Raw genomic sequence first — 576,716 nt, 5'->3', positions numbered from 1 at the left:
TTAACCTGGAATGTAACACCCACTCACAGGAAATCAATGTGAGTCAATGCCCTGTATAGCTATCCTTATCTCAACCAGCAAAAACCCTTGTTCCTTCCTATTATTGCTTATACTCTCTCTACAACAAAATTAGAAATAAGGGCAAAATAGTATCTGCTGGGTATTGAGGGGGTGTGGGGAAGAGGGAGGGGGTGGAGTAGGTGGTAAGGGAGGGGGTGGGGCAGAGGGGAGAAATGACCCAAGCCTTGTATGCACATATGAATAATAAAAGAAAAAAAAAAGAGTTTGTGGGGGAGGGGGTAAGGGAGGGTGCAGAGGGAAAGGGGGGAGAAATGACCCAAACATTGTATGCACATATGAATAAAATAAAAATAAAAAAATAATAAAATATTTTACCCATTAAAAAAAAAAAGAGAAGACATAAGCAATAATAAGAAAGACAAAGCATTTTTGCTAGTTAAGGATAGCTATACAGAGAGATTCCTAGCATTGCTTCCATGTACAAATGTGTTACAACCCAAGTTGATTAATCTCTAACTGACCTTTTCACTAGTTCCTGATCCCCTTCTCTTGTTGACCTCTGACACTTTAAGGTTTCTGTATTAGCTCCTCTGCAGTGGGGACATCAAATACTATCATGTTTTGGGTTTCTTACCTATCCCCATACCTCCTGTGTGTGCTCTCCCCTTGTCAGGTGACCCAGGTCCAACTACATTACTATATTTGCCCTAGATCTGAACATACGATTTTTGGTCTTCTGAGCCTGGCTAACCTCGCTCAGAATGATATTCTCCAGTTCCATCTATTTACTTGAGAATAAGATTTCATTCTTCTTCATGGCTGAGTAAAATTCCATTGTGTATAAATACCATATTTTCTTGATCCATTCATTAGTAGTGGGGCATCTTGGCTGTTTCCATAACTTGGCTATTGTGAATAGCGCTGCAATAAACATGGGTATGCAGGTGCCTCTGGAGTAACCTGTGTCACAAACCTTTGGGTATATCCCCAGGAGTGGGATTGTTGGAGCATATGGCAGATCCATGTTTAGATTTTTAAGAAGCCTCCAAATTTTTTTCCAGAGCGGTTGCACTAGTTTGCAGTCCCACCTTCTTTTTAAAGCTTTCTCTTATCTCTCCCAACTTGTGGAAACAACCTTCTGAGGACACCAAAGTTTAAGAAACATGTTTAGTTTCCTAAAGATATTTTGTGGTTCAATTTATTTTTTAATATGAAATATGGTCATCTGGTTTCAAGTTCAAAATATACTCAAGAATGTATAATGAGAAAGCTCCCTTCCATACATCGTCCTCAGTCACTGAGTTTCCTGTCCTCCTAGGGAATCCCAACATACCCTTCCAGGTTTATTTTAGATATATTCAAATACTTAAGTACACAACATTTTCTCTTTTTTTTCTTTTTGGTGGTTCTGGGGTTTCGAACTCAAGGCCTCATGCTTGCTAGCCAGTATACAACTATGTGAGCTATGTCCCCAGTGGTTTTTGTTTGTTTGTTTGTTTTGCCTTTTGCTTTAGGTAGAGTCTTGTGCTTTTCCTCAGGACCAGCCTCAGACCATAATCTTCCTACCTCCACCTCCTTAGTAGCTGGGACCACAGGTGTGCATCATCACTCCTAGATTGTTTTTTGAAACAGGGTCTCACTAATTTTTTGCTGCTGGCCTCAAACCACAATCTTCCTATCTCGTCCTCCAGAATATGGGCCACGGCATCAGCCTACATTATATTCTATGCGATTGTCCACATAGAAGTATCTGCTGAAGCCCAGAGAGCGGGGATTTATCAGGAAGAATATGTAGAACAAGAGAGGCAGAGGCTGAATTTTGTATTCTACCAGTAAATAAAAGAGTGCGACAGAACAAGAGGAGAAACTATAGGAGAATACTGGAAGAATAAAAAATAAAGAATGGAGTGTCTTTGAGAAGGGACCAAATAATACAGAAAGGTCCACAAGTTTGAGGACTAGGGAAAAATAAAGCCCTATAGATTTGGTGACAGGGAGATGAGTGGGATTCTTTTGTGCAGATGACTTGTGATATTTTCCTTCCCATCTCAAGGGCTACCTCTTCTGGGAGAGGAGACCAGCACAACCACCTGGGATGATTACATTACACAACGTATCTGTTGGAAGAAAGCTGAGAGCTGTTCCAGTAGGAAATCTGAAAGGACCAAGGGTCTACAGAGAGAACTTAAGAGGAATGAGCTGGTTTCTGCAGCCACTCATAGTCTTGGGGCAACTGTGTGAGGACCAGTGATCCCAGGTGTGCAGGGCAAAGTCTGGCCAAAGGTTGCTAAGGAAGGAGAGAAAAGAAAGTTTCGGTGGAAGACATGGGAGGGCCTCGAGCTTATAGCCTGTTTTCACCTGAAGACTTTTGCCAAACACTGGAACAATTCAGGGAACCCCAGTGGAAAACACAAGTGGAAAACCTGCCCCTCAAAAACAGAGTGTAGTTTTTAGCACTGTTTTAGGTGTAAGGATAGAGTTTAGTACTGGCTGGAGGAGCAGCCTTGCAGAATACAATAGGATTTTTGTTGAAACTCCAGGAGGTCAGGGTTGAGTCAGTGGCAACTGAGACTTAGCAGAGATAAAATTCAGCAAACCATTCATGGATGAACATGATCCATCACCATTCTGTCTGTATGGCAGCGGGAGGATCTGCCCTCTCTGAAAGAACGTCTCATCATTCCTGTCGTACCATTAAAATGTACTGGGTACACCACATGTCAGGCTCACATAACTGAGAAACCAAGGGAAAAAATAAGCAGCTGATCCAGATGCTGAAGTTGGCTGGCAAGGACTAATAGGAATACTACTGGACATTAAAGAGGAAAAGATGGAGTCAATTGCTTTGTCTCCCTGGAAGCTGACTTCCACCCTCCCTTTCTAGAAGTCATCTTTCCCTCCTCCATAGAATCCTGACAATTCATCTGAATGTCTTATTATGCTTACCACCATGTAAATAGTACTTTGTAGCTATAAAGTCACACTGGGCTCAAATTCAAGACCAGACACTTGTTAACTTTGCGATCCTAGAAGAGTTACATATCTTATTTATGCCCCAGTCTCTTTCTGTATACAATGGAGTTGTTAAAATAATTAATTGGAGGGCTGGTGGAGTGGCTCAAATATAGTGCACCTGCCTAACAAGTGTGAGGCCCTGAGTTCAAACCCCAATACTGCTAAAAAAAATGATAATAATTAATTGGGAGGTAATTAGGCTGAACCAGCTCCAGAGCTCTGAGCTGCTAAGTCAGCAAACTGAAAGCCAAGTAAATGTAGATGGTCAAATGAAACTTAAGTTTAATGGATCGCAAACCTAAAATAACCTAACTAGAGAATTTCCACTGGAAAGATCAGAATAAGGCAACTGCTCTGTTTTACAACCAAATATTTCCCTTCCCTTGCTTCCATGTTCACTCTATAAAAAAGTCTTAGCTTTCTGCCCTGTTGGTGGAGCCCCCAAAGTGCCTTGTTGGGCCTGGAATCACTAAATGTGTGAATTGCTATCTGCTCAAATACAGATAGCAAATTTCAATGTGTGTAACTTCATTTTTTAGCAGAGTCAATAATGGTAACTTCCTCAGAAGGCTTTTTTTGGGGGGTGATGTACTGGGTTTTCTTGAACTTAGGGTTTCATGCTTGCCACCCAAGTATACTGGCACTTGAGCCACACTCCCAGGTCCTTTTTGCTTTTTAGTTATTCTTCAGACAAGGTCTAGCATTTTGCCTGTGTTGGCTTCAGTGTATAATATCCTACTGCCTCCCACATAGCTAATGACAGGCATGCATTACTACTCCTGGCTTGAGGTGGGGTGTCAGTAACTTTTAATCCGGGCTGACTCCAAGCCATGATTCTTCTAATTTCTGCCTCCTGAGTAGCTGGGATTACAGACGTGTGTCAGCACACCTGGCCCCAGAAAATGGTTTTGAAGGATTCAAATATAGTAACACAGTTGCAATGATAATATATTTAATTTTTGTTATCTACTCTAGTTTTCCCCACAGATTCCATCTGAAGAATAGTGTTTTTTGTTCAGTCAACTCATTTTATACTGACATGATACTTTGAATAATTCTTTAGGGATATAAATTCTTTCGGGATAAATGTTAACTCTTTAAAGTGATCTTTGCTTCTGTTCTCACAATGGTATGAGGCTGTTTGTGGGGAATATGTCTGGGTCAGTGACATTGAGACTGCAGAGGAAAATCAGGCTCCTTAGATCCATCCAGTGTGGTCCAGAGTCTCTCCAGTCTCTGAGGAAGAGCAGCTAATCAAGTCTGCTGCTTGGACTGGTAAGCAGTGGTGTACACTTGGATCCATCCAACTGGGCTCAATAACATATGGAGCCCCTGGATCCCTGAGCTCCAGCCACCTGCTTCTAACCCCAGACTCCTTCCCCATTCGTGACAATTTCAGGCTCTGCACTTTCCTGGGATACGCAAGAATAATCACTGCTTCAGGACAAGTGCCCTCATTATATCCTCCCCCAATTCCCTATTCCTATCTTTCATAACATTTTGCTAAACTGATGAACATATATATTGTGGGAACATTAATTTAGTGTTTTCTCCCAAGTAACACTGCAATCTTCGTGGTGGTGGTGAGAGCGGGGGGCTGTCTACTTTGCTCATTATTGTATTTTGAGCGCCTAACTCAATCAATGCTGCTAAAACAAATAAATGAGAAATAAACCCTAACCTGTGGGCTCTTGGATTTAAGAATACAGTTTATCTTGGCTGAAATCTTCCCCAGCTAGTTTTCTAACTTCCAACACCATTCTGCATCACTAGCAGAATACTGATTTTGCTTGGTTGGAAAATGTGCAGCCCATGGATGAAATCATGAATTAGCCTAAACTAATCACGGCAATTCCATTCCCTTTGCCAGCAATGGATCAGAGTAGTTATGCCCTGTCATTCTGGCTAATAAGTGAGAAAGTGAAATCCTCTAGGGGGCTTCTGGGAAAGATTTTTGTCCTTGATGGAAGGAAAGAATATGAGGAGGCCTCTCATTAGCCTCCACTCCCTCAGCTCTGCCCCTCATTTTTACGTGTGTAGGGTGCACATGCTGTTTGGCACTGTGGCGATCATTGAACAAGCATCATGGAAAGGCCTGAAGAAATGCCAAAATGACCTCAGTGACCTGCTGAACCAACTCTGAAGCAACTCCACACTTCTTGTTATGTGAAACCATAAATGCCTTTATTATTTAGGCAATTGTTACTTGAATTTGACACTCCCAGGAACCAATTCTTTTTCTTTAACTAACACACTTTAGAACTCATCCAATTTCACATGCATTCCATGACCTAAAGCTGAGTCTGCGATCAGGTTTTGCCCTTTTGTGAGTTACAATCAACAGTCAGACGTGAGCCTTGTTAACAGCCTGGGCTTCGTGTCACATGTGGCTTTAGGTGACATCCCTGAAACACTCAGGACAAAGATTAAGTGGTCAGTGAGGACCAGGTAGCTGCAGGTCAAGGAAATAGGATGAAAAGGCAGAAAGAACAGTGAGGGCTGGAGCCAGGGAAGCAAAGGGAAATCAAGAGGCTGTAAAATCTCAGGAAGAAAACAGGATGGGCAGAGGAAAAGTTCAAGCAAACAGTCAGCAATCCTGAGGAAGATCCTAAGGAACTGAGAAAGGAAATTTAAAATATTTTAAATTATCTACAACATAATCTAATAAAAATGTACAGGATCTTTCTTTGGAGAAAATTTTAATTTCCATAATGGACATAACATAGATCTGAATTAATAGAATGATGCATAAATTATGTGGATTGATTTGACATTTTAAGAATACAAATTTTTCCCAAATTAAATTATTGTTCCAATGCAAATTCAGTCAGATTTCCTCCCTCCATTTCTGGGACTTTGACAAACTAATTTAAAAATTTATGGAGAAGAATCACAAACTATGGATATTCCTCAAAAAAAAAAAAAACAACCCACCAAAAATAGATTCTGGTACACCACTCCTGGGCATATATCCAAAGGAATGTAAGTGAGCATACATTAGAGATACGTGCACATCCATTTTTAGAGCAGCACTATTCACAATAGCCAAATTAAGGAGTTAACCTTGTTGTCTATCAAGTGATAAATGGATAAAGAAAATGTGAATATATACATGCAAATATACACACACACAATGGAGTATAATTCAGACATAAAGAAGAATGAAATGATGTCATTTGCAAGAGAATGGACGAGCTGGAGATCATGTTAAGTAAAATCAGCCAAGTTCAGAAAGACAAATATTGCCTGTTTTCTCCCATATGCAGAATCTAGACATAAAAACATTACATGAATGCAAAAGGGGGACTGTTTTGGAGTAATCAACAGGAGGGTAGCAGGTGAAAGGAGAAGGTGATGGGGGTGTATAAATATGATCAAAGTACGTTATATGCATGTATGAAAATAGAAAAATGAAACTCACTACAAGTTATTAAAAGGGGATAGAGGAGGAAAGAGTAATAGAGAAAGTAAATCTAATCAAAGTACATTATATACATGTATGGAAATATCACAATGAAACTCCTTTGTATAATTAATATATACTAATAAAAAAAATTTTTAAAAGATGAGTGAAAAAGAGATTTCCCTTACCAGATATTAAAGAGTATCACAAAGCCATGATTTTAAGAAAAGACAGGGGTAGGAGGTAAACTGCCCAAAGAAAGAGAAGGGAGAACCAGAAATCCAGGTATAGCCAGGAATTTGGTGTATGATAGACAGGGCATGGCAAATCTCTGGGGAAGCAATAGATTAATCAGTAGACAATGCTGGGAAAGTTGACTCCATTCTGCCGGACCTCAGACCATCTAAAAGAAACCTGCTAGTAGATTAAAGTCTAAATGTTCAATGTAAAATTCTATGCTAATAGAATATGTGTGAGTGTTCTGTGACTTTTGAGTGGAGACGTATCTTAAAGAAAATACACAGAGTAAAAACCATAGAAGAAAATTTGATAGATTTATCTACAAAATAAAAAGATTTATTCTCCCTCTCCCCTAAAAAATACTATAGTCAAAGTCAACAGGTGGTTGATTGGAGGGTGTTACTAACATTCCAAACTAAAGAACTAGATCTAGGAAATCTTAAATCCTAGAAAAACAGAAAGAGTGCCAGAGCATCTGCTTTGCAAGTATGAAGCCATGAGTTCAAACCCCAATCAAACCAACAAAAAGTGACAAAATAAATAAGGGGAACCTCTAAATGGCCAATCAGTCTATGAGAAGATATTCACTATTACTAGTGATTACAGAAATGCAAATTAAAATGTCAATGGGAGATCACTTCACAGAAAGTTAGATGTAATTAGTTAGCAAAGATGCACTGCTAGTGGAGTGTAGACTGGTGGAGCCATTCAGCAGAACAATCAGTTGGTCCCAAGAGGAAATCAAGGATGCAGTCCACACCCTAAGTATGCTGGATCATAAGATACATGATAAGGGCATTCATTATGGAGTGTGTGTGTGTGAGCAAGGATTTGGAAACAACCTGGTGTTTGCTAATAAAACGAAGAGTTAGTTAAGCACAAATATAAACAAGATGGGTCACTGTCAAACTACAGTAGTTAAGGGGATTTACAAACAGCAATGTGGATGGTCCACCAAAACAGTGATGATGACAGTGCTGTGCAAACTGAATGATTAAGCTCTATGCCATTCTCCTGAGATCCAAATAAAATATGAATCCATAGGGTCAGTAGTCAAAAAACTCCTGTGCTTCTCAAATTTTGCTGTGCATGAAAACCAATCTGAGATACCTATTAAAAGAACAAATTTGTGAGTCCCCCACCCAGAGATTCTGAACCCTTGATGGTTTCTCCCATAAGTGGACCATAAGCCACACTTGGAGACACCTTACATTACATAAAATCAAGCTGCCAGGAAGTGACAGGAGATGAGTGGCAGGGGCGATCGAAGCAGAACATCTGCCTAGCACCAGCAGCAAGGAAAGGATGCTCAGGCAGCTGGTCCTGTCATCATCGGCTGCCTTTCTTCCTTCCCTTTCGATAAACCAATCTCAGCAGGCTTGGCCTGAGGGGTTTGGGTGATAGAAATTGACAATTGCCCTCTGGGAAATGCATCTGTGGACAGGAAGCCACCAGAGGCAACTTCTTCACCAGGATGCTGCTGGGTGTGGTGCCTCCAGGGGTCCTGAACATGACAGGCATCCCAGTGACTCATAGTTGCTTTGCCAGTTGGGCGGTGGGTAAGGGGGAAGTGGGCTGTGAAAAGAGTGAGAGTGCCACATGTGAGAGGTTGTCAGATGCAGATGCTTGAGTCTAGCCTGATGAGAAGACGGCTGGACCATCTCTCAGCAGATCTGGTGGGCTCTTTCAGCTTGCAGATGGTTCAGGATTTGAGCCACAGAATTCTGTCATCCCTCCAGCACCTTGTCTCCTTTGGTCCCTGTTTCTGGCCTATGCTCCAACAGCTGCACCACATGGAGGAGACTTTTAGTAGCGACTGCTGTGATTGTAGGCAGATGGGATGTGGTCTTGCACTTGCTTTAGGGATGGCTGATGGCATGCACAGACTTGCGTCCCCAGCCACAGAAGTTGACCTCCTTGTGAACAGAATACAACCACCCGAGTCAGGAATGGACACTGGGCTCCCTTCTGTCATTATTTATCCAGGCACTGTTCCCTGTATGGCCCAGAGCACCAGTGGAAGACTGGATACACTGTCCCCTTCCTAATATGCAGAATGGCCCAGTTTCCTAAGGACAAGGAAAGTTTTTCAGATTTATACAAACAGATGAAGCATATTTGTGGGTATCTAGGTAACAAGCCCAGTTTGAAAGTCCTTTGGACAGCATAATTCATAGACCCAGACAGAAATACTAATGTGAACACAGACACTCCAAGGAACTAGCTACAAGTGGAAAAGATTAAGAAATGGTCCCAAATATAGATCTCTCTAGAAATCATGTGATTCTCCAACAGGCCTCTTTTTTGTAAATGTGAATATTTTTATGTAAAGAAAAAGGAAACAAGAAGGAGAAGGACAGGGAGGCAGAGAATCTAGAAACAAAAATATTTGAGGCTTATTAATAGCCATTAAGATTATCTTTCTCTCTTCAGGAACTTACAGTCAGCTGCTTGATGATGATTGTGTGTGATGTGTAAGCAAGTGTGTGAATCTGAGGACCCCCACATGCACCTAAGGATTGGGTCTCTCTGCCTGCTTTAATGAGACCCGGGGCAGCTGCTGCTCGCTTTGTGCCGAGCAGCCCAGGCAGCCAGAGAGCCATTCTTCTCTCCCTGTAATGTGTTTGCTTAAGCATGAACATTAGTGTCAGAAGCGCTTAGTGCAAAGCACCCTTTTGGGGGTGAAGCAGTCATTGCCAAGTCTGTGTGTCTGGGAATTCATTATGTCTATTCATCTAAGAGTTAGGGTTAGGTAAATCTTGTGTTTTCTAATGCAGTTGAAAAGGTTAAAAAAAAACATTATTTATAAAATCATCTTTCTGGAGGTGAGTCCAGCTATGACAATTTTGCTGCCTTGCACAAGGAATGCTTCCTGCAGAACCAGTGACTCTTCCCATGTGGGGCATATCCTTGTGGCCTTAACAGCCCTGTCTCTGAAATGAGTGAAATGAAAGTTGTTTTACACCTGACCTCACACAAAGCTAATGTGCTTAGTTAGCGGAAGATTTGCTTGTAGGACAGGAATCTGATTTTAATCAGCAGTGGCCCATCTTTCAGCCATGAGGACACATCGTGGGTCGACTGTGGGTTCTTCTTGTCTTTCTCACAGTAGCGAAGAATGGGAAGTAAACTGATAAGTCTCCTGCTCCTGTTGCCACCATGGCCAAAAGCATTTATTTCTGAGGCAGCTGGCCAGTGCTGAGCTGGGAACAACTAACTGGCCCTGTGCTCACAGCCTTCCTGGCTTCAGGATAAGAAAGAACTTCAGGATAAGAAAGAGTGGTCTTAAGACCACTGAGATGCCATCTTGTTTAATCTGAATTGAGCTTTTGGCTAGTGAATGCACGGAGCTTGTACGAATCTGGCTCCTTCCCTCTGCTCTGCCTCATTACAGGGAAAGCAGTGTCTGTGACCAGCTTCCTGTGTAAAGATCCACACAGTGGGAGAGGCAATAAGGGGACAAGCATTTTGAAATGATAATGAAACTGACTCCAAGCCAGGCTAATGCTTGCTAGCATCAAAAGCTGACAATTTAAACAATGGGGGTGATAAAATACTCCTCCCTGCCAACTCTCAACAATGGCTGCAATTGCTGTTGAGTGGACACAGGTGGACTCAGCCACAGGTGTTCCAGGTGTGGAAAGTAAGTTTGGTGTCTCCAGACCCTGGGATCCACCCATGCTGGCATTTAAATGGATTCAGAATCAGCAATGATGGTGCAGCACTTGTCTTATTCCATTTCTATTTGAGCACAAGGAGTTTCTCAGTGTGTTTAACATTTAAAACAATGAAACATTGCAAACTGCAGAGTGTGATATTTTTGTTTACTATGTGCAAATTTTAGTTCATACATGAAATATTTTACTAAATGTGAATATCTTTAAATTTAAATTTTATTCTTTTTGGTTTTTTTTTTTTTTTGGTGGTATAGGGTTAACTCAGGGTGTCACCACATCAGGCAGGCACTCTATCACTTGAGCCATGCCCTCAGCCCTTTTCTTGCTGTAGTTATTTTTGGAGAGGATCTCATGTTTTTGCCCAGGCCAGCCTCAGACCTCAATCCTCCTATCTTTGCCTCCCACATACAGGTATGCGCACCGTGCCAAACTTGGTTGTGATGTGGACTTACTAATATTTTTGCCTGTGCTGGTGCTGGTCTCAAACAGTGATCCTCCCTATCTCCACCTCCCAAGTAGCTGGACTTATAAGCGTGTGCCACCACACCCAACCCTTAAATTGTATTCTTTATGATAATTTTTCATTGTACAGTCCCCGAGAGTGAGTACCTCCTTCAGTTCTGTGCCTCCCTTCATTCCTGGCTATGCCCAGTACTATGGAAGACATAATCGCACACATACTTGATCTTTCTGAGCTACATAGCTAGAACAATTGCAGTTGACCTGAGCTTGCAGGTATAGCAGAAGTTCGAATCTGGAACTTCTGACCCAGGATACATCTTGGAATGCATTCTTTTATTTATTTATTTTGGGGGGAGGACTGTCTTTCTATGTAGCCCATGCTGATCTTAAACTCAAAATCCTCCTAAGTGCTAGAATTACAGGTGTGTATCACCATGCCTGCCCTGGGAAACATTCTTATGGGAATGGCACTCATGTCAGCAGTGGTATGTGGTGTCCAGAGCAGTGGTGTTTAACTGGAACCTTCCTGTAGTGTGATTTGGGCTTTAAGTGCAGCCACCTTAGCTTCTGTTTGTCAAGCCTATTCTCTGTGTTTGCAGTTGATTCTTTGACTTCCCCATTTCCCAGTGAATTTCCTCTCAGCTTAAGTTATCTAGAATTAGTATCTATTATTTGCAGCCAAGAACTCTTACTGGTATTCCTAATTCATACTTTGAGGATGCATTTTGATGCCATGATAATTGTGTATCACAATCAAACAAGAGCCCTAAAAACATAGTGCAGTGGCCTTACTGAAACTGTCAAAGCCTGCCTCCTATACTGCTCTGCCCCTGCTCATGCTGCCCATGAGCCTTAGTAGATCCAGCAAGATAAAAACAAGACAATCTTTTAGATTAGAAAGATTTTAGAATTTACTCCATTCAAAATAAATTAACAGAAGCAAATAAACAAATAAATAAAAATTTAAAAACTTGTAGTAAGAGTAAATTTTAAAATTATCAGAAATAAAGAAGAGAAACAGAAAGTAGGTTTTCAACCAAAGTGAAAGAGCCAAATTAAAAACATCTCATCCAAACATTTACTTTTTTTAATTGCTTATTCTGAATGCTCTGGGATCAAAGGAATAAGCACCTCATCACGCTGCAGGGAAACATTAATTCTATCACTTACCCCAGGAAGAAGTAAGGCAGTGGAAGAGGTCAAGGTGAATTCTACTCTTCCAAAACCATCCTTCCTAGTCCCCTTCTTAGATCCAGGTAGCCAACATCTAGCTTCTGTATTAGGTTCTATGACCTGCAAGTTCTTTAAAAATCTCTACACTGAGGTTTCCTGGGTATTTGAGGGGGAGGGGATAGTGATATGATCATGGGATGGTTAAGAAGGAAAGTGAATACAGTGCCTGGCTCATAGTACAGCATTGGGCTATTCTCCCTCCCTGAGTCATTAGTAAGAACCTGCTAAGGACCAAGGACTACCTGAGGCACTGGAGAGCAGATCTATTCTCATTGTGTTTGTCCTCCTTTACCCACTTCGTTAAGAGGTGATTAGATGGTCTTTCTAAATACCAAGACGAAGAGCCACAAGTACCAACTTCCTCATCCTGTCTCCTACCCACTCTTCCCTCCCGCCCTAATATACACACTCAGGCGCAGCCTAGGAAGGCAGCTTTGTTGTCTGTCCTCCCCCTCCAGCACCTGCTTTTGCCAAGGTGTCTCTACTATTGTGACTTGCCCAGCTCTGCCCCTTCTGGGCGCTCCAGCAGCATATGTGCTTGTTTTTCTGAGCTGATGACTCAGTAATTATCCATGAAATCAGGATACAATGACTGCCTGGCTTTCCCCTAGACTCCATCAGGAGGATGGTCTAAACTGTCTCTCATTCTTCACTTAGCACTTAGTGTAATGCCTCGTACTCTAAGAGAATCGCTTATTGAATAAATGGAAAACAGCTCTTGAAAACCCACATCTGTTTTAGGGCCTTCTGGGATTGAGGCTGTTCATATTGCCACCACTATGCAAACTCTCTACTCCAAACCCTAAAAATGTCATAAGATGTGTCCCTTATTGTCCCAAGGCAGTAAATGTACACTATGTGTACTTAATAGACCTAATTAAGGTCCATTAGGGAGGCCTAGAATAATGGGCAGCCCCTTTAATCCCCGAGTAGGTTGATATTTCAGCACTCCATTTAAATTTTCTGGGGGTGGGAAGAGGCAAAAGGCTTCATGGAGGTGAGTTAACCATCTCAGTGGAGCTTTGCCTTTCTTTGACTTCCCCTTACAGTTCAGCTCTGGTCCCAAACTGGCACACCCAACTAGCTTCAAATCCTAGTGTTGAAGGAATCCACCACTTTTAGAGAGCAGATTAGGAACCATCAGCTTCCCTTTGAGAATTCTCCTTGGAAGTCTCATTGCTCCTGATCAAGCAGTTTCTAAATTATGCCTTCTAATCACACACAGTCCTCTCCCTGAAAGTGCTCCTATCACACAATTTTCTTCATCTTTTCAGAGATGATTCAAGACTCATTTTAGATTGACACCTCATTATGTGGCCATATGGCTCATCCTTTAATCTGGCTCTGAGTTCACCATGCCAGTTGTTTGGGGTTCATAATAAAGAGTCCATGAAAAAGAGAGAGAGACGAGAGGAGAGAAAGAGAAAGAATGTTAGTTAAATATGTTTATACCCCATCCAGAAATCTCAATCTTGGGAAGAAAAAATGTAAAATAAGAAAATTTCTGTATGCTTTAAAGTGTTCTTTCTTTGCAGTATCTTTGGGGAGGTAGCAAGAGACTATTGGGTCATTAAGGGTTCCACCAGAGAATATATATGAAGAGGGTTGGTTTGTTTGTTTTCTTCAAGGAATTGACTTATGTGGTTGTGGGAGCTGGCCAGGCAAGTCCACAATCCAAAGGGTGGACCATCAGGAAGGACAGGCGGGAAACTCAGACAGGACCTGAGGCTGTGTCCACTGCAAAATTTCTTCTTCTTCCGAAAAACTTCAGTTCTGTTCTCAAAGCCTTTCAACTGGTTGGATCAGGCCAACAAGAGAATCTAGAATAACCCCCCTTTACATAAAGTTACTGATTGTAGATCTTTACGACGTGCATTAAATACCTTCCCAGCAACACCTAGATTTGCATTTGAACAACTGGGTACTATTTATCCTAGCCAAATTAGCACATAAACTGCTATTTTTCCTGTTTAAAAGCAATTATAGGAAAATAGAACAAAAATGCCTATAATTCTATCACTTACAGACAACTAATGTTAATCCATGCCTTCCTGGGTTTTGTTTTGTTTTGTTTTGTTTTTAAGCAATGTATTTGTAATAGCAGAAAAATAGAAATAAACTGAATATTTAGCAAAAGAGGAATGACTATGGGAATTATGGTGATGCATAGGAGGTAAAACTATGTAGCCTTTAAAAATAAAAATTATGAAAACTATCAACCTAAAAACATACTTCCAGTGGAAAAATGCTTAGTGCAAAAAATCATATCTCTGCTGTGATTATAACTAAATAGAAATAGTATATCATGGGATATGAAGCAAGAGGAGACATAAAAAATGTCAATGTCCCTACCATGTCCACTGCATTTATCATGTTGAATGTCCTCAGCTAGCACAAAGACTGCTGCCATCACCCACGATACTGCTGAGGGCTCTGTCTTTAGACTGATGGAGTGGCTAGGCACATACTAGTCCCCTTAGGCCAGGTAACCTGGAGGTGGGTGTTCCACCCCAGTTCCCAGCAAGCCCTAGCTAGATTGAACTCCAGCTGCCCACAGGGCAAATTTCTCCAGTTCACCCTACCTTGCCTTCCTTCCCTTCCCTGCCTCACTTTCCCACTCCCCTACCAGCTTTCCTTCAACACCTAAATAAACTACTTGTCCTGTCTTGTCTTGGTTTGGTTCTGGGGCCTACATTATCAACAGACATGGTAGATACCCTAAGAGGTGAAAATTGATTACATGGAAGGCAAAAAAAATGCTCTTTTATATATAAAGTACAAATATACATGTAGTATGCAAATTGATATTATAGCTAAAGTGTTAAAAACTCATGGATGGGGTGTGGCATGCTCATATAATCCCAGCACTCAGGAGACTAAGGCAGGAAGATCAAGAGTTGAAGGCCAAAAGATAAACATATACACAAAAACAAGCACAATCATACACAAACTTATATGTAGAGCATGTTTGTAATAGTGGAACTACTCTATGGAACTTGGAAGGAGGGAAAGGAAAGAGAATGATACAGCATCAACAATCTTGTAATACATAACATCTGTGAAAGTAGAGGACACAACAATATGTATTGAAAGCTATTGAAAAATTGGGGGTGGGAAGAAAAGGGTAAGAGAGAGTAATGGAAGGGGTTGAATGGACCAAAGTAAATTAAACTCACAGCTGGGACACATTGAGAACATCAACTTACAGATTAATAATGAAAGATATGACTATAAAGTATGTACAGTGTTGTGGAGTTGTCCTTCTGCGAGGGAGGAGGGTGAATGAAGGAGATTAAGGTGAGGGAATATGATTGATGGACTTCATATACCTATACAAAACAGAACAATGAAACCTCTTGCAATTGCTTTAAGTGGGGTGGGGAGGTAGAAGAGGGGAAGAGATGGTGGGGATGATCTAACCAATGTACAATATAAGCCTGTTTGGAATTGTCACAGTGAATCCCCCCTGTATGAATATATCCTAATTTTTTTAAAAAAAGACTATCACCTAGGGAAAAAAGAAAGAGTTGAAGGCCAGCCTGGACTTCATAATCAGACCCTGGCTTAAAAACTAAAACACAAAAAAAATTTCATAGGGAGCAAGTAAGAAAAAAAACTCTAAAAAAAGGATCCTTAGAAGAGTAATAATTTTTTAAAGGCTGAGAAACACAGCAAACCAAAGGGAACCCAACTGTAACAGTTTGTTAGAATGATTGACCAATTATTCATTTTAACCTATAATTCTTACCTCATGTGGCATGTACAATAATAATAGAATAGTAATTTAAAACATAGAAAAATTGACATGGACCCAGCCTACCAGGTACTCCTGACTCAGACATCTGACATCAGCATGTTGATTCTGGAGTTCTATTAGCCTCTTCACTACTCATACCTATAGTCACCTCCTCACAACTGCTCACCATCATTTTACTATCCTGTCCTGACAGTCTGGGTAGAAGTATTTTGTATTAAGAGCTAGAATCAGATTTTTTCTTTACAGTAAGAAAAAAAAATTATAAAACACTGAGTATACGTAGAAACTCAGATACTGAAGCCCACGAAGTCTGGAAAGAGAGGGAGGGCCAGAAGCTCAGGGAAGTGGAGAGCATGAGAATGGAAAACTTGGTCAGGATACCCTTCCTGGCATAGGAGGACGAAAAAGGCCCTGGTCATGGACAGGGTAAATAGGAGCTATCCAGGATCTACCTAAGTCCCTGTACTCTCATGGCAAAGGCAGGAGATGAGAGCAGGCAGTGGGTGAAGCTTTGAGGTCAGGTTATATTTAGTCTGGACTCCAGAGAATGGCTGGCTGCAGGAGTGCTCAGAGGGTCATGTGTAGAAATGACTCTTACTGCAAAGAGCTGAATATTGTGAAGGGCAAAGGGGAGGATGAGGAACCAACAAGGTGGTTATAACCAGCCATGGTTATTTGGCAGCCAAAACAAAGAGATCAAGTCAGTTCTGCATCATTGCTTACAAGCCTAATGTCCCAAATTTTTGAAACTGGTCCAAGGAAGTCTCTTTTAAAGTATTATAAAAATGGTAGTCAAATGCTCTGTTGTCATGTCTCATTTTAAAATAAGGCAAAAGACAATAAATGCCAATGTTCCAAATATGCTCCTAAGCAAAAAAGAGGCCAAGGGCTCTAACCTAGGCCAGTCTGGGAGCCTGACTGGGCCCAGGGAAGGCAAGGCTGACTGCGAGAGAAGGGGGCTGAAGATGGAATTTGTAAGACCCATGAGCTGTTTGTACAAAGATAGTCTCTTGTGTTGGGATGGCTTAGGTGGTAGCAAAGAAGACAGGTGTTCAAAGTCTCCTTCTTACCTCTGGTTCAGTGAGCTTTATTATCTTATGTAAGTGCCCAAGATACTTTCTCCTTGTAAAGTAGCCCTTGGAGAAGCTCATAAAGCTTTTGTGGCACACAAGGTAAAATTCCATTCTTGCCCTGAGTTCACCATTTGTGGAGAGTGAGTCATGATGATTCCTAGGTTGCCTAAAAAATGCTTTTGGATGTTAACGACCTTAAACTTCTGCGTCCCACCCAAAGATGAAATGAAGAGCTCATTTGAAGATAGACAAAATACCTGATCTTTAGTGAGAGCTCACTAAATGCTATCTTACATTAATAATATTATCTTATTATTACAACAACCCTTGAGATTAATGTAGGATTCTTGGTGCCAGTATTACAGAGGGGAAAGCTCAACTAACTGACCTGAAGGACATAATAGCTAAGAGATGGAGTAGTTTGGGTAGTTAGCTTAACTTCAGGGACTACCCACTACACTTTCTCTCCATGAAACAGAAAAAATTGTTTTATTAGAGATAGCAGCTGATCACTCAGAAGGGTAGAGGCAGATAAAGATAGCAGGAGAGACCTTTGACCAGAGATTTGCTCAGCATGTGCTTTACATGGGAGAGTCCAGAAGACTATCACAAAGTAGTAAGCCATTTAGCATGTTTATTTACTTATTTACCTGTGAGCTTCCATAATATTCTTTGGCTTAGTAAAGTGTTCCTCTAAGAACCTGGACTTCCTCTCTGAGAGTTCCAGGTACATGAAGAAAGTAGGTAGAACACTGTGACTTTGCAACATGCTTAAAATGTCCTCAGGTTACCTTATAGTGTCATGAAGGAGCTCTCTTCTCTAGCCAAAGACTTTTCAATCGAACCCCATCTGTCATTTTGCATCTCAAGTCTCCTCTATTACCACCACCTCAGGTACCTGAGGAACCTCAATCCCTCTTCCTTATTTATCCAAGATGGCTGTCCTCAAGTCCCTACCTCCCTGTGACCTCATAAAATCCTTCATCAAGAGATGGAATCCATTCCTTCACTTCTCTTGAGTATGTGCAGGCCTTCATGACTTGCATGACTAATAGCACAGAAGTGACATTCTCTGACTTTCAAATCTAGGTCATACAAAACCTTGCTGCTTCCAGCTGGGTCTCTTGGAATTGAGTTATGAAGAAATGAGTGTGATGATTCTGAGACTGTTTTTGAAAGAAGCTCTGGAGGAGGAAGAGCTGCCAAAGAGAACTAAGGCACCACATGTGTGAATGGCATAGCCATCTTGGAAGCCAGCCCATTGGTCCCAGCCACCACCACTGACATCACATGGATCAAAGCCAAGCTGCCTAGCCCAGTCTTTGAATTTCTGACCCACAAAATCATCAAAAAAAAAAAACAAACCAATGTTTTTTAAAGGCCATTTAGTTTTGGAATCATCTTTATGTCATAATAATTAAGCTGAAACAAACATTTAAACAGTCTCAAGACTCTCTTAGCTTAAGAGACAATAACAACAAAACATTATGTTCTTCTCTAGCTACCATCCCATCTCTTGCCTCTTGTTCACACTTGAACTTCTCAAGTAGTGTTATAGATTCCTGTGTACCCTTTATCTCCCACTCACTCCTCCATCCACTTTAATCAGCCTTCTAGTCTCTTCTGAAATTAGACAATCCTAACAGCCTTGTTATTGCTAATACCCTTTTGTCATTGTTTCTGGGTCTCCCGGTAGTTTAACATTCATCCACTTTCCTTTAGAGAGATCTCATCCCTTGAGCCTGTTCCTTCCCACCAATCATTCCTTCTCAGCATCCTCTGCATCTGCTGACATCTTAAAGGGATTGGATTTCCCAGGATTCTGCTTTCAATTCTCTTCTCATGTTATGCTCCCCTTTATTGTAATATGTGCCTTACAGATGATATAATATTTATTAAATCCACCAAAGGGAATTAGAAGGTAAGAGCTAAATTAAATTTCAATATTAAAAAAAACAAAATAAAATAAAAACAGGGTTATCACAACATTCAAGAGGTGGAAACGACCCAAATATCCATTGAAAAATGAATGGATAAACAAAATGTGGCATATATAGACGTAGAATATTGTTTGGCCTTGAAAAGGAAGGAAATTCTGTCATAAGCTATAGCATCGATGAAACTTGAGGACATTACATTAAGAGAAATTAGCCAGGCACAACAAAGACAAATACTTTATGGTCCCAGCTGTCAAATTCATAGAAACAGAAAGTAGAATGGTGGTTATTGGGACAGAGGAAAAGGAAAGGGAAGTTGTTGTTTAATGGATATAGTTTCAGTTTGATGAGATGAAAAGTTCCAGTGGTCCATTGCATGACAACATGAATATACTTAGAACTAAAAAACTTTACATTTATGGTTATCATGTTAAATTTTGTGTTTTTACTATAATAAAAATGCAAAATAGAAGATAATGTTGTAATATGTTAACCATTTAGATATCAATGTTTTAAAACAGTCTTTATTTTTAAAATGTTAGTATTATATTATACCCAGTCCTTCAAAACAGGGATAAAATTATTTTCTGTTGAGGGATAGCGTAAATCTTGGATGAAGCAGCATTTTGTACAACTAGCAACTTATATAATGGTCTCACTTGAAGAGGATAACATCTTGTTTACATATTCCATGGAATTCATAGAATCACGGAGCTGGCGAGACATACAGATGACCTGATTCTGCTCTATTTTTTCTCACAAAATCCATCATAACTCAAACTAGACCATGTGACTGATGAAAGGTGGGTCCTCCTAATTTCCTCATTTATCCATCAAGTTTTCTGTTTTCTTGTATCACATTATCTTTGTGAAATAATGGGTAGTGGAGGAAAGGAAGAGCAGAAGAAAGACCCCTGAACATGCTAAGAGCAAACCTGAAGAGTTAATGCTTCCAGAAGGAAGTTTCTCAAGAATAAAATCAGCTACTTTCTGAAAGTATGGTAGAATATTGTATAGTTATGAAATATTTACACTCAACTAATATTCTCTTGCAGTAGCTCATGCAATCTTTGTTTTGTGTTTTTGAAAAGAGAGTATTTCTGAAAAAAAATCCTATCAGTTTGTATGGGTGCATTAAGAAGATTATCAGACACTCAAAAGATTCAAAGCACTTCTCACAAGAACGTTTTGGTGCCAATATTCTAGGACCTAGGCCATCAGCAGAGCAAAATAAAATGTACCAAGTAAAGAAAGACTTAAGGAATTAAAGAGGGAAACTCTTGTGGCTATAGCAGAGTACTCAAAATGTAGCTTGTACTCAAAATGTTTCAAGACTGCTGAATTAGGTATACCATCTTTTAAGCAGTATGGGTTTAAATCAATTTAATGACAAGGTTTATGATCATCAAGGACTAATGATCTTAGAATTCTTGTAGCTGATCATCAGAAATGTTGCAAAAAACTAAAATGGTAAAGCAAAACCAAGCACATGGTTAGCTCTGGTTGTTTCTATCTATAAATCTGTAAGATTTCTGCTTTCCTCTCTGGCCCCTTCTTATGCTAAACAGAATCTGTCCCTGGTTCAACAGCATCAGTTTGCTCTGTAAACATGAAAATCTTAGATTTGTACAATAAACCATGGTTTTGATTGCTGAAAGGTGCAAGATGATGTACATGGATGTTTCCTGCCAATTCTGGGACTCACTTCCTTTCTCATTTTTCTCATTAGGGTTAGGAATTAGTCATTGCACTTAACTAAAACAAAGACAGTTTTTTGCCAATGTATCCCATGTAATGATTCTGAATCAGAAACTGTTCCTACAGGAGATTTGTGAGTGGTTATTCATCTGAACTATTCTTCCTTTCACCTTGCCATACCCCTTACTCTGCCTCACCTCCAAGAACCTCTCCCTGGTACATACATGTCAGCTAAAAGTCTGGAACTGATGAGTTATTATCACCAGCATTTCTCAATTTTTGGAAGAAAAAAATTGAAAAGTTTTCGTAAAAAAGATTTTCATATGATATGATCTACAATGCAATTTTTCACTCAATCTTTTTTGAAGATATGTATTTAATAATATCCATAAGGAACATGGATATTACTACTATGCTTCAGGTACTGTGCTAAGTGATTTATATTACATTTTCCAATTAAATCATGTGACATAAAACATTGAATAGATGAGAAAACTAAAGACAAAGAGTTTAAGGAGCTTGTCCAAATCCACACAGTAAGCAGAGGTGGATCTAAGAATCAAAATCAGACCGGTCTGATGACAAAGCCCACTTTTTTCTTTTTTAATTCATTTTCATATATTTTAATGGGTTTCATGATGACATTTTCATACGTGTATATAAAATGTACTCTGATCATATTTACCTTCCTATTACCCTTGCTTCTCCTCCCTCCTCTTCCCACTGGTCCCCTTCCTCTTCCCAAATAGTTCCTCTTTACTTTCATGTCTTTTTTTCTAAATCTATATGAGAGAAAACATGTTGAATTTATCTTTCTGAGTCTGGATTTTTTTTTTTTTTTTTGGTAGTACTGATGATTGAACTCAGGGCCTCACTCTTGCTAAGCATGCACCACTTGGGCCATTCTGCCAGTCCTTTTTGCATTAGTTGTTTTTGGGACAGGATCTTGCTTTATGCCCATGTGGGCTTGGACTATGATCCTCCTGATCTCTGCCTCCTAAGTGGCTCGGTTAATAGGCTTGAGCCACTGTGCCTGGCTGAAAAGCCCATTTTTTAATACACAGAATTACTGTATGTGAATTTTAAGCAAAATTATATATACGTGATGAATCTAGAAATTTATCCAGCATTTCATTTGACTGACACCAACAGATCCAGACATGACATATGTCTGATTTTTTTTTTTACATTCCTGCCAATGGAATAAGATTACCATTCCCCTCAATATTTTCTATTTAATCCTATCCATGTGTCATACAAGCTTTGTGATGCTTGGTTTTATGTGTCAACTTGGCTTGGCCATGGTAGCCAGATACATGATCAAATATTATTCTGAATGTTTCTGTGAGGGTGTTTTTGGATGAGATTAACATTTCCATCAGAGTACCTTGAGTAAAGCAGATTCCCTTCCATAATATAGGTCTTTTCTAATCAGCTGAACACCCCAATAGGAAACAAACAAAAGACTTGCCTCCCCAAAACTAGAGGGACTTCTGACAGCAGATACCCTTGAGTTTGAACTACACACTGCCAAAAAAATTAATTCTTGGTTTGGCGCATGGCTCAAGTGGTAAAGAACCTGCCTAGCAAGTATGAGGCTCTGAGTTCAAACCCCAGTACTGTCCCCATAGTCTACAAGTTATAAAACACATCTGAATAAACATAGGCCAATATGAGAAATATTCTTAATATTGGAAATCCTCAAAAGCCAATGGTTTAGAACTTATTAAAAATAAAAGGCCTGGGCTTCATCTAAGACTTACTGATTTAGACTGTCCTATCATAGAACCTGAGCATGTATATTTTTATTAACCTCTGTACTGATGATAGCACTAAGTCCTGGTTAAAATATAATTGCATTATAAGAAACAAGAAACTCTGTGTATTAGTCAGGATAGGAAAGATTTTGCTGTGTTAACAAATAACCCAGAAATCTCAGTGTTTATTCTACATGAGCAATGCTGGTTGAGGAAAGGGTCTTTTGCTCATGATAGTTATCCTTTGCTCTATGTGTTAGTCAGGGTCCTGATACAGAACAAATGCTATACTCACATACATAATTAAAGAGAGCTTAATAAGGGGACTATTTACAAAGATGACGGTATGGTTGAGGGAAACCAACAGCAATGGCCAGAAGCAAAAGAAAGTAGGTGCCACCCAATAGGAACTAGAGATCTTTGGTAGAGGAATGCAACTAGCCCATGGACACTTGGAAGGGAAGGAGAAAGAAGATAAATATTCTAACACCACTCTCCTTTGCCTTCTGATCTCTAGCTAGTGTCTCTCACTAGTGGAACCCAACCAGAAACCAGAGGATAAGAAGATTTATTCATATAGTCCATAAAAGGCAGCCTCCAAGGCACAAAGCATCATGGGAAATGTAGACTTTGTAGGAACAAATGTGAAATATCTAACACACTCTGGAAACCAGGCTGACACCATTTGAAATGTTGCCAGTCAACAGGGTAGAGGGAAAGAAAATAAGAGTCAAAACAAAAGTGAGCTTTAAAAGCTTTTGTCCAGAAGTGATGTGGCCACTTCTGCTTATATATCATTGACCCCTACCAATCACATAACCAAGACTGACTACAGAGGGTGGGGGATATAATCCTCCTCCAGGCAGGGAAAATAAATATTGGTGACAGTAAACTATCTACCATATAAAGGAGGCTAAGTGGATGGCTAGGAGCCAGGAGAGAAGAAGACTTGTTTGTTTTGTTTTACTGTACATCTTTCCTTCTGAATTTTGCACAATGTGAATATACTACCTTCTCAAAACAATAAATAATAGTAAAATTAATAAAATTAAACTATTGTGATAGACAGTCATATAGTTGACATTTTCCTTTTTTGGCTGCCCCGCATCTGAGCCACTCATCTTACGAGGAAAAGTTAAACCTCTCACTATAGAAACCGAGTATGCCAGATACTCACTTTTTCTGCCTCCATTGCTGCTAGAATGTTGGCTACATGACCAAAAAAATGCATTTTCCCAGGCTTTAAATCGGAAACCATCATTTCTGGTGATGGATGGCAGTAGGAGTGTAAGTTTATATGCAATTCCATGGTCAACAGAGCAGCAACACCCAGGACCCAAGACTGGAAATGCTGGGAATGCTATCTACCATGTCCACCACCCAGCAGCTGTGGCAGTATCCTATACATCCCAGAAAATTATCCACAGCAGGATTTTCAACACTGTTTTGCTATTGGCCTCTAAACTGGATTCCTAACCTTTCTGGAACTGTAGGAACTATCTGCTATCCTTTGATTAAATTTCATTTCCTGCTTAAATTAACCAGTTTGGTATCTGTTGGTTGCACCTGAGAACCCTGACTGACTTTGTTTTTGGTCTGTTATTGCAAGAAAGTATTACTAAAATTAAAAACTCCAATACCTTGAAAAAAAGGAAAAAAATGTAAGAACTAGATAGAACACTCTTAAATTTTCAGTGAAAACAAAAAAAAAATTGAGGGATTGGCTAAATAACCAAATCATAGTTTCACCTTCCCTATAGCAATTCCACACATAGAAATTTTTTCTGAGCTGGTAGCTTATCCTTGCCTAGAAAGAGAGCTGCAAGGTCAACACAGGTTTTAAGCTATTTTAAATGCCTGAAAATTAAAGAGCGCTTGACAATCTAGATATTAAGATTTGCTTAGGGTTTTCTCTTAATTTTAACTAGGATATTGTGAAAGTGAAGCAACTGGATTTAGTAGAGCAAAGGCCAGAGACTGAGGCTGTATCTGACAGAGATTACTAGATCTTTTTTTCCCTCATATTAATCAAAGGATTGCTTAAATCCTTCATCTCTGATACTCTGCTCCTAAATTGGTAAAGCTCTGAGGGAATTCTGTTCCAAATTGGGTAAAGCAGCTCAAAAAGGCGCCAGTCAGATAGAGTCAGACGGAATTACCCTGTATTTAACTTCTCTGTACTTAAGACTCTTTGCCTAAAACGCATGTTTAGAGATAGTGCTGTATAACCCAGAAAGAGGTCATCAGTTGTCTTTTGATGACTGTGATCAGTAGTTTTATCTACAAGGCACAATCTTTCTCCTACTGCTTTACTTTTTCTTAAGCTCAGAAGCTAAAACTCTGGTGACCAGAACAACATAAGACACAATTCATCAGCCTAGGAGATTAGCTGATTACGTCTGTTCTTAAGCTGATTGTTATGAAGGTGAGGCTATCTACCATTCCACCCAGCAAAGGGCAGAGGAAAAAATGCATTCTTAGGCACACACAGACTGTGCTTAAGCACCAGTGAAAAACACAATGCATGACTTTAGTAGAAAATCTATGTTCTTATTCAATTAGATGTATCTATCACCCACCCGCCACTTTGTCCTTATTTTTTAATGAAATATATAATCTTGCTATTAAAAATCCTGGAAGGAGTTCAAAATTGAATCCCTTCCAGCTAATGTAATTTAAGTGCTTTGTAGAAACCTTTTAATCACATTTCTCCCCAATTGTACACAGCTGTGGAATAGTAAGGCTTTATTTGCAGTTCAAAACAAACTTCTCTTTCTTGTCTGCTGACGCAGACTTCTAAAAATTATAGTCTGTGGCCAAGCCTAGCAATAAGGAGAAATTCAAATTTGGAGAAATTTGAGAAAAATCATCCTCCAAAATCTTTGCCAAAGAGATGTTCTTTTCCAGCTGATGAGTTGGGCAAAGTTTGTCTTCCATGTTTCAACTTCTTCTATCTTGGTTTCTTTTCCCTTGGACCCTTAAGTAACCTACACTACCTGTCCATTCATTACAATCTATTTCAGATAAGATGAACATATTCAGGTTTAGTTGAGCGAAGTATTCTGTGCCTCTTTCTGTACCTTCTTCAACCTACTGCAACCTGGCTTCAGTGTCACTTCCTAAGTCGGCCCTGCTGAAACTTCTCTCACTGAGGGCTCCTAAGTGCCCACCCCAATGAACTATATACTTACTAGAGTCCTACAGGAGAGCCATTGAAAATGACTACTTTTGCATCCTTCTTGTTGACAGGACTCCTATTTTATTTGCTAGTCTTTGGGTATGAGTCATGACTGATGTAAGCCAGTAAGGGCAACCATGCTCACTTTCACCCACTTCACCAGTCACTGATGTAGGAGTGGGAATGAGCCTTGTCAATGAGACATCAGAGGAACTCTGCTGGGGTCCCCTGGGGGAAAAGTTTCTTCCTTGAAAAAGAATGAGGCATGTAGGAGAAAGCCTTATTGTCTCAACTATCCTTGATTTCTGATTGGAATGTTCTCTGATGCAAACTTTTAGCTTGGAGTGTCCAGCCTGTGACCCTAAGGTAGAAATTTTTGACTCCCTGAAGGTGATAGAGCAGAAGGATGAAAAGTGCCTGGATTTACCATGATATTACTGGATCACAGAATCTACTTTAGACTTCCTGATAAGTCATTTATAATGACTGAAGCCCTATTTTATTCTGTTACTTGCAGTCAAGTGTGTCCTAATTAATATGATCTGTCTCTTTACATTTGCTATTGTAGACCTCAGTTTCCTTGAGTTTCTCATCTATGTACTCTTCTGCCTTCACATGGCCCTCAAACATAGGTGTTTCTGAAAAGATTAGCCTTCAAATCTCTTCTCTGCTTACCCCACATAGTTTTTAGGGAGAGCTCTTCCCAGCCCACTGCTTCAGTTACCACCTGTACTCTAGAAAGCCCCTTGCTCCTCTCTTGCAGGCTCCTTTTCAAGATATTTAAAACAAAATCCAGTCATTTTCCTGTGCAAATATGTCTCTCACCTCTATTGATGCTATAGTAACCCTCGATAAAACATTCTAATTTTTCTTCAATTGTTCATACCTTCTTCTAGTTTTTACCACAGTGAATTGATTACAAAGTCATGCTCAGTTAACTCCATCTCTCTGCCATCTCATTAGTTCACACATTCTCATTCTTATTAAAACTATGGCAAAGCTCTTTTAACTCATTCATTTTCTAGTCTTGCCTCTGTCATCTAATCCTGTACAATGCCTCAAGCATGATTTTTCTGTAGGTCACATCTTAGAAAGCCTCCTCTTTTCTTAATCTACTTCATTGACATTCCTAGGATAATGTTCAAATCTCTTCATCACTTGAGCTCAGGGTACTCTTCTAGCATATCCTCTGCATTCAAAAGATAAAGAGACTTTTTCCTGCAAATTCTACTTTCTACACTCATTATTTTATCCACCTGATACACTTCCATGTATCTTCAGTTCATGTATTATTTCAAATACCAATAGCCTTTCTTGATTCTTACAACATTTTTTCCTTCCTCTATCCTCCAGAAAGAGTTAGATAATTCCCCCAGAGCATCTTGAACATTCTTCTACCATAGTGTGCATCGACCAATTATGGAGTTCTTTAATACTTTGTCCAGTCTCCATTAGACTCTGAGCAACTTCAGGACAGGGACTGTCTTCATGTTTTTACTCCAATGTCTAACAAACTACTATTAGCTAGTAACAATAAGTATTTAATGAAGGAAGAATTAGATGAACAAGTGAATGATGTTCTAATTATCAGGGCATCTGCATTTTACAAAAATAAAACCACAAAACCACTAAGTCATGAAAACAAATTTCTGGTTATTTGATGTACTGTCTTAAAGTCTGTGAGGAGGCACTTTCTAGATGTTGGTGAATCACACTACATGGGCAGCTATTAATCCACAAAAATGTCCCTGTCTTGCCTATTGGGTACATTTCCTCCCAGAAAAATCTGGCCTTTCAACAAGGCATTTCAAAGTCTGTAAGTTATCTAAAATTAATTATAGCTTTTAAGAAACACACTGTAGTATTTTTCATGTGGCAATGGTTCCTTTAAAGAAATTCGTATAAAAAGTATAATCTTTAGAAGATGAATTCAGAAAATTCAGGTGAGATGACTTTAATCATGCTATATGCTTGAGATCCAGTTATAAGTAGCTATCCATAATTGCTAGACTTAATGGCAGCATTGTCTTTCACATGCCGTGAGCAGATCTCAGGCCTTTTAAAAAACATGGTAATCTCTGATTCCAGTATATGTCCTACTGGATCATTTTTATTTGCTTGATTCAGATAGATTCTCTACCCTGTTATCTTCTAACAGGTTGGTCTCCATAGACTGCATGAATTAGACTTCTTTTTCTCAGGTTTCTGGGTAGGTTTGGTCAATGAATGTCACCAGCAAAAATGAGAAAGAGGGTAGAGTCAGAGGTTGCTCCTTCCCTGCCAGGTCAAAGTTTGACAGTGGCCATATTCCTCAACCAAATGTCACTGTTCCTGTTTAGTGAGCCTCTCCAGATTGCCTCCTCTTCCTCTTGCCTCTTAGGTCAAGATCATACTGGTAGTGACGTCTTCCTGCTGTTTACACCATGGGGGATGGGAGTTGTTACCATTCTCTTTCAGTTGCCCTCAACCCCACCCCGACTCTTCTGCAAATTCCTTTCATCAAACTCTGTTGAATCATTCAGTTTCAGTGCCATCTGATTCCTGGAGATGAAGAAAGCATTTATCTATTTATACTGCCACTCACAACTGTCACCCTTGTTTGCTCAACTGCATCCACCTGCAGGCACTAACAGGTCTCAATTGTAGTAACAGAACAATATTTTGGAATGGTCATCTGAAAAATTTTCCCTCTCTCTCATCCTTTTCCTTCTCCCTCCTTATCTCTCTCCTCTCTCATTCTAACATAAATTTCTCAATCAGCCAGAACAGGGGCACTTATGTACTTATAAACTAAGACCCCCTCCCCAAAAGGCACAAAAATATTACTCAGAGAGTCAGGCATGGTGGTGAACACCTGTAATCCAGCATTTAGGAAGCTGAGGCAAGAGGATCTCAGTTCAAGACCAGCCTGGTATACAAAGAGAGACTCTCTGTCTTACTCTTAGATAAATAAATAAATCAATCACTGGGGTAGTAAATCATGGAAGAAAATGTAACAAGACAAAAAAAAAAAAAAGACAGAAATCACACTTTCATCATTTGCTATGTGACATTGGGCCAGTAACTTCACTTCTCTATTCCATTTCTCATCTTCAAAATGAGGGTAACACTAGTGTCTGTCTCACAGAACTGCTATAAGTTGCTTATTAATTGCCATCTTAATTCTGCCTTGGATCTTACTTCTGCCTTGGATCTTACAGAGATTACAAGATCACTGTTCTCCCATGCTGATTAAAGGATTACTCAAATCCTATATTAATATTCATGGAAAAATTTACAAATGGCTCATTTTATTTTAGCAATTTTTGACATAGACATCCATGCTCATGGTTTTTATATTGTATACATATAGTGTAGTCTTGTGAATAAAGTAGATGTTCTCTAAAGAACACCTTCAGAGGCTCTATCACTTGAATAAATTTGAGCCCTACCAATGTAGAAAGTACAAGAAATCATAAATACATGTTCAGTCTCCCTTCTGTTTCTCTAGCTTTGTGACCTCAGGCAAATCATCTAATCATTCAGTCTCAAATTTTTAATTGTAAAATGGGACAACTTAAAACATTCAGATCTTTTCTCTGTGGATAACAGAAAGTTTGTATAGCTTAGCCTCCTTATGTAGGATCACCTGACTTGCTCGAATCAATGAACGGTGGACTGCTGTCAAGTCATATACGATTCTCCAGCCCCTAATCCCCCTCATAGGGCCCATGAAGTCCAAGTATTCCAGAGCTACAGCTGCAGGATTGTAACTAAGCCTTCCTATCTCGGTGGTAGGTAAGCTGAGCGGAACCCTTCAGAGCTACTTTACTTACAGTTCAATTAAAACCTATGTAGCCCAAATGTCATAAAATAAATAAATTATTCAAATGGTAAAAATGTCAGCTCCTCTTTGCAAACGAATTGGAGGTTTTCTTTTCTTTCTTTCTTTTTTTTTTTTTTCAGTACTGGGGTTTGAACTCAGGGCTTCCAACTTGCAAAGCAAGTTGGCTGCTTAAGCCAGGCCTCCAGTCCATTTTGTTGTGGTTAGTTTTAGAGATGGGGTCTTGCAAGCTATTTGCCCAGGCTGGCCTCAAACCACAATCTTCCTAATCTCAGCCTCCCAAGTAGCTAGGATTATAGGTGTGAGCCACCGGCACCTGGCTAGAAGATTTTTTAAGTAGAGATTATCTATTATTCTCCTCAATCACATTTATCGTATATCTGCTTACTTTTGTGAAGAGTCAGTCTTGGGTGCTTTCTTAGAATGCTAAATGACCATGTAAGCTAATGTTAGCCAGACTGAGGGGAAAAAATGAAGGACACCCAGTTTAATTTGAATTTCCCATACTCAATGGACACTTTAAAAAATATACACATCATATGCAGTATGTAAGACATATTTATACTAAAAGAATTATTTGTGGTTTACCCAAAAGCCAAATTTAACATGATACCTATGAAATAGTTGACACATTACTTATACATTGTTTTTCTGAAATTCAAATTTAACTAGAGATTCTCTATCTTATCTAGTAACCCCAGTGACATGGTGCCTTAGTCAGCAGTACATTTACTGCTGTTTATACATAATTGCTATTAAATCTGAAAGGGCAAGAACAAACTAGACAATTGTTCTAAGCAATATCCTGTTTGACCTAGCTGCAAGCTAAGAGCTATAAAAGATTTATTAAGGGAACGTAGGTTACCATATTTGTCAAACACTTCTTATACACACCAATATCCTCTTAGCCTCACCTCTCTTGAGAGCCTTTGGATACTGTTTCTGCGTCAGTCATTTCTGTGATATCAACTCAAATCTGTAGGGGCTTCTATTGGTTTTGCAAAGGAGCAAACTTTGACAATGCCTTGCCTCATATCTGTGCATTTTACCTTCCACCCCAGGGCTCTCTTATTGCTTCTAAAATGGGATGTGGGGAGGCCCACTTGCTGCCCATGCACAGAACAAATCTTTCATAGATGGAAGGAGGAGGTGAACACAATTTTTTCCCTAACAATGGCTATTCTGAGATGTAGCATTTCATATGACTTTTAATAGACAGTCTTGGTGATTAAGGAATCCATTGCATTTGATACCAGTGTTACCCATATTTTGCATTGGAGTCTGCTTTCTGGAAAACCCAAGCTGAGATAAAATATGATGGACATCTAGTAATGAAGCAGTCTGCTGTCTTTGTCATTTCTGACTGAAAGTCCACAGGGAAAATATTTAACTTCTATGGCTTCCAGTTCTTCATCTGTTAAAGTGGAGGTAATAATTTGTACTTCACAGAGTTGTTCTGAACACTCAGTGAGACAATATACATAAAAAAGACACATTAATAAAGCCAGGTTTGGTGGCACATACCTATAATTCCAGCACTCAGGGGGCTGCAGCAGGAGGATCAAAAGCTCAAGTCAAGCCTGAGCTACACAGTGAGGCCCTCTCAAAATTCAAAAAATAGTAAATAAATAAACATTAATAGCTGTATTGATAATTTTCTGTGTTCGTTACTAAATAATTTACATTGTTATACTCAACCCTAAGGGCTAGGGTCCATACTCTTTCCAGTGTGAGGCACTGAACCCAGTTACTTGATCAAGGTACAAAACTAATATGCATGGAGCCAGAACCGAAAACTAGGCAGCCTGATTCCAAATCTGTGTCTTTGACCATTATATGACACTCTTCACCCAGTGAACAAAACTGCCTAACATAATATCCATTTTTTCCCTCCTCCTTAGTAACAGAACCTGCATTTATTTGGGTGGCAACTTGCCTAACTAAATGACTAGAGCTCCCAGAACTCCCTGCAATCAGGTGTAATCATGTAACTAAGTTCTGACAAATACATGTAAGTGGAGTTGTTAGACGGTACTGCCATGGAGTTTCCTGAAATTTGAGGGAGGCAGGATCTTCTCTTGTTCTTCTTTTCCTCTGGCTGCAATGTAGACATGATGGCTGGAGTGCAGGTAGTTGTTGTGAACCATAATATGACATGATACGATGGCAGGGCAGCGAGATGTTGGGGAACTGCTACATGAACCATGGATAGCCTATCTCAGATCTTTAATCTAAGAATCAATTACCCTTCTACTTGTCTCAGCCAGTGTCTGGTTTGCTTTTCTATATTCATGTTTTTTTTCTTTTATTATTCTCATTTAGGTAGCCAAATTTAGTCCTGACTGATATAGGATCTAACAAAATTTTTGGCTGCCTAACTATGCATTTTTACTATAAATCCTAAACTGGCATATGTATTTTGGTGGCAATTTTAACACGTAACATTGATGAGATGGCTATTCTTATGAACTATAATCCTTATTAAGCATTACTTTGGTTGGAAGTTGGGAGGAAATATGAGCATTCTTATTCCAGGATCAAAATTAGTTGGTACTGCTACCCATATTGCAGAACAGCTGCTCACATAACTCTAACTCCATCTTTTCAGCTAAGACTCATCTCTCCCCAGGCAATATGCTGCCTACTCTATGTAAATATATCCGTATTTTCCATCAAGATATGGAGAAGAAAAGAATGTATTCATGTATTCATCACCAAGATGAACTTGGAAGTGCTAACAAAATCTATAACTGTAACTATTTTTTGAGACCAAAGACCAGAGAGACCATACTGACAAGAGAACTGCAAATAAAAACATTAACAAGGCAGTCAATATTTGTTTCTGACCATTGGCCCATTTGGCAAAGAATAGAAATTAATTCTATAATCGCTTCTAGTAATTGTTATGTCAAAAAGTATATATACATTTTTACAAACTTGCCATTTGTAATCAGTGAATTACATCAATGTAATTACATTATCAATGAAGTTATTTCAGCCTTTTAAATTATGTCCCTGTTATCAAAAATGGAACATCACTTTGGCTAATCAGCCAAAGTGATGGCTGATAATATGGGATCAGCAAGATCCCATATTAACAAAAAGTCCAGGCATAGTGGTACATACCTAAAATTTCAGCTACACAGAAGGCATAGGATGGCAGTCTGAGGCTGGCCTGGGCAAAAACACAGGATCCTATCTGAAAAATAAAACAAAAAGGACTGTAGGCGTGATTCAAGTGGTAGAGCCCTTGCATGAAGCTCTGAGTTCAAATCCTAGTAAAACCAAAGGTAGAAATAAAGCAATCAAGCATAATTTATGCATGTAAATGTCTACTCATATTTATACAGTTTCTTCATTTCATTATAATTAATATAAGCCATCACATTTAAAGAAAAAACAGTCACTACATACTTGGGCTAAATTAATGCCACAGTTAGACCATGAATCTAATATGGGGTGTTCTAGTAACTTTGAGAAAAACAGCACATATTGGGCTATATGTAAAGATCTATCATACTCCTTGACTGATAAAAGGAAGCAAACATTTTCTTTTTAAAAATTATTTTATTAGCACATATAGATTGTACAAAGTGAGGGTTTTCAATGTGATGCAAACAAAATTTTTCTAAAATAGAATGTTTTTAATCTGGATTCAAGGATGAATTACTGCATTGTACTTAGAAAATAGGACACAATATCTTCAACTAGAATCTTATAAAGTTATGGAAGTGTTCTAGAGAACTTTTTCTGTATTGACCTTTTATATGAAGCCTGAAGACATAAAATTACATTGTAATTCAGTAAAGGCACTTTATTGGAAAGATTGTGTGAAATTATATAATTACTTTTTTGATCATCTAATTCTGTGTTTCCACCAAAACAGATGTTTATATATGTTTACAAGTATAATAAATTGCTACAAAACTTTCCTAGTTGTGGGTAATTAATTCCTTCTGCATCCCTTTTTCCTCCTTCCCATTCAGGAAAGCACATCTGAATTCAAATTAAGGGGATGTTATTATGACTGTGATCTGCTTTAATTTAGAAAAAAAGTAAATCATTGACAAAATTCAGCCATCTAACCAGTATTATTTCCAAATTATTTGCAATACAGGCTCATTTGCATTTTTGTGATCCCTTTCAACTGCAATATTGAATTATTTAAAGAATCTACGTTTAATTTTTAAATAACAAACGTACTAAATAGAAAGATTTACTATTAAATACTAAAAATTATTAGTTTTGAAAAAAATATTAGTAACTTAACTTCTTAGTTCAAACCTTATATTTGCTCATAAAAGGAAATAGAAAATTATTACCTTCATGAAATTCCATACCTTTATTATGTTCTTGTCTTAACATTTACTTAACTTTTTACAGTAGAGCTAATAGCAGACAATAAGTCTGTAGAATCTTTAATTTGGATTTTGTAGAATTAAAGCACAATGGCCAAACAATAGCCCCTATTTCACTAAACAGAAGGAGTGGAGAGAATGACGCAGAAGTATTACAATTTACCCACATGGTACCACAGCTAAAAAGTAAAACCACGACTTCTCCATGATTTCCTCCTTCATGATATTTTCCCAGTGGTATCAAATATGAGGCAGCCTGTCCTCATGTTAGACTTGGGAGGCCTAAGAGGGAATGAAGCTTTCTGTTCAGTAGAAAAGCAGAGTACAGAAATATGATACCTTGTATCACATAGAGGATATAAACTTATACATACACATAATTTTGGTTTTCAACATTAAGCTTCATCTGTATAGACCATGCTTCATTAAATAAGGTCATTGAAAATACAATCCTAGAATGCCTTCCAGATTATATAACTCTGAGAGTTTCCCAAGGGCACATAGGTATGTATGTATGCTTTGGCCCAGAAGTTGGCCTGTCTCAATTCAGGAAGAAACCTTAGAGAGAACTTAGAAGAATGAGTAAATAATGACCTTTGGATTGTCCCTTTCAAATATCAGATATCTCAAAGACATTTTCTGATACTGAAAAGTATGGAGACACCATTTTTGACTAAGAGGAGATCTAGCCAGGCTCTTGAGAAAACAGTAATTAAGGGAAGGATTATTTCTTTTTTTTATTAGCATATTATTGTTGTACTGGGGATACATTGTGACATTTACAAAGGTGCTTACAATATATCTTAGTTAAATTCACCCCCTCCATTTTTCTCCTTTATCCCCCTTCTCCCATTCTTAGAATAGTTTCAACAGGTCTCAATTTTCCATCTCTATACATGAGTACATAATATTTCCACCATATTTCTGTAGGTCAGAGAGAGTCATTCCTCTTCTGTGTTGGCCTAAGCTATGAGTGTGACAGGTAAACACTAGGCTAATGTTTTCCAAAGAAAACCTTTGAATATATCCATGAATTTACACCAGTACCTGGTGGACAGTGCAGAGACCTATACCAACATGGAAAACATGATTCTGATATGAAAAAAATTATTAAGAATGGGTGTTTGCCAAAAACAAATAAACAAAAAACTGAAGAGACTTTAGGGCTAGGGGCATGGCTCAAGTGGTAGAGCACCTGTCTAGCAAGTGTGAGGCCCTAAGTTTCATTCCCAGTACTTCTAAAAACAAAAAAAAATCTAAAGAATGAGTTTTAACAATCGACTCCTTGATCATGAGAGAACTTAACTAAATCTTCTGAACAGTATCTAATTTTCCATAATATTCTTTGATAGATTGGGCAGGATAGATTAGAATGGACCAAAATTGATGTGATAAATTAACACATGCTCAGGCCATGCTCAGGCCAGACCCAAGGAACCTAAGAGTTAATGATGGAAGGAGAGAACAAGTGAATGAATAAATGAGTTATTTAGTAGAGTTGCTTCATGTTTTTGTTAGTTGAAAAGGAGTGTCTATCAATCAAGAGATTTTAGTCTTGTTATTCTTTGGCCATAATTCACTTTCTAAAAATTATTAGTAGGTTCATTTGCTTCTATTTTGAAAAAAATAGAACCAAGTCCTCAGCAGAGACTTGTCTTCCCTTTTACCCTACTGGGAAAGCATGGATCATCTTCTTTTGCATAATGAGAAAAAGTTACTGAAATATATATTGAAAAGGTAGGACATGGTAGTACATGCCTGCAATTCCAGCTATTCAGGAGGCAGAGACAGGAAGATCGTGGTCTGAGGCCCATTCAGCCAAAGGCAACATGAAATCCTATCTCAAAAACAAAATAAAAGCAAAAGAATTGAGAGGATGACTCAGTGGTAAAGTGGTAATCTGGGTTTATCCAGTAGGAACACACACACACACACACACAAGACCATGACGTAGAAGAAGCAGTAATAGCTAGTGACCTAGAAACAGATTATATAGTTTGCCCACTTGTTTATGGTATAAGATTGGAGTAAGTTGGATGAGAGAATTGGTCTATATTATAAAAGGACTTCTACTACTCTTACCTATTTCTTTATGAAATAAAAGAGAAAGAGCAAAGTGGAATTGACACTATAACTTCTTTGTTCTTCATACAAGTACTAAACTGAAAAACTTTACCCCATAATTTGAGAAGACAAGTGTGCTTCTGAGATCTGTCCAACAGAAGAGTGGTCTATAATTAGGGAGATAAATGGTTCCCCTTTCCCATCAAAGGGAATAGTAACCCCCCAATTATGTGAAGAACCTCAGCCTAAGGCTCCATGTTTTAGATGAGTTCACTTTCTATACAGTTCAGTAACCAGAGGCTGAGAACCTTGGCAAACACCACTGACCAGAGTCTATCACACAGAAACTATCCTCCAGTCCTCCCTGTGTTCCTGGGTTAACATAGAGGGTTCCTCTTTTCTGCTTCTGTATGATAGCCTCTTTTTAAGGGAGGCACTCTCAAATTGTGCCTGATGTGCTGGCCCAATTATTAACAGCACTCTATTCTCTCTCACAATGGTCTCAATTTAGACAATAAATTATGTGATCACCTCCAACTTGTAACAACCTATTGTGGAATTCACTCTCCCAAGGGGTTTCCATGAACACTGAAATCCTCTTCCATTCCAGTCATTCTAGATTTGAAAACACTGTCAGTCCTAGAGGTAACCAACTAACAAGCAGTTGGAACAGTATTCATTAGCTCTCTGTGTGACTACAGGGAGATTGCATAAGTTTCCTGGGCCTCTTTTCCTCAGTAAAACAAGAATGTTATAGCAGATGATCTTTTTTTTTTTTTACAATAAATGTCAGCTTGGCTGAAAGCAACCCAGTTTTAGCCATTTACTCTTTCTCTAATTCACCACTATTGACCAGGCATCTCTGAGAAAAGGAAATCTTGGTCAGTAGGTTCTATGTAGGGTGTTGGTATACAAAAATTGTCAGATGTCCTGTCATAGTTTACTCAAAGTCTCTCTGGAAGTCTAATAAACTTGACCATTACAAAGTGGCTATGGATGCCTTGTAACCATGTTAAGGCTCAAACAAGTATATCCTGAGCTTCCAGACACATTGAGAACAGCTTGAGGGAGGCAGAGACACTGCAGTGCTATGTACCAAATGATTCTGGCCTGTCATTCCTGTTTGTCCCCAGGTAGCATGTCTGAGAAAATAAGGTTCTCTTTAAGTGCCTGTAAGACTTGGTTCTTGTTTCTGAGAAATATAGTTACATAAATTTATGATTCTATAGAAATAGGTAGGCACAGCCCTCCATTCTTGATAAGCATTAATCTGGACTCTGTCTTTTCCAGGAAGGGTTTGAGTTCACTTTTATCTCCTCCTTGATAATTACAATCTTGTTAATTTACTTATTAATTGCTTTAATGTTCCAAAATTTGTACATAATTACTATGGACAACTGCCAGGTCAGAAAAGAAGTGAAGAATGAAGTCATTATCTTTGCAAGCCAAAATCACACCCAAGCTGACATTATAAGGAGGGAGTATGAAGGAAGAAGCAAGAAAAAACAGAGGAGCATACTCAATAGAGAAAATGGAACAGATGTTACAGATAAGCTGTTAAAGCCTGAGATAAGAAGTCAGTATGATTCTCAAGGGGGCCACTTGTCCTTATTATACTTCATTTTTATTTGAATTCCCCATTATCCTTTCAATTGATGCTCTTTTCATTGAAATTCTGAGTGGGTCTCTATTCCTTAAAATCAAATAATCCATGGAAACCTATAAAGACCCCTGTTAATTAGAGTTTGAGTGAACCCACTGTCCAGATGAGCATGTCAGTAAGCACCCCAATATATGACACACTTAACTTCAAATGCCTTAAAGATTTACAAGTTGACATAGGTGTGGGTGGGATGCGGCAGAGCACTGAGAAGAATGCAGGAACCCAAAGTTAGTACTGAAACATAAGTTTGAGACCCCAGGCCCAAAATCCTGGGCTTCTACGTGCCAGGTCAAGCACTGGCCTCTATATACCAAATAAAGGGCAAAGAAAGGAGACTTATTACACAGTCTGGGGCACGCTGTGGGAAGAGGCAAAGTAAGCACTCAGCCCATCTTTAGCCATCTTCAGGGTACAGGTGTGTTTTAGCTTTAAATAGACAAAGATTTAGGACAGGAGAGAATGGTATGCACAGTTAAATAGTACCAGTCACAGGTATGTTCCAGTAGTTAGATTAGTCAGTGGGTGCCCGGCTGACTATTACTCAGGTCCTTTTTCTTTGAGGGTTTCAGAGAAGTTATTGCTGTCACCACTTGAGCAGATCGATCTGGTTCCCAAGAGATGATTACTCCTACTTCAGCATACAGACTCATCATTATAGGCAATTGTCCTGCGGGGTGGAGGGAATGATGTCTGTTCTGCAAGGCTCTGCTATTTCTTAGGGGTAGTTTTAATCCCTTGTCATAAAGATGTTATTGATTGTTCCTGTCCTTCCTTCATTCCAAGGTGGTGCAGGAGAGAATAGCTCAGAGCAAAGGATAACAGGTACGGAATGGAGACAGAGATGCCAAAGTTTTCTCCTGTTTTTGGTTAATTTGTGGGCCCAAGTATGGAGCCAGTGCTTTTCAGCAAAAGCAGGTTAAGCACCTCTTAGAGTACCTGCAAAGAGACTACCACACCTGAGCCTGAAAGCATAAAAGGAAGGGAAGAAGTACCACTAGACTAGAATATTACTAGAACCTAGAACCAGAGAGTTCTGTGCAGAGAAATACCTGGAGAAAGGCAGCAATTTAGGTCAAGGAACAATGCCAGCCTGAGGTGACCTCACAGGGAGAGAGTTGGGAATCCAGTTTGACCTCAGTCCCCCTCCTCCAATGTCCCATTGGGATTCCGTTTTGGTTAAGTCTCTCTGGAATCCAGAATGCAAGGATACCTATCCATGTGTGATATGCTTCTCTTTCCCCAGGCACAGATCAGGTAGAGAAGTATGCTATATTTGCATTTATCTGGATAAATGTCAGACTGCAACTTCTTAAGAAAGGGGTAAAATCTCTCTGTTCGTGGGCTATGGAGGGAAATGACTATCTTTCTAGAGGGTGAGGTACAGGCTCTGCCTAGCCAAATGCAAATATACCACACTGTCCATAGCACCCTGGCAGGCACAGCAAGGCAGGGCCAGCACCATCACCCCCTCCACCACCACCAGCTCCTGAGTGAGCCTGTTGGCCCAGGAGAAGCCTTCCCGAAAAAGGGAGCAGCAGGCAGTAATGAGAAGTGGCAGTGAGTGTGAAATCCTTCCACTGGCCAGCAGCAACTGGAAACAAGGCCAAAAATAGCTCAGACAGCAGCCCAGCTTCAAGACAGGGATGGGAACATTACTTTTACTAGGTGCACTTAGAGGACTGTGGACATGGTATTGTTCCATTATTTTTATTCCAAACCTCTACCCCCAAATGAACCCTGAGCCACAGTGCCCTTCTCTGTTGTTGAGGAAAATAGGACATTTTTGGGTAGGACTGGAAAAGCCAGGTGAAGGGGCACAGATTCCATAGAAAAGATGACAACTTACAACTCTGCATGTGAGACACAAAGAGAAAAATGCTGATTCACTCTCAAAACTACTTTTGTTTCTCCTTATGGAGAATGAAAATATCCCCTTTCAGTTTTATCACTGGAACTGGATAAAGTAGATCATCATGCTCTCTGTTCTCAAGCTGATTCCTTGAAACCCAGTAAGGCTGCCTTAAAGTTGAGTTCTTCAATGAGTAAGTGCATTTTCTCCAAAAACTCATTAAAAGGTCCATTAAATACTGATATTTATGTCACCTTCACTACAAAAGAATTACTATAACCCTCAAATATAATCATCAGTTCCAGAGCACGAATTCAGAATCAAAATAATTCAATATATGGGTATTGAGATTCTTCTATGTGTGAGGTACTGAGAACAATAAGATGAGTTTAAAATAGCCTGGCCTTCAAGGAAATGGACACATAAACAAGGAATTACAATATAGTGTAATAAGTAAGGTGAGACTTTATATTTTGTAGGAAGGTCATTGCATGAGAGGAAGCATGATCAAAAGTGGGAGTAAAAGAATATGAACTTGAACTTGGCTTCTCAAGATGAAAAGTTTATGAGATGGCTAAGTGATAAATCCAAGAAGAGTTTTTCTTTTCTTTTTTTTTTTAGCGGTACTGAGGTTTGAACACAGGATCTTATACTTGCCAGGCAGGTACTCTACAGCTTGATCCATGCCCTCAGTCCTTTTTTGCTTTAGTTATTTTTTAGATAGGGTCTCCTGCTTTTTTGCCAGAGTTTGTCTGGGACTGTAGTCCTTTTGATCTCTGCCTTCCAAGTAGCTGAGATACAGGTATGCATCATTATCCCTGACCAGGAAGAGTGTTTTAAACAAAGACAATAGAATGTGCAAAGGCCATGAGGACCAAACAAACAAGTTGTATTCAGAACTAGAAGTGAGTTGTCATGGCCAAAACATGACATGCTCCAGGAGAAGCTGGAGAAGGCAGGCAGTAGGTGACACTAGGGCAACAGCACGAGGTGATGAACACAGTTGTTTTCCAGGTAATATATGGACTATAGCAGGTAGAAAGAGGTGCTTTTCTGTTTCTGTATTGTTCAGTAATTAAATGAGAGTGTTCATCCCTATGAAGTTTCATCAGACTCAGTTCCATGAATTCCTCAGCAGGAATGACTCCATCAAGCTGAGTTGAGCCTCACCTGTGTACTCCAGCAAAGTGTGTGCCTTGAATGAATGCTGTCTTTCATGGTGGCAGAGAAAGAAAAAGAAATGTCACAGGCAGGCAACAATGAGTTTAAAGCAGGGGCGAGGTGGTCAGATTTGCATTTAGCAAGATCCCCCTGAATATATTGTAAAGAACTGCTTGTACTGGATAGTGGGAAGCATAGTGTGTTTGTTTTAGGGCTTCTGGAAAAAATTACTCCAAACTGGATGGCTTAGCACAACAGAAATTTATTTCTGAGTTCTGAAGTCCAGAAGCCCAAAAATCAACACATCAGCAGGGCCATACTCCCTCTGGAAGCTCAGGGAAGATTCTATCCTTGTCTCTTCATCTCTGGTAGCCGTTAGCAACCCAGGGTTTTTTTTTTTGTTGTTGTTTATGACTACATTGCCTCAATCTTTTGTCTTTTTGTTGCCTTCTCCTTTATTTGCTGTTTTGGTTTTCTTCTTCTTCTTCTTTTTTTGCAGTACTGGGGTTTGAACTCAGGACTCAGCACTTTCTGGGTAGGCACAATACCACTTGAGCCATGCTCCACCTCTATATGTTTGTTTTCTTTCTCTTCTATCTCTTATAAGGACACTTGTCATTGTAGAAAAGCCCACCTGGGGAATCCAGAGTGATCTCATCTCAAGATTCTTATGTCTAATACTCATTTTCCAAATAAAGTAACATTCTAGGATTTGAACACAGACATGTCTTTGGGATAGGGGTAGGGGCACCACTTGACATCTAGATAGCAGAATCTTATTTCTCAACCTGTGGTCAGTAGATCAGATGCTACATTGATGCATTAGAATCTCACACAGGCCAAATGTGATGGCATACACCTGTAATCCCAGCTACATGGGAGGTGGAGGTAGGAGGCTAATGGTCTGAGGACAGCCTGAACAAAAACATGAGACCCTATCTGAAAAATAATTAAAGCAAAAAGGGCTGGAGTTGTGGCTCAAGTGGTAGAGCACCTGCCTAGAACATATGAGGCCCTGAATTTAGAAAAAGAAAAAAGGAATATTGTACTGTATCATTTGCACACTACTGAACTACAGATGAGGACCTGGTTAAGAGGTATCAGTGACTACGAGGATTGATCTGAAAGTGGAGGTGTGGAGGATGAAGATGAACATAGTGACTTCTGATGTCATCATGGAGCCACTGAGATGGGAAGATAGGGAGAGAGTGAAATATCCCAGGAATCTCAAAATTTCGAAGGGCTAGTGAAAACATTCTGTCCAGTCCTTTCATGTGATTCAGGATTTCCCTTTCACTGTCCTTTCAAGTGATTGTGCAACTTTGACTTAAGCAATTGACTTTGTAGTCAATGATTTCCTTGTCTGTTTCCTTCACCAGCCAATAAACTGACTGAGAGGAGAAAGCATGTTTGTTGGGTTCTCCAGAACCTAATAGAGTGCCTGGTATACTAAAGGTACTCAATGTAGACTTTTGTGGGGGTTTTGTTGGTGGTCCTTGGTGTTGCCAGTTTTAAACTACTTTATTAAGAGACAACTGACACATTGAAATCTGTACATATTTAATATACTCAACTTGATGAGCTTACAGGTAAGTATACACTGTGTAAATGTGTTTTTGAATAAGCAACTCCAATGACAAGAAGATGTGGGAACTAGTTAAGAGTTAGAAAGGCCAAGACTCACCAAAAGTCATTACAGTGGCAACTCCTCCATTTGAGGAAGCTCTAATTGTAAGTTCTTCTTTATACAGTTGATTATTTTGTTCCCTAGAGTCAATTAGATTGAGTCTAAATCTTCCTCTACATAAAAATTTCTTTCAAATACTTTAAAGAGAACTTTTAGTCTCCTGGGCCTCCTCTTCTCTGGCCAAATTCTTCATTTCCTTTAACCACCAGGCCTGTTTCAGTCCCGTTTTAGAACTCTGTCACAGTTCTAGTTGGTCTCATTTCATTCACTCAATAAATATTTATGAGTGTCTACTGAGCGCTCTGTATCAGGGCTGTGTATTTGAAGTACAGACACACTCCCCTTTGAGCTTGTCAGTGTCTCTATGATGTTAAATTTAGCAATCCCCAGAACTAAGAACTGTTGTCCTTTCCTTTGTACTGGGTACATGCTTTTTACAACTACCATAAGTCTAAATAAAAGCCTATTTTCTTTAACTTGATTTTTTTTGCAGTTCTAGTCATGGTGTTCCTTATAGTTTGCACAACGATAGGCCATGGATTAAGTGTGATTTTTTTCCTTCCATCTCTTACAAAGAGAATACGTGATTGCATTCTATGCTAACAGTAGCAAAATAACCAGAAATGAGCCTCCCAATCCAAAGGGGCTAGGTACTTTTTCAGGCATCTGTGATAAACCAATGCTCTGTCAAGCCAGGAATAGGAACCCATTTCTTGGGGCTCAGGTTAAATCATGCATTCAGAGAAACACATCAGGATCATTTGCATAGGGGAGCCAGAATTGATTGCTTTTTTCTTTTGTAATTGTATGAATTTTTCTACTTTTAAATAATGAAATAAAACCACAATAAAACAAAAAAAATCAACCAAACTAATGAGAATTTCCTTTCATTAAAAATGTCTTTTTAATTTATTTGTTCACTAATTTTAAGCTCCCAAGCTTAGAAAGAATAGTCTCCTTTAAGGGAACACAGATGTTTGACTTAAAATTCCATATTTGTGACATTTCAATATTGCTATCCACATTTTTTTAGTAATGAAATTATAAGAAAACAAAATCTGCTGTCCTACAGCATTTTGGCTGCAATTCAAAAACCTTTCCATTAAAATGAAATATTATGTTCTACAAATCTAATTGCAGAAGAACTAAGCACACTTACCAAATATGAAGAAGTAAGCTACAGGGAGACAGTATCAGGAAACAGACAAATAGATGTTATAAGGAATGTTCATCTTTGTTGTGGCCACTTCTGGGTCTAGTTTTGATGTTTTTAAGTGAAATTTTAAAACCTCATACCCCATTTTTAAAGGACACATTTATTTGTCCCACATAAAGTATAGATTGTGTAAATGGGCTAAGATTGTTTGCATTTGAACACCATTAAGTTGGTCAGTTATAGCCAATATATTGGCTATAGGCAATAGGCAATTGGTTAGAAAGCAGGGAAGGATGCAAGGAAGGTTTAGTGGAAAGTGGATGTGATCAAAAGAAATGGTCTCTAAACTGAAGAGAACACCCACAGAGTGGGAGAAAATATTTGCCAACTATACATCAGACAAAGGACTGATAACCAGAATATATAGGGAACTTAAAAAACTAAATTCTCCCAAAACTAATGAACCAATAAAGAAATGGGCAAGTGAACTAAACAGAACTCTCTCAAAAGAAGAAATTCAAATGGCCAAAAAACACATGAAAAAATGCTCACCATCTCTAGCAATAAAGGAAATGCAAATTAAAACCACGATAAGATTCCACCTCACCCCTGTTAGAATAGCCATCATCAGCAACACCACCAACAACAGGTGTTGGCGAGGATGCGGGGAAAAAGGAACCCTCTTACACTGTTGGTGGGAATGTAGACTAGTACAACCACTCTGGAAAAATATTTGGAGGCTACTTAAAAAGCTAGACATCGATCTACCATTTGATCCAGCAATACCACTCTTGGGGATATACCCAAAAGACTGTAACACAGGTTACTCCAGAGGCACCTGCACACCCATGTTTATTGTGGCACTATTCACAATAGCCAAGTTATGGAAACAGCCAAGATGCCCCACCACTGACGAATGGATTAAGAAAATGTGGTATCTATACACAATGGAATTTTATGCAGCCATGAAGAACGAAATGTTATCATTCGCTGGTGAATGGATGGAATTGGAGAACATCATTCTGAGTGAGGTTAGCCTGGCCCAAAAGACCAAAAATCGTATGTTCTCCCTCATATGTGGACATTAGATCAAGGGCAAACACAACAATGGGATTAGACTATGAGCACATGATAAAAGCGAAAGCACACAAGGGAGGGGTGAGGATAGGTAAGACACCTAAAAAATTAGCTAGCATTTGTTGCCCTTAACGCAGAGAAACTAAAGCAGATACCTTAAATGCAACTGAGGCCAATAGGAAAAGGGGAACAGGTACTAGAGAAAAGGTTAGATCAAAAAGAATTAACCTAGAAGGTAACACCCATGCACAGGAAATCAATGTGAGTCAATGCCCTGTATAGCTATCCTTATCTCAACCAGCAAAAACCCTTGTCCCTTCCTGTTATTGCTTATACTCTCTCTACAACAAAATTAGAAATAAGGGCAAAATAGTTTCTGCCGGGTATTGAGGGGGTGGGGGGGGAGAGGGAGGGGGTGGAGTGGGTGGTAAGGGAGGGGTTGGGGGCAGGGGGGAGAAATGAACCAAGCCTTGTATGCACATATGAATAATAAAAAAAAAATGAAAGGGAAATTGCTACTAAAAATAAAACAAGAAAAAAAATTAAAAAAAAAAAAAGAAAGTGGATGTGATAATATTGAGTGTGCACAGGTGAAAAAAAAAAAACTGGTCAAAATCCTTTAATTGTTTTAACTTGCCTTTGTCTTCAACCTTAAATAAAAACATTTGGTCAATTAGATCACTTTCTCTATAATACTTTTTTTAGGGGAGGGGTTTGGCTTTTTTTTTTTTTTGAGACAAGGTTTCCCCGTTTTGTCCAGGCTGACCTCAAACTGACGATGTACCCCAGGCTGTCTTCATATTTACAATTCGTTGCTTTAGTCTCCCAAGTGCTGGGATTACAGGTGTGTACCACCACATGTAGCTTTCTATAATATTTTATTTCTCCAAATACTACTGAGTTTTCTGTTTCCTACTGCCAAGCTCAAGGCCAGATGCAGTCAATGCTGAATATTTATAGAATAAATGAACTAACTGAGCTAAGGAACAAATAAATGTTGCACCTATTGCTGTTAGTATAGGTTAGTAAATATGTCTGTGTTATGACACCCATATTCAAGGCAGACATTTGGCCCACCCAATCCTTCACATTATAATTGAACACTGTGTGAATTTGATCATTATTCTTCCCTGCTCAGTGGCATTCAGTCATAATTAACATTTCATTGAAATATTTATATCTTTATAAAGATATTTATCTTCAATTTTTTGTTATGACTAGAATGTAATTTTATCTATAAATAGTTTCCAAACAATACTGTGGCCCTGATCATTTGGGCAATTCATTTTATAACTAATATCACTCACCGTAAGTCATTTGAAAATCTGATGATCCTCAATGATAGTTACAGTCACGTCCTGCACATTCATCTAGTTCAGGTCAAACAGGTTGCAGCAAAGTTATGCTTATGAGTATGCGCATATGTGTGTACATTTATGTGTGTATCTGAAAGCATTGTGGATTTTTGTATTAGCTTATATTATTAACACAATATTAACCTTTGCCTGTCAGTCCTTGAGGATTTTTGCACTTCCACTGTTTAGATAAGTAACTGAATGATCATAGAAAGTCCATTTGACCGTATAGAAGAAACTCTAGTGTATCCTAAAATAATAACCTCCTTGAAATTTTCTCAGAGGCTGCCAGCATGTTTGGGGATTGCCAGGTTATGATTAACTTCCTTAGATGAGTTCCCACTGTTGAGCAATGCATTTAAAAATACAGGCGCTAATACATGATGTCACAAAGACAAAAACTCTGCAGGTAAAAACTAGCAAAAGACAAATAAGCATTCTCTGGCTGGGATACAGAATGCTAAAACCTCTTAAAATAATTAAACCTCACTCTGAAAACAGTATGTATCAGATGTGACTGCCTGAACTTGTTTTTGAACAGACTTATTTTATATGTGTATAGAGTTTTAATGCACACTAATTCATGTTAATACACTTTAAGTCATAGATTATTAAAACTATTTCACTGCTTAGAAATAGTTCATTCTTGATTCATTGATCAACAGCCTAGTGTTAAAATCAAGCCTGTTGTTCTTTTACAGTTGAAGATGAGAAAAGACTATTTCTGCCAATGGTTACTGGATCATCCGATTTGATTAAAAGCAGATCCTACCTTCCTATGCATATGAACAAAAATTACTAGAGCCTTTCCTAAATTGATTGGTTAGATCCATTGCTTGGATCTCAATGAGGCCCACATATTGACTTAGGTAGCAGAAAAATGAGGTCACAGTACAATCTCATCTCTAGTGAAGGAAGTATAGGACTTGAAAGATTCATATTCTAATCTTGCCCAATCCTTCAAATAGTGGGATAAGCTTGTTCAAAGAGGGGCACCCCTCTAAGCACTCATTGAATCTTTTCAATATGTGGACACATAGGTTTTCATAGGTGCTATTAACATCTCCTTTTACAGGTAAAAAGGATTTAGATATTTGCCTAAGATCAGGCCATAGGTCAGGGTTAGAGCCAGGATTCTCCCTTCAACAGGCTGTCTGCAGGATGGTTATTTTAGCATTATTGGGATAAAGTATGTGAAAGGACTTTGGAAAATATTATAAATGATTATTCTTATTTAGGAGGGACATTTCAATATATTTTCATGTTGAAAACTGGAAATAGGATAAAAGAAATAATTAAACAACTAATGATGATGAAAGTCATTGATTGTAGGGGTGGTCCTAACCTGATTTGAGGAGTGGCATGTGCTAGCCAAGTAGGTAGTAAGCTAAATATAGTCTTACCATATAATTCAGCAATTGGAACTCTTAGGAATTTACCCAACTGATTTGAGGATTTATGTCCATACAAAACCTTCACATAAATGTTTATAACAGCCATCTCAAAATTGCCAAAAACTAGAAGTAATAAGATTCAGTAGGTGAATGGATAAAGAAACTGTGGTATATTCAAACAATGAAATATTATTGAACAATAAAAGAGAAATGAGCTATCAAGTCACCAAAGGGCATTAATTTTAAATTAGAAATAGAACTAAGTGAAGCTAGTCTGAAAGACTACATATTATATGATTCCTGTTATAAGACATTCTGGAAAAGGCAAACACTGTAGAGGTAGCAAAAATATCAGTGACTTCCAGGGTCTCAGGGACAGGGGAGAAGGTACTAAACATATTAATCACAGGGAAAACATTAGGGTGGTGAAGCTATTCTGTGTGATACTGTAGTTGTGGACACCTGATACTGTGCATGTCAAAACCCTAAGGACTTTACACCACAACAAGTGAACCTTAATGTATGCAAATTCAAAAAATCATTTAGGAGAATGAGAGGTCCTAAGATGGAATGCAGAAATTCACAAAATGATCTAACTATACTAAGAATACATGGGGAGTCCCTGGGACTGTAGCTCAGTGGTGGAGCTCTTACCTAGCATGCTCAAGGTCCTGGGTTCAATCTCTAAAACCACAAAAAAAAAAAATGCATGGAATAACTTCATGAAAAGAGATGGGAAGAAAAGGTACTCACTTAGGTAATTTGGAATCTGTATGGGTATAGGCAAAAGAAAATGGACATAAAAGTGATATAATTGTTTCCTGTGGAGTTTCAGGTTAAGGTTCAAATACTGCCTTAAATGGATATTGGAACTGAGCAATTAAGTATTTGATTGGTGGATGATGGAAGCCAGATTTCTCATGGTGTTCACAGAAAAGCAATATGAATGTTATATTTTTCTATGTGGAAATGAGTTGGAGTTATAGGTATCACTACCAACTCATACTTATCTTAACATAAATGCTTATGGTTATATGTATACATTTACATATATATTCAGATACAAGTTTATACAGAGGTTAATATACACATGTATATTTCCTTGTCCTATCAGCTGAAATAGCCCAGAAAGCAATGACACCCCAGTAGCAAGGGAAATGCGTAGTTCCCAGAACTTAGTTTAGTACTATCCTCCAGTAAAAGGAACCAGAGCTCTTTGGAGAAATTGCTGATTCTAAGATGGGATCAGCATTTATACAAGTCAATTCTGGAGCATCTTGTAGGGCCAGAAGTGTTAAGGAAGTATTTATAAAACACACACACACACACACACACACACTGACAGAGGGATGTCAAAGGAATTCAAGAGCCAAGTGAAAGAGCTCCTGATAGCCAAACATGGGACAATTTGATAATGGGACAATAAAATAATGAAGAATCAGACTATAACCCAAAGTGTAAAAAATAAATACGATGAGTCCATATTAATATAAATAAATGATTTCATAAATAAGTGAGGAGAAGAGTACAGTATGCAAATGGTTTAACTTTACAATGGAGACAGGACAAACTACCTCAGCCAAGTGATCAAGGTCAATAGCAACAGTAATAAATCATGTTGATAGGCTATACCTTTGACACAATGTGATGAAAATGATTATCTTTGTGGTCTTCAATACCAAACCCCACAAGCCAGTCTAATCATGAGAAAGACATGAGATAAATCCCAATTAAGGAGCATTTTACAAAATACTTAACCAGTATTCCTTAAAAACAAGGTAAATCTGAGGCATTGCTGCTGCCAAGAGGAACGTGAAAAGACATGATGGCTAAATGTAAAATAATACCCTGACCAGGACCCTGGAATAGAAAAAAGGATATGAGATAAATACTAAGAAAATCTGAATAAAGGATGGGCCTTAGCTAATAACATAGTGATATTGGTTCATTAATGATAGCAAATGAGCAATAGTAATATAAAATGTTAATATAGGAGAAACTAAGTATTGAGTATATAGGAACTTTCCATATTATAATGAATGTCTTCAATAACGAATGTCAATTCACTAATGAATGTCTTTATTATTTTTATGTAAATCCAAAACATCTCTAAAAAGTAAAGTGGATTTAAAAAAAAATAGGTCAAATTTTTGGTTTACCTAGAAGTTAACATCACTAAAAGGTATTACTTCTCACCAGCTGTGTAAATTATATGTACTTTTTTCCCTTCGGCAGTAATGGGGTTTGAGTGTTTGCTTTTTTGGTTTTTTTTTTTTTGTGCTTGCTTTTTGCCCAAAGTGGGCTGGGACCGCAATTCTCCTACTTTTGCCTCTAGAGAAGTTGGGATTATAGATATGCCCTACCATGTACAGCCTATAAATTATGTTTTAATGTAGGGATAAAAGTATAATCAGACGTGTTCCATTAAAATGAGTTTTATCTCCTTGGATATAATGATGATTTTAGTCACATTTACTCTTTTTAGATAAGTATAGATATTGGCAAAGTGACTTTTTGCAGAAGTATATTTAATTTGTTAGTTAAATAAACAATCCAGAGAGTTGCAAAAGGCAGGGAACTACATCCAGCCACAACTTACCTAGCCCTCCTGAGGGTTGCAAGACTTAGAAGTTCAATGTCAGACTAGAAGATCCTTTCCCTAGAGCTGGTTTATTAGATGATTTACAGTGAAATTTAACACAGCCAGGTCATTACTATTCCTCAGCTTCTCCAGCAACTGGGGAAATGTCTGGACTGATGGAAGGACATAGGGGAAATTATGGAGGGGGATGTCTGAGCTTCTGTGTCATCTTGACTCTACCATATATCGGTGAAGCATCCGGACTTCTCATCCTTCCCCAATTCTATAAGGCATGATTAGACAGATGAGTGTGACATGGAAGACATGGCACAAGCAGTTATCACTCACTACTTTATTTGACCTCTTCCTGGAGGTGGGTCTTAGAGAATAACTAAAAAATAAGAGCAACAACTAACATATATTGGATACATATCCTTCACCAAGATGGTGCCAGGTACTTTATCTCCAGTCAGGCCTCACAACAACCCTACGAGCAGTAGATCCTATCCTTAAGGTTTTGAGGGGGGACCAGTAAAAGCAACAGTCATCTTCACTACCTTAATTCTCAGCAAATTGAGATATAAGACAAGGAATAAGCAATGGAGGTGACATTGTCCCTATTACTGATAAAGTCTCTCTCACAATGCTGGTGGGGTCATATACTGGGATAATAAGGCTGAACATACTCATCTTATATTCTATGCATAGAAACACACTCAATAAAATGTGTGCATATGTTCACCAAAAGACACATACTAGAATGTACATAGTAGCACTATTTGTAAACCTGGAAAATACTAATTTGCCCTGCAGTAGTAGAATGGATATATAGATCTTGGTATACTCACACAGTAGATTATTATACATCAATAAGAATGATCAAAACACAATTTTAGGCAACAATTTGGATGAATCTTACAAACATAATATGGAGACAAAGAAGCCAAAATCAAAAAAGCATGAATTGTGTGATTACATTTTTGCAAAATACAAATGCAAGCAAAAATAAATGTATGGTTTTAGAAGTCAATTCAGGACAGTTTTTGCCCTTGGGTGGGAACAGTGAGAGGGAGGAAGCAGACAGGAGATGCCTTGGGTGTGAGTAATATTCTTTTTCTTGAAAGGAACAGTAGTTACTTGGGTGTGTTTGGTTGTGAAAATTATAGAGCTATACTCTTAGGAAATATGTATTTTTACTATATATAGTATACTTCAATAAAAAGTTTTTAAAAAATCCTCTCTGATCCCATCTCCCAATCCAGCCTGCACCCCATTTGTCTCTTCCCCTTTAAACAAAATGTTTTTGAAAGAATTGTTTTGCTTACTGTGTACAATGTCTGTGATCTCTCTTGAGCCTGACCCAGCAAGCTTTTTGCCCCAGATTTTCCATACCTGCTATTATGAATGTCAATGATAATCTGTATATAGCAATGTCCACTGGTCAACTTGCCTCATTTTACTCATCAGCAGTACTCCCTATACATTGCCATTTTCTCCATACTCAGCTGATTTCTGCAATCACTCTTACTCTCTATGGGAATTCATGAAGCTCATGGCTTTAGATACCAAGAATATGCTGCTCCTCACAAATTTATATCTTTTAAAATCTCTTCTTGGTGCATGATATTTGTACAACCAATTGCCCACTAAACATCTGCACTTGAGTGTCTAAGATACCGCAAACCTAATACATCCCAAACTGACCTCCTGATATCTCACAAACCTGCTTCTGCTACAACATTCTCATGAATCTTTTCAGCTCAACTCCATCTTTCCCATTGTATAGCCCCCAAACCTTGGAGTGATCCTAGATGTCTCTTTTATTTCTCACACACTACACCTAATCCACTAGCCAGAACTGTTGATTCTACCTTCAAAATATATCCACAGTTTGCATCAGATATGATACTTCATGCCTATAATCCCACACTCAGGGAGGCTGAGGAGGGAGGAATGTGAGTCTGAGGCCATTCTGGGCTACATAGTGAGACCCTATATCCAAAATAACTAACTAACTAAATAAATAAATAATACATCCCAAATAAATAAATAAATAAATAAATCAGAATTTGCCCTCTTCTTCCCATCTTCACTGTTGTGATCCTAGTTTGAACCACCATAATTTCTTGCCTGGATAATCTCAAAAGCCTCCTAAAGGCTTCCTCCTTTAGGGGGAAGCTACTCCTTACCTGCTGCCTTTGCCTTGCCATCCCATAGTCCATTTTCTACAAGAATGATCCTTGCCAACACTAATTCAGATCACGTCATCTGTCTGTTCCTAATGTTTGCCAACTCATTCAGAATAAAAAACGAATTTCTAAACTATAAGCTTTAAAACCGTGTGATATGACCTCATGTTTGCTTCCAAACCCCATCGTCCACAATTCTCCTCTGTGTGCCCTGCTTCCAGCACACTGACCCTCCAGGCATCTCCTGGGCATTTGTACTTCTCTGTCCTCTCTCTATAAGGTCCTTCCTCTGACATACACATGGTTTGTTCTCTCATTTCTTTCAGGTCTTTACTCAAATGTCATTTTTTTTTTAAGGGACTAAAACTTCATATACAGATCCTCTTATCCTTTTTCTTGGCATTTTTTCTTCCTTGGCACTTTTCACATGTGTGAGTGTGTGTGTGTGTACACATGTTTACTGACTGAATGAGTAATGAGTAACTGTCTTTCATTCATATCACAAGCTCTGTGAAGACACGGGTTGTTTCCTTTTTGTTCCTTTATGCACCTAGCCCAAGGTGCAATGTCCATCTGTCTGTGGCATTTCACTATTGTCATAAACTAAGCCATTCTTCTGTGACTTTCTCTAGAATCTTTGTTTGCTCTTACAAGACAGATTTGTTTATTCCTGTGATCAATCCAATTAACCACTTGTGCCTCCAAAATTATTCTTACCTCTTTCAAGATCTTGAGGAATTTGCTCCTGGGTCATGAACACAAGGTACTGAGTCAGACTGCAGTTTTCATCTGACCTGGTGGCCTGGCCACAGGATCTGCCTGCTTGTCCACTGGATGCTCTGGAGCTGGGTCCTGACCACACCACACGATTGCAGCCTGACATGTAAAAGCCACATAAAGGCCATCTGTTCAGTTACATAACCTGAGATCTGGAACAATTTTCAGTGTAGGATTTGCTGCTCAAACAGAATCATTTTCAGAAAAGAGATTAAGCTTTCTTTTCCAGAAAAACTATCATTTCACTAATTATAAATAAACTTTTTCCTAAAATACATAAATGAAGATGACAAATTTGCTTCACCAATATTTTTGTGCATTAAAAATATACACAGGGCTGTAGTTCAATTTTAGAAGTGCAAAATAAGTTCTTAACAGGGAAAATGGAATTGTTAATTTAATAGGTCTTAATTTTGTTTGGCTCATTAGCCTGCATTATAATGAATCAAGTAGAATTTTGGGGGGAAAAACTGCTGATCCCTGCAGACTTTACAAGCTCATTAGTATTATAGGATGGTCCTTTTTTCCTGGAGGGGAAGATAACTGACCCACTACCAGTCCAACAGAAGCCCTGATTTATTTTTCTAACATCATCCACTGTGACCCACACCACCCTGAATGATCAAAGATAACCATGTATGAAATAGCTGCCTATTTGGAGTTAAGGATTTAAATTGTAACCTTGTAGACAAGATTTTCTCTCATCAAATTTACTCACTTAAATAACACTTGATTCTGTACCATTATTCTACTGGCTCTCTAATGTACTGTACTGAGGATTTGTGTTAAACAGCACTAATTTTTCTACATATAACTAGCACAATTATTTTCTCTGATTTGTACTTTCTGGAAATAAAACCAGTCAATACCAAAAAGTATAGCAAAGGAAATAATATTCACTGCAAATGCTACTACCTGGAAATTAAATAGTTAAGGTGTTTATATATTCTTCTATGTTTTTCTACATATACATATTTTTTATAAAAATTGATTCTATATACACCAAACAATTTTATTTTGTTATTAAGGGGATAATAAATTGCATTTTGCAGTTCTTTGTATATCAAAGAGAACCCAGTCAGTCAGAGAGGACCCGACCAGCATAATGATTTAGAAGGAAGCAAGTTAGATAGATTAAAAATGACTGGATGGATGGATGAATGAATGAATGAATGAATGAGCAGCTATTTTACTGTCATTAGTTTTGACCAATCTGAACAAAACAGCTTTTGAGTAGAGGCCAGTGAGCCATTGAGCTCCACAAGGATCTGGAGAAAAACCTATTCAATGGAAAGAACCAGCAAGTACAGAAAGGGGGAGAATAGCAAGATGTTGCAGAGGCAAAGTCTCCCTTTTCTAATTTTCTTTCAATTCTTTTGGTTATCTCAAGAAAAAGTCTGTGAGTTAGCACAAGTTTTACACTCCTCTGATGTTTGCTCTTCTTTCTACATAAAGAGGAGATTTGGGGACCACAGCCTTTTGAATTGATGGCATTAAACTAAGATATAATATTATTTGGATTTTATTTTCTTTATTTTTGCAATTACTATCTATTTATGACAAGTGACCCTAGTTTCCATTTATAGGAATAATAAAACTTTTTTGAAGATATATTTAAGTTTTAAATTAAATTAACTTAAAGAAAAACATAACATAGGCTGCAGTGGTAGAGAGCAGGATTAGCATGCATGAGGCCTGGATTTGATCTCCACTGTCAAAAAATGACATAAGGCTGGGCACAGTGGTTCATGCCTATAATTCTAACTACTTGGGGGTGGAGATTGGCAGGATCACTGTTCAAGGCCAACCTGGGCAAAAAAAATCAAGAGACCCTGTCTCAATCAATAAAACTGGGCATGGTGGTACACACCTGTTATCCCAATTATGTGGAACCATAAATAGGATTACAGTCCAGGTCAGTCCCAGTATAAATATCTAAAAACAAAAAGGCTGGGGGCATGGCTTAAGTGATAGATTACCTGCCTAGCAAGAGAGCACAAGGCCCTGAGTTCAAAGCCCAAGTATCGTAAAAAAAAAAAAAAAAAAAAAAAAAATTTAAGTAATATATAAGTGGTGTAGAAGTAGCAAAAGTCACAGAGGTGATTGATGAATGATTTAAAGTTAAGAAATATGTCTTGACCATGTCTCAACAACATCCCACCAGCACCTGAACTCTCTAAAGATGGATCCAAATCCATTTCTGCTAGCTAATCTAGGAGTAAATTATTCAGATGTGGTACTCAGTGATACTACTTCCAAATAAAAACTTTGTAGAGCTTCAATTTAGAGTCTTTTGGGAAAAAACATCAGGTGTTCTGGTTAGTGGTTAGTGCAAGAGCTGGTCAGAAAGCCACCTCCTGCATGTTAACCAAGTGGATTCTGACAGTGCTTTCCCATTAAAATTGCCTAGATGGTTCCCCTAGTTGTTTCTTGATTTGCCTGATACTTTGTTTTTGAAAGGATGTGTTCTACCTATTTTGTAGATGAAGTTTGAATTCCTCAATATGGTCTAGTTAAATGTTTTTTTTTCCCTCAAATTCTTTCTAATGTGATTTAATAAAGGAGATGAGTTAAGTTGCTATGTATCACTGATGTTCTCTGAAGGGAAAAATAAAATGTGAACCTAGCCATTTCAAGGACAGGCTCAGACTGATGACTAGAAAGGTTAATAGTCCAACACTATATCCACCTAAATATAAATAATTTTTAGGGCCTCCTAGAATAATGAGCTGGAAAATGTCCCTAAATTTAAGAAAACCACATTTGTACAAAACCTTACATTATTAAAGCACTGTTGAAATAATCTCAATAATCAGAAGAGAAGTTTGCTACTCATTTAAATTGCTGGTATAGTTTTTGAAAGCTCTGTGACATTATATAAATAAATTTTCATATGCATGAAAAAGTCTACCCCCAGACACATGGGAGGAAAAATGTCCTGGACCGGATTTCGGAAGGACCCATGTTCTAGTCTTAACTCTGTCAACTACTCCAGTATCTATTAACCTTGAAGAGCTCACCTAATTTCTCTGGGCTCAGTTTTTTCAACACTGATATGAGAGGAATAGACTAGATAGATTCCCTTTAGGATAAAAATTCATTTCTTTTTATAATAAAGATAAATATTATCAAAGTGAATAAAATAGTATGTTTATTCACTAAATAATTAGTATGTCCCTAGATAGATAGCATGTTTGAGTTAAAGGTATAAAAGTTTTTCTGAATGAACAAACAACAAAATTACAGAAAACCACGAGAACAAAAGGTGCTTTTCAAAGAGCATAATTGTAGGAAAGTACTGAATTACCTTTGGACATTGAAAGCTGTGAAATGATTCAAGCAGGCAAGAGGAGACCACATGAGATAAGGATCTCACAGTTGTGGTGTGGCCACTGCATGCTCTAAGTATGCCCAACTTGTTGGACCAGAAGGGGAAAGAAATTGCCATGTATTAAATGATTTGTTGTTTTCATTTCTAAAATATGCACCCTGCCTGGGTCATCATGACATGAATTGAATGTTGGGTTATTCCTCAACAGGAATCAATGCATATAGCTTTTGGCAGGAGCTGAGAAAGCTCCATTTCTGAGCTATTTTTGTAGAAAGGTGAAGAAGGAACAACAGCAAGGATGTGGAACCATTAGGAAGGATTTATAGGGCCACATTTACACTGCTCATAAAAATGTGCACGTCATCATCTGCTTGTATATTGTATGATCTGTGAACAATTTCAAAATTAAATATTATGATTGTTCTCATGAAAATTATCCCAGAAAATTTTGTCTTTTACTAGTCCTTCAGTTAGGAACTGTCATTGACCCAATACTCTGAAACCAGATATATTGAACTGGAGAGAGGGGAGGAAACAAGACAAATAAAATACATTGTAGTTAAAGGCTACAGTTGTTGAAGACTAGCATAGTGCTGACTAGCCTGTCCCGATGTCAGAGGGTGGATTAAACGGCCTTCTGAGGCTCCTTTTATAACACACTTAAGAGAAAAGGCTGAGTTTACTTATTTATTTTTAAAACTATATGTGTTTGTGCTTAAGTGAATACTTGCGAGGATATTTTAAATTTGATTCCTTTCAACTATCATCACAAACACTATTTCCTTAGAAGACAACTGGGTAATAGAATGAACTGCCGTGGGTGGAGGTGCAATGTTGTAACTTACAGGAAGTAATTTATCTTTCTGGTGGGGTATCAGGATATAGTGATGACTAGACTGGTTGCTCAAATTATTTCCTAGTAACAGTCTTAAAAAAAAAGTTGAACTTGAACTGAAACCATCTTGCACTTGAAATCCTGTGTAGACTTCTCAGGAATCACATTTTTAAAGGGGTCAGAAATCAATGCATATATAGAATTTCACACAGTGTAGAGCCACTGTGGAGGCCTAGAGAGATCACAGTAAAAGCTATCAAGCTATTTGCTTAGGGAAAAAATCAAGTGAAAGGGAGGAGAAAGAAGTAAGCCTCTGCTACATAGGGGAGTCAGTCTGTATGCAGAATGTTAAAAACTTCCATGAAGTTTACTTAAAAAAAGGTAAGAAATTGAAATGTGAAGTCCAAGATATACTTAAAGTCCAAGAAACACAGATGATTTTTGAACTCAAAACAAAAACCCTGGGAAGCAAAAGTATTTTTGCCAAGTTGGCATACTTTTCATATCCAAAGTTGAACCCACAAATAGACAAGTAATATGAAGGTTATAAAGCTCCTACATAAAATCAACAAAAATTTTATAGACCAGAATTGCCAAGACACTTGCAGATATAGTTTTTTTAATCTGACTCTATAAAATCTCTGAAACACAAAGCTGAACCATGAAAGTACAATTGACCATATATACAAATTTTCGTGAATCCTCTTACTGTCAAAATTGACTAATTTAAAACCTTTCAAAGTGCACTAACCATGTCCTTCTACCTTTTACTATAGCAATAATACCACACACACACACACACACACACACACACACACACACACACCAAAAAAGCAAGTAAGATTGTGGAATTCCCTCATACTGTGTTAAAATATTTCAGTACATCCTTAGACACTGGACTAGCCAGTGTCTAATAATTTAACTGTGCCTTTTAATCTAGTTTTCTTCTTTCCCAGAAGAATAAAGAAGTACATTTATTACAGTAAATAAGCTGGCATTGCTCATACTAAACAAACAGGATGTCTGAACTCTATGCATAAGATTTCAGAATGAGAAGGCAAGCAAATTACACATAAAGCACTTACGCTTTCAGTAAGAACAGAATGCTCGGAAAGTTCTAAATTACATGTAGATAGCAGAGTACAAAAAGGAAGACGTAGGGTGTAGTTGGCAATGATGAGGGTTAGAACTTTCTTTCACTTGAAATATGGTGCAAACATTGATCCCTAATACAACAAAGAAAAGTCAGGAACATAAACAGAATGAAATCCTTTTCAAATGTAAGACACTCAGAATCTTTGAGGTTTACCTCAGCACCCTCTGCAGAGGTGGCTACTATACACCTAGCTAGATGCAAGGTAACATACAGAACATGAGGAGGACCTCCAGTGGTCTATGAGGCCCTCACTCTGTTCAGTAACAGGACTGACTTGAGTGTTTTTGTTCAGGCCAGTTTGCTATCCCCTCTTCTAGGTTGTGTGGTGATTGGACACACTTACATACTCCTGGGGTGGATGGCGCTAAGTGACCCACCTTGCTGAGTAATCTCAAACTTGTTGGGCATGTAGCATTAGGGCTTTAATTAAAGTATCCTCAGGAGCATTTAGAAGCAAGGACCCACCCTCTCTCTTCTTTGCTTTGTGTATAAATGTCAGTGACACAGGACAAGTTTCCACACCAGATGTGATTAATATGAGCCAGTCTTGAGTAGTTTTGTGTTTATTTTCAGTTAAAAGAAGGAAAGCCTGACTACTTATAGATCTAACAGAGGAAAAAGCATTTTCCTAATTTTCTGTCTGTGCAAAAGAAAATACTGGGAGAGAACAAAGAATAAGACAATAGTCATATCTTCCCATCCCACCTCCCAGGTGTGGGAAAATAGCAGGCATTTCTGTTAATGAATGGGTTCTACAGATGCCAGAATATAGAAAGTTCTAGTAATTAAGCCCTTGAACTTGCTAGGCATGGTGGTATAGACCTGTAATCCCAGCATCAGGGGGATACTGAGGCAAGAGGATTAAGAGTTGGAGGCCAGTGTCTCAAAAAAAAAAAAGACCTTGAGATTATACAGACTTTTAGAGTTGAACAAACATGCTCACCATCAATAACTTAATTCATCCCCATAAGACGGGGTCAGGATTATTCTCTTTATATGTGTTGCATACACTGTAATATGTATATAAAAGTAATTTTCATTATTCCCCACTAGTGTAAATAGGAAATTTTGCAATAGAGGTCATTTCCAGCCCCCACAAATACATACCCTACTTACCCCAAAATATAAGGAACTATACTGTTCAAGAGAAAGTGTGCTCACACCTTACTTTAATTTTTGTAAAAAAGGAAGTAGGCAGAAGAACAGGGGAAAGGGAAGCTAACTTCTTCCCCTTTCATTTTCTCTGAGGCTATGATGCAAAGCAAGGATGCAAAATACTTTAACCATAGTCAGTAACTATAGGGGAACACATAGTTAAAAATATCAGAAACCAGAGCTAAATGAAAAAGATTTCTAAGCTTTCTTTAAAAACCATGTTCTCTGAACACATGATATGCACATGTATGTACATATGGGTGTATATGTGTGTGTGTGTGCTAAGTGAAATAAAATGAGGTTTCTTTAAATTATTTTTTCTTTGTTTTGTAGTTAAAAATTACTCCTATCTACCCTGACCACCAAACAAACTCTCAGGTTTGAAGCAATTGTCTCAGAGAAGAATCTGTTTTTCATTCATTCAGTGGTTAATATATCATCATTTGAATAACATAAATGATAGTTTGTTTTGGCAGTTATCACAAAACCATTTTTTATTATTTTAAGCAGCCTTGATGATTATTTCCTTCTATTTGTTCTAGTTACCCTCTCTCCTTTTGTTGTTCATCTGTTCTCCTTCTCTCTCCATACCTGTGGTTTCACACTCTCTTACTTTCTCTTACTGAATACTATCAATACCTCCCTCACCCAACTCCTTTAACTGATGTCCATTATGTATCAAGAACAATATCAATTCATAAGCTATTTCCTTCCATTGGGTTCCTTCATATCCCTAGTCCACTTTCCCCATAGCCTGCCCCAAAATATCTTATCACAAGTGCTTGAAGATTTGCTTTAAAAATCAATTGCTGATAATTTATCATACATATGTAATACTGAAAAGTTGAATCTGATCCAAATGTTTCTCAGTGGGAGATAAATAAATTGTGATGAATTTATTTAATGGAAACCATACAATCATAAAAAAGTATTCCTGCTTATTGACACAGAGGCTGTTTGTGACATAATTTTACTTGGAGAAAGTGAGCTACCAAGAAGTATGTTTAGTATGAAGACACTTGTAAGTATACATATTTGCATGACAACGGTCTTAGAAGAATTTATTTCATATCATTAGAAGAGATTTTCTTTACATAGTGCAATTAGCAATTATTTAATTTCACTGTTTTTCTTTTTTTGGCAGTACTAGGGTTTGAACTCAGGGCCTTCTGCTTACTAGTAGACAGGTACTCTACAACATGAGCTACATCCCCAGGCCATTTTTCTTTTCCTAATCTGTATGATTTGTTTTTGTAACAAATTTGTATGTGTGTATGTTTTATGAAATTAAGATGTCTCTAAAATATAATAAGATTTGTCATTGCTACTCAAATTAAGGCATCAGGTGCTCACGTTTCCCATTTTCTCATGACTGCTTCCATTGCTTGAAGTAGGGAGCAGGAGGAAATATTTCTAAAGAATTCTCAACCACTAAGAGACAGAGAACCAACTGAAGCTGTCACTGGCTTCATTGCTTCTCTTTCTACCACAGATTCCATAACACCCAACATATACATAGCTCCTAGAACAAATGTAGCCCCTCTCTCTGGTGACAGAAGCAAAGCACATCATCTATAGCTCTCCAAGTCAGACCACACTTTCCTCTAGGCCAAGGCCAACATCTGTACTTTACAATGCCTTGTTTATAGCATCCAATTTATTCAGCCACAGCTCAGAGTTGGTAATATGGACCCTGGCTGAGGCTACCTCTGCAAACCATTAGCAAGGAAATCCATTGTGTATCCAAGATTAGGGGATTCAGAGAAATGTTTAATTCACTTAAACAAACCTGCTATCTTCAATCCATTTAGCAATAACCTTTACATATATAAACAACTGCAATAATTTCTAATTATTCTTATCTATTCAATAAATGACTTAACAACTTAGGGTGAGTTATTACTGTCCATCTATTTTTCTTATAACAATCTTAGTCATAAAACTGTACATGTTAATGAATGCTCAGTGATTCAGAATGGGTACTCCTTAGGTTGACTGAGCTTAGTTTTATTGTAAAAATGTATCCACAGATTAATAACACCTTAAATTAACATTTAGTGTTTATGCATTGATTTCTTCATTGGACAAACAATATTGAACACTTACTATGTACCAGTTGCTGAGTGGGAAAATGGACAGAGACAAAACATTTCAGGACCTCAGGACACAGAAGAGATGGCAGTTGGTTTCTGGGGAAAGAAATGGCTGTGATAGAAACTCCAGCTCTCTAATGTTGGTAACTCTCAGCCCATAAACTTTCTTCCAAATACTTAGCTACTTTTTGGATAGTTCAACTTGCATGTTCCTCTGCAAAACAGAAACAACTCTGAGTATTTAAAACATAAAGAATTTAATGCTACAGAGAAGAGCTGAGAGGCTAAACAGGAAACTCCAAGGCAACCCTGAATCTAGTGACTGCAGGAATCCACTGTCACCCTCAGAGTGGAGGAACAAAGGAAGGCAGCTGTGTCACTAGAGTGCAAGATATGGAGTTACTGGAGGAGGATGGAGTCAGCCTGTTAGGAGGGAGCAGGAATGGCAGAGAGGAGACAGCTGCTGCTATAGATGCTGCCTGAGGAGGAAAGGGAAGAAGTAATATCCAGATTTTCTCTTCTTGTTCTCTAATTTCTTACCGGTGCTTCTCATTGCCCAAATCAAGCCAGAAGCCAATTCATATGGGCGTCTGGGAATTGGAGCCAGCAAATGAGCTCCCAGTGATACACACAGAGCAGGGAAAGAGCAAGGAAAATGGATCTGTGTGCAAACAGGACAGGCCTGAAGTAAGCCTCAAACTCATTCCAAATATTCAAAAGTAAATGTCTCATTTCCCTCACAGCCTTTCTCATCCCCAGGAACTTCTTCTTCTTTTTTTTTTCATTTTTCTTTTATTATTCATATGTGCATACAAGGCTTGGTTCACTTCTCCCCCCTGCCCCCACCCCCTCCCTTATCACCCACTCCGCCCCCTCCCCCCCCACCCAGGAACTTCTTCATGTGCCTCTGTTTTCTACCCTAACCACTATTGCTAACAATTGCCCAAGTCAGAAATTTGGATATCATTCTTGATTCCTTCCCTTCCTCATTCTGAGAGCCAGCCACAAATCCTTTAACCTCTGTCTCTTTGATCTTTCAAAGCAGGCTGCTGTCCTCCATCCCAACCACACATCCTTTTTTCAAGTTTCCTTCATTTCTGACACCAGCCTCATAATTGATCTCCTACTATCATTCTTACCAAGAGGTAACCTTCCAATTCATTTACCAGAGTAATCTCTAGAAAGTACAAATCTGATTAGGTCAGCTTCTCCATTAAAGTCTTTCTTCCATGGAGCACCAATGTAGAGTCAGAATAAAATCCAAACTCCTTCTTTTATAAGGCCCTTCTAATATGGCCCCTTCTTCTTCAACCTTGTTCATTTGCTCATTCATTCATTCATTCATTCAATAAAAGTTCATTAAGCGCCTACTCTATGTCAGGTAGTGGGCGGGACAACCATGGGGACATTCCCTACCCTGAATAAGCCAGCCTGTCACTACCTAAAGTCCAAATCATATTCCCTCCCTCCTTCTTCTTCTCTAGCCACTCTACTCCCTCCCTTATCCTTTCCCTGCTCCTAGTTTAGTCCTATTTTTTTCTTCTTATCTTAGATGATTCTTTCTCCAAGCATCCATCCCTTACTCTTCAAGTCTGGACTTGTGTTCTTTCTAAGTGTCCCCAGAGAGCCTTTTGCATACTTCTTTCATGAGCTAACCACACTTTATTATAATCATTCCTTCTACTGTCTAACTTCCTATGTAGTGTGTAAAGTTTTAAGAGCAGGAGCTCCATTTTATTCATTGTTGTATTCCCATCACCTAACATAGTTTTATGTATATTATAAACCTTCAAATCTTTACTAAGTAAATCACTCTACTAATAAGCACAAAATGCTTTGGGAAGGTGGCCTATGAGGGACATCTCACCTAGACTCAGGGGTAGTAGAATGGTAGGGACAGAGGTTAGGGAAGACTTCTCTAAGAAAGTAGTATCTAAACTGCATTTTGAAGGACAACTTAGAAAATGCAGAAAGGAGAACAATTAGGTAAAAAAAAAATAATAAGGGGAAACATGGTGAGCAGAGTTAGCATGAGATTAAACTCAGAGGCATTTTCTAGGAACTTTAAGTAGCTTTTTTAGTCTGGTTCATAAAGTTTAAAAGGAGAGATGGTGAAAGAGAAGACTTACGAGGGATTATGAAGCACTGTGTTAAGGTGTTAGGAGCTTAAACTGATGTCCCTGAATGATGTCACTCAGGAATTGAAATGATCATACTTGCATTTACAAATGGCACTCTGGCAGCTGAGAGGTAGTTACAGATGAACAAGTCTGGCTGCATGAAGACTGGTTGAAACAAGAAATGATTAGCACCTTCACTTGGACCCAGTGAACAGATATTAAGAAATAAAATTGTCAGGACTTGAAGACAGATTGACTAGGTCAAGAGAAAAATTAAGGGTGAATAAAGAATGATGAGCTCAATTTTACCATGGTGGGATTGAGATTTCACTGGGCCATCAAGATGGAAATGTCCTTCTGCCTGGAAGTGAAGAGGGGAGGGAGAGGGACAAGGGGGAGAAATGGCCCAAACAATGTATGCACATATGAATAAATTTTTAAAAAGATGGAAATGTCCATTTGGATTAGACAGGTGTGAACTTGGAAATGGTCTAAAGTGGATATATGGGCTAGGAGTGGCTATGGAATGAAAAGGAAAAGTTAGAAAGGGGCAAATATATGGATGTTCATTACACAATTTTTCAACTCCTCTTGAACTTGGAATTTTTCATATCAAAATGCTGAAGGACACTGTACAGGAATGAATATAAAAATCTTAAACTGGTCAGGGCCACCAAGGAAAGTGAACTAGGGAGGAATGAAGAGGACTGGAAGAGACAAACCAATTGGGGTTGTAATACATATATGCTGTTTATCTTAAAACATCATGTTTCTCTTTTTTTATCTTTTATGTTTTTTCTTCTACAAAATCAGAGAACAGGAGGGCAAAACAGGTTCTGTGGTGGGGGGGTGGCTCTGGTGGGAGGGGTGAGGTGGCAGGGAAAGGGTATGGTGCAAATAATGTATACACATTTATGTAAATGCAAAAATAATACCTGTTGAACCTGTTCCAGGAAATCAAGGGAGGGGGGAATAAAAGAGAGCAGGGGAGGGGGAAAATTCAAGTATGATATATTTGATACATTGTAAGAATCTTTGTAAATGCTACAATGTACCCCCATCCAATATAATAATAAAAAAATAGTAATAAAATATTTTTAAAATGTTGAGGAAAAAAGTGAGAAAATAAGAGTCTACAGATGAACTATTAAGTAACAAAAGCTAGGAAGAAAACAAAGAAGAAACTTTTGAAGAGGCAGACAGAAAATGGCCAAGGAAGCATTCTGGGAATTCAGGAAGGTATTTCAAGAAAGAGGAAGCAAAGAACAATGTCAGATTCTGCAGAGAAGTAAAGTGAGATAAGAACAGATGTAAAGGAAGTTTTTGAAATGATGGGAATAGAAGTCAGCAGGAATAAACAGTGATCAGGATGTGATAAAGTGGAGGCAATGGGTATAAACTACCCTTCTAAGAGAACTTGGCTGAGACAGACAAGTAGCATCAAGTGACAACTCAAGGGAACTGTACAAATGAAAGTCTGTGTTTAAAGTGAGAGGCATCTGAGCCTGTCTGGACTCTAAGAAGGGAAGAATCAGGATAAAAGTTGATGATGCAGGTGAGAAAGAAGATAAAGGACAGTTCCAGATCCCTGAAGAAAGAGGAGGTAGTGAAGTCAAAACACAAGAGCATAGGTTAGCTGCTGGTAGCAGGAGAGGTATGTCTTCCTAGAGAAAAACTGATAAGGATGAGAACAGATGTGGGTAAATTTGTTAAGGAGGATACAGAAAGTCAAGTGAGTTATTGTCCAAATGCTTCTAGTTTCTCTGTGAAATGTTGGCAAGGACAGTTGCTGATAGGGGTGGGTAGGGGCAGTACAAACAGCAATTTAAGGGAAGGGAAACACCCAGTTAATAGTTTCTGTATATACTGAAAATGTTTACCTATTTTGATGTTTACTACAAGATAAAATACAATTAATACTATACTAAACTATATCGAACATAATTTATTTTTCTTTAGCATTTTCATTGCCTGAGGATTCAACTTATGATGAGATTGTGTCCTGATAAATCCATTGTAAACTGAAAGTATTGTGTGTTGTAAGTGCATTTAATACACCTAACCTACCAAACATCATACTTAACCACATAGTGAACTGGAGAGTAATACTTGTTTCCCCTCATGAACAGATGGCTAATACCAATGCTGCCCAGACCAGTAAGAGAGTGTTGTACTATGTATCAGTAGCCTGGGAAAGATCAAAATTCAGAGTATAAGTGCATATCACTTTCACACCATTGGAAAGTAGAAAATTTGTTAAGTCAAACCATTTTAAGTCAGAAATCATCTGTATTTTTACAAATATACAACATAATTGCAGTATAATCTGCTCAAAGACCTGTGGTTAGAAGAGGAAGTACTGGTTGTAGAAATTTCTGGGTGACAAAGTTCACACTATTTCACTATAAGCAAATAGCCTTCTGTATAATAGGAAAAAAATGCTTTTCTCCTGCTGTACTCTCAACACTCCACTTCTGATACCAGACATGTAGGAAAAAACACAAACTTCTTTTTCCTCTCTAGACTCACACTCAACCTAGAATGAATTTGTGACTAAATGTATGAAGGTTTTCTTACATCAACCAGTTTTTGGACACCAACTGGGTAAACTACAATGTAATTCAATTCTGACACCATGGGCCTACAAATAGCATTGGAAATTACAGGTGAAGGGCTCAGTCTGACAAGACTGTCCCCTACTTCGATCACAAATAGTAGGCCCCCAGGTTGCCAGAGCTTCTGTTTGACTTGGCTACAGATTAGAGGTTCCTATGATGTCCTCCTTAGGTTCAATGATTTGCTATAATGGCTCACAGAACACAGAAAAACAGTTTATTACTATTGCCTACTCATAATAAAGGATATTTTAGAGATTATCTAGAACATCCAGGTGAGGAGGTAAGATTCAGAGGGTCCTGAGTTACAAGAATTTCTGTCCTTGTGGAGTTGAGGTATGCCATCCTCCCACCATATGGATGTGTTCACCAATGTGGAATCGCCCTGAGCATCATATTTACGGAATTTTATGCAGGCTTCATTGCATATGTGTGATCAATTTTTAACTCAGTCTCTAGCTTCTCTTCCATTCTCAGACAATGGGCCAGAGGTAGAGCCAAATGTTCTGTGCTTCTAATCATGATTTGGTGTTTCTGGTTACCAGTGTCCATCCAGGAATCCACTGCGAGTCACTTTGTGAAATCAAAAGATGCTCCTATCATCCAGAAAATTCCAAGGGATTGGTAGCTCTGTGTCAGAAACTAGGGTCAAAGACCAAATATTAGAACAAAAGATCTACCTAGTACCCTAATCACTCAGGAAATTACAAAGGTTTTAGGAGCTCTGTACCAGGAACCAGTGCAGAGACCAAATATATTTATGTTTTATTGTGTCCTACCTCCCTTTGACTCTAGATGCTCATCTGCAAACAAAAGTGCTTGCACTACAGCCATAAGGGTCTTAGTTTTTATGATTAATATATAAGAGAGTCCTTTAGTTCATTTATGGAGTATGCCAGAAATTTGGTCCCAAAGCAGTGTTTTTGAGGTTGTTTTCTTAAAAGGTATTCAAAGAATTTCTTAAATTAACCCAGCTTTCACTAAGTATGCCATAAAATAGCCCTGAACTAGGAATCCATTGTAATTCATGTGACTTTCAATACTTTCCCTCCTAAAAAGCACAGACTATAACTAAAGTCAGATTGTGTTTAGGTCAATCTCTTCCATAAATTAATTTATGTGTATAATTATGAGATAGAAAATTGAAAAGCTCATTTTATAAAATGTATAATAAATCTATATGCCCTAAATTTAAGAATTAACTAAAGTGTTTAATAATGACATTGTTTCAAGACTACTATAAACTAAGTAGAGTGGTGCACACTTATAATCCCACATTCGAAAGGTAGAGACATAAAATGATGTTTTTTCCTGTGACAGGTGCCTCTAATGCATGCATTTTGAATTATAGTGATATTACCCATAAAAGGGCAAAAATAAATTCTTGAGTAGAAAAAAGCCCTCTCAAATATAATGGTCTGTGGTTCTCCAAAGTTCAACCCTATCTGACAAGGTCTTATTCCTTTATATTTCATTTCTCCTACTGGGTTTTCTTGGGTATTACATGACTATTGACTTATTGGAAAACGCACAAAGGGTATATAAGATCCATGCTACAAAATATAAATGGCTGTGGCTGGCACACTCTTGATCACTGTTTGTGGATTTTGTGCACCTATTGGCTGCCATTGGTTACCTTATGGGTACTCTGTGTGCTTTTGTGCGTGAATTGAATTTTGAAAATTAAGTAAAACTAGTTTTCAGTTATTATTTAACTGTACAAAAGTCATCTAACCCAAGTGCTAAAAAGAACTATTGAAAAATCTTACTGAAAGTCCATTCAACTCAAGACAGTTTAATGTGTTTTATATTATAATAGTTCTTTTCCAACTGAGACTATTTATATCATTAAGACTTTTAGATCTTTTAAAATGGAAACATTTTAAAATAACGTAGGTAAACATAAAAATATTTTTAAAATTTCAAATAATTTTAAGCTGTGTAATGCTGACATTTCCTTAGTTAAGAAGAGCACACAGACTGGAGATGAGGTTTAAGTGGTAGAGTGTCTGCTTTGTAGGTATAAACACCTAAGTTCAAACACCAATTCCAAGAAAAAGAAGGAGGAAGAAGAGGAGAATAAAGAAGGAGGAAGAGGAAGGAAAAGAAAGAGGAGGAGGAGAAAGAATAAGAAGAAGGAGAAGGAGAAGAAGAAAAATGATAATAGAATAATAAATAATAGCTAGGTCTTTTAAGTTTCAGAAATCATTGCAAAATTGGTTGTAATCATACAGTTGCCCAGACCATCATATGAATGTAGTCTGCAATTTCAATAGTGATGAAGCAAAATCCAGTATTAAAAAAAAAAAAAACTGCCATTGAGGAATGACTTAATTCAGAGATGTGTCTGTGAGTTCTCAGATAACACTGAAAAGCAGTTAATTGGTGGATTAAAAGAGAAAAATTTTCCATTCATATTATTGAGTCATAGACAAAAAAACCTTTCTAAAAACAATAGTTTGTCGTCTCGCTGATGATTGTAAATTGCAAGAAAGGATATTGGTAAATTCTTTAGAAACTATGTTATAGCATCTATTTTTGCTGTTGTGAAATTTTGGTCCCAGGAAAATAAGTACCAATAGAGAATTAAATGTCTTGTGTTTCTGATGGAGAAAATTCCAAGTTAGAACTAGACATAAAAGTTTATAGCTCACCTAAAGGAACTCTGTCCTAAAGTTCTTGCAACAAACTGCATTGTATATCAACTAGTTGTAGAAAGTGATAGTCCAGCTCTATCATTTTTTACACTATGTTAATTAAAACTTTAAATAAACTCACATAGCAAATATGACTACCTTTTTAGAAAACTTAGTGTTGACAAGGAACATTTCTGATGCTTCTTCTACAGAAGTCAAATGAATTTCTAAAAGAAAATTGTCAATAAGATTTGTAAACCTCTTTGACATAATTCATTTTTCAGAGAGTGAAGGATATACAGATTAGCAAAAAAGATTAGCAAAGAAAATACAATTTATGATTTGCATTTTTCATAAATTTAGTGGAATACAATTTCAACTTTAGGCAAAATTCATTTTGAAAAAATTGCTTACTAGTGGTCTTCACTAGAAAACTGGAAATATTTAAAGCAATTTGAAGAGAAAATATTTCACAATATACAGCAGTTAGCTGAAATCAATGGATTATTCACTGAGAATGAGCTTTAGAATTATTCAGATAGTTTAGGAAGTTAAACTTCTAATTAGAAAGCATGTGTAGATCAGAATGACTTAAGAAGAGCCAAAATCCAGGAAATAATACTCATTATTTTGTAATCCTATATAACATTTCCCTAGTAGAAGTCCCTATCTATTTAGGTAGAAATTCCAACTCCCCAAAGTATTTCTGAAAATCCCAGAGAAGTGTCTTATGTACATTAATTAATTACTCTAGGGCATTCATTTTCCTAACTGTGTTTGGCCTCTGCCACCCTGGGGCTTTGCTAAAGTTAAATGCCAGCTATCTATCTGTTTAAATGGTGCTTGAGCCAGGTGTTGTGGTACATATCTGTAATCCTAGCACCTGGGAGACTGAGGCAGGAAGATCACAAGTTTGAGGTCAACCTAGGCTACATAGCAAGTTTCAGACCAGTTTAGGCTACATAGAAAGACCCTGTCTCAAAAAAGAAAAATGCCCTTGAGTGCCACTGCTACATTGATGTGCTATATCAGGTACATATCCTTGTCAATCACTCTAGCTATTAGTAGTCTCAACCCTTATAATGTAACTGTTCTGCAGTAGTAACTAATACAAAGTAAAAATGGACCCACTTCTATCTCCTTTGTATTATACTATGTTAGAGGATCCTGCAGCAATATTTCTTAAACCCTAATGTGTTTTAAATAAACAAATACAAAAACCCCAAATCAGAATTACTCTCTTCAATCCCTTAGCTTTTATGTATAAATCCAATTCAAACTAGGACTTTTTGCTATAGAGTAAATTGCCTTTAAGATCTAGCTGTGTGCTCCCATTTGTAATTTATAGGCACCTGTATATGCCTGAGATCCACTGATTAATAGTATTTCAATTACAGAACTCTTACCATCAGCTGCATAAATCAAACAGAATAGATGCAAATACATCTAGGTGGAAAGGAAGTTGATTATACCTGTCTGTAGGGGTATTAGAATCTCAATTTTGGCCAAGTTAAGATGCCCTGTTTACATTCTGACAGTAATTGTAAAAGATGTTTATTAGGCAACTTAAAATATGTATGTAAGGCTCAAGGTGTGGCTCAAACAGTAGACTGCCTACTTTGCAAGCATAAAGCCCTGAATTCGAACCTTCGTCCTGCCAACATATATATTATTTAAATATATATATAAAATCTCATTTTTCAGAGATTATTTCACACTAACAGTTCTCCAACATGCTTAGTCACTGGGCCTCCAAATAAACTATGTGATATTTATTCACACCATTCCTTACTTGCAGAGCTTCTACAGTATTCATGGAGCCCAGTTTTTAGAACAGCAACAAAGTGATATTTATTGAGCTCCTTTTCTTTGCAAGATATATTTGAGAAACTGATTACATAGCTTTTAACTAGCCAGACCAATCACTACACAACAGCTTATATAAAAGTACTGTAATATGTTGCTAAAAGTAACCTATCCTCTGAAGCTTATAAGACACAAAACTAACACTCTCATTGACAGTGTATTTCTTTAGTTGGAAGACTTTATTGGAGTATTTTTTTCTCCATCTTGAGGTTATATTCAAGCTTAAAGTTTCCTAGAGGCAACTGCCAAGTTCTTAAGCCAGTAGTTAAGAATATGTATATCTAAGCCAGACATGGTGGTGCACACCTATAATCCAACACTCAGGAGGCTGACACAGGAAGATTGGGAGTTTAAGGCCAGCCTGGGCTACATAACAAGACACTGTCTGAAAAAAAAAGGAAGGAAGGAATGAAGGCAGAAAGAAAAGAGAGAGAGAGAGAAAGAGAGGAGGGGAGGGGAAGGGAGAAGAGAGGAGAGGAGAGGAGAAAAAGAAAGAATATGAATGATCACATACAATATGAGAACTACCTGTATGTCTCAGATATCTGCCCCATCCTCAGTGACACATGTATTTGGCTAATAACCTAAGTGGGATTAATTCCCTAAACATGGGGCAGACCTTGATTGAACAACAAAGAGCAAACTTTTAACGTCTGTGTCTGGCCATTTCATTTATTTGGGAACAGTGAGAATTCATTTAGCTATTTGATCCTCTCAAATTCTCCCTTTTTTGCTTTCTGACAATTAGGTACTATATGTATTCTTCTGGTTTAAGTAGTTGAAAGCTCTGGAACATGAAGCTGAGATCCAGGAGTCAAACGTCCACAGACAGAACCAAGATGGATAACTCAAGACTATGATGTATACAAAATCTGGGTGATCAATAAACTGACAGTTGGAATGTAGCCTGATGGGGATCATAGCAAAGAAAGGAATAAAAATGAGAAGAGTGGTACAGCAAACAGGTGGTGAGGCTCTTTATGGCAGTTCATTTCTAATCAAGTGAATGGAGGTATAATTTACATATAATAAAGTAATTTTGTCTTCTTTGTGCTGTGAGATATTCATACACTTCTGGATCCACCACTACACCAATATGATAGTATTCTGGAATGGTCTTCTATTTTCCCAACATATAATCTTCTCAGCTATTTCCTCCTGAAGGTCCTAGTCATGTTCTGGGATTTATCTTTGCTCCATCAGAAAATGTCAACTAAGTGCCAGCGTCAGTGAGACCTTGAGGCAAACTCTTGACCCCAAACCTAGCTGCCACAGATCTTGCTAACAGAATCTGAAACAAGGCTTAGAGAATACCCATGCAGTAAGATCAGAGATATTCTACTGCCAGACCACATTAGGGAAGTAGAAGAAACAGTCATTTCAAGGGCCCAGACATTTATTTGCTAAATACAAAAACTTAACTAGCTGGACATTTTTCCTTTTGTGCCCTATAATCCCAGAATAGTGAATAAAAGATGAGAGGTGAAGATGTAGTCAGAACTTAGAAAGTACTGGTTAAACTAACAATCGAGAGTGTCTATAATTCCTAAGGTCCACCCCCAAACTTAGCATAGTACATGTTTAATATTATCATCCCTGATAAAAAGATAATCCTGTAAAACTTTGGCTTACTTGGTACTGCCATGTAAATTACATTTACACGGGAAAGGAACTAACTTGTCTTTGCAAGTCCAAGTATAAAATTAATCAACTTCTTGTGACTGACTCTAGTTGTTCACAGGCAAGTTCTAGTGCACTTAAACATAAGAAACTTTATAAGTTTTCCAATATAAGAGCCAAACAACTAATGATTCTTCATTACCCACAAAAAATCAAAGGAAAACACTATCCACCCAATTTTGGAAAATATGAATTGCCAGTGGCTTAGGGCACATGGAAAGAAAACCAAACTAAGATAAATATTAACCAATGTAAAGGTTCTCCTTTCGTTTCTGCTTTAATTATCCTATTAACATTTTTCATTTATAATACTTATTTAAAAATCCCCAGATGAAAATGATACAATCTGTAGTGAAGATTAACATCTAGAGGAAAAATATATTTCAAATATTTTGTTCAGTGGTAGTTTTAATGTTTTGGTAGTGTTTATCTGCCTGATGGAAAAACCACAGTTGTTTTGGAGAGAAAGACTGTGCCATACAAACAGCTTATAAAAATAAGGCCTTCTAGACCAAAAGTTGCATGTTCTTCCTCATTTGTGGATTATAGACCTAAAACAAATGCAGCAATATTATTGGACATGGGTCACACTCTTAAGGGGAGAACGTGCACAGGAGGAATAGGGAAAGGAAAGGAAACTTAAAACTTGAATGTGGTTAATGTACTCACTGTAGAGGAAAAAACATAGTAATCTTAAACTGGCAGAGGCCACTATGGGGAAGGGGACCAGGAAGTAGTGAAGAAGTCTGGTAGAGATGAACCAATGTGGGTTGTAATACACATGTGCATGGAAACACTAGGAATGTCTCTGTATAGCTATCTTTATCTCAAACTAGCAAAAATGCTGTGTCTTTCTTATTATCGCTTATGTTTTCTCTTCAACAAAATTAGAGGACAGGAGGATGGAACAGGTTCTGCCCAGAAGGGGTGGGGGAAGGTGGCCCAAACAGTGTATAAACATGTGAGTAAATGTAAAAACAATAAAATTTTAAAAATTATAATTAAAAAGCCATTTTCTAGTTCTTAAAAAAATAAGGCCTTCTACCCTAAGACTTATTTTGAGATTCTCCCACCTAGCTTCCAACATCTGACTGCCTGTATGATATGAAAAAAAGAAAAAAAGTTTCTCTTCTTGTATTGAAACAAAGATAGATGGAGATACACAGAAATCCTGGAGCATTCTCCATCTAGGGAGAGCTTCTTGTTTAGCAGTGTTTGTGCAGAAGTTCAGCATATAGAACTTGTGCATATAGAACTTGAAGATGTTTCTCCTCCACAGACATGAAAAAATTTGAATTTGGGCCCCAAGTAAAGAAAATTTATATAATATTAATTTGTATTGCAACTATAACATCCTCAAATTCTAATAAACAAATCCTTAAACCTTCTATTACATTTTACAGTTCTTAGATTTGATAGTGTATTTTTCACCCTTTACTTTCATGAACATCAGACAAATCTTAGCTGGTTTGAGCTGGAATTTGAAATTGTTAGTCATTTACAATGAAGAAATTTAGTGTCCTTGAAGCTCAAAAATGATGTATGATATGTAAAAACACAGTAGTCATCTACAATAGTAAGGACTAAAGAATGAAAAAACTAATTTTTTAACTAGATAGCAAGCAATTTTCTCTGTAGTTCATTTAAGGTTGATAGCTGTCACAGACAGATAAGGAAATTGATATGATATTGTTTGCCCAAAGAAAACTATAATATCAAAGTTTGCCTTCCTGTAAAAATTAGTCTTTTCAATTGCTTTATGTCTCTTGTCTAACCTGGCTACAGAAACATCATTTTACTTACAATCAGATTTAAATGATCTTTGGTCATAAACATTAAGGTGTTACACTAATTATAAAATCCTTGTTATTTTGCACTTTATTTCATCATGTATGTGTTTATCAGAAGGCATTTAAATATAAATATAAATGAACTTATAAGAAATACTCTCCAGTATTTTTATATGTAACAAATTCTGCAGGTAGACAAAGTATATACTATTCTATCATTTGTAGATAAAGGAAAGAACAGAAAACAGACCTTTTGGTATATTAATTGAGTATCTCTAGATTGCTTGACAAATACCATTGACCCTTGAACAACATGGGTTTAATTTTCATGTTTCTTTTTTTTTTCCCAGTACGGGGAATTGAAGTGGTTTTGAACTGTGTGGGCCCACTTACACATATTTTTTTTGAGATTTGTAGCAATTTCAAAATACAAACTGCACAATCTTGAAGTATCAAAACTTAAGAAAAAAGTATATCATGAATACATAAAATAGATAATGGTCTATTTTATCATTTATTACCATAAAATATATACAAATCTATCATAAAAGTTAAAATTTGTCAAAACTTATGCACATAAACAACTCTGGACTATGGCTCCATATAGCAGTGTAGAGAAATATAAACAAATGGAAAGATGCAGTATTAAATCATAACTACTGCAACTTCTAGTAAAATAACACATTACTGTAATAATGTTGTAGCCACCTCCTGCTGCTATTGAGGTGAGCTCTGATTTTGCAGATACCCATTTAAAATGCCATGTGATGCTAATCATCTCCACATGAGCAGTTCACTTATCCAGTAAATTGTATATTGTAGTACAAAGTAATCTGTCATGGTTCTCCAGCATTTTCACCATATATAATTTAAAAAAATGTGTTAATCAACTGTTTATGTTATCAGTAAGGCTTTCAGTCAACAGGCTATTAGTAGTTAAGTTTGGGGGAAGTCAAATATTATACATAAATTCACTGAGAGGTGGGCATGGGTGCCAACACCTCCAACCTTACATTGTTCAAGGGACAAGTGTAATCAGTATAGCAGGTACCTCTAGAGAGCAGGAACAGCAAAGGAGGTCAGGAGAACTTTTCTATATTTGCTCATTTGCTATATTTGAAGTTTTCTTAACCAAATAAGTAAATACCCACAAATATACACAGTTATATTACTCAACTTTCTTTTGTTCTGAAATTGGCACTCAGGAAGGTAAATTATTTTTTTCTACCTGCCCCCACATCCCATAGCTGTGAACACTTATCAGTTTGAGTAGCATAAACCAGTGACATAGTCTATAATCCTGTTTCCATTGATTCCTAGCTTCCTGTCTTGGTATTTTCAGCTCTTTAATGATTAACTTATGATGCATAATTGAATCACAATACCTACCTCATAGGGTGTCATGGTATTAAATGAAAGAGCATATCTAAAATGCATAACAGTGCTTAGAATATAGCAGGTACACAAAAAGTGATTGATTTGTGTTCTGGTTGCCTATCATAGATTATGGGGCTTCCAAGAAAAAGTGTTCCTTCCCGTGAGGAGCTCATGGTACAGTGGCACACAAAACTTCAGATCAAACAAAAGTTATATGTCTGACCCATAACAGAATGGATACTTTAAATTAGAATAATGAATGATACAATGATATATTCTAAGTAATCTAACATATTAATGTGGTCTGAGATGGGGGATACAAAGTGGAGAAGGCAGATTCACAAACACCTTCATTCTGTTTATCAGTGTGCTAACTTACAGACAACTAGGTTATTTTCTTTTTTAGCTATTGAAATTGGTGGTTTTTAACACTTAAAAGTTAATTTTATGGGTGAAGAAATATGTCAAAATACTGTAAGTGTCTGTATCAGGAGTGAATACTACCATGAATTCTCAGAGATGGAACTCGCCTTTTGTCTTACGTCTTTTCTTTCTAGAAATGGAAAATCTTACGAAGCTGTGGCTTTTGAGAATCTGCCAACTGACTTTGATATTAGAAAAATATCCAAATATCACTTTCCTTTCTAATCAAAGAAATGTTTCATTAGGGTTCATTCCTACAAATTTAAGCCTTTTGCTTTCTTTAGAAAGATTTGAAAATTTGACTTTGAGGGATTTTTTTTTCTTCTTAATTAATAGGCTTTATTTCTTAGTTCAAAAAAACTGAACAGAAAGTACTGAGAGTTCCTATAACTACTCCCTCTTTGCTCACTCTCAGTCCCACATCAGTTTCTCTTATTATTGACATCTGGCAATGGTTCGATACATTTGTTACTTTTTTTTTTTTTTTTTTTTTTTTGTGGAAGTGAGGTTTGAATTTAGGGCTTCATGCTTGCAAAGCACCACTTGAGCCACACCTCTAGTCCATTTTGCTTTGGTTATTTTGGAGATGGAATCTAACAAACCATTTGACTGGGGTACTCTTACACATTGATCCTCCTGATCTCAGTCTCCCAAGTAGCTAGATGCCTAGCTACATTTGTTAGTATTGATGGACCAATATTGATACATTATTATTAACTGAAGACTAGTTTATATTAGAATACACTTTTGGTATAGTTCTAAGGGTTTTGCCTAATGAATAATGTCATGCATCCAGCATTAGAGTACCACATAAAATAGTTCCACTACCCTAAAAAATCTATGTTCCACATATGCATTCTTCTCCTTTCCCCCTTAATTACTTGCAACCATGTTCTTTTTACTATGACCAGTTTTGCCTCTTACAGAATGTCATATGGTTGTGATCACACAATACGCAGTCTTTTTGGATTGGCATCGATCACACAGGAGCATGCACTGAAGATCTTTTCTTAAAAAATCTTATGTCTTGTGGTGGCTTGATAGTTTATTTCTTTATATTGTGGAATAATATTCCATTGTACAGATGTACTACAATTTATTTATTCATTCACCTATTGGTGAATCTTGGTTGCTTTCAATTCTGGATAATTATGAATAAAGCTACTATAAACATTTGTTTAGCTACTGTAAACATGTTTACCTGATTTACTTAATCAGGTAAATACTCAGGAACACAATGGCTGGATTGTTTGGGAAAGTTATATTTAACTTTGCAATAAATTGTCAAACTGTCTTCCAAAGTGGCTGTGCCATTCCACATTCCTACCAGTAGTAAATGAGCATTCACACATTCCTGTTGCTCCTATCCTCATCAGTATGTTATCTGAGTTGTCAGATTTTAACCATTTAAAAAGTGTAGTGGTATCTAGTTTTTGTTCAAACTAGCAATTCCCTAATGACGCACAATATTGACATCTCTTCATATGATTGTTTGCCATCTATACATCTTTAGCGAGGTTTTTATTCAAATAATATACCAACTTTTTAATCAGATTATTTCCTTATTGTCAAGTATTAAGATTTCATCATATGTCATAGACACAAATCCCTTTTGAGAAATGTGTTTTGCAAATATTTTCTCCTAGTATGTGACAATTAGATCAATGTATGTGGCTTATCTTTTCATTCTCTTACCAGTGTATTTTTCAGAAAGATAGTTTTTAAATGTAATGAGATCCAATTTAGTAATTTCTCTTTTACAGATTTTGTTGTGTTGTATTTAAAAATTCATTGCCAAACCCATGGTCACATGGAATTTCTTGTTTTACATTTGGGTCTACAATCAGTTTTGAGCTAGTTTTCTGAACAGTGTAATTAGGAAAGAATCTAGATTCATTTTTAAAAATATGGATATCCAGTTCTTCCAGCACCACTTATTGAAGAGTCTTTTTTCTCCATTGAATTGCCTTTGCTCCCATCAAAGACAGAGGGCTACTTTTGCATGAGTCTATTTCTGGACTCTCTAGTATATTTCATTGATCTCATTGTCTGTTCTTTTGCCAATAACACATTGTTTTGATTATTATAATCTTATAGTAAGGATTGAAGTTAGGTAATATCACTTCTCTGAATAATCTCTCCTTCTTCTTCTATATCAGCTATTTTGGTCTTTGCCTTTCCATACAAATTCTAGGGCCCATTTGCTGGTACCCACAAAGTAAGTTATTGGGGGTTTTATCTGGATTTCATTGAACCTGTAGAACAACTGGTTGAAGAACCAGTGGTAATAATATTAAATTTTCCTATCCATGAGTGTGAAATATCTCTATTTAGATTTTCTTTAATTTCTTTCATCATATTTTGTAGTTTTCCTCATGTATATCTTACACATTTTTATTAGATTCATTCCAAAGTATCCCATCTATTTGGTGCTAATGTAAGTGGTATTGCATTTCTAACACAAATTCTACTTGCTCATTCTTGTATACAGAAAGTGACAGACTTTTATATACTAGCCTTATAACCTGCAACTTTGCTATAATGGCTTTTCTGTTTCAGCAGACTTGTTTTATTGGGTTTGGGTCAGTTGTTTGGAATTCTGTTACCCTTATCCATTACTTCTTTTTTGCCTTTTACTCTTTTTCTGTCATCTTTGGTTTTCTTTGCACATTCTACACTATTCCATTTTTTCTCTTCTCTTAGTGTATCAATTACACTTTTTAAAAAATCTTAGTGGTTGCCCTAGGGCTTGCAATATACATTTATGACTAATCCAACTCATTTTCAAATATTCTGCCTCTCTGGTAATTCAAGAATCTTATAATAGTTTCTCAATTTCCCCTGTCCATCCACTTTAATGTTGCTGTCACTTATTTCATCTTTCTATGAGCTAGAATGCAGAATACATTTTTACTATTATTTTTTGAGCAAACTGTTATGTGTTAGAATTAAGGGTAAGAAAAATAAAATGTTTTATTTTCTCCTTACTTTATTCCTTCTGTGTTTTTCTTTCTTTATGTAGTTTCAAGTTTCTGACCTATATTTCTCTCTGAAAAAAAAAATTTCTTTCAAAGCAGGTCTGCTGGCAACAAATTTCCTTAGTTTTATTTGCCTAAGACTTCCTTTTGAGTAAAGAACATTTACTCTTTTACTTTCATTGTTTAGAAGGCTAATTTCACTGAGTATGGAATTTTAGATTACCAAGTTTTTTTTCTTTCAATATTTTAAATATTTCATTCCATTCCCTTACCTACATGACTTCTGAAAGAAGTTTGATATAATTTTTGTCCTTCTTCTTCTAAGTATGGTAATTTCTCCCATATTTCCTTGGTTCTAGACTGTTCTCTCTTTGGTTTTCCAGGTTGAATATGCTGTGCTTATGTATAGAGCTTTCCACATTTATTCTGGTTGGTTTCTCTGAGATTCCTGGATCTGTGATCTAAATGTTGTAATTTATTTTGGAAAAGTCTCAGCTATTGTTCCTCAAATATTTCTTCTTCCCTCTACCTTTTCCTCATGTATTCCCATTGTAATTAGGTTTCACCCTTTGTCATTGTTCCATACCCACTGTTCTTGTGTTTCTGTTCTATTTGTTGCATCATTTCTTCTTTGTATTTCAGTTTTAGAAGTTTGTATTGATATATCTTCAAGCTCATTGTTTCCTGGGCTTTGTCCAGAATATTGATGAACCCATTAAAGGCACTCTTTCTCTTTCATTGTTTTTTTTTTTTTCTAGCACTTACTTTCTATTCTTTAAGAGCTCTACACAGTGATTACATTACCCATCTGGTCTTTTATTCTGTCTACTCTCTGCATTAGTCTTTGGTATATTAATTGGTTATTTTAAATTCTTGGTCTCTGCTATGTCTGAGTGATTCTGGTGTTTAGTTTGTCTCTTCAGACTGTTTTTTTGCCTTTTTAGCATGTCTTGTTGAAAACCAGACAGGCCAAATCAGATAAGGGGATTGTACTAGATAGGCCTTTAGTGTGAGGTTTCATGTTTATCTGGCTGGGGGTTAGGCTTTTACTGTTTGCTATAGCAGAGACTAACATTTCCTCCAGTTTCCTGGTTTTCATTTCCCATGGTAACTTCGAATGTCCCTAAATACTTTAAAAATAAGGTCAGAGGCTTGAGTTCTTTTAGCTTTAATACTCTATTATTATATAGGAGCCCTCTGATGTGATGATAAAGTGAAGGGAGTAGGGCGGCATTCTATAGTCCTAAAACTGTATCAGTTCTTTAGTGAGCCTGAGCTATTCTCTTCTCTCAGAGGGGAAGGCTAGAGCTGGCTGGAGTTGGGGACTTCCCTTGCCTAGGCTGGTTAGCCTTTGGTAGACACCAATTGTTAATGCTCTGGTAAAATAGTTTTCCTTGAAGGCAAGCCTTATTGAAAAGCAGAGTTTTGGAAGTATTTTAAAGGGTTTATTTTTCTTTTCCTCCTGCTGAAAGCAAAAGGAGATTGTTCTCAGATTTTCATAGTGACAAACTGTGAAAAGGTAGTATTCCTAGAGGTAAACTCAGGAAAGTATAAAACAGCAAAAACTTAAGGAAACTGTTGAAGGTCCACAGGCTGAGCCCATTTGGAGTTTTTAATTCTCAATTTTACACTGAGCCTCCATCAATTCCTCAATTAAAATATTCCTGCTGATACTGGCTCTGGCAGTGGTACTGGCTTCTGCTCCAGATAAAATGGGATCCTCTGGCAAGCTGTGATTCTCTAGACCTGTTATTCTGTTTTGCCAGTTTGGGGGCAGGCAGCAGTTCCTGTGACTTCAATTGTCAAAAAGAACTAAGAAGAACTGTGGATTTTCAGTTTGTTTAGCTTTTGTTGTTGTTGTGAGAATGGGAATGGCAATTTCCAAGCTCTTCTATGTAGGACAGAGAAGGCATTCCTTTGTCAACTCATGCTAAAAATGTCTAACTTAATTGAAAAGTTCTAGTGTCAAAATTTAAGTTCACTCATATTCTCCCTAAACTAGGACTATATCTATACATACTTTCCGTGTTTGGGGGTGGGGGGGCGTTGAACTCAGGGCTTCACACTTGCTAGGCAGGCACTCTAACACTTGAGCCATGCCTCCAGCCCTCTTCATTTCACTCTGGTTATTTTGGAGATAGGGTTTTGCCAGCCTGCACTGTGATCCTACTATTTTAGGCTTCCCACCTTGCTGGGATGACATGTGCACACCACCATGCCCAGTTTTTTCCCATTAAGATGGTGGCTTGAAAACTTTTTTGCCCAGGCTGGCCTAGAACTGTGATCCTCCTTATCCCAGCTGCCCCAAATAGCTTGGGATGATAGATGTGCACCACCATGCCCATCTATTGGTTGAGATGGGGTCTTATGGACTAGAGGAGTGACTCAAGTGGTAGAGCGCCTGCTTTCCAAGTGTGAAGCCTTGAGTTCAAACTCCAGTCCCACCAAAACAAAACAAAACAAAAAAACACCATGAGATGGGGTCTTCTGAACTTGCATGGTCTCCAATTTCAATCCTCTGGATCTCAGCCTGCCCATGTTTTGATTCTTGAAAGGGAAAAAATACGTTAGTTAATGCCTGCTATTTTCTAAGCACTTTCCTCCCAAATGGTACATGTCTGATTACTGCTGTTCTTGTTATGAATATGAAGATAATAATAATGGATAATAATAAGCCAATGATCACTTTCTGCACATAGGTCTTCCTTATATGGTTTGGTATACTTTAAATAGTGAGCTTCCTATGTGTTTCATTTTTAAAATGCTGAATGAATCTTTTAGTAGTAATCCAGAATTCAAGTTTTATCCTGAATCCTTCTGAATCACTGCCCATTATCTTACTAAATTTGGGTTAAGGGTCAATGAAGTCATTTTGCAAGTAAACTTGTAAACTATTTAGAAAGTCCTGCAAAGTGAGTTGGAATGAACCTTGACACAAAGATTAAAAAGTGATTAAATAAGACTGCTCATCAAGATATATTCTAGAAACCTAAATGCATTTATTCATAAGTGGTTTTAACAGTGATTTTAAATTTTATCCTTTAAGAAATTTTGCTTTTTAAGATTCTGTTATTTAAAAGGACTACTTGAATTAGGGAATACTACGTGGCTTCTTTGTAATTATGTAAAACTAGTTGGTTGAATGTTACTGCTTTCTATGTTCATATTTGCATGTACGCTGTTTATATACACAACTAGAATATCATATTTTATACACTCCTGAGAAGGGAAATTGAATTTGGGGCAAATTTAATAAACATTCAAAAATATTTTTGTTGTCTGAATTATTCTGTTTAAAAATTTTTCAGTTGGATTTGAGCAGGGAAATGACTGAAGATCTCTGCAACTATCCTCATACAAATTTGGGAATAATAAAAATGAAAACAAGACTACTAACATTTATTGCTTGCTTCCTATGTGCCACATATTGTTGCAAATGCTTTACATGTATGATCTCAATCATCCATAATTCTGTGTCATAAATATTTTTTTCTCGATTTTACAAATGAGTACACTGAGGCACAGAAAGGTTAAATGATTTGCTAGTGTCAGTGCCCAAATATTAAGCTCACTCTTGATTCTGGAGCCACTGTTCTTAACACTGTATTTTCAGAATGTTACGCTAAAAAGTTCATAATTTATAGAGATATTCTTTCCACAATTAAAAAAAGAAAATAGGTGAATTTGATCAAAGTATATTATATGCATGTATGGAAATATCACAATGGAACCCTTTGTACAATTAATATGCAGTAGTTTTAAAAGGGGGAGGGGGAAACAAGAGTAATTGTTTTTGGTCCTTTCCTTTTTTCAGATGTTTCCTGTGGGTCTTTTGGAGAATACATACCATTTAGTGTTATATATGAAACACAAAAGTAGCATTAAGATCAATCTGTCATTGTATCTTTATGGTATACTGAGCACTTAAAAGGGGAAGGCTATATGCATTGATTGTTTTCTTATCAATGTTGGGATTATGTTTTTATAAGTGAATGTAATTTAAATCCACTAAAGATGTCCACATTAATTAATATAAACCCAAAGTTAAATTGTAGCGGTATAGTAATAAGGTAAAGAGGAGAAGGAAAGTAATCTAGTGCCAAGTGGAGCTATGTGCTCAGTGCTCCTTTGATGAGCTCCAATTACGTTCTTTAAAAAATACAGACAGGGGCTGGGGATGTAGCTCAGTGGTAAAGGGCCTGCTTAGCATTTGCAAGGCCCTGGGCTCTATCTCCACCACCAGCAAAAAAACAAAACAAAAAAAGAAACAGCCAGACCTAAAATTTATACTTTCAAAGACAAAAGTAATTATGTTTTACTCAGTAGTTTTCCAAGTCATGTTAGCCAATAAGCAATACTGGAAGCCACCATATCAAATGATCTCTGGTTGGGTAGTCCCTTGCCCTGCTCCGGGAGAATGTTTGGAGCCTCCTGTTCCTCTCTCCTCCTGTCTATACGGTGAACTCAACTCAAAGCCATAGGCCTCAAACTAAGGATAATCTTCTTCCTTTTCCAAACCATTTATCTTTGATTCTTTTAAGAGAGGCAAGATAGCAAAATAAAAGCCTCTCTAAAGCCATTTTCCCTACTCTCCCTCAAATTCACGTTAATGATCTCTTTTATTACAGCCATTGCTACCTGTTTGTAAATTCTTTAGTTTCAGATTTTAGGATTTCCGTGCAACTTTACTTCCCTTGAGATGTTTACAGCAAGAGGAATTTGTTTCATATTTTTATTTGGTTTGTGCAGAAATCAAACTGCAGCACAAAATAACTTAATGGACACGGAGCGTTCCCTTGTGTTCTATGGCAGTGTGAGGTCGGTGGATGACCGCGGTTAAGGACCCTGCTGTAACACGTGTGCAGACACCAGACACCAAGGGGCTTGCTGCCACGGGGCAAACCCTGCTTTTTCCAACTGGAAACTCAGAAGAGGTTGGCGGCAACTCTGCCCAGCCCTGCAACCACGGGAGGGAGAGAAAGAAAGAGCGCGGGAGACTTGTGTTACTGCAGGAGAGCAGGAAAATGTGATGCAGGCTTGGCACTTGGCAGCCCAATCCCTTCTCAGCAGCGCCTCCCAAAGCCAGCCATTGCTCTCCCCCAGGAGAAGGCGCAGAGTCTCCAGACCCGGGCTCAGCCGCACCCCTAACCCCTTTCTCTTTCCTACCCAGCTGCACACAGACAAGCACGTGAGCGCGGCAGCGCGTCCCAGCTGTGCCTCAGCTGACCGCCTCCTGATTGGCTGAGAGCAACGTGGGACTGGCCGCCGGCGTCGCTCGTCATTGGCCCTCGCCGCACCCGCCTCCCCCTCAGGTGAGGCGGGCCTGCGGGAGCGCGCGCCGGACTCGGCGGGCGAGCGCGCTCCGTTCCTCCCCCCCCCGCGCGCTCCCGAGCGCGCCTCCGCCCTAGCCCGCCCCCTGCCGCTGCCTCACAGCTCCTCAGTGCACAGAGCCGCCTCGTCCGAGGGGGACGCGAGGACTGTCCTCGCGACGCCGTTGCGGGCAGTGTGTCGGCCAGGCCCTGACAAGCAGCCGTAGGAGACGCTTGAGCAGAACCGGAACCCCTGCAATTGCGGCCCGCAGCTCCCGCCTCTGGTCTCCGGAGGAGCTTCCCGCCTTGCACTCCCGCCCCTGGACTTGCTCGCCTTTTCTCTCCGCGTGTGGAGGGAACCAGCGCTTAGGCCGGAGCGAGCCTGGGGGCCGCCGGCCGTGAAGGAAGGCATCGCGGGGACCGATTCGCCATGGAGGGCGCCGGCGGCGCGAACGACAAGAAAAAGTAAGCCCCTTTCCTCGGCCGGGCGTCCCAGCCCCGGGCTCCCCGCCGGCCTCGGCGCTCCGGAGTGGGGAGGGGGAGTGGGGAAGGCGGGGGGCTCCTTTTTGTTTCTGCCGCGTCTCCCCTCCCCTCTTTACCCCAACCTCGCGGGCAGGGCTCCCCCGCTGTCCACGTCGCCATCTTGTCGTGGGGGGTGGGAGACGCCTGGAAAGTGCTTTCAGGGGCCCGGGTCGGAGCTCCCCTACCTAGCTGCGGGGCCTTGCGCCGCCCGTAGCGGGTTGCCCTGGGCTCCATCCTGGGGGAACCTTACTCACCCCGAAAGGCCCGGGAAGAGGAGCGAGCTCAGCCGGGCCGCCGCCGTGTGCACCGGAGCTTCCGCTCCTCCCGCCCCCATCCTCTTGGGTTCCTTTGAAAACTCGGCCCCCCCAGGCGGACCCTGCGCGCTGCCGCCAGTTCCCTGGTGGGCTCTGGGGCCTCGCGCCCCCTGGTCCGGGGCTCCCTTGGTCCGCTGCGATCCTGGCCAGCTCCGGCGGGTGTCGGTGCCTTTGTGCAAGAGGGGTTTGTTTCAGTGCCTCTAAGATGCTAACTTTTTAGTTTGCACGTGCAGGTTTTGTTTCTTTTCTTTCTTTCTTTCTTTTTTTTTTTTTGTGCGAAGAGCCTTGAAAAACTTGCCCAGCCTCAGAATCAGAGTAACGGGAGTTTAGGGGAGAGGGAGCAACGTTTTCAACAGAACTTCAAAACTGGGTTCTTGTATTTGTATCACCTGTCACGCGAGCCCAGACGTTATAAGTGTACTGTATCTGCCTCATTCATTCTTAAAAATCTTGGCGATCATGTAGCAGCTGGTTAAATTTAGGCAAGCAATTTTAATGAGCTTGCGGGGGGGGGGGGAGTGTATGATCAGAGCAATTGAAATACAACGGTAAAATGTTGCAGTTTGGGGGTTTTTTTTAGAACTCATTTTTTTCTGAAGTTGAAACATATCAAAAGAACATATATCCGAAGTAAGTGATCGTTGTGTTAGAACTTAGTGAAGTTTATAAAAACACCTTGAAGTTTGAGTCTAAGGAGCTCATTATACAAGGATTAAGAATTGTGAGTCCAGCTAGTGGTAATAAGATCGGCCTGCTCCCAACACACACAGTTTTGTCTACTTTAGTATTTTAACCTTGAGGAAATCATTTTAAGGAATTGAAGATTTAGGGTATGAGTTGTGGTTAGTACACCGGCTTTCCTGTTAAGTCCTTCTACTCTTCAGGGAGAGATTAATTTCCCTCATCAATGTCAGTGAAGATAAACTTGTTTATATTACTGTTTTGTAGATCCCTTGTCTTGGTCCTTATTAAAAAGAAGGTTAAGTTCTCAGTTTGTATACACCAAAGAAAGTACTTAGAAAATTTAAAAAGTGAGCAAACAAGTCTAGACTTAGTTCCCAGAGTTACCAGAATTAGTTGCAATTAATTTTGCAGAAGTGATTACAATGCTTTGATGAAATGATGAGGCTGTTACATTGTAAACCTAAGGCAGATTACCTCTTGTGTAGTGCCAATTTTCTGTCTTTATTCTGTGCTGAATACAACACATTAAGTTACACACCAGTCACTTTTTATATGCAATGTTATACTTACTCTTTGCCATTGACCAGTTGGGATATTAAAAGCAGCCTTAAAATGAATGAATGAATTGGGGCTGTACATCAGCCCCAATTCTAAATAAGTTTTTTATGTTTTTCCAGTCCCATCTATTTACATTTTTTCTCAGAAATAGAGAAGAACTAATTGGGATTATAACACACATATACATGGACATGTTACAAGGAAACTGCCTGTATAGCCATCTTAAACAAAAATGTCATTTTTTTTTCTTCTACAAAATTGAGAACAGGAGGGCAGAATGTGTCCAGTCTGGGGGGTTGGTACCAGTGGGAAGGAGGAGGATGTGGGGAAAGGGCATAAGGAGGGTGAATATGGTGAAAATACTGTGTACACATGTATGTAAATGGAAAAATGAGACCTGTTGAAACTATTCCAGGAATGGGGGGAGAGAGGATAAAGGAGAATGATGAAGGAGGTAAATTCAAGTATGATACATTTGATATATTGTAAGAACTTTTGTAAATGCCACAATATACCCCCAAGCACAACAATACAAAATAAATTAAATTTTTTCTCATTTAGAAATTTAGCAACCTTGCATCCAATGGGATTATATTTCTTACTATAGAGGTTCTTAAAATAACTAAAAGTAATATAAACACTTAATAAGTGGTAGTTACTCAACAACCTTTAGTTGCTGTTTATTAATGATGTCCTTAAAGTTTTTTTTGAGAGATTGAAGGGTGGCAATTTTCTTCTTGCAGTTTTTCCATTTCAAATGAGCCCCCAGGTTCCAGACTTTGTCTTTTTAAAAGAAGGTCTGAAAAACTCAAGACCAGAAAAATTAGAAGAAATCAGAACCAAAATTGCATGATAAATTTAACATAGAGCATTTCATGTTCATTTATTAATTGGGACTGGACTTATTTTATAACATTTGCATATAGGTTTTTAGATTTCAGAGGAATGTCAAGAAGTTCATTGTTCTGTTTCAGGCTTCAGGCCAGAAACCCTCAACACTTTCCAAAACAAATAGTTATTGAATCATTAATATAAAATCCCTGAGAACAGACGTTTTATTTCCTTCTTTAACTTTGTCCATTAAAAATCAAGATACTCTTGCATTTGTTAGTAAACTTCTTTCTTACAATTTTACTTTGATTTTCCCCTTGTTTGAAGAATCAGTATGTCTGGTAATTTAGAGCATAGGAAGTGGAGGCAGACAGACACCTCCAAGTTAGAGTACTAGCCTTTCCACTTGTGAACCTGGGCAAGTTACTGGATGCTTCTGGAGCATTGTCCTTCCTTTTGAAATGATGATAATAACCCTCTTAGCAGTTACTGTGAAGGTTAAATGACATAATGCATTTAGAACATTTAGGCCAGTGTCTGGAATAGGAGTCCTGGTAACTTTGTGTACTGGAAAATAGCTATTAACTATTTAAAGTTGTAGTTTAGACTTCCACAACACTTAAAACTGTTGTTTGGAAATCTTCCAAACATTTCTTTTAGTTTCTGTTCTTTCTTATGCGTCTTTTCTTACATATCCTATAAATAAATGACTCACATTAGATTCAGAGCTTGAAAAGGGTTCTTTCCTGTTAAATCATTATCCTTGGGCCATTTTGGCATCTAGCATCAGTTGTTTTCTTGAGCATCTGATGTACTCTAGGCCTCCTCTCAGTGTTTCCTTCCCAAATGGACCATTTTGAATTTATTCTGGACTCTATAGAGTCATAAACATATATGCTAGTGATTCTGTTCATTTTAGCAAGATACATGCCACGGTATTGTAGTTTTAGAACTGGTAGTAACTTAAAACATTTTTTGTCCTGATGCCAAAATTTAGAGTAGGTAATCATAAATACTAATTTTTGGTAAAGATGAATTGATAAAATACTATCAGTGAAGCAGCTATATGGTAGAACAATAGTCATTTGCTTATGACTACCAGAGGTAAGACCATTGCTTCCATCTCAATGTAAGGCTTTAAGTATTTTTGGTCTGATTTTTGTGGCTCAACTGCCATGAAATTGATATTAGTTCTACAAAAATGTGTTTACTAGGCTAACAGATTGTTTTAACATGTTCCCCGTTCACTCCTATTGTCCACCGCAAAGCACCTTGTGCAGGTTGGAGAATGTCCATTCTTTCTACCTGTTAAATTCCATTGTCTGTGGCTCTAATGGTATTTGGGCTCAGAGTTTAGATAATGTGGTTACATTCCATTGCTGTATGTCAAGAATGGTGTGTAGGAAGGTTAGGGGGATTAGTCTTTTTTAAAAAGCACTCAATTATTTATTATTTAGTGGTAAAATAAAAAACTATTACCATGCATGGATGTTGAAGATTTAATTAGATACCTTTCTAATGTAAAGTTAGTAGCATAGGCATGTTTCTCAACCATGACAATATAATCTAAATTTAAATGCATTATTGGATTAGCTTCCTATCAAGAAATTGATTGTAATTCACAAGAAGAAAGGTCTTCCTTTCTTTCCCTTTTTGGGACTAGTTATCCAGTTAGTGGATTTTACCAGGCCTTGTGCTGCTAGTCGTAGATGTGCTGCATATGTTTTCTGCTAGATTTTGAAGGGTTAGGAAGAAAATTTGAAATTAAGATAAGCCAATTTTCTTGCTCTGTATTTTTGGTAAAAGTATAGTGAGAATGTTTAAATTAACTAGATTTTGGAATTTTTAAAATAATTTTATCCTCTGTCTCTTGAAGCATCAAGAATTAATTGTACATGGAGTTAAAGTTCATGTTTTCTGCAAAACATGATTAATTTAAAATTAATAAATCATATCTATTTGCCAGAACTGATCCATTTAGAAAAATCCAATACATAGAATTCAAAATTATAAAAATTAAGTGATAACTTTTCCCCTGCATCTTTTGAAGTGATTGTGTGGTTTTTGTTTCAATTGTAAAAATTACATTAACATAATTCTTCCCACCCTAATCAATTCTAAGTGTAAAATTCAGTGGTGACCAGTATAGTCAAATTGTGTGACCAATCTTGAGAATTTCCCGTTTTGTAAAACTGAAACTATACCTATTGAACAATTCCCAGTTTCCTACTTCTCTTAGCCCCTGGCAGCCACAATCCTGCTTTGTTTTTGCAAATCCGACTGCTCTAGAATCCTCATAAAAGTAGAATCATACAGAATTTTCTTTTTGTGACTGGCTTATTTCACTTAGGATGATGTCCTCTAGATTCATACATGTTGTAGCAATTTCCCTTCTTTTAAAGATTGAATAATATTCCACTGTATGAACATAGCATTTCAGTTTATTGATTAGTGGGCTTTTGGATCACTTCTACTTCTTGGCTATTGTGCTGCCATGAGTATGGGTCTGTAAAGGTCTCTTCAAGGTCTGGCCTTTTGTTCTTTGGATATATACCCAGAAGTGCGGTTGTTGCATCATAAGGCAGCTTCTCCTTTAATTTTTTGTGGAGGTGCCATATTGATTAGAATTCCACCATTTTACATGCCCACCATTAGTGCACTAGGATTCTTATTTCTCCATATCCCATATCCCCCAAACCAATTTTCTGATTTCTTGGGTGGGTGGTTTTTGTTTGGTGTAATAGCCCTCATAGGATATGTTGGAGTGATTGTGTCTTTAAGGGCTTATTTGTGGATGATCAGCAAACTTGAAGCTAACTATTTAAAAAAAAAAAAAAAAGTTTACCAGTGGCATCTTTAACAGAAATGGTGCTGTTAAGCACTTCTAAAATGGAGATTGATTTTTCTAGTAATTAAGGAAGATTTGGTCTCCTGGTAATTTTTCAGAAAAAAAAATTTTTTGTTTAAAATAGTGTATACCTGTCTATTATTGATGAAAACCCTGTTCATTTAATTAATAAAAATTTGTTCTCAAGACTTAAGATGGGCAACCCACTCGTGGTAGCCCCCTTCCACCAACTCTAGGGGTTCTACTCTATTTTTCTATTTCAATAAACTCCTGCTTTACTCACAAAAAAAAAAAAAGATTTATGACAATAATTAAAATGACATCATTTTTATAAAACAACTATCCCCAAGATGTTACCTTTTAGTTATCCTGGTGATGTTGACTCGTTTTATGAGTATTTCTTTATTTTAAAATTTTACTTGGTTATAATATTAAATCAAAATATTATTTCAAGGGCTGGTGGAATGGCTTAAGTGGTAGAGCACCTTGCCTAGCGCATATATGTATATATATGATATATGTGTGTGTGTGTGTGTATGTATGTATTGAATTCATATATATATTTCAAGATGTGATTCAAAAAAATTAATGTCTTGTAAATGGGATAATCTAGTGATGGGACACAGCATACTTTTAGTTTTTTACTTAGTTTTGAGAATCACAGTATGTTTAGACAGGTTAATCTAAAGGCGTCTACTGATACTGCAATTTTCACTTCTTAGTGATACGTGCTCTGTGTTTCATCCCTCTTACTAATAGTTTGTGAAGACATGTTTTTCCAGCTGAAAAATATTTGTTAAAAATAAACTAGGTATAAAGGCAGAAAGTTTGAGTCTTTCAGGCTTGGGATATGTTTTGGGTCTTATGAATCTTTTCTTGTAAATTAAGATAGTAAGCACTTTTCTTTAAAGGAATGTATGTTTGCATGGGCAAAATCACAAATAGACTAAATTTGAAATTTGTGATATAAAAGAGAATACTGGCCACAGAGAGGTCAGAATGAACAAAAACAAACAAATAAGCAATTAGATCAACAAAGAGAAATGCAAGGAACGATTTTTAAGCCTTTTAAAGCATGCTTTTTCCAAAAAAAAAAAAAAAAAGTCTTCATTGTCCTCTGTCTCATGTCCATCTTTTAATAGGAATTTTTCCTTATTCTTGGAATCCTCGTGATGCTTTAGAACTTTATTCAATCTTGAATTTTTTTGTTACCTTTTTGTAAGGTTATCTGTTAGAACCAGGCTGGAGAACATATTTTGTTAATAAATATAGCTATGTAATATGTATGTGGCCTTTTTTGGGGGGGGGTACTGGGATTTGAACTCAGGGTCCCATGTTTGCTAGGCAGGGCTTGACACCTTGAGCCACTCCACTAGCCCTTTTTTTGTGAAGGATTATTTCAAGATAGGGTCTCACAAGCTATTATGCCTGGGCTGGCTTCGAACCTCAATCCTCCTGATCTCTGCCTCCTGAGTAGCCAGGATTACAAGAGTGAGCCACTGGCACTTGGCTCTCAGTAACCCTTTTTAAGGTATGTTAAAAGCACCTTTCAATTCTCTGTGTTCAGAACACTGATTAAAAATGTTTACTACAAGAGACATCTGTGTATGACTGAAAGGTAAATTTGTGGAAAGTCTCTTGTTACCCTTATTTCATCTTTAGCAGACTTTTATTAAATATGTGACATAGCTGTCTCATGATGGTTAAGAGCACATCCGTTGGAGCCTGACTGACAGATTCCACTGTGTATGTTGGATACTTAACTTCCTCATGCCTCTCATTCCCTGTCTTGTGAGAATTGTCGTATTCACAGAATTGTCTTCTAAAAGTAACTGAAACAACTGTTAGGCATTCATCTACAATCAAATTATTTATCAAAAGCCTTAATGTTTAAAGGTTTTGCATTCCTGATTATGAATTAAGATCTTTACATTAGTTTATAGTAAAAATTTATAAACGTTTTGTAATACAAGGCAGTTAACTCTTAATAATACCAAAGATAACAGTAGCAAACACTATTAAACGACTGTTGGCTGGGCTTTGTCTTAAATACTTTGTATATGTTACTGTAAGGCAGTTACAGACAAGAAAACTAAGGCACAGAGAAGTTAGGTCACACTAGTGAATAACACAACTGAGGCTCAAACCCCCCAGGCACTCTACTGCTGTACTGCTTTTAACCAGTAGTGAAGTGCTACTGCCTTTATGCTATATAATGGGATAGTATGTGATTAATATACTTTTCTAAAACATTTAAATATAGGAGATGCTCACAGAAAGTGAAAATGGATATAAAAATATGCCATCAGTATAATTTTAGTTAATGAAAACATGTATATGCACTATATTAAAATGTTAACGGTGGTTTTTTTCTAAGTGTTGAAATTATAAGCACATTTTTCTGTATACTTTTTAGTATTTTTCTAATATGTTTTCTCATGACTTTGAATAAGTGTTTAAGATTACATGTTCATTTATCATAAGGTACTAGGACTTTGGCTTAAGAATATGAAAAATTTGAAAATAAAATTTTCCTAAGAACTATTCAGTAGAGGCTAAGATATCATTAGCATTCTTCTGAGGTTTATACAGCCTTTAAGAATTTTTCTTCCTAGGAACCATTATTAATATTCAGATTTGATCCACTGAATTTTTCTCCTTTCCTGAATAAATACTATACATTTTGAGAATATCTTTTTGAAGAACATGGGAGTGCTTTTCACTAGTGCAAATGAATACCACTTAGTGTCTAATGTGAAATTGTAGTTCCTCCCAATTTTGAGCTTCCAGGTCCTACAAGTTATTTAATGTTGGAGTTATAATTTGAAACATAACTGATCATCTTTAGGTAGAAATCAAATTAATTACTGACAGTGATTGTAAATTACAATTGGTAAACATAATCTGAGATAAGATGCTTAAAATCCCTGGAGTCTATTAAAAATCTGTTAAATGTACACCATGATACAATCTTGTTCTGAATGCCATGAAGATACCATGTTATTGCTCAGAAACCTCAGTGGTTTCAGACCTGTGATGTATCTAAAGTTTGAAGATAAGGAAACGTGTCCTCGACTGAAGTGATTTGTTGCTTCTGTTTTGATTGATCATGCTATCACCATGCAAAGTCCATGAACATACTCAGTTCTTGGTGTATACTGAAGGACCTTTATATGGAACTCAGTGTTTCTTTTAGCCTTTCAGTTATCTTAACACTTAGAGATAACCACTGTTGACAGTTTAGTGTATTTTCTTCCATGTATATTTTTTTTAATGTGCACAGACGTGTTTTCATTAGCTAAAATTATGTTTGGCATTGTGTTTCCATGGTAGTGTCATTTGGCCTCTGACAAGCTGTCTGATTTGTATGAAAAAAAGAGCTGACACCCGCACACCTGCATGCATATAGTTTGTGATCAAAAAGTGAAAAGAAACTGCCTCTTTCCTACTATGCAGATACCAGTTTCCTGGAAGAGTACCAGTTTGCCCTGATTGTATTATTCATTATTAACCATGTGAATGGTATTTCCTGATTACATGAGTTAAATGTCTTATTGTAGATTATTAATTATCACCTCATACACAGAGCTCTTGCTCAATGTGCACATTGTAATAATGGGCTGGGGGGGATTGTTACAATGACCTGAATTCATATTCTACAGAGCTTTCATAGTTATTTTGCAACTGTTTTTGCTATGATTTGGAAAGTTTAGAATCTTTTTTACTATGGATCAGGGTTTTCATTTTATCTCAAGAAAACTGCTGGGCGCCTGTGGTTCATGCCTGTAATCCTAGCTACTCAAGGGGCAGAGATCAGGAGGATCATGGTTCAAAGCCAGCCCGGGCATAATAGTTCTTGAGACCCTATCTCAAAAAAAACCTTTCACAAAAAAGGGCTAGTGGAGTGGCTCACGGTGTGGGCCCTGAGTTCAAGCCTTAGTACCGCAAAAAAAAAAGAGAGAGAGAGAAAAAGGTAGTAATCGTAAGATTTCAAGATCTATTAGCCACTTAACTAGCTGTGTGGTCTTACATAAATTGCTTTATCTCTCTAGATCTCAGTTTTCCTAATCCGTAAATTGGGATAAGAATTGTTTTTAGAGGATGAAATGAGATATTAACCCATGTGAAGCACTCAGGATAGTTCTTGATGCAAAGAAAGGGCTTAATTAAATAAAAAATACTTTTACATTATTATCCTTATTGTTTTCAGAAGAATTTCACTCTCATGATACTGTTTAGAATCACTCAACTCTGTGAGATAATGTGACAAAGGATAAAGTCCTTTGGGCCAAGTCAACAGAGAGCCTGTTAACAGTGGTAAAATAGTCAATGTGGTTTTTCCTTTACTTTGACTTTTTTTTTTCCCATGAATTATCTGACCTTTACAGATTCAATGAAGATTCTGGATTTTTATAGAGATGCTATTCTAAAATAATTATTTTCTATACTGATACTAATAAAGGAAGAAAAACAGCCTTAAGAATATTTGGGTTGGTAGATGAAGGGAATCTACCTTTCCATGCTCTTTTTGGTGTCAGGAATCTTATTAAATGTCTTTTAGTTTGTTCAAAGAGGAAAGTTGGGGACTACTGCCTTTGTAGGTAACATAGTTAAAATATGTATTTAAATGGTTTATAATGTCAAACCACTGATGAAAGCCTTCAGTGTCAGTGGATTACAAGATATTTTCTTGGATAATGTCAGTAAGTTGATGTATTTCTTTGTGGTTCAAACAATTGTGGTTCAAACAATTGTGGTTCTCCAATTGTTGATCACAAAGCTAGTATCTAGCTGTTAAGGACTATAAAAATTATTGTGCATTCATTTATTCAGTAGATATTTGTATATCCAATTTATTGAGCATAACATTTTGGTGACTCAGAACATGGTTAAATATTCAGTGTTTGGTGTAAAGTCATTTATGCGTATTCCATTTTTTTTTTTAAAATTAGTAAATTTTAAGTTTGAGGTTCTTGCAAAATTCTGGCGTAGATAAATTTTGTTACATTAAGTATCAGCCATCACAGGAGTATCTTCTATAATCATGTTTATTAATTTGTCATGTCTGCATTTATAATTTTGTTAGAGACATGCAGAAGTGTTCTCACAAGACAGTCTCCTCATTTTTGACAGCTATAAATGTTACAGAGTTCTTTATTCCAGTATTTTTCAACCTTGACTAATGTTTAGATGTTTTCTGGAACAAAATAATCCTTGTGAACCTTTGATATGTGACCAGCGACTTCAGTCTAAGTGTACTGTGTTTTAAAAATGGAACCTTGATCATTTTAGTGATTATTTGGTACCAATTTGATCATGAACAAATGAAGCCTCAAACATAGAAGACTTATAGCAAGAATACAGAACTATGTAGAGATCACATTTAGATGACCAGAATATGGTTTGTTTTTTTTTTTTACACTGCCACCAAAATAAAAACAGTTTTAAAATTCTCATAATAGTGTGTACCTTCAGCACTGCTTTAACTTGATTGAACAAAGGTCTACCATATTGTAATTTCCCATGTATTACTCTCTGGAGTTGTGTAAATTACCAAACCTGCCTTCCATATGACATTCTTTTCAGGTGTCTGAAGGTAGCTGTCACATTTCTTGTATTCTTAAGATGGAAAAAAAATCCCTAAATTTCTTTAATCTTTTAACTTAACATTTATATATCAGCTGATTTGTAGAAAGACATAGACCATATTAAAAATGTGGGCTTCATGCTGCACATGGTGGCCTGTAATCCCAGCTACTTGGGAGGTAAAGACATTGAGGATTATAATTCTAGGCCAGTTCCAGCAGTTGGGGTGATCAATCAATAAGCTGGGTATGGTGGCACACGCTGATGATCCCAGCTAAGTAGGAGGCCATAGGCCATAGGTAGGAGGATCAAGGTTTGAAGCCTGCCCAGGGGAAAAAAAAATCACAAGAGTCACCCGAAAAATAACTAAAGCAGAAAAGGGTTGGGGATGTGGCTCAAGTGGTAGAGTGCCTGCCTAGTAGACCCCAATACAACTCCCTTCAAAAAAATGAGGCTTCATATTTTCAGATGAAATCTGAGACCTGCACATACTGATCATGTTAACCCTTTTTATAGTCATGAAAATAGGATCAGAGAATTATGTAGGAAAATTTATTAATAGCAGATAGGGTAGGTTGATGTAGGTAGAGAATAAAGGCTCTTGTTTTAGAAGAGCCTCTTTGTCATCATTTCTAGAATCTTCATGGTCAAGATTTAGAACTAAATAGAAAAAAAATCTTCAGGGTATGATGTCTGTATACATGCTTTATTCTGATACATAAGGTTTTGGGGGGGTTTTTTGGAGGGTGGGTTGTTTGTTTGTTTTTGAGACATGGTCTGGCTTTGTAGCCCATGCTATACTTGAAATCTTGGAATTTCAGAAGTGTACCACCACACCCAGCTTTGATATGTGTGATTTTATGACTTATAAAACTTAAGCATCTTACATCATTTTCAAGCAAGTAATTGTTTTAAGGACATTTCTTCTGAATACATACACAGTCTAGTGTTACTAACCTTCAGTCTCGCTCCATTACTATTTCAGAGCATACAATAAAGGAAGCAGAAAGAAAGGGATTTACAAACTGAGAAGGAAGTCAAGTTTGCTTTCTGTATCCTTGGGTTCCACATCTGTGCCAATATGGATTGAAAATATTTAGAAAAAATGCATCTGTACTAAACATGTATAAACCTTTTTCTTTCTTGTCATTATTACCTAAATAATGCAGTGTGACAACTAGTTACACAGTATTTATGTTGTATTTGGTATTAGACCTAATCTAGAGATGACTTAACATGTGCATAGGTTGATTGTATGGAAATACAATGCCATTTTATGTAAGAGATTTAAGCATCCTCAAATTTTGGTATTTGTGATGGGGATCTAGAACCATTCCCTTTTGATAATAGGGATGAACTCGGAATGCAAAGGGAGAAGAACAGAGACTAAGTGATAAGATTTGAGAAAGTCAGTAACACAGCAGTTACATGCAGTGTTGTGTTGTGTTTTGTTTTGTTTTGTTTTGTTGGCAGTCATGACGATTGAACTCAGGGCTTTTTGTTTGTTCGGTAGGTGCTCTACCACTTGAGCTGTGTCCCCAGCCCTTTTTACGTTAGTTAGGGTCTTGCTTTTTGCACAGGCTGGCCTGGACTGTGATCCTCATTTATGTTTCTCCTGTAGCTTGGGATGACGAGCGCATCCCACCATGCCCAGTTAGTGATTGAGTTGTTGTCTCACTAACTTTTTGCACAAGCTGGCCTCAAACTGCAGTCCTCTCAATCTCAGTCTCCCAAGTAGGTATGACTATAAGCATGAGCCATTACGACTGGCTTAAACGTGATTTTAAAACATTATTTCAAAGACTGGGTATGTAACTCAGGGATAGGCATTTGCCTAATATGTGTGTGGCCCTGGGCTCAATCCCTAGCACCACAAAATAACAAAAATAAAAACTATTTCAGAGAACTGGGGAAAAAAATCCCACAGGTACCACATTCTTGATTTTGTTATTTTTGGACCTTATTCGTGAACTTAAATTTTTGAGACAAAGTTATTGTATGCTTTATTAAACACGCACACAATTCTTTGCTGTTTTTGTCATTGAATTTTACCCTTAGTTTCTTCCCAGCAATTGTACCCTCTTCTACATAGTTTGTAATGGTATGTGTATTTAGCTGTAATCACAAGTACATTTTTCTCCTTTTTCAAAAATTTCTGGCCTGTTAAACCCCTGCTATAAGACGGGGCTAATGGCTCTTGAATTTCTGTGGCTTAAGAATCTCATGAATGGTTCAAGTACATTGAAGTTGTTTATAGAAAGACCGTGCTTTTTGTTTTTAGATTATTACTAAATAATGACATAAATAAAATGTCTTGATCCAGAATTAGTATTGAGCCTCTCAACAATTCTTTTATCCCTAACACAATATGAAGTATTGTGAAGTACAATAAGAAATGTGTAGGGCTGGAGGAGTAGCTCAAATTTGCCTATCTAGCAAATGTGAGGCCCTGAGTTCAAACCCCAGTACCATGAAAACAAAAAAAAGACAGAAATGTGTGTGTACAGTTATTGCTCTAAGATGGAGGACATCAAACTTTAACTTGAATCACAATCCCTTGGACGAATTCTTAAAACACAGATTGCTAGACTTTACTCCTGAGTTTCTGATTCAGTGAATCTGGCCAATGGTTGACGTGGTATATAGAATAATCAGCAGTAGAACTCTTATTTCATTTTCATTCTGATTGAGATTAATTTCAAATTCATTAAATTATGCAGAATCTCCAAGATTTGGAAATTAGCATGAGAAACTAAAAATACTGAATTATATTGCTAATTCAGTCTTCACTTTTCCTGGAAAGAAAAATCATCATTCTGTTTTGTTCCCAAAATGAAGAGAATTTTAATTTGTTTTTAGTTAGTCTTCGTGGAAAACAAGTAAAAAGTTAGACAACTGTCTTTTTTTGAGACAATCTTCCTATGTTGTCCAGGTTAGCTTCCAGCTCCTCTAAGTAGCTAGGACTATAGGCATGGTCTTTTTTTTTTTCTTTTGGTGGTGCTAAGCAGGCGATCTCCACTGAGCTCCATCTCTAGCCCAGATCCCTTTCAGATTTTTCTGATAAATGCAGGTGCAGTGATAGGGTTAGCTCACTGGTGAATTTTTCTTTAAGTACAAAATAATCTGTGATGGCATCCTGAAGCTGGTATTGTTAATATTTGTAAACTTTGCTACCACTGTATTTCATTGCATCATTCTGGTTTTAACTGTGTATCTATGAGTTTTATATGTATGTGTATTGCACATATATTTATATATACACAGGTTTTGCACACAGAAATGGATTCAAACTCAGAATTTATATGATCAGCGCTTTTCATATAATACCACATTCTGACAACTTGTATAAGCAAGGATTAATTTTTATGGGCTTTGCCTTTATCTTGAAATTTCCATTAGTTGTGTTTTTTTTTTTGTTGTGGTGGTAGTATTGGGGATTGAGGCCAGGGCCTTGCTCATGCTAGACAAGCACTCTCCCACTTGAGCCACACCCCCAATCTCTTACCTTTGTATTTTGTTTTTGAGATAGGGTCTTACTTAGTCTTGGCTGAGCTCAAATTTGCCTGGAACTTGAGATCCACCTGCCTCTGCTTCCCAGGTAGGTAGGATTACAGAAGAGTGCCACCAGGCCCAGCTATGTTAGTTGGTTTTAGGAAAGATGGTTTTCTGTGGCTAGTGTTTTGTCACTTAGGGATTGCCCCTTGTAACTACTGTTGAGCAATGACAACGGTGTAAAGATAAATTTGTCCAACAACCTAAGCTCCCTGAGGGAAGGGACTTGATCTGTTTTGCTTATTGCATGGTAATATCTTTTTCTGAAAACAATGTGAAGATCATAGAAAAGGATGAAAAATACTTGCTAAATAAATGAATGACATTTGTAACATATGAGTATACTAAAAGTTCATTTTTAAGTTTCTTTATTAGAACTTAGAAGATATTTTCCCACAGAGAATAATTATAAATAATAGATTCCTGTCTTGAAAATATAATTTGTTAATTGTAATTTGAAATGCCAATTTTTTGCTGGTTTTCCACTAAGGATGTGTTTTTTATTAACTGTTATATTTGAAATATTTTTGTTTTACAATTACTAGATAAATATAATATTCTGTTTATAATAAGAATATTCCTAATGGCTAAAGGTGTGGCTCAAGTGGTAGAGTACCTGCCTAGCAAATGTGAGGCCCTGAGTTCGTTCCCCAGTAACAACAACAACAAAAAGTGCTAGTTTGGATAATTAAGTCACTCTACCTAGGGTGCCTCTAGCTACTGTAAAAAGAAAAAAACTACTCCTAATAATATCAAATACTTGTCTAAAAGTTCTCCCCTAAAAAAAAGCAATGGCATTAGGAATCAGTTTACTAAAACCTTTGTGACAACACTATCCCCTCTCCCTATTCTGAGGACTGAACCCTGGGCCTTGCATATGCTAGGCAAGTGCTCTCTCTACCTCTTGAGCCATAGCCCCAACCCTTTTGTTGTTATTTTGTCTTTGAGGTAGGGTCTTGCCACTACCTTTGCCCAGGCTAGCCTCAAACTTGAAATCCTCCTGCCTCCTTCTCCTGAGTAATTGGGATTACAAGTGTATACCACCACACCTACCATTGTGGCAACACTTTCTTTAAAAAGACTGTAGAAAACAAAATTAGCTCCTGTTTCTGGCTGTGCTCAGAAGATATAAGATGGTGGTGTTGATTTAATTGGTTAACAATGTTGTGTATAACTCATGCATCTTCCTGACCACATTACCTTAGGAAAAACAATAAAGACATGAGTGTAAATGGGTGTGGTAGCACAAGTGGATATTTGGGAGGCTGAGGCAGGAGAATCAAGAGTTCAGAACCAGCCTGGGATACATAAGGAGACCTAGTCTCAAAAGACAAACTAAAAACCAAAACCAAAAAAAAAGACATGAGTATAGAAGTGGTAAGGCATCTGTCCTAAACATGTGAACCTCTTCGCAGCAAATTGGTTTTCTGGGGTCTCTGCTCTTTCCTGAGCTTTAAATGTCTTCCTTGGCAAATTTCTTACTCTTCCTGGTAAAAGTGGTGGTGCTATTCATAACTGTCATTATCAATTATTGTTACATTTATTCTGTATCCTTTTACGACTATATATATTTATATGTTAGCTGAATGGAGGAATTTCTACTTCTTATTTCATACTTTCAGTGCTTACTGAGTACTGCTTATGTGTCAGGAATTGTTCTAGGTTCTTGGAATGATGGTTGAACAAAACAGATAAAAGTTCCTACCTTCCCAGTACTTACATTGTAGTGTAAGTGTGGGTTGGTGGACTAGAAAATAGACAAGCAAGTTTTATATATATATATATATATACACATACATACACTTACAGATGAGTAAGTGCTTCTGGTAAAATAGAGCAGGGAAAGAGGATCAGGAGTGGTAAGGGAATCTCCTTAATGAGGAGTTGAGACTAAAAGCATTGTAGATATCTGAAGGAATAGTAGTCCAGAAGGAAAAAACTAATGTGGAGGCCCTGAGGAGGGAGTATGCCTGAAGTATTTGAAGAACAGCAAGGTGACCAATTTGTTTAGAGCAGAGTAAGCACAGGGAGAGGTGGTAAATGACATCAAAGAGGTAAGGGAGACAGTTCAAGGAGGCACAGAGGGCAACTGGAAGGACTTTGGCTTTTACTCTAAATAAGGCAAAAAAACATTTTAAGAAAAGGAATCATATATATGACTGGAGTTTCCTGAAGTGCATATCCATATAATCACAGTAAATCCCAAAAAAATGCCTTATTCATAGTACTGGTATTGTTATTTATGCTGCTTAATTGTGTTCTATAAGATCACAGGACATTGATAAAGGAAAAAACTCAAGGACTTCCAGAAAAGAATGTTGAAGGGGCAGTCAGCTCTCCTTTGCCTGAAGTCAAAGTCAAACTGCTGAGAACACAAAGATGCAGTTTCCTGCCCCATGAGGCTTAACAGTTGTAGAGGAAGGTGAAGATAGCCAGATAACTAGAGTGGTCACTTACATTATACTGGTGAAGAGCAGTTTTGGAGGTAGAAAACCAAAACAACAGAAAGAAAATATGGTTTGAGTTGAATCTCAAAAGTTTCTCACATAAATTTACTAAGTCATGTATTGGAAAGAGTACCCCAGGCAGAGAGTAGACTGAGCAAGCCAGAAAGGAATAAAGTACTGTGATGTCTTTGAGTAAACTGTAATGTGGTTGAAGACCATGGGTAAATGATAAGAGATGGAAGGAAAATAGAGAAGGGATGGCTTCCTTTTAAAATAAATAGACTGTCCTTTGGTGGGGGGGGTAGATTGGGGTTTGAACTCAGGGCTTCACTCTTGGTTAGGCATACCTTGAGCCATACCCCAGCCCTTTTCCTTTAGTTATTTTTCAAATAGAGTCTCACATTTTTTGCCCCAGGAAGACTTAACCACATTCCTCCTACTTAACAGTGCCCATGTAATTGAGAAGAAAGGCACGTACCATAGCACCCAGCTTTTCTGTTGAGATGGGGTCTTAATAACTTTTTGCCCAGGCTGACCTTGAACCACTGTCCTCATGATCTCCACCTCCCAAATAGCTGGCTCACAGTTGTGAGCCACCACACCTACCCTGTAAGATTTTAAGCAAGACATAATACCAAATTTTCTGTTTTGGAGAATACTTAGGATGATAATTTAAAAGAGATATAACAGCAGAGTAACAATGGTTAGTTGCAATTATCAGTATTTCCCAAACCTCACAGTGTATCATACGCATCTTGGGAGTTTTTAAAAACCCAAATTTGGTGGCTGTGCCTCAGACCTACTGAATCAGAATTTACGAAGATGGACCCACATATTTGAAATATGTAATATTCTCAAGTAATTATGAGACAGACCAACATTTTGGAATACAGCATTAAGTGTTTAATATCAAGTGGGGTCATCTAAGTTCCCCAAGTGCTGTTTTTCTTATCACTATATTCCTCGTCCTAGGCACTTGATATATTCTCAGTAAATGTTTCTTAAAGAAACAATTAATGTTATTATGAGGTTCAAAGAGGTCACTCATCTAGTTTTTTGTTTTTCTAAATGAGCTACTAACATGGAAAACAGCACCATGTCTGATATACATGATAAGTGCTCAATAAATATAGAGGGAGAAAATTTTCTTTTCATTCAAGGTACCTCTTGCTTTAATTATCTTGTGCCTGTCCAAATCTCCTGAAGTGGGCATGCAGATAGGTTTTATGTCATGGGTCCTTACCATATTAAGAGTATTCAATAAGGGTTGGCATTGTAGTATGTGCCTATAATCACAGCACTTGGGAGGTAGAGGCAGGAGGAGTGCAAATTCAAGGCCAGCCTGGACTACATAGCGAGTTCCAGGCCAGCCTGGAAAAGATGGTTTAAAAATTGGTTGAACAAAATTGTGTAAGAAATACCCAGAATAGATGAGAAGTTAGCATGTTAAAATCAGAAGTAAAAAAGCAGCATTGGAAAGGATTAACCTTTAAAATGACTTGAACAGCATAGTATTTAGAGAAAAATATAAACTAAACTAAGAGGAAAAGAATTAACTTACAATATGAGAAATGGTTTATGTTTATAAAAGCAGAATCAAAATCCATTGCAGATTGTGAAATGTAGAGAACTGTATGTAAGAAGTATATCTTAAATGTCAAACTTGCACCAGATTGTCAAGCTGGATGGTGCAAAAAATCTAGCTTCCCAAGTATGTAAGAGTATTTAGTCAGGTTAGTAAACAGTTGTGTGCAAACAGCAACAGAAGCTCAGTCCGTCATAGGAAAAGAACAGTAATTGGATTCTCTTATGAAAATATGAGGTGGTGTTATATTAAGTGTTGATTGTGTTATAGTTTTTGTTGGCTTGTTTTGTGATGTTTTTGTTTTTTCAAAACTCTTCCAAGTGTGCTGTGAACACCAAACCAAGAACTTGGTAAATCCTCCTTTTGTTTTCTCAAGGACAATGATGCAATTAAAAACCTCCAGGGTTACCTTTCAGTGTTTAGAGGACAGACCCCTTCTTGCTTAAAATCCGGTTAGTCTTCAGGAGTCACCTCACCTGAGGAGAATCATTATTATATAATGCCCATTACCTTAAGCTGTAGGTCTAAAATGTTTTTAATATTTAAAAAAAGAAAACTTCAGCCTCTATTCTCTAAGTTGTCTTAATATAAAATAGAAGAACTTTGAGTGTAAACAAAATAATCATGTTGCTATGACTATCAGACTGATGGTGGACAAATAAAATACAAACGGTAGTGAACTGGGCTGTTTAAATAGCTGCTCTGTACAGATAAAGTCTAGTGGGAGTATGTAGGATAGATTGAATTACCAACCCACAAGTGGCTGGCCATTACCCATTTAAATTTGTCTTGTTTTGAAGAGCTACTGGACATCAGAGCAGAGAGCATTCAATCATCATTGTAGCACATGCCTTTTATTAGAATTTAGTATTTATAAGCAAGAACCTGGTCATGAATCCCTCTGAATAGCTTAGGGTCATGTCAACCCTTATAACTTCTCCTTTATAGCTTTGGATTTGTGAAGTCAACAAATTTTAAAGTTTATAATAATGGTCTAGACTTAATGATAACTTGCCTTAGTAATTAGAATGAGATTTTTGGTTCTTTTACAGTGTTATGGTTTGAACTCAGAGCCTCACACTTGTTATGCTCCTGCTATACCTCCCAGGTAACTGGGATCACAGGTGCATGCCACACCTGGTTTATTTTGCTGAGATAGGGTCTCCTTAACTTTTTGCCCATGCTGACCTTAAACCATGATCCTCCTGTCTCCATCACCCGAGTAGCTGGGATTTCAGATGTGAAGGAGCATAGTCCAGTGTTAACAGTCTGAACTCTAGAATCAGACTGCTTAAGTTGGAATACAGTTTCAACCATTTATTAACTGTGTAACCTTGAGTAAGCTATTTAACCAGGGTCCTTATCAGTAACATGGTGATGATAATAAAGATTAAGTAAATTGATAGTGAAAAATATTTAGACCACCACCACATAAAGAGTAAGCACCACAGATTCAGATAAAAATACCAAATAAAGAGGGAGTGTGAAGATTTCCTTGGGCCTGAGACTTTAAGAAACACAAGGCATTTAAAACAGATACAGTTCGCATGTACCAATTTAGCAAAAATTTTTTTTACCAAGTGTGTTATTTGGATAGTCATTTGTCAGTAGCTTATATTTGTATATAGTAGTTCAGAAAAAGGATAAGTCCTGTTTAAGTTGCTTAAAAGATTCTGAGCACATGGACTAATTACAGCATTTAAGTTAACATTCAAGTTTATTATTAGGTCATTGATCATCCAGACAGTAATGTTTCCCAAAGCCATCACTGCCTCTTTACCCACCAACTTAGGAGGGGAAAAACATGAAGAAAACAGCATTTTTTAGGGTCCATCGAGACCCACTCTGCCTCCCCCAGACATTGTCTGGAGCTCTAGTATATGTATAAAACAGATTTTTAAAACTTACTACCCAATTTATTTTAAAATTCAGTTTGAAAACATTTAGAAGTCTGAACAAGGAGGCCATTTTAATGCACCTAAAAAATAAAATTGCATACTGCTGACATTGTAGTGTTTTCATATAACTTCATTGTCTCCTTTTTTTTAAATTGTACACCTCTGAGAAAACCCTGATTCATATATAAGTAGTTACAAGTGATAGTAGTTTCTTAACTCAACTTAAATTTCAAGAGTTCTTAAGCCAAATTGCTATAGATGCTTGAATTGAAATTTTTTATATCAAAGTTCAGTTACTATAACATGTTCACATTTATTAAATTATAAGTCATATACATAAGAAGAGCATGTGCTGAGAACTCTATTACTTGAGAAAATTGCTTCTATGACTGTACCTTTCAGGTTTGTAGATCATTTAGACAGATTGGAGGTAGGCAATCATGTATTTCATTCATGGAATACAGGGAAAATTAAGTGAAATAAATCCCTAATATCCTGCTAAATAGTAAATAAATATTAAGGGTGTTTTTAATGTTTAGTAAATAATTGACTTAACAGGATTGAGTTGAGATAAAGATCAGCTATGTATCTATTTATTTATTTATTATTCTTTTATTCACATATGCATACATTGTTTGGGTCATTTCTCCCCCCTGCCCCCACCCTATCTCTCCTCCCCTCCTCCCCTCCTCGCTCTAATTTTGTTGAAAAGAAGACATAAGCATAATAAGAAAGACAAAGCGTTTTTGCTAGTTGAGTTAAGGATAGCTATACAGAGAGATTCCTAGCATTGCTTCTATGTACAAATGTGTTACAACCCAAGTTGATTCATCTCTAACTGATCTTTACACTGGTTCCTGATCCCCTTCTCATATTGCTGTCACTTTAAGGTTTCTGTATTAGTTCCTCTGGAGTGGGGATATCAAACGCTTTCATGTTTTGGGTTTCCTACCTATCCCCATACCTCCTTTGTGTGCTGCCCCCTTGTCATGTGACCCAAGTTCAACAACATTGCTGTATTTGCCCTAGATCTAAAGTCTGCATATGAGGGAGAACATACGAATTTTGGTCTTCTGAGCCTGGCTAACCTCGCTCAGAATGATGTTCTCCAGTTCCATCCATTTACTTGCGAATGATAAGATTTCATTCTTCATGGCTGAGTAAAATTCCATTGTGTATAAATGTATGTTTTTCTTGATCCATTCATCAGTATTGGGGCATCTTGGTTGTTTCCATAACTTGGCTACTGTGAATAGCGCTGCAATAAACATGGGTGTACAGGTGCCTCTGGAGTAACCTGTGTCACATTCCTTTGGGTATATCCCCAGGAGTGGGATTACTGGATCATATGGCAGATCTATGTTTAGATTTTTAAGAAGCCTCCAAATTTTTTTTCCAGAGTGGTTGCACTAGCTTGCATTCCCACCAGCAGTGTACGAGGGTTCCTTTTTCTCCACATCCTCGTCAACACCTGTTGGTGGTGGTGTTTTTGATGATGGCTATTCTAATGGTTGAGGTGGAATCTTAGTGTGGTTTTGATTTGCATTTGCTTTATGGCTAGAGATGGTGAGCATTTTTTCATGTGTTTTTTGCCCATTTGAATTTCTTCTTTTGAGAAAGTTCTATTTAGTTCAGTTGCCCATTTCTTTATTGGTTCATTGATTTGGGGAGAGTTTAGTTTCTTAAGTTCCCTGTATATTCTTGTTATCATTCTCAGCTATGTATTTAAAGTAAAGGCAGCATTCCACATTAAGAGAGAAAACTGGAAGAGCAAAAATTTAGAATACTTGTGTTCAAATCCTATTTGCTACAGTATTGCTGTTTTTAACCTGAGGAATCCCAGCAACCTATTTATAAGTTGTTATGGGAAAGATAAGCATCTAGTACAGGGTAGTGTTTGGAACATAATAGGCTCTAATAAACAGTAGCTATTAAAGAAGCAGCTAAGACCAGAACCAGGTCTACCCTGGTAAGAGGAATAGATGTTGCTAGGTAGTTAAACAAAAAACATCTTTGCTTGGTAGGACTTACCAAAATCCAACTGAATGTACTTTTGGTAGAGTTTCCTAAGGATGTATCATTGTACCAGCTTCTTGGGAGGCAGAGGCAGCAAATTCAAAGTTAGTCTAGGCAGAAGGTAGGGAGAGCCTGTCTCAAAAACAAAAGGGCTAGGGGTGTTGCTCAAGTGGTCTAGCATGCCAGGCCCTGGGATCAATCCCCAGTACTGTGGAGGGTGGGGGAGGCTAATAAGCTGTATCTTTGTATTGTATTCCAATTAATCTTTGCTACATACTTGGTATTTTTCTGTATTTTTTTTCCCTCGACAACTCTGCATTTATTTGGTACCCATTATGCCAGTATTGGATAAACAGTAACTAAGAAAGTAGGCAACCTGAAAACAATAGTTTACTATAGTTTCTAATATAAAATCTTATAGTTTGTGGTAAGGGAGAAGGTTGGAAAATACTGAGTCAAAAGAAAGTTGCATCAAAAACCAGTATATAAAGCCAGGATGATGGTGCACACCTACAATTCCAGCACTCAGAAGGCTGAGGCACAAACAAGGATCACAAGTTTGAAGCCAGCCAGGGCAACTTAGGAAGACCCTGTCTAAACCAAAAAAAAAAAAAAGTAGCTATAACTGTTGTACCTACTTAACAATTCTTGTTTTCAAGTTATTACATACAACTTTAACTAGTTTCTCCAAACTTAATCATGGCTTCTCCATGTTGAAACTACTTTTGAACAACTCCAAAGCCCAGCCTGAGATATCAGGCTACTTTAAGTTTTGGGCCAAAATAAAAGCATCCTTTCTAATTTGACATGCTAGGGAAGAGGAAACACCTGCGTGGCACAAGTTTAAAGACTGACCTTGTATCTCTTGTAAGAGTTCTTTATATTTGCAGTAACCTAAAATTTGTATAGCTATCTTGTATAAAAACATGTTCATCTAGTAAGCAAACGTCAGATAGTTTAATTTCATGGCATCTTCTAATCTTCTGTGGAAAACAAAAAATATGAAATTAGTTTTATTGAAGCTAACCTATATATATCACATGTCTCTTTTCTTCCTCTTTTTCTGTGTTTTGTTAAGTAGGATAAGTTCTGAACGTCGAAAAGAGAAGTCTAGAGATGCAGCCAGATCTCGGCGAAGCAAGGAGTCTGAAGTGTTTTACGAGCTGGCTCATCAGCTGCCACTTCCACATAATGTGAGCTCACATCTTGATAAGGCTTCTGTTATGAGGCTGACCATCAGTTATTTGCGTGTCAGGAAACTTCTAGATGCTGGTAAGTTGTTCTACAAAGGCATAATAGGCCTGAAATTAGAAGTAATTACAAATTATTTTTTGCAGATGGTCACAATGCTTTGATTTTTTATAACTAATTATGTTGTGATATGTATACTTGAAAATTTTTTTCAATAATCTTTACTATTTTTATCAAGCTTCATTATTTTTCCTAATCAGTTAGTTACTCTTGGAAACAATCCTCTTTGCATTATAAGATATTTTGTTTTATCCTCTTCAGCATACTGTCAGTTCTTCAATATGACATTCTTTTTATTGCCTGGTTTTAAAGTTTCAGAAATTTTTAATGTAGTGGTTTTTCTTTTTTCTTGCTACTCCTATCTTCCTTTTTTCAATGGTTTACCTAGCTGCATTATTTTAAATAATTATGAAAAGAAGCTGACAAACTATAATTTTAGTCTTCACCTTTACTCTTCTGTATGTTACAATAAAAATGGGGAATATTTGAAATATACGGGAAAAAATAGATGCTGTAGATATTAAAAAAAAGTATCTAGGAAAATTTCTAAAAACATGTAAATATTACATCCTTTAAGTATAACTTTTATTTTCCTTCTCTTATGCCTTTTTTAGGTGATCTGGATATTGAAGATGAAATGAAGGCACAGATGAACTGCTTTTATTTGAAAGCCCTGGATGGCTTTGTTATGGTGCTCACAGATGATGGCGACATGATTTACATTTCTGATAACGTGAACAAATACATGGGCTTAACTCAGGTAAAATGCGTACATGTTAAGAGCCCTTCTGGATGTTTTATGATTTTATGATGTAGATCTAATTTTTTAAAATATGTTTACAGTTTGAACTAACTGGACACAGTGTGTTTGATTTTACTCATCCGTGTGACCATGAGGAAATGAGAGAAATGCTTACACACAGAAATGGTGAGAAGAAAAGTCTATTGTTTGATTTAATGTGACAGGTAGTTTTACTTAATCAGATATTGTTACTAATTTTTAAATTTTGCTACTGTACTAATTTAAGGGAAAACTGTTATTTCACATTTAATAAAATGGTAAGACTATTTGTTAAACCTTACTGTTTTAGGAATTACAGAAGTACCACCTAAATTTTTAAAAAATCCACATAATTTCATAAATAATTAACATACACACACGAGTAGATAAAGTGGAAAAGTAAATAAAAATCAAGATCAAGAGAGTTATATAAGTTAAAATGCAGCATTAAGGCATGAAGAAGTCGTAAGTGACAGGTCAGAGGACTTTTAAAGTTATCAAGGCCAAAGGAAAAATTTTCGGAGCACAGTAACCACTTTGATTTGTCAGGACATTTTAAGTAACTTGAGACTGTTGCTAGACTATAAAGCATTGCATGTATGAGTGCTCACACATTAACGAAAGCAGTAAGACCTGTAATTCGTAGAAATGATTTGTTACAAATAATAAAATATTCCAAGATTTTCTTTAAAGTACCCTTTGAATTATAAAAACTTAACTTTTTTTCACATTTGTGCCTTCTTTTATGACTAAAAGTTACCGCAGTAAAGATTTGTAATTATACTTTGCAGTATCTTTAGCTGTTCTTCAGTTTAAGTGAATAATTCTATATGAAACATCCAAGTTTATAGTACTTTTAGAATAATTTTCATCTCATAATACTAATATCTAACATCTGTTGAGAGGATACTGTTGCTAGGACACTGGTCTCTGCATTTTATAGCCTTTATTTCTCACAACAACCCTGTGAAAGTTACTGTTACAGTTTCAATTTTACTGAAGAAACTGAGGCACAAAGTTACTGAGTAACTTGATTCACATTACTTGGTTAGCAAATGGCATGACCACATAGCTTGGGTTGAACTTGGGTAAGAGCCCATACTTGTTAGCACTTCAAAGGTTTTTTGTTTGTGAGTGTGTATGGGGTTTATGAGTTCTCATTCCATTCTATTGCTTTTTTTTTTTACCATCAGTAGGAGTCTTCTCTTGCATTTTAATTTCATGTTGTATTTTTACTGTGAAATTGGAAAGCAAATGCATACTTTTTCGAGTTCTGTATAAAGAATGAGTAAAATACGCACTGAGCAAGGACCTAAGTGGGTTGTCAATGAGTTGGATGTATGTGTCCTGGTGCTTAGACTTGAGGTTTGTATTGACTGCTCAGTGCTTCCCTGAGGCCAAACTGTAAATGGATGGATAGTAAGAAGTCTTGTTTTAATTTGGTGATGATGTTAATTTGTTACTGTAAAGCAGATGTAGTCTGCTTAATATGATTTAAAGTATGTTTGGAACCAAATGTACTTTTTTAAAGCATACAAATATTTTAAAAAATAATTCCTAATATAGCTTATGAATTTTTAATGTTTTTTGGAGAAACTAAAAAAGTGCAGATTTTTGCTTTTAGAAATGAGAAACTTTTACAAAACTTTTTTTTTTTTTTCTTTTGGTGGGACTAGGGTTTGAACTCGGCATTGTACTTGCAAAGCAGGTGCTCTACCACATGAGCCATGTCTCCCGTCCATTTTGCTCTGGTTATTTTGAAGATGGGTTCTCGAGGACTTTTTGCCTAGGCTGGCCTCAAACCTCAATCCTCCTGATCTCAGCCTCCCAAGTAGCTAGGATTGCAGATGTGAGCCACAGGCGCCCAGATAAAACATCACCTTAATGATACAATAAGAGCCAGTGGTATGTTTACACAAATAGTCCTATTATTCTTTCATTTAACTTCTAAAAAGATGCTTTATAATTCATAAATAAATTAGTATAAAATATGGCTTTTTAGGGAGTTAAACATTTTAGTTCTTTAAAAATTTTTTTTAAATTAGGACTAGTACCTTTCAGTTACTTTGGTTTTGATGTCTATGTGCATGCCTCCAAAGGCCTTGAGTTTCCAAACGTCTATTTAATTCAATCTTAGATTCTGACATACTAAAAATACTTCAAGGAGTTCACATATGGATCTCTGCTGTCACCAGCCCACCCTTCACCTGTAGGCCTATATCAACACCAAGACCAGTATGATTCTTGTGGTATCATTTTGAAATTCACTCTTGATGTTTTAGGAAGGACGAATTCAGTTCTTATTTAAGTAAATCCAACTAACTAGTACTATCCCAGATTCCCCAGTTCTGTTGTTAAATATATGAACCAGAATGCATCTTCCTCAAGAGTTGAGCATTTCTAGCTAACTATGCCTAAATTTAAACTTATTTTTGTTTCTTTTACATTTGACAATGTTCTTTCAATATTCTAACCTTAAAATTTCCAGATCTTGTTTTTATTTCCCTCCCTTTACTTATATTAGTTTTCTATATAGTATTTATATATACTTTTATATTTAGTATTATAGATTCTACTTCTTCATTTTTCTTTTTACTCCCTTCGTTCCACTCCTACCACTGCTACTGACTCAGCCCTCATTATAATCACTGTATTCAAATTTTAACATTAATTGCTGCCAAGTTAGTTTCCTTCAGTTTCTAACTGTACTTCCCACCTCAGAATTTTTCTAAAGCACCATATTATATATTTAGGCTAAACTCCTCATTTGGGCATTCAAGGCCCTCTACTGTAATAACCCTTCCTTCTAATTTTGTCTTATTATTCTTCTATATGCACTTAATACTACAGACAACTGTACTATCTACTTTTTCCTAAACGTGCTGGTTTTTCTACCTCTGTGCTTTTCAGTCTCTTACTTCTGCTGGAATACCCTTCTGACCCATCTCTACTTACTGAAATTCTAATGTATCATTTTGTGACTAGGCCTTCTTGATTATCCCTAACTAGGAGTCATCTTCTAATCTGTTTTTAAAGCATTCTTACAAGTCTTGAGTACTTACTCTCCTCTGTATTATTGCTGTTGACCTTACTCATCTACTACCTGTTCAACTTCTTCAGGAAAGGCAATGTGGATAATCATTCATCTTTGTGTCACCTCCAAGATAATGTCCAGGTCCTGAAAAATGAATATTTTTGGATTTGTCTTGAGCCAGATTAAGCAGTAAAGAAGATAAGAAATCAAGATGCTATTTACTTAGTCCAACTGAGTGTAATCCCATTTTAGTTAGAAGGTTTGGAATGGAACTAAATAGACTTGAATTTATTTATAACTTTGCTTTGTCTATAACTTTGTGCTGGAGATGAAACTTGGGATCTCAAACATGCTAGGCAAGAGCTCTACCACTGAGTTAACATCCCTGACCCCTGTTTCTGTAACTTTTGATTGGTGGTTGTTTATAGCAGGGTCTTACTATCTAATTCAGGCTGTCCTGGAACTCACAATCTTCTTGCCTCAGCCTCTCAACGGCTGGGATTATAGGCCTATGCCACCATGCTGGTTTATTTCTATAACTTTTGATAAATCATCCAATCTGGGGGTTTTTCCCCTCATAATAACCAAGTACAAACACTTTCCTATCTGCTTTACAGGAGGATTTAAGGAAAAGTCATATATGTAAAAATGCCATTTACTACTAAAAAAAAAGTTGCAATTTTAAAAATTCTATAAATACACTACTGCTTGTTATAAATTGAACTGTGCTTGTTATAAATTGAACTGACATTTGATAAAGAACAGGAAGAGTTTGCTTAAGTTTTTTTTGCGGGGGAGGGTGGTGGTTAATGCTTGGACATTGAAAACATTGGGCAAAGTCATACCGGTTTCCATATTTCCTTGTAGTTTGACCAATTTACTGTTATCTCACATATGGATTCTTCTCTTCTCCCACCAATTAAGTAATCATTGCAGTCTCATAAACACTGTGTGGATAAAAGGGGTATGAATCACTATAAATTCTGAGGCTTTTTAATTAAACAACACGGTGCTGGGTACTTTACTACTCTTACTGTAATAAATTTGTATACTTAGGTATGTTCTAAAGCTTTATCTCATGCTTTTATTAGGCCCAGTGAAAAAAGGAAAAGAACAAAATACACAGCGGAGCTTTTTCCTCAGAATGAAGTGCACCCTAACTAGCCGGGGGAGAACTATGAACATAAAGTCTGCGACGTGGAAGGTAAGAATGCTTTAGAATTGTGAGGAAAGGGGCTGAGCAAGATGGTACACACCTGTAATCCCAGCTGCTTAGTAGGTAGAGATCAGGAGGATCATGGTTCAAGGCAAGCTCTAGGAAAACAGGTTGCTGAAATCCCCATCTCAACTAATAAGCTGGCGGGTATGGTGACACAGGGGGTATAGAGAGAGGAAGCTCATGGTCTGAGGCCAGCCCCAGACAAAAGCTTTAGAACTCTGAAAAATAAAGCAGAAAGGACTAGGGGAGTGACTCAAGTGGTAGAGCGCCTATCTAACAAGCACAGGGCCCTGAGTTCAAACCCCATTTCTGTCAAAAAACAAAAAGAATTGTGAGGTAAAAGAGCGCCTATCTAACAAGCACAGGGCCCTGAGTTCAAACCCCATTTCTGTCAAAAAACAAAAAGAATTGTGAGGTAAAGCTTACAGTCTTTCCCTGTTTGCAGGTTTAACAGTCGTACCTTCAGCTGATTTATGTGTGATCTCCAGAATTCAAAAAGTGTACTGATTTGCCAGTTTGAGATGCCAACTTGAATTATGGTTGACTTTGTCAGCCACCCAGTATTTGAATACTGATGTTTAATTTCCTATTTATCAAGGTTTTGTTTTTGAGGGGGTGGATGGGGCAGCACGGAGGTTTGAACTCATGGCCTCACACTTGCTAGGCAGGTGCTCTTACTGCTTGAGCTACTGCCCTAGCCCCCTAATTTTCTATTTATCATTGTATCATTTCTTTGCTCAGTGTTCAGACATAGTCATCAGAGCAAAATAATCACAAAACACCTACAGTGACCATATGAATGAAAAAGCAGCCCAAACTTATGCAAGGGGGATTAAAACCAAACAAAACAGTAATCTGTGAAATCAAGGAAGTAACGGTGTCCTAGGGGGAAACATTTATTGATTTTTCAAAACTAAACTTAGTCTACTAATGAAAGTAAACGTTATCAAAGCTTGCCATGTCAGACTTAAGTATTGGTCTCTACATTTTGTTCTGTTCTAGCATTGAAACAAAAAAAACAAGCCCAGTGCCGGTGGCTCACGCCTATAATCCTAGCTACTCAAGAGATAGAGATCAGGAGGATTGTGGTTCGAAGCCAGCCTGGGCAAACAGTTCAAGAGATCCTGTCTTGAAAAAACCCATCACAAAGAAGGGCTGATGGAGTGGCTCAAGGTGTGGGCCCTGAGTTCAAATCCCAGTACAATAATAATAATAGCTGCTTTTCTTGTTCATACACAGGTACTTCACTGCACAGGCCATATTCATGTATATGATACCAACAGTAACCAACCTCAGTGTGGGTATAAGAAACCACCCATGACATGCTTGGTGCTGATTTGTGAACCCATTCCTCATCCATCAAATATCGAAATTCCTTTAGATAGTAAGACTTTTCTTAGTCGACACAGTTTGGATATGAAATTTTCTTACTGTGATGAAAGGTAAATAAGTTGTAAAGTATAATTTGAAATTTTTAATTTATCTACAGCTTTTTAAAATATGCACTAAAGACTCCATGGTAGATTGTATGTATTCACTGAGTTAACTAAAATGATACATGTTGGAACCCAAAAATATTAACTTTGTAAATTTAATTCAGCCACATTTATTGAATACTCTGCCAGGTGCTATACAAAAGCTATTATGATGAGGTTGTTTTACTTTAGGAAATCTTATTTAAAGTGAGAAAGTAAATTTCAAAGACATACTATGCATGGAGACTGGATAGCAAAGTTTTTGGTAATCTCTTCAACCTACATATTTTCTCAGAGTCAACTTTGTGGTTTCTATCACCATTTTTCAAATTATTTGGTACTGCTTTTAAGTAACTGCCAACATGGTATTTCTGTTTGGATATTCTTCCATATTATAAACTAAATATTTCTGTTACTGAACTGTACCACTGTTCCCAGACAACATCATGAACTTCTCCTATCATGCTTAACATTGTTAATGCACCATTGAAGATGCATGGCTCTGGTAAAACTTTGGAAGTCATCCTTAACTTTTACCACAGCTATGCTCATTTGATTTCTAAACCTTATGAATTTCTATCTCTTCCTTTTTATCCTTGCCCTCCTATTGAATTCTTCACTTCTTTACTACCTTTGGTCTGAACTGTTACCATAATCTGTTAAGCTGCATTTCTATCAATAGATCTGTGCCCTCTTAATCTTTTACCCAAGTTGCCAAAAAGTCAGATTATGCCATTCTGCTGTTGAAATGCCTCAGTTGCTCCCTACAATATTAGAGGAGGGAAGGACATTTTTATTTACCAAAAGATGTATACTTTAAAAGGCAAGGAAAAACTATCATATACAGCAAAACCTAAACTTCTGAGGATGACAAAGGTGTTTATGATCTGGCCCCTGCCCAGTTCTCCAAATTAATCAGGAGGAGAGGAGACACTCCCCCCACCCCAAAACAAAATCTGGATGTGGCCTCAATATCCTATAACTAGATGGCTCCATGTGCTGTTTTTGTATAATGACTTTGCACATACTTTCCCAACATGCACTGAAGTTGTTTTGTTTTCACCTCCTAGCACATAACTTTTCTTTTTTTTATCATTTTCACATTTACTCACAAATATATACATTGTTTGGACCACAGCTTCCCACCCCCTCCCCAGCACATACCTTTTAAGAGAACCTTTGTGCAACTTTGCTTGTTCCTTCAAGAAGAAACTATACTATTCTTGTATATATCACTGTTGTTTGTTGTCTTGTCTCATTTTTTTACTCTAATGCTGTATAATATAGTGGTTATGCACAGGACCGTAGCCAGAATACAGATTCTGACACCGCTGCCATAATATCCAAATGGAAACATTAGTTCTCTTTGAATGTCAGTTTCTTAATCTTTAATAACATCTACTTGATGTGTAACTTGAAGATACTAGGAACAACTGATTTTAAGCATTTAGCCATAATGCAGATTAGAATCCCTCACTCTTTAGACAAAAGTTGACCAAGCACTGCTTTGAAATCACATAATCTTGCATTTGGTTTTAGTTTGCAGCTATGATACTTAATTGGTGTAAGACCTCACACTCTTTACCTAGATCAGGGTCACACTTCAAAAAGCTATTACTAAACCAGGTGCCAGTGGCTCACACCTGTAATCCTAATTACTCAAGAGGCGCAGAGGTCAGGAGGATCAGTTTGAAGCCAACCCAGGCAAAAAGCAATTCCCTACCTCAAAAAATCCCAACACAAAGAGGACTGGTAGTGTAGCTAAAGTGGTAGAGCACTTGCTTACCAAGTATGAGCCCAGTATTGCCAAAAAAAAAAAAAAAGGAGTTTGTTGAGTGCCTCGTACACTCATCACTGGTGTCAACTTTAAGAAAATAAAGACAGAAAACTAATAACTATTTTATCGTGTTCATTGCTTTCACTTGTGAAGGTACAATGGAACAGAAATGCTCATCCTAATTTTTTTTTAAGCTTGTAAAAAGAAAGTATAGGAGTAGGCTAGAGAGAAAGGAAAGTGATACTGGAAATTATTAGCACAATGATCGTCACAGGAGTTGATAGTAAAAATAACCAGCTTAAAGATCAACTGAGAGAGGCAGACACTCCTTTTGTGGTTAAAGCTCTTTCTAACATAACCCTGGTAACCAAGACATGGAAAACAGATTTCTAACATCAAGAATATCCTACAAACAACTGTTTATTGCACTGAATAATGCCCACTTACAATCATTCAACACATTTATTCGAGCATCTCTGTGTTTCACACTGATGTAGAAATTAAAATCAACAGTTTCTCCCCTTGATGTTGCTTTAAGATCACCAGTTTCCTAGTCCATTAAAAATATTTTCTGAGCCTGTAATCCTAGCTACTTAGGAGGATTAATGTTTTGCCTAGGCAAAACCCGTAGCTGGGTGCAGTGGCAGCAAGAAGAGTAAAATAGAGGATAGGAGTCTAGCCCAGTCTGGGAAAAAAAGTGACACCCTATCTCAAAAATAACCAGAGCAAAAAATGGCTGGAGGCATGGCTCAAGCAGTAGAGTGCCTGCCTAACAAGCACAAAGTGCTGAGTTCAAATTCCAGTACTGCCAAAAAAAAAAAAAAAACCTTTTTGATCAGATTTTCTGGATCCCTTTTCTTTCTGGTACAGATATAAACTAAAGTTAAATTTTATTTTTAACCTTACTTTCTCTCACATGAATGAAATTGACCTTTTAGGTAAATATATGTAGTAGTAGACATACATGATTAAGAAGCATTGATTGACATCTGATTAAATTGAAGCTTCCTAAGACAGTATATATGACCCTCATTGATCTGACTCTCCTGCCTGCTTCTCCAGCATCAACTCCTTATACATGCTCCCCACTAGCCATATCATTTAAGTATTTTAATTCAATAGGAATTTTTATTTAAATATATAAAATATAACAGCAATTAAATTTATATTTAGAGCTGGATACACAACTCAGTGGTAGAGTACTTTCCTAATATGCACAAGCCCTGGGTTCGATTCCCAGCACCCCAAAAAGTAAAAAATACTTTTAAAGCATAAGTTAGACCTGAGATTGAGTTTAAAAATAATATTTTCTTTGTGATTCTGCCATCTAGTGTTGATGTGTAAAGAATTAAGTGGGGTTGGTTTGACTTTTGCTAAATCAGCTTTTGCTTATTTTGCCACTTTTTTGTTGTTGTTTCTGGGGTTTGAACTCAGTCCCTTGCACTTGCTAAGCAGGCATCATACCATTTGAAACACTGTGCCTGCCCTGTTTATTTTGGAATGAACTACGATTTGTATATCTTGCCTTAAAGTATGACAACACAGTGTTACACATATACCTTTATTAGTAAGGATTCCATGCTATGTCCTTTCTGTTATTAGGTGTTTTTGTTTGCTTGTATTTTGAACACAGCACAATATGCTACTTTTTCTTGCATTTCAGTAAGAAAGTCCTTTGAAATCTAAAGGCTGAGCAACCTAAACATTTAACTTCATGTTTTGTTCCCATAAAGACTTTGGAAGAGAATATATTTGTGTAGTGGTATGCTGAGAAAACAGCTTTGTCTTTCTTTTGAAGTGGTTTCTCATGAAGTTTTCCAAACTGAATAGAAAGAATAAGTTCTAGTTTCTATATTAACTGCCAGGAAACCATATGAGCTAACTGGATTAGTTTGCAGCCCATCTTTATTTTGATACTGTGTCAAAAATTCCCATAATTTCATGTAATTAATTGTAGAAACTATGAGTATCTTACATGAAACCATCATAATAATTATTCCTTTAATTCCCATTTAGTGTGGTTACTGTTTGGTTAATGATACTGGAACTCTGTAGTAGATACTGATTCCCAAAAGTGATTCCTTACCAAAGGGCCTAAAAATTATCAGATAAAGAATTTAGTCTTATGGAAAAATGTTACGGATTTAATCTGTATTTTAAAGTAAATGTTAACTAACTTCACAACTTTTATCATGTAATTTAGTAGTACTTCATATCTTTCTATTAATACTCTGCCTGGTTACCAACATATATAATGAAATGTGATTAAAAAAGAAAAGTTTCGGTAAAGGAGATAAAAATAAAATATCAAGGATGAATCTAGAATGCACTTATAGAAATGTATGGTGTTGCACTTAATAGATATAATTATTAAAAGTGAGATGTAAATTTATTCTAAGAAAGAAGGGGGAGGGCTGTCTTTAGTTTTGAAGATTCTCTTGTCCATAAGAAATATGTATCAGTTACTCTGGAGAAATTCTTTCTTTTTTCTAACAGAATTACTGAATTGATGGGATACGAGCCAGAAGAACTTTTGGGCCGTTCAATTTATGAGTATTATCATGCTTTGGACTCTGACCATTTGACCAAAACTCATCATGATAGTAAGTACAATGGAGGAGCCAAGAGGTATTCTCATTACTTAACTCTTCCAATCCCTACTGTTGTCCATACATCTAATTGTGGTTAAAATTAACCAGTCTTCCAAAGCCAAATATGTTAACAGACCTCTTGATTTTAGTTAAGTCTTTGTTTTGTATTTGTCAGGAAAAGTAGATTGTTTGATGATATATAAAACTTCCCTGGCATTTTAAATACAAAGACTTAAAAAGCCACATGTGGTAATATGATAGAATATTTAACAGCATCATTTCTAGAATACATACTTAAATACTGAGATCAGTGATTGGTACATAGGAGGCCATCAGGAAATATTTGAGTGTATCAGTGAATGTGAAGGTGATCAACATTACACACATTTGGTAACAAGTGCCCTCAGAAGTAAGATATAATTGTGAATTTCACTCAAGTGAATGTTACCTGAGATTCCAGAGTAAGATAAATTTTGGAATTTCTCACTTACTGTTTAATCTGTACCTAAACATAGATTGCCCAATGTGATTTCAAATACCTGAGTGTCACTGAATTAGTGTAATTACCCCTTAAATTTCAAAGTAAGCCCAAGTCTGCATTCAGGGAATGAATACTCAAAATAGCATTATTATGACTTACTCATTTTTTTTCTTCTAAATCAATAATTTAGATAGCCTGAATTCACAAAAGACTACTGTGTGGTATCAATTTATATTCAGATATGCTAAGTACAACTTAGCATACCTTCTTGGCTCTCTGGAAACTATAGCAGGAATTTTAGGAAATAATACTATCACTATCTTGAGTGTCTGTGGAGTCAATTGATCATTCTGTAGTCTGACATAAGTAATTAAAAGAATTTCGGTCACTACTCTCTCTCATTTCTGACTTTCATTTTATTTACAGTGAAGATTGGTAGGAAAGGAGTTTTACTTTGGAGGTTTATTTTCAGCTGTGATGGGGCTTAGCATCTCCCCTTTTCGAAAACAGTGATCCACATTCAAGATCTTTTTGTTTGATTGAAAATTCATTTATTTTCTCTGTATGATTCTTTTTCCTTTTCTTTCCTAGTGTTTACGAAAGGACAAGTAACCACAGGACAGTACAGGATGCTTGCCAAAAGAGGTGGCTATGTCTGGGTTGAAACTCAAGCAACTGTCATATATAACACCAAGAACTCTCAACCACAGTGCATTGTATGTGTGAATTATGTTGTGAGGTAAGCTTGGGAAATAACATTTTGGAGAGAGCAAGTAGCAGCTCTATTTTGGGTGCACTATTCCTTTATAGAAAGAGATAAGATTCTAAATTCTAACTGAATTTTATTTTACTTTCACTTTTCTACTGAATTATCATTTTTAGTTCTATGATCTAGGTTTCTATACCATCTAGTCTAGTGATTGTACTAAACATTATCAGTTGTAGTCTATCCACATACTTTGACTCCTGATTTTTCAAGACCTTAAAAAAGTTGCCCAGTGTGTAGATTAGTTTTCTGTAGCCATGGAGATTTAGGCATATACTATCTCAAGATAGCTGTTATTTTTGTAAGAAGAATATTGGTCTTGGAATACTTTTGTGTCAGAGCTCTGCCACTCATTAGCTCTGTGACCTTGGGGAAGTCTCCTCATTTCTCCTAATTTCATCCGTGTAGGTGAGATGATAATAATATCCCAAAAGGTTATAATGAAGATAAAATGAAAGTCTAGTGAGAGTACTATAAAAGGCTGTTATATAAACAGGACATGGCTTTTGTTATATTCATGAACTCTTAGTTTATTGGTTTGTGAGTATGTACACATCTTCCATTTGATCTATTTTAGTAGACTCTGCCTCATTTGGTCTATCTTCTACATTACTGAAACATTCTCACTTATCTAACAGACTAAGTTTTCTAGTGTAGACATTTCATCTTGTTTTCCTTTTTTTTTGTAGCACGGGGGTTTTAACTCAGGCCCTCAAGCTTGCTAGGCAGCCCTTTTTTGTTATTGGTTTTTTTTGAGATAAGGTCTCGTGAACTATTTGCCTGGGGCTGGCTTTGAACTGTGCCTCCCGATCTCTGCCTCCTGAGTGGCTAGTATTACAGACGTGAGCCACTAGCTCTATCTCTTTAGAATTTTTTTTTTTTTAAAGATACCTTTATCACCCCTAAGGTAAACCCTTGCCTACTTGCCTAACATCAGTTTTTGCTAGTTCTAGGGACTTACCTATACTATTCTTACCACTCTGACACCAATAGAATTGTCTTAATAATAGTACCAGATGTTTTTTTGTATGTGATTTTACCATTAAGAATGTTCTTTTCTCCCCCGCATAGTCTGCTTAACATACGCTCTTGAGCCCAAGTTTCAAGGCTCAAGATTGTAAGCCTTCTTAGAAGCAACCCTTTTCCACTTTAGAGTACCACTGTTTTTCATTTGCCTATCTGTTGCACAATGGATTATAAGTTTCTTAAAGGCAAGTGTTGGTAATTTTCATCTTTGTGTCCTCAGTTCATTTCACATACTGAACATTTAATATGTTAACTAAAGGAGTAACAAATTTACATTGAACCCAAACATGATGCTGGAGCTATTATTCGTCATCCCTCTTCTACCCTGTGTGATATCCCCATATCGTTTTCTTACTACTAAAGAAAATATGGCACCCCTTTCAGAATATGGTCATTCTTTCTATCTTTACATTTTAGGCCCATCCTTAGGCATGCCCTATATTAATGCCAAAGAGTTCTTTTGTGCCATTTCATTATGTGAATCAACACAAACATTCTGAAGATCTGTTTGTGTCCTTTATGTACTTCACTGCAAATCCTTTTACTACCACTTTTCCCAAAAGTTATCTGAAATTTTAAATTAAAATTGGTCAAATATTTCAATTATCCTTTACTATGAATTTTATTGGGACTTTATTTCATACTGGCTTTTTGGGTTCATTTGTTTGTGCAGTGCTGGGGCTTGAACTCAGGGCCTACCACTTGAGCCACTCCAACAGCCCTTTTTTTTGTGTGTGTGTGTTAGGTGTTTTCGAGATAGGGTCTCATGAACTGTTTGTCTGGCCTGCCATCAAACTGCAATCCTTCTGATCTCTGCCTCCTAAGTAGCTAAGATTATAGGCGTGAGCCACCAGTGCCCAGCTCATACTGGTATTTTAAAACCCTAAATGTGATAGAGTATGCATGAGAGATCATTCATCTCAAGGAATATTAAAATATTCCTTTTCATAAGGCAGAATTTAAGAGAAAAGTCATTTCATAGTCTTCCTTATCCTCCTCATGTCAAGTGTTCATTTAAGAATTAAAAAATCTCTTTTTTTGACAGTGGTATTATTCAGCACGACTTGATTTTCTCCCTTCAACAAACAGAATGTGTCCTCAAACCAGTTGAATCTTCAGATATGAAAATGACTCAGCTGTTCACCAAAGTTGAATCTGAGGATACAAGTAGCCTCTTTGACAAGCTCAAGAAGGAACCTGATGCTTTAACTCTGCTGGCCCCAGCTGCTGGAGACACAATCATATCTTTAGATTTTGGCAGCAGTGGTGGGTATTTAGTTATTTTATTAATCTCTTTAGCAAGTCCCATTTCAACTGAACCTTACTCTGACATTTTTTGGACATTGCTTATACATTTTTTCCAGTCATCTTGAAAGTTTTCACTTAAATATTTTTGTCCTGTAATTTCTTTGCATCCTGCTTTTTTCACATTATTGGGAATTGTGCTTCAAAGTATCCTTAAGGTAGTTCCTCATCCCATTCTAATCTTCTCAAAGTATGTTAAATTTTAATGTACAAAAGTTTGGGGCTGGTCTCTGAAGTATAATGGTTAGCACATTTGCCTCACATGCAAACGATTCCTGGCAACCAAGCAGAAACAAGTGTTTACTATTGGTGGCTGGTTAATTCAGCTGCTAATAAAAAGGGTGGAATTATAGTTCTTCTATGAATATAGGCTAACAGGAGTTGTTAAGAGTGAACTGAAAAGATAACCCAGACTTATGGTTATATCTGTAAACCAACTAAGGAAAACTTGGTAACTTCTTTATTGCTTGAGTGAAGTACATAAATCTTTTGTAAAAAGGAGATTTCTGTATATGTTAAAATTCTTAAGTTCTTTAGATTGACCAAGTTTTTCCTCTGTAGATACAGAAACTGAAGACCAACAACTTGAAGTTCCAATTTATAATGATGTAATGTTCCCCTCATCTAATGAAAAATTACCGAATATAAATTTGGCAATGTCTCCATTACCTGCTTCTGAAACTCCAAAGCCACTTCGAAGTAGTGCTGATCCTGCACTCAATCAAGAAGTTGCACTAAAATTAGAACCAAATTCAGAGTCATTGGAACTTTCTTTTACCATGCCCCAGATTCAGGATCAGCCAGCAAGTCCTTCTGATGGAAGCACTAGACAAAGTTCACCTGAGGTAGGTACCATGATATAAGAAAAGTACCCAGAATAAGTATTTTGCATCTAACTTGATATTAACAATCCTACAAACCAACAAAAATAGTCTTTAAAGGCTAGGTTGGACCAGTACTAGAGGTATTATATTACATTTCTATTTCTATTTCTTTCTTTTTTTTTTTTTTCAATTTATTCTACACTAGTAATACAAGATTTCATTATAATTCCAACATGTGTAGAGTGTACCTTGAACAAGTTCACCACTTGCATTCTAGTCCCATTCCCCTCTCTTCTCTTTCAGTGTTGGACGGGTTTTATTATGCTATCTTCATATATGCAGCGCACTTCCATCTTCTGCACTCCTTAGTACAGCTCTTATTTCCAAATATAGAATGATTCAATTTTAGAGCTTTCTGCTACTAAAACTATGCTTTGAACTTAGCTATGAAGATTATAACTTGACAAATGAGGCATAAATAAATCTTAGTAAGTGGTAAATAATTCTATATTAACTATTTAATGATTAAACTGGCAAGCTTAGATTAGATTAGATACCTACTATATTCCTGGAGAATGTATCCTTTGCTCTGATTGTTTAGTTTACCTAGCACAAAAATGTTTGGTTCTTTTACTAACAAAAGTAAATCTAATAAAAAATGTTAAAATGAGAGAAGAACATCCAGCTATGGGGTTTTAGGTTAGAATTCTTGCCCAGAACTCCTAGAATAGTAATATATCCATTAAGGTGTATGCAGGTAAAAAAATTTAAATTTCAGACTCCATTGCCTACGGTAGCATTCACATAGGAGTGTGCCTTCTCTGTACAGAGGTAGATTCCAGTGAGTATATCATCTAGTTAATTGTCTAATTAGGGCCACCATGGGGCTTGAATTGTTACATAAGTTTATTTATTTATTTTTTTTTTTTGTAGTCCTGGAGATTGAACCCAGGATCTCACACATGCTAGGCAGTGCCATCAACTGAATTGTGCCCCTAGTGCACTCCCTCCCTTTTTAAAAAATTTTACTTTGAGGCAGGGTCTTGTTAAGTTGTCCAGACTGGCCTCAAACTGGGAATCCTCCTGCCTCAGCCTCTTTCGTAGCTAGGATTATAGGCGTGCTTGACCACACCTGGATGTTTTAGTCTTTATAGTACGCAGATAAGTGCATTTTTAATATTAATTTTTAAAATTAATGTTATACAGTGAGAAATATGTATACTAGTAAAATTAATTACCAGTATAAACTCAAACATGTAACTTTTTAGTTAGATAAAACTCAATAAATGAGGTAGAATTTGCTGTATATTTTCTGAGATCTGGCTTGAAAACTTTAACAAGGAAAACAGAAGAAAGCTTATTCAGGGAAAAGTAAACACTTTTAACTCCTTTGACAGCCTAACAGTCCCAGTGAATATTGTTTTGATGTGGATAGTGATATGGTCAATGTATTCAAGCTGGAATTGGTAGAGAAACTTTTTGCTGAAGACACAGAAGCAAAGAATCCATTTTCAACTCAGGTATGAACCTGTTTATTTTTATGTATTGGTTTTTGTAAATTTTTAGCTTGAAATAACTGGGTTTAATTTGTTTTTCTTTTCAATAAGCAGCCATTGTAAAAACTGATGTATTTACTGTGTTTTAAAGGACACTGATTTAGACTTGGAGATGTTGGCTCCCTATATCCCAATGGATGATGATTTCCAGTTACGTTCCTTTGATCAGTTGTCACCATTAGAAAGCAGTTCTGCAAGCCCTCAAAGTATGAGCACAGTTACAGTATTCCAGCAGACTCAGCTGCAAGAACCCACCATTAACACTGCCACTCCCACCACTGATGAATTAAAAACAGTGACAAAAGATGGTATGGAAGACATTAAAATACTGATTGGATCTCCGTCTCCTATCCACGTACCTAAAGAAACCGCAACTGACACAACATCACAGTATGGTGATCCTCAGAGTCGGACAGCCTCACCAAACAGAGCAGGAAAAGGAGTCATAGAACAGACAGAAAAGTCTCATCCAAGAAGCCCTAACGTGGTATCTGTCACTTTGAGCCCAAGGTATTTATAAGTAACACTAAAGTTACAGTTTTTCTATTATGTTTCAGCAAATATGTGTGATGTTACATGATTTCTAAATATACATGGACCTTTCTGACATTATGCTTTTTTAAAGAACATAAAATATACTAAATCTGAATTTAAAACAAGCACAAAAAACTTTCTAAATTACCCTGTATATTTTTCTCTAAAACAATCCTATCAACTGTCTGAATGGAGGAGCTCTTCTAATGCCTTTAAAAATAAAATCTAGGGCTGGGGCATGGCTCAAGTGCTGGAGCACCTGCCCCGAGTTCAGACTTCAGTATTGCAAAAAGAATAAAAAGCAGAAAGAATGTAGCCAGTCAATTGTGTAACTGTGTAAGAATTGGCCCAGGCATACTTGGTGCAGTTGTTCACTTCAGACTAGTAACTGTCCTCACTACTTAGATGCTTCCATCTTTTAGAATTCTTTTTAAGCTTACATGAAGAAAAGCCCTTCAGTTTGAGGGTTCTTTCCAATCCCAAATTGGGCTTGATGATTTTATTCTTGCCCCTGGCGGGACTGGCCTTGGACCATGATCCTTACCTTTGGCCTCCTGTGTAGCTAGGAGGCACAGATAATGTACCCACCATGCCCAACTGGTTGCTTGAGATGGGGTCTACCTAACTTTTTGTCTAAGCTGGTCTTGAAGCAGAATCTTTCCAGTCTCCACCTCCCTAGTAACTGAGATTACAGGTATGTACCACATGGCCCAAGCCTGGCTCAAGCTTAATGATCTTTAACTCTCAGTGTTTGTTGAATATGGATATTTAATAGCCTTTAAAAAATGTATATAGTTTCTCACTTTAAATTGCTTTTGTTTTTCATTACCTATTTGTACATTAGCTATATTACAGGTCAAATAAGTTTTTTAGGCCTAAACCAAGAATCCTAGCATGACTTATGTTTTATGGAATGAAGCAATGTTTGAGCAAATATTTGCACATGACTCAAATTTATTTATTTATTTATTTGTTCATTTATTTTGGTGTGGCTGGGGTTTGAACTTAGGGCTTTGTGCTTGCAAAGCACTCTACTACTTGAACCACACCTCCAGTTCAAGACATGACCTGGTTTTATAATTTCTGTATGTAGTTTGTAATGGGATTTGACATATTTTAAATTTGAGACTATACCTAGAGGAAAGAATCTTAGCTAGTCAGTGTGGTGGAGAATGATGGCTCCTTTCCTGTGCCTAGATAGAGCCAATTGTCATCAGCAGGAAAGAAGTACTGCTCTAAGCCCAACATAGGTTCTCTTCTCTGTGTCTTCAGTACTACCTTGACCTGGAGTGCTGGAAGAAGCCTGCTTTTTCCCTGACCTAGGGAAAAATTAAGACTTCAGATGAATTCAGAAGCCAGGCACAGTGGTACACATCTGTGATCCCAGCAAGTGGGAGGCTGAGGCAGGAGGATCATGAGTTCTGAGGCCAACCTGAACTACATAGTGAGACCCTATCTAAAAAAAATAAAAACAAAGTAAAAGGTCTATAAATACTATACCAGCAACTGACTTCAGCCCTTAGCTCCACTGGGCAATGACAATATCTTCAGCATTTCAGTGATACTAATACTTAGGTCAGTACCTGGCTTGTAGGACTTGCTCAATAAATGATTGTTGGAGTGAGATGAATGAATATAATGATGTAAATGACAATGATCTGTAATTTCCAGTTTACTATTAGCTACAGAGAATGGGATATTCAGTTTTCCAAACAACTATTTCTCTTGGATTTTACTTGTCACAATTAAAGTCTAATATCACATCGGGTTAGCAATTCTGGAACATTACCAACACTTTTACAGATAAACACTTTTAAAGATAAACTTTCTATGTAGTCTCTTCCCCACCCACCCTTTTAGGTAGCTATTTGCAAAATTAAAATGCTATACTAAATCAAATTAACAGCTTTAGAACAGGATTAAGGACAAACCATTAGAAATACTACTACTAAGATGATATTTACATGATAGACTTGAGTTCTGTTTCATAAAGACAATGTATAAGAATTTTAAAACCTGCCTATCTATATACTACGTTTTATTTAAAACACACAACAAAAATGCAAATAGGAGAACAGTTACAGTTATATTATCAGCTACCCATTTTGCATTCCCAAGTATCTGGAACAGAGCAAGAAACTATTGTGATTATAACAAAATTGATGTACTGACTTTTAGAATACTTCCTTGCTATATTTTTAATTTTTTTGGCAGCATTGGGACTTGAACTCAGGGCCTTGCACTTTCTAGGCAGGCACTCTACCACTTGAGCCCCTTACCAGCTCTGTTTTATATTAGTTTTTTTCAAGATAGGGTCTTGCAAACTATTTGCCTCAGGCTGGCTTCAAACCACAATTTTCCTGATCTCTGCCTCCTAAGTAGCTAGCATTACAGGCCTGAGCCATGGGGCGTGGGTTCCTCATTATGTTACTTCTGGATACAGACAGCTCAGATTTGATAACCACATCAATACTGAGAGCAAACTGCATATTGTGCAAAGATTACCAGGAGGGGAGGTGGGCATCTGGAGACCACCCAGAGTGTACTTTCATTACCTGCAACTAACTAGCAATGGGACATCGAGCAAGTTACCTGGTAGGCCTCGGTTTCTTATTTATAAAATGAGTTTTACATGCTGGGCACCAGTGGCTCACGTCTGTAATCCCAGCTACTCAGTAGGCAGAGATCTAGAGGATTGCAGTTGAAGCTAGCCTGGGGCAAATAGTTCATGAGATTCTATATTGGAAATACCCAACACAAAACAGGGCTGGTAGAGTGGCTTAAGTGGTAGAGCACCTGCCTAGCAAGTGTGAGGACCTGAATTCCAACCCCAGGATCACTTAAAAAAAAAAAAAAAACCAGTATGATACACCCGTCTTGTTTTGAGAACTGGAATAAGTTTAAAATAAACTAATGAATATGAAATGTTATTAATTTATACAAATGTGAGCTTAATCTTGTATTTCTATAGTCCCAAAGAATGGCATCAAATGGTTATACTAGGTGGAATGAAAGGCTGCTGCTTAACTTTTGACTTAAACAATGTCAGTTTCTGGTTTGGGTCTTTTTATTTTGTTTTTGTTTGTTTGTTTGTTTGTTTTGAGGCAGGGTTTCACTATGTAGCCCAGGCTGTCCTTGAACTTGCAATCCTCTTGTGTCAGCCTGCTGAGTGCACCATTGCATCCGGCTAGTTCTGTTTTATAAAATAGGAATATGTATGGTTTAGAAAACTTTGTTTTAAAAAATTGAGCTTTACAGCTGGGAGCATAGTTCAGTGGTCAAGCACTTGCCTAGCATGTGTGAATCTCTGAATTCAGTCCCCAACATCTCAAAAACCAAAACAAGCTGGGCACTGGTGGCTCACACCTGTAAATCCTAGCTACTTGGGAGGCTGAGATTGAGAGGATCACAATTCGAACCAGCCCAGCCAAATAGTTCGCAAGACTCCCATCTCCAAAATAACCAGAGCAAAACGGACTGGACCTGCTTTGCAAGTGCAAAGCCCTGAGTTCAAACCCAGTTTCATCAAAAGGAAAAAATACCAAAAGAAACTGGAGCTTTTGCTTTAAGATAATAAACCTTGGGCTGGAGATATAGCTCAGTGGTAGAGTGCTTGACTGGTGTGCACAAGGTCCTGAGTTCAACTCCCAGCATCACCAAAAAAAGATAATAAACCTTAACAGTCAAGAAAGTTCTTATATATATAAAAAACACATTCCTTAGTGTTGGAAACTAAGGCATTATGTATTTTGTTTAAAAGAACTTGTTGGATTTTTTTTTTAAACATATTTTTATGTAGAATGGTTTTCTTTCCCAGAAATACTGCTCCTGAGGAAGAATTAAATCCAAAGATACTGGCTTTGCAGAATGCTCAGAGAAAGAGAAAAATGGAACACGATGGCTCACTTTTTCAAGCAGTAGGAATTGTAAGTAATGTTGTTTTTGTACTTTAGCTAATGTGCTAAATAGTATCTTCCAAATACTATTTATATTTCTAGAAGCTATACATTGACTTCTTTACTTTCTATGTACTATATTTTGAAAATACATTTAATTAATGCAGGTGTATCTTGAGTAAGAATTGAAAGTTCTCCCATGATTCCACCCTCTATATCACTACCAGTCTCATTTTCTTTCCTTTAAGTTATTTTCCCCTTATAACTGGAAACTTTGTGTTTTAGGGCCAGTTTAGGCTGGTTGTAATCCAAAGAGATATTTTCAGTCCAAATTAACTGGAAAGTATTTATAGACAAATTAGTAATAACAGGTAGCAAATGACTTTATCTTAATACTAAGAGGAAGAATTAAAAATAATTTAGGGCAGTATCTTAAGAAATCTGCCTGTAAGTTGCTAGTAAGTTTACACTGATTTCAAAGTTCTTGATTGTAAAAAAATAAAAGTTCACATATTAAACTTGAAATAACTTCACTCTTTTTAGGGAGCATTATTGCAGCAACCAGATGATCGTGCCGCTACTACATCGCTTTCTTGGAAACGCGTGAAAGGATGCAAATCTAGCGAACAGAATGGATTGGAGCAAAAGACAATTATTTTAATACCCTCTGGTTAGTTATTCTTTCTGCCCTTGACCATGACAAGGAAAGTTATTTAGGAGCTGTACCCCATGTGAGGGTGATTTCAGTTCCTTGGCAAAATTAAAAAGTAAAAAGTACAGTAGCATTTCATTTATTACTAATTTTCTTTTATATGTCTATGTGCTGTCAATATTGATAGAAACAGAAACCTGCAAATATTTGTGTCTGTCTAAATTATAAGTCCTTTAAAAAGTGCCTTCATTGCATCCTGTAAATACTTTTGACAGCACCAATAAACTTGATTGCACTTGTTTGTTTATATAACTATGGTTTTGCTCAGTAAACTAAAGACAATTCCAGAGACTATTTGTTTTATTTTCTCCCATACCTAGTACATAGTATGTCTTGAATCAATTTAATGACTACTTAGGTGTCTCTTTGTTTTTCAGATCTAGCATGTAGACTGCTGGGGCAATCAATGGATGAGGCTGGATTACCACAGCTGACCAGTTATGATTGTGAAGTTAATGCTCCCATACAAGGCAGCAGAAACCTACTGCAGGGAGAAGAGTTACTCAGAGCTTTGGATCAAGTTAACTAAGCTTTTTCATAATCTCATTCCTTTTGTGGGTTTTGGTTTTTGGGTTTTATTTTTTATTTTATTTTATTTTATTTTATTTTATTTTTTTGGACACTGGTGGCTCATTACCTAAAGCAGTCTATTTATATTTTCTATATCTAATTTTAGAAGCCTGGCTACAATACTGCACAAACTCGGGTAGTTCAGTTTTGATCCCCTTTCTATTAATTTACCTAATGCTCTTTTTTAATATGTTCTTTAATGCCAGATCACAGGCAGCACATTTTCACAATTCTTTGGTATTTAAACAGTTGCATCGCAGTAGTGTCATTTAAAAATGCACCTTTTTATTTATTTATTTTTGGCTAGGGAATTTGTCCCTATTGAATTATTTTTAATGAAATGCCAACATAATTTTTTAAGAAGGCAGTAACCTTTCATCATGACTGTAGGCAGTTGAAATTTTTACTCTGTTTTTTTTTTTTTTTTTTTTTTCACAATTTTACATAAACAATAATGCTTTGCCAGCAGTACGTGGTAGCCACAATTGCACAATATATTTTCTTAAAAATTACCAGGAGTTACTCATGCAATATATTCTGCATTTATAAAAGTAGTTTTTAAGAAGAAATTTTTTTTGGGCCTATGAAATTGTTAAACCTGGAACATGACATTGTTAATCTTACAATAATGATTCTTAAATGCTGTATGGTTTATTATTTAAATGGGTAAAGCCATTTACATGATATAGAAAGATATGCATATATCTAGAAGGTATGTGGCATTTATTTGGTAAAATTCTCAATTCAGAGAAATCATCTGATGTTTCTGTAGTTACTTTGCCAGCTCAAAAGAAAACAGTACCCTATGTAGTTGTGGAAGTTTATGCTAATATTGTGTAATTGATATTATACTTAAATGTTCTGCCCACCCTGTTGGTATAAAGATATTTTGAGCAGACTGTAAACAAAAAAAATCATGCATTGTTAGTAAATTTACCTAGTATGTTAATTTGCTCAAAATATGTTTGGTTTTATGCACTTTGTCGCTGTTAACATCCTTCTTTTTTTCATATAGATTTCAATAATTGAGTAATTTTAGAAGCATTATTTTAGGAATGTAGTTGTAGTAAACATCTTTTTTTTTTTTTTATGTACAAATTTTTCATTCCTTTGCTCTTTGTGGTTGGGGTCTAACACTAACTGTATTGTTTTGTTACATCAAATAAACATCTTCTGTGGACCAGGCCCACTTTGATCAACTTTTATGTTTAAATATTGCTTCAACATCTCTAGCTCATAAAGTTGTTTCCCAATCCTTTAAGTACTTTATGAAAATTACATTGTACATTTCTACATTTATTATCATTACCCTAATGTATGTCGTGTCCCTAAATGTCATGTTAAAGAACAAACCATAATATTGCATTGTAAAGCTATGTTTTTAGAAAAGAAACTTGTCATTTATAAATTTATGAGGCTATTAAAGTGTAAAACACAAAATTTAAATTTTTTAGTATGAGTGGAATGAATGAAGCAAATCATGAAGCATAACTATGTTACACTTAGAACAAATCTTGGTTTCTTTGTTTCCATGATCTTGTATTTAAAAACATTTTTTAAATAGCTTTTTTTTTTCTCTCCTGGGTTTTTCTTTTATAAAGTAGCTATATTTTACATTCTAATTTTTTTAATCAGACAGTATAGAAAGATTAAAAAAAACTTAAGAAACAGAAAAATCACTATAAATCCTTACACCTAGAGGTTACAACTTTTTGTGTATATGTGTAAGGTGCCAGGACCTTACACATGCTAAGCAAACACTCCAGTGAACTACACCTCCAGCCCTGAAAACTTAACTTTTACTGACAAATTGTTTGACCAGTGTCAGAACCTTAGTCCTGTAGCCTGAGGTGTATGCCTCTTAGATAGTTGTTTTTATCTTAGAGTACACATGTGATTACAAATACATGAAAATTTTGGAACAATAGTTCACAATGCTAATACTCTATCCAAAATTTGGAGCACAAAGTACTTCTTTTATTAGTTACAGATAGTACTAAAGGTGACATTTTAGAATTAAAGTAGTTGCTTAATATTCCCAGGTTGCAAAATAAGAACTATCCTTATTTAGCAGTTAACTTCAATCGGGAACTAGAAGTTTATGTAGCATTTTCAAATATTAATAAATGAGCAGATTATGTAATGGTCAAGAGTCTGGGAAAATGACTTAGGAGAGCAATCATTGAGAAAGGGAAGGCCATGTTAAAAAACAGTAGATGCAGGCCAGCCTGTTCTACATAGTGAGACCCTGTCTCAAAAACAAAAAACAAGTTGCACTGAAGAAAATAACTACTGCTCAGTCACTCAAAAAATTCACCTGGAGTGCTCAAAGACATTCCAAATAGAACCAGCACTTCCTTCCCAACATCGGACAACATCACAAATTTCCTTATACAAGAAGTGTAACCCTACCCTATAACTGTGTAATAACAATTCTCCATAGTGTTCCTCTCCGCCACTCAAGTATGCCTGTGCTTCCCTCTTCTCTGGTGCTGCTATGAAGAATAACTAGTACTACTTTCACCATGGAAAAAGCCGGGCAAAGGGGGTTAGCAAATTTGCTCAGAGTGCCCAGGATAAGCTTAGAACTGAAAGTACTTACCCAGAGAGCCTGCTGCTGCCAGGTACAATGCACAGCCTGAGCTCAAATGAACCTAACATCTGTTGAGTACTTTATGCTCAACTCTGAACTAAGCATTTTTTTTGCTACCCCAGTCTTCAAAGCCCCCAGTGAATTAGTGCTTGTACCTCATTTTGTACATTTGAAAATCTGAGAGCTGGCCATCAGTGACTCCATATCCCATGGTACCAACCACCAGTGAAGTAGAACACACCCTTCCCCATTGCCAACTGTTCAAATAAAAAAGAGGAAAAAGATTGAGGATGAAGAAAATGGAGGTTGGACATCCTTTGAAAGAGATTACACATCCTTTGAAAGAGATTACACAATATGTTTAAGGGATGTCCTGAGAGGAGTGGCAAGACATAAATAGAAATGAATAAAAAGCGTTTTGAAGAGCTATTTATTGGGATTTGAGTGTGAACTAAAAATTCTGATTTCTGGATATAGAGACAATACATAGTTGTCATGCAGGTCAAAGATGTAGTGTATGGGAGGTTTTTATAGCCTCACAATCACTCCAAATTTGATTTCCTCCTACAAAGCTCTAGAAGGTTTGAAAGCTAAAATTACCAGCTTTACACAAACAAGCATTTTGAAAGTTCAAAGTCTTAATGCAGCAGTGTCAAAAACAAGTTGTGCAAAGCATAAGGAATCTTTCTTCATAACTTTAAATTTTGGTTCAATAGAATTTTTGCAAACATGTTGCTAGCTGGGACCAAAAACTATCCCAGCTAAGCTGATAGCCAGTTAAGGTTTTCAAATGTACAAAATGAGATACAAGCACTAATTCATAGGAGTCTTTGAAGACTGAGCACGCAAAATGCTTAACACATTTGTTTACTTTTGATTGGGATATTTTAAGTCTTCTGCTACCCACTTTTGCTCTTATTTCTTGCCTTTAAATAGCGCGGAACCTGTTGTCCCGTATCATTTTACTGCGATCTGAAGAATTTAATACGACTTAGTCTCTCCCTGTCCCATAAACGCGACTTCCTCCCACAAGCCTTCCTATGAACGCTTTCTGAAGCTTTGTTGTGTTCACAACTTTCAGAGGCCTGGACATAATTTATATTCTTACCTGTAATGAATGGATTTTATCCAAGTCGCTGCCCAGACACCCGATCTCCATGTGCTATTTAATTTCCTTTATTCCCTCGTCTTGGCTGCGTTCCGGGACGGAGAGGAAGACAGGTGTCTGAGCGCGGCCATGGGCAAACCCGCGGCGGGGGCACGCGGAAGGGGCCCGGCTCCCCTCCTGCTCCCGGCGCCCAGGTGCTACATGATGAGCATGCGAAAACCCAGCCACCAAGAAACTTCCCCAGGGACCGCCCCCCGCGCTGCAGGCCACGCCCCGGTACGTGCTCGGCGCAGCATCCCAGCGCGCCCCCGCCCGCGGCCGTGGCCCGGGGCCCCGCGGCTCCGAACCGTGCGCGCTGCCTCCAGCGGCTCCCGTCTACGTGTGCGAGCGCATGTGCGAGGCGTCCCTGGCCCAGCCCTGCGCTCGGCTGCTACAGGGGGTGTGGCTGTGCAGCTGTCGACAACCGGGGTGCACTGGCTAAGGCTTTGGGGTGTGACGCTGGCCTTCGTGGCACAAACTTGCCTATTTCAAATTAGTCCTCAGCTAATCTAATCAAAACCAGGAGTTGATTATAGAAATACATTCCCCTTAAAGCGCTCAAAGACTTAGTTTATTTTAAATAAAGCACTTTGAGATACGCCTAATTAAGTATATGAGAACTCTAGCTGCTCTGGGTGGTGAGTTTTTGTTTAGTTGGGTGTTTTGGGTGTTTTGTCTTTTAAGCTTTATTGTGTGCCAGCTATTGAGAATCGTTTGGGAGAAGATAATATTGTTAGACGGAAGGGGGGGTGAGTTTACGGAAAAGCTTGGGGCCTTAAATAGAAACCACTGTAATCTTAGTAACTTTGATTGCACAGTTTATTGTAAAGTACAAGGTCAGGTATTGTTTAACCTGGCCTCCGCATATTCATAGCTCACTGCGTTTTACATTTTTAAGCTGTTTCCTTCAGGAAAAATTCATTGCTTATGGGTTTTCAAACTGAATTTCATAGAAAGTAAGAGTCCATTTTTTTAAAAAGTGGCTGAGGTGTTTTAAATACTTTTTTGGTAATGAAAACTGATTTGTACTGGGGTTTTACAAGAGTTCTTACAAATACATCATCGTTGAATTCACCTCCTCCATTATTCTCTCCTGAACTAGGTGTTTAATGAGAGAAGTGCCATATAAGGAGACTGATAAAATTCTTTAGGTTTTGTGGATGCTTAAATCATTAGACTGGAGATTCTCCACCAAGGAGACCAGGCTGGGTGGAGTCCTGTAATGTTTTTCACAAAGGGCTGTGCCTTTTAAAAAGCTGGTGACTAGGATTCTGTGAAGTCAAATCTATCTTTAGAGATTTCAAAACATTAAAACACTAGGGATCACTATTTTATGTAGAGATCTTTTCCAAATACTTCCAGCTATTATTTGCTCTTTGAAATGGATTTTTTAAAATGCTTCTGTATACAATGCTATGACAAAATATTTCATAGGAGTACTAAGTAAGCCGGGGTTAGCCATTATAAATTTGCCTGGCACCTGATCTGCTGGTAGAGTACTCAGTGTGCCACAAACAAAATTCGACAGCAGCCAGCACAGCCTGGGTCAGTATTTTGCATCACCCCATGTTACTTCTTAGAGTCTTGGCAACTGCAGAGATTTGTCACCTCTCTGAATTTCCTTCTCAGTACATCTTTGACTTTCTCATTTCTCATTTTTTTTTTACCTTCTTGTGACAATGAATATGAATAACTTATCCTCCCTACTAAATTCATTTTTTTTGAAACACAGGTTTTCATCTGATTCATCCTTGGTTGTTTCAAAAGCCTTCCACTCTGCTTGCACAAAGACAACACACATGTGATTGAAGATGGAAGAGGATTTCATGTGTAACATGGGACCAGAATAGAATTCTGATCAGAGGAACAGCATGGGGAAAACAGGACTATTTTCTGGCTCTTTTAGGAGAATACATTCACTCAGTGATTAATTATGACTGAGTGCAAGATATAATAAATATCTAGAACATAGTGCCTGCCATCAAGAGTGTGGTGAATTCCCATTCTATGAGATAATCATTCATTCAACTGTAATTATGCAAATGTAACTAAAGTCTAAATAGAATTTATATTTATACAAATAGAATGTATATTAGCCATTTCAGATGTTCAACCTTTCCTTTTCATGAGTTGTCTGCAGTTTGATCCTCTAATCTATATTACCAGTCCATACTACTCACAATAGGCATGTCAAAAACTAACTCCCGGCGCTCATTTAAGCAGAACATACACCAAAATTGAGATGATACAGAGGGGACTAGCATGGTCCTTGAAAGGTCACATGCAAATTCAGATGGAGTGCAAATTCAGGGAGCATTCCATATTAAGAACAAAACAAACCAACCAACCAACAACAAAAAAAAAACCATTAACTCTTTACATTTTTCCAAATGGCTCCTCCTACATCCCCTGCTGAATGAATGGCACCATTCAGTCTCAGAAACCACAATCCTAGAAGCCACTTGTCACAACACTCCCTTTCCCACCACCTCCAGTCTGGCACAGTTCTGTTTTTCTCTTAAATTTTCATGATGGAAACTTGTGCTAAAATAAAGAGAATAAGGATACCAAAGCATTTTTGCAGTTTGGGTTCTCTCAGTAGACAGAGTTGGAGTTTCCAGCTGGTTTATTAGGGAGTGTTTTTGGACCACCATTTATGGAAGGGAAGAAATAAAAGTGGGCAGAGGCAGACACCCAATCCCAACAGTGGCCTTCAGCAGCCTCACTGAGCTCTGGAACTGGGATAGAGCTTTTCTAGACTATAAGGAGGACCCGGCCTTTACATCCCAGGTATGGATCAGGCATTGGATATGGACTGCCCACAGAAGGAGATGTGATCTTTCTTTAGCTGAGACAATCCCCAGAAGACTATCTGCTGCACTCCCACATCTGTCATTCTTGAGACATCTGGGTGTCTCATCCCAGAGTCACTCCCAGTATCAGCTTCAACAGTTACCAACTCATGAATAATCTTTCTTTATACCTCCACGCATCCCTCCTCCTCCCCCATTATTTTGAAAGGAATCCAAGAAGTCATATAACTTCATTTGTAAATAATTCAATATGCACTTCTAAAAAGGATATTCTTTTTTGACATAACCACAGCACTAAAACATCTAAAAATTAACAATAATTTCCTAAATATTATCAAAATATCTAGTCAGTGACACAGAGTTTTTTTTGGCTTTGTTTCTAGATATTCTTAATCCCTCTATACGATCACTAATAGGGCTTAAAACAGCTGTTGCCTTCGTCTCCTTCACTTCCCCGCTAATCTGCCCCATTTCTGCCACACGAGATTGTTGCCAAACTAATCTGGCATTGTTGCCAGACAAGTCTTTTTAAAGCAAAACTGTGATGATGTTATTTCTTTATTTAGCATGTCCTCAAGGGGAATAGTCTAATGAATTTAAACAGCTCTTGTCCTTGGAGAGGAAGTGCCAGAGGACTTAACTTCCTACATAATTCATTTCTGTTTCTTTGTGATGTTTTATAGGGAATATGAATTACTTATGTTAATAAGAAAAATAATGATTTTAAAATGAGAGTTTAAATTCTTATATATTTGATGGTAAGGCTAAAACTGTGAAGAGCCTGCTACAAATGCACACACACATACACATATAAAATACATGCATATAATTGTTTCTGACAGTATTTATATATGATAGAAATACCAGCCATCAGATCATTTACTGCTCACAGAACATTAATACCAATTCCCCTATGTACCAGTTCCCATGGGCTACACAGTAAGGGCCAGATATTCACCTGTATGTGCTTTAGGGTTTGTACCACAGAGAACTCTGAATTAGGTTTGGGGTTTGTATGTGGCAGCTGGGACATGTACCCACTCTCCCCTAAGGAACACTGCCATGAAGTATAAACAAATTTTCCCTGTGGAGGGAGAGGAAGTGAAGGTCTTTTTTTTTTTTTTTAACCACCCTGGAATATAAAATGTAAGCAAATGGCTTCAAGAGAGATAAGTCTCTAAGGATTAATATGCAAACACCCTTTGCTGAGAATGCTGTGTGAGCAGGAACTGAAAGGAAGGAAATCTCCCAACCCACCTCCTACCTATAATTCCTAATTCTTTCCCTTGCATCCTTGGCTCCAATGATAGACTTTCCCAGCATGGGGTCTATCTTCTTTGTGCCTGTTCTTGCCTTTTCTCTGTGTCTGCAGCACCCTTTCTGTCTCATCTCCATCTCCTTAATTATTTCCCTATTTATGGGCTGGCGGGGTGGTATAAGTGGTTGAGTGCCTACCTAGCAAGTGTGAAGCTCTGAGTTCAAACTCCTGTACCCCCAAATAATAATAGCAATAATAATAATAACCGTAAAAACAAAAAAAGGGTGAGCATTGGTAGGTCATGCCTGTAATCCCAGCTACTCAGGTGGCAGAGATCAGGAGGATTGAGATTCAAAGCCAACCCAGGGCAAAAAGTTCACAAGACCCTATTTCAAAAATACCCAACACAAAAAAATGAGCTGATGGAATGACTCAAGTGATAGAGCCTAGCAGATGTGAGGCCCTGAGTTCACACTCTAGCACCTCCAGAATTAATAACAATAACAACCACAATAATAATAATAATAATAATTTCCCTCTTTTTCAGGACTCATCTGCTTCGTGTTAGGAAAATGCCGAACACTAAACACAAAGGAGGCTCATGAGAGTTATCTCATGCCCAAAAGTTTAATTAGCAGGCTGGTTGGCTCTGAAAAAATGGTGCAGCAGCTTCTCTCAGGGGGTCTGGCCTTAAGTAGCAAGGGCTAGGGCAGACAAAGGGAGGTGGCAGGAGATAAGGGACAATGGGGCTTTGTTCTGCAAGGGATGAGACCAGCTGCGGCTCAGGCTGCAGAATGGTGGCAAGGGGCAGTTCTTATCACTTAGGGCCTGGGTTAGGAGGTTCTCATAGGTGTTCCCATATTGCATTGCATTTAGCTCATAGACACTAAAGTTATATTTACCTACTTGAAGTGAATTGTTCTACACTATGGTGAGCAATAGAGGACAAGAGTCATGCCTTTAAATGCATCCCCAACAAATTGGCAACTTAAATAGCTCCATGAACTCATTCCCCAGCAAAACAGGTCTCACTAGTAAAAAATAAATAAAAGTAACCATTAAAAATTTCTTGAAATTGTAAAAAGGGAATACAGCAAATATAGAAACATTTATTCAAGAAAATTGACTAAATCTTGGTAAAACTAACAGCAGTCAGTGGTTTTTGAACCAGGAACTGCTATAGTCTCCCTTTTCTCCTTAGTGTGAAGAAAAGTTCCACTAAAGTAATTGCAGCCAAGAAGGTGGAGCTCCTTCTTCCCCCAGATTCAGTAAAGGACTGTGGTCTTCCTTGGGACGAGCAGGCTGCCAGCATTTCTCATGCTCCCTAGCTTTACATTCAGAGACTGTATTCCAGGTAAGTGTGTCCTAGAGATGGAGAGATTAGGAACCCCCCAGTTGCCCTTATCTGAAATCACACACGTAGGGTGGGAATTCCATGCCAGAATAGGCAGGCTGAGAATAACAGATCCCTGCCCATAAAGCAGGAGAGGTCCTAAAACAAGGCTACTGTCCTCATCCCCAGCTCTGGAGCAGTGACTCGAAGTTTTGGCTCAGCAGGAGAGGCATCCATAAGAACACAGGACTCTCAAGTTCTCCTCAGACGAACTGACTTTATTTGGAACAAGTATGGGTAAAGTGAAAACTAAAGGTGCCCTTGCAGACCATGGATATTTTGGTGTAAGCAAGTGAGAGGAATTTGGTAGCTCCCTATAAGCAATAAACTAAACTGCAAGCTACTAGTTCACCAGAGAGCCAGGGAAGAGACAGCTAATAAGAGTAGCCCTGGGATCAGAACATACCTTAAGATTGAACTAAAAAACTACCTTCACCAAGGATCATAAATTTAATTGGATTAGACTGAAGCAATCTATGCCCCAGGGTATTGTCAAAAAAAAAAAATAGAGCCATTAGCTAGCAATTAGTGGAGGCTAATTGTAATAGGAAATAGGACAGAAAGCTTAAGGAAGAGAGATAAAGAACACAGGAAAACCACAGGATCCTAGCATGGTGACTCTGTGCATGACCAGGGCTATCTCTGAGGACCAACACAAGAGAGCTCATTCTGTTAGGGAAATGAACTTCACTAAAATAGTCCGGTCAAGTCACTAAATAAACAAGTAAAACCAGCTACAGGGGAGAGGGAGGCAATCAGTCTACAGAATTGCTACAATAAATTATCTAAAATGGTCGATTTTTAACAAAATAGACATAAAAAACCAAGGAAGTTTGATTCATACACAGGAAAAATGGAGAGAAATTACATATCAGAGGGCCTGTATGTATGGCCAACTTAAACACTTTAAAGCAGTCATTAAAAATATATTCAAGGACTGGGGGTGTGGTTTAAGTAGTAGAGTGCCTACCAAGCAAATGTGAAGCCCTTAGTTCAAACCCCACTAACTCCAAAAACATATCAAAGAAGTCATATTTAAAGGTATAAAGGAATGCACGGTGACAATGGTTCATTAAATATAGAATATAAGTAGATATTATTTTAAAAGAGTCAGATGATAGAAATTCTAGAGTTGAAAAGTGAAATAACTAAAATGAAAAGCCCACTAGACTTTATTAGATTTTGGTGTTATAGCAGCAAACAGAAACACACTCATGCATGCACATTTGTATTTAACATATGTTATGGTTTGAATATGAAATATCTCCCCAAAAGGCTCATGGTCCCCTATGAGGTATTCAGAGATGGGGCTTTGGAGAAATGATTGGACCAGGAGTGTTCTGTCTTCCCCAATGGATTATTAATCCACTGATGAATTAATAATTTGATGGCATGATTGGGAAGTGGTGGAAACTTCTGAAGGTTGGATTTAGCTGGAGGAAATAGGTAACTGGGTGCAAGTTTTTGGGGGCTCTATTTTGTCCCAGACTACTTTTTGTATTTTCTCTGCTTCCTGGCAGCCATAAGGTGACTAGCTTTCCTCTGCCATGTCCTTCTACCATGATGTACTGCCTCACTGCAGCCAAGAAACAATGGAGCCAAATGACCATGGACTGAAACCTCTGAAAAGATGAGCCAAAATGAGCCCTATCTCCTCTTGTTTTGAAGTGGGTTAGAAGGACCCATCCCTCCCTAGGGGCATTTTGTTAGGAGTTAAGCACCATTAAATAAAGTTAAAAATGTTAAATGATAGGTACTGTAAGTACCCTTTAATGTTTATATTTCCTTCTAATAAGCTAAGCTGGGGTGGGGTGGAGGCTGGCAATTTGATTCTGATTAGCAGTTGTCAGCCTTCCCCTTTTGCCTACCTGCCATCATTGGGAAGTTGTTCTTTTGACAACTGCCTAGACTGTCAAGATGGCAGCCTGGTTGCTTTGAGCACTTCACAGACATCTTGAGAAATCTACACTCCGGCTGCAAGGAGCATTGCAACTTCTGCTGCTGGGGTGACAACTCCTGGTTCAGAAGGCCTTGCACCAGTCATAACTGCTTCAGATAACCTGCATTGTCTTTGGAAGACTTCACTTTGCCCAAGACAAGCCATGCTAAATTCTAGATGACTCTGCTTACCCTGTAGCTATATTCTCACTGCAGGTAGAGGTGCTTCCTCTGCTGACTCAAAAGAAAGCTTGTGATAGGTGCAATGCAAGTCTTCTGATTATTCATTATTATATAAGGCTTGTGATTGGTCCTTTTTTTATTATTCATATGTGCATACAATGCTTGAGTCATTTCTCCTATGATTGGTCCTTTTGTAAGGCTTTTGGTTGAGTGATTGGTGCCAATTACAATCCTACATTTGTATGTCATGCCCTTCCTTTCTGGCTGTATACCCCTGCTGCTCTCTATGCTTTTTGAATCAGTTGGCAGGTCCTCTCCTGTGTGGTGACCCCTGATATTGCAAAAATTAGGCCCAATAAAAGGGTTCTCTCAAATGGTGTTTTTTTGTCTACTTATGATCTTATCGTGGGTAGAGCAGGCTGAGCTAGTTACATGAAGAGAAGTCTTGCAGTAGATACAGTAGCAGCAGCAATTGTAGTGGTAGAAGTAACAGTAAGAAGAGTTCCAGAGAACTGTGGATAGAAACTGTAGGAGCAGAGGCATCTGAGATGGCAAAGGATAGCAGAAATATAGAGAAGATCAAAGGAAGCAGAAAGTCAAGACTGTGGAAGGTAGAAGGCTGTGAAGACCTGAAGGCCAGAGACTGTGGGCATTGTCCAGTGGAAGAAACTGTCAAGCATTATGGGCTGAGTGTCTCAACACCCAAGGCCCAAGATCTATAACATGAACTTGTGCTGGGGCTGAAGCCCAAGGCTTGATAGCTGTAAGACTTGCTGCAGCTGGGGACTAATGGTCCCAACTCTCAAGGTTTGGGAGCTGTAACATTAGTTGGTGCTGACTGCTGCTCAGAGCCAAGGAACACACTAGCAGCCAAGTATTGAGTCTCTGGTGATCAAGATCCAGAGTGATATAATACCAAGGCAAAAATTCTACTGAGCAACAAACGATACTAAACAATGAAGAACAAGAATGAAAAACAGTTCACGCTAAGGGAAGGGCACTAACAGAAGGCGGAGAGTGAAAGAAGGAAGAAGGTGAATATGGTTAATGTGTTTTCTATATAAGAATGAACACAGAATTTTTAACCTATTGAAATCACCATAAGAAGGTGAGTAAGGTAGAAAGAAGAAAAATAGAGGGGATGAACTAATTAGGGAAATAATACATATATACATGGAAATGTCATAATGAAACTCCCTGTGTAGATAGATATCTTAAACAAAAATGCCTTTTTTTACATAAACAGAGGAAAGGAAGGTAAAACAAATTCTATCTGTGGTATTGGTACCAGTGGGAAGGAGGAGGATATAAGGAAACGGTGTAAGAGGGCGAATGTGGAAGTATTATGTATTCGTGTATGAAAATGGAAAAATGAGACCTGTTGAAACCAAGAATGGTGGAGAAGGGATGAAGAAGAATGATGGCGGCGGAGTGTGGATTTAATTAGGTATGTTGTAAGCACTTTTGAAAATGTCACAACATACCCCCAGTAAACAATAATATGATTAAAAATGAAGAGACCCAGAACAATAGCCTCTCACCTGAGCACCTCGAGCTGTAAGTCTCTGGTTTCTAAATCCTCAAGCCATAAGCCTTTTGTTCTCAGGCTTTGGAAATATAAACTTCTGGGTCTGTCAACCCAATCCACAAGCCATTGGCACTCAGAGGCCCAAGCACTGAGAAAGCCACTCCTCTCCTGTTCACCATTTTCATCTGACTAGAGCAAAAGCCCCCGCCCCCCGGCTGACTGGGAATGACTATGTCAAGTATTTTGTCACAGTGATGAAAGGCTGATTAATACAATATGACACAGGAAGTGTTAGCCAGGAAAGTGAAATAAAAAGTGAATAAGAAATAAAAGGAATAAGGATTGGAAAGGAAAAACAGTCATTAACTGCCATTATTCACAGAAAATCTCCAAGATTCTTCAGAAAAATCATACTTAACAAGAGTTTAACAAGACTGGATATTAGATCAATATATGAAATTCAACTGTATTTTCACATAATAGAATTAAACAATTAGAAAATGTAAGGCTGGAAGAGTGGCTCAAGTGGTAGAGTGCCTGCCTAGCAAGCGTGAGGCCCTGAGTTCAAACCCAAGTACTGTAAAAAAACAAAAAAGAAGAATTTGGAAGTAGCTGGGTGCCAGTGGCTCCCGCCTGTAATCCTAGCAACTCAGGAAGTGGAGATCAGGAGGATCGTGGTTCAAAGCCAACCCAGGAAAATAGTTCATGAGACCCTATCTTGAAAAAGAAAATCACAAAAAAGGGCTGGTAGAGTGGCTCAAGGTGAAGATCCTGAGTTCAAGCCCCAGTACTACAAAAAAAAAAAAAAAAAAAGAGAGCTAAGTGATAACAAATACCATAGCCACACAAAAACATATGGTACATAAGAAAAACCCAAGAAAAGAAAAGTAAAAAGTTCATGGAGAAAAATTATAAAACTTTATTAAAGATGTTAAAAGTAGCTTAAAGAAATGTTTATGGATAGGAAGACTTAATATGATAAAGGTGTTTTTTCAAGGATGGGTGTGGTGGCTCTCATCTGTAATCCCAGCTACTCAGGAGACAGAGATTGTAGGATGAAGAGTTCAAGGCCAGCCCAGGCAATGTTAGCAAGACCCTATCTCAAAAACAAAATACAAACAAAAGGGCTAGGGGTGTGGCTCAAGTTGTAGAGTGCTTGCTTAGCATGAGCAAGGCCCTGGGTTCAATCCCCAATACTCTAAGAAATAAAAGAATTTATTCCTTCCCAAATTGACTTAGAGATTTAATATAATCCAATCAAAATCCCAATGGCACTATTAGAGAAGTTTAACAAGTCAAAGTTAAAGTTTATAGGAAAAGCAAAAGTCTGAGTATTTCCTCCCTAGAAATGGTTCGTGTAAAAGTTGTAGTAATTAAGATTATGGTGTCAGTATAGTAAAATCTAAATGGAGCCTTAGAAGTAGACAGTAATGCCTGAAGTGAGCATGAGTACTGGAGGTTCCTTCTTGTGCCAGGTTAACCATCTTATTTTTAGGTTCTGGGGAAGTTGTGGGATTCCGGTTTATGGGCATGGGAGGCCTATGTGGTAGGGTTGAGGGTGGTAAGGAGGCTTAGGGTGTTAGTTATATACTAAACAGTAATGAAACGTTATTTTAAAACGGTGTTTTAACTACAGATAGGGAGGCAGTTGGTTTGGACTGGTTGCAATTAGCCATGCACACTTGATACTTAATAGAAGTAATTTTGGAGCATTGGGAAAGGATGGATTATTCAATAACAACTGCTGGAATATTATACACATAGAAAGTTACATACATGTAGCAGCTCACATCTATAATCTCAGCGATTCAGGAGGCAGAGATCAGAAGGATCGAGTTTGGAGATCAGCTTGGGCAAAAAGTTAGTGAGCCCCTGTCTTGATCAATAAGTCCTGTGGGGCAGTATCTGCCTGTGATCCTAGCTCAGAAGGAAGCTACAGGTAGGATCCTGGTCTGAAGGCAGCCCTGAACAAAAATGTGAGACCCTTCCTGAAAAATAACAAGCAAAAATGAGTGGTGGCATAGCTCAAGTGGCAAAGCACCTGCCATCCAGCATGAGGCCCTGAGTTCTAACTCCAGTATTGCCAAAAAAAAGGAAAAGAAAAACACATAAAAATGTTTGTACATATGGAAAATGAGATTATAAGATTATATCCATCATCCAAATGATATACAGGAATCATTTTAAAAAAGTGAAAACTCAAGACTTTTGGAATAAAATTGTGACAGAAAAGTTGGCACTCCATCAAAGACCTGTTTACCTATTTTATAGACTGGAGCTGATGCTGGGAAGAGGTTGCCCAGTAAGGGACTGCATTTCCAGCCTCCTCGGCTCCTGGATGGGTCCATGTGACTGAGCACCAGCCAATGCAAAGTGCTTTTCAACTATCTGGGTTAATGCACTATTCTCATCTACCATGCATTGATACTTTTGTAAAATATTAAAAAAAATTATCAGAAAAAAATGACATTTAAGGGCTGGAGCTGTGGGTCATGTGGTACAGTCCCTGTGTTTGAACCCCAGTACTGCCAAAAAAAGACACTTAAAAAGTCATACCAACTATTAACCCAGTTTTTATTAGATTGAACCGACATGGAATTGGATCATCAAATTGTTATGAAAGGTTGATTCTTACTTTCTGTACTATTGTGACATGGAGATGTAATAATTTGCAGACAACAGATATCAGATCACACTTTGAGTGCACACCAGGCCTGGCCCATAAAAATCTGTCATGCATTCATAATTAACATTGAGAATGTGCAATCAGCCACATTGTCTTTATTTCCCCTTCTATAGGCTGCTTGTCTACATTCAGGCTGACCTTGAAAGCCAGTGGGTGAAGATGGCAGAAGCTTTATCAGTCTGGGTCCTCAGAAAATTGCTTGGAGAAGAATTTTCCTGTATCATTCTGTTGTGAATTGGACTTAATGTGAAGTGTTAAACCACTGAGCATTCAGCTTATTTGTTGTACTATTGGTATTAGCTTCACTAATAGTGAACGATAGGGAAAATATTTTGTTTATTTATTTATTTTGGCTGTACTGGGCTTTGAACTCAGGGCCTCACCACTTGCTAGGCAGGTGCTCCATCACTTGAGCTACTCTGCCAGCCCGGGAAAATATTTTGACTCTAAGATACAAAAGTCTTTATCGAAAAAGATTGAAAGTCGGGTGCCAGTGGCTCACACCTGTAATTCTGGCTACTCAGGAGACAGAGATCAGGAGAATCGTGGTTTAAAGCCACCCAGGGCAAATAGTGAGACTCTATCTTGAAAAACCCATCACAGAAAAGGACTGGTAGAGTGGCTCAAGATGTAGGTCCTGAGTTCAAACTCCAGTACCTCAAAAGAAAAAAATATTAAAAAATTGACAATGCCAAAAATAAGAATTTCTGTAGATCAAAAGTCACCATGGAGTGACTTGCATAGTATGCATGAGGCCCTGTATTGAATTCCTAGCATTACCAAAAGAAAAAAAAATCACCATAAAGATAGTAACTACAATCCCATAATCACACACACACAAGAAAGACAGTAAATACAAACAAGTCTCAAATTGAGGAAAGATACCTGTAATATATGTAACAAACACCAGTTTAATATCCAGAATACATAAGGTGCTCCTAGAAATTAATATGAAAAAGCCAAGTGACCCAATTGAAAAATGGACAAAATAGGTGAGCAGGCATTTCACAATAGAGGAAGTATGAATAGAAAGTTAGAATTTGAAAATCTGCATACTACATTAATAATCAGAGTAGCGTATATTAAGACCACATTTAAGGGCTGGAGGCGTGGCTCAAGCAGTAGAACTCCTGCCTAGCAAGCACAAAGTCTTAAGTGCCAATTCCCCCGCCCCCCCCAAAAATCCACACATTTAGATACCAAGTTTCTGAGATGTTATGGCTCAAGTGGGACTGTCACACATTGCTAGAGAAGTGCAACTCAGTTCAACCACTTCAGAAAACAATTTCAAATTATCTTTTAAAGTTAAACATTTGCGATCATTATCACCCAGTAACTCCACTGGTAGGTATACAGTACATGCTCTAGAGTCCTGCAATATATAAGTAGACCTGCCATATTTAGCAAACAAAACTACAATATGCTGCTATGCTTTCTACCTGAAATGACCCTCAAACGCCATCTATTAAGGGTGTGGTCCCCAGACCATGATGCTATTGGGAGATGGTGGAACCTTTAGGGGGTGGGGCCTAGAGGAAGGAATTTAGGTCAAACAATAGTAATACATCAGGTAGGTGCACAGCTAAGTGCTGTGCTACACTGTAACGTAGGGGCAGGGGTTGGGGGCGCTGTTTACAAGAGGGTTGAAACCCAGCTCCTCTTCTCTAGAGTGGTTCTCCAAGACGAGGGCTGCAAGGAGAGAGCCTCCCATTAAGCACTGTATAACTGAACAGGTATAGACTATAAAGTATCTCAGCAATTATGAGAATGAATTGAGTCCATCTTCTAGTAAGCGCCCTTCCGTAGATCCTTTTTCCACGCGGAGGTGGGTTGGAGTTGTAGACTTGTCATTTTAGGGTCGCTTTAAAGAAGAGGGATAGTAAAGGTAGAGCCAATTATATAAGCTAGAGGAAAATGAAGACCTAAAATCCTTTTTGGGCTCACGATGCTCTTGGGATGTAAACCTTTTCAAAGAAATTGTTCAAAGGACTGAACTTGGTACTTTAAGTTAGACGGCTGTCAGCCATTATAGCCGCGCTGCGCGTTCGCGCACGCGCAATAAGCACCACGACCGCTGGCACGGGTCCGCAAGAAGGCGGAGCTAAAGGTCCGGATATTACGCACGTAGCGCGTGTGCGTCACGTTGCAGGGGCCGTGCGTCCCTACAGGGTTTCCTGCGTGATCAGGGTGAGCTGGGCTGTGCGCCGTTTGCCTGCGGGCGGTCGAGGCATGGGGACTCCGTCGGGCCTGCAGACGGATTGCGAGGCGCTGCTCAGCCGCTTCCAGGAGATTGACAGCGTCCGCTTCGAGGACTTCACTGAGCTCTGGAGGAGCATGAAGTTCGGGACCATCTTCTGGTGGGTGTTTCCCGTCCAATACCCGCCTCGCTTTCTGCCCGCGGGCGGTGTAGAAAGTTGCTACCTTCCAACACGAAGTGCAGCACGCGGGAAAGGCTGAGAAGAGTGGCAGCCTCTCTTCTGGGCCTTTGGGTAATTTCACCGGGCCTCCATTGCATCCTGTTGATGCCGCCTCTTCTGTGTCCACTGCTTCCCCCTTGACCCGCACTACTATCTTTTGACCTCCTCCAGTCTTGTTTTCCTAGAATCAGACAAAATAGCCACACACGGCAAAGACAAAATCCTCTACATTTTCCTGCAGTAACCAACGTTGTCTTTCTAAAGTGCAGATTTGGTCTTGTGACTCCGCTTCAGTGGTTCTCTGATTTGGGTATAAAGCTCAGATTCTCTAATGTGGCTGGCACTGCCCCCCAGCGCGCCCCCCTTCCAGGGACTGGCATCCGCCGTGTCTCCAGCTTCATCTTCCAGTGCCCTCCACGGCGCTCGCTTTCTGGTTCCAGCAATTGCCTTTGGCCCTCCACAGGCATTTCCTAAGCCCGGAGGTTCCCCTACTATTTTTGCTTGTCTACCTCTTAGTCACATGTAACAAGTCCAAATGACAAGTGCTCAGGAACGTCCTTTGCCTTTCTAGACTTAGTAAGATGTTCATGCTCCATTTCCCTCCTCTGCACCCTGTGCTTATTTATCCACCATTTACTACATTTTATTGTGTACAGATGATGATGGAGCCCAACTATCTGAATTTGAATGTGGAGTCTGCTAGCTGGGATTTGGGGCAAGTTACTTGGTTGAGCTTTCTTATCTGTAAAATAGACACAATGACAATACATCATATACTTGTAAGGATTGAACGAGCTGATGTATGTGAAGTGTGTTCCAGGTGCTCAGTAAATGTTTGTCATCATTACTTTCTACTTTTCCCTCCATTAGACCAACTCTGTGGGGACAGTGACTGGATGAACCTGGATTTTTCATTAGCATAGTACATGTAACATTGCAAAGGCTAAATAATTGAATGAATGAGATCTTATATTTAAACTTGCTGGGCTGGCAGAGTGGCTCAAGTGGTAGCAGGCCCCAAGTGGTAGAGCTCCTGCCTAGCAAGTGTAGGCCCTGAGTTCAAACTCCAGTACTGCCAAAAAAAAAAAAAAAAGCCCTAAAACAAAGAAAAAAATCTTTGCTGAATTAAATATAGTTCTCTTTTTTTCTCTTTCTGATAATGTAAAGTAATTATGTACTTTATAAATTACAAAGGGATAGAGCGTAAGGAGCTTTTTATTGTGCAGCTAGTGAAGGAGAACTAATTTTTTAAAAATAGTTACTAAATGTAATGCATTTACAGCTTAATTTACTTAATACATAGACCAACTCTGAAAAGCAGGTATAATTGTCTTTTTTTTTTTTTTGGCAGTACTGAGTTTAAACTCAGGACCTACACCTTGAGCCACTCCACCAGCCCTTTTTTGTGATTTTTTTTTTTTTTGAAATAGGGTCTCTCGAACTATTTCCCTGGATGCTTCAAACTATGATCCTCCTGATCTCTGCTTCCTGAGTAGCTAGGATTACAGGTGTGAGCCATTGTGCCTGGCTGTCTTTTTTTTTTTATAGCTGAAAAATATAAGAAGGTTAATTTCCCAAGATTACTAGAAGGTGGTGGAGCAGACATTGAAACCTATATGTCTACTTATTTCTAAAACCCATTAATCTTTTCCTGTACTTTTTTTTCGTAAAAAAGGGCACTTCAGAGAAAAACTTAAAAGGTTATCCCAATTTTTGCTAATAGGGAAATCCTATTAGCTAAAGAAACAGGGATCACTGGAGGAGTGGTGGAATGGCTTTAGAAATTGTTTTGGTCACCAGCACTATAGCAGGTATTTTGCATTCCTTTAGTATATTTATTGAGAGCTGAGATGTTCTCTATCCCCTTTGTAATCAGATGTGATAGAGGCCCTGTTTACTGGTTGAGGGCTAATGCCTTTATTTTATGTTGCTGTTACTAAATGAAAATTTCATCATATTTATACTTGTATGGTGTGTCAATTACTTGTATCTGTTAAAAAATATACTTTGAGACATTTATTTTAGCTAAGGTTATATTAAAAATAGACATTTTAAAATTTACTAACTTCAAGATTTACATAGAAAACTGTCCATTTTATGCTTAAGTTAAGCCTTCATTGTTTGATCCAAAGTTGGAAGAATGATGTCATATTGACTTTTTTATGGTCTTGCTGTTTTGTTTTTTTTGTTTTTTTTAAAGTTTTGGTTAACTCGGCAGAGCAACAGTTTCAGGTAGTTTATTAATAGTGTTATTTGCTTTACAGAAAGTATATTTCCTGTGCTATTACATTGATCAGTTTCTAAGAGAGCTCTACTCTCTATTAGTGGTAGAAACTGATGAGCTCTTTCTCGTACCTTACTCCTCCTTTTCTATGGTGAGCTTTGCACTGGGAGCGAGTTACATTGTATTATTTCATTATTACTCTTAACTTTTCACCTAGCATCTCGAGGGCAGAATATTGGGGAAAATGTGGATTATATATTAAAATGCACAGTTTTTCATTCTGTAACATAATCAAGATTATTTGATTATTTTAATATCAGTTTTTTGGGGTTTTTTTTAGTACTGGGGTTTGAATTCAGGGCCTGTGCTTGCTAGGCAGATGCTGTTATCATTTGAGCCACACTCTGGTTTCAAATCACAATCTTCCTTCCTCCTGAATAGCTGGAATTATAGGTCTAAGCCACCAATCCTGGCCTTTAAACATTTGAAATACTCGATCAGTAATAATTTGGAGCCCCTTCTTTTTGCTTTCTAATTTGACAAGTGAGATTAATATTTTTGGAAGCTGTATCCTGTTTATCTAGTGGTTGCTTGTGCCTCAGTATCAGAACTACAGTAGACAGCTCTTTTTGCTTAAATCATGAGAGAATCAGATATGGTATTTCATGTAGTTATTAGCAACTGCTATTTAAATAAGTACATACTTCTGTTGTTTTTTGTTCATTTACTTAACAAGTCATGCTATGTTTTCTAGTGGCAAAATGAGAAATTTAGAAAAGAACATGTTTACAAAAGAAGCTTTAGCTTTGGCTTGGCGATATTTTCTACCTCCATACACCTTCCAGATCAGAGTTGGTGCTTTGTATCTGCTATATGGATTATATAATAGCCAGCTGTGTCAACCAAAACAAAAGGTAATACTTGGTGAATTGTTTCCCTCAACAAATCCGGTACTATATATGTATTTTTTTAAATAACAAACTGACAAGTCAGAAATGCCAGTGTTTTAAAAATCATAATACATTTGTGAAAAGGGGTTTATATTTCTTACAGTTTTTTCTCTTCCTGGTTGCAGATCAGAGTTGCCTTGAAGGACTGGGATGAAGTTTTAAAATTTCAGCAAGATTTGATAAATGCACAGCATTTTGATGCAGCTTATATTTTTAGGAAGCTACGACTAGACAAAGCATTTCATTTTACAGCAATGCCTAAGTTGGTATGTTGCCTAAAATAATTGTTTTTTTTTTTTTCAAAATGAGCAGTTAGATTTCATTGTCCATAAAGTGCTTCAATTTCCAGAAAATGGAAAGACTGTTACCATTGTTTAAAACTTGCAGTTTCTTTCTTCTTTTCTTTTTTTTTTTTCTTGCAAATAAAAATTCATCCTCTGCTTTTGAGTGCAGAGTGTTTCTGGACTCAAAAGTATGCTATATATTCTTGCTTGGAGAAATGAGATTTGGCATCTGCCTTTGCTTGTGCCTTCCTTTTTCTTTCCCTCAGTTCTGGGGATCTAACTGTGGGCCTCACAGATGCCTGACAAGTACCCTACCACTGAGCTGTACCCCCAGCCCCTTGTGCATTTCTTTATTTGAACATCACAGGGCTTACTGAAACAGAACCAAGGAATTTTAGTATGTCAGTTGGCAGAAAGTTGAAATGCCTAGTAAAACCTATTATTTCTTCAATTTTGTGACAATTGAGACACGGGGTTGGAAAAGCCATGGTTCTAGTTCTGCCATTAGCTAACAAATCATATCTTATCTCTGACTCTCACATAAGTTTGTTAGCATGTGGCACAGCATCTGACAGCAGAGTTCAAAAGTTTGATAGTCTTTGGAAAATGGTTATTTAACATTTTCACTTGTGCTTTTGTTTTATTCATGTTTACTGATAGACAGTTTTTGCTGCTACCTTATATTTAAGTACCTTGAAAGTATCCTTTCAAAGATGTTCACCTCAAAAGATACTTTTTTTTGTATAGCTTTCATATAGAATGAAGAAAAAAATTCAACGAGCTGAAGTTACAGAAGAATTTAAGGACCCAAATGATCGTGTAATGAAACTTATCACTTCTGATGTGTTAGAAGTAAGTTGCTTTTATGCCCTTGAAATATTAGAAAAAACATTGTCTTATTGCCAATTATATTTTGAGGTTATAACTTCATCTAATGGATATTGACAATTTTTGTGTGATTTAACCAATCATAGGATTCTCTTAAAGTATCAAATATAAAACACTCTAAGCATAACAAAATGTATACATCTTGAAGCATAATGAGAGATAGATTTAGAAGACTGAACTTACACTCAGGATATGTGTGTTCAAATACCATTTGTGTTTGACTTTAGTAGGTCACCATTTGTGAAGTCCTGGGTTTGATCCCTAGCACTGCATAAACAAACAAAAAAAAAGAGAAAAGAAAAAAAAAAGATCATAAAATGAGTTTAAAGTAACTTTATTTTAGTTTTTAAAAAAACAATAGGCATTTATTTCCTGTTTTCTTTTAACAATGCTTATTTTAAAACCCACCATCAGCTAGGCATGGTGGCACATGTAATCCCAGCATTCTGGAGGTTAAGGCAAAGATCTTAGTTCCAGGCCAGCCTGGGCTATACAGTGAGACCTTGTCTCAAAAAAAAAAAAAACAAGAAAAAGAAGAAACAAATAAAAGAGAAACATTTGAAATCAGAAATTATGGTAAGAGTTGGAGTCTTATAACAATTTTACCCTGGAATATATTGTGGTATTTTATTTCAGTTGTTCAGTATTGAAAAACTTTTTCTCACAGATGAGTGGATGAGTAGAAAAACATTGCCCTGATGTTAAAACAGAATCCTACCTCAAGGTTATAGGCTTCTGTTTGTTGTTGTTGTTGTTTTGCTTGTTAGAGATAGGGTCTCACTGTGTTGTAGGTCAGGGTAGCCTGGAATTTACAGTGTTCAGTCTCTTGAATGTTGGGATTACAGATGTGTGCCACCATGCCCAGATCAAGGATACAGGCTTCTAATCAATGGCATTCTAAAAGAATATGTAAAGAGAAGGAAGGGGAGGGGACACCATGATCATATTTTTTACTCTCTGTGAGATTTGATTTTCCCCTCTTTAATATTAGAATTATATAGTCTTTATTCCATCCACTTGTGAGAATTGACATGATGTAATGCCCAGATGCTAGTGGCTCACACCTGTGATCCTAGCTACTTGGGAAGATGAGATCAGGAGGATCATGGTTGGAGGTCAGCCAGGGCAGGAGGCTAATGAGACCCCATCTCAACTAATGACTAGAACTAGTGGCCTACGCCTGTCATCCCAAGATATGCAGGAGGCTAAAATCTGAAAGATCAAGGTCTAGACCAGCCCAGGCAAAACAAAAAAGGTTTTGAGACCCCATCTCAATAGAAAAGAGCTGAGTGTTGTGACATGTGCCTGTCATTCCAGCTATATAGTTGTCATCCCAGCTGTATAGAAGCTACATCCAGCTTCTATATAGGAAGATATAGATCCAGGTTGGCCTAGACAAAAAGCAAGACCCTCTCCTTAAAATAACCAGAGCAAAAGAGCTGGAGGGAAGTGTGGTTCAAGGGATAGAGCGCCTGCCTCACTAGTGCGAAACCCCAGTACTGCCAAGAAAAGTTGTAATGGGGAGAGAGGATGAGAGAGAAAGATGTAGTATTTTGCTTGCATGATTATACTATTTTTATAATATGTTAGCATGTTATTTCCTGTCAACACACAGTCCCTTTGGATGGTACTTGTATTTTGCATTGGTTTTCCCTTTAAGATTGTCATCAAAAAAATAAAGGGCCAAGTACAGTAGTATACACCTATAATCCCAGCACTCAGAGTGATAGAGACAGAAGGATTGAAAATTGGAGACTAACTTGAGCTATATAGGGAGACCCTGTCTCAAAAAAAAAAGAGAGAGAGTGAAAGAAACAGTGTGGGGGCACCTGCCTGCAATCATAGTACTTTGGGAGGATGAGGCAGGAGGATCACCAGTTCAAGACTAGTATGGGATATCTAGTAAGATCTTGTCTCAAAGAAAGGAAAAGTAATTGAAATAAAGTCTTACTTTTTCACTTGTAGGAAATGCTGAATGTTCATGATCATTATCAGAACATGAAACATGTCATTTCAACTGAGAAGTCCAAGCCAGACCAAGCCCTCAGCTTGATAAAGGATGATTTTTTTGACAATATTAAGAACATAATTTTGGAGCATCAGCAGTGGCATAAAGACAGGAAGGTAAGCAGTTGCTTGTTGGTACCTTATCCTTGCATTGGATATGAATGTTTAGACATGAGTGACAATATTGAGAGGCCACATAGCTTAGTGGCTGTGTTCCTGTGGAATGAAGATAGAAGGGTTTACCTTTCTAATTATGATTTAGTTATTTGGTAGCTATGTGACATTACTTAACCTTACAAATGGAATATATATAGATACATATTTATGTATACATATATATATACACACACACATATATATTATAGGACAGTAATCTTGTTATACTGCAGATCAATTATAATCTTTGTAATTTGACATTTTCCAGAGGTTGCAAACTCAGTTTTTGGGTCAAATCTGGTATATAAATGTGTTTGGCACAGTATTGATTCCAACATTGTTTTAGAATTTTGCATTAATTACCAACATGCAAATATTTGTGGACTTCATCAAAAATTCCAAAAAACCCGACTTTTCTTACAAATCACGTCAGGTAACACTGGTCCCACTCTTCTGCATGGTAGCACCCATGTGGACTTGAGGGCTTTGCCCACTGTGACATAGCTTGTACTTCTTTGTCTACCACATTTTCTACCTGGTGTGGCTTACCTGTTTAAAGTCTTAATCAACGCAAAGTTTCAGTTTAGTTTTCGGATCCTAAGGAATTGATGGTAGAACTGCCCAAATTCCACATCAGCCTTTTTAGCTAGAAACCTAAGTGCCAGCATTCATGTACCTTTGAAATTACTACTCCATTTTATTTTTAGTAAATACTTCTAGGGAAGAATAAAAGTAAAAAATAATTTCTGGCTACTACCGTGTATCTGATCATGTGTTAGTGTTTTCATGAATGTGATGTATTAGTGACCTATATGTTGTCCCTCAGAAGGATTTGTTGCTATTTTTTGGCTTTCCATTATATGAGAAGTGGTTCAAGATTTATTTAGAGAAGATAAAAAGAGGGCTGGAGGTGTGGCTCAAGTGGTAGAGCACTTTCCTAGCTAACAAGAGGCCCTGAGTTCAAACCCCGGTACCACCAAAAGAGAAAAAGATAAACAAGGAAATGATAAGGAGATGATAGTCTTTGGGGGAAGAAAAGAATTCGATTTCACTTATATTTATTTTGATGAGGATAGCAAGTTTTAGAATGCTTACTTTGTTGTAAACAGATTACACAAAGATAGAGGCATTTAATGTAATAATCTGTTAGTACTCTTTATAAACCCTTTTCAGTGAGCATTACTGAAACCTTAGAAAACCCGAAGAAAGGGTAAATAAGCCAGTTTTCTTAGTACCACATAAAATACATGATATCCTTCATGTACGTTCATGAATTCTAGAACTGCTCTGAAACTTAAACGTGATGTTAATGTCAGGTGGTGAACCATGCTATAAATAATGTGAAATGATCTAGTCTTTCAGCAGTTAAAAGGAACACATCCTAATGTTAAATAGATTTCTAATTACTGAAGTTGAAAATGTGTATATATGTAATGTATACAAATAACTTTTGCTCTTTCAGAATCCGTCCTTAAAATCTAAAACTAAAGATGGAGAAGAAAACAGAGAAGAAAGTTCACGAGATTCAGAGGTCAGAGAACTGCTGAATAATTGCTTATGGGGCAGCAGTGGGTTACCTTCTTTTCCTTTTGAATATGATTGTAATTCTTCATATTAAGTATTAGGACCTTTGGTCAGTATTTTTAAAATGTCAGAAAAAATTCTGAATCATGAGGTCTGTGAAAAGGTAGTGTGTTTTTTATTGAAAATTTTATCAAGGGCCACATCAGGTAGAGGTTGGAAGTGAGGATGTTAAGGTTTTTAGCAGGTAAAGAAGAGGGTGATAGAGGATGCTCTTAGTTCTCAGAGGGGCAGGCAAAGACTGATCATTTCTGTCTTCCTGTCAGCCTTTCCAACCTGGGGCACTCAAGCTACTATTTGCTGTTTCCTGCTTCAAGAGTTGTCATGTGTCTTAGTGGAAGATGCATGGAACCCTCTTTTGGGCATAGGTCGGTAAGGAGGGGTTGGCAGTCAAGAGCTCTTCTTGATCACCAAGCTTTGGTTCGCATTATCCTCCTTGAGCTTTGAGTTAGGTGCTCAATAGCTCTGAGGATGGTATTATGCCACCTGCTGTGTCTGTTAGAGAATCGTGCGTATGTTAATGTATCAGTATGCGCCTAACAAGTGTTGTTTCTTTTACCCTACCTTCTGTTGCAAGTCTTCTTGCTAAATACTTAGGTAATCATAATTTAGCGTTTATGAGTTTCAGCTTTGTTTTTCCTTGTTAATTTTTCTTCCAGAGATGTGAAAGGGCAGAATCATTAGCAAAAATAAAATCAAAAGCCTTTTCGGTTGTTATTCAGGTAAGTTATTTCTTCAGTAAGGTAACTTGCAAATGGGGTGTTTTCTAAAGTTACATTGCATTTTAATTTTTCATCAAAGTCATACGTGTTCATAGCTTAAAAGTTAAGTAACCCTAAGTCAAACATACAGCCCACAACAGCTCCTGTCCCTCCACTTTCTACCTCTTTGTTCCTGACCCTGAGAGGCACCCATCTTCAACTTGTTTCTCTTAGCTATTTCTTCCAGTATTTACCTCTAATTTTCATGTCATTTTCTTCATCATCTTCCAGCTTTTGCTATTCCAGATCCTGGAAGGTCTTAGACTTTTTGTCCTTGAAGTTAAGAAATTCCATGATAATGGATAATGTAAATTGGTGTAGGTCTCTTTCATTCATTGTCCTTGACGTTTCTGGTAGCCATCACTCAGAACAGTACTGGGGTTTGAAAATAGAGCCTACACCTTGAGCCACTCCACCAGCCCTTTTGCAATATGTTTTCACAAACTATTTGCCCAGACTGGCTTCAAACTGCAATCCTCCTGATTTCTGCCTCCTGAGTAGCTAGGATTACAAGTGTGAGCCACCTGCATCCCACGAGATGCAGATTTTTGAACACCTACATTTCTTTTTCTTGGATCTAGTAATTTTTAACAGAGAACAGTTTTCTATTCCCTTGCCTTAGGAAATAAGTCCAACTGCGAGTGTTTTGAGAGCCTGCCGTGAGCCAGCCAGAGGCTCGCCATTCCTTATGCACATTGCTGTCCACCTCTCTATTTTTACCAGTTTTTTTTTTTTTTTCTCCTTTGGTGGTACTGGGGTTTGAACCCAGGGCCTCATGCTGACTAGGCAGGGACTCTACTACTCGAATCACTCCACCAACCTTTTTTTGTGTTGGGTATTTTGGATATAGGGTCTCACGAATGATTTGCCTGGGCTGGCTTCAAACTGCAATCCTCCTGATCTCTGCCTCCTGAATAGCCAGGATTACAGACATGAGCCACCAGCACCCAGCTTTTTTTTTTTTTTTTTTTTTTTTTAAGCCTATAGCCTTTTTGGTTTGGTTTAGTCTCTCCCAAGAGCTAATGTCCTGTTTTCTGTGGGAGGGGTTCCGTTGCTTGTCTTTGAGGCTGGAGAATGGGACATTATCCCCCATGAGGATTTTCAATACATGTGCCCCCTCCCCTTTTTTTTTTTTTTTTTTAAGTTTATCTCTTATAACTCCAATCTTGACCCAGTTGGATCAGCTTGCTGTATACTAACCTACTTTTAGGCTTTTTCACTCTGTTAAGTCAGTTGTTACTCACTTTTGCACTTCGCAAATCCAAAATTTTGGGTTTTATTACAGTTGTATTGTTTTCTGTTGTTTTTGTTTTTGTGGATTTATGTATTTTTATCTTTTACTCTCATTTTAGTGGAGTGGAGGGAAGACTGATAAGTTCATGTGCTTAATTCTAGATTTTTCTATGAATCTAAGAGTATGTTTATGAGAACCATCATTTTCTAATTGTAGAAATAAAGAATGTTTAACTAGTCCTCGACTAGTTAGCCTCAAAATCAGGTACCTTTTTGGCTGACCTTCCACTTTTCACCTTATGTTGCTTTTGTTGTCTGTCAGTGCTGTTTTTGACAGCTCCAGCCTTGTGTATTCTGGCTTTTATTCAGAGGAAAGCAAATTTTTCTTTCCTAGTGGCTCAGTAGTTCTAAAATAGAATTCCATTAGCTATGATCAGGTCACCTACCCATTTTTGAACAAATCACCATGACCATGGGGATGTGAAATTCATTTTGGCTAAAACCAAGCCACATGGCCATACTTGGATCCAGACATGAAGTAGATGCACTTAAATCACACAGTGGTACCTAAGGAAAGTAAAGTAATTATTAGAATAAAGGGGAATAAGTTTTTAAAAATAAAAAGCAGTATTTTTCTGTACACCTCCATTTCCCAGTTATCCAGATAACAGAACAACTGCATTTTAACGCAGTGTGAGTAGATGATGATGGCAGCTGCAGGAGACGGTTATAAAGATAGAAGACTGCACATGCACAAGTCATTATAAAAAGCAAGCCAGCGTAATTCTGTAAATCTTTCCTTAGCTTTGTGTATTTTACCTTCCTCTGTATGATCTGACAGTTGGATTCATTTTGTAATTTATTTTGTTAATTGGATTTCTAACTCTTAAGGCATCTAAGTCAAGAAGGCATCGGCAAGTCAAACTTGACTCTTCTGACTCTGATTCTGCATCTGGGCAAATACAAACCAAAGCAAGTAAGAAAAAAAGAACCAAAGAAACATCAAAATCAGCAGGAAGGAGGATGTCTTCTCGAAGCAAAGGTGCATTTTTGGAGTTGTGCTAAGATTCAGGGGAAAATAGTGTTATTTGTTTCTTTTTTTTTTTTTTTTTAGATAATATATTACAGGTGTATTTAAAACTTAATTCTTACCTTGAGTATACAACATTCACACTCCACAAAATGTTCAATTTTTTTACTTTGTAGTTTACAAATATACAAAATAGAAGCTTGCTTAAATTTATATTACATGTTTATTAAAGCAAAGAACTATATAAAAAAACATATTTGTTCTGCTTAAGGCATACTTGGGAATAAACCATTGTACAAATTATTGCACATCTGAAACTACAGTGCAAAAAATGTTAAGTAAATCAGGTGTATTTACCTGACTTTGCCGTGTTTCTTTTAAGAAGGATTAGAAATTTGTTTGAGAACATTGAGAGATTTAATACTGAAAGTAAATCAGTTTTCTTAGATTCTTGGGATCTTGTTGCTGAAGAGGACCCTTGGAGTTTATATCAAGTTTATCATTTCATGGATGATGTACAGATTAAATAACTTGTTCAAAGTAATATAGATAGCTCTAGAATCAGTCTAGAAATTATCCAGTGAATACTTTATTAGTAATTTTTGTGTGTAAACATGTAGAAGATGCTAATGAGAGTGTATTTTATGTTTTATTAATTAAGCTGTTTCTGCTTTTCTCTTAAAATAGAGTATAAAGTTACCCATGCTATTTGGTTCTTTTATTATTTTGGAGTTTTTTTGAAACAGTGTTTCATTATGTAGCCCAGGTGGGCCTTGAACTTGTCATCCTACTGACTCCACCTCCTGAATGCTGGGATTGTAGGCATGTGCCACCACGCCTGGTTTGCAAATGTTTAAAAAAAGAGTAGCATCAGTTCTATATAGATTCTTTCACAATATATAAGATAGAACATTTTCCAGCTTGTTAACATTGTAAGAAAAGAAAACTAAAGACCAGTATCCCTCATGAGCGTATATGGGAAATATCCTTACAAAATATTAGCAAATCAAATACAACAATACATCAAAAAGACAACATATTATGATTTATTATGGTTTATTCTAGGAGTGTAAGGTTGATTTAGTATTAACAAAAAGACCCAATGTAATTCATCATATTAGCTGAATAAAACTTATATTACTCATATTAATAGATGTAGACAAAATTTTTGTTTATATCTAGTGTCTGCTCATGACAAAAGCTGATTAAATTAGAAGGAAACTTACTACCTGTTGAAACTATTCCGGGAAAGGGCGGGAATTCAACTGTGATACATTGTAAGAACTTTTGTAAATGTTATAATGTACCCCCAGTACAACAATAATATGATATTAAAAAAAATGTTAAAAAAAAAAAAAAGAAGGAAACTTAGTCAAGTGTGACAAAGTACTTCTCTAAAAATCTAGCTAAAGTCATAATCACTGGGAAAATAATGCTTTCCCCAAAAATCACGAATAAGGCAAGGATACCCAGTTTTATTGCCCCTGCTAAATATTAAACATACTGGAAGTCTGAATGTGTAGTAAGGCAAGAAAAAAGAAATAATGGATAGATAAAGGAAGAAATAACACTTATGTTTTCAAATGAAATACACTTTTCTGTAGAAAAATCCTAAAATAAAAAAAAAAATCTACAGAACAGCTACCAGAACTAATAATTGGATTTATTCATGTTTTTTTTTTTTTTTTTGGTGGAGAGTTGCCCTGGGGTTATTTACGTATGTACTTATTTATTTGCAGTTTTGGGGCTTAAACCCAAGGACTTAATGCATGCTAGACAAATGCTATGTCACTGAGCAACACCACCGTCTTAGTAATTGAATTTAGTAGTTCACAAGGTACAGAGTTAGTATTTTTCTATACTTATAATGAACCCTGGACACTGAATTTTTTTTTTTTTTTCTTTTGGTGGTACTGGGGTTTGAACTTGGTGCCTCACACTTGCTAGGCAAGTGCTCTATCACTTAGGCCACTGTGCCAGCTGAAATTTTTTAAAAAGGCAATTCACAAACAAAATGCAGTCCCTGCATACACGAAGAGATATTTAATTTTATTAGTAATTAGAAATGTAAATAAAAGCATGATTTTGATGTCATTTATTAGATCAGCAAAGATTAAAGATAACTGACTGTTGATTGGTAGTGAAAGTGTGAGGTCATAACATCTCTGAATTTAAGTGGGAAAGTAAATTAGCACATCTTCAGAGAGCAGTTTGGAATCATCTGTCTGGGTTTTCAGTGTGCATGCTTTTGAACTCAGCAATTCAATTTCTAGGAATTTATTGTTTACAAATGACAAAGATATCCATTACAGGATTATTTGAAATAGCAAGACTGTGAACAACTTAATTATATAACATTTAAAAATTAGGAAAGTAAAATTATTTTCAGTCCATAAAAAGGAATACCTTGCAGTAATTAGAAAACTAGAGAAAGTCTGTAGATAAGCAGAGGGGCTGACATGAAAAAAGACAAAGCTGGGTATGTAGGTTGGAATGTAAAGGATATTATTAACTGTTAATTACGCTGGAAAAATGCACTGAGGATTGTGTTGTGGCCAGGCCTTAAAAATGTAATCAAGTAGTTTCTACTTGTGCTGCATGGTGGCTCAAGCCTGTAATCCTTACTACTTGGGAGGTGGAGGTCGGGAGGATCCCAGTTCTAGGCCAGTCCAGGCATCTCAACCACTGATTGGGCATGGTGGTGTACCCCTGTCACCCCATCTATGTAGGAAGCATAAGTAGGAAGATTGAGGTCCAGGCATAAAGCGAGACCTTATCTCAAAAAATAACCAGCACAGAAAGGGCTGGCAGAGTGACTAAAGTAATAGAGCACTTTCCTAGCACATGTGAGGCCCTGAGTTCAATCCCCAGTGCTGTCAAAGAAACAAAACCAGAAAAGGAAAAAAATACCAAAAAACAAAAAACCCCAAAAACCATTTAGACTTAATTTGGTAGGCACAAGTGATTTATCTGAAATTTTTGAGCTAAAATGTGGCATGATCAATTTTCTTGGAAGATCAGTCTGTGAGTAGTATGGTACGTAGGAGTTAACAAACTGAAAATAGGAACAGTCAGTAGAACAGTTTAGGAGTAATGAGTATCTGACCAGGTGCTTGTAAGAATTAAAGGAGCAGGCTTATGGATATAAGAGTCAAATAGGGAGGCTGATGGAGGGCGTAAGAAAAATGCCAAGTGCCTAAGCAGTTGAAGAGAATGTTGCTATCTTAATGTTGGAGAAATATGGATGGCACAATAAAAGGATTTCAGCTGTGGGGGGGAGAATTGCCCCAGTCTGCCTTCTCAGACTGAGTTCCTATACTGAGTTCCTATAATGACTGCATGGTTATTGATTGGGGATTAATATATTGGTTGAATTATTCGTATTATAATTTTTTAATTTTTAAAAAATTCTTTTTTGAGACAAAGTCTCACTGTGTAGTCCAGGCTAACCTGAACTTGTGATTCTTCCGCCTCCACCTTCCAAGTGCTGGCATTACAGGCTGGTAGGCCTGGCTTACTTGTATTAAGCTACCGTTTTACTGTCTACCATCTTAGCGTGTACATGTACTTGTCTGGAGGACCACAGACATAGTTACTGTTCATCTGACACTTACTGTCTTTGGAACTTTTCTCACATTATCTAGGGTGGCCTAGCTTTATAAATAGCAAAACTGAGATTTGTATTGCTTTTTATTTTTTTGGCAGAACTGGGATTTGAACTCAGGTCCTCACGCCTGCCTAGGCAAGTGCTCTTGCAGCTTGAGCCACTCCACCAACCCTCAAAACTGAGACTTGTGTGAGTGTGTCTGAATCCATGCTTGAATCATTCACTGCTGTGTGTCCTGTGTAATCATTTAGCCTTTGACTGATGGTGCATGCCTCAGTTAGCTTTGAGCATGATGAAACTGTCCACTCGGTAGCCTTTGAGTTTTTTTGTATACTTGAGGTTAATGACTTAGATGTCAAAAAACTTTAAACTTGATTTTGTTGATATCTTTCTAAAATACATTCTTTTGTTTTATGTTTCTTATTTTCTGCAGGATTTAGAAAATACTTTTATATTTAGAAAAACACTATAAGAAAATTATTGTGTACTCTCATTTTCTATAGCACTGTATCCTGAACATATTTAATTTTCTCCTGTTTACTCATGGTATCATCATGAACATATTATTTTCCTGGTTTTTGTAATAATGATCCTCTCAAGAAATGTCATAACTGTGGGGGAGCAGTTTATTTTATTAAGTGACTCCATGGCTGCAGTACTTTATCAGTTTTATGCCTTTTTAAAAACAAAAAATGCAAAAGCAGTTTTTTCTGTGACATTTACTATAGTGGGTGTCTTTCAGTTGCAGGCATGCAGCAACCTCCCCCCTCATTATTTTGGTGGTGCTGAGGTTTGAAGTCAGAGCCTTGCACTTGTTAGGTAGGTAGTCTACCACTTGGTCCATGGCTGCAGCTGTTTTACTTATTTTTCTGGTAGGATCTTGCATTTTTTGCCTGAGACCGGCCTCAGACCATGATTGTACCTATGCCTCCCAACTAGCTGGGATTTCAGACATGAGCCACCACATCTGGCATTTTTTTCCCCCTTTTTTGCTGCTTCTACACTAATGGTCTAGGAAAGTAGTTAGCTGTTTATTTAAGCTTTGTGTACAATAAATGAATATATAGGTTCTGGATGAAGGCCTGAGGAATGCACCTGTGAGTAAAGTTTGTGAGCTGTATTTAATATGTGGGCTTTGCGATGAGCATCCTGAGGCTCTGTATGCTCCTCCTTGGTTCCTGGCTGTGTTCTAGGCGGGCAAAACACTGCATTTGTGTAGCAGAGTTTTCAGAGAACATGGATTCATTTAGTTAGAATAGATCTCTAAAACTTAATCCTCTGGTGACTAGATGAAGCTTGTTTCTCAGCTGTCCGTTTTCACCTTAGAAATCCTTTGATATTGTTGGATAGATTCTGTTAGGTAAATACAGATTTAAAAAATTATTAGCATGATATAGATGAGTATAGCTTAAAGACTGAAGAACACTAGTATTTTGGGTGGTTGTTACTAATTACAGTTCTGTGAGCAACTGAAAAAAAATTTATAGGCTCAAAGTCTAAAAGAAGATACCTGATAAGCTCTGGAAAGAGGGACCCTTAAAGATTATCTTCATGATCACATGAAATGTTATTTTATGCAGAAGCTATATTTTGCATTATTTGAACTCAGCCATCCATTAAGAACCTTTGTTGTCTTCTGGGTATATTTATTAAAATAATTTGGTTCTAAATAATATAAAATAGAAAATTTTATCATTATATAATTTATGTACAACCCTTATTGTAAATTTTTAAAAAATTTTTATTTTAGTCATATGTACATACAATGTTTGGGTCATTTCTCCCCCCTTCCCCTCACCCCTCCCTGTGGCCCCCCCCCCCACTTCCCCCTTGCTACCCGGCAGAAACTATTTTGCCCTTATTTCTAATTTTGTTGAAGAGAGAGTATAAGCAATAATAGGAAGGACCAAGGGTTTTTGCTAGTTGAGATAAGGATAGCTATACAGGGAGTTGACTCCATTGATTCCTGTACATGTGTGTTACCTTCTAGGTTAATTCTTCTTGATCTAACCTTTTCTCTAGTTTCTGGTCCCCTTCTCCTATTGGCCTCAGTTGCTTTAAAGTATCTGCTTTAGTTTCTCTGCGTTGAGGGCAACAAATACTATCTAGTTTTTTTAGACCTTATTGTAAATTTAATAGGAAAAATTTTTTTTTTTGCATAAGTGAAACAAAATTGCTATTAACAACAACAATGAAAAACCCCATTTCATTTTATTTAATATTAGGAGTTGCAAATAAAGGGACAGTCCTGTTTTAATGATTTAATATTATTTCATTGAGTTTGAATTGCATTTAAAGTGGGAGCATATTACTACAGATTATTCAACTCTGTCTTGTATTCATTCCATAAAATTAAAACCCCAGCATATGTGCACCAAAGTAGAAAGTTTAAGAAATTAAACATTTTTGTTTAGTTTCTTGCCCCCTGTACATATCTGCCCAATGAAATAGTTGAATACGTATTTGCTTATTCAATAGACACTTATTGAGGTCTCTATTGAGGCATCACTGTTTCCATGGCACTTTTATATACCATGCTTCTGGGGATACATCATGAAAGCAAACCAAATTCTATCCTTGTGGTACTTACACTGTAGTGGGAAGAGGCAGACTGCAAAGAAACAAATGGATGTACAAGTATCAAGTGAGTACAGGTGTTGGGGAACACAACCAGCATGGGGAATAAAGAGTGACTGCGAATGGGCATTGCTTTGGGGAATGGAAGTTGTGTGCTAAATGACACCTCTGAAGTGACAGTGGTATTTGATTAATTTGATTAGGCCAGAGAGTAGATGTAGAACACCTCCAGTGTTTTTGAAAATGGAAAGTCAATGGCAAATTATAACTAGAAAATATTGTTGGAGGTGTGGCTCAAGCGGTACAGCCCTAAGTTCAAACCTCAGTATCTTGTAGAGCATGTGTTGGCAAAAGAAAATGTGTTTGCACTCAAATATAAGGCTGGCTGATGTGGCTCAGTGGTAGAGTGAATGCACAAGGCCCTGGGTTCAATACTAGTACTTAAAAAAAGGCTTTCTTTTTAAATATTTTTGTGGTACTGGGGTTTGAACTCAGGGCCTTGTGCTTATTAGGCTGTCACTCTACCACTTGAACCACTCCTCCAGCTCTTTTTGCTTTAGTTGTTTTTGATATAGGGCCTTGCTTTATGCCTGGACCAGCCTGGACTACCAGTCTCCTAATTTATGCTTTCCTGTACAGCTGTGATAATGGGTTTGCACCACCATGCTCAGCTATTGGTTGAGGTGGGGATCTTGTAAACTTACTTGCCTGAGCTGGCGTCAAGCTGTAGTCCTTTTACTCCCTGCCTCCTGAGTAACTAGGGTTACAGGCATGAGCCACTATGTTCAGCTAGAAGGTATTTAACTTTAAAATTATATTTTGATTAATTAATTTGATAAAGTTAAGTAACACACATGATTACTTCTTCATGTCCCTGCAGATGTACCTCCTGTTCTGTGTTAAAGACTGAATAAGGTATCTGTTTGGCTAATTTTGTGTCTTCTCTTCTTCTCCATTTTCTTTAGTGGAGGAATTAGAGACTGTTTTGAAAGCACAGGTACAAATAGGGGTTTAAAATTTCTTTTTTTGGCGGTACTGGGGTTTTGAACCTAGGGTCTCACACTTGCTAGGCCTCTACCAACCCTTTTTGGTTGGGTTTTTTTTGAGATAGGGTCTTGTGAACTATTTGCCCAGGGATGGCTTTGAACTGCGATCCTCCTGATCTCTTCCCTCCTGAGTAGCTAGGATCACAGGTATGTATCACTAGTGCCTGGTGGAGTTTTTAGTTTAATGTTTAATTTTATATTGTTAGAGTGATGTTGCCTGTGTAAAATGTTTTCTTAAAGATTAATATTCTTTGTTCCAATATAACATCATTTTTTATATATTTCTAAATATTTCCAGGTAACGTACAGAATGTACCTAAAGAAGAAAAATCTTTACATCTCAGTATGCCTATAATTACAGAAGAGGAGGAGGGGACTGAAAGTTTCAGTGAAGCAGGTACAGATGAAATTTTGTCAAATTAGTGATGGAACCGTGTGGTTATAGAGCGTAGAAGTTTAGAGTCCTTGAAAAGTGACAGTTGGCTGTGTGCTGTTGTGATCCTTTTAGCTGTAGCTCATTGGAGAATTTCAGTATCTGTCACACTATTAATCAGGATGCATGATTAATGTATCATGGATAATAATACAGTGAATGAATGGATCTGGACATCTGTCAGTTTCATAGATTTAAAGAAGCTTCCCCAGACCTCTGCCCTGCTGTGTTCTGGACAGCCTTCTGTTGGCCTGCTGTCTTCATCCTGGCTTTTATTATCTTCTTAGAATCTGCTTGCTTTTTTGTCCTGATTTTTTTCTCTTCCCTACCATTCCCCTTAGGGCTTTCATTGGTGGGGAATATTTCTTTTTATTACATCTTTCCTAATGTTCATGCTTTTGTGTGTTCTGTTAAAGTTGGACACTTACTTGAGTGTGGCTATGGAATCTGCTATGATAGGCAGAAATATGGTATTAATATTTTGAGTTGTGTTTCCAGGTGTAATTGTAATGAAGTTGAAATCTTAGTCACTTTGTTTTAGTGCTGATGTAGCTACCTTTCAGGATTCTTATTGGATCTTTGCCATGAGGTCATTCTTGTGCTATACCAGTTAAACCTCTATATAATTCAAATGTATATTATCAATTAGGTTTCAGGGCTTTTTTTTTTTAGAACTAACTAACTTCTTAATTTTATGTCTGTAGAATTTGCTGCACCCAAGAGGAAAAGAAAACGCTGAACAAAGGGCTTGATGCAGAGTTTTAAATTTTGAGTTTTCTAATGGAGGAAAGATTTGTATTTTGTATACCAACAGGAAGACTATCAGTGTTAAAAATGATTCTTCTGGGAAACTGAAAGTTATTTATTTGAAATGAGAATGCCTTCACACAGCTATAGAGTTAGAGTTTACTCTGAAATTTAGCTTTAACAGTTTTCCTTTACAAAATCTGCATAAATGGAGTTTAATTCTGTTATTTGTAGATTGTTACTATTTCTTACAACTTTTATGACATTATTCTGTCTTTTTACAGGACTGGTAATATTAACTAGTCTATTTTATTGAACATCTTTTTTTCTCAAAATGTTAATGTTACATGTAAAATAACTATGATCTGGGATCATAGATACAAATATGCATTTGTATATGTATATTTACCATATTGTGTACTTTATGATTAAGTGCAATAAAATTTTTGCCTTATTTTATAGTGTATGAAATTTACATGTAAATTATGTGACTTACATGACTGTAAACTTAAGTTCACAATTCATTTTATTTATTTATTTATTTTTGCGAGACTGGGGTTTGAACTCAGGGGGGTTCATACTTGCAAAGCAACACTTCCAGTCCTATAATTCATTTTCTGTTTCTGCAATTACATATTCTTTGTTTTTTAGTTTTTAGTTTATGAAGACAGCATCTCATTTTGTAGCCCAGTCTGGCCTCAGACTCTCATTTCTCCTGCCTCAGCCTCCTGAGTGCTGGGATTACAGAAGTATGTCACCACACCCAGCTAATTATAATTTTTTAATGCTTATTTTAAAGCTTCCTTTGGCTTAACATATATGTATGCATATTTATCTATATAGACATGTATGTTTGTGTGTGTATGGTTATATGCATGTGTCCACGTATACGTATATTATAAGATTAGTCAATAAATTAAGTGCAATACTTATTAATTAATTTACTTACCATTTCTAATAAAACCTTCAGGAGTAGAAATGTAAATTTCAGAATATGTCTCTGATACAAAATAGTTGATGATCACAGAGAAAATTTCTGTAGCTTCATGAATGTGCCACTCTTAATTTCTTATTCCACACATTTACATGGAGATTGCTGAGCCTTGTTGGCTGCCAGTAGCATCCCATCTCCTTGTCATGTGGTTAGTTCCACCTGCTTTACAGTTGATTAATTTCATGTTGTTTTCCAGCATGGTATTAGGAATTTAGGAATTTAATGTTATTTAGGAATTTAATGTCTGAGTTGTTGAATAAATCCAGAATTGTGTATGTCTTGTGAGTGAAAATGTATGATATATTGCGTATAAAATCTGTTTAGGACAAAATACCAGTGCTGCCTGAAGTAGCACTTTCATTTAATAAAACTCATGCAATCATATTAATTACTAAAAGCATCTGTTTCTCTTGACTGACTTAAGATGTGTCTGGCTTTCATATGGATGCTGGGCAGACCTTTAGGTCTAAATATTCCAGGACTGAGGCACTTGGAGATGTAGATCTATTATTGATAACCTGCATGCCAGGATATTTGCCAGAACTTGTCTGATTGTGAATGTTTATAGTCATTGCGCAGCTAACACAATGAGTTGCAATCTGTTTTCCACAAAGTACTCAAAATACATGGTATCATTTCACTTACACAATGAGTAAACTACTTTATGATGATAGTGCCTTGCCCACATTCACGGAGTTAGTAAGTGATGTGTCTGGATTTAAATCCAGGTCTTAAGCCTATCATTTCAGTGTTTTTATAGAAGCCAACAGAAATGCAAATCCAGAGAGGTATGTTTGACTGTAAACAGTGAAACACCACTTCAAAATGGGTTAAACAGTAAAGAAAACTTACTTTAAAACCATTTGAGTCCCAATGCCAGGTGACTGTGGCTTGTAGGACAAGTTATCAGTTCCCCAATGGTGTTGCATATCTAGGCTAGTTTTCTTAGGAACACATTATAATAGTTACTGTTTATTCAAGTTTTCAGATTCTAGTCAAGGAACAGCCTTAATGTGGACCCTTCTAAGGATAGAAACTCAAGATTGTTGTGGAACCACTTTTTCTGCACAGGTTCATCTTGTCACTATTTTTGGTAATGTTACATTTACCTTTGGGTCTAGGTCTGGGTTCACTTGTACTGGTATTTCTGTTGGATGAATCTAACATGAATTTTCTTGGTCAAACTAAATATACAAAATTTTGGGTTAATTATTGCCAAATTTTGTCCTAAAAAACAGCTAATTTATACTTCCATTAACAGCATTTGTGACTCCCTATCTTCATTATCAATCTTTGTAACTGTTGATGCAGCCTGAATCTTAGCAGAAATACAGAAAGATAACAAAATTCTGTTGAGTTGTTACATGGTACATCTGACAGTGCAGTGCTCAAGCTAGAATGGGTTTTCGTGAGTATATTTGGGAGATAAGGTATGAATCAACTTGATAGGTTCAATTGAAATTATTGAACAAAGTCTAAAATGTATTTGTGTTTAACAATGAATTTTCAGTATTAAAAGGTGATGTGCAAGACAGAAAAAAAGTGATACTGGTTATCTAATTAAGCTATTTATATGGTCAACTTGATTACAAAATAACCGCACTAAGACATAAGTATGTGATTTCAGTGTTAAAACTTAACATTTTGTAGGGGAAGAAGGGTGTGGCAGCATATAAACACAAGCCATGTTTTAAAACCATACCACTACTTTCAGAAACTCTAGCTTATGGGGCTGACTCAGTGGTAGAGTACTTTCCTACCATGTGCAAGGCCCTGGGTTTGATACCCACCACACACAAAAGACAAAAACAAACAGTTCAACAGAAAATCAAATATATGAAAGTTTGGTTCAAAACAGAGAATTTGAATTATAGTAGTTTTAAATGTATTCCAGGTTTACTTGGGGTGTCTTAAATCATGAATAAAAGATACGGAGTCAAAGAAAATTCAGCTTATATGAATTCTTAGAAAATTTTTGACATTGGAAATAAAGTTTAATTTTTTTCAAAAGAAAACTACTCTGAGCATGAGCAGTACTCTTGAGAAATCATAGTGTGTTTTCTCTTGTAGTACTGTTATGGGCTGTGTTGTAAGCATACCTAAGATCCCATCTGGACTTATAACCCCTTCCTCTCAATACTTCAAAGGTTTTCTAACTGTGAATGGGTATATTCGGTGAGGACAAACTCCCTGTCTCATTAATACCCAATTAAAGGGTTTGTCCCTTAGCACGCAGTTGCACCATTTGCAAATGGGAGGAAAGATAATGAAGCAACTGTTTGGGCAAAACCTTTGTCTCATGCAAGGTTTCCCAGAAAGGTAATATGGGAGGGAAATACATTAGAAACGTTTCTGAATGGTGTGGAACTATTTGACTGATTTTGAAACTATTAAGAACTGCATAGTGCTTTGAAAATGCAAAGATTATAAACGCCACACTTCAAAATTACAGCTGTAAACGATTAGCTTTTAAAAAGTACTTGGATGCCAGGAAAGCCAAAGTGATTGTTGTGATGTTTGAGGTGCTGTTTCTTAAGTCATAATAATTGAAAACTTACGTGTTCACACAGATCATCAAGTTGGATGGGCTCTCATGGCTCAGTTGCAACTGAAGGAAACCCTTTTTATTTTCCTTTTTTCAAGTTGTATTGTATCCACTTCCCAATAATCTACTTTGTGGCAAAGATTCACATGTATATAGAGAGAGGTATAATGTCTTTAAGAATAAACTTTATGAGCCAAAAAAATCAAATTTATTTCTGGGGAGGGGGACATACTAGGGTTTGAACTCAGGGTTTTGAGTTTGCTAGGCAGGTGCTCTACCACTTGAGCAATGCCCTGGCCCTTGGAAATTACTTTTATTTTGACATCATCTAGGAAAATAACCATAGTTGCTAATGTCTACCCCACTTATTCTTGATTCTTGAATTAAATTACAGTTTGAAGAATACTTGGTTCTTAAATGGCTTTGAGAGAACTCTGTGGGTGCTTAAGTATTCACATTTTCATTTATTGCTTGAACAACTATGAAGTAATTTTTATTGCACATTTTTCTTAGTCCTTGTATTAAAGTAAGTGTCAAAGCCTAGATTTCAGGTTGTATAATCCTTTATGGTATTTTTAAATGTCTGAATTACTTGTTCTAATGTGCTATATGTTGCAGGTTTCAATTTTTTTGTTTAAAGAGAACTTAAGATAGGCTTCTTGGGGTTATAAGAAACAAAGGCACACTCCCATTATTTTAAATGCTGGAAGCTTATCGTAAGAATACAAAGACAAAGCAATGACCTCATCAAAGGCACAGCTTCTTGGAGAGTATGAAAAATAGCTCTTTGTCATGTCTTCATTGTGTCCTCACTGAGAGTTTATGTTCCTTGCCATGTGGTTGCAATTTGCATGTCCTCATTCATGTGCTCTCCAGCTACTCTCTGTCCCCTTTTCCCTCTGCTACTTCTGTTGTCCTCTACTGTCTCTGAAAGAGGGTCTTACTGATTCTATTAGCTATAATTCAAAATAGAGCCTCCTGATGGGGGCAGAGATTATTCACCTGGGACTCCCCAATGGTTGTTGCCCTTAACTAGGGCACAGATTCCTGATACGGTCAACTGTGCTGTGTACCACAGCAGAGGGCACAGCACATTATATAAAGGACCTACCTGGCAGCTTTTGTCAGAAGAGATTGTGAACGGGTCAGTTTGTTAGATACTCATGCATTGCTCAGTCTAATCATGAATTGGACTAAATGATACTGATACTCTACATTGTTGTTAATATTGCAACTTCAGAATATAACCAAGTAGTAATAAAAATGTTCACTTGACACAGCAGCATTGCACGTGGTAAAGAACCTGAGCTCTGGGACCAGACTGCCTGGGATTATAATGTGCACCTGTGACTTAAAATCTGTCTGGAATAGGGGTGCTGTGAAGGTGTGTTCTGAGGAAGCCAGAGCCAGGGGCTGACATGGCCAGCTACACGGAGCCACTGTGCCAACAAACACAAATAAGTCCAAGAGATCCAGTCTCACATGGGACACCTGGAGATGGACGAAGCAGTCTGCGCCCTCAGTAGAAAACGATATTCAGCAAACCAGATATCCAGCTGTCTGGAATATCTGGAGATTGTTTACCAATTGATGTCCAACACCTGCAGACTGCTCTCAGAAACTCCGAGCACCAGCGCTATGCCAGCGAGCAGCTGGAGGAGCTTCTGTCTCACACTTTCACCACTAAGGACTCTGATGCCAACCCCCAAACACATGGATGAATCATTGCAGTTTAACTCCTCCCTCCAGAACATTCACCATGGCATGGATGACCTCATCAGAAGAAGGCACAGTATTCTAGAGGGATGGAGGGCCCCGAGACTGACCTTAAAAGAGACTTAGAAAAAGATCCTTGACCTTTTCAATGTGCTGGGCCTTTCTAACATAGTGATGTGGGTGACTGAGAAGTGGGCCTTCCAGGACACATGCTTCATGACGGGTGGGCTGCTTGCTCACCTGTGTGGTCATGTTCCTCATGGCTGATGGGAACCAGCCATGCCGAGCACCGGACAGCATTTGCACTGTATGAATGTGTGCATAAGGAAAAGGAGGGCCAGCATATGCCTGCCTTAACTGTGAACACCACTTGGGAATAATTGTGACCCAGTTTCAAACCTCTGTTTGCTGTAGCATCTTGGAGGGGACGCTAGGGCTATCAAGATCCATGATGCTCAGGAAATGAAAGAAGCCCCTGTTCTTTTCGCTGTCACTTACTGGGGGAGGGAAGGGATGGCTTTGTCCACACAGCTGGTGCACATCCTGGAAGACTTCCACAGTGAGCCTTGCATGCAGGACTGTCCACACTTTGTCATCACCCAGTCCTTGTGGCTTCTAATGGGTAAGGCTGGAGCATAAGCAGAAAGAACAGGAAAGGCCTTCTTGCCCTGTACTCTGGAGTAGATCTGTTCACATGCTCCTGCTCCTTGCCACCCCGCTTCCCAAGAAAAAATGACACATAGATGACTAACTGCTAACACTCACCATCCTTGTCTGGAAGCAGCTACCTATGGGAACTGTTACTGATTACACAAGCTTTTCTCCACGGTGTGGTTGCTGGGTGTTTGCTCTTCCTAAGGCAAGGCCAGTGTTGTTCCCTGGGAGTATTCAGTCTGGAGACTAAACAGTTATTTCCAGTCATTCTGAAACTGCTGCTTGGCACCTCTGCCCTGGCTAGCAAAGGCTAGAGATTGTCAGTTACAGTCTCATCTCTAGTTCTAGAATATCAGCACTTTCCAGCCAAGCCCCCATTCAGTCCAGCCAGGGAAGGCCAGCGGTATCCCTTGGGTGGATGTCCTTGTAAGTCCATTTTGACAGGCCAGGACATTTTTCCGTCTCTGCTCAGCCTGGATTAAGGTTATACAATGTGTTGGAATACTGTGGAATTTATTAGAAAGCCAGTCTGCCTTGATGTCCATCTGATGTGATTGAATGCTGAAAATACCAGCAAGACCTGTGTAGCTGGTTTGTTCATCTATCACAGGCCCTGCCTGCCCTACCAACCCTGAGGTTATTAGGCTCACGGCAGGAAAAACAGCACTCAGTTCCCCAGAAGACTTGGCAATCTGGTCAATATTAACTCCATCTTCTTAAAACATTTTATTAGCAGTCATACAGGGGCTTTCATTGTGGCATTTCCACATATGCTTACAATGTATCTTGGTTAGGTTCATCCCTACCATCATTCTCCTTCATCCTCCTCCTCCCTACTTAAAATGATTTTGAAGGTTTCAATGTTCTATCTTCATACAAGTATGTAAAGTACGTTGACCATATTCATCCTCTTCACTCTCTCATTCACTCCCCCTCCGACTAGGACTCTCCCCCTAACAAGACCTGTTATACAAAGTGCGTGTTCTTTGTTCAAAGGGTTTTTGCCATCATATTTCATCTGTGAATATATTATACTTTAATCAATCTAACTCCCTGTATTATTCTTCCTTACCCTTTCCCTCCACTCCCTATTATTCAACTTTCTGTGCATTTCTTTGTGCCTTCCTCCTATACAAATGTGATATATTTCAATATTGTTCACTCTATCACTCTCTTTTTCTCCTTCCTCCCTCTAGTCTCAAACAGTTCCACTATTGGAAACATTATATGTATATATAAAATATGTATATGTATAATCATGCTTGTATTTGTGTATACATTTATTTTTTGGATCTGTCGTCCACATATAAATGTGACTTTTGTCTCTCTGAACCTGGCTTACTTTACTTAACATGATGATCTCCAGTTCCATCTGTACATGTGTATATATTCCATTCATCAGTTGTAGGACATCTGAACTGTTTCCATAGCCTTTAACCTCACCTTTGAGTCTTATCTCACGTATTTCCTGTCTTTGTCCCTTGTTGTTTGAACTATCTTCTGTCTTCTTTTCTCTCTATGTGTTCCATTTCACTTCCCTTACTCACCTGTTGTAGCAACAGTGGTCTCTTCTGGCACATCTGTGGCAGAATTTACCCCTTGGTGAATTTTCTTAACTGTCACAGATTTTTAACATGAGTTTCCTGGGTTCTAATTTCATACTTCTGTGCACCACTCCTTCCCCTCTGGGCCAAACAGGGGCCCTAGGTGTCTAGGATGGAGGAATGTATGATGCCGGCTAAGGATTGACAGCCCTATAGAGTGAAACTGTGGCCCCAGGCAGAGGTTTTGCAGCGTCTTTAGATCTAGATATGACTTTGGGGAGGCACTCTGAAATTTTTATCATACCCAGTATGCAGCTCTTGGTGAGCCATAAAATGGAGTTTTAGACTCCACAGACCTGGTCATCCTGTCCCTGGGCACGTGATGATCCTGCTAGACAGCACACTTTGTGGAGAAAGGTGTGCAAGTCTGAGCTGAGCCATTTGGACTTGAATTCTAGGAGGCAGAACCCTACACTTCTCCCAGCCCTCCATTGTCTATCAGGAGGTCCTTTCCTAGCATATACCAGAGTTTCTTCCCTTGACTTTATAGTGAGCCTTGGCTGATGAACCTTTGTGCGGCAACTTCAAAGCCAGGTTTCCCTACTTTGGAATAAAACGTGCCCAGCTAGGGTGTGGGTACCATCTGGGGCTAGGAAGCAGCAGCCAGTGGATCTGGAGACCCAGGGGCACTGAGCCAGTTGTTGCCACATGTCTTCTCCTACATTTGTGTGCACTACCGTGTAAGAACATCTTGGTCTGGTAGGGTGCAACTGTCTCCATAGCCCAGTGTTGTAGGGAAGGGTCCAGGTCAGGGAAGGAATGCCATCTAGTGGAGCTTGAATGAGTTCTTAGTCAAAATGGGTGGAAACTCCCAGCAGGCAGCCTGTACCACCTGGTGCAGGAGTTTGGTTTCCTGATACAGTTTGAAACAGATGGGTTGCCAGGAGGAATTTGGACTATCTTTATGAAATGGACATGTACTCTAGGTGTGACTACTTTAATAAAAGCCAAACTCAAAGACCAATAGGAAAGTCTTGATTTTATAGGTTTCACTGTTGGTTTCTTTCCTAAAGCTGCTTGCCCTATTGACTTTAAATAGGTTTGATTTACAAATTTGGGTTTATACTCATTGGTCTCAAAATGTATCAGCCAAATAAAGTTGAGATTTATTTACTTAGAAAAAAATTCTATCTGGAATAAGTTAGTGGTAAATGAAATGCATATCCTTAATTCTGTACAATTTCACCCATTTTAATTCTTGCTTTAAACAAAGAAAACAAGAATAGTCTTACAGTTACCCACATATATACCTTATCCTCTGCTCTATTCCTTTGTGTAGATCTTTGCTTTCATCTGGAATCATTTTCTTTCCCTCTGAAGAGCTCCTTTAATATTAATTTCTTGAAGCTCAGTTCTGTTGGAGACCAATTCTATCAAGTTTTGTTTGTCTGAAAAATGTATTTATTTCACCTTCATTTTGAATGATGTTTTTGCTGGATTTAGAATTCTAGCTAGAAAGCTTTTTTTCTTTCAACACTTTAAAGATTGTTCCATTGTCTTCAGTGTCATCGTTCCTGTGGAGAAGTTGATTTTCATTCTTAAGACAATGGAGGGCTGCATTCTCTTTTTATTTTAATTTTTTTTGCTGCTGGGGATTGAACCCAGGGGCCTGTGGTGCTAACCATGTTCTCTATCATGAGCTACGCCCTCAGCCCCTCTTTGGCTGCTTTTAATTTTTCTTTAGTTTTGTTTTTCAGCAGTTTGATAGAATGTTCTTAGTGTGCTTTATTTTTCTAGCATATCATATGTGTTTTTCTGGGCTTGTCTCACTGGCTTCTCTTTCCAAGATGTCAGTTATATGTCTGTTCGCTGCTTAGTACAGCCCAACAGATGGTTGAGCCATATTTCCCCAATAATCTTCTGGTCTCCAGATTGGATTATCTTCAAGGTCACCATCCTTTCTTGCATTCAAGCTGCTGTTAAATCATATCCAAGAACTTTTAAACTTTAGACGTATAATTTTTTAGTTCTAAGATTTCTCCTTGGTTCTTTTTCATGTTTTTCATATCTTCACTAAAAGTCCCCATTTCTTTACCTTCTAATCATTTTTCTATATATTCCCTAGATTTATATTATAGGTCATATTGTATAGACACTATAGGCTTTGTTGTTGTTGTTGGCAGTACTGGAGTTTGAACCCAGTGTCTTGTGCTTCTTAAAAAATTTGATTAGCATATAATAGTTACATAGAGGAATACATTGTGATACTTACATATGTACTTACAATACATCTTAGATTTACCTCCTCCACCGTTCTCCCTCTCCCCTCTTTCACCCTTCTTAGAACAATTTCAACAGGTTTCATTCTTCTATTTTCATATATGAATGTAAACTACATCTACCATATCTACCCTCATTCACCCTTTATGTTCATTTCCCTCCCACTGGTACTCACCCCTAAAAAGACCTATTTACCCTCCTGCCCTTCATTTTTTTCTCTTTTTTTTGTGTGTGGTACTGGGACTCGAACTCAGAGCCTTCACCTTGAGCCACTCCACCACCCTTTTTTGTGAAGTGTTTTTTCGAGATAGGGTCTCTTGAACAATTTGCCCAGGCTGGCTTTGAACCATGATCCTCCTGATCTCTGCCTCCTGAGTAACTAGGGTTACAGGTGTAAGCTACTAGTGCCTGGCTGTCCTTCATTTTTTTTAAGTATATATTGATGGTCCAGGGGGATTTCATCTTGGCACTTCAGGCCTGTATATATTGTGCTTTAGCCAAATTAACACCCTGTTACTTACTCTTTCTTTATCACCATGATCCCCTAATATTCAACAGCTTAGAGTACATTATATTATATTCATATATAAATGGGTTGTTTCAATATTTTTTTATTCTCTAACATTTTCTTTCTGCTTTCCACATCCCTTAGACCGACTCATTAATATAATTTTGTTCTCTCTCTTACTATGTACATATGTATCTATATATACATTTAGCTAATAGGTCTAGCTTCCACTATGATGGAAAAATTTGACCTTTGACCTTTTGATCCTGGCTTACTTCACTTACATTATATTTTCCAGTTCCATCCATTTTCCTGAAAACAACATAATTTCATTCTTCTTTAAGGCCAAATAAAACTCCATTGTGTATAGATACCACATTTTCTTAATCTGTTCCTCAGTTCTGGGACATCCTGGCTGTTTCCAAAGCTTCACTATTATAAATAGTGCTGCAATAAACATGGGTGCAATAAACATGGCTCTATCATATCCTGGAGCACATTCCTTCAAATATATGGCCAGGAGTCATGTCACTGCACTGTATGGTAATTCTATTTCTAGATTTTTTTTTTTTTCTTTTTTGGTGATATTGGGGTTTGAACTCAGGGCCTCACACTTGCTAGGCAGGCACTCTACCACTTGAGCCACTCCACCAGCCCTATTTTGTGTTGGTTATTTTTGAGATGAGATAGGGTTTGTGAACTATTTGCTCAGGCTGGCTTTGAACTGCAGTCTTCCTGATCTGTGCCTCCTGAGTAGCTAGAATTACAGGTGTGAGCCACTGTGCCTGGCTCTGTTTTTAGTTTTTTGAGGGACCTCCATATCACATTTCATAGAGGCAGCACTAATTTACATTCCCACCAACAGTGTCTAAGAGTTCCTTTTTTCCCACATCCTCGCCAGCATTGTTGTTGTTTGTGTTATTAATGTTAGCCATTTTGACCGGGGTAAGGTAGAATCCCAGAGCCTTGTGCTTGCTAGGTAGGCATTCTAACACTTGAGCCACATCTCCAGCCCAGACCTATAGATTTATACTATCATATAGATACTAAAGATTTTGTTCATCATCTTTTTGTCACCATAGCAAATACCTGAGTTAATAAATTTAGAAAGAGAAAACATTTATTTCAGCTGTTTTAGGGGTTTCAATCCATGTCCCTGTCACTTTGGGTCTATAGTGACACATCATTCTGGGAGTGTATGACAGAGCAAAATCTCATGGCTAGGAAGCCAAGAGGAGGAAGAGATTTTTTTGGCATAATCTCAATGACCTTAAGACTTCCCACTAGTCCCTATTTCTTGTTCTACAACCTCCCAGTAGTGCCATCCTGGCATAGAGCCTTTGGGGCACATAAACTATAGCAGTTCCAGACTATAGTGTAACTATTTATACTACAGATTTAACATATTTATCTAGCTATCTTGAAGTCTTTGATAATTCTAACACTGGAGATCTCAGGATGACCCCATTATGACCCCATCAGTATGGTCCTGTTTCTATTGAGTTATTTATTTTTCTGTTGACTATGGATTTTGTTTTCTTGTTTTTTATCTGGTAACTTTTTGTTGTGTGATAACACATTAGAGTCTCTGGGCTCTATTACTCCACTCTGAAGAGTGTTGAGTTTTGTTCTAGGAGACACTTAAATTATTGACAGAGCATCTTGTGCTTGTAGAGACAGACACTAGGCTTTGTTAGGGTGGATCTTTTTGGTGTTGTCTTTATGTTCAGACAAATCCCTTAGTTCTGATAAGTGCTTCTTATTTCTAAAGTGTGGCACTTTTGAAGTTTAATGGAATAAGGGAAGCATTTGTCATACCACTCAATCCTTACAGGACTCTAACTCTGAACTCTTTTTTTCTTTTTCTTTTTTGGCAGTACTGGAGTTTGAACTTAGGGCTTCACATTTACTAAGCAGGTAGGTGCTCTACCACCTGAGCCACTCCTCCAACCCAGGACTTGAACTCCGAACTCAGGAGCCCTCTATGTGAGCAGCTGCTGAAATACCTGCATAGTATTTTCAGAGCTCCAGCTGTTGGTTGGCTCCAGAATCACTGGATTGTGTTTAAAGATCTGAAGAAACTTTATACTGAGCTTTGGATTTTCCTGCTATATAAATTGCTCCTCTCAAGGATTTCCCATATCACTTCTTAACCATTCTCACAGCCCAAACTTGATTTTCTGAGAGCTCAGGTAAGTGAGACCATGATGTTCTGCCTGAGTGCTACATGCCCTGCTCCCTAGCCAGGGGAACACACTTGGGAAAAGTGGTATAACATGGGTTTCCTTCTTGGGGTTGAATCCCCCTCTGTTCCTGTCACAGAAAGGAATGTGTGATGGCCTCTTAATTACCCAGAAGTGACATAACCATCGATTTGTGCCCTGTGTGTCTCCTAGGTTATCAGGATTCCACATAGCATCTTTGGGAGTATTTTTTTTTTTATTTCTTAGGTAGCTTATTCCTTCTTAAATGTATCAAAACTCATCCTGAACAATGAGCTCTCAGTTGAAAAAGAGGATTTATTTTTTGCACTGGTCCGTAAGTCAGGAATGCAGTATATTAACTCATGTAGGTCTCACAAATGCTGTTTGATCATAATTTAATGTCATATTAACCTAATGGCTTGAAAGAAGTTGGTGCACTTCTGAAAAGGTATTAAAAAAAATCTCTGAATTTTCAAGGAGGCTAATTTTCCCCAAGTGCTAAACACCACAGAATCAAATTGCATCATTAATTTGCTTTTGATTACAAGCAACAAAGCCTGATCATTAGGCTAATTACAGATTATTCCATTAGGACAATATTTGTGTATGCACCAGTCTAATATTCTTTCAAGTACTTTAATGAGAGGTTTGAAAAGTCTTATTTTATTTAAAATAAATAAAAAAGAAAACCTTCATATAATTGCACTTTCTACAAAATGGTTTATTATTTTATTCTATTTTTTAAAATTTTTTATTAAGATGCATTCATTGTACAGGGAGTATTCATTGTGATAATTCCAAATACAGGATGGTTTTAAACACCTTATCACTCTAGTACCTAATTAAGTGTGCCATGTTAATTTCACTTGACTACTTGAGAGAAGGGACTGCCCATAGTATTTGTTGAAACTGAAATACTTACAGTACATAAGATTTTAAATTAGGCCAGTGTACTAGATCATGCCTGTCACCCTAGCTACTTGGGAAGTGGAGATCAGGAGGATTTTGGTTCAAGGCCAGTCCATCCAGGCAAAAAAATTAGTGAGACTGCATCTCAACATAAAAGTTGGGTGGGTGGTATATATCTGTCATTCTAGCTATGAGGGAGGTATAAATTGTAGGATCATGGTCTAGGGGCAAAAAACAAGAGACCCAACCTGAAAAATAATTAAAGTAGGAAGTTCTGGGAGCTTGGTACCTGCCTATCAAGTGTGAGGCCCTGAGTTCAAACTTCAGTACTTCCAAAAAATTAAAGATTTATATGGAATGAGTTTTGTTGAAGTTTCACAAATTGTAAATGCTTTTGCCTTCAGCAAATGTTTCAAATAGTTGATTCATCTCTTAATTTCTTGTGGCTTAATTGGCATATTGCCTCTCTTGCTAACTGTACACACCATTTACTAGACATGGTTAACTGAAGGTCTTCTGTCTGTAAACTTGAACTAGTTGCCCATCACCAGAAACTTTCTGTGTTGCATTTTAAAACTAAACTATCTGTCTTTCATTTAGAGACTATGTCTAGAAAATCATACCGTTTGCAATTAAATATGAGCAAATCAATCAAAAGATACAATTTGTCTTCTTTCATCACCACAGACACAAAACAAAACATTGTGAACAAAATTATACACACATATATATGTCACTCTATATTCAAATCACTCTATTACCCTTTGTTGTGGAAAATCTCTTATATTTACAAGTATAATTCACTTGTAAAACTACACTTCATAGAATTAGAGTTAAATTTCTCTGTGATGTTTCTGGGCCTCCATAACTGGAGTTAATGGCTTCTGAGAAGAAAATGAAAGATGTAGAATGACTCCTCAGGCTTGTAAAGTCAGAATCTCTTTGTTCTTTGGTGGATTTATATATTTTTCTCTGATATCAACTTTTAATAAAATGAGCAGGGTATCCCTAGCAATTTTTACAGTCTGGGTGACTCCAGGAAATAAAGTAAGGCAGGTGTGGGGTTCAGGGTTCAGGGTTGTGCCAAGATGGAAGAGCTAAGTCTAGGCCAGGTCATGGCTCCATCCCAAGTTGGTTTTTGAATTTTTTTGATGGTACACTAGGCAGGTGCTCTACCACTTGAGCCACCTCACTAGCACCCCTGAGGTTTTAATTTCCCCTTTTTATTTCTTTTTCATTTCTGAAAGTTTTGTGTCTGCCAAGATATGTTTTGGTAGTCTCTTCTTTTTGGTCAGTTTTTCTATTTCATTAAATGTTTCTAGAATAATTATTTTATAATCTGTATCTGATCATGTCAATATTTGAAATTCGACATCAGTCTCTATTTGTTGTTTTTAACCCTCACTTCTGGTGGTTTTTATCTTTGTTATAGTTGGTGGGGTATTTTTGCTTTTTGATTTTTTGAGACTGGGTCTCCCTGTGTAGCCCAGATTGGCTTCACACTTGAAATCTTCCTGCCTCAGCCTCCTGAGTGCTTGTATTTGGTGATTTTTATTGGGAACTCAAATTTTCTTGAACCGAATCTGTGAGCCTAATTTGGGATGCTTTCCTTTAGAGAGTTTATGTTTGCTTTTGCTGTGAGCCAGGAATACTCTTCTTTTGGCACTTCTAAAGTCCCTGGAGTCAAAAAACTCTACTCAGAAGCTTCTAGACATCATCAATAGCTATAGCAAGGTAGCAGGATATAAAATCAACATAGAAAAATCATTAGCATTTCTATACACTAACAATGAGCAAACGGAAAAAGAATGTATGAAAACAATTCCATTTACAATAGCCTCAAAAAAAATCAAATACCTAGGTGTAAACCTAACAAAAGATGTGAAAGACCTCTACAAGGAAAACTATACACTTCTGAAGAAAGAGATTGAGGAAGACTATAGAAAGTGGAGAGATCTCCCATGCTCATGGATTGGTAGAATCAACATAGTAAAAATGTCTATACTCCCAAAAGTAACCTACATGTTTAATGCAATTCCCATCAAAATTCCAATGACATTCATCAAAGAGATTGAAAAATCTACTGTTAAATTTATATGGAAACACAAGAGGCCACAAATAGCCAAGGCAATACTCAGTCAAAAGAACAATGCAGGAGGTATCACAATACCTGACTTCAAACTATATTACAAAGCAATAATAATAAAAACAGCATGGTACTGGCACAAAAACAGACATGAAGACCAGTGGAACAGAATAGAGGATCCAGATATGAAGCCACACAACTATAAGCAACTTATCTTTGACAAAGGAGCTAAAAATATACGATGGAGAAATAGCAGCCTCTTCAACAAAAACTGCTGGGAAAACTGGTTAGCAGTCTGCAAAAAACTGAAACTAGATCCATGTATATCACCCTATACCAAGATTAACTCAAAATGGATCAAGGATCTTAATATCAGACCCCAAACTCTTAAGTTGATACAAGAAAGAGTAGGAACTACTCTGGAGTTAGTAGGTATAGGTAAGAACTTTCTCAATGAAACCCCAGCAGCACAGCAACTAAGAGATAGCATAGATAAATGGGACCTCATAAAACTAAAAAGCTTCTGTTCATCAAAAGAAATGGTCTCTAAACTGAAGAGAACACCCACAGAGTGGGAGAAAATATTTGCCAACTATACATCAGACAAAGGACTGATAACCAGAATATACAGGGAACTTAAAAAACTAAATTCTCCCAAAACTAATGAACCAATAAAGAAATGGGCATGTGAACTAAACAGAACTTTCTCAAAAGAAGAAATTCAAATGGCCAGAAAACACATGAAAAAATGCTCACCATCTCTAGCAATAAAGGAAATGCAAATTAAAACCACACTAAGATTCCACCTCACCCCTGTTAGAATAGCCATCATCAGCAACACCACCAACAACAGGTGTTGGCGAGGATGCGGGGAAAAAGGAACCCTCTTACACTGTTGGTGGGAATGTAGACTAGTACAACCACTCTGGAAAAAAATTTGGAGGCTACTTAAAAAGCTGGACATCGATCTACCATTTGATCCAGCAATACCACTCTTGGGGATATACCCAAAAGACTGTTACTCCAGAGGCACCTGCACATCCATGTTTATTGCGGCACTATTCACAATAGCCAAGTTATGGAAACAGCCAAGATGCCCCAGCACTGACGAATGGATTAAGAAAATGTGGTATCTATACACAATGGAATTTTATGCAGCCATGAAGAAGAATGAAATGTTATCATTCGCTGGTAAATGGATGGAATTGGAGAACATCATTCTGAGTGAGGTTAGCCTGGCTCAAAAGACCAAAAATCGTATGTTCTCCCTCATATGTGGACATTAGATCAAGGGCAAACACAACAGGGGATTGGACTATGAGCACATGATAAAAGCGAGAGCACACAAGGGAGGGGTGAGGATAGGTAAAACACCTAAAAAATTAGCTAGCATTTGTTGCCCTTAATGCAGAGAAACTAAAGCAGATACCTTAAAGCAACTGAGGCCAATAGGAAAAGGGGACCAGGAACTAGAGAAAAGGTTAGATTAAAAAGAATTAACCTAGAAGGTAACACCCACGCACAGGAAATCAATGTGAGTCAATGCCCTGTATAGCTATCCTTATCTCAACCAGCAAAACCCCTTGTTCCTTCCTATTATTGCTTATACTCTCTCTACAACAAAATTAGAGATAAGGGCAAAATAGTTTCTGCTGGGTATTGAGGGGGGGAGCGGGAGGGGGTGGAGTGGGTGGTAAGGGAGGGGGTGGGGGCAGGGGGGAGAAATAAACCAAGCCTTGTATGCACATATGAATAATAAAAGAAAAATGAAAAAAAAAAAATTAAAAAAAAAAAAAAAAAAAAGTCCCTGGAGTCTCAGGTTAAGTGCCAAGTTCAGTCTTTTGTTTATAAGAGTAACCAGGTAAGCTTACTTCACCAGTCTCTGTTCTGTTTGCTGTAAAGTATTGCTTCTTGCTCTGGTTTCAGCTCAGTGTTTTCTTTTTCCCCTTGAAGACTCTCCTATTTTCTCGTGAGCACAGGAATGCATTAAAAATTATTTTTGCAGTAATTTATCCAGAAGAAGTAAGAAAATATCTGACCTGTCACACAGCCAGAAGCAGAAGTTCTAGTGGTATTAATTTATCAGAAGAGGAAATGAGGGCACACGGATGATGGGTAACTTGCCTGAGATCATGGGGCTGGTGAGTGGCGAGGCCATTGTTAGAATCCATGGCCTGACGCCATGGATCTGAACCACTACACTAGTCAGACTCTCAGGGACTGCTGCATAAAAATTACAAAGACAAGGTTGTTGAGACCAGGACACATGAGAGGATTACTAAGGCAGTGTATGGGTTAGAGCAAGGCACTGAGGATGGAGCATCAAATTTAGGGAGAATCTGGCAGGGAAATAGGAGCCTTGGAGAACTATTGATAACTATGGATAGTTATATGAAATGTAGGAGGAAGATCCAGAAAATGAAGTGTCACAGAGCTGAGCGAACACAACTTTGAAGAGGGAATGATGAATAGTGTCATCACACACACTAGTATCACATGATAAAGATGGAAAATTATCTTGACAGTCTGGCAATTAGGAGGTCATTATCTTCATCAAGTCAAAATTTTAGTAATGGGTTGAGGATTAAATTGAAAGTATGTACTGTGGACGGGGAATGCAGATTGCTTTTTAAAAATGAGAATAAAGAACAGAGAAATTGGTTCAGTGAGAGGTGGAGCATGAAATAAGGAGGTTAGGGCATTTAAAGGTTTATAAAATATATCTAAGGAGAATGGTATAAGAAAAAGTTGTGGCTGGTGGAGTGACTCAAGTGATAGAGCAAGCACAAGGCCCTGAGTTCAGACCCCAGTACCTGCCAAAAAAAAGAAATGAGTCAATAAACCCAAAATTTTATTCTACCTCAGAAATATATTCATATTGCAAATCAGTATTTTAAAACTTACATTTCCCTTTTTAGTTGTCCAGTTTGCTTGTGTCAAATGGAAAAAAGATACTCAGAGGCAAAGCAGATGTTTTGTTTTTTGATAGCCATGAAGTCCTCCTTATTTGGGAATTATTCTTTAAATAAACCACAGCTTTGAAAAATTGTATTCTATTATTTTGGCTAAAGCAAACGAGTACTTGATGAAGAACTGAAGTTACTTAGCCTGGTAAAAAGAAAGCAACTTTATTGTCTCATAATTCTTGGGAGCTTTTTATTACTGTTATGGCTTGAATGTTTGCCATGCCTTCCCCTGCCCCAAATTTATTGGGACCTAACTTCCAAAGCATTGAGACTTAACTCTCAAGGTGATTGTGATATTAAGAAGAGGAATTTTGGGTTTTTTTGTTTTGTTTTGTGTTTTTGGTGATACTAGGGTTTGAACTCACAGCTTGACGCTTGCCAGGTAGGCACTGTCCCACTTGAGCCACTTTGCCAGCCCTCCTGAAAAGGAGCCTTTGTGCAGTGATTAGATCATGAAGGAGGATGGGGCCCTCATGAATGAGATTAGAGCCCTTATAAAAGAGGTCTCTGGGGGATCCCTCACCATTTCTACCATGTGAGGTTATAAGAGGAACAGGCTCTGGATATGGAACTTTCCAGCTTCCAGACCTGTGAGAAGTAAGATTCTGTCATTTCTAAGCACCCAGTTAATGGTATTTCATCATAGCATTCTGAATGTACTAAGACAACTACTGTGTAAAGATTTTTGTTTTCTGGTGCTGAGGATTAAGCCCAGGGTCTCAAGCATGCTAGGCAAATGTTTTGCCACTGAATCCTATCCCTAACTCATATTTGAGAACTTACAGACTTTTAGCCAGTTTTCTATCTTCATGGATAATAAAAAGATGAATGGACTCTGATTTTTAAATGAATGCCTTCAATTAGATATAAGTATCACTTATTGAAAAAGTTTGTTAGCACTGATTTATTTACCAGTGGCTGAATCTCCAGCATTTATTCTCTCTCCCTCTCCCTCTCTCTGGCACTGGGGTGTGAACTCAGGGCCTCAGACTTAGCTAGGCGGGTGCTCTAGCACTCGAGTCACTCTGCCAGCTCGTGTCTCTCTGTTGCAGAGAAGACTGAACCAGGAACTCCTAGGCCTAAAAGTCCAGGTCTCCTCTGGCAGTTTGGTGGTCTTGTAGCCAGCTGTTTCTTGGGCCAGAAGGTCTCCAGCTTTAGGGTCTCTTAGTCACACCAGGCAGCATATTTAATATGCAGATTATAGCACCCCATGGTCAGCTTCCAAGCCAGTATAGGATGGTTGAGGTCTAAGAACCTTCATCTTTAGCAAGTTCTCCAGATGGTCAAAGGCCCATACTTGACGAGAGCTAGCCTAGGCTTTCCTTTGCAAAAACAGAGAGGAACTACTAGGATGCATTCCTTAGTCTCTGCATGTATCCTTCTCTAAGCTTACTTGGCTCCCCAGGGTGAGTATTTTGTTGGAGATTTTTAGTATTATTTCTATAATTGTGGGTCCCCCCACCCCTTCTTGGTGAATCAAATCCAGGGCCTTCCAAACGCCAGGCAAGCAATCTACCACTCAACTACATCTCCAGCCCCCAACTGTGTATTTTAAAAAATGAGATTATACATTTTAGTACTATCTTTTGAATGACTGCTAAAAGTGCCTTAAAAAAAAAAACAGGCTGGATTTACTATTGAGGAGAAAGAAAGTCAATGCAATATTCACACATAAAGAGTTTTGAACAACAAGAGAATCATTTTGACCTATTTTTTTGCCTGGTCTCCAGACTCCTTTTCCTGGGACTAAGTTCCCCCTTGCCTTAGGTCTCTAAAAGACATGCCATGCTTGTATGTGTATGGACAGTTTAGGGGCAACCTGCAGCAGGAGACAGACAACCATGGCCCTATGGTTTTCCAGATCTTGGCCAATGAGTCTCTACAGTACTGCTGGAATGTTAACCACTAAACAGCAGGACCAGAACCCAGGCCTTGCCTTCTACCTTCCAAAATTCCACTTGATTAGCTCTGTTCCTCCTTTTGTCCATCCGCCATGTTGTAAGAGTTAAATCACAACATAACGCTATTTATTACCTAGTGCCTTAAAAAAAAAAAAACTTGTATGTTTTGATTACCACAATCTATATCACATTTGAATGTACAGAAGTATTTAAATTTAGAGGCTTAGGAAATCTACGTAGACACCATGCTCAGAGATGGAGACATTTAATGAAAATCAAAGATAAGTTCTATAAAAATAATCCAAACTTGTCTCTTCCTGTGTCAGATAAAATGCTCAGTAGCTCAAAGGCATTATGAATAAATCATTATTAAAATATCTTTTTTGTTTTCACCCTCTTTAACAGACAGGCAATAACTATTTCAACCAAAAAAAAGTCTCCATGGTGATGGAGACCCACTCAGCCATGGCTGCAGCTCTTGGCCCTTCCTCACTCTCATTTCTTGGTGATAGCCAGAGTGTTGACAGTCAACAGAATGTGGTCATAGGCCAAGGGTCAGAGAACCCACATGGTAACTTCCGGGCAGTGTGTACAAGATACATTTGTCTTCCTTTCCCCTGGCCTGCATCGTGGAGACCACGATGCCAGGAGTTACCGTAAAAGAGGTAAACCAGCAGGAGTTCGTCAGAGCTTTTGCAGCCTTTTTCAAAAAGTCTGGGAAGCTGAAAGTTCCCGAATGGGTGGACCCAGTCAAGCTGGTCAAGTATGAAGAGCTTGCTCCCTATGATGAGAACTGGTTCTACACACGAGCTGCTTCCACAGCATGGCACAAGTACCTCTTGGGCGGTGCCATGACCAAGGGTGACAAAAGAGAAATGGTGTCATGCCCAGCCACTTCAGTAGAGGCTGCAAGAGTGTGGCCCATCATGTCCTCCAAGCCCTAGAGGGGCTGAAAATGGTGGAAAAGGACCAAGATGGGGGCTGCAAGCTGACACCTCAGGGACAGAGAGATTTAGACAGAATCGCTGGACAGGTGGCAGATGCCAACAAGAAGCATTAGTACAAAGGATCCTGGGTTAATAAATTGCGTCATTCACTAAAAAAAAAAAAAAAAAGATACGTTTGTCTAACCTGATTCTGGAAATGAATTCAGTCAATGTAGATGGTGACATCTGAATCACAATTATGGCAACTACCAAGTCCGAAGAGCAATATCAAATTACCTTAGCAAGATCACTGTAAATGCAATTGCTTGGTCCTGCCCTTCCTGTGTCCTCACCCTCTTTTATGCATACACTGCCCTGAGAGCTCAGATTCTCCCAGACCACCTTGTCCTCAAGGTTTCCAGGCTCTGGGCTCCTCAGTATTCAGCCTGTCCCTTCTTATTCCCACCGTGACTCCACTTACCCCTCCAAACCTCCTGACCCCTGTGGCTAGCTATTTCAAGGATGCAGTGACCTACAATTCAAGTCATATCTGCTTCCGTTACCTGCTCCTAAATGGTTGCCTCACCTGCTCTGCTCCTGTGGTCTAATTCCAGGAGGACCTGCACTGCTGGCTAGAAAATCCTTTCATCTGTTTATCCCTTCCATTCTCTTGCACTTTCCTAAAAGAGACAGCTTAAAATCTTTTTCACTTTCCTATGTTCTCAACCTCACCTCTGCTTCCTTCCTTGTTGGCAACTTACTTGTGTCCTGCATTATAGAGAACTCAAGACCACACAGTGCACCTGAGCTCCCTCAATCTCCCTCTTCCAGCCATAAGTCCTTTGCATCATTCTCCTTGCTTCAACTTAAGTTTCCAAGACTGAAAATCGTTCTTTCTCCAAGGTAAAAACTTGCCTGCGCTTACCATACTGCAACTACCTCTTATCCAACACTGTCTATTCCTGCCTTTCTTGGCATTTCCGGTCTTTCCACTCCAATGGCTCTTTCCTCTCCCTTCGTAAGTGCACTAGAAATCTAGCGTGATTTTGACTGTGTTTTAAAATTTTTATTATGTAATTTCACTTACCAAGTGGTTCTCCTATCTTTAAGAAGACTGGCATTTATGGTGTTAAGTGTAAAGAAATGAAAGAGCCAAAATTTTGGCCTTTAAATTTCAAAAGTTGAGGTCCAAATTTAAAACACATAAATTTGTAAGAATACAGGATGTTTTAAGAGTCCGTTTTTCAGCCCTTAGGAGATGGGTTTTCTTAGCCATGGAAGGATTGTCTTAGTCATAAAGAAGAGAAGTGAGTTGAGATTCTATTGGATGAGAGAAGCAAGTGTGCTCAGTAGCCACTCCCTGTCCACTTCTTCCATGCTGGCAGAATCCTCAGAAGCTGAAAACAGACACTTGCTTTCCAGCCTTCATTGCGGCCAAAATGACAGAGGTCATTGAGGGCTTTTATAAGGATTTTCTCCGATAGAAAGATGAGGAGGGATATCCTAGGACATCCCACTCCCACCCTACTTGTGGGATGTTGTGAAGATAAGAAGTTTTCTGCTGCTGCAGTCTTATGACCTCAAAGAGAGAGCTGCTGACAACTGAGGATGATGGAGTAGGTGGATGTTAAGACTCTGAGTCCTTGATGACATTGTTGAGATGCTAAACCAACCCTGGGACCACCTTATAATGTAATGCTCATAACTGTTTAAATCACTGTCATGCAGTTACCCCTTCTTAGAGAGAATTCTATTTCCAGGAACAAGGAGAGGTGATAGGTTGGGGAAACTGAGATTTAAGGGAGCTCCTGCCTCATGCCACATTACATATCTTGCTTGTTAGCCCACCATTTACCATATGGTAAAGGAATAAGAAAAAAAATGGTTGTCTAGCCTGTGGAAAAATGCTTGCGATTCCTCCAGAGATTTCCCTGTTTGCTCAGAATGGCATGGGCAAATAGCCACATATTTTTCCTTAAGATCAATGGGGAAGTCATTGTTTGCACATGGCTAGTGGGGCAGAGCAGTAGATGCAGCACTCATGAACTAAGAACTGAGAGCTGTGGCATCCAGATAGGAGAGGTACCTTCTACAGAGGACAGATAGGGTCTGATACTTTTCAACATCCTGATGCTACATCCTTTCCTCTAAACTTGGATACAACCCCAAGAAAGAGTGAAGAGGGAAAGCTGAATGACCCAAGACAAACCTGGATTGATGGAATTTACCCAAAACTGAAGAAAATCAAACTTCCTAACAACAGGTAGAATAGGGACTTGGATCAGAAAGTTGATTTCGTTATGGAAAAGTGATTTTCTTCCTTTTATATGCTTGAACGTGAGGACAGAAATATCTTTCTTGCTGAACAATCCTCCATTTTAAAGCAACACAAAAGATCTTATTTTACCTCAATCCTGCTCTTCCTTGGAAGCTCCCTCTCCCCTTTCATCCCTTCACTGCCAAAGTTTTTCAGAGGATTACTTGGGGCCTCCACTCTTTGATATCTAGTTGTTCCTTAAACCCGTCTCATCCAACTAAAGCAGATACTTTAAAGCAACTGAGGCCAATAGGAGAAGGGGACCAGGAACTAGAGAAAAGATTAGTTCAAGAAGAATTAACTTAGAAGGTAACACACATGCACAGGAAATTAATGTGAGTCAACTCCCTGTATAGCTATCCTTATCTCAACTAGCAAAAACCCTTGTTCCTTCCTATTATTGCTTATACTCTCTCTTCAACAAAATTAGAGATAAGGGCAGAATAGTTTCTGTTGGGTATCGATGGGGTGGGGAGGAGAGGGAGGGGGTGGGGGCAAGGGAGGGGGTGGGGGGGCAAGGGAGGGGGTGGGGAAGGGGGAAGGGGGGAGAAATGACCCAAACATTGTATGCACATATGAATAAAATAAAAAAAAAAAAACCAAAAAACCCTTCTTATCCACATTTGGCTCCACACTAATAAACCAGGTATCCAACAGGCCAATCATTCAGAAAACATTAAACATATACTTTGAATTGTCTAATTTAGAAAAGTAGCTTTAATTAATAAAGAAACTCACAAATGTTCAACTGATCCAAACCCAACTGTCCATCTTTTCCCTCAAATCAGCTTAACCTCATAATTTGTGCTCTTCAAAGAGCTTCAAAATTCTGGGGCCATATTTAAAGCTATTTTTGTTTTTTCCCATCCAAACCATTTCAAGTTTTTTGGTTGTTTGGGCCTACCACAAAGGGGTTGTTATGAAAGACACATAAGCCAGGTGTCTGTGGTTCTTAACTAAAAATGGTCTTCAGTATCATCTATGTTAAAGATTAAAAAAAAAAATCCCTCTCCAAAACCAAAGTCCCATTCCAGGTGTACCCACTGTGGGTGTGGAGCCCCATCCAAATATTGGCTCCTTCACAGGAGCTCTGTGGACAGATCAGAGGGGAATTCAGTGTTGTACTTCGGTAGCTTCCTGTGTCTGTTTGGCCAAATGTCAACTACTTCTGACTCTGCTGAGTCTTCTCTATGTCTAGCTGCAATGTCCTAGCAGGGCTGGGAACGATGCTTACTGAGATCCTTATTGGAAAGGTTGAATGTCCATCCTCAAAGGCATCAGATGGATTGGGTCTGTAAGAAGTAAATAGCCTTCTACCATGCATGTACTTTAGACCATGTGTTTGAGTCAATTGATACTTTGCACAGGGGATGTGGAGGTAGCAGATTCTCATGTATCACTGGGCCCTCACTATGCCAAGACTCCATCAGAAAATGGTTTCTGGTCTTCCTGTAGATGCACAGTATATGATTTCCACAGAGAGCCTCAGTTCAAAACCTTCCTAACCATGATGAGCTGCGAGGCCATACAGGATCTGGCTTTCTCATTCAGGATAGTCTTCTTGCACAAGCTGCACCCTTAGTCAGCTGGAAGTGCTCTGGTTTGGCCATGGTTACCCATCAATCAGTTACTAATTCAGTCCACATCCAATTAGTTTTCATGAATTTACGTAGGTATTTAGTTATAAAGGGATCCATTAATCCACCCAGTAGATACCAACTGAGAGTCTACTATGTTCAGGGCCCTATTTTCACCTTGAGAGAAAACAGGGTAGGTGAAATAAGGAGCATAGCACCCTTGGGGCCTAACCAGGATGGTGGGGAGCGTTTCTCAGGAGTTCTTGCATCCTGGAAGGTTAATGTCCGGCACCTAGGTGATCCTTGCTGCCCACTCCCACTTGTTTCCTGCTTTACCCCTTTCAGCTAGGGCTGACAATTGGCTCTTGGGTCCCTGCCCTCCTGGTTAAGAAGTTCCAGGCGTGGATGAGGTGGAGAACGGGAGTCAGGAAAACAAGTCGGTAGCAAGGGAACCTAGCTGGAAAGGTAGGCTGGCGAGGCGACCTTGGTGTGGCCAGGAGCATGGTCCAAGTTGCTGCCTTCATTGTCTTTGGGGTGTGCGGGGGAGAAGGAGAGGGAAGTCAGACGCTGAGCGGCGGAGAGGGGCAGGTCCAGCCGCCGGGCGCGGCGCTGGGCTCTCGGGGTGCGGGTGGAGGCTGCAGGGCTGGAGGCAGCGGCGGGGCGCGGGGCGGCGCGGCGGGGGCGCGCGACGGGAGGGGCAGTGCGCGGCGCGGGCCCTGAGCCAGCGGGGCCTGCCGAGAGCGCGCGCCCGGCCCGGCTCTGCGCCGGGGACCCCAGCCGCAGGCGGCCGCCCCGCACCCGTCAGCCCACCATGGCGACCGACAGTAAGTGCGCTCGGCGGTGGAGGCCCCGGGGAGGCCGCGGCGCGCAGGGTGGGAAGTTCTCCACGTTCAGGCGCGCCTGCCTTTGTGCGAGCTCGCGGGAGCGGCGCCGGCACCCCGTCTCCGCGGGCGGCCCTGGCCCAGTCTGGCCCGAGGGCAGGATTTAGGAGCGCGGGAGGTCCCGGCAGCCAGCCCGGCACGGAGGTGGCTGAAAGGCGTGAGCCGGCCCCAGGTGGAAAGGACGCGATGTCGCACGGGGAACGTGGGTGGGTGGCTGGGGGCAGCGGGGCCTGGGCACTGCCCGCAGGCCCACAGCCAGATCAGCTTTTGGCTGTGAGTTCAAGGGTCGTCTCCGGTTCGGGGTCGGGTTTGCGCCTTCGGGAGATGAGGATGGCTTGCACAGCCCGCCAGCCCCGCCAGGGCTGTGCTCCCCGCAGGCGGACAGAGTCCAGATCTGGCTACCATGGACAGTGAATGAGAAGCGTGTGGAGATGTCATGTTAAAATCCAAGAGTGCAAGTGTTGGAGGCGCGGGGTCGGCCTATCTTTGGCATCTTGGCACTTTTTTTTTTTGTTTGGTTCATGCTTTTGGAAATGGGAATCACGTCTAAGAAAACTAAGAAAGCATGTCACGGAGCTAGATACGTATTAGTGGCGCCTCAGAGAGTTCTGAAAAAACCATCAAGTCACACCTGCCCCGTACCTAGCATCCAGAGTTCCTAGCACAGGCATGACACATATTAAGGACTTAAATGAATGAACTGTGTGCTGTTTACAGAAAGCCTTTTAGAAGACGAGCAGGGACAAAGATGGGAAGGTGAGGGTCAAATCTTCTGCAATAATTCTTGTTTCTTTTAAGCTACTCTACAGCCAAGAACAGTTTTGACACAATGTAGAGAACATGAGTTTTTGTAGTTAAAAGCTGTGTGTTTTGTATCTCTCCAAAATTCACTAATAGTGGGATCATGGCACTGTCCTCGGTTTCTATCTTTAAATTATACCAAGTCTGCTAGGCGTGGTGGTGAACACCTGTAACCTCAGCATTTAGGAGAGTGAGGCAGGAGGATGTAGAGTTTGAGGCCAGCCTGGATTACATAGTGAGCCTGTATGTAAAAAAAAAAAATATGACAAGGCTGCCATAACCCATAAAGTGATGGGCATCTCCTAAAGTGTGCCCATCTATAAAGTGTTGGACACACAAAGAGAAAAGGCCAACTGGGTGGTTGGCCTCCCTTCTATTTGCGTTCTTATGGAGATACCAAATGCTCTTGTTCCCCCCTCCCCCTTTTTTTTTTGGTGGTACTGAGTCACTCTATCAGCTTTTTTTTTTTGTTGTTGTTGTTGTTATTTTTCTATTTGCGTGGGCTGGCTTGGAACTGCAATCCTCCTGATCCCTGCCTCCTGAATAGCCAGGATCATAGGCATGAGCCAGTGGGCCTGGGCTTCTCCGAGCTTTTAAATTAAAAAACGTAGATCAGCTGTTTGCAATAAAATCAGCTAATATGAGGAAACTCTTCCCTTTTCTCTGTTGTGCTCATTTATACAAAGTGTAGTTTGGTTTGTTTTTTTGGTGTAGGGAGAAAAACTATGGATTTAGGCTTTTATCAATAAAGGAAGATGGAGAAGATTAAACCTGGCTTTAGTCTTGTATTTCTTAGAAAGAAACAGAAGCAGAGAGACTCAAACAGGCAGTTCGTGCACTGTATGAATGCAGTTGGGTAGTGTTCTAGCAATTTATTATATATTGGGTAAAAATGATGTACTTGGTATCCTAGAAAAAATTGGCCATGCTTCTGTCTCAATTTATTTAGATGAATGTTGCTTTTACTTACTTACATGTTATAGTCAACTCCACTGAATATTCAAACTTTGTCACATATAGAAAAAATTATGACAGTATTTAGCTTCGGAGATGACTTGAGGATACAATACTGTGCTCATTGTTAACTGATATGGTGCTAGAAGTTGGAAATTGGGGCTAGAAATTTTCAGAGTGTGGAAAACAGTTCATTTTGTTCTTATTCAAAAGTAATGTGAGACTTACTATGTGTCCCTACTATGGAAATGAAGAGAAGTGGTTTCAGTAGGTGTTAAGAGATCCTCTTCCCCAATCTGGACCACATCTTCAGTCCTTCTACAGTTAGGATAGAGATGATTCAGAAACTGTGGATGCCAGGGTTTCTTCCAGACCTAGAGTTCTTTAGTTAGCTCTAGGGCTGGGGATGTAGCTCAGTGGTAGGGTGCTTGCCTGGCATGTGTGAGGCCCTAGATTTGATCCCCAGTTTAGGAAAAACTGGGGTAGATAGGGTGCTTCCTAGCCCTGGCTGTACATGAGAAATACTTCTGAGAACTTTAAAAAAAAATACTTGGGCATCAATTTTTTTTTCGAATGTACTCTTAGACTTTAACATGCATTGGGATCACTTGGAGGGCTTGATAAAACAGCCTGCTGGGCCCCCACCCCTGGAGTTTCGGATTCAGTAAGTCTGGGTTGAGGCCTGAGAATTTACATTTTTAGCAGTTTCCAGGGATATGAAAGCTACTGTGTTCCCCTGTCTTTCTCCTCAACTCTGCAGATGAAGGAGTGACAGGTGAGAGGAAGGTGGGAGCATAGAGTGACAAGCACTTCTTCAGCTGTTCTGTCTCCATACCATGCATGAGTGTATGGGCTCATTAGAATAAATCAAATCCGGACATAGTATTGCCTTATGGCATAGTGACTTTTTCCCCATTTTTCTCCCTTCCCCAAATTTCTTTATGAGGAAAAAATTGACTGTAAAGCCAGGGAAAATTCAAATGCATCTTCCATCTTTTCTGGAAAGAATCCAGAAGGACTTTATGAATATGGTATATAATAGGAAACACAGATATTAAAAAAATATTTGCTGGAAACTTAGAATACTCACAAGAAGGTAACCCAGAGAAAATGTTCTTATGTCAAGACAGTGTACTGTCTAAAGGCAGGTTCTAGAGAAGAAACAGAAAACTTGAGAGCCTCAGCTTGGTTTCTAATAAGTTATGACATGTTAACAATGTTGATATCCTATTTTGTTTTATAGAGTGATGCTACTTAGGCATTTTGAACTATGTTTCATGATTTTCTCAGTAATAAGTATTCCAGATAAATTTGTGTTTCCCAACAGTAGTGAAAAATTTTTTTCTTCCATTTATGGCATTTGCTGCATTATTAATACTTCTTTTTATGGGTGTTTATTTTTGAAGGCACTTCAGTCTGCTTATAAGAATAAATTCTCAGGAACAGCCGGGCATGTTAGGCAGTGTTGGAAATCTCTAACTCCATTATGCTCCAGAAATCTTGGGCATTTCTCAGCATTGGAAGGAATTCATTTGGTCCCTGTCAGTTGTTCCTGGTTTACTGGATGATCTTGTGTTGCTTTTCCCTGGTCTACTCACAATCACAGGTAATCTCCACCAGTAGCCATTCCTTTTCATCTGCTTTCTTGCTGGTAACCTATAGTTTCCTTTCTTCCCCTTCCTCCCAACTGCATCAGCAATTTCTACTCTGTGTTCTGTCCTGGAGGGAAGGAAGAGAGAACTGGGTGCTTGAGATATCTGGGATGTAGGATGTCTAGAATTTGAAAGAAAATTGCTTGTCTTTGAGAGAAAGTGTACTGAAATTCTCAAGTAAAATTATTTCCAGTCATAGTAATTATTAAAAGCATTTACAAATGATGGCAGCCAAAAATATAGACAAAGAGAGTTAAAAATTATAATTTGCCTGGAAACTTAACAGTGTTCATACACACGTGTGCACACGCACAAAAGATGTAGCCCAGAGAAAACATCCTTATATGCTTGAAAATACCATGGCACTGATCAGCTCAATCAGGAATCATCCGTAGATGCCAAACTATTATGTGAAAATTTGAAGAGGAACAGAATATTTTCATTCTTAATGAATTTCTTCACAGATTACTTACTGTGAAGAGAGAGTGATAATTTTATAGTGGAGAAACCTGGCACATACTACCTTAAACAAAGTTAATATTATCAATAATACAACAAACTGATTTCCTTTGTTTCCTGATATGAAGCATTGAGTACGAAATGTATTTATGATACCAAAAATGTATTACCTGGCTTTGGTCCTGACAAAACATCAGAAAAACTCGACTTGAAAGACATTCTGTAGAACTAATGTCATGAAGATGGCTGAGGCAACTGAATGAATGCAAGGGATGATTTTAGATTAAATCCTATATCATGGAAAAATGCTGCAAATGACAGTATCGTGATAATTGGTAAAATCTGAATATGGATTGTACACTGAAAAATAGCATTGTGTCAGTGTCAAATTTCATAAATTTAAATTTGACATTTTATTGCAGTTTGAAAGGGAATGTTTTAGGGGAAATTGAAATACTCAGGGATAAGGTGGCAATTAAATCTCAAATGCTTTAGAGAAAAAACATATGTATTTATATGCATTTGCATGTCATGAAAACAAAGAGCTAAAGCAAATGTGGTCAAATCTTAACATCTGGTAAACCTAGGAGTTCCATGTTCTATTCTTGCAGTTCCTTTGTAAATTTTTAGAGAAAAATAAACTTATAAATGAAAACACTAGGATGTTAATCTGTATTCTAGGCAGTGTGATCAAATACTTTTTTTTCTTTTGGTCCTGGGAAATCAAACCTAGGGGCAAGCTCTGTACCACTGAGCTCTAGCTCCAGCCCATGGTCTAATACAATTGTGTTGACTTTTTGAAAGAATAAAGTTGCAGGACTCCCAGTTATGGACTCCTAATTCTGGCTTGGCATGACAATGATAGCAAATGTCTGTGTTATGAAAATGTCAAGCCAAGAGAAAACAGGAGAATGAACCCCCATGTACCTGGGTCCATCCAGCTTTAACAAGAAGCAGTATTTTACCAATCTTATCTATTGCCACTTTCCTCCTAACTTTCTGGGGGAGTGTTTTGAAAGCAACTCCAGGACATTGTGTTACATTAGCCTTTGATGCTTCAGTGTGCCTCTGTGCACAGTTCCCTCCTGTAACTCCCAGGCTGTTATCACAGTTAAGAAAAGTAGCAATTCTACAATAAGATGATAACATTTAGATTTTATTAGTGTTACAGACTAGCAACCAGAGTTCTGAGAAATGCACTGATTTGACATTAATGGGTTGAACCCTTGTTTTAAGTTTGAAAAGCTGACTAAGCCTAAGTAATTATAAACAGTGTAGAAGAAGCTGCTTGTTCTTCTTTGCTTTCCAAACTCCTCCTCCTCTTTTTTAAACTAGGAATTAAATTCTAGAAGAAAACACAAAGACAAGTATGAAAATGATAATTGGACCAGTTGATGTTACCCTAATGAAACATTCTGACACTAAGTCAGAGTGAATACTTCCGTACTGTTTGAGTAGAATTCCATTTGTTTTAATTTCTGCTTGGTAGTTTTGAATTAGAAAGCCTAGCAAAACTTTTTCTTGACCGACTTGACTTTCTTAGTGTATGTAAAACTTGGTCTGTTTATAGTAGCTGTGGTCTCTCGGGAATAATAAACTTATCTTCCCAGTATGGTAGGTTTGGTTTTGGTATCTGTTCTTTTAGTCACTAGGGTATCATGTAGCCATTACTATTATTTAGCTTTATGAATTGATAAAAGAATGACCAGTGTGTCATTTAAGAATAGTTACCTACACATTAAAATGATCATTGACATTTTAATCACCATTTGATCTTTCTGGTGGAATAGGGATGTATCTGAAGTATATATTATAAATAAAATTCTTCTGTACAGCTATCCTTCCATTAAGGATTGTGTACATTTGATTTTAAGAAGTTTATATTTATGGGTAGATGCCCTCCCTTTAAAATAGATTTGTTTTTTTTTTTGAATAGACTATTAGTTTCCAATTTTAGCAACATAGAATAGGTTTTCTTATTGCCAGAGTATAATATTCTTTTGGATTCTAATTTTAGGAATGCAGTAAATCACATTTTATGATTTGACTCATAATAGAGTGAAGGCTAAGAGACATAAAATGATTTTACCCACCCTAAATCAAAATTCCCATGGTTTATTTCAGGAGACCATCATAAACACAATCTACTACCAATGACAAATAGATTTTCAATGTCTAGGCTCAAAAACTCCAGAAGACTGGTTAGCTAAGTGGAAGGAAACTCAAGCTTGGTTTCAGAAGCGCCTAAGTTGTGAACTCTGTCCTTGCTACTCAATAGCTACATGATTTCTGGTAAATTCTCTTTCCAGAGGCCTTGGCTTATTCTACTCTGAGGAGCTACAAGAAGCAAATGAGATGGTGCAAAGTTCCTGGCACAATTTGAGGCATTGAATAAATGTCCCTTCACCTCCCATAAGACACTTCACATACAGTTTATTGACACACAAGAACAATCTGGTCTTTAGAAATAGGGTGCCCGGTCATTGTTTCCAGTTTTCTTCATGAATAATATAAAATGAAGAGCAAATGTTCTGTTTAGACTAGGGAAAAGAATTCTAGGACACATCATCCAAAAGTGTAAAACTCGTATTTTTTGTTAGCATATGTTAGCTGTATAGGAGGGTTTCATTGTCACATTTCCATATATATTTATAATATACCTTGGTTAGATTCTTTATGAACTGAGTTGGATCCTGGGGACAAATATTTCTATTTTCTTAATTGTTATTTTTTAATATTGTTGTACTGGGGGTACATTTTGACATTTACAAATGTTCTTACAATATATCATAGTTGAATTTACCCCTTCCATCATTCTCCTTTATCCTTTCTCCCCCCATTCCTGGAATAGTTTCAACAGGTCTCATTTTTTCCATTTACATACATGTGTACACAGTATTTGAACCTTATTCACCCTCCTACATCCTTTCCTTGTATCCTCCCTCCAAACATTTCTATTTTTATCTGACAAAATTGGCTCATATAAAGTGATTACAAAGAGAGGAGACAAAACTTATTTTATTACAAAGGGTCCTCTCCATTATGACCCAAATCCATGTGCTGTTTTCTCTTTAAAATCTTTTTTTAAATTCTGTACTGGGGTTTGAACTCAGGGCCTACCGCTCAAGCCACTGCACCAGCCCTTTTTTTTTTTGTGATGGGTTTTTTTTTCCCCGAGATAGGGTCTTGAGAACTATTTGCCCCAGGCTGGCTTTGAACTGTGATCCTCCTGATCTCTGTCTCCTGTGTAGCTAGGATTATAGGTGTGAGCCACTGGTGCCTGGCTCTCCTTGAAATCTTTATCAATTTTTCCAGTCAGAACTTACTTGTTTTGTCCATACCGCTCACATTTTTATTTATTTTTGACCTCACTCTAGCTTAAATGCTCTTTGATGGCTTTCCATCTACTTTTAGGGCTATTTCCTTAGTTGTGTTAGTCTGTTGAGTAAGCATGGTGGCTTATGTATAGTAATAGTGACCACTCAAATTTTACCAAATTCTATTTATCTGCAGTGAGGTATGACCCTTCCCCCTCCAATCTCGTTGTTTATTTTAGCACTTCTCAAAGTGGAGACCTTTGGACCTTAGGGCCCCTTTTACCTGGGCTTGATGATCCCTGAGACTTTTAGAATGGCCTGTGAGGTAAGAATATTTGCCTAATAATACTGTGTTTGTCTTTTCACATCAGAGTTTGCAGAGGATCAGAAGGGAGTGGTATTAACACCCTGAGGCTATTAGAATATTTGTTTGTATAGTCCTCTATTTAAAAATTTCCTCAGAACTCACTAACATAAAGTTTCTTGTGGTCCTTAAAATTTCAAAGTATCAAAGGGCCCGAAGACCATACATTTGAGAACTGCCTTCTCACTCTGTTGAAGGCTGTGCTGGTGCAAATCCTCCATTAGCTTCGTGAGTAAACGGGTCTGATCCTTAGTTGTCTGCTCATGTTTAAGAGTGAGGCACTGACACTTTTGACATGGTGTGTCACTTCTGGGTGATTAGTTGGGACTACATCTCACTGTGGGCCCCAACTTGTGGTATTTTTAGGTGTTTCCCCTTGGGCCCAGTATTTTTCTTTACAGATGAAAATTCCAGTTTCCTATCTCTGGTTCTCTCTGTAAAATAGCTGTGTTCATAGGCCTAGATGTCATTATTTTGTCAGTGTAAGTGGTGAGGAGGCCTGGCAGTCTTCTCATTATATGAACTCTCTCTATCAAGACCCTTTTTCAGTACAGGACCTCTTTGCCATGGAGGAGATGCCTCGTTCCCAAACCCAGAGCCTCTCTGCTTCAGTTTTGCCAGAGATGAAACAGAAGTCCCTACAGACATAGTGCATTGGTTAGCCCCTGTCATAACAAAATACCGCTGTCTGGGTTGTTTAAGCAACAGAAATTTATTTATTCACAGGTGAAGTTTAAGAAAGTCTAAGATTGTGACGCCAGTGAGGTTAGTGTCTACTGAGGGCTCTCTTCTTGGCTTGCAGAGAGCCAGTTTCCCTCTGTGTCCTCATAGCTGGAAATGCTGTGGTGTGTGTTTTCCTCTTCTTACAAGGACATTGGTTCTATTGGATAAAGGTCCCACCCTTCTACCCTTATGACCTTGTCTTTAAGTACAGTCATACTTGGAGGCACTGGGGGTTAGGAATTTAACAGAGGAGTTTTGGAGGGCACAATTCAGTCCATAACACTTAGGAAGGGAATAGTCCTCTGGCTTCCTCAATGGAGATGGGGTCTTGAAGAGGTTTCATGCTCTCTGCATCCTTCCAACCAATTCCATCTTCAGTCCTACTCCCTTTTTCTTCTGAGATGATGAGTGCTTTCAGTTAAGGAATCATTCTGGGATTCTACAGTACGAATCGTCTTGCTGGATGTGTTCTACCCTCCTGTTCTCCAATTTTGTGTAAGCAAAAAAGAAAGACATTTTTGCTCATTTAAGATAGCTACATAAGGAGTTTCCTTGTGACACTTCCATGTATATGTGTATTATAGCCTGATTTGGTTCATCTCCTCTATTTTTCTTCATTCTACTTTAGTTTCTTTCTTGTGGTGTTTTCAACTGGCTTAAAAATTCTATATTCATTCTTGTATAGTGATACATCAACCATATTCACCTTGTTAATGTCCATCTTTTACTCACTCCCTCTCATATGTGAACTCTTTTTAACGATTTGTTTTCCATAATATTGCTGTATTTGTATTAGGTCTATAGTCCACATCTGAGAGCAAATATGCAGCTTTTGGCCTTTTGAACCTGGCTAAATTCACTTAAGATGATGTTCTCCAGTTCCATCCATTTATCTGCAAGTAGCAAAATTTCATTCTTTGTGGTTGAATAAACTTCCATTGTATATAAATACTACATTTTCTTAATCCATTTGTCAGTAGTGGGAAATCTTGGCTATTTCCATAGCTTATTTGTTGTGAATAATGCTGCAGTAAGCCTTTGTTTTAACCTGAGTTCTATTCTTTTGGGTATATCCCTAGGAGTGGAATTGCTGGATCACTTGGCAGTTCTATTTTTGATTTTTTGAGGAGCCTCCATACTGTTTTCCATAGTGGTTGTGCTAATTTACATTCCCACCAGCAGCGTTTGAGGGTTCCTTTTCCCACACATCCTTGCCAACATTTGTTGTTGTTTGTGTTTTTTTTTTATTGATTCATTTATTTATTTACTTATTGGTGGTACTGAACTCAGGGCCTCATGCTTGCTAGGCAGGTGCTCTACACTTGAGCCACTCTGACAGCCCCAAGGTAATTTGTTGAAAGCCAATTTTTTCTGCTACTGACTTGAAATGCCATCTATCACATTTTTTTTTTTGTGTGTGTATGGTGGTTTATTTTATTTTATTTTTTAAATTTTATTCATATGTGCATACAATGTTTGGGTCATTTCTCCCCCCTTGCCCCTGCCCCCTACCTTCCCCCCATCCCTTGCCCCCCTTACTCCTCGCTACCCGGCAGAAACTATTTTGCCCTTATCTCTAATTTTGTTGAAGAGAGAGTATAAGCAATAATAGGAAGGACCAAGGGTTTTTGCTAGTTGAGATAAGGATAGCTATACAGGGAGTTGACTCGCATTGATTTCCTGTGCATGTGTGTTACCTTCTAAGTTAATTCTTCTTGAACTAACCTTTTCTCTAGTTCCTGGTCCCCTTCTCCTATTGGCCTCAGTTGCTTTAAAGTATCTGCTTTAGTTTCTCTGTGTTGAGGGCAACAAATGCTATCTAGTTTTTTAGGTGTCTTACCTATCCTCACACCTCCCTTGTGTGCTATCACTTTATCATGTGATCAAAGTCCAGTCCCCTTGTTGTGTTTGCCCTTGATCTAATGTCTGCATATGAGGGAGAACATACGATTTTTGGTCTTTTGGGCCAGGCTAACCTCACTCAGAATGATGTTCTCCAATTTCATCCATTTACCAGCGAATGATAACATTTCATTCTTCTTTATGGCTGCATAAAACTCCATTTTGTATAAATACCACATTTTCTTAAGCCATTCGTCAGTGGTGGGGCATCTTGGCTGTTTCCATAACTTGGCTATTGTGAATAGTGCTGCAATAAACATGGGTGTGCAGGTGCCTCTGGAGTAACCTGTGTCACAGTCTTTTGGGTATATCCCCAAGAGTGGTATTGCTGGACCATATGGTAGATCAATGTTAGATTTTTAAGTAGCCTCCAATTTCTTTCCAGAGTGGTTGTACTAGTTTACATTCCCACCAGCAGTGTAAGAGGGTTCCTTTTTCCCCCTGCATTCTTGCCAACACCTGTTGTTAGTGGTGTTGCTAACGATGGCTATTCTAACAGGGGTGAGGTGGAATCTTAGTGTGGTTTTAATTTGCATTTCCTTTATTGCTAGGGATGGTGAGAATTTTTCATGTGTTTTTTGGCCATTTGCATTTCTTCTTTTGAGAAATTTCTGTTTAGTTCACTTGTCCATTTCTTTATTGGCTCATTAATTTTGGGAGAATTTAGTTTTTTAAGTTCCCCATATATTCTGGTTATCAGTCCTTTGTCTGATGTATAGCTGGCAAATATTTTCTCCCACTGTGTGGGTGTTCTCTTCAGTTTAGAGACCATTTCTTTTGTTGAGCAGAAGCTTTTTAGTTTAATTTTTTTTTTGCAACAGCATTTTTTTATTGTTTTATTATTCATATGTGCATACAATGCTTGGGTCATTTCTCCCCCATGCCCCCACCCCCTCCCTTACCACCCACTCCGCCCCCTCCCTCTCCCCCTAACCCCCTCAAAATCCAGCAGAAACTATTTTGCCTTTATCCCTAATTTTGTTGAAGAGAGAGTATAAGCAATAATAGGAAGGAACAAGGGTTTTTGCTGGTTGAGATAAGGATAGCTATACAGGGAGTTGACTCACATTAATTTCCTGTGTGTGTGTGTTACCTTCTAGGTTAATTCTTTTTGATCTAACCTCTTCTCTTTCTTCAATGCCCATGATTCTCAGGTTTGGTCTTTTGATGGAATAATCAGTGAGTTCTTGTGTTTTCTTTTCACAGGTCTTCAGTTGTTTAACTAATAGCTCTTCGGTTTTTCCTTTGATTACCATTTCATCTTCAAGTTCTGAGATTCTGTCTTCTGTTTGTTCTGTTCTGCTGGATTGGCCTTCCATTTTCTTTTGCAATTCTGTTTTGTTCTTTTTTCTGAGATTTTTCCATATCCTGAGTCTCTTCCTCTTTAATGTTGTCTATTTTCATCCCGAGTTCATTTATCTCTTTATCTATCGTGTTCTTTGTTTCACTTTGGTGTTTATACAGTGCTTCTATGGTTTCTTTTATTTCTTCTTGTGCTTTTTCAGATTCTCTATTTTTGTTGTCTTGGAGTTTCTTGAGTGTCTCCTGTACATTTTGGTTGACCATATCCAGTATCATCTCTATAAAATTCTCATTGAGTACCTGTAGTATGTCTTCTTTTAGATTGTTCTTGTGGGCTTCATTGGGTTCTTTGGAATAGTTTATCTTCATTTTGTTGGAGTCTGGATCTGAGTATCTGTTTTCTTCATTTCCCTCTGGTTCCTGTACTAATTTTTTGCTGTGGGGAAACTGGTTTCCCTGTTTTTTCTGTCTTCTCATCATTGCCCTTGATATTGTTATTGTCCCTGTACTGTGTGCAATTAAGTATTTTCTAGCTTGTAATAATAACAATGGTGATATTTAGAGTGGAAGGGTGAGAGGAGAGGGAAAGCAAAGAAGGTAAAGAAAAAGGGAAAAACAAATAAACAAGTAAAACAAAACAAAAGAAACAACAAGTTTCAAAGATATAAACAAGGAGAGACAGTGTACTAATCTACAGTAAGCTAAACAGGCACTAGAGAGACAAAGAGGATTGAAAAAAAAAATCTGCAAGTATAAATGCAGTAAAGTTTCAGTCTTAATAATTTTGGTGTTAGTCCCTCAGCCTCCAATCCTGGAGATGTCCCAGAAGTAGTTCTGTCGTTGTCTCATCAAAGGGGAAAAAAACCAAAAAAAAAAAAAAAAAAAAAACCCAAACCAAACCAAAAAAAAAAAAAACAGCACAAAGTGTCCCAAGTTCAAATGCAATACAATTTCAGTAGATTTTTCAGCATGCAGGTGTAGTTTGGTTGTTGTCTCATCAAAGGAAGAGAGAAAAAAAAGAGTCTGGAGACAGGTATGTGAATGGCTATCTGTGGCTGTGTCTTGCCTGCCCGCTGCTGTCAGCCTGCTGTTGCTGGAGGCGTTATTTATGCAGATCTCAGGTGTGAGCTTAACACTCACACCTGGCCCCTCAGGCTTTGTTTACTTAGAGTTCTCCTGTGCGCGAGCCACTGCTACAAGCTTTCCCCTTTCCAAGCACACTTGGGGAGGTGACACTGCACCGGCTTTCTCAGGCCTGTGTGTTTATTTACAGTTCACATGGGAAGTGGATCTTCCCCCCTCTCCTGTGGAGTTCTCCTCCCACTGCCGCTTTTACAAGCTTTCCCGCTCTTGATTGCTGGGCGGGTGCTGCCACTCCTGCCTTCTCCAGCCCGTGTGTTTATTTACAGTTACATGAGGAATTGCCCCTCTCCCCTTCTTTGGCCCTCAGGGTGCCCCGCCCTCTTTGCTACGTGTATTTTTTGTTATTGTTGCTTATTATTCAGTTTTTTTTCTTTTTTCCCTGGGTGGGGGTCGGTCTGTCCATGGGGCTATGCTGATCTGGCCCATGGTTGTCTGTGGGAGTACCACATGCCGCTTAGCTCACCTTGTCCATGTCTTCCCAAGTCATCTGGGCGCTGGTGTCTGGCAGCACAGAAGCCCTCCTGGTTTCTCCATTTAATGTGGAGTGGGGATGCTATGTGTGGGGTGGGGGTGTGAAGGAGTCAAAGTTTTGCCTCTTCTGGGTGGTTTTTCCTGTAAGGTGTATCTCCATCGTCTCTACAAGATTTTACTTTAGGAGGCACGCTTTCTGCTTCCTCCCTCTAGCCGCCATCTTGGAATCTCCCCTTGTTTGTGTTTTTGATGATAGTCATTCTAACAGGAGTGAGGTGGAATCTTAATGTGGTTTTGATTTGCATTTCCTTTATGGCCAGAGATGGTGAGCATTTCTTCATGTGTTTTTAGCCATTTGGATTTCTTTCTTTGAAAAAGCTCTGTTCAGTTCAGTTGCCCATTTCTTTATTGGGTCATTGATTTTGGGGGGGTTTAGTGTTTTGAGCTCCCTGTATATTCTGGTTATTAGTCCCTTGTCTGATGTATAACTAGCAAAGATTTTCTTCCATTCTGTGGGTGGCCTCTTTAATTTACAGACCATTTCTTTTGTTGTGCAGAAGCTATTTAATTTCATGTAGTTCCATTTGTCGATCCTTTCTCTTAGTTGCTGAACCTCTTGTGTTCTACTGAGGAAGTTCTTGCCTTTGCCTATTGCTTCCAGTGTATTTCCTGCTTTTTCCTATACTTACTTCAATTTTTCAGGTCTGACATTAAGGTCCTTGATCCATTTTGAGTTGATACAAGTACAGGGTGACAAACATGGATCTAGTTTTAGTTTTCTGCATGCAGATAACTGCTTTTCCCAGCATTTGTTGAAGAGGCTGTCTTTTCTCCATCATATGTTTTGGTGCCTTTGTTAAAAATGAGGTGGGCATAGCTGTGTGGATTCATATTCGGGTCCTCTATTCTGTCCCACTAGTCTTCACATCTGTTTTTGTGCCAGTACCATGCTGTTTTATTGCTATGACTCTGTAGTATAGTTTGAGGTATTGTGACACCTCCAGCATCTGAGCATTGCTCAGTATTGCCTTGGCTATTTATAGACTGTTGTGCTTCCAAATGAACTTTAGGGTTGATTTTTCAGTCTCTGTGATAAATGTCATTGGAATTTTGATGGGAATTGTTTTAAACATGTAGATCGATTTTGTTAATACAGCCATTTTTACTATGTTGAGTCTACCAACCCATGAGCATGGGAGATAGTTCCATCTTCTCTAGTCTTCTTTGATTTCTTTCTCCAATATTGGGTTTATAGTTTTCCTTGTAGAGATCTTTCACATCTTTTTTTTTTTTTTTGAGGCTATTATAAATGGAATTATTTTCCTATATTCTTTGAAAATCTGTTCATTGTTGGTGTATAGGAAGGCTACTGATTCTTATAAATTGATTTTGCATCCTGCTACTTTGCTGAAGCTGTTTATGGTGTCTAGGAGTTTTTTGGTGGAGTTTTTCAGGTATTTTGGTATAAGATCACGTTGTCTGCAAATAGGGATAGTTTAACTACTTCCTTTCTAATTTGTATTCCTTTTATTTCTTCTTTCTGTTTCACTGCTGTGGCTAGGAATTTCAAGACTATGTTGAATAAGAGTGGAGAGGGTGGACATCCTTGTCTTGTTCCTGACTTAAGAGGAAATGTACCCATTTAGTATGATACTGGCTGCAGGTTTGTCATAAGTCAAATATATTTCAAAGAACTCAAAAGGAGAAGAATGAACTGCTATGTTTATTTGGATGTTTATCATCTTTATTGCTCTTCTGCGTTCCTGAGGACCCAAATTTCTGAGCAATTGAATAATAATTGAATAATTGTTTGAATAATTCATTTTGCAGGTCACTTACAGTAGGATTCTAGCTTAATGTTCTTTCATCTGAAAACGTCTTGACTCACCTTTTGTGCCTGCAGGACATTTTCACAGAAACAAAATTCTGACTTGAGCGTTCCTTTATTTTAGCACTTGAAACGTGCCACTTCCTTCTGGCCTCCATGATTTCAGATGAGAAATCCACTGCCATTTGATTGTTTTTCCAGTCAGAGGATGGATGTTGATTTCTCTCTGACTACTTTTGAGATTGTTATCTTTACTTTTCAGAAATTCAATTTTTGTATGTCTGGGTGTGGAATTTTTTTTTCTCCTGTGTAGTTTTTGCAGCTTCTTATATCTCTAGATTTAAGTCTTTGCAAATTTAGAATATTTTCTATTTTCACCCATTATTTTTTTAAAATAGTTTTTCAGTTCTGTTGTCTCTGGGATTCTGATGCCAAGTGTTAGTGTTAGTTTGTTTTATTCTGCTGCTCACCAAGTTTTCCCCACAACTTTTTCTCTGGTGTTTAGATTGGACAATTCTCAATTCATATACATATAACATTTTCTTTCTTCTTTTATTTTTTTTCACAGTAGGGGGATTGAACTCAGGGCCTTGTGCTTGCTAGGCTCTGAAAAATGTATCCATTTATCTCAAAAGGATTTATAATTTCTTGTTGGAGCATTTTTGTGAAGATTACTTTAAAATCCTTGTCATATAAATCCAGCATTTGTGTCTTCTTGGTGTTATTGTGTGTTGTCTTGTTCTCTTTTGAGTTGAGATTCTCTCTGTTCTTAGGATGAATACTTTTTAAAATTGTAGATATTTTGAATACTACATAATGTGACTTTGGTTCTTATTGGCTTCAGGTTTGATACAGATTTATAAGCTTCTTTTATCCAGTTCCCTCTTTTCCATACTCCTCCTTTACTCTCCATTTGAGATGAGATAGGGTGTTCCCTCCTTTCTGTCTGTCCTTCTTTAGTAAGGTACAGGGTGACAGTGTAGCTTCCTGAGGTCACAGTGGCAGTGAAGAGGGAAAGGGGCACTACCTCTTTCCTGATGTTCTTTTGGTTCAGCACAGGGATGGTCAGCACCCCACACTCTGTCTCCACACACACAGAGAGGAGGGGAGGGCACCCTGCTTCTGCTGTTAGTGTGGGCGAGGATGGTCAACCTTGCTCCTCACCTTGAGCTCCATAATGCCTCCTGGGAATGCAAATGGATGCAGCTCTCTCAAGGCATTTGTTTACACTGGGCTGGATAGTTGAAGGGGTTTGTCATGCAGGTCTGTTCTCTTCTAATTCTTTTAGCTACAGAGAATGGGTCTCAGCTGGGTATGATTTTGTTTTTTCAGGTGACATTTGGCAGTGTGTTAGACCTTTTCATTTGTCACTCCTGGGGGAATTGATACTGGCATTCAGTGAATAGAGGCTGGGGATGCTGCTAAATATTCCATAATACAACAAAGACTTGCCTGGCTCCTAATGTCATAGTGCCAAGACTGAGAAACCCTGAGGATAGAGAGTAGGCTTTTTCTTGGAGGTTTTTTGGTGTTTATTCCATCTTTTCCAGAAATGAAAGTCCTTTTAGCATTTTAATAGATTATATTTCCAGTCTTTTGGCATCTACCACTGGTGAAGTATATTTTATAATTTATTTTTAGGTAAATTGTTTTTCTTCTTTGGTTGGATTTTTAAAAAATTTTTCATTTTAACCATTGCATGTATAGGTGTAGATTTGTTTTTGTTTAGACATTTTTAGTTTTAATTTTCACTTCTTTCTTTAATTCTGGAAAGCTCTTAGGCATTATCTTGCTCCCATTCCCTCTCTTTTCTTTCTTAGACCTCTTTAGAGGTTCAGGGTAGGGTTGGTGAACAGGGCTCCTGCCCTCTATCTCTGCACTCCCAGCAAGGAGGGGAAGGCATGCTGCTTCTGCTGTTAGTGTGGGTTTGGATAGTCACAGGGCTCTGCTCTTCTCTTTTCTTCTTGGTAGAGTACTCGTTTACTGTGTGTGAAGCCCTGGTTTCAATCCCCAGTACTGCAAAAAACATAACAAAACAACCCCACTCCCCAAACCTGTCCACTTTTCACAGTATTTTATCCCTCTGTTATTGTTTATAAATTACTTTCAAGCATAAGTATTCAATAGTCCATTAGATTTGTCTATTTTTTCCGCCTTTTTTTTTTTTCTGGGACTGGGGTTTGAACTCAGGGCTTTGTGCTTGCAAAGCAGGCACTCTACTGCTTGAGCCACACCTCATCTGCTTTGTTCTGGTAATTTTGGAGATGGGGTCTCTTGAACTATTTGTCTAGGTCGGTCTGGAACCAATATCCTCCCAATCTCAGCCTCCCAGGTAGCTAGGATTATAGGTGTGAGCCAGCAGTGCTTGGCTTGTTTCAACTTCTTGAGGTATCAGTTTTCGGCTTTTCTGGTTTATCCTTTTGGTGGCTTGTTTCCACATGTGCTCTGTGATATTTAATTGTGCTAGTTCATCTTCATTGAGTCTTGAGCCATAAAAGAGTCTATAAGGACAGAGATTTTCATTTGTATCTGCTGGATCCATAGGAATTTTAGTGGGCCTGGATCACTTTTTTATATTTATCTTAGGGTTCTTACATTGCCTGGAGGAAATCTTAGATACCTTACTGTGAAAGCCAAGGATTTCTGTTTCTCATGGGTGATTTGGTTTTTTAAACTCAAGGTTCATGACACTCAGAAACTTCTTTGCTTTTTTTCTTGCTAGTGTGCAGACTTTATACTGGTTTAGTTTTATTTACAAGACTATTCTTTAAGGTGCTTTATTCCTTAGGGGGTTGGAGGTAGAGCTTCAAATCCTTTCTTTTCTTTTCTCTCTGTTTTTTGGTACAGGGATTAAACCTAGGGCCTTGAACATGGCAGGTGGTGCTCTATCACTTGAGCCATGCTCCAGTCCTTTTGCTGTTAGTTTGTGTTTTAGATAGTGTTTCATGCTTTTGCCCGAGCCACACTTAGACTGTGATCCTCCTACCTCTACTTCTTGAGTAGCTGGAATTACAGGCATGTACCACCATGGCTGGCCCCTCAAGTCCTGTTCTTCATGTACAACCATTGCCCCTGAGTGTGATACATTGAAACCACAGTGGATAATTGAAGCTCTGTCTTTGTTGTTATTTTTAAAATCTGAGAGATATTTATTCTTTGGAATTAAGTTTAGCTTATTGGTTATATCTTATTCAGAATTCCCATGTATCTGTAATGGGAATGGCATACTCATATCTACTCTGTATACCATGTGGCCAGAAGTCCTATATTCAGATTTGATGTAGATTTCCTGTCCATACACCCAGTTCTATTGGCATATAAATACTGCTCAGTGCTTTGCATTTTTCTCTTTAGATTGTTTATTATACACATTATTAAATTCTAGTTACCTGGTATTTGAAAAATTACTGTATCAATATAAGATGACATTGCAACCCAGCATCCTCATAAAACCGGGCGTGCATTTGGTAATATCTTTCTGTTTTCAAGGTACTTGTTTTAGTTTCATTAAGGTATAAAGTCACCTACCTCTTATAAATCCTGACATCCATCTCCATCTAGCACAGGAAGATATTGAGGTTCATAGGAATTGCTGCATTATTTTTATGACAAGATATTTTCAACAGAGATAGTGTGATGACTTAGGTCTTTTCAGATGGCAAAAACCCCAGTAGTTAATAGACTAGCATTTGGAGTAGCACTGACTAGTGCAGTAATACATACTGTGCTGACCTGCCTTTTCATTAAGTACCTTGGGCACATAATTTATTTTTATCACCAATCACATTTGAATGGCTATTTAGTGATTTGTTTAATGAAGAAATACACTACCATGAATATTCTTGAATTTATCTTTTTATATTATTATTCTAGGTGTAGAACTGTTGAGTCAAAGGATGTAGTCATTTAATTAATTTATTTTGCAGTAGTGGGAATTAAACCCAGGGCCTTGTGCATGTCAGTGAATTACCCTACCACTTGAGCTATGCCCTAGCCCCTATGTTTTATGTATTTATTTTTATTTGTTTATTTATATTTTGTTTTTGAGATAGTTTCACTGACTTTTGCCTGAACTGGCCTCAAATTTATAGTCCTCCTGTCTGTCTCCTAAGTAGCTGGGATTATAGATCTGTACCACCACACCTGGCTCTAATTTAATTTTTGATGTTGTGAAATTTTCCTTCAGAAAGTTGCATCAATTCCTACTTAGGTCAAAAACTGACAAACCTTTCCTATAAAAATAAATTTCATACTCAGAGGGCAGCGATCGGAAGGATCATGGTTTAAAGTCAGTCTGGGCAAATAATTTGTGAGACCCTATCTTGAATATACCCCAAACTTCCTGCTTCTCAGTGTCTCTTGGTCACTCACTGTTGATGAGTGCTCTTGTGTCTACAGAGCAATGCCCCAGATGAGGAACTGAATCTGTTTTTCTTAATTTATGTCAACACATAGGGTGGGTTCACTCACTTCAAAGACATTTGAATATGCAGAAAACAAATGATGTTTTGAAAGAAGTTTATGTATCATAGTAACAGAAATGCCTTAAAATGGAGTATTAGTCATACCTGCATAGAATCCTTTAGCCATCCCGCTATCTTCCCTCTGCCACCCTTCCTTACTTCCCTCTGTTCTCTAATGCACTTCTATTCATTTTCTTTTCTCTCTAGAGTGATTTAACTGTTCCATTTCATTCTTTCTCTTCTGTTTTTATTACAGACAATAGAACCCACTCAACTACTTTTTAAAATACAGAACTTTAACTGTAGTGGATGACAGCTTACAGAATGGAAAGGGACAAGGAAACAAGTTTGTTAGCTTCTCAGTCATAGGTAGCATGCATTTCCATTTATGTATGTTTGTTTTATTTCTGTCATTAGGGTTTTCTAGATCCCTCCTGCCCTCCCTTCCTCCCCTCCTCTTTTCTTTTTGATTTTCTGTCTGTCTTTTCCTTCAGACAGGGACTTACTATGTAGTCCAGGCTGGCCTTGATCTCCCTATTCTCCTGCCTAAATCTCCCTGGTTCTGAGATATAAGCATGTACTGCCATGCCTGGCATGATTTTCTAGATTTCTTTTATTTTGTTTTATATTTTTTAATTTTTTCTTTTATTCATATGTGCATACGATGTTTGGGTCATTTCTCCACCCCCCTTCCCTCACCCCCTGCCTTACTAGATTTTTTTTTGTTTTTTTGTAGCCTCATTACTATCCAACTAGGTTTTCATTTTTCCAAATGAATTTATGGTACCTCTTCAGGTTGCTGTCTGTGGATTTTCCAGTTTCCTCAGCTCCCCTACAGAAGACACACTAACCCCTGCTAGCAGGAGCAAGGAAAGTAATTTGAAGGTGTGAAGTCACCTATTCTCCCTGCAGTGGGAAGTTGCTTCTGTGTTTGATGGAGTATTTGACATTGAGCTTGTCTTTTCTTTCTTCCTGCTTAAGACTCTGTGAAGACCCTGACATTGAAGGCATTTCCATTTAGATTTCAGTGGTAATGTTGCACGAGCAGGAGGGCAGGACGCATCACAGGTGTGGATTCTAATGGAATTCCATTAATTCTTTGCTGAGCTGGGGAGGCTCAATATCTGAAAGCTGCCCAGGTTTCAGTAAGGCTCCCGCAGGGCCTGTGTCTATAAGACGGGTGCGTTAATAATATGAGAATCAATCACTCAGCAGAAAAGTCCTGGATTCCTGATAAACCCTACGATCCAGAATACCCACTGCCATCTGCTGCTTCTGGGGTGTGGAGTCACTCTGCCACCTTGTGGCCATACTTGAAAACTGTACTTCCCCAGATGTCAGCTTTCTTCCTGCATTCCAGTGTCCTGAAAAACAGGAATTTATAAGTCTGGATTGCTTTTGCCATTGACTTTTTGAACTAATATAATTTGAAGAGCTATGTCTTAGCTTATACCAAAAAAAATTCAAATAGCTTTAAACAGAAGTAGATGTGGAAGGAAGTTCATTGCCTGTGTAATAACATCTTGGCATATTAGAGACTGTGTTCAGAGCAACACTGGTCCAACGTTATATCCCAAAGCTGTTTCTGAGAGGCTCCTAGGGACTTCTGTAATTTCTCTGGAGATTGACGGAGCACTGTGGGTCACATATTAATTTAAGCTCACGATTCTATTTTAGGTCACATTCCTGTAGGTCTTGAAATTAATTTTTTAATTAACTGCCTGGTTGGAGAGAAAATTCAATCTCCATTATTACTGAGACAACTTTTCTACTCCATGGGTGGAAGTAAGCATCCCAGGCTGGTGCAGGGCCCTAATTTTGGGGTGAGGCCCAATCCACACTCCACAGTTGGTTCCAGTGTGCCGTTGCAGTTTGATATGCTGCAACACTTAAGCTGTCAGGTGACCCTCCCAGCTGTTCACTTCTCTGAACCACTCTGGGATGCAGTGCCTGGAGTCCAACTTGTGTAGGCATGCTGGAGTAAATCCTCATTCCCCCTGCTCCCCACCTATCTAGGTTAGGTGTAAATGGAATCTGGGTCCTGCACAGAGTACAGACCCTCAAACTCATTCCTCTCTTCCTTGGCATTGAGGAATATTTGTGTCTGTCTTATATACTGCTTGTATAGACTCTTCCACAACTCTGTGTGGAAGGGAACTTTAAAGAAATATTTATTTATTTTTTATTCATTTATTCACATGTGCATACATTGTTTGGGTCATTTCTCCCTCCTCCCCCTCCCCCCACCCACTCCCCTACTGCCTGGCTTCCAGGCAGAACCTGTTCTGCCCTTATCTGTAATTTTGTTGAAGAGAAGACATAAGTATAATAAGAAAGACAAAGCGTTTTTGCTAGTTCAGTTAAGGATAGCTATACAGAGAGATTCCTAGCATTGCTTCCATGTACAAATGTGTTGCAGCCCATTTTGATTCATCTCTACCTGATCTGTACACTGGTTCCTAATCCCCTTCTTGTGTTGACCTCTGTTGCTTTAAGGTTTCTGCATTAGTTCCTCTGGAGTGGGGATATCAAATGTTTTCATATTTTGGGCTTTCTATTTAACCCCATACCTCCCATATGTGCTCTCCCCTTGTCATGTGACCCAAGTCCAACAACATTGCTGTATTTGCCCTAGATCTAAAGTCTGCATATGAGGGAGAACGTACGATTTTTGGTCTTCTGAGCCTGGCTAACCTCGCTCAGAATGATGTTCTCCAGTTCCATCCATTTACTTGTGAATAAGATTTCATTTTTCTTCATGGCTGAGTAAAATTCCATTGTGTATAAACATCACATTTTCTTCATCCGTTAGTCAGTAGTGGGGCTTCTTGGTTGTTTCCATAACTTGGCTATTGTGAATAGTGCTGCCATAAACATGGGTGTTCAGGTGCCTCTGGAGTAACCTGTATTGCATTCCTTTGGGTATATCCCCAGGAGTGGGATTGCTGGATCATATGGAAGATCTATGTTTAGATTTTTAAGAAGCCTACATACTGTTTTCCAGAGTGGTTGCACTAGCTTGCATTCCCACCAGCAGTGTATGAAGGTTCTTTTTGCCCCATATCCTTGCCAACACCTGTTGGTGGTGGTGTTTTTGATGATGCCATTCTAAAGGGTGAGGTGGAATCTTAATGTGGTTTTGATTTGCATTTCCTTTATGGCTAGAGATGGGGGTGAGCATTTTTTCATGTGTTTTTTGCCCATTTGAATTTCTTCTTTTGAGAAAGTTCTGTTTAGTTCAGTTGCCCATTTCTTTATTGTTTCATTGATTTTGGGAGAGTTTAGTTTTTTAAGTTCCCTGTATATTCTGGTTATCAGTCCTTTGTCTGATGTGTAGCTGGCAAATATTTTCTCCCACTCTGTGGGTGGTCTCTTCAGTTTAGAGACCATTTCTTTTGTGCAGAAGCTTTTTAATTTTATGAAGTCCGATTTGTCTATTCTTCTCTTAGTTGCTGAGCTTCTGGGGTTCTATTGAGGAAGTCCTTGCCTATACCTATTACTTCCAGAGTGTTTTTTGCTCCTTCGTGTACTAACTTCATAGTTTCCAGTCTGATATTAAGGTCCTTGATCCATTTTGAGTAGATACTAGTACAGGGTGATAAACATGGATCCAGTTTCAGTTTCTTCAGACGGATAACCACTTCTCATTTGTTGAAGAGGCTGTCTATTCTCCATCATATATTTTTGGCACCTTTGTCAAAAATAAGGTATGTATAGTTGTGTGGATTCATATCTGGGTCCTCTATTCTGTTCCACTGGTCTTCATGTCTGTGTTTGTGCCAGTACCATGCTGTTTTTAATGCTGTTGCTTTGTAATATAGTTTGAAGTAGGATATTGTGATACCTCCAACATTACTCTTTTTGCTGAATATTACCTTGGCTATTTGTGGTCTCTTGTGTTTCCAAATGAACTTTAGGGTAGATTTTTTCAATCTCTGTGATGAAAGTCATTGGGACTTTGATGGGCATTGCATTAAACATGTAGATTGCTTTTGCTTTTGATAGTGTAGCCATTTTTACTATGTTGATTCTACCAATCCATGAGCATGGGAGATTTCTCCACTTTCTAGTCTTCCTCAGTCTCTTTCTTTAGAAGTTTATAGTTCTCCTTATAGAGGTCATTCACATCCTTTATTAAGTTTACTCCTAGGTATTTGATTTTTTTTTTTTGAGGCTATTGTGAATGGAATTGTTTCCATATATTCCTTCTCAGTTTGTTCATTGTTGGTTTATAGAAAAGCTAATGATTTTTGTAAGTTGATTTTGTATCCTGCCACCTTGCAATAGTTGTTGATGGTGTCTAGGACACCCAACTATTTTGGGTAGAGTTTTTTGAGTCTTTAAAGTATAGGATATTATCATCTGCAAATAAGGATATTTTGACTGTTTCTGTACCTATTTGTATTCCTTTTATTCCTTCTTCTTGCCTAATTGCTCTGGCTGGGAATTCCAGTACTATGTTGAATAGGAGTGGGGATAGTGGGCATCCTTGTCTGGTTCCTGATTTTAGGGGGAATGGTTTCACTTTTTCACCATTAAGTATGATGTTGGCTGTAGGTTTGTCATATATAGCCTTTACAATGTTGAGGTACTTTCCTTCTATTCCTAGTTTTCTTAGAGCTTTTATCATGAAGTGGTGTTGGATCTTGTCAAAGGCTTTTTCTGCATCTATTGAGATGACCAAGTGGTTTTTGTCTTTGCTTCTATTAATGTGCTGTATTACATTTATTTGCGTATGTTGAACCACCTCTGCGTCCCTGGGATGAAGCCAACTTGCTCATGGTGGATGATCTTTCTGATGTGTCATTGAATTTGGTTTGCCATTATTTTATTGAGGGTTTTTGCATCGATATTCATTAAGGAAATTGGCCTATAGTTCTCCTTTTTGTAGGTGTCTTTGTCTGGTTTTGAAATGAGTGTAATACTGGCTTCATAAAATGAGTTAGGCAGTTTTCCTTCCCTTTCTATTTCATGGAACAGTTTAAGGAGGGTTGGTATCAGTTCTTCTTTAAAGGTCTGATAGAATTCAGCAGAGAATCCATCAGGTCCTGGACTTTTCTTTTTGGGGAGACTCTTGATTGCTGCTTCAATTTCATTTTGTGTTATAGATCTATTCAGGTGATTAATTTCCTCTTGGTTCAGTTTTGGATGGTCATAAGTATCTAGAAATCCGTGCATTTCTTCAGGATTTTCAAATTTATTAGAATACAGGTTCTCAAAGTAGTTTCTGATGATTTCCTGGGTTTCTGTGGTGTTTGTTGTTATCTCCCTTTTGCATTTCTGATTTTACTGATTTGGGTTTTTTCTTTCCTCATTTTAGTCAGGTTTGCCAGGGGTCTGTTAATCTTACTTATTTTTTCAAAGAACCAGCTTTTTGTTTCATTGATTCTTAGTATTTTTTTTTGTTTGTTTGTTTCTATTTCATTGATTTCAGCCCTTATTTTTATTATTTCTCTCCTTCTGCTTGTTTTGGGATTTGCTTGTTTTTCTAGGAGTTTGAGTTGTAGCATTAGGTCATTGATTTGAGATCTTTCAGTCTTTTTAATGGCTATAAACTTTCCTCTCAGGACTGCCTTTGCTGTGTTTTCATTTTCATTGACTTCCAGGAACTTTTTAATTTCCTCTTTTATTTTCATTGACTTCCAGGAACTTTTAAATTTCCTCTTTTATTTCATCAATGACCCATTGTTCACTGAGCAATGTGTTGTTCAGCTTCCAATTGTTTGCATGTTTTTTTTACCATTGTTTTTATTGTTGATTTGTAGTTTTAATGCATTATGATTAGGTAGAATGCATGGGATTATTTCTATTTTCTTATATTTGCTGAGGCTTGCCTTGTGCCCTAAGATAGGATCAATTTTGGAGAAGGTTCCATGAGCTGCTGAGAAGAATGTATATTGTGCAGAAGTTGGATGAAATATTCTGTAGACATCAGCTAGGTCCATTTGATCTAAGGTGTGATTTAGTTCTAGAATTTCTTTATTGACTTTTTTGTTTGGATGACCTATCTGTTAGTGATGGGGGGTATTAAAGTCTCCACTTTCCACTGTGTTGGAATCTACATATGTTTTTAGGTCCTTCAGAGTATGTTTGATGAAACTGGGTGCATATAGGTTAAAATTGTTATTTCCTTTTGGTGTATTTCCTTTTTTACTAATATGGTGTGTCCTTCTTTATCTCATTTGATCAATGTAACTTTGAAATCTATTTTGTCTGAGATAAGTATTGCTACCTGCCTGTTTTGGGGGCCATTGGCTTGATAAATCATCTTCCAGCCTTTCACCCTCAGCCAGTGCTTGTTTCTGTTGATGAGGTGGGTCTCCTGTAAGCATCAGATTGTTGGATTTTCCTTTTTAATCTAGTTTGCCAAGCAATGTCTTTTGATGGGGGAATTAAGTTCTTAACATTCAGTGCTAACATTGATAAGTATGTGGTGATTCCTGTCATTTAGTTGTCTTTGCTATTTAAGGGTTTGATTGTGTGCAGCTGAATCAGTGTTACTCACTGCTTTCTTGCCTTTTCTTCTCTTGTGGTTTGGTATTGCCTGCCCTTTCATGGTTTTGTTTGCTTTTCACTTTCTGTGCGCAGAATTCCTTGAAGAATCTTTTGTAGAGGTGGCTTGGTGGTCATATATTGTTTTAGTTTCTGCTTATCATGGAAGACTTTTATTGCTCTATCTACACACAAGGGAGGGGTGAGGATAGGTAAGACACCTAAAAAACTAGCTAGCATTTGTTGCCCTTAACGCAGAGAAACTAAAGCAGATACCTTAAAGCAACTGAGGCCAATAGGAAAAGGGGACCAGGAACTAGAGAAAAGGTTAGATCAAAAAGAATTAACCTAGAAGGTAACACCCACGCACAGGAAATCAATGTGAGTCAATGCCCTGTATAGCTATCCTTATCTCAACCAGCAAAACCCCTTGTTCCTTCCTATTATTGCTTATACTCTCTCTACAACAAAATTAGAGATAAGGGCAAAATAGTTTCTGCTGGGTATTGAGGGGGGGAGTGGGAGGGGGTGGAGTGGGTGGTAAGGGAGGGGGTGGGGGCAGGGGGGAGAAATGAACCAAGCCTTGTATGCACATATGAATAATAAAAGAAAAATGAAAAAAAAATAATAATATTGCTCTATCTATTTTGAATGATAGTTTTGCTGTGTAGAGTATCCTAGGGTTGAAGTTATTTTCATTCAGTGCCCAGAAAACCTCACTCCATGCTCTTCTTGCTTTTAAGGTTTCCATTGAGAAATCTGCTGTGATTTTGATGGGTTTACCTTTGTATGTTATTTGTTTTTTCTCTCTCACAGCTTTCAATATTCTTTCTCTAATCTCTGTGCTTGTTTTAATGATAATATGTCGTGGGGTAGTTCTATTTTGGTCAAGTCTGTTTGGTGTCCTGGAGGCTTCCTGTACCTGAATGGGCATAGTTTTCTCTAGAGTTGGGAAATTTTCTGTTATTATTTGTTGAATATATTACTAATTCCTTTTGCTTGCACCTCTTTTCCTTCTTCAATGCCCATGATTCTCAGGTCTGGTCTTTTGATGGAGTTGGTGAGTTCTTGCATATTCCTTTCACAGGACTTGAGTTGTCTGACTAATAGTTCTTCAGTTTTTCCTTTAATTATCATTTCATCTTCAAGTTCTGAGATTCTGTCTTCTGCTTGTTCTAGTCTGCTGAAGTGGCCTTTCATTTTGTTTTGTATTTCTGTTTCATTCTTTTTCTGAGGTTTTCCATATCATGGGTTATTTTCTCTTTAATATTGTCAATTTTCAGCCTTAATTCATTTATCTCTCTATTTATGATGTTTTATGTTTCACATTCGTGTTTATTTAGGGCGCCTATGAGTTCATTTGTTTTTGTGTTTTTTCATATTCTTTATTTTTGTTGTCTTGGAATTTCTTGAGTGCCTCCTGTACATTTTGGTTGACCATGTCTATTAACATCTCTATGAAATTCTCATTGATTACTTGCAGAATTTCTTCTTTCATGGTGTTCTTATGGGCTTCATTGGGTTCCTTGGTATAGTTTATCTTTGTTTTGTTGGAGTCTGAATCTGGGTATCTGTTTTCTTCATTTCTCTCTGAGTCATGTACGAATTTATTTTTTGGGGGGAGAATGGTTTCCATCCCTTTTTCGTTTTTCCATCATTCCACTAGTACTGTTTCTGACCCTGGTGTATGTGTAATTTAGTATTAGCTAACTTACAATAGTAAAATTAACAAAACCAAGAAAGAAAGAGAAAAACGAAGAAAAAGAAAGAGAAAAAAATGGAGAACCAAAGAAATCAGCAGGGAGAGATGGTGGACAATCAAACAGCAAACAAGACAAACAAACATTTAAAGAAAAGAAAAAGAAAAAAGAAAAAAAAACAAACAATCTCCGGTTCAGGAACAGTAGAATTTCAGTCTTAGTAGTTCTGGTGTTACTCTTTTAGCATCTAGTCCTGTTTGTCTGTGTCTCCTAGGCAGTTTTGGAGCCAGTGTCTGGTGGTGCTGGAGCCCTCCTGTGGCTGGCGGCAGTCAGTGGGCTGGCGGGTAGGGGCCTGGCGGGCTGTCGGGTGGACAGTGGCCTGCCTGGTGGACAGCGGTCTCTCTGTTCTTTCAGTGTACAGTGACTTGGAGAAGCCTTCCACAGGCTAGGTGTTCAGGGTGCCGAAGTTTCAGCTCTCCCTGGTGCTTTACCTCAGTCAAGGGTGTCTCCAGCGTCTCAGCAAGGTCCCTAATTCCTGGAGCTCATACAGTCTGCATCTGTGTCCCAGTTGCCATTTTGGATCCTCTCTGGATGGGAACTTTTGTGGGTACTTTGATTTCCATTTATGATTCTGTAATACACAAAACCACTAAAAATTTTGACCCTTGCCTAGGAGTCTAGAACTCTAAACATAAAATTCTCTACCTTCTAGGAAAGGAAAAGGAAGAAAACTGACAATAGCTATAGCAGTAATTGAACAGTAATGTCTCAATTAGTCATCCTGCTCCATTGTATCTGGTACAGATAACAGACCAAAGGCTCTGCAGGGGAAAATCATCTCTTTATTTAGGTCAACTCCAGAAGTTGAAAAGGTATTTATTTTTTTAGTTTCTTCCATAGTCTTAAGCACTGTACTGAGTTCTTGTGATGTGAAGACATCACAGTTGAAATTATTAATGTTAATCATGTACTAAGCATTGGAGAGGGGTACCTCCAGAGTTCTGTGGAAGTGGATATGATATGAATGGTACCTCAGAATTCACATGGTAGAAACTCAATCCTCAATGCAATAGTGTTGGGAAAGGTTTAGGTCATGGGGGTTCTGCACTCATGAATGGATTAATGCTGCTATAAAAGGGCTTATAGGTTTGGGTTTACTTTCCTCTGCACTTCTGACATGTGAGAATGCACCAAGAAGGCCTCACCAGGTATCAGCAACTTGATCTTGGACTTCACAGCCTACAGGACTGTGAGAAATTTCTGTTCCTTATAAATTACCTAGTCCATGGTACTCTGTTACATAGCCCAAATGGACCAAGATAGAAGTAACAGTATTTCCACTTGTGGGCTGTTGATGAGTCATGGGGGCTGATATGAGATGGGCTGACATCTGAGGAAGCACCTGCTGTGGGCACTGTCCCTTCCAGGCAGTGGGAACGGCATCACACAAGTGTGGAGCAACAAAAGCACACAGTTGATTCTGGGACACTTTGTGGTTCAGAGCTGTGTGCACATAAGGAATTAATCAGGGAAGTGAGTAGAGGTGAGCTGGGTTGGAGCCTACTCACAGAGGATCTCATTTACTATGCTAATAAAATTCTACATTTTTGGCCAGCAAACCACAGTCTATGACTAGTGACCAAATTGGCTTGTATGAGAATCTACTAACAGGTAGAAATCTTATGGGATCTTCCTGGGTCAGTATAGATGTACTCAGTAGTCTCTAAGGTTTATCTGGAGATAGCTTGACCTCCCAGAACCATTACTGGCCTTGCACTGTGATTTGCCTGCCTCTACCTCCTGCATAGCTGGAATTACATACATGAACCACTAAGCTGAACTTGTTGGTTGAAATAGGGTATATTACTAATCTTTTACCTGGGTTTGCCTCACTGCAATCCTCCTGATCTTATCCTCATGAGTAGCTGGGATTACAGATGTATGCCTCTATGATTGATTTCTCTTAGAGTTTTGATTTGGTGATAGGGTTAAGGATCTGAATTCATTGTTATAAAAATAATAGATGCTCTGAAGAATTATTTTAAAAGTGCAAGAGATGAAAGAAAGTTAACTAGGACATTTTCAAACTCAAACTATCATACGTATACATGTATACTATTGAGATATTCTGAACGTAGGTTTATTAACTGAAAATGTGGAGTTTGACTTTCCGTTAGTATTCACTTGTCTCAAACAGAGATATAAAGTCATAGTATTTGAAAAAATTTTGGGAGATGCAACCCAGGACCTCACACATGCTCAGCACCGGCTCTAACTCTGAGCTACCCCCAGCTCAAAATCATTTTTGACCCTTGAGTTGGTAAGGCGCTTTAGAGGCTGGACATCATTTCTGTTTACTACATTCAAGATTGATTTTGAATTCACATTGGTCAGCCTGGTGCTGTGGTCTCAATCTTTTTGTTTCCCACCTCCAAATTCATATACTGACATCCTAACCCCCAGGGTGATGATGTTGAGTGGCAGGGCCTTTGGGAGGTGATTATTAGGTTCTGAGGAAGGAGCCCTTATTAATGGGATTTGTGTCCTTATAAAAGTGGTACAGGCTTTAGACCCAAAACAAATGCAGTAATATTATTTGGACATGGGTCACACGCTAAGGGGAGAATGTGTGCAGGAGAAATAGGGAAAGGTAGGAAACCTGAAACTTGAAAGTGTATGTGCTCACTGTAGAGGAGAGAATAAAGTAATCTTAAACTGTCAGAGACTACTATGGGAAGGGGACCAGGAAGTAGTGAAGAGGTCTGGTAGAAATGAACCAATGTGGGTTGTAATACACATGTGCATGGAAGCAATGCTAGGAATCTCTCTGTATAGCTGTCTTTATCTCAAACTAACAAAAACACTATGTCTTTCTTATTATCGCTTATGTCTTCTCTTCAACAAAATTGGAGAAGAGGGAAGAACAGGTTCTGCCTGGAAGCAAGGGTGGTGGCGGGAGGAAGGGAGGAGCCAGAGGGCAGGGGGGGAGAGATGGCCCAAACAATGTATGCACATATGAATAAATGAATAAACAATAAAAAAAACCCCAAAAGTGGTTCAGGGAGTTCATTCGTCCCTCCTGCCATGAGGACCAGCAAGAAGGCTCCTCCTATGAGCCAGGAAATACATCCTCCTCACCAGAACCTGATTTGTACCCTGATTTTGGGCTTCCCAGTCTCTGGAACTTTGAGAAATAAATTTCTGTTTTTTATAAGCCATCTAGCTTGTGATATTTTGTTATAGCAGCCCAAAAGGACTATGATACTCATATTTTACAAATGGAGAAACTCAGGCTCATGGAACAAATGTGTTCTTTAGGAGTTTCCCAGGGATATAGTAGTGGCCCCTCAACACATTTTCAGAGACCTTTCAACTTGTGATTACCTTTGGAATTAATAAGATTTCTCATGGAACTCTTATTCACCAAGGGCATAAAATCTGGGTTTTGGAACTTATGTCTGATGGAGGCTGGTATATATACACAATGCGGTTTTTTCTCCCCCCAGAGAGATATTTGCAAGACTGAAAGAAAGCATTAGTATTCATCATTCAATTTGAATATTGAATTCCAGTGACACCACTGTGAATTGTGATATTTATAAATGCAGTGATTATCTTGTAAATAGCACAATTTTGCCCTCCCTCCCCCCCCCTTTTTCAAAAGTGGCTAATTTGTTGCCTAAAAACTTACAATACCATTAAACAGTTTTTGTAATGTTTGGCATTCCCTGAGTTTTTTATTATACCATGAGAACACATAGACAAACATTGGCCTTTCCCTATGTCTGAGAGTCCCTTGTCATTATTTTTGTTGTGAGGTGATTGGCTTATGCTGGTGCCTTGCCTTTCTCACATGCCCAGTGTTTATAATGTCACCACTTTGGTATTTGTCACTTGCCAGCTCAGCAAGTTAGTCCATCTGGGAGTCTCTTGCAGATTTGTTTGGGGAGAAAACAGTTTCTTTGTGCTCCTTTGACCAGTTTCTTTGGGGAAAGAAAGAAACCCAAGCTGATTACTTCCTCAGACACACATGCGTCCCTTGCAGTTACTATATCCTATGTATATATGTGTGTATATGCTCATACACAGCAGTACTGTTCTTCAGGCTGTTTTCTCTACACTTCTTTAAAGTTTGTAAAATTGTTGTTTACTTTTGTTTTCTCATCTGCATAGGCCATGGCACGCATAGCAAATGCTTCCCCCACTCTCACCCCACTTACATGCAGGCAAGGACTTTTGGGGGGTGTTACTTTTGTTTGTCTTACACTACTGACAAGTTTAACACCTTCGCTTTTGAGTTAAGTGCTCTGTTTTTTCCCCTCATCACAATGGCTTTTATAGGAAATGTGAGAAGCAAGGTTATATAAGTACTTCATCTGCAAGGACCCACAGAAATATTGATGTTAGCTTGATGTCCAGAAAGCTTTTTTATAAGTCATCAGCTACAAGTAAAAAAAAACAAAAGCAAAAAACAGTCTTTCAGGTGAAGGGGTGACAAAGGTAGAAGGCATGTTTGCATTGCCAGACTCTGTTCAGTTAAGTTAAATTAAAGTTAAATTCCTAAGGAAGGTTAAAGGAATAAGCTTGTCTTAAGTCTGTTGGCAGACTTAAAATTATTAATTGGATTATAATTTTGCATGGAGCTGTAGAGGTATATTGGTTATAGTGGAAAGATTATACTATTAGAAAATATTATGAGAAATAATTTTCTATAAGAGTACAGTGATAAATATACTGATACTTGTTTCTTACCAGTTATAATTCCAAGGCAAGCTGTTCTTACTTCTCAGCATTTTGGGGTCAGAAGCTAACAGACCCATGGAAAGAAGTCTAGCTATTTTACAATAAACTTGAGTGATTTGAACAAACCTAAAATTGACACAGCTAAAGCAACAGCAACTAAGTTGTAAAAAGGCTCTTACAACTAACATTTCAAATTAACACATTGATTTTTATATCTTACCACTCAAATGTTATCCCTAAAGTTCTTGAAGGAATGTAAACAGGGGGAGCCAGGGGCATGCCTGGTGTAGCTGAGGAATGGCTTGGAGGCAGCAGGGTGTTGGAGGAGGGGAGGTAGAGCGGTGATAGAGAGCCAGATGGGTTAGGTACCGGAAGCATTGTAAAGATTTTGGATATTACGGTAAGTGGGGTTTCACACTTGGAAAGATTTTGGTAACACAAGTGAGATGAACTAACACATACTTTCACAGGATGGCTCTGGCTGCTGTTTTGAGCAGGTAGGTAAAGGTGGAACCAGTTCAGTGGAGGTGATGGTAGCAGGAGAGTAGGAGTGGAAATAGTGAGACTAGTCAGATTGTGGAGATACACCCACATCTTGAATATAACATTTTATACATGATAAATAGAGCAGACCCTTGGCACTAGCTGGTCCTTGGTAGATGGCCATTGAGGAGACAGTGAGGATGCTCAGGATACATAGAGTTCAGTGCTGTACTGCAGATCCTTGATTTGTTTTTCCTACAACAGCTGCCCAACTTCTGCTAAAGACATGCCACCTTTCAACAAATCTCAAAATTTCACTTTATCACTTCAATTAAGGAAGTGATAGTAATTCGTTTTAACCTTGCTTTTTGGGCACATTTGCTTTTTGGGAGGCAGATGTTCATAAAAAAAAGTGTAGGGAAACAGCAGACCACACAACGATTTAAACATAACTAATGATAATATGGAACTGAGAGCTTCTCCAGATACACTGAGCTTCATGTGCATATGGGAATTAAAAATATTTGGTTTCAAAATTTCTTTTGATTTAAAAAAATTTATTATTGTTTTGACCACTCTTGGTCAAAATCATGAGTAACAAATCTGTGACTAAGGTGTGTTTTCTGTATTTTATTTTGAGACTAGAAGTGATAGGATTTGCAGATAGATTGAATATGGAGTGTGGGAGAAAGAGAGATCAAGGGTCACTTTAAGGTCTTTGTCCTGAGTAACTGGGAGGAGAGAGACCTTGAACTTAGAGGGCAAGTCTGGGGAGGGAGTGGATTTGAGCAGGTAAGAGTGGGGCAGGGAGTAGAGATTGGGAGTTTAGTTTTGAAACCATCAAGTCTGAGGTGTCTCTTAAACCTCCCAGTGGAGACAATGAACAAGCATTAGAGTATCTGAGTCTAAAAAGTTCAGGGGAAAAATCTGGACTCCATATAGAAATACAGGAGCTATGTGACTAGTGATATCACCAAAACAGTTAGAGGAGCAGAAGAGGAGTGGCCAAGGACCCACAGGTCAGGGAGGAGGGGGTCAGCAGAGACGAGAAGGAGCAATTACCCAGGCAGGGCAGTTAACTCCCTAGAAACCAAGAAAAAGCTATTTCAAGGAGAGAGTGGTCAACCATGTCAAATGTATTTGGTAAGTCAGGCAAGGATTGTTTTAGGTAACTCTAAGGGCAGAACCTGTGGACAGGGTCTTAGGTACAGATTGGGAGTTGATTCCAAGAACAGACCTGAGAGAGTAGAGAGGAGGAAAACTGATAAAAGGTATGCTGTTGAAGTGCTTGCTTCAGATTGTGAGGTCAGCTCCTCAGATACCTGAGAAGAAAGCAGAGTGTCATTCAGAATTGTGTGTTCTGAGAATGTGAATCTGGGACATGTATCTGGCTCCCCATTTGTTGAGTTTTTTTTTTTTTGGAGGGGGGATCATTAATTCCCTACTATGTCTGGGCTTTGCTGGATTCTGTAGGAAAAGGCCTGGAGGCAGAAGGCAGAGGGAGGTGAGGTGGGTGCTAGATAAAGAAGACTGAGGGAAGTGGAAGAGCTGTCACTACAGCTGTGGCTAAATCAGAGGTGAACCTGGGGCATGTGACATAGGCCTTCTAAAGTGTCTGCTTCCAAGTGCCTGTCAGGTTTTACAAAGTGGAAAGCAATTTAAAGGGTGATGGGGCAAGCCACATTTGAATTGGTTAAGGAAAGAAAAGGGACTGGAGAAAACATAGCATTAGGGTGGAGTAGAGAGGCTGGAGAGGAAGTGGGGTCAAGTTTTTAAGATTGGAGAAATAATAGCATCTGTACTAATGGAAATGACTCAATAGAAAGGGAAACTTTTTTGATGAGGAGAGAAAGAAGAATGGATGGAACAGTATCCTTGAGTAGATGAGAGGGTGGAATGGATACATACATAGAGGACTTGGCCTAAGATGGGAACATGAACTGTTCATATGTAAGAAAGAGAAGGAGAGAATGGTCCCTTCTGATTGTCTTTCATTCCTTCTCTGTGAAAAGGAAATGAGGTGAGCAGTGCTGGCAGTTTGGGGAGAGAAGAGAGTATGAAAATCATCTATGATTTCATTGTATGCAGTGGCCAGTCTGTGAGCCCCTGGGGGTTACTGACCTGCAAGGTTTATGAGAACAGAAAGCGAGAGCAAGCATTTGGAGATGTTAGTAACACTTGACATTGCTGTAACATTTTTATTCTATAAAAGTATTGGTCTACAGGGGGTTGGAAATAAAATCATCTGGTCTTTCACCAGTGTGGGGTGGGAAAGGATGGACTGGGGAAACAAGAAGACCCAGCCCTGGGAATCCATCTGAGGCTCCAACCATGATTTTGACTTGTTTTCGTGTAACCCTGGTCTGCTGTGTTTATACAGCCGAATTAGCAGAGAGTTGGATTTTTACCAAGTGGGGGTTTAGCTAAGTGGGTTTGAGGTGGTGAAAATGCAAGTGAGTTTAGGGGGTGAGCAGGTGGGGAGGACAGAGACTGGCCATGGCATTACAAGCAAACCATGAGGATGGTGAGAGACAGTGAATGGTGAGATTGGTGGTGAAGGGCCCAGAAAAATCAACGGTTGCTGGAGTTGCTGGAGTTGGAGTGAACTAACCATGTAGAAAGTGGGAAGCAGAGAGCGGGATTCTTCTCTTCCTCCTAACTTTTAAAATTGTGTGTACTGGGAAGAATCACTGGCATTTATTTTACTAACTAGTCAGTTTGATAATGGATATATATGTGTGTATACATTTCTCTCTCTATATATAGAGGTATGGTACTGGGGCCTTACTCTTGCTAGGTAAGTGTTCTATCACTTGAGCCACACCCTCAGTTCTTCTTCTTCTTCTTCTTCTTTTTTTTTTTTTCAGGTAAAGTTTCACACATTTGCCAGGGCAGGCCTCCAACTACAATCCTCCTGTCCCTGCCTACTTGAGTAGCTGAGATTATAAGCATACACCATCACACTGGGCCTCAGTGAATTTTTTAAATAGTATCCAGAGTGAAAATATATGATATTAAACTCTTCTCCCCCACTTATTCTGTAAAGGTAAAAGAATAAGCCAAAGAATAGGAGATAAATACAGCCTATTAATTTCCAAAATAGTTTTATATTAAGAAGTCATAGGCTGAGAGTATAGCTTAGTGGTAGAATGCTTGCCTAGCATGCACAAAGCTATGGGTTAGGTACTTAGCACTGCAAAAAAGCATAAATATTTGTATATAATTAAATCCAGGAAAAGCAAGACACTAAATGAGAATTCTCAATGCCCATGAGACTGTCCAGCTCCCCAATCATCAGGGAAATGAATATGAAGACCACAGTGAGGGCACAAGTCAGTGGCTGGGCAGACATTATTAGCTCTCCCAGTCCTGAGTGTGGGTGAGGGCACTGACTAGCTGGGGCACTGGGTAGAGAGCTGTGGGCTACATCAGCTGAAGGAAGTGCACCCATGAGCAGCTTATGCATTCCTAGTCCTAGAAACCCTCACACATACTCCCATGGGATCTGATGACAAGGTAGAGACATCCATAGCAGTGTCAGTCCATGCAGACAGCAAATGCCCACCTGTGGCAGGTTTGGTAGATGGTGCAGTCACCAGGCAGAAAGAAAGCAGCATGAGGAGATTCAGGAGGCTGCAGCCACAATCCCCCTAGATGACCTTAGGAACATCTTGGGCCTCATTAGGCTGTGTTCACAAAAGTGCTTCCCTTTTGGCTAACACCCATGTGTGGTGGTGGCAGAGGCCAAGTGTTCCTCAAAGGGGTCTAAATGGAGTCAGCGAGCAGCACAGTGTCTAGCAAGAGGGCAGGGGAGGCCTGGCTGTGGGGCAGTCCAGATGTTCCCCTGGGTGCTGTATCTAGGGGATCTCCTGCCCTCCAGGCCTGACCAAGCCTAGAGAAGGTGGGTTCTGCTGCTGGAATGATACTGAGGCCAGGGAGAGGAGTAGCAGAAATTTGGGCCCCCTGAGATCATAGGATCTGCAGGGGTAGAGACTCTGGGGCAGGCAGGCACAGCATAGTCCAGGTAATCCCTGGACTTGTGACTGGAGATGCTGTGGAGAGGTGTTGACCAGATGGTTCTTGAACCCACCTGCATTTGGTGCTCCTTCAGGTTAAGCCTTTCTGCCAGGCTCACCCCATCCTTGCAGGTTGTGTACTTGCTCATCTCCAGTTGTTTTCCCAGTTGTCAAGGCTGTGTTTACTATATACTGCACCCCTGCTGGTGCTGCACACTCCTGGAGAGCCTGGGGGCATGGAGGGACCTGGGGAACTTCGGAAATGCAGGGACTTGGGGACATTGGGAAGCATGGTAAATCACTAGGTTCTTGTATCTTGGCTCCTGCTCTATTCTTGTGCATATAGAGTGTACTTCTTCTTCTTCCTCTTTTTTTTTTTTTGTTTTGAGTGGCAAGAGAGAAAGAAGTTTATTGAAGTAAAGAAAGACGGGGCATCCACATGGGTGTGATTCAGAAAGACTGAGACCCAGAGTGGAGTTCTTTATTTATTTTGGTGGGACTGGGGTTTGAACTCTAGGCTTTACACTTGCAAAGCAGGTGGTTTACCACTTGAGCCACTCCTCCAGTCCATTTTCTCTGGTTATTTTGGAGATGGGGGTCTCATGAGCTATTTGCCTGAGCTAGCCTTGAGCCACGATCCTCCCAAGAGGCTAGGATTACAGGTGTGAGCCACCAGCACCCAGTTTAGAGTAGAATCCTTGATAATGGGATTCATTACAACACTTTTCACAATGGCAGTAAGTTATTTCCCATGTATATGATCGACTATTTTGAAGCCACTAGATGTCGGGTTGTACTTCATTATGGACACAGAAATGTTCAGGGCATGTTAAGTAAAAAAAAAAAAAAAAAAAGAAAAAGCGATTACAAAGCAGTTTGTAGAATTAAGTTGCAAAACTGACATCTTGGAAAATTATAAGCATTGTAATCACAATGTCTTAACCCTGGATGGCTAAATCAGAGATTTTTTTTATTGTTTTATTATTCATATGTGCATACAAGGCTTGGGTCTTTTCTCCCCCCCTGTCCCCACCCCCTCCCTTACCACCCACTCCGCCCACTCCCTCTCCTCCCCACCCCCTCAATAGCCGGCAGAAACTATTTTGCCCTTATCTCTAATTTTGTTGAAGAGAAAGTATAGGCAATAATAGGAAGGAACAAGGGTTTTTGCTGGTTGAGATAAGGATAGCTATACAGGGAGTTGACTCGCATTGATTTCCTGTGCATGTGTGTTACCTTCTAGGTTAATTCTTTTTGATCTAACCTTTTCTCTAGCTTCTGGTCCCCTTTTCCTATAGGCCTCAGTTGCTTTTAAGGTATCTGCTTTAGTTTCTCTGTATTAAGGGCAACAAATGCTAGCTAATTTTTTAGGTGTCTTACCTATCCTCATATCTCCCTTGTGTGCTCTCGCTGTTATCATGTGCTCAAAGTCCAATCCCCTTGTTGTGTTTGCCCTTGATCTGATGTCCGCATATGAGGGAGAACATATGACTTTTGGTCTTTTGAGCCAGGCTAACCTCACTCAGAATGATGTTCTCCAATTCCATCCATTTACCAGCGAATGATAACATTTCGTTCTTCTTCATGGCTGCATAAAATTCTATTGTGTATAGATACCACATTTGCTTGATCCATTCGTCAGTAGTGGGGCATCTTGGCTGTTTCCATAACTTGGCTATTGTGAATAGTGCTGCAATAAACATGGATGTGCAGGTGCCTCTGGAGTAACCTGTGTCACAGTCTTTTGGGTATATCCCCAAGAGTGGTATTGCTGGATCAAATGGTAGATCAATGTCTAGCATTTTAAGTAGCCTTCAAATTTTTTTCCAGAGTGGTTGTACTAGTTTACATTCCCACCAACAGTGTAAGAGGGTTCCTTTTTCCCCGCATCCTCGCCAACACCTGTTGTTGGTGGTGTTGCTGATGATGGCTATTCTAACAGGGGTGAGGTGGAATCTTAGCGTGGTTTTAATTTGCATTTCCTTTATTGCTAGAGATGGTGAGCATTTTTTCATGTGTTTTCTGGCCATTTGAATTTCTTCTTTTGAGAAAGTTCTGTTTAGTTCACATGCCCATTTCTTTATTGGTTCATTAGTTTTGGGAGAATTTAGTTTTTTAAGTTCCCTGTATATTCTGGTTATCAGTCCTTTGTCTGATGTATAATTGGCAAATATTTTCTCCCACTCTGTGGGTGTTCTCTTCAGTTTAGAGACCATTTCTTTTGATGAACAGAAGCTTTTTAGTTTTATGAGGTCCCATTTATCTATGCTACCTCTTAGTTGCTGTGCTGCTGGGGTTCCATTGAGAAAGTTCTTACCTATACCTACTAACTTCAGAGTATTTCCTACTCTTTCCTGTATCAACTTTAGAGTTTGTGATCTGATATTAAGATGCATGATCCATTTTGAGTTAATCTTGGTATAGGGTGATATACATGGATCTAGTTTCAGTTTTTTGCAGACTGCTAACCAGTTTTCCCAGCAGTTTTTGTTGAAGAGGCTGCTATTTCTCCATCGTATATTTTTTAGCACCTTTGTCAAAGACAAGTTGGTTATAGTTGTGTGGCTTCATATCTGGGTCCTCTGTTCTGTTCCACTGATCTTCATGTCTGTTTTTGTGCCAGTACCATGCTGTTTTTATTGTTATTGCTTTGTAATATAGTTTGAAGTCAGGTATCGTGATACCTCCAGCATTGTTCTTTTGACTGAGTATTGCCTTGGCTATTTGTGGCATCTTGTGTTTCCATATAAATTTCATGGTAGATTTTTTTAATCTCTTTAATGAATGTCATTGGAGTTTTGATGGGAATTGCACTAAACATGTAGATTACTTTTGGGAGTATAGACATTTTTACTGTGTTGATTCTACCAATCCATGAGCATGGGAGATCTCTCCACTTTCTATAGTCTTCCTCAATCTCTTTCTTCAGAAGTTTATAGTTTTCCTTGTAGATGTCATTCATATCTTTTGTTAGGTTTACACCTAGGTATTTGATTTTTTTTGAGGCTATTGTGAATGGAATTGTTTTCATACATTCTTTTTCAGTTTGTTCATTATTAGTGTATAGAATTGCTAATGATTTTTCTATGTTGATTTTATATCCTGCTACCTTGCTGTAGCTATTGATGATGTCTAGAAGCTTCTGAGTAGAGGTTTTTGGGTCTTTAAGGTATAGGATCATGTCTGCAAATAGGGATATTTTGACAATTTCTTTACCTATTTGTATTCCTTTTATTCCTTCTTCTTGCCTAATTGCTCTGGCTAGGAAATCCAGTACTGTGTTGAATAGGAGTGGAGATAGTGGGCATCCTTGTCTGGTACCTGATTTTAGAAGGAATGGTTTCTGTTTTTCTCCGTTAAGTATAATGCTGGCTGTAGGTTTGTCATATATAGGTTTTACAACGTTGAGGTACTTTCCTTCTATTCCTAGTTTTCTTAGCGCTTTTATCATGAAATGGTGTTGGATCTTATCAAAGGCTTTTTCTGCATCTATTGAGATGATCAAGTGGTTTTTGTCTTTGCTTCTGTTAATGTGGTTTATTACGTTTATTGATTTTCGTATGTTGAACCACCCCTGCATCCCTGGGATGAAGCCTACTTGGTCGTGGTGAATAATCTTTTTGATGTGTTGCTGAATTCGGTTTGCCATTATTTTGTTGAGGATTTTTGCATCAATGTTCATTAAGGAGATTGGCCTATAGTTCTCCTTTTTGGAGGTGTCTTTGCCTGGTTTTGGGATAAGTGTAATACTGGCTTCATAAAATGTGTTTGGCAGTTTTCCTTCCCTTTCTATTTCATGGAACAGTTTAAGGAGGGTTGGTATCAGTTCTTGTTTAAAGGTCTGATAGAATTCAGCAGAGAATCCATCAGGTCCTGGACTTTTCTTTTTGGGGAGACTCTTGATTGCTGCTTCAATTTCATTTTGTGTTATAGGTCTATTCAGGTGATTAATTTCCTCTTGGTTCAGTTTTGGATGATCATATGTATCTAGAAATCTGTCCATTTCTTTAAGATTTTCAAATTTATTTGAATGTAGGTTCTTGAAGTAGTCTCTGATGATTTCCTGGGTTTCTGTGGTGTTTGTTGTTATCTCCCCTTTTGCATTCCTGATTCTACTAATTTGGGTTTTTCTCTTCTCATTTTAGTCAGGTTTGCCAGGGGTCTGTCGATCTTGTTTATTTTTTCAAAGAACCAACTTTTTGTTTCATTAATTCTTTGTATGGTTTTTTTGGTTTCTATTTCATTGATTTCAGCTCTTATCTTTATTATTTCTCTCCAGTTTGTTTTGGGATTTGCTTGTTCTTGTGTTTCTAGGAGTTTGAGATGTATCATTAGGTCATTGATTTGGGATCTTTCAATCTTTTTAATATATGCACTCATGGCTATAAACTTTCTCCTCAGGACTGCCTTTGCTGTGTCCCATAGGTTCTGGCAGGTTGTGTTTTCATTTTCATTGACTTCCAGGAACTTTTAAATTTCCTCTTTTATTTCATCAATGATCCATTGTTCATTAAGTAATGAGTTATTTAGTTTCCAGCTGTTTGCATGTTTTTTGTCTTTACTTTTGTTGTTGAGTTCTACTTTAACTGCATTGTGATCAGATAGTATGCACGGTATAATTTCTACTTTCTTATATTTGCTGAGGCTTGCCTTGTGCCCTAGGATATGATCTATTTTGGAGAAGGTTCCATGGGCTGCTGAGAAGAGTGTATATTGTATAGAAGTTGGATGAAATGTTCTGTAGACATCAAGTAGATCCATTTGATATATTGTATATTTTAGATCTTGGATATCTTTATTGATTTTTTGTTTGGATGACCTATCTATTGATGATAATGGGGTGTTAAAGTCTCCCACAACCACTGTGTTGGAGTTAATATATGCTTTAAGTCTTTCAGGATATGTTTGATGAAATTGGGTGTGTTGACATTGGGTGCATACAGGTTGATAATTATTATTTCCTTTTGGTCTATTTCCCCTTTTATTAGTATGGAATATCCTTCTTTATCTTGTTTGATCAATGTAGGTTTGAAGACTGCTTTGTCAGAGATAAGTATTGCTACTCCTGCCTGTTTCCGGGGGCCACTGGCTTGGTAAATCTTCTTTCAGCCTTTCATCCTAAGCCTGTGCTTATTTCTGTTGGTGAGATGGGTCTCCTGTAAGCAACAATTTGTTGGATCTTCCTTTTTAATCCATTTCGTCAAGCAGTGCCTTTTGATGGGTGAATTAAGTCCGTTAACATTAAGCGTTAGTACTGATAGGTGTGTGGTGATTCCTGTCATTTAGTTGTCTTAGTTGTTTGAAGGTTTGATTGTATGTACCTAAGTTGAGGTTACTCTCTACTCTTTTCCTGTGGTTTGGTGCTGCCTGTCTTTTCATGGTTAAGTTGGGTTTCACTTTCTGTGTGCAGAATCCCTTGAAGAATCTTTTGTAGTGGTGGCTTTGTGGTCACATATTATTTTAGTTTCTGCTTATCATGGAAGACTTTTATTGCTCCATCTATTTTGATTGATAGTTTTGCTGGGTAGAGTATCCTGGGGTTGAAGTTATTTTAATTCAGTGCCCAGGAGATCTCACCCCAAGCTCTTCTTGCTTTTAATGTTTCTTTTGAGAAGTCTGCTGTGATTTTGATGGGTTTACCTTTGTATGTTATTTGTTTTTTCTCTCTTACAGCCTTCAATATTCTTTCCCTAGTTTCTGAACTTGTTGTTTTAATGATGATATGTCGTGGGGTAGTTCTGTTTTGATCTGGTCTGTTTGGTGTCCTGGAGGCCTCTTGCATTTGTATGGGAATATCTTTCTCTGGATTTGGGAAATTTTTCGTTATTATTTTGTTGAATATATTACGCATTCCCTTTGCTTGCACCTCTTCTCCTTCTTTGATGCCCTTGATTCTCAAGTTTGGTCTTTTGATGAAGTTGGTGAGTTCTTGCATTTTCTTTTCACAGGTCTTGAGTTGTTTAATTAATAGTTCTTCAGTTTTTCCTTTGATTACCATTTCATCTTCAAGTTCTGAGATTCTGTCTTCTGTTTGTTCTATTCTGCTGGATTGGCCTTCCGTTTTGTTTTGCAGTTCTGTTTCATTCTTTTTTTTGAGGTTTTCCATATCCTGGGTGGTTTCCTCTTTAATGTTGTCTATTTTTGTCCTTAGTTCATTTATCTGTTTATTTTTCACGTTCTGTGTTTCACTTTGTTGTTTATACAGTGCTTCTATGGTTTCCTTTATTTCTTCTTTTGATTTTTCAAATTCTCTATTTTTGTTGTCTTGGAATTTCTTGAGTGTCTCCTGTACATTTTGGTTGACCATATCTAGTATCATCTCTATAAAATTCTCATTGAGTACCTGAAGTATGTCGTCTTTTAAATTATTCTTGTGGGCTTCATTGGGTTCTTTGGCATAGTTTATCTTCATTTTGTTGGAGTCTGGATCTGAGTATCTGTTTTCTTCATTTCCCTCTGGTTCCTGTACTAATTTTTTGCTGTGCAGAAACTGGTTTCCCTGTTTTTTCTGTCTTCCCATCATTGCCCTTGGTGTTGTTAGTGTCCCTGTACTATGTGCAATTAAGTATTTTCTGTCTTATAGTAATAGCACTAGTGATATTTAGAATGGAATGGTGAGAGGGGATGGAAAGCAAAGAAGTTAAAGGAAAAGGGAAAAACACATAATCAAGTAGAAAGAAAAAAACAAAACAAAGAAACAAAAAAAGTTTCAAAGATATAAACAGGGAGAGACAGTGTACTAATCAACTGTAAGCTGAAAAGGCATTAGAGAGACAGAAAGAGGATTGAAAATAAAAAATAAAAAGAACAAAGATAATAATAAAAATAAAAAATAAATAAATGAAAGAAAAAATATATTAAAATAAAATAAAATAAAACAAAATGAAAAATTGGAAATGAAAACCCTCCAAGTTCAAATGCAATGCAGTTTCAGTCTTAATAATTTGGGTGTCCGTCTCAATCTCTAGTCCTGGAGTTGGTGCCTCAGATGTTGTTCTGTAGTTGTCTTATCAAAGGGGATGAGTAAAGTAGAACAAAACTGCACACACACAAAAAAACCCCAGAAAGTGTCCCAAGTTCAAATGCAGTGCAATTTCAGTAAGTTTTTCAGCATGCAGGTGTACTTCGGTTGTTTTTTCATCAAAGGTAGGGAGAGAGAAAAAAAAGAGTCTGCAGACAGGTCAGTGAATGGGTATCTGCGGCTGTGGCTCACCTGCCCGCTGCTGTCAGCCTGCTGTTGCTGGAGGCGTTATTTATGCAGATCTCTGGGGTGAGCTTAGCACTCACCTGGCCCCGCAGGCATTGTTTGCTCAGAGTTCTCCTGTGTGTGAGCCACTGCTACAAGCTTTCCCCTTTCCAAGCACACTGGGGGAGGTGACACTGCACCCGCTTTCTCAGGCCTGCATGTTTATTTACAGCTCACATGGGAGGTGGGTCTTCCCCCCTCTCCTGTGGAGTTTTCCTCCCACTGCCACTTTTACAAGCTTTCCTGCTCCTGCTTGCTGGGGGTGTGCTGCTGCTCCTGCCGGCTGCCGTGTTTGTTTACAGCTCACGTGGAGGGTCGGTCTTCCCCGCTCTCCTGTGGAGTTTTTCTCCCTCTGCCACTCTCATAAGCTTTCCCGCTCCTGGTTGCTGGGCACACCACCCCCCACACCCTGCCCTCTCCGGCCAGGCCCAGCTTGTTTATTTACAGTTCAGGGAAGGATTCCCCCCCCACCTTTGGCGCTCAGAGCACCCCACCCTCTTTCCCACGTGTCTTTGTTGTTCTTATTGCTTATTACTCAGTTTCTCTTTTTTCCCTGCGTGGGGTTTGGTCTGTCCAGGGTGCTATGCTGTTCTGGCCCAGGGTTGTCTGTGGGAGTACCGCGGTACCACTTAGCTCACCTTGTCTGTGTCTTTCCAAGCCGTCTGGGTGCAGGTGACTTGGTGGCCTGGGGGCCCTCCTGGTTTCTCCGTTTAACGTGAAGTGGAGATGCTCTGTGATGGCTGGAGGTCTGGAGGGGTCAAAGTTTTGCCTCTTCTTGTTGATTTTGCCTGCAAGGTGTGTCTCCAGCATCTCTCCAAGATTTCACTATAGGAGGCATGCTTTCTGCTTCCTCCCTCTAGCCGCCATCTTCTAGAGATGTTTTTAACTTTATGTTTAATAGTGTTTTTATACTTTATTTACATATATATTTTTTCAGTATCTTTTTTTTTTTTTAACTCAGGACCTTGACCTTGAGCCACTTCTCCAGCCCTTTTTTTGTGAAGGGTTTTTTCAAGATAGGGTATCATGAACTGTTTTCCCGGGCCGGCTTCGGACCTTGATCCTCCTAACTTCTGTCTCCTGAATAGCTAGGATTACAGGTGTGAGCCACCAGTGCCCGGTTTATATTCTTTATTAAAGAATAAACCACACTATAACATAGAATACTTTATTAAAGAATAATTTACATGTAATAAAATCCACCAATTCTAAGTTCACCATTCTGTGAGTTTTACCAAACACACACAGTTTTTTAACAACCACTACATCATAATATAGAACATTTCCCTTACTCCAAAATGTTTTCTTGTCCCCCTGTGCAGTCAGTCTACCCCCTGGACCCTGGAAACCAGTGACTTGCTTTCTACCACTATAGTTATGCTCTTTCTAACATTTCATGTTAAGTGAAATCAGCCACTCCCACAAAGACAAGTACTGCATGCTTTCTTTCACTGGTGGGAGCTAGGGGAAAATAAGAAAAAAAGGTCATGAAAGTAAAAGGGGGACTTAGGGAAGTGGAGTATAAGAAAGAATAATAGGGGCTAGGGTGGGCATGGTGGTACACATTTGTAATCCTAGCTATTTGGGAGGCAGAGATTGAGAGGATCATGGTTCAAGGCTGGCCCAGGCAGAAAAGTTAGTGAGAACCCATCTCAACTAACAAGGCAGGAGTGGTGGTACACACCTGTCATCCCAGGTAAGCAGGAGGTATAGGGAGGAGGATCACAGTCCCAGGCCACCCCTGGGTGAGACCCTATCCAAAAAATAACTAAAGCAAGCTGGGTTTGGTTGCTCATTCCTATAATATCACTTACTCTATAGGTAGAGATTGGGATGATTGTGGTTCAAGGCAAGCCTGGGCAAAAAGTTCTTGAGACCCCTATCTCAACCAAAAAAAAAGAAAAAGCAGGTATGGTATGGTGGCATGGACCTGTCATGACAGCTATGTGGATTGAGTACAGGCTGGCCCAGGAATAAATGTAAGACCCTATTTGAAAAATAAATAAAAGCAGAAAGGGCTGGGGCTATGGATCTAGTGATAGAGCACCTGCCTAGCAAGCGTGAGGCCCTGAGTCCAACCCCTGGTACCACAAAAAAAAAAAAAAAAAAAGAACAATAGAGGAGGTAGATGTATTCAAAGTACATTATATAAATGTATGGAACTATAATGACATCCCTTACTTTGTACGATTAATAAACAGTGATAAAAGAGCAGTTGCATTGATGTGTTGATACACTATGTTGTTTCTTTTGTCTGGCTTCTCTCACTGAACATGCTTTAGAGAACCATCATTGTTCCTCTGCACACCAGTAATTATTGTCTTATTAAACCTAGGAATTTTAGATTCTCGGCCAGACGGAGTGGAAGGTACAGAGGTTTCCCATGTTCCCTGGCTCCCGAACATGCGTAGCCTCCCCCACTGTCAACATCCCCACCAGACGAGCATATTTGGTATAAACGAACCTATGCTGACACCTCTTTGTCACCAGAGCCCTTAGTTGACATTAGGGCTCACAGAGTGTATGGTTCTGTGGGGGCTGGACAAATGCATAATGACATCATAGTGTACAGAGTAGTTTCCTTCCCCCTCCCACACCCCCAAGTTCTAACAACCCCATTGTTTTCTTTTCCAGAAAATAAATTAGAATCGTAGTATACATAGTAATATGTATTTAAGTTTCCTGCATGTCCTTTCATGGTTTGATAGCTCATTTATTTTATCACTGATAATCCATTGTCGATTGAATGTACCAGAGCTTATCAAGTCAACTGCTACAGGGGCTCTAAGTTTCTCAGAAAGTTTGGCAATTGTGAACAAAGCTTCTGTAAACATCCCCAAATAGCTTTTTGTGTGGACATAAATTTTTGACTCCTTTAGGTAAATACCAAAGAGCTTGATTAGTGGTGTGAATATGTTTGTAAGTCACTGCCAAACTGTTCTCCAATGTGGTGGTCTCTTTCTGCATTCTCACCAGCAATGAATAAGGGAGGTCCTGTTGCTCCACATCCTTGCTGTGCTTGGTGTTGACAGTGATCTGAATTTTGGCCATCTAATATGCATGTAGTAATGTCTCATTTTTGCTTTGCTTTTCCCTAATGGCATCTGATGTGAGGTAACTTTACATATGCTTATTTGCCATCTGTATATCTTCCTTGGCCCATTTTGTTAAGGTCTTTGACCCATTTTTGCAATTAGGTTGTTTGCTTTTATTGTTGAGTTTTGAGAGTTCTATGTCTTGTAGGGCACCAGTGGCTCACACCTGCAGTCCTAGCTGTTTGGGAAGCTGAGATTGGGGGAAGATTGCAGTTCTTGGCCCAGCCCTGGGAAATAGTTTGTGAGACCCCCCATCTCCAAAAATAACCAGATCAAAATTGACTAGAGGTGTGGCTCAAGGGTAAAGCTTTGCAAGCATGAGGCCCTGAGTTCAAACCAGTGTCTCTCTCTCTGTCTTCACACACACACACACACACACACACACACACACACACACACACACGAGTTCTATGTCTGTTTTGGATAACAGCATATCACAGAAGTGTATTTTGCAAATAGTTTCTTCCAATCTGTGCCTTGTCTTCTCATTGTCTTGACCGTGTCTTTTATAGAAGAAAAGTGTTTAATTTTCATGAAGTCCAGCTTATTAGTTCTTTCTTTCTGGATTGTGCCTTTGGTGTTGCATCTAAAGAGTCATTGCCAAACTGAAGTCACCTAGATTATCTTCTGGAAAATTTTCAGTTTTGTATTTTACATTTATGTCACTGATTCATTTGAGCTAATTTTTGTGAATGGTGTAAGGTCATGACCAGATGCTGTTCTCTGAGGCCTTCACCAAAGGCCAAACTGATGGGGTCACCCAGTCTTGGAGTGTTAGCCTCCAAAACTGTGAGCTAAATAAGTCTCTTAAAGTTTTTAATTTTGATAAAACCGAATTTATCATTCTTTCATATACTTTGTGGCTACTGTATTCTACTTAAGAAATCTCTGCCTAACCCAAAGTAGGCATATATTTTTTTGGTGTTGTTTGTTTCTTGATACTGAGTCTCACTATGTAGTCCAGGCTGGCCTCAAACTCATGATCCTTCTGCCTCAGCCTCCTGAATGCTAGAATTATAGGTGAAGTTCTTTTTTTTTTTTTTTTTTCATTTTTCTTTTATTATTCATATGTGCATACAAGGCTTGGTTCATTTCTCCCCCCTTGCCCCCACCCCCTCCCTTACCACCCACTCCACCCCCTCCCGCTCCCCCCCCTCAATACCCAGCAGAAACTATTTTGCCCTTATCTCTAATTTTGTTGTAGAGAGAGTATAAGCAATAATAGGAAGGAACAAGGGGTTTTGCTGGTTGAGATAAGGATAGTTATACAGGGCATTGACTCACATTGATTTCCTGTGCGTGGGTGTTACCTTCTAGGTTAATTCTTTTTAATCTAACCTTTTCTCTAGTTCCTGGTCCCCTTTTCCTATTGGCCTCAGTTGCTTTAAGGTATCTGCTTTAGTTTCTCTGCATTAAGGGCAACAAATGCTAGCTAGTTTTTTAGGTGTCTTACCTATCCTCACCTCTCCCTTGTGTGCTCTCGCTTTTATCATGTGCTCAAAGTCCAATCCACTTGTGTTTGCCCTTGATCTAATGTCCACATATGAGGGAGAACATACGATTTTTGGTCTTTTGGGCCAGGCTAACCTCACTCAGAATGATGTTCTCCAGTTCCATCCATTTACCAGCGAATGATAACATTTCGTTCTTCTTCATGGCTGCATAAAATTCCATTGTGTATAGATACCACATTTTCTTAATCCATTCGTCAGTGCTGGGGCATCTTGGCTGTTTCCATAACTTGGCTATTGTGAATAGTGCCGCAATAAACATGGGTGTGCAGGTGCCTCTGGAGTAACAGTCTTTTGGGTATATCCCCAAGAGTGGTATTGCTGGATCAAATGGTAGATCAATGTCTAGCATTTTAAGTAGCCTTCAAATTTTTTTCCAGAGTGGTTGTACTAGTTTACATTCCCACCAACAGTGTAAGAGGGTTCCTTTTTCCCCGCATCCTCGCCAACACCTGTTGTTGGTGGTGTTGCTGATGATGGCTATTCTGACAGGGGTGAGGTGGAATCTTAGTGTGGTTTTAATTTGCATTTCCTTTATTGCTAGAGATGGTGAGCATTTTTTCATGTGTTTTCTGGCCATTTGAATTTCTTCTTTTGAGAAAGTTCTGTTTAGTTCACATGCCCATTTCTTTATTGGTTCATTAGTTTTGGGAGAATTTAGTTTTTTAAGTTCCCTGTATATTCTGGTTATCAGTCCTTTGTCTGATGTATAATTGGCAAATATTTTCTCCCACTCTGTGGGTGTTCTCTTCAGTTTAGAGACCATTTCTTTTGATGAACAGAAGCTTTTTAGTTTTATGAGGTCCCATTTATCTATGCTATCTCTTAGTTGCTGTGCTGCTGGGGTTTCATTGAGAAAGTTCTTACCTATACCTACTAACTTCAGAGTATTTCCTACTCTTTCTTGTATCAACTTAAGAGTTTGGAATCTGATATTAAGATCCTTGATCCATTTTGAGTTAATCTTGGTATAGGGTGATATACATGGATCTAGTTTCAGTTTTTTGCAGACTGCTAACCAGTTTTCCCAGCAGTTTTTGTTGAAGAGGCTGCTATTTCTCCATCATATATTTTTAGCTCCTTTGTCAAAGATAAGTTGCTCATAGTTGTGTGGCTTCATATCTGGATCCTCTATTCTGTTCCACTGGTCTTCATGTCTGTTTTTGTGCCAGTACCATGCTGTTTTTATTGTTATTGCTTTGTAATATAGTCTGAAGTCAGGTATTGTGATACCTCCTGCATTGTTCTTTTGACTGAGTATTGCCTTGGCTATTCGTGGCCTCTTGTGTTTCCATATAAATTTCACAGTAGATTTTTCAATCTCTTTAATGAATGTCATTGGAATTTTGATGGGAATTGCATTAAACATGTAGATTACTTTGGGGAGTATCGACATTTTTACTATGTTGATTCTACCAATCCATGAGCATGGGAGATCTCTCCACTTTCTATAGTCTTCCTCAATCTCTTTCTTCAGAAGTGTATAGTTTTCCTTGTAGAGGTCTTTCACATCTTTTGTTAGGTTTACACCTAGGTATTTGATTTTTTTTGAGGCTATTGTAAATGGAATTGTTTTCATACATTCTTTTTCAGTTTGCTCATTGTTAGTGTATAGAAATGCTAATGATTTTTCTATGTTGATTTTATATCCTGCTACCTTGCTATAGCTATTGATGATGTCTAGAAGCTTCTGAGTAGAGTTTTTTGGGTCTTTAAGGTATAGGATCATGTCGTCTGCAAATAGGGATATTTTGACAGTTTCTTTACCTATTTGTATTCCTTTTATTCCTTCTTCTTGCCTAATTGCTCTGGCTAGGAATTCCAGTACTATGTTGAATAGGAGTGGAGATAGTGGACATCCTTGTCTGGTTCCTGATTTTAGAGGGAATGGTTTTAATTTCTCTCCATTAAGTATAATGCTGGCTGTAGGTTTGTCATATAGAGCTTTTATAACGTTGAGGAACTTTCCTTCTATTCCTAGTTTTCTTAGAGCTTTTATCATGAAATGATGTTGGATCTTATCAAAGGCTTTTTGTGCATCTATTGAGATGATCAAGTGGTTTTGTCTTTGCTTCTGTTAATGTGGTTTATTACGTTTATTGATTTTCGTATGTTGAACCACCCCTGCATCCCTGGGATGAAGCCTACCTGGTCGTGGTGAATAATCTTTTTGATGTGTTGCTGAATTCGATTTGCCATTATTTTGTTGAGGATTTTTGCATCAATGTTCATTAAGGAGATTGGCCTATAGTTCTCCTTTTTGGAGGTGTCTTTGCCTGGTTTTGGGATAAGTGTAATACTGGCTTCATAAAATGTGTTTGGCAGTTTTCCTTCCCTTTCTATTTCATGGAACAGTTTAAGGAGGGTTGGTATCAGTTCTTGTTTAAAGGTCTGATAGAATTCAGCAGAGAATCCATCAGGTCCTGGACTTTTCTTTTTGGGGAGACTCTTGATTGCTGCTTCAATTTCATTTTGTGTTATAGGTCTATTCAGGTGATTAATTTCCTCTTGGCTCAGTTTTGGATGATCATATGTATCTAGAAATCTGTCCATTTCTTTTAGATTTTCAAATTTATTTGAATATAGGTTGTCAAAGTAGTCTCTGATGATTTCCTGGGTTTCTGTGGTGTTTGTTGTTATCTCCCCTTTTGCATTCCTAATTCTACTAATTTGGGTTTTTTCTCTCCTCATTTTAGTCAGGTTTGCCAGGGGTCTATCGATCTTGTTTATTTTTTCAAAGAACCAACTTTTTGTTTCATTAATTCTTTGTATGGTTTTTTTGGTTTCTATTTCGTTGATTTCAGCTCTTATTTTTATTATTTCTCTCCTTCTATTTGTTTTGGGATTTGCTTGTTCTTGTTTTTCTAGGAGTTTGAGATGTATCATTAGGTCATTGATTTGGGATCTTTCAATCTTTTTAATATATGCACTCATGGCTATAAACTTTCCTCTCAAGACTGCCTTAGCTGTGTCCCATAGGTTCCGGTAGGTTGTGTTTTCATTTTCATTGACTTCTAGGAACTTTTTAATTTCCTCTTTTATTGCATCGATGATCCATTCTTCATTAAGTAATGAGTTATTTAGTTTCCAGCTGTTTGTATGTTTTTTGTCTTTACTTTTGTTGTTGAGTTCTACTTTTACTGCATTGTGGTCAGATAGTATGCATGGTATTATTTCTATTTTCTTATATTTGCTGAGGCTTGCTTTGTGCCCTAGGATATGATCTATTTTGGAGAAGGTTCCATGGGCTGCTGAGAAGAATGTATATTGTGTAGAGGTTGGATGAAATGTTCTGTAGACATCTACTAGGTCCACTTGATCTATTGCATATTTTAGATCTTGGATTTCTTTATTGAGTTTTTATTTGGATGACCTATCTATTGATGATAATGGAGTGTTAAAGTCTCCCACAACCACTGTGTTGGCGTTTATATATGCTTTCAGGTCTTTCAGGGTATGTTTGATGAAATTGGGTGCGTTGACATTGGGTGCGTACAGATTGATGATTATTATTTCCTTTTGGTCTATTTCCCCTTTTATTAGTATGGAATGTCCTTCTTTATCTCGTTTGATCAATGTAGGTTTGAAGTCTACTTTGTCAGAGATAAGTATTGCTGCTCCTGCTTGTTTTCGGGGGCCATTGGCTTGGTAAAGCTTCTTCCAGCCTTTCATCCTAAGCATATGCTTATTTCTGTCGGTGAGATGAGTCTCCTGTAAGCAACAAATTGTTGGATCTTCTTTTTTAATCCATTTTGTCAAACGGTGTCTTTTGATGGGTGAATTAAGTCCATTAACATTAAGTGTTAGTACTGATAGGTATGTGGTGATTCCTGCCATTTAGTTATCTTAGTTGTTTGAAGGTTTGATTGTGTGTACCTAACTTGATGTTACTCTCTACTGTCTTGCTTTTTCTTATCCTGTGGTTTGGTGCTGCCTGCCTTTTCATGGTTAAGTTGGGTGTCACTTTCTGTGTGCAGGATCCCTTGCAGAATCTTTTGTAATGGTGGCTTTGTGGTCACATATTGTTTTAGTTTCTGCTTATCATGGAAGACTTTTATTGCTCCATCTATTTTGAATGATAGCTTTGCTGGGTAGAGTATCCTGGGGTTGAAGTTATTTTCATTCAGTGCCCGGAAGATCTCACCCCATGCTCTTCTTGCTTTTAATGTTTCTGTTGAGAAGTCTGCTGTGATTTTGATGGGTTTACCTTTGTATGTTACTTGTTTTTTCTCTCTTACAGCCTTCAATATTCTTTCCTTAGTTTCTGAACTTGTTGTTTTAATGATGATATGTCGTGGAGTAGTTCTATTTTGATCTGGTCTGTTTGGTGTCCTGGAGGCCTCTTGCATTTGTATGGGAATATCTTTCTCTAGATTTGGGAAATTTTCCATTATTATTTTGTTGAATATATTACGCATTCCTTTCACTTGCACCTCTTCTCCTTCTTTGATGCCCATGATTCTCAAGTTTGGTCTTTTGATGGAGTCAGTGAGTTCTTGCATTTTCTTTTCACAGGTCTTGAGTTGTTTAATTAATAGTTCTTCGCTTTTTCCTTTAATTACCATTTCATCTTCAAGTTCTGAGATTCTGTCTTCTGTTTGTTCTATTCTGCTGGATTGGCCTTCCATTTTGTTTTGCAGTTCTGTTTCGTTCTTTTTTCTGAGGTTTTCCATATCCTGGCAGTTTTCTTCTTTATTGTTGTCTATTTTTGTCCTGAGTTCATTTATCCATTTATTCATTGTGTTCTCTCTTTCACTTTGGTGTTTATACAGTGCTTCTATGGTTTCCTTTATTTCTTCTTTTGCTTTTTCAAATTCTCTATTTTTATTGTCTTGGAATTTCTTGAGTGTCTCCTGTACATTTTGGTTGACCCTATCCAGTATCATCTCTATAAAATTCTCATTGAGTACTTGTAGTATGTCTTCTTTTAAATTATTCTTGTGGGCTTCATTGGGTCCTTTGGCATAGTTTATCTTCATTTTGTTGGAGTCTGGATCTGAGTTTCTGTTCTCTTCATTCCCCTCTGGTTCCTGTACTAATTTTTTGCTGTGGGGAAACTGGTTTCCTTGTTTTTTCTGTCTTCCTGTCATTGTCCTTGGTGTTGTTACTGTCCCTGTACTGTGTGTAATTAAGTATTTTCTAGCTTGTAATAATAACAATGGTAATATTGAGAATGGAAGAGTGAGCTGAGATGGAAAGCAAGAAGTTAAAGAAAAGGGGAAAACAAATATACAGACAAGAGTGAGAAAGCAGAACAAGGTATCAGACAAGAGAGTTTCAAAGGTATAAACAGGGAGTGTTAGTGTACTAATCGACAGTAAGCTGAACAGACAATAGAGAGACAGAGAGAGGATTGAAAATCAAAGATAAAAAAATAAAAAATAAGTAAATGAAAGTAATATCTATATATAAAAATGAATTAAAATAAAATGGAAAATAGAAAATTAAAAAAAAAAAAAACCAAAAAACTTCCAAGTTTATATGCAATGCAATTTCAGTCTTAATAATTTGGGTGTCCGTCTCAATCTCCAGTCCTGGAGTTGGTGCCTCAGATGTTGTTCTGTAATTGTCTCATCAAAGGGGATGCATAAAGTAGAACAAAACTACACTCACACACACACAGAAGAAGAAAAAAAAAAAAGCCCCACCAAGTGTCCCCAGTTCAAATGCAATACAGTTTCAGTAAGTTTTTCGGCTTGCAGGTGTAATTCGGTTGTTCTCTCATCAAAGGTAGGGAGAAAAAGAAAAAAAAGCGTCTTGAGGCAGTTCTGAGAGTGGTATCTGCAACTGTGGCTTGCCTGCCTGCTGCTCTCAGCCTGTAGCTGGCGGTGTTATTTATGCAGATCTCTGGGGTGAGCTAGCACTCACCTGGTCCCACAGGCTTTGTTTGCTCAGAGTTCTCCTGTGCGGGGGGCCTCTGCTACAGGCTTTCCCCTTTCCAAGCACTGGGAAAGGTGCCACTGCCCCGCGTTGTCAGGCCTGCGTGTTTATTTACAGTTCACGTGGAAAGTGGGTCTTCCCTCCTCTCACAAGCTTCCCCGCTCCTGGTTGCTGGGCGCGCCTGGCTCCCGCCAGAGCCTCTCCGGCCTGCCCGGCTCGTTTATTTACAGTCCCGGGAAGGATTCCCTTCCCCCAATCTTCAGCGCTCAGGGCACCCCACCCTCTTTCCAGCGTGTCTTAACTGTTCTTATTGCTTATTACTCAGTTTCTCTTTTTTTCCCGGGTGGAGGTCAGTCTGTCCAGGGGGCTATGCTGCTCTGGCCCAGGCTTGTCTGTGGGGGAACTGCGGTACCGTGAAGCTCACCTGGTCCGCGTCTTCCCAAGCTGTATGGGCGCCGGCCACTGGCGGCCCCGGGGGCCGTCCTCGGTTCTCCGTTTAACGTGAAGTGGAGATTCTCTGCGCCGGCTGGAGATGTGGAGGAGTCAAAGTTATGCCTTTTCTCGGTGATTATGCCTGCAAAGCGTGTCTCCAGCATCTCTCCAAGATTTCACTATAGGAGGGTCACTTTCTGCTTCCTACCTCTAGCCGCCATCTTGGAATCTCTAGGTGAAGTTCTTGCTTATAAACAAAGGGTCAAGTTTCTTTCTTTGTGGTTTTTTTTTTTTTTTTTTTACATATAGACATCTAATTAAACCAGCACTTGTTAGAAAAGATTATCCTTTCCCTCACTGAGTTGCCTTGGTGCTTCTGTAGGAAGTTAAATATGTGTGGTGTTATTTCTGGATACCCTCTTCTCTTCCATTGATACGTATTTCTGTCTTCATGCCAATACACACTGCCTTGATTATTGCGGCTTTATATGTAAGAAGTATTGACATTGGAGAGTATAAGTCCTATTTTTTTCTTCTTTTCAATGCTCTTTTGAGTAATGTAGAGCATTTGTATTTTCATGTAAATTTTAGAATCAACTTGTCAATTTCTATGAATAAATTTTCCCATTATATCCTACAATACAGAGTGGTGAGAAATAAAAGGCACACTGATTGAAAGGGAAGCAATAAAACTTTTTTTTTTCAGATTCACCCCCATGGTGATTCATTTACTTCTGTAGCTTGTGAGAATTTTACTACAGTTCCTCTTCAATGAGTTTGCCCTATACCTAACATTTAGAAGACCCAGAGGACTTGAACTGTGATTTGGAAAGTACATGAAGCTGCCAGAATTAATAAATTAATCTAATAATTTCACAAGATACAAAGTATAATACACTAAGAATTGCTTTTCTACATGTTGTCAAATAACTTTAGATACAATATCATTTATATTAAAACACAGAACAATTTACAATTAAAAAATACTATTTATTCCAGCATAAAAATGTGAACTATTGCCAGGAACTGGTGGCTCATGCCTGTTAGCTACTTGGGAGGCTGAGATCTGAAGGATGGACGTTCAAGACCAGTCTGGGCAAGTAGTTTGAGAGACCCCAGCCAACAGCTGGGCATGGTGGCACATGTCTGTCCTCCTAGCTACATGGGAGGCTGAGATCAGGAAGGTTGACATTCCAGGCCAGCTGGGACAAAAAAGTAGGTGAGACCCCATCACAATGGGGGGAGAAATGCTGAGGGAGCATGCTTCTCATCCCAGTGAAGGCTGAAAGTATAAAATAGGAAGACTGTGATCCAGGCCTGTCTGGGCAAAAAGTGAGACTCTGACTCTAAAATAACCAGAGCAAAAAGGACTGGAGGCATGGCTTTGAGCAGTAGCATGCTTTCCTAGCAAGCATGAAGCCCTGAGTTCAAATCCCAGTACCTCCAAAAAAGAATCAAAACCCAAACAAACAAAAACCATTTAGGGAATGACTCTACAGAAGATTGTGCTGTTTCGTGACTAGGGAAGCACTTAGCTTTTACCATTAAGTCTGATGTTACTATAGGGTTTTCTTTGATGGTCTTTATTGGGTTGAGGCGGTTCCCTCCTGTGATTAGTTTAATGAAAGTTTTTGAACAAAAATGTGTTTTGAATTTTATCAACTGCCTTTTTTATAACTGTTGAAGTTATAGATATAGAATGCTGAATTACATGGTTGATTTTTGAATGTGGAACCAGTCTTGCATTCCTGCATTTGTTCTTTTATTTTATCTTTTCAATGTATTTAATGTATTGTTCCATTTCTTTGGGTAAAATTTTAAGGATTTTTGTGTCTATTTTCTTTTTTTTTTATTGTTGAGCTGGGTGTGGGTACATTACAGCATTTACAAAGGTTCTTACAATGTATCAAATATATCATAGAAATATATCATTTCCCCTCCCCCACTTCTCCCCATCCCCCCTTTTCTGATTCCTGGAACAGTTTCAACAGGTATCACTTTTGCATTTACATACATGTGTACACATTGTTTGCACTATATTCATCCTCCTACCCCTTTCCCCGCTGTCCTTGTGTTGTTCCCATGCATATGTGTATTACAGCTCCAACTGATTTGCCTCTTCCAGTCCTCTTCACTCCTCCCTAGTCTGCTTCCCATGGTGGCCCCAGCCAGTTTAAAATTTCTATATTCATTCCTATACAGTGAACACATCAACCTCATTCAAGTTTTTGGTTTCCCTCTCTTGCCCTATCCCTCCCTTGCACAGCCTCTCCTTAGTGTGATCCGTGTCCCATAATATTGTTGCATTTGTTTTAGGTCTACAACACATGTACAGGGCAAAACATACAGCTTTTGGTCTTCTGAGCCTGGTTAACTTCACTTAAGATGATGTTCTCCAATTCCATTCATTTACCTGCGAATGACAAAATTTCATTCTTTGTGACTGAGTAAAATTCCATTGTATATAAATACCACATTTTCTTAATCCATTTGTTAGTAGTGGGGCATATTGACTGTTTCCATAGCTTAGCTGTTGTGAATAGCACTGCACTAAACGTGGGTGTGCAGGTGCCTCTGGAGTAACCTGAGTTGTATTCCTTTGGGTATATGCCCAGGAGTGGTGTTGCTGGATCATATGGCAGAATGATGCTTAGTTTTTAAGGAAGCCTCCATATTGTTTTACAAAGTCTTATACTAGCTTTCATTCCCACCAGCAGTGTATGTTGGGTGCTTTTTCCCCACATCTTCACCAGTATTTGTTGTTGTTGGTGTTCTTAATGCTAGCTATTCTAACAGGGCTGAGGTGGAATCTTACTGTGGTTTTGATTTGCATTTCCTTTATGGCCAGGGATGGTGAGCATTTCTTCATGTGTTTTTTAGCCATTTGGATTTCTTCCTTTGAAAAAGTTCTGTTTAGTTCAGTTGCCCATTTCTTTATTGGTTCATTGATTTTGGGGAGTTTAGTTTTTTGAGCTCTCTGTAATTCTGGTTATCAGTCACTTGTCTGATGTATAGCTAACAAAGATTTTCTCCCATTCTGTGGGTGGCCTCAATTTAGAGACCATTTCTTTTGTTGTGCAAAATATTTTTAATGTCATGTAGTCCCATTTGTCTATCTTTTCTCTTAGTTGCTGAGCTTCTTGGGTTCTATTGAGGAAGTCCTTGCCTATGCCTATTGCTTCCAGTGTATTCCCTGCTTTTTCCTGTACTAGCTTCAGGGTTTCAGGTCTGATATAAAGGTCCTTAATCCACTTTGAGTTGATACTAGTACAGGGTGGCAAACATGGATCTAGTTTCAGTTTTCTGTATGCAGATAACCAGTTTTCCCAGCAACATTTGTTAAAGAGTCTGTCTTTTCCCCATTGTATGTTTTTGGCGCCTTTGTCAAAAATTAGGTGGGCATAGCTGCATGGATTCATATCTGGGTCCTCTATTCTGTTCCACTGGTCTTCATATCTGTTTTTGTGCCAGTACTGTGCTGTTTTTATTGCTATGGCTCTGTAGTATAGTTTGAAGTTGGGGATTGTGATACTTCCAGCGTTGCTCTTTTTGCTCAGTGTTGCCTTGACTATTCGTGGTCTCTTTTGTTTCTAAATGAACTTCAGAGTTGATGAATGTCATTAGGATTTTGATGGGAATTGCATTGAACATGTAGATTGCTTCTTACTATGTTGATTCTACCAATCCATGAGTATGGGAGAGCTTTCTATCTTCTGTAATCTTCTTTGATTTCTTTCTTCAGTGGTTTGTAGTTTTCCTTGTCATTTGCATCCCTTTTAAAGTTTATTCCTAGGTATTTGATTTTTTTTTGAGGCTATTGGAAATGGAATTATTTTCCTATTTTTTTTGCTTAATTTGTTCCTTGTTGGTGTAGAGAAAAGCTACTGATTTTTGTAAATTGATTTTGTATACTGTTACTTTGCTGAAGCTGTTTATGGTGTAAAAAGATCATGTCATCTGTGAATAAGGATAGTTTGACTTCTTCTTTACCTGTTTGTATTCCTTTTATTTCTTCTTCCTGCCTTATTGCTCTGGCTAGGTATTCCAAGACTATGTCAAATAGGAGTGGAGAGAGTGAGCACCCTAGTCTCATTCCTGACTTTAGAGGAAATGGTTTCAGTTTTTCCCCATTAAGTATGATTTTGGCTATAGGTTTGTCATATATATAGCCTTTATAATATTGAGGAACATTCATTCTATTTCTAGTTTTATCAGAGATTTTGTCATGAAATGGTGTTGAATTTTATCAAAGGCTTTTTCTGCATCTATTGAGATGATCACATGGTTTTTGTCTTTGCTTCTGTTAATGTGCTATATTACATTTAAAGATTTGTGTATGTTGAATTATCCCTACAATCCTGGGATGAAGATGACTTGGTCATGGTGAACGATCTTTCTGATATGTTGTTGGATCCAGTTTGCCATTATTTTACTGAAGATTTTTGCATCCCTATTCATTAAGGAGATTGGCTTGTAGTTCTCTTTTTTGGCTGTGTCCTTGTCTGGTTTTGGGATGAGTGTAACATTGGCTTCATAGAATGAGTTAGGCAGCATCCATCTCTTTCTATTTCATGGAAAAGTTTAAGGAGTGTTGATTTTGTTCTTTAAAGGTCTAGTGAAATTCAGCAGAGAATCCATCAGGTCCTGTACTTTTCTTTTTGCGGAGACTCTATTGCTGCTTCAATTTCATTGTGTGTTATAGATCTATTCAGCTGATTAATATCTTCTTGGTTTGGTTTTGGATGGTCATAAGTATCTAGAAATTTGTCCATTTCTTCTAGATTTTCTAATTTATTTGAATATAGGTTCTCAAAGTAGTCCCTGATGATTTCCTTGGTGTTTGTTATCTCTTCTTTTTCATTTCTAATTTTATTAATTTGGGTTTTTTCCCCTCCTCATTTTAGTCAGATTTTCCAAGGGTTTGTCAATCTTGTTTATTTTTTCAAAGAATGAGCTTTTCTTTCATTGATTCTTTGTATGTTTTTTCTTTGTCTTTATTTTGTTCCTTATTTTTATTATTTCTCCCCTTCTACTTGTTTTGGGTTTAGCTTGTTCTTGTTTTTCTAGGAGTTTGAGATGTAGCATTAGATTGTTTATTTGAGACAACCTAATGTGTGTTTTTCTGTGTTTTTAATACATGCACTCATGGCTATTAACTTTCCTATTAGGACTGCCTTTGCTGTGTCCCATAGGTTTTGGTAGGTTGTGTTATCATTTTCATTAAATTCAAGGAACTTTTGATTTCCTCCCTTGTTTCTTCTATGACCCACTGATTGTTGAGCAGTGTGTTCAGCCTCCAATTGTTTGCCTATTTTCTCTTGGTGCTTTTGTTGTTGAGTTCTAGTGTTTTGCATTCTGATTAGATAGCATACAGGGGTTATTTCAGTTTTTTTATATTTGTTGAGACTTGCTTTGTGCCCTAAGATATGATCTGTTTTGGAGAAAGTTCCATAGGCTGCTAAGAAGAATGTATATTGTGCTGTTGTAGGGTGGAATACTCTGTAGACATCTGCCAGTTCCATTAGATTTATGGTGTCATTTAGTTCTAGGATTTCTTTTTTTTTTTTTGGTCTGGATGACGTATATATTGTTGATAGAGGAGTATTAAAGTCTCCCACTACCACAGTGTTAAAGTCTATATGTGGTTTTTAAGTCCTTTATTGTATGTTTAATGAAGTTGGGTGCATTGACATTGGGTGCATATAAGTTGATAATTGTTATTTCCTCTTTATGTATTGCTCCTTTTATTACTATGAAGTGACCTTTTTTATCTCTTTTGAGTAATTTAAGTTTAAAGTCCACTCTATCTGATATAAGTATTACTACTCCTGCCTGTTTTTGGGGGCCATTAGCTTGGTAAATTGTCTTCCACCCTTTCACCCTAAACCAGATTGTTGGGTCTTCCTTTTTAATCCAGTTTGCCAAACATTGTCTTTTGATGGGGGAGTTAAGTCCATTGATGTTCAGTGTTAGTATTAATTGGTATGTGGTGATTCCTGCTGTTTAGTTGTTTTGTTGTTTAAGGATTTGAGTGTGCAGCCAATTCAGTGCTACTCTCTGATTACTCATCTGTTCTCATGAGGTTTAATACTTCCTGTGCTTTGTGTTTATGTTTGTTTTCACCTTCTGTGTGTAGGATTCCTTTCAGAATCTTCTGTAGTGGTGGCTTAGTGGTCATGTGTTGTTTCAGTTTCTGTTTATCATGGAAGACTTTTATTCCTCCATCAATTTTGAATGATAGTTTTGCTAGGTAGAGTATCCTAGCGCTGAAATTGTTTTCTTTCAGTGCTTGAAATACCTTCCTCCAAGTCCTTCTTGCTTTTTAAGGTTTCAGTTGAGAAATCTGCTGTGATTTTGATGGGTTTACCTTTATATGTTGTTTTTTCTCTTACAGCCTTCAGTATTCTTTCTCTGTTCTCTGTGCTAGCTGTTTTATGACAATATGCCATGCAGAAGTTCTATTTTGGTTAAGCCTGTTTTGTGTACTGCAGGCTTCCTGTACCTGAGTGGACAGCCATCTCTTTAGATTTGAGAAATTTTTGGCTATTATTTTGTTGAATATATTACATATCCCTTTAGCTTGCACCTCTTCTCCTTGTTCGATGGCCATGATTCGCAGGTTTGGTATTTTAATGGAGTTGCTGAATTCTTGTGTATTCCTTTTGCAGCTTTTGAGTCTTTTGTCTAAGAGTAGTTTGTTTTTTTTTTAATATCTATTTTGTCTTCAGGTCCTGGGATTCTGTCTTCCATTTGTTCTAGTGTGTTGGAGTGGCTTTCCCCTGTATTTTTTATTTGATTTAAGGAACTTTTTATTTCTGGGGTTTCTGTTAGATTCTTTTTTCTGAGGTTTTTCATATCTTTGTTAAATTCCTCTTTTGTATCTTATGTTGTCTTCTTTATCTCATGTATCCCTTTTTTTTTTATAGTCTCCTTTGTTTCACTTTGGAGTTTGTCGAAGTCCTGTCTAAGTTCATTTAGTTGTTTCTGTATCTTCTCAAGTTTTTATTTGTGGTGACTTGATATTTCTTGAGTGCATCTTGTATTTTCTGTTTAGCCATGTCTTGTAGCTTCTCCATGAGTTTCTCAGTGATCCCATCCATAATTTCCTTTTTGAGAGATTTTTTTTTGTGGGTGTCACTGTGTGCATTGGTGATATTTATCATTGTTCTGTTGGGGTCAGGAACTAGGTATTCATTTTCTTCATTTTCCACTAATTCCTCTGCTGAATTGTTGGGTCTCTTGTGGGATAGGATTTTCTTGCCTCCTCCTTCTCCTGATGCTTCTATGATATGCTATGCTCCTGTGTTGTTGAGTGGCTAATTGTGGATTTTAATCACATATTATCTTTCCCTTGACTCAATTACTGTGCTATGACTGGCTTAGTCATTGGCTAGGTTGATGTGCTATTTTTGTTCCCTGACTAGGCAGTATAAATTAACAGTAACAAATTCACTGATTTAATGTTGGACCAGTTATTTACAAAGTATGTAGTGAGCCCCTTGGTGATATTAGCTATAAGCTGTGGAGATTGGTGGGGGAAAATGGTTGTTTGGGTAGAGATGGATACTTAAGTAATGAAAGAGCTGGCATTGGAGGAAGGTGCAGGAAGAGGGGGATGATGTGAGGAGGGAGAGGTGTGAGGCATGGGGGTTCTTGGGTACTAAGTCCCTAGTGTGTGTTGAGGTGTAGTTCAATCATTGTGGAAGAGGGTGCTATTCTCAGGGATTGCCAAGGGATAGGAAGGATGGGGTAAAGTTGGTATTACAGTCTGTTTAGTGGATGGTGTGTTTTGAGGGGGTTGAGGTAGTTGAGGGAGAGGGAGGAGAGGAAGGTGAGAAAGGGGAGAAGATGGAAAGAGATGAGAAAGAAAAAATTGGGATAGAGAAAGGTAAGTGGGGCAATAGAGGACTGAGTGAGTTAGTGTTAGGATGGAATGGAGAAGGGAGTTATGTAACAGTAAGATAGAAGAAAAAAATGAAAATAAAACTTAAAATTAAAAATTAGAAAGAGTACAAAAACAAAAGTAAAACAAAAATAAAAAGATATATGTAAATATCTATATATGTAAAAAGTCAGTTCAATGAATGTTCTGTACTCTTTCCTCTGACTTCAGGTTGAGGTGGTGACACTTTTATTTTTTATGGGTGCTTTGGCCAAGACTATCCCTTCTTAAGGTTTGTATGTTGGATTGTGTGGCAGTGAGTGTTGCTCTTCCCTACTGGACAGCTTTGGGCTTGTGTGTGTGTGTGTGTGTGTGTGTGTGCTCATATCTGGGTGTTTGAGCCTGGGCTTCCTTAGTGGAGTGGGGCCTCTGGAGCAGGTGGGTTCTCAGAAGTGGTCCTGTGAGGGATTGATAAATGAACAGTCGCCAGCCCCTGTGAGTTAGAAATGAACTTTTGTCTTGGTGAGACTGTCAGTTTCAGCTTGCTCCCAGTGCAGTGCAGTGCATGGCTTTCCCTACAGGGGCTTCTGAGTTGCTCCATCCCAGTATGGGCTTTTTCAGCTCCATGTTCTGTTCCCCCCCCCCCCCAAGCAGGGGGGAAATATTCCCTCCATGTATTTGGCCACCAGTTTGTCCAGAGGGGGTGCAATTGGTTCCCCAGCTGTGCTAGAATATGTGGTTCTCTCCCAAATAGTGTGTTATACTCACCTGGCGGGTTAGCAGATTTGCTTGGTTGAAAATGGATCAGCTGGGCAGTGCAGGCAAGTGGCAGACAGAGGTTTTGTGTCTGCTTATGTTTGGTCAGTCCTGGTCTTCCCAGATGTTTGTAGCAGCTCTCTTTCTGTGGTTTTCTGTGTTGCATTATTGTTGGCAAGGTCGCAGACACACTATGGTGGAGAGAGATCTGTGCAGGCAGGCAGCAGTTGGAGGTTCTGTGTCTGCGAGTATTATGGCAGGTCCAGGTACTCTCAGATGCTTGCAGGTGTCTGCTGTTCTCTGCATTGTGTTTTAGTTTTACTGACCCAGGCAGGAGGAAATTGAGAGAGAGAGAGAGAGAAAAAAAAAAAAAAAGCAGCTTGTTGGCATGGCTATCTGACCCTGTTCCCAGCTTTTCCCAGCCAGCAGACAGGCAGTCTGGCAACAGCTGCCTAACCCTGTGCCAGGCTATTATGTACTTAAAAAAGTTAGCTTAAGGGTCTGGTCAATGAATATTATGTGTACCCTATTTGTTGGTTGTATCTTGGTTGGCAGAAAAAGCAGTGTTACCTGATTCTTGCTGCCTTGAAAATCTGGAGTAATTGTTTGAAATCGTGCAGGTCAAGATTCCAGGTCCATCAGCTCTCTGCCATCTTGATTTCTCCCCTGTGTCTATTTTCTTGTTCATGAAAAATATTAGTTTAAGTTGTCTTTCCTTAATATTTTTGCTTAGGGTTTTTTTCTTTTCGTGGCACTGGGTTTGAACTCAGGGCTTCATGCTTGCTAGTCAGGTGTTCTCCTGCTTGAGCCACTCTGCCAGCCCTTTTGCTTAGTTTTGATATCAAGCTAAATCTGAATCCATAGATTGAGTTGGAAGGTATTTCTTTATCTTCCAGGAAGTGTTTGTGAAAAACTACTATTCATTAAACGTTTGGAAGAATTTCCTCTTGATGAAGCCATCTGGTCTTTGGAAAAATTTTCTAAAGTTACAAATTCAGATTCTTGAATAGAAATGAGCCTAGTTGTGTCATTTGTTAATTCTTGAGTGGACTTTGGTAATATGTGTCTTTGAAGGGATTTGTGCATTTCATCAAGTTTTTAAAAATTACTGGCATAGTGTTCAAAAATATTCCTGTTATCCTTTTAATGCTTATAGGATTCTTAGAAATATTCTTGCTCTCTCAGAATAGTTGTTTGTGTTTCTATCATCTTATATTGTTCAGTATGGCTAAGGGCTTTTTAATTTTATTATTTGTTCTAAAGAAATAAATTTTGGTTTTGGTGATTTTTCTTTTCTTTTTTTTGTGGTACTGGGGTTTGAACTCAGGGTCTTGAGCTTGCTAGGCAGGTGCTCTACTGCTTGAATCATGCCCCCAGACCTTTTTGCTTTAGTTATTTTTGAGATAGGGTGCCACATTAGTTCCCAGACTGGCCTGGACTGCAATCCTCCTGCTTAAGCTTCTTGCATAGCTGGGATGATAGGTGTGTACTGCCACACCCAGTTTATTGATTGAGATGGGGTCTCATTAACTCTTTGCCAGAGCTGGCTTCAAACTGTGTTCCTCCTGATCTTCATCTCCTGGTGAAGATGTAATCTGGTATTACAGATGTGAGCCACCATGCCAAGCTATTTTTCTGTTTTTCAACATTGGTTAGTATTGTTTTCTGCTTTTATCTTTACTGTTTCCTTTCATTTGCTAATTGTGCTATACTTTGTTCTTATTTGTTCAATGCTTTAAGATAGTAAAATTTTATACAGTTGATTTAAAAATCTTTCTATTTGTATGATATAAGCACTGCTTTATCTGCATATGACAAATTTTGATTTAATTTCATTTTCATTCAGCTCAACATATTTTCTAATTTCCTGACTTCTTTTACTTATGGAATATTTAGAAGTATGTCCTTCAGTTTCCAAATATTTGAGGAACTATCTGGATATCTTTTTGTTACTGATTTCTATTTATCTATCTTTCTTAGTGTATGTTAGTTATACTGGGAGGGTTTCATGTGAAATTTTCATATGTGCTAACAATGTGTCTTAATTAGATTCATCCCCCTCCATCATTCTCCCTCCTTTCCCTTCTTAGAACATTTTCAGCAGGTTTCATTGCTCTGTTTTCATATACATAAAAAGTACATGGACCACATTCATCACCCTTCACTCTCTGTTTACCCTCCCCCACCACACGTACCTATTCCCAGGCAGGACCTGTTTTACTTTCGTCCTTCATTTTTTTACGTGTGTGTTGATAGTTCAAGGGGGTTTTGTCTTGGTATTTCACACATGTATTTTATCATACTTTAATCAGATTAACCCCCTCTATTACTTACTCTGTCACCTTGATTCTCTATTATTCAACAGCTTACAGTGCATTTCATTATAGTGTCTTGATACACAGATGCAATGTGTTTCAGTATTACTCCTTTCCTCTCCCACCTCCCTGTAGTCCCCTTAGACAGACACACATTAGTACAGTCCTACTCTCTCTCTCACGTATGTGTGTGTGTATGATTGTGTTGATGTTTATATATACATTTTTTTTTAGGTTTAGCTTCCATATATGAGGAAAACCCCAGTCTTTGTCCTTCTGAGGCTGGCTTATTTCACTTAACATGATGAGCTCTGGTTCCATTGATTTATTTGCAAACAATGTAATTTTATTCTTCTTTATGGTTGAGTAATATTTCAATATATATATTACATTTTCTTCATCCATTCATCAGTTGCAGGGCATCTGGGCTGTTTCCAAAGCTTGGCTATTGTGAACAGTGCTGTAATAAATGTGGGTGTGCAAGTGGCTACTGTATCCTGGCTTACATTCCTTCAGGTATATGCCCAGGAGTGGTATTGCTGGATCATATGGTAGATCTATTTTTAGTTTTTTGAGAAACCTCCATACTGCTTTCCACAGTGTTTATACTAATTTATATTCCCACTAACAGTAAGGGTTCCTTCCCTCCCTCTCCCCTCCACACCTCCTCCCCTTACCAGCACTTGTTGTTTGTTTCCTTGATGGTAGTTATACTTATTGAAGTGAGATAAAATCTCAGTGCTGTTTTGATTTGCATTTCCTTTATGGCCAGGGACATTGAAAATTTCTTTATGTATTTATTGATCATTTGTGGTGCTTCTTTTGAGAATTACCTGTGTAGTTCATTTACCTTTTTATTCAATGGGTTCTTGATTGTTTACAGGGTTAGTTTTTGAGCTCCCTTGTGTATTCTGGTTACTAATCCTTTGTCAGATGTATGGATGGCAAAGATTTTCTTCCACTCTGTAGGCTGTTTTCTCAGTCTAGCTCCTGTTTCTTTTGCTGTGCAGAAGTCTTTTACTTTGAGGCAGTTTCATGTGTCAACCCTTTCTCTTAATTGCTAAGCTATTCATAAAGTTACTACTACTACTATATGTTCCTGTGTATTCCCTATTCTTTCCTGCAGTGGTTTCACAGTTTCAGATCTTACATTCAAATCTTTGATTTACTTTGAATTGATACTAGTACAAGGTGAGAGACTGGGATCAAGTTTCTATCTTCATTTGTTAAAGAGGCTGTCGTTTCTCCAACACATGTTTTGGGCTATTTGAGGTCTTTTGTGCTTCCATATGAATTTTAGGGTTGATTTTTCTACCTCTGAAGAATGTCGTTGGAATTTTGATGAAGATTGCTTTGAACGTATCGGTTGCTTTTGGTACTATAGTCATTTTTGCAGTATTGATCCTGCTAATCCGTGAACATAGGATATCGTTCCATCTTCTCATGTCATCTTGGATCTCTTTCTTTAGTGATTTATAGTCTTTGTTGTATCGGTCTTTCACTTCCTCCATTAAATTTATTCCTATGTATTTATTTTTTTTGAATTTTAAAATTTTTTATATTTTTTGATACTATTGTGAATGGTATTGTTTTTCTGATTTCTTTCACAGACTGTTCGTTGTTGGTGTATAGAAATATTACAGATTTTTGTGTATTGATTTTCTATCTTACTTTGCCAAACATGTTTATAATATCCCAAGAGTTTTTTGCTGGAGCTTTTAAGGTCTTTCTGCTATAAAATCATGTAAACTTCCCTCTTAAGACTGCCTTTTCTGTGTTCCACAGGTTCTGGTAAATTGTGTTATCATTTTCATTTGAATCTAGGAATTCTTAATTTCTTTCCTGATTTCTTCAGTGACCCATTGATTGTTCAACAGAGTGTTGTTCAATCTCTGTGAGTTTGATGGTAGTTGTGGTTTTCCTTGCTATTGATTTCCAATTTTACTCCATTATGGTCTGCTTGGATACAGGGGATTATTTCAGTTCTTTTGTATTTGTTGAGATTTGCTTTATGACCTAGGATGTGATCTGTTTTGGAGAAAGTTCCATGGGCTGCTGAGAAAAATGTGAAATCTGCTGCTGTAGGATAGAATACCATATAAGTGCCAAGTCCATTTCATCCATGGTATGGTTTAGTTCTAGGATATCTTTGTTAACTTTTTGCCTGGATGATCTGTCTGTTGATCAGTGTAGGGTGTTGAGATCTCTCAGTATTGGGTCTGATCCTATCTGCTTTTTTCAGCTCAAAAGTATTTTATGAACTTGGGGCTCCACTGATGTTTGGTGCATATGTATTTAGAATTGTTATATCTCCTTGCTGTACTGCTCCTTTTATTAGTCTGAGGTGACCTCCTTTATCTCTTCTGACTGATTTTTGCTTAAAAGCTGCTTTGTCTGGTATGAGAATAGTTGCTTTAGATTTCTACATGCTTGGTATATCTTCTTCCAATCTTTCACCTTTAGTTTACGTATCTTTGTGGTTCTAAGGTGTATTTTTTGTAGACAACAGATTGTTGGATCTTGCTTTTTGGTTTAATCAGATAATATGTATCTTTTGGTTGAAGGGTTAAGTCTGTTTATATTTAGGGTTGTGATTTGGGAGGTATTTACTAATTTCTGTGTTTCTATTGCTTTTTTTCCAAGTTGAATCTCATGTTGATTCATCTTTACTTTTGGTGTTGTTTATCACCAGGTTTTACTGATTTACTGAGTTGATCATGCCTGATAGTTCCCTAACTCTAATGGGTTCACCATTTCCCCTTTTGAGTTTATTCTTACCTAACCTCTCTTGTTTTGTGACTATGTTTTTCTTCCTCTTCTGTGTGAAATATTCCCTTGAGTATCTTCTGTAATACAGGCTGGGTGGACATGAACTACTTTTGTTTATCCTTATAAATTATGGAATGCTTCACAAATTTGTGTGTCATCTTTGTGCAGGGGCCATGTTTATTTTCTCTGTATTGTTCTAATTTTAATGTATGTGCTGCTGAAGTGAGCACTTGTTACTGATTTATTTCACTGTGGTTGTGTAATGCATTTGTATGAGGCAAATCCTTTTAAAATTTTGAGACTTGTTTTATTGCCCAAATTAGGTCTTGGTAAATGTTCCATGTGCATTTGATAAGAACAGGTGTTTGTTTTTGTTGGGTGGAGTGTTCTGTAAATGTCAATTAGATTAATTTCATTACTGAGTTTCTGCCTACTTTGTCTATTAGTTATTGAGATTAGGGAAATGAAATATCCAGATATAATTACTAATTTGTACATTTATCCTTCTATTCCCTCAGATTTTTACTTTCTGCATTCTGAAGTGTTTTTATTACCTGAATAAACATTCAGGATAATTATATACTTTGAGGAATTGATCCTTTTAGCATTACAAGACGATCCGTGGTAATATTTGTTCTTCTGAAATTCACTTTGATCTTAGCATAGTCATTTAGCTTCCCTTTGACTAAAGTGGTTAATCTTTTTTCATGTAATCTTTAAAAAATGAGACAGGGTCTCAGTATATAGCCCAGGCTGGTAGAACTTGTGAATCTTCTGTGTCTGCCTCCTGAGTGCTAGGATTACAGATGTGAACCACCATGCTTGGCCTGTCTTTATTTCAAGTGAGTGTCTCATAGATAGCATATGTAGTTGAATCGCACAATTTATAATATAATAAGATTCATCCAATGTCATAGTCTAAGTTGGTGAGTTTGGACTGTCCATTTAAGATGGTTATTGCTATGGTAGAACTTAAACCTACCATCTTACTCTTTTTTTTCTATTTGCCTCATCTATTTTTCCTTAATTTTCTACCTCCTTTTGGAATAAGTGCATACTTATTATGATTCTATTTTAGTTTTTCCCTGTATTAGATTTATCTTTTTGCTTGTATGTTGGTTGTTTCAGAGTTTATAACTTTGTAATTTACCGCACACTGCCTGCATTTCCATTTAAATAAGAACTTTCAACTTGAATATTTCTCTTTCCTCCCCTTCTGGTCTTTGTGCTTTGGTTGTCACATGTTTTTCTGGATATGTTATATTCCCAGCTACTATGAACTGAATGTTTGTGTCCCTCTGGAATTCCTGTGTTGAAGCCTAATTCCCAGTGTGAAAGGATTTGTGGGTGGGGCCTTCGGGTATGTTTAGGTCTTGAGGGTAGGATCCTCATAAATGGGACTAGTGCCCTTATAAGTAGAGATATGAGAGCTTGCTTCCTCTCCCTTTCCTTTCTGCTATATGAGAATACAAGGAGAACATGACCTTCTGCAAACCTGGAAGTGAGCCTTAGTTGGCACAGAATCTGACAGTCTTGAGTTTGGAATTCCTAGCCTCCAGAACTGTGGAAAATGATAATTGGTTATTGAAAAGCAAATTTGACTAAACAGCCAATACTGCATTATTGTTTGCTTTAAAACTTATCCTTTAAAGAGGTTAAAAATAAGAAACAATTACATCTACACTTTTTTAAAATGCCATTTCTGATGTTCTTTATCCCTTTGTAGATATACAAATTTCCACCTAGTATTATTCACCAGAACTTCCTTTAACACATAAAGTAATGCCTTGGTGCATTCTTTCAGTCTTTGTATGTCTGAAAACATTTTTATTTCATTTTATTTTTACTTCTTTTTGAGGTAGTGTCTTGCTGTATAGCCCAGACTAGCCTTGAACTCGTGATCATTTTGCCTCAACCTCCCAAGTGCTGGGATGACACACATGTACTGCCATACCCAGCTTCATTTTCATTTTTAAAGGATTTTTTTTGTCAGGTGTAGAATTCTACTTAGCCAGCTTTTTTATTCATTGCCTTAAAGATGCTATTCAATTGCTTCTAGCTTGCATTGTTTCTGATGAGATCTACATGGCCATTCCTATTTTTAGTAATCTTTTTGTTTTGGTAATACTGGGATTTGAACTTAGGGCTTCATGCTTGCTACACTTGAGCCACTCCAGCCCTAGAGAATATTTTTTTGTTGGTACTGGGGTTTGAACTGAGGGTCTTATGCTTGCTAGGCATGCACTCTACCACTTGTGCCACTCTGCCAGCCCTGCCATTCTTAACGTTTGTTCCTTTTGTATGTAATGTAATGTTCATGCTTTTTTTCCTTGTTACTTCTTTTTTAGTTTTCCTCTTCATTATTAGTTTTTCAATAATTTGGTGGTGAGTTACCTTAGTTTGTTCTTATTGTTTCTGTTTGTGGTTTGTTCAGCTGCTTGGATATTTGACATTATAATTTTATTCATCTAGAAAATTTTTGATCATTGTTTTTTCAAATATTTTTCATACTCCTCTTCTCTGGGGCTCCAGTTATATACATGATAGGCCAATGCGATATTATCCACAGCTATTTCATCTCTTTTGTTAAACCTCTTTACTAGTTGTTTTGTTTTGGATAGTAAAGCATGTCTTCATGTCACTACTATTTTCTTCTGCACTGCTTTCCTTATCTTCTATTGATCTCATCAGTGTATCTTTTAAATCTAAGGCATTGTATTACGCATCTCTGTGGATTTGATTTGTGTTTCTTATCTTCCATTTCTGTCCTTATCATGTTCATGTGAGCGACATTTATAATAATTCTTTTAACCACCTATCTAGTTCTATACTCCCTGTCATTACTGAGTCTGCTTCTGTTTATTGATTACCTCTCTGTTTTTTTTTTTTAAAGCCTAGTTATTTCACACAGCTACAAAGAAGAATGAAATTTTATCATTCACAGGTAAATGGATGGAACTGAAGAACATCATCTTAAGTGAAATTTAGCTAGACTCAGAAGACCAAAAGCTGCATGATCTCCCTCTTATGCAAATTATAGACCTAAAACAAATGCAGCAATATCATGAAACACTGGTCACACTAAGGGGAGGTCACACATGGGAGGGGTAGGGTAAATGAGTCACTGAGGCGACAGATTAACAGTTTTCAGACAAGCACTCTGCCTGGTAATTTTTTTTTTTTTGGTGCTACTGATGAACTCAGGGCTTTGTATTTGCAAAGCAGGGGCACTAGCACTTGAGTCATACCTCTAACCTATTTTGTTCTGGTTATTTTGGAGATAGGGTCTTACTTTCTGCTAACGCTGGCCTGGACCATTCTGCTTGCCCTACCTAGGATGAAAGGTACACACTACCATGCCCAGTTTTTTCCCATTGAGATGGGTCTTAGGAACTTTTTGCCTGGAGCCATGATCCTCTCAATATCAGCTCTCTGAGTAGCTGGGATCATAGGCGTGAGCCACTGGTGCGAGCTTCTGCCTGGTGATTTTTGTTTAGATGCCAGACATTGTGAATTTTATATTATTTGTTGGTGGTTTGTTTTATTTCTTTAAAATGTTTTGGTTTTGTTCTGGAGGGCAGTTGAATCAGCTTGAATTAGTCTCATCTATATATATATATTTTGATGGGACTGGGGTTTGAACTCATGGCTTTGTGCTTGCAAAGCAGGTACTGTACCACTTGAGACACCTCCAGTCCATTTTGCTTTGGTTATTCTGGAGATAGAGTCTTGGAAATTGTTTACCTGAGCTGGCCTCAAACTATGATCCTCCCCATCTCAGCCTCTCAAGTAGCTAGGATTATAGGTGTGGGCCACTGTCACTCAGCTGCTGAGACTTACTTTTAAGCTTTGTTAGGTGGTTATGGTGCAACCTTGAATGTATTGCTAATTTGGTCTCAGTATTGAATTGAAGCCATCTACCTCAGAGAATTTTACATTTACACTGTATATTAACATTTTTACAACTTGGCTAATAGACAAATTATTTCCAGCTCTCAGGATGTTTTAGACCATATGTTTCTGGCCTTGGTAGTTTCATACATTGTTTAGTCACCATGGCTTCCCCAAGCTCCACATTCTTTCTACTCAACCCAGCAAGTCTATGCCTGGCTCCGTAGGGCTTCCTGCCCTTTGCTGTGTTGCACTCTGCAGTCAGTGACTTGGCTCACCCACAAGGATCATCCATTTTGTCCTTTCTTTAAAAGGCCACTATTTTTGCTGTCTTTTTCCTGTGTCTTCAAAACTATTACTTTATATATTTTGTGCAATGTCTTAGTTGTTTAAGGTAGAAGAATAAATTGACCTCTGTTAGTACATTATGGTCAGAACCGGATTCCTGACTGATTATTTTTCCCACATAACATTACAATATATAAAAACAATACCACATTATAGACAATATATAAAAGAAAAAAAATTGCCATTATATAAACAGTGTTATCATCTTGACACATTTGCACACATTTTCTTCCAGTTATTTATTTTTTGGAGGTCCTGGGATTTGATGAACTCAGGATCTTGAGCTTGCAAGGCATGCATTCTGTCATCTGACCCACACTCCCTAGCCTCTAATCTTTTTTTCCCCTTTCTTCTCTGTGAATTTTTAAGGTAGTTTCATTGGTGAAATCAGACTTTGGTGTTGTGTGAGCCTATGATTTATTTATTTTTTCACCACTGTGCTACAGCCCCAGCTTTGAGCCTACAATTTATTATCAATGCTCTTTTTTTTTTAAAGCTTTTTGTTTTAATTTTGGAAAAATTACTCCCTTTAAAATTCATTTTTTAAAAATCTAAAATGGAAGGATTGTTGTATCTCCTAGTAATGTTGTAGCAGGAATTGGAAATAAAATGTGAAAAGTGTTCAATAAATAGTAGTTATTAACATTTGTAATCCTGTCTATGCAGTTCCCCATTCTGACTTTTAGTCTAATTATAAACATCTGATGCATTGTTGTATGCCATTCATTGATGTATAATGAATAACTCAATATGTCATCCTACACTCTTATTTTTGGATGCCTGGTTATTCACAGTTTTCCCTATTAACGCAATTATGTCTTCATACCAATAGCTATCATGCTAAAATTTAAAAATTCTGAATATAGAAATTTAAAGACCACTTTTTTGTTTTTTGCACTTCTGGGGTTTGAACCTAGGGCCTCATGCTTACTAGGCAGGTGCTCTACCACTTGAGCCACTCCACCAGATGTGTTTTGGGTTGGGTACTTTCAAGATAGGGGTTTTAAGAACTATTTGTCTGGGCTGGTTTCAAACCATGATCCTACTGATTTCTGCCTCCTCAGTAGGTAGGATTACAGGTGTGAGCTACCGGGTCAGCTAGAAGATCAGTCTTGACATGCAGCCCATACAAAAGATCTTCCTAAATTCATTCACCTGGAATTAACTGGATCTCAGCAGACTCAACTCTTCACTATGTCTGCCCTGTCTTTTCCTATTTCTTCTCAAGAGAAAAAAACTCTTGCTCACTATTTTCCATGGTGACTGAGAAGAGGGACTGAGCTGCGAGGAGTTGGGCTGCAGAGACCAAAGGCACACCCTGCTTTGAATTCCTTGTAGTCTTTGTTCTGAGATGAGTTTAATTGCCGTCTCCACAACTCATAGTCCTTCATTTCTTTCTCTTTCAGGGTGAGGAGTTAGCTCTTGTCTGTTTGGACATGTAATTTAGTCTCAAAAGACTGAGCTTCATTTTGCACAAATTGCTTAGATTTTAGTAAAAATACCTTATTAGTCTTTTCTATTAAGCAATTAAGCTCGCAGAATCCAATTTCGAGTAGTATATAGAAAAGAATCATAGTGAACCATTTTGTCGATAGATAAGGTATATCCATTGGCAAGTTAATTAGCCTTGTCTGGTTTTCTCATGAAAGGCAGTCACTTGTTCAGAAGGTTCAATGTTTTACTGAGAATGGGCTGACTAAAATATTGACTGTAGGTAGATCCTTCCTGGGAAGACAGAACACATGAGTTATACAAATTGGCAAAATTTAAGGGTATGTGATCTCAGATGGGCTCTAATGTTTGCTATTGCAATCATGCAAAGCCTTTGGTTGAAAGAGTGTAACTCTTTCCCCAACAGAGGGGAAAGTCTCCCAAGCCTGTCTCATCATCTGAAGAGAAACCACCATTCTCAGCCAATCACAAACAGATTGGGGTCCAGAGAATGGGTAGGTGTTTTCTCTATCAGTGCTGGCTTTGTCTGGCTTCCTCTCAGCAACCTCCTGACTGCCACTGGCTTCCCTTCCTTTGTACGTTCTGCTCAGTCCCATTGACTGTGGAGCCTCATATACTTTAGAAAACCCACCAGAAAGCAAGTCTTTTTTGTGAATAACATTTACTTATAGTATACCTTTGCATTTTTCAAATTCTAAAACTCCTTTCCTCACCTGGGTAGGGGACAATTCAAAGTGGGCAGAGAATCCCCATGCAGTACCCCAGGAATCCTCAGCTCTTCACTTTGTGGTACCCCATCCCAATTCTTCTCAAGAAGAAACTATTTCTTGCTCACTATTTTCTGTGGTGACTGAGTATGCTATTTACAATAGAAGTCCTAAAATATCCCTAATAATGAATTATTTCTACTTTTGACCATTAAACCATTGTCTGTCATAATATAATAAAGATAGGATTATGTGTTGGGATAGCTAAAAGTGAGATCTTTCTTTACCCAGAAACTATAGACTGATTGTGGCAATCTCAAGAGATGCTGAAAGATATTGATGGATTTCTCTTAATTTTCTTATGCATTGTGAAATTTTGGGTTGCTGGTATTATAAGCAAAGCAGAATACATTATGCCTTCAGAAATTATATTGGTTAAGGCTCAGAAAAATATGGTCAGTTTTGGGGGTAAAAGCTGCTTTAGTGGTATTGAAGATCTTCCGAAAATGGTGGATATGAACTCTAATTGCACAGCATGTTGCAAAGTGATTTTGTTTATTTTCACCAGAAATAGGTTCTCTTATTTTTAAAAGACATTGCTATGGAAAACATTAAGTGCAGGGGAGAAAAAGTGAAAAAGGGAATATGTACTAAATGCATTTTTACATCAGGTGAGGTAGAAAGCGTGTCTTCTTTGTATCATCACACCTATATGCCCAGGTATTGTTGCGTTTCAGAGAAAAGTATTCATACTTTCAATTTCAGAAATTAATGTCCACTTAAACCAGACTCTTTGGCACCATAAAATAGAGATCATTGATTGCATTTACTGTGCAGTATCCTAACTGAAAGTCTAAGTGACTTTGTATTAAATAGGGTGGTTTTATAGAATTTAACATTTTCTGAACCAATGAAATAAGATCTAATTGGTTTTATATGTTCTAACACTGCACATAAGAAATTTTTCATTTGGTATGAGGCAAGTGCCAAATTATGGAATATATTGCTACTCTAGAGTCTAACTATTCTAAAATTAAAAGGAAAAGGAAAAGCAGGGGAGATGAGTGTCACAAAGTGGAGTGTGTCCTGGGATAATTTTATTTGAAGACTTGGGAGTAGTACCCACATACTGGAAAACCTTGTTATACAAAGTGCTTTGGTGGTCAAGCATCCATGGCATCTCCTGGGAGTGTGTTTGAGCAGTGGAATCCGAGGCCTACTAGGTCAGTGTCTGCATTTTAACACAATGCTTGTAGATTCAAAAACAGATGAAAGTCTGAGAAACACTGCTCCAAAATGGCAAGATGAGGTTGCTTATGTACTGCACAGTGAGAAGATACAATGTTTCTTCATTCTGGAGAATGAATAGTCCCTTAAGAAAGTAGCTGTGTCAGTCTTCCTCTGAGGACTTTTTAATCTTACTACTTTTTGTTATAATTCTTGCTCTCCCAGCTTCTCTTGCAGCTGAGACAAGGCTTCAATGATGCTGTGTACCACCAATCTGAGGTTGAAAGTGAGGAATTAGAGAATTTAGGAATTAGAAACATTTCTATGGATTGTTGATGCATGAAACAAAGACTGATGACTTAGGAATTGGATGAAAGATAAAAAAATTTGAAAGGTAACAAAAACTTCCACATATTATTGGTCTTTGTGTAATACAAACATTAAAAACTTTTTTTTTCCTCTGATGTAGAGATCTTGGTTGTAGAATTAAAAACCAGTGCTGGGTGATTGAGGCAGCAAATTGGTTGTTTAAAAAGATATTGCCTGGTCACAGAGTCTCTGAGGAGCGTTGGAGAGCCAGATTATAGCTAAGAAGTTAAGGGTCGGGCCTGAGTCAGCCTGCAGAGCTAATCTGGTGGACACGGCTGTTACTACGGAGCCCTGAAGGCTGCAGCTTGCACCTTGTTGATACAGAGGTTGGTGCTCCTGCATCAGCCCTTGCAATGTCTTTGTTCCCCAGGGGGAGTGGTGGGTGAGCTCTGGTTGGTGGTGCCTAGATCACGGGGCCTTGTCTCAGCTGCAAGGGATGCTGGGAAAGCAAGTCTTTGGCATTTTCAGTTGTTGGGGTAAGTGAGCACTGCCTCTTTAGGTTGGAGAATTCCTCAAACATAGGAAGAAGGTTCAGATGCAGGTGGATAAAATGAATGACACACATTTGACAGTTGCATGCACATGCGTGTATGCAGTGTGTACATGTGTATGCACATATGTGTGCTAAACTTATAGGGACATTTATTTCAATAGGGCACCTTTCTGATTTTGTGGTGGTTGATAATCGGAAAATAGGATTCATTGTGTGGCATTGTTTTTCATTAAAAGTGCTAATGTGCATGGAAATCTTGAGTATCAGTACTTCCTTTGGATTGCATTTAAGCAAGGGAAAACGATGTTTTCTTTGAATTTAAACAGCGCCTGAGCACCCACTTAGAAAGATGAGCTCACCATATTCACTTTCTAAATGAGAACCACATTTAGCGAAAGCCTGACCATGTAATCAAGATAGAGAAAGATTTTCAATTTGCCTGAGTGACTTGGTGGTGGAGTACACACTTTGACTTGTGTTCTGATGGGAGGTTGAGAAATTATCACTGCTTCGTTGTACATGAGACACAAAGCAGAAAACAAAATCAGCATGCACGGTGTCATATTTGTACTGAGAAAACACCGAGGAACAGCTGTGACTCTTTCAAATGACTCCATTTGTTTGATAATTGCCGGGTAAAAATAGTGCCACGATTGACTATTTCAGGATGACAGATGGCGTTCTAGATTATGTTCCTCTCCTTGTATCCAAAAAGAACAGGATCAAGTCTTTCAGAAAGCTATCATGTGTATGTGTGAGATAGCATCTTGGGGAGTGGGGGGCAGCCCAAATTTCAAGCTTCTGTTCTGCAGGTAGGTAGCAGACAGGTTGAGCTGAAATAGGGAAGTGAGTGATACTAGCCTGAGCCATAATGGGAAATAAAGGTATCTGTCTGTTGCTTAGAAACAGAAATATGTTATGCTTTTGCTATAGCAAGAGAAACCAGGTCACTTACTTTTAGAGTTCAATGACTGGTTACCCAAACAGAGCTGAAGTGAGTTCTCTTTTCTCTTTGGCTCCTGGCTTGCAGGGGTGGCTTGCTTGATTAGACTTCCTACCTTCCTGCCACACAGCAAACTTCTCTGTTGCTCCTAATGCATCATCTCAAAACTGTGTCAATCAAAAAGTCTATAATTCAGGGTAAAACAATAGCTGGTCATTGTGTTTTTTGCTCTATGAGGAGGCCAGGGGAGCCTAGGGTGAGTAGGCATGGCTCTCAGCCTTTCATCTGAATGACGTGTGGTAGTTGTCACTTTGATCTTCTCCTCAAGAGGGAAAGTTACCCCACACACTCTCCCACAGTTCCATAGTTAGGTTTGGATTTAAGGGGGAGGGGCAGAAACACTGATCTTTTGTGACTTATCAGGGCCCAACTTCCTAGCACTAAGGTAGGACAGTATTTTGCAATTTTATCTGTGTGTACAAATCTCTTTGGGAGTTTGAAGAAACAAACATGCTCGAGACTTGCCCCCAGAAATTCTGATTCTTAGGTTTGAGGTGTAACCTGGACCTTTCTTTGAGGGTTTACAAGTTTCTCAGGTAATAAGAGCTTAAAAATCAATTTTATTATTAAACCCCTACTAGAGAATGTTAGAGTCCCAGATCCAGACTGGAAGCAAAAATGCCTGGACATGAAGTTCATAGGCATCCTCCTTCCTGTCCAGACAGAGCTGAGCACTTACCCTGCGAAGCCCTGTGTCCTGCTAGTCATGTGGGTCCTGCAAGGATGCCTTTCTTCAGTTTGGGAGGGGACATTTTGCCTTCCAGGAGCACTCAGAAGAACTGAGGCTTAGAGTTGGAGCAGAAACAGTAGAAATACTTAGGAGGTGACTAGACAATGAGAACCAGTAAGCAGAGCCCTAAGTCCTTAGGTGTTTTTGACCTGGCAGAATTGATAAGAGCAGAATATTCTAGATACAGAGGCCATGTCATAAATACACCAGGCTTGAGCAAGGCCTGGGGGTGTGTGACACTACTCAACTGTGTTCACTATTCTCCAGAGTCTATGGAAAATCAAATAGCTTAAATGAGCATGTTATAGTATATAAGGGATAAGAAGTCTTAAAAGGCAATGAAATGTAGTTCTTACTCATCTTTTCTTTTTATCTTCATGAAAAAAGAAAGTGATTATTATTATGTTGAAGGTGAAGGTAGTTACAAAATCTTTAAAACATTCTCAGTGAGGGGGTAAATGCTGAGCATTTCTCTTAGAAAGCCAGCATTTCTCTTAGAAAGCCAGTTATTTCTTGGCTCTTTTTTGTTTAGTTACATAAATGTCCATTTGTGGGAACATCAGAGTTGATCCAGAAATTTCATTTTAAAGAGAGTGAGATAGAGGCTTGTCACATGCATGAAAGGAAACACCAATTTACATGATTTCTCAAACACAGGGATGTGACTAAAGCCTAATGGGTTTCATTTTCAGCTGTTCCTGGCCATGAAATCAATCTCAGTAGCTACATGGTCACACTTGGAACAGACTCACATCTCTCACAGTGGCTTGTCAAATTTTATAAGGCATTGATTTGAAAAAGAAGACAATTGAGCCCTGTTCACACTGAAACCGGGGCTGTGCCTTGATTTTCCAATACAATTTTTCAACTCCCACCTGCCTCCCTTAATATCAACCTGGAATCCAAAACAAACTTGTGACTCTTTTATAGTGGACTAGAAAGATTGAAAGAGTCATTAGATTTTTGCAGGTGTAAAACTGCTAAGTAGGAAGGGCTTGGAGGAACTTCACTGAGGAGAGGGTTTATCTAGAGGCCTCAGCTACACCCCAAGCACACTGAGTTTATAATGCTTACATAGGATGCTGGCTCAAGACTCCCAGACCACCCTGAGGTGCTACTGCTTTGGGCTTCTAACAGCTGTCATAGACGGCATTGGGCACCTCTTCCTCACCATTACCCTCTATTAATTTAGTTTTTTTGTGTGAGTTCATTTGTCCTTCTAGACTCAGTGTGCTTCTGAGGAAGAGGTTAGCCATATCTCACTGTAGAATACCACCTAAGCAGTCAGCATAACTTTATTAATAATTTTCTTCCTTGGCTCCCATAATGATTTAAAAATGAAAAAAGAGAAGTGTTTCTTCTCTCTTCTCCTACTTGATCTCTAAGTTAATAAAATGAGTGACAGACAGGTTGTAGCTGCTGAGGAAAAAATTCATTCCCTTTCAGTTATATGCCAAGGATGCTTGTTGGGTCTTCTCTTCTGTGCTCCTGACAAATACCAAGAAGTCAACAAATATCTTTCTTATTACTCTTGGCAAGTCACTTTACCTCTTCATACCTCAGCTCTAGCATTATATGATCTATGATTTTTGTGACCCAAAGGGTGTTATTCCCAGTCTCCAGACCTGTGGTTCCTTGACTTTCCCCAATAGCACAACATCTTGAGGAGCTTGCTCTCTGACGCCCATCCTCCTGCCTTGCTTTTTTAGCACTCCAAAGACCTCTAATCCATTGACCTACCACATTTTCATTGTCCATGATCCCATTTCAATTCTTGTTTTTTTTTTTTTTTTTTTTTACTAATTTAGATATGATATCTTAAGTATTTAAGCAAGTAAGTGCTTCAAGTGAATTAAGGAATAATCCATAATTATGTTCACTGATCTATAAATTCAGGACTAAAGCCTAAAATGAGCCCTTGCCACTGCCTGGCAATCCTATTACCTCTCCTTAATATATGTATTCTTTTCCCCATCAGAATAATTTTACTGTCTTCTCAGGTCCCTGCTAGGCTCCTTTCTCATTTATGCTTAGCTGATAGTGTTGATCAACTTTGTTGAGAATATAAAAGTGGTAAGGCAGGCCAAATGCCACCATCAAATCTAATAGTCCACTGACATTCTCATCTGTACTCCATTTCCCACTTATATCTACAAAGTATCTTTGTTCCCACCAAAGCCTGTTTCTACTTGTTCTGTTCAAATTCCCTCAGAGATATACCCAATACATATCCTTAGTTACCCAGTGCAATGATGATTAACATTTGTTAGCCTGATGTAATTGAGTAACAGTTCTCCCTTGAGTGTCTTATTGGCCCTTTACTCACATAACTAAGGTATGAGCTAGGTAGTTACCTAGCTCAACAGTCAGTGCCAACACATAGTAGAGCAAGCCATGTATCTTTTCTAAGTGTGATTGGCTTTTCTTGGCCCTTTACTATTTCCTGTGCCTTTTAGGATTGATGCATAAAATTCTGTTGAAGTTTTGTCAGACTTTCATTGAGTCCTTAAATTGCTTCAGGGAGAACTGACATTACAAAAAAATCAAAACTTCCTGTTCATCAACACATACATTGCTTTGTTTAGTTCTTCCACAATATCTTTCAGAAAAATTTCACAATTTTCTATATCCAGGCCAAACACATATTTAAATTTTTTTACTGGATATTTATATTTTTTGTTTCATTGTAAATGGTGTATTTTAAAAATTGTGCTTCCTAATTTTTTGTTGTGGTACAATTGATTTGTATGTTCTTTTTTTTTGTGGCATTGGGGTTTGAACTTGGGGCCTTGCACATGCTAGGCAGGCACCCTACCACTTGAGCCATACCCCCTAGCCTTTGTATATTGTTCTTATATGCAGAAACTCATGAAAATTTTCTTCTAATTTATATAGTTTCTAAATCTACCAGTTTGTAAGCAATCATATCACTTGCAAAAAATGATGCTTTTGTTTCCTCCTTTCTAATCCTTCTACTTTTAAAAACCGTTTATTGACATGTAGTATACATCGAGGAAAGGGTTTATCTCTTGATGCATGTTCACAAGCTGAGCATACTTAACTAGCACCCCTTTCTTCTCCCTCCTATTACTACTTCCCCAAAGAATAACTCTTGTGCTTTTAATATCTTTTCTGGTCTTACTAACACGATTCATGCAAAGTCCCCTCTTTTTAGTATCATTACTCTCTCCCTTTCTGCTGGAATACTCCCAGAAACATAGGAACATGTTATAATCATCCATCATAATAAACTTGCCCTTGACCTTATGTTAGTTTCCAGTTACTGCTCTATTTTACTTCTCTTCCCAGCAAAACTTTTCCGGGCCTCACACTTGCTCGGCAGGTGCTTTACCACTTGAGCCACTCCACCAGCCCTTTTTTGTGCTCTTTTTTGAGGTAGGGCCTTACAAACTATTTGCTCTGGGCTGTCTTTGAACCGTGATGCTCCTGATCTGTGCCTCCTGAGTAGCTAGGATTACAGGCATGAGCCATCAGCACCTGGTTCAGCAAAACATATTGAACAAATGTCTCATAGTCACTGTCTCCACTTCCTCCTTACAGTTTTCTTTTCAACTCACTTTAATTGGGCTCTGTCTTTAATATTCTATTGAAGCAGCTCTTGTCAAGATTCTAGTGACTGCACGTTACCAAATCCAAAAGATAGTTAGTATCCCCTCCCTCTCTTAGCATCATTTGATATAATTGGCTCTTGCCAATCTTGAAATATCTTATTTTCATGGCTTCTGTTTTTTCATTAGGATAGTTACTTGTTTAATATGCTTCTCTCTACCTTCACTCAAAGCCCCACAATAGCTGGGGTGATGTCTAACTTTTTTTTACTGCTCACTCCCAGCATCTAGTCTAGTATCCACAAGATAAGAGATTGACAGATATTTGTTGCCCGGGTCTTCAGGATGACACTTTTGCTTCATGTCTATTTGGATGTCTTATAGGTACCTCAAATCCATCATTTCCAAAATGTGTTTATCATCTTATTGTATAAACTTCTCGCTCCACTAGTGTTCTCTCTTTCAGTATATACCAGGACTCTTCATTAAGCTAGAAATCTTAATCTTAGATTTTCTCCTCTTCCTCATCTAATCTAGTCCATGATCAATATCTGACTACATTATGGCCTAAATGCCTTTTTCAAATCCATCTGCATCCCTCCATCTCCATTTACATCCTTCTGGTATGCCATTATGTTGAATTACTGCAGCAGCTCTTCAACTGTTTTTCTTCTGAACTGCTTGGAACTCTGGTATTACTTCCCTCCAATTGGTTCTCTGCTTAGCAGCCAAAGAGGTTCCTTTCAAAACATAAATCTGATTAAATCACCTTCATATGGCAGACATTGTACCACTTACTATCCCTCAAATTATAGAAATTAAATTAACATAGGGCCAGCAAGATAGTGTAGGATTGCACTATTATTGTAATATCACTATTATTCTAAATGTTTTTGGATTTCACTACAACTATTTTACCTTCTACAACTACCGACCCATCAGGTGCCCTTTCCCTTCTACAATTATCTTTTCTGCAAATTAAAATCTGAATTCTTTTTCAGTAACAGAGGGCAGATTTGCACTGATCATTAGAAGAAAATGTGGAACTATAACTTTATAGATAACTTATAGTTATCTGGGGTGATGAGCTGCCTGATAACATTAAGTTTTATGAAAACGTTAGAAGAAAACCCCCTCAGGCTCTTTTTTATTTTTTGTTTGATATCTCCAGCCCTTAGTTTTTTGAGATAGGGACTTGCTATGAATACTAGAGTGTCCTTGAACTCGCTGTGTAGCCCATGCTGGTCTTGAATTGTCATCCTGCCTCAGCCTCCTGTGCTGGGAATTATAGGGATGATCCACCACACTCAGCCAGCCACATTCCCTTCCCTTCCCTTCCCCTTTTCCCTTCTCCCTCCCCCTCCCTTTCTCTTTCTTCCCCTCCCATTCTTTCTTGGCAGTACTGGGGGTTGCCAGTACTGCCAAGCAGGGCCTGTACCTGCCAGGCAGGTGCTCTACCACTTGAGCAACACTGCCAGTCCTTTTTGGTTTGTTTATTTTTGAGATAGAGTCTTGCTTTATGTCTATGTGGCCAGGACAACTATTCTCCTGTTTGTGCCTTCCCAAATAGCTGGGATGACAGGCACACACAACTGTGCCCAGCCATTGGTTGAGCTTTTTGCCCAGATTGGCCTTGAACCATGATTCTCATGAATAGCTAGGATTACAGGCTTGAGCCTCTGCACCTGGAACATATTTCCTTTCTTAAACGTAGATTTTCAGCTAGTTAATGAAGTGCATTCTGTAGTTACTAAGGGCTTTGTCTTCAGTCAATATTTAAATGCCATACAATGGAAGACTGAAAGCTATGCGTAAGTAATAAATAGTTTCTCTTCTCCATCAGTTGGTACCTGGGTAGCTGCATACAGAAAACCCTGACCAGCTGAAGGACAAATTTGAAAAGTTCTTTGTTTTTGATGATATGCACTGTTTTTAGATTTGAGAGCAACAAGGTATGACTACTGTCCTGGTTCCAGAATTAGCAGGAGTAACAGGACAAGATTAATAGGTGGGTTCATTATGTTTAAGCAGTTGACTGGGCTTTTTTTTTTTTTCCCCACAGAAAATAATTGCTTTTCTGGAGTGCAAAAAGCTTTTTGCTCATGCAGTGTCAAGATCTGTTACGGTGATTGGGGGATGAAGTCACTCTTCCCACTGTGTGTAGGGCAGAAAAGTCAATAAATGTGATCGGTGGCATCGTACAACATTGAAAAGTTTCCAGCAGATTTCTCTCTCTTGGGACCCACTAAAAACCAGAGGACTGCAGGAAATAAAGCCAAATTATCCTCTTTTGACACAGGGCCATAAACATAATATGGGAGTGACTTCTCCTGTGAAAGACTTGAGCAAAACAACCTCTAATGACTTATTTGACTGAGTCACCCAGCTTTCTTTCTTAGGTGCTATTGCATCAGAAAGTACCATCAGAATTTTATTGTCTAATATTGATTGTAACTAAATACTTAATATTAAATGGACACAAGGAGGTAGTAGACTGGATAGTAAGATCATGGGCTCTTGACCCAGACATTTGGTTTGACAAACTTGACTAACTATGGATTATGTTATCTTGGGTGAATAACTTACCTTCTCCTTGCCTCAGTTTATATGTAAAAATGGAGGAAGAGAGCTACTTCCCATGGAATGTTTTTGCGAGGAGTAAATTTATGTCTGTAAAGACTGTGACAGATAGTGATGATTATCAGTAATTCTGTTACTATTATTGATGTTATGGGGGATAGCTAATATATGAATGAATTGTTGCACGTGTAATCAGATTAATGTTTAATATATTATCTCCTGAGACTTGATCAAGCAAACAGATATTAGGAAAAACATAAGGAATCATGTTTAGGTCATTTTAATAGAAAGTCAAATCTTATGTCTACATATTTTGTTTTCTAAAAGGCTACAAAGGTGGGAAGATCTCTATGTAACATTACATCTTTAATCGTCTTTCACTTTTGGGTTTTTGCCAGCATTGGTGTAAGAACTCAGGATCACATCTACCCTAGGAGGCCTGCAGAGAGTGATGCTGATGGTCAGATACCAACGTTGGGGGATTTTTCCTAAATTGACTTATCAGGATTCTTGTTCAAACTGGATTCAACAAGGACAGAATGGCAGTCCAAGAGCAGACCAAATTAAGCAGAGGACTCAGAGAAGCCTGACCAAGGTTTTGGATTAGGAAACAAACTTTGTCACAGCCACCAGGGATGTACAACTCAGGCCAGCCACTGGTGAGTGAGAGTAACCCTCTAACAAGCAAGAAAGAGCAAGAAGAGGTTAGATATTTCTTTACTGTAGGTTAGGAGGACCTGGGTAAGTCTTCCCTCCATCCCTCACCTTTAGTTTCAAATGTGGCAAGACTGCGCAGGTGCCTTTGGTGTAAATGAAGAGAGTAAGAGCAGTTGGGGGCTTTGTGGTCATAGTTTGTTTTAAGAGATTGGGGACAATGGTCACCTGGATAAAAGGAGGGGTCAGGGTGGGTCTCAGAAGTTTGGCTGTGGGGGGCGCCCACAGGAATGGCAGAGAAGATTCTTTAGGTTTCCTTTCAGGTTGCTTATCATTTCACAGGTTAGTAAGAGTGACAAGGAATGAGGTTTATTGTCCTGTCCAAAGTGGAGGGTCTGCATTTATTCTTTGCCCCTCAGAGTAGAGTTCCAGGTGCAGGAAGTTGATAATTCTAAATCTAGTCAGGAGCATTTTCTTAATGACAAAAACCCAACCCAAACTTAACTGTTTACAAAAATTAGTTTTTACTTCTTTTGAGAAAAAAAATACTGAGTTCTTTGTCTATGACATCCTTTTACAGGCATCCAGATTTTTGTAGAGCCTTGAATTTCATTGAAGCATGAAGAACTGAGACCACTGTTGATAGAAACTATGTATGTTGGTAAATTATGCATAAGAGTAGCAGAGAAACCCAAGTCTGTGTGTGCTCAGCTGCTTCCTAGTGGTGCTGAGTGAATGGAGAGGGTGGCTTCCTGTGTGTGGGGTAGTAGCTGGTAAAGGAGGAAAACTGATGTGGCTGGGTTGGTTTTTCTCTTTTAGAAAGATTTTGTGTGTGTCCAGAGGTCGTACCTATCATCTTGTTGAATGGGTATGAAATGCTGGGGAAATAAGGGTAAGTCTCTGGAGTGCAGACTCTATTTCATGCCCTTTCACTGATAACCAGAGGAGGTGATGTTTTGCTCCCAACTTGTGTATCTGTTTCCTCAGCTTTTGGCTACAGTACTTTTCTTCTTTTGCCTTTAAAAATTCCACTAATCACTTCATTTTCTTCTGGCTTTAGAGAAAGCCAGAGTGGTTTATTCCTTGATGAGAATTTGAAAATTGAATCCTTTAATTTACCTTCTTCCCCCACCCTCCAGGATATGCATGCATGTGTGCGCACATGCACACAGACACTCACACACACACACACACACACACACACACACACACACACACACACAATCTCTGTCTCTGTCTCTGTCTGTGTCTCTTATTCTTTGTGGCATGCACATTTTCACCTTTTTTTTCCCCTTGCAGATTTGAGCATTGATTCGCATTTCAAGCCAATTGTCTCTTACTGCAGCTATTGAGAATGTGACATTAGGGAATTTCAGAATGATGAATTTCAGCTTATTCTTGACTCATGGTGGATGATTTGAGCAGCAGCAGCTTGAGTTGCTGGCCTGTGGGATCACATTAATGTGCTTCAGTAACTGCCATTGCAGTACTGTGAGTGCACATGGGGCTGAAAGCACTGACACCCGGTACCCATACAGAATTCTACTTGATTATGTGAAAGACAGAAGCCAGGCAGGTGTCATCAGGAAAGGGTAAAGACAGAAAAAATTATTAGACTAGGGAATGAGATGAAAGGAGAGAGAGAGAGAGAAAAGAGTTGAGCCAGAAAACATAACAGAGTGTAATTCCAGGTTAGGATAGTCTGGAAGAAGTCAAGTGGGAAAGCCTAAAGGATGAGGCTCATAGATGCTCTGAGTATTGAAAATTCTTGTTTTGGCAGAAGATAGTCAATTAGTTTGTGCCAACTGTGTTACATAATTATGTGTCTACCTTTTGACACTTACAGTTTCTTTTCATCTATTTTTAGGTTGTTTTAGAAAGTAGGAAAAGTCCAAGCCTATTGTCCCTTGCTCCTTCTATCGACAATGTGACATTAGGGAGATTCAGAAGGATGAATTTCAGTTCACTGTTGACTCACACATTGGATGATTTGAGCAACAGCAGCTTGAGCTGGCGGCCTGGGGCAGGGCTCCAATTAAAATGGATAAATGCAAAAGAGAATGAGGCATCTCATATGCAGATATCTAGGGGTGAGATTGACTAGGTGTGGCTGGGCATCAGGACTCAGATGTGGGTTTTACTTCTCTGGCTCCTTCCTTCCCTCCCTTTCTTTCTCCCTCTTTTCCTTGCTTTGTCTTTCTTTCTGCATCTCTACCCTGTCTCCTCCACCTTCCACTGCTCCCACCATAAATCCTTTCCTTTCTTTCTTCTTTCTCTCTGGCTTTCCCTGGGCTGCCCTGTCTCTGGCTCTGCCTCTAACTTTGCCCCCCTCCCATCACTTCCTCTGCCCATGTCTCTTTCCAGTCCTGCAATTTCTTTCTGATTCCACTCATTCGCCACCTCAACCTCCCACTCTCTCTTCTTAAGCCCCCTGCTCCACCTTCTTATCCCCACCCCCATACTTCATAACCCTTTTTCTCTTTGCCCCATTTTGTTCTCCAGGCCATTCTTTGTCTCCCTCCTTCATTTTCCCTTTTGCTATGCCATCCACTGTCTCTCCCTTTCTACCCCTTTCCCCCCGCCCCCCCCCCCCTCTTCTTCTGGTTTTGTTGTTCCACATGCTGACTTTATTCCAGCACAGACTCTATTCTATGGTGATTTTCCTGGCTGCTGCAGACCTATCTTACCCAGCCTAGCTTCCCAGTGGAAAGAGTTTCTATTTCATAATAGTCTCAGCAAAAGACCAGGATTGCTTCTCATTTGGCTGAATGAGGGGCTGGAATAGGCTGGCAGACCTTAAGCTGAAGGTTTAAAGAAATTCAGGAACATCAAAGTGCTAGAGGAAGGGATTTGGTACTGGTTTCTGAAAGGATTGGATACTTGGCAGGCAAAAAAGTAGGTGCCATTACAATTCTTACTGGCCAGGCTGCTGGTTGCTAGTTGCTATAACAAATGATTCCCATATCTCAGTAGAATACAATATAGTTTTTTCCCCCTCTATCCAGTGCAGGTGGGGCTACCTTCTACAAGGCTTCCTTCATTGCGGTGGCTGAAGGTTGGCAGTTCATTTATCATATGGGCCTGCTATTCTGAGTCCTTCATTTGCAGTCTCATGAATGGGAGAGAAAGACATAAAACAGGGCTTAATGTCCATACTCAGGCACTGTGCAAAATTCCTGCTCATGTCTCATTAGCCAGAGCCTAGACCCTCTCTCCCAACCTAGCTGCAAAGGATGTTGGGAGAATTGGTATTCTTATGTTCTCAGGAAGAACATGAACATGGTTTGGGGAGCACATAGCACTGTTGCGATCATAGCCACACTGTTGGGATGCAATTGGACAGCAGTTCAGCTAATGCTGAATCAATCAATATAAAACTAATGCTGGACCTTTATGAGAGATATGCTTACATCTTTTCCTCTAAAATGTCTTCCATCTCCTCTTTGGGTTTAGAATTTGTCCTGAAATTCTGTTTTTTCATGAAGCCTTGTAATGTGGCACTATATAAGACCTTGGACTTTAAGCCCTGGCTTCCCCATTTTCTAGGGTTACTTACCTTCAGCAAATTAGCTTTTCTAAACTTTTGTTTTAACCTCTTATGTACTGTGCAGGGAACTGTCATTAATAAGAACTCAAATTTAAAAAGCACTCAAACCACTTTGGTAGTTGTGACGTTTTCTTTTTTTAGCTATAATTTTACTTAGCAACTCAGTGAAGCAAGTCAGTGGTACATCTGGGCGTGGGCTGCACTAGAGGCACCCATTTTCCACTCACTAGAATCTTACAATTTCAGAACTAAAGGGAAGTTCAGGAGCCACCCCTTCCAACCTCTTCACTTTGCAGAAGGGGAAACTGAGGCCCTGAGAGTCTGCTTGCTTGTGCACATAAGTCATACAAGCTGGTTAATGGCAGAGCTGGAGGTAGATCCCACATCTCTGAGCCCACATCCAATAGCACATGGCTCTTCTCTCCAGTGTTAACCTTCCCCTTTTCTAATCTTGTTATTTTGACAGATCAAAATCTGGCAGCCAGAAGGAAAGGCTGCTCATGCTCAGGTTTACTCCCCAGCTCAAAGGCAGAGCTGCTGTTCTCAGAGACTCTCTTCTCAGAGAGTCACAGATTCTCTCCCCACATGCCTTGCCCCACTCCTAATGAAGTGTAAGTATTTTGTGTTCCGGCCATGCAGGCTGTCCTATCTATAGAAACTGTTGGTTGTACAGCGAAGGCTGCTGCAGCTGAATGAGAGGTGATAAAGACATAGGTAATTGCTGTAGAATAATACCACCGCCAAGAAAATGATTGAACTCCCACACAGAAGGTGAACAGATGGTATATTTATTGAAATTCATAGGCTGTGAGATGGAATATTTAACTGACTGCTGAGCACCCTCGTTTTAGATGGAGGGAGGCTTGTGGAAGAACAAGTATGCCACTAGGTGGTGTGATGATTTTGGTCCCAGTGTTCTGTCTTCTCAGAGAGAGAGCTTGGATAGGATACTGGGTACAATGAAGAATCACTTTAGTTTGTTTCCTAATTGGGACTACAAATCTTCCCTGTGGCTAAGGAGAAAACTGCCATGTTTTAAAAACTTAAAGTCATTTTAATTATGTATCTATAAGGACTTTTACATGTAGAAAAAGCAATCAGATAACATGGTGTTTTATCAGCAAGGAGATGGGCCATAGCCTCTTGGGGGCAAAGGAGAAGCTTTGGGCTCCAATACTCTTTTCACATCATTGGTCCATTTGAGCCTTATGACATTTCTTTCCTGGTGGCTCCCTCCCTGCAGAACCTTGCCCATGGCTTGCAGTACAGAATGGAAGAAACAACATGGGTTCTAGAAACCTTATTCTGGAAGATGATATGCTTAATAACACTATGTCAGAGGAAGAATAAAGGAATCCATTGTGAGTGCATGTGATAGGATGGAGGAAATGCTAAGATAAAAAACATGTTTTAATTGTAAGTTAGCCCCTGATGACTTCTTATCCTTACCTCTGTTGTCTTAACTTTTTAAAAAAGGTTTCTCCCCTAATGGAGAATCCTTATGTTCCAAACTTAGAGCACCAAAAAGTGTTGTCAGTGACTTTAAAATGCCTGTCCCCTTCTGGTTCTGTGTGGGAACCACTACTTGCTTATGTTGGATTTCATTAAAGTGCTCATTCTTCTACTTAATAATATTTGTTAAATCTTTTCCTTATTTAAGCTGGTCTTTTTTTTTGTGTCTAAATTTTCTCATTCATGAAATGGGAATAAATACTCATTTATTAGGATTGTAATAAGGGTTAAATGAACAATTTTGTGTAAAATGCTTAAAACAGAGCCTAGAAAGTGGAAAGTACTCAACAAATGCTAGCTTCAGCATCCACTACTGTTACTACCCTACCTATTATTGTATTACTGCTACCCTCCTGCTGCTACAACTGCTTCTGCCTCATGTTCCTGCTACAGTATTATTACCACTGGTACTATGGCTATTGTGTTACTGTGACTTCTAACTTAATTTGGATCCTTGAGCCTTTGTTTCTTCTGAATGTAGAAAATGTTTAATTTTGTCAATTTAAGATAAATTCCTTCTCTTCTGCATCTTAAGACAAGTGTTAGTTGACTTGGAAAACTTTCCCTTCTACCATTTATCTTCTCCTCAGAGGATGAACTAGCCTCCCGAAGGTTATATCCAGCCCTGCAGTGAGAACAGGGATAATGTGCTCATGATTATCCTGTCTGCTCCAGACTATCTTTTTGTTTCTTCAGCTCATTCTTCTGTCCTTCCACATCTCTGAGATCTTAGCTGACTGCTTTTGCACCATACTTGGGCCTAGCGGGGTTGATGGCTGGGATGATAGACACCAATGAGAAATTCCCAGATAGTCTCTGGTCTCATGCTTTGTGAGGCCCAGCTAGGTCTTTTTTGCCTTAACCCTTCATTTATTCATGGTCATGCTAACATAGTTATTTCTTATCATTAACAAGTTTTATGTACTGTATGTAATTATGTGTGCTATATTTTTATATGACTGGCAGGACAATAGGTTTGTTTCTACCCATTCCTACAAACATTTGAGTGATGTGTAGCACTATGACATTAGGATGGCTACCATGTCACTAGGTGATATGAAGTTTTCAGCTCTGTTTTTAACCTTTGGGACCATTGTAGTATATTTAGTCCGTTGTTCACTGAGTCCTTATTATGTGGCACATGACTATATTTCATTTATGCAGCTTAAATGCTCATCTTATAATTTTGTATTATATTATAATTAATTAGTGGCATTGGGGATTGAATCCAGGGCCTTGTGTTTGCTAGGCAAGTACTCTACCACTTGAGCTATACCCCTGGACCTTTTGTTTTAAATTTATTTATTTAATAAATTTTTTATTAGGATATATTCATTGTACAGGGGGATTCATTATGACAATTCCAAATAGGCTTATGTTATACATTGGTTAGATAACCCCCACTGTCTCTCCCCCTCCACTCCTCCACCCCTCCATGTCCCATTGAAAGCAATTGCAAGAGGTTTCTTTGTTCTATTTCATGTAAGTGTAAGAAGTCCACCAACCATATACTCTCACCTTAATCTCCTTCATTTCTCATACCCCTCCCATAAGTACACCCCTCCTCCTACACTGTACCTATTTAACAGTCCTGTTTTTTGTTATTAATATTAAATTTATTTTTGAGTTAGTCTCACTAACTTTATGTGGGCTGGCTTTGAGCTTGTGATCCTCCTGCCTCTGTCTCCTGAGTAGCTAGGATTACAGGTATGTACCACTATGCCTGTCTTAATTTTTGCAATATTTAAAAGGAAATATAGAAAATCTAGCTCCCTCCTCCCATATCATATCACAAAAAAGCAGTGGATTAATGAAATTTCCTGTCCTGTATTACTTGGGAAGTAGTTGTTGGCTAGAACTGAGGTTTATACTGTCAGATTGTGATGTTCTAAGTCAGAGGTCACCAAAATAAGTGGGCCAGGTCCACTCTACTGCCTGCTTTGTGTGCTTGAGAGCAAAAAATAGTTTCAACTGGTTGAAAAAAATTGAAAGAAGACTACTATTCCATGACATAGGCACCTTACGTGAAATTCAAGTTTCAGTGTCTATAAATAAAGTTTTATTGGAAGATGGCCATGCTCACGCATTTACGCATTATCTGTGGCTGCTTCAGCCTACATTGGCAGAGTTGAGTAGCTGCAACAGAGACCATATGGCTTGCAGAACTGAAAACACTTAGTATTTGACCCTTTACATAAAAAGTTAGCTTGCCCCTGCTTTAGGATGCAATGTGAAGTGAAGAGGAATTTAAGAGGCTGGTCTTCTGCTTAGAATTTTCCTTGCACTGTCTACAGGTAAGATCCAAACAGCCTCACTATGGAGGCGTTAATCTTCAGGCGAGCAGGCTTCCATTAGCCAGTGCATGATGTTTGTGTCAGTTCCACCCCTCATCGTGGTTCTTCAAGCCTGCTGTTATTTTATGCCACCTGCATAACCTGATTTGCATCTTAAATGAATATTTAGCTACCACTTGGATTTTTTTCAAAATAAGGAGAATGGCTTTTATGAAGCCATCTGTAGATGAAAAATAAATAGCAGCTCCCAGTCCTAGAATGGGTGATTGAGGGAGCTGTTGCACAGAGAAAAAGTCACACAGCTGATTTGCTCCCCAAGTCAAGCCACGAAAGAGATTTCAGTGTATATAAGATGAAGGAGGCAGGCGGAAGCCATCTGGGAGATTAATGGAAAATAAAAGCCATTGGAACCCATAGGCATACTTGACTCAGGGACTGACCAGAGCTTGTCCTTGTTTCTAGACTCCCCTGCCCTCTGGAGCTGCTAGGTCTTCTCTCCTCTTTGAGTCTGGTAGACTTTGCTTGAAAGTCATGGAACCCACCTCTTGTGGGGCTGTACTTGCTGCCACAGTGGCTTTTCCTACACATCATAATTAAAGAGGATTTCAACAATGGAAGCCAAGACTCATTTTTATGGTGCTCTGCCTTAATAATGTCAGAAGTTCACAATATAATTAACATTCTTGTTCTTTTGTTCCTTTCCCTAACCATTCCTACCTGCCAGTTACCCTAGAGGAGCTGTCAGAAGAAAATGGCAGAAAATGTGCCAATCTTAGCTTCTAAATGCAAAATAGAGGAGTGAAACAAAGATTGAGGAAGTAAACGTGATGAGTCAGAACAATTCTCTGTGCAAATGTTTCAGATTTTGGTGTTTTTGGATTTTGGAATATTTGCATAGGCTTTACTGGTTGAACATCCCTAATTCAAAAACCCCAAATCTTAAACTTCTTGAACTCCAACATGATGCTCAAAAATGTTCAGATTTCAGAGCCTTTTAGATTTTGGGTTTTTGAATTAGGGATGCTCAATGGGTAATTGAGTTTTCCCCTGTCATTCTCTACTTCTACCTCCATTCCTGTTCTTTTCCTTGAGTAGATAGACCCTCTGACCAGAAAAAAAGAGAGGAGAGGTAGAGGAGCATGAGAGACAGACAGACAGGTATCTGTCTCTCTTGTCTGTCTTTCTCTCCTGAATTTTTCCTCTCCAACTGAAGCTGAGCATTAGGGATACTTGGATAGACTGTCAAATGGACAGTCTTCGCCTAGAGTGTGCCATATCCATCTCCAGGGAACCTTTCAAGAAAGCATTGTCTATTGTTAATGTTGAGGACTAAATGAGATGAGTTAGATTCTGAGAAGAACAGCATAAGAATATATACCACGACTGAGATGGCCTTGCCTTGAGAAGAGAGGGCAAAGCAGAACACTTTTCAATTTTACTGAGTTTTATTTTTCATAGTGGGCAGAATAGGGGCTCAAAGTCAGAAGTTATAATGACTTATAAGAAATATGTTTTCTCTCCCTCCCCCCATCTCTCCCTTATTCCTTTGCATTCTCCTCCTCACCTTTCTCTCCTCTCTCCTTTCCGCCCTCGTCTATTTCTTTCTCTCTCTCTTTTTTTTTTTTTGAGGCAAGGTCTTGCTATGTAGCCTGAATTTGTCTTGAACTCATTGTTCAAGACAATGAGGACTTAGCCTCTCCCAGTGAGTACTGGAATTATAGGGGTGCACCACCACACACAGTTTAAGTTATGTTTCCTGCATACTAGGACTTGGGATTATAAAATTTGTACCAGATACAGCCAGGTTTATTAAAAGTATTTGTGCTAAATACTTTACAAATAATTTTCACATTTAATTCTTTTAATAACTTTGTGAGGCAGGTATTACTAATCCCATCCTACAGAAGAAACAAAAGCTTTTCCAAGATACATTTATTAGCCTAAGGTTACCTAGTCAGAAGGGGTAGAGCTAAGACTATGGTGAAGGCACTATGATTCTAAAGACCTGCTCAACCCACATACCCTCATACTTGAGGGGTCAGCTAGGACCCTAAGGTAGACCTTTTTTTTTTAGTACTGGGGCTTGAACTCAGGGCCTACACCTTGAGCCACTCCACCAGCCCTTTTTTGTGAAGGGTTTTTTTCAAAATAGGGTCTTATGAACTATTTGCCTGGGCTGGCTTTGAACTGCGATCCTCCTGATCTCTGCCCCCTGAGTTGCTAGGATTACAGGTGTGAGCCACCGGTGCCTGGCTAGGGTAGACCATTGAAAGCTACTTTGCCCATAGCTGTTGGCAAAGCAAATCTTTCCTTTGACAGTAAAACCTTTCTGAGTCTCTTTGATATGCCAGGTGTTCTGCTAGGTATGGGATACAAAATGAATAACATTTTCTTTCCTCTAGGGATGTAACATTCTGTCTACATTTGTTTCACTCTGGGATGGTTAAGTGAATAAATTTGAGAGGTACAAGACATCAATAAAGGAAAAGATGACTTTGTCTAATTTCAGGTACAGCATTAGCAATATTGCAGCTATGCTTGGAGAAATAGAACTTGAAAGAATCAGAAGACTGAGCTGGTGGAAACAGATTTGACTTCTGAATGGTCTGTACCTTAGGCGGTGCCAAAGGGCCTGATGGATGGAAACCTAGCTTCACAAAGCCCTGGGTAACAATTGGGCTCAGAGCCAAGATGGATAGGTTGATCTGAGAGGGTTCCTTTATTCTTAACATCAGTGGTAAGATGCTAATGAGTGAAAGCAGTCAGTAAATCTGTAGCATGGAACTGTGTTCAGAGGGAGAACTCATTTCCCAAAGAGTGCTCTTTCTTGGTGTCCATAGAACTTAAAAAGGAATTAATAAAACAGTTGACATAAGTATAAAGTCTAGGCTGCACTGCAACTTCTATTATCACATACCACACACTCCGTGCCATATAGGATGTACAACAAGGCTTCAAGTTTCTGGGAGGGAAAGAGATCTGGTTCCAACACCACACCTTTGATCACAGGCCATGAGTTTGGTTGCCAGGCAGTGAAAACCATCCTTTTGATTTCCATGGTTTTTTTGTTGCTACTCCATTCTTCAAGTGTATTCAGCATGCTAGACCAGTGATACCTTGTCATAAAATGAAACATCATATTGTTCATCTGCTTACAATTATTTAACAATTTCCTATTATCTTGGGTGCCAGGACAATCTGGGTGTAATTTTACTTTCCAGTTGTATCATCTACCCTTTACAGTCCTCATTACTATTATCTACCTCCATTCATCCTCTCTTTAGCTCAGGAAAGTGCCTGGGGCATAGAAAGTGCTTTATAATTTGGCAGCCCTGCCAAATTGCTTGCCATTCTCTCAACAGGCCATGTCTTTTTATTCTTGGCATAGTCTAAAAGACCTTTACACTTTGACTCCCCCCATGTGCCTGGTAAAAGTCCTATTTATATTCCAAGCCGTATGCAAATAGCATCTCTTGTGGGAAACCCTCCCCACCCCATCATAGGTATAATTGAGTGACTTCCACCTCTTTCCATCATAGTCAGCTCTCAGCTATGTTCCAACACTTATATGGGATAGTCATTTCCTATGGCTGCTATATTAAAGGAACACTAATTGGGTGGCTTAAAACAATAGAGAGTTATTGTCTTTGAGTTCTGGAAGCTAGAGGTTCAAAATCAAATTGCCATAGGACCATGCTCCCTATGAAACCTGGCTTCTAGTTGTTCACCAGTAATCATTGGTTCACAGCTGCATAAATCCATACCACGTTCTCCCTGATGTGTCCATATCTTTACATGACCATGTTCTTATAAAGACAACCAGTATTTTGGAGTAGAGATGCACCTTATACACTGTACTCCACTATGACCTTACCTTACCTATTTATATTTGCAACCTCCCTATTTCCAAATAAGGTCATATTTTGGGGTATTGGGGAGCTAGGACTTCAGCATGTCTTTTTGGGAAGAGGCACAGTTCCATCTATAATGCTGGCTATTTTGTAACTTTTTCTAAATGTGCTCTCTACTTGATTGTGGATCATACCTTGTTCATCTTTGTGCTTTTTCTATCATATAGTAGACTTTCCTTCAATGTATGGTAAGTGTCTGTATTCCCTATCCCATGAAGTAGTAAATTGTGAAAGGAAAGATAAGTTTATGTTTTCTTTCTTAGGTTATGAATGAAAGAGTAGGTTAATTAGGATTTCTTCTCAGTATGTACTTTCCACGAGAGCAGTGACCCTCCCTATTTGTTTGAATAACTAATCCTTAAGGCTTATGGAATGGATAGAGTAGGTATTAATAAATACTCACTGGTCTTTTCTAGTTTGGTGCACACCTGTTGAATGGGTGGATTAAGATTAAAGGAACTAGATTATAGATAATCTTAAAAATACTTTATTGGTCTTTTTCCTAGCCAGGTATTTCTTTTCTTTTTTTCCCCCTTTATTGTTATGCTTGGTTGGGGTACATTGTGGCATTTACACAGGTTCTTACAATATATCAAGTATATTATACTTGACTTCACCCTCTCTACCATTCTCCTTTATTCCCCTCCCCCCCACCTGATTCTTGATAGATTCAACAGGTATCATTTTTGGATTTACATACATGTGTACACATTTTTCACTCTCCTACCTGCTTTCCCCATCACCTCCCCCCTTCCACTGGTGTCAGCTTTCCCTCCTGAGCAGGACCTGTTCCTTTCTCCTGTTCTCTGATCCTGGAGAAGAAGAAAAGAGAATAGATGAAGAGGAAAACATGACATTTTAGCTTGTTTGAGATAAAGGTAGCTACAGGGAGTTTCCTTATGATATTTCCATGTATATATGTATTATAACCTCAATTGGTTTATCTCCTCTAATTTTCTTGATTTCATCTTAGTCCCTTTCTTATGGCAGTTTCAGCCAGTTTAAGATTTCTATATTCATTCTTGTATAGAGAGTATATCAACCATATTCAAGTTCTTAATTTCCTTCTTTAATCCTACCCTTCTTGTGTATGACTTCCCCTTAGCGTGACCAGTGTTTCATAATACTGCTGCATTTGTGTTAGGTCTGCATTCCACAAATGAGAGAAAATGTGTGGCTTTTGGCCTTCTGAGCCTGGCTAGCTTCACTTAAGATGATGCTCTCCAGTTCTGTCTATTTACCTGCGAATGACAAAATTTCATTCTTCTTTGTGGCTAAGTAAAATTCCATTGTATATAAATACCACATTTTCTTAATCTGCTTGTGGCCAGGTATTTCTTTTAGACAAGTTCACAGACTTTAACAAATAATGTTCTCTTATTTTTGGTGGTACTGGGGCTTGAACTCAGAGCCTATTGCTTACCACATAGGCACTCTACCATAATGTTGGTTCCTGCTAGCAATCAGCCAGAAGGTAGAAGCCTGTGACAAAGTTAACCACTGCTAGGATGCTGAAAGTATTGGATTTTTTTTTCTTGTAGATCAGCATCCTCTGAATACTTTGTGAGCTTCTTTATGTTCAAGGGTGTCAACAATGTGGGAGTGTTTGCTAATAATTCCTGGAAGAAATTGGCCCACTTTTCAGTGTATTCTTGAAAACTCCCAACTACAAGAGACCTAGCCCTAACTTTGCTCATGTGTACTGCTCAAATTCGGCATTTGACTTGACCCTGTCTACTCCCTATTTGATACTACAGGAATAGCCCATCCTTAACTATTCCCTGGATCTCCCACTTGTGTAGAGTATTGGGTACCCTCAGTTATGCTACATAGGGGACTTCATTAAGGACTAGAAACTCTGAGAAAATAAAAATTCACTTTGTTTCCTTCATTTGCTGCAGCTCATGATAATGTGAAAAGCAAACCTAGGATTCCCTGTACCTGACACACCTGAGAGTAAAGTATGTTTTTGAATTTCCATGATGCTCTGAGATTGTGTTTGTTAATGATCACTGAACATTTAGGTCAAACTTTTATGAAGGGCCTTAGTGCTGGCTTTTTCTGGTTTGAGTGTCAAGTCTTGGAAATGGAGTGTGTAGAGCTCATTTTTATTTCTGAATTTAGAACATAAGCAGCTGCCTTGCTTCTGCCCAGAGGTGAATAGTTGAAACATGTCTCTTGATGTAACATGCTCTTTTCTATTTGGTTTGTGGTCATTGAGTGACTGCCTGGACACCCTGAGCCTATTGTTGTAATGATTTCAGGGGAACTACCAAAAAAAAATCCATGTGCTGTGTGCTCTTTGAGCACTGACTCTCTGCCCATGGAGGTCTGTGCAGGAAGAGGTGGAGCAAGTCATTTTTCTGGGAATGCTGGTGGACATACTGTAATCTTCTCACTGGGCCTCTCAAGGCAGATTGACTCAGGCTTTGGCCCACTTTTGTTACATGTATTATATTTATGAATTTTTCCATTTGTCTTTCCTACATCTCATAACTATAATTAGCAGCTCCTAATTATAATTCACTTGCACCTGTAAGACCACTGGGAGGTTAGAAACATAGCAATTATTAAAAGAGGGAGATCATTAAAATTTACTCAAAGGAAATGAAAGAATGATCATGAACACATTTTCTTAAGTAGCCTAAAACTTGTGATGCTATCTAATTGCTTCTATTACATTGGGGTCAGAGTAGAATATCTTGTGTTTACTCATCACCCTCTTTGAAAAGCTCCTCCTTACATTTCTTCCTTGTTCGTTGACAACCTAATATTGTGGACTTCCTAGCACTGATTTATATCTCAGGAACAAAATGATGAGCATGAAACCCATCGCTAATCTCAGATGCCTAAAATGTCATCCAAATAATCATTTTAGCTTAAACTCATGATTTCTGCTAATGAATCTTTGGGGAACTTTAATCTGTCATCATGTATTGATACCCATGTGAATGAATGTGGCGTATAGGGTTGTTAACTGTCCTGCAAGGTGCATACTCTTTTCCTTATAGTGTAGAGTTGTTGCTGGGAAGTGGCTATCTAGGCAGGAACTACATTTCCCAGCCCTTCTTGTATCTAGCTAAGGGTTTGTTACGGAGTTCTGGCCAATGAAGTGTGGATAGGTGTGGTAAAAGCTGCTTTCAGACCTCGCTTATGACAAGTTTCTGTTTAATAGCTACCTGCCTTCCTCCTGTGTCTGCTGGGTGACTCTCTATATCCTGGGTCTCCTTGGAAGTCAAGAGTAGAGGACAACAAGAACTCTATCATCAGTGTAGCCCTTGAATGACTATGTGGTTGAGTCCTCTATCTCTGCTTTTTGCTATACTTGGACTTATTTGTATTAAGTCACTAAGAATAGAGTTTTCCCATTCTATAGCTAGTGCTACCCTAACTCAGAAAGTGGTAAAATACTTCCTTAAAAACCTGTTTTGTAGAGATAAGGGCAAAATAGTTTCTGCTGGGTATTGAGGGGGGGGGAGCAGGAGGGGGTGGAGTGGGTGGTAAGGGAGGGGGTGGGGGCAGGGGGAGAAATGAACCAAGCCTTGTATGCACATATGAATAATAAAAGAAAAATGAAAAAAAAACCAAAAACCTGTTTTGATAGAGAATTCGAGACAGTCTAGTGCCTTCAGGAGGAGAGGTGTGGAGTTGTGACTGTGGATGGAGGTAGGAAGGCTCTAGAATGATCAGTAGTAGGCTACAAAGTAAATTTCCTTAATTATCATTGTTGGGATCTTGTAATTATTTGTAGTATATTGGTTATAAAGGATTTCTCACTGAGTTAACTTTCAAGATTCTTTCCCACTCTTCAGCTTTTTTAGTATAAAATTTCCTTCTCTTGTTTTCATGGCCTGGAACAAGTATGGTAAATCATCTCCTTTGTGCACAGCATTGTCCTAAGCACTAGAGCACATACTTTTAGTTTCTCTTCATCTCAGCTCCCATGTCAAAATCCCAAGATAGATAAACAAGCAATTGTGCTAAATAACTCAGCATGTGCCATTCATCATCCATCCATCATGTGCCAGAAGTTCTTGACTTTGAGGACACAGTGATAAATGAGGCACACAGTACCTCTTGTCTCATGAAACTCACATTCTAAAAATCAGAAATCATTTTAGAAGTGAGTTAGTGTTATAAGTGCCTATCATCCATACCCTGTGCTAGAAGTTTGTGTGGCTATCAAAGGACATAGAATTCTTATTCTAACATCCTAGTCGAGCCAAAGTCTTAATCCATAAGAGCTACATGAAGGGTAAGGTGAGCTGAACAGAATGATGTAGTTTCCTCAAGAGCTGCCAAGTTCCCAGGAACTTGAATTCAAGAGTATCAATGATGAGGGAAGGTTTACATTCAAGAGCATTGTATAAATGGCTTTTAAATATTTGATCTTTTTATTCATGGTAATAGCTGCTTTGAGTTTTTTTGGTAAAATACCTGCTTGTGTTTTCTAAGAGAGACCTGTACCAGAGATGACATTTTGATGAGTGATAATTATCATTGAAAATTTACTTCATTTATAAATATAAAATATTACCAATACAGGTAACATTTTTATTTCTTTTATTCATATGTGCATACAATGTTTGGGTTATTTCTCCCCCCTTCCCCCCATCCCTTCCCTTACCTACTCCATCCCTTCCTCCTCCCCTCCTATCTCCTCACTACCAGGCAGAAACTATTTTGCCCTTATCTCTAATTTTGTTGAAGAGAGAGTATAAGCGATAATAGGAAGGACCAAGGGTTTTTGCTAGTTGAGATAAGGATAGCTATACAGGGAGTTGACTTGCCAATGCTGGTAACATTTTGACACATAACAAATTGCTGCACAAATTGGCTGCTTAAGACATTTATTATTTCACAATTTCTGGAATACAGGAATCAGGAATCTGGGAATGCCTTTGCTATGTAATCCTGGCTCAGGATCTCTCATGAGACTGCAGTTAAAATGTCAGCGAGGGCTGGAGAACCCACTTCCATGAAGGCTCATTCACATGGCTGTCCCTCACAGAATCGCTCATGATATAGTTGCTACCTTCCCCAGAGTGCTGTCCAAAAGAGAGAGCAGGTCAGAAGCCACCATGTCTTTTAAGATTACCTCAGAAATTACATGTTCTCTGTTCTTCCAAATCCTGTGTGAATCCATATCAATTACACAGATAACCCTGACACAATGTGGGAAGAATCTACAGAAGGGCATGAATACCAAGAAGTTACAACTGGGGGCCATCTTGAAGGCTGGCTTGTTACCACAATATCCTTTCTCCCTACCTTTTTTTTCTACTCTTAGAAATACCACTTTAATAAAGTGAACATATGACCATATTCCTATAAAGAAATTCAATCAGCTTAGGGCTTTTAGGACCAGGTATAAAGAATACTTCTTTTGTGCTTAGGTTGAGCCACAGTTTTAATTTTGCGGCTTATTCCCCCCTCCCCCCTACCAAGTACTTTTTCAGACCTTGTTGACCACTTAGTGTGTGTCCCATTTTTCACAGTCTTCTCCTTCATAAGGTAGTGGTACACTCCTGGTGGACAAGACCGGCCTTTGGCCTTAAATTGGTGTGACTTACCTTTTTTTTCCACTGCAAAACTGATTTGGGTGTACCAAGTTTCACCGCTTAGTGAAAGCATAAGGTACTCCTTTAATCTGAGATTTTATACACAATAAGACCAAGTTGAAGAGAGTCAAAAACATGGCATGGACTAAACTAAATTTTCCTTGTCCTAAGAATTATATCTCATGAGGAATACAGGTTCTCGGCATGCCCCAGACCTACTGAGTCAGGATCTTCTGAGGAAAGGCCTGTGTTTAAATTTTAGGTCTCATAAAATTAGAAAGTACTAGATTAGATTACAAGGGGACAGCAGTCAAATGAGCTTCTAACTTACAAAGGTTGAAATGTAAGTACTTGATAATATAAAATGTGTGTGTGGGTATGGATGTGTTTGTGTGTGAGAGAGAGAGAGAGAGAGAGGGGAAGGAAGGGCTGGAGAGGGAGGGGGAGAGAATGAATTAGTAATCTTAATATGCAGGTTGTTTGGCTTTCTAATTCTTCTGGATGAACATTTGCCCCAATGTGAGCAGGGGTGGAAGGTAATTTTGACATAGCTGCTTTCATGGTAGTCTGGGCTTCAGAGTGCATTCTGGGCTATGAACATCTCTTCCTGACTGAAATCTGGTACTTAAAGATACAGGAGTTTTTGACATGTGTTCCTAAAACTCAAGACAGTCTTTGAATCTGATGCTTAACCAAGAAGCAGTCATCCACTTTAAGTACTAAGGTCAAAACGAGCCATACTGGATATTTTTATGACTGCTTGCAGAGTATAGAAGAGATGTTTGAGGTAATTTATACTGTATGCAATTTTGATTTCGTATACTGACTTGAAAATTCTACAAGAGTATTTACCTTCCATTGTATATGCAGTATATACTACTTGTTTAGGTTCCTGTGGCTGCCATCACAAATTACCACACACTTGGTGGTTTAGAACAATAGGAATCCATTCTCTTACAGTTACTAAGTCTGAAATAAAGATGTTGCAGGGCCATGCTTTCTTTGAAGCCTGTAGGGGAGACTACTTCTTTGCCTCTTCTGATGACTCCAGACAGTCCACTCCAGTCCTTAGCTTGATATCCATATAGTCTCTCCCCTTTGTCCCTATATGTCTGTCCTCTGTGTATCTCTTAGAAAGATACTCATGAATGGATTTAGGACCCACCAGAGTGATCTTAATCTCAAGATGCTTAACTTAATTACATTTGCAAAGACTTTTTTCTCCCCTAAGGTCATAGTCACAGGTTTTGAGGGTTGGGACAGGTGCTTATCTTTTTGGGGGTCCATAAATCAACCCACTACACTACTTTGCCATAACACAGAAAGCAAACTATATATTACTTGTTGGTGTCCAGAGTTAATCATCAAATTTTCTGGACCAGAATATTTGTGAAGCCTTTAATCAAGAATGGCTAAGGTCTGGCACCTTCTCTTGGGATCCCCTCCCCAACTCTGAGGGCTCTATTCTCCCTGTTAACACTTTTCTATCTCAAACTCTCTTGCTTTACACTTAAAAAAAGAAATGGCTTAAGATGTCCTTGGTCTTCTTTATCCCTGTGTCAGATTTTTTTTGCATGTTGCCTCTGCATTCTTCTTGAATGTGCCAATGCCCCTGTCTACACTGAATACTGAACCATGTGTTATATTAGTTTTGTTATATTGCTTTTTGACACAGTGGATGTTGCATAATCAGAAGGGAGTCCTACTTTCTGTTTGCATTCACTTAAAGTTTTGTTTTAACAGAAAATTTCTCCCCCAATTTGACAAATGTGTTTCCATTATGATAACTGTTTCTATTTCTACTTGCTATCATTCATAACCCATATAAATATAGGCAGTCAAGTGTATTATTTCTGAAATATAACATATATTATCTTAATGCTTTCTGTAAAAGGACCACTGTCTTTAAATGTATTCTAAAGCCTGAGGCTAACTTTGGTAAAGTAGTAATTTACATGTTAAGTATTGACTGGCTTTCCAGCATTTTTCCAAAGTGATTCTTGTGCATTTGTGTTATTCCAAGCTGTTACTTGTCTTTTGGCAACAGTGTGCTATTTCACTGGGGTTTTGCTACAATTTTGTTTTTTGTTTTGTATTCTTTTTTGACCTGTTGACTAATTGTGCAGGTAGCACTTTGAATTTATCCACCTGATACTTTTTTTTGAGTAAAAATGTGTATGGCAATCCCTCAGACAAGTCTTATCTTCATGGGCAAATAATTTACAGGAATCCCACCTTGAAATGGGTGCAGAGGTTGACATTATAAAAACTGCCCATAGGAAAAAGGAACCCTCTTACACTGTTGGTGGGAATGTAGACTAGTACAACCACTCTGGAAAAAAAGCTGGAGGCTACTTAAAAAGCTGGACATCGATCTACCATTTGATCCAGCAATACCACTCTTGGGGATATACCCAAAAGACTGTTACTCCAGAGGCACCTGCACACCCATGTTTATTGCAGCACTATTCACAATAGCCAAGTTATGGAAACAGCCAAGATGTCCCACCACTGACGAATGGATTAAGAAAATGTGGTATCTATACACAATGGAATTTTATGCAGCCATGAAGAAGAACGAAATGTTATCATTCGCTGGTAAATGGATGGAATTGGAGAACATCATTCTGAGTGAGGTTAGCCTGGCTCAAAAAACCAAAAATCATATGTTCTCCCTCATATGTGGACATTAGATCAAGGGCAAACACAACAAGGGGATTGGACTATGAGCACATGATAAAAGTGAGAGCACACAAGGGAGGGATGAGGATAGGTAAGACACCTAAAAAACTAGCTAGCATTTGTTGCCCTTAACGCAGAGAAACTAAAGCAGATACCTTAAAGCAACTGAGGCCAATAGGAAAAGGGGAACAGGTACTAGAGAAAAGGTTAGATCAAGAAGAATTAACCTAGAAGGTAACACCCACGCACAGGAAATCAATGTGAGTCAATGCCCTGTATAGCTATCCTTATCTCAACCAGCAAAAACCCTTGTTCCTTCCTATTATTGCTTATACTCTCTCTACAACAAAATTAGAAATAAGGGCAAAATAGTTTCTGCTGGGTATTGAGGGGGGGGAGAAGGAGGGGGCGGAGTGGGTGGTAAGGGAGGGGGTGGGGGCAGGGGGGAGAAATGAACCATTCCTTGTATGCACATATGAATAATAAAAGAAAAATGAAAAAAAAAATAAAGTTCCAAAAAGATTAAAAATCAAAAAAAAAAAAAAGGCACTTGTGTTAGATGAAAAAAAAAAAAAAAAAAAACTGCCCATAGACTAGAACCTAATTGGGTTTGAAGATTTGCCTCAGAACTAGGCACTTTGTACAGTGGTTGAAGACCCTTTCCTTCAACAGAAACAGCCCCAATATAGGTACCTGTGAGTACTTTAGGAGTCCTAGTTTGGCTAATGTTGAGGGACATTCACTTTGATAGAGTTCTAGATTGTATCTCACCAGAGATGGAAGAGCAGGTACTTTCCCGAGCCCATCTGTGTTTGATTGGATGGTTGTTGTTTTCAGCTGAAAAATCTACAAAAGAAGATGCCAGTGGATTTGCATCACTGAAATGAAAGAGCCAGGCAGATGAATAAGAGGCTCAGAGGATCTGTGCCCTGTGTGTTTCAGAAAAACTGAACGCACAGCAGCTTAAAAAATCGAAAGCATTAAAATCAATATTTAAGAGGTTCATTTAACCATAACAAAAACACCTTAGCAACAGACTTTTTTTTTTTTTCCATGGTGCTTTGCGAAGTAAGTGGGGCTCTCTGAGCTGGGATTGGCCATTCAGTGCAATGAACCTGTGAAAAAGAACTCGATGTTCCATTGAACTGGAAGCAAATTATGTTGCCAAGGAAACCAGCCCCTCTGTGCTTCTCAGGTGAAAAAGGATGTTTGATCTTTAAAACAAAAACAGAGGTTTACATGAGGAATATTATCTACACTTGCCCAAAAAGTGTGGTTAGGGGGAAACAAGTGTATTATTGCTGCAATTTACCAAATGATTACAGAGACAGAAAATTGTTGGGAAGGCATTTAGTGTGTACCTTACAAGGGCTGGTGGCAAAAATTCAACTGCAGATAGATTAATGTCATGTATGATTATGGGAGTGAAGAGTCTTCATGCTGTAATGCCATTTTATGTCTAATTTTGATGAGCTGGCTAATATTTGGTAGTACTTCTTTGGGTACATGTTCCACGCTGAGAGACAAAACATTTATCAAATCTTTCTTTGAATTTGAAAAGCTTTTCTAAACACCAAGAGAAGAAAATTATGCACGTAAAAGAGGGAATATGTGGGCTTCTTTAATTGGAGGATAGGATAGGATTACTTCACTCACTTTTATTTTGCTTAAGCTATTGCATTGACAGCATCTCACACAAGTGTGACATTTTGTGTACTTAGGACCAGCGAGTCAGTTGTTGGGTACGATTTCAAAGGAGTCAGTTTGTATTATGCTGTGTTTGGGAAGCTTTGAATTATTGAGTTAGGACAAGGTTTATGGTCTTTATGCTTGCTGTCTAGCAAAGAGTGTTGAATAATGAACTATGTTTTTAATCAAAGATTTCCTTTTGCTCCAATCCTTTATTTCCCAGAGGATCTAACCTGATTTATTATGCTGACTGTTCTACAAGGAGCCTGTGTAACCTCAGTTTTTTCCTGAGAAGTTGTATATCGACTCAGGAAGCAGTAAGGAAAATATAGTTTTTGACTCTTGGAAGTACTTGAGTTTTTGGGTTATCTGTCCATGTATCAATCTATTTATTTTGCCACTGAATACAATTCTCCAGTACACAAAACAGTAAAAATCACAAAGATGAGTAAGACTAGTCCTCATCTTTGTAACCTCTTAATAGGAATAGACAGAAACAGAATGAACTAAAACTAGGATAGAGCTCCAGGAATAGTGTGTGGGATGTGGTAGACACTCAAGAAATATTTGTCAAAAGAATGAATAGAGATATCAAGCACAATAGAAATACAGGTAGGGAGTGATGAATTCTATTAAGGAATCTAAGTCTTGATTCCCTTCAATTCATCCAGATCATGGTTCAATGTGACATCTATTAAAAATCTTCTCCCTTCCCTGTGCCTGTCCTTTGGACAACTCAATTTATCTTTATTTCCTTGGCTCACTATAATTCTCCTCTTAGTATTTGTCCTTATACAAAAAAACATACCATGTATTTATTTGTTTAGTTGCTTCTTTGTTTCTATCACTAGAATGGGAGCTCTTGAGTGTAGGAATTTTGTCTGGTTTGTTGCTGTATCCATAAAGCCTTGTGTCCAGTACATAACACATGCTTATCAAATATATTTGTTAAGAGGACAAATTTATAAAGGGTTCTGGGAATACAGTTTGCCATCATGGAAGCATGAGGACTAATTATATACTTTAATCTATAAAGATTATGGTCTACAGATTAAGAATATTGGTGTGATGGCCAAATTTTTCTTTAAGTTTTTTTTTTCTGACATTAAAAGTAAGGTGACATGGAATGCTGACTCATACTATTAGGTGATAGATAATTATTGCCATTTTCATGTTTTGAAATCAAACAATTTCCCATTGGCAGAAATTAAAGAAAATAGAGCCTACTGTTATGATTATGGACATTGGATTTCATTTACATTAGGTTCAGCTTCAAATGAAAGTAATGAAGAGAAGAAAATAAGATCATCCTTCTATGGGCCCCCACAAAGGAAGACTGAGGATAAAGCTGAAGAGAGGAACTTACATGTGCCTTTTGAAAATGCACCAGGCAAAATGGATATTCCTGAGAGAAGGGCTCATTCAATTGAAAGATTAAACTTAAAAGGTCAAAACTTATTCTTGCCCAACATAGCCTCATCTGCAAACATGCTTATTGTAGTACAAAGGAAAAGAAGTCACACACAACTGGAGAAGCTCTAGATTTATTGGCAACTCTAATATTTTGAAGCAGGTTTTAGAAAATTCAGATCATGTCTCTTTAGCATGCAAATGGTTGGAATCCCCAGGATCTCACAGGGCAGCCTCTCCTGTTTTTCCTATTTTGTGAGACTTTTTGGAATTTTTTTTTGAGACATAATACTTGTGCTTTTGAAAAATTTAAGGTATATTTACATCTTCAAGACAGTATAGGAAGTTATAATTTGTTCAGTGTGGGAGAATATTAATTTCTCTGTAACATTTTGTTGTTACTTCAGAGATGAAGATACCTCATACTTCAAAAGCACAGACCCAAGCAAAGTTTCTTTGCCATGAAAACCTTCTACTGCAAGAAAAAGCATGGTCTCTGGACCAGCTGAAGCCCAGAGAAAATATATCAGTTTTTTGCTGTTTTGGTAAAGCCAAGATACCACATTTTGTGGAATCGTGCTCTGTATCTGGAGGTATCTCCTTTAATCCCTCCCCCCCATTTTAGCATATCACGTGACTCACTATTTTTGCCTCCAGTGTTGACTTGATATGCAGATAACATCTTCACTTGGGAGTCTATTGGGCATCTTCTGGTTGCACATGTCTAAGACAGACTCTGTTTGTTTTCCTTTATTATGCTGGGTAGGGGTACATTGTGACATTTACAAAGGTTCTTAACAATGTATCAAATATATCATACTTGAATTCACCTCCTCTAAGACAGATTCTTGATTTCTCCCTATCTTTGTTCCTCCCCAGATGTTCACTGAGGCCCTGAGTCTTGGCATTAGTCTTGACACTTTTCTTTTCTTTGCATGATGTGTCTAGTCTATCATCCATACCTGTTTACTTGGCTCTGCCCAAAAATATATCCAACCTCCATTGCTATCACCCAGGTACAAACCACCATCATCACTCTCTTCAACTATTGAGGGAACCTCCCACTGAATCTTCCTTCTTTCAACCTTGCCCCTTCTAGGCTAATCTCCACACAGTAGTGAAATGAGCCTGTTAAGGCACAGATCAAGCCATGTTACACTCTGGCTCAAACTTACTAACAGTTTCCCCTCATACCTAGAATCACATCCTATAGGACCATGACATAAGGGTTGCACGTGACCTGGCCCAACCTCTTTTCCTCTTGCTTTTACCCTTATTTAGTATGATCTTGTTATTTTCTGAATTTCTTAAGTAGGACACAAAGAACAGTCAGCTAGTGAACAAAATATAAACCTTTTCGTGATAAGTCTGATGGATGAACATAGCTTCAGATCTGTGGCCAAGAAGGATACAGCAAGCCAGACACTGGTGACTCATGCCTGAAATCCTGTTTGGGAGGCTGAGATTGGGAGGACTGGGGTTAGAGGCCAGTCTGGGCAAGTAGTTTATGAGACACCGTTTTCTTAATAACCAGAGAAAAATGGACTGGAGGTGTGTGTGGCTCATGTGGTAGAGGGCCTGCTTTGCAAGTGCAAAGCCCTGAATTCAAACCCCAGTTCCAGCAAAAAAAAAAAAAAAAAAAAAAAAAAAAAGAAAAAAGACACAGCAGTGAAGAGAGCCCCTGTTCTTATGGAATTAATATTTAGAGAAGATACAGTTAAAAATACATATGTAATAATATATATAAAACCTAGCCATTAAAATAAACCACATTGTGAAATGTTCTGATGCTAGAACGCTTTTAAATTTATAGACATCAAAATTTTGAAGCATCTAGAGCTGGTGGAGTGGCTCAAGCAACAGAGTGCCTGCCTAGCAAGCTCGAGGCCCTGACTTCGTCTCAGTACTGCCAAAAAAAAAAAAAAAAAAAAGCCTGTAATTGATTTAAAATGAATTTTTTTAAATCAAATCCAATTATCACTAAACAACAAATTCTTTTTTAGAGAAGTAAACATTTGAAATCAATTGTCAAGGATGAGTTATTTATTGATTTTCTTTTTGAATATATGTGTTATTTATGGACATATGTTAAGTTTATACTTTAATTTTCCATCACTCACAGTGATGAGTAATTGTTTTTGGTCAGATTGCTACTCTAAAGGAAGTGGATCTCTATAAATTCCATTGCTCGAAAAATCACTCCTCTGTGTTAGAGTCCAGTGTGACTGTGCTTTGTCAAGTGGTTTTTCTCTGGGTAGACTTCTGCACATCTTTGGAAACACTGCCGAATCCATTTGAAAGTTGTTTCTTCTTGAGAGAGCTTTAAATTAAAGCATGGATTATTAATCTTTTCCTGACTGACATCAGTGCATCAATGAGACAGCTATTGCCAAAGATGATCTCATGGATTTGAGGACAAAGGAAATAGTACAACATAAATTCAACCCATATCTTGGAGAATTCTTGTGTTCCTTGAAAAAGATTTTCTGTCTCTCAAGGTGAAAGAGGGGAACTTTGGTTCATTGTGATGTGTGTTTTTATGAGTCACTTTTTTTTCAGAACTAGTTGCTAACCAAATTAAAGTTGCTTAGATTTTTGAAGATGAGTTACATTCTACTTCAAAATGATTTCATAATTTCAATTTATTACTAAAACTGAACAACTTCAAACCTTCTTGTTGAGATTTACCTTTGAGCAGATTTTTTTTAAGAGCAAAGTTTGGTTTCCTTTGATTCTCCAGAAATACACATTAATGTTTGCATGAAGAATGAACAAGAAACATAACTCTTTATAAGGTTGCTTTTATATTTGGCCTATGTGAAGGAAATAAGTTTCCAGTCTACAGATGCTTTGTATGTGAAATCTTGTGTATTTCTAGAGAATTGTTTATTTTCCTCCATGGAGAGTTTATACTGGATTCTTAGATGAGTTTGTGACCCTAGCAAGTCCTAGAGAATTCCATCCTTGTGTGGATGTCTACCACTTTGCTTACACTGCATCCATTTCCCTTCTGGCAATTGTATCCCACCTTTTTGATCATATTTGGTATACAGCACAAGTAGGTCTGTGATACAGTTCTAATTAAGACAATGTACCTATCCCTCCTCTGGCCCACAGAGATTGGTTCAGAGACAAATACATAACCCCATTTGTCCACATAAGATCCAGTTCTGATATTTTTTGGGAAGCATATAAAGAAAGAAAGCTATCTTTTGTTGCACTTGGAGCTATAATGATAGAAGCTTGAACTGTTTTGACACATAAAGGGAAACTTGCTACCTGAAAATAACCCAGAAAGCAGAGCCACCAGGTCAAGGATACATTCCTGTTCTGTTTGAGCTTCTGGGTTTGATCATACAGGGTTTTAACCTAGGCAAAACATCTTTTTTTTTCTTTTTTGTTACTTTCCAACAAGAGTCAGGACCACTCCATTCAAGGCTTTTCTAATTAGAACTGCACACTGTAAGTGATAATAAAGTAGGGAACTTTTTAGTCTTAGCAACCAAAGCTTTAGCACTAAGGAGACTTTAATGGATGCATATTTGTTGTTGGCCACTATAAATATTATCAATAAAAGTCAAGTTTATTGTGCTTTAAACACACTTTTATCTCCATATTACCCTAATTCTGATTAGAGGGACCCAGAGATCTTAATAGTCAATGGGAAGAATATGGCAGCCTGAAATTAGAGCATCCACCCAGAACAGTTGTAGAGTGGGAGCCATATATATTAAAGCTGGCTAGCCTAAAGGCAACAGCTGGTGATGACTGAAAACAACTGGAGGAAAAGAGGATGAGGAGAAGGAACACAGAAGATGGAGATAAAGGAAAAGCAAAACCAAATTCCCAGTGGTAAGGGAATCGAGTAAATAAATTATGTCATATTCTTATATTGAAAATACTTAGTATCCTTTAACAATTATATTTTAACTGTTTATTCATGGAAAATTAGCAATATTGCCAAGCAAGAAAGGCATGATATGTTATAAAAGTATGGTTCTATTTTAGAAATAAAACACACGAATATGTATAAATATTAATATAACACTTTCTCAGAGATACATTTAAAAATGTAAAACATGATTATCTCTAGGGGGGTGGGATTACATGTGATTTACCTTTTTCTTCTGCTTGTTTGTGTCCTAATTTTTCTAGAATGAATATGAATTACTTGTCTAAAAAAAACAGCAGCAGAAGGTACATCTGAGAGAGAAAATTATTAGTATTGCAAGCATGTAGGCCAGGCTTTCTAGGTGTCAGAGAAATGTAGAGGAGCAAATCAAGAGTTAGAAAAAAATCTAACTCTAATCTAAAAGTTTTTTTTTAACTTTTAGAAATAATATAAAACTAACCTCAACAATGCCTAGAAGAAAAAGCAGGTCCTGGGGCACAGTCTTAGAGGTTCACATGACAATGGAGTACCATTCTGTTAGCCTTCCTCTGGCAATGCTTCAGTTCAATTCAGTAGATAGGTATTTCTCCAATAGGGACATACCCATGAATAGATCAATCTGTCAATCTACAGAAATGTGTTGATAAACACACATGTAAACAAATGCCCAGAGAAGTATTACTCTCTTCCCTACCTTGTTCCCATTGTCTTAAGCTAGACCTTCCTCATCTCTCCTTACACTAACAGAACAGCCTTGTAGTTGAGGTTTCTGCTTCTAGTGTTTTACCTCTCAAGGACATGTATTGGTTTCTTATTGCTGATGTAATAAATTACCACAGGCTTAGTAGCATGAAAGCACACAAATTTATTTTTATTAACTTCATGGTTCAGGACTCTGAAATACAACTACTTGGGATAACATCAAGGTGTCAGCAGAACCATGAGCCTTTCCAAAGGTTCTAGGGGATAGTCCATTGTCTTGCCTTTTCCACCCTCTAGAGGCCACCCATCTTTCTTGGCTCATGGCTTCCCTTTTCCATCTTCAAAGCAATAGCAGGTTAGACTCTTCTCTAGCTACCATGTCTCTGATTCTTTTTTTCTGATTCCTTCTTCCACTTCTAAGGAACCTTGTGATTTTATTGGATTTATCTGTATAATGTAGGATAATTTTTCTATTTTAAGGCCACTGTATTGTCACTCTTAATTCTATTTATAGCTTTTATTCCCTCTTGCCATGTAACCTATCATATTCACAGGTCCAGGGCATAGGCAGGTGGGGGAGCGCATTATTCTGGTTCTTGTAAACATCCATATAGCTGCTAGGAAAAGTTGTCTGGTGTGCACACCTGGCCCAACCTCTGTCTTTGTTAAAAACTCCCTTAGCCTCTTACTCATCATAAATCCTTGAATTGGCATACAAATTTTATCATCTATCAACTTTACTTTTATCTCCATTTTCACCTTCCACCATCACTTCTGATTATAGGCTAGGAAAGTACCGAACTGTTAGAAATTTCTGCATCCCCTCCTCTTTGCTGTTCCATGCCACTATGCCTTTTCTGATGCTGGGGTCTTTTTGCCTCGTTTTCTTCCTTCCTCATTGGCTGCTTCCTCCTTTGCTGCCTCCCTTCCTCTCTTGATTTCTAAGTGTTTGAGCTGTTAGGAAATTGGTCATAACCTTCCTCTCTGTCCTTTTTTCCATGATCTCATCTGTTCCCATGACCACAACCACCTGATTATTATCAAATTGATATCTTCAGACCTAGACCTGCCTCTGGACTTGGATATACAAATTCTTACTAGAACCTTTATCTGAGTGTCCTGTAGGCATTGTAGACAATTGAGACCATGCTCTGTCAAGACAGACAGCTCTTGATTGCCCTCACCCCCAAATTTTTGAATTCATTCATTTGTTGAATGAGTGTTCATTATCCTACCCAGCAATACAAATAGGTAACTTTTATTGTTTCTTTACTGCCTGTGCCATGTTTTTTCTCAGCTTTACTCTTCATAACATCCTCAAGAAGTAGGTACTATTCTTGTTTTCATTTAACAGATGAAGAGATTGAGGCCCAGAGAGGTTAAGTCGACTGCCTATTTTATAGAATAGTAAGTGGGTGAACCATTGTAGTCTGACACCAGCTGCTCTTAAAGACTAGGTTAAAGAGCTAAATAGCCTGAGGCTCATTTCCAGTAAACTCTCAAACCTCCAGGCTGGCTGAGGAGTCCCTCCCTCCACTGTGCCCTCAGGCCTCTGTGCTTACTTCCAACTTGACAGTTAACTTGTGACATTCAAATCTGTGTTTGTCTCTTGTCTCCCTCTGGAGAATATACACTCTTTGCTCCCTCCACATCTCACACAGAGCCAGGCATGGCAAGAATAAAAAAACATTTTGGTTGAACTGAATAGATGTTCTTGCTTTGCTTAATTATTGTCACACAACTCATGTTCCTGTAGCAGTGGATTCTCTTAGAACCTTGTCTTCCTGCCCGGGGTGTCACTTTGCCCTTTGAGTCAGGTCTAACATCATTTTTCTTTAGTGCAAAAGCCACTAGCCACTTCCTCATTCTGATAGTACCTGGAATTCTCCTCCGTGAGCAAGAGGACCCTTTTCCCAGTCCCATTCTCTCTACAGGAAGTTTCTGTATTTGTGTGGTATTTCCAACCTTTGCACTGGAAGGCAGTGTCAATATTTAATTTCGTGTCTGCCCTATCTATGTATTTGTTCTTGGTTCTCTCTGTAGCTATGGACTATACTGAGTAGTGTCGCCCCACTGGTGAGCAGCTGCTCTGAGTCCTGGCAGCTTTGTTGATTAGACTAAGGGGTTCAAGAGCCACAAAAGAACCATTTTGTTTGGCCTCTTCTGTTTCAATATGGTCTAACTCAAGTCAGCAACTCTGCAAGTTGTCATTAGTCACATGGGAACCCAGCAAGAGAGTGGACAGGTACCCATCTGCCACCTGTGGGGGCAAAAACCTCAAAGCTTAAGTCCTATCGGAAGTGGGATGAAAGCCTCAGTAAGAGCATGGTGGTTAAGAGAAAGTGCTTTAGAGCAGAAGGACAGGGTTTCAAGCCTTAGCATCAATCAAACACTGTTTTACCCTCAAGTACTTTCATGGACTTCAAAGTGGGTCCAGTGTTCTTATGTTCAAAATGAGAGTATCTGGCATATATTTAACATACTGTTTCAAAAGAAAGAGCATGCACAGGGCATGTTTTATAAATTTGTATTGGTGGAGAGAAAACTAATGTTAGGAAGAGATGGGCTAATTATTTGTACATAATTCTTTCTACTCCTTTAGGCAGGCTGGAAGAGAATGGCCCTTGTGAATTTTTAATTATATAGACAGTTATTACAGTGGCAAAAGAGTATTCCAATTAGTTGGCCATGAGTTTAGGGTATGGCACCAAACTCATTCATAGGAAGTATATACATAAAACCTAACAACTCTCTTTTTTTTTTTTTGTTGTTGTTTAAATGCCATATGGTCTAAAGTATATTGATCTTGGTGATAAGCTATATTGATTTCTACTGGTCTGATTTATTACACAGAGCCAAATGACCATTCTAGAAATCCCAAAGCCATCTTACCCAAATCTCTTACTTTCTGACTAGATGACAGTCCCTTCCTGTGTTTTAGCCAGTGACCGAGGGTTGATCTTATGAGCTGTTTGCTGTGTGGTTGATTCCTCAGTGAGATCTGGAGGGAAAGTTTATCTATAGCCTGTGTATTAGGCAGTTGAATGCGATTACATGGAAAAACCCAAGGCAATTAACTTATAAAGGAAAAAGGTTTATATTTTTGAAGGTTCAGAGGCACAGTGATTGAATCAGCTCTATTCTGGTGAAGGGAGAGGATGGTGGCACATCATGGTGGGAATGTGTGTGTGGCAGAAAATCATCACATGTCAATCCAGTTACATTGAGAGGGGAGAGACATTGAGAGGGGAGAGACAGGGAGAGGGAAGGAGAGAGGGAGGGGGAGAAGGAAGGGAGGGGAAGAGGGGAGAGGGATGGGGGAGGGAGGGAGAGGGGAAGAGAGAGAGAGAGAAAGAGAGCCTTTCTCTAGGCCTCACCTTCTAAAGAATCTACCACCTCCCAGTAGTGCTGCTGTGGGGACCAAGCCTTTAACACAAGGGCCTTTGGTGAACATTCTACATCCGTACCATGGCAGCCTCCAAACATCCTAATGAAGTTATTGGGACATAGTGCAGTTAAATGCCTGTGCCAGACAGATGGAAATGCATTTTCAGCTTAAGTGTTTGATTGTCAAAACTTAATTCTGAAAAATCATTCTGTCACTTCTTTGTAAAGATTTAAAATCAGCACATTATTAATTTGACCTTCCTTCAAAACCATGTTGGTAAAAATGATTATGTTGCATTCTTCATTAAGACCACAATTAAAATGTTGGGACTACTGTCAGTCCTTTTTGCTTGCAGAAAGGAATATATTCCTTTAAAAGTTAAACACTCAGTCAAGCAAAGTTAATACTTAAAAAGTGCTTTGTACAGAAGACTACAGCCCATAGTGAATTGGGATGGAAGAAAAGGGATGTGAAGCCATCGAAATCATTTTGACATGAAAGTTGAAGTAGTGAGTGAGTCTTGCATATTAAATGATCTCTCCAATGCTGACCTTGACTATGCTTAGCCCTGTGCTAAGAGCTATGAAGAGCTACAAAGCATGAAGGCCATTTAATTGCAGTTTATTTTTTGAGATGACTAAACTAACACACTGTAGGGTCCCTAATGATTTATGGTTCTTTGAAGCCTTCAAGTAAAGATAATTCCTGGGCATCAGTATATATGGAATATTTAACTATGATACATAAGATGTAGAGTGGTCTTTTGGATGAAAGTGTAAAGCAAGGCTTGGGAACTGCATTCTAGTTTAACCTGAGTGGTGATGTCAGGCAGCAGAAGCACCCATTTAGCATGGGAACAATTATGCAGTATGTTTGCATTCAGAACTAGGGTGTATTTCCTCTTTAATATTAAATCAAGTATGTGAGTTAAATCTTCATTTGGGTATCTTATAGCCTTAAATTCTTTTAATTCTGAAAATCTAATTAGTGCTATTGCTAGTATTTTGTAGCAAGATGTTTGTTTCTCATACTATCATGTTTTCCTTTCCATATATAGAACTCTCTTGCTTAGGAGAGACCTCACAGGAATATTCTTCAGTTTATTGTGTAAAAGGTGAGGATAATACCTATTTAATGAAAGTATTGTACAGATCCATTCAATTCACTGTTATCATTAGGATTAAATTCATCTAAATGCAAGAGAAATCCCAAATCATGGTGTCTTAAACAAGTTAGAAGTTTATTTCTCAGCTCAGCCATGTCCACAGGTAGTTAGTCTTGGGCATTGTGTTTGCTTCTTGATCATCAGAGAGCCAGGTTACTTCTGTCCTGTTGCTTTACTACCATCCACGCAACTCAAAGTTGCCCACAAAACTTGAGCTTGCCTCTCATTTATCTAGTTGTGGGAGGTGCCAAAAAATGCTATCCGTCTTCTGGCACAGCCATGGACCTAGCTAAAAGTTGGTGGTTGTATTGCTAAGGATGAAGGAGAGATTAGATTCCAATGGACAACTGGCATTGTCTGGAATGGTAGTCAAGGAGTGTCTGACATGAGATGTTTTTCAGTTGCCTTTTCAGTTCTCCTCCTTCCCCCTTTCCTCCTCTCAGCTCTTTACACCTGGGGTGACTCTGCTCTTCATACTTGGATTAAAAATTGTTAAGCCTGAAAATAGAGATTTTTGGCAAAAAAAAAAAAAGGAATTTTTGTGGCTAGTTTTCATTACTTTGTGACTGTGGGAGAAAATCTTGGCATGAATTAGTATCAAATTGTGTTGTGCAAAGAGTGTTCAGTATGAACAAAAACTAGTGTATTTGCATTCACATTTAAGTGGCTAATTACATTCTCAGCATTTAAAAATATGGAGAGCAAACACTTTCCAAAATTACTTCAGAAACTATTTACCACTGCTTGGACCCATGGTAATTAATTTTTTAAAAAAAGAAGGGATTTGTTTCTAGAGTTTTGAAAGGTGAATAATTATAGTTTTCCTACGCATATATATTATGTGTTCTCTTAGGAAAAATTAATGATCAGCCTTTGTTTTGACTCTCTTATATTTTTGATTTATTTTCTCCCAATGTTTCAAGATGCAATGATTATGTTTGTCTCACTTTTCACCTGAAGTGAGTCATAAACTCCTTCCTTGAAGGTGAAGTTCTAGAAGAATTATCTGAAAGCTGTATGTGGCTCACATACCTCTGGTGTTTTTTTTCCCTCAGGGAGAAGGTATAGCTTTCATAAGAGTGGAAAACTACAGGAACATTTGGAAATTCTAGGACCAGAGGCCATGGTCTAGAGTGTGAATATTCTGAGGACAGCTACTTTTTCTGCTTCAGTCCTACCTATATCTATAGAATGTGCTAGGTACACAGTAAGCTATCAATAAAAAAATATGGTATAAGTGAATAAGTGAATTGCCAAGAATGGTGGGAGACTTAGCAGCTCATGTGTAAAAGACATGGGGTTTTCACTGCTGAGAACTCCTTAGGAATCAATTGTAACTTCCAAAAAATTGAGACATTAGGTGTTAGAAGGAATTTGCCTTTATTGTGGCTAATAGTAAGGTTGACTCTGTCCAAATTAATGCTCAGAATGAGCATGTGTTCTTTACCTTGTTGAACTCCACAGAAAACACATTATTTAGTTCTTAGTGCCACTCCTGTGAAGGACATAGACGAATAGGCAATGGAGTACGGTTTAATAATGAAATCTCCGGTTGGAGTGGACTTCAGATGTCATTTATGCCGGTTTCTGTCTGAATTCTTAAACTGTCTCTACAGTACCCCAAACAAGTGAGAGTCTAGTACTTGTGTGGGTGGGGTGGGGTGGGGTGGAGGGGAACTCAGTTGAGTTTGAAGCATCCTATTTCATTTTCTAAAACATTCTGTTTTTATGCTTTGGGAAATAGTCATATGACCAGGAGAATGAAGGAGTGTAAAATTCATGTCTAACTAAGGTCAGTTGAAAGGTCAGCACCTTCAATGCTTTCAAGAATGGAAATGTGAAAGAAGAATTCTTTTTCTATATTGGCCTCATAGGGGAATTTCACGGAGGCATGGACCAGGTATTACTTCTGGAGTGGAAACTCTTATTCTGGAGTTTGAGGGCCTCCAAGGGCTTTTTGGATGAATATTAAGGGGATATCAGTTCATACTACGAATCACTTTGCAAGTTTTTGTTTGTGTATTCCCCTCTCCCACCATGAGAAAATGTTCTTTGCTTTCATCATCTTCAAAGGGTGTTCTCACCTCCAGAGATAGTAATCACTATTGTGGAGTATTCTGTAAGTCTGAGTTTCTATGCTTTTAAAAAAGTATGCACAGAAATAAAATACTGGTTATCTTTCTTTTATACTTATGGAAAATAGACTAATTAGACATTCTATAACAATTTTGCAAGCTGTAATTAGATGACTCCTCTCTTTGAACCATGAGAATTTAAAACCTGTTACAACCAAGTAACAGTGGCTTTTCATCCTACATAGCTTCACATTTTCAGCTTTCATAGAGTAATGGCTCAGCTATTGCTTCTGGCTTCACAGTTTTATCTATGCAGAAACATAGCGATGTTTGCCTTCTGTGATCCTCTTGGTTTTATGTTTTGGAAGGATTGTCTTCATCTCAGCTCTATAGAGCTATTCAGTGAAGACATGAGTGATTAATACTTGGGAAGTTGTATATTTTTATCCTAGGTTACAATATTCACAGGAGACTAGGCATTTTGTCTTCATCAGAATCCTACCTGTGATCTTGCACTGGCTTTTTATTGTAGGGGCCATAGGCACAAATAAGAAAAACAAAGCCCTTTTGTGATTAACCAAAATATTTATGGCCTGAGTCTGAGTCTAGTCAGGGCAGAAATTTACATCTGTTCCCTAAAGGGAATTATTACTTACAGATTGATAGCAGATGAATAATAATTTGTAATATATTTATCAGGAAGATAATTTTGCCCATAAAGAAAGAACTAATAATGCCACTGAACAGGTGGTTATATATTTGCAAAAAAAGAATTATTAAATTATTAAGGCAGAAGGTTCTAATTGCTATTGTGGTGAGTCAGACCAGTTCTCTACCTCCTCTTTAGCAAATATTCACTTGGTGAGCCTCACGTTCAAGTAAGGAATTAGCTTTCCTTTACCTCTCCTAGCTGAGAACTGTAGTTTGGTACAGTTGGAGTATGTATTATTAACTCCGTGGAGGGTAAAAAGTCATTATGACCTAGAGGAAGAGGAAAACACTAGGTATAACCTAGTGTCAGAAGAAGGAGGGGACTTAATGGTGCTTTTTCAGGAAATATTAGATATCCTTGAAGCAATTACTGAATCAACTTGCAGGGAAATACTGTGGCTGGTTTAACTGCTTTGCAGTTGTGAATGTTCAAGAGAACTAGGTGAGTTGGTCATACTTCTGAACAATTTTCTGGCTAATTTAGACATTCTGAAGGAAGGAAGCTTTTTTTTTTAATGAAAGTATTGTTAGGAACCATAATAGGTATAAATTTGATATTTAGCCTATCAGAACTTTTCTTTCTCTTAAATTAATTTGAGATTTTATTGTTGGAAGTTGAAATGCCTTATGTATTTGTGTCATATGGGTTCACCTGACTATTACAGGAAACAAGGGGTGTGTGTGTGTGTGTGTGTGTGTGTGTGTGTTAAAAGTTAGAGCTAGATAGAGGCCAGTGACAGAAAGGAGAGTAGGGATATTGACCAGAGATTTGCTTTTTCCACTATGGAAATAGAAATGGTCATTCAGGGGCCCTAAGGGGAGTAGTGCTAGAAAGTTGTTTGCTGAGTAGCAATTGCAGGAAGTAAGGAATAACCCAAAGGTTTTGCTCTACTATGCATGTATTGATTGTAATGCTAGTTTTGACCTTGGCATAGGGCTTTGAGATGAGTGAGCATATGTGCGTTCTCCCTTCTGTGTGTCTGCATACCTGGTTAGGAGATTGTATATAAGAGGATTAGTGATCTGCAGTCAGCAGAAATCCCATGGCAACATGGTTTGGCATTTATGGACACCTGATTCTTTTATGTCTTGGTGAGAAGCTCAGTCTTCAGGGGTTTGGCAGAAGCAGGTGTTGAGAACATTTTGTTCTCATTTGTAGAGCTAGCATCTTTGCTGTTAGATGGGCTCATGTCTGTCAAGATTAGCTACTCCTCTGTTCAAAGGCATAGTGGGGGTGTCTGATTATTTTTTAATAATCTGGGTTAAAAATCAAGCACTGGTTCCTTCTGGGGCGAGAGCATACAGCTTGTTATCAGGAACATGATAAGGAGAATAGATACATAAATAAGGATGAAAGCACATCCCAAAGCACTGTCTCTTGCAGGAAGAAAGGTGATTTAGTAGACATGAGCACAACACTTCCTGTGTGCACAGTTGTCAGTGACAACCTGCGAGTGTGAGGGGAAATTCACTCCGTACTATGGAGCAAGCACATTGCTAAATATCTATGAAAAATCCTGGAACTAAGCACATTTCTCCTTGTTCAACTCTTTAGTATTGGCTTAGTTCTGTTTTTTTCTGTCCATTCTTAGGCCCAATGGAAGAATGATCTAGGAACTACTACTGTAGAGACCTCTGCCTTTTATTTATGCAGTCAATTCTAGCTATGCTCTGTGCATCTCTAACATCTGGTAGACCGAGTTCTGTGAAGTTTGCTAATCAAGTCTGTTCACTAACCTCTCAGGTTTGGCAGACTAGGAAAACATTGTTGGAATCATTGGAGGATTGAGTCATGGGTTATGAAATAAAGAAAATTCTCAGTGTTTAAAAATTCATATAGAGAGTTGGCAAGGAGCAGATGAAAGTGTGTATTGTGTGTAGGGAAAATTCACACCAATCAGGTAAGGAGGAGATTTAGAAAGGGCTATGGAAGGATTAAACTGGGAGTCAGGCTTGCCATGATGGATCTGACGCTGTCATTAGTGAAGAGCCCTCCAGCAGGTCACTGATTTCCTCTTTCCTCACTTAGGAGCTTGAATTCACTAGATTATCTCTTAGGACCCTTTTGAGTATAACCACTACCGACATTCCTCTTTTGGGACTTTAAATTTTTTTGAGGGGGAATATTTTTATAGGCAGTAATTGGGCAACAACAAAATTGAAACCACTAATAATACTTTTGCCTTTGGTCCCTGAAGTCACAGTGAAAGGCCTGTGTATTTTGCTGCTCAATATGAATTGTGAGAAGCTTGACTTGTGACTTTGGGTCATCAAATGGGCTTTATTATTTTTCTCCATGCCTGTTTCTAAAAAGATTGTGCCTTAGCAAAGGAGTTCCAAAATTAGTTATAAGAATGATTTAAAACTATGGTGGTCTAAATATGGTTTTAAATGTTGTTCAGTTGCCCTGAAAAAGTAAAGACTGCTGGATGCACACTGTAGTTTGTATTTGAATCAATCTGGTGATTTATGGCAATTATGTGGTGTGCTTAACTTAGAGAAAAACTTTAGAATTTATGGAAACATAAGACACATTCCCCTATGGCTTTCATTGAGCAAAGAAGGGGCCAGCTTGCTTAATTCACCTTGATAACAATCCTTACCAAGAAGGGGCCAGCTTGCTTAATTCACCTGATAACAATCCTTATCAAGGATCCTCACATCTTATCTAGGGTTCCAGACCTGTATATGCTAAGTAAGAAACGAGTACCCATGAAGACAGGCTTTTCTGTTCTTCTCATGTGATTCATACTAGAGCAGACAGCTTGGCCTGCTCTTCTCCCTTGCTTTATCCATGAACTTTCTGCTGCTGTCCACCACTTGTTTTTCTCTAGTCCAGACTTGTCTCTAGACCATCTGCTCACATAGCCTAATGCTACTGGATGTGTCTACCCAGATGGGCCATGGACTCATGTATACCATGCTATCTTTCTCCCCTATTGGTCAAAGATCCCTTACATGTTTTCCCTGTGAATGGTAACAGCTGGTACCTAGGCTCAGATTCACTTCCCCTAGCTAACCAGCCACCAAGTCCTAAGCTTTCAGTATTAGTGTCTGATGGAATTGCCTTCTCTACCCATTGCAGTAGCCATTGATGTTCTTCATGTTCTGACCTGGATCATTGTAATGATTTCCTACCTAGTTCTGGTAGACTGCAGCATACCCATCTCCCATGTTCACTTAACCTTGCAATTGTGTTATGTTATATAACAAAGGGTAATTAAGTTTGCAGATGGAATTAAGGTTGATCTTTAAATAGAGATATTATCCTGTGCTATCCAGGTGAGATCAGTATCATCATAAGAGTGTATGTAAATGGAAGAGGGAAGTAGACGTGGATGTCAGAGTAATACCTTGTGAGGTCAGCTCCACCAGCTGTTTGATGATAGAGGTCATGAACCAAGGAATCAGAGCTGGAAAAGGCAAGCAAATGGATCCCCTCCTAGTGTTTCCAGAAGGGAATGCAATCCTACTGACACCTTGATCCTAGCTCAGTGAGGCCCATTTTGGACTTCTCATCTGTAGAACTGTAAGATCATATACTTGTGTTTTTTTAAGCTACTAAGTTTGTGACCGTTTACTACAGTAGCAATAGAAAGTGAATATGCTGGATAAGTCTACCTTGGAAGTGGCTACTGCTTTAAGCAGTTGAACACAGACTGGGCACTGTGGCCAGCAACCAGTCCACCCAGCTCCTTTGTAAGTGAGACATCCTCCTGTCATTCCCCTAGAAGATTCATACCATTACTACTCCAAATTCTAGAAACCAAAGGTAGATGCTTCTTTAAAAACTGGAGAGTTTTTAAAGCTTCTGATTTCTGGCAGGCATCTTTAAAGAAGGCTTGGTGTAGGGGCACACAGATAGACCCTGTCCTCTCCTCTAGCCTGCCTCCTTAGCTTGATTCCAGAGCTTAACCTAATCATGAGGTTAAACTTGTCATGGCTCACATATGTACATGCTGCATGTGATATGGTGGGGTGTGACTCTCATAACTGCCTGCTGAGTGGACCAGCCTCACATCTCTGCCTACTCATTATCAACAGCAAAAACCTACTTCCTGGACTTCCAAGTCCAGGATGATTGTAACATGATTGTAGTTAGCTTTGTCTATGACTGCTTTTAGAAGCATTGATCAGGTGTATACATTCATAAGATGCTAAGTTTATTATCTAGGTGTTCTTTCTCTTCCAATCTCAACCTCTCATCTCCCTCCTTCTCTCCTTTTCTCTTTTTGTTCTCTTTCTTTGCTGAAATGTTTCTTATCCTGTGAGTTTAGGAAAGCTAGGCTAGTTGCCATGGCAACACAAAAGCTTTCAGGCACTTGTTTGTTTGTTATATTCCTTTGTCATTTTGAGTGGTCTGTGGAGGCTCTTGAAAGAAGATGTGATGGTTAGAGTTTGACGGTTAAATCACCATGCTGCCTGTCAGAGAGGAGAGCCAGGAGGAGGAGGAGGAGGAGGGACAGGTGCAAAGCTTCTTTCCCCTGGTGTGCTTTTACAGAGACTCTGACTTTGGAAAGAAGGTACCTGAATCTGGAGCAGGAGTTTTCATTGAGTGTCTCTAAACGTACAAAAGAAAATCCATGAAGTTGGAACTACCATACCTGACTCTTTAATCCTGTTTTCCAGTCTCCACTCTTCCCTCTTCCTCAGACATAGGGCCATACGTTGCAGTTATATGATTTTCTCTTGGGGCAGAGGACCCTTTACTTCCTCTTGCCTTTGTCTCTGAGGAGGGTGTCCTCCTCCATCTGAAGAAACTGGTTCTGTGCAGGGCTGACATTGTTCCTCAGATGTTGAGGTCTTTTGCCTCTTCAGTAGGATGGCTCAGTGAGGATGGTGTCAAATTGTAAGACACATTGGAGGGTTTCCTGGATGGCCTAGCGTTCAAACATTTAAAAAATAACTTTATTTTCTATTTATGAAAAAAATCTATAGTAGAAAAATTAGAAATACAAAAAAAGGAGAAAATAAAAAAACACCTGTGTTCCATTCCCCCAAATTAACATATAAATTTTTTCTTTAGCCAAGTGTGAGATATTTCTATGCCTATAACTTTAATGATTTATAAAACCATTATATCTTTTTTATTATGTAGATATACTGTGATTTGATACAACGACACTAATGTCATTCTATTTTTCAAACAATTCTGTGCTATACTCTTGTGACCCTATGTAAATGGCTTATTAATTGCCCATTAATATTAGTCATCCAAATTTTCTTTTAAACTGGTACAACAGCCTGAGAAAAACAATAGGACAGAAAGTGTAGTATGCTTTATGTATATGTAATTCCTGAAGCTGACATGTTTAGTTCCCAGATCAAGGCATTATTATGCAAAGGTTCTTTATGGAAAGTCATGATAGGGTTTGGACCCCACTATAGTAAGATGCATTACATTGCATTGCACCTAGTGCAAAGGAGATGATGGAATTATTTTACTGCATTGAGCTTTCACTGTGATGACCCTAAAGGGTGAGGTGGAACACAGTGGGCAGAAACTGGAAGGGGATTGGAGCAAGCTCAGTTTTCCTGGTTCTGCCAACAATAAGCTTGTGGAACCTTGGGGAGTTCCTCAGTTTCCTTATCTGTAAAGTGACAGAATCATTCTCAAGACCGCTGAGGTTCTGTCCAGGTCTAAAATTTAATTATTTCAAGCTGACTCTGCTCTGTTTAACTCATCTGTGGTAACCTGTGGTGAGACAAAGTGGATTTTTAACATACTTTCTGGAGTTTAAAACATGGCAGTCTGGGCAAATTGCTGCAGTCTTAACATAGTGAACTTAGTGCTGTTTGCTGAAAGAATATTTTGCTTGCTCATTCCTCCTTTTTTCTGTTTTTAAAATTTATTTCCATTGCATATATGACAGGTGTGTAATGATGATGTGATATATCTCTCCCCAGCAACATTTTTTCCAAAGGAAAGCCACTTAACATTTTTATCATCTTCCATAGTTACCTCTTTTTTTTTTGCCTATTGTTTTTCCCTCCTGTTGTTTCTGGAGCTACTTCTCCACCTTATAGTAAGTTTGGATGGCACTGCCAATCAAGTATCCCTGTCCTTCCTTCCTAGAGGTCAGAGGTCAGTGTGACCTTTCATAGAGGTACTAAAGTGATAATGCTGACTCATGCTGATAGTGGCTCCTATTAATTCCCTCAATTCTAGATGCTCAACTGCCCTTTCTGGCCCTTTTCTTGTTTCCTTTTCTCTTTAATCTGTGGGCCTGTGGACTTCACATATCTTTTCCTCATATTCTTATTTCAATTTTTAGCCAGAGTCAGATTCTCCTGCATGCAAAAGGAAAGCCTTAACCCTTCATTGCTGGTCCTGGCTCTCCATGTGGCCAGGGTTTTGTGACCACTGGTGAGGTCACTCCATCTCTTGAAGCCTGTATGTCCTGATCTATACCAAAGAGGGTAATAAAACCAGTCTAGCAAAGTTGTTGGGATGAAACCGACCAAGCACAGAGTTGGCTTCTTGAGTGGTACCTTGAATTTCATCAGGAGAGTGCTTGCTTATGAATTTGGACCTTTACCTTGATGAGTCACTATGGACTAAATCGACAGACTTAAAAGGGTATTTCTGGTAACTGTGTTTAGTTTGTTTTGGATCTTGCTTTGCATCCTAGCAAGCACATAGTAGGAACTCTTTAAGTATTAGTTCTTTTGAATAACTTTTAAAACCCTTTAAATAAGGGCTGTGAGTTTTAGTTGTACACTTTTCCATAATCATCAATGCTTTAATACATTGAGCAAAGGGTACAGATATTCTGGTCCTTTGGGCCAGGATTATAAATATTTATTGGAGAGGTTCTTTGATCTATGTTGTTTTAAAGGAATTTGAGCTGTACAGGAATGATTTAATTATCAGAATCTTTCTTTAGAAAAAAAGCCTGGGAGATTTGAGTTTACATATTATTATATGAATCACAATTTGCATTAAGAGCTTATCTAAATTCCATCTGTTTGATTGGAAAAAGGAACTCGGAATGAACCCATCTAATTTTCAGTTTTCTTCCTTGGAGAGAATTGTGATTGAAAGTCAGAGTGGGGTCATGTGTTGCCTTTTTCTGATGGTTTCTAGAGGAAGTTTTAGGGTTTCCATAGCAATGCACAAGGAGTCATTATATTCTGCCATGATTTCCCAGCAAAGAAAACTACAGTAACTATGGCTTAGTAGAAATGAAAGAGAGGATACTAGACCATTCTAAATTTGTATTTAGAATGAGCAGTATTCTGTCAATTGAAAGTGATAGCTCCCAGTGTCATAGACAAATAATGAGGTTATAATCACCCCGTGGTAATGTCAGGGAAATACATCCTTTAATTTGACTAGGCTTGAGACAGGGTCTTGCCAAATTGCCCTGAGATTCACTAGATTCATCTAATGTTGGTACACATCATCACTCTTTCCTTTTCTACACTCCCCTGGCCTTCCTCTCTGCCCTCTGCCCCACTCCCTGCCTCCGCTGATCTCTGTCTGTTCTCCCAGCTCTTCCACGTGTGTCTCAGAGGTTTGAGCCTCAGGAAGAGTAAGGTCACAAGCCCCTGCGGCATCCTCTACATCTTCTTATCACCTCAGGCTGTTGGCCCCATTGGGTTCCCTTCCTTGTCACAATTCCGCCCGTTTTCAGGTATTCTTAAAATAGCATTTATACCTTATGTCACAAAGTATATCAGCACAACTGCATTTTGTTAAATATGAACAATTTGTTCTCATTGGTGAATTTAGCAGTAGTGGAAAAAGCCTTCTCATTAGCTGTCGAGCATAAACATAGAATTGGCTTACAGACAACAAAGTCAACAATGGAGACTCTACCAGGAACATCCATTGTTCAATATATACAGAGCAGGATGAGTGATTCCCCAGGGGGTGATTCCATTTTCAAGAGCTTCACAGTTTGCATTTGCCTTAAACTGGTCTTTCTTTGAAGCAATATTCCATTGTGATTTTAAAGCTAGTTATCATTACTAATTGCTGAACAAGCACAGTGTTAATGGCAACCATACCTGGCAATGGTTTGTCTCGCTTATTTAACAGGTTAGTAAGTTGTAGAAAAGTCAAGGTGATCATTTGCCTTAAGAGAAGACTAACTTCTCATCTTATCAGTTGTGAAGGGAAGTCTCTCAACAGTAAGGGGCTGACTTATCTTTTAGATCTTATTTATCAGTTGTCAGCTCATATGTGTGCCTAACCTCCTCTGCTCTTTGGTTAAAACTGATGCAGATTTTGCTGAAAAAGTCTCTGATGACCTTTGGACCAGTCAGGGTAATCATCTTGACACACAGCTACTTTAGAGGAGCAGGGAAATCCTCCTCTCCTTTCCAGGCAGCCTGGGAAGAGCAGTGGTTGTTGTTTCAGTGGCAGAAATGGAAGGATGCATTAGGTACCAGACTCCCCAGATATATTGTGACTTTTGGGTTTCTTGGGTCAGAACTAGAAATGGGAAGAATGGGCTTAGGATTCATCTATTCATCCACATATCTGTCCAATATGTACTGATGAAATACTCACTTGTACAGGTAGCAGGGAGTAAGCATGGTAAAGAAGTATCCAGTCTTCAGGGAACTTACACTCTTGCAAGAAATACCCACTCTATCTTTCATCTGATGCCTCTTCTGTTACCCCCACCATACATAGCATTTCAGAGAGAAAACTTGAGGGAAAGAGATGGCACTGACTACAAGGCTTAAAAAATTAGAACTTTTTTTGCAGTTCTGGAGATAGGAGTCTGAGATTGAGGTATCACCAGGGTTGGGTTCATGCTTTCTCATTGTTCTAGATGTCCATCTCCCTGTCTTCACATGGATTTTGCTCTGCTGTGTACATGCCTGTGGCTAAATTTCTTCTTGTTATAAAGACACTGGGTGTGTTGGATTTGGGTCCATTCTGAAGAACTCATTTTACCTTATTGCTTTGAAGACCTTATCTCCCAAAATGGTTATGTTCTGAGTGACTAGGGGTTAGGACTTCAAGATATGAATTTGGCAATGGGTGGGAGATGATTCAATTTATCCCATAACAGCATTTCTGGAGGAAGAAAATGAGAAACAGGACAGAGGCTGAGCATCTCCTGTGACCCTTCATTCCAGGACCCTGTTCCCTATAGATTTTACTGCTATCTGTGGTGACAAAATGAGTCACCTCCAAAGAGAAAGTTTCCGGAGCCAACTTCCTGTCATTCTTTTCCAGGAGAATTTAGGCTGATGTCATCTGGGGGCTTTTCAACTCCCAATCTTAGAATTAGCAGCCTTTCTTCCCCCCCCTAAAAAAAACTCTCAAGCAATGCTAGTTTCTTACCATATTTATTGCAGTCATCTGCTTACGCACATGATAATTTTTATGCTGGGAGGAACTCTCCAAAGATGAATAGAATGTACAGAATAAACAGATGCATTAAATTGCAATTATGTAGATTATTATTATTCTCCTTACAGTATTGGCACAGATTTTTGACTTTAACCTCGACCTTTGAAGAGATAATCTCTTTATTTCTCGCTTTCTCTATTTCCACCTTCTGGTTTGGATTGATGTCAGAGGTCCTCATTTGTCACTTATAAGTTCTTGTTTTAGTCTCTGAAATTCAAGCTAAAACCGCTCTGCTCACAATCACTAAACCCATTCTGAGAGTATTGCAATCTAGTCCCAAAAATCCCATGATGAAGTAGAATATCAGAGTGACTAAAACTTTGGACTCGGCCAGACTGCCGGGGTCAAATCCTGGCTCTGACACTTACCACTCTGCAACTGTGGGTATGTCATTCATTTTCCAAAGCCCAAGCTTTTCTTATCTGTTAAGTGATAATAGTAATAATTCCAACTTCATAGCACCATTGTTAGACTTAAATGAGAGTGACGTGCCTGGAGCATAGTAAATGCCATGCAAATGTAAAATATAATAATTATTACTCTGCTTGCCTTTGTTCTGAGTAGCTTCCCTGGAGATTCAGATCTTGCTTGGCTCCTTCCGTATTCCTCCCCTACAAGGCTTTCCGTTTGTAACCCACGTAGGGGTGGGCAGGTTTCCCTGGAATGCTCTTCAGACCAGCTGTCCCTCAGATCAGACGGAGAACCAGAGTGGTTGACAAGGCCTGTAAGTTTTGCTTTTCTTGGGTGTCTTGCGGGGGATTGAAGGGGAGGGGCAGCTCTACTTGAAGAGTCACAGATGGGCTTCCCTTTACCCTACCTGATTCCACAGGAAGGAGGGCCTTCCTGGGTCTCAGAGGAGACCATAACACTTGCTTCTTTATGCAAATGGACTGCTATTTTGGAGACATGAGTTTTGATCCACAAAAAGTTGACTAGGTTTGTCACAGTGGGGAGGAATAGCACCTCTCCTTGTTATCTTAGTTGGCAGGCCGACATGTTTGCTGGTGTTGAAGGTGAGGTTCTCCGCCTCTGAGGTTAAACAGGCTCCTGATCATGGTTGTGTTGTGCAAATACCCGTGTCTTTCCTTGTGCCTATGGCCTGTCTTGGACTGGGATGTCTCCAGTCACTAACTGTGCCTTTGTTACACTTGGTGAGACGCTCCATCATCACAGGCCTCCAAGGGTTCCCAGATTCACAACACCACCATCAAGGCACCAACCTGTGTACAAATCAGCGGTAATTCAGGAGCACACCTGTGTCTTCACTCTTCAGGCTAGTCTTTGCCCTGGAGAGTGGGTAAAAGTTTTATTTTTTTAATCTTCTTGCCCAGTCTTCCCATTCTTCTCTGCAATCGGGAGCTCTCTTTTGAACCATAGTGACTTTGTGAGAAGAAATTGCTTGATACTTCTCCCTTTTTCCAGTGTGATCCTTTAGGAAATGCTTTCCTGCTTGATGCTCTCAATGTATCCTCTCTTGGCCTAGCCTGTGGCTTCAAAGTCTGCTCATTTTCCCCCTTATCTGGTCAAACAGAATCTCTCTCTTTTCTTCTTAGCATTGTGACTCATTTTGGTGCCACCTCTCACTCGCCATTCCTTTCTCAGATGGATGAACCCTACTATTATTACCACAGCTGTAAATGTACCATTTCCCAACATCAAATTCCCATATTACTACCTCAGTGAAGTATTTGATAGGACCTCGCCTTCCAGCTTATGGACAATTAAAATGATTTATCTTAAAAATAACATCTTAAGTCAACAAGCACTTTGGAAAATATCTGGAACCAGATGAAATTCATCCAGAGGCAAAAGAGGTTCTTTATCTTTTCCAGGCAAGGCTTTTTTGGCCATATATAAAAACATTTTTCGTGAGTCAATGCCCTGTATAGCTATCCTTATCTCAACCAGCAAAACCCCTTGTTCCTTCCTATTATTGCTTATACTCTCTCTACAACAAAATTAGAGATAAGGGCAAAATAGTTTCTGCTGGGTATTGAGGGGGAAAGCGGGAGGGGGTGGAGTGGGTGGTAAGGGAGGGGGTGGGGGCAGGGGGGAGAAATAAACCAAGCCTTGTATGCACATATGAATAATAAAAGAAAAATGAAAAAAAAAAAAAAAAAAAAAAACATTTTTCATTAATTAAACTAGCTTGTTTACCAATATTAATATTTAAAAATTGACAGAATATACTATCTTCTTGCACAAAGATCTTTAATATACAATTTTCAGATATTGATCTTATTTTTAGTTTAAAATCATCAATAAGACAAGGCATTGCTTACAGATGTAGATAATGGAATTTTTAAAAATTAAGTTGCTGGAGTAGTTCTTGCTAAGTCACTTTGTCCTCTGAAAATATTTCTCAAGATGTTTAGTAGCTCAGTGTTAGAGTGCTTGCCTAGCATGTGCAAGGTCCTTGGCTTTATCCACAGCACAAATGTTTGTTAGATTTCTTCTTCAAGTCTTGTTTTCTGTGGAATAAATTTTCCATGGATGGAGCCTTTCTTGAAAATCTTTGTTAAGCTTTCCTAAGTTAGACATCAAATCCCTGTCATAAGTGGATGTCCTATAAACAGTTGAATTATTGAAGGAGTCATCTCAGAAGTTTTCCATGTTGGAGAACAGACATATTGAATCATTAACCTCTTCAGTGGAAATGTCAGTAGTGTTACCAAAATGGGACTCCACTAGGTTTAAGCAATGAAAGTAAAGAAAGGACAGATATGAGATAAACTGAGAAATATTCTTTTTTGTCATGTTTTTCTACTCACAGTGGGATTCTGAAACAGAATCTCGGCAGGAGTTTAGATGGTTGCAATCCCATCAAAAACATGTACTGAATATTTTTAGTTTTGAAATATTTCAGTGAGTGCTTTCTTAGACTAGCTATGGTGGTTGAAAGGAGAAAAATAGGAGAGAATGTTTTGAAATCTTTTAATTCATGCTAGAAAGTTTGATAATGCTGTTCTGTGATATTGTGGCCCTTAATTTCTTTTCTTTAGATACTTGAATCTCAATATGCTTGGATGCTCATAGCTTCTTTTCCTTTGGTCTCTACAAAATATAAGTTGATTTGAAAACAGAATACTCTCAAGTAATGTTTTCTGTTGATGGGTTCTACATATTACTGTTCAGACATCCTATAGAGCTAGTGGGAATGGCAATTTTGCCTTGAAATGTTAGAGAAATAGGCACCAAAGGACATTCTTTCAAAGATCTTATTTCTGCCCTCTTTTCAAGGTCAAAATTGTTTAGGGTTAGTCCTGTTTTCTGGGGAAGAGGAGGGCAACGAGTAAAAATGAAGAATCAATTGTATTTTTTGAGAATGGTTGGAGAAACGACTATTGTTTGTGTTAGAGAAAAAAATCTGGTAGGTGTAGAGCTGTCTTCAGGTATTTGGCAAGCTTGGTACTGGCTTTCTTTGTGAGGAAGAATGTTTAAATAGAAGACGTGGACAAGGAAGGAAGGGGTTGCTTGGCACAGCAATGAGCTTTCAAACCATCAGAAGTATTTAAGCAGATGCTCTTGATTGTCAAACCTGTGTGTGTGTGTGTGTGTGTGTGTGTGTGTGTGTGTGTGTGTGTGTGTGTGTATGGTTTACCATGGCTTTCTTTATTTGGTGAGGGGTTTGAGGCTTTTTCTGTTGGGGGCTGTTACTGAAAAGATTCTATGGAATAGGATTTTAGGGAGAAAAAGCAGAGTATTGTAAAATCAGCACAGTCAGAATGCACGGGGAAGTCTGGGCTGTGGTTGGCTTTGTTACATACTGCTGGGTATGTTAGGTATTTGGAACAGATCTGTTGGCCTCTTTGTACTATAATCCTTTATTTATTTATTTATTTATTTATTTTTTTTCATTTTTCTTTTATTATTCATATGTGCATACAAGGCTTGGTTCATTTCTCCCCCCTGCCCCCACCCCCTCCCTTACCACCCACTCCACCCCCTCCCGCTCCCCCCCTCAATACCCAGCAGAAACTATTTTGCCCTTATCTCTAATTTTGTTGTAGAGAGAGTATAAGCAATAATAGGAAGGAACAAGGGGTTTTGCTGGTTGAGATAAGGATAGCTATACAGGGCATTGACTCACATTGATTTCCTGTGCGTGGGTGTTACCTTCTAGGTTAATTCTTTTTGATCTAACCTTTTCTCTAGTTCCTGGTCCCCTTTTCCTATTGGCCTCAGTTGCTTTAAGGTATCTGCTTTAGTTTCTCTGCATTAAGGGCAACAAATGCTAGCTAGTTTTTTAGGTGTCTTACCTATCCTCACCCCTCCCTTGTGTGCTCTCGCTTTTATCATGTGCTCATAGTCCAATCCACTTGTTGTGTTTGCCCTTGATCTAATGTCCACATATGAGGGAGAACATACGATTTTTGGTCTTTTGAGCCAGGCTAACCGCACTCAGAATGATGTTCTCCAATTCCATCCATTTACCAGCGAATGATAACATTTCGTTCTTCTTCATGGCTGCATAAAATTCCATTGTGTATAGATACCACATTTTCTTAATCCATTCGTCAGTGCTGGGACATCTTGGCTGTTTCCATAACTTGGCTATTGTGAATAGTGCCGCAATAAACATGGATGTGCAGGTGCCTCTGGAGTAACAGTCTTTTGGGTATATCCCCAAGAGTGGTATTGCTGGATCAAATGGTAGATCGATGTCCATCTTTTTAAGTAGCCTCCAAATTTTTTTCCAGAGTGGTTGTACTAGTCTACATTCCCACCAACAGTGTAAAAGGGTTCCTTTTTCCCCGCATCCTCGCCAACACCTGTTGTTGGTGGTGTTGCTGATGATGGCTATTCTAACAGGGGTGAGGTGGAATCTTAGTGTGGTTTTAATTTGCATTTCCTTTATTGCTAGAGATGGTGAGCATTTTTTCATGTGTTTTCTGGCCATTTGAATTTCTTCTTTTGAGAAAGTTCTGTTTAGTTCACATGCCCATTTCTTTATTGGTTCATTAGTTTTGGGAGAATTTAGTTTTTTAAGTTCCCTGTATATTCTGGTTATCAGTCCTTTGTCTGATGTATAATTGGCAAATATTTTCTCCCACTCTGTGGGTGTTCTCTTCAGTTTAGAGACCATTTCTTTTGATGAACAGAAGCTTTTTAGTTTTATGAGGTCCCATTTATCTATGCTATCTCTTAGTTGCTGTGCTGCTGGGGTTTCATTGAGAAAGTTCTTACCTATACCTACTAACTCCAGAGTATTTCCTACTCTTTCTTGTATCAACTTAAGAGTTTGGGGTCTGATATTAAGATCCTTGATCCATTTTGAGTTAATCTTGGTATAGGGTGATATACATGGATCTAGTTTCAGTTTTTTGCAGACTGCTAACCAGTTTTCCCAGCAGTTTTTGTTGAAGAGGCTGCTATTTCTCCATCGTATATATAATCCTTTTTTTAAATAATCCTTTTTTTAAATTGCAGTGCTGGTGATCAAGTCCAGAGTCTTGTGCATACTGTGCAAGCACTCTACTAGTGAACTACAGCCCCATCCCTTCTATTTTAATGAAGGGTTGAATTAAGGTTCTCCAGAGTTCCTTCTTAATTAACAGGTTTTATTTTTTTAATTTTTTTTCTTTCATTTTTCTTTTATTATTCATATGTGCATACAAGGATTGGTTCATTTCTCCCCACTGCCCCCACCCCCTCCCTTACCACCCACTCCACCCCCTCCCTCTCCCCCCCCCAATACCCAGCAGAAACTATTTTGCCCTTATTTCTAATTTTGTTGTAGAGAGAGTATAAGCAATAATAGGAAGGAACAAGGGGTTTTGCTGGTTGAGATAAGGATAGCTATACAGGGCATTGACTCACATTGATTTCCTCTGCGTGGGTGTTACCTTCCAGGTTAATTCTTTTTGGTCTAACCTTTTCTCTAGTACCTGTGCCCCTTTTCCTATTGGCCTCAGTTGCTTTAAGGTATCTGCTTTAGTTTCTCTGCGTTAAGGGCAACAAATGCTAGCTAGTTTTTTAGGTGTTTTACCTATCCTCATCCCTCCCTTGTGTGCTCTCGCTTTTATCATGTGCTCATAGTCCAATCCCCTTGTTGTGTTTGCCCTTGATCTAATGTCCACATATGAGGGAGAACATACGATTTTTGGTTTTTTGAGCCAGGCTAACCGCACTCAGAATGATGTTCTCCAATTCCATCCATTTACCAGCGAATGATAACATTTCGTTCTTCTTCAAGGCTGCATAAAATTCCACTGTGTATAGATACCACATTTTCTTAATCCATTCGTCAGTGGTGGGACATCTTGGCTGTTTCCATAACTTGGCTATTGTGAATAGTGCTGCAATAAACATGGGTGTGCAGGTGCCTCTGGAGTAACAGTCTTTTGGGTATATCCCCAAGAGTGGTATTGCTGGATCAAATGGTAGATCGATGTCCAGCTTTTTAAATAGCCTCCAAATTTTTTTCCAGAGTGGTTGTACTAGTCTACATTCCCACCAACAGTGTAAGAAGGTTCCTTTTTCCCCGCATCCTCGCCAACACCTGTTGTTGGTGGTGTTGCTGATGATGGTTATTCTAACAGGGGTGAGGTGGAATCTTAGCGTGGTTTTAATTTGCATTTCCTTTATTGCTAGAGATGGTGAGCATTTTTTCATGTGTTTTCTGGCCATTTGAATTTCTTCTTTTGAGAAAGTTCTGTTTAGTTCACATGCCCATTTCTTTATTGGTTCACTAGTTTTGGGAGAATTTAGTTTTTTAAGTTCCCTGTATATTCTGGTTATCAGTCCTTTGTCTGATGTATAATTGGCAAATATTTTCTCCCACTCTGTGGGTGTTCTCTTCAGTTTAGAGACCATTTTTTTGATGAACAGAAGCTTTTTAGTTTTATGAGGTCCCATTTATCTATGCTATCTCTTAGTTGCTGTGCTGCTGGGGTTTCATTGAGAAAGTTCTTACCTATACCTACTAACTCCAGAGTATTTCCTACTCTTTCTTGTATCAACTTAAGAGTTTGGGGTCTGATATTAAGATCCTTGATCCATTTTGAGTTAATCTTGGTATAGGGTGATATACATGGATCTAGTTTCAGTTTTTGCAGACTGCTAACCAGTTTTCCCAGCAGTTTTTGTTGAAGAGGCTGCTATTTCTCCATCGTATATTTTTAGCTCCTTTGTCAAAGATAAGTTGCTTATAGTTGTGTGGCTTCATATCTGGGTCCTCTATTCTGTTCCACTGGTCTTCATGTCTGTTTTTGTGCCAGTACCATGCTGTTTTTATTGTTATTGCTTTGTAATATAGTTTGAAGTCAGGTATTGTGATACCTCCTGCATTGTTCTTTTGACTGAGTATTGCCTTGGCTATTCGTGGCCTCTTGTGTTTCCATATAAATTTAACGGTAGATTTTTCAATCTCTTTAATGAATGTCATTGGAATTTTGATGGGAATTGCATTAAACATGTAGATTACTTTGGGGAGTATCGACATTTTTACTATGTTGATTCTACCAATCCATGAGCATGGGAGATCTCTCCACTTTCTATAGTCTTCCTCAATCTCTTTCTTCAGAAGTGTATAGTTTTCCTTGTAGAGGTCTTTCACATCTTTTGTTAGGTTTACACCTAGGTATTTGATTTTGTTTGAGGCTATTGTAAATGGAATTGTTTTCATACATTCTTTTTCCGTTTGCTCATTGTTAGTGTATAGAAATGCTAATGATTTTTCTATGTTGATTTTATATCCTGCTACCTTGCTATAGCTATTGATGATGTCTAGAAGCTTCTGAGTAGAGTTTTTTGGGTCTTTAAGGTATAGGATCATGTCATCTGCAAATAGGGATATTTTCACAGTTTCTTTACCTATTTGTATTCCTTTTATTCCTTCTTCTTGCCTAATTGCTCTGGCTAGGAATTCCAGTACTATGTTGAATAGGAGTGGAGATAGTGGGCATCCTTGTCTGGTTCCTGATTTTAGAGGGAATGGTTTTAATTTTTCTCCGTTAAGTATAATGCTGGCTGTAGGTTTGTCTTATATAGCTTTTATAATGTTGAGGAACTTTCCTTCTATTCCTAGTTTTCTTAGCGCTTTTATCATGAAATGGTGTTGGATCTTATCAAAGGCTTTTTCTGCATCTATTGAGATGATCAAGTGGTTTTTGTCTTTGCTTCTGTTAATGTGGTTTATTACGTTTATTGATTTTCGTATGTTGAACCACCCCTGCATCCCTGGGATGAAGCCTACTTGGTCGTGGTGAATAATCTTTTTGATGTGTTGCTGAATTCGGTTTGCCATTATTTTGTTGAGGATTTTTGCATCAATGTTCATTAAGGAGATTGGCCTATAGTTCTCCTTTTTGGAGGTGTCTTTGCCTGGTTTTGGGATAAGTGTAATACTGGCTTCATAAAATGTGTTTGGCAGTTTTCCTTCCCTTTCTATTTCATGGAACAGTTTAAGGAGGGTTGGTATCAGTTCTTCTTTAAAGGACTGATAGAATTCAGCAGAGAATCCATCAGGTCCTGGACTTTTCTTTTTGGGGAGACTCTTGATTGCTGCTTCAATTTCATTTTGTGTTATAGGTCTATTCAGGTGATTAATTTCCTCTTGGTTCAGTTTTGGATGATCATATTTATCTAGAAATCTGTCCATTTCTTTAAGATTTTCAAATTTATTTGAATATAGGTTGTCAAAGTAGTCTCTGATGATTTCCTGGACTTCCATGGTGTTTGTTGTTATCTCCCCTTTTGCATTCCTAATTCTACTAATTTGGGTTTTTTCTCTCCTCATTTTAGTCAGGTTTGCCAGGGGTGTATCGATCTTGTTTATTTTTTCAAAGAACCAACTTTTTGTTTCATTAATTCTTTGTATGGTTTTTTTGGTTTCTATTTCGTTGATTTCAGCTCTTATTTTTATTATTTCTCTCCTTCTATTTGTTTCGGGATTTGCTTGTTCTTGTTTTTCTAGGAGTTTGAGATGTATCATTAGGTCATTGATTTGGGATCTTTCAATCTTTTTAATATATGCACTCATGGCTATAAACTTTCCTCTCAAGACTGCCTTAGCTATGTCACATAGGTTCCGGTAGGTTGTGTTTTCATTTTCATTGACTTCCAGGAACTTTTTAATATCCTCTTTTATTTCATTGATGATCCATTGTTCATTAAGTAATGAGTTATTTAGTTTCCAGCTGTTTGCATGTTTTTTGTCTTTACTTTTGTTGTTGAGTTCTACTTTTACTGCATTGTGGTCAGATAGTATGCACGGTATTATTTCTGTTTTCTTATATTTGCTGAGGCTTGCTTTGGGCCCTAGGATATGATCTATTTTGGAGAAGGTTCCATGGGCTGCTGAGAAGAATGTATATTGTGTAGAGGTTGGATGAAATGTTCTGTAGACATCTACTAGGTCCACTTGATCTATTGCATATTTTAGATCTTGGATTTCTTTATTGAGTTTTTGTTTGGATGACCTATCTATTGATGATAATGGAGTGTTAAAGTCTCCCACAACCACTGTGTTGGCGTTTATATATGCTTTTAGGTCTTTCAGGGTATGTTTGATGAAATTGGGTGCGTTGACATTGGGTGCGTACAGATTGATGTTTATTATTTCCTTTTGGTCTATTTCCCCATTTATTAGCATGGAATGTCCTTCTTTATCTCGTTTGATCAATGTAGGTTTGAAGTCTACTTTGTCAGAGATAAGTATTGCTGCTCCTGCTTGTTTTCAGATGCCATTGGCTTGGTAAATCTTCTTCCAGCCTTTCATCCTAAGCATATGCTTATTTCTGTCGGTGAGATGAGTCTCCTGTAAGCAACAAATTGTTGGATCTTCTTTTTTAATCCATTTTGTCAAACGGTGTCTTTTGATGGGTGAATTAAGTCCATTAACATTAAGTGTTATTACTGATAGGTATGTGGTGATTCCTGCCATTTAGTTATCTTAGTTGTTTGAAGGTTTGATTGTGTGTACCTAACTTGATGTTACTCTCTACTGTCTTGCTTTTTCTTATCCTGTGGTTTGGTGCTGCCTGCCTTTTCATGGTTAAGTTGGGTGTCACTTTCTGTGTGCAGGATCCCTTGCAGAATCTTTTGTAATGGTGGCTTTGTGGTCACATATTGTTTTAGTTTCTGCTTATCATGGAGGACTTTTATTGCTCCATCTATTTTGAATGATAGCTTTGCTGGGTAGAGTATCCTGGGGTTGAAGTTATTTTCATTCAGTGCCCGGAAGATCTCACCCCACGCTCTTCTTGCTTTTAATGTTTCTGTTGAGAAGTCTGCTGTGATTTTGATGGGTTTACCTTTGTATGTTACTTGTTTTTTCTCTCTTACAGCCTTCAATATTCTTTCCTTAGTTTCTGAACTTGTTGTTTTAATGATGATATGTCGTGGAGTAGTTCTATTTTGATCTGGTCTGTTTGGTGTCCTGGAGGCCTCTTGCATTTGTATGGGAATATCTTTCTCTAGATTTGGGAAATTTTCCATTATTATTTTGTTGAATATATTACGCATTCCCTTCGCTTGCACCTCTTCTCCTTCTTCGATGCCCATAATTCTCAAGTTTGGTCTTTTGATGGAGTCAGTGAGTTCTTGCATTTTCTTTTCACAGGTCTTGAGTTGTTTAATTAATAGTTCTTCGCGTTTTCCTTTAATTACCATTTCATCTTCAAGTTCTGAGATTCTGTCTTCTGTTTGTTCTATTCTGCTGGATTGGCCTTCCATTTTGTTTTGCAGTTCTGTTTCGTTCTTTTTTCTGAGGTTTTCCATATCCTGGCAGTTTTCTTCTTTATTGTTGTCTATTTTTGTCCTGAGTTCATTTATCCATTTATTCATTGTGTTCTCTCTTTCACTTTGGTGTTTATACAGTGCTTCTATGGTTTCCTTTATTTCTTCTTTTGCTTTTTCAAATTCTCTATTTTTATTGTCTTGGAATTTCTTGAGTGTCTCCTGTACATTTTGGTTGACCCTATCCAGTATCATCTCTATAAAATTCTCATTGAGTACTTGTAGTATGTCTTCTTTTAAATTATTCTTGTGGGCTTCATTGGGTCCTTTGGCATAGTTTATCTTCATTTTGTTGGAGTCTGGATCTGAGTTTCTGTTCTCTTCATTCCCCTCTGGTTCCCGTACTAATTTTTTGCTGTGGGGAAACTGGTTTCCTTGTTTTTTCTGTCTTCCCGTCATTGTCCTTGGTGTTGTTACTGTCCCTGTACTGTGTGTAATTAAGTATTTTCTAGCTTGTAATAATAACAATGGTAATATTGAGAATGGAAGAGTGAGCTGAGATGGAAAGCAAGAAGTTAAAGAAAAGGGGAAAACAAATATACAGACAAGAGTGAGAAAGCAGAACAAGGTATCAGACAAGAGAGTTTCAAAGGTATAAACAGGGAGTGTTAGTGTACTAATCGACAGTAAGCTGAACAGACATTAGAGAGACAGAGAGAGGATTGAAAATCAAAGATAAAAAAATAAATAAGTAAATGAAAGTAATATCTATTTATAAAAATGAATTAAAATAAAATGGAAAATAGAAAATTAAAAAAAAAAAAACCAAAAAACTTCCAAGTTTATATGCAATGCAGTTTCAGTCTTAATAATTTGGGTGTCCATCTCAATCTCCAGTCCTGGAGTTGGTGCCTCAGATGTTGTTCTGTAGTTGTCTCATCAAAGGGGATGCATAAAGTAGAACAAACCTACACTCACACACACACAGAAGAAAAAAAAAAAAAAAGCCCCACCAAGTGTCCCCAGTTCAAATGCAATACAGTTTCAGTAAGTTTTTCGGCTTGCAGGTGTAATTCGGTTGTTCTCTCATCAAAGGTAGGGAGAAAAAGAAAAAAAAGCTTCTTGAGGCAGTTCTGAGAGTGGTATCTGCAACTGTGGCTTGCCTGCCTGCTGCTCTCCGCCTGTAGCTGGCGGCATTATTTATGCAGATCTCTGGGGTGAGCTTAGCACTCACCTGGTCCCACAGGCTTTGTTTGCTCAGAGTTCTCCTGTGCGGGGGCCTCTGCTACAGGCTTTCCCCTTTCCAAGCACTGGGAAAGGTGACACTGCCTCTGCGTTGTTAGGCCTGCGTGTTTATTTACAGTTCATGTGGGAGGTGGGTCTTCCCCCTCTCCTCTGAAGTTTTCCTCCCACTGCCACTTTCACAAGCTTTCCTGCTCCTGTTTACTGGGCGGTGCTGCTGCTCCTGCCGGCCGCCATGTTTGTTTACAGTTCACGTGGGAAGTGGGTCTTCCCTCCTCTCCTGTGGAGTTTTCTTCCCTCCTCTCACAAGCTTCCCCGCTCCTGGTTGCTGGGCGCGCCCCGCTCCCGCCAGAGGCTCTCCGGCCGCCCGGCTTGTTTATTTACAGTCCCGGGAAGGGTTCCCTTCCCCCAATCTTCAGCGCTCAGGGTGCCCCACCCTCTTTCCAGCGTGTCTTAACTGTTCTTATTGCTTATTACTCAGTTTCTCTTTTTTCCCCGGGTGGAGGTCAGTCTGTCCAGGGGGCTATGCTGCTCTGGCCCAGGCTTGTCTGTGGGGCTACCGCGGTACCGCGAAGCTCACCTGGTCCGCGTCTTCCCACGCCGTATGGGCGCCGGCCACTGGCGGCCCCAGGGGCCCTCCTTGTTTCTCCGTTTAACGTGAAGTGGAGATTCTCTGCACCGGCTGGAGATGTGGAGGGGTCAAAGTTATGCCTTTTCTCAGTGATTATGCCTGCAAAGTGTGTCTCCAGCGTCTCTCCAAGATTTCACTATAGGAGGGTCGCTTTCTGCTTCCTACCTCTAGCCGCCATCTTGGAATCTCAATTAACAGGTTTTAAATAATAGGTTTCTTAGCCTACACATTTGATAGCTGGCTGCAGGCCCAGACCCATTGCTGGACGAGACCATAGATCAAGAGCAGCAGAACCATAGGCACAAGAGAGTGAACAAAAAGGAAACACCATATATGGGGTTTGTTTTCTGAAGGAATCTTTCAGAGACTTATCTCATCCTATGTTCTAATTCAGTGACCATTCATTGATAAGGTTATTGCATATAAACTAATGTAAAATAAAATATAACCTTGGAAGTTATAATTTCTAATTCAATTAAATTAATTTGTATTATGAATTTGTTATGAGCAAGGTCATAAAATATAGGATGATGAATGATGGGGATGCCATCTTGATTTCAGTAAACTACAGTCTAGTGGGGATCACAGCTACGTTAAACTAACAATGATGAAATATAATGAGCTTGGTGTAAAGACACAGCCCTGTGCAAGAGACACAGTCATTAAGTCTGCCTAGTGGGACTAAGATAGGCTTGGCAAAAGAGTTGGCTCTTCAGAGCGTTCTTAGAAGATGAATAGTACTTTGCTTGTTGGAAAATCTATTCCAGGGACAGAGATTATTATGAGAAAATTTACAGAGGTTTGAATACTGGATCTGTCTAGAGAACAGTGAGTAATCTGGTGAGGCTTAGCATAGAGTACCAGGAGGTATATGTGATAACCAGACTGGACAGGTGGTTTAGGAACGGACCTGAATGTTACAGTATTTTCAACTTTAATCTTTAGTGCAGAGCCCTGGAAGCTTCTGTACATGATCAATCTATGGTTTACATTGCTAATTGTATTAGAGATTAGTAGAATGGATTAGAGTTCTGTGAACTGTATGTGTGTATGTATGTAATACTCAGTGTTCAGTTGTGTTCATGAAATCATCTCTATTTTTTATTAGCATATTAGAGTTGGACAGGAGGGACACCTTGTGACATTTACATGTGTGCTTGTAATATATCTTAATTAGATTCACCTCTTCCATTGTTCTCTCTTCTCCCCCCTTCTTAGAATGATTTCAACAGGTTCCACTGTTCTGTTTTCACATACAAATGTAAAATACATCCCCCATAGTTACTTTCCTTCACCCTCTTCTTTTGCCCTCCCTTCTCCCACTGGCACCCACCCCTGGTCAGGACCTACTTTACCTTCCTGGCCTTCATTTTTTTAAAGTGTATATTGAAATCACCACTATCTTGAACCTTTTTTATCCTGTAAGGTTATCAGACTAGCTTAGCCCTGCTAAGTCCTCTTCATCCTAACTGAAGACTTAAAGAGCTGAAAACTTAGTCTAGGCTTTTAAAAGAAATTAAAACGTAAGTGAACAAGAGGGGAAAGAGATGGAAGATAACTTCAATTTGGGGGCTTTTGCTGCAGTCAGCCATAGAATGGTAAAGGCCTAACTAAAGCAGAACACTGTAAATGAAGTGGTAGAGGTTTGGGAAGTTTCAGAGGTCTTTTCAAGAGAATAATGAATTTAGGCCCAGGCTTGATGGTACTTTTTGGGGAATGCCTGGTAGATGAATCTGTCAAATTAGGGTTCTGATTTGTAAGTACATATTTGTAGCCCTCAGTGATGGCTGAAGCTGTGGGAATACATGAACTATCTGAAGGAATACTTATTAAAGTGGGAATAGTAACAAAGAGTCTAGTGAACATAACTACTCTGAGATGTGGGCAGAGAAGGGAGCTTTGAGAGAATGTTTGAAGTGATAGAAAGAGAACCTTTAGAAGATTCTGGTGATAATTTAGGCACATAGAAAGCCCAGTTGAATAATAAGGATTTGGGACGTAGGTTCTAGCTCTGTGCAGAGGCGTGGGTGATCTGATTTTAAAGACATTCTGGGATCTGAGTAAAGGAGTCTTTGGAAGAACTGGCTGAGTCATTTCTGTCCAGTGATGAGCCACCCAACAGACGGATGGAATACATTCTTGAGAGGATCCAGTTTTTCTTGGTCCTATTCATTGTGTACCAGGCAACTTTCTGATTTGTAATCTCATCATAAGTAGATACACCCCCAGATACAAGATTGGTTCTAGTTCCTGGGCCACAAATAACCATTATAGTATAAAAATTGGTATTGTGATTTAGCACAAACACTACTGCTGGAAAAGAACATTGATATCATTCAGTTGAACCACAGCTCTGCCCTCAGGACCTCACATCACTGGTTATTTTTTTTTATATTCCTTTATTGTTGTGCTGAGTGGGGGTACATTGTAGCATTAACAAGTGTTCTTACAATGTATCAAATATATCATACTTGAATTCACCCCCTACACCACTGTCCTTTATCCCCCCTTCCCCATTCCTGGAACAGTTTCAACAGGTATCATTTTTGCATGTGCATACCTGTGTACACATTGTTTGCACCATATTCATCCTCCTACCCCTTTCCCTGCCACATTGGTTATTGAATTATGTAGTACAGTACTGGACCAGAACTTCCTGACTCATTACTGATTTCCCTTTTTCTATCTACTGTGTCTGAACTTTAGCCTTTGGTTGGTTTAATTAGAGGGAGTCAGATCACAAGAGATTGAGAACCTGTAGGTGAACTTGGAATATCATGTTCTTCCATTGCAAAGCTCTATACTAGAATTTGGACTGTGGTGGTCTCATAAGATGCAGCTTGAAGTCATCCCACATCTTTCATGTTTCATAGCAGTAGAGGGATCCTAGCTAAGCCATAAAAGAAACTTAGCTCCCTGTAACTCTGATCTTCTGAGGATAGTTCTGTACCTTTAGAGGATATGCCCTGGAGAGGTGCAATTTTCTAATAAAAGGGAGCAGCACATAGCATACTATGAAACTCAAGCTTTGTTTCATATGACTTTGCATCACAGTGCCTGTAAAGCATGTGAATAAAAGCACCATCTTCTGTCGTCAGAGTCCTTCATTATAGCCCTGTCTGCTTTGCGAATTAAGAGACTTTTACATCTCCCTCTTGACCTAAATGTGTAAAGTGTTGCATGTTGTTGGAATTGTTCTAATAGCTTTTGTTTTGTACTTTTTGAACTCATAAGGTCAAATGTAATTAGCCCCCAATATCCAAATCCCCATTGGGAATAATTTCAAGAAGTAATCCTGTCAAAAATCTATTTAAAAGTCTTCAACCTCTTTACATCTCAAAAATTGTTCGGCTCTCTAAATTGGCCTTGATTCTAGCAGCATAAAAGGGGAAGTTTGAGGGAGTCTTGGGGCTGAGTCAGGTACTTGTGCTCAAGGTTGGAGAATCAAGGAACCCTTTTAGACTGTCCTGTCATAACTGTGTTTTTAAGATCAGCACTCATGTCTGCCATAGGATCCAGACCTCTGCCTTTCACACTGTACCTGTTTGGCCTCATGTAGTCTACCCTGATGTGCAGTGATAAGTACCTAGTACAGATGGCCTCCCATGCTTCAGTGCACAACCCCTCTGGGTATAGATGATGTGCATCTGAGTGCTGTGGGTATGTAAGTGGGTGGAAATTTTCTAATGTGTCACAATAATAACAATGCAAAATCCTATTGCTGCTCAGCTTCCCCTAGAACTTCAGCCCACACGGCAGCCTACTTGGTTTATAGTCCTATGTGAACGTTAGACAATTAGCAGCTGATAATGAAAAATGCCATGGGAACCAGTGGGAAAATAATACCTTACTCCAAGGATATAATGAAATGAAATTAGCACAGACAGTAAAACACTTTATGGTGTCTTTTTTTTTGTAATTAAAAAGAACCAGTAAATACTTCCAGTAGAGAAATCTGAGAATCGATTAGAATCCCATCTGTTTTGGAAGAGGGTTTTATTCAGAAGTTAACTCTAGAGGAGCTTCTCCTTAGGAAAAAACTTCTACTAAGGTACTAGAATAGGTGAAGCATGCCTATTGTATCTGAATACCATGGCAGTTTTGTTCAGTTGTAGTCACTAAATGGCTGTCTTGTGGTCTGGGCTTTAGAAAGAGATGCTAATGCTGGATAATTGATGTTACTGTTAGAGCTGTGCATTTTTGCTCTTGGCTGAAATGTCAGTGGGTTTTGATGTTACCAACAAACAAATTCTTAGTAACAAGGTGAACTTGGATCTCTGTGGACAGATAACTTTCTGAACACAAGAAAATATGTTGCCTGTGAAATTTGGGATTCAAGGCTCTTTATTCTATTTCTAGATGTGCCATTTCTTGCTAAGGAAAGTTGGGCATATAGCTCTTCTCATATTACTTTTGGGAGTCAAAAGTTAAAATTTGAAGAGTTTCATAATAACCATTGGAAATATTTAATTACTTTGGGCTGCAAAGAATTTTTTTTTTATAAAGGGTATTGGATTAGTGAAAAACAATTCTGTTAAAATTTCAGTCTTACTGTGTGGGCAGTCTTCTGTGAGTTGAAAAATAAAGACGTTATAAACAAATCAAATTATATTTCACTCCAAATGTTCTCCAAATGTATTTGTTTTGGAGAGTTGAAGAAAGTTGGATATCTTTCTTGTAAGATATTTTGTCTGTCTGAAGTAGACTTGTCTCCAAATCTCTCTCACTTACAAAAATATTCTCCTTTTACATGAAAGTTAAATTGCCCCACTGATTCAACAACCATCCCACAAAAATCATTTGAATGATATATTTTCTAATGTTTCAATATAACATGCACTTATTTGGTTTATATTCCCAATTTTATCACATAATTATGTTAAGTTCAGTGATGGCCAAATAATAATGATATCCCCATGCTGATTTTCTTTTCATTTTTATTATTGTGTATTAATTGTACAATGTGGAGGTTTCATCATGACATTTCCATATATGCATATAACTTACTTCGGTTGTATTTACCCCCTCTCTTGCTCTTTTTTCTATCTTTCCCCCAATACCTTTAAAAATCCTGCAAATTTAAAAAAAAGGGTTTCATATGACTTATTCATCTGTGCATACAATGTACTTTGATCTTATTCTCTCCCTCTTTTCTTCTCCCCTCTCACCTCCCGCTGGTTCCCCACTATATTCCCCCTCTTAGGTTCATGTCCTTTCTCCCACCTTTTAGTGCTAGCTTCTGCATATGAGAGAGAACATTCAGTATTTGTCTAAGTCTGGATTATTTCACTTAACATGATGATCTCCAGTTCCATCCATTTTTCTGCAAATGACAATACTGAACAATACTCTTTATTATATATGAATCACATTTTCTTTACTCATTTATCTATTGATGGGCATCTAGGCTGATCCATAGCTTGGCTATTGTGAATAGTGCTGCAATAAACATGGGTGTGTAGATATTGCTATTGTATGTTGACTTACATTCCTTCAGATAAATATCCCCAGGGGTGGGTGGTATAGCAGGATCATATGGTAGTTCTAATTTTAGGTTTTTTTGAGGAATCTCCGTGCTGATTTCCATGGTGGATATACTAGTTTACAGTTCCATTAGCAATGAATGAAGGTTACTTTCCCTCCACCCCCCTGCATCCTTGCCAGCATTCATTATTGTTTTCTTGATTATAGTCATTCTGACTGGAGATAGAATCTCAGTGTAGTTTTGATTTGCATTTCTTTTATGGCTAAGGGTGGTGCACATTTCTTCATATATTTATTGGCAATTTATGCTTCTTCTTTTGAGAACTGTGTTCAGTTCATTTGCCCATTTATTAATTGGATTATTTGTTCTCTTGGTTTTTAATTTTTTGAACTCTTTACATATTCTGGATATTAATCTCTTGTCAAATGAATAGTTGTTCAAAAATTTCTCCCATTCTGTAGGCTGTCTCTTTACTTAGATAACTGTTTTCTTTGAGATGTAGAAGTTTTTTAATCTGATGCAATCTCATTTGTCAATTCTTACTCTTGTCTCCTGAGCTGTGGGAGTCCTATTCAGAAACATATCGCCTATACCTATATCTCAAAGTGTTTTTCCCTAGTAGTTTCAAGTTTCCAGTCTTACATTGAAGTCTTTGATTGATCCATTTTGGATCTTGTACAGGGCTCACTGAATTTTATACAGGGCTAACTGATTAAGGTTTTTTTTGGCAAATATACAAGGCTCAAATACTGTGAAGCCTTATATATTGCTCAATTAAATTCAGTAACACTAGCATGCCATTACAATCCAATAATCCAGGAATGTTGATTGTGGCTTTATAAATAAGCAAGATCACCTAATTCCCTTTGCTTCTTTTCTGTTGTCTTCACCGTCTGGAAATGTTGGATGTCTGGGGAGAGCAGAAAATAGCTGAAGTGTCCAGGGAAACTTGGACCAGTGAGGGAAGTCTCAAAGATTCCCTCATTGGTGCATTTCTGCTGTTTTCATCAAGTGCCACTTCTCAGCCGATATCTGAGACTCAAGGGAAAGAAGAGAAAACTTGTGGATAATTCATGGCTTCTAAATGTGTGTGTGTGTATGTGTGTGTGTGTGTGTGTGTGAATTCTAAGTGTGAATGTACATTTAAACACACAAAGCCAGCAGGTTACTTAATTTTCAGAAGATGGACACATTTCAACACATATATATTACTATATTAAAGATAGCACCCCATGCATACCCCCAAATGCTGTATTCTCAAGTGTTTTGAGAATTGATTGGTTGCTAGTGACTCCATATGTTGCTATGTTTTATTTTGGAACATGTTGAAATCTCACTTAGGTTTCATTAAACCACTCCCCCCCATTTTTGAAAGGTCTATTTTTTACTTCCAAAAATTTGTTTAAATATTTAGTTAACATATCCTTGTTAGCTATTACTAGGAAGAAAACTGAAGTATAACAACCCATTTTTCTTACTTTGAATATATATTTTTAATATTTCATAGGTCTAAATATTTTTTAGAAAAAATGGTAGTTCTAATTTTAGGCTATTGAAGTTATAATGCTTCACTAACCCTAAATTTATAACATTAAGAATAATATGCTTCCAAGTATCAAATATGTTATTTTTTTTTTGTTTCAGAAGCATCATGTAGGAAAAAGGAGAGATTAAAGTCCTTTTGTTCTGTATTAATTGTTAAGTGGCTTATTTAACTTTTAGTTGGTTGTATAAATAATGTATAAATGAGTCTAATTGTACAAATATTTTGGATTTGTTTGCTGAAGGAGCTCTTAAAAGTTTCTTATTTCTAACTTTCTATTCTCTTTATTGATTGCTAAGAAAGTTTGAACATAAATTATAGTTTCTATGATCATGCTGGGCTAAAGATAGAAAGATGGTCCAAAATTATTTGTTTTCATCTTCTCTGTAAAAACTGGCATTCATGCCTGCAAAGTACTTCTGGGGGTTCTCAGAAGTCTCTTTGTACAGTAGCCCAAATCCTGAGAGCACACAATTTTCTCTCTTCCTTTCTCTGGCTCCCTGTAGTGTCCTCCTCTATTGGTGATCACACTGAAAATTACCAACACTGATGTTGGAGCCAACTGCAGCATCCATCGTCCTGCTAATTTCTGATACCTACAGTCTCAACTCTTCCTGTTGCTCACATTGCCTTTGAAAATCTCTGTTTTGCAAGAGTTTCTGATAGATAATGCTATAGCTTTTATTGTCACCTCCTTGTCCTGGAACCAAAGGAGTCTGGGCTTGGGCCAATCTAAGTGGTAGATACCTGTGCTGTACCCAGGTCACCTTTATTCTGATCCTGTTCCCTGGCTTTCCTGAAAGACACCTCGGGTCCTTAGGAGGAAGATGTAGACATGCTCAGGCAATAACAGAATTCTAAAGTGAACAAAGCTGAGGCTCAGTTTGGGGACTTCCACATGAGCATATTTGAAAACATCATAAAGCAATTCCAAAGTTATGTGCCTTTTATAGGTTGAATGAAAGTGAGGTTCCACCACTGACAACAAGACTTGGAATACCCAAAATGGGGAGATACATGAATGTGTAGAGCTTCAGATTTACCTCACTCAGGTTTTCCTCCTGGTTTTAATGAGATTCCTCACTTCCCAGAGTGAGGGTGGGCAAGTTTATACCTGAGATTCTATCATTCTAACATTACTGTTTTTATTGTCATTGCTCACATAATTCTGGTTTCACCACTTACCATTTTGTTAAAAAGTTGTTCAGCTTTCTCTCAACTTACTTCTAATCTTTGTTATGAGTCAGATGACTGCAAATGATTAGCCTTTTTTTTTTTTAAATTTCTTCAATGACCGTGGAGTGAAATTTATGAACATCTAGTGACTGTGGCATGGAGAGACTTCTTTATTTATGTCATTATATGGTCTCCTTGAGCTATTGCTTGAAAATCAACAGATGGGGTTATCTAGTGGCATGTCAGAGATACAGCTAACTTTGAGGAAGTTTTGAACATGAACTATGTGACCGAACTTCACAGCCATCTGATTTCCAATTTAGTAATTACTGGAATAATTAGATGAGTTACTCTGCAGATGGCACTTAAGTTTCACGACATATGTGTCCTTGTCATCTATGGCAATGAAATATGTAATACTTGTTCTTCACTATAGCATTTGTATATGTGGGATGCAAAATGCCTTTGAAGCTTCTTTGTCAAAGTCTCTAATTTTGTTTAGATCCAAAAGAAACCTGAAACATGTGTTGGCTTACACTGATAGAGCTCTTGGCTTGCTGTGCTCTGTGTTATATATCAATTGTAGCAGTGTCCTGACTACAGTTCTCATGACTTACAATATTGGAACTTTATTTTTAATTTTAAATGTTGAATAATAAAATTATAGAATGTTCACACATGATGAAAATAATTTACAAACAAAGTCTTGGAAAACTGTAATGATTTTTCATACATTTTCTCCTAGTCTTTATTAAAATGATATATTAGGAATTTAAAACTTATTTTTGAGATAAAATTCACAATATAAAACTCACACCCTTTTAATAATGTTTTCTTTCCTGGTACTGGGGCTTGAACTCAGGGCCTACACCTTGAGCCATTCCACCAGCCATTTTTTGTGAAGGATTTTTTTTCAAGATAGGGTCTCACATAACTATTTGCCCATGCTGGCTTCGAACCATGATCCTCCTGAGTAGCTAGGATTTCAGGTGTGAGCCACCAGGGCCCAGCTTAATAATGTTTTCAAGGTTCATCTGTGCTGTAGCATATATCAATACTTCATTTTCTTCAGTCATTGCTGTAACAAGATTTTTTTTCCTGTGGTACTGATTTCAGGGCTTTGTACTTGATAGGCAGGTGCTATAATGGGCTTTCAAAAACTGCTGAGATACAGTTAACATATAAAATATGTAGATATGTAGCATATACCACCTTGTGCATTTGGAGATAAGTATATGGTTGTGAAATGATCAAGCCATCATCACCATCAATGACATATGCACATCTATCACCTATGCCTTTTCTGTGGTTGAGAGCATTTGATATAAGATCTACCCCATTAGCAAATTTTAATCATACAATGCAGTATTGTCAGTCATAGTCCCTGTATTGTATATTGATATCCAGGTCTCATTTACTTTGCATAACTGAAACATCAAACTTATTAAGCAGCAACTCTGCATTTCCTCCTTCTCTAGCTCCTAGCAACCACCATTCTACTATCTACTTCTGTGTGGTCTTTCTGTGTCTGCTCTATTTCACTTAGCACAGTGTCCTCTGGGTTCTTTCATGTTGTCAGGAAAGGCAGGATTTCCTTCTTTTTTAAGACTCAAGTTCTGTTGAGTGTGTATGTCCCATTTCTTTCATTCATCTATTGATGGACAGTTAAGTTAATTGCATATCTTGGTTATTGTGAATAGTGCTGTAATGAACACTGGAGTGAGGTATCACTTCATGACCCAGAATTCAATTCCTTGGGATATACGTACAAGTGGGATTGCTATATCATTTGGTAATTCCATTTGTAACTTTTTCAGGATCTTCCATGTTGATTTTCATAGTGGTTAGACCAATTTATATTCCACCCCCAATGTTGAAAAAGGGTTCCTTTTTCCCTACAGCATCCTCAACACCTCATTATTATTGTTTGATTAAAACCATCCTAACATGTGAGGTGATATCCCATTGTATTTTGATTGGAAATCCTCTGAAGGTTAGTGATGTTGAGCACCTTTTCATACATCTGTTGGCCATTTGGGTGTAGTCTTTGGAAAAATGCTTATTTAGGTTCTTTGCCCATTTTTGATATATCATTTTTTACCATAAAACTGTAGGAATTCCTTACATATTTTGAGTATTGATCAAATTGGATATCAAATACATGGTCTGTGAATATTTTTATCATATTCATGATACCTTTTAATTTTCTTAATTACTTCCTTTGCTGTGCAGAAGCTTTTCAGCTTTTGCTTGAACTTTGTTAGAATCCTGTTTGTGTGTTTTTGCTTTTGTCGCCTATGCTTTGGTGTTAAATCCAAGAATTCTTCTAGTCCAATGTCTGGATGCTAATTTTTTACTATGTTTTCTTCTAAGAGTTTTGTTTCAGGTTCACATTTAAGTCTTTATTCCATCTTTAGTTGGTTTCTGTACATGGTATGAAATAAGGGTCCTAATTCATTCTTTACATGTGGATATCCAATTTTCCTAGCACCATTTTGGAAGAGACTACCCTTTCCCTGTCGTATACTCTTGGCACTCTTTTCAAAGATAACTTGATCTTGTATTTGTAGGTTCATTTCTGGACTTTCTATTCTGTTTTATTGGTCTTTGTGATTATTTTTATGCCAGTACCGTATTGTTTTGATTACTGTAGTTTTTTAGTATGTTTTGATATCAGAGGGTGTGATACCTCCAGATTTATTTTTTCTTGCTCAAAATTGCTTCAGCTTTTCAGGATCTTGTTCCAAATGAGTTTTAAGATTTTAAAAATTTTTTCTGTAAAACCTGCCATAGTGATTTTGATAAGTATTTTTTTGAATCTCTACATTGCCTCGAAATTGTAGACTTTTAGTAGTATTAATTTTTCTAGCTTATGATCATAGGATTTCTTTCTATTTACTTAACCTTTTCATCAATATTTATAGTTTTCAGTATATAAGTATTTTACCTCCTTAATTAAGTTTATTCCTAAGCATTTTATTCTTTTGGATGCTGTTGTGAATGGAATTGTTTTCTTCATGGCCCTTTCAAAGTGATCATTGTTAGTGTACAGAGACATAACTGATTTCTGTCTGTAGATTTTATATCCTGTAGCTTTACTAAATTCACTTACTAGTTCTAACAGTCTTTTTTTTTTGTAGAGCTTGTGGTTTTCTTCATATAAGATCATATCATCTGCAAAGATAGTTTTACTTATTCCATCTTGACTCAGATGATTTAAGATTTTTTTCTTCCCTGAATACTCTGGCTTCCCTGAATATTCTGAATACTTTTAGTACTATGTTGGAAATTACTTTTGGAGAGGTAGGAGAGAGTGCCCTTACCTCATTCCTGATCTTAGGAAGTTACCAGCTTTTCACTGTTAAGATGTTGGTAACTGTGGAATTTTCATAAATGGCCTTTAGTATCTTGAGGTAAATTCCTTCTGTACTTGATTTGTTCAGATCTTTTATCATGAAATAATGCTGAATTTTGTCAAATGGTTTTTTTTTTTTTGCATCTGTTGATACAGTCTTGTGGTTTTTTATCTTTCAATCTCTTCATGTGGTATACCTCATTGATTGTGTATGTTGAAACATCCTTGCATCCCAGGGATAAATCCTACTTGATCATGGAATATGATTCTTTTATTATGCTTTTCTATTTAGCTTTGCTAATATTTTGATAAATATTTTTATATTTCTCATCATCAGGGAAATAATCCTCTAGTTTTCTTTTCTTGTGGTGTCTGTTTGGTATTAGCCTCATGAAATAAATTTGGAAGTGCTCCTTCTATTTTTTGGAAGAGTTTAATAATTGTTATTAATTCTTTAAATGTTTGTTAGAACTTACCCATGAAGGTATCTGGTCCTGGAGATGACTCTTGGTTGACAGTTTTAAAATTATTCTTTTGCTATCCTAAGTTGTTATTAGTCTCCTCAGGTTTTCTATTTCTTTCTGTTTCAGTCTCCCTAGGTTGTGTATTTCTAGAAATGTCTCCATTTTACTAGGTTTAATTTGTTGGTATAAAATTATTATACTTTTATCTTTAAAAAAATTTTTGGACTCAGTTGCAATGTCACCTCTTTCAGTTCTGATTTTGAGTCTTTTTTTCTTAAGAGTTTGTTGATTTTGTTTATCTTTTTAGAAAAGCAGGACAGTTTTATCAATTAAAATTATTTTCTTATTCTCTACAATGTTTATTTCTGGTATAATCATTATTATTCTCTTTGTTTTGCAAAATTTGAGTTGCTTTAGTTTATTTTCCTATGTTTTAAGGAAAGAGAGGATTTTAAAAATTTGAGGCCTGCTTTTTAGATGAAAGCATTTGTTTCTATAAATTTCTTTTTTAGTACTGTTTTTTCTGTGTTCTATAAATTTTGGTATGCTGTATTCTTGAAGGTTTTTGTATCAAGATATTTTCTAATTGGTTTTGATTTGAATGTTTACCAGTGTGATATTGAATTGTCATGGGCTTGTGAATTTACCAGTTTTTTCTATGATTGATTTCCTGTTTGATTCTATTATGACCAGAAAATATACTTTGTAATGATTTGAACCTTCTTAAGTTTGTTAAGCATTATTTTGTGACTTAGCATGTTATGCATATTGGATAATTTTCTGTGTGCACTTGAAAGGAATGAGTGTCTTGCTACTCATTGTTGGCGGAGAATGTTTTCTGTACCTGTTAGGTCCATTTTGCCTATTCTGCTGCTTAGTTTTATTATTTTCTGTCTGGATGGCCTGTAGAGAATGGGATATTTGAGTGTCATATTATTTTTGTCTGGCTGCCTGTCTGTCACTTCAGATATGCAGTGTTTGCTTTATATTTTAGGTGCTTTGATGCTGGGTACATATGCATTTATAATTGTTATATCTTCCTGTTGAATTGACCCTTTCATATTAGGAAATGCCATTGTTTATCTCGTGTGACAGTTTTTGACATAGTCTATTTTGTCTGATAAAAGAATAGCCACCCCTACTCTCTTTTGGTTACCATTTATATGGAATCTTTATCTGCTTCTTTCACTTTCAGCCTATGTATATCCTTAAATCTAAGGTAAATCTTTTGTATATAGTTACGTTTTGTTTTGCTCTCTGTTCAACTCTCAGTTATTGTATCTTCAGTATATCTTCTAGGATTTCTGTTCTTTTTTTTTTTTTTTTTTTTTTACATTTTGTATTGTTAACATATAGTTTTATAGGGGGTACATTGTGACATTTATGCTTGGTTCTTTTTTTATAATCTTCCTTCCTTCCTTGCTTTCTTCATTCCTTCCTTCCTTTTTTTTTTTTTGTCTGGGGATTGAACCCAGGACCTTGCATGTGCTAGAGAAATGTTCTACCACTGACCTACATCCCCAGCTCTTGGTTTTCTGACAGGGTCTGACTGTGTAGCCCAGGCTGGTCTTGAACTCATGATCCTCTTGTCTCAGCCTGTGTGCTGGGATCACAGGTATGTGCCACCACACTCAAGCACATTGAGATTCTTTATGATGACTATTTTGAAATATTTGTTAAGTATTCTGTGCATTTTCATTTCTTCAGGGCTTGATTCTGGGGCTTTAGTAGTTTTCTTTTGTGGCTTTGTTTGTTGGCTCCTTTGTGGTGCTTGTAAACACTGCATTGGTGTCTGCATTCCAAGGGGTACTCACTTTTTCTGGTCTGCACAGATGGGTTTCTGCAGTTAAAGATTTTTGTCCTGCTAGATCCAGGGACTGAGGATAGGATTCTTTTTTGGTGGAGTGAGACTAAAGTGAACTGCTTCTAGCTTTGCAGTTGGGTCTGTATTAGCAGGCTTGTTACTGGGGGCCCACATGGATGTGACTCCTGCCAGGCCCCTGGGTAGCTCACACTTCTCTAGAATCATGGACAGTAGGACTGGAGCCAGGTCCACATGAGGATGGAGCTTTCTGTGAAGCTGTGGCCAGGTCTGCAGTGACAGGTTTGCTATTGGGGCTCAGATCTGCCTTTTCAAAGTGGTGTATTGGTTTTAGCTTCCGCTAAGGTATCAAAACCTCCTACCTGTGTCCCAAAGTTCTGAGACAATTTTGTCAATGCATGGTTGCAAAATCGTTTTTTCTAGGGGGATAAGGGATGGAGATATCCTATTCTGCTATCTTGCTGATGTCACTCCTTCGTATTTTTTTTTACTGCTGAATAATACTCCATTATATGGATTTGCCACATTTGTTTATCCACTCTTCAGTTGATGGACATTTGAGCTCATTTCATTTCCTGGCTATTATGAATAATACTGTTATGAACATTCATGTGCAAGTTTGTGTGCAGACTGAATTTTCAATTCTCTTGGATATATACCTAGGAGTAGAGTTACTAGGTTATATTTGGGATTTTAAATGCTTCTTAATAGGATGGTTTGTGTGTAACCCTGATTAAGCAATTCCTACAATTCTGGTATTGCCGTCTTCTGACCCACTTCTGTGATACTTGACTCATTTGGAAAGTACATAAACTAACTATAGTTCCGCATAGCTATGGCTAGGAGCTCCTCATGTTCCTCTACAGACTTCCTGCTAAGTATCCATACATATATAGAAAACAATGAAATTGGATTGATAGCTTCTGGGAGAACAGGAACTATTGAAATAGTCACAGTTGCCAAAGTAAGTTTTCCATGCTTTAGCTAGATTTGTACTTATTTCAACCTAAATGCAGGAGAAAGACAGTATTTTCACCACTGTCTTATCTATTTAGAGTTTATAATAGTGAGTATGGTGTAGTGGTTAAGAGCACACTTTGACTTATTTAGTTGAGTGAAAATATGTAAGGAACCTGGGTGTGTTGGCATACACCTCTAATTCCAGCTACTAAGGAGGTCAAGGCATGAGGATAGCATGTTTGAAGCCAGCCTGGGCAAAGGGAGACCCTGTATCAAAAACAAAAGCGCTGTGGGTATGACTTCAGTGGTAGAGGGCTTGCCTAGACTGTGTGAGGCTCTGGGTTCAGTCCCTGGTAACACATGCACACAAATGTAGGGAATTTTTAAGAAGATCAGTTAGATTGTGGAGGGGGAGGGGGAGTAAAAAGAGGAGAAAAAGAAAGTTCACAGCTGAAGAAACAGTAACCCAGTTTAAGATAGGAACAGAGAAGTTGAAATAGCAGAAATTATAAAAGACATAAGAAAGCTCTCAGACTTTAAAAAAGCTATGAGCATGTTGGCAAAAATCTGGGTTCCAGAAACAAAAGAAACCCACAGAAGGGCACATTCTCATAAAACTTTTTTGCTATAAAGCAAGAGGTTCTAGAAATCATTCAAACTGAAAAATTCTCTTGTTCATACAGTAACAAAAAGTAAGCTAGAGAGCCGGGGGGGGAGGGGAATGCAACTCAGTGGTAGAGTGTTTGCCTTGCAGGTACCCAGCACCACAAACAAACAAAACCAAAAACTAAGTGGCAACATCACTCATTATGAAAACATTAAAGGCTAAGAGGTAATGGAGTGATAGCTATATAAATCTGAAGAGAAAAACCTTCCTAGGACCTGCCTAGGAATTTTATGCCCATCTATAATTAAATCACTACTACATGAATTGTTATAAACATTTTCCTCTCCCAAAACAGCAGTTATTTTGAATTTCTTTTTTTTTTTTAGGTTTAAAAAAAATTTTTTTTTGTGATACTGGGGTTTGAACTCAGGGCCTCATATTTGCTAGGCAGGTGCTCTACCAATTGAGTTATTCTGCTGGCTTCCCTCCATTTTTTTTTTTGTAGTTTTGAAGATTATATAACTTTTTCAGGTAGTCTTAGATCTTGGATCTGTGAATTAAAAAAAATTAAATTCATTAACATCAGTGTGTGAAATAGTATCCTCATTTTGATAAAAGTAGTTCAGAAGAAATTACTTAACAAATCCAAAATGTTAACAGTGATGGGTAGTGAGATGCAACAGGATCACTTTCTTTACAATTTCAACACTTAAAATATTATACTATATGAATGAATTATTTTTCTTTAATTTTGTTTAAGAAATAGTTAAAAATTTTTATTGAAGAGAAACATTTTATGTCAAAAAAGGTATTCAGTACTGGCAGTTTTATTTTTGCCAAGTGGTTGAAAGGAGTGGGAGGAAGTGTATGAAGTCTTAGCAGCAGTGGTTTTCATCTTTTCTGTGGTCTTCAGATCTTATGTAGTGAGTCTCATGTTGCTTTTATAATGAAAAAGTATCCTTTGTTCAAAAAAATCAAAATTTAGTTTAATGAATGACATCGTAAGGTACAAACGTTTCTGCTTATGTATGATAGACAAACCCTCTTTTAACTAAGGCCTACTTTAAACATATGTCCTGTGATGATAGTTTTATTGATCCACTTAAGGTATATTTTTTCTGTCCAGGACTTTTCATTGACAGGTACATTTGTCAATGATTTGTAGCATAGAAGTTTCAACATTTACTCAGGCAACAAATATTTGTTGAGTGTCTGCTGTATGCCAGATGCTTGAGTTCAAGGAACAACTCAGACATGGTCTCTGTTCTTACAAGTTTTAAAATGTAACATTTGAAAACTGTTGAAGAAGCTGTCAAGGGCTTGGTGGGTGGGTCATCGGGAGGAGTGAGGCAGGTGATGTCAGAGTTAGCCAGAGGAGAGCTGAGCAGTTGTCCCAGTGAGTTTGAGATAGCCTATGCAAAGGTCTGCAGGTGAGCTGCATTTGTGGAATCAAGAACTAGATGGATACAGCAGACAATATATATGTCTGATATCAGCAGCTAGGTCATGACTTATAAACAAAGTCATGGAATTCAGATTTTGTGCTATGGGTAATGGAAAGGCAGTGGAAGCAGTATTAGTTTCCTAGGGTAATGGTAATAAAAGATTACAAACTTGGTGGCTTAAGACCACAGACATTTATTCTCTTACAGTTTTGGAGGCTAGAGGTTCAAAATCAAGGTACTGGCAGGGCTGGGTTTTGTAGGAGCTTGAGGTGAGGATCTGTTCCATGCCACTCTCTAGCTGCTAGCAACACTTGGCAATTTCACGTGCCTTTCATCTATCTGTGTCTTTTTTTCTCTTCGTAAGGACAGTTATCATTGAATTTAAGGCTCACCCTAATCCTGGATGATCTCATTTCAATATTCTTACTTTAGTCATACCTGCAAATTCCAAATAAAGTCACCTTCTGAGATTCAGAAGGTGTGGTTTTTGGGGCCACAGTTCAACCTACCACAGAGGGTTCTAGAAAGGCAATTGAACGGATCACACTTGCATTTCAGAAGAATCACTCTGGCTGCTTTAAAAATGGCTGGTTGCAAAGGGAAGCAAGGGAGCTATGGTTGCACGGTACATGGTGAGGAGGGGTATTTTAAGGACGGGAGACACTTGTTGCATTTAATGTGGATAAGAAAAAGGTTGTATCTGCCAGGGGAAGTGTTTGAAAATACAGAAGGAGAAGCAAAAAGCTAGAGATGGGAAGAGGGAGGATCTAGAGCACAGACTGAGCACAGAGCAGAATATCTACACCATATTTAACCACTCCTGGATAGTTTAACAGCTTTGTAAAGAGGGTGATTATGTTGACAATGATGGTTACCTTTGTCTGAGAAGTCTATGTGCCAAGTGTCACATGGATTGAATTCCATGTATTGGATGTCTAATTTTTGTTGTAGCTGTATTTCTCCTCTTTGAGTCTGGGAAATGGAAACACAGAGAGGTTAACTAATCTGCCTAAAGCCACACAGATAATAAGTGGTAGAGCATGATTACAACCCTGGCCCTGGGACTGTTTTAAACCCATGCCTGTGGCTACTCCTACTGTAAACTGTCCTTGAAGGAAGAGGACACAGTCAATATATGCATCCTATTTAAAAATGGTAGGAACTGTTTTGATGGCATATACTGTTTTGCAGAGTATGAAACTATTCTCTTGCCTGCTATTTTTTGTTTTGTTCTTATATTTGCCTGCCACTAGCTATGTTCAGTGAGGTAGTATATCATTCACTTATTTTATCCTTTATCTTTCAAGGGACTAGGGATGTTTTGATTCATCCTTTCTCTACTTACCTGAATGATAAGGTGAGGGGACAATAATAACTTCTTATTAATAGGACTTTATATGATTAAATTATATATTAAACCCATCCAAAGATTAAAGCTTCTCTTAGGATACTCACTTTCATAAGTTTCAAATATTCCTTACTCTCACAAGTCTTATTGATACTTGTTCTTTAATTGATTCCTCTGTACATATTTCTTTACTGAATGTTCTCTTGGCTTCAGTGCCACACAGGAAGATGTCCCAAACCTTTACCTGGCTCTGGTCTTCCTGTTATATGTGCTCATAACTGAACAGAATAGCAGGGACTATTCAGGATACAATGGGCAGAATTTAACAAGGACCACTTACAGCTCAAGGTTTTTTGATGAGGAGGCAGAGGAAAAGGAGTAAATACAATTCCATCTTCCAAAATTCTAAAATATCAGTAGTCAAAAACTGAAATTTCATATGTGGATGCCATTACTAGTTTTCTTACTGTCATTGATAATCATCATACTCCATGGTTGCATTTGCAAAAATGTATCCAGGAAATGACTTTCCCTCTAATTGCTAATATCGATACAAGTATCCACATGAAAGTTTGTCTTAAACTGATTATTTTGTAAACTTCAGGCAGTTGCATTTTTTAGAGACTTGATTTTATAGCACTGAGCAATCATTTCCAACTCCACACATTTGATGGGTCTACCTTCATCTTTGTGACTTTGGTTAGGCTGATGAGAGGAGCAATAAGGTTTGTGCTCTAGGCAGCAGAAACTATATAGGCAAAAGCAAGGAGGTCTGTCCTTTGAGAACTAGACTAGCAAAATGTACCAGGCAACAGACCCTTTCCTTTGCCCTATGCAAAGTCTTGAGGATGTTACCAAAAGCCAGGACTTGTAGAGTATTTGTCATTCTTCCCCACCCGCCCTTTGGTGTATTAGGATTTGAACTCATGACCTCCCACTTGCAAGGCAACACTGTACTACTTAAGCCATGCCCTCAGCTCTTTTGCTTTAGTTTTTCATTTTTTTCAGATAGGGTCTAACACTTTTTGCATGGAGCCAGCCTCAGAAACAATCCTGCTACCTCCACTTCTTCTGTAGCTGGGATTACAGGTATGAACTGCCACACCTGGCTTGTTCTTTGAGACAGGGTATTGCTAGCTTTTTTTGGATCCTGGCATCAAACTTCTGATCCTCCTATCTCCACCTTCCACATAGCTGGAATTACAGGTGTGCACCACCATGCCTGGCCCTGAGTATTTGTCATTCTAGTTAATAAAAGTAAAGATTTTGAATAGCTTTGGTCTTTGTAAGAACCAAAACTTGGGTCAGTTTAATTGTGATGATATTTTCTTCTTTGTCTTCTCTTTTCAGTCACTCGTGAAGCCATTGGTTTCTTGTCTGCCACTGGGGTTTTTGTTGTTCTTCTGGCTGTCCTCTTCCTCTTTATCAACAAGAAGCTGTGTTTTGAAACCCTAGGGGGCCTTCCATTCCTGGAGCAGCGAGGGAAAAGAAAGCACTCTAAAGACAAGCCAAGGGGCCACAAGGGGCTGGGTAAGTGTTCTACTTCCTATGGTCCTGAGCTTGGGAACTTGCTGTGGTTTGGGTCAGGGAAAGAGTTGCTGGTTCCAGGATGGGCCCCATAAAGAACTCACACACGGGCTGTGTGGTGGCCCCTGTGGTGGATGTGATCAATGGACATTATGAAAGGATACATTATCTTTATGAGTCATGCCCTCCCTGATAATTGAAGAGCAGAGGGGAAAAGGCTGACCACTTCCCCTCCTCTTAGCTCCTTAGAGGCCTAGGTTGAGTTTTCCTCTGAAGAATGATGTGTGTTTTGATTGACAAGTCCCTTGATGAATTTTAGCCTTACAATGGTGGAGCAGTGTTGACATTTTACTTCTTGGATGTTTTTGAGATTTTTAGCACTTAGGACCACTCCCACCTTGGAGGACAACAATCTCCTTTCCCAAGGGATAACTTTATTCTCCAAGCCCACTGAGTGAGTACTCTAGACCATTTACTCTTTGCCTTTAATTTGATGAAGGGAAAATCAGGTAGCAGATCTGTTCTTAAATGGCACAGTCTGCCTTATTTGCTGAAGTGCAGAATGTATTGATGAAAGGATGTTCTTATGACACAGAAGCCATGTGCTGGAAGATGGGGTGCTCTTATCTTACTGGTAATACCTTCCCCCTTTAAGTAGTGTCATTCTCACTCTCCTCTTTCATCTTCCATGGCTGGCCAACACACAATCTTACACTCTCTTAGCAGGGCCAAGGTCATAAGGAGAACACCCTCTCATTCTCCTTCCTCCCATGAGTGTGCTCTAAGCGAGCCTGGACCAAGCAGAAAATATCTGATATGCAGGTTTTATAGCCATGGACAATTCTGGTTTTTTCCTTATTATAAAAAGAGCATAATTTAGGAGTGTTTAGCATGTTGATTGCCTACTGACTCGTAATAAACCACCTCAAACCTTATAGTTTAAAACCACAAGTATTTGTCTCTGTACTTTTGAAGTTTAGAAACTTAGGAGTGACTTGGTCGAGTGTAAGTGACTCATTTCTAGGTTGGGGTCTTCAGGAATCTGCCATCACCTGCAGATTGGAGTAGGGTTGAAGAAGCCATGGCCAGTTGGCAAAAGGCCTCAGTTCCTCTCCCTGTGGAACCTTCCACAGAGCTCCCTGTAGTCTTCATGACATGGCAGCTTGCTTCCCTCTAATGAGAGGAAGAGCCCTGGAAAGTCATTTCTCTCACGTTCTATTCATTCACTGAATATAGCCCCTGCTCAAGGGAAGGGGCGTTTGGCTCTGCTTTTTGAGGGAAAGGTATCAAAGAGTGTCTGAACCTACTTTACAATCACTTTAGGAGATAATAGTGGGGAATCAATTGCAGATTTGGCAATTGGTTGGGCATTATTGCTATTGCCTTATTTTTTTGAACTTCATTTGAGACATCTAACTAAAGTGAAAATAGAATGGAATATTTTACTCAGGGTGTGTCATGTAAAATCAGGGACTTGGGAATAGTTTAACCCTTACTATCCCTGCTGGGAGACTGGCAACTGGAATGACCAGACTTCTGTTGGTGGTGAGGTGAAATGGAGGTAGGATTCATAGAGATCATACTTTCTTTAGTTCAGAGCTGAGTGCCATTCATTATGTGACCTTGGCAAGTTAGGGAATCATTCTGAACGTCAGTTTCCTCATCTACATATTGAGTTTATCAGAACATCTATGGCAGGGTTGATCTAGATTAAGTTACATAATTTTGTAAAGACGCTAATATAGCACCTATTGGGAAGGTCCTGTAGAAATTTTATTTATTTTTAAACATTTTTATTAGGCATATATTAGTTGTGCAGGGGGGTTTCATTGTGACATTTCCATATATGCTTATGTTGTACCTTGGTTAGATTCCTGGTAGAACTTTACCCATAGTAGTGTAACATTAACAAGCAAGGCGGCTAGGACTAACATCACACATTAATACGCTGCTTTTGTTACTTAAATTGGAAGATTAAAGTCTTTGATGAGTACAGAGAACTAAGGTTGGAGCTATTTAAAATATTTCCTTTTTGTCTTGTTTGACATGTTATTTGAGTGTTTTAGAGACAATTATGAATTATACTTGCAAATAAGTTGAGGTTTGAAGATAATGTTGAAACAATAATAATAAAGCATGAACCAGCAAGTGGTATCTCAAAAAAGCACTGAAAAATGCACCTCTCAAACTCAGAGTTGGGGCCATATGAAAGGAGCTTTAAAAACAGTTTATTCAGGAGAATCTTTAAATTAGAATGTCTAAAAAACAATCACCTTCATTTTGACATATCTCCTTTAAAGCTTTAATTATCATTGATCAAAAGTCTTTGAAAAACATGCTTCTATTCTAGATTTTATCCAACCTTTGATATTTGCCTTAATTATCCTCCTCCCAGCACTGATTTCTCTGAGAAATTGGGATGTTCTTAGCATATTTTGACAAATGTAGAAGAAAGAAGGAAGGCAGCCTGGTGTGGTAGAAAGAAGCGAAGTGCATGCAGTCAGAGTTTAGTTTTGCCACTAATTGGCCATGATATTTTGAGAAACTTACCTCATGTCTCTGGGCCTTACGTCTTCATTTGCAAATTGATGAGTCTGGACTAGTTTCTTCTAATTCTCATTCTGTGATCCTGTTTAATTTGTAGGGTTGCCATAGCAACTTCCTTTCTAGCTCTATGAATGGAAGAAACTTAATAAAAAAATGATTAGACATCAACTGGACCATCCTACTCTCAGATTGAACCATATGAAATTGCCATTTTTATAGATTAAAAAAGGACTGAATATCAGCAACCTAATCACGACAATCTATGGTGAGGTGTTGAGGTATAAAATAATTCTTTTTTGTTTGCTTTTTAATGTCACAGAGGCAGAAGTAAACATTTATTTTCTGATCTACTGTGCACAAACAACTCATGTGACAAAAATATGTTACTTTAGGCTATATATTTTTTGACGTTCAAAGAATTTATACATATTTGGGGTTAGGTAAGATAGATAATAGTAATAATTGGAAACTAACACTTATGTAGCTCTTCTGATTATAATGTACCTAACTACCTACTACATAGTGCACATGCATTATTTGATGTCTGTCTTTAAAAATGGTGCTGTATTGCTCATTGGTAGTGATTGTTTTGGTTGAAGAGTGACTATTTGGAACAAAGAAGCTTTTGTTCTGCTTTAATAGTTTTTAAGGAAGTATATGAGAGAGAGGAAGGTAGGAGAGGGAAGGAGGGGAGATTAGAAGGAGGAGGAAGGGAAAGAGAGAGAGGGAGGGGAAGGGAGAAGAGAGAGGAAGAGGAGAGGCACAATGCAGAAAGGATAAAGGATGTAATATGAGGAAAGAAGAAGAATACCCTTCCACTCCTGGAAAAGTAGTATGATGACTGGGAAAGATGATAGGGAAAGAGATTCAGAGGGCCTGAGACATTGCCCAGACTTGACCCTGAGAAGGGTGGCAGAAGTGGGACCCGGTCAAAGCAGTTATGGTAGGAACACTAGAATCTAGTACAGCCTCAGGAGTAGTCATAAAGCAGAGTACCATGGAAGTGAGGTGGGAGAGTGCTCACCTGCGTACCACATGGACCTGGGATGGCTGGTGTGGGGTACAACAGAAGGTCAGAGGGAGAGGAAACTTGAGAATACTTCTCTTCTGCAGTTCCTCATGTGAGCAGTTCATGTAAGCAGTTGTTTTGGAAGCTTCTGAAGGGCCTTACGGGGCAGAGAAGATAGTGGTGAAGAGGCAATGTTCTTGCCAGGAGCTGTGCAATGAAAAGGTCTGTGTTTGAGGCTGGGTAGTGAATCACCCAAGGCCTCCTGGAGTCAGGGCTGACTTCCAGGTACGCAACCAGTGCCATAGATGGCTCATACTTGAAGGGTTCTGCAGTGGCTTAATGCTCCTCTGTTGCTGTCTTGAAATACTTTTTTTTTAAGGTACTGGGGTTTGAACTCAGAACTACATGCTTATTACGCAGATACTCTACCACTTCAGCCATCCCCCAGCCCTTTTTTGCTTCAATTATGTTTTGAATAGGGTATCTCATTTTCTGCCTGGGGTTGGTCTCTGACTCTGATCCACCTACCTGTGCCTCCTATATAGCTGGGATTGCAGCCTTGAACTGTCATGCCCAGCTTGTTTGTTGTGATAGGGTCTTGCTAACTTTTTGCTCAGGCTGGCCTGGAGCCCTGATCCTCCTAATCTCTACCATCTTAGTAGTTGAGATGTGTACCACCAGGCCCATCTGGAATTGTTAATGATCTCAAGGGCCCTGCATTTTCCTCTTGTTCTGGGTCTTGACAGTCCAATAGTTGGTGTTGCTTAGAATGCTAACCAAAAAGGGTAGATGTGAGGCGGAGGCAGATTCCTCTGGAGGCCAGCAGGAGTCAAAGAAAGGAACAGCACATGGTACTATGTAAGCTCCCACCTCTGCATGGATGCTCCCTGATTTATGGGAACATAGGGATAGGGAGTAGAAACCTCAAAGACTGATTATTCATCCAGAATAAAACTGACAGAGTTACTTCAAGTGGGCAAGTTGAATTTTAGTTTCCCAGCACTGAAAATGACAAGGGGGCTCCAGAGAAATTTGGGAGTGCTTTTCTTAGGAGTAAATTAAGAGACTGCTTTTGTACATTTAAGCAAATGGGTACTAGGCAGCTGGAGCTCAGAATGAGGCTGTTAGAACTGGGTATGGTGGTGAAGGTTTGTAATCCTAGCACTTGGGAGGCTAAGGCAGGAAGATTGAGAGTTCAAGGCCAGCCTGGGCTACATAGAAATTTCTAGGCCTGTTTTATACAAGGCCCATGTCTCAAAAATTAAAATAACAACAAAAAAACAAAGAAGGAACAGTTTGTTATAAGGTGGCAGTTTTCCCCTAATAGTTGCTAGAAACACCCAGCCAATTGGTTGCTCCCCCCACCCCCAAGGTCACCCACATCTCTTTACCTAAGGTGTTATGTGGCCCAGCAGAGGCCCCTGACTTGCCCCAGCACTTCTTTCTGTTTGGGCCATAATGGCTGCCACTATCAAATATTTTTTATTATCCCTCTGCATTTAGTTCAGAGTATGTTCAAGTGCAGCTTTCCCATGATGCAATTCAGTAAGTACGTACTATTATCATCTCCATTTTATAGATAAGGATACTGTGGCTTAGAAAGATGCATTTTCCCTCTAAGTTATAAATTGGCAAAACTCAGACTATCTAACAGCATAGGCCAGGATCTTAATGTCTGATTTTCTGCCCATCTGATCTTCCCAATTTAACTCACTACTTCATGCTCTTAAAATGAAGAGGAACTTCTGGAATGAGGAAAATTGGAAAGGTAGGTTTGATGGATGTTTGACTTCCCTGTGGCTGCTATTACAAATTACCACCAACTTGGAGTCTTCACATAAATGTATTCTTGCCTATTCTGGAGACCTGAAGTCTGAAACTGAGATGCTGGCAGGGCCACACTCTTTCTGGAGGCTCTGGGAAGGAATCAGCTACTTGCCTCTCTCCTAGTGTCTGGTGGCTGCCAAGCATCCTTGGCATTCATTGGCTTGGACCAATTCACTCTAGTCTCTGCCTCTATCACATCACCTTGTCCTTGGTGTTTCTGCCCTCCAGTTGTCATTTGTCATTGGATTTAGGCCTCAGTTTAACAATGCAGAAAGATTTTTCTCATCTCAAGTCCTAACTTAATTATACCTGAAAATAACTTTTTCCAAATAAAGCAACATTCACTGGTTCTAGTGTTTAGGTTGTGGACTGGTATTCGGGAAGGAGTCACTATTCAGCCCCTTGTAAGAGGAGAGGAGCGTATAAACATCACTAGGGTATGGTTTTCAGTCACTCCAAATTAGAAGAGTTGGTATAGAGCTGAGAATAATTGGATTTAAGATTCTGTTTTCTCCATCCCCAGTAGTTCACACTCCCCGAATGGAGTTACAAAGGTTCTTACAAAGAGAGATAAGAAAAGCTTGTCAGACATTTATTAGATAGACTGTAATCACCTGTCAGGGTGCTTTTGAACTGTAGGCCAAGTTGAACTATACTGGATCTTAATCCTGAAAAGCTTTGAAAATGCTATTAACCAAGACCAACTGCCAATTAATTAAATCAGAATGGGGAGTTACAATAGTAGGGAAAGTTTATAGCTTTCAAAAGAATGCAGGTGTGGAGGGCAGAGTCCCTCTGGAAGCTGGTAAGTGTAGTGCTCAATTTTCCTTTCAAGTTAGAAGGGGAAGCATGTGAAGGCCCACTTGTCTTTGCTGCTGCCCACTAAGCATCCTGCTGTGGGGGGGTTTCCCTACCTACTGCTTCAGTTCTGCCTTGGTCACAAGCATGGTCCTTCCTTCAGGATGTTTTTCTTCTCATCTCCCTTGATAGGTCAGGACACTACTTCCCAGTGCAAGTAATTCTGCATGTGAATTAAAAAATAAGTTTCTTAGAAAAGGTGTCAAGTTGATAATATTATTCAAGGTTGTCAAATTATAACCAACTCATTATATTCAAGATTCTGAGCATTTTATAAGATTTTAGTGAATTTGGACAAAACCAGAAGAGTCTGGCTGTTTCAACTATGTATCTTTTAATTTTGTCTTAGTGATTTTAGCAACACCGTATTTTCCTTTTGTGCCCAGTAAGAAAAAAAGAATGATAATATTATAAAAAGGATGTGAGTTAGGATCTGAAATAGATGTAAAAATAAAAAAATTATAGATATATAGTGTGGCAACCAGAATGTCTGGCTGGTTTTACTCTTTTGCTTTCTTTTGGCTCTGTGAGATGAAGAGGGACATGTAGCCATGTACCCATTCCATAGATGTTAATAACTCTCATCGGCTTAATACTTCACAATTTAGTACAGTTGATGAATAAAATATAGTTGGAGAAAGTGATTGTTAAGGATAATGTGAAAGCAGTATGAGACATAAACATCTTAATGGAGTTAATCATTTCATTTGATTAGCTCAAGTAAATGAATATGCATAGTTTTTCTAAGTAATGTTTTATGGTTTCCATGTAGAGGTCTTGGAATTGATTTTTTATTAGCATACATTAATAGTACTAGGAAATTTCATTGATAATTCCATATATACATACAGTGTACTTTGGGTAAGTTCACCCTTTGCTCAAAGTAACACCCCTTTCTGCTCCCCCCTTTTTCAAATAGTATTTGGTGGATTTCATTTATCTATCTATCTATCTATCTATCTATCTATCTATCTATCCATTTCAGTCCTCTTCATACCCCAGTATTTTCTCCTTTCCTCTTCCCACCTCCCACTGAGTCCCCCAGACAGTCCCCCCTTTATACTCATGTTCCATTACTACTACTATTATCATTTTAGGTCTAGAGTCTACACAAAAATGTGATATTTGGTTTTTGAGCTTGGCTTATCTCATTCAACATGACGATCACCAGCTCCATCCATTTGCCTGCAAATGGCATATTTTATTCTTATTTATGGCTGAATAATACTCCACTATATATATATATATATATATATATATATATATATATATATATATATATATATATATATATCACATTTTCTTTATCCAGTCATTGGTCATGAGGCACCCAGGCTGCTTCCAAAGCTTGGCTGTTGTGAATAGTGCTATAACAAATGGGTGTCAAATGGGTGTGCAGGTGCCTTATTTGTATATTGATTTACACACCTTCAGATATATGCCCAAGAATGGTGTATCTTTTGTTAACAATATGTGCCTTTGTTAGCACATTTTCTTTGTGTTCTCAGCATCTACTTTTCATCTGCAGGCTGGTGCAGTGGATTCCTTTTGGGATGTACCCAGATGAATCAAATATTTCATTAGCCCTAAAACCTCAATATTCCTCTCCTCTCTTCTTTCTAATAAGATGATTAAAAGCTGTAAATGTCACTGAAATTGTTTGTTTGTTTCTAAAAGCTACAAAATTTAGTATTGCCCAGTAATCTCTTTTAGAGTTATGAACTGGATAACCTTGGGAAAGTTGAAATCTTCTGTTTCCCCATCTTCTTTCTCTCTTTGTGTTCTTTACTCTAAAATAATGGGTGCATGAAATGGCCCCATCAGACTTCTTGCACCACCCTTCCCCATGGGTGCAAAACAAGACCGAACTTGAGGGGTGGTACCTGGAGAAGGAAGTGTACTTGTTAGTAATCTAAGCTGCAAGACGTTCTCACTTCTGATTTTAATACCTTCCTATGCACCAAATACACATTTCTCTGTGAAATTGCTGGGTTTTTGTAGTTTAATCAGATACATGAGATGAAGAATTGAGGGTTGAGAAACATAGGACTTGTGTAGTTGAATGTGATGAAGTCTAGTGACAGGTCTTAGTGACTTGATTAAGACGCAAATAATTGAGAACTGATTTTGATCTTGTACTGGTACTTTGGAAAAAGTCTGTGCGCTTGTACAACTAACTTAGATGGGCCCATCATAGTATGACTGATTGAACCATCTCTGTTTGGGTGAAATTTCCAAAAGACATAGGTGGGACGTTATCACTTTGAGAATATTTATCCAGCCAGTCATCATTATTTTTTGAGAATCTGTGTCATGCCACCGTACTGTGCTAAGGACTGGAAATAAAATGGTGAAGACAGACAGGTAGTTCCTAATCTCTCAGAAATTTCATTCTTTTGGGGGAAAAAAGTAAAGAACAAAACTAGAAATAAAAAGGCAAGTAAATAATTATGGACTGTTTAAATCCTCTAAGGGTCTAAAACTAAAGACTAATCAACTGGATGAGGTGATTTACTATAGGTATGATTGAGAACAACTTGGTCATTGCTGGATAGGCTAACTGAAGTTGTTAGTGGCTATCGTGCATGTATGTGCCTGTAGGGAAGTGAGGGAGAGGGAATGTGGTTGATTTTAAGGAATTATCTCTAGTGATTATGGAACTTGGAAAGTCCAATATCTGCAAGGTGGGCTGCTCTGTGAAGATCTGAGGAAGAGTTCAAGTCACAAGGCCTGCTGCTGGAAGAATTCCTTCTTGTCTTTTTTCAGTTAAAGCCTTCAGCTGGTTGGATGAGGCTCACCCACATCATAGAGAGCAATTTGCTTTATCAAAAGATTGTTGATATTAATGTCAAAATCATTCACAAAACATATCTTCACTGAAACATCCAGAATGATATTTGACTAATATCTGGGTACTGTGGCCCAGCAAAGTTGACACAGAAATTTGCCCATCACAGCAGCTTATCTTCCATCTGTGTTTGTGTTCTTATTTCCCTCAGTGTATTATGTCAGGGATGTTGGGAAAGTTTTTTATTTTTTAAACTTTTATTGAAATGTTCAGACATGTAAGAAAGTAGGGAAAGAATGGTATAAGGAGCCCACATGTCCATCACCCACCTCAGCAGTTATTAGCAAAGATGATTCACTTCTAAATTATACCCTATTATCTTGATTTCCTTCTTTTCTCTGCTTAGGAGGTAATGTTCCCTTAAAAATCTCCACCCTTTAATATTTGTTTTATGGAAACTTAGCAGGTTATAGTTACCTGCTCAAGAAATTGACCTAGTACATGAACTTGTTATCACTTGTTATCAGTCAACTGAGTGCTGGAGATGGAGGGATTGGATGAGAGGTTAGGAGGAGGTGTAAAGTGTTTGACAGATCTGGGCACACTTAGAAGTCAGAATATGAGCAGCAAAGCTTTCTGAGTTGTTTACATAAGCACGCATAGTGAGTTACCTTAGAAACAGATTCCTCTTGTGGCATTTGAGCTTCCTCTATGATGTAGGGTATTAATAAAAGCAAATCTGAAGCTCTCTGTAAGTATGAATTATGTTTAACACCTGAGTATGAGAACTCCTGGAATGCATATCACTGTTTCAAATGCTGCAGAAGATTTCCTTCATGGTTTTTCACTTTCCAACTACTGTGTAATATACTGGCACATACATCTGACATATATGGTTCTGTCTTATTTTTAGCAGAATCTTGGGAGCCTTTCTGTGTTTGAAATGTCTATAGCATGGAATTTTATGACTATTTTAGACAGTTCTTAGTAAACCTTACTTGTCCACATAGAAGAACTCAGTAAATGTTAGCTGCTTGGTTGAAGTTTTTTACTTCAGTCCCACATTATGACTCCCCAGGATGACCTGGGCAGGCCTTCAACACACATCCTTTTTGTTAGAGAGCAATACTTTCTAAGTAGTTTTGAGGGACTTTAGGTGTAGTTGAGATGAATGTGTCATTTTTAATTACAGATGAGGAAATTTCTCATAAATTTACAACTTATGCCACTAACAACCATTGTTCTCTCTGTGACATCTTCCAGAGAAATCTCTCTTCAAGATGCATCCTTGTCTAGAGGAGATCACAGGTGGTGGAAGTACATTACCATGAGATAGTGGGTTTTGTTCCTTTTTGTCAGCAAGACAGTGATGCTCATTGCATTTTAAAGAGACACATGCCTAAATTCTAAAAAAAAAAAAGTCAGTTATGGGTGAGTGGCAAGAAAAGGGGATTTTGTTTGAATAGAGTTAGTAGCATAGATCACTGCTTCAGCATTAAAGTGGGTATCTATGACTTCCCATGTTTAACTAGCTGTTTGAGTAATCTGTTTTACTAGTTACTGGAGTAACAGGTCTAAAATCTTATCACTTTTCTTAGCCTGACAGGTTAATGTAAAAGAAAGGGAATAACTATGGTTATACATTTCCATTCAAATATTTACATTCCTTTAAAACTCATTTAAAGAGCAAATGTCTTATTCATGAAAGCTCTCATAACAATGTCAAACCTTGTATTACAGGTTTTATGATTGAGGTTTAATGACAAGATGACAGGTATTATTTGAATAGCTGGATTTAGGAGTTACAAAAACATTTTGAGTCTTATTTTTTTTTAAAAAAATTCTCTACTCTGGGTCCTTTGAGCAATTCTTAATACTTAAGACAATTAATGTAAAACTCACAGAATATTATTATCTGCTTAAAAATGGACTACCTTTATTGGTTTTCCCCAGTAAGCATTGACTAGAATGTTAATTTATAGTTGTCATTCCTTGCAAGTACAGGCCATTTGAGGGGAGAGTGACGGAAAAAACCTACCTTTAAAGTATTAACTGTTTAAATGTTTGGTGGAAATCTGGTGAGGACTTCAGTCTCACACTTAGAGTCTTGAGCAGAAAGCCCTTACAAAGTCGGGTTTTGATCTTCTCAACACCATACATCATCCTTCTGTTCCTAAACAAGGAAGCTGTACTTGATACCTCATTGTTCTATGTTAGAAAGATGTCACAGTCCTTTTAATTTTTATATTATTCCTATAGTTTGGCTTTGCAATCAAAGCACTAACTGGCATTAGTTTTAGGAATATTTGAGAGCAAGAATTCCATTTAATATTTTCCCCACAAAATCTGAAACTAGCCAAAATGTGCATCTTGTGTGAGATTGTGTAGAATGAGAGGTCAACACGAAATGCCACTTTCATACTAGTTGGAGGATTTTCCCCTTCCCATTAGCTTCTCTATTGTAGAGCCCATGTTTATTTGAGAATCTAGTTTGGAATGAACTATTAATAGTTTGCTAGTAGAAGTCTCCATTATTGGTGATGGTTGTAAATCCTAGTTGAACATGAACTGAACAGTGCTAACAGAAGGCGGCAGAGGTATTTGCTGTTCTTTAGTGAGCAAGATTCCATGTCTTTTAGGGAGAAGTTGGGAGGATTAAAACAAAAGAGAGGGAAAAAGCAACAGACAGGCATTGTTGGCTTAAAATAAAAATATAATTAGCATTTTGGTTTAACTAAATAGATGCAATTTATATAACTATATATAAAATGCTATAAAACAGGACACACGGATGTAGAATTAGTTAAGAAAATTTGACTGCAGCATCGGGCTTAGAAAACAGTGTTTCCCAGTTGCTATGTGAAATTCTCTGCCTGCAGAAAGGGAAATGTAAAAGCGGTGTCTTCAAATGTTCATTGAATGGGGCCACCCTGTCTGAGCAGACCTGAGAGGCATCATGTACCACCCACCTAACCTACTTATGTTTGTAACCACAAAGAGCCCATTAAGGCTGCTGTTTGTGATGGGCTCTCAGGGGGATCTGATTATTAATGTTTGCTAGACACAGAAGCATTGAGACCGTCATGTTATTAGCATTACTATTCTAAGAGCCCAGTCATCAAGGACCCCAGGAGACCTCATTTTGATAACCGCTAATGAAGAAGATAAAATGTGTAGCAATAGTCATTTTAGTAATGAACAATGTTACTACCTGCTTAGTTTGAAACTGGCATAAACAAATGAAAAGGAAAACATAAGGAAAAATAACAAACAGTTGTGGGCATTGATTTAGATTGAGAATTCCAATTTAAGATGATGTGTTCATTCATAGACAGGAGGCCAGTATAAATAAAAGACAATGTCCTAGAACCTAGCAAACATAGTCAATGGATTAGTAATTAGTGATGGAATGGCTTTCTGCTTATACATGAAAATTTCATTAGATGAATGATTCAGGTATTTCCCTAGTGGCAACTAGACTAAAGCCTGTTGGGTAATTGTTGGTCAAGGGTGTCTTTCAGAGACAAACCAACTTTGGCAATCTGTGCTGTGTATAGTAGTGACATTAGGGGATAAAAATGCTTTGATGACTCTGAGAAAGATATGAATATCACCTCATTCAACATTTTGAAAATAGTTTAAATTCATAAAAAACAAATTTTATATTGTAAAAGAAAGGAGCTTAGCCTCCCAATTAAGCAAACCTAATTTATGGAGACCAAGTGAATTGTGTTCTCTTTGATTCATTAAATATTTCTAGAGTGACTTTTTTTTGCAGCCATACTGGGGTTTGAACTTGGGGCCTTGCACTGGAAAGGCAGGTGCTCTATTGCTTGAGCCATGCCCCCAGGCCTAGAGTAACTTCTATATGCTTGACATTTTTTGATAAATATCCCAAATTATGATAAGTCAATATATTTGTATCATAGATATGTTTGAAGCAAAAAGAATTTTATATCTTGAATAACAACAGTAGTAACAAGTGCAAAGGAAGTAGCTAAAGGAAGTATCCTAAGATCCTGCTTTAGGATGTTCACGGAATATCCACAGCTTACCAAGCACAGTTCTATTGTATTTTTTCAGGTGAGGAAATGGAAGCCCAGGGAATTGAACATCTTTCTCAAGGTCATAGCTAGTTATGCATGTGGAACTGGCTCATACTACCTCATGGATTTTTTTTCCCCCACCACCTTTCCTAAACTTTTTTTTCCCCCCAGCAGTGGGGATGGAACCCATGGCCTTGCACATGCTAGGCAGAGCCTCTAACTATTGAGCTACATCTCTAGCCTTCTTATAATCTCTGAATAGTAAAAAAGAATAATAAGAATAAGTAGTTTCCTGAGATAATAATATATAGGCCCCTGGAATATTTTCCTAATGTTATTATTTTATTATCTGATTTAGCCAGCAATACTTTTTAAAAATATCAGTGACAGTAGGGGATACCAACCCTTTTGCGACTCTGAGAAAGAAAAGACAATCGTCTCTCATTTTAGTAGAAAATATAGAAGTAAGCTTTAGCCTAGCTCTTAGAAAAACTTAGAAATGTGAAATTTATGATGCCTCAATTAATACTATTATATTCTCATGGAGAATACTGGTATTTTTCCTTGAGATGCAAAGAACTGCATATTATTATATGAATAGGTACTTGTATAGATTTGGATTTAGGAGAAAGTTTTCAAGCCTTAATTGAAAATTTAGTTTTAAAAATATTAAGTCGTTAAAAATAACTTAAAACATAAAACACGCTATAGAAACATGTAAAATGTGTCCAAATGTTAAATGACAATAGTATACGCTGAAATATTTGTGCATACAGGTATATGTATTCAATATTGAAAAATATCGGTAGCCTGTTCTCTGACAGTCAATTACTCAGCTAGACGCTGACAACACAGCAAAAACAAATATCAGCTAACTACCCGAATTTACAGAACTTCTAGTTTAGTAAAGAAAACAGACGTTAAAAGAAATAATTGTGTAAGTCATCAATAAACTACAATTGTTATATGTGTTATTAAGAGTAAGAGGTGCTCTGAGAGAATATTTGAGGGAGACATAGTCTGGTCTGCATTAAGAGAGGAGTGGTTGTCAAGTAGAGCATTCTAGAAACTGAAGTGTAAACTGACCTGAAAGGAGATGGATGGGTGGATCTTGCAGGGAAGAGAGCTTCCTCAGCCTGTCAGATAGCTGGAGGGGGTAGAGGTGAAAGCAGGTGAAAGGGTAAAGAGGTGTTGCAAAGAGCAAATACAGACAAGAAAGGGACAAGCCATGCATGGCCTTCTAAGTCCTGTTGAGAATTTTGAACTTTATCTTAGGAATAGTGGGATGTTATTTTAAACAGAGTGATCTCATCAGACATGCATTTTAGAAAGATCACAAAGGTCATTCTGTGGAAATGGGGCAAAAGGGAGTGCAGGAAGATCATGGAAGAGTGGTGCAGGTGGAAATAATGGTGACTTGGACTTGAGTATTGCCCTGGTAGGAGGCAAAGGCCAGCAGATTCAAGAGTTATTTAGAAAGAAGAAAGGATGGAACTTGGTGATGAATTCTAGCTACGGGAGTTGAATATTGGGCTTCTACATGTTATGATTACAACCCTGCAAGCCATAAGGAAATGTAATAGGAGGCATATGCAGAAATAATCAGTTGTGTTAAGGCAGTGGGATGATAGGTGGTTCCTCCTTACACTATTTATTTTAATAAGGCTTATATCTTAAAATTAATTAAAAAACTTAAATACTGAATGCTGACATTGAAAGTATTGCTTAATCTCCTGCCCCCAGTACTACAAAAATTATTGCTTAATCTATCTCAAAAGGGCTGTAATTACCTTAGTTCCATATTTTTTCCCTTGTTTTCTGAGCCTACTTCATTTTCAAGTGGTAGAAATGTTTCTCTTCTCTAGGGACAAAAAACAACAGTCTAGTATCTCACCTCATCTGGGAGTAAGTCCTGCTAATTGCGCCTGCATTTTGCTTTTCCCAATTTCATTACATTATGTCCTGATTATATTGCTTTGTATTGTGGATGTCATTTGAATCTCACAACCTCCTTTATGTGAGGCCAGTCAATATGTGTGCCAATGACTTGGGGACATAGGTGCCCTGTTGTAGGGAGTCCATGGGGTCACATTAGCTAGAATTTACCTTTAAAAGGCAAATAGTAATTAAATAGAATTCATTCTTTAGTTCTCCTTAAAATTTTATTACACATGAGTTAGAAAATGAGTTTCTGTTCAAAAGCAGCAACAGTCTCTTAACAAAATTGTGTTATTAAAGCCATGTGAAATAGTCCCTCTGGAAATGCTGAAGACCTTATCTGTTCCTATTATAACCACTGGGCATTTGTGGAACATATTTAAATCTCATTAGATGTAATAGATACTCAAAAATACTCACTGGGCTTATGAAAGCAGAAGAATATTTAAAAGGTGCTATTTCTATAATATTATAAAGCTTGAATAATTTAAAATTTTTGTTGAACTGATCCTAGTTTGTTTTTGATTTGAGATTGTCATGCCCAAACACCCAAAGCTGCCTTTCAGGGGTAAAGCAGCAATTGAGAATAATTACAAAGTTTTTATTTTTTAAAGATTTTCATTAGTTCTGGACATGGTGGTACATACCTGAAATCTCAGCTACTCAGGAGGTGGAGACAGGAAGCCAGCCTGGGTAAAAACATGAGACCCTATCTGAAAACAAAGTAAAACCAAGAGGACTGGGGGCGTGGCCTAAGCGGTAGCGTGCGGGGTGCGGGGGAGGGGTTTGACTTCCATTCGTGAGACAGGCAGTCATGGTCTAGCGGAATGAGAATAAACTTTGAAGTTACACAATTTGAACTCAACACTTGCCACTTTGGGGAACATAGCTCCACTTTTTAAATTTCTAGCATCTTCACTGTCTTACTGGCATTTTGCAAAGATTTGGAGTAATGGTTAAAGCAAGAATTTGAAGTTCAGCAAAGCAGAACTGCTCTGTATTTTTGATAGAAACCTTAGGGCAAGTTACTTACCCTTTCTGAGCTTCTGCTTTTTTTTTCATCTGTAGAATGGGAAGGCTATTAGTTTTTATTTACATGAGTTGCCCAAAGCATTGTATACTCTAAGTGCCTAGTAAATTTTAGATAAACTGATAATAGCATTTTTTTCTAAGGTATTAACACATTAGGGAAAAGATAAAAGATTATGTATTCTTGCTTTTTAAAATATCACAAATTTTAACTTAATAATGAATACCTAATGTTAAGTGGCAGTTATGTAACTGCTGTCTCCTAGGGGCTTTAACTATGTTATAATTTAATTTCCATAGGGAACTGCAAGATGGGGGTAGTGATCCCCACATAGGGGTTGAGAACATTTGGGTGCCCCAGGTCATGTGATTTGACCGGTACTGTGGAGTAAGAGGGAGGTAGTACAGCCGTGTTTGGTGTGATTACATTATTTCTTTCTTTCATGCTGTTCTTTTTCTCAGTGTCAACTGATAAATGTACGTTTGGATTATAGGGAGTTTTTCATTTCGCTTTATAGTCACTGACCTCCTTCCCCCACCTGGCCCCTCCTGAAGTCCAGTGGTAAAAGGTCTATAGGACCAGCAAGGACCAGCAAGAACCAGCAATGACAAGATGCCAGAAGGAGTCCATTTTTATATTTGTTAAGAGGCCAGCATTTAGAACACATTTTGGACAAATGCTACAGAAGACATTTCATCTCAATGGCACATATTCCTACCCATGTAACAAATTTGCTTTTAACAGAAAACACCTGTAGACTCCTTTGAATCATTTTAAAGATGGATCATTGCCCATTTTATAGTTCTTATTTTCACTGCATGCATTATTCATCTTCCTAAACCTTCTTACTCATAGTAGGTAATACAAAATGACTTTCTCTAAAAGGTATGCTAATGATAGGCTTAATTAGCTTTAAGGTCACTCTAGCAAGTCAATAATAAATAACCAACACATTCAGATGACAAAAGGAAGCTAACTGACAGCATGAACAGACACTTGAAATAAACGCAGTTTTCCTGACTTTATCACAATCCACAGGCCAGTCGTAAGTAAAGAGTGAGAAGAGATTTTACAAAGTGATTTCTCCTTTAAAAAATGCTATAAACATTCATTATAGGTTAGTAGATGAACTTGACTTAGGATTTGGTTACCTGGAAACTACATTATTGGAACCTTCTCTGGAGTCAGAATCTCTCCAGGAGCTTAAAATCCTTTAAACTCACCTAGGCGTATGTAAGGCTTCCATTTGACTTCTTCTGAGACCCTGCAGATTTTTTAAGGCATAGCCTCTAGAAGCTGGCTTCTTCTTAGGCTGTAACTCTCCTCCTCTCTGCAAGAAGCTGCCATTAGATACAAAATGGGTCAGAAAGATTTAACTGTCAGCCATCATAGGACTACGAGCATTATCATGGATATGGGACATCTCTGTCTACAATCACCTGTTCAAAACATATATGAGCAAAAGCATAAGATGGCTGAGGAATTTGTTAGTTTTCTCCTGTAGAAACACAACTCTAATGTTTTCTGCTCAGTCATTTCCTAAGTTTAAAATGGTCTTAATTCAATTAAACACCTCTAATTAAAACAGAATTCTAATTAAAAGATTAAAAAATGTAACCCTTAGGAATAAATTGGCTTTTTTTTTGAGACAAGGTATCATTTTGCAGCCCAATCTGGCCTCAAACTCATGATCATCCTGCCTCAGTCTCCTGAGTGCTGGGATTACAGGCATGTGCCACCATACCCAGCTCCTTTTAATCTTTATTTTTAAATTGTTAATAGTTAATTCTTAGACTTATAGTTTATTCTGAGACTCCGTAAACCTTCCGAGGTCATGTTTGTGATAGGAGCTTATGTGTCACACACACACACACACACATACACACAAACATTTTTTGTTGTTTTGTCTTATACTTCTCATAGTAATGAAGTATTATGAACTATTTTAATTCAGTAATGAGCCCTTTCAGGTGTAACAAGACCTTCAATGTATTTTTTCCTTCTTATCCAGGGACCTGGATAGTTTTCTTCTGTGTGTATGTGTGTGTGTGTATGTGGTAAAGTGTGTCAGTATGTACGAAAGTCTGCAAAGATATAGGATACTGAATATGTATCTGTGTTACCCTGGGGTGCCCTCCCAATCGAGTAGACATTTACCTGAGCTCAGAGGCATCTCTGTGATTACTCTGCAGTGCTCAGATGCCTTGGCTTTAGGCTGATTTAGAGTGTGAACCCTCTTCAGAGTTGCTCTCTAGGTTGATTTCCAGGGTCAGCTGTAGGTGCTTTTCCTTTTTGGAATACAATAGCTGGAGACTTTTTCATATACGGATCAAAAGCTGGCCTCTTTGACTTGCCTTGGGATCATCTGACGATGCTTTTTGACAACATCATAGAACCAGTCCCTTAAAAAGCAACTTCTTTCTGAATATATCCAGTCTCAGTATTACAATTGTCTTTGACTCATGTGGTAAATTCTTGGGTTTTAGAGCAGAAAGGAAGTACTGATGGTCATCTAGTAAGTGAATGTCACTTTACAGATGAATATAAGTGAAGGAATCAGGGCTACTTAGCTTTAAGCAGTTTCATTCGTAACTTCATTCATTCATTTATCAATCAAACATGTTCAGAGTTCCTGTCCTACATAGGTTCTGGAGTAGTAAGTATAAAAATAGTCCCAGCACTTATGGACTCCCACTGTATTGAAAGAGGAGTGATGACAAATATGTACTGCACCAGGTGCAATTTTATATCATAAAGGTGTTCACAGCTCTCTGAGGCCACACCTTTGATTGTAGATGAAGAATTGACTGAGGAAGCAATAAGAGTTTCCTTGTAAAAAACAAGCAATTACCAGACAGGTTAGAAGAGAAGACTTCTTGGGAAAATCAGCAGACATCAAGAAAAAGCATGGTCACTTTGGGAAATGTTCAGTGTTAGTGTGACTGGCACAGAGGACTTTACAGTGAGGAGTGGCCATATCACTGGGGTCAGCTTGTATACAGCTGGATCTTCAGTTAGGACCAAAGGTTGAGCTCTGAGAGTTGTGAGGACAGTCCTTAGAAACTAAAGCTACTCATTTTTTCTAGTAATTTATGCAAAAGATTTTTGGGGAAAACTATCAACCAAAAACTCGGTTGTGAAATGGGTTGGAATAAATGTTGAAAGACTGTCGCTAAGCAGGTTATTTGTGTGATAACATTGTTTAATATCTTTTATTCATTAAGTTAATAAATTTATTGAGTATTTAGCCTGTGCTAGGTACTGTTTTCTGTATGCTTTTTAATATGATTTGCAATTTACTTATTGAGCATTGACTGTGTTCAGCATACTTTAAGCACTGGTGGTAAAACACAGAATAAAACAGATGATCTCTGCCCTCCATAGAGCCTCCATTCCAGGGAAGGAGAGAGGCAGTAAATCTAACAGAAGGTCAGGTCGTGGTGAACACAAAGGTTGAGTCAGGCTGGGAAAGACTAGAGAATGGAGCCAACTAGGTCTGTGTTATGTGTGTGTGTGTTGGGCGGGTGGACTGAAGAGTGGGGAAATGTGATCACTGTCAAATGTAATGGAAGAAAAACTCTGTAAACCAAACACTAACAGAACTCGGAATGGAAGGAATAGAGGAGGAGGTGAGTGTTGGAGAATTCGTAATCGTTAGGATGTTGTGAACCTAGAATTGAATACCTGTAGCAAAGTGACATGCTAGATTTCTATGAGTTGAGCTTCAGATTTTGGTGACACATATAAGTAGACCTATTTCTTTATAGCAGGTTTTTTTTTTTAATCAGACTTTAATGAGGGCCAGATACACCTGGGAAACGTGACAAAAAGAGGTTCAGGTGTGGCCCTGTTCCTTCAACCAGCCTGGGTCTTTGTGTGCCTTGTTTGCCTAGTAAGTGATTCTGACTCTCCTAACTTACAAATCACTGGCCTGGATAACCAGAGATAAAAATAATGAAAGAAGGGTTGAACTAAGGACTGGAGATGTATATCTTAGAATTGGAAAGATGGTATTAATGAAAACTTACGGATGGGCCAACCTTCCAAGAAGGTATGACTTTTATAAAGAGGAAAGAGGAAAAGCTATAGGACAATATGTGGTTGCAAATATTTCATTGATATGAAGACAAGGAGGAGCCCAAAACACAGACTAGAATTATTCAGCTTAAGGGGTAAATTCAGAGAGCTCAGTTTCCTTTAACTGAAATATGGGTTATATGGAGACAGAGGCCTCAGGGTTACCTTATACCTGGCATTGTTTCCTTCACTTAATGCACCCATGGATTGCCAACAAGAGATTTGGAGGAGGATGTCAGTAAGCAGTCATATCAGATGCCATAGCCTGAGGTCAAGAGGATTGAAAGCTAAGGGATAGCTTCAGGAAGTTGCTGCAATAAGAAAAATGGGGTAATTAAATTCAGGCAGTTAGTTTAGGCTCTGTACTCATTAATAACATTTATCCTGAGCTGTAATAGCAAGAACATATCTATACACACACAGGTGCTAATATACACATCTCTGTATGTTTGTATGCATGGACACATGTAAATATAGGTAGTTGCTCTATGGTCTTAAAGTTGTCCTGTTGATGTCCCGGAGCTGCTTCCTTTGGCCTGTCAATTTTGTGGGATGAAGTGGGTCTCAGAAGTCTCCTGGTTTTGGAAGGCTAACTTCAGGAGGTTGGAACAGAAACAAATGCAATGAGATGCCAGAGACGTGTCTCTAGCAAGCTCGATGATCCATTTGCCACCCTCAGTTTTTCAGTGCTTGCTCCCCAAGAAGGTATCATTTGTAGAGATTGCATAAAAATGTAAAATTCTATTTTAAGATTTGTTTAAAGCTTTTTAATTCCAGGCACATAGTTCCTTTGAAAGGCTAAACCTTTGTGTTAACAAAGCAGATCTGCCTATTAGTTAGCTCTCAAGGGATGGCAGGTTTGTAGATGAAACATCCAACCTTTCTCCTATTTTGAAATGTCATGCCCACTGACTCTTAATGAAGATTCATTTATCCTTTTCACATTGTTCAGTATGGCCTATGGGGGATAGACTTCTCTCAGTCTATGTGAATATAACCCATTATTGCTAATGGAAATTTTGCAATTGCCTGTGGAGATTAATTGATACAACCTACATTTAGAATTTCACAGTCATTTTATTTAGCTAGTTTTTATTGTCCCCAAGTATTATTTGACATTGATTGTAGGTATGTGGTGAGGGTCTGAAGTTGTAACTTTAACAGGTATCAGTATTTCTTTCCTCTGTTTCAGCTGAGAAGTTTTGAGAGTGAAATATTCACAGCCATTAAGAGACCTCCAATTAAATTTCTCATCATGCTTATTTTGTAGTTCACGTTAAGTCCAGACTACTAAAGGAACTGAGCAAGTGGACTCTGTAGACACCAAATAGTTGGCCATGGTGTTGACCATGGCATCTCAGGATACCCAGAACTTCTTCCAGCCTTTCTCTTCTTGGATATCCCAGGTTTATGAAGCTCTCCAGCAAGCAGGAGATACATTATCTTCTTTGCTGGTTCATTTAAGCAAACAAGACTCTAAATTGAGTGACAAGCTAGACCAGAACTTAGATAATACTCAAATTCAGGAAACTTACTGTGACGATGAAGAAAAAGCAAAAGACAATGGCTGGAGTCAAGAGGATGCAAACTCCTCATTACTTGAAGAGGATCATTTCTCATGTTCTACGAGTGATTTGCAGGACTCTGCCCAAACTTCAAGCCCCAGGCCTAGCCAACATGCAAAGGACTCATGTCCTACAGTATCCCAGTGGCCTGACCCAAAGCCCCCATATGTGCTTACTTCTATTGCTGAGGAAGAGCATCACCTTGAAAAGCAAAGATATGACCTTCAACACGACTTTGAAGTCCAGCTCCCTGGCACTTTAGAAAAAGTTAATGGAAAAAGGCAAGGTAAGCTAGCCAGAATCATTTTCTCTGGGTTCATCCAAAGGGCATTTTCACTTATTTTATTTTGACTTGTTTTTTGTTGTCATATTGTTTTCTCTCTCTTACACATTCCCTCATACTGGCTTCTGATTAATAGATACAATCTGTAGGAATATTCCCCTTATGTAAAACTTTGGAAGATCTATGTTTGTGGGCTCCATATTCCAAAACAATAGTTCTGAGCAAGTGGAGTGCTTAAAATGAATCTGTGGATTCTGTTTGAGAAGTCCCTTATGCATATGTCATGCTTTTTAAAAATATCTTTTTTTAATGTTCTTTTCCCCCTCTAGGTTAGGAATTTCTAGATGTTACTATATTATTCAGTGTGAAATCCTGTGCAAAAAGCCGTACTTGTTGCAGAATTTTTAGCTGATAACACTCCAAGAACACTTCTCACAGTGTTTCACTGAGATGTGATGTGAGATGACAGTAGATGGGAAATCTTCGAAACAGGAATAGCTTGACTTTCTTTCAGCCTGTGTGATACGGACATATTTAATAAAATCTGCCTATAATGATTTATGCTGTAAGAACTGCACATACATTGGGTCTTCAATAAATTCATCATTGTGCATCATGAATATGATAAAAATGTAATTGATTCTAAAGGTAGGTGTTGTGTATTTCAGCATGTACTCCTCAGGCTTCTGATACTCTAACCCAAAGAAGGTTGGCACGTGTGTGTACGATGTATGGTTGTAATGCATGTGTAGCTCACACAGATTAGTAAGTTATGTATGTGATACACAGACAAAGTCATTAATTCCTTTTTTGTTGGAGGGAGCAGACTTTTCTGGGATACCTCATTGTCTCTTCATCAATTTTCAGTGACTTCTTAGCTTTATCTTTTTAGGGAAGTGTCTTACTCAGACATATGAAGTCTTGGCATATAAGGAAACAAAAGTTCATGTTCTTATAAATGCTTTCTTGATATTTTTACTTAAAGTAACAGTAAAACTCTAGAGTGAATTGGTAAAAATGAGGCAGGCTGACACTCTGATAAATGCAATTACAATTTTGAGTCTTTCAAAAGTCTCTGTAGTGATCATTCTAGATACATTTGGACTAGTAGTAGAACTTCTTCGGTTTGAGTTGAAATTGCACTCCTAATTTAGAAAATTCTTGTTAATGCTGAACTGTATTTGAAATTAATTTGAATTTGGCTTAATTGATACTTAATACTGGTTTTGTTAATTATTATGATTATAAATCTGATGACAGTAACACATTTGCATTCATTTGTCTATTTAGGAGATGTTTACTCACTAAATTATAACCTGGAAGTCAGGGACCATGTCATAGATTCATCCTGTATCCTTAATAGTGCCAGGTATATGGTAGAACATCGCACCACCAACAATGATAGAATGGCAATGGAAAGCTAACCACTACGAGAAATAGATACTGTTGCTCTTACATTTTACAGTTGAAAAGACCGATTCAATAAGAGTTTGAGAACAGACCTAAGATCCCCTTTTAGGAAGAGGTGTAGAGTTTAGAAAGTCTGAGTTTAGAATATCTACCTATCTATCTATGTAGATAAATATACATAGATATAGACCCTAGTCTTTATTTCCTCTTAAAGTGTAATTTACATATGAAAAAATTCATCCCAGTGTAAAGTTTTGTAATTTTTGACAGATTAAAAAGTTTTGTAACCTCTACTACAGTTAAGATGTAAAACAGTTCTATTGTGTCAAAGAACCCCCCCCACATCTTTCTATCTGCTTTCAGCCCCTGGTAAATAATGTCACATTTTCTGTCTTTATTCTTTTTGTCCTTTTTAGAATGTCATACAAATGGATGATGTAATTTGTAGCCTTTTCAAGTCTGGTTTCTTTCACGTATTGTAATACATTTGAGAGCCATCTGTTACTTTGTATTTCTGTAGTTTGCCTTTTTTGTTGATAAATAATATTGGTTTAATGTACCTGTTTGTTGATTGATTTGTCAGTTGAGGAATATTTGGGGGTTTTATTGCCTTTCCAAAATCACCATCTATTTTTTTTTCTTGACTGATTACACTGGATATGACCTCTGTTATCATGCTAAATGAATGGTAAGAGTGGATATCTTTGCCTTGATCCTAAACTTAGTGTAAAAGCTTCCAGTCTTTCATTTTTACTTAGTGGTTAGGGATAGGTTTCTGGGTATAGGTATAGATAAACTTTGTATGTTGAAGAAGTTCCTTTCTATTCAGTTTGCTGATTTTTTTAAATAAAAAAAGAATGTTGAAATTGGTTAAATGTTTCACATCAATTGAGATGATGATCCTATGACTTTTTTTGTTCAGTATGTTGTAATGAGTTACACTGATTAATTGTTGAATGTTGAACCAGTCTAGCAGAGCTGGAATAAGATCCACTTTGTTACGGTAAATTATGACTTCATTACTGAATTTAATTGCTAGATCTTTTCATGTTTTCTTACCAGATATACTGATCTATAGTTTTGTTTTTGTTTTTGTGGTATTGGGGATCAAACCCAGGGCCTTGCACATGGCAGGCAACACTCTACCATCTAGTTTTCTTGCTGTATTTCCATCTGGTTTTAGTATATGGTAATGTTGATGTCATAAAATGAGTTCTAAAGTGTTTTTTTTTTCCAATTGTCCAGAAAAATTTTTGGAGAATTATTTTTAAATGTTTGGTAGAATGTTTTCACTGAAGCGTTTGAGCCTGGAATTTTCTTTGTGGGAGGTTTTGAAATACTCAGTTTCTTCAGTAGGTATAAGATTAGCTGAAGTTTTTTTTCTTTATGTAATTTTTGGCACTTTGTGTTTTTCAAGAAATGTTTTCCATTTTATCTACATTGTTGAGTTTATAGGTATGCTATTCCTTACCCTTTTATTTGTCAGAATTTCAGTGATTTCCTTCTTCATTTCCTAATACTGGGATTTTTTTGTCTTTTTGTTTTGATCTGTCTGTGCAAAGGATTGTCTACTTTTAAGGATCTACTTTTTGTTTTCATTAATTTTTCTCTAGTTTTGGTTTTCAATTCCATTGATTTCTGTTTATTATTTTATTCTTATTTTTCTTTGGGTATAATTTGTTTTTTCTTCCTTTCTAATGTAATTTGAAGTATAAATTTCTCTCTAAAGTGCTTTATTTCCACCTAACAATTATTAATGTTTTGTTTTTATTTTCATTGAATTAAAATATTTTATATTTTTCCTTTTTACTCTATTTTTCATATATTAATTATTTTAAAGTGTGTTGGTTAAGTTCACATATTTAGAAAATTCCAGACATTTTTTCCTGTGGTTGATTTCTTATGGCCTAAGGACGTACTTTATATTATTTTAGCTTAAAAATTCATTAAGGTTTGTTATGTTACCTTGAATATGGTTTTACTTGTTGAATATTTCACATACACTTGTAAAGACTGTTTTCTACTTGGTCAGATTATTTAATAATCTGTTTTTCAAATTTTCTAATACTTGATGTGTTGAGTCTTATGATTTTGTTCCATTTATTGCTAGAAAGGAGTATTGACATCACTAACTCTAATGTAGGTTTAGCTATTTCTCTTAATACTTCTTTTTTTTTTTTGTTTATTCATTTATTCATATGTACATACATTGTTTGGGTCATTTCTCCCCTCTTCCCCCTCCCCTTCCTCTCCCTTCCCCCTTCTCCCCCTTCCCTCCCGCTTCCAGGCAGATCCTGTTCTTCCCTCTTCTTCTCCAATTTTGTTGAAGAGAAAACATAGCAGATAATAAGAAAGACATAGAGTTTTTACTAACTTGAGATAAAGATAGCTGTACAGAGAGATTCCTAGTGTTGTTTCCATGCACTTGTGTATTACAACCCACATTGGTTCATCTCTATCTGGTAATATTTGTTGTCCTAACCTTTACTTTGATATTAATATGGCTACTCCAGTTTTTTTTTTTTGATTAATGGCATAACATATTCCTTTTGCATTCTTCAAACTAATGAATGACCTCAACTTTGAAAGAGTCTTGTTAACTTGTTTTTGAAAAATATTTCAACTATTTTTCTTTATCTTCATTTATCCAATTTGAAGCCATGTTCATTTTAACACTCCCTTGTGGTACATATATTCAACTAATGAGTTATCTCAGCTTTTGTTTGTCTGAAAAAATACCTCTCATTTATTTACAAAATATTTAGTTATAGAATTCTTGGTTGACAGTTATTTTTTTTTCACAACTTCAAGTTTGCCGATCCAGATCCACTGTTTTGTGTTTTACATAATTTTCACATCTAAACTGTGATGTAAATTTGTTTCTTTTGCACATAGCATGTCTTTTTCCCACTGCATTCTTTCAAGATTTTTGTCTTTATCTTTGGTTTTCAGCAGCACATTTCTGGTGTGTGTGTGTGCAAGTAGATGCATGTGTATGTATATGTTGTAGTATTTGTTTTTATTGGCATTTTCTAATCTTTTGGGGCCTGTTGATTTAGTTAAAAAAATAAATCTTTTGAAAAATCCTTGGTCTTCATCTCTTCAAATATTTCTCCTACCCTATTCTCTCTGGCTTTTCCTTCTGATGTTCCAGTTATGCTGTTGGATGTTATCTTTTCTATTATGCTTTTTTTCTCCTCGTGTTTTGGTTTGGGTTGTATCTACTGACATTTTTTTTTCAAATTGACTGATATTTTATTTTGTTGTGTAATGTCTACTGATGAGCCCATCAAAAGCATTCTTCCTTTCTGTTACAATGCTTTTTATTTCTAGAATTTTACTTTGATTATATTTTTAAAGATAATTTCAGTCTCTCTACTTAAATTCTCTGTCAATTCACATATGCCTTCTCCCTTTTTCACCATGGCTTTTTAACATATTAATCATAGTTATTTTAAATTCCCTGTCTGACAGTTCCAACATCTGAGTCATATTTCACTTTGACTTGCGTGATTGCTTTGTCTCTTGACAGGGTGTTTATCTTGTTGGATTTTCTTTTTTTTGTGTTACAATTTATTGCTAAAAATAGAACAGCATATATAGGGGATATATGCAGTATCTCAGACTGGAAATAGGCCCGCTTTTCTAACGCTGGACCTTTAGTGTGATGGGGTTAGAATTTGAGCTGAGCTTTGGTTTTGTTGCTGTTGTTAACACAATATAGACTTCAAAATCTCAGAGTAGCAGGGAGTGGAGGCTTGTTTCATTCTGTCTCCTCTTTATCCTGGTCTCTGTTTTCATGTGTTTTCCCTTCCTGGAGGAGCCTGCTGTTACTTATCACTCAGTGCTGGCCAGTGTGGAATGGTCGGGTTAGAGGGTGTGCTTTGTGATGTTCTGGAGCTGCCCCAGTCTTAGGTGCTGTGTTTCTAAAGACACAGGAACACAAATCTTCTTAGTCACCCTGTCCCTGCCCCAGAGGAGGGAGTCTCTAGTGGTCTCACCCCAGGACTTCTTCCTGCCCCTTTCCCAGCAGTAGAAATTTTATTCTTCTCTATTCACCCACTTTAATATGTCTTTATTTGAGGTCTGAGGACAACAGGATTTGCTGCCCTTCTCTCAAGTGACTTTTTATCCATAATGGAAATATGGGAGAAGAATCTTGGTAGTACTTTTTACTTTTCCTAGGGCAACTTCTCCTCTGTCCCCATGACTGAAGTGTGACAGTCGAGCAGCTTTCTCCACTCTTGCTCTGCCCCCAAGCTTTCTTGTAAGTATCTCTTGAGTTCTGTGAAGATCTTCTCAACAGGTCTGAATGTCTCTTGAATTTGTGACTCCCACGAGTTCTCTTTGCTTGTGCTTGCCCACACTTGACTTTTAGAAATTACCTGAAAACATGAGCTTAATTTTTTTTCATCAACTTATTTGAATCTAGTTTCTTCCCAAGCAGGCAAGCACTTGTGTCCTTTCTCTTCCTGAAAAAAAAGTATTCAACTTCTTTATTTTAAGACGAGTAGTTTGCTTTATGGGCTTAGGTCTCTGATGAGTTTAAACAAATGTATCATTTTATAAATTATGTGGAATTTGTTTTTTTTAAAGCGGGGGGCATTATTTCCAGCTTTCTACGTCTTAAGTAGAAGCTGAAACTTAGAGTTAATACCCTGAAATTGAATTGGATATTCTCATTAAATGAGGTAGAATATTTGGGCTAAGGGATAAATGAGTAAGTAAGGTATTGATCTTCCATTAAAGAGTTATTATGCATAACAGATACATGTAGGCAATCCCATAGAATGTTTGTGAAAATTTGCAGTATGAACATGGAAACTTTTAAAATAATTTTGCCAGAGGTGATCAGATAAGTTTCCATATAATAGGACAGCAAAGTTGAGGATGAATCAGAACTTAATAGCTGAATGGAGGGGCAAAGACATTCCAATGAGAGAAAATGGCATGAGTGCTGACTTGGACAAGACTGACTTTTCTAGGCATGGATCACAAGACAAGAGCTCTTAGACTATAGTCAAGAGTTTAGCCTTTATCCTACAAGTAGTTAGGAATCTCAGCAAGGTCTTATGAATTATATAAAAAGCTCTGCTTTAGAAGAATAACTATCAGTTTTGACAGTAAATAAAGGGAACAATATATGTTAGGGAGCTAGGATTGTAGCTTGTAAGAAGAAACCCATGTAAGACAATATGAACATACAGAGAAATAGTTGTTATTTTGTCATTGGTACACTAAAAGGCATCTCATAAACAGCCTTTGATACTGATATGCAATGGGGCATCCCCTTCCTATTGCTAGGTGGAGGTAGAAATCCAGTTCTCCCTTAGCCTCCTTGACTCTTGAAAGGATGCTCCTTGTTAATGAAGGGTTGGGATGGGAATTTTATCTCACGTGGTTTCCACTGACTCAGAGGTGGGGGTGGTCTCATTACATCCAGATGGGGATGGAATGCCAGGCTCCCCATATAGTCTCCACACGACACTGCCAGGATGGGGAATGTTCACTGCTGTCCATCAGGATAAAAGTTCCAGTTTCCAACTTGGCCTGCTTTGGCATCTCAGAGAGGGTACTGGGGAGCCTCATTACAAACTGGTGAGGGTAGAAGGCTGGGTTCCCTACATGACTTCTGTTGTCCTGAGTAAGGAGACATAGTTTTCTGTACTATTTGGCTGGAGTACAGCAGTTGCTGTCTAAAAACCTTCTGCCTTGCCATGCTGCCCCTTTCCTAGTGTTTTTTTTTTTTTTTTCTTCTTCTGGTACTGGGGATTGAACCTAGGGCCTCACACATGCTAGACAAGCACTCTATTACTTGAGCCATGTCTCAACCCTTTTCTTTTGTGTTTTTGAGATGGGATCTTTCTGTTTTTGCCTGTGCTGGCCTTAAACTGTCTTCCTACCTTTGCCTCTTGAGTAGCCAGAATTACAGAGATATAACACCATGTCTGGCTCCTTTCCTGGTCCTTTGGGAAGAAAGACCAAACTTTTCTTGAGGATTCTTTGGTCTGTGTCCATTTATATTTTGGGCTTGCTGTTTTGGGTTTGCCAGTTTCAAGTCTGGGATATATGGGGTAAAAGAATCCTGGGGGACTCACCCCTATGCTGTTCTTCAAGCACTGGGTCCCTAGCCAATCTGCCTTCCTTTCCACACCTTTTCAGTCCTCTTACTTTCATTTTGTGTATAGTTTATAGAGTTTTTGGTTGTACTTAATGGGAGGAATATGGGAAAGTATACTGTACTGTCTGGAAATGAAAACCTTCACTTAGTCTTTAATGGCATTATGACTTTAAATCCCACCCACTTTGTTCCATTTCACAGAGATAATAAAAGCAATAAAAATGATAAAAGATGGTATGCAGGTGGCAGGTATGAGGAGGGGACATCATTCTGTAAAGAGAGGTGTTATCCTGTGGCCTCTCAACCAATCACCTATGTGTTAAACACCAACCATGCACAACCCCTGTGGAGAATTAGTAAGTATACAAGAGCCACATAGCCCTCCCTCAGACTCTTTGCTTCTGTCATTTGCTTTAATGTGTTTCAGAAGATGCAAGAATGTTTTTCATGCCCTGGCTCTTTGGTGATAGTGGGAATTGAGATTGTAGTCTAGGTGTGGAGTGAGGCAGTCTCACTCATGACTTTATAGGTGGAGGAGCATTACTGAGTTTCCTCTAAATAACTGCCATTTTTTTTCTCTCTCCCTGAGGGGAAACAGCTCACTAATTCTCTCCAAATGCCTTACAGCTACTGAGCAGTTCTTTTTTTCCCTCTTTCCTCAGAATATTTAAACACCTAAGGGCCCTATGACCTTAGGATATGACTGGACTCTCAGCCGTAGGAGTGTTAAAACACCTGTAGATTTTTCAAAGTTTTTTTAAAAATTTATCTGTGAGTTAACAGTCTTCAAGAATCCTCAAGTACTCATTTTCCCTTTTATTTCCAGGGGTAATGTAAACCATTCTGCATGGACTGCTTTGGAGTCTGTTAAAAAGAGGTGTTTGGAGATCACGAGGAAAAGGCAGTATTTTAATCAGTGATTTATGTGCACTTTTAAAAAGACTTGTCAAGCCTGCCTTTCCCATTTAATCTTGAATTCTTTTCATAACGTTGTATCTTGATTTTATGTTCCTTAATGTGCCATATTTTTCTCCACAATAGATTTTAAGCTAAATTGGCCCAAAACAAGAGGGATACTGAATGCTTTTTGTAACCATGGAAACATTTCTGGGCACTTACTGAGGACCTGGTTGCCAATAGTAATGTAACAGAGAAAATAGATACACTTCATTTAGCTGTTGCCGATGATTAAGAGGCAGAGAGACTACTTATAGTGCCATCCCAAGATAGGCTTTTTGGTTTAAAGACCCAAATCCAAAACTGACATCTCAGTATTGCAGCAGCTATGACACCTTTGATATGTTATGGGAAGAAGTTCTAATTGCATTTAAAAATCATCTTTGTTTTCAGTTTTTCATTTCAGACTTTTTTTTTTTGAGGCTGTTTTTTTAACCACATATATTTGTTTCCAAGAAATATGCTCACTATTCCTGAAATAGCTTGCTAATGGAATTAATGTGTTTCAAGTACGCTGGTATATAGAACTTTAGAAGCAGTTTTTGGCTAGATGGAATGGATTAAAAAATAGAACAGCAGGTTTTGAAATCAGGGTGATAGAATTTGACTTTTCAATCAGGTTTCTCTATTAGGCTAATGTAACATGCATGGAAGGGGGAAATTCTACAGTGTTCTTAGTTTCTGTTTAATTTTAACTCTTTATGAATTGAAGGCATTGTGTTTTTGTCAGTTTTCTTGGGATTTTTGATAGCAGTTAAGAATAAGTGGTATCAGATACTATAATGCAGTTGACTCATAAGTCATAGAGGCTTCTTTCTTTTCTGTAGAATATATGACTGCATGGGAAATGTTGTATCCTGATTTTCTTTCTTTGCAAAACTGGAACTTAGTTTTCCATTGCACAAGTGCTTTCTTTAAGGAAGCCTATCCCTAGCTAAACTTATTCCTAAATAAACATACTTTCATTTATTAGTTATTCACAATTGTTCAAGGAAAAAGTTTTAATATTCTAGTACAGTTTGAGAATCTGTTTCTAAAAGCTTTATGAAATTAATTTCCTTGATATTTTGATTTGTATGTTTTAGTAAAACTAGATTTTAATGAACTTGTAAGAAGGTGACATAAACTTTTCAGATACTGACATTGAAGGCAAGGATATTGTTATTGCCATTGTTTCTTATTTTGCAATTGTGTTATTGTTAGAGAAAATTTCAGGAGTATAATAAAATTTTATATGGACAGAAATTAGAAGATGTAATTTATGGAAATGATCCAAATACAGATTTGACATTTTCCTTGATTTCTATGTGTTACTGTGAAAATAATGCTGGAAAATTTTAAGGACAAGTCTTAATGAGAAAATAAAGTTCTTTTTCTATTTCCCATCCTTATCATCATTAGGAATGGATTAGAGGAGTTATAGGCAAGTTATACTCCAAACAACTGTAAATCCCATTTTAATAGTTCCCAAGGGATCAGAAAATTTTCTTTAACAGTAGAATCACTTGATCATAAATAAAGCTGAGAAGATTTCCTTGTTTCTGAGACAGTAACATAGCCAGGAGCATCTCTTCTTTTCAGTTCTACAGCCTAAAGGAGAGGAGGCTGGAACCAGGCAGGAACCACAAATTTAATAAGACCTTTTCTCATTTGTCTTGTTTCTTCTTGCTGAGGGAGATTCTTATCTGCGCGTTTGTGTATTGTTGAGGTATTTTTAAAATAACATGGAGATATTATCATATTCTCTTTTTCCTTTCTATCATTGTTCTTTCCTTGTAAATTCCGTTTTGTCCTCCCTTAGGACCCTTTTAGTTCCACTCCTGAGGAGAGACTTCTTTTTGGAGAGAGCCTTATAATGGGAAGAGTTTTAGGAATGTGATTTAAGCTCCTGTTGATTATGCTGAGGGGAAGTCTAGGTCATTGCTAATGGAGTTTTGAGTGCCCTTTACATTTCTTAGCTATTAAATTTATGAAATATTTCAAAAACCTAGAAAAATACAGAGTAATATGACACATGGTCACAAATCCACCACTTAACTTTGCTAAATCTTAACATTCTGCTGTGTTTAACTCTGATTTATTTTAAAGAAACCATCTAGGACAGATAGAATGGAAGTTGCCTGAAAAGCCCTCTTCATTTTCTTTTCTCTACTTACTAGGTGTAAACCAAATCTATATTTGGGAGTTATAATTCTCATGGTGTTTTTATTATTTTGCTTGCAAGTATATGTACCTGTAAACTACATGTAACATAATTTTGAATGTTTTAAAACTTTATACAAAAAATATAATGTTGCACATATATTGCAACTTGCTTTTCCTTCCCACTCAATGTTATGTTTTGGAGTTATGCAGACACATGTACATTTGGTTGATTTCGTACTAGTGTACTGTGTTGATTAATATCTCATTTTTCCATTCTTAAGTTGATGAAATTTATTTCCAAATTTTCACTAGTACCCATAATTCTGTAGTATAAGTATCTCTTTGAACATATATGCTAGAGTTTGTTTATATAGAGAGACAGTCCTATTTCAAGTCCCTTTATTTATTTTTTTCTTTTATTTATTTGTGCATACAATGTTTGGGTCATTTCTCCCCCCTTCCCCCACCCCCTCCATTACCCCCCATCCCCTCCCTCTTCCCCCTCCCCTTGCTAGTCCCTTTCTTTTAAAAAAAATTTTATGCAATTATTACTCATTTATTTGAAGTTCAATTTAACTATCTTGTAATTTTTTTTGATGGGGGCAGGGTTTTGAACTCAGGGCTTTGTACTTATTAAGCAAGCACTCAACTGCTTGAGCCATGCTGCCAGTCCATTTTACTTTGGTTTTTTTGGAGATGGGGTCTCAGGCACTATTTGGTCAGGCTGGCTTTGAACTATGATCCTCCTGATCTCAGCCTCCCAAGTAGCTAGGTTACCATCGTGAGCCACTGGTGACTGGCTCAAATCCCTTTTTTAAACTAGAACATACCTTCTCTGATTGAGGTTCTTTGAATAAATTCCCTTCCCCCTTCTGCTTTTTTGTTTGTTTGTTTGTTTTTTGAGGTGGCCCAAAATGGTTCCATTTTCCTATAGTCAAGAGAGTCATAATCAATAGAATATTTAAGGCTTGAAAGAATCTAACTACTAGAAGTTGTCTGTGCTTTTGATAGCAAGTTTAAATGAATGACTGAGAGCATGAGACAGTGATTCTATATTTTAAGGAGAGGTTTACAGGCCCACTTGAAATTTTAATAGAAGTTATGAATCCACTTACTCAAAAAGATACACATAGGATATATAAAAAACATTTTCTTATGAAATTTAATGGGTTCATGGACCTCCAGAAATCCATCTATGGTACTCCATACTCCAGATTTTACAAGCGAGGGCTGGTGATAATCAATCCGTAGCTGCTCTAGTTTGGATCTGAAACGTCCCCCAAAAGTCCATATGTTAAAAGCTTTTTCCTGAGCTTAGTGTTGTTGCAAGGTGGTATAACCTTTGAGAAGTGGGGCCTAATAGAAGGTCTTAGGTCATTGAAGGTGTGCCCTTGAAGGGGATGTAGGATTCCAGCCCCTTCTTCTTTTTCTTTTTCATAATCTGGCCTTGAGGTAAACAGGTTTGCTCCACTATGTCCTCACAAAAGGCCCAAAAGCAGCAAGACCAACTGATCATAGACTGAAACTTCCATAACCATGATCAAAATAAACTTTCTGTCTTTAGAAGTAGATCATCTCCAGTATTTGTTGCTGTAATGAAAATTTGACTAAGCTAGAAGTCAACCATTGTACCATTTCATCTGCAGTTTGGCTTTTCTCCTAAGAAAATAAAATTGGAGTAATGTGTTAACATCTGTGATGGTTCTTAAGCTGTTATCTCTCAGTTCACATCCATTCTTTTGCATCCTGCTTTGGATGTTGGAGTTACAGTTCTGTTAACAGCAATTCTTTTGAAGGAGCAAGCTCCTATGTTGTATCAAAAAGAGCAGTAAAGAATATTGAAAAATGGGGGGAGAGAAGAGACTTCTTGCTTTTCTGTGCTACTGTTCTTGGCATCCCAGCACAGCCTTTCATGCTACTGTCAGCACTTTGGGTGCTGGTTTCTACCGTCCTTTAGCATTCCAGAATCGGCCTCATTGAACCCCCTCAGAGGTAACAGAGCCAGCCAGAAGTTCCCCCTCCTCAGATGTCTGTGCTCCACATCCACAGGACCTCACTTTAGTTTGCCTCTGAGCTTTTAGTTCCTCATGACCTTGACTCTTTCGTTGGGCTTTCTCAGCCCTAGGGGTGGTAGCTGCTTCCTGCAGTTAACAATTTCTGGGCTATTTGCATGTTCCTCTTTCTACTCGTTAAACACCCAGTATCTATGAAATCAAGCCCTCTATTAAATTCCTTCTGTTGAAATAGTTTCTGCTTTCCTGACTGAAACTAGACCAATACTGTAGCGAAAGTATTGTTAAAGTGTCGTATTGACTTAAAAATAGTCCACATTAATTGTACAAAAGCTAGAATCTGCAGATAAACTGAAGACTTTGTGGAGAGTGCTTGTAACTGATGTACGAAACATCTAAATCTTATCTGTATCTAACATTCACTAGCCAAATGAATGAATATAGTGTGTCAAGTGATAAGTGCACTGAAGAAAAACAAAACAGGGTAACAGGCTATAAATGAATTGGATACATGCTATTTTATGTAGGGTGTCCTATATTTTACATAGAATGATGTCTCTGAGAGGCAGCATTTGAGCAGATTTGAATAAAGTGATGGGGTGACATGCAAATATGTCAGGAAAAAATATTCCACCTATGGAAAAGTGGGTGTACCACAGGGTTGGGTGAGAAGTGTGTTTGGTGGATCAATTATATTTGTGGCCTTGCTCCAGCTCATCGGCATCTGTCATAAGTAATACTTCCCAGGTGTCACTATGGATTTCTACTGTTCTTGAAACTTACTTCATAAATTTTACTTAGGGATGGCAAGTATGTGATTATCACAAAAGACATTTTTATTCATAGAAAGATTTCAAGAACTTTTATATCATCTAAAAAAAAACAGTTTCTTTGGGAAAAGAAATATAAAGCTGAATTTTTTTTAAATTTTAAACTGGGATTTGGACTCAGAGTCTTGGGCTTGCTTAGGTTAACACTCTACCACTTGAGCCACAATTCCAGACATTTTCTGCTTTAGTTATTTTTCAGGTACGCTCTGGCATTTTTGCCTTGGACCAGCCTCAGACTGCTATCCTCCTACTTATACATCTTGAGTTGCTGTGGTTACAGGTATGCACCATACACAGCTTGTTGGTTGAGATAGAATCTTGTTAACTGGGCCAACCTTAAACCACAGTTCTCTTGATCTGCTCTGAAGTAGCGGGGATCATAGGCATGAGCTATCACATCCAACCCTATGAAGCTTAAACATTAAGCATTATTTTCTTAATCTCTAATATTAGAGCCTATTTCAAAGCCAAATAAGAACTTCAGGTTTTTCTGGGACTTACCTAGTTTCTGTTCTCTTTTGATCCTGTGGAAAGTAACCACTGCTGAGCCCATGTACAGAAGGATGGTAAGCTGTTCTCCAGCACTGAGATTTATAACAAGTAGTTATGATTGTTTGAGTCTGTCTGTACATGAACCAGTATTTCTTATCCTCGATACTTTCCTTTTTTGACATTGACCTTAGCCATAAAGTGACTGTTAACTGTTGCTTATGTCCAAGTAATCATACTATTTTGCACAACTGAACTAGATCCAACTTGTATTGGGAATTTCTCAGGATCTTACAAGTGAAGATAAAAAAGGGGGTGAGCTCAAATAATTGACAAATCTAGAAGCACACCTGATTTTATCAGAGTTTTATCCAGAAGTTCTATGTTATCCTTGAGATATGGTTTCTTTCCTTCTATATTTCTTCTTCCATCTGGGTTGGCTCTGTTCTCAAGCACCACGCATACTGAGATGGTTGCTAGATGTTCCAAGTTTATATACTAATAGATTACAATCCAATGGAGGAAAAAGAAGCCCACTTCCTGGAAATTCAAAAATAAATCATAGACTTTGTACTAATTGGCTCAAGTCACTTGGTTTGACTTCAATGTTGTGATGAATATTAGTGATCACTGAAGTCAGGGAAATGTGATGTTCTGATTGGCCAGGCCACAGTCATATCCCAACTTCTGCAGTTGGGAATAGAGTGAGCTTTAGCTGAAATATGGTCTGAGAGTGGAGGAAAGGTAGCTTACCAGAAGAAAATTAGTATTCCTGAAATTGGAAGAATGGACCTTGGGTGGCAAAACCAATAGCTCTGTTAGAGGAGTTGATGCCTTCTTGGACAACTCCATTGTGTTTATATGGTATGTTGATATCAAGCTTGTTTCAAGGACAAGCTTGGATTCCTTGCCATTACTTATACCATATGTCACCACAGGTGCTGGAAACACCTGCTTCTTAGTGCTTATGGATGCATGTCTGCCAAGAGACAAGTGAAGCAATGTTTCATTTGATGCCATGCATCGTCTGTTGCTGCTGATTTTGATCATAGCTTCTCTCCTGGAAGTTGTAAAATCTCTCAAACTCATCTGCTTAGGCTGGTGTAACTGTATGGGATGTATATTAGCTACCTATTGCTATATAACATATTACCACAAACAATGGTTTAAACTAATGCACATCTGTTTCACAGTTTCTATAGTTAGGGCATGTGTTAGCTGAATCCTTTGCTCAGGTCTCATAGGGGTTCATTCTTATCTGGAGACTTGACTGAGGGAAAATTCACTCCAAGCCCTGTCAGGTTGTTGAAAGAATTGATTTTCTTGCAGATATAGAACTGAGGGTTCTAGCCTTTTGTTGGCTATTGGTTGGAGGCTACCTTCAACTCCTGAAGGCTGACTTTAGTTCCTAGAGGCCACCCATAAGATGGGTGTTTACTTCATCAAGCTAGAGTCTGATAGCAAAAAGTATTCTACTGGTTAGAAGCAAATCTTGAATCCCGACAATGCTGAAGGGGAAGGGATTACACAAAAGTGTGAGCACTAGAAGGTGGAATTTGAGGAGTCTGCCTACCACAGAATTGGCCATTGAAGTAAACATAGAAATGGCATGAAAGGTGGGAGCTACTTATGTGCCTTTCTATGAATAGTTTGCTCTTACATGAGGAAAATGAGGAAATTAAATTTGGAAATTTTGTTTAAAATGAGGAAAATGAAATTTTTTTCTTAACAGGCAACTGCTGCTTTATCTTGGTTACTCTGAAAATGGTAATTCAGGAATGGTTCTTTTTTAATTTTTATTTTATTTTTTATTATGTGCATACATTGTTTCGGTCATTTCTCTACCCCCAGGAATGGTTCTTAAGAAGATTTGGGTTAGAAGCTAAATCTATGGACTCAAATTGATTTTGAAATTATAAAAAGTGTAAAGGGAAGGTTAACTTCACAGCAAAACTTAACACTACATGTGCTTTCTCTTGGAAAGCCCCCAAGATGAGTGACATTGCCAAGAGTCTTTATTGATTTAGTAGATCACTCCAGGTAAAGAACTTCTGAATTGCTAATATCAGTAGTAATAAATATGACAGTGATAGGTATTCAATAAACTGTAGACTTAATTATGTGCTGGATATTTTATATACATTATAATCTTTAATAATCATCATTTTCCCAAGTATGTCCAGGGTGGTGATAGGTTATTATTCCTATTTTTAAAGAAGAGACTAGTTTTAAGGGAGGTTGAGTAAGGTGTTCAGTATCTCCAATGGTGATTCCATACCATGTGCCTGACTTAAAAATATCAAGGCATTTTGCTCATTGTGGCTGCTGTCTCCCAATGGGTTCTCCCACCCCATCCCATGTCTGTGTTGAGCGAAGTCCACCTCAGCAGTAGTTACTGGCAACAAAGAAATTTCTCAGCATTGTAGTTTCTGACAGTGAACTTAAGTGTTCTTAAGTCGGGTTTAAGGAATTCATGGAAAAATGGTCTGTATTTGCTGTCTTCATTTCCCTTCCTCCTGCTTGCTGCTTCTTTCCAGGCAACCACTTCAGTGAACACACTCTGTTTGGATTGCCAGTATTCTTCTGAAATGTTTAATCATATAACCAGTCCCCCTCATTTCTCATTTTTTACTTGACTTATTTTGACAGTAAAAATTGTTGACTGTTCCTCTCCTGAAACTCATTCCTTACCTGGGTTCTGGACTTCACTTGTCTTGGTTGTCCCCTTGTCCATATGATCATTGCTTTTCCTTCACCTTCCTCTGCCTATGTCCGAAGTATTTGCTGCCCTCTTATATTCTCTTTCATGGCTTCTGCCACAAATCTTTATGTCTCATTTGGTCTTCTCTTTTGAATTTTGGGCTTATATATCCAGGTACCTTCTTCAGGATGGCATCATGCACCTGAAATTGAACATGTTGCATAATTGATCATCTTCCTTTCTTAGTTATGGAAACCCAGGAGTCCTTTCAACTCATTACCCTTACAGCTCCCCACCCCATCTTTGTTTTAGTCTGTATATACAAAGTCCTTTTTCTTTTTTTTGTGGTACCAGGATTGAAACTCGGGGCCTTGTGCTTGGTATGCAGGAGCTCTACCACTTCAGCCACACCTACATCATGTCCCCCTCCCCCTTATTTTTGCTTCAGTTGTTTTTCAGATAAGATCTCACATTTTTGCCTAGGGCCTGCCTTGGACTGTGATCCTTCTACCTATACCTAACTGGGACCACAGGCATGTGCTACCTTGTCCAACTTGTTGGTTAAGATAGGGTCTTGCTAACTTTTTAGCTGACTGGCCTTAAACTGAGATCCTCCTGATCTGTTTCCTGAGTAGCTGGGATTATAGGTTTGCTTCTTCAAACCCAGCCCTGCCAAATCCTATTGATTCTGTCTCTGCGACTTACCTTGTAATAAGTAACTTCTCTCTATCTCTACTACCTTACTAGATATCTTTTACTTGTTCTATTTCAATAATGTCCTAACTCCTCTCTCTATTTTTGCTATTTCCAACTCTTATCCATTCTCCAGGGTTCCCTTCAGAACATTCATTTTAAACTGCACCAGATTTCATATCTTTGCATACAAAGAACATTCCTGCATGACTTCCTTTGAAAGAGACACAACTTCTAATGATTTAGTTCCACTGTCTTCTAGCATCCTAAAATACTAAGTGCATTTCATAACTAAAACCTTTGGTTTCCTCTCCCTGCCTTTGTGCCTATCCAGTGAAGTTACAGAGTGTAAAGGGAAAGCACACTTCCTTCATCCTTCAAGACTCATCTGAAACAGCATCTTCTTCAGGAAACATTTCCTGTCTTTCTCCAAGCTTCATCACAATGAAGCTTGAGCATGCTAGGCAAGACTTCCACCACAAAGCTGCAACTCCAGCCCTGCACTTGCCTTTTTACAATAAGTGTGCCCCTCTAAGTCTGTTCATTCTTTGATGGCAGAAGCTTGTGGTTTTTTTCTTTTTTTTTTTTAATCACTCCCAGAATTTAGCATACATCAATTCCATGAATGAAAAAATGACTTAATGAACAAACATAAACCTAATTTTAGCTGTCACTACTGGATCTCATCATCTTTAGGAAAATGATCCCTCATTTTCCTAAATATCCAGCAAATATCCCTCAAGTAATTATTGATTACAGAGACTGGAAAAACACAGCCAATGATACTCTCCAAGGTTCTTAACATTTTTGACACTCTATGCCTGCCTATAAGGCAGAAATACAGTGTCTTAGGATTTTCCTTGACTTTATCCAGCATTAATGAGCACTTAAAAGACAAGTGCTGTGATCTGAATGCTTTTGCTCTCTTTACCCCCAAATTCCTGTTTTGAAAGCTAATAACCTATGGTATTAGGAGGTGGAGCCCTTGAGATGTGATTAGATCTGAGGCTCTGCTCTAATGAACAGGATTGTGTCCTTTATGCAAGAGGACCCCTTCCACCATGTGAGGACAGAGGACGAAGGCTTCATGTGTGAGCCAGGAAGCCAGCCTTCATGAGATACTGAATCTGCTGATGCCTTGATCTTGGACCTTCCAGATAAATTTCTGTTGTTCCTAAGTCATTGAGTTTATGGTACTCTGTTAAAGCAGCCTGAATGTACTAAATACGAGTGAAAACAAATTGTGAATGTTACTGGGCCAGCCTTCACTTGTAGTTGCTAGTTGTTTTTCTGAGCTGAAAGGCAGAACACATGAATCTGCCTCTGGTATTGAAATCATGGAGCTCCAACTTAGGTGAGGCTACCCTGCATCTCCATGCAGAACTATGGATGGGCTCATTTGAAGCAACTTGACCGAGCCAAACCATTACAGTGTGTGCTGTAGAGCCATTTCATATGCTCTGGCAACATCTCTTGCACATCCTCCAGGGACAAAAGATCAAGGGAGCAATAACTCCTCTTTAGCACTCAAGCTGTAGAAATGAAGTCATGCTATTTCTATTTCAGTGGCACAGCCCCAAGTCACTTTCATAAAAGATGTCCTCTTATTAAAAGATTTTCAGCTAAGATGGGAGAGATGTTATATATACCAGAGAGGTACAAGTATTGGTATTAGTATAAAAGAATATTCTGTTTATTGTCAACTGAGTCTTTTAGATATACAGTTACACTTTTGCTTTAAAATTATGGCAGTGATTATGATGGAATTCTTGTCAAACTAAGTATTTGACTCTTAAATTGTTTCTAAAAAGTACTGTGATTTAGCTACATTAACTTTGTCATTCTTTCTTTTTTTTTTTTTTCTGGCAGTACTGGCGTTTGAACCCAGGGCCTGGCACTTACTAGGCAGGTGCTGTATCGCTTGAGCCACACCTCCAGCCCATCATTATTTGTCATGTACATTTTAGAACTCCCCTGCTAAACTGTAAACTCCTTAGAATAGGAATTACACATTAATCATCCTGTATCTTATCATCACTGTATTTCGTGCCATGGCTTGAATATGCCAGATTAATGATAACAATTTTACAAGATTAGTGCGAACTTTGCTAAGGTTCTGACATGGCTAAGAAGATGAGGTGGAAGGGTATGTCAAAAGAATTCTTGGTGGTAGACTTTTTCTGACCTGTTCTATATTAAGGAATTTTTAATTGCAAGGGATTAAAAAATTGTGGAAAAGTGATATCCATCAAATAATGAGGGTTATTTTGCTAAGAATTCTTTAGAAATCCCAAGTTGCATTGTGGGTGTAACAAATGTAGGCAGTGGCTACCAGATCCCAGAAATGGAGCTGTTTTCCTATCTGACTTTCCCTTATGGTTCTGCTTGGGCACCTCTGCCCTTCGGATCTCCCATAGATCCTCTGTGTTTCTGGGTAAGCTGGTTTCTCTGCCTGGAGTGCTAGACTTCCAGAAGTCCCAGGGTTTCTCCTTCTTGCCCATCACGTCCTTGCTCCAACGTGCTGTTCTTGAAGATGGCCCTGATGTTACCTCTCCAGCAACCAGCTCTGTCTACCTGGAGCATCACTTTGTTGCAGTGTGCGGAGTCTGTGCACAGTAGCTAAAATTCTCATATGGGCCCCACGGACCTCCCAGGATAAACTGGGCATTTCTATAAGAGTTTGAAATTCCTATGGGACTTTGGCCCTGAGGACCTCAGCTCCACCACCACTTATCTTAGCAGACCCTAAGTTGCCAGTGTTGGCGGGCACGGCTAGATAGCATGGAACCCACCACCACACGACTGTCTTTTTACTTCTTGGTTTCATGTGATTAATAAAGAGAAACATTTTGGGAATCCACATTTGTGAGGTGTGAACTGTTCGTGAGTTTTCAAAATGTCTACTGGTGGTTTTTGTGATGCCCTCTCACTCATTGCTCTCATTGTTGAGGGTTTCTTCCTCTTCTTTTTTTTTTTTTTTGGTGGTCCTGGGGTTTGAACTCAGGGCCTACACCTTGAGCCACTCACCAGCCCTGTTCTAGGTTGTGTATTTTTGAGATAGGGTCTCTTGAACTATTTTCCCAGGCTGGCTTTGAATCTGATCTCTGCCTCCTGAGCAGCTAGGATTACAGCCATGAGCCTCCAGTGCCTGGCCTGCAGGTTTCTTCTTAATCCCTTCCTAAGAACTCGTTTTGTATTAGAACTATTAAGCAGTTGTCATATTTTGCAAATTTTTTTCCAAATATGCTTTTTATCTGTGGTACTGGGGTTTGAACTTGGGGCCTAGTGCATGCTCTGATTTGAGGCATACCCCTAGCTCTTTTTGTTTTAGTTAGTTTTCAAATAGGATCTTGTGTTTTGCTGGGGCAGGCCTCAACTGCGGTCCTCCTATTTGCTAGCTGGGATGTCTGGGTTCAGCTTGTATTGATTAAGATAGGGGTCTCATGAAATTTGTGCTGGGGCTGGCCTCCCATCATCATTATCACTGTCTTTAGAGTAGCTTGGATTACAGGTGTGAGCCACTGTGCTGGCTGAAATACAGTTTTGGGGGGTTTGTGTGATTTTCCCACTGTTTTTATGTTTGGAATCACTTTAAAAGGCAAAGAGTAAAGCCACAAATCAACTTTTATATAAGGACATTTCCTCAGGCATTCCTGAAGAAGCAAGACGTCAGGACCTCACCACAGTATATTCCTAATTCCTCCCATCCTTTGTGCCATACGTTTTAACTTTAATATATGCTGTAAGCACATAATATATTGCTATTATTTTTGCTTTAACTAGTCATCTTTTAGAAAAATTAATGAAATTTTAAAATTCACTTTAAAAAATTTGGGTCCAAACTCTTGTCTGTATTGTACTTCCCTTTTTTTTAAACATTTTTATTAGCATATATTAGTTGTACAGGGGAGATTCATTGTGACATTTCCATATGTACAATGTACATTAGTAAAGGTACATTACAGTGTACCTCTCTCTCCCTCATCCTCTTCCCCTTACTTAAAATAGTTTATAGCAGGTTTCATTATTCTATTTCATGTAAGCATATAAAATACATCAACCATTTGCACCATCCTTTACCCTTTCAATTCACTCTCCCCCTCCCATAAGTACTTACTCCCTCCCAGGACATGTTTTAGAATCTTGTTCTTCATTTGTAAGTCCATACTCCTTGTTCTAAGGGTTTCACCATGGTGTTGTTAACAGCAAAAGATACTTTCAGGAAGATCTCAGTCCTTGCATTCTGGTATGGAAGAATGCAAGCAGAACACCTGGGTATAATTGGGGTCTATTATAAGGTAGGGAAGGGAAATACAGGTGGACGCCAGGAAGCAAAGAGAGCATGCTTCTCTTCTTCGGGTGCTTTAAGAACCCATGCTAACCTAGGGGAAGGGAGGAACCAGGTGATTCCCATCCAATAATCAATGAATGGAGAGGGGCATGTGTGGCTGGGCCAGGTGAGGGTGATCTGTGTGGTCCCTGAGTCAGGCATGTGCAACATACTACATGACATACATATGACATATTAAGTCATGTTTTCTGTGAGTCCCGAGCTTTCCCTAACTATAGCCCGCCTCAGTTTCTCAGCTGTGAATACACTATACTTTAGTCTGATTGACCTCATCTAGATTTCTCTCCTACCCTTTCCCCTTACCCCATATCGTTAACAGCTTTCAGTGCATTTTGTCATGCCATCGAAAACTTCCTTTTTACATGTCTCTACAGGTCTGTTGCAAATGAATTCTTTGTTCTCATTTGTTTGAAAGTGTCTGCTATTTGATTTGGGACAGATATTTTCATTGATTAGTAATTTTTTTCCTTTTGGTTCTTTTAAAGGGTCATTGTGCTTTACATTGTTTTTGACAAAATGTCTGCCATTATTCCTATCTTGTTCTGTATGTAATGTTTTTTTTTCCCCCCTCTGGCTGCCTTCAAGAATTTTTTAATCTCATTTTTAACTAGTTTGAATATGAGGAACATGTGTGTTTAATTTGTCTGGATTTGAGTTGTTTAAACTTCTTAGTTCAGTAGTTTACTGTACTATATTAATTTGGAAAATATTTGGGAATTATCTCTTCAAATATTTTGCTCTAGTCTCTTGTACTGGAATTCTAGTTTCTTTCTTTTTCTTTTTTTTCTTGGCAGTTCTGGGGTTTGAACTCAGGGCCTCACACTTTCTAAGCAGGTGCTCTGGGACTTGAGCCACTCCACCAGCCATGGAATTCAAATTTTACACAGTGGTATCTTTAGATATTCACCACAGCTTTTATATGTTTGGTTATTTACTTATTTAATTCTTTAACTCTTTTTTCTTTTTCCCTTTGTGCCTCATTTAGGGTAGTTTTTACTTTGAAATTTGTAGATTATATTTCTTGACTATGTTAAATTTAATGCTGATTTCATTAAGGGAATTTTTTTACCCTCTTAGAGTATATTTCATTTCTAGCATTTCCATTTGGTCTTTTTTTTAAATTTCCATTTCTGAAATACCTCATGTGATAGTGCGTATTATCTATTGTTTCATTTAGTATTTAACATAGTCATCATTGTTATCTTTCCTGTCTCACAGTTCTTACTGTCTTTCCTGTCTCACAATTCAAATGTATCACATTTGAGTCTGGTTCTTTTGATTGCTTTATCTCTTGTTAGCATTTTGGCTTTGTGTGTGTTTTCTTGCTTTGTTCATTTACTTCTGAAAATCCAAACATCTTATTGGCTGAGAACCAAGGTGAATATTAATTATAATTAGAAATTTTTACACCTTATATTTTATATGCCTTTACTGTGAAAGGGGTTGACTCAACATAGTCAAGATTGAGCTGGGGGCTGGTGGAGTGGCTCAAGTCGTAGAGCACCTGCCTAGCAATCCTGAGGCCCTGAGTTCAAACCCCAGAACTGCAGATTGAGCTGGGGTTTTTTTTTTTTTAATTGCTGTGGTTACCTGCTATGCAGCACAGTTTCCAGTTCTTCTAATGTTACTTTGGTGTGTAGAATAGGGCTGGTTTGTCAGAGGACTTCTTAAGGTTTTGTTCACTCTTAGATATAAGTGTTCACATTGGTCTGCAAATCACAAAAGGTCTTTTGATCCCCCTACTGCCTTAGTACTGTGGGGGTACAAATGCTCCCCATTCCATCCCACAATTGACTGCTGTTCCTTGTTACTGATCTCTGCTAGTCTGGTGGGCTGGGTGGTATGGCGTTTTTTGTTGTTCTGGTACAGGTTTGGTCTTAGGTAGATTTTATCTTCCTGGATTTCATGGGTGTAACCTTGTCAATAAGCCTGCCTCTTCCCCAGGTGTTGGCAACATCTAATTCTGGGAAGCATTCCTGTCACTCCACAATGGTAGAAGTTGAGGTTTTTAAATTCTATACTTTTCCCTAGCTGCAGAGGTATTCATTTGTTCCTTAATGCTAAGAGGATTTTTAGTCTTTCCCCCACTGGCTTATCTCCATAGGGAAGAGGGAAAAGAATCTATGTAAACTTAGTACCTTTTCCACAGAAGCTGCTATTTCTCTCCACAAAAATGGACTTTCTGTTGCCTCACCCCGCCTCAGGTCTTTCTCATTAGCATCCAGGGAAGTGGCTGAGAAGTTAGTGAGTGTAAGTTTCTCTGGTGTCAGCAGCTCTTAAAAGTTTTATATTTCTCATGATAATTCATACTTAGTCTTTAGTAATCTAAAATATTTTAGCTTTATTGTTCTTAATGACTTGTCAGTGGTCCAGTGTGTCTTTCAGCTAAGCAAGTTTAAGTGTCTTATCTCTCTGTTTTGTCAGATTATTTGGGATAGTTTGCCCTTAAAAATAAGCTCTCTCTAATGTGTTCAAGAAAAGTTGTCATTTTTCAGATCTTTCCTCCCCCAGCCCCCTTTTTTAAAAGTCCTCATTTAAATCTGTTTTTTAAAGCTATACATAGAAATATAAAAGTTGTACATATTAATGGGTACCAAGTAAAGATTGACACATGTTACATTCAATAGTGCTCAAATCAGGTTAAATGTATTTATTTCTCCAAATATTTATAATTTCTTTATGATGAAAGCTTTCAAAATCATTTCTCCTAGAGTTTTGAAATGTACAGTACATTATTATCTATAGTCACCATTTTGTACAATAATATGCCCGACTTTCCTTTCCTTCCTCCCTTCCTCCCTTCCCTCCCTCTCTCCCTCCCTCTCTCCCTTTCTCCCTCCCTCCCTCTCTCCCTCCCTCTCTCCCTCCCTCCCTTCCTCCCTCTCTCCCTCCCTCCCTTCCTCTCTCCCCTCCTTCCCTTCCCTCCCTTTTGAAGGAGTAGGGGAGAATCTCTTGCAGTGATGCAGAGTATTATAACTAAAGAGTCAATATTCTTACAGTGGCATGCATCTCTAGTCCTAGCTAATCAGGAGGCTACAGCAGGAGAATCACTTCAATCCAGGAGTTTGAGCCTGTGCAACATAGTTTTTGTCTCAAAAACAACAGTCATTATTCTTTCATATTCATTCACACATTTGCCCAATATTTTGTTCTTCCTTCTTACACATTTCCATCATTCCTTGTGGGATTATTTTCCTTTTGTTTAAAAATTCTACTTGGTGGTAGTTTTAGTGCCAGTCTGTTGGTTTTGAATGTTTTAGCATGTATGTTTTTGAAATGTATTTTTCTTTGTTTTTGAAGCTGATTTTCACTAGATATAAAATTCTGAATTGGTAGTTCTTTTTTAATTTCAACACTTAAAATACATTGTTCATTGTCTTCCAACTTTCATATTTTTTGAATATTTAAGCTTCTGTCTTATTGTTGCTGTTTTAAACTAATATGTTGTTTTGCTCTGTTTTTGAGTTCTCTTTATTTTTGTTTTTTCTTAAAGCAGTTTTGCCATCATGTGTTTAGGTATTTCTTGTTGTTGTTCATTCTGAATACATGTTTGATATCTTTTATCCATTTTGGAGAACTTTTGCCACTACTTTTTCACATTCTCTTTTCTCCTCCTGGAGTTTCAGTTTTTCTCTCTCTCTCTCTCCCTCCCTCCCTCCCTTCTTCCCTAGGCTGTTTGTGCTGTTTTTAAATTCATGTGTTTCTAAATGTGATTCAATGTAGATATTTTCAACTTGTCTACTTTGCTTTGTCTAATTTGCTATTGATCTCATCAATTGGACTTTTAATTTTAGTTCAAGAAAGTTTTCAAGTTCTAGATTGATTTTCCACTTAACTCCCCCTTTAAAAACAGATTCTAGGTCTCTATTCAATCATTCCTTTACTTTAGTATATTAATCTTAATAGTTTTAAGCCCCTTAGCTGATCATTCCATTATTAGAATCACTTGTGGTTCTATTTCTATTGGCTGATTATTTTCTCTGATTTTTTGATATCATTTGGTAAGTAAGCCCAGGATTTGTGACTGAATACTAGATATTGTGGATCAAAAAATGTAAAGGCTCTGCATGATTTTGTCTTCCTCCAAAGAAGGCTAATTTTTCTGCTGGCAGAGAGCGAGCATTCCAGTGGTCACCTTGATGCTTTCAAAGATTTGCTTCAGGATTGGCTGGGCAGGTTTGTTTCAGTCTTAACCTTTACTCCTGCAGGTGGCTCTTATTCTTACTTTTAGACTGCTGCGATCTCAGCTGACAGTCAGTGTTTACTCTACTTTGATGGAATTTGACCTCTAAGCTCTGTCTCTCCCAAAACATACAGATGTTATACTCTCTGCCCTAGATTTTCAGCTTCCCAGCTGCTACCTATACAGTTTAGGAATTGGCCAACAACTTGAGGAAAATTTTTACTCAGTGTGTTAGACTTTTTGTCATTGTGACAAATACCTGAGAGAAACAATATAAAGGAGGAAGGGTTTATTTTGGCTCATTGTTTCAGAGGTTTTAGTCCATGGTCGCTGTCTCCATTGTATTTAGGCTGTGGTGAGGCAAAACATCTTGCTGCAGGGGTATGGTGGAGCACAACTGCTCACCTCATGGTGACCAGAAAGTAGAGACAGGAGAGTCAAGGACAATGCACCTACTGTGGATAAGCCCAGTGACCTACTTCCTTCGCCTAGGCTCCACCTCCGAAGTTTCCAGAATCTCCCAAAATAATGCCACAAGCATGGGACCAAGCCTTCAACCCATGAGCCTGCAGGAGACACTTCATATTCAAACCATAAGACAGATTTTTAGATTCACTTTTCTGTGCTACCTTCTCCCAGGGGCTTTAACCCAGAGCCTCAGCTGCTTTGGCTAACCTAAACTGTAATCGGTCTCTTTTTCTCTCTAGCTGCCTTGGGATTTTTGAAAATGCTATCCTGGAGATAGCTGGAGTAAATGTGTCATTAACCTTCAGCTCTTCTCCTCTTCCAAGGATCAGAGATTTTTATATCTTGTGTTGGTTGTTTTTGAATAGCTTGAAACTATCGCTAAAATAATTGTTTTATATATTTCTTGCTCAGCTTTTGTAGTTTGTTTTTTTGTAGGATGGTTATTTTGGTAAAAGCTACTCCATCCTTAAATTTTTTAAATTGCATTTCCTTGATTCTTTATAAACCGTTATCTGAATTATCCAATTTTCCACAAAACTTTGATAATAATTGTCAAACATGTATTACACCTGCCTGTTGAATTCTGAAGTTCATATGGTCCAATTTCAATAAAAAACTTACATTGGTAGTCCTATACAAAAATTAGAGGCAGCAACAATATCTTTAAAAAAATGTCTTTCTATTTAGGAATTTGGAATGTTCTCTCCTTTTTCCTGTTGCTCTTTTATACATAGCAGTAAAGTAGTTCAAATATGAAGAATACTTTTATGGTCATTATAATACTAACGTCATTTGTTTTTTGTGGCACTGGATTTGCACTCGGGCCTCACACTTGCTAAACAGGCACTCTACCACTTAAGCCACTCCACCAGCCCTTTTTTGTGTTGGGTATTTTTGAGATAGGGTCTTGCTTTTGCCTGGGCTGGCTTTGAACCATGATCCTTCTGATCCTCTGCCTCAGTTGTGAACATCATCTTTTAATTTAAACGTTTTGCATGTTATATTGGGACAAAGTTACAGTGATATAAAATATCTGGATCTTCAGCTACCACAGGAATTCTGTAGATGATGTTTAAAAATATGTAAATATAGCAGTGTAAAGTTATATATACTTAGAAAAATGGAGGTATATACCAGAAGAATCAACTCAAAGAAAGTATTTCCCTTTAAAGAGCAGAATTAGAAAATGAGATAAAGGACTGTTTTTTTTAATTACTCATTAGTATTCCCTGACTTAAAAGTGATGTTTATATATTGTCCTTAAAATAAAAATCACAGAAAATGCGGGTAGTTTTTATTTAATAATCTACTTTTAGAAGAGTTTTAAGTTCCCAGTAAAATAGGTCAGAAAGTACAGAGTTCCTGTACCCCCCTATCTGACTTTCAGCACCCTCCACTGGAGCAGGGTATTTGTTAGTCACATCATCATCCAGTGTCTGTAGCTTACATTACATCTTGAGGTTGTGCATTGTATGGGTCTAGACAAGTGTCATGGCAGGTACTCACCATTATGGTAACAAACGTAATAGTTTCACTGGCCTGAAAAGCCTCTGGGCTTTGGCTGTCATCTTTCCTTCCTTCCCTAATCCCTAACCAACCACTGATCTTTTCATTCTCCATAGTTCTATCTTTTTCAGAATGCCGTAGAGTTGAAAGCATATGGTAGGTAGTCTTTCCATTTGATTTGTTTCACTAGGTAATATTATTTTAATTTTAATTTTGCACATGCTCAACAAGTTCTCTACCACTGAGTTATACCCACAAGCCCTCACTTAGTAATATGTATTTATGGTTTCTCCATGTTTTTTATGGCCTGGAGCTAATTTTAGTGATGTATAATATTACATTGTCTAGATATACCAGTTTATTTATCCTTTTACCTACTTGAAGAACATCTTGGTTGCTTCACAATTTTGACAATTATGAATAAAAAGAGTCATGTAGAAGTTTTAGTATAGTCATAATTTTTTAATTCCCATGGAATAGATACCAAGGAGTGTGATAGCTGTGTCATACAGTAAAATCTTAGTTTTGTTAAGAAACTACCAAATGGTCTTCCAAGGCAGGTGTACCGTTTTGTTTTCCTACCAGCAATGAATGAGTTCTCGTTTTTCGTTCTTGCCAGCATTTGCCATTCTAGTAGATATGCAGTAGTTTCTCATTTCGATTTATGATTCTAATGACGTAAGAGGCTGAACATGTTTTCACATGCTTATTTCCCATCTGTAAGCCTTCTTTGGTGAAGTGACTGTATATTTTGCACATATTTAAACTGGCTGGTGAATTTTAAGAGTTCTTTGTATACTTTGGAAACAATCTTTGGTCATGTATCTTTTGCAAATATTTTCTTGCAGTCTGTGGCTTGTCTTCTGATTTTCAGTGTCTTTTTGTAGAGCAGGAGTTTTTGATTTAATGAAGTCTAGCTTATTAATTATTTCCTTTTTTAAAGTGTACATAGCTCACTTATATTTTTTGTTATAAAACCACATAGACAAGTTTTCAGAAATATAAGTCAAATCAGAATCACAGTTATTAAAAACCATTTTCTATGTACAAATACTAAAATTCTGAAAGTGGAATATTATCCAGTGTGAGTCACATCATGCATTTTGCCTTTGGTGAAATACTTATTCCTATGTATTTTGTTTTTGAGGGCGATAGTGTAGATGGTATTATATTTTTAATTTCAAATTCATTGTTAACATATTCTAACTTCACTGTTGGTATACAGGAAAACTGTTGACTTTTCTGTATAAACTTTGTGCAGTGCAACCTTGCCATAGTCACTTGAAGACAACTTTTTGAGATGTCAATAAAATGTTTCTCTAATTTCCTAATGTCAGACTCTGCCCCACTGTTTGAGGTAAGCTTCATCTGGCTGTGTGTGATGTTTCCCCATAATTGCTACACTTTGCTGTCTTCATAAAACAATTTGGGCAGCTTCTCCTCTTTCATGTTCTTTAGAATAAATTATTATGTTACATAGTATCCAAAGGTTGGAGGAACTCTTTGTCTGTATCCTTTTGTTTGATTAGCAAACTGCTTTTTTCCTTACATTCATAGGGATCACAAGGGAGGGGGAGTCTCCTCTAGCCCCTGTATTTCCCATATCAGATATATTCCAAACTGTATTATAATTACCCATTGTCTTAGTCTATGTGTGCTGCTGTAACAAAATACCTGACACTGGTAATTTATGGAGAACAGAAATTTATTTCTCACAGTCCCAGAGTCTAGGAAGTCCAAGATCAAGGGCTCTCAGCACTTCCTCGTATGGTGGGGGAGGAAGCTCACTGGGCTCTGCCTGAAGCCCCTTTTCTGAGGGCCCAAATCTCAGTCATAGAGGGACCTCCCATGGTCTAATCATACCTTAAAGGCCCCCACTTCTTAATACTGTCACATGCACAGTATCAGACTTTTGAAAGAGACACCTTTAAACCATAGCACCCATTTCCCCTTTATCTCCTTATTTTCTAAGCTCTATGTAAGCAGCATCATGTCTGTCTTGGTTACTGCTGTAACAGTAGAACCAGAACAGGTCCCAGCATGTTGTGGGTGTGCAGATGGTATTTGAGAATAATGAAGAACAGATTTTCCTTCTAGTAATGTATTGGGTTTTCCAGAAAGACCAAGTATACCGTAAGTACCTTCACATTTGGAACTTGGAAGGTATCTTCTCTGCTTTTGAGATGAAGTTTGATATATATATACATATATATGTAGCTATTAGTTATATTCATATTTTTCAGTTACTATTTTGTTTATGTGATGTGTCAGAGACTTAGAATATTTCTGCATGCATATTTTTAAATACTTTTAGGGCTGTCCTCAGTGGTTCACACTTGTAATCCAAGCTACTTGGGAGGCAGAGATCAGGAAAATTGTGGTTTGAGGCAGCCCAGACAAAATATTAGCAGGACCCCATCTCACTGAAGAACCTGGGCATGGTGGTATGTGCCTGTAATCCCAGTTATACAGGTGTAGGTTGGAGGATCATGTTCCAGGCCAGCATAGACAAAAATGTGAGAACCTATCCAAAAACTAACTAAAGTGAAAAGGGCTGGGGGTGAGGCCTAGCAAGCATGAGGCCTTGAATTTAAACCCCAGTACTACCACCAAAAACAAAAAAAATCTAAACCAACCATTTTTATTTTTATTTTTGGCAGTACTGGAGTTTGAACTCAGGGCCTTATGCTTGCTAGGCAGGCGCTCTACCTCTTGAGCCACACCAACAGTTCCCCAAACCATTTTTAGATATTTATTGTGTGGCTCCACAAAATCATTCATGATGCTGATGCCTTCACTGTGGATTTTCTAAAACAGAAAATGATATTTATAATTTATAAATGATAAAACATCATTTATAAATGATGTCTATTGCCTTAAATTTGTCTTTTTTTCCAAAGTTAGCCTGTAACTCATTATATTAAAATTATATGGGAAAAATGTGGAAAGCTCTCTGAGAGCACATGGAGCCTCTTCTTTTTCCTGTTTCTTCACCTGGCACCTGTGCCTTTCTCCACAGATGCAGTAGACAGCTTCACATCCCAGTTCAGTCTTGACCACGTGCATCTCTGGTAGCTGAGTTTTCTGAGGTCATTGCAGCCCTAATGGTGTCTGTGTGGAACCTGGGGAGAGAAATTCTGTACATCTCACAAGTACAGAATGAGTTGGCCATTCATTGCATTTCAATCCAGCCTACATGCCCTGCAGGAATGCTCTCATGGGGACATACCACTGATCACCAGTTTTGGTGCCTGTGGTGTCATGATCTTGCATGTTTTATGTTATGTTGGGAATTTAGACCTTCCCATTGAATCAGACGTGGGTATCTGTTTTGAAACAGACCTCCAAAGTCTTCAATTAGCCACGGTTAATTTGAATCTTCAGTTCTCCTACTTACTTTCCCAAACTGCTTAAAAAGAGGCTTTTAGAAGAAACTTTGTATTTTGTGCAGTCATGTGTGTATGTCTCTGAAAAGCTGCCCATTTTTTTCATACACTTTTCCACTGGTATGTGTTATGCCAAGTGTGGGATTTAATTCCTTAGGTAGAAGAAACCTCAGAGTTTTATACATCATAGAGTTGTCACCTATGTCTTTCATATTACTGAAAACTTTGTGCCATCTGAGGTTCTCTTTATTTAGGGGTCACCATGTCCTTGCTGGCTTGGCTCGGCTTTGGAAGGCTGATTTTGCTTACTTGTGTCATGCCACCACACAATGCATTAAATGGTCATTTATGTTTGGTCCCTGCTTTAACTGGTTGTCTTGCAACTGTTTAGTCAGAACTTCAAACAAAATGGGTTGTGCATTTTTGGATTGCATTGAATGGTGTGATGATGGTGGTAATGATGGTGATTACAATTGCTTGATGAATATCAAATGGCTCCATTTTTTTTTTTTTTTGGTGATACGGTGCCTCACACTTGCTAGGTTGGTACTCTACCAATTGAGCCACTCCTCCAGCCCTCTATGTGTTTATGTATATTAAATCATTTAATCTTTCCTACAATTCTATAAGTATTAATTTAATTCTGCAAAAGAGGAAACTGAGGTACAGAGTATTTAAGCCCCACATCACATAGCTCATATTTGTCAGAATGGGATTTGAGTGCAGGCAGCCTTCCTCTTAAACACAGCATTGTGTGATTTCTATAGGTAATTAACCATGGAATCCCTCTGTTTGACTAAACTTTTAGACAAATTGGAGAATTCTTACAATGAATTTGCCTGTTAATTATAACTGTCAAAGTAGGATTAAGAATAACTTAAAATGATTGATTAAGGAGAACAGGCTTCATAACTTAATGGGAAAAGTTATCAAAAAATTAACATTTGGAAAGGCTAATGTCTTGTTATTCTCTAGTTCAACTAGCGTTGAAATGTTTTTTGTCGATGCCACTATTTTGTTTTGTGGCTATTTTAAAAAGGAACTTTAATTTATGAATGTGAGCTTCAAAGTACTAAGTATATAAACTTGAAGAATAATGAAGAAAAAAGCAGGCAACTGAATGGAATTTACTAGGTGCAATCAAAACACATATAGAATATTTCAATATCAAATTTTTGGGAAATATTTCTTAAAAGTGGAAGTAGGGGTGGAGGTGTAGCTCAGTGGTAAAGAGTACTTGCTTAGCATGCATGAAACCCTGGGTTCTATCCCCATCATTGGGGGAAATAAAATGGAAGCAGCTCTATTCCTCAGAGCAAAATTCATTGTGGTGCTTTGCGCAATTGTCTTTCATCAGAGTGGTTCCCAGGGGCCAGCCTGAGCATCACGAGGACTGAAGCAGTCCTTTTGGAGCAAGATCTTGGATACATGTGCAGTGAAAAGGAGACATAAAGAGCCTCACAGGTTTTTAATACTCAGAGCAACCAGACCTTACACTGGGAACAGGCGCCAGGCTTTTTCGCTGCACCTGTGCAAACAAATATCGATGCCCACGGGTGGTTTCTTCTTGATTGTGAAAATTCTTGATGAGTGTATGGAGATCATATGGAACTCTAAAAATGATACACTATACTTCCTTTTGGAATTCTATTCCCAGAATAGCACAGTTCTTTGAAATACTCATTTAAATAAGCTTCGTGATTTGTGGAAGGTGAGAATGCTTTGCAAATTGATAAACTATGCCCTAAATTCATAACAGGTGGTTTGCTTGAAATCATGTAGTGAGTCAGCAGTGGGGCTATCAATAGAATCCAGCTGTTCTGTCACCCACAAACTCTCTGATCTCCCTTTTCATGTTAGTTTAGTTGAAAAAAAAAAGTTTAGTCATAGAAGGGAGTTGATGGTTTTATCTTGAGGCCACTGCATTTCTGAGAGAGTGTGTGTGTGTGTACACATTGATGTGTTTGTGTGTGTTTCTGTGTTTGCCTGTGTTTTCTGAAACATTTTTGCCAAGTGGTGTCTTCTTCCCACTTCCCAGATGGTCGTTCTGATTTTTTTCCTTTTGGAAATTACCCACAAATCAAGAGGCTTGCTTGCCAGTTGACAGATTCTAACAGCAGCTGGCAGGTGACCACCCTTCACCACCCATTCCTCCCACCCCTTCTTCCAAGACTCGGCATCACCCATAATGCAGATAAGCAATGGGATGTTTGGTTTTGTTAAAAAGGTCAGGACAGGAGGCAAGCATAACCATTATTGCAAGGTTCAGTACAAAGCCTTTTGAAGTAGAGCTTTCTGCTCAGATGGAAGTCATTTCTGCCAGCCTCTCTATGACTCCCTTTTTGTCCTAGTTCCTTTTTAATAGAGTGGTAGTTTTGTTTACTTTATATGGTGCTGCCAGGAAGTTTTGAAGGAGTTATAAATAGGACTTGTTTACACTGAAAAATGCAACCATCCAAAAAGTGATGAATCCCGTGCATGGAAATCATTTTGAAATGTCTTTGAATTTTGTACAAGTGTGCCCCTGATTTACTGAATTTGTTAGAAAATAAAATATACATTAAGGCCAGCTCCATACCACTCCAAATCCTGTCTAATTTTGTGCTCTAGATTCTGTTTGTTAACTCTTGCTTTCTCTTTCACACAATTACAATTAAACTACTAGTTTTACTTCTTGCTGGGAGTAGAGTGTAGCTTTGATCAGCTCAAACTGTAACACAGTTTGGAGGAGGTTTTCATTTGGTTATTTGTTCAAATTCAAAGGTGGCTTTAACCTTTCTGCCTATTAGCAAAGAGTGTATTTTCAATGATTGAAGCCCAAGCATGGAGAAAACAAAATGGATTTTCAGATAATGGCCTTTTGTACTTATCAAAAAAAAAAAAGCTTCAAAGAAACAAAGTCAAGGCTGTGATTTATCTGCTGCTTATTAATAAGCATCCAATCTGCCATGTCATTTGATTTCAAGTTGAATAACAATGTGTTTTGGGCTACATACCTGGGGTTGAAGCCTGGGCATGTTAACAACTTCTATATCCCTTGGTTTCCTTAGCTTTTAAATGAGGAAAGCAATGGTTCCAAACTATGCTGGGCCAATAGTGTTGTTGTGAGGATTATACGACATGTTCATAAAGCAGGGAAGCATAGGACATATATTCTTGAACTATTAAAATCTACCTAAATATTTTGCAAATTTTCTTCATAAATCCCCTTGGAAATATGTGCAGTGTATTAAAAATAAAAGATCACACTACACAAATAAGCACAGGCCTCCTTCCTATATTAAATACAACCATGCCTTCAAAATTCACTCCTGTTTGGTTGATTTAGAGAAGGAGACTTGCCAATCTGGAATTTCGCATGAGCTCAACTGCATTAATTTGCAGGTCTGTTCACATTTAGCACAAACACTATAGTTAGAAAAACACTGGAGTGGTTCAGAAATGGGGATGATGTTCACAGTATATTTTAAAGGTGGAAAAAATAGTCCAACCTCATTTGAAAAGTGAATAGTTAGTAATCTATATGAACAGGTAGTGGAAATTTTGGGCATCTTTTCACTTCTGCTAATCATGAAAACAAGAAAGGCAAATGTGAGCATGGAAAGAAGCATAGTGTTTTAGGGCTCAAAGTAATTTAGGAACCAGAACAGTCCCCTCATGTTACTGTTGAGGAAACAGGCCTGGAGTATATAATTTATTTGCTGTAAAACCACAGGAAAGGGAGTAATAGGGGACATACATTATGACTCATGCAATGACTCAATAGAAACTCACCTCCCTGGGTAAATTAGAAAACTTGATAAAGTGGTGACTTCCAGTGGTTTGATGCTTGACACTAGGATACAGGTCTTGTACAAGAAGTGATAATGGGTGACATCTAAGTATATCAAGAGTTTAGCCCAAAGAGGAAGGCTTTATTTTTTGAAAGACTGTTGGAACATGAGGAAGGGACTATGCAGGGGCTAAACTTCATTTGAACCTTAAAAACAAGGGATTCTAGACATTAAAACAGCAGCGGCACAGTTTTAGAAATATAAAGCTGGGTGGGAGTTTAACGTAGTGCAGAATGGCGGGTGGCTTGCCTTGACAGTGGCTAGAGAGGTTAGAAGGGAGTTTGGTTGCTTGGATGAATAAAATGAGAGTGATAAAATAGGTGACCCAGTAAGCACATGAGGTGCACAGAGCTCAAGTTACAAAAGAAAAGTGAATGTTGGTATTGTTACTAGCAATTGAATATCTTAATAACACTTAAAGTTTCATAGCATTGTAGGGTGTTAAGATAATTTTTGTCATTTTCTTCACTACAGAAAAACCATTTAGTCTTTCTGGATTTTTACTCATTTCTCTGTAGCATAAAAAATGAAATAGCAAATATTCTAATGGCCTTTTAGTTTGTGACATTTAAAAGAACCAAGGACATTAACACATTCTTGCTAGTAGAGGTAATCCAAACCTATTGTTTTGTATTATGTTAGGATTTTTTAAAAAATCAATACATGAAAAAATCTTATTTGAGTCTGTAAATATTTATTTGAACTTATAGAAATGAATCCACTTAAGGTTATAATACTGAATAACTACAATTATATTTTAGCTCTAAATGCCTAGTTTCGCAAGCCAAGTCCTCATCTAAAACTTTAGAAGTTGATTAAACACAATACTGATAGCTTAGAACTCCTAAACTCAGTTAAAAAAAAAAAAACCTCATTAAGTTAAACTTAACAATTTTTAAAAAACTAATTTATTTAAAGGTGGAGGTCAGTAAGGGTGGTTGCTGGTTGTTTCAGTAATAGAATATTTTGGTTAAAACACTATTTCAGTCCATTTATCTAATAAAAGTGTCATTGCAATGGATGAAAGACATTTTTATTCTGGTTGTTTGTGACAACTCATCTGAATTGGTTTATTTTTAATTCTGTAGTTTCAGAAATATACCAACTATTAAATCTTTTTTTTTGGTGGTGGTGCTGGGGTTTGAACTGAGGGCCTCATGCTTGATAGGCAGGCGCTGTACCACTTGAGTCACTCCACCAGCCCTAGATATCCTGGTTTCAAGCTAAAATGTCATGTTTTTTATTTTATTTTTTCTCCTACAAAATCAGAGAACAGGAGGGTGGAACAGGTGGCAGGCCTGGGGGGCGGGAGGGCAGGCACTAGTGTGAAGGGGGGAGGTGTTGGGGAAAGGTGGTAGGAGTGTGAGTACAATGTAGTAAAATGTGTACACATGTATGTAAATGTAAAAATGATACCTGTTGAAACCACATGAGGAATGAGGGTGGGGAGGCGATGAAGGAGAATGGTTGAGGAGGTGAATTCATGTATGATATATTTGATACATGGTAAGAACCTATGTAAATGCCACAATGCACCTTACCCATCACAACAAAAGGAAAAAAGAGTAAATCTACTATATCATAACTTACAGAATCAGCAACATTTGAAATGAAATATTTCATGAATGGAAAGACATCGCTGATAAGTTTTTTTTTTTTTTCATTTTTCTTTTATTATTCATATGTGCATACAAGGCTTGGTTCATTTCTCCCCCCTGCCCCCACCCCCTCCCTTACCACCCACTCCACCCCCTCCCGCTCCCACCCCTCAATACCCAGCAGAAACTATTTTGCCCTTATCTCTAATTTTGTTGTAGAGAGAGTATAAGCAATAATAGGAAGGAACAAGGGGTTTTGCTGGTTGAGATAAGGATGGCTATACAGGGTATTGACTCACATTGATTTCCTGTGCGTGGGTGTTACCTTCTAGGTTAATTCTTTTTGATCTAACCTTTTCTCTAGTTCCTGGTCCCCTTTTCCTATTGGCCTCAGTTGCTTTAAGGTATCTGCTTTAGTTTCTCTGCATTAAGGGCAACAAATGCTAGCTAGTTTTTTAGGTGTCTTACCTATCCTCACCCCTCCCTTGTGTGCTCTCGCTTTTATCATGTGCTCATAGTCCAATCCACTTGTTGTGTTTGCCCTTGATCTAATGTCCACATATGAGGGAGAACATACGATTTTTGGTCTTTTGAGCCAGGCTAACCTCACTCAGAATGATGTTCTCCAATTCCATCCATTTACCAGCGAATGATAACATTTCGTTCTTCTTCATGGCTGCATAAAATTCCATTGTGTATAGATACCACATTTTCTTAATCCATTCGTCAGTGGTGGGGCATCTTGGCTGTTTCCATAACTTGGCTATTGTGAATAGTGCCGCAATAAACATGGATGTGCAGGTGCCTCTGGAGTAACAGTCTTTTGGGTATATCCCCAAGAGTGGTATTGCTGGATCAAATGGTAGATCGATGTCCAGCTTTTTAAGTAGCCTCCAAATTTTTTTCCAGAGTGGTTGTACTAGTCTACATTCCCACCAACAGTGTAAGAGGGTTCCTTTTTCCCCGCATCCTCGCCAACACCTGTTGTTGGTGGTGTTGCTGATGATGGCTATTCTAACAGGGGTGAGGTGGAATCTTAGTGTGGTTTTAATTTGCATTTCCTTTATTGCTAAGATGGTGAGCATTTTTTCATGTGTTTTCTGGCCATTTGAATTTCTTCTTTTGAGAAAGTTCTGTTTAGTTCACTTGCCCATTTCTTTATTGGTTCATTAGTTTTGGGAGAATTTAGTTTTTTAAGTTCCCTGTATATTCTGGTTATCAGTCCTTTGTCTGATGTATAGTTGGCAAATATTTTCTCCCACTCTGTGGGTGTTCTCTTCAGTTTAGAGACCATTTCTTTTGATGAACAGAAGCTTTTTAGTTTTATGAGGTCCCGTTTATCTATGCTATCTCTTAGTTGCTGTGCTGCTGGGGTTTCATTGAGAAAGCTCTTACCTATACCTACTAACTCCAGAGTATTTCCTACTCTTTCTTGTATCAACTTAAGAGTTTGTGGTCTGATATTAAGATCCTTGATCCATTTTGAGTTAATCTTGGTATAGGGTGATATACATGGATCTAGTTTCAGTTTTTTGCAGACTGCTAACCAGTTTTCCCAGCAGTTTTTGTTGAAGAGGCTGCTATTTCTCCATTGTATATTTTTAGCTCCTTTGTCAAAGATAAGTTGCTCATAGTTGTGTGGCTTCATATCTGGATCCTCTATTCTGTTCCACTGGTCTTCATGTCTGTTTTTGTGCCAGTACCATGCTGTTTTTATTGTTATTGCTTTGTAATATAGTTTGAAGTCAGGTATTGTGATACCTCCTGTATTGTTCTTTTTACTGAGTATTGCCTTGGCTATTCGTGGCCTCTTGTGTTTCCATATAAATTTCACAGTAGATTTTTCAATCTCTTTAATGAATGTCATTGGAATTTTGATGGGAATTGCATTAAACATGTAGATTACTTTGGGGAGTATCGACATTTTTACTATGTTGATTCTACCAACCCATTAGCATGGGAGATCTCTTCACTTTCTATAGTCTTCCTCAATCTCTTTCTTCAGAAGTGTATAGTTTTCCTTGTAGAGGTCTTTCACATCTTTTGTTAGGTTTACACCTAGGTATTTGATTTTGTTTGAGGCTATTGTAAATGGAATTGTTTTCATACATTCTTTTTCCGTTTGCTCATTGTTAGTGTATAGAAATGCTAATGATTTTTCTATGTTGATTTTATATCCTGCTACCTTGCTATAGCTATTGATGATGTCTAGAAGCTTCTGAGTAGAGTTTTTTGGGTCTTTAAGGTATAGGATCATGTCGTCTGCAAATAGGGATATTTTGACAGTTTCTTTACCTATTTGTATTCCTTTTATTCCTTCTTCTTGCCTAATTGCTCTGGCTAGGAATTCCAGTACTATGTTGAATAGGAGTGGAGATAGTGGGCATCCTTGTCTGGTTCCTGATTTTAGAGGGAATGGTCATTGCTGATAAGTTAACAAAATAAACTTAAGGAAAAAAAATTGTACTACAAATATTTTATAAAATATATTTTTCATAAAAATATAGCGAAGGCTAAATATTTAATTTGGTTTTAAAATTTGAGGCAAAAGTACATTTCAGAAAACATAAGTCAGTTGAACATTATGTCCTATAGATATTTTATAAATTGAGGATGAAAAATGCACCTTTGGATTGTATTATGAATGAGATGAACTGAACTTTTCTTCTTGCAGGTCAAAGTATAAATAAATTGACAATATGACAAAAATGCACCAAGTGTAAGTCTTGGTAATCACACCAGGGATATTCTTTCTCCTCTGCTCCAAAGCACAGAACATAGAAACTGGTAAAACATACCTCACTTTATTTTTAAAGCAAGGACACATATTCTGGAAGAAATTTAACAATCATATATCAACTGACTGGCTTGACAAGTAAAAGTTCATGAACCAATGTGAAGACACAGAGTGTGTAAGAACATGAGTAAGATGGAGAGGGGAAGGACTGGATTAGTACCATGTAAAGAATTGTAAGATGTGAGAGATGCTACATTATTTATGAATATATAACCAATAACAATCTTTAAAAATAAAAGCCTCCTTATACCATACACCAAAATAAACTCAAAATGGATCATAGACATACATGTAAAAGCTAGAATTATAAAGCTTATAGAAAAAACTTGGAGTAAATCTTCATGCCTTGGACTAGAGAATGTCTTACCAGATGTAACCCTAAAAGCACAAGTGACAGAAGAAAGAAAAGATGCATTGGATTTCATCAACATTCAAAACTTTTGTGCTGCAAATGAGAACAACAAGTAAAGTGAAAAGATAGAATCAGAGAGAATACTTGCAAATTTTATATCTAATAAGGGACTCAGATCCAGAATGTACAAAGAACTTTAACAACTCAACCATAAAACACAACCCAATTAAAAGTGGGGAGAAGACTTGAATAGACATCTCAAATAGTGCCAAAGAAGATATGTAAATGGCTGATAAGCACATGAAAAGATGTCCAAGTTAATCACTTCATATCCATTAGCGGGGCTGTAATCAAAAAGTCAGATGAGAACAAGTGTTAGTAAGGATATAGAGAAATCAGAACCTTCTTATACTTCTAATAGGAATGTAAAATGGTGCAACCCCTTTGGCAAACAGTCTGGCAGTTTGTTGAGATTAAACATTGGGTTACCCAGTAATTCCACACATAGGCATACATCCAAGGGAAATGAAAACACACATCTGTACAAAAACTTATACATAAATGTTCTAGCAGCATAACTCATAAGAGCTAAAAAGTGAAAATAATCCCAAGTGTCCAAAACTCTATGGATAAGCAATATGCAGTTTATCCATATGATGGAATATTATTTGGATATAAAAAGAATGAACTTCATTTTTTTTAGTTTACTGGCATGTATACATGTGCTTAAGTATATATACATACTGCATGCAATACAGATCAACCTTGAAAACATGATGTTCAATGAAATATATCAGTAACCAAAGACCATAGATGTTATATTTCATATAAAAATGGTATACAATGTACCATTCTAAGATGGCGGAAGGTAGATTAATGGCTGGGTAGCTGGGGAAAATGAGGGGATTCCAGAGGTGAGAGATTGGGAGTTCCTTTTTGGAGTAATGGAAATGTTCTAAAATTGGTTGTGGTGGTGATCTATCTTTATACCATTGAATTGTACACTTAAAATTAATGAAGTGTATGCTATGTGATAATACCTCAATAAAGTCATTACAAAACTCTCCTCCCAAATAAAAACTGTCCCGCACGGTCATCTTCCAGGAAATGAGGAAATATTTACACACCACAAATTTCTTAGTTTGATTTGAAATAAGTGTTTGATGACTTTGGGTATGGCAGGTGTACTGTCTTTTAGTATTTGTGTATATCTGTATGTTTTCCTGGGGCACTGGGAAGGTATTCTTGAGTATAGAGGGTCAAATCTTCCAGGCATAGCTTGCATTTGGAGTGTGAACTACAAAGGTTCCCGTATGAAGGTTGACATGTTGCTAGATACTGTAGCCCTCTAAATCCAATTTGCATCATGATCAGTTTTAGCATATTTTCCAGAACTCATCATGAAGTGGTTCCTGGGCACATAGCCTAATTGTTTAGTATTTTAGTTTTGAAAACTTGAATTATTTCCATTTGTGCTGTATACTGTTTTGATTTCTTTCTCTCTCTCTCTCTCTCTCTCTTTCTCTGGAGAGAGATCTGTCAGGTGATGACGATAGGCTTGCTACCTCTGAGGCTAAGTTTAAGAGCAATATGTCATATGGTGATTACTATCAGCCCTCCACACCTGCAGATTTAACCAAACATGGATTGATAATATTTTAAAAATGTGTGTCTGTATTGAACATGTACAGGCTTTGTTCTTGTCTTTATTTTCTAAAGAATACATTATGACAACTATTTACAAAGGATTTATACTGTAAGTAATCAATTCAGAGATGATTCAAAGCACATGGGAGGGTGTGCATAGTTTATAGGGGAATACTACACCACTATATAAGGGACTTGAGCATCCTCAGATTTTGGTATCCATGCAGGTGTCCTGGAACCTGTTCCCCTTGGATGATGAGGGACAACTGTATGTTGTATGTTGTAGTACCTAGTAGTTGTGCAGAGTCTCCCCTTACCTACAAATTGTTACTTTTGTTCCAGAAAGCAACCTTGTAAGACAAAGCAGGGACCACCATTCCTGTTTATATGGAGAAGTGGAAGCTCAGAGAATTTAAATAACAAATGGCACATCACACAGTTTACAAGTGTAGGGATTCAGACCAAGGAGTGTAACTTAGGTTTTTTGTTTTTTTTGTTTGGTGGTACTGGGGGATTAAACTCGGGGTCTTGTACTTGCTAGGCAGGTTCTACTGCGTGAACCATGCCTCCGGCCCTTCGTGCGGTGGTTTTATTTTATTTTTACAATTTTATTTTATTTTTGTCAGGTTTTTAAATTATCATATTGTTGTACTAGGGGTACATTGTGACTTAGTTAAATTCTCCCCCTCCCCCATTCCTGGAATAGTTTCAGCAGGTCTCATTTTCCATTTTAACACATGAGTACACAGTGTTTCCACCATATTCACCTTCTCATATGGTCTCGCTTTATGCCCGGCTGGCCCAGACCTAGATCCTCTTATTCGTGTTTTTCCACATAGCTGGAATGATAGGCATATGCGACTGTACCCAGCCATTGGTTGAGATGGGGTCTTGCCAACTTTTTGGCTGGGCTGGCCATGATCAGCTATCCTCTCAGTCTTTGCCTCCCAAGTAGATAGGGTGACAGGCATGAGCCACCATGCCCAGCTTAGCTCAGGTCTTTTGATTCCAGATTCTTTGCTCCTCTGCTTTTCAGGGAAGGAAAAAATTCTGGATGCAAGAAAAGTTTGGCTGAAGTGAGCCAATGCTTTCAGTATGTTAACACTGCCTTGTCTTGGGGGTGTAAAGACCTTAGGCAGACTCTGCTTTGAGGAGCCTGGGGTAGTGCAGAAACAAGGCATTGATTGCCTTGGTTCACATGAACTCAATGTGGTGAAGTCAGGGAGCAGTCAGGATATTTAGGGCCATGGTGTTCTTACATAATCATATTTTTTTCTAAGTTGTGAGGCTCCTGAAAGATTAGCTTGCTCATATTAGGTGTGCTTTGGACTCTGGGGAAGAGAGCATCAGTTATGTGTGAGGAGACAAGGACACACAGTCTCATTGGGGAAATAAGACATTAAGTGAATAAGATGTTAATAAAGATTTAAATAGCTACAAAGATAGAAGATATCACAAGGGAGTATACATTTATATGCTTAATGAATTGTATGCATTGTTAATGCACTAAAAATACAGACAGCCTTTCTTGTAGGAAGTCAGAGCAGAGAGTGATAAAAAGTTCCTTGGCCAACACTTCCTAATTATGTGTCAGCAGAAGCAAATCTAAATCAAGATTCCCTTATTCTCACCTGTAATACTCTGCACTTTACTACTACATTAGTCAGAATTCTTCTGAGTGCAAGTGGCAGAAACCAAATTCAAATGGATTAAGGACACACACACACACATACACACACACAAACACACGAGATTCTTTGTTCACTTAAGTGACAAGTCCAGTGGGTGCTGGATGCAAGAATGATTGCCTTCATTCACAGAGAGTGTTGGTATCAGGAATTAACAATTCTTTGTTCTGCTTTTCAATTCTGTGTTGGTTTTCTTAGAAAGACTTTGCTGCTGCTGCAATTCTGTGTTGGTTTTCTTAGAAAGACTTTGCCCAGACAGCAGGAATGGGTTCATGTTCTATAGGTTTATCAACCCCAGCTACAGGGTTCTCTCAATATGTCCAGCAAAGTTCCAAGGCTGGCCATCATCAACCAGATTTGAGTCATTTGCCCACCCTAAAATGCAATAATATGGGGTAACCTTTTGCAGTGAGATTTAGAGAGGAGTGTTTTCCTATAGAAAAAAGAGGAGAATGCTCCTAAAAGAGAAAGATGTTAGAATGTCAAAATTAACATGTCTGCTGCAACACATACATAAAACTTGTTACATTCTTTTTTCTTTTTGGTGTTCCGGGTGATTGATTTCCGAGATCTTGAGCTTTCTACCACTTGAGCCATACCCCCAGTCCTTTTGCAGTTAGTTTGCTTTTCAGATAAGGTCTCATGCTTTTGCTTGGACTGGCCTCTGACCATGATCCTCTTACCTCTGTGTCCCAAGTACCTGGGTGTATGACACTATACCTGGCTAAAACTTGATACATTAAAAAAGAGATTTAAATACTATGAACTTAAGTGTTTATGAATTTATCCAAAGCATGATTCAGGTGCTCTTCATTTCTTTATGTACATCTAGGTGTATAGTTGCTGTTTTTCTTTTGCTTGCAGAATTTCCTCTAACACTTCTTGTTTTTCAGATGTGTCAGTGGTTAATTCTTTGTGAAAAGTCCTTGTTTTGTCTTCATTTTTTAAAGATATTTTCTCTGGGTATAGAATTGTCACTTTTTTCTCTCTGCACTTAGAAAAATATTGCTTCACTGTGGGAATCACATTGAGAAATCTGTTATCATCCTTACCAATGTTCCTCTTTACATAAAGGGTCTTTCCCTTCCTCTGGCTTTAAAAACAGACTGTTTTACACAGCTGCTTTAGGTTTACAGAAATAGTGAACCAAGAGTACCAAGGGTTTTTATATATTCTATCTCCTGTTGCCTTGTTTCCTCTACTATTAACATTTGGAATTGGTGGGGGTACATTTATTATAATTGATGTACAGGTTCTGATGCATTATTATTAGTTTAAGTCTACAGTTTACATTATTGTTTATTCTTTGTGGTGCTAGTTCCTGGCTACTTTTAATGGTTCTTAACATGTTTTGATTAACATAAGTTAATTGTACATATTAATGAGGTGCAGTATGATGTCAGCATATGCATACATACAGTGTGCTTTGATCAAATCCAGCCTCTCTGTCTCCATCCCCCACCGTTCCTTCCCAACCTTTAGTAATCACTATGTACTTTCAGCTTAACTTTTTTTAACTTCCACATATGAGAGAGAACATATGGCACTTGTCTTTCTGTGCCTGACTTATTTCACTTAACACAGCGTCCTCCAGTTCCATATATATATTTACTGCAAATGACAGGATTTTGTTCTCTTTTTTTTGGCAGTGAAAGTTACAGTAAAGTTTATTAAAGAAATTGATTTTCAGTAGACTGAAAGTGGGTCATCTCTAGAGAAAGAGCAAGAATGACTGATTTCATTCTTTATGGCAGAATAATATTCCATTGTGGGGTGTGTGTGTGTGTGTGTGTGTGTGTGTGTGTGCGTGTGACATTTTCTTTATCCATTCTTCCATGAATGGATAATACGATGCTATTGTGAATAGTGGCACAATGAGCATGGGTGTGCAGGTATTTCTTTGGTGTGTTAATTTCATTTCCTTTGCATTTGCTTTACCCAGAAATGGTATAGCTGGTTTGTATGGAAGATCTATTTTTAGGTTTTTTTTTGCAGGAAGCTCCACACTGTCTTCCATTGTTGTACTAATTTACATTCCCACCAGCAGTGTATGAGTGTTCTTTTTCTCCATATCTTCGCAAGAATTTTTTTTTTTTTTGCTTTTTTGAAATAGCCATTTTAACTGGTGTGACATGATAATGTCACTGTAGTTTCGATTTGCACTTCCCTGATGGATAATGATATTGAGCAGTTTCTCATAGAGTGTTGGCCATTTCTATTTATTCTTTTGAAGAGTCTCTATTCAGATCATTTATGAATTTTTAGTTTGATTACTCATGTTAAGTTTTTGAGTTCCTTTATACATATTTGGATTTTAAGGATTTGAATAATGTACTTTGGTATAGTTTTCACCATTTTTCTTGGATTATATTGAGCTTCTAGAATTGTTGGATGCATAATTCTCATCAAATGCAGAAAATTTAGGGCTATTATTTCTTCAGATTTTTTTGTCCCATCCCTTGTTCAGGGTCTCCATGACACGTGTGTTGTGCTTCCTGATGCCCCATTGTTCACTGCTGCCCTCGTTTTAATTTTGATTATTTCTCTCTGGTATCATTTTGGATGGTTCATTTATAGTATATTCAGGGTCATAATCTTTTCTTCTGCATTGTCTAAATCTGTCATCAGTCCCAGGCATATTTTATACTATCTAGTGCAGTTTTCATTTCTGTAATTTCCTTTGAATTTTTGATCTCTCTAGTTGACATACCTAGACACTCAGTTTCATTTCCTCAAATTAGGGAGACTACCAGCTTTGTCTGGGGTCCCCTTCTCTGAACTGTGGCCTGAAAATTTTCTCCAGGCAATTGGCTTATGTAATCAAGCTGATTATTTCTCATCCCTCAGGAATTGCTGGGGTTTGTTCCCTAATAGCTAGTAATCTAAGAATTATTATTTATTCCCAAGTTTTTTTCCTTGTCTCATGTAGAAGGGTAAATTTAGAACTTGTTTTTCCATCTTCGCCAAAGGCTGAAATCACTTTTAATATTTTTAAAGGTTGACTGGTTTCTTTTGGAATGTTTTCATAGAAAGTTCTATTTTTAAAATTTCACTTCTTGCTTTTCAGTCCATGTGCTTTTATTTTTCTTGTCTTATGGCTCTGACAAGACCTTCAGAACAGCATCAGAGATGAGAGCTAGCAAAGTGGCTCAAGTGGCAGAGTGTCTGTCTTGCAAGTGTGAGGCCCTGAAATCAACCCTCAGTATCACTAGAAAAAAAAAAAAGAATTGATGAGAGCAAGTATTCTTGTCTTAAATTATGGATAAGGAATTTAAAGTTCTACCTTCAAGTATGATACTTGGTCATTTTTTTAAAATTTCAGGTTGAAAAAGTTTCCATCTATTCCTAGTTTGCAAAGAGTTTTTCTTTTAAATCAGGAATGGGTATTGAAATGTGAAAAATGATTTTCTGTATCTACTGAGATGACTGGTTTTCTGTTGTTAATCTATTAATGAGTTTAATTATATTTAAGACACTTTCCTGATATTAAAATTTCTTTTCCTGACATATTTATTTTTTGTACATTATAAATTTTGTTTGCTGCTGTTTGATTTAGGATATTTGTAACTAAGATTGTAAGAGAAATCCATCTTGTGTATAAATTGCCTTGAGTTTTTCCCATCCTCATAAAACAGCTTATAAAAAAAGAGCAGTTACCTATTTTCTGAGGAGTAAGAAAAGTCAAATAAGCCCATCTGAATGTGATGAGTCTCTTTTGTATGTTTTTTTCTAAATTTCATCTCTAGTGGTTATTGATGTATATATTTTCTAATTTTTTCCTTAAATTTGTTTTGAATTTTTTTCTTACTATTTTTAAATGTCTGTTTGTAGTTATCTCAATCATCTGTGATTTATATTTGAAAGATACAGTTTTTAGGTTTTCTTTATATTAATACTTTTATTAATATTTGTCTTTATATTTTACATATCTTCTTGGTGTTTTGATTTAAACTACTAGTTGATAACATCTTAAGTAGACCATTCATCACATGAAATTTTCAATTTTCATCTTGCTTTCTAACATATACATTAAATTAACCCATGAATTTTAAGTACCACTTTAACCATATCCCACTGTGTAAATGTGATGTGTTCCTTTTTTTAGCTATAAATTTTTTATCATTCTAATTAGGGTTTCTTATTTTAAAATGTGGTTTCTGGTTTCCAAAAGCATTTTTATAATTTTTAGAGTCTTTTATTGTTTTTGGTGTTGAAATTAGAATGTGGTCTAACTATTTTTGAAGCTTTCTCTATGTTCTCATACCTAGCTACCTTTTTTACATCTTCTACATATGCTTGAAATTATTGGGAATTTTTTGTTTTCCTCCCTTCATTCTAGCTTTGTCTCTCTTGTGTATTATCTTCTATTTATTTATGGGATGTTAGGAACTGAATGTGACCATCCTCTCCAAAATTCACATGTTGAAACCCTCATCCTGTATGTTGGTAATTAGGTCATGGAGGTAGATCTTTCATGTATGGTGTTAGTGCCTTTATAAGAAAGCTAATCATCTCTTTCTTCCATATGAGTATAAAATGAGAAATGATCAGTTTGTGTTCCAGAAGAGGTCCTTACCAGAGCCTGATCATGTTCGTGGCACTCTCACTTTAGACTTTAGCCTCTAGAACTATGGGAAATAACTTTCTGTTGTTTATAAGCCGCACAGTATGATACTTTGCTATAGCAGCAAGAACTAAGACAGGGGTTAGTACAGAGAAAAGGAGAGGTGTTGCTATATCAGATACCTAATAATGTGAAAGCAATTTGGAACTGGGTAATGGGAGAAGGCTAGAAGAGTTTTGAAGTATATGCTAGAAGAAGCTAAAGAACTTCTAGAAAGGATTCTGGTAAGGGCTCAGAAAGAGAAGGAGGGCTTCTGTCTTTGAGAATACATAAATAATCTTATTACAGATGTTGGTAGAAGTATAGATAGTAACTCCCACTCTGATGAAGTCTCAGATAGAAATGAAGATAATATTGATCTATGGAGAAAAGTGACCCTTGTTATAAATGACAAGAACTTGGTCATGTTCTTGTGTTTTGTGGAGGGTAGAATTTTTTTTCTTTTTTCTTTTCTTTCCCTCTCCTTCTTTCTTTTTCTTCAGAGAGTAGACTTTCTGAGCAATAAAATTGGATATTTTGTTGAGGAGGTGAGAAGATTTCTAAGCAAAGTGTTGAAGGTGGGCTGGTGGAGTGGCTCAAGTGGCCCTGAGTTCAAGCCACAGGTGCTGCCAAAAAAAAAAAAAAAAAATCAAGCAACAAAAGAAAAAAAAAACAAACTACAACCCAAGTGTTGAAGAAGCAGCTTGAGTCCTCTTGATTGCTTATTGTAAAATGAAAGTTATGACTTGAAGAACCTAGAACTTAAAGATTTGGAAAAGTTTCAGGTTGCCTTCTGTTATGTTAGTGGGCTCCATCTAATCAGTTGAAGCCTGAATTGAACAAAAAGATCAAGTTAGAGGGAACTCTGCCTGCCAACTTCTTGAGCCAGGACAGCAGTCCTCTGCCCTCAGCTGGACCTTACACTCTTGGTTCTCCTGGTTCTTGGGTTTTTGGATCTGACTGGAATTACATGACTGATTCTCCACCTTGCTGATAGCATGTCTTTCGACTTCTCAGCTTCCATAATTGCATAAGCTACTATCTTATAATAAATTTGTATACATATGTGCAGTTGGCCTTCAGTATCCATGGGCTCCACATCTAACAACTCAACCAAATGCAGGTCAAAACTATTTAAAATAAAATTTTATAAAGTTCCAAAAAGAAAAGATTGAATTTGCCAACTGCTGAACCATATACCGAGTCCATATGAGTGGGATGTTAGGTAGGCACACCCTGCCATAGCCTCCCACAATCCCCAGATTGTCAGTCTCTCCCCAGCACTCATTGTGAGAATATCATTTGGCTCCTATCTCATTCATACACTATGTAGTTAGTCCTGTTATGGTTGTGTAGACTGAACATGTACAGACTTCTTGTTACTATTCCCTAACCAGTGCAGTGTAACAACTATTGATACAACAGCTACATTGCATTAGGTATTATCAGTAGTCAGGAGGTGAGGCAAAGTGTACAGGAGGGTGCATCTAGGTTATATACAGATACGATGCCATTTTATAGAAGGAATGTGAGCATCCATGGATTTTGGTATTCACAGGAGTCCAGGAACCAATCTCCTGGAGATGTGGCCAGGCAACTGTGTGTTTTTCTGTTTCTCAGAGTACCCTAACTAATACAGTGTTGTACTAATTTTTGAATTCCCTTGTTCAATCCACTATTGAACCATTTCTTTTATTCCTAATAGTATATTAGACATTAAAGGCACAGACTAGAGAATGAGTTAAGACTAAATTTCTTGAAGATGTTAGGGGCATCATAACTACATAAATCTATTTAGGAAATAGTGATAAAAGATAAACTCTGCATTTTAATTACAAAATTTGATTGAACAAGGGGCAGTACTATATTCAGGGTAACATTTCTAATTAAAGGGTACCAGACTTATTTGTCTAGTTGAATGCCTAAAAATCTAGGTGCTTTTTGTGGGATTCTATGAAAGTTTAATGTTTTTATTTTATCATGAGTCAGGAAGTGTTTTAACCAGTAGAAACTATGACTAGAAATGAAGTATGGTGTGCTATTTCTTGGTTTCTTTCTATTTTTTTTTTCTTTTTTTGGTGGTACTGGGGTTTGAACTCAGGGCCTCATGCTTACTAGGCAGGCACTCTACCACTTGAGCCACTCCACCAGCCCTGTTTTGTGTTGGGTATTTCTTCTTCTTTTTTTTTTCCCAATCCAAAAAATATTTTAGATACTGTGTTGGGTATTTTTAAGATAGAGTCTCACAAACTATTTGCCCAGCTGGCTTCAAACCCCAATCCTCCTGATCTCTGCCTCCTGAGTAGCTAGAATTATAGGTGTAAGCCACCAGCCGACCCAAGTTTCTTTCTTAATTATTTGCCTGCTGTGCATATCAACATGTGTGTGATCATAGGTATCTAATAGAAGCTTTATGGAAAAAACCAAATATTAAAAAAACCTTTTCCATTGATATTTCAGCAAATAGAGAAAAGTTATTCATCATCAGATTTTATCAGAGGCATCCTTTGGGGCCTGCTATTCGGGTCTGTGCACACCACTGAATAACTGATGAATGGGTTAGATGACTTGTTTTAGAATATGGCTTTTAATTTCCCTCTACAAATGCTTTTGCTTAGCTAAGTGAGTATTTTCAGTCTATTGCTCTTCAGTTGCTGTGATATATTTGGGTTTATTTATCATAGATTTGGTGTTGAGGAGACTTTGAAACTACCTCATAGAAATTATGTCTGCAGCTTGACGTGGCTCTGTTGCCAGATAAAACAGTAACATTGGAAATTGCCTTGATGCTTTGCAGCTTGGGATGGGAAGATGAGTGAATTTTTAGTGAACAGCTAAAAAGTCAGAAGCTCACAATACCCGCCAGTCGTAAGAGCTCTTCATTATCTTTCTCAACTTTGCACGCCCTAGGTCCTTCTCTTAATATCCATGACAATAAGATTTTAAAAAGTATTCCAAATCAGAGTTTTTGTAATTTAAAATGTTGTGTCACATTTGCCTATAAGCATTTATTAGAGTGATAAAGAAGTATTGGGGTTTGGAGAAAAGAAAGAACAACCTTTCTGGCTTTTGTGTTTTCTCTGCATGTGCAGCAATTTAATTATCAGGTCACTTCAGTTCTCAGCCCAGTAAATTACAGCGTCAGCCATTAATTTATATGTAAATGCCACCATAGTAGGAAAACAACAGAACACTTGGGTCCTGTCAACAAATTCCCTCCTAGGAGGCATACAAATTAGAAAGCAGAGCTTGAAAGATTCAGGAAGGTGACGGTTTATCATTTGTACTTGTCTAGGTGGGCCTGTTGCAGTAATGAAGCAACGTGGTATAATTGGCAAAGCCAAATGTTCAGAAAACAATGGTACTTAAGAGAGTCCTGGTAGTGAGAAAGGAGGGTGAGTCTGAGTGCATCTTCAGATCTGCTCTGAAAACTGTCCGTGGTGTAGGCTTTTGTGATCTGTATAGTCAGAACCAACTACTCTACTACTCAGTACTTTCATGATGCCTCTTCTCTTTTCTTGGAGAAGGAAAATAACCTTCAAAGAGTCTAGAGAGTCCCTGGATGTAGGGCTGATCCCCTTAGGTGAGCAATCAGCAACACAAATTTCTGTCAGAGTTGCAAGGACAACATGAGGTTCAAAGGCAAACACTTTTTCTTGTGGTGGGCTGAATATGGCAGTAGGCAGGCCCTGGCTGTGGCTGCTTTGTCTGTATTCAGGGTTAGCTGTGTCACTTGATGTGGGGCACTGGGTCTGGGACCAGAGGTTCTTGGTCTCATCAGAGAAAGAATTTAAGGCAGACACAGAGAAGACTTAGCAGGAGCAATTTATTGATGTGCAGTAAAGTGAAAGCCAAGTGAAGGTACACTTTCAAGATGGGAGAGCAGGAAGGCTTAAGAATCAGTGTCTGCCCCAAGGATCTTGCAATTTTGAGCTTCTATTAAGGTTTGTGGACATGAGGGTAGATATTCCTGGGAAAAAAGAGAGGTTATGTGTGTTAGGAAGACGCTGCACATTGCACACAAAGGAGGTTCACGAGAGGTATCTCATGTCCAAAAGTTTAATAAGCAGGCTGGCTGGCAAAGAAAAAATGGCACAGCAGCTTCTCTTGGCAGGTCTGGCCTTAAGTAGCATTTGGGAGAAAGCAAGAACTAGGGGCAGGCAAAGGGAGGTGGCAGGAGATAAGGGACAGTGGAGCTTTGTTCTGCAAGGGATGAGACCAGCTGCCAAAGCAAGAGCTAGGGGCAGGCAAAAGGGAGGTGGCAGGAGATAAGGGACAGTGGGCTTTGATCTGCAAGGGATGAGACCAGCTGCGGCTCAGGCTGCAGAATGGTGGCAAGGGGCAGTTCTTGTCAATGTGTTACCAACTCCTCCCATACACTGGCCAGGGGAGTTTTCTTTACCTTAGAGGGTCTGACTATGACTTTCATTTTCTGGGGGCAGTGAGGGCTGTGGGTCAATAAGATCAGCTGCATGTATTCAACCATAAAATTTTCTCACTCCCTGCTTAACCCCCATTTGTAACTGTATAATCCAACCCCTTTATATAACTATATTGTATTCTATAAATTAAAAATAACATATGATGACAGAAAATCAGTGTGGATTTGATGTGAGTTAGCACCTATTGGCACAGAGAATAAGGTTCAATAACAAAAGGCTTAGGAGTGAGACCAGACTACAGCTAAATTTTTGGTTGGGTTTCAAGGTTTATCCAGGAACTCAGAATATGGATTGGAAAGTCAGAAGAATTTCTCAGGCATATACAATGGGGAGGAAAGATGTTCAATTCGGTGGATACTCAAGACCTCAGATTTCTTTTCTAGGTTGAGAACAGAAAGACAAGGTCTAGACCTCATTGGTTATGGCCAAGAATACTTGAGAGAACAGGACAGGTCCTTGGTGCCATATGGTGGGCCAGAGGTAAGGCTGCTTGAAGTCATAGCTTTACTTTAATTACTTTTTAAGAACTTTATTGAGGCACAATTGAAATGTAATAAACTGCACATACATAAAGTGTAAAATTTCACGAGTTTTGACATATTATACTTGTGATGATAGTATAAAATCACCCCATCAAGAAAACATTTACATAACTCCAAAAATTTCCTCATGCCTTTTTGTAATATATCCTTCTCTCTAGCTTTACTCTAGATAATTCCTGATCTGTTTTCTTGTATTACTTTTTTTTTTGATGGGACTGGGATTTGAACTCAGGGCTTTGTGCTGACAAAGCAGATGCTCTATTGCTTGAACTACACCTCCAGTCACACTGATTTTCTGTCATCATATATTATTTTTAATTTATAGAATATTGTATAGTTATATAATCTATACTTGATTTTTTTTGGCCATTCCCCCCATCATTCAGCTTAATGCTTTTTAGGTTAATTTACATGGTAGCAGGTATAAATAGTTAATTTCTTTTGATTGCTGAGTAGTTTTCCCATTGTATTAATATATCACAATTTGTTCAGATGTTTGCCTGTTGATGAACTTTTGGGTTGCTTCTAGATTTTGACTATTAAATAATAAAGTTTCTATGAATATGTTGACATGTGTTTTTGTTTCTCTTGGGAAATTATCTAGAAGGGTGGATTTGTCATATGGTCAAATGCATTTTTAAAATTTTAAGAAACTTCCAGTTTTCTGCTTCTGCCCCGCCCTTTGCTTTGTCTCCACCTTCTACTCCACCCCCCCCACCCCCACCGCCCTGCCTCCCACAGTCACTCTGAGTTCTACAAATTGAGGAGCATCTGTGTACCATGCAGTGTAACTTGATTTTTGGTCAGTTTGTTTTAAGCTCTTTTGTTAACAATAAAACATTAACAAACAGAAAATTTTATTAGTATCTCATTGTGGTATTAATTTGTATTACCCTGATGACTACTGGAATTGGATAGCTTTCTCTTGCTTATAGGCCATTTGTGCATTATAGTGTATGAAGGGTCTTTTAAGAATATTTTTACTAGGTTGTGTTTTGATTTATACTATTGAGTTGTAAAAGGTCTTTATTCTGGATAGAAGTGTTTTACGTGACATATGTGTCCTGTATCTGACATTCTTTAGTCAACAGTTTTGCCTTTTTCATTTCTTAATATCATTCAAAGAACAAAAATTTTAAATTTTAATGAAGTCCAACTTACCGATTTTTTTTTTTCCTATTATGGTTGTGGTTTTCTATATCCTGAGTTTGCAAAGATTGCTCCTATTTTTTTTTTTTTTTGAAACAGCATCTTGCTATGTACTCCAGGCTGGCCTTGAACTCATGATCGTCCTGCCTCCCAAGCGCTGTGATAGCAGGCATATACAGCCATGCTTGACACATCTATATTTTTCTCCCTAAGGGTTTTATAGTTTAAAGTTTTATAAGTAGAGTTTTAGTTAATTTATGTACGTACTCATGGTGTGAGACAGATTCGATGTTCTTTTTCCCCCCATAGGTGTACACATGCTCAAACATCATAGTTTGAAAAGATTTTCACTGCCACTGTTGGATTACCTTGGTACCTTTGTACAGATAATTGATCATAGTCACGGGGGGGTGGGGCTATCTCTGAACTTTCCTATTCTGTTCTATTGATTTGAGCCTGTATTTTTACCAATAGAAAACTTTCTTGATTTAATATAGCTTTGTAGGAAGTATTAAAATCAGGTAGATTTTACCTCCCACTTTGTTTTTGGAATTAATTTTACTATTCTAGTTGTTTTGTATTTTCTTATACATTTTAGAATCTATTTTTCAAATTTGACAAAAAAGATCTATTTGAATTTTAGTTGGGATTGCATTAAATCAGTAGAGTAATTTGTGGAAGTTAACACCTTAACAATATTAGGTCTTTCCATTTTCTCTCAGTAATATTTTATTGCTTTTAATGTCAGAGTTTTGAATAGCTTATGTAAAATTCCTTCCTAAGTACTAATGCATTTGGTGATATTCTAAACAGTTTTTAAATTTTTCATTTTGAAAATGGTTACTAGAACATAAAAATATAGAAATAGAATTGATTTTTTTACATAATGACTGCTAAATTCACTAAGTAGTTCTCATAGTTGATATTAGCTGTAGGATTTTAGTAAATTTCCCTTTCCTCCTTTTCCTTCAGACCAAGGAGTATACCTCATGTGCCGAAATTTGGTTTTATCAGAAATTAACATCAAGTTTTGTTAGCAAGTTTTTCTGCTTGTGTTACAATGGTTGTTTGGCTTTTCTCTTTATGTTAATTTGTTGAATTATATCAATTGATTTTAGTATCTTAAACTAACCTTGCATTTCTAGGATAAACCCTATGTGATCATAACATATGATTCTTTAAATACATTACTGGGCTACATTTATTCATATTTTACTAAGGGTGTTTTGTAACCATGATCATAAAGGATATTGGTATAAAATATTTTGCATTTGTGATGCCTTTTCAAAAGGTGTTTATGTTAGAATTACGCTGAACTGATGAAGTGGATTGAGAAATGTTTTCTACCTCTACTTTCTGTAAGAGTTGTGCGGAAATTGATACTATTTGACATTTCCAGAGCTTTGCATCCAACAATTGCCGAGCACTCTTAAGTGTACAGCATCATGATTGACTTCATGTTGGGTCATAACACAAAGCTATATTCTTACTTTTTTTTTAAGTTGCTTGCTAAGCTACTGAGAAGGGGGTGTTAAATTATCTAACTTTTATTTTGAATTTATTTCTCCCTTCATTTTATTACTGTTCTTTCATTTATTTTGAATGCCTGTTAATAGGTACATGCATATTTATAATTCTTGTGTCTTGATGAAATGACCACTTTAACATTATAAAACATCCTTTGCTATTTTTCATAATACTGTCTTGAAGTCTACTTTGTCTGATATGAATATAATGGTACCAGATTCCTTATGCTTACAGTTTGCAACCTGTCTATGCTTATATTTAAAGCATGCCATCATATAGTTTGATTTCACTCTTTTTAATTTAGTTTGGCAATCTGTGGTTACAAATGGGATATTTATTCACTTGTGTTTCATGTATGAACATTACTTGATTTTGTTATGTCATTTTCCTGTTTGTTTTCAATTTGTTGCACCTGTTTTTCATCTTTCATTGTTTTTACTGCTTTATGTATATGCTAATCACCTATTTTCTTAGTCATTTTAATTCCTCTATTAAGTTTTTATCAATACCTATTTGTATTTTTCTTTGTCAGTGGTTGCTGTGGGGATCACATATACATCCTTAGTTTATTAAGGTCTATTTTGAGTTGTTAATGTACTATTTCACAGCATTAATACTTTTCTTTATACCTCACATTGTATCACTTTACCATGATTTATGCTTTGTGATAGAATAAATCATTTCCTGCCCCTTTCCTCTGTGCTGTTACTTCACGTTTTTCTTCATTAACCCCACAATGTAATATTATATCTCTTCTTTAGTCAGTTATCTTTTAGAAAAGTTAAAAGAAGAAAATATCATTTTTTTTCTGTTTGTCCAATTATTTACCATTTCTATTGCCCTTCATTCTTCCCCTTAGAGATGAGTTTTTTTTTCTTTTCTTTTCTTTTTCTGTCAGCTCTCTTCCACATGAAAAGCTTCCTTTAACTCTTCTTCAAGTAGAGGTTTGATGAATTCTTTCTTTTATATGCTTACATTCCTTTTAGAAGGCCATTGCCTCTGAGTATTGAGTTTCAGGGTTGACAATTTTTCTTTCAGCACATGTTATTCTGCTGTGTTCTGGCTTCCATTGTCTTTGAGAGAAATCAGTTTATATTTGTGTTATTGTTCTGTGGTTGTTTTTCTTAATCATGCTACTCCCAAGCATTTTTCTTCTGTGTTTTCTGTAAGTTGATATTGATGTTGAAGTTTTGAACTAAGTTGCTAATATTTTTAAATTTATGTTAATTTTTATCTAGCAAATTTGGGAGATTCTCAGTCATTATTTTTCTTTCACATTTTTTTGTCTTTTCCTTCTTGGACTCTAGTTGTACAAAGTTTAGATAGCTTGATATACTATCATACTTAATGGAGGCTTTACTTTTTTTTTTTTTTTTGATAAATTTTTTATGTCCTCCAGATGGATGGCTTTCTGCTGAGATCTCTGTGAGTTCATTACCATCTCCAATCTGCTATAAAACCACTCTACTGACATTTAACAAATTCAGAGGTTACATTTTCATGTCTAGAGCAATTACTGAGTTCTTTGAAGTTTCCACTCTTCTGCTGAAAGTCTTCTTCCATGTATTTTCATCATTTTTACCTTTAGTTCATTGAATGTAAAATGTATGTGTTAAATATTTTGTATCCTACATCCAATCTCTGAGTTACCTTTGGATTGGTTCAATTAACGGATTTTTTTTGGTTATGCACATTTTCTTGTTCCTTTGTGTATCTAGTATTTCTGATTTTGTGATGGACATTATGGATGAAATGTGGTGTCATTGGGATCTTACCTCTTTCTCTAGAGAGTTGCTTTTTGTCCCAGAATACAATTAATTAGATAATGCATTTTATTGAATGGGGTATTGGTTTTTATACTTTGTGAGAATTAGACTGTTTCCCTTTTACTCTTAGTCTCACTTCTAAGATTAACCCTCTAGAGTTTTAACGGAAAGCCTGGGGTGTTTACCAGCCCCCTCTAACTTGACCAGATTGGAACTCCTTCCTCATTCTCCCTTAAGGTGGGAAGGATCTGACATGTCTATTCACCTTTTTTGGCTCTTCTGTTTTACTTTTTTTTTTGGTTCTTTGGATTCTCCCCTATGCAATAACAGTTCAGGTTTGAGTCAAGTGTTAAGCTAAGTTCATTTTGGGGTTCTTTTCTCTGTGGTTCCCTCCTTTCTGAAATTTACCCTTTTTTATTTTCAGCAACTCTGGCTGACTTGAACTTTGTCCTCTGATGTCTCAAGTCAGTAAGGCTCCCTGAATTGCCTGAGTTCTTCATGCCGTATGCTTTTAGGAAAAAAGCCATATAACCATGTGTCACACAATAAAGATGCCTTCTTTCAAAATTTAAATCTCATCAAGTTTTTGCTAGCTCTTGCTCGTGCTACATGCCTGCAAATAGTTGGTTTAAAGCATTTTTGTTGTGAATTTATACTTTTTATTTTTAGGAGAGTTAGTTTGAATTACTCTAGCACTGTCAGAACTGAAATTCTCAATATTGTAACTTACTTGTCTCTTATATAGTGCTGTCTGTGTTACTAATTTTAGTGAAAGAGTGTCTGTTTGTCTCACTCATATTTAACTATTATATGTGCCATCTCTTTATTCATATATGGAATGGAGTTGTCAGAACATCTCATACAAAATTTGAGAGACAAAACAGGCATGCACAGGAGAACCAGATGTGGATCCTCCCTCTATTACTAACTAGCTCTTAGACTGTAGGTAAGTCTCTTTAGAGGCATCACCCGTAGATTCTATAGCATGAAAGAGTATTCACGTTTTTAAAACTTCTTAAAAAGTGTTAGACATCTGCTTTTTCTCCGGCAGAATCATGTAGAAAATATAAAACATACTAACGCAAAATATCCCTGAATGCAGGGCATCTGCCTGCATTTCCTCTTCTGTAATGGCCTCGAAGTTCCTTGACAGGTTCCTGGGGGAGCCCTTGACCTTCACAGAGCATAGAATGAAAAAAAGTCAAGATTGGATGACTCAGAAATGTTTTTCCAACCTGTTTGAATCCACGAATGGCTGAAATGTGCTTTTAAAAAGGTGGCCATTTTTCCTAGAATCTGATATAGGCAGTTGTAACCTTTGACCTCCCTTCTGCTTTTTCACTCTAACAGCTTCTTGCTCTCATTTGCGTCCTCATCCAGATACTATGGGAAGATATTTGCTGTGGATGTCTGACAAATCTTGTATCATAGGGATTTCCTGCAACGGTAGTTATAAGTAACACCTAGGTACTGTACCACTGAGAGCAGCATACCCCCACCTGTCCTCCACTTTCAGTTTATAAGATGTGAACAATACTAGCTTCCACCCAATTGCTTCTGTGTGAGTGGGAAGGAATTAATAAGCTTGGAGCCATAGTGATCATTTATAAATTCGTTCTCCATCTGTAAAATAGCAGCAGACAAGCTTAAAAAAATCCTCTCTTTGCATTACCAGTTGGTAAGTTTTTTTTTTTTTTTTTTTTTTGCTTTAAAAGAAGCAGCAAAATGAGCAGGTGTTGGGCACTGCCTGCTTCCAGATGGTATTGCTAACTCCTACAGACCACTAAATCCCCAGTCTTGAGAAGGATTGTGAGATAAGGTGAAAAATACAACCCACATTATCATCTCAGTCTCTTATTGTACTAGCCTTTGTTTCTTCTACCCTTCTCCCACAACAAGCCAAACCTTGAGAGAACAAGCATATTCCTTTGCACGTAAATGGAAGTCTGCATAAAAGGTTTTGCACACATGGTAATGCCATGATAGAAAATGATAATACTACTTAACATTTTTTAGTGTGTTATATATTAAGCAGGTGCTAAGTGCCTGTACATGATATATCTCATTTAGTCCTCTCAATAATTTTAAGAGACAAGGAATATCAATATGAGGACACTGAAGTTCCTGAAGTTAAGGAACTTGCTTAGGTCACAAAATATCAAACGGAAATACCAGGGTCAAATTCTGGTAGCTTGACCCACATACTGCCCTCTTTACCACTCTGACCTTGACTGGTGTTACATTCAACAGACAGTTTCTGTCGCACTGGACCTGCCCTCGAGTCTCTCACACATGGAAAATGAAGATAGAATTACCTCCTTAAACTAGAAAAATATTCATTGAAAGTTAAAGAGAGAACCTTTTGTTTTTATTGCGGTAAGGATCTCTACTGATAGGCCATTGTCACATAGCTCTGGTTGCCTGTCACCATGAACTCCCTGGAGTGCAAGAAGCTCACAGCAGCTACTCAGCAGTATGTGAACAAAGGTGTAAATTTAGGTGGCTGTGTCTCCGAAGACTGCAGAAGGTTCTGACTTCTCTTTGGTAGTAGATGTTTGGATGGTATCTAAGGTCTATATGAATTCTAACTGAGTGACATGAGCAATATTTCAACCTCAAGATATATCTACATTCATGATAATTATGTAGTTTGAGGGGTATATTGCCAAACTAATTGCTGAAGGAGTGAAGATTTTGATAAAAATTGCCTTTGTGCTATTTATGAGGTTTTTAGCTTGAAAGGAATTTGAACTTGGTATTTACATGGTGCTTCAGAAAATACTGTCTTATCCTGAGTAAGTGCCACAATTTAGAAGAGACTGTTTTTTCGCAGATTAAGTCAAATCCAGATCAGCTATTTAGTTGTTTATATAGTTGCATTATATACAGGTAAGTAGGATCTTTCAAACAGTTGAGATTTGAATTTGATTAAAAAAATCAGGGAGAAAGACTGTAAAATTATATGGTAATACCATTGAGTATGGAATTCTGGAGACATGGGATTGGTCCTGCATGCTATGACGCTGTGCAAATCACTTTACCTCTTTGGGTTCTGTGCATGAAAATTAAGGAATAGATGCTCATGAAAATCCTTTTTGACCCAACCTACATGATTTCCTTTTCCTTTTTTTTTTTTTTAATTATTATTATTATTTATTTATTTATTTGTTTATTTATTTTTTCATTTTTCTTTTATTATTCATATGTGCATGCAAGGCTTGGTTCATTTCTCCCCCCTGCCCCCGCCCCCTCCCCTACCACCCACTCCACCCCCTCCCACTCCCCCCCCCCCCCGCTCAATACCCAGCAGAAACTATTTTGCCCTTATCTCTAATTTTGTTGTAGAGAGAGTATAAGCAATAATAGGAAGGAACAAGGGGTTTTGCTGGTTGAGATAAGGATAGCTACACAGGGCATTGACTCACATTGATTTCCTGTGCGTGGGTGTTACCTTCTAGGTTAATTCTTTTTTGATCTAACCTTTTCTCTAGTACCTGTTCCCCTTTTCCTATTGGCCTCAGTTGCCTACATGATTTCCTTTTCCTAATGATAAAACACAGTTGGGTTGGTTTTGTCCAAGATTTAAGAAGTTTTTTTTTTTTTCTTGAGAAACTATTGACTTTGGTCAAGACAATCTGGGCTTGAATTATTGTCTACTACTTATAAACTATTAGGATTGTGGCCAGTTATTAACCTCACTGTGCCTTAGTTTTCTCATCTATAGAAGGGGGATGTTGACAGTATGTATTTAGTTGGGGCATTGTGTGGAATAAGTAAGTAACACATGTCAGCTTCTAGAACAGTGCCTTCCTCGTGATAAGTGCTATGTGAGGGATTACTTTGAGGACTGTAGTAGTGCCACTATTGCTTCTCAGTGGCATTTGGGAGAAATCACAGATTTCCTTTTTAGACTGAGAATTCTCTGAGGTCCTTGGGGAGTGAGGCTTAGAATAGCATGTGCAGTTGTATTTACAATCCCACAGGGAGGAATAGGCCAGTTCTTCTGCAGCCTGCCTGTACACATTCACACCCACACAGACTGACTGTTCTTCCCAGATCTGTGCTCGTCTTTCATCTATCCACAAAGAAACAGCCTCTTGGCAGATTTCAAGGCAAGTGGCAGAGCTCCCTATCACCTCACTCAGAAGAGTAAGCTAGACATGGTTCTAGTTTCCTGATGCAATGATATTTGATGATATATACAATGGTTGAGAACACAGGTTCTGTGTTCAAGTCCCATGTTCCCTTCCTAACTTTGTTACCTAACTGTTCTATGCCTGTTTCCCATCTGTACAATGGGAATCATCACAGCCCCTAACTCATGAAGTTTTTTCAATGATTAAATGGAATATGCAAATTCCCAAGAAGTACCTGATATATACGCTGAGTATATAACAAAGGTTAGACTTGCTATCTGATTATTATATCAGGTGAGGAGAATCTGAGCTCTATGAATGATTGACTCATGGCAAAAAAACAACGCAGGTCCATATAGTAGTAAGTTAATTTTAATTATTAATTTTCTAAGTGATAAGTTATGGGCTTACTTGATTTACATTTTTCATTTTTTCAGTACTAGGGTTTGAACTCAGGGCTTCATGCTTGCTAGGCAGGTGTTCTACCACATGAGCCACTCCACCAGTCTAGGCTCACCTATTTGAAATGGATGACTTGTGGAGTACTTAAAATTTAACAACTGGCCTAACAATATAAATAGAATGAAATCTCAGAGCTGGAAAGAGCTCTGATGGCTGTCTTAACTCACCACCCCTCCCACACACATACCTCTGACTATCTCCCAGGTGCTTAGTTGGTCCAGTGCTCTAGAGCTGGAGGGTGTTTAAGTTTATTCCTGTTGAGTTTTTGATGGTCCATCCCATAACAGAGTACTGTGTCTAGCATATGGAGGCCTAAGAGAGTGCTCCTTGTGTGGTTTTCTGGTGGGATGGCACGTATGCAGGTTATTGGAGTATTGGTGAGTCTAGTTTCTCCTGACACTTCAGGTATTACCATGGTGTTGGATATGGCCAATAAAATTGACAGAGAGAAAATAGATGTGACCCAGATGCTCTGCTGAGAAGACCAGGGAGAAGCAGATTGCATATTGATGCCTGTCAAACAGGAACTGTGCACTTGGAGAATTGGAGGGCTAGAAAACATCCAGGAAATGATCCCAACCTTGGAGGTCCAAAACTGAGGAGACAGGGCCAAAGAGGTTAAGGAACTTGGCTACAGTGGCTGGTTACTGTGAGTAAGCAGGGTTAGAATTCTTTCCAGGGATGTGGAGACAAGGCTGGACTCTGGAGACAAGGCTGCTTGGGTTCAAATCTTGGTTCTACCCCTTGTTGGTAATACAATCTTTAGTCATTCAGACTTCTCTTTGCCTCCATTTTCTTCCTTGGAAAATGGAAGTGCTAATAGAGATTTTGTGTGGATTGAATATGTGTAAAGCTCTTAGAATAGTGCCTGGTACATTAAAAGCAATTAGTGTTTGTTACTATTACCTTCCAAAGAACCTCAGGAATGTCAACTTTTGTTTTCTTAGTACTGGGGGTTTGAAATAAGAGCTCTACTTACTAGGCAAGTGCTCTACCACTTGAGTCATGTTCTCAGCACTTTGTGTTTTTAGTTGTTTTTCAGATGGGGTCTTGTGCTTTTTGCCTAGACCAGCCTCCGACTGTGATCTTCCTACTTATGCCCCCCCACATAGCATGGATTACAGGGGTGAGCAACCATGCCTGACTTGTTCTCTGACATAGTCTCACTAACTTCTTTTTGCCAGGGCTGGCCTTGACCCACACTCCTCCTACCTCTGCCTCCCAAGTAGCTGAGATTATACTTGATCTAGGAATGTCAACTCTTTAGCAAGCCAAGAGAATACATGTTTCGACCAGGCTGTTATTTAAAAAGTATTTTCTCTCATTGAAAAACACAGCTTTTGATTCCTTCTCAGCTTCTGATTCAGAAATGGTCTTCAGGACCCATCTGTGAATTCTTTTCTGGAATCACTAAATGACTTTTGGATGGAAGGAAGAATGATTTAAAATTGTTCTTCATTATTTATAGTTTACAGTTCATATTCAGCTAACACAAAGTAATCTGCCGTAGGCCTGGTGTAGATAGACATAGGGCCTGAATGCAAGGGCAGGCCCTTCTCCTTGCCTTCATGGTATGTACCAATGGTGGAACCCTTGGCAGTCAGGTAGGTAATGCTCCCACATTGTGGGAGGATCTTTGATGGTGGAGAATAGACAACTCTTTTATAACAAATGGAAGGAGCCCTTCACCTGATTTCAGAGGTCAAGGAAGGATATTCCAGAAGAAATCATGTCTAGGTTGAGATCTCAGTGATGAGTTAGATTCTGACTAGTCTGGATGGAAATTGGAAAAGAGTGTGCCAGGCACAGGGGACTGTGTGTGAATGCACATGGGTGCTCAGGTTTGAGACCACACTGGGGCTCAACCAGCTTATTCAGCATTTAACATGCATTTATTAATCATTTACTGCGCAACAGGCGTTGTTTTACATAATGTAGAGGCATTAGTTATGGGGAACCTTTGGAAAGAAGTGACAGTCATGCTGAGACCTGAATGTGAAAGAACCAGCCACATAAATATCTGGGGAAGGCGGAAGGAGCATCAAAGGAGAGAACTCAGAAGCAGGCACACTCTTAGTGTGCTGGAGAAACTAAAGGAGGGTCAGTGTGCTGGTGTGTGAAGGTGTGGTAAAGTGTATGAATAATTCAAAAGGTGTTTCATTAGCTTGGCTATGATCAAAAAGACGGAAGATAACAAGAAAAGGGAACCCTAATGTGCTGTGGGTAGGAACATAGATTGGTACAGTGTGATTGAGAAAAACAGTATGGAGGCTCCTAAAGAGATTAAAAATAGAGCTACTATATGACCTAGCAGCCCTTCTTCTGAGAATACACCCAAAGGAGATAAAAATCACTGTCTTGTATAGATATTAACATTCCCATATTCATTGCATTATTACCTACAGTAACCAAGATAGGAAACAAGGCAAGTGTCTGTTGATGGAGAAATGGATAAAAAAATGTGATGTGAAAGCCAAGCATGGTGGCTAAAGCCAGTAATTCTAGCTACTAGAGTGGCAGAGATTGGGAGGATCATGGTTCAAGGCCAGCCCAGGCAAACAGTTTGTGAGACCCCCATCTCAAGCAATGGTTGCGTACAGTAGTTGTGCACCCACCCACCTATCATCCCAGCTATGTGGGAAGCACAAATAGGAGAATCTTAGTCCAGGCTGACCTGGGGCTAAAGCAAGATCCTATCTCAAAAATATGCACCATGCAAAGGGCTGGAGATGTGACTCCAGTGATAGAGAGCTTGCTTAACAAGAGTCAGGCCCTGAATTCAAACCCCAGTGTCACCAAAAATGTGTGTGTATGCATGTTAATGTGCCTTTGCATAGATACGTACATGTGGACATGTTTGTGTACATATAGATACACACAATGGAGTATTATTAGCCTTATAAAGGAGATCCTGCCATTTCCTTCAGCATGGATGGATCAAAAGGAGTTAGTGCCAAGTGAAATAAGCCAGACACACAAAAAAATTGCATATTCTTACTTATATATGGAATCTTTTGTTTTTTTAAAGCAAACATACAGAAACAGAAATAAATAGTGGTTCCTAAGGATGGGGTTGGAGCAGGAGGAGAAGATGGGGAAATACAGGTCAAAGGATACAATGTAGTAGATATGTAGAATAAACTAGTATAGAGATCTAATTTACAACATGAAGACTCTAGTTAGTAAAGTTGTATTTATTAGGGAAACTTGTTAAATAAGTAGATTTTAGCTTCTCTTGTCACACACAAAAAAGTAGCTTTGTGACGTGATATGTTAATTTGCCTCTCTACAGTAATCATTTTGCTATCTATATGCAGCATCATGTACAACATAGAATCACGTTGTAAACCTCAAATATTTAAAAAATAATTCAAAGGGTATTTGGGTTGAGTCTTGATGCTGAGAAAGTTTAAGAACATTTGTAGTACAAATCAGTTAAAATACACACACACACACACACACACACACACACACAATGAGTCTTTTTTTCAAAAGTAGGAAGCTTTTGGAAAATTGTAGTTGCAACTATCTCTTCTCTGAAGTGGGGCTTGGCTCTGTGGGTTTTAATAAATGAGATGAAAAACATATTTCCCACAGAATTGCACATGAGGCAAATGTGCTATCACATGTCCTATTTCCAGTTATGGATCCTTGTAAACAACATAAGCTATCAGCAGGGCTGCCCAGCTGAAGTCCAGGGCTGACTGTGTTGATTACAGCTCCCCAGTATCTTCTCCTGGGTACTTACCATCCATTTCTAATTATCTCCATGAGCTTTTTTCCTGTTTCATCCCTTTGAAGTCAAATTTCTGTTTCAGAAGTGCTTAATATCCTTTTTATCCAGTTTGAACTTGCTTGATCAAGACTAATCATTCATGTTCTTCTTTCCTTTTCCTGGATTGTCTGTCTCTTTGTTGGATCACAGAGCCAGATGAGAGACTCATGATTCTTGTTTGCTCTTAGTCAACAGCTTTGGGGATGATGAAGAGCCATCTACATCTTCTGACAGCAATGAGGATGTGATTAGACAATTTGAGATTTCTGTGTCCCGATCCCAGAGTTTCCGTGCAGAAGCATCTGAGAAAGGAAAGCCAACAGAATTGGGCCAGAAATCAAAATGCAACCATTCACTCCCTACCCACGAAGAAGATAGCCCTGAAGCATCTGCCTGTGAAGGTATCCTTTATACTATGATTTCCCTCTAACTAGACTAGGGATGGCCAATGGTAAGAGTGTTTCTGAGTTGTTTGAATGTTACACTCTGAATTTAAGAGTCCAGAGAGGAAAAGAAAACAAAGTAAAGTAAAATAAACTGCAGGGAGGATACAAAAAGAATAGTAGAATATTTCTTCATGCTTTGTCCAGCAAAGGTCAGGCATGTGTTTGACATCTATAGACCCAAAGTTCTAAATAGACACAGGTATAGAACAGGGAAGGCTCTGAGAAGTACAGTGAGTAAAACGCTACCGAAAAAGTCCCACCTTTCATCTTCATGACTGGTCTCAGTGACCTGACTTCTCCAGCCATCTCCTTTTTTTCCCTTTTGGGCATGTGGTCAGTCACACCAATGGGGGAATAATAGTACATCTTTCATGTTTTCAACACTAGACAGAGAAAAATGAGAGCACTGAAATTGAGAGAATATAAAAGGGAATTTTTGATTTGATGAGAACAGGACAGGCAGAGAAAGAACAAAGAAAAAAAGGTTAGACTGTTAACAAATGACCCTTATTTTTCTTCAGGGAAGATTTGCTCTCTGTCATGTCATTTGACTTATTGACATAACCCAACATAACATATTTTGTTGCTGTTCTATTTAGCCCAAGGTAGGCTAATAAATATTGGCTTTGTGTAACCAAACCACAGTATCAATGGCTGTGGACCTGCTGTCATTTCCTCACTTCCTCTCTTGGTTTTTCTCTTTCCCTGGTGCTATATCACAGCATTCCTTTTGCTCCATCAAGAGGGCAAATGTTAGCTAATGAAAGTTAATAACAGTTGATTCCCTGGGAGTTGCTTGTTTAATTTTAAAGCTGATGGCCCCATTTCCCAGAAGTCTTGAGTGTCTGGGCTCTGATTTATACTTAAGCCTGAGTATCCAAGGTTTCTGAGAGCTGTGACAACCACTTAACCCTCACCCTTCCTGGAATCAGCAATAACTTATCTCTTGTCATAACTGGTAATTCTGAATTTTTGACATATAGTGATAGAAAAGGTAAACTTTTATTTATTGGAGAGAGGAAAAAACTCCACAACATTGAATGAATTATCTGTTAATTTTGAAGAAAATCAGCAGGATCTTCATGGCAAATTTTTGGTCTCAAATGCCATGGAAATATTAATGTAATTTAAATTGCTTGTTTTTTTTTCTATTTCTTTTTATTTATCTTTATATCAGTAGATGTGTTTCCCTGATAAATAATAATGAAAATATTAAGCATGCATCTCAGAGAAGGTTTCTTTTTTGTTTTATTGTCTATTTAGCTATTTCATTCTACCATAAATATTTTCTAAGGTAAAGTTTAATTGCTTCCACTTTAAAAATGATTCAAACATGTTGGAAAATGAAATTAAAAGTCTAAATCCAAGTAACCTCTGAACCATTAATGAGCTACAGATAGGTTGTAAAATGGTGACATTATTAACACCATATCCTAGGCACGGGCTCTTTTTGTCCCATGCATCTGACTTAGAGTTACTGTGCTTTGCTTATCAATATATTCCTGATAATATCATTGCGGGTTTGGTGCAAATTGTCTGAAATGATAGGCTGAGTGTAAGGGCTTTAAGCATGAAAGATGGGCTAGGCCACTTACTTGAGCTGTTTTTTGAGCAATAACTTTATTTTTGCTAGTTAATGATAGTTAATCCTTAGGAACCTACCCTTCTTGACATCATTAACAGCAGCAGCTCAGTTATTCCCCAGAATCTCTATTCAGTTCTTCTTTTTTTTTGGATGCTATATCCCTTGTGGTCCATCCAGAGAGATAGGACTAGTCGGAATGCATCTATTCATGTACCTGTACTTGATTGCAAATGTGTGTGTGTATGGGTATTTCAAGAGATTTATTGCAAAGAATTGGCTTATGGTCATGGGGGCTGGCTAGGGAACAAAAATACACAGCTCCAAAATCCACAGATTAGGCTGTCAGGAAGGGTAGGCTCAAACTCTCAGCAGTGAGTTGATGCCGCAGTTCTTAGGTGCAATTTCTTCTCTAGGGGAGCCCCAGTTCTCTTACGGCCTTTCAACAGACTGATGATATAAGAGGATTTCCTTTACTTGAAGTCAACTGATTATGGACTTTAACCACACCCTCAAAATACCTATTAGTGTTTTATTGAATACTTGGTACCTGTGGCCCAGCTAAGGTGATACATAAAACTGACCACCATAGACAGTAAGCAGAAATCTTTATATATGGCTAGTGTTGGGAATGAGAGTTTGTAGTATGAAACAAAATAATTGTGTAATAGGGTTTCATTCCATCAAAGTGGATTATAAACTAAACCAAAGAATTTCTCTGCTCAAATAAATATAGTTGATGTGACATAATTATAACCTATAATTTCTAAGAAACTGGAATGAATTTCTCTGACATCCAGCCATTACTTTTGTGTATTTGTGTGTGTGTGTGTGTGTGTGTGTGTGTGTGTGTGTGTATGTGTTTTAGGTGAGACGATCCTCATTAATTTAAAGGCCTGGAATTAATTTAAAGGTATGGAAAGGTGACTTGCTTTCCCTTTCCTCCTTGCAGCTTTACTTGTAGTCTGACTGCTTTTCTAATTCATTCCTTGCTTGTCTGTCACAGAAAATGGTTTGTTACATTAATATAGTTCTTCTGTTTTTCAGTTATGAATAATGCTTCAAGGCTTAAAGTAGCAGTTGAAAATTCCCTTAGTACTGATCTAGGTATTATCACTATAGGAGTTAAACTCATGAGATAATTTTATAGGGGTAATTTCTTGGCCAAGTTAGATTTTATGCTGAAATCCTGCTGGGTGCTATACACATTGATGGATAACCCGCTGTTTAATAGAACATTCTACTGTTCATGTATGAGAGGAATGGGTGTGCTAATTAGAGACATAAAAGAAAATTCTGCTTCATGTTGTAGATTTTTGCATGTGGAGCTTCTCTTGTTCTGTCATTTTCTGTTGCCTTTTAAAAGTGTGTTTGCCAAATAACTGAAAGCATGGATGTAGAATTCTTGTGGTATCCTCTGAAAATGTTTCCAAGGGACCTGAACTGAATGTTTAAGAATAACAAAGCAAATAGAGGAATTTCTCAGTGGCCTGATGTGGTTTTGAAAAATCCTAAATCATGAGTCTAAGGTTCTGTCCCAAGGACATCTGCCTGAAAATGTTTTTATATGGTCTGCATAGGATGATATATTTTTAAAGTTGGAATTCTTACTGTATACAAGTCCTGTACTCTGTTTAACCCCTGTCACCAACACTCCATAATACTGCCTTCATGGCTGATGGGGACTACGCTGTAGGTATGTGACTTAGTGCTTCCAGGAGCTTATGTTCTACCCAAGGTTGTAAGTGTAATGGGAAGATAATTGCTCCATACAGTGCATGCATAAGAGCTGGGTTTATAACATCTACTTTACCATCCTGCTTGTTCATCCTGTTATACCTCTAATTTTCTCTTATCCTTGGATAAGAGCATCCTTGGATGAGGACTGCTGGAAGGGACTGGAGGCCAAAGAGAAAAGACATCTTAGCTGCTCTTTGAGCATGGGTGGTAAATCAGGGTGAAGATTATTGCTTAGGAGGAACTTGTCCATTTTTCCTTACTGTCTGAGAGCAACTAGACATTGAGGGAGAAAAATGGGGTGAACAGGGGTTGGGAGGTATGGCAGTATGGGAGGAGAGACAGAGGGAAAGATAGAGAGAGAAAAGAGAAAAACACTGAGCCCTAGGACTGAGGGATGGCTCAGTACTACCTGGTGCTTTGGGTAGATAGGAAGGAAAGGGTAAGGAGGAAAGGCTTGAGGGCTGCTGTGAACAGAAGTGCATAATTAGCATTCTCATAAGGCAGTGAAACCAGAGGTGACTGTGAGTTGAGAAGCAGTAGAAACTGGGGCTTGATGAGTTGTAAGAGGCAAGTTTGAGCCAGATAGGTAAACAAGGATAATGTTTGTGGGAAACCTGCTGGCTTCCTGATACATATTATTTCATGTGTCTTCAAGGATCCTGGAATGGTTTTTTATCATTTTTTATACAAGGAAATAAAGGTTTAGAGACTATGAATATTGGTTCAAGTTGTTAAGGTAGAGACAAGGTTTAAACCCAGATTGTCTGAATTCAAGTGCAGTGTTCTTTCAGTGGATCAAGTAGAGAACTTTGAGAACTGGGAGAACACTGAAGACTTTTGTTTTTTGGGGACAGGGTCTTACTCTGTAGCCCAGGCTGGTCTGGAACTCTAGCTTCCCCTGCCTCAGCCTACTGAATGCTTTGAGTACAGTTGTGTGCAACCACACCTGGCTCCCACTGAAGTCTTTTGAACACAGGGGCAATACAAGTGATGTGGAAGAGAGAAGGAACAGTGGTAGAGCAGGAGACTGGTCTTCATGTTAGATTACTATTTTTGCTTTCTAGATCCATCACTGAAGTCTTGTGGTTTTTAACTCCAACAAAACACTAGCTTGTTTATTTCATTCTTTTAACATAAATGTTAATTCTTTATACTCACACAATTAGGAAGCATCAAACCTACTTTTATGCCACATATTGAACTGATGGTCTTTTTGATTATGTGGACCATGTTTACCCAGTGTATGGTGGGATTGTGTTTCAGCAGGTGTTAACTGTGATAGGTTTTGTTTCTGCAGTCTTAATTGTGGTTACAATTGCTTGGACTCTAGGTAAAAAGGCGTAAAAATATAAAGCATTTGAAATTGTTTTCTTATGACAAATTTAGATTTTGATGGAAACAGCCAACTGAGTTATTCTGAGATTCTGTCTTATGAAGATCAACCCATCTCTACCACCTCACAGTCTCCATGTGAGAGGGGGGATATCAGGCACCACAGTCCATCTTACCAAGGGACCAGTGTGGTTAGAAGCCTCAGTCGTCAGTCTACAGAGGGCAGTTTGGAGACAGAAACAGCTTTTAACAACCGGGGCTTTGAGGATTCTTACGCCACTGACAGCTCCTCCGTGTGTAGTCCAGAGGCAAGTTATTTACTTTCTGTTCTTTGTTTTCGTATTGTGTACTCATTGGTCTCTCTCTCTTTTTTTTTTCCTCATTGGTCTCTTTCCTCTTCCTTTCCCTCACCAAATTTCTCCAGAAAGTAAGCATTGCCTTGACCTTAAAATCTTTTATTTGAAATAAATTTTTGTTCAGATGCCCAAAGGCCTTACACATATCAACAAAAGAATCATAAATACATTTCTTTCAAAATGGAAATAAAAAGAAGAATGATGGGAAAAAATGAGGAAGAATGGTGACAGAATGGACTCTTACAGGTTTATTTTTATACAAAAGAATTTTTAGGACTTTCAAAAGGCTGGCTTATTTCTTTCATGAAAAATGGAATATGAGTTACAGCTGTTTGAATGAAAATTATTTGAGAATTTAACTAAAATGGCCCTCCAAATGAAATTATTCATGATATTATGATGAGAATTCTGTAGTGTTAGTATATTTATTAACTTTGAATCAAATCGAAGGTCTAGGAGATGCCATTAATTTGTAATGAACCTCTGGCCATTGATGTTGTTTTGTTATAAATTTCTGATGAAAGATATGTTTTCCACATTTCTTCTTCAATTAAAGCCTGACCATAATATGCCTAACCATCAGAAAGATGGCTGTAGGTGATGATGGTAGTAGCTACCACTTAAAAGGATACCAGTTAATATAGTCCAGGTACTATAAGGATTTTATATTGTTTTATCTTACAGACCTTTATAGTTATTCTTTATTAGATCCATCCTTCCTGTAAGGATTCTATGACATTGGAAGGTATTAAATAGTGGTGAAATTAATTGTAATAAAATAAATCATGTAAGTATATAAAACTTAAGTTTATATAATTTGTAGAGATAGAGGAAGAGAAAGGTGAATGGATTTGATTAGCAGTAGCCTGAGAAAATAAATGGGATGAATAGGATCCAGGTAGTCACGGTCAAAAAATGTTCAAAGAAATACAAAAGAAAATTTCAAAAAATGATGTTCTGACATAATAAGGCTGTGTGGGGAGTTTGTAAAGAGGTATATCTGTGCCTCTGTGTTGGTGTTTCTGCTGAGAGCCAGAAATGGTAACTCAGATATGTGGTTTGTGGCTTGTTAAAAAAGTAGTGCTTCCTATAGAGGCACCCAAAGCTATTAACCTTATCAGCTCTGTTAAAAAGAGATAGAGAAAGAGAAAAAAAAAATCTGCTTCCAAATTGTTTCATTGTTAAGAGTCATATCAAATTCTGTAGAATATTTAAAAATATTCTTTTGGCTACCTCACCACAAAAACAAAACAGAACTATTTACCTGCCTGTTGATGCTTTGTCTCCTTGATAATCGTGCCATTAGGCTTGGAAGTGTCTTTTCAACATAACCTCCCATTTACCTACCTCCTGGAGCCTTAAAAAAAGATCGGTGTTGAGGGTACTAAATGTTCTCAGACTCCAAAAATACCCAGACATCTCTGTGTGCTCCATTCAACCTCCTATCTATTTTGAGACAAAAACTGTAATTTGGTGCTCCTACAGTAGAACTTCAAATCCAACTCAGAGGCAGTTCCCATAACTGCCTGTTCTGCAGGCTTAGCTTGTCTTTTAAGCATTGATTTATTTGCCTCTTAGCTGTGTTAAGAACCATGTCTTCCCTCATGTATCTGGCACCAGGAACGTATTTGTGGGTCTGTTTACTTTGGGCCACACGATGACATCAACACTATCTTACTAAAGCAGAAAGGCTTTTCAGTTTGACAGAAAATCTTTAAACCTACATGGGTTTTGACAATTTGATGCTAGTTTTCCCATCTTCAAGGGAAAAAAACAGGATATTAGAGCTCAAGGAATCATTTATTTTGTCTCAGAAGGAAACTGGTCATGTGGTGTGACTACCTGCTGTGCTGAAGGATTTTTGAGTGCTGCTCTTCTCAGCTGGCAAGGACCATTGACTTTTTCCTGTAGACCTAGGGCTTGGCAGGGAAAACAATGGGAGGGTGGCTCGTGATTTTGAGCACACTGGGAGACAGGTGTCCCACTTTTCATCTCTGCTTTCCACTGATTAATTGGTTGGCCTTGAGAAGTTAATTAAAATCTGCCAAATGGGGATAAGAATGAAGAGATTTTACCTTGCAGGAAGGTCAAATGGATTAACAGTACCCACATGAGGAGCTCCTACAGTTACCTGGTGATGGGTAATGTGTATTGAAATAATTAATTGCTATGAAAATGCCAGCCTTCACAAATGTCTGTCTCAAATCAGCCCAGGCAGGGGCTGCAAAGTACAGTTTTCATGGGTCACACCTCAGATTGGACCATCCAGAACATGGCTGTTGCCTGGATATTCAAAGTTCTTAGGACAGTTACTAAAGAGCCTAACATGGGACTCTCCAGAAACCTGCAGGTAGAGTGAGCATTTATCTGAATAGATAGCCTGATAGGCACACAAGGAGAGATCCTCACTAACTGGGCCATTTTTAGTTTGGCATTGAAGTTGATGACAATGAGTAGGAACCTAAAAAGTATGTGAAATTCACAGTAGTGTTTTCCAACTTCTACTCTCATCTTCTTTCACTCTTCATTTCACATACCATATGTGTATATATATATATATATATATATATATATATATGCAGCTATGGTGAAAGGTCTAGGGGAGAAGAAGGAAAACCTTATGACTCCACATAAGGTTTGGGATTTTGAGGGTTCAGTACTGGATAAGGAAACTCTAGATTCATTTTGCCAGGGTGTGAATCTTGGATGATCCTGGCTGGGTGTATGACCTTGACATGGGGTTGGGAAGATGGTATTTATTTAGCTTTCCTTAGCTTTAATTTCCTCCTCAAAGAAGTGAAGATACCTTATTGTACCTTATTAGGCTGATGTAAATATTTTAAAAAATACTGTTTCTTAACTAACTAGTTTCCTCAATAAAGCAGAGCCCAAGGCAAAGTCTTTTGTTCTCTACTTTGTTGGGGAGTGCAATGTCAGGGAACAAGAGTGAAGGATGAGGAAGTGAGGCAGGGAAAAAGGAAGATCCAGTATGAGCATGTGCCATTGAGTTGGCACATATGGATAGTTACTTTATCTTATGAGACTACACTCCAAGAAGTTATACAACATGATCTCATCTTAGGATGGCTGACCAAGGGGAGAAAAGTTTATTGCATAGGGCATTAATTGTGGCAAACTCTGGACTTCACATACCTGGTGGAAGTAAGTGTTTTACCCTTTCTGAGCCTTAAAATCAACAGGCCAATGATGAGAGATGAGAATATATTTTATGAGCAGGAAGTAAGAATTTATTGGACTGTGCCAGGCTGCAGTTATTTAGAGCCCAGACAGACCTGTGTCTATAGGGGAAGATGGAAAAAATGAGATCAAGAAGATCTGATGTATATAAGATCTGGCTTTTATAGTCTATAAAGGGCTTTGTATGGTACCTAGCATAAGGAACGGCTTCTTGTTAGCTATTATTACTCAAGCCTAGGCAAGCAATATAGAGATGATCAAGAGTAGGCTAAAATAGATGGGAGTTTTAAGAAGAGATAAGGGAGTTTGAGAGAAGATTCTGACTTGATTTTTGAGTTAGCATAACTCCATGGAGACTTGTTTCTAATATTATATATACACTAGTCAGTTGTATTCAGAAGTCTCTATAGCAACAACCACTTTTATCACTTGAAACTAAGAATCTCTGAATAGCAATGCTCATACATGATTGCATGCTTGCATGCTCAAAGGAAAGAATATAAGAAGCCTCCTTTATTTTGTAAGAATCTTAATTTTTTTGGCAGGCTAATTTGAACTTAAAAGAGAAGGGCATTTATAAGCTGTCTACTATGTCAGGTCTACTTTTCACAACATCCCTGTACAGTGGGTATCATACCACTTTTACTATTGAGGAAGACAGAACATTGAAAGGATTCAATCATTTACCCAGTGTCATAGAACTAGTAAATGGTAGACCTGGGTGTCTTAAGAATGTTTGGTTCCAGACAATTATGGGCTGGTAAATGGACATTTTGAGGCATTTCATTATAGTTTTTGAAGTCATCTCTAAATTAACCAAGGTTGGTGCTCAAGTCCATAAATAAGAACTGATTTACAATAAGAATGGGTCCATTCTGAGACCTGTTTATTTACTAGCAAGTGTCAGTCCTTCAGAGGAAAATTAAAATTATGTTGACATTATTTATAATTTATATTTATATATAAAATATATTTATGTTTATATATAAAACAAATTTATGTATTTGTTCATTATGACAAATGCAGTTCAGCTCAGTTTTCTCAATGGGGGCATTAGATGTGAGGGACTGCAAATGAATTGATGTCTAAGAATGATATTCTATAAGGAGGAATGTTTGAAAATAAGTAGCACCAGACCAATGGTGGGGCTAGATATGGAGTCCAATCTTAAGGAAGTATCTTCACACCTATCAGAACTTCGCACCACGACTCTATCAAGAAGGTACATAATGTGCCCTTTTTTGCTAGTGTATATGGAAGCTTAAATTTTTTTAGCCCTGGCTACAGCTGAAAATGTTCATCTCTGGTAGGGTTATGATTTCAGTTCAAGTGTTCTGATTCCAGGTCCAGATTTGCTTTTTACTAAATGGCTTCTAAGGGGTGTCCTTCTTAATTTTTGTTTCTCAAAGTGTGAGCCAAGGCCAGCAATCCGTGTAAGCATTTTAGAAACGCATCACAAGACCAACTCCAGACCTAGTGAATCAGAATCCTTGGATGATTCAGGTCCACATTAAAGTTTGAGAAGCTTGGCCCTACACTTTTTTTTTCAGAGAGACTGAAAATGTATTGAAAGACCACCTTCCCAGGGCCCCCATTAGGATTTTTGTCTGTAGGAGTTTCTAGTCTGTAGAGAACTTGCCCAGGCTTAACCTTTTCTGCTGGGAACTCAAGGAAAAGTCACCTGTTGGGATTGGTTGACTTAAGTTTTAGACTTAATATTTCAGTTGGTTTGAATGATAGTGGGCAGTTGTGCTTTTTGAGAGGCAGTGTACATGAAATTGCTTTCCAAAATATAACTTTATTTATTCATTCCAAAAACAGTCATGAAAGCTTACCATATGTCAGGCAGTGTGCCCTCCAAGAATTCACAGTCTAAAGGAGAAGATCAGTAAATAGACCTTTCCAACATAGAAAGGTCATGTGCTGGCAGTCAGAAGGCATGGGGTTCTGAAGGAGCACCAAGGGACACCAAGTTGCCAAAATATATAGAAGTCATCATTTCCATTCTTAATCTTTCCCTCTGCCTGCAATAGGAACAGGACGGGACCAATCAACAAGTACTATCTGGGGTATTAGAGCCCATTTCAAAGTGTGGTGACCTGGATGTCATCTTTGAATATAGAGCTGTGACCCAGAAGCTCATAGTGACCATTGTGAGAGCACAAGGCCTTCCAGATAAGGACCGAAGTGGTGTCAACTTCTGGCAAGTTCATGTTGTGTTGCTGCCCAATAAGAAACAGAGGGGCAGAACACACATACAGAGAGGTCCCAACCCTATCTTCAAGGAGAAGGTCACCTTCACAAAACTGGAGCCCAGAGATATGACTGCCTGTGCTGTCCGCTTTCGCCTGTATGCTGCCCGTAAGATGACCCGAGAGAGAATGATGGGAGAAAAGCTGTTCTATCTCAGCCACTTGCACCCAGAAGGGGAAATGAAAGTGACTCTGGTTCTGGAGCCAAGAAGTAATATAAGTGTGAGTATGTTAAATGGTGCTGCTAATGATGTGATGTGTTTGAAGATCTGGGACTGTCAGTCATTGATTTAATACATTCAGCTTGTGAATTCAGAGACCTTAATTTAATTTTCCATTTGGCTCTCATCCTTATGAGCCATGATTTGTACTTCATGGTACGATGCATCTTTCATGCCTGTCCTCCTGATAACCTGATGGATGTATTCCCTGTCCATTTTAGGAAATGACAGCAGTAGTATGGTAGAGGACATGAAAGAACCTGGAGAGGTGCTGGGCTTTTGGGTTAGTGGAAAAGTGGTCCTATACCTCCCACTCCCAGTGACTCTCAGAGATAGGATTTTTAAAGCAAGGTCCCTAACAAATGTGTGGGAGCAGCATACAACAGCATCCCTGAACTCCAGACACTTCTGAGATCTTCCATTTATATAACTGGGCTCTTCCCATGTGCCTCATTCCTTTGCTTGCTCCAGGCTTTTAGGGAAGACATAGGGTATGTGTCTACAAGATTTGCAACTCTACTATTGCCTTGGGTTCTCTCATCTAATGTGAAGATGTCCTTTCAGAAAACCACGTGAAAAGATTGGGTGGCTGTGGGTTACTGGCCCAATCAGTCATTCATTCAAAGATGTTTACTGTCAAGTACTAGAGGCCAAGTGAGAGCAGAAACACATTAAGCAGCTAATACTCCACCGTCTCTAGTGGAGGAAGGTGTCATTGGGAAGATCCTGGTAGTCAAGGAGAGAAAGTGCCAGAGGCTGCTGTGTGTTTAGAGAGGTCAAGGAAGGTGATAAAACTCAGAGCTCAAGCAATTGAGGGAACAAGACCGGTGACATGTGGAAGCTGAGGATTTGAGGCAGAGATATATAGGCATGAGGCTGGGGACTTGCCATGTTTGAGGAAGAACAAAGGAGTTGGGTTAGAGTGTAGTGGTGTGATACCCATCCCACTGAATTCCTCATCATGCCTCCACATCTTCGGACTTAAAACTTTTGATTTGTACCTCCCTAAATCTATTCCACCTGCCATTTCCTGACTTGCCTAGAGGCAACTTCATCCTTATAGTTATAAAGGGTCAAACTCTTAAAAGTCATCTGTGACTTCTCTCTTTTCCACCCGAAACCTTATTAGCTCTGTCTTCAGATACAACCAGAATCTGGTTCTCTGTTGGAATGCTAAAATAGCCTCCTGACTGTGGCCTCTCCACCTTTGCACCCTACAGACTATTTTGGATTTGGGAGATAGAATGAGCCTGGTAAAGCATAAGCTAGATTGTTTCTCACATCTACTTAAACCCCTCTTTTTCTTAAGCTCTGACTAAAGTATATCCAAAATCATGGCGAACAGAAACCACAGGAGGTCAGAAAGGACCTGAACTGTTAAGCACAGGGGAGGTGTGATCATGCCTATATATCTTGGTACCAGGTGCTTTGCTCTGCGATGGGAACACAGATTGGATGGGGAGAAGGATCAAGTGTGAAAGAACATAACATTGAAGGTGACAATTCTTTCTTCCATGAGCTATGTTGAGCATGATTATATGCTAGACATTGGCTATGCATTGTTGACTGAGAGATTTATTTATTTATTTAATCCTTTGGTGGCACTGGGGTTTGAACTCAGGGCCTCATGCTTGCTAGGCAGGTGCTCTTACCACTTGAGCTACTCCACCAGTCCTTTTTTGTGACAGGTTATTTGGAGATAGGGTCTCATGAACTATTTTGCCCAGAGAGGCTTCAAACCATGATCCTCCTGTCTTTGCCTCCTGAGTAACCAGGATTACAGGCATGAGCCACTGGACCTAGACATTTATATGCCCTGGTTTCTATGCATTAGAGACTGAGAAATGGATATAAGTTCAGAATTTGATGGGACAGGCAAACAGTACAGTGACAGGTACCATAGTCGGGGCTTGTATAGAAGTCCAGTGGCAGGGGTGACCCTACCCAAAACTAAGCAAATGCTTCATTGATGGATTTGCATCTTCTAGACAGCAGAGCCTGCAAGTCACCTGTCAAAACCCCATAGCCCCATAGTTTAAAATTTGTGTTCTTGGAGCCTTAATGCCCATGGTTTGGTAAAAAGGATACTGACCTATACAGAGATGTGCAGAATATTTACTGTCTTTCATTGCTGGCTTCCTGATAAGTTTTAGGAAATGATTTCAAATAGTTAAAGGTTTAAGCAAAGCACATTGTACTTGTTTCTGGTGGAGGAGGTGGTGTGTTAGGGAGGTTAGTGGCCTGCTCCAGGAGGGTGATGCCCACTTCTGCTCCTCAGTGAGAACAAGCATCCTGGTCTACTTTTTTTTCCCCTCCCAGTGTGCCTGGTGCATAAAGGTATTCAGAAGCATGCACATGAATAGACATGTCAGAAAGCCTGGGCTCTTTCCTATGCTCACCTGCTGCCTGCTAGGTCATAGAGATCCATAATCTATGTGTCAACTTCTTTAGCAAATGCTCATGAAAGTGCTCATTTTCAATGTAACTCATTTCCTTAGAGGGCAAAATTTAGCATCTGGCATATACCTCAAGAAGCAGAACTAGGGGTCAAATGTTCTATGTGCTGGTCAATGTCTAGTGGTCATTTCTTTTATTGAGACAAAATGCTTCCAGTATTGCCATATTCATTATGAGGGCTCAGAGAACAGAAACAAAACTCAGGCATGGAGTAGATGGGTTCCTTAGAAACATTCAGGCACAAATTACACAGGAGGGAATTTTGGTGTATATTAAATGTATTATTAGCTCTCCATGTATCTTAGAAGGTTTGATTTACACTAGTAATAATGTCTTTGTCCAATTGTCTTTTGAGAGAAAATATGGAATGGAGACAGCTCCTGGAACAAATATGTCAGCTAATAATGAAGGCATCTTATCCATGGCTGTGCTCCCCAGCACATTGTAATTCACACCGAGTGCCTGTTAGTAATCTTTGGCAGTCATTGAGATTGGGTCACAATTTCACCAAACAAAATATCGGCTTTCTCTAAAAGAGGAATGCAGCCTGGGCCAATGGATTCTTTGTGTTCTTCCCCTCCAGAGTGGAGAGTCTCCGCTCAGCCCATCTGCAGTTTCTCACAGTGATAGTGCTTCATCCACACAGTCGCTGTCTCATGGAGGGGCGCCAGAGCTGTTGGTGGGGCTGTCCTACAATGCCACAACAGGGCGATTATCTGTGGAAATGATCAAAGGCAGCCATTTCCGAAACCTCGCTGTTAACCGAGCTCCTGGTAAGTGTGTGTCTGTTGCTCCAGCTCTGGTCCCTCCAGAGGCAAATAGAAAGCCAGGTTTTCTTTCATCTTAACTCTGTTATTTTTATTGTAAAAATTACTTGGTATAGCTTAGGCAAGTTTTCACAAAGCAATGCCTCTGGATTTCTTAATGGCTTTCTCTTTAATTGGACTGAAGGCCTCTATGATATTAGATGCATCTTGACATGAAATGGACTGGCCTGCGTGCCTACATTAAAGGAAAGCATAGTTTATATGAACAATTAAAAATCTGCTAATATGTCCGAGGTCCTCAACTTTAAAGAGGTGGAGCTCTGACTTTGGAGGTAGGCAGATCTGGGGTTGAATTCCAGTTCTATATTTACCCACTATCTTTGCTCTGATCTAATTCAATTATGCTTTTTCTGAATTCCAGTTAACTTGTCAGGGGGGAGAAAGAGATGTTGATACTACTTTCCTAATGGGGTTATTTTGGGATTAAATACAATGATTTATGTAAAGAGTTTAGAATAATATCTAACATAGTGAACACACATGAAATGTTAGTAATTACAGTGATGGAGAAGGAGGTGGAGGAGGAAGATATGTGGCAATGCAGACCATCTCACCAGGGGAAATGATCACTTACAAGGTCATTACTAGGAAGAAGGGCTTAAGACACCCTTCATGGCTGTAGTTCAGCATTCAGGAAGGCAAACAACTGCCACCACCAACTACCTCAACAACCTCTCAGCCTAAGAAGTTGGATGCTGAACATTGAAATAACACTGTTAAAAATTAGCTCATCTTTTATGGTCTTCCTTACCAGAAAAAAAAAAAAAAAGCTTGAAAAAGGATAGGGAGATAGTGTCTGTCTCACTTCTGCAAATACATCTAAACAGAAGAATGTAAAAAGGATGCTAGCTGCAAGAGAGTCTGAAACATGTTGTTGAATTTTTAGCCTTTTATGAGCAATAAGATAAAGTAGAAGGGGGGGGTAAAGTAGAGAAGCAGGGGCCTGCTGACCACTGGCACCAAAGTCTTATTGAAAGAAGGGTGAATATAATTCAGTAAGGTAGAAAGAGTCAATGGGCTGTGGCCACACATGGCAGCAATAGGGAAGAACCAGGTGAATGAATAGAACTGATTTGGGCTTCCATTGTTTTTGTTTTGTCCTTCGGTGTGTTATAGACCACAAAGTGTCTGTTGTATTGTTGTATGTGGGTATTTTGTTAGACAGTATTAAAGCTATCAGAGTAAGTTAGGAAAGCCCCAGAACTCTGGGTTACAGAATAGACCAGGTGTATAACTCATATTCTGTGTCACACTGCTTAGAGCAGGTGAGAGCCATTTAGAATGCATAATAGGCTCTGATTATCAGTTGCACAACTACAGTCTCTTTGTTTTCCACAATAGCCCTGAATTTATTCAAGTCTAGATTTACTACTACTCCTTCAGTGTTTTTGCCTATCTCTTTTCCTATTCTCCTGAGATAAGTAAGGTCTGAACAATATTTTAGAGACATGGTGGAGATGCAGAGAATGATGGAGATGTGGATCACACAAACATGGTTTATTCCAGTGCAAGCTTGGACGTTGTCCTTTGAGGGCTGGGTGTAGCCCAGGGAACACGTACAGCATGGTGATTAAGGAGGAGTCATTCAGAGGCTGACCAACTCAGGTATAAATTCAGGCTCTGCTGTGAGTGACTAAACTGTTCTGAATCTCAGTTTCCTCATCAGATGGAATCACAGCAATGTATACTTTGTAGACAGGGATAGAACCCAGAATGCTGTGATGTTGGAGTTGCTACTATTATATGTTCATAAGTTTCTATATAAAAGAAAATATGCCAAAGAGGAAATTCTTGTGATGACTATTTAAAACCGTATGGGAAAAAAGGCAAGTCTTACTTGGAAATTGATTTAATTCCAGAAGTTTAAGTCAGTGTGGTGTCTGATACATGATTTGTCATAGATGCAATGTTGCAATATAACCTAAAACATAACCAACATGCTGTATCTTTGCAACCAAGGTATTAGAAAACAATGCTGTTGTGAGACTGTTAATTAAAACAGAAATCCAGTAGTGAAGACAAAAGTCTTTTTGTCTCTGTAAAAGGCTGGTACTCGAGGAAAAGCCAATTTAATTAGGAAGGGATGAGAAAATAGAAAGTTCCTTTGTGGAGCTTCTGAAAGGGACCTCTTGGTACTTTCAAGGGCTAAGATGTTGACGATGTTGGTTCTTCATTATGGCACTAGCACTATTTTGACAATCATCAGACAAACTTAGGATACATTTTTTAGTTTCCATATAGATGGGAGCAAGAGTTTTAGGAGGTAACTGAGCAGAGTTTTGGAAGGAAGAGGGGAGAAGGAAAGAGGATGGGAGGGAAGAGATGAACGAGCTGTAAGTGGGGAATGGTAAAGGAAGCATGCCAGGCATGCTGCTGCCCACAGTGGGGGGAGGGCAGGAAGGGCCCTGCATCAGAAGCTGGGGGTGGGGTGGGATGGGGTGGGGTTTGCTGCAAGCAAGGCCTGCCTAGGAAACTAATGAAAACTGGGGTCACACAATATGGTGCTTGAGGCTTTCCACTCAGGTATCATTACCGTCCCTGTGAACCACAGGAGAGCAAATAAACAAATTAAGATATATAATGAGAAAAAAGATACATAACAAGATGCTATTAAGCAATACAAAGAAGTAAAATTAAGCTGAGATATTTAACATCAGTGAATTTCAAGAACGTCACTGAGTACTACGTAATTCTGTTGATATCAAGTTCTACAACAGCCAAACTAATCAACAATGGGAAAAAATAGAGGAGTGATTGCTTCCAGAATGGCACTGGTGCTGGGATATTCTGGGTATGAGCATGGGGAGAAATGTTCTCTATCTTGATAGGAGTATAGGCTAAATGAAGCTGTGCATTTGTAACTACTCACCAAGTGTCTTTAAGCTTTGTGCATTTCACCATATGTAAATTTTACCTTAAAAAAGAGTAATGAGATATTGAACTTCAGTTGATGAAATGCATGCTGAAATGATTAGCAGTGAATAGCAATGATGGTTACAACTAAAATGGATTGATGGATGGACACATGCACAGGTATATGAAAAAGCAAGTAGAGCAAAATAAAAACAATTGAAGACTCAAGGTGGCAGGTATGAGTCTCCACTGTATGATTACTTACAATTTTCTGTATAGTTGGAATTTTTAATTATAAAATATGAGGGGAAACAAGCTAGTCCGTTCTGAAATGATACTTCTGTGTGAAGTGGGTAGCAAACAAACAAAAACCAAATATGAATCTTAGCTATAGATGGGGCTTCCATCTATACATTTTAGGAATACATGTTGTTTTTACATTAGAATGGCATTTCAAGATCCACTCTTATCCCTGTGGCTTTGCCCTGTATGAGAGACATGAACCTGAGGACCTCTTCTATGGTGTTCTCCACAAATCACATCCATCCAAGAGAAAGAATGTGGCTGGACATTCCATCTTTTCCAACGTTAACCTTTTTCTCTGCTCGTCTGTTATAGATAAATAGATCATCTATCTATCTGTCTATCACTTTTTGGTGAAAATGCCCCTTTTATAAAGTGATGTGTTGTTTTGGGCCATATTGGTGGGGCAGGGAACTTAAATATGATATTTTAAAATTACTAAAAGTAGCTCATTGAACCTATTCATGAACAATATTTACATGAGGTAACAATATCAAGTAATAACATGCCAGGCATCATTGTGGTCACTTTTGGGGTAATAGCTCATTAAGAAATTTTATTGTTATTGCCATTAAGATGATATAGGCTAGACTACAAATCTACTGGCAAAAGGTAGTCATGGCTGATGATTTGGGGGAAAAGCAGTGTATGGTGTCTAGTAACCATCAGAAACCCTGATGTGCATTTACATTGTCAATAAGAATTAGAAACATTTAGCTGGACATGGTAGGGTGCACCTTTCATCCTACACACACACACACACACACACACACACAATGAATTAAAAGCATTTGATTGTCTTTCAAACTTGGTTTCATGGAAAAGCAATTCAATTGCAATTTAGTAGCTCAATTCTGTTCTTAGCCTAGGCCTACCACCTGCATGGCCTCAGCATTTAATTTAACCACTGTGAATTTCATTTCCTTCTCTATTAAATGAGGTTAACAAGGGAACGTTACACACATGTTAGGTGTTTTTTTTTTTAAGTCAGCTATTCTGTTGACAGACTTTCTTTCTGTCGTCATCTTTCTATGACTCCTTCTACAATGGCTTACTGCACTGTGTATATATGTAACACCCTTGTCAAAAGCTATCATTAAGATGTCCCCTCCAGTTAGAAACAGCAAGTTCCCTGGCTTCCCAGCATGTGCATGATTAGCCGCATGTGATAATTACAACCCAAATGATAATACTTACCAGCAGTAGCCTATTAACCTTGTTAGGCACTCACAACAGCATAGACTAGAGGGAAGAAAATCAAAGAGCAAATCAAGCTGCCTCATGCATAGTGTGAAGAGCAAGTGGGATAGTAAGGGTGCTCTACAAATGCAGTACAGGGAGGAAGGACTCAGTGGAGATGGACACATATGGGACACATGGCCTTCTTTTACAATTCTGGCCCAATTTTCAGTAAAGCATGGAATATTAGTAGCCATGGTGTGCTCAGAATTAAGGCTAGTTCATATGAGACTTAGATGTGGCATTAACTTATCAAGTCATATGTGACATTTCTTTCTCTACATCAGCTCATTTAATTCTCACAGTGATCAAAGTTAGACAGAATATCTTAAAAGCAATAGGGAAAAAAAGACAGTTACCATGGAATGTGAATTATATCTGAAGAGAGATATTTAAAAACTATAGTCACTTATGAAGGACAGACTCCTCAACAGTAATGACAGAGCCAGAAGAAAATGGGAAATCATAGCCAAGTCTTGAGAGATAAACACTCAGCTTGTTCTCTGAGTGAAGGAAAAATGAGGGTATTTTCCACAAAGTGTTTTTTGTTGTTGTTTTGTTTTCATAGTACTAGAGTTTGAACTCAGGGCCTCACACTTGATAGGCAAGTGCAGTACCACTTCATCCATGCCGCCACTCCTTTTATGCTTTAGTCATTTTTCAGATAGGGTCTTTCTTTTGCCTTTGAATGGTGATCCTCCTCCCTCTGCCTCCTAGGTAGCTGGGATAAAAAACAGGTACTACCACACCCTGTTCGTTTTTTGACTTGGGATCTTGCTAACTTTTCGCCTGGGGTGGTCTCAAACTGCAACCTCCCCATCTCTGCTGCTTGAGTAACTGGTTTGTATGCATGCATCACTACACCCAGATCCCCCAAAGTTTGAGAGGATTTAATCACTGAAAGTACTATGACATAATATATTTTAGGAAGAAAGAAATTGAAAGTACAAGTAAGTAATGAAATGCAAGAAGGAATAGTGAACAAAGAAATTGACAAACTTGTAAGTAAATATAAGCCTACTTGGATTATGTTAAACAAAAATAGGAACATCAGTAAAAATTGACTAATCTTGAGAATAAAACAAGAAAATGGAAGTAAAAGTCTAGGTAGGTATAACATGAATGATGGGAAGGGGTGATGGAAGTGAAAGGATTCTGAGGTCTTTATTTGCTTAAGAGGAGGGTGGAAATCAGGTATGGTGGTGCATGCCTGTAATCCCAGCACTCTTCAGGCTGAGGCAGAAGGATTGCAAGTTGGTAGTCTAGCCTGGGCTACACAATGAGATCCTGTTTCAAAAAAACAAGCAAACACAAAAGAGAGGATGGTATATATTATCATATATGGTCAAATTATTTTGAACAAGGATGCCAAGATCACAAATTGTTCTTTTTTATTCAAAAAATTATGCTGGGAAAATATGATATCAATTACAAAAGACTGACATTGGATTCATATCTAACATCATGTACAAAAAATCAACTCAGACCAAAGACCTAAATATAAAATCTAAAATCGTGAAAGTCTTTAAAGAAAACAGAGCAAAACTTTCATGACACAGGATCTGGCAATGAGTTCTTGGTTGTGACACTAAAGGTACAGAAAACAAAATAATAAATGCAGAAACCAAACTTTGTGAACGTTAGCAAACTGTGCATCAAAAATCAATAGAGTACTAAGGCAGCCAAAAGAATGTGGGAAATATATCTGAAAAAGGATTAATGTACAGAAAATGTAGAAATTTCCTAAAACTTAGAAACAAAAACCCAAACAATATGAGTAAACAGCTTGAATATACATTTCTCCAAAGATACACAAATGGCCGCTAGAAATATGGACACATGCTCAATGTCATAGGGAAATCAAAGCCCTTCTGCATTGTGAGTGGGAATATAAAATGGTACAGAGTAGTGCAGTTCTTCAAAAAACTAAAACAATCTAACGAGCGTGTGACTGAGCCATTCCACTTGTGAATATATACTGAAAAGAACTGAAGGCATCTTGAGGGGATATGTGTATAAGCATGTTCATAGCAGCATTTTTTGCAATAATTAAAACATAGAAACAACCTAAGTGTGCCTCCATGGATTCACGGATAAGTAAAATGTGGTATCTATGTACAGTAGAATATGTTCAGTCATAAAAGGAAGGAAATTCTGATATATGCTGCAGTATGCACAAACCTTGAAGACTTTATACTATGTGAAATAAGGCAGCCACAAAAAGACCCTGAGCAATTCCACTTGTATGAGGTATGTGGAGTGGTAAAGCTCACAGAGACTGACCTGACAGCAGGTGGTGGTTGCCAGGGGTTAGGGGAAAGGGAAATGGAAAGTTAGTGTGCAGTGCACTTAGAGTTTCAGTTTTTACAACATGAAAAGAATTCTGGAGTTGGATGATGGTGATGGTTGCCTGGCATTATGAATCCATTTAATCTCACTGAACTGTACACTTAAAATGGTTAAAATGGTAAGGTTTATAGTTATGTGTCTTTTAACATAATTTTCAAAAAGTAGGGGAAAAACACAAGAGAGATATCAGATTATAAAACCAGGTTGCAAATAATCCATATAAGAGCTGGTTGTTTAGACTGATGCTTTGAAGAAAAATAATTAAAATTGTATTAGGAAGTTATAGGTGTATTGAATCAGAGTATATGGGCAGTCTCTGTATCTTCTGCTCAATTTTGTCATATACCCTAAAAATGCTCTCCAAAATGTAAAACCTATTAAAAATTAAGAGAATAGAAAAAGAGGAAATCAGAGATATTAATTTAGACATTCAATCAAGTGTACATGTTAAAATTATAATCTAACTTTCAAGCCAATAGAATTAATGAGAATAAAGAGAATAGAAAACAGATATAAAACATTTTAAAGCATAGAAAATGCAGAATAAATAGCACAAGCCAAAACATCAAGTATCAATAAAATACTTCAATGGCCATAATAAATATAAAGGGACAAAAATTGTCACGTAAAAGATCTAAGATTAGATTTTTAAAATTTTTTAAATTTTATTCATGTGTGCATACAATGCTTGGGTCATTTCTCCCCCCTGCCCCCACCCCCTCCCTTACTACCCACTCCGCCCCCTCCCTCTCCCCCCCCTCAATACCCAGCAGAAACTATTTTGCCCTTATCTCTAATTTTGTTGAAGAGAGAATATAAGCAATAATAGGAAGGAACAAGGGTTTTTGCTGGTTGAGATAAGGATAGCTATACAGGGAGTTGACTCACATTGATTTCCTGTGCGTGTGTGTTACCGTCTAAGGTAATTCTTTTTGATCTCACCTTTTCTCTTAGATTGAATGAGGTGTTGCAGTGCATGCCTCTGAGCATAATTACTTGGGAGGTGGAGTTAGGATCACAGTCCAGGCTGGCCCAGGGAAAAATGTGGCCCTATCTGAAAAAATACCAAAAACAAAAAAGCAGTAGAGGTGTGTGGCTCAAGTGTATACTGCATGCTTCAGCTTGCATGGCCCTGAATTCAGTCCTTTAGTAGCACACACACACAAGATTAATACATATATATAACGTGAAAATAAAACCAGTAGTTATCAACAAATTGAGCTTATCTTAGGAATACAAGAATGATTTAACATTAGGAAAATCTAGTATAATTCACATATTAACTGATTTATGAGAAAACATGATGACTTCAATAGATGCAAATAGAAGCTTTTGATAAAAACTACAGTTTCTGAGAAACTTATCTCAATAGATGCAAATGGACTCTTTTATTAAAATGTGCCATTCATTAGTGATAAAAATAACTCATAGCAGATGTGTAGCAGATGATGTGTTAGTGTGACAAGGCAATGATGCTTTAACAAATAAACCCTAGAATCTCAGTGGCTTAACATGGCGAAAATTCCTCATGTTATAGTCCAAAGTGAGTCATCTGAGTTTTTTTTCACTTCTGACTCCATTTGGCGAGGAAGAAATAGTGTTGCTCTGGAAGCAGAAGAGATAGCTTGGGGCCTTTCTTGAGTAGGAGGAGTTGAATATAACTGTGGTTAAGATGATAATACTTCTCAAGTTCCTTTGTTCAGGACAAAGGCGTGCAGCCCAGCCAACTCAGATCTGCTGGGAAGGCCACACCCTCAATTTGATATTCAAGATGAATTGACTATTAAGTTATTCACCCTAGGAGGTTTAGTAGCCTGTTTTGCTCAAAGAATTTTAAAATCCATCTTTTATTGTTTAGAGGTCTGGAAGCAATCAGCTTCCCATCGTAAAAATGTCTGAATTTCTATATTTTTTCTTTTTCCTTGTTGACTCTTTCCCAGCCCTACTTTTTCTCCTCTTATCCCACATTGTGTCAATAATACTGAATGCACTTCTAAATGTTGGATTTTTTTTTCAAACAATGTCCCTAGAGCAACAAACTCTTTAGACATGGGTTCTTCCTTCCAACTTATAGTAGATGGCAGTCTCACCATACATGATACGGGTTATGGATCACTTTTTCTCTATCCTCTGATACTAGTCTCTTCATGAACTGACACCCAACTTTGAGGGTAACTCCCATTGTTGTTTTTTGTGGTAATATTCTAATTGAGATCACTAATTACTGTATCAGTTATATTTTGTCAGTAAAGTAGAAAATTTACTAGGTATATTGCATCCAAAGTTGTTTATTATAGGGTTTAACCATCAGAAGACTAAAGAATAAAGATCAAGAAAATTTTCTCAGGAAATCCATGAGAATAATGTCAATAGAGTCTGAGTTATATGCACATAGAAGAGGTGCTGTCATAAGGATTTTTGAACACTATGGACAAAATTCCTTCATCACATCCATGCCTGCCTAGGCCTACAGCTGATTCTAGAGACTTAAGGCCTCCTTTTCCTTCTACTTTCCTGTCTCACACAAGCAGCTTTCATTAGTTGATTCTAGATGGAAGCTTACTGGGAAGAAATTGCAGGGAATTTAGTTTTTAAGGCTTTATGCCCCCTTAGTAAGGAAAGATCTTAGAAAGGTGGAAATGTCAGTGAATATTAACTAATACATAGCATGGAAGGGAACTTAACTTCATATGAGACGTTCAAGGCCTTTAATAGCAAAAGAAAGAAGTGAAAGGTCAATACTTGAAAGTAAGAAATGAAACAATCATTATGATACTCTACATTTAAAATAATAGAAAATTTACAAGCTTAAAATATTCTTGGGCAAGGGCATGGCTCAAATGGTAGGGTACCTGTCTAGCAAGCATTAGGCCCTGACTTTAAACCCCAGTACTGCCCCCAAAAACCCATAAATAATAATTTAATGCAAAATCAAATTTTCTAATATATTAGCAATATAAAAAGTAGAATTTTAAAACATTACTACTATAATAGCAACAAAATATCTAAGATACCAAAGGATAACATTGAAAAAATGAGTAAGAAAATTACAGAAAAAAAATTACTGAACGATTTGAAAATCACAAAAGGAAACTAAATTGATATACCATGTTCATTGATGAGAATATTCCATATTGTAAAAACAATACATTTTCCCAAATTAGTTCATTTGTCCATTACAATCCAAGTCAAGATGACAACAATGGGGTTTTTTTGGTAACCTTTTCTTGGTTTCATTTGTTTTTTTTAAAGAACTTGACAAACTGATTCTAAAATTCTTATGCAAGAGCCAGTTAAGTCAAGCAAAAGCTTAAAACAACTAAGACAGTGGTTTTTTAGAAAAAGATGATGGAGGAATTATCCATAGCAGTTATAAAGACAATATGTGATAAGATGATGATAAAAGTATTACCAAGCTTAAGGAAAGATATGCTGATTTCTGACCGATGTGGGATTGCAAATCAGCAGGGGAGATGATGTATTATTTAGTGAACACTGTATCCCATATACAAAAATGATTAGCTCCTTTCCTCACAAAGATCCACATACAAAGATTAGCTGGATTAAAGATGAGTGAGAAAAACTACATTTCCCCTTTCCCCCCCCTTTTTTTTTTTTTGGAAAACAAATCCTTAAGACTCATAGAAAAAAGTTGGAGAGACTGTTGTGTTTGGGTAGGGTTTTTTTTTTAAATCATAAAAAAGCATCAATTAAAAAGAAAGATACTGATAAGCCTGATTCCACAAAAATTAAAAAAAAATTTTTACTACAAAAGCAACTATACACAAAGCAAAACAGTAACACAGGCAGCGAGAAGATAATTGCAATAAATATAGCTGGCAAAAATTTTGCATCCAGAATTTGTAAAGAACAGAGCAGTCCAGCCTTCAGTATATCCTGAAGAAATTCTTGAATATCAGTACAATACAAGATAGGTAAAAATGTTCACTGAAGTCTTTTCAATTCTTGAACATTGTTTATAATTGTTACTATAAACAAATGTACATTAAGAGACTGGATAAGCAAACTGAGGTTAATTAATACACTGAAACAGCATATACACAAAATAAATGAATCACAGGTATATATACATAAGGATAATGTTTTAAAGTTTGATACTGAATGAAAAAAATTTTAAGAAGATATACAGTACAATGTTAAGTATTTTAAATATGTTAAATATATTTTAGATGTCTTCTGTCTACTTATGTGGTTAAGGTATAAAAACATGCCAAACAACAAAAACAAGAAACCCTCAAATCCATAATAAAATAGTACAAGAAAGAAAAATTAATGACAAAAAAGTACTGGAAATGATGAGCTCTCAAATTCTGGAGAAGTTGAACATAATCCAAAGTACTTAAGGAGGGTCTTCAGTTGTCATATTTATTTCTTAAAAATCAAACAAAAGCAGAAAAGATCACTAATAAATATGACAAATGCTAAAGACCCCAAGTTGGATGCTATTCTTTTGTATGTTTAAAACACTTTGTAAATATTAACAAATTGGAAGGGAAAGTTAAATGACCACATGACTTTTCCTGGCCCTGCATCCCAGAAAATCATGATCCCTTAGAGGCTCAGTCTGTATTACGATTGACAAGACATTATCCCTGTGAATGGCAAGTATTTTGTATGGGTTATATTACTAACCACCGAGTAGCTGTTTCTTTGACAAATGCCTCCTGGGTTCTAAATGACATACTTTCATGTTGTGATAAGTTGGAGATTATGTACTATTATCAGCGTTTTGATACATGTGGCATCTTCCTTTACCATGAAACAAGCAACCAATAAAGCAGTTGACAGAACTATCAGCATTTTGACAATGGCTCTGAGTTACTCTAAAACTTTCTGGATCATGATCAGAAAATAAATGTTGCTTAGTATCATTTGATAGCCACTGTTATCAATTTCTAGAGAATTAAGCTAGATATTCACTTATCTGGACTCTTTCTTCATCTATCCTGACTGGTGTAGTCATCAGAGTTGGTCACAGTGCCCCAAAAGATCCCAGTCTCTTTCCCCGACAAGCAGGATTTCTTGGGCATGGCCTCTGCTCTGGATGTTGGAAAGTAATCACATTATCATTGTGATGGAAGGTTCCCTTTTGAACTGGAGAATCTGCAACATTTTCCTTCCTTTGGTCAGGTGTCCTCAAACTGGATTTTTTTTTTTTTTGTGGTGTGGGGGCTTGAGCTCAGGGCCTTCTCCTTGAGCCACCCCACCAGCCCTATTTTTGTGAAGGTTTTTTTGTGATAGGGTCTCGTGGAACCATGGCTGGCTTTGAACCATGGTGGTCCTGATCTCTGCCTCCTGAGTAGCTAGGATTATAGGTGTGAGCCACCAGTACCCGGCATGACTGGATTGTTTATAAAATTATTTTTCCTCTGCATCATGTATGTGCAACCCAACCTCAATGATGGCGATTAGTAGTAATTGGCCTTTCTCATAATTAGAAAGTGATCTTGTGACAGAATAAACCTTGAAATTGCTTTTGGTGATAAGATCATGTCTTTGCAAGATCAACTCAATTCTCATTGCCACAAATGGCAGAAGAATTGCTAGAGCAGATTGGTGCCTGGCTTCAACTTTCCTACAGGAACTGTGTAGCTGTAAAGAAGTGGAAGTGCAGACTCTCTACCCTATTGTCAATCTTCTGACAGCTTTTTCCATAGAACAGTTTGAAGACTGGAGAGCCCTGTTTCTGAGACAAAGAAGTGTTTTCACACCTGAAGTGTAATTTCACACCTTGTGTTTCTCAGCAGATAAGTGCATAAAATAACACATCAAACCGGAATAGAAAAAGATCAACATACAAAGAAAACTGCAGGTTGTAATTTGTTTCCTACCTTACAATGCTCTTGGAGAGAACAGTAAATTACAGAGATCTGGGTTTAGGCTTTAAAAAGTTTGGTGGTTAGGTGGGGAAGTGAGCGGTAAACAGTAATCAACTTTCTGCCTGCAATGAGCAGAATGCACCTGATGTTGGAATTTGGGAAACACCCTAACATTTTGATTTTTGAAAGAATAGTACACATCAAAGTTAGGAGTAAAAATTGTATTTGAAGGTCAAAATGATAAGTCATAGTAAATTGTAATTGGGGCGATAATTTCCTTTGCAATGACCCATTCCTAAGTTTTTGTAAAAGTAGATTATGTTGGTAAAATTTAGACGGTTTTTCCTTTGTATAAATAACTAAAAATATGATGGTGGTCACCATTTTACATCCTTTTAGTACAGGGATTATAAAATGAGAGGTTTAGCTTCATTTCAGAAACTCAAGAACTTGAGACCAAAAGAAAAAAAATGAAAGTTGTGCTGCCTGGCTAGTTATGAATATTCATTACAGAATATTTGTTGAAAGTCTAGCACCTGTTAGGCACTAGACCAGGCAGGAGTGTGTGTGTGGGCATACCAAGGTAAACAAGGCCACCCATCTCTACCACTGAGGAGCCGACAGTCTTTGCAGACAAGCAGGCAATAATGATAAGGCTGGTAAGTGGTGAGATAGGCTAACACTAGGTATTGGTGGAGGCCCAGAGCTGGTGGGTGAAAGAAGTTAGCAAAGACTCATGGGCAAAGTGATATCCAAGCTGAATGATTTAATTAATAGAAGTCATGGGAGGGTGGGTATCAGTTAGGATACCAGGGCATGGGAGGCGTGCATAACAGGGAAAGAGGAAAGAGAACATGAGGTTCAAAGAATATGTAGTGATTGTTTAATTTAGGCATAGAACAGTAATTTGACTATGAAAAAACCCAAAGAGAAAAATGTGTGTGTATATATATATATGTATATATATATATACACATGCGTGTATATTTATCTTGTTATATAACTAAACTGTGTATTAAGACCTGCACATGGCGACATCATATACACATTGCACATACACATCTGTGCACCTATGTACGCATCCTATGCAGAAGCAGGTTCTAATGAACTTCAGCAATGTGCCAGGTTGTGAGCTACATGACACATTAGACATTCAAGGTAACAAGCCCTCTTCTTAATAATTCATGGAACATGGGTTGGTCTAACAGCAAGGACAGGGCATAAGGATACTGATCAGTATTTCGAAAAGAGAAAGTCGAGGCCCATGTAAACAGTACAACTGAACTGACAAAACAGCACTGATGTTTTCTCACCCCATCCCCTTGTTTTTGCCATAGATACATATGGAAAACTCTTCCTCCTCAATTCTGTGGGTCAAGAGATGTCCCGCTGCAAGACCTCCATTCGACGTAGTCAGCCCAATCCTGTCTATAAGGAGACCTTTGTTTTCCAGGTTGCCCTCTTCCAGCTATCTGATGTCACGTTGATGATTTCCATTTACAATAGGCGTGCTATGAAGCGTAAAGAGATGATCGGCTGGATCGCCCTGGGCCAGAACAGCAGTGGAGAAGAAGAGCAAGACCACTGGGAGGAAATGAAGGAAATCAAAGGCCAGCAGATCTGCAGATGGCACACTTTGCTGGAATCCTAGGTTTGCCACCCAGGTGTATATCCTTATCTGTGTGCTATGTCTGCCTTGGTCATGTGTATAGCTGGCTACTAACACCAGTAGTCAGTGGATCCTGGCAAGGTTTTCAGGCTTTAAGAGAGATTTTAGTAACTCTCGGACATTCTGAGTGAGAGCTTTGGGTTTCTCAAAGATTTGGTTTGGGTTTCATATTGTCATTTTTAAAAATGACATACACAGCCATGTGTACACTAGGGAAATGTTGCCATAGTTGAGACCACTGATGATGACATAATTTGTGCTAACAGATTATTGAGTTTTGGTTCACACTATGGGAATGAAGTTGCTCCTTCTGTCTCTGTTTGCTTGGAGAGTAACCTGAGATTGCAAGGAAGCTGTTAAATGTTACTATTTGCAATCACTTAGGTGTATGAATCAGAGGTTTGCTCATTGCAAAAAAAAATCCAAATTCAGAAATGAATCAGAGGCTGAGGCTCATAGAAAAATGAAATTGTATTCCATAATCCTTTCTTTCACATTTTCTCTTTACCAAACACCCTATTTATCTAAAATGTTATAAACTTGTGCTTATAAAATCAATTAAATGCCTCTCTTTATCTCAAAAATATATTATGGTTTTCTATGAGACTTAGGTAGAAGAGTCATTTTGTAGCTGAAAAACTACTGTTGTAAGAGATCTCTTTTTGAATAAGATTTCAAATTAGTAACCTTCAAGATTTTTATGCTGCCTTTCTCACCTAATAAATTTTTAAAGAATGAGAAGAAAACTAAACATCCTGTTTATGGCATGGATTTATTAATTTTTCAGAACCTGGTATTCTTTTGGATTATATGATTTCTATAGTTAATAATATACACTTACACCTATATTTTGAATGTATGCCTGCATGTAAGCTATACTCATTTTTATGCACTGTTACCTGTCATTAGAGCATAATGAAGTGCTCTTTAATAAATTTTGATTTGATTGATTTGGGGACATAAGTGTGTGAACACCTGCGAGTGAAGAAATATTTTCAACTTGTATGGAAATGACATTAAATTTTTCTTTGAACATTTGAAGTGCCTGTAACTGTCCTTTTTCATGATACTACAGCAACATATATTAGTCACTACTTGCATTCTGGGCATGTGTTATTTATTCTGAACACCGATCTTGTATGGTTATGAGCATGGAGTTTTATTTTTCAACTGACTTTTACATATTTATACAGTGCATGTTTAGTTTCTTTATTTCTAGTTCTGAGCTCTTAATTTCAATTGCTTTAAATTGGCAGTAATAAAAAAAGGAAGGAATGTACATTTAACCCATCCCCAGTGCTACAGCTTTTCTGAGCAATTGCTCAGTTGCTTATTTTTAGCTTTTCTCTTTCATTGTTGACTTTTTTCCTGTCTGTGAGAAGATTGATAGCTAAATGATGGATGTATACAGTCAAAAACACAGAACTCCTTCTCAGCTCTACATTGTGACAGATTGTAAGCATGGACCGTGACACTTGAAGAACCTAGTTATTCCTTACAGTGTGTAATGGCTATCCTGACAAGACCAAACCAGGGCATAAGATAACTCTAGTATGACTTTAGGGTTCAGTCTTTGAAAGAAATGATTTCATAAGAAAGAATCAAAATTTGCAGAATAAATAACTGTTTCTTTTTTAGATCACAGGCATTTCATACATACTGCTGTTCAGTTATAGGGCCTAAGTAATAAAACCATGCTCCTGTGGGTGTTCACCTTACCTTTCTTGGGAAGACCTCAAAGTGCTTTTCCAGCGTTATGTCCATTAACTGCTGAGTGGGCTTTGCAGTGTGGCTATGTCACTGAGTGGAACTGAGTGCGATTGATTAAGTAGCAGCACAAAGAATTGGCTTTTCACATCCCTTACTCTTTATGCCTTGTGTTTAAAGGGAAGTAGAGCAGCCTCATTTTGCTTTGCTTTATGCAGTAGCATAATAGCAGCATTCATTTTAAAATTTCCATTTGAAAAAAAATCTGTATATATTGTACAGATAGCCGTGGGTTTCCTCCCCTCATATTTTCCTGCTCTACATGTTGCCTGCATCCATTGTGTTGTGGTACCCAGTGATTAGTTACCTGTACTTCATTTTCTGCTTCCTTGACCTCCCAGTTTTAAGTTCTCTGGGATAGTGAAGCTATCCTTGTGTGCTCTATCCAGCTACTTTCCAAAAGATACTCTGTTTATGATGCAGTTTGTAGGAAAGTGCAGGCTTTTAAGGGAAAGGATGCCTGAAAAGCATTTTTTATTTTTACAATTTTTCTATGTTGGTGGTACTCACCATATAGAATGCATGTTCATCTTGAATATATGGCAACATTCCCCTCAGCTGAATGTAAAAACATAAAATTCTAAAGACAAGATGCATTAAAATATGAGGCTGAATTTTTTTTAATCTTGATTTGAAATTCTTGCTTAAATCTTTTGATTTTGTGCACTTAAACTCCCTTATTTTCTTGGCAAAGTCTAGACACAAATGCATTTAACATGTTTTTCACTTGAGCTTTTACATCTACATTTGCTTTTCAAAAGAGTTATGAAAGATAATTAGTTGGTTGTTGCAGCAAGAAGGCTGCTTTTGCCTGTTTCTTTGTGCTAATGATTAATACCTCATGGGGAGTTTTACATGGAAGTGCACAGATTTTTGTTGCATGAGTAGTTCTTTCAGTGATTTTTTTTCCTGAAGAGCATGCTTTTAAAACAATACTGTTTAAATGATGCACTAGGTTTGTGGAAATTTGCTTCATAGTGTTAGCTTCTTTCAGGGTGTGAGTTTACACTGAATTGAGAAGGGCTGGTTTCACCAGCCATGGTGGCGGTGGTGTACTGACTCCGTGCTCCTCTCCGACTATGTTGAATTTTTAAATGGACCATTCACCATACAGCCGAACACCTGCTCTCAGTTCTCTTTCCTTCACTGGCTCCCTGTGTGATGCACTGTTGTTTTGGTCCCTGTTTTTACTGATGCTGTATAAATGTCAGGGAGGTCCTTCCTTCTCTAACATAAGAAGAATTTGTAGTGGCTTTGGGTGTATTATACTCAGCGTTCCACCTGCATAAGCCTGAGAGAGAACCATCACCACATTGGCAAGAGGAAGAGAGAGTATGGTGCTGCATTGTTGTTCACTTTAGGCACCTTTAACTCTGACATCCTTCAATGACAGTTCAGTAATTGATCTCAGACCTTGATATTCTCCACAGTGCTAGGTGCTACAGTAAGCCTGAGACACACCCTTCTGCCTTTTCAACAAGTAGATCTCACAATATTTTATAAATTGTTACCTCTTGGTCATGGCTGTACTGGGTGATCTTATCCAATAACCAGAACTCTTTTCAAGTAAAGTGTTATTTAAGCCTCATAGCTAGTAAGTGAATGTAATTGATCTGTCAGTGTGGACATTGAACTGTGAATTCCTAAAACCCTGGCTATCCTTTTACAGTAGAGGACTCAGCATGTTAAAGAGTAAAAAGTGAATCAGAAAGTTATTTCTAAGTGACATGAAACCACACAGAGGTGTATTCTTTACTTATAAAAAGGACTAGAAGACACACTTGTACCTCCTCTTGGTTTTGATGAAACTGTGGTGAATGTTCCATTCTATTTGATCCAAGACAAAAGCAAATTATGGATAATCTGAAAATGGCCCTATCTGAAAAACTAATCATTTGTTTAGGTAAAACTAAACAACAACAACAACAATAATAACAACAAACCAAGTAAGCATGTGTAGGAAGAATTAATCAATATGCTAGATTTGCTTAGCATCACTTGCATATGTTCAAGAAGAATAAATTAATAGACTGAGGGACATTTAACTAGCAGCCAACAAGTTGAGGAATTCAGGAAAATGCTTAAAGGTGCAGGAAATGAAACTGGTCCAATGCAATGAACTTGGCACAGATCCTGTGGTCTTAGCCAGGGTTTGCCTGGAACTCTGCTATGGGTTTGGATAGAACTCTGCCGTGTGGCCTTAAGAAATTAATCTGCCTATGTTCCAGTGTCCTCAACTGGAAAATGGAAATAATACCTACCTCATAAGGTTTTTTTTTAAAGAGAGATCAATGAAATCACAATTGTAATGTGCCCAGCATAGAACTTGACATGTAGTTAGAATTCACTAGTTCCTCCTTACAGTCATGCTTGAAAAAGAAGTGTTTAAGATTTATTTCTTTTTCTACAGAAGTAGTTGTAACACTAGAGAAAAACTCAAAACAATTTTCAGATATTTTGTAAAAGGTGGCTTATGAAGCCAGCCTAGATTTGTACAGAAAGTAGATCAGATCAGAAGATAATCCTGGTATGTGGAAGAAATTGAGTCTTAAGAGATTCTGAAGTCTAACAGAACCCTTGCCTTTTATCTCCTTAGTTTGGAGGAGGTGCAGAACCTTTATGCTTGTTTGTACACTTAAATCAACTATACACAAGTCTTCTCTGAGCCCCCATCCTGCTGTTCATATACAGGTAGGGCACCTAATTGTCCCCATCAAAAAAAACTTGGTGAAGATGAATTTGTGTATATATTTTAACTTGATCTGAAAAAGTAAAATTAATGATGTGACACTATAATGACACTTTTAAAAATGGATACTCTATAAAACCTATATTATATGTCCCTTGCATATCCTTATAGGTGAAAATTTTTAAATGGTCTAATAACAGATATCAAAACTTAAATAACTTTTTAACCAGAAAGGACTATTGGAACTTGTTATTTTTCAGTTTCCCTTAAAAGATGATAATGAAAGGAATTCTATCTGCTGAATTCTACCAGCTGAATTCCTTTTATAGTGGCTTTTAAAAATGCCTTGTTGATATAATAGAAAGTATATTCAGTTGTTCTCAAGTGACTTAAACCTTGAGTAAAGGAGTGTTTCTTAAAGAATTTAGAAAGGTGTATTGACCTTAACAAATGTCCTCAATTAAGTGTTATCAAGTACCATGAAGCGGTCATGGGATGCTTGGGGTTTTAAACTAAGTATAATTCTGGGATGGGGAGCTGTGAGGCTGCACTCTCAACACTGCCAAGATGCCAAAGTGCTGTCTTGAGTTCTAGGCTTCCCTATTATGTAGAAACATGAAAACATTGGAGAGGAATCACATAGCTGAGGGCTTTAAATGGGAATGACTCAATAGATAGGGAAGTTAAAGCAGTTGTATGGGAGGTGAGCTGGTTGTGAACCAAGAGGATGGTGCACATTATTTGTTGTTGACCAGTGGGGACAAAGTCAGAGCAACCTCCTATGCTGAGTCATGAGATTTTAACTTAGATCTAAGGAGAGTTATAGAAAGGTTGTTTCATATTAAATATATCCTTTGATGTTCCTCTTGTCTATCACTGTGTTACTTGGGATGGCACAGAACTTAAAATCTTTTTTTAAGCTATTAGTCATCATAAAAACAATGCTTACCAATATACAGTTAAATTGTTTTAATTATATGTGCTGCAAGATGGAGCTTCCTGTTATGGTTTATTGAAAGAAGGTGAGACACTGAATCTGTTGGAGGAGAGCTACTAGAAGTCCCTAAGTTTATGGTGAGCTTTGGTTGCCTTACAGGGGAATTACCAAGAGGGTCCCAGAACCTTCATTTTTGGGCATTCTTTAAAATAGAAAGATCTGCTTGATAATATTGATTCTGTCTACAGAAGAATGGGAGGGCACCTAGGAAGATAGTCTTTATTCAGTTTCTTCTAACTCCAGTATTTCATGGGTAACCTCAACACAGAATCCATGATAACTCCACTCCTGGCCTGTACTTTCCTTTGGATATTTTTACACATTGATCTTTCTTGGCTTCATATGTTTTCTCTTGGGAGTTCCTGTTCAGGTTTTGTTTAGAGTCTTTGGGGATACCTGCAGCTCTTGGTGAATTTCCTCTCCTATGGTGCTTTGACTATTTCCATTCCCCTGGGGTCACAAGGCAGTACCCTAGACACAGAGATAATAATCACCTGTATTTATAGCCACTGTGGAACTTGCAGTACAGCTTAAGGCTTTATAGAACGAACTCATAGGCAGTTGTGGAGATCTGTGGATGTTCCTAGAATCAAACTGTTGAGTGATGCTCACTGTTCCCCATGGCTCACTAGTGCTGCCTTTAGGTGTCTCCGTGGGAGTTCTCACTGCATGCCACTGGGTAACAGTATTACCACTTGTACTTTGAAGAGGATGAGAAGGCAGATTTCCCAATGGTATCACCATATTTTTGCAATATTTTTGTTGATTTAATTTTCCCTTAAAGATTCTACTTGCTGTTTTTTATTGGTTGGGTTTATATAAAATTTATTCACTCTCTTGAGTAAATGAATTCACTTGTATTAAGTGTAATATGTTCCAGAGTCAGACATAGGGGCTGGAGAAGAGAAGATGAGTAAAACAGTTTAAGTTCAATAATTATTTTTGTTTCTAAGTGATTTTTACTTTCTAGATTCTAATGAGGACTCTTATGTTTTGGGCTTAATGTATTTCTGTAATGGTTTCCTCCTGTGAAAGGGAGAGGATTTAGGGAAGGTGGACGTTTCTGTCTCTAATTAAGAAATAAATATACTTGTCTGTCAGACTATGGTTGTCTACATAAGAAATGGGTGTTTTGTATCTGTAGGAAGACTGCAGCATTCCATTCCTACAATGAAATGAGTTATAGCGTGAAATAGAAGTTGGACAGTTAATTCTTTTGACTTTTGTTAACTGAATATTGAGTGCCCTTCATAAGGCAAGTTAGACCCTGGAATGCTAGGTTGGTATAACCAAATGTGACACAGTTTTTATAAGCTCTGTGTTTTAATAGGCATTGTTGCCTTTTACTTTTTGAATGAATGGGCTAGAGACCATAGCTTCCAGATAAAGAGGTCCTAATGTGAGCAAACAGCCCTGCTTACCTCTCTGCTTTTGATTGAAACTTGTCTTCGTTATTAAAAGCTACACTTACTTGGGGCATCCTTTTGAAATATGTGAAGGTAAACCTGTAGCATGTTCCTTGGGAGATGGGTGAATAACTGATTTCTAGTCTCAAATAATTTCTAAAACAGTCCAAACGTAACTCTTAAAGCTTTCAGTTTCATAATAAAGGATACAAATTGGAGTTTTTCTGATGGATTTATTACTTATAATTCTTACAAGAATTCATTTCAAGGGCCAGGCTGCTTGGGAGGCAGAGATAGGGAGGATTGTGGTTTAAGGCCAGCCTGGGCAAAAAGTTAGTGAGACCTCCGCCTCCCCCCCCCCAACATACCTGGACAAACAAGCTGGGTATGGTGGTGCACATCGGTAGTCTCAGCTTGTAAGAGATGTAGGTAGGAGGTCATGGTCTGAGCCTGGCCTGGTCAAAAAGCATAAGACCCTGTCTGAAAAAAATAAACTAAAACAAAAAGGGTTGGGGGCATGGCTCAAGTGGCATAGCACTTTCCTGACAAGTACAAGGCCCTGAGTTTAAACCCCAGTACTGCCTCCCCCAACAAAATGACAAACTCAAATGTCTACTAAACATGTCTCAAGCCAGACAAATGAGAATCTTTGCTGACCTAACAATTCTTACTGGGGACAATGTTTTAGTGTTGCCCAGTTGATAGCTCCCAATAAAAAGTGCACATTTCTGACTTAATAAAGACCTTGAAGTTTCAGAAAAGATACTAGAAAGCTGCCAGTTAAACTGATTAGGTGAGAACCACGTGCAGTAAGTGAATGGTTGTGGGCACTCACATTCCAGAACCGTGTTTCTTTCCTAGGACTGCCAGGGTCCTTAGAGTGGGCACCTCAGCAGGGCTTAGTAATTTTGCCATGTCTTCCTGTGCACTGTGGAAATCTTTATTTATGCATAGTTGTACCACATTAGAATGCAGGCTTATTATGCCTCCCAACTAATGCAGCCACAAATTAGATTTTATTATTATGAAATACAAAGTATTTCCCAGAATTTTAAAATTTAATGTTTTTATTTAAATTTATGAATAAGGAGTTAATATTTACATACTCTGTTGTGACTGAGATTTGTTATACTTGGACTAAGATTTGACTTGTATTTTCAGGTGAAAGCATGATTTTGTGATCTACTTTCATTTTAGAAAAATTAATGAACAGGATGAAGGTAAATAAGAGCAGACTTGTACATGATTTTTAATTAAACTCTTATTTTCAAAAATATGAAAATTAAAAATTCACGAACAATGAAATTAGAGCAATTTTAGGTTCACAGCAAAACTGAGCAGAAAGTACAGTTTCCATATACCTGCACCCCCCTCCCCTACACCTTTCACTATGGACATCCTGTCCACCAGTGTTACATTTGTTATAATTTATATTGACACATCATTATCCAAAGTAGGCGGTTTAAATTAGGGCTCATTCTTGGTGTTGCATACTCTTTGTTATTATTAGCATATATTCTACATATACTGTGAGGGGCTTCGTTGTGATATTTCCTTGGTGTTGTATAATCTATGGGTGTGAGAGCTATATTATGATATGTATTCATTGTAATACACAGGAAAATTTCACTACCCCCCCAGGTCCTCTGTGTCTTCTTCCTTCCTCACTAAGTCCTAACAACCACTGATCTTTTTACTGTCCATAGTTTTTCCTTTTCTAGAATGTCTTATTATTGGAATCATTCTGTAGGTAGCCTCTGCAGATTTTTTCACTTACTAATATGCATTTAAGTTGTCCTATCTTTTTATGCCTTATAAAGTCTATTTAAGTGCTGAATAATATTCCATTGTCTGATGTATCACAGTTTATGACCTATTTACTTTTATTTCTAGTTCCAATTACTATGACAATTTTTTTTGCAATGACAAATTTTAATGTGGATATTCCCAGGAAAAGTAAATGGATGACCTCATATGATTCATCAAATAAAATGTAGTAACTTCCATCTCGGAATCATTTCCATGTACCTAATAGGGAGTTTATTTTACATTTGGAGAAAAGACTTATGAAAAAATATCAGATAATTACATAATTTGTATTAACCAATCTAAATCTTTTTTCTCTCCATGCAAATCTAAACCAAGAAGTTCTGAGGACTCTGCAATCTGACCCCAAATTTAGCAACTCTGTGGTGTTTCCCTTTGTTGAGCAGTGATTTGAATGTATGCTAATAAAGTGTTAATTATGTTATTCACGTTAGAAAACCATATTCTGTTACTAGTTTATATGACTTTACCTCTGTCAGTTCTGCCAAAAGAAAGGAAACTTTTGATTGTGCTGTCATAGTTAATTGCATAAATTAATTAAAAGTGGTTTGTAAGTAAGCGTCTAGCCAGCATCTCCAAATTCTGAATGAAAGGACCCTCATAATGCCTGGGCTGAGTGATCAAGTAGATGATGTTGGAACAATAGCACTGGGTGAATGAGGGGCCCTGATTGGTGATCAATATCTGATGGACATTTAGAGATTATCTCCACGTGTACTGAATGCCCATTGCTTTGTGGCTGCAGCAACTTGTCTTACTGTAGAAATGAAGATACGACTATGTAAAAGAGAGCTGTATTTGGTACCTAGTCTTGCATTAATGAGCTCTAAAAGGAATACCAAACTGCAGCCTACTTCAAGCCTTCATTTCTGCATCTCCCTGATGAGCTTAGTAATACTTATTTACCTATTTGCACCAGGTTGTTGGAGGAACAAGGTTCATTCATTTTTTTCCACTCTGAGTCCCCACTGTGGACCAGGCCCATTTGTATGACTAAGAAACAGATAGAAAAACACTTTGCAGAATTTCTGAAGACTTGCAGGGGTTTTGGAAACTGCAAGCTATTTTATTTTTATACTAAGGTCAGATCCACTTTTTATGTTGCTATATCAAAGTAATTGACACTTTTAGATCTCTGCTAGTAATTTGTCTGACTACAAGGTACAGTTGGAATGGTCTTTATTCTGCCTCTAAGAAAATAAAAATAAAGGTTAGGTTCTAATTTTTTTTTGTTCAAACCCTGACCACACAACAGACCACAAATCTGTCTTTTTCCAGGTGGTTTGCCAATCTTTGATTTAAACACAGACCTTTCTGTACAACAATTTCACTTGGAGTATAGGGAAAGTATTAAATTGAATAGCTTGGTTTTTTGTCTTCCAAAATGGGATTTGGATATAGTGTATGGCAAATTTCTTCCCCCACTGAAGTCTTTTGATCCATGTTGTTATTTTTTTATGAATAATCAGGTTTGTGCATCTCTCACCTCTGAAGTTACATTTATCAGCCATGTAATCATTTTCTTCCTAAATATCCTTTTACTATCCCCTAGAAAAAGTAAAGATTAAAGAATCATTTTTAAGGTACATCCAAGATTTCATAGCAATATTTTATTTGTGTTCACAGTGCAAGATAAATCTGATACTTTCTCAATTTTTTTTCTTGGTCTTCATATGGCATCTGAAACAGTTGTTCATATTCACACATTTATGTTCCACCATATGCATACTGTGTGCAGCTCTGTTGTTTTAAAATATTTTATTGGCTTTCTTTATATCTCAACTTTTGATGGGTGTCCTTGAAGAACTTGCATGAAAAAATGTAAATGTGAATGATTCATTCATTTGGAACATATGTAACTATTTTAGGAGATTTTCAGGAGATTTTACCCTACATGGAGCACAGTGCTCTCAGCAGAGAATGTGTTTTATATTACTATTCTACTCACAGCTGGATGCTGCAGATGAATTAAGGTTATAAACCTGTCCTTTTCTATTTCATGTTTACTTTAGTGTATTATCTTCATGTACTACACTGTCCTAGGTTTTGGGTGGTTGTCAGCAGTTACATGTGGTCCACTTTTGGGGAGAGTTTTGTATAACATAGTTTAGCATAAGATCGGGTCTTCCTTCAGATTTCTAAGCCACTAGAAGAATTCCTCAGCAAGCTGATTGCTTAAGGATGGCTCAAGATAGTAGTCACCCTAAACCTCTCCCAGTGCTTCTAGGCATTTTTTGATTCAGCTGTGATTGTATTTCCTCCTCTGAAGTTTTCTTGAAGATAATTCATAGGTGATCCAGAGATTCAAGAAAGAGGAAAAATGTCTCTTCCCCAAGGGCTTTGACTCTCATTTTAAAAACTAAAAGTCTTCAGAGCATTCCCTGTAGGTGTGTCCTTGTGCGTCTCCTGCTATGACTTCATTGGCTTCGGTGTTTCTCATTAAAGAAGCATGGATAGACCTCTGGCTGTTACCTGCACAGACAGCTGTAGACTGTAATGATCCATCCTGTTTCTAGATTTACTTCTATCAGTGAATAATTGGTGTAGAGGAAAAGGTGTGGACATTTTTAAATTGCTGAACTAGAATAACTTTTGTAATGTTCGAGTTTTCATAACAATGGTTTTAATGTATTACTGTCTTGTGTTTTAACTAGGCAAATCAGTGAAATATTTAACATGTTAGAAACCCCCTTTGAAAATGTGTTAGAAAATATAAAATTGTTTACCTGTGATAAAGAATAAGCTCATGATTAGAAGAATTATACTGTTTTTCTTGTACAAATAATGCTTAAGGCAGATGTTCATTCTCACAGTGATGTTGAAAAGCATATTTTATGCAGTCTAAAAACTGTTTCTGTATTAGATGTTTAAATGCATGAGGATAAATTCTAATTGCTTTTTGTTTAAAACAGAAATGTGGAAGAAGCATTAGCCCCACTTTGTACAAAATGTCTGCTGAGACTGAATTCATGATAGTTCAAAACTGAAAATCATTCCAATTTTGTAAAACTGCTGCTACTGGTTTTATCAATAAAGTTTTAGCAGATGGCTTAGATGTACATGTGTGAAAATTTTTTATGTTAAAAAGATAGTTCTGCAGCATCAACATGCAAATTTTATGAGCCTGAATGATATCGCTTATTTTAGTATATACAAAACCCGTGAACTTCAAAACCATACCAACTGCAGACATATATATTAGAACCATAAGTGTTACATTTATAATTGACTTAGTTTCAGGCTGCTGTAAGCTTTCATGGTAAATACTTATACAAATCAACACATATCAGTTCAAATTCTTGTTTACAGTGTTCAATTTAAAATAAGAATATCAGGTAAGTAAGGAGCTATACAAGATGTCTGAATTTGCTGAATTGCATCTGAAGAAGTTTCTGAGAAGGCAAAATCTAGATGTTCATGTACAGAGTTTAGGTTATTCCCCATCAGTGAACCTCCCGTCCAGAGCCCTTTCCTCTCTGTGCTTACTTGGTCCTAATAGGTTTATGAGGTTCAGATGTAGCAAGCTCAAAGGAGAGAGAGCCAGGCTCTTCTAATCCAATGCCTCCATGGCAATGAAACATGGTTGGCATACCCAAACAATAATGAACATGGGAAAAAGTTGTAGAGATGTTTCAGGAACAATTTTATTTTTACCATTTTTACATACTGTGTTAGTTGAGGCAATGAATGCTACCTTTTGCAATCAGTAACCTGAAATGTCAGTGTGACCACATGAGAAAGGTTTTACTCTATAGTTTGGTTTTCTCATGCAGTTCTCTTTCTTGAAGCATCTGAGGGTCCGTCTGAGAATCAGCCTTCTTGAAGTCCTTATGGGCTCTAAAGGAATATATTGCCAGGTAGGTAGGGAAGGAAGAAAGGCATGAGAATGAAATTCTTTGCTTTAGGGGCCAGGCTTAGAGGTGGTGGTCTTTACTTCCACCCAGGCTTCACTGGCCAAAACAAATCAGGTGTCTCCACCTCTATTTAAGAAGTCTGGGAATTACCGTTTGTGTTCCCAGGGAAATGAAACAGAATTGGTAAGAATCCTCTAGACAATATCTGGTACACATCCTTTTACATTTTTTTCTTTTTAAAGATTTTTTTCCAGTGCTGTGGTAGCGGTGATTATTTCCAGAAAGCTTGCTAGCGGCAAACTCGTTTGTTTTCTTCCTAAGCCACATGGCCCTAGGACATTCTAGGCTGGTTAAAGGGTTCTATGTATTCATTAATAGTCATGTTAAATTGAGAGCATTTCAACAATAAAGGAGCACTGTCACAAATGAAGGCCATTTGAGTTCACTTTCCCAAAGAGCTGGCAGGCTGAGCACAAAGGAGTATTTCTACATGTGCATGTATCGTAGAAAGTATGACATAGTAAAGCACCAAAGCAAATAACATGAAAGTATGACAAAAGAAGAATGTAGAGAAAACATTTGTCAGTCTACTAATTTTAGAGTGCATTATCTGGAGAACCTAAAATTTGACACACAATTGTTATCCTCTGACATTGATCCAACAGGTACTTACGCAACCTTCAAAACTAAAATAATTGGAACCTGTGATTCTGACTCTTGTTCTTTAGATTTTTTTTGTTCTACATAGTCATTTTAAAATTTTACTATTTTGAATAGCATTTTATTGATGAATCAAATCCCATTATATGTCTTGGAAGCTTCAGAATACTATCCTTAGAGTTTATCTGAGATTTCTCCAGGAATTTTAGAAATATGGCTTCCAGGGAAGCTTGGGTGACATTTCACAGCTCTGATGAATTCTAATGAAGCATCATTCTTTTCAGAAAATAAAGGAGTAAGAGGCAAGACAATTATTACATCTATGGTTATCTTGAGGAGGGACAAATTTAGTAATGAGAATATTAGAATTTGAATGAACTCTAAGATAGATTATAATGGTATTTTGATATTTAAAATCCAAAATTAGGCCAAATGTGGTGACAAATGCCTGTGATCCTTGCACTTGAGAGGTGGAGGCAGGAGGATCACAAGTTTAAGGCTGGCCTGAGCTCCACAGTGATTCCCCTGTTTCAAAAATAAAAAATACCCAAAATGGTTTAACAAAAGATTTGTTCTAATCATACTGTAGAATTGGAGAATTTATAAAATTTTATCTGTGGGCTGGGTGTAGTGGTTCATATTTTATAATCCCAGCACTGAGAGACCAAGGCAGCAGGATTGTGAGTTCAAGGCCAGTCTGGGCTATGTAGCAAGACCCTGTCTCAAAAAATATACATAAATGTACACAAATACACATGGATCTGAATATGTAGATATTAATAATCCAGTAATTTGAAACTCACACTTGTTCTATGTCTGGTTTTGTCACCAAGCCATTCTGCAATCTTGATATTACCTTGACCTTTCTGCTGCATCTTCCAGTGTCTTTTAAGCTTTTCGAGGTAGTCCAGAGGGGAGCTTTGACAACTTTAGTGAGTTAGATTGACAACAGAAGAGGTTTCCTGGTCTGTTCAGATAAAATGCAGTACAGTTCTGTTCATACTGGTCAAGTCAGCTAGCTGCTCCCCACATGTATCTCTCTGGTTTTGCTCCAGAGAGATAACGCGATTGTTGGCCTGCTTTTCAAAGAAAGACAAAATAGTTGAACTCAGAGGATTCACACTCCCTTTGGGGAACCTGGAGAGAAGAGTTAGGAAAATACAGAAAGAAATGACTTTAGATTATTTCCTAATGCATTAAAACCCAGGTGGTCATCTTTATAAGGTGCTTTGAGAAGGAAAAGGAGTTGTTATATAAATACAATGTTTTATTAAGGACAGAAAACTATTTTCTGTATAAATAGTCTTCCTTCCCTTCCTCCTTCTGCTTGAACAACTAAAAAGACAGCACCTAGTGACTGCCTTCATAGTTTGTTTGAGTTCACTAATTGACAGGCACCCAGTAAAAGGATAAACAGGGGCCTCGAGCCAGGATACAGGGTGCATGCATCCATGCCAAGTGGATAGATGTGTGATAGATCAGTGCTACACACTGGGAGCACGCTGTTAACCAGGTGGAAGCAGCTTACAATCTGGCATGATGAATATCGTGAAGTGGGATCGGTAGTGTGACTTGGGACTGTAATTAGGGATAATGTAGTCGGTGGGAGGTTGTCGGGGGAAGCCGCAATAAGGAAGTGGTATTTAAGCTGCGACTTGAAGGCTGAGTAGGAGTAAGCCAGGTGAAAGGGAGGCACATTAAAAGAAGAAACAGCATGTTCAAAATACCTGAGACAAGCAAGAACTTTCCCCATTCAAGGAAGCTGAAAAGAGTCTGGTGTGACTGGACCATGACAAGAAGGCCAAGCTCTGAGATGGCAGCTCCTTTTGTCCTTTGCCGTGAACAAGAAAGGAGCACCCGTACATGGTGTAATGCTGGCTGTGCCCATCTCCTGGATTTGATGTGTACCCACCTGCAAAGCCTTTCAGTCCTGACTGCTGAAACTATCGTCAGATCTTTAACCTGGATAGGCTTGTTATTACTTCCTCAGACAGTTTGATTTTAGGTTATCAGCTTTTGAAGCCTTGGGACTAACAAAATTTTAGCTCTAAGTTTTGTCACAGGCATGAAATAGGTACCTCAGAGAGTTGTAGGGCCATTTTGTGTAGTCCCCTCACAGAATGCCTGACACCACAGGAACCAGCACTTCATGGCAGCTCTGCCCTGGCTCCAAAGACAACTTCCTTTTAATTGATTCCTGTGGTGCTGTCTTGCTTTTTGGGCTCTGGCATGATTCTACTGGGAACCAGGGAAGAGGTTGTGCTTCCTTCAGAGAAATTCTTCTTCTGAGGGAGGATTTGGGCAAAATTTTTCTACTAGCTGTCTTACCTTCCCTTCTTGAATTTGCTCACTGGCTACCCAAATTGCCCACTTTGATCTTCTAATCATCAACTTCCCCCAATAAAACAACACTATTTAAAAGCAAGCAGAAGCAGTGGTTAAAAGAATAAATAAAAACAAAGCTCTAGTAAGATAAAAGAGAATGCAAGCCTTTGAGAAAATTTATACTCAAGTGTGAATGATGGAAACGTGCATACCTTCTTCAGTTTCCTTTGTGAAAAGTACTTTTTCTTCTGTATAATTTTTATTTAAAAAATTTTCATATTAGCCTCAGGTTTTATTTAGCTCTTGGATCAAAATGAAGTCTTTCTAACTGTGTGAAGGAAGTATTTTAAACCATGGGAACATTTTTCTTTTTTCTGAAATCTTTGGCACCGTGTCAGTAGGCAGCCACAGCGCCAAAAGGAGTTAGATTTTGAGCTGATATTCATGGATTAGTATTTTCCTCTTCACAATCTATCAACCGCTCAAATCTGCAGATACAAACACGAACAAAGTGGGAAAGTTGAGTGCCAGCAGGCAAAAGATCCTATCCAGTTCATCCTCTGCCCAGCGCAGGTCACACACAAGTGCCTCTCTGGCTCTCTCCCCTTCCCAAGGTCTCCCTGCAAGGTGAACAGCATCCCAGAGGAAGTAGCCACGTCTAAACAGCACTGAACAAATCCTGCTGCTTCCTCAGCTTCCAAAAAGTACTGCTCCCTTACAGTCCCCAAACCCAACCTCCATGGGGGACAGCCACCTAGTGCCTACCGAGAGCGACCGTTTCCATGGACTTGAGGCTCCCACCACTAACCCAGGTCCCCGCGCTCTCACCGGTCTCCTGGCTCCCCACCCAGCCCACTGTCCTGGGCCCAATTTGGGGCAACCGCAGCCGGGACACCTCTGTTTGGGGTTCTTTGTTCGCGGCCCCTCCTTGTTCTGCTCTTAACCGTGCTCCCAGCAGCCCCCGCCGGCGCACGCGACCTGCAGGAAAGTTGCTCCCGAGCTGCGGAGGGGCGTCATCGCTTCCTAGCAACGCTCCTAGCAACCGGGTAACATCTGCTCCCTCTGGTCCAATGCGAGCCGAGAAGAGCCGCGCGCCCGTCTCGCGTTCTGAAACCGGAGTGAGAGGCGCTTCAGAGACCGGAGGGACGGACCTGCAGGAGCCAGGCTGCCCGCCGAGCTACAGTTGTCGCCGCTGTCGCCGCCACTGCTGTCGCTGTCAGCTCCCGTCTGAAGAGTGACATCGCCGCAAAAGTAGAAGGGAGCTGTGGACCCCGCGCCGTGCCCAAACAGGTGCATGCGCTGTCTCCTGGTGAGTGGACCAGTTCGCAGGGTCTATCAGGAACCGTCCTGCGAGGTGCCTCCCTTTGAGGTTCAGAAAAGACTCGGGTCATTGAGGGGGAGGTTATGGGGACGTGTTCCAGGATCCCACCCCGCCTCCAGCCGTTGGAAAGTGGCCAGCTGCTGGTCCCCCAAAACCTGCTTTTATTATTATTATTAAATCATGGTATTGGTTCTTGAGGATCTCCCTGCTATCACTGTTAGGTTAGTGGTCAGAAGTTTTCAATCCTTGTTTTTCCTTTGCCTTCACTGCCTATGTACGGCTGGGAGAGCTAAAAGCTCTAAGCGCCCTTAAGAAGGCTGTGGTTAAGGCTAAAATGACATAGTGTAGTCTCAACTAAATTGAATCAACACGTATGGACAGCAACGTTCTTTTTAGTTCTTCCTCTGGAAAGGGTCCATTTGGCCAGCGGTTCACTGCCTCTCAACCTTCTGAAAAGTAACCATAGTAACTCACCTCTCTTTTGATGGGATCCTCCTTATTGGCTGCCTATCTTCCTTTGGAAAGCTCATCTCTCTAAATATAGAAGATGATGAGATCTGTAAGCATACATCCATGTAGAAACCGTGCAGTTAAACATGGCCCTTTAGAGACAAACTGTCCTTAAAGACAAAGGGGCATTTGGCTATTTCAAATCTTGTGAGAAAGAGTATGTATTCCAGAAAAAGACCAACTGACTCTGTTTTGAGTTAACTGCTGCTTTGTTACTTTAGAGGGAATACTTCCTGAAATTATACAAAATCTGGCATTTAGAAACAAATGAAGGATATCCGACTCTGATTTTTTTTTAAAGATCAACCTACTGATAATCTTCCAAAAATAATCACTCACGTAAATCAACTGGTGAGATCAATTGTCTGGTTATTTCCACATTTCTTAGGATAGTTAAGATTCCTCATGTTTAAACTTAAGTCTGGAGAACACTAAAGTGACCGTGCATGTTTGAGGTTTGACCTCACTCAAACATCGTAGTGTCCTCTGATTGCATGCTTTCTCCTGACCTGATAACCAGTTCATGTGAATTCAGTTCTGACTTGTCCGATGTTATTTGTGTCTGTCTCCTTGTTTCAAGATCTCAGGTAACCATTCATGAGCCTGAGGCTGTGAGAAATGCTCGCTGTGCAAAGGGGAACTCTCATCAGATTTTCTGAAGCTGCCCTAGAAATACACTTTTTAGATTGAGTCAGCATTACCAGGTAATCACTAGCTTAAAAGAAATTACTGTCTAACTATGTATCCAGAGAAATAAATGCTAATGCAGCATTACCATAACTTCTCAGATCAATAGACGGAGTTGTTTATATAAATGGTTGCTGGGTAGAAGTCAATAGAGGTTTTCGGTATAAACGACATTTGTGGGCTGGCAGATTCTCCTCTCAGACTCATGTGAATAGGGTAGGCCACATTAGGTAGCCTGGCTCTGGGAATATGTCAAGTGAAGCCTTCTGAGCACACTGGCGCCCGTCTGGATGAAAGAAATGAACTCTCCAAGTTGCAAAAAGAGGTTGTGGTGATATTTTCAATTTAATTTGCATTAAGATCATGATGATAGATACCTATCAGCATTAAGCACTTTGCACTCAATTTTTAAGAGTGAATATGGTCTTTAAATGAACATTCAGCTCTCTAGCACTGTGTAACATTCATGTGTGCTGAGCTATCCATGTGTTCCTGGAGGTAGTCTAGCAAACTACTATCAAGTTCATAAAAATATACCATGCTACATTTCTCCCCATTCCTTGCCTCCCTGTATAAAAATAAGGAGTTGAAGTTTTTCTATACAGAAACCTACTTGAAAATTTACTCTGGTCTTGGGGTATAGATTTATGAATCTATAGCCCACTATCTCTGGAGTCACTTATTAAAATATCTGTAGTTTAATAATTCTAAGCATTAAAGATAACCATTTGAACCATCAAGACTTATTGGGTTCAGTAGCCTTAGTAATGCCCACCCTAATTCCTTCTGTCATAGTTACCATATTTTATGGGGAGAAACAAATCCAAGACCAATGAGATTTACTGTCTTCCTGCTATGAGAAGTGTGTAGAGTTCTTCTATTCATGCCATCAATCTTAGGAAAGTTTTAGTAAAGAAGCCACAATTTTTCATTTATGTATATGCATTAGTCTTGTGCATTAGTAATTCATATACATCATCTCTTATGTAATGTGAAGAGAAGTTTAAAAATTGTTCAGTGTCCTTTAATTTAGGTGAGCTAGTCTGGTCTTTCATTGAGACTACTGCTGCAATCAAACAAGTCAAATGAAAGAGTTCTTAAGTAATTTTGATTCTATCATGAATGAGTAATATGCAGAAGATACTCTGCACTCTTGATGAAGAGACGTGCTTAAAAAGCTATTCATCAGAAAATGTTCTCATAGTATTTAATTATAAATAAATAAAAAATAAATCAAATTATATTGTAATATAAAAATCTACTCTTAGAGACACTGGTGGATCCACAATTAGAGTGACTCTACCCATGAATAAAAAATGGATAGTTTTTGTGGAAATTTTTATCATTTAAGGATCTAGTTACCCTCGTCAGTGCAAATGCTGGCTATAGATGTTATGGCTTATGAAGTGACATGTACTTAGGAATATAAAGCTTAGATTAACTGAGATCCAGCAGGTTAAAAATGAAACCAGGTCTAATTTCAGCCTTCTTTCTTCTTATGCTTATTGTATTTGGAAGCTCTTAGATATGTATGAATATTCATGTTCAATTTTATTTTGAGGAACTTTCATAGGATTTACAAGATGCCTTAAGCACATTGAAATGTTTGAAATTTTAATAAAAGAATGAAACCCTTGCCTCTACACCTGAGTTCTCTACTGTTGACTCATGTCAGTTGGTTTTAGCAGTCAAAACACTGACATTCCAACAATACTTTAAAGCCAAAGAATAATCAGCTCAGATTGTGTTTGTCAAAGCAATACCAGCTTCAGAAACCCAGAAAAAAAGCTAAAATAAAATCGCTCTGTCAGAAACAGAGGAAGGAATAAATTGACCAAAATTACTCGGCACTAAAGTTAAGAAAGAAAAGTCTACTTCAGGAGACTTTGGGAAAGAGCCAATCCTTGTCCATTCTCTTTATTTTTTTTTTAAAGAAAATAAGTTGCCAATACATTACTATTTTCCCATTTTAGTCTAACACAATAATTTTTAGTTGTTTTCTTTTTTCTCTAATTAAAGTCATAGAAATGGACCAATATAGAACTGTCCTGCTTACTACAGTAATTCTCAGTGGGGTAGTAGGAAGATATTAATGAAAAGCACTAAGTAACTAGTTGTGTCTAGTATTTTAATACACTTTTATATTTAGAAAACAAAAGACTCGTTCTTATAAATTATACAAGGTAAAGTGAGCCAAGGTCTTCTTAATAGTAGAGATACAAGAGTCTTCTAAATAACAGTGTTCCCTAGATGGAGAGGAGGGATAAGTGTGAAGCTGGGAACTCTGCAAGGATGTATCAGACTATCTGATGGATTTTAAGTGCTTATCAAAAGGGACCCTGGGTAAGACATCAAGAAAAGCTGGAGATTTTGCACAGAGAATTTAGGATTTGGGGGCTTGGGGATTCAATTCTTTCCCCGGGTGCTGTTTGCTTTATCAGTTTATGGCTTGCTTTCTCCACATGTAATGTGGAGGATAAAATCATCTATTGACTTTAGTAGATTGTCTGAGCAATCCAACAACACAATTTAACCTGTATCTCTTTAGAAGATAGACTCCCTGTGAATGAAGATTATTTCACTCACTCCCAGGTGGAAATACAAATCAGCCAGCTTGAGTGAGGCCAGACACTCGAACAATTCCAAAGCAAAATCTCGTATATTCTTAATGAGTGAATTTAATGGTTAGTTCCAGCTTGTGTTTTTCTGCAATCCTTCTTGGCTACCAGGAGCAATGTTGACCTGGATAGATGTTTTTGTTGATACCCCCAAACATAAGGTGGCGATGTTGATAACAAAATGCAAGATTAGGGCTGAGGATGTAGCTCAGTGTAGAGTGCTTGCCTTGCATGAGCAGGCTTTTCCTCTCCCAGTGAAAGATGACTTGACTGATATAGATTAGGCACTTTCCAAAAAGCCACTGTCATCCATAGGTTAGTGAATAAAGCTCTCCTGACTGAGCACCCACCTTGGGTACCTAAGGAAGTTTACAGTATCTAAATATTATTGGCAAGATATTTCTTGGAAGACATATCCAGCAATGTGTTTGACTGGCCAATTTTCTTTCTGATTCATTACCACTTTCTAAATTGAATTGTATAGATAAAGTGAGTATCAGCTCCACCCCAAACAAGGAGTGCACTTTTGGAGGGCATTAAATAGCAGAATCTACCCAAGATGCTTACTGCCCTTGGTCTGTAATTAGTAGGGCTAAATTTTTGGAAAGTTGGCTTTGATGCAGCATCTAAGGTAACTTCATTATTAGCTGGCTGGTCATATCTCATTTAATGGTGTTCTCTTTGGTTCAGAGACCACTGCCAGTGGAATAAGATGGGCTTGTGGAACTGCTGATGTTCTGTTTAATAGTCCATGCCCATGCTTGTGGCTTTACCAAGGGGCATGGAATCTCATACCAGACAACACTGCTAGTATCTTCATAGTCATTGCTGTCTGTATCTCTGAAAGTCCTGAAGGAAGTCTTCCAGCATCTCAACTTGTTGGTAATTCTAAATTGCCAATAAAGTCAATATTGTGCTTGGATTAGATGACAAATTTGAAGAAACAGATTGCTCCATTGATTCAGAGATAAAAATTGGCAATGGGCTCTGCTCCATACAACATAATTATACAGAAAGATGCTGGGCAAGGGCTTATGAGGGAAAGGTAGCTGAGGGAGCACTGTATAATGTATACACATGTAAGTAAATGTAAAAACAACAAAATAAAACTTAAAAAAAATGAAAACAAAGCAAAAGGTCTGCAGAAGGCAGAGCGTTACAGCTGTGAAATTTTACCAGTCTATCTTCATGGATACAATTAGGAATGTTTTATGCAATCTGGGCTTAACACTAAAGGGAGGACAAACGTCCTATATATATAACATAATGCTGCTAAGTAGGATATGTATTTACGATTTAAAAAATGAGGTCACTGCAATAATGACACGCACCATTTACTGAACAGAAACATGGGCATATGTGATAGGCACTGAAGGGTTTTTAAATGTCATCTATCTATTTGACATGCGACTCGATGAGTTTGATGTTGTTTCTCCATTTAATAGATGAGAAAACTCAGGTTCTTTGAAGTGAAGTATCTTGCCCAAAGACACTAAGCAAACAAATCATAGAGCTGGTATTTGAACTAGTACTGTGGGACAGCACTAGAAATTTTTGCTAAAACATTTTAAACCATGAAGCAAGACTGCAGAATGTGCTAACAGTGACAGATGAGATAACTCCTGATAAACAAAAGTGGTCACAGCCCTCTGGAAGATGTCTGATAGTTTTCCCACCAGGAAGGCATTATTTAGATAGATAGGGACACTTATATTTTTAAAGGCTTATACCAGGCCAACACCAAGGAGAAATCAATAAGAGACTGTAAATCTGAGATAATGCTTTGTCTACAACATAAGTCAGTTACTGATCTGAGACATAATCTACCCTCCTCCTCCCTCCATTGACCAGCCTCCACCTTGTCTGTCTGTAGCTAAGATGCACACATTTAATTGGATAGAATTAACTTGGGCTTTGCAATGTGTTGACTGAAATGCTGGGGAGAAAATGAAAACTCTACTAAAATTAAGACATGTTAAATACATCACTACTTCACCTTCTCTTGAGATTTTTCTTTGACTAAGAATGGGTTAGTATGAGAGGGGTTGTTCTTTTACTGTTGTCTGTTCTCTCAAAGTGTTTATAAATTAATTTGGTGATGATATTTCCTTAATGTACTGTCCCTGGACCGTGTACCAAATGAAATCTCTTGATTTCAATAACAGGATTTCAGTTGTCTGGAGGCAGAAACAGAGCAATAAGGAGGAGCATTTAAGCAATCATTTGTAATTACATTTTAAACATTTATTTGAAGAAATATGTATAAATCATACTGCTAGAACACTAATGACGGGTAGGCACTCTGATCTGTAATTTTTAATTTGTTGGAGTTTTATATTGTGAAATGCACTGAGTCTGGCACAGATATTTTGTGTGCCCAGAGGTTATAGTATTAAAACAATTTTAACATTCAAGCCAGCTTTAGCCATTTCACCTTCAGAGACAAATTTAGGCTCAGCCTAATTCAGTTGTATAATTTATATACTGTTCTCAGAGCTCAGAACACTGACTGTAAAGACAAAGTCGTTTTACCCTTTCTTGTCTATTTTATCAGCTTTATTTGTGTCACAGGTTGGGATTGATTTTTTTAGTTATAGAAACATGATAAGCATATTTATACATGCTAACTAGATCACAACAAGTGAACTTCTTTGTATATTCCAATTAACTTTAATTAATTATCCAGATAATTGTATGGATGTCTCAAAAACGATTTACATTTCCTTCTTGTATGATCAATGGCCATAAACCAGAAATATTTTCTTGGAGCGCTTATGGAATTTTGTACTATGTTTTTGGCCATTAAAAAATGTCTTCTTGTAGTCTTTCAATTGTCTAATTACAATCTAGTGTCTCTGGGAGGCAAAGTGATCGAAAGAGCTTTAGGTCAAAGGTAGGCCAGGCTGGTGTTTGCTTCTGTGGATTGATCTGTGCCTGTTGGTGCTTATAAGGACTGATTTGATTGAGTGCTTAGTATATGCTAGGAATGGTGCTACTTTCCATGAATTATTTCAGTGGTGCTACTTTCCATGAATTATTTCAGTGATCTTATGAGCCAGTATATTTCTATCCCCACTTTCCAAATGAGATTTGTGGAGAGTTTATACAATTTTCTTAAGGGCTCATGACTAAGAAGAGGTAGAGCTGAGTTCAAAGAGCTGCTTCCACCTACTTCAAAACTCCAACTCTTAGCCACACCCCAGACTGTAAGTCCTAGGACTCTTCTGAGCCAGTTTCCTCAACCATGCACGGAGGAGGCTGAACCAGATGATCAATAAATAGTTTCCAGCTCTGAATTTTTGAGTTCAAATCCAGCAAGAAAACAGATGTAGGAGCTTATGTTTGATATATATTTTAGCCTAAAAGTGGCTAAAACCATCCTCCAAAATTTAATGTGGAAAACATTGAAAATAGCTAAACAGCCGGCGAGGAGGTAATTGCCAAACTGATACCAGCTGTGAAAGCTTTTCAGCATTACAACAACCCATGGGGGTGTTTTTTAAAGAGCAATAAACTAAGTTACTAAGTGTGTTGCCCATGGAGAAGCTGAGTCTCAAATCTAGACCTTCCGAGAATTTGCTCTATATTTTCAGGGTCTGATTCTGTATCTTAGGGTAAGTGCTTGAACATAGCCAGACAGGATCTTTATGAACTTTGGAATATTTGCCTTGATCTGTTAAATAAAATATCTCCTGTGGGGGTTCACTTGGGCGACAGAACAATAAGTCTACTTGACATTTGGTTCTCCAAGCTTCAATCTGCCGTCTCTTGTATCTTTCATTAAAAGCTTTATAATTGGTTATAAATGCTATAAACATTCATTACTTAGGAAGATAAAATGAGCATTTAAAAAGGTATATCTATATCTCTATATCTATCTATCTATGCTTATGATAAATTTACTCTTCTCATTTCCAAGTCTTCCCTTCACAAGAATAGTTCACTGGATCTTACTAAAAAAAAAAAAGAAAGAAAAGAAATTAATGACCTGTCCAGCTACAATTCTAATAACAGCCTTTGATGCTTCTTAATGTGAATCCAGGAATTCCTGTTGAAAAGTGACTTCATTCTTTATTGTTTAGTTAAAATGTGCTCTGGCTTTGTTCATGACACTAAGGCATCTAAGCCAGTATAGGAAGCAATAACAATAACAACAAAAATCAATCAAGCCAATTGCTTGGCATTCTGACCTTAAGACAATCAATAGATTGATGGATTTCAACTTGGCTTTTTTGCCAGGACAAGTACACTTGCCTGATGCTCTAACATACAGGTTCTCAAAATGCGATTCTCAGACCAGCAACATGGGCATTATCTGGAAATGTGTTTAAAATGTGGATTTTCCACTGCAGACTGACCGAAATTGCAGGGCTGGGGCCTAGCAACTTATTTTAATGAGTGCAACAGGTGATTGGGATGCTCACTAGCATTTGAGAACAACATTACACCAATGAAACCATTTAAAAAGAAGTAGAAAGAATTATCACAAAAGATAAGCAAAGTGTTGTCACCTAATTATTCGATTAAACCCTTTAAAAGTATTTCTTACAAAATGCAGTTTGCTAAAAAAACAGTCCTGAGAAAACTTGGCTTACTAATGCTTTGTTTTTCAAATAACCAATTTTGTTCTCTTTTTCTTAACTGTTTGAAGTCAGTGAAAAATCCAAGTAATCTGAGTTTTGCTTATTAAATTCAGGGATTGTGTACATATAACAGCAATTGCTATCTTTGCTTCGATTGTAAATTATCATTACAAATCAGTCTTTGTTTTTAGGTTTGATTCCTTTAACAAAACATATCCACTTTAAGACTCGCTTGGGTTTATAATCCACAGTGCAGTGATACCAGTGAGGATTTGGAATAGTTAAGGAGTGACTTTTAGCTTTCCTGGGTTAGTCAGGAAACCATCCAGCTATAAAAAGCTATTCTTGTAGCTTTATATAGATTTATACAAATGCCGCCAAGTTAGAGGAAAAACTAAAACAGCTAGCTTCTTGAGAAAAAAAAATATTTAATATTTAAGGTTTAAAAAATTTAAGATTTTTAGAGGAAAAGCATCAGATGTCTTACCATAAGTTTTATTTAAACAACACATAATAAACTACTCATTATTTTGTGAATTGAATGGTTCCAACCCAGAAATATTTGAGTGTATGAAATAAAAGTAATACAAATTGTTTAAATATGAGCTTTCTTTCTGGCCTGGCCCCCTGAGGTTGAATGATTACTGAACTCCACTCAATATTTGCTTTCTAAATTCATTCATTATTTTGAATTGGAAGTTTGTCTTTAGAAGGGTGAGGCGGCTTCCTTTCTATGATATGAACGCCACCTAGAGTACATCCTAGGAACTTCCTTAAAACCAAATGATTTCTGGAACTCTTTTAAACTGTTCTTCCTTAAACAAGTCAATTAACAACTTAACACTTTGGAAGCTACATCTATAGATGGAGAAAGAGAGCTACGAATACTTTAAAGAAGTTCCCTGTTATAAGACCTCAGGATAGTAGCAATAGTATTGTAAAGAAGAAGAAAATGGTTTTCACTTTCAGATAATACCAGTCAAGTCCCAAGTCTCCTCATTTACTTATCACTGACCTCCATTAAGCCATGTGTCAGGATGATGGTTATACTGTTACACCATCACAGTTATTTCCTTTAAGTGTACTCGGGTCATCAACCATTATGGTGATTTGATTAACTCAGTATTATTAAATTCCCTCTGTGTATTAGGCAAGTTTAAGTAAAAGAATGATGAAAATTCACTTATCTCTTCCCATTACATTTTGTGTATCAATTTCAAATTTGGGTGTTTTGACATTAAAAAGCACAAAATTAAGCAGATTATTGGTATTTGATTTCTGATGGGCTGTATAAGGAAATAAAAATAAGTCTCTGATCTAGACCATCTATTTTGGGTCTGAATGTGGCATTTTTCTGCCCATGGTCTTTTCAATCATAGGACAGTTGCCAATGACTGCATCACCGTATTCAGTGATGAAAGAATGGCAATTTCTGGGGTCCCCAAATTCCTTTTTTTACAAATAGAATTTATATTATAAAATACTTTTTGCCACAGTAACATCTGACCTTTCTCCAATTCTTTTATTTGTTTAGCTTATCCAACAAAAGTATTAACATATTCATTAACAACGTCGAAAGTAGCCTACTTTAAGAGAAAATATGCAGAAGAAGAAGATTTACATCAAGATTACCATGGGTATTTTCCAAAAGTAAGAATTTACTTATTGTATTTTTTAAAAGCTTCTGAATGTCCTCAGTAGTAAAGAGCTGTAATTTTCACTGTTCTACGTGCAGAATAAATGATTGTGTTTGCTTTCTAGCACCTGATATTACCTGAGGACAGGACTTGCATTCTCAAACTTTCCCTGGAGAAGCTCAGGTTTCTAGAAGACCCCGAAATCTACTTAAGAAGGTCCGTGTTAATTAACAACTTGCTGAGGAAGATACACCTAGAGACGGAGAAAGAGAGCTATGAATACTTTAAAGATGCTCCCTGTTATAAGACTGCTTATTCTGATACAAGAAAACGGCTGAAGTTTATGGTACAGGAATGCTGTTCCCAGTCTCTCTATTACGAAGAGCTGCATTCGTATCATATTGTGCCTTACGCTTCGGAGAATGCTATCTATGGAATGGGCTACACTAGCAGCCACTTGGAGCAAAATTCTCAGTTGCTTATTTATAAAATGAATTAAAGTAACTGTTCAGTTCATTGATACTTTGTTTCTAAATGCCTGACCTGTTATAGTGAAGATGTTAACATAAGGCACTAATTACCAGTGCACTTGATATCAAAGATGAGCTGCATGCTAAATTGATTGGAGAGAACCATGGTTATGACTCACCAGCCCCTAGTGCCATCAAATTGAATTGAAAATATGTCCACTTATCATAAATCAGTGAATTAGTGTGTTAGAATCAAAATTTTCTTTTAAAGAGATGACGTGCAGGAAAAGACCTATAGTAAGCTGTTAGATGACAACCTTAAAGCCCCCATTTCCAAATTCTGCCACTCTTATTGCAAAGTAACAAAAGGTAACAGATTAAACTGATAGTGTTGTGTCCTTGAGGATTAAGCCTGGAATGAATCTAATTTTCTATAAATGATAAGAGGAAGAGTTAATTCTTTCTGAAGTGCTTTGGCTTGTCAAGCATTGTGCCAAAAAATTGTTTGATGCTGCTCTCCTTTTATCATTAGTGGCTGTCCAAGAAGGAGCAAGCATAGACTGCAATTTACTTGCTGAATGTAACAACCAGATTATTCCAAACTGATCCATTTTATTCTTTTCTAGGCTTTTTTTTTTTTTTTGGCGGGTGGTGGGGGAGACTTTTCTCTTTAAAAATGAAATTTAAAGAAATAGTATTGCACATGTGTTTATCTTTCAGTTCTAGGGATTGGTTAAACCTTGTGTTGGGTCTTTAAGTATGAGTTTAAATTTCATTTATGGTGTTTTTTTTTATAGGCTGTGAAGCTCAGGAAAAGAGCAGGCTGTTAAACTATGTTTTTAAGGGGTTGATAATTTTTAAAAACCTTATCTGCAAAAGTTGGTGAGAACAGCAGAAATTCTACATAAAGTTATTTCTTCATCTGGCTAGGAGTGCATTTAAGGCTGCCTGGATGAAACTTTGCACTGATTTTTTTGTATAATAGTTGATCATTTGCTGTTTGACAAAATGTTTCAGAATGCCTTTGGTGGTGAAGCTCAGATAAGTCCCTCTATTTTACAATTTGAAAGATAATTATTTAACAAGTTGGATGGATGCATGAAATTGTTTGAAGTGACTCAGAATGTTCTTTGAGGTTTGAGTGAGATGTCTGACTTCAGTGTCTGGAGCCTTTGTTCTATGAGCACATCATTGAAAGAATTGTCATTAATTGATGAAACAGATTGGAAAAACTAGGTGCCAAAGGTGTATTTAAGGAAATACCAAAGACTCAAAGATGAGTGTTAGGAAGACTATGATAGTGAAGATAAGAATCTAAAACAAGAATTGCACAGGATACACAAGAGTATTGTTAAAGGGTTTCAAAATGATTTGCGTGCTAATGTGCTTTCAGAGTATTTTGTACATAATAATTATAATCAAGGACGCTACTTTAAATGAAGATATTACCAGCTTTTGGTAATCATATGCCTTGCAATTTAAATATGGTGACTTTCAACAAAGTATCATCTCAAGTTGAAAACTGACTTGTAATGGCCTTCCATTCAAGAGAATTTTGGTTTTTGTTTTGACTCAATACTTGTTCCTTCTAATGAATCACCAAGATGATTAACACAGACACATTTGGTATAGAGGATATTGGTGCCCTAACTAGCCTGCATTGTTGAAGACCACATATACATATAATTAATAAAAATGCCAGGCTTGTATTTAATTGCCCAATCCAAATTAGGAAAAATGCTTTAGAAGAAACTGAAAAATTATAATTGAAGTAAAAATTTAAAGACAATTTAGTATCAATGGCAAGATAGCTTTGAAATTCAGATATAAATATTTAAAAATTAATTTAAGGGCAAAATTTGACACCAAGTTTAAAATTTTTATTTCATTACTTATAAGAGACCTTATTTCTCAGAATATTTCTTTCAAAATATAGATTTATTTAAAAATGGGGATACTCTAAAACTCCAAATTTGATAGGAAAATGATGCTATCATATAACTTTAAAAATAGAATTAGTTCTCTAATACTTTTTACTGAAATGAAACTTTGGCTTGGTTTAGGATAGTGTTTCTAAGAAAAAGACACCAGTGCTAATAATTGCAACTTATAAAAAAGGCCACATATTGAAATTGATTGAGAATGGGAATATTCACACTTTGGAATAGAAATGGAAGAGAGAGAAAAATTATCAAGACGCTGTGAAATTGTAATATTTATTGTATGTCAGAAACCTTAAACGACAAAATTCTTAGGCAAAGAACCAGTAACAGATGTAAAAATCTGTTTTATTTGGTGACATTAACTGAGCTCACTGACTTACACACTCATATGGAGAAAAAGAACTGTCTTAGAAACCAGTGGTACTTATGAACATGCTTTTTTTTTTAAAGAATGTGTTCATTTTAAAACAGGTTATTTTAAAATAAGTTTTAGGGCATTTAATTTTTTTCCAATAAACAACGCATAGATAAGGAGTTGACTAATGTTACCTTCATTTTTTTTTTTAATGTATTTACAGCTGGGTGTGGTGGTGCATATCAGTAACCCCAGCCTTTGCGAGGTTGAGGCAGGAGGATTTCAAATTTGAGGCCAGCCTGGGCTACAAAGCAAGATTCTGTCTCCAAAACAACCCATTGTATTTAAACTCTGTAAATTTGTCTGAGTGAACCTCTAGATTACTGTGATTTTTATCATTACGAGCTGATACATAGAGAGACCCTATATAGGTTTGCTCTGTTCCATTGTGGGAGAAGCAAAAATCTGTTACAATTGTTTTGGACCTGATGTCTTTTCTCTGGTGACAGTCTTAGGATAAAGAAAGCTGAGATGGGAAATCTGAGTGCCTTGGGGAAATGTTGATCACTCTTGTGGATGCCCAGCCAGTCCCTTTGCCTAGTAGAGATGAATGTGAAAAAGGGAGAAGAAGAAAAATGAAGGGAAAAGGAAAACAGGCATGCTGAAACATAAGGAGGAGGCCTAACTTTTTACTTCATGGGGTGGGTGGTGGTTGCTTGCTGCATTCAATTTTTCCCCAGTGTCCACTGTATAACAAAATACCTGCTATCTGCAATGTGTTGATACTTTCTTTCACTCACAAATGATGTATCTGGCACAGACACTATTTGAAATGTGGTATTATTGCAAAATGCTCCTAAAACTGAAATCTCTGGGTGGATGAGGAAAGGAAAAATAGAAAATAATGAAGCTGGGGAAATACTAAATGTTGAGTATGTGTAAATGGATAAGCTCAAATGTATGATCTCAATGCATTATCTATTTTCAGTGTACATCCCAAGATTTAGCAAATTCAGTGCAAGAGGACTTGAAAGTAATTGCACCTTACCACCATTTATTGAGTAACTATTATAAGCCAAATGCTACGCCAGTTTACTGAGAGGAGAAGAATAGGGATAATTTGGTTATATCATAAAAAGTAAGAGCTCTTTATTAGAAGCAGCACCTGCATTTCTCTTTCCCAAGCTAGAATGGTTATTAAACATTTGTCTCCAAAGTGTCTGTAGGTGAGGAGATGCACAGGGAGGGGGAAGGTCTACTGACCCAGAGCAGAGAATGGAAGGAGTGCATACATTATGCTTTGCAGTATGCTTTATATGTGCAAGTGTGATAGAAAGTCATTATCACACAGGGAAAGTATGAGCCTTAGCTCACATCTGGGACATCCCTGTGTGGGTGGTAGGGAGACAAATATACATATAAGCCAAGTTCTCCTTTCTTCACTGCTCTAGCTTCATGTTCTTTTACATGGCAAATCAGGTTAATGATAACGTCATGGAAACTTTTAGTGGAGAAACAGAACTGGTAAACCATAGCCTGAAGGTTGTATAAGGTGTGTGCAAGGTCAGAGAGGCAGCCTTCCTTCATTTGCCTTGTGCTGGTAAATTGCTTGAGTTAAGCTCAGGATTTCTTAACACCTGCTACCAGAGCCATCTTCTTTCTGACGCATTAGCTTCTACTCTGAATCACAGCTGAATCCCCAATCTTTGCAGACCAAAAAGTGGAAGTTATTGTCTGTTCATCTCCATTCTTGTCCCCTAACATTGACACTGATAATTGGCGGAAAGCAACAATTTGAAGTCCTGGCTGAACTCCTTTGAGAAACAGTTTCCAGAGTGTATCATACCAGAATTCACCACAGTGACATGATCATTGTTGGCTGGACACAATTCTTTAAAAATGACTATACTTAGTCATAATTGTCAACTAAGGTTATCTTCATGTTTCTGGAATTCAATGTAATACTTGCATATGTTTTGCTAAAGAGAACACTTTATGTTGGAAACGATGGGAACTTGTACATAACTAATTTAACAGTTTATGAATATTCGTGTACTATGTCAATTCAATTTACATATTCTTTATTCTCAAACTTCATTACTATACATCAGCAACATGACAAGTGTCAAATTTTTAAAAGTGGATCATGTCTATAACTTGGTTAAATATTTGGAGCAAATTTTCCTCTTTAAAAGTAATTCTATCTTTCCTCAAGGTTTAGTCTATAGTTCAGTGGATTGAGAACATTCCTGTATTTTAGCACTTTTTGGAACTTCTTGACCATAAATTCACTAGGAATCTTATTAAAATGCAGATTCCTTTTAGTAGGTCTAGGACAGGATCTGAGAGTCTTCACTTTACAAATCTCCCAGGTGACATGCTTTTGACTACACTTTTGAGTCACAAGATTCTCTGTCACTTGAAAAGGAAAATGTCTTATTCAAGCCTTATCCCCATACTTTTAAAGAATTATTATTTTCCATAATTTTTTTTAAAGAAATAAGCAAAAAGTAAATACTATAATGTCATAAAACCAGTTTTCCAAATTTGCCACAAATATTACAATACTCTTAAAATACATAGTAAAGTATTTCTGTTAAAACATTTTATCTACACCAAACTCAGAAAAGGAACATGGATACAGTCATGTCGCATTTTTATCAGTCAGGAAATGACGCATGGTAAATTTCTCCTCTTTATTACACCCAGATAAGGCAGCTTTATTTGGTAACATGAGAGCAAGTGTGAAACTGTTCAGTATTAACAAGAATTTGACAATCTCTTGCTTGGACAAATCTGAGAAAATCTTACAAAAACATTTTATATTAAATTCAGAATTCTGAGCAGCTATGTGGGCTGAAGATATCAGTGAACCTGAGCTAGAAAATGGCACCCTGTTGGTTCTTCCACTTTTTGTCTTGAACTCTTTTTTGAGCTTTGTTCTATGCGAGATCCCACCCCTGCTTTGGACTGTTTTTCTTCAGTTGTTGGGGGTCTCAGTAAGCCATGGAGGTTCAGTGTAAATGACAGAGTCATATAAGTTGTCTAATTTGAGCATGCCAAGTGATTTTTGTCAGGCCCTCTTTTGGTCATAAATTTTCGGTATAGCTATTGTGAAATATAGTGTCATAAATTTGTCCTAAACCATTAATGAAGGAAGAGAAGCAGAAATTCAGTTCTGTGGGAATGCATTCAAACATGAAGCAGATGGTGTTCTACACATTTATTTGGGAAAATGTGTATCTGTTACATAATCTAAAATATGTCTTTTTCACATTTAAAAATATTTGGGTCATGGTTTAAAGTTTTTATTGGATTGTTTTTTAAACTGAGAGGAAGAAGAAAGGTAACTGTATTTTAAAACATATTTGACATGTTACTAATAAAATTTTATTTCTGGTGAAATATAGGTGACTTTGTTAAGTAGGGGTGGGGGGGATCCTGAACTTTTGGCAGCTGTTTGTGTCTTTTACTTTTAAAGGTCTTATTTAAAAGGCATATGGCTATATTTCTTTCAGCAGTTTGTTTTCAATACGAAGTTTGCTTAAGGGGTTGGAAGACATTCCCAGTATTGTAACACATTTTCTTCACTCAAACTGACCCTGAGATGGCTTTCAGGTAGCATGAGTCATCAAAACCATGACTGAACTCACTCTCTTTAGGAATTATTTAAACATTCTAATGGTAAATCTCAGAGTCTGAGATGGTTGCTTTTCCCTGTAGGAATTAGCAGGTGTGCACTTTGCTTCTTGGTGGATAAACCAGGTGAAGTAGGCAGGTAGGATGTACCAGAGCAACTTTGTTATCGGCTTTGGAAACTAATGACTGAGAAGTCCCTATTATAAACCAATAATATGTGTGGGACACAAGTGTCTAGTGTAAGGTATTTCCGAACAAAGAGCATTTTTTCTGTGTACATTCACACAGCTTGATTAAGTGTACAGTTATTTCATAACCCAGGGACAACTGACTCATGTAAATGACAGAGAATTTCATGTATGTGTTAGTAGAAATTTAAACACATACAGGTAAATACATCTAAGATGGCAATGTCAAGAGGCAATTGGTCTCTTCCAGGAGTGAGGGAGCAACCCTGCATAACATGTATGTGTGTGGAGAGTGTCTGGTATGTATTTGGTGTTAAGACATGGCATTGTCCAAGGACTCAGTTTTATTGGTCATAAATTTTGTGTTTTTTAATTTGTATTCTATTTTAAATGAAAAAATACTTTTCTTGCCTGTTGAAGATTTATGGAACACACACACACAAACACACCCAAAAAACACCACACACTGTAGGTGGATGACCTTCTTTATCTATTACTACTAATAAGTAAATGAAAGAGTGACTACCCAGATGCTTCTCTCAGTAAGCTTCAAATCTGTGTAAGACTGTTTATGAAGACAACCAAATTTTAACCTCAAAGTGAAGTTCTACCAAACACACACAAAATGGGTTTTATTACCTTTCTCCTCTTCTTGCTGTCTCCACCTCCTTTTACTCATTCCTGTCTGTGGCCTCTATTTCTGACTTGATTGCTGTCACTGCAAATGGTTACACATCTTTGCAAGCTGTACTGCATACATTTTAATGAACCATTGATTAAATCACCAGCCATTTCTTCATATTGTGGTTGTTTTTCTTGTAATTCTTCCATGAGTTCTGTAGTGTGAGAACTAACCCAAACATTCACTTATCTGGAAGTTATTTTTACTGTTGCCCCACGGATTTTATAATTAGAAATGTTTGTAAATAGTATACAATTGACAAATGCTGGGTCAGCTCAAGTTACAGAATTATAATTACTTTCCTCATAGTAAATGAAGAGATATAAAAAACTGGTTATTAGTTTACACATACAAGTTAGAACACATTTCCACTATGACAGTTATTGTCATAGTATTATGTTTGTAAGGAAGTCAAATGCACAAGTTTTATCTGTTGTCTGATGTACTCTTTTTCATCAGTTTGTGATACAAAATAGGTGATAATTCTTTAATTATCAAATTAAAAGGACTTCATCCTCACTTGACCTCATTGGCTGGAAGTCCTTTCATTCTCGTAGGAAAGCTCACTCCCAGGTGTTCCAGGGCCACGTCCACTGGTTGTCAGCCAGCTGTACCTGTCAGGTGGCCAACCTTGTCTTCAGACACTGGCTAAAGTGTCAATGTGACATCATCATGGAAACCAGGACTGTCAGGGCAAGGCCCTTACTTCTTGTGGCCACTGTGAATAAGGAACTCTTTCCTTATAATGGAATCTTTTCCTGATTGCCCTATTTTTTTTTAAACAAAAACACACACAGGCTAAATAAATTTTCATGTCAAACTCCCCAAGGGAAATTTCTCCATTGTTATTAAATAATTAAGGAATTTAAATAAACCAGCAACTGCTGTCTCTGTTTAGCTTTCAAAATAAGGCAAGTACAAAAACACTTTGCTCTCCTGTAGTTGATAGGCCATTAGGAACAGAAGAAAGCACACACTAAGTAGTTCTCTGTGTCTGGTTTGAATTATGTACACTTTCCCGGATCCCTGCATAATTGAATGGCATTGAATTGATGCCATCAGCATAGACGGGGAGACTCTCCTCCTGGGAATGAGAAGCAGTCAAGCTGTAGAAAGGCAGAATCATAGAAGCAACCTGGACAGCGGGTACAAATGCAGCAGGGACTTAGTATTTATTTCTATATTTAGAAGAAAAGAACCCTGGGCACCAACCCAAAACAGACAGTGTTGTTGTTTTTCCCTTCTCTGAATTTGCTCTAAGGGTGTGAGTGCCTTTCTAACAGATGGATGAAATGATTTCTATGCTTACTTGCATATTGAACAGTTATTTTCATTGGTTTGATTTCATCTGAAGAAACTTTTATATATCTTTACCTATTACTGACCTACTATTTTATAAATTTGTGTCCTATTACCCTGGAACAAAAGCCCAGTAATAGTCCTAGAAGTAGAATTAGACATCACCTACGAGACTTTGGGTGATGCCCTCAGCCAAAAGCATGACTGTAGTCATGGAAAAAATGCTTCTGGAGATGAGGGGGATGCACACTTTATGTAACTGAATTATAATATCACAGTGTTTCAGTAATAGTTCTAACCCTCTCATATCCAGCCTTTTCCAAAAATCTCTGCCTGTAAAACACATCCCAGAAAGCCAGTCTGTAGGCTAGTTATGGACATTTAACCTTAACTTCCCATCCAAGTATATAAGAAAAATACTACATTAAATCTTGCTTTTATATGGGTATCTCTTGTTACCTGAATAATGAAAAGTTATTTTTAAAAGTTGGCTTCTGTACTTTTGCTTATCTCAGGCAATGGTTCTCAGAGACTGGCTTCTCTTAGGTATCCATTTGTAGATTCATGGAACCAGCTGACTATTACCTGGGATACTGAGTTTTTAAAGAGACTGCCTTAGCCCCAACAGACTAGACTAGGAATAAAAAAAATGTACACAACAATCTAAATAAAAATGGATTTCTCTAAATTGTATGAGAAATACAGAATTTTGCTATGAAAGAATGAAGAGATACTATCTCGTTGGGAAAAACAAAGATAAGAATTGATGAAAGAATAGAGTTCAGCAACAGTTTGAAGAAAGGGCAAGATTTTAATAGGCAGAGAGGGCAGTCAATGACCAAACGGACAGAGTTGGGAAAATGGGGGTGGAATTCAAGCACAGGGTATTTGAAGCCAAGCAATGAAAAATGAGGCTGTCAAGTAATTAGTGAACATTTATGGAAGGCTTTGAACACCAGGGTGAAGCATTTGAATGCTCTTTGGTAGAGGATTGTGAACCATTGATCATTTTTAGTAGCACTTGAGACGTTTAGTCTTGCAATAGTTTTTGATATATTTGAAAAAGGACACAGATGGAGGAATGATGAAGTACTTATGGTAGTTGGCAGATAAAGGAGTAATGTGATGAATGGAAGTAGCAAAGATAATGATGAGACACATGTGATAATGACGTGGCAATGTTTGCGTCTGGAGGGTGCAGGAGAAAGAGTAAAGGTTAGGTAACCCTAAGGTGCATGCCTGCCTTTTCCAACACTGTAACCACTAGCCACATGTAGTTGCTTAGCACTTGAACTATAGTTAATCTAAGGTGAGATGTACTGTGTCAATAAAACTCTGGATTTCTAAACATTTTACAACAAAGAATGTAAATATTGTCATATTTTTATATTGATTGCAAGTTGAAATGCTAATATTCAGCATATATTCAGTTTAATAAAAAATACTTAGAATTAATTCAACCTGTTTCTTTTGCAATATTTAGTGTGACTAGTAGAAAGTTTAAAATGTAGCTCACACTCTATTTCCGTTGGACCAGTTGTGTTTAAATCCTAGACAACTAGGACAAGGGTGGACCATTAACAGACATTAGAAAAGGAAGAGTAGGAGCAAGGGAGGGATCACATCAATTCCAAGTTCAACATGTTAGTCAGAGTGCACCATTTAAGTGGAGGGTCAAACTGAGCAGCTGAAAATATAAACCTGGGCTCAGGACAGGGTTGAGTGGAAGAAGCAGATAGAAAATCAGCTACTGAATCTTCCAGAAATACTACTGACAATGAGTCAACGATATTATATCATATTAGTTCATGGTAAATCATTTCCCCTAACAGACCTCTTACCATTCAAGATGGTATATGTGGACCTCTTTGAACTTCCATATGGATCTTTCTGCTTGCAAAGTTCTTTCTCATTTCCAACACCCATAGGAACAGATGACTTACAAGGTTCTGCAGACTTGTGATGGAGTGTGAGGTGAGCGTATAGGGTACAAGGTATTGCCACAATTATGATTAAGCTGATCATTGGGATTTATTGATCTGAATTTATATTAACTCTCAGGACAATCACTGCATTTGTTTTGCAGTAGTAAGGAGACTACTACATGACTTTATATTTGTGTGAACATAAAACACCTTTAGACAGTAAGATTCCTCCTTTGATCTTGGTACTGAGAACTAAGCCTAATAATTTAGAACCCCATGCATTTTTGGTCTAATTTTATTGTCATCTCTTCCATTAAATTCTCTTGAATTCCTCTAACTAGATAGATTCTTTTATTTTGAAACCTTTTTATTATTTTGTGTCAGTCTCTCTCTTCATTGTCTGCCTTGTATTGAATCACCTGATTACATATCTCTCTTCTTTTCTAGACTGTGTGGTCCCTGGATAGAGACCATGTATTTATCTTCCCTAAAGTACTTAATTTGCCTTATTACTATGCTTACTGAACTGAAATTAAAATATCTATCATTTGTTGAATACTTAATAAGCTTTAAGTATTTAATTTACTTCTTACCAACCATGAGTTACAGTTCATTGTTTTCCAACTTATAGACAAGGAAACAGGTAAAAGTATTAAGAAAACTTGTCCACTGTCACCCAGCTAGTAAGTGTTAGAGTCAAAAGTCAAGCTTCCGTGACTGCCTCCAGTGCTGTCAGTGTAATAGCATATTGTAGTACTTGGGAGAATGGCTTTTAGAATTGGGTGGATCCAATTTCAAGTTGTACTTTCACTACCTATAGCTGTAGGACTTTGAGGGATGTTCTTCTTTAAGCTTTTCTAAACTTTGGTTTCTTACCTTTAAAATAGGGGAGACCAAACTACTAATTCTGATGCTTTGCATCAGAGTTCTCAAAACATGCGATATTTCTTCTTCCTGCTCCTCCTCCTCTTCTTCCTGCACTGTGCTGGGGATTGAACCCAGGCCCATATGCATAATAGGCAAATTCTCTACCACAGAGCTACAACTCTAGCCTGAGATATTTCTTCTTTATGAAAGATGCTTTGGTCTTAGCCAATGTGTATGTCTTAATTAGCTGTGGAGGATTTCAAAATAAGAGGAGGACTTTATTTTTTTTTTCCCAAGGATATGCTGAAGCAAACTAACATATAAATACATGCCCACCACAAAGGAACTGAAAACCATGATGCTGGGGTACAGAAAGTAAACATGGGCAGAAACCCCCCACCTGTGTGCTTTCCAGCCATGCTTCTGGTAGCTAAGCGATGCCTATAGCTACACAGCCACCACTACAGCCTCCCCAAGCAAACCCATTTTGGAAAAGAACTCCAATCAGAGAGTGTGACTCAAAATCAGTGGTCTTCTTAGAAGCCTGCGCAAGGGCCCTTCCTCTAGCTTGGCAGTGTTCTCAAACATATTCAAGAGCCAGATGGCTATTGGTACGCTTCACAGACATGTGGCACAGTTGCCAATGATGGGTCCAATTTTTTTAATTCCCACGCAGATAGTTCATCTTGAGAAGAGATAAACATAGCTAGACAAGGAGGGAGTGAGTCAGAATTTCAAGGCTATATGTTTAAAATTATGTTTTTTTAAGAGGTGGCAGTTTGGACTAGTTGTAGAAGAGTTCTTCTATAGCCTTTTCTTGCTTTTTTTATTTTTTATTTTTTTGGTGCTGGGGATTAAACTCCCACATGATAAGAACACACACGATCACTGAGCTACACTCTCAGCCCTTTGATAGCCTTTAGAATCTTTAGGATCATGGATCTGTAGCGTATGGTATGGAGGTAGAACATTGAAGGCCATCTTGCTTTATCATACTCATTTTATAGAGGAAAAAGAACCCAAGATGTTTTGTGATTTGGGGTGGAAATCTGGATCAGAAATCAAAAATTTCAACTCCTCCCATTTCTGAATATGTTCTAATATGGTTGTCCCAGTTGACTTACAGCATCACCATTCACAGATTTTAGAGTGTAGATGTTCAGCTTTAATATTATCTTGTACATATGTTATAGTCCTGGTTCTCTTTGTCAAAATCACTGTTTTTTTCTGTCTCCTACTCTATACCTGAGGTTCTAAGAGAAAGACTGAATTTTATTCTTCTCTTTGTACTCCAGAACTGAATAACTAGTACCTGAATGAATAAATGAACAGATACAAACCTGTCTGTGTAATTTCCTTTACAGAATGCACATGGCGAACTTCAGGTGGGCCCATTAGGATGATAGTGAAAGTAAGTCCTTGGAACAAAACATGCATTTCTTATTTACTGGATGCTTACATCCAAAGAGAATTTATATTGCAGATGAATAGCTAGTAGACAAATGAAATAGAAGACCTGTTAAATAAATGTGAGTGCTAGGCTGGAGCACAATGACAAGCACATGCACTGCTAGAGAAGATGATTTCAGGATGAGATAAACAAATTTAACTCCTAATCTCTGCACACATCATCTTGGGGAACAGCTGGTGCCAAACTCAGAGCAAATCTTCGAACCGGTAAATAAAAGAAATATTATGCCAAAATCAAATTACTAAAAGAGTTGGGAGCATTATGGACTGCTTTATGAGTACATTGAAAGAAACCATGTTACTAGATGGAAGAATTAGATTGAGACTGCTTTTATCCAGTCTCAAGCTTTTGAAAGGCTTCAAAAAAAAAAAGATGGAGTTTCACTAAGATGAAAATAACAAAATGATAGATTACTCAACTTGCATTGAAAGTCAGTAATAGGTGAATATATAATTTGATAATTTGGGGTTCTTCATTTCACACCCAGTGCTTAGTTCACTGTCCTTATAGGTAGACTGGCATTGTATACTTGACCCATTGAGGTTAGAGTTTAGCAAGTTTAAAAATCACTAAGTTGGTAATGATTCTTTTTGCTACTTGAGACAGAAATCCAACTACTTCAGGCACCAGGAGAAAATCATCAGTCAGGGAAATTTTCAGATATTTAAAGGGGTACTGTGGATTTAGAGAATTCCTCTCTCTCTTCCTCTCTCTCTCTCTCTTTCTCTCTCTGATGCCTGGCTCTGGTAACTGAAGACCCTTGTTTCTACTTGTGTTCATTCAGAAAGTTTGCTTTGAGAGCCAATGTTGGACAGTTCCCTCATTGTTCTTGGCTATATCTGTCCTCAAGCCCTGGATGCCTCAGCTTCAGCGTGTGGAACAAGAATTTCTGAAAATGAAAAATACATCTGCTAATATTTCTGAAATATTATCTTATTATATGGATTTGTGACAGATTTGGGTTTCTGCTGACATTTGCAGGTCCAAATGGAAAAGGAATGCTCTATTAGCAGCAATGAGTAATTTCAATGATTTCAACGTAAATTAACAGTGTATTTAAAGTACTAAAGCTCTCTTTATCCTTTTCTACCCGAAAGCAGCTGAGGTTAACCGTCTCTATATTTTTCCTTTGGGCATATCAAGTAGTTGTCAACCTTAATACTTTTAGCTCATGGGTAATCTCAACAATTCCTTAGCAGATTTGTAGAGGTCTATATAAATAATAAACCTAAAGCTTGAGGATAAAATGCAGGGTAGAAACTTCTGGGTTGAAATGTACATGCCCAATAATGAAACTCATTTAAAAATTTTACAAGAAAGATAAAAAAGTAAAGGGTTAGGGGAGGAGTGAAAATAAAGAGTAATAGAGGGTGTGAAGATGCTCAAAGTACATTGCATGTAAATATGTAGATATAATGAAATCCCTCACTTTGCACAATTCATATATGTGAATAAAATAATTTAAAAAATGGGTAAGAGGAAGAAAAATTTGAAAATAAAGAAATGTTCATGCCAAAAATTCCATGACTTTTCACTACAGTGTTCAGGTGTACTTATGCCTTCTCTCTCTACAAACTAGTGCTCCTCCACCAAGCATACAAAGACCAAGCACTCAAAATACCTTTAAAACCGAGTTGTAGCTTATCTACTGGCCAGTTCTGAACCTGTTTTCTTTTTTTTGTTCACCCCACACCTTTGCTACAATACCAGAAAAGGCACAAAGCCTTTTATTTTATTTTATTATTCATATGTGCATACAAGGCTTGGTTCATTTCTCCCCCCTGCCCCAACCCCATCCCTTACCACCCACTCCGCTCCCTCCCTTCCCCCCGCCTCAATACCCAGCAGAAACTATTTTGCCCTTATTTCTAATTTTGTTGTAGAGAGAGTATAAGCAATAATAGGAAGGAACAAGGGTTTTTGCTGGTTGAGGTAAGGATAGCTATACAGGGCATTGACTCACATTGATTTCCTGTGCGTGGGTGTTACCTTCCAGGTTAATTCTTTTTGAACTAACCTTTTCTCTAGTTCCTGGTCCCCTTTTCCTATTGGCCTCAGTTGCTTTTAAGGTATCTGCTTTAGTTTCTCTGCGTTAAGGGCAACAAATGCTAGCTAGTTTTTTAGGTGTCTTACCTATCCTCAGCCCTCCCTTGTGTGCTCTCGCTTTTATCATGTGCTCATAGTCCAATCCCCTTGTTGTGTTTGCCCTTGATCTAATGTCCACATATGAGGGAGAACATACGATTTTTGGTCTTTTGGGCCAGGCTAACCTCACTCAGAATGATGTTCTCCAATTCCATCCATTTACCAGTGAATGATAACATTTCGTTCTTCTTCATGGCTGCATAAAATTCCATTGTGTATAGATACCACATTTTCTTAATCCATTCGTCAGTGGTGGGGCATCTTGGCTGTTTCCATAACTTGGCTATTGTGAATAGTGCCGCAATAAACATGGATGTGCAGGTGCCTCTGGAGTAACAGTCTTTTGGGTATATCCCCAAGAGTGGTATTGCTGGATCAAATGGTAGATCGATGTTTAGCTTTTTAAGTAGCCTCCAAATTTTTTTCCAGAGTGGTTGTACTAGTCTACATTCCCACCAACAGTGTAAGAGGGTTCCTTTTTCCCCGCATCCTCGCCAACACCTGTTGTTGGTGGTGTTGCTGATGATGGCTATTCTAACAGGCGTGAGGTGGAATCTTAGCGTGGTTTTAATTTGCATTTCCTTTATTGCTAGAGATGGTGAGCATTTTTTTATGTGTTTTTTGGCCATTTGAATTTCTTCTTTTGAGAAAGTTCTGTTTAGTTCACTTGCCCATTTCTTTATTGGTTCATTAGTTTTGGGAGAATTTAGTTTTTTAAGTTCCCTGTATATTCTGGTTATCAGTCCTTTGTCTGATGTATAGTTGGCAAATATTTTCTCCCAGTCTGTGGGTGTTCTCTTCAGTTTAGAGACCATTTCTTTTGATGAACAGAAGCTTTTTAGTTTTATGAGGTCCTATTTATCTATGCTATCTCTTAGTTGCTGTGCTGCTGGGGTTTCATTGAGAAAGTTCTTACCTATACCTACTAACTCCAGAGTATTTCCTACTCTTTCTTGTATCAACTTAAGAGTTTGTGGTCTGATATTAAGATCCTTGATCCATTTTGAGTTAATCTTGGTATAGGGTGATATACATGGATCTAGTTTCAGTTTTTTGCAGACTGCTAACCAATTTTCCCAGCAGTTTTTGTTGAAGAGGTTGCTATTTCTCCATCGTATATTTTTAGCTCCTTTGTCAAAGATAAGTTGCTTATAGTTGTGTGGCTTCATATCTGGGTCCTCTATTCTGTTCCACTGGTCTTCATGTCTGTTTTTGTGCCAGTACCATGCTGTTTTTATTGTTATTGCTTTGTAATATAGTCTGAAGTCAGGTATTGTGACACCTCCAGCATTGTTCTTTTGACTGAGTATTGCCTTGGCTATTCGTGGCCTCTTGTGTTTCCATATAAATTTCACAGTAGATTTTTCAATCTCTTTAATGAATGTCATTGGAATTTTGATGGGAATTGCATTAAACATGTAGATTACTTTTGGGAGTATCGACATTTTTACTATGTTGATTCTACCAATCCATGAGCATGGGCGATCTCTCCACTTTCTATAGTCTTCCTCAATCTCTTTCTTCAGAAGTGTATAGTTTTCCTTGTAGAGGTCTTTCACATCTTTTGTTAGGTTTACACCTAGGTATTTGATTTTGTTTGAGGCTATTGTAAATGGAATTGTTTTCATACATTCTTTTTCCGTTTGCTTATTGTTAGTGTATAGAAATGCTAATGATTTTTCTATGTTGATTTTATATCCTGCTACCTTGCTGTAGCTATTGATGATGTCTAGAAGCTTCTGAGTAGAGTTTTTTGGGTCTTTAATGTATAGGATCATGTCGTCTGCAAATAGGGATATTTTGACAGTTTCTTTACCTATTTATATTCCTTTTATTCTTTCTTCTTGCCTAATTGCTCTGGCTAGGAATTCCAGTACTATGTTGAATAGGAGTGGAGATAGTGGGCATCCTTGTCTGGTTCCTGATTTTAGAGGGAATGGTTTTAGTTTTTCTCCGTTAAGTATAATGCTGGCTGAAGGTTTGTCATATACAGCTTTTATAATGTTGAGGAACTTTCCTTCTATTCCTAGTTGTCTTAGAGCTTTTACCATGAAATGATGTTGGATCTTATCAAAGGCTTTTTCTGCATCTATTGAGATGATCAAGTGGTTTTTGTCTTTGCTTCTGTTAATGTGGTTTATTACATTTATTGATTTTCATATGTTGAACCACCCCTGCATCCCTGGGATGAAGCCTACTTGGTCGTGGTGAATAATCTTTTTGATGTGTTGCAGAGTTCGGTTTGCCATTATTTTGTTGAGGATCCCTTGCAGAATCTTTTGTAATGGTGGCTTTGTGGTCACATATTGTTTTAGTTTCTGCTTATCATGGAAGACTTTTATTGCTCCATCTATTTTGAATGATAGCTTTGCTGGGTAGAGTATCCTGGGGTTGAAGTTATTTTCATTCAGTGCCCGGAAGATCTCACCCCACGCTCTTCTTGCTTTTAATGTTTCTGTTGAGAAGTCTGCTGTGATTTTGATGGGTTTACCTTTGAATGTTACTTGTTTTTTCTCTCTTACAGCCTTCAATATTCTTTCCTTAGTTTCTGAACTTGTTGTTTTAATGATGATATGTCATGGAGTAGTTCTATTTTGATCTGGTCTGCTGAACCTGTTTTCTATTGTTTAAGACAAATAGAGAAGACATGATTGTTGACATCTATTTGCCACCTGAAACTTAACTCACTCATCATCACCCCTATCACTGCCTCTCTTCTTCTTTTTTTAAATGATTTTTATCAGGATATGTTTGTTATATTTATGGGGGATTCATAGTGACAGTTCTGATTAGACTTATATTGTACATTAGTCACATTGCCCACAACCTCTCTCCCCCTCCCTCCCTCCCCTCACTGCCTGTGTTCTGATGGGGCTCCTTATAATCCTGAGTACAACGTACCCTCTCCTATTTTCACCTTCCTTATTTGTACCTCGTTTTCCACATTTACTGGACACTTGAACTTCCAGAAAATAACAGGAGCAGAAATTAGCATTTGGGTTGGGGAGGTGGAAAACAGTTTTGCTTTGTATTCCTGAAGTTATGTGGTCTAAAATGTGGTGGTGGGGGGGGAGGTAATACTCCAATGATTAACAATATCAGGTATTCAAATAGCAAGAATAGGGGATGATTAATGACTTCACTGAAATCCAGCAGAGACATAATTGAGAAATAGCTGCAAATGCTATGTATATCAGTGTGCTCTGTAGCTCTGTAGTTATAATGAGCTGAAATAAAGCTAAGTTACAATCTCTGTGTGTTGGCAAACATTAGGTCTAGTTAGCTCTTTCTTCATTCCATGAGGAGTGAATTGGAAAACAAGAACAGACCTCAACAACAGCTGGGGTGTTGCTCAACATGTGAAATTATTTTGGAATACAAGAAGTATTACATAATTCTTAAAATTCAGAGAAATAACAATCTCTTCAAATGATTAGTCTTTCGCATCAGAAAAAAGTAAGTGGAGAAGTTAATGTTCACAGAAACATATGTAAAGATGTGGCATGTACAGAAAAGAAACAAAAAGTTTTAAAAAGAAAAAAGCTCCCAACAAATGATGACCAGATGAGGTCAAAATATAATAGCTAAAGGTGAAGGAGGTAAGGGTGTGATGGAGAGGGATTACATAGCAATTACTTATGCAAACAGAAACAGAACAGAGCAGAATGTTAAATAAAATCAACACTGAGTAGTAATTTGAAAGCACATTTAATATTTTCTCTTATAACACAGAGGCACAAAGGAAAGAGCCTAAATAGTGTGGAAAGTGTGTTTTCAGAGGACATACAATGGAAAGGAAAACATTAACTTGCAGATATTTATGAGAAACAAATAGTTGGAATAGAAATGATACTAAGATAAATCACTGAAGAAAATATTTCATAGCATACACATTTTAAAAAGGTTATAATGAGGAAAAGTTGACAAATGCCATACCATGGAAATATGTTTCAAATAAAAAGGTAAATAAAAGTGTTAACAATCAGACATAAAATATACAGAGATATAAAGACTACAAATTAGCAAAATGTAACCAGTAGGTTATTGAGAAATATATATATATATAGTCTCTCTCTTTGAGAGACAAGTTTTGTAAGTCAAAAATTTTAAACTTGATCTGGGTGTGGTGGTACATGCCTATAATCCCAGTTACTTGGGAGGCAGAGATTAGGCAGATTGAGGTTTAAGACCTGCCTATGCAAAAAGTTACTTAGACCCCCCTATCTCAACAAACAAGCCTGGCATAGTGGTGCTATGTGATATAAGTGGTGTAAGTAGAAGCATCCCAGACCCAGGCCCCCAGGCAAAACATGAGACTCTATCTAAAAAGTAACTAAAGCAAAAAAAGTGAGTTTTTTTGAGGGGTCATGGCTCAAATTAAAGCATCTGCCTAGCGAGTGCAAGGCACTGAGTTCAAACCTTAGTGCAGCCTCCCCCGCAAAAGAGAATTTTAATCCTGAGCTACTTCAATGGTCAAGTTACAAAGAAGCATATTTTAGGTATGTTAAGTCTTAGAAAATTTCACCTTATTGTACTTTGTGCAAGTAATAACCACCCTAAAGCTTAGTGGCTTCCACTTCAAGCATTTATTACTGCTGATAACTGCAGCTCAGCTGGGCAGCTCTGTAGAGCAGGACCTGTCTCAGCTGATCTTGATTGGGCCAAGGCTTGCTCGCATCTACAGTCAGCTGACCGCAGATAATGAATTCACTGAAGGGTAGGAGGATTGGAGAGGTGAGGGTGCCCAATGAGTGTATCGTTTGGGGGTTACCCTTGGCTTACTCAACTGGTATTTTCAGGGCTCCAAGAAGAGATGCATATGAGACCTTTTGAGGCCTAGAAACAGCATCTCTTCTTTCATAGTGATTTGGTCAGCAATTCACAAGGCCAGAGAAGTAGGGACAGACTACTTTTTGATGGAGGAGCTGCAAAAGAATATTAGAGAGGCTGGGGGTATGGGTCAAGTGGTAGAATGCCTGCCTGGCAAGCACAAGGCCCTGAGGTCAAACCCAGGTACTGCACGTTCTCCCCCAGATGAAGAAAAAGGAGAAGGAGAAGAAGGAGGAGGAGGAGAAGGAGATGGAGATGGAGGAGAAAAGAAAACATATTGGAGAAGACATATAGGGAGAGAGCAAAAATTAAGGACACTTTTGCAATATCCAACATGTTCTTCCAAAAATATTGCTTGAAGTTGTTCTGACTTGAACTTAAGAAATCAAGAATAGGGAAGCTAAGTATAAAAATCTGGCAGTGATATTTGAAATTGGATAAACACAAAATTATAAATTAATGCCAGACATATGGTTACAAGACTAGATAAAAATATAATTTTTATTTTGGTGGTGATACTGGGGTTTGAACTCAGGGCCTCACACTTGCAAGGCAGTGCTCTACCGCTTGAGCCACATCTCCATCCCTAAAAATTACTCTTAGAAGAGAAAATATATACTATTAAAATAATGTTTGAAAAGACTCAAGCTCTGTATTATCCATTAAATAATGGATTTTGGGAACAAAACTTTCATAAATCACTGTGGAGAGTTAAGAGGAGAAACAGAAGACTCATTCCAGACAATGGAGTATTGTCCTAACTGACAAGACATCATCTTCTCCCTTAGTTCTATGGACTTGAACTGTCACAAAACGTTTCTAGAGCATTTATGTCTTAATAAAAATCCTTCTTCCTGCACACCTTCACTTTTGTACCAGTGGAAAATGGCATGCTGTTTACACATCAGGTCTGAGCAAAGTCCTTAAGAGCAGTGTGGTGTTGCTTGCATGCAGGTGATTCTCAACAACTTCAGCCAGAACTTCAGGGAGTGGTTGTGGGGGTGGAGGCTGGTAAAGGAGGACAACTCCAAAGCCAGAAGCACCCCTGCAGACTGCATGCAACATGACTTTGATGACACAAGTAGCACAGGCATTGCTGCAAATCAGAAATGATTCATAAACAAAGTTGAACCAAGGTGGATGTAACTGATAAGCTGAAGAAATCAGTATCTAAGAAAGAATTTTAAAAGTTGTCAAAGAATTAGCAACAAAAAATCATGTAGAGCAAAACATATCAGTTTGATCTCAATCTTTGATGATACTTTATAGTAACCGGGACACAGTGTAGAAAAAGGTGAAAAACTCTTTAGTTCACTTTTTTTTCCTTAATTTAAGATGTATTTGTTGTACAGGGGAGATCAATTCCAAATAGGCTTATATTGTACATTGGTTAGTTAGTCCCCACCATCTCTCCCCCTTGACTCCCTCCCCGCCCCACTTCAAGCAATTGCAAGATGTTTCATTGTTCTATTTCATAAAGGTATTTGAAGTCCATCAACCATATACCCCCACCTTCATCTCCTTCATTCACCTTCTTCCCTCCCGTTCAGTTCACTTCTAAATTTAGGAAAACCTTGATATCAAATCCAGTCAAATGTAACATAGAAAATACCAAACATTAATTCAGCAGTAAATTTAGAGAATCTTGTATCAAGACCAAATTAGTTTTATTTGGGGGATATAAGGATGTTTGGATTAAAAAAATGAGCAAAGAAGCACACCACATCAATAAATTAATAGAAGAAAATGGAATATTTCTGATAAAAAAAAGCTAAAAGTACGATTTTTTAGCATAATAGTGACTATCATTCTATGTCCTAAAGTCTACATCATGTACTTAAAAATGAAATATCAGAAGGATCTCTACTATCATCTGGAGTGCAGTAAGGGTGCCCACTGCTGACCACCTTTATTTAATGTTGCTCTGGAATTTCTAGGTATGGGTACAGGTAAGAAGAGACATTACTATTTTTAGGGGGTATTTTTTCTACAGATACAATATGAGAAAATCCACTAAAAATCCTTCACAATAAGAAAATTTAATTGACCAATTAAAAAGTACAGAAAACACTTCCTGTTAATTAGTAACTAAAATCAATAGAATTTAGAACATTCAGAACAGGGATGAAAGGCCAGACATCTATGGTGATGTTACTGAGTGTTTCTATCCTATGTTAAGGATAAGAGAATGTGTTAAAAAGCTGGGGCGTGTTAAAAAGATGGGGTGCCTGAATACCATAAACATATTTTCCAAATTAATTTATGTTTTGTGAAATTCTAATAAAAAACTACTTTTCAAAAACTTTCAGCAGTATAATTCTAATGTCTTCGTGAATGAATGAGAAAATGGGCATGGTTAATAAAATTTTGAAAAGTGAGAGAAAGGAGAAAATATTTCAGAACCAAATACTGAATGTTATAACATCACAGATGCCAGGTGTGGTGGTGCTCTCCTGGAATCCTAGTTACTCCTCCAGATGCAGAGACTGGAAGGATCTCAGTTTTTACCCAAGGCTCTCCTGGGCAAAAAGTGTTAGCAAATATCTCAGCAAACAGGTTGGGTGTGGTCCCAGCTATGCAGGAGGTGTAGGTGAGAGTATCATGGTCTAAGGCTGACCAGGGGAAAAATAACTAAGAAGAAAAAAAGGTCTGGGCGGAGTGGCTAAAGCGGTAAGAGCACCTGCCTAGAAAAAAATGACTGGGGACATGGCTCAAGTGGTAGACCATTTGCCTAGCAAGCACAAGGCCCTGAGTTCAAAACCCAGTACTTATAATAAATAAATAAGGTTACTCTAGGCATGGTGAGTGATGGGATCTGATAAATGACATATATAAATAACATATATATGCACATCTATATAGCCACATACATACTTATATAATAAAGGTGGCTTCTTAAAGGACAAGTGACTCAATGAATTATATTAATGGTTTCACACAGTACACAGTAAGTGGTAGCTGAAGAGAAAAGAAAATGGAACAAAAGTGGTGTGGTGGGAATGCCCAGAGGCAGGTCCATGTGAGCTGAGGAAGGGCAGGCCCGCCCAGGCGAACTCCAGGAAGCTGGGAAGATGAGCACAGGCTCTGGCCTGGCTGTGGCACAGATGGCAGAGTCAAAGAAGACCATGTTCCTAACCAAGAGAGTTGCTCCACGGCCAGGGAGAGGAGAAGACACAGAATTTAGAACCCCAGACTAGGGCTCAGAAACCAAGTGACAGAGAAGCTGGTTATTAGATCACGAGCAGAGGCATAAGAAGATTGGTAGGAGGGACTGGAACCCATGGTTTCTCCATCGCTCATTGGTGCATTCATCGCTACAGTCTCAAGGACCCCTGGCTTCAATCTCTGCTTTGCTATTTACTATTAATAAAATGGAAAAAGTACTTAATCAACTCTGAGCCTGTCTTCTTAGTATAGTGTTGTGAGAAATTAATATACATAGAAATATATAATACATACAATATATATTAGAAAATGTCTGGGAAATGGTGAGTTTTATGTAAACATTAGTTGATACTGTGCACTCCATGGGGCTGGTGTGGGGACTATGGCGGTGTAGTCCTTGAAGATTTCACCATCTAGTGGGGGAAGATGGATTCTCTCACTTCTACATAGAGTGCTGCATAATAGCATTCTGCTTTGTCCAGTGACTGCCTGTTTCAGAGATGCCATTACAGGTAGGTTTTAGAACATGAGCTATAGGAAAAAGTGGTGTTACATGTGGGAAAATACAATTCCAACAACTCTGGCAACAGAGTGTTGTGCACACACACACTTCTTGGCAAAGAGATCAGCAGATCTTAGATTTTTTTGAGGTGCTTTGGCAAGACAGAGGAGTTTATGCTCAGGGTGGCAGATGGGAGAGAGCCACTGTAGCAAGGGACGGGCAGAATAAAAGTGATGTCTTAAAGGACTGTTTATCTGACAATAGTATGTAAGATGTGTAGGGTAAAGCAGGAAGGGTAAGAAGACAGCCAGGACATCGCCCAGCAAGCCCAGAGCAGAGTGTGACAGAGAAGGCAGGAAAAGCTTTGCTGAGTGAAGCACCCACTGGATTTGTAAGAGATTGAACTGAGAAGAGTGAAGAATCTAGAAAAGCTTCAAGACTGGTAGGAGTCCAGAGGAATGCTGGATTTTAGTGAGTGAGGTGGGTAGTGGAGGCGGGGGCAAGTTGAGCCTAGGTCAAGGTTCTTCACATCACACAGGCTGAATGTGAAGGAGATATGGCTGTCAAAATGAAGAGAAACTTTCACTCTGTAGGAGGGATGCTGGAAGACTAAACCAAACCAAACCCAAAAGGCTAAGTTTTGAAGAAGAGCTCCTGCTGAGGTTAGACCTTATATAGGAACTCAAAATAGAAAATACATTATAAATAAGGAAGAAAATGCATTGCTTTTATCAGTTGATGGCCATTTGGGATTCTGTGTTCAGCTGAAGGAGTTTACTGTACTTAGCAGTTCACATGCCCCAGGGGAGACTCCAATGGGTTCCTGACCTTTGAGGAAGGGAAGGCTATGGTTTGAGGGTGTTCCCTCCAAAATTGATGGGTTGGAACCATAATCCCCAGTGCAACAGTATTGGGAAGTGTTTAGGTCACAAGGGCTCTACCCTCTGAAATGAATCAGTGCTACAAAGGGTAGGCTTGTGGGAATGGCTTTTCTCTCTGTTTTGCTCTCTTGCTGTGACAGGACTCAGTGTTTCTCCTTTCTGGAGGAAAAGCATGGAAATTAGGCACAACTTTGGAACCAGAAACTGATCCTGCCAGAATTTTGATCTTGGACTTAACCAGAAACTGATCCTACCAGAATTTTGATCTTGGACTTCCCAGCTTCCAAAACTGTGAGAAATAAAATTCTGTTCTTTATAAATGATCCAGTCTCAGCTATTCTGCAAGCAGCACAAAACAGTCTAAGACAGGCGGCTGTGGGGACAAATAGTTCTGAACACTTTTGTCAGTCTCAGATCATCTCTTAGAATGAAATTTCCTTCCATCCAAGTGTCCCAAAGCACCCTACCCTCTGCCTTTCTCCATCTGCTGTCTTTTCTCTCTGTCTATCTTTTACTTCTTTTTTTTGTTTTATTATTCATATGTGCATACAAGGCTTGGGTCATTTCTCCCCCCCGCCCCCACCCCCTCCCTTACCACACACTTTGTCCCCTCCCTCTCCCCCCCACCCCCTCAATACCCAGCAGAAACTATTTTGCCCTTATTTCTAATTTTGTTGTAGAGAGAGTATAAGCAATAATAGGAAGGAACAAGGGTTTTTGCTGGTTGAGATAAGGATAGCTATACAGGGCATTGACTCACATTGATTTCCTGTGTGTGTGGGTTACCTTCTAGGTTAATTCTTTTTTTTTTTTTTCAATGGGAAAATAATAAGCTTTTTATTTTCACAGAATAATTTCAAAGACCAGTGTAACAGGATAATTTACTCTGAAGTTCCCATGCCAAGTAGATAGCAGTGTTACAACATTCTTTTATCTGATTGTCCTTACCTCCACTTCTTTCTGTTTTTTTTTTTTGTTTTTTTTTTCATTTTTCTTTTATTATTCATATGTGCAGACAAGGCTTGGTTCATTTCTCCCCCCTGCCCCCACCCCCTCCCTTACCACCCACTCCACCCCCTCCCTCTCCCCCACCAATACCCAGCAGAAACTATTTTGCCCTTATTTCTAATTTTGTTGTAGAGAGAGTATAAGCAATAATAGGAAGGAACAAGGGTTTTTGCTGGTTGAGATAAGGATAGCTATACAGGGCATTGACTCACATTGATTTCCTGTGCGTGGGTGTTACCTTCTAGGTTAATTCTTTTTGATCTAACCTTTTCTCTAGTACCTGTTCCCCTTTTCCTATTGGCCTCAGTTGCTTTAAGGTATCTGCTTTAGTTTCTCTGCATTAAGGGCAACAAATGCTAGCCTAGTTTTTTAGGTGTCTTACCTATCCTCACCCCTCCCTTGTGTGCTCTCGCTTTTATCATGTGCTCAAAGTCCAATCCCCTTGTTGTGTTTGCCCTTCATCTAATGTCCACATATGAGGGAGAACATACGATTTTTGGTCTTTTGGGCCAGGCTAACCTCACTCAGAATGATGTTCTCCAATTCCATCCATTTACCAGCGAATGATAACATTTCGTTCTTCTTCATGGCTGCATAAAATTCCATTGTGTATAGATACCACATTTTCTTAATCCATTCGTCAGTGGTGGGGCATCTTGGCTGTTTCCATAACTTGGCTATTGTGAATAGTGCCGCAATAAACATGGATGTGCAGGTGCCTCTGGATAGGTTAATTCTTTTTGATCTAACCTTTTCTCTAGTTCCTGGTCCCCTTTTCCTATTGCCTCAGTTGCTTTTAAGATAACTGCTTTAGTTTCTCTGTGTTAAGGGCAACAAATGCTAGCTAATTTTTTAGGTGTCTTACCTATCCTCATCCCTCCCTTGTGTGCTCAAAGTCCAATCCCCTTGTTGTGTTTGCCCTTGATCTCATGTCCACATATGAGGGAGAACATACAATTTTTGGTCTTTTGGGCCAGGCTAACCTCACTCAGAATGATGTTCTCCAATTCCATCCATTTACCAGCAAATGATAACATTTCATTCTTCTTCATGGCTGCATAAAATTCCATTGTGTATAGATACCACATTTTCTTGATCCATTCATCAGTGGTGGGGCATCTTGGCTGTTTCCGTAACTTGGCTATTGTGAATAGTGCTGCAATAAACATGGGTGTGCAGGTGCCTCTGGAGTAACCTGTGTCACAGTCTTTTGGGTATATCCCCAAGAGTGGTATTGCTGGATCAAATGGTAGATCAATGTTCAGCTTTTTAAGTAGCCTCCAAATTTTTTTTCAGAGTGGTTGTACTAGTTTACGTTCCCACCAGCAGTGTAAGAGGGTTCCTTTTTCCCCACATCCTCGCCAACACCTGTTGGTGGTGGTGTTGCTGATGATGGCTATTCTAACAGGGGTGAGGTGGAATCTTAGTGTGGTTTTAATTTGCATTTTCTTTATTGCTAGAGATGGTGAGCATTTTTTCATGTGTTTTCTGGCCATTTGAATTTCTTCTTTTGAGAAAGTTCTGTTTAGTTCATTTGCCCATTTCTTTATTGGTTCATTAGTTTTGGGAGAATTTAGTTTTTTAAGTTCCCTGTATATTCTGGTTATCAGTCCTTTGTCTGATGTATAGTTGGCAAATATTTTCTCCCACTCTGTGGGTGTTTTCTTCAGTTTAGAGACCATTTCTTTTGATGAACAGAAGCTTTTTAGTTTTATGAGGTCCCATTTATCTATGTTATCTCTTAGTTGCTGTGCTGCTGGGGTTTCATTGAGAAAGTTCTTACCTATACCTACTAACTCCAGAGTATTTCCTACTCTTTCTTGTATCAACTTTAGAGTTTGTGGTCTGATATTAAGATCCTTGATCCATTTTGAGTTAATCTTGGTATAGGGTGATATACATGGATCTAGTTTCAGTCTTTTGCAGACTGCTAACCAGTTTTCCCAGCAGTTTTTATTGAAGAGGCTGCTATTTCTCCATCGTATATTTTTAGCGCCTTTGTCAAAAACAAGTTGGTTATAGTTGTGTGGCTTCATATCTGGGTCCTCTATTCTGTTCCATTGGTCTTCATGTCTGTTTTTGTGCCAGTACCATGCTGTTTTTATTGTTATTGCTTTGTAATATAGTTTGAAGTCAGGTATTGTGATACCTCCAGCATTGTTCTTTTGACTGAGTATTGCCTTGGCTATTCGTGGCATCTTGTGTTTCCATATAAATTTCATGGTAGATTTTTCGATCCCTTTAATGAATGTCTTTGGAATTTTGATGGGAATTGCATTAAACATGTAGATTACTTTGGGGAGTATCGACATTTTTACTATGTTGATTCTACCAATCCATGAGCATAGGAGATCTCTCCACTTTCTATAGTCTTCCTCAATCTCTTTCTTCAGAAGTGTATAGTTTTCCTTGTAGAGGTCATTCACATCTTTTGTTAGGTTTACACCTAGGTATTTGATTTTTTTTGAGGTTATTGTAAATGGAATTGTCTTCATACATTCTTTTTCAGTTTGCTCATTGTTAGTGTATAGAAATGCTAATGATTTTTCTATGTTGATTTTATATCCTGCTACCTTGCTGTAGATATTGATGATGTCTAGAAGCTTCTGAGTAGAGTTTTTTGGGTCTTTTTTTTTTTTTCATTTTTCTTTTATTATTCATATGTGCATACAAGGCTTGGTTTATTTCTCCCCCCTGCCCCCACCCCCTCCCTTACCACCCACTCCACCCCCTCCCGCTCCCCCCCTCAATACCCAGCAGAAACTATTTTGCCCTTATCTCTAATTTTGTTGTAGAGAGAGTATAAGCAATAATAGGAAGGAACAAGGGTTTTTGCTGGTTGAGATAAGGATAGCTATACAGGGCATTGACTCACATTGATTTCCTGTGCGTGGGTGTTACCTTCTAGGTTAATTCTTTTTAATCTAACCTTTTCTCTAGTTCCTGGTCCCCTTTTCCTATTGGCCTCAGTTGCTTTAAGGTATCTCTGTTGCTTTAATGTATAGGATCATGTCATCTGAAAATAGGGATATTTGGACAGTTTCTTTACCTATTTATATTCCTTTTATTCCTTCTTCTGCCTAATTGCTCTGGCTAGGAATTTGTGTCTTTTGTGTTTTTCTTTATCACACAGACTTCTTCATATTTTCTCATTAAGAATGAAGGCATTGTGTAGGGACTTCTAAACTTGTTTTTGTTATTTTGTTTTTTCCTTTGAAAGGGAAGAAAACACACAATGCTCTCTTCCCAGTGGCAATGCGAGTGAGTTGCTGGCAGTGCAGAACATGTGACAATCACAGCTCAGGTTTCCTGCTTCTTTTGCCTTTGTGTGTGCTGTTCCCTCTTCTGGGGTCTCCTTCCCCCCCGCCCACTTAGTCTTGGCACGACCATGCATCATTCCAAATGTACGGGACATTTATTCAGGAAATCTTTTCTATTATCTTTGATAATAGAAATATCTGTGTTGTGTGCTGAGATTCATCTAAAAATATGAACATTTTCAGTTGTTAGTCATAGAAACACACCCCAAACAGGAAAAAATACTGGCTCAAGTAACACAGAAGTTCTGGAATGATAGCCAATTTCAGGTCAAATTGGGCTCTGATCATTTGTTGGGCACCAGTTTTTCTCTCTGTTTTGGAGCCAGCTTCTTCCCTGCTGCCCATATGCCCCAGCATCTGCCCTCTTGCAGTGCAAGAGGTCCACGGCTCCAACTGTATATGTGGGAATTGTATCTTATTAGTTCCAAATTGTCTTCATTGGATCACAAATCCCACTGAGAACTTATCCCTAACTACAGAGGAGCAAATGTGCTGACTGGCTTTTTTGTAAACTATACATCCTACCATTGGGCTTAGAAAGTAAGTGAAATGGAATAGATCCCAGAGAAAATCAAGGGCTGCTCCTAAAGTGAGGTGCCTGGCAATCACGTATATTGTCAGTCTTTTAGCTCTCTTTCCAAAGGCCATTTCTCTCAATTATTGCAGTCTTCATCATCACAGGGACAATGTCTGTTTTGTTCTTCAGTGCTGAGCAGCAAGCCTTGCTCACAGTAAGCACTTAATAAATATTTGCTGAGTGAATAAATAGAACCAGTTGATTAATCATTCTCAATTCAACTCTCTATTAGTTTTAATTGACTATGAAGTTATGGTAGTGGTAGATACTATGAATTTTAAAGTTATCTGTATAAGATATTAAAAAATTTAAAAAGCCATATAAATTTCCTCCACCTCCCATCCTACCACATGTAAAAAGTGGTAACTTGAGTGAAAACTTGCAGCTTGGAATTGCACTGCTTCTCTCCCTTGGCAGTGTTTGTGCTCCAGGCTCCTTGACTTTGATCTCCTGGGCTGCAGCAATGTCAGCGTCTATCCTAGTCAATCATCATTGGATATCTTCCTAGGTGCTGGGGGTACTTACAGGACAGAGCTGTGAGTGACTTCCCAGAATATGATAGCCATAGCTAAAGCAACTGTTAAGATTCCTTGGTGACTATATTTCAGGAAGTTAAATAATTCCATGGCCAATCAAAACAGACCACCAGCCTTCTTAGTATAAAAGGAAATATGCAATGTCACTAAGTGTGGTACTAAACATTATAAAGACACTATTAGAAAAGGCAAGAAGTACCAACCATAAGTATAAAGGAGGGACTGGAGTTTTGACAAAATTTTTCATCATCCACCCCCACCCCCCAGGATTTGAGGGCTTATGCAATCCATTCAATTCCTTTGACTATCTAGCTGTCTTTTGGATCTCTCTGGTGCAATGCTTGGAAAAGGCCAGCTCCCTTCTAGGGAGAATGACAGCCCCTGCTATGAGTAAGGACCATGCCTCAGGCATTGCCATGCACTGCAGTTCTATCTGCATGCTGACTGGCCAATGTGTCTGGCATATAAGAAAGAATAAATGTCTCCATTGCACATAGTCAGTGGGATAAAATGCTGGATGAGTTTTCATAAAACCATGCGGAGGAGACATTGGACTGGAAGAAGAACAGAGGTGTATTTCCTTGGATTTAAAAGAGGAATAGAGATCTGTGCAGCTTAGAAAACAGAGGCAGGGGCACACTACTTAAGGGTCATGGAGGGAGTAAAGACTGCCATCAGAGTCTTGGCTACACCAAATATGTCATGTCCTGAAACAGCTGTATCTAAAGTGATCATCCTACCTGGACAGGGCTGATCTCTTCTGTAACCAGAATGTGTGTATGTGTGAATGTGTGTGTGTGCATGTGTTTCTCACTTATGATAGAGATTGAGGTGTCTGCCCTATTGTATCATGTTGGGTACAGATGAAATTGTTTGAGCTTATAAAATCTGTCACACTAATGCTTTTGCTTCTATTAGCAAACCACAAACAACTCAGTGACAGCATTGTCATTTATGGTGAAAAACCTGAGAAACAAATCTAAGGAAAAAAGAAGAAAATAAGAATCACTTTTAGGCCAGGTATGATGGGTCATTTCTATAATCCCAGATAATAGGGAGGCAGAGATCAGGAGGATTGTGGTTCTAGGCTAGCTTGGGGAAAGAGTTAGTGAGACTCCATCTCATCAGTAAGCTGGGTGGAACACATCTGTGATTCCCAGCTACACAGGAGGCATAGGAGAAGGGTCACATTCTAAGGCCACGGCTGGGCAAAAAGTAAGACTCTATACAACCCCCCCCCAAACTGAACTAAAGCAAAAAAAGGGCTGGGGGCATGGCCTTGCACCTACTTAGCCAGTGTGAGGTCCTGAGTTCAAATCCTAGTACCACCCTCCCCCCAAATCACTTTTAATCTATCATTCAGTGATCATCTCTATCTGCATTTTGATATAAATTCTCTCTCTTTTTCATCATCCCTCCCAAAAGTAGTATGATACTGGATAGAGTGTTTTGTGGTTTTGAGTCTGGATTTTATATGTACATACAATACTTGCTAATGCACACATTTATGTATCTTGTGAAAATCTTTTTAAGTTAAATATATTCTCTGTAATGTTATTTTGGTGATTACAAAATGTCTCGCAATTTATTTACTGTTGGTCATTGTTATTCTTTCAGTTCTTTTGCTGTAATGAGCATTCCTCTGATAAAAAAATGTATAAATCTTTTCGTGCATCCACTAATTAGTTATGAAGACATAATTTCAGAATTTACAAGCCTATAATGTCTCTAATGGTTTCTGGGTTTGTTATTAAAGAGTAAATTCCTTCAAATACATTCATTAAAGGGTGTGCTGCTAGTTCAAAGGGGACCCCATATGTTCAGGCTTTTTATACTACCCTAGACAGCTGCTTTGCTCCCTGCAGGGCTGTGGAACCCTGTGATTCAGGGTTCTGTGGTCAGACTCTTTATGGGTGACTTGCTGCAGCACAAGCCATCGTCCTCCAGATGGCGATGTTTCATCATGTTAAGAGCCTGCTCTGCCAAGCATACAGGTTAACAACGGTTTTTGTAGTTGATCTACTAAAGCTTAGAAGAGAGACAATGGGGGGATGTGGTCAGATAAGTTTTGTCTAGAAAGCTTTATTTGAGGCCAAGACTCAACAAATTCTGTGTTGCAGTTGTTCTTTGTGACATGCCTCTTAGGAAGGAGCAATATTATAAGATTGCAGGGAGGTTGTCGATTCTGCAGCTTGAAAAGACGGCACTAAATTCCCTGCCCTAAGCTCTCATCTTAACCCTTACACTTGCACATTTACCCTCACTTTCATGATCAGCCTGCAATGGGCTATGCTTAATTTCTCTCCTTATCTCAACTATGACTCTCCAGTGTTTTTCTGTTTCTGAGTTCATGTATAGGCATGAGAGTCTTCACTTCTCTGAGAACAAGATTGGTGATGTGTCTGTCCTGCAAATCCCTCTTGCCCTACCCATCTGTTTGTGGCCAGTTTTTCTCCTGCATAAGCAGAACAAGATTTGAACAAAAATCTCTGGATAGATGGCCACTCTTCAGAACAGCCCAAAGCTTCCCCACAGCACTGAAGAGATGCATCAGGTGGTAGACAATCTTGTCACTCTTTTGGGATGATTATTCGAAGAAAATTCTACCATGTCCTTGCTCACCTGCAAACTCCTGTACATCTTTCAAGACTCAACTCACCACAAACATCTCATCTTCTGCATAGCCTCTCTTGGCTCTTCTAGGTCCAGAGATAGTATCTTCCTCCTTTGTGCTTCCAGACACAACCGTTCTTTCCTTTTGCAAATATATTCTTTGAGTACTATCTTTGGAGTACACAACAAACATGACAGTTTCTGCTTTTATTCAGCAATAAAGGAACTATTAATTATTTAGCAATAGTGTTGACAAGCACAGGTGAAGGACAAGCACAGGTGTTTAAAAATTCTTGTTGAACTTAAAGCAACCTAGTTTTGGAAGTGAAGACAGACTAGGTGTTAGGAAAATGAAGGGAGAAGGAAAGCAGTGTGCAGGGCCCCAGCAGGAGGGACAAGGTTCATGTGAAGAAGTGAAGGTGGGTCTGGGATGACTGGAGAGCAGTGTATGACGAGCCTGGAGAAGCCCTCAACTGTTAGGCCCATACTATGAACTTTGAATTTATCAAAGAGAATTTGGGGAGCTATGTGAAGGTTTAAAATAAGAAAGCGATGGAATAAATTTGATTGAAAGAAGAACACTCTGGCAGACATGTGGAGAATATGTTGCTGTATGGATGCTTGGAGAGCAGTTGGCAAGCTATGCAATCTTCCAGGTATAAGGTTTTGGTGGTAGTAGGGTGAAAGTGATGGATTCAAGAGATATGTAATCAGTAAGAGTCAGGAATTGGTAACTAATTATATGTGGAGTGAGGGAGACGAGGGATTTATCAAGGGTACCATCCAAGTGTCTGTTGTCAGCAAGGGGTTGCTGTCAGCAAGTGGTTCCAGGTTTGATTAACTGGAAGTGAAACAGATATGGATAAAAGTTCACAAGGTCAGCTTTAAACAAGTAGCTTTGAGATACCTGAAAAATATCCATGTAGTATTGTCAAATATTTAGATAGAGGTCCAGAAGAGAATTGGGTAGGACAGTGATCCTCAGAGTGTGATCCTGAGACCACTAGTATTCCCTGGGAACTTGTTAGATATGCAGATCCTCAGGCTCCATTCCAGTCCTAGTGAATCAGAAACTCTTGGAGTTTTAGAAAGATTTTATCTGAGAACTTCTAGAATATATTGCCAACATTTTTGGGATTTGGAGGATGAGTAAGCAGAAGAACCCAGGCCTTGGTGAGAGTTTTAAGAGGAACACTGGGGAAGTGTGGAGTCACAGAAGCCAGCTGAGAGGTAGATCCACTGTGTGGAAGGCTATGCAGAAGTCATAAAATGAGGACTGGTGATTGTATCCAGAGCAATTATGAGGAAACAGTGGGGCAAGCAGTCCAGTAAGAGTGGACTAAAAGCTAAGGTTATCAAAGAGAAAGTATTACCCAAGAACATAGAATGAAAGATAGATGGTAGATGACAGGAAATGTGAGGCTGAATTTTTCAAAAATTTCATGTATTTTTAGCATACATATAGTACACAAATCACAAGTACCTGGCTCAGTTCAGCTAAGTTGGTGACTGAACACAAGTGCTTGATCCCCAATTTGGAGAGCAACAGGGAAAGATATCTTTTTTCCTTATATAGCACTCTTCTGTATACAGCAACACCAGCCCGAGTCTGCTCTCCACCAGATTTTGGAGAACAAGGACAGGTGCATTTGATGACTGTTTAGCCTGCTGCTCTACCCAGCAACTGGTAATATTGTCTGGAGCTCTTCATCTGAAAGGTATTGTTATTCCCCCTCAAGAATCTGGTGAGACTCAGGATGGGGCCCTTCCTGTGGCTCCAGGGCTCCAGGAATACATCTTAATTAATTTAAATTAATCATGGTAGCATCATTCACCTTGCTAATGATCCATTCAGTACTTAGGCCTTGGCTAATCTGAGCAACTTTCACTGAACAGGGGCAAGCAAACAAACTGAGTTGATCCAATTAGAATGAAGGAAAAGGTGTTACTTCATTTCTGGGTTGGGTGAGCATTTTCCACTGTCTCTTAGTGGATGAGAAAATGAAAGCATGTTATTATCACTGTTCAGATCTTTCAATAATTAAGGACACTAGCCTAAAGGCAGACTCCACACAGAGCAGGGTGAGGCATAGTAAGAGAGTTGCAGGGAAGTAGTGTCAGAGCGAGCCCTGATGGAATTTCTCCATGAGTCTCCATAATCTCTTTGACTTTCTTGCTATGATTATTTTGAATAATTTGATTCAAATTTTCTGTTCCTTAGAGCTGAAAGCATCTGGACACAGGTAGGTACTGTTCTCCTGAGTGCACAGATGAGGAAGCTAAGATTCAGAGAGGTGAAGTTACTTATCAGCTAGATATTGAACCTATATCTGTCTGATTTCTAAGATCATAGCCCCATCCCCTGTGCACTATGCTTCTAGCTAAGTTTGAGCACACTCTCATAGATTTCTTTCAGGAGGCTGTATTGTTTTCCCATACAAATAAACTGCTGGCCTGTATTTATCAGGGGCACAAAACAAAATAGATGTCAGAAGTAGCATAAATAAGAGGTTTAACAAGGGACCCTTTCAAAGGTGTGGCCAGGACTAAGGGATAACAAGGGATAACCCTGGGTTAGCAATACATGAGAAGCATTTAGACCCTTAGATCCAAAAGGACAAGGTAGGAATGAAGAGGGGTGGAGGACTGCAGAGGATTACATCTTTCAACATTGGAGAGGGTCACCATCTGGAGACAAGTTCTTCAGTAGACGATTGCAACCATGGTCCAACCTGTAGCCAGAACATAAGGGAACCCTGTGTCACAAATATTGTAATGCTTTTTTCTTCCACTTCAGTCTCCTGGTAGTCTCCTTTGAGAAATCAGTGGGCATAGGGGCTTGGATGATGCAGTCTGTAGAGCAAGGCCCAGAGCAGGAAGAAGGGTTGAGAAGGTAACTGGAAGGAGCCATTTACTCCTCTCCGTTTCCCTGGACTTTCCCAATGTTGCAGACTGGTTAACCTGGGAAAAGGACTGAGAATCAATGAGAAGTGATCTGGGAATCAACACCACTGAAAAGAAGGAAAGAAAATTGGACTGTGCAGAAAGAAAAGGTGAGATGTAATGCTGTTCCCCAAAAGACCTCAGCTAATATCCTGGGAGCTCTGGGTTTGGGATGGCCTTCTACAAAGATGGAATCCAGGCACTTTATATCCCTGTGTTGATGTCATTGGGTGTAGATTGAGTATTCACACTCTGTCAATAGGCTCTAATATTTCCCTTTCTCAAGTGTACAACTGCCTACGTATCTTTGGGAAGAGATTGGGCATTATTCCTGCTATAATTGTCATGGTGTTTCTGGGTTCTTCTTCCCTGAGATCTTGCTTGTCCTTTCATCAGTGGGCTCTGATTTTGAAAACTGGCTTTGATCTAGAAATTGACAAACTCCTGGATGACCATCTAGAATTTCTTTTGAAAGCACAACTTGAGTGCCTTTGTTGACTGCCCATCAAGTTCACTTTTAGTGAAGCTGTTCTCTATTAACCATCTGCATAGGTTAGGTCCTTTCTTGTTGCCATTCGTTATATTTTTGTGGCAGTACTGAGGTTTGGACTCAGGGCCTTGTGCTTGCTACAAAAGTGCTCTACCGCTTGATCCAGGTCCTTAGACCTTTCTGCTTTAGTTTATTTTTCAGATAGGGTCTTGTGGTTCTGCCTGAGGCCAGCTGTGTACTGCAATTCTCCTACCTTGGCCTCCTGGGTAGCTGGAATTGCAAGTGTATAAAACTATACCAAGCTAGTTTTTTGAGATAGGGTCTTGCTAACTCTTTTGCCTGGACTGGCCTCAAACTTTGATTCTCCCATCTCTACCTCACACATAGCTGGGATTACAGGTGTGCACTATCATGACTGGCTCTCATTATAATACTTTAATCTACCTGGCTGCTCCTGGTTAGGAGTAGTTCTATTTTGATCTGGTCTGTTTGGTGTCCTGGAGGCCTCTTGCATTTGTATGGGAATATCTTTCTCTAGATTTGGGAAATTTTCCATTATTATTTTGTTGAATATATTACGCATTCCCTTCGCTTGCACCTCTTCTCCTTCTTCGATGCCCATGATTCTCAAGTTTGGTATTTTGATGGAGTCAGTGAGTTCTTGCATTTTCTTTTCACAGGTCTTGAGTTGTTTAATTAATAGTTCTTCAGTTTTTCCTTTAATACCATTTCATCTTCAAGTTCTGAGATTCTGTCTTCTGTTTGTTCTATTCTGCTGGATTGGCTTTCCGTTTTGTTTTGCAGTTCTGTTTCGTTCTTTTTTCTGAGGTTTTCCATATCCTGGCTGTTTTCTTCTTTATTGTTGTCTATTTTTGTCCTGAGTTCATTTATCCATTTATTCATTGTGTTCTCTCTTTCACTTTGGTGTTTATACAGTGCTTCTATGGTTTCCTTTATTTCTTCTTTTGCTTTTTCAAATTCTCTATTTTTATTGTCTTGGAATTTCTTGAGTGTCTCCTGTACATTTTGGTTGACCCTATCCAGTATCATCTCTATAAAATTCTCATTGAGTACTTGTAGTATGTCTTCTTTTAAATTATTCTTGTGGGCTTCATTGGGTCCTTTGGCATAGTTTATCATCATTTTGTTGGAGTCTGGATCTGAGTTTCTGTTCTCTTCATTCCCCTCTGGTTCCTGTACTAATTTTTTGCTGTGGGGAAACTGGTTTCCTTGTTTTTTCTGTCTTCCTGTCATTGTCCTTGGTGTTGTTACTGTCCCTGTACTGTGTGTAATTAAGTATTTTCTAGCTTGTAATAATAACAATGGTAATATTGAGAACGGAAGAGTGAGCTGAGATGGAAAGCAAGAAGTTAAAGAAAAGGGGAAAACAAATATACAGACAAGAGGGAGAAAGCAGAACAAGGTATCAGACAAGAGAGTTTCAAAGGTATAAACAGGGAGTGTTAGTGTACTAATCGACAGTAAGCTGGTCCGCGTCTTCCCAAGCCGTATGGGCGCCGGCCACTGGTGGCCCGGGGGCCTCCTCGGTTTTCTGTTTAACGTGAAGTGGAGATTCTCTGCACCGGCTGGAGATGTGGAGGAGTCAAAGTTATGCCTTTTCTCGGTGATTATGCCTGCAAAGTGTGTCTCCAGCGTCTCTCCAAGATTTCACTATAGGAGGCTCGCTTTCTGCTTCCTACCTCTAGCCGCCATCTTGGAATCTCTGTTGCTCCTGGTTAGGTTCTGACACATGGTCTTGATTGTTTTGAGGCTCTAGCATGCTCCTTGTTACTTTTACTCTCCACTCTAGCTTTTGTAGAAAAGTCATTATCAATCTCCTTTCTGATGTTGTTGCCCCTCTCACTAGACATTTCTCATTGCTTTGGTAAATAGTGTATTTTCCAACCCTCTTATGAAGCAAAGTAATCTGGTGAGTTTTTTAGACTTACATAGTATATCTACTTTGCTATCCCCATCTTCAAGTCTTCCAATCCTTTCTTCCTTGTTTTAGGGTAATTCTAGTATTTTTTTTTTAATCTCAATATAGGCCACTTTTTCTTGCTTTTAGAGGCCATCCTAGCCATGCATTTGTATTGTTTCCAAGGGTCTTTGCTAGATTGTTAAACGCTGTTTTAGAAGGAACTACTCTCCAGTTAATACATTTTAATTCAAATTTGTTTTACTGACATTAGTCTAGGGCACTCAAAATCCAGTCCTATTATACCTGTCTGGCTACTAATGTACCATGTAGTCACTTTGGGGTAAAGTACCTCTCCTTCCAGTATGTTTTCACCTGAGTTATGTTGTGACTTAACCATGTATATTGGCCAAATGAGCCAATATATATAATATAATATATATAATATATAATAGTGGGGCAGATCCCGAGGGGACCTGCATTCTTTAGCATGTGTGAAATCGCTGTATGATCTTTAAGGGAAAAAAAAGTACCAAACCTTAACTGGGAGGATTGGCCAAGTTCTATAGGTGGAGAATTCGAGGGAGTCTGGTAATTCAAGAGTCTATTACCCTAGATGTCCCCTCCCATATGTCAGCATCCTACTGCCTTCTAATTAGGGCTCTGATTGTGGCATGGTGGGTTTGTCTTGTTTGGGTGTTTTAATCTTCTATGAAATTTGACTGTTCTTATATGGGACTCACAGCTTTCTCTGCTATCCAGCTTTTTTTTTTTCCTACTAAGGAAGTACTCTGCCTTTTATATTTAGCTTCTAATTGTCAATTTATTCATCTCAGCCTTTTGTGATCTTTTTTTCTAGAGCATCAACAGATGGTAGTAGCCACCCAATTCCTTATGGCTGCTGTCTCCCCCATCTTTCCTCAAAATTCATGCCTTCCCTTCCACTGAAAAACCTTCAGCAGTGACACTATTATCTTGTGATGGAGAATGTGTGTGCTTTCCTCCCATCAGAGATAAGATCCTAATTACCTGCATGTGGGCAGGTGATCAGGTTTGAGATTTTCATGTTGGCATTTGTTTTTCCCCAATACCAACTGTTGCAGATTGGGCTTCCTGGGAAGCTGATTGTAAGATAAAGACATACAGGTTTATTTGAGAATGTTTTTGTGAATGATTTTGATATTGATTCTTATGGACAAACAGGAAGCAGAAGGGAAAGTTGAGACCCAAGAGAGGGCCAAAAAAGGCCTCAAGTGACCTCATGGGGAGCTCTAAGACTGGCATGTTCTTTGTGTTCAATTGTAGTGAGGAGATGGAGCCTTTGTGGCCCCATGTTGATCCTTGGTATGGGTGCCCTGGAAGGTGGTCTGACTTTGGGCAGGTTGACAGCTCTACTCCCACAGCTGAGGAAATGTCTTTCATTTTTGAGGGAGGAGCTAGATGGCTTATTAGAGCAGCTTTCATATCCAAATACCCCTAACTCTGTGGGTGAATGAGCAAGCTGGGGTGGAAAAAAATAACCTTGGAATATGAACAACATGGGGGCAGCAGTTTTTGCATGTTTCATGCATTGCTCTCTTCCTGGCTCCTGGAACAGTGCCTGGGATAGAGTATGGGCTCTAGAAATATTTGTTGAAGAAATGACTATCTTGCTCAGATTTGGAGATTCTGACATAGTATGGAGTGTGTCTTCCCACTCCATTAGTCAGAACTAGGTATTGTCAAACTAATAAGGAACTGTAGTAAAAGTCTAGCATTCTTTAGGAAACAATGTTTAAAAATCCCCTCATAAATATCTGTCATTTAACAAAAATAATACCTACTTATTCCCCTATTTTCCTCAATGGTACAATTAGGTGCAGTAGATAGAAATACACATATGTAAATGTGTATTATATAAAAATATATAATTTATAGTCTCAGTTATGACCATTTTCATAGTTTTGTAGGTTGATGTTCTTTTTGGAAAATCACCAGGCAATTTCATCCTATTCATCTTGTTCACTCACACCCTTGTCTTGTAGAGTTAAAAGACTTCGTGGGTAGGAAAATTAATAAATATTCCAGTATAATCTGGAAGCACACAATTAAAATCATAATTTTTAATAACATCTGGTGTTAAGTGTTTTTTGTGCCACACATTGTGCTAAATATATCAATATTGCTGTCCAATGATCATAGACCCTTGCCTCCAAAGCCCAGATTCCTAACCTGTATCTGGGTTTCCTTCTGTGCTCTGCTGGTCTCGAGGACCTGTGTTCTTCCCCGTGTCAGCTCACTGAATCCAGTGACAGCCACCACTGTTGATGGTCATGAGAAGAACCTTCCTTTTCCAATGCCTTCACTCTCTTACATTAGGCAAATTAATTTGGATCTTCCTATGAAATTGACAGTTGTCTACCAACATTCAGCCAAAGAAGATCCTAGAGGTCACAGAATTTTTATTTCCCTGGCTGTCTCTGCAATCCTATGCTTTTAGATCATGGTGTTTCTTCTTCAACACGTTCTATCTTGCCTCTGCCATTGCTAATCTGACAAAATCGCCTCACAATTCAAGTGTCAGTTCAAACATTCATTCCTGTTTCTGTGAACTTCCCAGATAGACAGAAACAACTGCCTGTGCTCCTAGTTCTTGTTCTCTCTATATTATATATGGTATAGTGTATGCTTGTATATATCCCCGTTATAGGAATTATTTTACTCTTAAAAGGGAATTGTCTGTAGAGCTTAGGTATCTGAGAGTGTGATTTGATTTGGTTCTTTCAATCCTTAACTTTCCCGCACTTTGCACAGTAGCTTGCAACTCAGTGGTTGAATGAATAAATGCAAAAATAGATGGAAACTTGGGGGAAATGCTAGGACTGAAAGGAACGTTTAGGCAAAAATAGTCATCTCAGGGGATAAAAATGTAGGGCACGGGGCTTAGTTAATAGTTCACATGGACTAGACATACCATAAAAATACTTTTCATCCCACTTTAGGAAGTACTGTTGCTCCTCCTTATAGCCTTGATCCTTGCTACTCTGAATTAGAATTGGAATCCCAAAACATGTACAAGATACCAAACAACTGGCTTGACTGTGTTACCCATGATCTCCTAGTGGTCAACTGAATCAATATCACTGTGAACTTATAAATACCACATTCGTGTAGAATTCGTCATTTACTGCCGTCTATTGGTGACGGAACAAAAAATTTCTTGTTTGCTTTCTAGGGCCCCCTTCAAATACTTTTAGTACTTTCTTCAACCTTTGGGTTCTATAAGATCTTAAATAGCCATATGCATCTTTTCTTTCTTTTACCCATAAACACATGCCCACTAGGAGGAGGAGCAATGGATACTAGCTTTGCAGGCTCTTCAATTGTGTGTGGATCACACAGGAATAATCAATACAGACCCTTTTGTAATCTCTCGTGGTTACATTACCCCTGCAAAGTATGCTTTCCTGTAAAAAAGAGGTAATAATTAGAAGATGAGAAAGAACAGGACACTGGAAAGACTTCTTAAAAAGTGGAGTCTAGATAGGAAACATGAAAGGACTTAGTAGAGATCACATTCTCTTCAGGATCAACATGGGTCATGGTCTAGAATTCTCCCAGGAAATGTCATAGTTACTGTGCTAATCAATGAGATGGAGAGAAAAGGCTCTTCTTTTTCTTTCAGGCGAATACTTTTCTCTCAGCATCATTCCTCTGGGTTCTCTGAAAGGAACAATGCTGTATCTGAGATTCTCCCCAAATCTCTCTTTGTCTTAACTTCTTACAATCTCATGGTGACATGTGGCATCTAAGCTCTGATATATAGCCGCTGAAGGGCCGTTTCTGAGGGATTCATCTGTGATGTGTGGAACAGCTATTCAGGTAATTAACTAGATTCTATTTAGGTCAGGAAAGAAACACTAGCTTGGTATTTCCTTAGTTCTGTCATGAATCAAGAGTATTCACCAACAAAGTTTGATTGAGCAATTCATAACTGGACACTTTTGACCTCACACTATCAAATTGGACATTCCTCCTCAGTATAAATTGAAGCTGAGTTTTTCCTTTTCCTGAATTATTTTAAATGAACATGAAGTAGGATGACCTGGACTCTTGATGCCATGCTACTCCTCTTTATGATAAAAGTATGAACTTGGAATCTGGCATTTTCTATCATTTCTTGTCATTGACTGCATTAGAAGCACTGCTGCAGCCATGCAAAGTATATTTTCGTTTAAAATTTACCATAAAAATAAATGCAGGATATAAGTATTCAGGGAAAATGTGGTAAAGTGGTAGGCAATTGAAAACTGTTATATGGGGAAGTTCAATAGAATTGGGAGTGAAAAACTTGTCATGTTTTTTCTGTGAGCTAATAAAGAGCCTATTCCTATATTTTATACAGAAACCTGCATCAGAACAAATTGTCAAGCCATTAATATTGAGTCTGGAGCTATGGAGTTGATTTTTTTGGCACTATTTTTAATTTATTATTTTCTTTTTGATGTCATTTTGATGACTAATTTGTATCATGCTCACTGGGTCAGGAATCCAGTGTTATTAACTGAGTCATTAAGGTTGTTTATCAGTCTGACCATCTAAAAATTGCATTTGGTGCATAAAAATATCTAAAGAACAGTATGAGTAATGTACCACACACCCGGGCAGGAATGGATTTGTTTTTGTTATCTTTTTAATTTAAAACAATTATTTTACAATTTGAGATTTTTTTAATGGAGCACAACAATGATTGAGATTGAAAGAGACCTTGTAATGATCTATGTTCAATTTATTTAAAAGGTTTAAATACACCCACAAAATACGTCATAAGTAATGTGCAGCTACAACTGCAATGCAATCCTTTCTCAGTGAGGTTGAGAAACACCTCACTTCCAGTTTTGCGTGTGCCTTTGTCATGGCCAGTCTGCTCTGGCCTGATTCTCTCCTGGTTTGCCTTCTAGTCTGAGAGGGCTCATATATTAACAGGTCACCTACTTGGATCCAAGCAGGAATACCAATTTCAGAAAATTTTTTGCTTACCTGTTTGAAGTTTAAAACTCTAAGTTCAGTTTTTACCACCTATAATCCTTTGTCTGCATTGGGATATCAAGTTGCGAATTTACATATCTCCTCTATGATTCTGTACAATGCTTTCTACAGTTATTGTTTACAAAATTTAGACACCACAGATGTGGACAGACTTCATAAACCTCTGTATTTAGAGGATATGTGGGGGGAAAAGACTTCAGCTCAGGGTACATCAAAAACACTCTCTTCCATTGCTAAAAGTCTGACGCTGTAGTTTATTTTTGTTTGCTTTATCAGTTTCCCTAACCGACATCAGCAGTTGAAGTGTCCCATTTTCTACTTCATGGGGTTTTACTCTTTATCCAGTTCATGTTTATGATTATGATTATGTTTATGATTCACAGTCACGAAAGAGATCTCCTAAGAGCAAACGGTAGGCAGTAGTATGTAGTATTCTAGATTACAGACAGTGCTACCCTAACAACTATTGCAGGTTTCAAGAGACACTTGACTATTAGTTAATATGAAGTCACTGAATCCTCAATAGAAATTTTAGTTTTATTTCTTGATTATCTGATTATAGGTACTTGGCAGAAGAGGCATAATGGAAACATTCAAATATATATGTAGGTGTGTGTGTATGCACAGGTACATGCACACACACACACACACACACACACACACACTATGGGGTGCTAACTATGTGTCAGTCACTCCTGCTTTACATATTTTAAATTCTGCAATTCTGATTATTTCCATTGAAATAATAATGGAATATTTCTCTGTAATGCTCACTTTCACTTCTGAATGGCCTCCTGTATGAGTAGGTGATATTATCATCATTATTTTATAAACAAGGAAACAGGCAAAGGGAAGTTAAGTAATTTGCCTAAGGCAGTATAATTCCTAAAAGGGGAAACCCAAATTGTATCTCAGGAAGTCAAGTTTCAAGTTCATGCCTCAATGACTATGATAGTCATCTATTAACTACTAAATTTGGAGGTCTGAGTGCGAAGGCACTAGTAACCTCCCAACATCAGTAACCAAGGTAAAAATTTCCCTTGTGATACCTGTGTCATATTGCTCTTTAACCAGTTCATACGTGTCATGCTAACTTTGTCCCACTCCTCCTGCTTGCTCTCCCTCCTCTTCCAGGCCCTTTAATTTGGGCACACTTGGGTTTAATGTCAAAATTCTGAAATAACTTTCAATTTCACCATTATTATGAGACCAGTGGGTGCCCACATATGAGACAGACAAGGACAAATGGTTAGAAGTTATAAGGAAATTAGAAGCAAGAGGTAGGAATAAATTTCTCTAGGATCAGCTCCTATGTGCCACATTCATTATTTTCTAGTCAAACAGAAAAATTACTAGAACATGCATCTTCCTTGGGATGCTTCTAATCATTTCAACACATCAAGGGCTAAACTCTTTTTCTGGAAGATACAAAGATGAATCAGACAAAATCTCTGCCCTCAATCTCCTTCTCTACCCTCTGCCCTCTACTGAAATAGATTTAAACTCATCAAGGACAGGAGTTGCATCCTAATCATCTTTATATATCCCTCCTAGATTTGGGTGCAGAAGGTTTACTATAAATGCTTGCTGAATACATGCTTGAAATGATGGTTCCATGGTCCAACTTTCACTGTCTGAAGCACTCTCAACTGAGAACTAGTAGTAACCAGCAGGTGGCAGCAAGCCTTCGCTTTTACTCCCCTGCTGCTGAAAGTGTGTCTCGGCCAAATTGTATGGCTCACAGGTGTTCTGCTTTTCCTATCCGCTGCCTTTTGGATCTAGTTTGCTAAGATATTCATCTCCATCAACATCATTTGCTACTAGCACTTCCTTCAGAAGAAACTAGGTTTTGGTAGAAAGAATTCAATTTGAATTAAAATGAGCCAATTGTTTCAGATTCCATGTGCCAGTAATGGTGATAGCCTGGGGAGGTGCTGTGGGTGCAAGGCTTTGTGGGGAGAATTTGGAAAGAGCCTTCACTGGAAAAGAATTTCTTCCAGCTGTGCCCTTTGCTTCAGTTGCACATTGGAACTGGTCTTGCCGAGAAGGCAAGGAGAGATGACTGCATTGGAGGCGGTGAGGGCTGTTTGTGTTTTGTCTGATATTCCAACGTATTTATTAATGGCCCCCCCTTGCATATACAAAGTGGCCTTATTGGAGAGTAAATTTTATGGCTTTGATGGCTTAATGTCTCCAGCAAGGTCATCAGCCAAGAGTTCTGAATCAACTGCCTTAATGACTATCTAGGATTTGAGAGGTGAGTGAGGGAGACTGGAGCAGGAAGGTGAGATTCCTGAACAGAGTAACTCTTTGAGGCTTAGGGACACTGTTTACCTTCCCTTGTCTTCCAAAGCTGGATGGCTCTGTGGTAAAATTGTGAAGGTGGAGGTGCATGTGCCAGCCCTCCAATGTACCCAGCCCCTCTCTTCCTTCTTCTGAAGATATCCTAGGTACATACATTCCAAGCCTGAAGGAATGTGCTTTCTAATGGGCGTAATTTAGTCAAAGGCTCTACTAAACCTAATTAGGCCATGCACAAAACGTTCCCATGGTGGACTGACAATAGATACTGCTGCCTATCTGCATGTCTGTGCACATGTGTGGGTATGGGCCAGAAGAGGGTCACATGGATGGGACTGTAAAGCACCCAGTCATGTATGAAGGGTGATGTGGCTCTAAGAGGTGGTGCAGCATTGTGGTTAAGATGATCCACCTTGAAGATGGGAGAGACTGAGCTAGATTCAGATGCCACTTATTCACTCTGTGACTATGGAGAAATAACTTCTTGGTGTCCTTGTTTTTAAAATGGGTTTAGTCATGCCTATGATTCTTAGCACAGTGCTTTAAATGTGGTGAATAATGAATAAAATGTAGTTGCTACAGCTGATTTCATAGAATTAAAACTCATGTTATGTCTTCCTGTGAGTGCAAAATCTAGAGCATATACCTATTTACAACATTTCAATTTTTAAAGGAGGAATATTGTAGTCCTTGACTACCTCCATAATTAGTGGTGAAGAAAAAAAGAGTCTAAACCTATGAATCAGAACTTGGACATTGGTTCTGGTTCTGGCATTAAGCAGTTGTATAACCCTTTACAAGTTCCTTAGCTTTTTTAGGCTTTAGTCCTTTACCGGCAGAGGAGAAGTACAGGGTCTGACAATTGCCTCTGTATCTCTTGACACTAAGCAGCCTATGGTTTCCCATGATGAGCTTTTGCACAGTACAGTATGGTGCTCTATTGAAGTACTGGTCAGCTGGTTGAGTCTAACAGAGCCTGGGGTTTGAGCTAGGGACAACAGTCTTGATTCTTCAATAGTCCAGTTAGTTTTCTTGGGTTTCAAGATTGTCTCCCTGACCTCTGCTATATGTTCTATGAGAACAAAGAACAGTTCCAAAAATAAGGGTATTTGGCCATGCTACCATGGGACCTGAACATGGGTATGTAGTGAGCTAAAGGCCACCTTCTAGCTGATGTTTCCTCCTGAAATATAGTTTCAGGAATATAATATAATTTCAATTTTGAAAGGAGGAATATTGTAGTCCTTGACTACCTCCATAATTAGTGGTGAAGAAAAAAAGAGTCTTCCTTAGAATATAGTTTCGCCCTTTAATGACAGCAATTTTGATTTGCCAATAAATAAATAAACAAATAAATAACAAAAGTGATTTTCTGCCTTCACAATTAGGGAACCCAAAGTTTGGGGTATATACAGATCCTTCTCACCCACATGGTCCACAGAAGGTGAGGGTGCCTTCACATTTAAGTGTTTTTATACTTATATAGGGCTAGAATGAAATCTTTAGATGCCCAAAGGTTTGAAAAGATAACTGATCTTATCCCTTGTCATGTAAGCAAAATACACAGTTGTGGTTTTGTATAAGACTTTTTGATAGTTCTTTGGAATGTCAAATATCAAATTTTCATTTTAAAAATTGACACTATCAAATTCTTTAATTATTGTCTTCACGTTCCTCCCCCCCTTTTCTGCCCCTGCTGGGCTGGTACAGTGTTGTTGGTTGTTCTTAACATGCCTTTGGGGTAACACAGCATTTCCTACACTTACAGTGGTGGTTATTCAAATGTGGTCATTGTTCACCTGCAGTAGATTGAGTAGAGAGCTTGATACATAGAGATTCTGGGGTACCTTGGACAATTACCAGATCTTACTCACTGGATTTTTTTTTGGGTTGGAGTCTGTTGTGTGAGTTTCTCTCCAGGTAATGCTGTGTAAGCTGAAATAAACATTAAGAAGTAGTTACTATATGCTAGTGTAGAAATTCTATGACTCTCTTAATCACTGAGGAGCTTCTTAAAAAATAGAGTCCCTTACAGTTTCTGCCAATTCAAATGGTCTGGGAAAGACCAATGGGATATCTACATGGAACAAAGCTCCATTGTGATTTTACTGAGAATCATAACCTACACCATTGCAGTTCAATAGGAATGTAATGCCAATCACACTTGTGTTTAGATTTTTCTAGTGGTCACATTAAAAAAGTAAAATGAAATAGGTGAAATTAATTTAAAAATATTTGTGTTTAACCCAATATATTCAAAATAACATTTCATGTAGTCAATGTAAAATTTTAGTGATACTTTACCTTCATTTTTTCATATTAGGTCTTTGAAATCTTGTGTGCAGTTTGCACTTGCAGCACATCTCAGGTTGGTCTGGACTGTAACAAAAAACCTTTAATCGCTGCTCCTAATAGAGCTAGTGTTAACTGACATATCTCTAATAATGGAAGGTCACTGCATTAGGAGCAGTCCATTCTCTGTTGATAGCTGAGTTTTAGAGTCCTGTGTCATTCAAGGTTCAAATATTGTAGCCAATGTTCTACATAATCTGGCACAAATCTACATTTTCAACCTTATTATCCCTTTCTTCAGCCATGTGGCATATTCTACAATCTGATCCCCATTTTCTCGTTTACTTTGACTGAGTTCCTTCTTCCTTCCTGTCCTTAGCACAGAATTCTATCCATCCTCCAAAGGTCATCTAGGAACCCTGCCTGTCTGCAGGAGAGCCTCCCTCGTCTGAATCTGGTACCATGTTGGTTCCTCCATGTCATTGATCTTACTGTCTGCTCTTGGATTCAGTTTATAGAAGAGGACTTAGTTCTTCTAGAGCTAATGATAGAAATCCCTTTCAAATCCACTGAGAGGTTGATATCTTAGATTAGTGTCTCATGAACTACTGATATCCCTTTACCACTAGATATTCTCATTAATGTATCTACACTTGTCCCCCAAAGGAGGCTATGCAGAAATAGGCTTGAGTCATAAGCTTTCTGGTAAGCAGGTGTTTTGTTTCTGTGAACCTGAATGCAGTTGTGAGTGATGAAGGTATCTGAGGAAACTGGGAATGATGCAGGTTTTGGTGTTAGATCCTGCACAGATCTGTCACTGTGCACCTAGGAAGTATATTACCCAGGCAATGTGCTGGATGACTGTCACAGGGTGAGTAGATGAGCTTTGGTGAGATCAGTGAGCAATGTGTGAGCTCCAGGAATAGCTCCCTCTGTCTGAGGGAATTGTCAGCAGTCATTAGAAACAGGGTTTGCCCTGTCTCTTCAGGGAAAGTGTAGAGCAATGAGATTTTTTTATACCTGAGCAGACAGCTGGTTCACTTAACACACAATGCCTCAGGAAACAGTCAAATGTGTTTTCTTCAGAGGAAAGTGGGAATCTCTAAAATGTGAAAAAACAAAACCCAAAACATTGAGAAGCCGCTTTCATTAGCCCTCTATTTTCTCTCTGGTCTGTGTAATCCAGCCATATTAAATTAATAAACTTCTGCTCTATGCTGATCATGAGGAGGCATTATGGAATATGTTGAAAAAGAATGTCACATACCTGCCTCCAGGTGCTCATGGGAAAGTATAAGAAAGTAGCAGTTTAAACACCAGTGGAGGCGATTCTGTGAGGAGGGAAGTGGAGCTGGGAAGATTTCAGGCTGGTGGGCAGGAGTTTGTAGATGAAGAAGCCAAATCTTAGAAAGAGGGATTAATGGATGACTTACCTACCAAATTTGAGTTTCGAAGCAGCTCCTTGAAGATAGAAAGAAGGTAGCTGGAATGGAGAGTATGTTTATTCTGTCTGGAGAAAGAAGGAAAAGTGCCTGCCTTATAGACTAAGAGAAAAGTGTGTGTGTGTGTGTGTGTGTGTGTGTGTGTGTGTGCATTAATTCTGGGGGACTTTTTGTGAATCACAAGTACAGGAGCACTTTCTCCATGGTGAAGAAATTCCCTTCACTGAATGTCTCCTTTCAGCAAGAGGGTTATTTCATTTTCCTATACCACCAGACTCACAAACCCACAATTTGACTCCAGCAATGTAAAAGGCTACCCATCTTCATTCTGCATTTGCTCTTGCCTGTTTTTTTTCCCTTTATTGTTGTGCTGAGTGGGGGTACATTGCAGCATTAACAAAGGTTCTTACAATGTATTAAATATATCATACTTGAATTCATCCCTTCCACCGATCTTCTTCCTCCCCCCTCCCCTGATCCTGGAACAGTTTCAACAGGTATCTTTTGCACACATGTGTACACATTATTTGCACTGTATTCATCCTCCTACCCCTTTCCCCACCACCTCCCCCTCCCACTGGTGCCAACCCCCATCCTCCTTTCCACCCTCTTGTTCTCCAATTTTGTAAAAGAAAAAAAGATAAAAGAAACAAGAAACACATGACATTTTTGCTAATTTGAGATAAGGATAGCTACACAGGGAGATTCCTCTCTCTCAACATTTTGAACCTGCCATTCTATCCAGTGCCTCTTTCTTAAGCAAAGAGCTGAGCCTTTCTGTGACTGAGCATTATGGCATCTATGTGACTGGTTGGGATGAAGAATCTTGAATAGTGTGATAAAGAAGCAAGGCATTCTTGATGCTTAATCCCCTACCCCACAAAACTAGAAACTTCAAATTGTGTAGGTTTCTAGATAGCAGCAATTTTGTTTCTAATTTGACAGATCCTTGTGGGTCCTTGATAAACTGCACCAATTAGAAATTATTGCTTTTATATTACATAGTCTGAAAACTCTAGGTCCAAGTACATCTCCTCTACCCAACCCTATCAGATGCCTCTGTGAAAGGAAACAATTGCTCTTCTGAAGTCCCTAACAGTTTCTGGAGACTTGTAGTCATGAGCAAGGCCACTTAGACTCCAAAGGTGACACCTGCCTTAACTCGGTACATTCTGGTCACACCTGGAAGGCAAGTTCTTGACTGATTTCTTTATTGATAGCTTGAAGTGCCTGGTACAATCTCTTTGCATACGGGAAAAGCTGCAGTGAAGTTGAAAGAGATGAGACAAGTGGTCAGGAGATGAGTTTGAATTGTGACACCTACCACAAATCATACTCATTTCAGGTACAATATACTAGGTAGCTCTCTGTGCATTTTCATTGTGTACATGTCCTTATAATAAAGTGACTTGCTACTGTTCATTTCAGCAGTAGAATTCTGTGACTCTAGGTAGCTACTTTTGCACCTGTTCAGATATGTTTTCATATAGATGCTGTTAACATGAAAATAATGGATGAACAGTGCAGCTGTACTAAAAATAAACACAGTGAAGGAAGGCAGTTAGAATTTAAGAGCCTAACTGGAGTCAGACTGCCTGTGTTCAGAAGCTGGCATCACTGGTTGTGGTATGGAGCTTCTCCATTTCTCAGTCACTCATCCTTTCTCACCTAGAAACCAGGGTGAGTACTACTCATTGCACAGAGTTGTTGTGAGGTTTGAGTTAATTTGGGCACAGTGTTTTCAACAGTCTGGCATATGGTATGTCCAGCAAATGTTAGCTATTACAATTGTGATTATGATGACTTATCCCAGCACCTCAAGTTTTAGTACACACGAAGGGAAAGACAGAGAGAGGCCACTCCTGCAAGATGCAGGGTGCACATTTGAGTCCTTGGTGGACACTGGCTTATTTACAAGTCTACAAGCCGAAAACTGTGCTGAATATTCGTGTACTTCTACATTTTCTTCCACTCTTCTGAACTGTGATTTTTGCCCCAGGAGGCTGAACTCTAAGGATCCCCTGGCCCTAATTCTTCCTGTATTCTGGTTTGATTCTGTCAAAGGAGGCACAGGAAGGCAGTCAGAGAGCAGGAGACACAGGTTACAGAGTTTATCTCTTTGGACTTCCTTCCTGCTAGGCTGCAGTCTGGCAGAGGCGGTATACCTCCTCTAAATGTCTCAGGGCTCACCCCACGTGGCTCCTCTCTTACAGCTTCTTGCTGAGTTCCGGTAGCTGTTCTTTTTCCCACATTTTCAGATCCAAAGGACTCCTCTGGGTTTCTACTTGTAGGTACTGTTCCTTGCTTGTTTCCTTAACTCTTGCCACATACTGGTATCTAACAGGATATAGAGCAGTTTCCTAACTGGTACACATTGCGATGGTTGATGCTTCCCTACCCACTTACTGATGGGAAGCACCTGGAACATTTTAACTGGATCATATACTCTTAAGGGACAGCTTTAGTCCTTTCAAAGTCCAGCTTCACAGGATATGAAGAGAACTCCTTGAAGAGCAGGACCCAAATTTATCAGATGCCTAAATACTATTAGTACAAAATCCCAAAGGTGAAAGGCAATGCTAAATGAACTGGATTGATTGACTTAGAAAGGAACTTATCAATATTAATTGTATTGTACTGATATAAGCTTTCAGTCCTGTTGAATGAGAGAACCAGGAATAAAATGTCTGGACTGGGTTAGTGAAGGCATGCTGGTACTCATGATGAAATAATGGAACTTGTGGTCAGGAGCCAAGGGCAAGTTTACAGAGAGAGGCTTGGCAATGGCACCACACTAGGAAATCAGTGACTCATCCATTCTAGACATGACTGCTTTTAACAGGTTCTTTTGGTGATTGAGAAAGTTTGAAAGATTTGAGAGCTCTAATGAGATAAATTTTAGCAGAAAGCAATGTACCCATAAAAAATAAGTCAATGGTTTGTAAGAGCTTAACTCTGGCTCCCATCTGAGAGACAAGGAAACATAAATCCTTCAGTCAGATGCTTTTATGAGAGACACTTTCTTTGATGGATTAGTTTATGTAAAAAGCTCCAGTGAAGAATGGCATAGAAACCTCTGCATTTGTTGGATGATTTTACTGTTAAAATTTTGTTACTTGAGTGCCTAAGGAGGGGAACTGGTCTATACAGCATGTATTTCTGAGGTTGAAGGCACATGTGATTTATTTAACTTCTATGATTTTCCAACTTGGGGTCTATGTATTTCAAACCCCTAGATTAAATTTTTTTCCCTCTGTATTTGTGGATCTCTCTGGACTCTACCCCTAGAATTAGCATCACAGTTCCCATAGCAACTAATGTACCTGGAAGAGGGAAAGAAAGGAAAGGGACTAAATAAAATATGATGGTGCTGCCTCTGAAAAACAAGAATTAATTATGAACTGGAACATAGGGTCATGAAATCAGTGGTTGCGGAAAGAGGGATTAAGCATATGAGGCCTTTGGCCTACGACCTAGTTTACTTATCTGCCCCAAATTTCCTGCTAGTCATCTCTTCCCTCATTCCTCTCAATCTCTCTGCTTCAATAGAGAACAATTTTAGTGTTGGGAATATATGTAGTCTAGAAAGAGATCACCACTTTCAAAAGTCATAAGGACCCTTGCTTATTGTCTTAGTCTATTTATACTAAGTAACTACAGAAATTTACTGCATATATATATATATATATGTGTACTGGGATTTCAACTCAGGGCCTCATGCTTGGTAGGTAAGCACTCTACCACTTGAACTGCTCCCCCAGCCCTACTACTCATATTTATGAAAGTTTAGAAGTTCATGTTCATGATAGGAGCTGGCTGATTTGGTTCCTGGTGAAGGAGCTTATGCTGGTTGTTGACGGCTATCTTCTTGTTGTGTTTTCACATGGTAAAGCAAGAGATCTCTTGTTTCCTCTTCTTTTTTCAGGGTAATAACTTATCATGAGTATCCTTTCTCATGACCTAATCTAATCCTAATTACCTTACCTAATTACCTAATCTAATCCCACTTCTAAATATCATCACATTGGGGATGAGGTCTTCAGCCTATGAATTATAGAGGGACACAAACATTCAGTTTGTTGCAATCTGCTCCAGGACCCCTGAATTCATGTCCTCCTCAATTGCAAAATACATCTATTCCATCCTAATAGCCCCAAAAGTTGTAACTCATTCCTAAACTGTAAAACCTAAAGTCTGAAGCATCATCTAAATATCTAAATCAGGTATGATGAGATTCCTGGTATGATTCATTCTGGTGTAAAATTCTTCAACTGTGAAACTAAAGGTATGTGCTTCCAAAATACATTGACAGGACAGACATTCTCATTCTGAAATGGAGAAAGAAGGAAGAAAGAATGGGATGATGAGTTCCAAGCAAAGAAACCTCCATGAGGTCTTAGGACTCGAGGATAATCTTTCTGGGTTCAATTCTCTACCCTGGATCTGCTGGGGAAGCAGTCTTAGGAGCTAGACTGAGGAGGACTGAGGGGGACTGAGTCTCTCTGCTTGAACAAACTCAGTCCAATTTAGTAAGAATTCTGCCGAATCAGTTCAGTGAAAACTCCCCACCCTTAGTCTCTGATCATGTTTGATGATAGCTGATCAAATTTATCATTAATCTCATCCATTATATCCTACCACCATGACCAGGCTCCACTAAGAATCCTGCTAAGTGGTTCAGCTAGAATCTTTCTAATGTTGATATTTCCTCTTAATAATCCACTGACTCTCCATCCCCAGGCCACTCCCGTACTTCTGGTTACAATTCTCCACTTGTCCTTGTTGTTTTCAGAACTGAATCTAATCTTCTTCTCCTACTACAGATCCCCCATTTCAGTCCCCCTTCTTTTGCAGTACTGGGGGTTGAATTTGGTGCCTTGTAGTTGCTAGGCAACTTGTTCAACTAGTTCAGCTAGTTTAACTCTGCCACTTAAGCCAGGCAACAGCTCTTTTTGCTTTAGTTATTTTTTTCAAATAGGGTCTCGCATTTATGCTTTTGCCAGTCTGGACCACAATCCTCTTATTTATGCTATTTATGCCTATTTATGCTTCCCATATAGCTGGAATGACAGACACACACTACTTTTTTTATTGATTGAGATGGGGGTCTCATGAACTTTTTTGGGGGGGGCCTGGGCTGGCCTTGAACCATGATCCTTCAGATCTCTGCCTCCCAAGTAGAATTATAGATGTGAGCTACCGCACCCAGCTTGGAGTAGTTCTTTTAAACCAAATCTTTAAGTTATTATTAACTAGAGTCTAAATGTTTTCTTTCATAGTTAGGATGTCTAAATTCTGCTAGAATCCCATTCCTCATTGGATGCTCAAAGCTCTTACTCAGAGTCCTGAGTGAGAGCTCTCAGGACTTCTAAGTTTTGTCTTTGCTACTGGCTGACTGCAGGGATCCAATTATAAGAACAACTCCTGAACCACTGCTCTGGTGAAAGTCCATTGTTTACAGTAGGCGCAGACTTTGATTCCTACAGTGAAGGGTACTTCCTGGCTGGAAGTTCTTGCTAACTCCTTGTTTTATGTGCAGTTCAATAACTGACTCCTGGGTTGGTTCATTTTTTTTCCCTGGATGCACATGGCACCTTTCTGTTTAATCCTGTTTCACCCATGGGAAATTCCAATTGCCTGAAACCCCTCTTCTCAAATGCCTGCTGAATTTGGAGCTTCAACTGCTTCTTCAGGAAACAAAATGTTCTCAACCTGGCTCCTTTCAGACTTCTCCTTTCCCATTGTCTCCAGTCCTCCCTTATCCTTTTAATACCTTTAATTTGCCCTCCTTTGCTCCTTTTCATCCTTTGATGTGACCCCTGTCAATCCTCCACCCCTGTGTTCACTCAGGCCAGAACTTTCTCTTCCCATTCCAGCTTCTCAGCCCCGTGGAGTTCCTGAAATTTTAGGTTCCCCATCCTATTGGGGGCTCTCAAGGATCTTAGGGACAACAAGAAGAAACCCTCGAGGCTGACAAGGAAGAAGACAAATTGGAACTAGACTAGATATTTTATCTACTCAGACAAGGACTGAGTGCACTCAGACAGCTGCTTGATGTGCTCTCAGTCTCTTGCCTAAAATTTAATCTACAGCTTTTGTAAGATCACATATCACGACAAAAGAAAATCTTAAAAGTCTCCTTCACTAATGTTGATAAAATATTCACCCTCACATTGAGTAGAAACACGTTTGGATAAAAGTAGAAAATGGAGGAAAAAATGAGAACTAACTCTTATATAAGCCTTATATCATTCAAACTTCACAGTGAGTTTTGTTTTAGGATTTTAGGCCTGATGTATGATTTTAAATAAAATCATAGATCTCTATTTGCATCTGTATGTATGTATATATATGCAAAATATACATATTTCCCTACTTCCAGACGGTATTACCAAATTCACCTTTAAATCTTGTAAAGGAGTTCTATCCTAATTAGATTATATAAAGAAATAAATGCTCATGTAAATTAAATCTTCATAAATTGCAAAAGTACAGAAACCAAGTTAATTTTTTTCATATTCACATGGGTTGAACAAATCTTGATAAGACTAGCTTAATATTATTTATTTAATAAAATCAGTTATGTATATGAGTTACCAGCATTAAATATAATAAGAGCATTCATTTTTAGTTTACTTGAGTTACTAATAAAAATAAATGTGATTAACAGGGAAATAACTTGAAGATGGCTAGCCTGGTATAAAGTTATAATATATTTGGCTAAAAGTGAGTTTCCAAAATATTTTTGGTTACTTTAAATAATTAGTTAACTAAGTTAACTAATACTCATTATAACATCTAGATAATTTCCAAGTATTATGAGCTACTGAAATATACATTGCTATGTTTAAGTTTATTTTTGGTTTATTTATATAATGGTCTAGTGAGGCCAAATTTATTTGAGTGTGTTAACAAACAGTCTTTTGCCATATTGATAATTTATATTATGAAACAGCTTTTGCCTACAAAATTGTGAAGTGGTATATTCATAAATTTTTCTATAGAATCCTGAGATATGATAGATAATTCACAATAATTAATTCTTACTTTTCTTGGTTCCTAATCATTTAGTTCCTAGTTTTCTCTGGTTAAAAGTCATTATCAATATAGTAAAATTAAACTAGTAAAATAATAAGTGAAACAACTATATGCAAAGTATTCAAAGACTGTAGGATGCATTTTTTGATAAGGAAAACTACAAGGTATGATGGATGCGTTTTTGTTAAGAGAAAAAGTAATTTTATTGTTTCAAATTGAGGAATAGGAAGAAAATAAAACACAAACTCTAAATGAATATAGAAAGTTGTGGAAGGTTTGTAGCAAAGCAGTTTTACGAGTGCTCAACCTGGTTAACAGTGAATGCATTTTTATAAGGATTTTGAAAAATGAATTTTGATGTAGTGGTACATTGATGCAAAACTAGAACTTGAATTTCTCTCTTTCAAAATGACAAAGTTTCCTTGGCTTATTGATTTTCTCTTAATAAGCAATTGTAAAGAAAAAGTTTATTTACCTTTTAAGTAACCTAAGAAACAAAGATTCTGCATCAGGTCTTTGACTATTTAGAAGAACTAAGAATTCTCACTTTGAAAAGAGCTATTTTTTAAAGAAATTTTTGACAATTATGCATTCCCCAAATCAAATCCCAGATGAAATCTTCTTTGTTCTCAAATTGATCTTGAGATTTTACAGAAGGTCCCTGGAAAATCGTAAAGGATTGGTCTTTCACCTTGTGAAAAGAGAGATGCTACAAATAATTTGCTTTATTTGCTACATTGAATTTCATGAAAAGACATTGTGATATAGGAAGATACACTTCACTTTTCTCAGGTTATATGTGTATGGGTAAATACTATTAACATAAATATTTCAGAAATTTTTATGAAATTCTTAAAAATTTGTCAGTCTTCACTGTTGATAATATGTCCTACTATAATTTCATCAACCATAATTTAAAGTATATTTAAAAAAGTATGCCACTGAAATACTCAAATCTCATCAGTAATATGTCATGACATATATTTACCTTTATAGAATCATACAGCGTATTGTCATTGTGCTAAAAATTCTTCATGCTCTGCCTATTCATCCCTGCCTCCACCTACCTCCTGGCAACCATCTTTTTATTATTTCCATAGTTTTGTACTTTTCAAAATGGTATATAGTTGGGGGGTCACACAGTATCCAGCCTTTACAGATCGGTTTTCTTTCATTAAATAATATGCATCTAAGCTGCCTCCAAGGGGTTCATGGTTTTGATGATTTATTTATTTATGTATCTATTTATTTATTATTTGTGGTACTGGGGATCAAACCCAGAGCTTCATGCATGCTAGGCAAAGACTCAACCATTGAGCTACATCCCCAGCCTTGAGCTCATTTATTTTTAGCACTGAATAGTTTTCCTTTTTCTACATGCACCACAGTTTATCCATTCACTACTAAAAGATATCTTGTTTGCTTCCAGGTTTTGGCAATTATGAATAAAACCACAATAAATGTCCAGGTGCAGGTGTTTATGTGCACATAGTCTCAACTCTTTTGGGTGAATATCAAAAAAGCACAATTGCTGGATTGTAGTATGAATATGTTTATTTTTTGAAAGAAATTGTCAAACTATTCTCTGAAGTGGCTGAACAATTTGCATTCCCACCAGCAATGAATGAGCGTTCCTGCTGCTCCTTGCCATCATCAGCGTTTGGTGTGTCAGTGTTGTGGGCTTTGACCATTCTATTAGGTGCATTTTTGTTTCTCATTGCTGCTATAATTCACATTTCCCTGATGCCATATCATGTGGACCACATTTTCATATGCTTCCCTTCCATCTGTTTATCTTCTTTTGTTAAGGTCTTTGGCCCATTATTCACTTTTTTTTTTTTTTTTGACAAGGTCTCGGTAGCCTTGGTTCCAGGCTGGCCAGGAACTCACTATGTAGCTCAGGCTGGATTTGAATTTGTGATCCTCCTGCTTCAGCCTCTCCAGTGCTGGGATTACAGGTGTCTGTCACCAAATCTGTCTTGTTTCTTTATTACTGAATTTTTAAGTTTTTGGTTTAACAGTTAAAATCTAATATGTCTTTTGAAAATATTTTCTTTCAGTGGGGCTTGTATTCTCATTCTCTTGACATTCTCTTTCACAAAGCAAAAGCTTTTAATTTTAAATTAGAATAAAAGATTTCTTCCATAGAAATATTTCACATTGGACCTACAAAGTCACTATGCAGCTCAAGATCATATAGGTTTTCTATTATCTTCTAGAAGTTTTATAGTTTTGCGTTTTACATTTAGGTCCATGATCATATTGTAAAGGGTACAATATCTATCTGTATTTATTTTTCAGCACCATTTGTTTAAAAGCCTATTTTAGCTCCATTATATTGCCTTTTCTCCTTTGTCAAAGGTTAGTTAACTATATTTATATGGGTTTTTTTCTGGGCTTTCTGTTCCATCAATCTATGGTCTATTCTTTTGCCAATGCCACACCACTTTGATTACTGTCTTTAGAGTAAGTCTTGAAGTTGGGTAGTTTCTTTCAACTTTGTTGCTGTCTTTCAATATTGTGTTGGCTGCTCTGGGTCTTTTCCCTCTTCATATAAATTTTAGAACCAGTGTGTAAATAATGACAAAATAACTTACCAGAATTTTGATTGGAATTACATTGAATCTACAGCTCAAGTTGGGAGGAACTGATATCTTGAAAATAGTGAGTCTTCTACTCATGAACATAGAATATATTTCATATCTCCCTTTATTTCTTTCATTAGTTTTGTAATTTTCCTCACATGGATCTTGAATATATGTTGATAGATTTATAATTAATTTCAAATTGTGCTTGTTTTTGCTGTTGTATAAGAAAGCAATGCTTAGACATTGGTCTTTTATCCTGTGACCTTCTTGTAACTGCTCATTCTTTATAGGAGCTTTTTTTGTTGTTGTTGATTTTTAAGAACAGACAATCATGTCATCTGTGGACAAAGACAGTGCTATTATTTACTTCCCAATCTGTATACCTTTTATTTCCTTTTCTTATTGTATTAGCTAGAACTTGCAGTACAATGTTAAAAAAAAAGTGGGGGTGAGAGAAGACATCCTTACCTTGTTCTTGATGTTCATAGGAAAGCTTCTAGTTTCTTACCATTTAATATGATCAAAATAGTTTCTGCTGGGTATTGAGGGGATGGGGGGGAGAGGGAGGGGGCGGAGTGGGTGGTAAGGGAGGGGGTGGGGGCAGGGGGGAGAAATGACCCAAGCCTGTATGCACATATGAATAATAAAAGAAAAAAAAAGATCATAGCTGAAGGCTTTTTTTGTAGATGCTTTTCATGAAGTTGAGAACTCCCCCAAATTTTTAATTTACTGAGAGTTTTTAGCATGTATGAATGTTGGCTTTTGTCAGTTGTCTTTTTTGCATCTATTGATATTTTCAAGTGATTTGTTTCTTAACTTGTTGATATGATGTATTACACCAATTGATTTTCAACGTTAAATCAGTCTTGCATATCTGAGATAAATTCTATTTGGTCACAGTGCATAACTATTTTTATGCATTCTTTGATTCAATTTGCTAATACTTTGTTGAGGATTTTTGCATATACTCATGAGCGATAATGGTATATAGTTTTCTTTTATTGTAATATCTTTTATTTTTTGGTTGTGGTATTGTCTGCTGACCTTGTAGTATTCCCTTTGATGCTTTAAAAGTTTTTTTATTGCAATATATTCATTGTACAGGAGCGGATTCATAGAGACAACTCCAATTGGCTTATATTGTAAATTAGATACATTGCCCCTATAATCTCCCCCTCTCCAACCTCCTTCCCACCCCACTTAAAGCAATTGCAAGGGGTTTCTTAGTTCTGTTTCATACAGGTTTATGAAGTCCATCAACCGTAAACCCTCACCTTGATCTCCTTCATTCACTTTCCCTCCCTCTACTAGTACCCCCTTACCATGGTACCTATTTTGCAGTCCTGGCTTTCATTATTAATATTAAAATTGACATTCTCAATATATCCCCACCCTGGGTATACTTTGGTCATTTAACCCCTTCATTGCTCTCCCTTACCCTTTTACCTCCCACTCCCCTGTTTTTCAACAGCTTTTTATGCACATCCTTATATTCTATACCTTCACAGATGCCATGTTTTGTGATATTCCTGATGCTCTATTATTCTCTTTTCCTTTCCCTCTTTCCCCATGTTCCAGAGAGTAGTTCCACTGTTACAAACATGTTACACATCTGAGTTTGTATATGATCATGCTTATTTTTGGGCATATGTTTATCTTTTGGATCTATCTTCCACATATGACAGAAAACATATGACCTTTTTCTTTCTGAGCCTGTCTTACTTTGCTTAACATGATGTCCTCCAATTGTATCCATTTACCTTCAAAACACATGTCATTATTCCTTATGGTGGAGTAAAACTCCATTGTGTATATGTGCCACATTTTCTTGATCCACTCATCAGTTGTAGGGCACCTGGGTTGTTTCCAAAGTTTGGCTGTTTTGCATAGTGCTGTGATGAACATTGATCTACAGGTGTCTCTATTATATCCTGACGTACGTTCCTTTGCGTAGATGCCCAGGAGCAGTGTCACTGAATCATATGGCAGTTCTATCTTTGTCTTTTTGAGGAATCTCCATGCTGCTTTCCACAGCGGTTGTGCTAATTTTCATTCCCATTAGCAGTGTATAAGGGTTCCTGTTTCACCACATCCTCACCAACATTTGTTGTTGTTACCCTTGATTATGGCCATTCTAACTGGGGTGAGATGAAATCTCAGTCTTGGTTGTTTTTTTTTTTTTGCATCTCTTTTATAACCAGGGAAGTTGAACCTTCTTCATGTATTTACTGGCCATTTGTAACTCTTCCTTTAAGAACTCACTGTTTAATTCATGTGCTCATTTCTTCATTGAGATGTTGATTTTTTTGGTGGGTCTCATGGATGCCTGCAGTGAGAGGGGAGGGAGGTAGGGAAGTCAAAAGTGGGAATTGCAGAGCAAATAGGCAGAACTGCTGTTGGAATGTACAGAAAAACAAAGACAAAAGAAAAAAAGAAAAAAAATAGCTACAAGTAAACAAGTGAGAGATCTACATCATAGTTCAGCAGCAATGGGCATAAATTTTAGGTGGGAACTGTGAACTTTCTATTGTTATTTTTCTCATACTTTTCTGTGTCTGAGTCTTTCAATCTACTAGATGGCAGACTAAATTGTGTACCTGCCTCTGAGGTGTTGAAGAGAAAGGGATGTTTGTAGAGTTCACTCTTTGGAGTTTGCACTGACACCCAGCCAGCCTCTCCCCATTCACATTTGCAATGTTCCTATCTCACAGGGTCGCCAGAACTTAGCCTGTAGTTATATGCCAAGTGCAGGGTTTTGTCCAGGTGTCTTCCTACCTCTGATGGGGTTGCAGATGCAGCTTTCTGATGGTAGTGCTGCCACACTATGACCTATTCCCTGTGATCTTTGTGGGCTGCTGTTTGGTCACAGGTAATTTTCCCTATTGAGTACCTGATCTTCCACTGGTGGTCACGTGAACTCAGGTGGGGGTTTTCCCAGGCAGCCCCTGTGGGAGTTGCTTGGGTCCAGGGTCAGGGTGGGGGTGGAGTCATGTGTGCACCTGGGAAGTTCCTTATGGCTGCAGAGAGGGCTTTTGTTCTGGGTCACAGCATGTGTGGCTTCACTTCTGCTTATTGGTCTCACAGCTCTCCTCAGCAGATTGCCCACTGGGTGCCTTTATTTCTTGGGTGCAGATCTCATCCATGTGGTTCTCATGCTGAAGGTTTCAGCTCTCTCAGCCCAGCTGGGGAAGCCAGTGCTTGACAACAGTGACTGGCTCCTGCCCTAGGCTCTGCTGCTGGTATTGCAGGAAGTGTAAACCTGCAAACGTTTCTCCATGTATTCTGTTGCTTCAATCTGATTAGGTTCTGGCACAGTTCTAATGCTGTAGGTTTCAGCTCTCCCAGCCCCACCAGTGGAGTTAGCACTCTGGTCCACAGGATTGACTCTAGTGCTCAGCTCCAGAGCTGTGGAATGTGCAAACCTGCAAATATTCTTCATGTATTCTGTTGCTTCAATTGGTTTAGGCTCAGGCAGAGTTCTGCTCACTGCCTGTGGGGCCTGGGGCATGACCTTTTAGGATTCACAGTTTCCTTGTTCCTTTAGGCTTATAGAGTGGAAGCTATCAGCAAACCATCATCTTGAATCTGCCTCATTTTGATTCTATCTTCTGAAAGAAATTGTAGAGAATTTGATCAAATTTATCAGTAAACCCATTTTGGCCTAGTGTTTTCTGTTTGGGAAAATTTCTAGCTATTGGCTTAATTTTTTAATAGACTTAAGCCTATTAAGATAATCAGTTTCTTCCCATGAGTTTTTGGATTATGTCTTTCAAGTAAATGGTCTCTTTCAACCAGGTTATTGAATTTGTGGGAATAAAGTTGTTCACTATTTAAAAAAATTATCCACTTAATGTCCTTGTGTTATGTAATTATGTCTCTTCTTTCATTTCTGATAATAATTTGTATTCTCTCTCTTTATTCCTTAGTTCATCTGGCTAGAGGCTTGTTAATTAAAAGTAACTGTGATTGATATGCTAGAGATCTAAAGAATAAAGTCAATAGGATGCAAGAACATATTGCCAATGGAATCAGAGAGGAAATTATAAGAACCAAAAGGAAATTCTAGAGAGCAAAAACAATGTGAAAGAAATGAAAATGCCATGGTAATTTTCATAGAAAGGGAGTGACTGAGAAGAATCTATGATCGGGAGCATGTGCGAATAGAAACCACCAAACCTGAAAAGCGAAGAGAGCAAAGACTGAAATAAGATAATATCCATGGGCTGTAGGACACCTGTAATAAAAGATGTACATACATGTAATGGTACCCCAGAGGAAAAGGAGAGGAAGGAGTGGCAGAATTATTTAAATAGTAATGACTGGAAATGTCCCCAAGTCAATATCAGATATCAAACCACAGATGTGAGAATTTTAGAGAACACCAAGCAGTATAATTAAACCAAAACAAAAGCACACATAAGTATATTTCCAAACTGCAGAAAAGCACAGACAATGAAAAATATATTGAAAGAAGAGGGAAAATATTGCTTATAAAGGAATAAAGATAAGATTGACATCTGACTTCTCCTCAGAAACTATGTGACCAGGAATAAAGTGGAGTGATTTAAAGAAATGAGAGGAAAAAATTTAGGATTCTGTACCCTGTGTAATTTTTTAAAAGTCACAAAGACATATTCTCACAAAGGAATTGTCTTACCAGGATTCTTGCAAACCATTAACATTAAAAGAAATTTCTTTAGAGAAAGGAATACAAAAGAAGAGAAGAGCATGAAGAATAAGTGAAGATAAAATACTTATTTTCTTTACCATTAATTGAACAGATAAGCTTGCTCAAAATAATAATAGAAACAATGTGTCAAAGATTTTGATATGTGTCTACCTTTTTAACTATATTTTTTTAATTTTAGTATTCCTTGTAATTTTTTCTTGATATTGAACATGATATAAGAAGTAAAAGGAAATTACTGTAAGTAGGCTTTGGGGAAAGGAGAAGCATTCTATAGCCTTATGATTAGAGATTAGTCCTTAAAGAGTCTATGCTTCTGGACTGTGAACTTTACAAGTGCTTCTTAGACTCCTCCACTCAGCTGGGGAAGGATGATTACAATGGGCTGAGTATTTCCCTTCCACCTGACAGAAGGCTAGAATTGGCTGAAGTTTAAGAAAATGACTTTTTGTTTGAAAATTTGCTGGTTATTTCTCTTTTCCACACATAAGGAACACCCTTTTCTTTTTCTCTTAAACTGTCTATAACTGACATAAATTAAACATATTATACCTTTGTAAAAAAATGAAACATTAATTTTTCTCACTACTAAACCTCTCCAGAATTCAGAAACCCTTACAGAATATTCCTCATGAAAAGTAGTTATTTGCATAATGTCAATTTCTACTGTCTTTTTAAATAGGAGGACATAATTAGAACCATTGTCTATATTACCCAGTCATATTTGAGGATGATCTGCACAGAACCAGATATTATCAGATAATGTTGAAAAGCTAAGTTTGAGGGATTCCAAGATGGCGGCTAGAGGGAGGAAGCAGAAAGCGTGCCTCCTATGGTGAAATCTTGGAGAAACGCTGGAGACACACCTTGCAGGCAAAGCCACTGAGAAGAGGCAAAACTTTGACCCCTCCACACCTCCAGCCTGCGCAGAGAATCTCCACTTCACGTTAAACAGAGAAACCCGGAGGGCCCATGGGCCGCCAGTCGCCTGCACCCAGATGGCTTGGGAAGACGTGGACAAGGTGAGCTAAGTGGTACGTGGTACTTCCACAGAAAACCCTGGGCCAGATCAGCATAGCCCCCTGGACAGACCGACCTCCACCCGGGGAAAAAAGAGAAACTGAGTAAAAAAAAAAGCAATAAGAACAATAAAGACACATAGCAAAGAGGGTGGGGTGCCCTGAGCTCCAAAGGGGAGGGAAGGGAATCCTTCCCGGAACTGTAAATAAATAAACCAGGCCTGGCTGGAGAGGCTCCGGTGGAAGCGGGGGAGCATACCCAGCAACCAGGAGCAGGAAAGCTTGTGAGAGTGGCGGAGGGAGGAAAACTCCACAGGAGAGGGGGGAAGACCCACCTCCCACGTGAGCTGTAAACAAACATGCCGGCCGGCTGGCAGGAGCAGCAGCACCGCCCAGCAATTAGGAGTGGGAAAGCTTGTAAAAGTGGTGGTGGGAGGAAAACTGCACAGGAGAGGGGGGAAGACCCACTTTCCACATGAACTGTAAATAAACATGCAGGCCTGAGAAAGCGGGTGCAGTGTCACCTCCCCCAGTGTGCTTGGAAAGGGGAAAGCTTGTAGCAGTGGCTCATGCACAGGAAAACTCTGAGAAAACAAAGCCTGCGGGGTCAGGGGAGTGTTAAGCTCACCCCAAGATCTGCATAAAGGAAGTCTCCAGCAACAGCAGGCTGACAGCAGCGGGCAGGCAAGCCACAGCCACAGATAGCCATTCACAGACCTGTCTCTAGACTCTTTTTTTGTCTCTCCCTACCTTTAATCAGAAAACAACTGAACCATACCTGCATGCTGAAAAACGTACTGAAACTGTATTGCATTTGAACTTGGAACACTTGGTGGGCTTTTTCTTTTTTTGTGCAGTTTTGTTCTACTTTATGTCTCCCCTTTGATGAGAAAACTACAGAACAACCTCTGAGGCACCATCTCCAGGATTGCAGGCTGAGGGATGAACACCAAAATTATTAAGACTGAAATTTCATTGAATTTGAACTTGGAGGTTTTTATTTTTTACTTTATATATATATATTCTTTCATTTACTTATTTTTTAATATTTATTCTTACCTTTATTCTTTTTATTTTTTATTTTCAATCCCCTCTCTGTCTCTCTAATGCCTTTTCAGCTTACGGTTGATTAGTACACTGTCTCTCCCTGTTATATCTTTGAAACTTTTTTTGTTTGTTTCTTTGTTTTGTTTTTTTCTACTTGATTATTTGTTTTTCCCTTTTCCTTTAACTTCTTTGCTCTCCATCCCCTCTCACCCTTCCATTCTAAATATCACTAGTGCTATTACTATAAGACAGAAATTACTTAATTGTACAGTACAGGGACACTAACAACACCAAGGGCAATGATGGGAAGACAGAAAAAACAGGGAAACCAGTTTCTGCACAGCAAAAAATTAGTACAGGAACCAGAGGGAAATGAAGAAAACAGATACTCAGATCCAGACTCCAACAAAATGAAGATAAACTATGCCAAAGGACCCAATGAAACCCACAAGAATAATTTAAAAGACGACATACTTCAGGTACTCAATGAGAATTTTATAGAGATGATACTGGATATGGTCAACCAAAATGTACAGGAAACACTCAAGAAATTCCAAGACAACAAAAACAGGGAATTTGAAAAAGCAAAAGAAGAAATAAAGGAAACCATAGAAGCACTGTATAAACACCAAAGTGAACAGAGAACATGAAAAATAAACGGATAAATGAACTAAGGACAAAAATAGACAACATTAAAGAGGAAACCACCCAGGATATGGAAAACCTCAGAAAAAAGAATGAAACAGAACTGCAAAACAAAACGGAAGGCCAATCCAGCAGAATAGAACAAACAGAAGACAGAATCTCAGAACTTGAAGATGAAATGGTAATTAAAGGAAAAACTGAAGAATTATTAATTAAACAACTCAAGACCTGTGAAAAGAAAATGCAAGAACTCACTGACTCCATCAAAAGACCAAAGTAGAGAATCATGGGCATCGAAGAAGGAGAAGAGGTGCAAGCAAAGGGAATGTGCAATATATTCAATGAAATAATAACAGAAAATTTCCCAAATATAGAAAAAGATATTCCCATACAGATGCAAGAGGCCTCCAGGACACCAAATGGACCAGATCAAAATAGAACTGCCCCACGACACATCATCATTAAAACAACAAGTACAGAAACTAGGGAAAGAATATTGAAGGCTGTAAGAGAGAAAAGACAAATAACAAAGAAAGGTAAACCCATCAAAATCACAGCAGACTTCTCAACAGAAACATTAAAAGCAAGAAGAGCGTGGGGTGAGATCTTCTGGGCACTGAATGAAAATAACTTCAACCCCAGGATACTCTACCCAGCAAAACTATCATTCAAAATAGATGGAGCAATAAAAGTCTTCCATGATAAGCAGAAACTAAAACAATATGTGACCACAAAGCCACCACTACAAAAGATTCTTCAAGGGATTCTGCACACAGAAAGTGAAACCCAACTTAACCATGAAAAGACAGGCAGCACCAAACCACAAGAAAAGAAAAAGCAAGACAATACAGAGTAACCTCAACATAGGTACATACAATCAAACCTTCAAATAACTGACACAACTAAATGACAGGAATCACCACATACCTATCAGTACTAACACTTAATGTTAACGGACTTAATTCACCCATCAAAAGGCACCGATTGACGAAATAGATTAAGAAGGAAGATCCAACAATTTGTTGCTTACAGGAGACCCATCTCACCGATGGAAATAAGCCTAGGCTTAGGATGAAAGACTGGAAAAAGATTTACCAAGCCAATGGCCCCAGAAAATAGGCAGGAGTAGCAATACTTATCTCTGACAAAGTAGACTTCAAACCTACATTGATCAAATGAGATAAAGATGGACATTCCATACTAATAAAAGGGGAAATAGACCAAAAGGAAATAATAATTATCGACTTATATGCACCCAATGTCAATGCACCCAATTTCATCAAACATACCCTGAAAGACCTGAAAGCATATATTAACTCCAACACAGTGGTTGTGGGAGACTTTAACACCCCATTATCATTAATAGATAAGTTATTCAAACAAAAAATCAATAAAGAAATCCAAGATCTAAAATATACAATAGATCAAATGGGCCTACTTGATGTCTACAGAACATTTCATCCAACTTCTACACAATATACATTCTTCTCAGCAGCCATGGAACCTTCTCCAAAATAGATCATATAGTAGGGGACAAAGCAAGCCTCAGCAAATATAAGAAAATAGAAATTATACTGTGCATACTATCTGATCACAATGCAATAAAACTAGAACTCAACAACAAAAGAAAAGACAAAACACTTGCAAACAACTGGAAAATAAATAACTCATTACTTAATGAACAATGAGTCATTGATGAAACAAAAGAGGAAATTAAAAAGTTCCTGGAAGTCAATGAAAATGAAAACACAACCTACCAGAACCTATGGGACACAGCAAAGACAGTCCTGAGAGGAAAGTTTATAGCCATGAGTGCATATATTAAAAAGATTGAAAGATCCCAAATCAATGACCTAATGATACATCTCAAACTCTTAGAAACACAAGAACATGCAAATACCAAAAAACAAATAGGAGAGAAATAATAAAAATAAGAGCTGAAATCAACAAAATAGAAACCAAAAAAACCATACAAAGAATTAATGAAACAAAAAGTTGGTTCTTTGAAAAAATAAAGAAGATTGACAGACCCCTGGCAAACCTGACTAAAATGAAGAGAGAAAAAACCCATATTAGTAGAATCAGGAATGCTAAAGGGAGATAACAACAAACACCATGGATGTCCAGGAAATCATCAGACACTACTTCAAGAACCTATATTCAAATATTTTTGAATATCTTAAAGAAATGGACAGATTTCTAGACACATATTATCATCTACAACTGAACCAAAAGGACGTTAATCACCTAAATAAGTCTATAATACAAAATGAAATTGAAGCAGCAATCAAGAGTATCCCCAAAAAGATAAGTCCAGGACCTGATGGATTCTCTGCTGAATTTTATCAGACCTTTAAAGAAGAACTGATACCAACCCTCCTTAAATTGTTCCACAAAATAGAAAGGGAAGGAAAACTGCCTAACACATTTTATGAAGCCAGTATTACACTTATCCCAAAACCAGGCAGGACACATCAAAAAAGGAGAACTCTAGGCCAATCTCCTTAATGAACATTGATGCAAAAATCCTCAACAAAATAATGGCAAACCGAATTCAACAATACATCAAAAAGATTATTCACCACGATCAAGTAGGCTTCATCCCAGGGATGCAGGAGTGGTTCAACATATGAAAATCAATAAATGTAATAAACCACATTAACAGAAGCAAAGACAAAAACCACTTGATCATCTCAATAGATGCAGAAAAAGCCTTTGATAAGATCCAACATCATTTCATGATAAAAGCTCTAAGAAAACTAGGAATAGAAGGAAAGTACCTCAACATTATAAAAACTATATATGACAAACCTACAGCCAGCATTATACTTAACGGAGAAAAACTAAAACCATTCCCTCTAAAATCAGGAACCAGACAAGGATGCCCACTATCTCCACTCCTATTCAACATAGTACTGGAATTCCTAGCCAGAGCAATTAAGCAAGAAGAAGGAAATAAAAGGAATACAAATAGGTAAAATAACTGTCAAAATATCCCTATTTGCAGATGACATGATCCTATACCTTAAAGACCCAAAAAACTCTACTCAGAAGCTTCTAGACATCATCAATAGCTACAGCAAGGTAGCAGGATATAAAATCAACATAGAAAAATCATTAGCATTTCTATACACTAATAATGAACAAACTGAAAAAGAATGTATGAAAACAATTCCATTTACAATAGCCTCAAAAAAAAAATCAAATACCTAAGTGTAAACCTAACAAAGGATGTGAATGACCTCTACAAGGAAAACTACAAACTTCTGATGAAAGAGATTGAGGAAGACTATAGAAAGTGGAGAGATCTCCCATGTTCATGGATTGGTAGAATCAACATAGTAAAAATGTCTATACTCCCAAAAGTAATCTACATGTTTAATACAATTCCCATCAAAATTCCAATGACATTCATTAAAGAGATTGAAAAATCTACCATGAAATTTATGTGGAAACACAGGAGGCCACGAATAGCCAAGGCAATACTCAGTCAAAAGAACAATGCAGGAGGTATCACAATACCTGACTTCAAACTATATTACAAAGCAATAACAATAAAAACAGCATGGTATTGGCACAAAACAGACATGAAGACCTGTGGAACAGAATAGAGGACCCAGATATGAAGCCACACAACCATAACCAACTTGTCTTTGACAAAGGAGCTAAAAATATACGATGGAGAAAAAGCAACCTCTTCAACAAAAACTGCTGGGAAAACTGGTTAGCAGTCTGCAAAAAACTGAAACTAGATCCATGTATATCACCCTATACCAAGATTAACTCAAAATGGATCAAGGATCTTAATATCAGACCCCAAACTCTAAAGTTGATACAGGAAAGAGTAGGAAATACTCTGGAATTAGTAGGTATAAGTAAGAACTTTCTCAATGGAACCCAGCAGCACAGCAACTAAGAGATAGCATAGGTAAATGGGACTTCATAAAACTAAAAAGCTTCTGCTCAACAAAAGAAATGGTCTCTAAACTGAAGAGAACACCCACAGAGTGGGAGAAAATATTTGCCAATTATACATCAGACAAAGGACTGATAACCAGAATATACAGGGAACTTAAAAAACTAAATTCTCCTAAAACTAATGAACCAATAAAGAAATGGGCAAGTGAACTAAACAGAACTCTCTCAAAAGAAGAAATTCAAATGGCCAGAAAACACATGAAAAAATGCTCACCATCTCTAGCAATAAAGGAAATGCAAATTAAAACCACACTAAGATTCCACCTCACCCCTGTTAGAATAGCCATCATCAGCAACACTACCAACAACAGGTGTTGGCGAGGATGTGGGGAAAAAGAACCCTCTTACACTGTTGGTGGGAATGTAGACTAGTACAACCACTCTGGAAAAAAAGCTGGAGGCTACTTAAAAAGCTGGACATCGATCTACCATTTGATCCAGCAATACCACTCTTGGGGATTTACCCAAAAGACTGTTACTCCAGAGGCACCTGCACACCCATGTTTATTGTGGCACTATTCACAATAGCCAAGTTATGGAAACAGCCAAGATGCCCCACCACTGATGAATGGATTAAGAAAATGTGGTATCTATACACAATGGAATTTTTTGCAGTCATGAAGAAGAACGAAATGTTATCATTCGCTGGTAAATGGATGGAATTGGAGAACATCATTCTGAGTGAGGTTAGCCTGGCCCAAAAGACCAAAAATCGTATGTTCTCCCTCATATGTGGACATTAGATTAAGGGCAATCACAACAATGGGGTTGGACTTTGAGCACATGATAAAAGTGAGAGCACACAAGGGAGGGGTGAGGATAGGTAAGACACCTAAAAAACTAGCTAGCTTTTGTTGCCCTTAACGCAGAGAAACTAAAGCAGATACCTTAAAAGCAACTGAGGCCAATAGGAAAAGGTGACCTGGAACTAGAGAAAAGGTTAGATCAAAAAGAATTAACCTAGAAGGTAACACACACATGCACAGGAAATCAATGTGAGTCAATGCCCTGTATAGCTATCCTTATCTCAACCAGCAAAAACCCTTGTTCCTTCCTATTATTGCTTATACTCTCTCTACAACAAAATTAGAAATAAGGGCAAAATAGTTTCTGCTGGGTATTGAGGGGGTAGGGGGGAGAGGGAGGGGGTGGAGTGGGTGGTAAGGGAGGGGGTGGGGGCAGGGGGGAGAAATGACCCTAGCCTTGTGTGCACAGATGAATAATAATACAATAAAAATTAAAAAAAATTATTCGTTGATATATACCGTCAAAAACAAAACCACATACTATATATTCTAGGCACTTCACAAAAAAAAAAAAAAAAAGAAACCTAAGTTTGAACTACAAAATGAATGCTTGCATTCCAAGTAATGCTCGGAAGCATTTTGACCCCACTGCTTTGGATAGAGGCTGTCTGTCTTATAGAAACCTAGATGATATTCCCCTTTGGAAAGTGAGAAGGCAGTCCTGATTATCTCTGAACTGCTTTCAGCACCATTGTTCCCTTGTTTTAAAATGGTGCACACTTGCAGCTGAATGACTTTAGGGCACTTTGGTTTCTGTCTTGTCTCTATCCTTATCAGTTCAAAGTGGCAGCACTCCTGCTGGAGTGGCTGGTTAGGTTCATAACCCATATCCACACTAATATCCTTATTAAGTGGTCATTCAGCTACAATCTTAGTGTTCTAAGCATGCTTTCTCATTTTTTAAGATTAGCCTCAAGATTAACTCTTTACGAGTTAATCTTTAAGTTCTGGTTCCTTTTGCTTAACAATTCCATCTTAATTTTATTTCTGTTTTCTTACATTTTGCTACTTTTTCAACAGTTTGCTTAGAAATCTGTTTGACCAAATATCTAATTTTATTGTCCACAAATTCTACCTTTCACAAAACAATAGGACATGAGCCCAATTTAGCCAAATTTGCCATTGTGTAAGGATCACATTTCCTCCTGTGTTCAATAAGATGACTTTTCCCATTCACATTTCTACCAACATATACTTTATGATTATTTATGCATTCTCTGCAAAAGTCGAGGGTTTATCACTGTCTCCTTTCTTGCCTTCACAAGGGAGCTTTTAATGCTCCTCTCAATATCACCTTTCCAATATCACCTCAATACTCATCTAGCCTGTACCTGTTAGCCAGTTCTAAGGCTACTTCCACATTTTTAGGTGGGGTTACATACTTCTCAGTATTAAATTCTTTTTTGTTCAGGCTGTGTTACAAACTATAGACTGGGTGACTTAACCAACAAACATTTACTTTTCATGATTCTGGAAGTTGGAAGCCTGAGATCAGAGTGCTGGAGTAGGGCCTTCTTCCTGGTTATCTTCTGACATGAAGTTTCCTTGGTGAATGAATGCAGAGAGTGATCCCAGTTTTGTTCTTATTAAAATAAAGGAATTAATGTCATCATGGTGGGGGGTTCCATTTTAGGGCCTAATATAATCCTAATTATAATCCCAGTAGCCACCTCCAAATATCACATTGGGATTAGGGTTTTTAGAAAAGAAGATTTGGGGAATGCAAACATCTAGGCTATAATAGTTATTTTTCAAACAGTATCTTTAGACTTTTGCTGTTTATGTTGCATATCTGGCACATTACAATTTATTTTGTCTTACATAGAAACAGCAACAAATTTTTCCTGTTAAAATTTTCATACTTCAGTCTTGTCTGAGGAAATATGGGTAAAAAGCAAACGAGGAAAACTGACCAATATTGACCAGCATATTCTGAATTCTTGGAGACAAATACACTCTGTATCCCAACGAGTCTATGACCACAGATGGTCAAATCTAAACCAGGCTTGAAAGTCAACCCACAATGTAGGGAGAGCTGACTCAAGGATTTTGCATTTACTCTCTGTCAACCTGATTTTCCTGCTGTATCAACGTGTATTAATCTGAGGTTTAACAACTTTCATTTTCTTCTAAGATACAGTTTGTCTGCCAACTCAGCCCACATACTTTCAAACCTTCAGTCATCAAGAATAAGCAAAAATTCCAAAATAATTTTGGAACTGATAGCTTTTTATCTTGCCAAGATAACTCACTTTGTTTCAATCCATTTTGAAAATGGCACATTTGGAAGAAAATCCTAAATAAAATTTCATCTTATTTATTACCATATGTCCAATTTCCTAATATGGTGCTTGGTACATAGAAAGTACTCAAAACCTCTTGTTGATAAGTGAATGAATGGAGGGCATATGCCTTCCCTTTTCTTTTACTAACCCTGCTGTTTTGCAAGGGGGTGACCCAGTGCTTTATCTCTGGTTATCTTCTGTGACCACTTCTGTGACCAACAAAACATCTTAAGAAATGAATTTCTCCTCAGGTCGGGGCCATGTTGTGATGGGATATTCTTCTGTTGGATTTGAGCCTTGTTGCAGGTGATATTCATGTTAGACTACCACCTCTGCTTGGCTCAAATCCAGAGTTGGGCTCCAAATTTGGCAGCTAAACTGAATCTTGTTTATTTATATCCTGTTCCAGGTGACTTAAGTTTCAAATGAATAATCCATTAGAGACTAGATATGAGCAAATTGCAGGATGCGCATTAGTGCTAAGCTAATCTTCTAGCTCACTACGTTTCATAGAGTGGAGAATTATGAATCATGGCTTGATGTTGCTCTTATTGGAATGCTTAATTAATCAACTTTTACAAATGATTTAGCTTTCCAGATTTGTTTAAGGTTAATAATGAAGGTAAATTACCCTAAAATGTTTTAGCCAACTTTCATCTTGTTTACATTTTTCATTCATTTTAACCTCAAGTGTTTGACATACGCAGAGGATGGTAATATGTTGATAAAGAAGGGAATAACACAGAAGAGCACAGCTTTGAAACTGAAAGATACTGTAGGTTAAGCGCAGTGGTTCCCAAGTCATTTGGGTGTTGGCCACAGTCTCCTCTAATGATTATAAAAGGTCAGTCTGATCAAGTAATCACTAATTTGGACCAACATACCATTGTAAAGGTGGCATGAAAGCAAATGGCCCAGAAGGCAAATGGCCCCCCTATTTCCAACTTTATAGAGCTATTTGGGTGAGGACTAGACTATAAGATGAACTAAACGCTATAGTGAACTTATTCCCCTGCATTTGGACCTCTATCAAGGAAGATTTATTTTTGCCACATTTCTGGCTTCTCTCCCTGCCCTCTTCACACACTCCATTTATTATTTGATTGCTAAGTTGAGAAAAGGAGCTGAATGTGTTTGGGCTGGTATTCTTCTTGCTTTTGTTCTCTATGAAGTCTGCCTGTTGAAGCAGGTTATCTGCTGTGCTCCTCCCCGAAGTGGATTTATTGGGATACCCTTAATGCACACAGGCTTGAAATTTTAGTACTGCTTATGTCTGGGCTTAAAAAGCAGTCAAAAATTTGGGGGTTCAGTGTCAGGAAGCCCATTCTTAGTCCACACCTAAATGTTCTCCAATAGCTTTATCAAATAAATCTGGCATTTTGATTTTCATCTCAGTTACTGTAGATTTTAAACAGAGTCAAGGAAGAAGAATAGTATTTACTGTATTCCCATGAACCCTGAGAAAATCCTGCTGTGTTATGGTAGGACAATAATACTCATGTTGGCTGGAAAAGAACCCCCAGATATACTGCTCTGAATGCCAGCATCTGCGGACAAGTCAGGTAGTCCATGGCCATGTTTTCCCCATTCTTCTGCCTCTGGTGACCTCATGGATCACCAGTGTGCTGAGAAGAGATTTTTGCTTTGAAAGCTCTGGACTCAACTAATGCTCAACCACGGAGAATTCTGCAGCATGTGGTGAAATGGGCAGTGTAGAGTGGGCACTGGAAAAAACCCCTTCCTGTCTTGGGATTGTGGCCACCTCAAGCTGAGACTTCTCTGAGAATTTCATTTCCTTTGATTGTTACCCTCACCAATGGATCTTTTAGAGAATAGTAAACACACATATGCACTTTGACTTCTTTACAGCGATACTTGTCTCTAGCCTAGTTAACATGCTATTCCATTATGGATGCTACATAATCCCTCAGACTTTCTGGCTAAAAATCCAGTCAACTCAGTTTACTCCAGAGGCACCTGCACACCCATGTTTATTGCAGCATTATTCACAGTAGCCAAGTTATGGAAACAGCCAAGATGCCCCACCACTGATGAATGGATCAAGAAAATGTGGTATTTATACACAATGGAATTTTATGCAGCCATGAAGAAGAACGAAATGTTATCATTCACTGGTGAATGGATGGAATTGGAGAACATCATTCTGAGTGAGGTTAGCCTGGCCCAAAAGACCAAAAATCATATGTTTTCCCTCATATGTGGACATTAGATCAAGGGTAAACACAACAAGGGGAATGGACTTTGAGCACATGATAAATGGAGAGCCCACAAAGGAGGTATGAAGATAGGTAAGACACCTCAAAAACTAGATAGCATTTGTCGCCCTCAACACAGAGAAACTAAAGCAGATACTTTAAAGCAACTGAGGCCAATAGGAGAAGGGGACCAGGAACTAGAGAAAAGGTTAGATCAAAAAGAATTAACCTAGAAGGTAACACACATGCACAGGAAATTAATGTGAGTCAACTCCCTGTATAGCTATCCTTATCTCAACTAGCAAAAACCCTTGTTCCTTCCTATTATTGCTTATACTCTCTCTTCAACAAAATTAGAGATAAGGGCAAAATAGTTTCTGCCTGGAAGTGAGGGGGTCGGGGGGAGAAGGAGGGGATGGGAGGGTTAAGGGAGGGGGCAGGGGGAAGGGGGAGAAATGACCCAAACATTGTATGGACATATGAATAAAAAAAATCCAATCAAAACAAAGTGGACTTACTTTGAATAAAAAATTCCAGCAAATGAAACAGAATTGGCCAAAGGTAAAGTGTCACATCTGCCAATTCTAAAATAAGATGGATTTAGATCTATTTCTCAAGTTAGGAGGCACCCCCAATCATCTTTAAAAAGTCTCCAACTCTGAAATAACAATTTAATACTTTAATTCTCTTCATTATTTGTCTATGATTTAACAAGCAAAATGTATGTGTTGGAAAAATTTAAAGACTATGAATTGGTGTAAAGCAAATGAAGAAAATCAGTAATCCCACCACACTGATAATAGCTGATCATATCCTAAATGCATTTTTCTAGACTTCTTGCCATGCATATTCACTTGAAAGAGCTCAATCCATACAGACTCTGTAACCTGTTTTTTTCTATGACCTAATTTTAATGCTTATCCTGATAGACAACCTCAAGCACATTTCTGTGTATCAAGATACAGCTGGAAGTAGGCAGGCACAGAATTAACGTTTCTTAAAAGAGGCTCAGCTTCTGGTGTTTAATGAAGCCCACTCAGTGTGTGGTGACAGGGGAGGTAAGCCTGAGGATCAGAATCACTGAAGCAAATACCAATTTGGACAAGATAGATAAAGGCATGTTATTAGAGGGCTGCCTTCTCAAAGATAATTAAATCTTCCCAGAGGTTAATTTGGCCAACCAACAGAATACCTGGAGATGGAAAAACCTTTCTTTCATTGTCAATGAACAGCTGTCAAACACAAGTGATAAGAAGGTGGAGAAAATGAGTGATAATTGGAGTCTGAGGATCTGTGTGGTAAATTTCACTTACAATGTTGATATTACTCTGCAACTCCCTAGGCAGCAAGGGAGATCTCTCAGCACACACACCTGTCAGTTGCTTCCTACAGTCCCCATCCCAGGCATGGCGGTTGCACAAGGTGAAGCACACAGCTCTGACTGCTTCAGAACTCTGCCTAAATTGCAGCTACACTAGAGTTAGAAATGCTGCTATGGTTTGTTAATGAATGGGATTAGTTTTAGCATAATTTGTGTTACTGTAACAAATTACCTGAGGCTGGTGACTTATAAGCAAAGAAGTTTACTAGGCATATGGTTCTGATGGCTGGATGGTCCAAAATGCATGGTACCGGCATCCTGATCTGGGCCTCCTGGCTGCATCACAACTTGGCAGAGAAGCAGAAAGGGACCAGCTTCATATAGAAGGGGTTACACACATGTGGCAGCCTCATTTTATAACAGACAGCAATTTGTGAGAATGAAGCTAACCACGTTATTACAGAAAGGTCTGTGTGACCATCTTGATTCTTGTGTTCAACAGGGGAATAATTTTAGAAAGATAGGAAACAGTGAAAGTATAGCTTATCAGAATACAAAAGGGGACTTTCAGAGGTGAAAGTGGGTCATCTCAGAAAGAGAGGTGGAGAACAACCATGACATACACTGGGAACAGGTTTTTATTGCACTTTGAGGGATTTGAGATGTCAAGTCCTTCCCCAAGACCAACCTGCAGGGAGTGATTGACATGAAATTTGTGAAGGAATTAGAGCATGTCTCAAGAATCACTTTGTGCACGCAATTACCCATGACCACATAAGAAAACTCCACAGGAGGAGAAAATTTAAAAGTACAATGAGATAATAATGACATGGAATGGGTAAAATGCAGCTCTTTGTCAGAGTAGATCAGCTTAACCTGATTAGACCAAAGCTTGTCTTTTATTTGAGGTCAGGTGCAGAAGGACATAAATGCATTCCAGAACAAGGGTAGGAAGATCTGGCTGTATCAGGCCTTTCCCTTATGCTTACCACTAGGACTTCTCCTTGTCACTCATATAGGGGTTTTGCAGGTTTTTCATAAGGATGTGGAGCCAGAAGCCCACCTCTAGAAAAGTTGAGTTTACAGCATAGAGGAAAGCAGACTATGAGGAAGAAAGAACAGGACTCAGCCCTGAGCTAAGGATTCTCCATCTTAGGGTTCCCTTTGCATGTCCTCATC

The 576,716-nt window shown here is 38.2% G+C and overlaps 4 protein-coding genes, 3 non-coding genes and 3 pseudogenes across 18 annotated transcripts; 6 read left to right on the top strand and 4 right to left on the bottom strand.

The window, feature by feature from the left end:
- Positions 1–84,274: 84,274 nt before the first annotated feature.
- Positions 84,275–132,034, top strand: Hif1a (hypoxia inducible factor 1 subunit alpha). Of its 2 annotated transcripts, none has more exons than XM_020158487.2 (15): positions 84,275–84,414; positions 107,872–108,062; positions 108,656–108,801; positions 108,885–108,969; positions 112,948–113,060; positions 114,315–114,517; positions 118,824–118,930; positions 119,991–120,138; positions 122,237–122,457; positions 123,058–123,341; positions 124,718–124,840; positions 124,968–125,386; positions 129,228–129,336; positions 129,850–129,976; positions 130,396–132,034. In XM_020158487.2, the coding sequence occupies exons 1-15, from the start codon at positions 84,380–84,382 to the stop codon at positions 130,545–130,547; spliced, it is 2,463 nt and encodes an 820-aa protein (XP_020014076.2). In that variant the 5' UTR covers positions 84,275–84,379; the 3' UTR covers positions 130,548–132,034. The 2 variants fall into 2 exon arrangements, with proteins under 2 accessions (XP_020014076.2, XP_020014075.2); XM_020158486.2 differs by having other exon boundaries at positions 84,279–84,414; positions 107,869–108,062.
- A 16,241-nt stretch (positions 132,035–148,275) lies between these two features.
- On the top strand, positions 148,276–168,424 carry Snapc1 (small nuclear RNA activating complex polypeptide 1). 4 transcript variants are annotated; one of them, XM_074067842.1, is made up of 12 exons: positions 148,276–148,484; positions 151,523–151,682; positions 151,844–151,984; positions 152,750–152,854; positions 154,856–155,014; positions 156,516–156,584; positions 157,294–157,356; positions 159,520–159,670; positions 163,364–163,454; positions 165,863–165,909; positions 167,187–167,285; positions 168,026–168,424. In XM_074067842.1, the coding sequence occupies exons 1-12, from the start codon at positions 148,357–148,359 to the stop codon at positions 168,058–168,060; spliced, it is 1,248 nt and encodes a 415-aa protein (XP_073923943.1). In that variant the 5' UTR covers positions 148,276–148,356; the 3' UTR covers positions 168,061–168,424. The 4 variants fall into 4 exon arrangements, with proteins under 4 accessions (XP_073923943.1, XP_020014073.2, XP_020014072.1 ...); XM_020158484.2 differs by lacking the exons at positions 167,187–167,285; positions 168,026–168,424 and adding an exon at positions 166,723–166,757; XM_020158483.2 differs by lacking the exons at positions 163,364–163,454; positions 165,863–165,909 and having other exon boundaries at positions 168,026–168,396.
- A 4,556-nt stretch (positions 168,425–172,980) lies between these two features.
- Positions 172,981–174,709, top strand: LOC141421561 (Golgi SNAP receptor complex member 2 pseudogene; annotated as a pseudogene).
- A 6,054-nt stretch (positions 174,710–180,763) lies between these two features.
- On the bottom strand, positions 180,764–180,863 carry LOC141421809 (small nucleolar RNA SNORA40; annotated as a pseudogene).
- An 8,153-nt stretch (positions 180,864–189,016) lies between these two features.
- Positions 189,017–189,460, top strand: LOC109682907 (small ribosomal subunit protein eS19 pseudogene; annotated as a pseudogene).
- A 4,083-nt stretch (positions 189,461–193,543) lies between these two features.
- On the top strand, positions 193,544–483,941 carry Syt16 (synaptotagmin 16). 8 transcript variants are annotated; one of them, XM_074067837.1, is made up of 9 exons: positions 193,545–193,660; positions 355,819–355,998; positions 356,366–356,449; positions 377,386–377,966; positions 443,721–443,933; positions 448,687–448,940; positions 454,220–454,660; positions 457,700–457,889; positions 471,865–483,941. In XM_074067837.1, the coding sequence occupies exons 4-9, from the start codon at positions 377,453–377,455 to the stop codon at positions 472,176–472,178; spliced, it is 1,926 nt and encodes a 641-aa protein (XP_073923938.1). In that variant the 5' UTR covers positions 193,545–193,660; positions 355,819–355,998; positions 356,366–356,449; positions 377,386–377,452; the 3' UTR covers positions 472,179–483,941. The 8 variants fall into 8 exon arrangements, with proteins under 8 accessions (XP_073923941.1, XP_073923938.1, XP_073923937.1 ...); XM_074067836.1 differs by having other exon boundaries at positions 377,308–377,966; XM_074067840.1 differs by lacking the exon at positions 356,366–356,449 and having other exon boundaries at positions 193,544–193,660; positions 472,034–472,147.
- Positions 262,899–263,005, bottom strand: LOC141422005 (U6 spliceosomal RNA). Its single transcript, XR_012446674.1, has one exon. It is a non-coding gene; the product is annotated as a U6 spliceosomal RNA (small nuclear RNA).
- Positions 427,810–427,882, bottom strand: Trnat-agu (transfer RNA threonine (anticodon AGU)). The gene has a single exon. It is a non-coding gene; the product is annotated as a tRNA-Thr (tRNA).
- Trnaa-agc (transfer RNA alanine (anticodon AGC)) lies at positions 456,256–456,329 on the bottom strand. Its single transcript has one exon. It is a non-coding gene; the product is annotated as a tRNA-Ala (tRNA).
- Positions 483,942–488,503: 4,562 nt separating the features above from the next.
- LOC109675008 (uncharacterized) lies at positions 488,504–506,473 on the top strand. Its single transcript, XM_074066966.1, has 4 exons — positions 488,504–488,786; positions 488,845–489,030; positions 498,975–499,090; positions 499,202–506,473. Exons 1-4 carry the CDS (start codon positions 488,504–488,506, stop codon positions 499,574–499,576), a joined length of 960 nt encoding a protein of 319 aa, XP_073923067.1. The 3' UTR covers positions 499,577–506,473.
- Positions 506,474–576,716: the final 70,243 nt, after the last annotated feature.

This window comes from Castor canadensis, chromosome 3, assembly GCF_047511655.1.
Source record: "Castor canadensis chromosome 3, mCasCan1.hap1v2, whole genome shotgun sequence".
NCBI classification, from domain to species: Eukaryota; Metazoa; Chordata; class Mammalia; order Rodentia; family Castoridae; genus Castor; species Castor canadensis.
The sequence above is the reverse complement of the archived record's forward strand: the minus strand, read 5'-3'. Positions and strand labels throughout refer to the sequence as shown.

Bases quoted from the DNA above. Each gene is read 5' to 3' on its own strand.
- Hif1a (XM_020158486.2), top strand. From the start codon at position 84,380: ATGGAGGGCGCCGGCGGCGCGAACGACAAGAAAAA. The intron at 84,415-107,868 runs GTAAGCCCCTTT...TGTTTTGTTAAG, and splicing joins GGCGCGAACGACAAGAAAAA to TAGGATAAGTTCTGAACGTC. The intron at 108,063-108,655 runs GTAAGTTGTTCT...TGCCTTTTTTAG, and splicing joins CAGGAAACTTCTAGATGCTG to GTGATCTGGATATTGAAGAT.
- Snapc1 (XM_074067842.1), top strand. From the start codon at position 148,357: ATGGGGACTCCGTCGGGCCTGCAGACGGATTGCGAGGCGCTGCTCAGC. The intron at 159,671-163,363 runs GTGCATTTTTGG...TTTTTTTGGCAG, and splicing joins GATGTCTTCTCGAAGCAAAG to AACTGGGATTTGAACTCAGG. The intron at 167,286-168,025 runs GTACAGATGAAA...TTATGTCTGTAG, and splicing joins TGAAAGTTTCAGTGAAGCAG to AATTTGCTGCACCCAAGAGG.
- Syt16 (XM_074067834.1), top strand. From the start codon at position 377,453: ATGGTGTTGACCATGGCATCTCAGGATACCCAGAACTTCTTCCAGCCT. The intron at 377,967-443,720 runs GTAAGCTAGCCA...GTTTGCTCTTAG, and splicing joins AGTTAATGGAAAAAGGCAAG to TCAACAGCTTTGGGGATGAT. The intron at 443,934-448,686 runs GTATCCTTTATA...TGACAAATTTAG, and splicing joins TGAAGCATCTGCCTGTGAAG to ATTTTGATGGAAACAGCCAA.
- LOC109675008 (XM_074066966.1), top strand. From the start codon at position 488,504: ATGGACTTGAGGCTCCCACCACTAACCCAGGTCCCCGCGCTCTCACCG. The intron at 488,787-488,844 runs GTCCAATGCGAG...AACCGGAGTGAG, and splicing joins GGTAACATCTGCTCCCTCTG to AGGCGCTTCAGAGACCGGAG. The intron at 489,031-498,974 runs GTGAGTGGACCA...TTATTTGTTTAG, and splicing joins GGTGCATGCGCTGTCTCCTG to CTTATCCAACAAAAGTATTA.